Source organism: Tenrec ecaudatus, chromosome 12 (genome assembly GCF_050624435.1).
Source record: "Tenrec ecaudatus isolate mTenEca1 chromosome 12, mTenEca1.hap1, whole genome shotgun sequence".
Classification (NCBI taxonomy): Eukaryota; Metazoa; Chordata; class Mammalia; order Afrosoricida; family Tenrecidae; genus Tenrec; species Tenrec ecaudatus.
In genome coordinates this window covers 104,585,390-105,162,105 of record NC_134541.1, presented here as the reverse complement: position 1 = coordinate 105,162,105, position 576,716 = coordinate 104,585,390, and the positions used below count along the sequence as shown (strand labels likewise).

General features: G+C 49.3%; 1 protein-coding gene and 1 non-coding gene across 12 annotated transcripts; both read left to right on the top strand.

Moving 5' to 3' along the window:
* Positions 1-114,954: 114,954 nt before the first annotated feature.
* Positions 114,955-490,413, top strand: RBFOX1 (RNA binding fox-1 homolog 1). Of its 11 annotated transcripts, XM_075528221.1 has the most exons (14): positions 114,955-115,053; positions 313,383-313,622; positions 361,219-361,362; positions 368,802-368,855; positions 376,029-376,121; positions 378,057-378,117; positions 390,504-390,557; positions 409,306-409,386; positions 429,739-429,871; positions 439,460-439,499; positions 452,365-452,429; positions 477,275-477,327; positions 488,421-488,496; positions 488,854-488,998. In XM_075528221.1, exons 1-14 carry the CDS (start codon positions 114,955-114,957, stop codon positions 488,996-488,998), a joined length of 1,338 nt encoding a protein of 445 aa, XP_075384336.1. The 11 variants fall into 11 exon arrangements, with proteins under 11 accessions (XP_075384336.1, XP_075384337.1, XP_075384345.1 ...); XM_075528222.1 differs by lacking the exons at positions 477,275-477,327; positions 488,854-488,998 and adding an exon at positions 490,291-490,413; XM_075528228.1 differs by lacking the exons at positions 114,955-115,053; positions 439,460-439,499; positions 477,275-477,327; positions 488,854-488,998 and adding exons at positions 143,226-143,312; positions 446,879-446,921; positions 490,369-490,413.
* On the top strand, positions 483,358-483,521 carry LOC142423613 (U1 spliceosomal RNA). The gene has a single exon (XR_012779224.1). It is a non-coding gene; the product is annotated as a U1 spliceosomal RNA (small nuclear RNA).
* Positions 490,414-576,716: the final 86,303 nt, after the last annotated feature.

Below are 576,716 nucleotides of genomic sequence, written 5' to 3'. Positions count from 1 at the left end.
CCACCCGCAGAGCCACCTGGCAGCAGAGGCTTTAACACGTTTCGGCGATGCTCCCAGGCTAAGATGAACTAGGAAGAAATGCCTGCTGACTGACTTCCAAAAACCAACCAGCAAAAGTCCTCCAGGGTGAAGTTTGACTCTGACCCATGTTGCCATAAGTTATAGCCAGTGTTGGAACACAACTGGTTTAATTAACATCAGAAATAGTGCTTGCTCATAAACATACCCCCCTGAAAACAAACAAACAAACAAACAAACAAACAAACACCCAAACCCTCTGCCCTCAAGTTGATTCCAACTTTTAATGACCTTGTACCATAGGGTTGAACTGCCTTTGTACATATCCCAGCCTGTAAATCCTTAAGGAAGCAAAAAAGCCTCGTTCTCCCATTGTGCAAAGGAGGAAATAGTGCCGTAGATGAAGTGCCACATTACAAACTGCACAGAAAAGAAATCGAGGTATGTCTGTCTGGTCTATCTCAGTGAATCCAACTCTCATTAGCATATTATGGAATTTTTTTTAAAAACCCTAACACTAAAACTAAACTCACCGCCATTGAATTGCTGTCACCTCATCTCGACCCCGTGGGACAGTGGGGTAGCCCTGTCCTTGTGGCTTTCCTACACTGTAACTCCCTACAGGAGTAAAAAGCCCTGTCTTTCCCCCACGGAGAAGCCGCTGGGTTTCCAGCTGCTGGCTTTGTGGGTAGCAGCCCACAGCATAACGTCTAGGCCACAAGGACAGACACCGGGCATAGTGCTAGCTCCCTAACTCAAAACCACTCTCCATGGAGTTAATTCTGACTGCTAGAGACCCTAAACTGGGTTTCTGAGGTTGTCAATCATTTGCTAGAGCAGACAGCCTCATCTTTCTCCCACAGAGTGGCTTGTGGGTTTGAACCACCCGCCTCGCAGTTAGCCATCTAATGCTTACCCACCAGAGGAACCGAGGCTCCAGCAGCCAGCATAAGCCCTTCATACGCTTTGTGTTCTCTCTCTGCAGATTGCCAGCATGTAGGGCCACAGAACAAATTTCAAGGAGACCCAGCAGAGGAGGGGGTTTACTTTTTTTCCTTTTTAATGATTCCTCAATACCCCGGAGCATCCCCACGATTGTGTTTAATCACAGCATCTCAACCATGATGTTTCTGGCAGGTAATTTCCTTAATGCAGTTGACAGTGATGGATGGTACTCATGGCCACTGGATCTAGGCTATTGTCTGCCGGCGATAAGACTAGATTAGAGCTATCTGGGACTAGTGTCTCTTATGATACTGCATGCTAATAATGCCCATGATAACACAGATCATCTCTCTGGACACACATCCTGAGCCACACGGGACGCACCGTTCAGGAAGTCCCACCACTTTTATTACACCTTGAGAAACAGCGGGGTTGGTCTTTGAGTGTCAGAATCATAAAGCAATTTAGTCCTCAGAGATAGGCCTATTTTTTGCAGCTTATCTTTAAATGCACTTGATTTCCCCCCTCTTTTTCTGCTCTGAATGAATGAAAGCAAGCATGAATGTGGACGTTTGGGATTCTTCTGTAGATTATAAAGGAGCCTTGGTGGTGTCGTGGTTATGTGTTGCCCTGCTAATCTCAAGGTCAGCAATTCGAAACCACCAGCCACTCTGCCAGATAAAGACGAGACTTTCTATGCTCAGAAAGAATGGCAGTAGTGTAAGCTCAGTGGGGGCAGTTCTGTCCTGTCCTATAGGGTCCTCATGACTTGAAATTGGCTTGATGGCAATGAGCTGAGGATGGTAAATTGTAAAGGCTGTATGTCTTTCCACCTGTGTGAAGTTCTGAGCACAGGTGCTTGGTGAACTGCCCCGCATGTTGTTTCCTCTACTATCACCTTTGTAGGATTAGATCTCTAGACCTTTGCTTTTATTTTCACTCCCACAGAGCCATCGGGGGGCTGTTCAGTATTGACCTTCCAGCTAGCAGTCAAGGGTGAAGTCATTGTGTCATCCCTCACCCACTTCCACTGAGGTGATTCTGAGTGGCAATGTGGGACAGAGTGGGGCATCTCCCATAGGCTTTCCAGGATTCCCAGAGCTGTGACATTGATTAGCACCAATCACCAAACGTGTTCTCTTGAGGAGCCATGAGCCGGTGTCCATTGAATCTGAGATCTTTATATCGTGCTAGCCTCTTGTTGTTGGTGTTGTTGTGTGCCACTGAGTTGCTTCTTACTCACAACGGTCTTATGCATCCAAGAACGAAACACTGCAGGGTCCTACATCCTCCTCGCAATAGAGGGTTCTTATGTGGAAGCCCGTTGTTGCCCCCACAGTGTCCATGCCTCCCATCGATGGTCTTCTTTATGCCTGCCGCTCTACTTCACCATGCATGATGCCCTTCTCCCGGGGCTAGTCTCTTCTAAAGACATGTCTGAAATATATGAGAGTAAGTTTTCCCATCCTGGCCTCTGAGGAGCGTTTGGGCTATACTTCTTCCGAAATGGATGTTTGCTCTTTTGGAGGTCCATGGTACTGTCAGTATTTTTTGCCAATACCATAGTTCGAGGGCATTGTGTTTTTGTCTTGTTTTGTTTGTTTTTTGCCTTCCTTGTTCAATGTCCAACTTTCACATGCATATGAGGCTACTGAAAATACCATGGCTGAGTCAGGCTCACCTTAGTCCTAAAAAGAACATCCTTGCTTTTCAACACTCTAAAGAGATCTTGTGCAGCAGACTTATCCAGTGCAATGCATCATTTGATCTCTTGGCTGCCATCCTAGGTGCCAACAAAGCCCAACCCAGTCTTAGACCAAGATACAAATGCCCAATGGAAATTTTCGGTCTGATCCTCTCTCCTCTGCCCCATTGTTGACTGATTGACCCATGCCCAAAGGAACAAAACACTACCCAGCCCAGCATCATCTCCAGGATCAACTGTGGATCGGACAGTTCTGATCTGTGGAGTTTTCAGGATCTGGTTGTCAGAATTTCTCCTCCAAACCATTTTTCTTAGTCCACAGTACCCTAGGAGCTCTGCTGAGACCCCTTCAGCAGCATAGTATCATGTAGCTGCTAGAGGCTGGAGGCTGGAGGCTATGCTTGTGAACATTGGAAATCAAATGTAGGTCTCCAGAAGGCAAGCATTCTGCCACTGAGCTACCACTGGCTCCTTTACTTCTGGCCTCATAGGATGTCTTGGTGGACTTCCCTGTCAGTCAAGGGAACCAAGAGAATCAGGCCAGGGACCTCTGATCCCTCTGGGAAAAGAGAAAGTTGTCATTTTCGCTGACGTCACGTGGATTATTCATGACCTCCACTATCAGCAAGGAAGTTCCCACATAGCACTGTAGTGAATATCAAAGAGAGAGACTCTTGCGTTTGTTCTTGGGGAAGTAGTTTTATACAGATTTACTTGAGATGATGTGGTGTGCCCGCCTCCACTCTGATGAGATGTTCTGGTTTTTAAATCTGCTTTGAGGCTGACAAGCACCACTTCTTGAAGAAGCACAAGAAACGAGCACTGGCTATGCACCACCAGGATCTGATCATTCTGTAGATTATGCACAACCACCTCGGTGGGAAGTCCCAGGTACCATGGTGAGCCAAGGCTCAAACTAGCTGTGTTCCCGGCAATTGCAACTCTTGGCGACCCCTGTGGGTTTCAGAGTACAACTGCTTGTAGAGTTTTCATTACTGTGACCTTCCAGCAGCGTATCACAGGCAGTGTGACACTTACCTTTAAATGCGTAATGATGGATCTGGGAAAAGGAGCCCCAGGAGCATGGTGAGGTAAGCACTGGGCTGCTAACCTCAAGGTGCATGGTTCAAGCCCACCAGCCACTCCCTGGGAGAAAGATGAGGCTGATGCTCCCTTAGAAGGGCAGTCTTGGAAAACCTGAGTAACAGTTCTGTTCTGTCCTAGGGGGTGACAATCGAATTGATTATAATGTGTTTGGATCTCTCAAAAAATGAAAAAGGGATAACTCTACCAACCACGGTAGTCAAATTTACTCAGGTGTTCCAAAAATATCTTTCATCACATCTTTTTAACACTTAGCTCGCCACTCGGCAAACCATAGTTGTGTGTAGGAGAGTGGCAGGAGATCGAGTTTAAATGCTCCTTCATTTAAAGAAAGGACCATTTTGAAACAAATCTGTCCTTTCTTTGTCTTTCTGAGAGGTTATTCATCACTCAGGAAATTAGAAGAAGTCTCAAAGAAGTGTAAACACAGACTTTGGTGCAATAAGATAGTCTTCTTAAAATTATGGAAACAAATACAATATTATCTATCAGCATTTTCCCTAATAGTGAATAATTGAAAACAACCTACGTTTCTGATGCCAGGAATTGGCTGATTGATGGGGGTCCTATTGGAAAGTGCTGCCCACATGTCACGGAGGGAACAGAGCCCATCTCCCAGTGGTGTGGACAGAAGCACAGCTTACACAGACCCGACGTCTGGAGAAGATCTTCATTAGCCTGTTAATCATGATTATCTCTAGATGTGGGCTGATAAATCCCTTTTATTCTGCTTCCACTTCTCTTTCATTTCCACATTCCCTGCATGCGGCATGGCCTCCGTGGCCGTTGAGTTAAGGATTTTTGAGAATCGGCCTGTTCAGCAAGTGAAGGTCCATCTTTCTGGGTAAGTGACCAGAGTCTTCACACAGGTGATAGAAACACAGACACACACAAACACACACACACACACACACACACACACACGCACACACATTATGCATTCCACCAAGGCTCCAGGCACACCACCCACAGAACTGGAGACAGCAGCATACGCACGTTAATCCCAACTGAAGAAACTCTAACCCATTTTTCTGCCTTTCCTTTGACTCCTTTGGCCAGCCCTGCATTGAAATGTCCTGATATTTGCAGCGTTGAAATTTGCATCGCAAATAGTTCTAAAATACCACTTGGGGGTGTTTTTTATGTTATAGAGCCGAGATGAGAACCCTAAGTGATGATATGTAGGGTAAGGCTGTAGTTATGACACTTTGAGGATTATGGGAGCATGCAATTCCACGTTGGGCTGCAATCCACATGGTCATCAGTTCGAAACCACCAAAAGCTCTTTGGGAGAAAGACTGGGTTTTGTGCTCCTATAAACATTTACAGTCTTGGAAACCCACGGGGGTCACTATGACTTAGAATTGACTGAATGGCAGTGAGTTTGGTTTGGTTTTCTTTAATGAAGAGAAGAGATTGTACAAGCCTTGTGACAACTTTATTCATTGTGAAGTTTATTCATGATGGATGGATGGATATATGAATGCTATATGATTGATAAACAGATGTATGTGTATCTATATGATATCTTAGGGAATTAAAACATTTTCTGGAAGTTTTTAATAATCTTTAAAAGAACTTTTATTGTGAATGAGATAGGGGTTTACGGAGTGGATTATAGTTTTATATTAATATACCTTCTGAATCAACTCTTCCATTGTCTTTTAATAATTTCATTTTCCCAGGAACTTTTTGATGTCCCTTCATGCACCTGTGGTAGATTTTTGTACTCTTGACTTGTACCTAAATTTCATTTCTTAGAAACTAGGAATCACACAACCCACAGCACACACACATTTCCTTCATCGTGAAGTAGAGTATACCTATATACAAATGTACAGAAATGTAGAGATGTGTGTGTGTGTGTGTGTGTGTAAAACAGCACTATGTGTGCAGCCTTGACACTTTATTAAGTATGTAATTATGTTCTCCTTAGTGAAAAATAGAAACTGTACAAGCCACAAATAAGCTTTGTGCAAAGACATTAATTAAAATGTTCTATATACATATAGACTTAGATACGGATATAGTTATTGTCCTAAGCTGAGTTGTTTAGAGAAGTAAAAGCAATTGAGCTTATATATGTATGTATCTATATATCATTATATCTACATATATAGGGGGAGAAATGAGGAGAAGGGAAGGAAATGAGAGAGTGAGAGAGAGAGAGAGAGAGAGCAAGAAAGAGATAATACAGAGATATTTATATCTAGAATTTGGCTCACACAGTTGTAAAAGTGGGCAAATCCAACTCCAGGCAGATTCTAAGCTTGTGGGTCAGATGTTAGGCTGCAGACTTCTTGTGACTCACTTTGGCTGATGAACCCAAGATCAATAGAAAGGCAGCAGACTGCTGGCTTCAGAGACCAATGAATACAAGGTTAGCAAGTCAGATGTCAGGCTATGGATGACCCCCAGGATGGGGGACAGGCTGTATGGCAGGCCATTGGCCCAAATCCAAAGAACCAATGAGCAAGATGCAGGATCCAGACCCAGCAAAAAGCAAACATGCAAGCTTTTCCACAGCACTCACTTATATTGGAAGCAGGCCACATCCCACCTATGAAACATCCTTTCAGTTGATTGCATGAGGACTGTGATCTGAACAAGTGTGCTTTATCCCACCCTAATCTTCCCACAACTGATTGGCTGCTCATAGTAGATCTCATGATGGAGGTGGTTACATTGTGATCACTAGGTCTTAACCGCCAAACCACTGAGAATCCTGAGCCAGCCAAGTTGACATAAACCCTTAACTAATACTAGTATTGCTAAAGTTATAGCTGGAACCCAGGTGGCACAGTGGGTTAAGCTCTTGGCTGCTAACCATAAATTCTGCACTTCCATCCCTCCAGCTGCAGGGTGATAGAAAGATGAGGCCGTCTCTCCTATAAAGATGTACAGCCTTAGAAACCCTCGGGAGCAATTCTATTCTGTCCCATAGGATTGCCATAAGTCAGAATGGTTTGGGCTGCAGTGGAATAGGCATAAATGCACAGTCGTGATATGGAATATGGAGATGTATGCATATATGTATATGTGTGTGTATACATATATAATTGTGTGTATAATACCACAGCATGTGTGTGTGTGTGTGTGAGCATGCACTTGCTTAAGTTCTACCATTCCTCTGTGCTGTCTTGCACTCTGAGCCAATGAGGACAGACTATGTTGCAGACATCACCAACAGGCATTTGCTTCTGGTAGGTACCACTTCCCGTGTTTCTCTTCTGTTTTGCTAGCTCTGCAACAGATGGCCGTGTGCCGGCGACACCCTGCCTTCGTGCCATTTATTACTCTGGGTGCTGATGCGCTTTTGCTTCCAGAGGGAAGCACAGAATCGGTGGGAACCATAGCACAAAGCATGCCCTGGAGGAACGGGGGTGACAGACACTGAAGTGACTCTTAGGACATAAGCCTTGGGGCTCGAGGAGACTTCAGAAAACGGACAAAGGAACAGTAGGAAGAAGTCCTTTGTGTTCTCAAAGGGCATGCTTGCAGCTGGGAGGGGTGATGAGTCGCTGGTTGAAGACTCGGTTCTGGAAAGGGGCCAGCGGGAGGTCAGACCGACAAAGCAGCTAAAGAAAAGGCTGGCGGTTGAAGAAGTTAATGACGTCAAGGAAGAGGCCATCTTTGTAGGGTACTCTGCTGCAAAGACCCACACCAACCCTGGGAGCTTCCCTACTTCTAGGAATGCTTCGCCTTCATGTCAAAAGGTGGCCATCCCTAAAACAGGTGTGAGCGTGCGCGCGCGCACACACAATGAAGGGCCCCATCATTCTATGAAGCATAATCATCTTCAGCCTTTGCCTGTTGGTTTACAGACTCACCTACCGCTGGGAGAACAGCAGCTTGTACATTGCCGAGAAGGTCTAGGTCAGCCGTTCCCATAGTTTGCACAGCCAGCCGCAGGCAATCCCTTACATAACTTTTCTAATGCATCTAGTGAGTGGTGTTCTGGCTTTCTAGAATCATCTAGCTCTTCGGCAGAGTCTCCATTCCCATTGCCTGGAATGGGCTTAACCTATATACAGGGGAGAAAGAAGAACAATGATGAGTGTCTTTGTCACCAACTACTGCTAGAGCAGACACAGTGGATGGTGTTCGCAAACCAGGATAGATTCTCTCACTCTTGAGGAGGTTAGCAGCTTGCAGTCTGGGTACCTGCTCTAGGGGGACCACACCTTTCTCTCTGTGCTTTCTTTGAAGGAAGGTCCTTGTCTCTCTGAGCTTCTGCTCTTGGGCCGTCTCCAGGCAGCTTGGCTTCTCTCTTTCCCCATCTCTACTTGCTTCTTCTGCTGGGTGCATATTTCATACGAGAATAACGAACTCAAGACACACGGTATACGAATCCATCCTCAGTAACTCAGGCACACACGTTAGCATTTGCGACATATTCATGGACGGGGAGGCACAATTCAATCAATAACAATGGTCATTATCTTCATTGAAATAGAAACCCAGTGGGCAGGACATCAGTTCTATGGCCCAGATGAGTCATGACAGAACCCCCAAACTTCTTAGAAGGCCACCAAGACACAGGAAGTCATGGGCAAGGTGGCCTGCCCAGCACAATTAAACTTAGAGTAGAACCAAACCAAAATCCTCCCAGAATCAACCCTCTTCATTATGTGTCTACCTTTGGACGCATCCATGCTTCCCATTCAGCAATCAATGCCCAGCAAAGGTCTTTGACTTTCAAGCCAGGCTGGGCCAAGCATGCCCTGTTATTTTTAACTTTTTATTGTGATGCAAGTGTGAGTTTACAGGGAAGATTGGTTTTCCATTCAACTGTTCCTATGCATTTTGCTCCATGACATTGATTACAACCCCCAGGAGCTCTCTTCCCACTTCCTCCTGGGCTTCCTGTCTCTATTTGTCCCTCATTCCTGCACCTTTTTGCTGCCATTGTGAGCTGTAGCCCTGAACAAATGCCCCCTCCCCCGCTTTCGATCTTATAAGATTGATGGTTCTAAGGATTGTGTACCTGCTTGGCCTTGTTGTTCCCTATACACCTGTCTGGTATTGGGCTAAAAATGGATCCCTAGAGCTGAGTTCAGTTCCAAACTGGAAGTGTCTAGGGGCCATAGTGTCAGGGGTTCTACCAGTCGCTATCAGGCGCCCAACCTGGTCAGTTTTATGAATTTGAACATTGTTTCTTATGCTTCTCCCACTCAATCCAAGACCCCTGTCTTAGGCTGGGTTCTCTAGACAAAGAGAACCAGTGAAGCGTGTGTGCGCGTGCATGTGTGTGTGAATGGATATAAAAATGATGACGCACAAAGTCTGAGTCCAAGGAAATTCCAAGTCCACGGGTCAGATGTTAAGCTGCAAGTTGTTCTTGACGTGAGAACCCTTGATGATTGACGAACCCATGATTGACCGGAAGACAACAGGCTGGTAGCTGCAGAGGCAGATGACTCAGTGGTCAGCAGGTCAGGCTTGTGACTGGAAAGACAAATGAACCAAACCTTGGCAGGTTGGATCACAGGCCACTACTGGCTCTCAAGATTGGCAGGTAATATGGCAGGTTGTTGGCGCAAGTCCAACGAACTCAAGGCCCATGGGCTTATATAGGATCCCGGCCTGGCGAAAAGCAAACAACCTTCCCCGCAGTGTCCACTTACATAAGAAGTAGGCCGACCTTGTATAGAGCTGACACCTGAGTAAGGGTGTTGTATCCCAACCAAATCTCATCCCGTTATGAGATTTACAATGGATTTGCTATAATTGCATTGCGTTATATCGTGTCATGGGGATTGTAAGGTATTAACTGGCAGACAATTGAGAATCCTGACTAGACCAAGTTGACACAACCCCCTCTTGTGATCCCTTTCAGAGTGGTCAATGATGATAGTGGGCTCTGATAGACAGGTATTTAGAGGGCATAGGAAGGACCCCACATTAGAAATAAACATTCAGAAGGTTGCCAACAGGACAGTAGTGGAGGCTTCTCTCGCTACCCAGAAAGCAGTACCATGTGAAAACTTCCCAAACACATTCTGGGATTGTGGTTCTTGTGGCCAGTTCTCTTCTCTTAGCTGGGTAGAGTCAGTTGTCCATCAAGGCACAAGGAGGTCCTCACAGCCTCACTCACCAACTTTCAAGTTAAAACAGGCTTATCCCAGCATATCTCCCTTTATTCTGCTTCCCGGACAATGTATTCTTGTTTGGTTGGTTTTAACAAACTGAAGCTTTGCAGCAAAACTGCATCCAAATTCTTACGAGGGCCATTTTCCTAACTTCTGCATCACATGGTGGTCATCCATCGGAGTTGATGTCAGCATCATGCTATTACTTCATAGTCTGCAGCCTCCCGTCAGCGCAACTTTCAGACGCACTTGGAAATCCAAACACTCTTATGGCTCCCCTGCTGATGGTGAGATTTGCTCTATTGCCTTTGTCCAGAACAGAGTGCGCTGCATTTCTAATGTACCGCTGACACATACTCTCTCACACACATGCTGAACAAGGGGCCAGTATTCTTTAAAGCATATGAACTATTCAAAGAAATCATGTAGAAAGCTTTAACTAGAAATCAAATTCTCAGTGAAATCCTTCCGTAACGAAGAGGACCTGCATTGTCCGGTTTCACTTCTGTGAAACATTGATTGCTATCGGGTGCAGTGAAGTCAGTGCCCTGACTCATGAGGACCCTGATGAACAATGGAAGACGAAGCTGTCCTGTTCTGTACGATCCTCCTGATCTGATGGTGCCTGGGTGTGGGTTTTTAAGAGAAGCAAAACCAATGAAGCCTATGCACGTGTATGTAAAGAACCATTTCTATCTAGAAAATTGCTCCCCGAGTTGTAGAAGCCAGCAAGTCCGAGTCCATGGGTCAGGTAGATGTTAGATGGGAGGCGTCTATTGACTTGCCCAGCTGTGGAGACTAACGAACTCAAGATTGGCAGGAAGACAACAGGCTGGCGGTTTTAGAGATGAATGAATCCAAGGTCAGCAGGTCAGATGGCGCAAAAGACTCCCAAGATTGGCAGACAATAAGGCAGACCATTGACCCAAGTAAATAACTAAAACACCAGAAACCAGAAGTCACGGAGCCAGATACAGGATCCAAACCCAGCAAAAAGCTTGCTTTTTCACGAAGTCCACTTATATGGAAAGCCAGTCATACCCTTAAGGAAACTTGCTTTCAATTGATTGCACCCAGGGCTGTGCTCCGTATAAAGATGTGACTTCCCCCTAATCCACCTTGCAACTTACAACTGATGGACCTTACAACTGATGGACGGTTGATAGTAGATTCCATTATAGAGGTGATTCCATTCCATCATGGGTCTTCACTGCCAAACCACTAAGAACCCTAGCCAGCCAAGTTGATACAGCACCTAACTGTCCCATTTGGGGATCAGACCAATGGGCGTCATCCTGGGTGAGGATAATATGCTTGGTAAAGTAGCTGGTCAGTGAAAAAGAAGGCCCTCGAGGGATGGATTGATACCGCGGTTGCAACCATGGGACCAAATATAACAATGATGGTGGGGATGGGTCGGGAACCAGCAGTGTTTCCTTCGGTTGTACGCGGGTTGCTGTGAATAGGAACCAACAGGGGAGCCCCTGAGAGTGTGAGCCAGGTCAGAATGCAGTAGAGCAGTGGTTCTCGCCCTTCCTCATGCCATGACCCTTTCATGCAGTTCCGCGCGTTGTGATGACCCCAACCACAACGTTATTTTTGTTGCTACTTCACCACTGTAAGTTTGCTACTATTATGAACCGGTGATCCCTGTGAAGGGGTCGGTTTACCCCCAAAGGGGTCATGGCCCACAGGTTGAGAACCGCTGCATTGGAACGTAAGGAAACTGTGGTCCACAGCCTGGGGGGATGTCCACTGTAATTCTTTAGATCCACACGTACTGCTCATTATCAGTGTTTTCTTCTCAAGGAAGTCTCTGGAGCCCCCTTCTTGTTTTGTTTTTATATAAAGAACCTTGTCTTGAGAGTAGATGCCTCACTCTTTAATAGTTGAATGGGAAAGTCACTCCACTCACAGTACACCAGGAAGCTGTATTCCCCGCCCCGACTTTCTAATAGCTATAACCCACTGCCGAAAAGAAAAAGAGAGAGAGAAAAAAAAATCTCTGTTGGATTCCCTGGGTGCTTTTGAATCGCTGTGACAAATGACGCCTGGAGTCACCCGGCTGTCCTCCTGGCTTGTAAGGCGGCTTTTAATAAATTGATCACAGTGGAATGTGAAGGCGGGGCAGCCTTTATTTTGTATGTTACGTAGCGTGTGATTTTCGGGGTTGACATTTACAACCATGGAAGCCGTTCTTTCGCATACTGTCTTCAAACTGTATCAGCCTTAAACACATTGAAATTTAATAAGCAAGTAGATTAGATTTGCTTTTTAAGCTTAGGCATATCATTACTGCGAGAGCCGCCGTCAGGAGGGGATGCTCACGGTTAGATGCTGCCTTTAGTTGGCAAGAAGAAACGCAAAACTATAAAGAAGCGGGTGAGAGCCGAGGCGCTTGGATAATGAAGTGTGAAGCCAGAAGAATGCACTTTGGCGGACACATCTTCACATTCGCCCTCCACCCACCGGGGGGAAGGCGCGGGTGCTATTTGTCGTCGCCAGGCAGCTTTAAGGCTGGATGCGGGCATTGGGAATGAAATGCCAATTCTGTAATAGGAACACCATCGTGATCATAATTTATGAATTTTCCTGAGACATCTCCCTCAGAGGAGGCCACCGCTCCTGGCCCCCAGTGATTAATTCTCAACATCATTTCGCATTTTATTATGAGAGGGGCACCGTTTTTAATCTACTGATGCCCTTTATGTACAATTCCATGAGTTGCTGCCCGAAACTCAGAGGAAGGGTGCGGTGGAGGAAGAAGGCAGTGTGGGGCGGTGGCCAGCAGCCCTAGTCCTGTAAGTAAGAGCTCAGATTGCCCTGGGCCCTCAAGGAAGGCAGTTGTTTTCATCCCAGGGTCACCGGTGGGTGTTTTCTGAAGTTTTCTTAAAAATCTGAAGTGACTAAAGAGGACTCACCAAAGAGGGTGCAGTGGGAAGGGTGCCTGACTCGGAGTTTCTCATTCTCCGAGGTGGTGATGGGAGTAGCTGCCATGGGGATGACCCAACTCATGGTGACCGCTCACCCACATGCAGAGAAGAATTGTGCTCTGCTCGGTTGCCAATGACTGGTTTTATGGCTAGCAGATCACCAATCCCACCTTCAAGGCACCCCTGGGTGAGTTTGAACTGCCAACCTTTGAGCTGGCAGCGGTTCCTTAGAAAGAGACTGCTGATGGGATGTCCACAAAGGCCAGGAATGTGTTCTGCGTTGGGCATCAGAATGCAGGCCTGACAGTTGGGGAAGACCTTGCTGGTGCCATTCACTTGAGCCCACTGATGGAAGACTGCACTTGAGACGAAGGAATGGTCCTGAGGCCCCAGGGTGACCAGCTTCATCACAAGGGCCCTTGTAAGTAGAAGAGGGAGGCAGAGGAGGAGAGGAAGGCAAGGTGGTTGTCGGACAGCCAGTGGATGATTGATAGTCATATTTAAGATGGAAGGGTCTGTGAGCTAAGACACGCAGGAAGCATCTAAAAGCTGGGCAAGGACAAGAACACAACGTGTCCTCTGGAGCTTCCAGGAAGGAGCCCTGCACTGACCCCCACACATATTTTAGCACTGGGGTCCATACTGGACTTCAGCAGGGCCATACCTGTGAGGTGACCCCTTTGAGCTGTCTTGAGCATGGCCATTGGTTGCACCTGCAACAGGAAATGAATGCAAACAGGTAACCCCATGGAACCCAAACACTCCTAAAGACCCACTATAGGGTTTCCAAGACTAAATATTGACTGGAGCAGACTGTAATTTTTACAGGAGTACAAAACCTCCTCTTCCTCTCCTGAGGAATGGCCGGCAGTTTCGAACTGCTGACCTTGTATTGTGGTTAGGAGCCCAATGTGTAGTCATTACACCAACTGGACTCCCATCACAATAGCCGAAAGGTGAGAACAATCACAGAGTCCACCAGCTGGTAGTGTTCCTCAGCTCTCAGAAAAAGAATGGCATCTTGGTGTGCGTCGTACGGGCATGATTTTCAAGAGCACTGCTCCAGGAGCACAAGTTCACTCTTATATGGGTCTGTTTGCAAGAACTGTCCAGAATAGGTAAATTCACCCAATAGGTGGCTGCTGGAAGAGGAAGACTACAAAATGAATAGATATGATGTTTCTTCTTGCCAGGTGTGTGTGTGGTGGGGGCGGTGGTGGTAATAAAAATGTTTTGCTACTAGAAAAATGCAGTAGTTGTCCAAGGGTGGCCCACACATTTAGCACCTGCCCATTAACCTAAAACTCGGTGGTTCAAACTCCCACCGCACTGTCATGGGAGGCAGGCCGGGTGATCTACTTCCATAAAGAAGATCATGGCCTAGGGCACCATGCCACTCCAGTCCACCCGAAACACGGGTGCTCGTGAGACAGAGTCGGCCTGGGAGCACTGGGCTTTCAATGCCACTCTGTGGGACGCTCGGGAAATGGTTGATTCTATCTGATGTGAATTTCACTGCTATCCAAATGAAGGCAAAATAAGACAAAGAGAAAGAGGAGGAAGAACTAGAGGGAGACAGGAAGGCAGCAAGGAAAAGAGGAGGAAGATGAAGAGGAGCGGAATAAGGAAGGAGAGGAGGAGGAGGAGGAGGAGAAGGAGAGAAAACCTGATCAGCAGTGACATTGCGTGCACGTTCCAATGAACTGAGTTGGCTACACGGCTCACAGTCTGAGCCAGACCAGCTGTCCATGTGGGAAGAGCCCATTGTTGTTGCTCTATTCCTGGAGAAGACTGCCTGCCGAGTGGAGATGGAGGCCGCCTTCAGTCCAGAGGGTCCACTGAAGGACACCAGGTCCCACCCTCTCTGATGGGAGAGGTGACAGCTCCTGATGCCAGAAGCAGATAATGACAAAATTGGAAATGAGTGGCATTTTGCAGGGATGCATTTTTTTCTACCCCCACTTCTTGGGAGCCTGTGGGGGCTGCAGAGGGATGTTTTAAGGAGCTACGAGCTTAAAAGCAGTCTGGCCTCCCTGCAGTGTGATCATAAACACACCAAAGTGCCCTTTTAGGTTTAATAATTCAGCATCGGCTGAGTGTTTAAAGGGCCCCACGCTTTATCATTGGGAAAATCGAATGGTAATCAGTTAAAAAGTACGAGATGAGCTCTGTGCCTGAGATGAGGCCGGAACGCTGCATCTAGAAAGACCTTTGGGAATGGCTGTCTGCCTGGAGCATGCGATGTTTGAACACAGCCCGGCACCTGGCTTGCAACTGTGTAGGCACACTGGAACCATGCCACATGCTATCGGAGATGGCCCATCGGCCATGAGCCTTGCGTTGGACACAGGGATCATTGTGATATCCACTCCAGCTGTCGCCACACCCCTGAATGTTCTGGGAATGGATGCAGCCACGATCCCCCAGACAGATGTAATCGTGTATGAGATAGGGAAGGTAAGTACACAGGTGAGATAATTTCCATACGTAAAAACAAATGTGCAGGCAATAAGCCAGTAGGAAGATTCCAGAGAGGGCCTGCATGAGAGTTGTCACTACCCTGAACGGGGAGGGGAGAAGCTGCTCCAGGGGTCCCAAGGGCTGAAGGGTCAGGCTTGGCAGCTCTGCGGTCCAAAGTTTGCAAGGTGAAGGCATGCCAAAGACACGAGAAGCTATCAGCGTGGTATGACTGAGACAGAGACCATGGTCAGATAGCGGTCAATGCAAGCTCACTGCCATCACATTTATTCCACTGACTCACTGTGACCCTGCGGGACAGGATAGAACTAACCACCCCTGTGTGTCTCCAAGACTAGTTCTTCATAGGAATCGAAAGCCCACTCTTCCTCCCAGTCGTTGGTAAAAGAGGTGAACAATTAGTCCAGTAGGTATTGATCAAACTGAGCCCAACCCGTCGCAGGCGAGTCAGTCCCAACTCTCGATGTCCCCCCTGTGTTACAGAGTGCAATTGTTCTGTTGGTTTTTTTTTGGCTCCCAGTCTTATGGAGAAAAAAATTGAAATTGTCAAAGACTTCACTTATTTGGATCTACACCCAACACGCGTGGAGCTAGCTGTCAAGCGATGGATTGCATTAGCTCAGTCTGCTGCACCAAGCCGTTCTAGAGTGCTACCGATCAAAGTTGTCACTTTGACAAGGAAGGTGGGCCCGACCCATGCCAGGGTATTTCCACTCGCCTCGTATATACATGGACACTAGGCACGGCATAAGGAAGACTGAAGAAGAATCAATGCCTTTGAATTGTGGTGCTGGCCCAGAGTATTGAGCATACCCTGGTCTGCCAGACGAACAGACAAATCGGCCTTGAAAGACGTGCAGCCAGAATGCTCAAATCTGCCTTGAAAGACGTGCAGCCAGAATGCTCCTTAGAAGCAAGGACGGCGAGTCTTAAGTAGTTTGGACATGTTACCAGGAGATACACATCCTTTGAAAAGGACATCATGCTTGGTGCAGTAGAGGGGCCAAAAAAAGGGGGAAGACAGACCCTCAGCAAGTGACTTCAATGAGGGGCTCAAACGTAAGATGGACCAAGACCGGGGAGTACGGCACTCTCGTGCATGGTCCGCTATGAGGAGGGACTGACTCAATGACACTTTACAGTAGTCTTTAGAGAGGGAGGCCACCAGGTCTTTCTCTCTAGGTGTCTCTGGTAAGGACTGAACCCCCAACTTTTAGGCTGGTGGTCAAGGACAAACAGATAGTGCCACCCAAGGACACATGCTCTTTTAGACCAGGGTGAGAAATGCAGACTTCATTTAGACCAGTGGTTCTCAACCTGTGGGTTATGACGCCTTTGGGGGTTGAACGACCCTTTCATAGGGTTCACCTGATTCATAACAGTAGCAAAGTGACAGTGATGAAGTAGCAACGAAAATAATTGTATGGTTGTGGGGTCACCACCACATGAGGAAATGTCTGAAAGGGTTGCGGCATCAGGAAGGTTGAGAACCACTGATTTAGACAGTGGTGAAAAGAGCAAATCCATGTCTACCTTGTTTCTATTCAATTTTATAGCCTGAGTTTGCCATGTCTAATGCATTTTGAAATATGATTTGTCCTTTGTGACCTAAACCTGACCATTGAACCTAGAGTTTTGGGTGGTGGGAACCCCAAAGAAGAGGAACCCCTGGGGCCTTTTGAAAGGGGGAAGGTCAGGAGAAGTGTCATCACGGGAGTTCCTCTAGAGTGACTTGATAACGCATCCCTGAGCAAATGGTGTCTAGGGATTACCTGTGTGGCTAGTGGCCATGGAGGCAGCTCCAACCCAGGACAAGTGGATGTCTAAGACACCGGGACCTTGCTTGTCCTTCACTGCCTCTGTGAGCATCAATACGTTTGAGCCCGTGGGGGTCACTGTTGCCCAGTACTGTACAATGTTCCGTTGCAATCCATGGTGCTTCCCGGGGTCGATTGCTACAAGGACAGAGCCCGGCTTTGCTTCCTATACTGTGTTAGTTTAGGAAGCTCCTCCAAAGTTTGTCCTCCATGTGCGAGCCTGCCGGTGTTGGAAATGCCGGTGACCTAGCTTCCACCGCAGCAGGACATACTGACTGAAGGGCTGTGGGCCTAGCAATGGCTGACACATGTATATCACAGGGCGGTCCTTTGGCTCACTCCTCTGTGTCTGAGGCAGACTACATTGACCAGTCTGTGGTCACTGTTGATTTTCCTCCACCACGGTGACTTCATCACGTAGATAAGAGAAGAATGTTTCATTGGTACTTTCAATATTCTTGGCCATCATCATCATTAAAATCCATCAATTCTTCTTCAATATCCAAGCTTCACATGCATATGAGGGGATTGAAAACGCCATGGCTTGGGTCAGGCACACCGAAGTCCTCAAAGTAACCTTGCTCAAGTGGTCTTATGCAGATTTACCCAGTGCAATCCATCTTTTGATCTGTCGACCATTGCTTCCATGAACATTGATTGTGGAGAAAATTCTCAAAAATGTCATTCTCCTCTCCGTTTATCATGATGCTACCTATTGATCCAGTTGTGAGGATTCTGGTTTTCTTTACATTGTGTTGTGATTCGTATCGAAGACTACAACCCTTGATCTTCATCAGCAAATGCTTCTAGCCCTCCTCGTTTTCAACAACGCAGGTTGTATCATTTGTGTATCACAGGTTGCTAATAAACCTTCCTCCAATCCTGATGCCCACCTCTTGTCCATCAGTTTGCCATATTGTGATGGCCTGTGCGATGCTGTGATGCTGGAAGCTATGTGACTGGTATCTCACCCAAAGAGAACAGGTTTCAGCAGAGCTTTCAGACAAAGGACAGACTGCAAGGAAGGACTAGGCTGTCCACTGCAGAGGGATTAGCCACGGAAAACCTTAAGGACAGAATCGAAACACTATTAGAACTATTCTCCTTAGGGCATCGGTTCTTAACCTGTGGGTCACAACCCCTTTGGGGGTCGAATGACCCTTTCACAGGGGTCGCCTGATTCCTAACAGTAGCAAAATGACAGTGATGAAGTAGTAATGAAAATCATGTTATGGTGGGGGCGAGGGGGTCACCACCACATGAGGAACAGTATGAAAGGGTCGCGGCATGAGGAAAGTTGAGAAACCACTGCCTTAGGGTCTTCCAATGGCTGATTTTCAGGAACCTGGTTGTCAGGACTCTCTCACAAGGTGCCCTGGGTTATTCCAACCTCCATCCTTCCTGTAACAACCAAGACTCTTTCCACCCTCAGGGGCTCCCACCTACACCAAACAGACCCTTCAAGGAAGCCTTACAAGTGACCTTGGCAATTAAGCAATTGCTTGCAGGTATTCCTGTTGCTGCTGAAGATGGGCATGTGCAGCAGACTCTGGAGAGTGGGTAGCTCGCCACGCTGCAGCCCTCTCTCTGTCAATCATGTGGGCTCAGGCTGCCTTTACTGCCAGTCGCACTGAGCTGAAGTTGAAGTTGAAGTGCTCAGAATGCTGCCTTGTCCCTCAGCCGGATTAGCTCTAAAAGGTGATCCTGGGGTCCTGTCAAGCATGTCGTGAGGGTTTACAAAGTGACAAACACATGTCCATGACATTTACCATGAGACTTTCCATAACTGGATCCCTCGTTCCTGGAGAAGAAGAAACAAGTGACAGCAGAGTTTGAAAGCGGCTATCTGTTTTAGTGTGGACATATCTTAGAATAAAGGTCTCTCTCTCTCTCTCTCTCTCTCTCTCTCTCTCTCTCTCTCTCTCTCTCTCTCTCTCTCCCTCTCTCTCTCTCTGCTAACACTGATATTTAGTAACCCTATAAAAGACTATCATGATCATTAAAAAATTGCTGGAAACAGGGAACTGGGAAAATCCTTTTTATCTGAGACACCTGCTCTTGCTTTGCTCTGTTCTGGTCCAGAGGGAGCCGTGTGGCATAATGGCATAAAGGTTATGCTTTGGACTTCTAGCTGCAAGGTCTGGAGTTTGAAACCACCAGCTGATCCACAGGGTAGAGAGAGAGAGAGAGAGAGAGAAAAGAGTTAACAGTCTCAGAACCCCACAGGGGCAGTTCTACCATGTCCTGTCAGGTAGCCATGAGTTGGAATCAGCTCCTTGGCAGCGCGTTTGATTCGGCCCTGGTCGGATCTTCTCTGATATGCCGGTGCAGGGGCCCTTGGCAGCCCCTCAGGCCTGTGCAGCGCATCATAATCTCATCCCGCATCTGCCCAGCGGCTTCAAGGTCTTTCAGGAAACAGCACACTGAAGTGTTGCTGCATGGTATAGCTGCTGGCTGAGCTTTCAGATAACCCCATCCATCTCCCTGGCTTTGCTCGCTGATCAGCAAGAGGCATACCTTGTGTTTGCTTTTGTAGCCTTTGCCTTGTACAGAGCCGCCCATTTTCATGTAGATTGCAGCATCCACCAGGCTCCATGGCGGCTCCCCCAGCCTCGCTCTGGTCTTTCATTCCGCTGCCTGCAGGCTGATCAACCATGCACAGTCCTGGCCATCCGCCACGCACTTCTCATTATTTCTCCGCTGTCCCTCCCATGAATCTTCACTCCTTTCCATTAGATTCACACACACGGCAGGGAGGGAAGGGACAGCAAGCAGAAATCAGCAGTGGATGCGCCTTTGAAACCCAACCGCATAAAACAGCCTACCCAGAAACTTCATTAAAGGCAGACCCAATGGAACCACTGGGATGGAAATGAAGAGCCCGGGCCACACCTTGAGCAGGATGCAACGGGGCCTCCGAGCCACTTGTGCAGAGATGGTGGAATGGACGCCGCCCCTGCTGCAAAAACCTTCACCTGAAGCACAATCATAGGTGAGGAAAACCAATCAGCAACACGCCAGCGCCAACAAGAACAATTCCCCCCAGGACTCGCCCCTCACACAGCGGTCACCGTAGGCAGAGGGGAGAGGCTGGGAGTGACCACCAAGAGGGAGAGACCGACTTCATGGTTGGCCTGGCTGCAGAATAGAAGGAGGTGCAGGCAGAGCTATTTGCATTTGGGGCCAGATAAACACGCGTGGCAATGCTCACCCCATTTCCGTCTGCTTCATTCTGACTCACAGTGACCCCGCGTCGTCATGGGGTAGAATCGCTCCATAGGTTTTGCTGGATCCGGATCCCCAGGCCTTTTACCCATGGTGACCCTGGGTGGGTTTGAAGCTTCACCAGAAGCTGCTTTGATAGACGCTGTAGTCTCAGGTCCAGTCTAACTCATGCATCAACCTCAGCTTCTGCCTCAATGCTTCTGGAAAACACGTCCCGGACTCCATTGGTGAGGGAGGCGGCCTGGGTCTCCCCGGCACTGGGACAGGGAGTGTAAGGCCTGGGGGGCTGAAGAGAACTGCTCCCTGGGATTTTGGAGGCTGTCATTATTGATGGCCAGGGGCAGACAATCTCCTCTTTCTCCCACAGACAGTCCAGACTACTGGCCTTGCAGTTAACAGGCAAAGGCTTAACCTGCTGTGTCACCAGGCCTCTAGGCTTAGTAGGTGGGTCAACACTCTTACCGTGACATCTTACTAGCAAAAGGGGCTAGCATGGGGTGAACTGTCGTTTCAACCTAAAGATGGAAAGGTTGAAGGCTGAGGTCAATAGCCAAGTGTCCAGCATGACTGCGGCTTCTAGCTTAGGCAAGGTTAGTGAGGTTGCTGGGCCAAGGCTGGATGGCTGCCTTTGGTAATCTGGACTGATGATAGTGGATAGCCAATTGCCATCTTTCATCCGAGACCATCTGCCCTTTAGGGAGGGGACAGAGCCAGAGAGGGGATACATCGTCACAGCAGGGTGGTTGTCCCCCAGGAGGCTGCCCTCATCTCTTCTCCCCTGAGCAGAGGAACTTCATCAGTGGCCTCTGGGTTAGGATTTGTGTGGGCGATTTATCCTCCTGGTCACCCATTGCACCTGGTAATTGTGCTGGCACGATAGCTGGCACCACGGGTAAAGTGATTGTGGTGAGACCAGGGAAGACTTGAAGGTGAGTTCCAAATTTGGCATTTGCCCACCCCAAGAGCTTGGCTTTGGGAGTGAGAGATCTTCCTGGAGCTCAGGAATCAAACCATAGCCATCTCTCCCCCCATCGCACCCTAAAGATGTTTCCAGGGAATAAATGGAAAGACTATGCCCACAGAACAAAAACACACTAGTCTCTTAGGAACCCACTTCAGGGGTTGGCCTGAAGGAGGGGTTACATGGCCAGAGGTGGGAAGGAAGGACGGTCCCCTGCAGTGGATGTCCTCCATCTCTTGTCTCTCATGGGTCCCCCAAATCCAAGATCCTTGGTTATAAAGCCCTGAGTCATGTGCCTTCTTTTCTTCTCTGTATGCCACCACCTCTGGTCCCAGCCCTCTGGTTCCAGCCTTCCTGGAACCTCATTAGGTTCCAGTCACACCACAGCTCTTCCCATGTGGATCTGCTCCCCAGATATGCAGATCTCTTTCCCTATGCCCGGAGCCTCTGCACCTACTGTTCCTGCCACCTATCTTGTTTATGGCACAGCTCTGGGAAGATTGCTCAGATTAAGGAGAATCCAATGATGGCAGGCTTCCCAGTGTATTCATCAATTGCAAAACTTGTCATATGAATACATACAATAATACAGATGGTGATAAGGGAAAGGATGGTGATAACAATGAAGATTGTGTCTGTCACGGTTCAACCATAGGAATGTAACCAATAGGGTGGTGGGTGGACAGATAAATGGGTGAATGAGTGGATAGGTGGACAGATGGACAGATCAATGCATGGATGGATAATAGACATGTACTCACATACAGAGAAATATATGCACATGCCAACGCAAACCAAGCCTGTTGCCATGGGGTGGATTTTGACTCATAGGGAACCTAGAGGGGGTACCCCCCATTCCTCAAATGGAAAAATGCTTTGTGGAGCTTTCTTAGTACACTAGCATCAAGCATCTTGCTCTGAAGTAGTGCACCCAGTGGCGTTACCTGGGAAGTTTCTCTCTGGTTACAGTGAATATTTTCATAAAAACAGTTTCACTTGAACCTCGTTTTTTGTTATGGCCAACTTAAGAGAACAGCGTGAGGCTGTGAAATTTTGTTTCCTGCTTGGGAAAAATGCCACAGAAACTGTTGTGATGTTGAACACAGCTTACAAGGACAGTGCTATAGGAGAAACTCAAGCGGATGAGTGTTGACGGATGACAAGCCTCTTTCTGGACACCCATCAACTTCCCTAATGGACGAAAATGTTGACTCTTAGTGCATTTGGAGTTCATTGCACCAGGTCAAACTGTTAATCAAGCTTTCTATGTAGAGGTTCTGAAAAGATTGCAAAACAGTGTGAGACAAAAAAGGCCTGATTTGTGGCAGAAGGGGAACTGTTTTTGCCACCACCAACAATGCACCTGCTCAGGCAGCCATCTCAGTGCATCAGTTTTTGGCAAAAAGCAGCACGCCTCTCTTGCCCAAACACCTTCCTCACCTGACTTTGCTCTGTGTGACTTCTTTTTCATTTCCTCAAATGAAGAGGGACATGACAGGACAGTGATTTGACGATGTAGAAGAGGTGAAGAAAAAAACAAGGGAGGTGCTGTCAGCCATCCAAACAGATGAATTTGAAGAATGTTTCCAAGAATGGAATCGCAGATTTGACTAATGTATTAAGTGTAATGGAGAGTGCTTAAAAATGATAAGGTTGTTTTGTAAAAAAAAAAAAAATTCACATACATAGCTGTGTGTGTGTGTGTGGGGGAGGAGTTTGGTTTTTTGTTTTGTTTTGTTGGAAGGGGGGGGTCCCTCATATATAGGTTTTCCCAAGACTGTAAATCTCTATAGGATAAGACAACCGCTTCTTCCTCCCACCAAATAGCAGGTCAGTTAGAAAAGCCAGCCTTACAGTTAGCCATCCAGTCCTTACCTGACAGTAGTGCCTACCTGTATACCTACAGAGATAATCAACCTATCTGATTGTAAGTATTGCGTAGAGAAGTGTGAAATCCTGACATCAGCTAAGCAGGAAAGGTAGATTATTTTATTGCAGAAGTGAAGTCTTCTATGTACTGGTGAAATTTCTTCTTCCTTAGGAAAGACCCGGTTCTTTTCTGAAAGTATTTAAACTGATTGTAGAAGGCCTACTTAGGACAATCGGTTTTGAAGAAAGCCAGTGGATTAGAGGTGCCCATTAGGTCTGCAAAATACCTTTACCGTAATACTTAAGTTAGTAATATACTGACTAGCTTCACACTATAGCCTTGCCAAGTTAATACATAAAACTGACCATCACAGTGATGGTAGGTGGTGGTGATGATAGTGGTGAGGATGGTGTTGATGGTTATGATGGTGGTGGTGGTGGTGATGGTGATGATGTTGATGGTGATGATGGTGGTGGTGGTGGTGATGCTGCTGATGGTGATGATTGTGTTGGTGGTAGTGATGGCATCGATGGGGGTAGTAATGGTGATGGTGGTGATAGTGATGATGGTGGTGGTGATGGTGGTGATGGTGATGATGTTGATGGTGATGATGGTGGTGGTGGTGATGATGTAGATGGTGTGATGGTGATGGTGGTGGTGGTGGTGGTGATGGCATCGATGGGGGTAGTAATGACGATGATGGTGATGATGATGGTGGTGGTGGTGATGGTGAGGATTGTGTTGGTAGTGTTGATGATAATTACTACCCTGTATTGTTCTCTTGGTCAGTACTAGATAATCTGCTCAGATTCCTACACATACCTTTTTTTTTGTTTTTAAATTCCCATGTCACTTATTTTCTAATTTACAACGTTGCTAGCCCCTTTGTTATCCTCATTTTACATGAGGATGTTTAAGCTACTTATCCCCTGCTGCACTGGCAGTTGTTTGGGTGATAACTCTGCTCCCGGTGTTCTCCCAATCCATATGGAAACGGAGTAGGCTGGTAGTAATCAGAGGGACTGGTGTCTGGCCTCTCATGGTCTGCCATCAATAAGGAACAACTATGGGAATTACTCCAGGCTCTGGGGCTCTTTTCCCACTTGACCCGTGGAAGCGAGAGCAGGTGAGAGTCTCTGGGATCTAGAGCCACACTTGCCCAGAGAGGCCAGTGCCTCCTGTTTCCAGGGCAAAGCGAACCCAACCTGTATTTCAGGAAGCAATGAGGATATCTGCTCTAGTGGGCCGTGGCCTGAGCGAGGGGGCCTGCAGGGCTGGCTGCAGGACCCCTCAGCTCTAGTATTTAGGGGTGTTCCTCCTGTTCCTCCCTGCCCTTGGCATGGGGTGGCAGCGGTGGTTCCTAATTTAAATGCCAGCGACATAAAATTAGACATGTGCCAGTGGGGGCGGGGGCAGCTACCCACAGGCACTACAAACACTTTTCCTGCATACTCCCCCTCTTTCCTGCCCTCCCTCTCCCTCCCCCACCCTCAAGGCGCCACCCCAAACAACCTGCCTCATCTGGCTGAGTTACTATTTTGGGGACGCAGGGCAGGGGAGGCCACAGACGAGTCAAGGCAGTAATGATTGGCTCGGGGTCAGCCGTCAGAGGAGAAGGCACTCACCCCACTATGAGTGATGTGGTTAACCCGAGTGGGCAGCAGGGCCGGAAGGACTGCTGGGAGCAGATGGATGAGTGATGTGCGTGTCCATCCGGGTCAGTGGGAGGAGACGGGAAGGAGGCGCGTACATGCTGCAGAATTCCACCAATACGCTGGCCACCTTTACGCGGGCTCTCATTCAGTTCTCCTCACTCAGGAGAGCCCTTCACCCTCAGGAGGCTCTTGGCTGTAGCTTCCATGGGGCTCATGTTTCATGGAAGGGCAGTGCTGGCCCAGCGGTCACGATCTTGCTTTCCAGGTGGGAGACTGGAGTTCAATCCCCAGTGTTTCTCCTGTACAGCCACCAGCAGTCTGTCTATCGGTAGAGTCCGGTGTGTGGCCGTGATGGCGAGCAGGTGCCAGTAGAGCTTCCAGACTAAGATGGCCTGATGGCCTGTGCCCCAACATCGCTCAGTGAAAACCCTGCAGGTCCCTGCTTTCCGACCCTTTGAGCATGGACTGCCAAGACGGGAGGGGCTCACTCCACAGACGCTAGAGACAAGGGCTAGGAGAACAGTGGCTGCGGATGGAAGAACACACGTTTAATTAGCAGCCCCCTTCCTCTATGCTTGGAGCGTATGTTATCCTGCCTGTGTGTCCAAAGATGCAGCCTTAGGGGGATTGGGACTCCCCAGACCTGAGCCTCCTTGGAGCAGAGTTTCTCAGCATTTAGGGACTCCCAGCATGCTCCAGTCCTACTGAACCCAATCACTGACGTTTTTTTAAACTCCTAAGGAGCCATGGTGGCGTAATGGGTTACATGGTGGCCCGCTCCCTGCCAAGTCAGCAGTTTGAATCCCCTGACTGCTCCACAGGAGAGAGATGAGGCTTTCTGCTTTCCTCAATAGTGACAGCCTTGGAAATTCGCCTTGTCTGTGGGAATCCTGATGCGTCAGCCTTGACGTGATGGCCGTGGCTCTGCTGTTGCTGTTGAATGGTGGCGTGAAGGTTTATAGAGCACACCAGTTTCACATTCAGCAACCCATACGCATCCTGTTTCCACATCCCTGGTGGCCATCCCCACGAGGGAGCGTCCCTCAGCCACTGCCTCCCTGTGCTCCTTGTCTCCCCTCCTTCTTTTGTCCTATGCCTTCCTGCACGTTGTCCCTGGGCAGCTGTTGCCCCTTGGATCTCAAAAGGCTGATTAATCCAAGATTCCTCCCCGGTGTTCTTGCTCAGCCTACAGACCTGCCTGCTGCTTGGCTGAAAAGGGAACCTTAGGGATGGGGGTGAGGGTGTTCCTGGCCTGAAGGGTGACAAAGGGCCACAGTTTTGGGGCCTCCACCACTACTCAATGACATCTTTCAAGTAGAAAGGTCTCATGTTCCTTGAAGAATTTTCAAAGACCATTGCTTTAAAAATTGGGGTGTTGGCATCCATGTTTGAGGCTCTAGGACTATGATGTTGGAATCATGACGGAGGAGGTAGCGTGGGTGAGTGATGTGGAACGGTTCTCCATTCTCCACTTCTCCATACACTTTAGGGTCTTCTGGGGTGCCTCACATAAGAACTCGGCCTTGCTCCAGCTCCACACCAAGACCAATTAAAATAATGTCGGGGAAAGGTGGGGCCTGATTAGCCATCCTTTCTGGTCCCCCAGGTCCATCTTTGTTTGTTTTGGCTTACAGCAGCAGCCTGGTCTTCTTCTTTCTCAGTTCCGCAGGCTAGAATTCAGAATTCAGAGCATCAGCACGGCCAGGCTCTCTCCAAGTCTCCCTGGGAGGCCCCTTCCGCCTCTTCCCGCCTCCGCTGGCCCGGAGAAACAGCAGGGCTCCAACCCCGGATTCCATTGCCACAGGCTGCTTTTCCATCTGTCTCTTCCCTTCCGTTCCTTTCCACTTTATTATCTCAACCAGAGCTCCCCAAGTTGGCCCACCGCCCCCTTTTCAGAAAAGAAAAAAAAATTACTTTGGCAATGTAAACCGTTCTTTAGCCTGTTGGCCAGCGTAGGCATCTACTTTTGCAGACCCTTTGGATCATCCAAAGGAGCTCTGGTGGTGTAATGGTTATGCCTTGGGCTGCTAACTGCAAGGTTGGTGGTTTGAAACCATCAGTCACTCTGCTGGACAAAGAGGAAGGCTTTCTATTCCTGTAGAGAATTATGGTTTCAGAAACCCACAGGGGCATTTCTATGCTGTCCTATATAGTCATTACAAGTCAGAATCAACTCGATGGCAGTGAGTTTTAGGGTTGTTTTAGTTTTCTTTTTTTTTGTTGTTTGGCTCATCCCAGTGTCCCCTTAAAAACTCACTGCCATCAAGTCAACAATGACTCCTAGCAGCCCCTGTGGGTTTCTGAGACTGTAACTGTTTACAGAAGTAGAAAGCCCAGTCTTTCTCCCATGGAGCTGCTGATGGTTTTGAACCGCTGACCACATGCATCGCAGCCCAGCATGTAACCACTACACCACCAGGGATCCTATAAGGGGCAATATTTGCTGCTTTTAAAAATGCTGGAGTATTAACTATGTATAATAAAGGTTGTCATTTTAACCCCTCTTCAGTGTACAATGACCATGAAGAGACAGGAATCCCATCTTCACCACTGTCTGCTTCTACAAGGTTTTCATCATCCCTAACAGGAAGTCAGCCTCTGCCCAGTCCCTTTCCCCAGTGCCTGGATGACCACCACACAATCACACAATTCCCTCTGTCTAACTATTTCCTATAAGCGGAGACATGTAATATATGCCCTTTGGTATCCAATGGCGCTCACTCAGCACACTGTCTTCAGCCTTCATCTCTGCGGGAGCCTGTATCAGTTTCATTTATCTTTATGTCTGAATGAATGGGGTTGCCTGTTAGTGCAGTGGGTTATCCCTTGGGCTACTAACTGCAAGGTCAGTGGTTCGAAACTACTAGCCGCTCCACAAGAGGTAGTTGAGGCTTGTGACTTCTATAAAGATTTACAATCTAGAAAACACACAGAGGCAGGTATATTCTATCCTAGAGGGCTGCTCTGAGCCCGTGGCAGTGAGTTTGGTTGGGTTTCGTGTATCTGGATTCCATTGCAAATGAACAGACTCATATCGTGTATCTGTTCTTCAGCTACTGCAGAAAACTTTGCAATGAACTTTCGTGTACAAATATCTCTGAGTGAGGCCATGCTTCCAGGTGTCTTGGGTCTGTTTCTAGGAGTGGAATGGCTGGGTTCTGTATCTTTTCTTCCCACGTCCTTTGGGCACATTGTCAGGAGAGCCCAGTCCCCAGAGTAGGACATCATGCTTGCTAAAGTGGAGGAGCAGCGAAAAAGAGGAAACCCTGGACAAGAAGGATGGACAGTGGCTGCAGCAATGGGCTCGGACAAACGAACAGTGTGGGGATGGCACAGGGCAGGCTGCGCTTCCTTCTTTCGTATATCGGGTTACCCTGAGTTGAAGGTGATTCGATGGCACCTAACCTCACCAGGACGGCAGTTCTATGTCTAAAGCTTTGGAAGACTTGATAAACGTTTCTGTGCCGCCACCACCAGAGTTCCAGTTTCTCCAAATCTTCTCCAACACTTGTGAGTCTCTGATGATCTTGATAACAGGCCCCCGGTAGGGTGTGTGACAGTATCTCCCTGCGGTTTGGGCTTGCTCTTCCCGAAGGATGAACAGTGTGGAGAATCATTTCATGTGCCGATTGCTCGTTTGGCTAACTTCTGTGGAGAAATGTCTGTTCAGGAAACGTCCCCGTTGTTTACCTGGGCTGCCCGTCTTTCTCATGTTGAGTTGTAAGAGTTCTTCCTCCTGAATCATTAAAAAATAAAACAAAACTAAAAAGCCTCAAACTCACTGTCAGAGTCCATTCTGACTCACAGTGAAGACTATCAGGCAGGATAAAATCGCCCTGTGGGTTTCTGAGACTAACTCTTTATGGGAGTAGACAGCCTCATCTACCACACAGTGGCTGATGATCTTGAACTGATGACCTTGTGGTTAGTAGCCCAACTCATAAACCACTACACCACCATGGATGGGGCTGTCCTTTCACTTGACTCATCAGGTCCTTTGAGTGCACAAAGGATCTGAATTCACACTTTTCTGTTTTGTCTCTTGTTTCTTGAGCTTTGGGTGTCACAACAAAGGCCCCATTATCAAGAAAGGTATTGATGATCCTCTCCTCCCCCCCCCCCACCCCTTGACTTGAATGCAGTGAGGTTTTTTTGTTGTTGTTTTTAGCGATAAGCCAGGACCTGAGGTGTGCTCTGGAGCCAGGTGGTGCCATCTTCTTGTATCTTCCCGAGAAGAAGGTTCTGGGAAATTAGGGACATGACCTAGATGCCAGCCCGAATAAAGAATAGAGCCATGCACCAACCCAAGTCTACTTAATGCCAAAGCCAATTCTTCTTAATAGACTTCCCTGATGGATGAGGGTTGAAGAAGTCCTGCCCGGCAATCAGGGAGTGAGCTCAGAGACAGCCCGAGGGCTTGGCCAGGCAGAGAGGACAGGCAGCAACTAGAGGCAGTGCATCGTTAAAGATAGTAGCTTCTCCCAGCCTTACTTTATAGCTTACCATTACCATTACCTGCGCTGTTCCAAAGGAACGAGGAGAGGGGGCGGTGGCAGTTTGCCCTTGAAGAGCATTCTCTGGGAAGGCCTAGGTTGCCAGAGGAAAGTTCCCTTCTCTCTTCTTCCTTCCACCATTTTTTTCCCTTTTCCTTTCTGCCCCCTGATCATGCATCTTGAGCGAGGCAACGTTGTCATTTCTAAGGAAGCTGGTGTAGAAACTTCATTTCACCAAGGCCATGTCCCCCAGATAAGTGTCCCCCTGCCTTTACTCTCCAAGGCACTTCAGGGACCAACTTTCCTCGGCCGGTGTGAGCAGACACCTTCACCGTGACACAGCCACCAGACCCAGACCCAGGATTCTCAGCGAAGCGCCCGGCACGGTTTAGCACATGGCACAGCCCAGACTCCTCATTGAAACATCTTGGTGGTTGCTGGTGGTTCGGGGTCCAACTCATCGCGGCCTGATGAACAGCAGAATGAAGCGCTGCTCCACCCTGTTCCATCGCACAATTATTCTTCTGCCTGAGCCCCTGGGTGCAACGGCTACGGACTGTGTCGATCCGTCTGGCAGAAGGTCTTGTTCTGTTCCTCTGCCCTCTATTTTGCCAAGCGTGATGCTCTTCTCTGGGGGCTAATCTCTGCCGACAGCACATCTAAAGGATGAGAGGTGACCTGTCACTGTCCTTACCTCTAAAAAGCATCTGGCTGCTCTTCTTCCCCAAACACACTTGTTTGCTCTCCCCGCAATCCATGGCTCTTCCAACATTCCTCGCCAACGTGCTGGTTGGTTTCCGGCATCTCAGCTTGATCCCCCGTGGCCTGTGAGCCACACGACGGAATCCTGTGGGTTCGGCATAGCTAGGATATCCTCAGGATCTTTGAATGCAGTGCTGCAGCCACATGGTGCCCGTGCCTTCCAGCCTAGAGGGCTCGTTTCCTAGCCCCCAATCCATTCAGAGCCTGCTGTCACCCAAAAGGTTTCCCTTGGCTAGTTCTTTGAAGTAGATTATCTGGTCTCTTATCCAACTCTCTCTTCGTACACTTCTTCACCAGGGTGACTCTGCTGGTGTTTGAGATGCTGCTGGCATATCTCCCAGCATCAGCAATGTGCAAGCTACCACAGTCTATAGGACAAACTCGGAGATGGATAGTGGGGAACTTGCAACCTGGGCCCTATGCAATGCACTGCGGCTGACTGGGATGTGGGCTACCTAGCCCTCCATTGCTTTAGCCAGGGGCTTGTGGGGTGAGCTTCAACTTGCTTTTCCTCCCTCTCATGAATCTAATGAAATCCCAGGAAAATCACTATTTGGTATTTTCTCAAAGATGTGGAATACAGTCCTTGCTTCTTTGCAGATAGTGGTAATAATTAAAAATACTTCCTAACTGGGTTTTCATATATCTATCTATCATCTGCATCCATCTATCAACCACCTATATTTGTATTAATCTGTCATACCTATCAATCATGTAACCTTCTATCTATTATCTATCAACCACCGTATCTGTATCTATGTCATACCTATCAATCATCTGTTTATCTATCATCTATCAACCACCTGTATCTGTCATGTGAATCCCTCTATCAAACTAGCATCTACCAGTATCATATCTATCAGCTGGTTTTCACCCTTTTCTGTCAGTCATCTATATCTGTATCCATATATCTGCCCGACCATCATCCATCCATCCATCCATCCATCCATCCATCCATCCATTCATCACCCATCCATACTTCCACCATCCATCCATCCATATATCCATATATATGGGGGCTTCCAAAAGTTAACAAGAGAACTAGGAAAGGGAATGGAATTTTTGCATAAAGTTATTGAGCCCCCCTCATGTGCTCAGGGGTGTGTGTGTGTGTGTGTGTGTGTGTGTGTGTGTTTCCTCTCCTTCAATATAGCTGCAGTCAGAGATGGAGAGCGAGGTCATGAGAGCGGGTGAGAGCGAAAAGTACCTGTGTCACTGGGAAGAGTTGAGACAAGAGGCCGCATGCTCTCCACGAAGCAGCAAGCAGGGCTCAGGCTGCTACCACCTTCCCAGCCATCGAACGGAAAAGTGGGCAGTAGAACCGTGGAATGGCTTTGTCAGCCAGATGCCGTGGTTCGCCTTAAAGGTTTCCAGGGCTGTGCCAGTGTATGTGTGTGTTTGCCATTTGCTCCTACATAGCCAGGAGCCTGAAGCAGCCCCTCTCTCCCCAGTTTGCTGTAACAGCAGGAGTGTCAGCAGGGTTTGCTGTTTCCTTTCTCTCTCCCTCTGCAGTGATGCAGTCGGGAGCCTAGGCCTTGCTTCCTGCTCCCTGCAGCAGCCCATAACCCACCCCCCCCCCCGTGCTGTTAGGTTAGGTGGCCCTGTCTTGGCTATGGGGTGCTGACTTTTGCTAGCAGAGTGAGGCTGCTGGTGTCCCCAGAATCCTGGCTGCACACGCGGGTGGGCAGGCGGCAGCCATTGCAGAGGAGAGGAGAGGCCAGACAAAGGGAGTCTTTGCAAATGAACGCAGGCAGGTGTTGACCACCAGCCGGCTCCATGATCCTCACTGTGTCAGGCAGCCGGGCTGGCTTTTTGTCAGCCCTGTTCTGAGCAGCCTTGTCAATTCTGCCCCTCGACCATGCACGTTGCACACACATTGACATAATTAATGAAGAGGCAGGCCACATGCTCCACCAATTAACACCGCAGGGAAAAGCACAACGGGCTTTCCTTTTGGCGGGTTGTGCCAACGAGGAGAGCGCTCGCTCGCATGCAGCAGATGAATAGAGAGGCCTTTAATGAGCCGCACGTTGGAGCCGAGCATCTTGGAAAGGATGGAGGGTGAGCACCACGGCTCCTCATCCTGTTAAGGGTAATTGATGAGCGTAGTTAGAAGTTTTGGGGGAGAAGGGGGATGCCAGGGGCGGCAGCCCTGCACATTTATAAATGTTCTTATTTTTTACCCCCCACGGGAAATAGCTTTTAGGTGTGTGAACGGATGTAATAGGAACTGGGAAACAAATATGATGGAGCTGGTAGGTTGGCGAGCTCAGGAAATAGGAAACGACACTCGCTGGACCAGAAAGAGCTCTTCAGTGGGATCTGGCACCTGCTGGGGACGAGGCTTGTCAAACGCCAAAGGCAGCTGGTCCTCCCTGGTGTCCGCTGTGCTGAGTGCGTGCAGGGGTAACTGGGAACACTGGATCCCACGTGGAAAAGCAGATGGGAGTTTGTTGTTTTCTCTCTGTGTATAAGGGAAAACACGACATTCCACCAAAGGGTTTCTTGCTGCTGCTTGAAAGAACCACATTGTTTTGGGGGAACAAGATCTCCATCTAAAGAGAAATCCATTTGTTCAAGACACGAGTGGCCATCAGGTCTAGTGGCTTATGGGGAGTTTGCTTGCGTCTGCCTCATAACTGGAGTTCAGCTGTCATTTGAAGGTGTGGTGTATGCAGTCCAGTGAAGGATCCATTTGGAAGTTAATGCACCAGCTGCGGTGTTAGGAGTCCTATTGGAGCCATGCTTAAAAGCTTGGCTGCTCATTGCAAGGTCAAGGTCAGTGGTTAGATCCCATCGGTTGCTCTGTGGGGCAAAGACTTGATAGTCTATTTCTGTACAGATTTGCAGCTTTGTATACCCTATGGGGCATCTGGGCCTACGCTAGCCTATGGAGTCGCTCTGAGTTTGCCTGAGTGACGTGAACCTGAGCCATTAACAATCCAAATCCCACCCTGGACAGCCAAAAAGCCCGATGTGCAGAGTCTGGCTGTGAGAGTAGCTTCCGTGTCAGCCCCAATTATGAGTACCTTTTTCAGTAAGCAGAGTTTTCTCACTGCTTCTTACGGAGCTCTGAGGGCATGTGGTAGCCCAGGGCTCTACCAGAATGAGCTGTCCGCTTTGAGAAGCTGGCTGTGCAGGGAAGTGACAGTCTAATGCAGAGTAAAACTCTCTCCCTAACAGCACCCAGGGATGCAGGGGGCACCACGTGGAGTGCTCAAGGACCTGGGCGCTGAATTCCCACTGCCCATGTTCACCCCTGCCCGTGACAGCTTGCAGATTGGGTGTTTCTGATCAAGCGTATAAGTCTCCTGAAGGCTGTGTCTCCTTATAGGAACGTTGTATAGTTTCTCTCCCTCTGTCTGTCTCATTCACTCTGCCACCCAGTTGATTCTGACTCATAGCAACCCTATACGATGGGAGAACTGCCTACTGTGGATTTCCAAGGCTGGACGCCAACTCATAGGGACCCTATAGGACAGGCTAGAACTGCCTCTGTGGGTTTCTGAGACTGTAACTCTTTGCAGGAGCAGAGAGCCTCATCTTTGTCCCATGAAGAGGCTGGTGGTTTGGAACTGTTGACCTTGTGGGTAGCAGCTCAATGCATAACTCCGTGAGAGCAACACTTGACATCCAGTGGGTGCTGATTGTTAGTAGTCAAGGCAGGAATACCAACACGTATTCTCAGGCAGGAGAAGTGGTTCACTCCCAGCAGGGTAGGTGTGGTTGTCTGTCCTGGATGCAGCTCTGGCTCATAATGCTCCCTGGCACCGTGGAACTAATCACTATCCCGATGATTGATTTCTGAGTAAGCTGTGTTGACCCATAGTGTTACCTGGGCTGATAGTCACCAACAGATTGTCGGGCCTCTCTCCCAAGTCCATTCTAGCCTGGAAGCTCCGTTGAGCTTTCTTCTGCCTCTGCTGACTGGTGGGCAGTGGAGGAACACGAGGGCATTGACTGGGATTCAAACCGGGGTCTCCTGCATGGAAAGCAAGAGTTCTGCCTCTGAGCCACTGGAGCACGCTCCTCCAGGAAGAGGTGCAACCTCCCTTTGTCAGGTATCCCTCAGTGGCTGTCCAGGGTCTTTGGTCCTCAGGGTTCTGCACAGTCTCCGTGAGGAGTCCCGGGGTTTCTGTCATACTTTGGGGCTTGACCAGGTCAGTGTGGCTTATTCTAGAGCCTTCCTCTTCGGGAAAAGGAAACAGGGGTGTGGTCAAGGTGGATGGCAGAACACTGTCAACTGTCCTTCTCATTGTCAGCAGCCTGGCCGTGGCTATTGGTATAGGGAAAGTCCTTTCATGGTATTTCCAGGGATCAATATTAGAGGCTGAAGGCCAGGGTGGACTAACTGAGATCTGGAATCTTCTCATTTGTGGAAGCGTCCACCAGAGAACTCAAGGGAGAGTTATAAACCAGGAGAGGGGTAGGATCTCAGAGAGAAAAAAAACAACCAAACAAACTATTCCCCCAAACCCAACCCACTGCCATCCAGTCAGTGCTGACTCATGCAGGCCCGATCAATAGCATAGGGTAGAACCGCCCCTGTGGGTTCCTGAGACCACGACTCTGCGGGCATAGAAAGCCCCACTGACAATGCAAGTCCAGGGTGGCCATGTCACCTAGTTCCCTCCACACCTGGTGGGGACTGATTGTCACTGCCTTCAGATGCCATCACACAGGCTCCAGCCCAGAGTCTCCATATGCAAGAAAAGGAGCCAGAGATGACACCAGCCCAGTGCCATCCTCTAAGACAGGGGGTCCTCTGTCCGCGGAAGATGTCAAAATGCACCATCTGCCACTTCCACCGTCAGGAAGCTATTGGTTTGAGATCAGAAACATCCTGGTGATTGTTTTTAGGGGGACACTTGCTAACCCCAAAGACCCTCTAAGTTTCCAACATAGCAGTGCTTTGTTTTCACCCAGGGACCAGTTGAGGCTGGTTGGCTTGCACCCTTGATGGCTTAAACCCAAATGGAAATGAGCTCCTATTAAAACTGAAACTCACCGCCACCCAGTTGATTCTGACTCCCAGTGACCCTACAGGTTCTGGTAGAACCGCCCCTGCGGTCTCTGGAGCTGTACCTCTGTACAAGAGTGTACAGCCTCCCCTTTCACCCACAAAGGGAGAGGTGGTTTTGAACACCCAAGCTTGCAGTTGGTTGGCAGCCCAATGTATACCAACATACCTGGATTCCCCAGCCCTCTGCAATATAACAAGTGACTGGGGTTGAACATGGTGATTTCTTCCTGCTGTGCTTGCTTTATCAACTCTTTCCCAACCCCCTATGGGGTCATAAAAAAAAATAGAAGAACTAACTCAAACCATTGGGTCAAAGCCAACACATTGTGACTCTATAGGACAGGGTAGAACAATCACAGTGAGTGTCCAAGACTGTAACTCTTTATGGGAGTAGAATGCCCCATGTTTCTCCTGTTGAGCAGCTGGTGGTGGTTTTGAACTGTTGACCTGGTGTCAACAGTCCAACAGGTCACCACTATGCCACCATGATCATAGATGGGCTCAATTTGTTTCTGATGCATTTGAGTTTGCAAACCCAGATGCATGACTTCTCCTCACGGCTGCTCTCTTGTATTTGGAAGCACATGCAATGTGTGTGCCCAGAACTTCCAAACTGCTCCCTGACCAAGAGCCCACGTCTAGCTATGTGTGCACGTGCACACCCCACACCCTCCCACATACCCACACACCACACACTATACATATGCACATACACGAGACACACATGAGACACCACACATACACCCACATATACATAACCACCACCACTACACACACACAAGACACATATAATACACACACACACACACACACAGTGAAGGGCTGGCCTGGGCCCTGCTCTGCCCTCTCCCTGCCCCCTCTCATCTAACAGGCCAACTAATCCGCCTCTTGTAACCTCTGTCATCTCCACAATGTGGGAATGTCTCAAGCTCGCTAACCAACCGTATTAATAAAGTACTTACAAAGATGCAATTTTATTCAGGATTATTTATCTCACAATCTCCACGGAATTGCTGCTTCTGCAGTGCTCTCGTGCTGCGGTGTCCCTTGGGGGTGGCTCTCGGAGGCAGAGCTTCCTTTAAAGGCAAAGCCCAGCACACCTGCTGCACACCCAGTTCACCAAGCCTGGGAACCACAGTGTGGCGGCGGGCAGTGTGCCTCCAGCTTCAAACCTGCCCATTCTCATGCCTCCCGGCTGGGCTACACACACCTCACCCACTCACCCAGACCTCATGAATCCTTTCACGCAACCAGAGTCTTTTAACTGCAGCTTCGTGTCTGAGCCAACCCAGGGTGTTGTCAAGGTCCATCTTGGCTGGTTTCCCTCCTTCCTTGGTGGCGCCATGGTTAAGTGCTCTCCGCTACTCACCAGGAGGTCAGGGGTTGAACCCCCTGGGCTGCCCCACGGGGCATCTATTCCAGTAAAACCTACTCGGGTGCAGATCAGAGCTGGACACACAGGGAATCCCAGACAGATGAACCCCTCAGGACCAGTGGTGAGAGTGGCCATACCAACAACGTGAAGGCAGGGTGGGGGAGAAAGGGGGAACTGATCACAAGGATCTACATATAACCCCTTCTCTGAGGGATGGACAACAGAAAAGTAGGCGAAGGAGATGTCAGACAGTGTAAGATATGACAAAATAATAATGATTTATAAATTAAGGGTTCGTGATGAAGGGGAGGATGGGGAGGAAGGGGAAGATATAAGGAGCTGATACCAAGGGCTCAAGTAGAAAGAAAACGTCTTGAGAATGATGATGGCAACAAATATACAAATGTGCTTGACACAATCGATGGATGGATAGATTGTGGTAAGTGTTGTACGGGTCCCCAATAAAATGATTTAAAAACAAACAAAAGAAAACTTACAGGCTAGGAAGCCTGGGGGCAGCTAACAATTTGAACCAATCAGCCTCTGCATGAGAGAAAGATGGGGCTTCTATTCCTGTAGTGACCGTCTCAGAACCCACAGGGCAGTTCTGTGTCCTGTACAGTCCCAATGAGAGGACTCGGTGGCAGTGATGAAGGGAGGCTATGTGGCGCTTGTAATCTCGACATGAGCTCACTGTGAGTTGGAACTGACTGTGTGCCGCACACGGTCAATAGGCTTAATGCCCTGGACCATTTCACAGGGCCCTGAGCTCAGCCTGGGCACTCTTGGGGTATGGTCTGTCAATGCTTTGTTCAAGGAGGTGGCTCTGTGCATTCTAGGATGTTGGACAGCACCCCCTGGGACAAAGGTGAGGCTTTCTGCTCCCATAAATAGCGACAGTCTCAGAAATCTGGAGGGCCAGCTCTACCCTGTCCTGAAGGCTGTTATGAGTCAGAATCAAAATGAAGGCAGGGAGTTTGTATGTGAGTTTGAGTGGCACCCCTGGCCCTTACCCCCTAGGTGGCAGTATCACTCTAAACCCTCGCTGGGACTACCAACATCTCTGGGTCTTTGCAGAGGGCCCCTGGGACAAGCCCTCCCAGGGGAGAAGCACTGGCCTGGGGGAGCAGAATTCCACCGAGAGCATTCCAGAGAACACTTGCTTTTCCCATGACCCTCAGCATCAGCCAGACACACAATCGATCCCCAGCACACCGTGTTTGTTGAGTGAATGACATGGCTTGCTCTTGGTGCCAGCCCGAAGTCATACTCATGCCCAAGGCTAAATGGAAAGAGAGGAAGAAAGAAAAAAGGTTCTGATTATAATGCACATTGAAGAAAGGCAAGAGAGTGTCTCTCTTTATCCACCCTCACCCTCTTCCCACCTACCTTTCACTGTTTTCTTTTTGGAGAAACTTTGCATAGCTCCTTAGGTTCTCAGCAGGTTCTGTACCTGTGATTGGGTGGCGCCAGTTACACTTACCACAGGTGTCAGCATCCTGAGTATTTGCTTTCCAGTGGTTCTGGTTCCCTTCATCTAGCTCCCCTGCCTTCTCATTAAACTCTTCTTATCTTGGATCTGTGGTGAATTTGGACCAGTAGGCCCCATCCTAGGAGCTTCGTGGCATATCGGTTATGCATCTGGGTGCTAACCACAAGGTTTACCTCCAGGTGCTTGGAGGGAGAAAGACTGGCCTTTCTGCTCCCATAAAGAGTTATACCCCAGAAACCCACAGGCACCCTCCTAGCCTGTCATACAGGGTCCCATGAGTCAGCATCGACTTGGCAGCAGTGAGAGCAGCCTCACTGAATTCAGTATTTAGAGAAGTGCCAGCCTCATGGGAGATGCTATTGATCTGAGGTCTTAGCCTCTCCTTTGGGTGAGAAAGGACCCCTCCTTCCTCCCCGCTCCCCAAAGCGGTTGAATTCCAAGTTTAAAGAGTATCCCTGGTCAGAATCTTAATGGTTCTTGTAGTCCCTACCAGTCCCTTAAACCTGGCCATGATTTGGCTTGTGTCAGGAATTCAGAGTTCTGTCTTCCATTTCCCCTCCACTCTTCCTCCACCGCCACCCATCTTGTGCCAAGAGCTCAGCACCTGGCTGCAGAATAAAAGGATCCAGCATCAAACCTGCCCTCGCCCAACCTGAGCGCTCCTCACAGCGGTCCCATCTTACAGATTGGGAATGGGAGTACCAGAGAGGGTCGGTGGTCGGCACGAGGCTGCACAGATAGAAAGGAAGTCATGGAAAACTGACTCCAACCTTGGCTCCAACGGCATCGTCTTGAGTGACTTCCTTCCCCTCTCTGCCTCACAGGCTCTTAGTTTCTATCAAAACCCAAAGCCAGGCGGCACGGAGAGCATTAAACCCCAGAGGAGATACGCAAGAGGGCAAGTGGCCCGGGCCCAGTTCCTCGTTACATTTTGATACTTTTTTGAGTGGGATTTGGATGAGAAACGCTTCATCCTGGTCCCGTGTTCAGTATAGCTGAGAAGTGACAGGACCACCGACCCACAGTCGCTCCCTCTGCGGTGCTGCTAAGCGACAGAACAAGACGGATGGGATGGGGCAAGAAGTGTAATCGTCTTGCAAGGCTGTACACAGAAGGGTCAAGTGAGGAGTTGGTGAGTCAGGCTTGGAACCGAAGGCTAAGAAAAAGACCCACCTAAGAGATGTCGCTGGGGTCTTTCGGAAAATGGCTAAGGGACTCCAGGAGAAATGGAAAACAGGAAGCTCTTGTAAAAAAGGTCAGGGAAAGTAGTCAAGTAAGAAAAAGAGTAATTTAAGCAGCAGAAAAGCTGCAGCACTTCTTCCATGCTTCAGAAAGCATGGGTCGTAAGCTTTGCAGCGTCCCAATAATTCATCCCGGTCTTTGGTGAGACACCAAGGTATTTGTTCAAGACCCACAGTGCCCACCTAAGCCGATGAATCCCTCAGATGGCCCCAGTTCCCCTAAAAAAAAATAATAATAAAAAAAAAAAAGCAGCCATGAACAGGGATGGGACAGCTAAGCTTTGTTCCCATTAACCTGAGAGAGAATGATGGGCTGGGCTTTGTCCTATAAAGGGTGGATGGGCGTGGTCCAGCCAGAGGGTCTTCCCATCTCAGTCCAGCAGCTCTAGTATGCAGATATGGAGATCTGAGAGCAGTAAAAACAAACAAACAAACAAACGGAAACCCTAGGTATGTCTGAAGTGACCTGTGCTCCATTGGGTTTTGAGTGGCCGATTGGGGGGCCAGAGGGACGGCATAGATTGCCAGGGATCTCTTCCGAGGGGCCTCTGGATAGGTGTGCACCCCTGGCCTTGGAGTTAGCAGCTGAGCTCCTTTGCACCACCTGGAGACACCTGGACCCGCTGGCATCGTCACCTTTGACTCCTAGGACCCCTGGATGAGGTTTCTGAAGCAATACACCTTTGTGGGAGAAAATAGCCTCATCTTTTTCCAGTGGAGCGGCAGGTGGGTGTGAACCCCATTATCAGACAAGCCCAATGCCTATCTCCTAGCGCCACCAGGACTGCTACGTGCAGGCAGGCGTTGCTGTTGTTACATGGTGTCCAGTCCATTCTATGTTTGACAGAGGAAACACCATCAGTCTGCTTGGAGACCGTCCTCACACTTGTCCCTGTGGTTGAGCCCATTGGTCGCATCAGTGCATCTCCTAGAGGGCTTGTCCTTCTCCAGGGGCTGGTCCTCGTGGCTGGAGTGATAGTTGACAGGGCACACTGGTTTGCCATTCAACAGCAGGGGCGCCTCGTTTCCTGACCTTGCCGGCCTTACTGGGTCCCCCACTCCACTCAGCCTTCCCTCCTGCTCCTGCCTGCCCTCTGCGCTCAGCTTTGGGGCCCACGCTGCCCCACCCCTTTCTGTGCCTGGACACTCTGAGCACAAAGCTCTCACCATTGGCGACTGGACCAATCTCCCTCCGTCCGTTTTTGCTGCTGCTTCTCCGTCACTGCAGCTCTGTGCATGAAACCAGTTCTTGGTTTATGACCAGCACCGAGTGTTCAATGAGATCAACGCGTGGGCTACCCACCCTCGCAGGCAGTCTCCTTCGGATCCATCCTTCCAGAGCCCATTCTGACGCGAACCCATTGTGTTTGTTTCCACTGTCACTGAGTTTTATCGTCTGTGAGGAACCCTGGGCCGTAGTGGGCTACACACGGCAGGGGAAACGTGGCGCTTTCTGCTCCCGTAAAGAGTGACCATCTTAGAACCCACGGGGGCACGTCTAGCCGGTCCTGTAGGGTCCCTGTGGCTGGATGGCAGCAAGTAGGTTTTCTATCCATATTTCTATAACGTGACGTTTCAATATTGGCCCAGCATGTCTGAGAATGCTGATACCAGCCACCGCAGTGTGTTTCCGCCTAAATCCTGGACCGTCGCGAACTCCTAAAAGACTCCACTGTCTGCTTTGCCCCAGAGTCCCAAGGGCTGGAATGGCACAGCAGACCCGCCTTCCGGATGGCCCCTGGGTCTTCCTATGCAGCCATCTCCAGGAGGAACGGGACTTTAGCACAAAGTGGCAGTCCGTGCACTCTGAACCCTTCTTTTATTTATGAGCGACGTCTTGAGAAAGACGGCCGCGCCTGGGAATTCATTAGCCGCCCGCTCCTACCTCTCCCTCTCGTGGATTTCGCGCCACGCGGCGCTATTAAGGGAAAAACTAATTGACCGCCGGCTCAGTTTCTGCTGAGCTCAGACGAGGAGTCAATCACCCGAGGGGGCGAGCTGCTCCGAGATGGAGCCGATGGTCAGATTTCCATCTTGACGGCTCTGCGGGTCCTGAGAGATTAGCGGGAGTGTGTTTAATTCTGTTTGGATCCGTTTCATTTTCAGCAAAACCCCCCCAAAAAAAACCCAAACACCCAAACAAACAAAAAAACACCCCAAGCCCCCCACCCGCAGGGAGTCTCGGCATCATGAAGAGAGAGGAGGCAGGCTGGGCATTATTGCGCAAGGGTGTCTGGTCTGTTCTTATTGTATTCTGCCACCGCACCCCCCAAGGGTCTGTGGCACAGAGCAAAGGGCTATGGGTGTTGGTGTGTTCTAGCCAGGGGCTTCTTGGGCCAAGTGAAGTCTAACTCAGGGGAGGTGGAGGGGAGGGTGGTTTCGATTCCTACAAGTTCAACCACTGCAGCCAAGAAGGGTTGGCAGGTCCATTCTGAGACCCGACTGGTTGCCCTGTGTGTGTCCCAGGAGAAAGCCGCTCCAGAGGACTTCCCATGGCTGCTTTTTGGCAGAGTAGGTTGCCTGGCCTTTCTTCCGAGGTTTCCCTGGATGAACTTGAACTTCTGGCCCCGCCTTTCCCCCAAGTTTGCAGCCCTGGCAGTCTCATTGGCCGGCACCACATGCTGGAACTCCGTCCATAAGTTACGTGCTCACATGCGAGGAGCGCCATACATGTCTGATGGAGGTCGGAGCATGATGACTCCTCACTGCACGCCAGCCCCCACCTCCCTATTTGGCAGAATGAAAGGCAGCCCCTTACTCAACAGAGAAGGAGCAACTTAGCCACAACCTTTGCCTTCGGCCCGGAATATAAACACTGTTCTAGGCTATGAGGAGCCCCGGCGCCATGGCCCTAGAAACCACAAGGTCAGGAGCTTGAAACCACCAGCCGCTCCTTGAGAGAAAAGCAGGGCTTTCTACTCCCGTGACGAGCTGCCGGCTATGGGCCGTCATGGACTCCTGTGACAGTGAGTTTGGTTTTCGTTTGGCCCAGGTCCTATCGAGTCCACTACCTGCGAGTCAACTCCGACGCACAGCAACCCTATGGGACAGGGAAGAAAGGCCCCGGAGTTTCCCAGACTGCCATCTTCCCAGGAGCAGCCAGCTTGCTTTTTCTCCCGCAGTGACCTTGCAGTTCAACGCTTAACCCACTGCACTCCTTTGAGTCAAAGGAAGCACCTAAAATGAATGTTTTTGCATGCTCACAACAAAAATAACAATGACCAAGCAAACATTCCATCTTCCAAGTCCTTCCTGAATAAGGAAAGCAGCCGCCCTATGTGATAGGCTACATTCACTGTCGTTTCTTTCCATTAAAAAAAAAAAATCCAAGCACCCATGGATTTTTTTTTCAAGCATTTAATGGACAGGAATTTTAGACATCCCATAAGGATTATTCACGAACATCTCTCAATTCCATTTCCAGAGCCCTATTGTAAAGGGGTTTTTATAGTTACAGCTGAGATCGAAGAAATTTATTTCTGCCGCTGCAGACTGGAAGGGGGATGGTCTGGTGAGCTAAAACTCCACGCGACCAGGTGTCAGGGTGGATTTTTTTCCCTCCTCTGGAAAGCAAGCTGCATTGGAAGCAAAGACGGGAGTAGCGACAATGTCAGCTCTCTCAGAGCTCTGTAACCCTAAGCAAAGGGCAAGGTGACAGGGATGGTTCTCAGTCCCTTAGCATCACGTGTGTCCCGAGTGGCTTTCTGTGCTGATACTCTGTCCCTCGCAAGGGAATATCCATTTCACTGGGCAGGGACATGCCAGGCAGAAAGCTCAGGCCTATGCAGGGGCCGTCCTGATCGTCCCGGGCCTATGTTTGACTCATTGCTTAGAGAAGGGTGTCTATTTCTTGAGGACAGATAAAGGGACAGGGCCATGTCTCTGGCAGCCTCAGATGAAAACAAACAAACAAACCAGACTCATTTGAGAAATACGAGAGCACAGGATTTTCGTCAAAAGCATCCTCAGATCTCCCAGAGACAGTTGCTGCCACCTGGCAGTGGGTTGGCCCCGGACGCGTGGTGACCCAGAGCACAACAGAACACAATGTCCCGCCCTTCCTGTTGCCAACCCCACAGCTGTGAAGGACTGGATCTTTTGGCCCGTGTGGTTTCTGCTGGCTGACTTTGGGGAACAGATCACCAGGCCTTTCTTCCTAGTCCTTCTGAGAAGCCCAGAAAGTCCCTTGACACCTGCCCAGCATCCTAGCCACACAGGAGCCTGCGTTGACCGACAGGGGGAGGTGGAGGAGGGGCATAAGAGTGAGATGTGTTGGCCAAGAATTCCACCACAGTCTCCCACGAGAATTAGAATTGTGACAGTGGGCATGGGCACCACAGATGTGCAAGAAAAGCAGCTCCTTGGAGGCACTGCTGAGTCCCCACCCACCCCGGTGGCGATGTCGTGTGTGTTCAGTGAGTCAAACTCAACTCACTGCCGTGTGGTCAGTACTGATCTATAGTGAATCGGGTGGCCTGCCCCTGAGAGTTCCTGACACTGTTACCCTTTATGGGAATAGAAAGCCCACCTTTCTCCTGAGGAGAGGCTGGTAGTTTCGAACTGCAGACTCTGGGAATTGTAGCCCAATACGTAACCACTGTACTACCAGGACTCCTGCACTAGGAGTAGCAGAGTGTATCTTAGAAGGAAGAGGGCAGTAGGAGAGGGGTGAAGCCGTTGATGGTGTCTAAGGAGGAGCAGGCCCTTTCAGGTGGGTCTCATGTTCCCTTTTCTGTGGCATTGAGAACAAGCAGCCTGTCTACAAGTGCACAGAGCCTTCCAGTTTTACACCCCAGCCACATATGTATAAGGCTTCCTCATAATTAAAAAATACATGTGTATATATATTTAAGTCTAAGTAATACCTTGTGTCAGCCCGCACTACAAATAATGCTTTATTATTGCCATTCCAGTTTTTAAAGTCGAAGGCTATTAATCAATGAGGCAGCACGGATCCATATGAATATTGATCATGATCTCCTCACCCCTCCTGCACGGACTCTTTCTTAATGACAGCCAATTTCAATATTCATTAGGAAAGGCGCCTTCTCCGCATCTCACCACAGCTGATTAGTGAGGAGTGGGATCTTGCTTGAGAGCAGGCATCTTGTTTTTAATAGCCCTGCAGATCAAAGCAGTCCGCCTCGCATCTGTCTGGGCCCAGCTCAACTGTTCGCGGCGTTCTCGGATGGCCGAGCAATGCTGCAAAGGCTCAGTGCCCCGCGGTTCCGTGTCTCCAAAGGCACAGGGTACATGCAAGTGGTTTGCAGTAGAGCTCGAAGGGGAAGCCGCACTCATTGAGAGGTGGGCAGTTTAAATCACCCAGCAGTTCTGGGGAACAAAGGGCTGGCTGTTCAACTTCCTTAAGATTGTTGTGGTGGATGATGTGTTGTTCGATGCTGCTTAGTTGGTTCTGACTCATGGCGATCCAAGGTACAACAAACAACCACCGCCGGGTCCTGGGCCGTCCTAGTCCTCGCTCTTATGTTTGAGCCCATGGTTGCAGCCACGTGTCCATCCATCTTGCCGAGGGTCTTCCTCTTTGTTGCTGCCCCTCCACTTTACCAAGCAGGATGTCCTTCTCCAGGGACTGCTCTCTCCTGACGACATGAAGTCTCGCCATGCTTGCCTCCAAGGAGCACTCTGGCTGTACTTCTTCCAAGACAGATCTGTTTGTTTGTTTGTTTTTTCAACATTTTCCACCAGCCCCATAATTCAAATGCATCAGCTCTTCTTTGGTCTTTTGTGCTCAACGGCCAAACCTTCACATTCGTATGAGATGATTGAACATGCCATGACTTGGGACAGGTGCACCTTCGTCCTCAGCCCAACGTGACATCCTAGCTTTTACAACATCTGGCGGCAGATTCACCCAATGCAACGTATTGTTTGATCTCTTCCATGAGCATCGCTTGTGGATCTAAACAAGATGAAGCAACTTCAATCTCTTCTCCATTGATCATGATGCCATCTATTGGTCCAGTACCGAGGATTTAAATTTTTCTTTACATGAGTGGTAATCCACACTGAAGGCTTCAGTCCTTGATCTTCATCAGCAAGGTTTTCAAGTCTTTCTCTGTGTTCAGCAAGCAAGGGTGTGTCCTCTGCATGTCACAGGTTCTTAACCAGCCCTCTGAGGACAGCCCTGGATGACGCTGTAGTGGTGGTCCTGCGTGGCTGGATTGCTTCGACTCATAGCAACCCAAGTTTGCAAAAAGCAGCTGCCCCGTGGGGTTTGCTAGGCTGTGGGCGATACAGGTATGGGCCCTGAAATGGACCCTAAAGTCATGCGCTGCCAAGTTGCCCTCTGCAATACATGGAGTGTGAGTTAGAACCAACTCAATGACAGCAGGTCTCGAGGGGAAGGCGAACACTGACACCAAGCCAGGCTTAAATACTATCTCTATAATCCTGTGTTCCTGTTGGGGGTTACTGCTGCTAAGAATGCACACAGCTACAGATTAGACGGCATCTGTCACTTGTGCACGTACAGTTTAGTGACATTTTGTGAATTGTACGAACTCTTGACTGTGTTTCACTTCCCTGATTTACATCAACTCACTGGCCCCGGAAGTTTCCTGCCAAAGACTTCAAGTTGTCCATTTCTTCCCATGTATGTAGTTCTTAAAAGAGCATCCTGCTCAGTGAAGACCTTTCTTATTCACTCAGCTAAACTTTTCAGGAAGTAAGTTTGCTTTGAGGCGAAAGATTGTCTCTGAGCAATAGTTTCAGACGTTCACGCAGCCTCCATGGAGCCCAGGAGAAGGTTGAATTCTGTTCTACGTCACACACACACACACACACACACACACACACACACACACACACACACTATCGATCAGGTCTCTTCTGTGGAATCGTTGATCAAAATGATGAGGAATGACAATGAGGCATCATGCAGCTATTCCGGTCGTTGTCCATGTCCACATCCCATATCCTTCTCCTAGTCCTGACGTTCCTTCTCTTATTTCAAGTGGAGAGAGGCCAATGGTTGTGCCTTGGCAGGTACCTGTAAGCTCTTAAGGCCCCAGGAATGAGGCACTCAGCTAAGAGGTAGAACTGAAGCACTGAACACATTATGCACACTGAACTGCACTCAACACATACTGGGCAAGTACTGAGCCTCTGAACGAACCAACTCCTGTGAGATGGTTTCTCGTACGTAAGTAGCGTGCTCTCCTTTAGCTTTGTTTTCTGGGTCTGGTTTTACGTGAATCTATCACACATCAGCAAGTTGCTTTGACTCTACTTAGAGCTTGAGGGCTGTCATGTATAGAGGGAAATATTGCCATTTCCCCCTTCCCATGTCCAGTGGCATGCCTCCCTTTGTAGATGGCTCTGAGGGGATAACAGAGGGCCACCAGCTCTGTGGTCAGCTGGCACTCAACCTGGCAGAATCTCTTTCTGCTCCATGATTTCCAAAGGCATCTATCTGTTGACTGTTCCCGTCCTCCGTCAAGCTCGTGGCCCTCTGCCCTGGTAATTGCCCTCATGCAAATGGATCCTTCTATGCAGGAAATAGTCCCCATGGTAAGGTAGCCCATAGCACTAGGCTTCCTAAATAGCAACGTATCCATGTGGCTTTTGGTAATTGATTTCAGACCTAACTTTAATGACTTTAAAATGCTAATTCCTCCATTGCAACGAACAGGCAAAGAGGGGAGCAGTCTGTGTGATTCAGTAGGTATTGAAAATGGCAGTGTGTGATGAGCGAGGGTCTGGTCACTGTGTCTGGCTTTGTCCATACCTTCTGCTCTCAGTGAGAAGTAGGCAGGCACTCAGTAGAGAGAAGTCTAGTTTCTCTTCTCCGTTGTGCTCCGGTTAGGGACCCTTCAGTTGGCTGTGACTCATTGCGACCTCATGTGCCACAGAACCAAACACCGTCCGGCCGCGTGCCTCCACCACAGTCGTTCTGATGCGTGAGCCCATGGTTGCAGCTTCTGTGTCAGTCCATCTCCGTGAGGAGCTTCTTCTTTTCACTGACCATCGATTCTGCCATGCGCAATGTCCTTCTCCAGGGACCGGTTCCTGCTGATGACATGTCCGCTGTACATGAGATGGATCCTCACCCTGCATTGTCACGTCGAAGCAGCATCCCCACTGTATTCCGTCCCACACTGACTTGCTTGTTCTTCTGACTGTCCGTGGTACCCTGAGTCGTCTTTGCCAGACCTCCATCCATCCGGTCGGAGCGCTCTCCTCATCATTTGCCACAACATGCCTGCCTGGACACTACATAGCAGACTCCGATGGACATGGGGCAGCTTGGCTCGGGGGAAACGACAGTCATCTCCTGCTGTCGCTGCATGTGATTGAGTCCGTTCTGACTCACCCTCATAGGACAGAGTCGAACCACCCACCCCACAGTGCTCACTAAGCTGGTATCTTCTCCGGAGCAGATTTCAGGATGTTCTTCCATTAATGTGCTGGGTGGGGTGGGTTTGAACCTCTAGCCTTTGAGTTCGCAGTCCAGCACTTACCCTATCAGAACTGCGTCTTCTACCACTAGGAGAGGCTGTGGTATCGCCAACCAGCCAGACTCAAAAGGGCGAAGAGTGGTGCGTGGTTGGGAGCAGCCAGATGCCCCTCTGACTTCTCAGGGACAGCAGCCCAGCAGCCAACACAAATACTGTGGGCCATGCCAGCAAGCCAGATGCCGTCACAAAATAGAACTGGCCTGCTTGGCAGCTGGGTCTCCCCTTCTGATCCAGGAGAGCACATGGTGGACCAGTTGGCCCCTGTTTTCCTGTTCCTTTCTTCCTCCACGTCCACTGGACGTTTGGATGGGCCATCTTGAGAATGTGGGATAGACTTGGGCTGTGCCCCAAGCTGAATGCTCTGTACATAATAGTGATCATTAATAATAGCGTTATGAACCAATCTTTCGCCCGCTCTGTCTCTGAACCGGGAATTGTTCCCACCACTGCACAGATTGTAGCTCATTTCCATATTTGGTATCTGTCTAAGTATCTCATTAGCCCACAGCAGAAGGGATCAAGCAAAGTAAAAAGCAAACAACTCAGACCCCTCTGCTCTAACAGACTCCAGGGATGGTAAGTCAGGGGTGACGTGGGGAAAGGGGAGCCAGGGCCGATGGAAAAAAGGAATGAGAGTCATTGAGTGAGCACACAGCTCCCTGAGACAGGGAGGGACAACACAGTGGACACAGGCCACACGGTGGGCTACACCTGGGGATGAGGTAACACCAGGCTGAAACTATACGACAGGGTGCAGCCCTGTGGCAGGCACGGTGACCTATGTGGCATGGCCTTGCTAGGTCTGTGCCTTCTGGATATGTCTGCAGGCTCAGGGGCCTTGGGGCATCTCTAACTGCTGAGTTTCCCCTCCCCCCGGGGGGAGGGGTGATTAGGATGGATATGTAGTGGTCCAAGTATCTGAGAGCATGAGAAGGAGAGCGGTTGGAGACTGTATTTCTTCAGTTGATCCAGAAGGGAAGTAGACCCTCCTCCGTGACAGGCTCCACCCTGGGCCAGGACAGTGTCAGAAGAAGACATTGCACCTTGAGATAGAGGAAGCAGCTCCCTGTCCTTCCACTGTGTCCGTTCGTATACGTGGACCTTTGCAAAGTCAGCCCAGCCTCTGCAGCTCAGCCACCCTCCCTCCCCCACTCCTCTGAGTTCTCGAGGCAGGTGTGCCCCGTGCCCCCTCCCTGCAGCCAGCACAGGGCTTTTGCAGTGGGCACCCCTCTATAGCGTTGACATTGGCCTCATTCCTTGTCCTACAGGAGCCCCTTCTCGTCTTCCAGACTCGGGCACACACAGTCTTCTTCATATTTTATAGGTTTTTATTGTGAATTAAGTGAAGCTTTACAGAGTGGAACATCAGTCCTAGGCCCAACCAGACACACATTTTGCTTCAACTCATTCCCTGGCTTCCCCTCAACATAGCATCACTTGCTCCGCCCCCTCCCTGTGTTTCTGGCTTTCGGCCTTCCTTGTTTTCCAACCCGCAGAAATGGTGGAATTGTCCATCACGGGGTGAGCTCCCTTGCAGACCTGAAGGGTAACTAAGAGCCCGAGGCCCTCCCACTTATCAGACCCATGAGCCTGGTCTCTTTTAGGTTTCTGAGTTCTGTCCCATCTTTTTCTCCTGCTCTCCCCAGGATCGTCCAGTGGGATCCTTTCCAGAACAGTTGGTAGTAGTAGCTGGGCACCATCTCCTTCCTCTGATCTCAGGGTTGTGGAGCCTGACACCTGAGCGGCCCATTCGGCCATGGGACTCGTTGTGTCCATGCATCTTTCACTTCTCATCATTCTCCTTGCGTGGAGAGAGACCAGGAGGTGCATCTTAGATGGCATGGTAGTTATATATTCTGTTGTTAGTTCGAGACTTAAGAGTGAAGGGGTGGAGTTGAGTCTGTCAATCAGGTTGCAGCTTGAAGGCACTAAGGAGATAAAAAACTCGCTGGAGGTGAGACACAGGCTCAGTCCCTGCGATAGGCATGCTAGTTGAAAATACACATGGGGCTACCCTAGAGCCCCGGAGCTGAAGGAGCCATGTGGAGAGCCCTGCCAGCACTACCGCCACTGGATCCACAAGACTTTCCACCGCACTCCTGGTGCCATAATGTGTTAGTCTATCCAGACTAACTAACACAGACGGCCACTCATGATTTTTAAGATTCCCAGTTTCTACCCACCTCAGTAGGATATAGAACATTGTCTTTGTGAACTGTGTTATTCCAGCAGGCCATGGTGTCCCCCAACACTAGGGTCCCAATCCCCCAGGCCCAGGGACTCATTCCCTCAAGGAGTTTGGGTATGGGTAAGAAGTGTTCATAACTCTGACCCTCTGCATGTTCCACTACATTCATGGATCTATGCGTAGCAAAGGTAAATACATTCATACATATCAGTATCCTCCACAAAATCTATGTGTAGCCATGGGTGTCCTCCCACTGTCCTGCCCAGGCCTGTTCAGCCTATGTGTCTTTTTAAGCATCCACTCCTAGAACACACCAGTGTTGCAGGATTGTGGCAATGCAACAACATTGGCCTCTATTGTGCTCTCGCATGCTATGGTTACAAGAGCCATTCCAATGTCTACAAACCACATCTGTGTCCTTGGAAGTTTCTGGGCATCTCAGCTACCCCGCAGCTCTTGCTCCTCACAGACCCTCCCCCGCCCCTGAGGCTCCTCACTCTCAGGGCACACCCACTATGTGAATCCCGGCTTATTTTCTTCCTACCTGTGTCTCCCTGGTGGTGCAATGAGAGCTCGATGTCTAACCGGAAGGTTGGCAGTTCAAACCCACTCTGTGGCATTGCTGGAGGAAGACGTCCCCCTCGGCACGTGTGTAGCAGAATCCCGGAAGGCCCACGGGCAGGGCTTTGTCTGCTCTGTCACAGAGGATACGCGAAGTTGCAATCAACTTGATGGTACCCGAGCTGAGTAGTCACAGTCACCTAAGTCTCCCTCCCTGTCCCTGTCGCTCGCTCTGTGATGGTCTTAAGACGCATCTTCTGGTACCGTGGGCTGCTCCTCAGACCATATTTTGGAGTAGGGACCGTGCCTGTCCGGGACCTGATGGCGTAGTGGGTTACGTGTTGTGCAACAGCTCGAAGCCACGAGCTGCTCCCTTGGGAGAAAGATGGGCTTTTCTGCTCTCATAAAGAGTTACAGTCTCAATGTTCGTACTTGATACGACTGAATGATTGAATTGTGTGATATGTGGATGTAGCGCCAATAAACCTGCTTCAAACAGAGGCACGGTCTCAGAAACCCGCAGGGACAGTTCTACTCTGGCCTGTAGGGTTGCTCATGAGTCAGAGCTGGCCTGGTAGCAGCGAGTGAGCCAGTGGATGCTCAGGAACAAGTGTGTGGTGTTGCTCTTGGTGGGGGTTGGGGGGGGAGGTGAACCTGCAAATAGTATACTAAGCCATCATCAAATCCACTTCAAGGGAGCCTGGGTAAGATGAATACAGAAAGGCCCCGGCTTGTCAAGGCACCGGCTCCCCTGCTTAGCACCATACTGACACGCCTTTCAAGAATTCGAGGACCATGTCCCTGCCTTGGACGCCAGACCCATGGTCCTGGCAGGTAGCTTGTTGGCAGCCTAATTCACAACCCCCTAGGCCACCTGAGCTGCCAGGAGTCCTTAAATTCAAGTATGGCGTCGGTGTTGTCAGGTGCCATCTCAGTGGCTCCTGCCCATAGCGACCCTCTACACACAGCAGAATGAAACACTGCCCTGTTGGGAGCCATCTCACGATCGCTCCTGTGCCTGAGCCCATTGTTGCGTCCAGGGTCCTCTTCCTTTACACTGCCCCTCCACTTGACCCGGCACGATGTCCTTCTCCAGGGACTCGTGTCCCCTGACAGCGCGTCCACACTACCGGAGACGCGTACCGTGCGTGTTAGAGATGCGCGGTAAAGACAAAAGACAAGTATGTGTTTATTTTATTGAATCCTATTTACAATCACCATCGCTGGGGCTTTTTTTTTTCTCTCCTGGAGTTCTTAGATATGCCTTAGATGTAAATGCCCACAGCAGAAAACAAACATGTCTTACATCGATGTGGTGCTTTGTTGTTGCTTTTTTTCTCTCTCTGCGACATACCGGGTAATCACCCCCATGGCCAGCATGGGAAGCCGGGGCTCTGGTGAACCCCGACCCCCTTGGCTAAGGTGAGGGAAGCCACGCTTCATTCTGGAGCGGAGTGTTCAGATGGCCATCGCAGGCTCGGGGTGCCAGCCTTGACGCAGCCTTTGTATCCAGAAAACTGCAAAGCCCCCTGGAGGACTGGTTATTCAAAACCTTGATCGGTCTCTCCCCACCTCTCACATAAATCGAGACGCCCCTTTCATACTCATTAGCGGAATCCTGGCACCACGGCCCAGTGGCAGTGTTTATCATAATTCCTCTCCGCTCGAGTAATGGACGTGGACCAAGCAGAGAGCCATCACCTCCTGCCCCCGTGAACTGTCTTGGAAAGAACCTCCGATTCTTCATGGTATTAGGGGATTTGCAGTTCACTGAGCAAATTATGCAGTCCACCATCTAAGTGTGGTTGTTTAATTAAACCCTTTGGTTCGCTCAAGATAGCTGAAAGGTTTCTGGGCAGGGCATCGCACGAGCTATTAAGCATTCCCAGCCAAGACTTGTAGAGACTGGGTCTTTATGGATTTGATGGGGGCTAGGAGGATGGTCGCAGGGAGGTGGGTTTAAAATGCAGTGTTGTCATGGAAGTCACAGCAAAGGAAAAAGGGCCTTGGTTTTCCCCATGCCGCCTCGGACAGAGCTGGCACCGTGTGGATGCTGTGAGCGAGATCTGACTTTTGATGATGTCCCTGAAAGACCGGCACCATCCAAACAGGCAGATTTAGTACTATTGTTGCATGTGTGCAGATATATGTGTGCATATTAACTACATGTATGTGTGTGCCCACATTCATGCGGCTGTCCCAGCATGCCTCCTCTTCGTGTTAGCTCTGCCTCTCTGTCATGCTCATGTGTGCTGATCATGAGCAGAGAGAGACACACACACACACAGAGAAGGCTTCAAAAAGTTCAAGCAAAGATCCCACTATCTTTCAATTGCATTTCCCAAGTAGTTCCTGAAGGTCACATATATGTATATGTACCAAACCTACTGCCATTGAGTTGATCCTGCCTCAAGAGTGACCATGTCAGATGGAGAAGGACGGGGCGCCACCATTCCTAAGGCAGGGCATGTTTCCAAATGCAAACCACACCATCTTTCTCCCGTGGACCAACTGGTGGGTTCGAACTGCTGACCTTTTGGTTAGCAGACTGTGTTAGGTCGGGTTGACTGGAGAAACACATCTAGTGACACTCATATATGTATAAGAAAGGGCTGTCTACAAAAGAGCACCATCCCATCCCAACTCAAGTCCAGGCCTCGTGCATAAGTCCCTCTAGAGACTTATGCAGCCACATGCAATGATGCAGGGCGCAGGAAGATCACAGCCTTTGGGTGCAGAGTCACATGGATCCAAGGTCAGTGCGAACATCCCAAGGCCCTGGAAGCTCTCAGGATCACCGGCAAGTAGGAGGGGAAAGGCAAACAGAGGGGGAGCTTCCTGGGCACTCCCGATGAGAAAGCCCCACACATCATCAGGCTGTGACCTGGCTGACAGGTTGGATACCACTCCTACATTTTCAAATATCTTCAAGTTGACATAAAATATGTAGCTGCCACAGCTCAGTGCTTGATTTACTGATCCACTAGTCTCCTTGTATGTATCCGCCCAAACCCACTGCTGTGGATGCCATCCCCACCCCACCGCCCTGTGCAGCGCTGCTGAAGCTGTCTGTCTTTCTTTTGTTATCATTTTATTGGGGCTCATACAACTCTTATCACAATCCACACATACATCAATTGTGTAAAGCACACTTATACATTCGTTGCCCTCATCATTCTCAAAACTCTCACTTTCTGCTTGGGCACCTGGAATCAGCTCCTCGTTTTCCTTACCCCCTCCTCCCTCCACGCTCCCCCCTCCCTAACGAACCCTTGATAATTTGTAAATTATTATTTTATCTTTCTTTTAATCATTTTATTGGGGGCTCATACAACTCATCACAATCCATACATACATCAGTTGTGTAAAGCACATTTGTACATTCTTTTCCCTCATCATTCTCAAAACATTTGTTCTCCTCATAAGCCCCTGGCATCAGCTCCTCATATTCCCCCCTCCCTCCCTGCTCCCCCCTCCCTCATGAACCCTTGATAATTTATAAATTATTATTTTTTCATATCTTTCACTGTCCGACATCTCCCATCACCCACTTTTCCGTTGTCTGTCCCCCAAGGAGGACGTTATATGTAGATCCTTGTACTTGGTTCCCAATTTCCAACCCACCCTCCCTCCACCCTCCCAGTATCTCTAGTCACACCACTGGTCCTGAAGGGATCATCCACCCTGGATTCCCTGTGTTTCCAGTTCCTATCTGTACCAGTGTATATCCTCTGGTCTAGTCAGATTTGTAAGGTAGAATTGGGATCATGATAGTTGGGGTTGGGTGGGGAGGAAGCATTTAGGAACTAGAGGAAAGTTGTAGGTTCCATCATTGCTACATCACACCCTGACTGGCTTGTCTTTCTTTTTGAGAACAGAAAGCCTCCTTTTTCTCCTGCAGAGCAGCTTGTGGATTTGAACAGTGGACTTTGAGGTTATTACTCCAAGGCTTACCCAACATTGCAACCAGAGCTGGGTGTGTATATCCACAAATGTGTATCTATATAGAAGGGGTGTGTGTGCTCCATATGAACATCACTGAAATTTGGATGGATAATTGTTTGTTTCGGGGTGCTGTCCTCTGCATTGTAAAATGAAGTTTTAAAACATCCTAAGCCTTTACCCACTAGACACCATGAGCAGCACACATCCCCCACAGAGCCCTCAGAATGCAAAACAGCCTGAAGTATTGTCAAATGCTTCCTCACTGGGAACCCCTACTGACTACCTACCTACCTACCTACACACACACACACACACACACACATACGACCCTGCACACAATCTGCCTGTGCCATACACTCTCTATCAGGCCTAGTTAGCATTGTCTCTGGAGTAGTGTATCTTTAATGGACCACTGTAGTGACTCACCAAGAATCCATTGACTTGTTTGCATACAAATCAATGAAGAAAACATATGATGGCAGCCATGTCCTGTTATCTGGAGAGAAAGCAAGCATGGGTCTTGGGGTGCCACCTGACAGCCATGTGATGCTCCTGGGCAAGTCACCAGACCCCCGTGAGCCCCAGCTCCATTGTCTGTGAAAGGGAGGGGCATTCGTAAGGGGACCAGGAGGGCAGACATTGAGAAGTGGCTGGGTTACTATATAGACCAAAAAACTCTCCTCCTCTCTCAGCATGAGAGGAATCAATGGGGGTCCCTGTGTCTGAGGATATGCTCAACCCTGAGAGGGAGCGCATCTTGCTCTGTGTGTTCAAAGACAAGTCACCCATAGGAGTCCTGGTGGTGAAGTGGTGACATGGTTTGGCGACTAACGAAAAGGTGGGTGGTTCAAACCCACCAGTCCATCTACAGGAGAAAGATGAGGAGTCACCTTCTGTAAAGATGGCGGGCCTGGAAACCGCACAGGGCAGTTCTACTCTGCCCCATGTGGTCCACTATGAATTGGATGCAAGTCAACCATCATGGGCTTGCTCTGGGGTTGGCCTTGAGCGTCTCCAGAAGCCAACATCCAGAGAATGTAGAGGACGTTGGCAAGGATCGAAGGGCCTCTTGGCACTGGGAAGGCTGGCCCTTTCCGCTTTCTACATGTTGACTGAGGGCAAAGTGGACTTGGCCTGCACCTCTGCCACACGTGCACACTCAGCAGCGAGGACGTGCTGCACCACACCAGCGCGCAGCCTCGGGAGAGTTCCCAGCCACGGTCTGCAGATAGGATGAGCAAACCGTCAGCATCCACAACTGCCCATGCTCCTCACACAGCCAGCACACTTGGACACCAATGCCTCTTCAGCTTGGGTCCCTGTGACTTAGAGAAGTCAGTTGGCTGCACTCCTGGTGCATACGTTGGCCACATGCATGAATGACGTGGGTCATACTGACTCTTTCCCTGAAGGAAGTTCAAACTACACAAGTCAGCCAAATGGTTGGTCTCCTGGCCCTGACCTGACAGTCTAGACCAGATGCAGATGGCGCCTTGCAGTGGGGCCGCTGTGTGGTCTGTGGGCAGGTGAGACGGAATCGTATCTGCAACTGGTGCTGCGCGTGGAGCCCTGTCTGCCCCGCATCCCATCCTCTTTACCGTCCTCTTCCTCTTGCTGCTTCTGTTGCTTTGCTTCTGAGAACATCAAGCGCTGGTGTTTTGTTTTATAAATAGAGAAGCTAAGAATGCACCCTCCCTGCCATTAGCCAAAAACGTTAGGAATTCCAGTGGAAAATAGACTGGGGATGTTTGCATGGAAATTGTCATGTGGCCACTGCTACATCACAGATTGCACATCCGGCTGCTTTCGGTACGAGCAGCTGTAACGGGCCTGTGGTGAGCCTTTAGTTCCTTTACCCTCCAAAGGAGCCAGGAGTTACATGGGGGGGTGGGGAGGTTGGTGCCTAGTTGCTGTCTAATTCACTTCTACCCATAGTGGCCTTGTGTAACAGAGATAACTGCCCCCGAGTGATAGGAGTCGAATGCATAAACACACACACACACACACACACACACACACACACACACACACACACACCCCTCTGCTCCCACTCAGAGCGACCCTGTAGGGATAGGACAGAACTGCCCCTGTGAGTTTCTGAGACTGTAACTCTTTACAGGAGTAGAAAGCTCCATCTTTCTCCTGCTGAGCAGCTGGTGGTTTCAAACTGCTGCCCTTGAAGTTCACAGCCCAATGCTGCTGAATCACCGCGCCAACAGGCCCAGGGGTAAATCCAGCCAAGATGGTCTTCTCCATTGCCCTTGGCTGTTTCTGGCGCAGAGCTGCAGCTATGAGATTAGAGCAGTGGGCCTCAACTTCCCTAATGTCACGAGCCTTTTGTACAGTTCCTCATGTGGTGATGACCCCCCAACCATAAAATTATTCTTGTTGCTACTTCATAACTATAATTTTGCTTCTGTTGAGAATCGGGTGACCCCTGTGAAAGGGTCGTTCGATTCCCAAAGGGATTGTGACCCACAGGTTGAGGACCACTGGATTCGAGTTTCACGAAGCCACAGATGTGCAGGTTTAAAGGGTGACGAGGTCCAGATACTGGGTTATCATGAAAGCTCTGCGCTTCCCTAAAGCACACCATCATGAAAGGGCCCAGGCTCTCCAGGCCCTGCCTGCTGTCTCTGGCCCCGTGGGAGCATGCCGGGAACGCATGCCCACCTAAGAAAGATGCATCTGAGTCCTCAAAGAAAGATGGCCAAGCACGGTCTCCATCTGACAATCACTGGGGAGACATGTCCTGAAAGGGCTGATTCAGGAGGAAACAAAAGGACCTGCAGGCTTCCCGAGGCTCCACTAAGAAGATGGGGCTTGAAGAAGTGACTCGGGAGCCAGCAGTGGTCCACGTTGTATTGTTGTCAAGGTCTGGGAGTCTTGAGTAGCTCGCCAGGGATGGCTCTATGCCATGAAGTAGGCTGGCATTTTCCTCGGACTACATTCTGAAAGAGGAGACCTGGTGCTGTAATGGTTATGCATTGGGCTGCTAACTGCAAGGTCAGCAGTTCAAACCACCCAGCCGCTCTGTAGGAGAAAGAGGAGACTTTCTACTTTCTACTCCCATAAAGAGTTGCAGCGTCAGAAAACCACAGGGTAGCTCTACCCTGCTCTGTGGAGACACTGTGAGTTGGGACCGACTCTTTGGCAGTAAGACATTCTGAAAAGGAGGTGAGAAACACTTTCGTTTTTCATGAACACACTTCTGATTTTCCGACAAAAAGACCTGAGTGGCAATGTCATCCTGTAAAAGGAGGGTGGAAAGTGATCTCAGAAACAGGAAAGGAAAAAAAAGAAAAAGCCGTTTGACTCAGGTGCGTGACTTGACTTGTAGAGCGGGCGGACAGCATGTGGACCGCCTTGGGACCAGGTGTGAAAGATACACCTTCTTGTGGGGCAAACCCAAATAAAGGGACACAGAGGACCTGACACACGGGTGGTTTGTCCATCACCTCAGAGGGCCAGAGTGCCTCTTGAACCCCCCGTTAGCACAGTGACCTGGAGAGGGCAGCTGCACCACCCGATCCTGCCACGGTGCTACCAAGGGTGAGTGGGCAGCGTGTGGACACCGGCCAAGATGTGGTCTTCTGCGTGAGCACCAGGAACCTAAGAAGCTGTACGACTCACATTGTTGTGATCTTCACTTTTGTGCCAGGGCCTGGAGCCAAACCTGTGGTGTCTGAGCGGTTGGCCCATGTTCATTTGCTTGTGTCTCAAAAGGTACATATGTCTGCTGGCTGAGGGATCCCAAATAACTCACGGATCTCAAATCAATGGTAGCTCATAGTGACCCCCTTGGACAGGAGAGAACTGCCCCTGTAGCTTTCCAATGTGGCAATTCTTTACAGGAGTAGAAAGCTTTGTCTTTATTCCCCAGAGTGGCTTGGGCTTTCAAACTGCTGACCTTCCAGTTATCCGCGTGATAGGGTCCCTCTAGGGCTGAGTAGAACTTCCCCAGAGGGTTTCCAGTGCTGCAGTACAAACAGAAGCCGACTGTCCAAGCAGCTGGTGGGTTTGAACTGCCAACAGAGCAGTTAACTCCTAAAGCCTCAGACTTCATCAAACCTAAACCAGTTACCAGTTGCTTGCCCTGAAGGTTTATTTTCTTTGTCCAGTAGATATTGACTTCTCCTAGCTCATAAGAAAACGGGAACAACTCCACCAAAACAGCCGGCCCATTCCCAAAGAATGTTCACAGCACCCTGCAAACGTACAGTGTTTTTCACCACAAGGCCACCCTAAATGATTACGTCGTACCACAGGCAATGGACTAATTCCACAACTGCTGAGAGCGGCTTTCACTTTGTTCCTCGGAGAAAATTCTTGGTGAGGCAGTTTTCTTTTTCCCTCACAATGAAGTTCAGCAACGTAAGGCGATGGATGTTTCCCTGAAGCCACAGTGGTTTCAGAACTAAGGAAGCCAAGGGCTGCTTTTGAGGTTGAACAGCAATTGGGGGCCGGGGGGTGGAATCCTCATCTCTCCACCACCATCTCTCCACCATCAGTGGGCACCTGAGGCGGGGCTGTCTAACGCAGCAAAGGCATGGCACTGATGGAGGATTAAGAACGAGCTGTAGATCAAGCACCACTCCGGTTCAGTCCAACAGAAGTCCGTGGGTCCCGTGCCAGAGAGAGCCCGCTTCAGATTCACGTAGCTGCACCTGAGGACGCAGAAAGGTGATGCAGGAAGATGGCAGGCCAGTGGGTGCAGAGGCATGTGGATCCAAGGTCTTTGGAAATATGGCAGGGTGGTGACAGCACTTAGGGATGGGTGGCCCACACGGGGCTGCCCTGGAGGCAGACACAGAGCCCTGGCAAGCAGGAAAGTGAACGGACAGAGAGAGCAAGAGAGAGAGGAGGGGTCCGCAGCATCTCTCTTGTGAAAAGGCCACACCTCCCAGGAGACGTCATAGGCTGTCACCTGACTGACAGATTGGACTCCACCCCTGCTCTTTCATACGGACTCCAATTGACATAAAATCTTACTACCCAGTGGGTATCTTGAATTGATTCCCAAATGCCTCACAGTGACTCCAGTGGACAGAGCTGCCACAGAGGATTGCCTGGGCTCTGATCTTCATGGGAAGGAATGAGCAGGTCTTTCCCCCTTGGGGAAGCGGGGTGAGTCCTTAGTGCCCATCTTTGGATCCGCAGTCAAGAGCCTGATTGCTGTACCACCATCTTAATTCAAGTCCCGTGCAAACATCGCTCAAGGGACCAACGCCAACAATGTTCTGCTGGTTTCCTTAGGCTCCTGAACCCCCTCCCCCAAAGCAGTCCTATAGATACTTTTGTAATGCTAACCCCTATTTCTTGTTCTTCCACCTACTGTTTTCTTGTGGCCCCCAATCGTCCTCAGGTGGTTCAAAGAATTCAGAGGCGAGGCTGCTAGCTGAAAGGTTGGAGGTTTAAGTCTACCTAGAGGTACCTTGGACAGGAGGCTTGGTGATCTATGTCTGAGAAACCAGCCCTTGAAGACCACGAGTTGGTGTTGATTCCATGGCCACTGGTGACCAGCTCTGTAACCATCACTGAACCCATCACCTTGCCGTTGCTATATAGAATTGGTGTTACCTGGTTCTGCTCACCTTGATCTTGTCCCTCTCCTTGGAACTATTCCCAGGCACTGTCATCTCCTTTCTTTCTACAGATTTCCCAATCTCAACTCCATCACCATGTGTTTGCTCTGGAAAACACAGCCTGCTTCTTGACAACCTGTGGGCAAGTTCTTGTCATGATTCAAGCTTAGTGCACTGGCCCAGGGCTTGCCTCCCCTAGTGAAATAGAACCCCAGAGGCCACGGGGTTTGTCCTGCTGACTGCTGTATCTCCAGCCCCAGAACAGGGCCTCCTATCACATAGGGGGCACTTATTGAATATCTAGCTGCATGACTGGAAAGGTTAGCCAGCCCCACCTACCCCAAGTCCCTCAGAAGAAAGGTCTGGCTGTCCACTCCTAGAAGATCAGCCACTGAGGGCCTCGTGCAATAAAGTTCCCTTCAGAGACACATGAGGTCACCACCGGGCAAAATAGACCCTATGACAACTTTATTTGTTCTCAGTTTCCTCCCCCGTCCCTACGTAGTCTTCGTGGATTAAATAGAGGCCAGGATGGCGAGACTCAGTCTCACGTACTTTGGACATGCTGTCAGGAGAGACCAGTCCCTGGGGAAGGACATCATATGTGGTAAAGTGGAGGGGCAGCTAAAACGAGGAAGGCCCTCAAGGGGGTGGATGGACACCGTGGCTGCAGCAATGGGCCCAAGCACAGGAACAATGGTGAGGCCCATGCAGAACGCAGCAGTGTTTCATTCTGTTGTGCCTAGGGGTGCTGTGGGTTGGAAGCAACTCCATGGCACCTAAGACAACTCCAGCAAGCTCAGTCAGTCACGGTCAATAGTGTCGCTTGCTCTCTCACACGGCGGCCTTCCTGCCAGAATGAACTGTTTAATTCTTTCTGGGAGGTGAGCATGTTTACTGTGGCTTGGCTTGGTTTCGAGGCTCCTTATTACAAAAGAGGTATTCTAGCACAGAACATTTGGATACCCAGAAGACATTCAGAAGCACGTGCCACTCACCACCTAGAGAGAATATAAGGTAGTATGAGAGCGCTTCTATTTTCCCCTGCCCATGTAGATATGGATGTACCGGGAGAAATCTATTTATAATGATAGGCTCCGTGAGTAACGGTCTAAGGAGCATCTATTTATAATGTGAGTGGGTCATCTCCCAAGGTGGAGCCAGGACAGGGTGACTCGGCAGAGCCCCTCATTGCTCCGGGCACCATGCTGTTAAGTGGAAAGGTCGTGCCTGGATTCCATTAGGTGTGTTTGGGAGTTGGTGCCAGGGAGCATTGCTCTGCTCTGCATAATCCATGGGTGCGGGCGCTGAGTTCCAGGAACTCGGCAGCAGAATGGGAGGAAGGGCAGAGAGAGAGGAAAGATAAGAGATCCCAAGCTGAGGACTCTGGTGTTACCCTCTCTCTGTGTCCCCAGACCTTCAGGAAAGCCTACTACCACCACCATCCCCACCCACTCATCAGCACAAAGCTGGACTGTCATGCAAATGCTCTTTTCCTCAGCCACCTCACCCCCTTCCGCCTCTTCCCTCGACCTTCGCCCCTGGTCCTCATGCTGTGCACCAGAGCACGGTGCAGCATTGGCCCTGTTGAAAGTCATGCTTTGGCTTTAACTCATGGTGGCCCCGTATGCTAGAATGGACGTTGCCGGGACCTGTGTTCATCTTCACCACCATGAGGCATGGCTTCAGTCTGTATTTTGAGTGCCTTCTGCAATCCCCATGGTAGGCAGTTTGAAACCACCAGCAACCCCTTGGGAGAAAGATTGGGTTTTCTACTCCTATAAACAGTTCCAGTCTCAGACACCCACAGGGGATCATTGTGAGTCAGCAGTGACTTCATGGCAGGGAGTTTGGTTTGGTTTCGGTCCAACCTCGGAGACTAATCTCTCAGCTCTCTCTTGCTCGCTCGCTCTCGCTCACTCACACAATTTCTCAGCTCACTCATTCTTACAAACTCAGTCACTCACTCAGTCACTCAGTCACTCAGTCACTCACTCAGTCACTCAGTCACTCACTCACTCACTCACTCACTCACTCACTCACTCACTCACTCATTCACTCACTGCCACTGAGTCCACCCTACAGGGCAGAATAGAATGGCCCCTGTAGGTGCCCTAAGCTGTAAATCTGTACAGGAGCAGAAAGCCTTCTTGTTCCCCTGCAGAGCAGCTGATGGAGTTGAACCGCACCCTTTCTGAGTGTTGCCCAATGTGCCGCTCACTGTACAACCAGAGTTCCTTCCCCAAACTCTATTGGCCCGTCTTCTCTTCTGGTCTGCAGAGTTTCCATGGCAATGTTTGTGGTACTAGATTAACTTCCTTCCTAAGCTTTCCTTCCTAGCCTTCCTCTGGAAGCTCAGCAGAAGCCTGGCTACCATGGATGGCCTTGCTGGTATTGGAATTGTGGGTGGCCTAGAAGTCCTGGTGGCATAGTGGTTACACACTGGGCTGCTCACCTCAATGTTCACAGTTCAAAACCACCAGCAGCTTCCTGAGAGATCGAAGATGCTCTCTAAAGAGCTACAGTTTCAGTAGCCCACAGGGGCAGACCTACCCTGTCCTATGAGTCAGCATTAACTGGAAAGCCGGGAGATTGGTTTGGTTTTGAGTTTCCAGAATCAGAGCAGCATACACTGCCAGGTGAGGAGTGGGTGCTGAAGGAGAGAGAAGACCAATCCCATTGAGGAGACGGCAGGTAGGAGTGAGTGTCCCACAAGCAAAGGTGGCCATTCGTAAATGTCTTCCCAGAGGAAGCTCAACTGCCAGAAACCACAGACATGAGCCTTGCAACAATGTAACCCAGATCCCCAAGAGAAGGCATTTTTCTCCAGCTGACCTCTGGTCTGAGTTCACCTCTCTCCATCTTCCCCTGGACAAAGGTGTTTATCAGTTGGACATCAGGCCTGACCTCTTTCTAAAAGGGAGCTACTAGGAGCCCCGGTGGCAGACTGATTACATGCTGGGCTTTGGTCGGCGAGGGCAGCAGCTCCAAACCACGGCCCCTCTGCAGGGGACAGAGAAGACTTTCTACTCCCAGAGAGAGTAGAAATCTGACGGGAGCAGGTGGACTCTGTCCTGCCCAGTCAGCATTAGCATCGAGTGGATGGCAGTGGGTTTGTCAAAGCTAACTGATGAGAAAAGGCACAAAGCAGCGCTGTATTACAGTCCTTTATGAAGTGTAATTTGTGAATGACTGAAGAGTAAGCCATTGATGAGAGAGATGGGAGGAGCCTTTGAGTTGTTTAGAGCAACCCAACTCCCTACACACATGCAGGTCTCTCTTTCGCAGTCACAATAACAGGAGGAAGTCAATACTCATGAAGAGGAGACCCAGAAGAGGAGGATTTACCTTAAATGCCACCTTTCCAAGGCACGAAGGGGTAGGGAAGGCAGAAATGGAAATGAGAACCCCTGGGAGGAGCCCTGGTGGTGCACCGGGTACGCATCGGGCTTCTAACCGAAAGGTCAGCAGTTCGACTCCACCAGTCTCTCTGCAGAATGGTGAGACTTTCTGCTCCTGCAAGATTTGCATCTGGGGAGAGAAACCCACCAGGGCAGTGCTACCATGCCCGACAGGGTTGCGATGAGGATGAGTCAGCTTCTACTCGATGGCAGTGAACTTGTGTTTGGGTTTGGGGGAAATGGGGAGGGCGCAGTAAAAATGGAAGGGGTTGCCATTGACTTCCAGAAAGAAAAAGATGTATGAATTGTTGAAATGAATGTGCTCTGTAAATTCTAACTCAGCCCACAATTAAAAAGAAAGAAGAAAAAGTGAACCACTGAATGAATGCCACCACCACCACCCCCCACCCCACCAGGTTCTCTAGTTTTCAATTGCCTTACTCTTTTGTTAGCTGTTTTTTCTCCATATTAAACCAGCTGGGCAACCTTGTGTCTCTATCTTAAACACACCCCTCATCTGTTTCCCTAGGATCAGTTCCTACAAGGGGAAATACTCCAATAAAGGTTATGCAAATGTTTAAGCCTTTTGATACACATTGTTAAATTGTCTTTTTAGAAAGGTTAAACCAATTTACACTCTCAACAGCAGTGTTTAAAAGAGACTCTTTGCCTAAATCCCCTTTAGTAATGAAGAGCAGCATTATAAAAATCCTTTCCAATTGCCAGTTTAGCAAAACATTGAACCTGCACCTTGTTCTACATGCTTTCGGCAACTGGGGAGGCTTATGCCTTCTTCCCCTCGCAGGCTTTTGGGACCCACTGCATTGCTTTCTCGGGGAACTGCTTCTTGGCTGGCTTCTATCCACTTTTTTTTTTCTTCCCTAGGCTGGTGTCTTCATTATTGATTTTTTTAAAACTCCAAGCCTGGTGTTTCTTAAAGGTAGCAAGAAGCCTGATTTCATTTAATAAGCGTCTGCAGGATCTGCCGTTGCTGCTGCCGCTGTCTTTGCTGCTGCTGCTGCTGGGGGTGGGGGCCTGTGCAGATTCTGACCCTGGTGACCCCGGTGAGAAGCAGAGCTGCCCATGGGCATTCTCTGGACCCCCAGGCCTTTCTCCTGCAGAGGCAGTGGGTGGACTTGACCTGGCAACTTCTCCATTAGAAGCAGAATTCTTGACTGATGCACCATCAGGTTCCCTCACTCAGAAAGCTCACCGCCATCGCATTGATACCGACTCATTGCGGCCTCACAGGACAGAGGAGAGCTGCCCCTGTGGGTTTCCGAGACTGGAACTGTTCATGAGAATAGAGCCTCACGTTTCCTCCATGGCGCCACTGGTGGCTTCCAACTGCCGACCTAGTGGTTAGCAGCGCGATGTGTAGAAAGCCTCATCTTTCTCTCAAGACTATAACTCCAAGGGCACAGAGTCTCCCCTTTCTCCTTTAGCATTGCTGACCCTGCAGCTGGCAGCCCAGCGCGGAACCGTGACACCATTGGCTCCTTAGCAGTGGGTAAAGTGAACAAGCACTTGTTGTTGGTGCTGCCGTGCCCGTTCTGACCATAGCAGCCTGATACACAACAGAATGAAACACCACACTGCACCACCCTCACCATTGTCCCTCTGCCTGAGCCCATGGCTGCAACCACCGTGCCCATCCAGTACTGCAAACGGACACACAAGTGTGGTACTCCAGGGTTAGTGACCCAACCCCGTGCAGCGGAGGAAAGCCCTGGCTGTCTGCTCCCATCAGAATGACAGCCTGGAAAACCCTGTAGAGCAATAGTTCTCCATCACACACCAGGGGGACAGTAGGCATCAGAAACAGCTGGACATCAACTGGCCAGATGCCCAAGAATGTTCGCATGGTGGTGAAGGACAAAGAAGGGGAGGGAAGGGAACCGGGTGGTCTGGAGATATTTCTCCATAACTGTCTGTGTAAGGAGAGCCTTCCTGAGTTACTGTATCTGCCAGGCATCTCAGCGCCACCGGTCACCTGCACCACCTGCACCACCGGTCTCATCCATCCTTCTGCTTGCTTCACGCCTACCCTCCCCCTGACCCTCCCGAGAAAGGACACTGGGTGCCACGGTCAGTGTCGTGGCTGTGTGCACAACAGACTGCATAGCGCTTTTTCAAAAGAAACAACCAAACAAGCCGATTGTCATCAAATAGATTCCAACTGATGCTGGGTCCCTCCTCCACCTGTGACAGAAGAGCTAAGGTTTTCTGGCTGTCGTCTTTCAGATATCAATCCTGGCCTTGAGACCGCCACACCATTGGGTGTGTTTGAACCCCTCACCTTCGGGTTTGTCATCCTACCGAGAGGGGCCCTTGAGGAAGGGCTAGACACACTGAGCCCTTGAACTGTTGACCAACTTGGATTTCTTGGTGATTTTTAGGCACCTGGGCATTTTTGTGATGAAGGCATTTGCCAGGGAGGGCCACCGGGATGTGCGCTCTGATAGTCTGTCAAAGAATCCAACATCCGGTGGATTCTCATCTTCTGAACCATTTCCCTCTTTCTGGAACCTCGGGTGTAGGGAGATGCTCAGAGAAGTTCTGGAAGGAAAATACAAAACCGGGCCATATTTGGACCGTGAGCAGGATACTGTGTTCTGGGATTCAGGGCTGACCTGCACTGGGGGTGCTGAACTTGGAACCCTCAAGGGAACGAGAAGGGATTCATGTAGCGGAGCGAATCGGTGATGAGAAGGTGTGTTTTCTGGAAAACCAACAAGAACAAAGATGTGCTCCTCTTTGAAAGTTTCTTGTTTGCTTCTTGGGCATGGCCTTCTTCCTTCATAAGCTCCCTCAGTGGCTTTGCCGGAGAATGCCAATCGAACCAGGAAACAAGCTGAAGAATGTGGGTGAGCCCAGACTCTGCACTTGCTCACTGCAGGCTGGGAGGGGGCTGGGCATCTAGTGGGGCAGAAGTCTCCCACTCCCAGCCCCTGAGCCTCAGCATTTCCCCCTTCTGCTTCTGCTGGGAGTGGGTGGACACACCATGGTCCATACACACAGTGGGATGCCTCTCAGCCACCAGGAGAAGCGGAGTCTTGGGTACATGCCATGGCGCGCATGAACTTGAAAATGCTGTTGTTGTTGTTAGGGGCCATCAAGTCAGCTCCGACTCACAGTGACCCCATGTACAACAGAACAAAACACCGCCCGGTCCAGCACCCTCACAATTGTTCTTGCAGCCACTGTGTCCACCCATTTTGTCGAGGGTCTTTGTCATTGTCACTTGCCCGACACTTTCCCAAGCACCATGTGCTTCTCCAGGGGCCAGCCTCTCCTGGCAGCATGTCTAAAGTATGTGCGATGAAGTCTCGCCGTCCTTGTCTCTAAGGAGAATCCTGGCTGTACTTCTTGCGAGACGGACTCGTTTGTGTTTCTGGAAGTTCACGGCGCTTTCGGCATTCATTGCAACGCCATCATTCAAGTGCAGCGGGATTCTTCGGTCTTCCTTATCCAACGCCCACCTCTCACATGCCATGTCCAAGAAAACACTCCAAGGACCAAAAGCAGTCTGTCTTAGGGGGGCATGTGGTGGAGGACCCTACTTAGAGAGATGACCTAAAGAGGGCAGATGCAGAAAGATGGGAGCCTCTGAGTGGTCATCAGAAATGGGCGGGGGGGGGGGGTTCTGTCCCAAGTGAAGGGTTCATTTAGTGAGTGGGTGGGCATACAAGTTGGTGTACATCACGAAGGCGACTTATGGAACATCAGAAGATCTGGCAACACGGGGCAGATATGCCATAGGGCAGCAGCTTGCTGGCCTCGATGGATCGTAGACCCTTAGGGCACGAGGTGAGGACATCAGCTCTCTTTCCTTTGCGGGGACCTCACTTTACCAGCATGTCTCAAGTACAGGCATTGCTGTGAGAACCTTTCTTCCCATGAGGCAAATGTGGGGGAGCTGTAGGTCAGCTATAAGGACCCGCCTGGGCCAAGGGCTAGGCTCTGGGCTACTAACGGAAAGGTCAGAGATGGGAGCATGCCTGCTACTCTGCCAAAGACAGGGCCTGGCAATCTAACACCCCCATACCCCCATAAAAGGTTGTTGGAAAAACCAAACTCACTGCCTTCGAGTTAATGCCAACTCACAGGGACCCCTATAGGACAGGGAAGAACTGCGCCTGTGTGTTTCTGAGACTGTCCCTCTTTATGGGCATGGAAAGCCCCATCTTTCTCCTGTGGAGTGGCTGGCTCCCCGGAGTTGGAAGATGTCATTGTAGAACCAGCGCACACGCACACACACACACACACACACACACACACACACACACACGCGTGCGTGCGCGTTTGCAAACAAACACGACTTGTAGATTTTGTAAATATGCATGCCCACGTCTCTAAAGAAGTTCAGCATCTTAAGCCTCTGATAATAAGCTCGTCTGGGTAAATAAGTGTCCTGCGTCTTCTGCGGCTTCCCTGCTTATTCGCTTATAATTACTTCACAAACACGGTGTTCCTTGACTCGGCAAACATCTCCTGATCAATCTGTTTGCACTGCGAAAGCTCTGCGGAGTCAGATCGCCATCCTACCTCCTCTGTTTACCTGGAGAAGCAGGAACGGGGACCAGAGGGCATGTGAGTCGCAGTCCAGCCCTACAGGACAGGCAGGGTGGGGGGCGGGGACGGGACAGAGGGACAGACTTGATAGGACACTGTTGATGCCAGCACCACACAGGCTGAGGGGGCAGCCGCCTCTCCCTCCTACTTCATACTTCCCCTGCAGTATGCCCGCTGGCTGGCTTCATTGCCCAGCAAGCCGCTCCTCTGAGATCAGGCCCATGGCAGACTTCCCTAAAGGTATTGAGGATCAGACCCTGCTTTGCTCCACAGTCTGACACCCCCACCTTCTCCCGGCTGAGCCCCAGTAAAGTCTTAAATGCACCCCCTCCCATGGGCCTGCTCCTGTGTGGTGTATATATTCCCTTCCACCCTTCTTGTTCTGCCAGCAATTCCTGCTTGGTCATCTTTCCTGAATAGCTAGCATTGCCTCTTCTAGGGAGCTGGCTTAATGGGAAGTCCATCGCCCAGACTTGTGCTTGAATCAAGGTGCTACCAATTCATCTCCTTGGGGCAGCCTCCCCCTCTGCGCAACGAAGAGACCTGAGCTCCTCTAGCTGTGGAGTCCCAGGGTGTGCCAACTGTCAACTCAAGAGGCTGCTCACTGAGAGGTTGGGGGTTCAAGCCCACACTGTAGCACCTGAGAAGTAAAGACTGGAGAGCTGCTTCTGTAAAACTTCCAGAGACTGTCCAGAGAGACCACCCAGAGAAACTGTTGAGAGAGACCATCCAGAGAAATCCTCCAGAGACTGTCCAGAGAAATCATCCAGAGACCACTCAGAGAGATCATCCAGAGGAGAGACCACACAGAGACATGCAGAGAGACTGTCCACAGGAGGGGCCACACAGAGAAAGCACACTGCGGTGCCATGTGTCCCACCGCACTGAGACAACCAGAGACTCTCTCTGAGGGTCAGGTCACTCTTCCACTCCCTGTAAGATGTCAGGGATGAGACTTTCCTATGACTCATGTTTATCTTGGTGTCTTGGGCCAGGATACCCCCCATCTCCTTCCTGAATGTTCTACCTGATTGTCTTGGCCCTTTCAAGACACTTCTACTGTGATGCCTTTCCCCATTCTCTGCGAGCAAGATAGTCCAGCCCATCTGGGGACCTCCCCAAGCCAGTGGGAAAGGCTCTGATCGCCTCTCCTCATGTCCCAGGTCCCTCCCCTAGGCTCAGCCTGATCCAGCTTGACTCCTTCGGGTCTCTTCAGCCTCCATGCTGCCCCCTCACCTCCTGGAGGACAGGGTGCGGCTCAGAGTCTTGTCCCCTGTGGGGTAGACAATGTCTTCCTCCTCACCCTCCTGTAAATCACTGTGGAACTGAATGAAATTGTCTTCAGAACAACCCCTTCCGGTCTGACTGTTTCTCCATCAGAAAATCTCATTAAGACTTAATTGCTAACATCTTCCCCATCCCAGGGGTCAGGCTACAATTGCTGGAGGAGAGGAAGTGAGCAAATCCTCTCCATTCCCGGGACCCTGGTACTTCCTGAGCATCATGATGGGGGCCACGGGACAGGGCAGCTAGGGACACTCAATGCCCCTCTTCTTTCTCCTCCCGTATTTTCTGCACAGAAAGGGGGTTGGTTACAGATTGAAAGTGGGAGACAAGCAGCCATCCATAGCCAAGCCACATGGTTCCACGGGCTTTTGCCTCCAAGCCTGATGCCCCTGACAGCCCCCGAGTCGCCCCAGCTCTGGCCTCATCTTGGCTTGTCCATGGTCCCTGCCCTCTGGCTCCATTCCAGCCCTGCTTCTCTTCCCAAAGGAGCTTCCATTCTTGGATTTCTTGAGGACCCTTCTCTGTGCAGGCAAGAACCCGCCAGTCTTGTTTGGGCGCATCCAGGTTCATGTCAGAATCCCAACAGCACACTGCAGGTTTGGGGCCTTACAAGGGCTCTTGCTACTGACAAAGAGCATTTTAATAAACAACCCAAACTCACTGCCTTCGCGTCTATCCACAGGGTCCCATGCCCTGACTAGAATCCCTCCCTCACTGTGCTGTCAAGGAGCCCTGGTGGTGCAGTGGTTACAAGTTGGGCTGCTAACCACAAGGTCAGCAATTTGAAACCACCCACTACTCAGAGAGAGAGCAGGAGTTGGGGAGAGAGGAGGCTGTTTACTCCCATAAAGAGTTACAGACTCAGATACCCACAGGGGTAGTTCTGCCACTATGAACCAGCATCGACTCGATGTCAGTAAATTTGGTTTTGGTTTGGGGGCTGGGCTTGGTCTGGTTACAAGGAGATTTCATCCCTATATCTATCAATTTCAAGAGAGGAGAGGGAGCGAGGGAGGGAGACAGACAGGGAGAGGGGGGTTGAGAGAGAGAGAGAATGCTAAGCTATGCCTGATGAAGGAATTCAGTATGGGCAAAACCCTGACATTTGAGATGTACAATGTAATCAGCAGGACTTGTAGCTTTAGGCAAACATCACTGCACTGAAAAATAAAATTCATCTGGTCAGATTCTGAGCATGAAAATGCCTTTAAAAATATATAACAGATATATAATTCCTAGCTTCCATAAGTACCAGCACACTTCCTTTACTATTTCCTTCTGGGGGGCTTTGGGGAGACTTAAAAAATGAGCAACATACAGAAGTGGGGGTAGGCATCATTCTCCCCACCCCAAAGACTCCAAACTCACCAAGTGCCACCGTGAGTGGATGCTGACTCAGAGACCCGATAGGACAGGGTAGAACTGCCCCATGGGGCATCTGAGGGTCTTTGCCATTAGCAGCTTCAAGGGGAACTTACTCAGCAGCCAGGGCTCCATAGGCACACCCTGGGGACCGTCATTGCATTTTCAATCTAATGTATATCTTATTAATGGTGCTGGCCACCTGAATATATGAGGCCTCCATTCTCAGACCTTAAAATGTGCCAGATAAGAAGAAAGGCCCATGCCTATAATTATTGACTGCTGGGCTGAGGTTCAGAACCAAAGAGCCTTCAACTCAGGAAAGATTTGTCATGCCATTTCAGTTGAATGCAGATTTTGTCTCTCCGCCTCCTCTCCTCTCTCCTCTCCTCTTCCTCTCCTCTCTTCTCCTCTTTTCCCCTCCCCTCTCTTCCCTCTCCTCTCCCTTCCTCTCTGTCAAAGGGGGAACATTCCTGGGAGTCAGTTAAGAAATATCGTATTGCACGCACACAAAAATAGATCAGGGCTGGCACATTTGTAATTTACTTGTAAGTATGAGGTTCGTATTAGAGATCTATATATCATCTTAGCCAAACCGGCTCCGTCCTGGACTGTATTATTTTGCTAACGGGGGTGGGGGTGGGGCAGACTTTCCAGTGCAAAGCAAAGGTCAGGCATGCTCTTCTGTTAGGGCCATTTAATCTCATTTGTCTCCCCATTACTGACCTCTTCTTTATTAGTTGCGGCAACTGCTGCTGGTTTGCAGCTGAGAAGGGTACTTCCATTGCTGCCATTTCAGTCTTTGAATTTCTACGTAGGGACAGACCTTGACTCCTAAGGGCCCAGCCCTGCCCCCACCTTCCCCTACTCCCCACGGCCCCCCGAAAGGAGAGTGCTCAAATCTGAGGTTGTCCTGGGGTTTCTTCGGAGATGGTGCATGGAGATGGAAAAACACATGTGCCCTGATTCCCCTGTGACATTTTGCATCCCTGTCCAAGGGCACACATTTCTCCCTCTCTCATCTCCCTGAGCCAGGACACTCCTCCGCCTTCCCCCTTCTCTCCGTTTCCCTAATAAACCAGTCCAGAACTGCTGCAAGTTCTTTTTTTCCAAAAGGACATTTTATTGGGGACTCTGTTGTTTGTCCCCCTGGGGTGGTGGTGGTGCTGATGTTTTGATCATTGCTGAAAGGTTTTTGACAACTTGCAAGCCAACTACCCATAAGGTTTAAGAAATCACTCTTACAGGAGACTGGATATATCACTGTTTCTTGCTGCCATCCAGCCGTGGCTGCCTCTTAAAGCAACCCTGTAGGACAAGGTAGAACTTTGCCTTGTGAGTCTCTAAGGCTGTAACTCTTTCTGAGAACAGGAATCCTTGTCTCTCTCCCTCAGCGTGGCTGGTGGTTTCAAGTTCATGACCTTGTGCTCGGGTAGCAGCCCACATAGCCCAGTACACCACCAGGGCCCCTTTGTTATTTCTACCCAGTTCCAACTGCCACGTGTCTGGCAGTCTGTCATATGGTGGTAGCTTGTGTGTTTGCTGGGATGCTGGAAGTGATGCTGCTGGTATTTCAAAGTACCAGGAGGGTCACCCAAAGTAAACATCGAAAAAGAGGAAGGCCCTCCAGGAGATGGATTGACACCGTGACTGCACCAGTGGGCTCAAGTTTAGGAACGATTGTGAGGATGGCACAGAAGGGTTTCTCTTTTGAGCTTACCGTGGACCTCTAAGTAATCAGGGACACCCTCTGTCAGAATGAACAAGTGAGAGGCAATGAAGTATGTGTGATGGAAATCTCATGAACCTTCCTTTCATGCCAAACCCAAACTAACCCAACCCAATCCAACCCACCTCAACCCAACCCAACCCAACCCACCTCAACTCAACCCAACCCAATTCAACCCAACTCACCTCAACTCAACCCAACCCAACCCAACCCAACCCAATTCAACCCAACCCAACGCAACCCAACCCGATGCAACCCAACCCAACCCAATTCAACCCAACCCAACCTAACCCAACCCAACCTAACCTAACCTAACGCAACTCAACTCAATCCAACCCAACCTAACCCACAGAACATATAAAAGAGGAATAGCAATGCCAACCCTTCCCCACCTCCTCCCATCAAACCCCCGACTAGTTCTGGCTTTGGGAAGAAGGTGATCTTGGATTCCCTCTTTTCCTTCCATATCTCAACCAAACAATGAAGCCAACAGAAAGCAGGGGCCTGTGTAAGGTGAAAATCTGCCAGAGAAGGAAGACAGATGTTGTTTCTTAAAATAAATGAGCCTGGTAAAGTAGAAGAGCCGCGAAAAAAGGAAGACCCTCCACACGATGGATGGACACAATGGCTACAAGAGGTGCTTGAACAGAACAATTGTGAGCACGGCACAGGGCCCTGCTCTGTCTTGCTCTGTTGTACACAAGGTCAAAGCGAATTGGAACTGACTTGATAGCACCTAACCAGTCGGTTACTAGGTTGTTGTTAGGTGCCATTGAACCATTTCCAACTCATAGTGGCCCTGTGCACAGCAGAAGGACAACCAGAGAGTCTGCACCATCCCTACATGTGATCCTGTTCCCGAGCCCATTGTTGCAGCCACCGTGTCAATCCTTCTTGTCGGGGGCCTTCCTCCTCTTAGTTGTCCCTCGGCTTTACCAAGCAAGATGTCCTCCTCCAGGGACTGGTCTCTCCTGACCACATGTACTTAAAGATAAAATCTCACCCCCCCAGCGTTTAAAGAACATTCTTCTTCTAAGAAAATTTTCTTTTCTTTCAATAGTCCACGAGACTTTTAATATTCTTCTCCAGCACCATTACTCAAAGACATTGATTCTTCTGCTGCCAGCCTTTTTCACTACCCAACTCTCACATGCACAGGAGGCCATGGAAAATACCATGGCTTGGGGCAGGTGCACAGGCTACTGGGTAGGAAGTCATCATGGGATCTTCGAAGCAGCAAGAGGCAGATTGTCACAGCGACTGCAACACTGGGCTCAGGCACAGCAGTGATGGTGAGGATCGTGCAGGACTGGGCACTGTTTCTTGCTGTGGGGCGTAGGATCTCCACAAGTCAGAAATGACTCGACAGCACCCAACAACCATCACCACCAGAAAGCCAAAATGAAACAGGAAACCATGCACAGCAGAGCCCACAAAAGCGTGAACCTGTATAAAGAGGAAAATGATTTCTGTGAGTCTGCCCCCCTGTGAAGGGTGGTAAAACTGCTGAGACTCCGGAACATCCAGTCCCATCAAGTCCTGGCTCTCCCAGCTCCTGCTGCCCTGCGCCTTCCCCTCTTAAGTGCTCATCTTCTTGGGCCCCTTGAGCTCCATTTAGGGACAGGGCATCTGGGGTCTTTGGTGGGGAGCCAGCCAAGTCTGATGGAAGGGCACGGTCCTGTGACATCCCATTATTACTTCATTGATGTGTTTCCTTGTAAGTCCCTCTAATATTATAACGAGAATATTTCCTTCCCCATCCTGCAGGCTGCTAAAGGGTTTCTGCCGACCCTGGGGCACGCCACACACAGGGGCGGCCTCCCCAGCAGCCCTTTGGAGACACCAAATGGGAAGAGTGCTTTTAAAATGACCCTGCGCACAGGTTAAGGAGCCCTATCTAATTAGGGCCCTTCACTGGGGTTGGCCCGCGATTAGGGAAAGTGCCAGGTTCTGGTTAATTGTCTCAAGAGTCCTTCACGGGCCACAAAGCCCCCAACAAAGGATGCCAGTCTTCTCGGGGAGGAGCCCTGGTGGTTAGTTCCAAACCACCAGCCGCTCCAAGGGAGAAAGATGAGGCTGTCTGCTCCCATGAAGAGGGACAGGCACGGAAACCCACAGGGGCAGTTCTACCCTGTCCTGTAAGGCCACTGTGAGTCGGCATCCACTCCAGGCCAGTGAGGTTGGTTTTCTGGTTTTGAGAGATGATGGAAATCTTCTCCCTAGTCCAGCAGGACCTAAGGAATGCCCTAGAATGGAACTATTTCTGATGTTGCCCTGCTCTGTTTAGTAGCTTCTGACTCAGAGCAAGCCTGTGGATGGTGGAACGATCCCCGGCCAGCCCTGCCCCTCCTCCCCATCATGAGGACTGCATTCAGCGTTCCAGTTGCTGTGTCCATCCATCTGCTGAGTGTCACCGTCTCCCCCCACCCCCTTTGGTCACCGTGTGCTTCTCCAAGTGTGAAGTCCTTCTCCAGGGACCCGGGGAACGGGGCCGAGGAAGTGTAAAGGGAAGGAAGAGTCCCTGAGGGATGCCAACAGTTAGGCTGTCAGCCACCAATGGAACGCCATGCTTGGCATTACCAGTCTTCCCAGAGGAGCCTAGGAAGCAAGGCCTGGTGGTCCCCTGGGCAAGCAGGCATAGGAAATCCTAAGGAGCATGCACACTGTCTCAGGGAGGGGTCGCCGCAGCACATGATTGGGTTTGAGGGAAGAGGGACAGCTGGCTTCATCTCTGCTCTGGAAGACAGTTCCCGAAAGCCAAGGCTTCCTGATTTTCGGTGGCTGCTTCCTTCGTGTGCTGAGTCATTTTCTTTCTTTCTTCATTCATTCATTCATTTTTATGTAAAGGAGGGAGTAGGCCGAGCCTATTTGGGAACCTCTGTGTTAGAGCTTCGACTCCATCTAGAGGCACCTCAGAAGAAAGGCCTGGTGATCAATTTCTGAAATTAAAAAAAAAAAATCCTTCCTGAGCAGCCAGTGGAGCGCATTGACACTCAGGTTTGGGAGTTGCCTGGGCCCGGAGCAGACCAGCTCTCATAGGGCCTCGGTGGTGGATCCCCAGGGAACTCTGAGGCAGACTCCTATGCAGGCAGGGCTGAGCAGAGGATGCTAAGGTGAGAAGGTGTGGTGAACTTGAAGCAAGGCTAGAGGCCTGGCATAGCGTTCTATGCACCCACAAGGCAAGCATCTTACTTTTGGTCCCACGCATGATGCTCAGCTCTGTCCGAGTGCGACCTGGTGCTCTTCTGGCTGTGGGGACACCGGGGGCAGTTTGCACACATAAGGACCCGGTGTGGCAGAGAACTGCCCCCGAGGGCTCCCCAGGGCTTCCGTCTTTACGGGAGCAGATGACAGGCTATCTTCTCCACGGAGCTGCTGTGTAGCTCCTAAACTGAGGCTTAAGTGAATGGACTCCGACCACAAGGGGTTAACCCCTGAGCTGGAGTTTTTCATGTTGATGAGAACCGGGCAAATGCCAGGGAGCCAGAAGCTGACTGCCCACCGGGCGAGGATGGCGTAAGATCCATAAACCCAAGGCAGGCTAGTGGGCAGCCAACAAAGAGTGCATGACACAGCCAGTGTACAGCAGGACTCATCTTTCCACAGGCTCCTGACGTCATGATGAACCAACCGCAACAGGTTACGCACACACAGCCCGTGGCTGTCAAGTCCATGCCGACCCATAGCAACCCGGCAGGACTGGACACAACTGCCCTTTTGAGTTTCCTAAACTGTCCATCTTTGCTGGAGCAGTCTCTTCTTTCTCCTGAAGAGCAGTCGGGGGGCTCGAGCTGCTGGTCTTGCAGTTAGCAGCCCCATGCTTCACGCAGCAGGCCACCATGAGCTCCTAGACCCAGTCACCTGCAATCTCCAAGGGCGACCCAGCAGCATCTGGAGTGGCATCCAGCAGGCTCTTTTGTGAGGGGGGGGCACAGTACAGGTCTGAGGCTTCAGAGATCATTCATTGTGTGCCGCATGTGCTTAGACCAACTTGCTGCCGTGTAAAATCAATTACAGACTCCGTATAGACCGACAGACAGGGGTATGTCCTAGGGACATTTATTTGTGGATTCCAGGTATGAATTTCATAGGACATTTCTGTATCATGGGATGCCCCCACCCCAACCTCCCCATAGGTTAGAGAGAATGGCCACCCCCCATAGTCTGGAAGACCGCAGGGTGACTTGGAGAGTGTTAAGCACTGGAATACAAAGGGGTACCCCAAAAAAACAAACCAAAAAAAGGAATTTTTCTTCAAAGCTAGGTATTTAATTTTTTTTTTTTTTTTACAAAACAACCTTATCGTCTTCAAAGTACTCTCCATTATACTTTATACTTTGGTCAAATCTGCAATTCCATTCTTGGAAACATTTTTAAAATTCATCTGTTTGGGTGGCTGATAGCACCTCCCTCATTTTTTTTCCTTTCACCTCTTCTGTGTCATCAAATTGCTGTCCTTTCATGTCCCTCTTCATTTGCGAAACAAAAAGAAGTCTCCCAGAGCAAGGTCAGATGGGTAAGGTGCATGGAGCAAGAGAGCCATGCTGTTTTATGCCAAAAGCTGGCTCACTGAGATGGCTGCATGAGCAGGTGCATTGTTGTGGTGGCAAAACCAGTTCCCCGTCTGCCACAAATCAGGCCTTTTTGGGTCGCACACTGTGATGCAATTTTTTTCAGAACCTCTAAATAGAAAGCTTGATTAACAGCCTGACCTGGTAGAATGAACTCCAAATACACTACCCCCCTCACATCATATCCATTTGGGGGGCGGTAATCCCTCATACTTTGTATGGGCTGCTTATTTGGGGTGCTATGTGGAGAGCAGACGGCAGGGAGAGAAAGTGATCATGAGGCACAAGGCCTCCTAGCAACCTTCACTAGTGACTGACTGCCCAGCTGCTGTCCACCTGCCCATGAATCTAAGGGGGCCCATGTGTGTCCGAGTCAGGCTGTGCTCTGCAGGGGTTTCAGGAGCAGCCACTTCTTCCAAGGTACCTCGGGGTGGACTTAATTGTCCATCTTTTCTTTTGCAGCTGAGTTGGGGGGGGGGGTCGGGGGCAGGGTGGCATTTGCATTGCCCAATATGCTTGCTTTCCTGCCTTAGCAGCCCTCTGTCCTGGGGAACAATGGCATTAGAAGGTGGCTGGGGACCTACTAAGCACGGTGAGGGCATGCTTACTTATGCCAACTTACTGATCTGTCACATGCAGCTTCCACTTTGGAGTGGTGAACAGCTTGTGAAATAATCCTCTCTAGCTGAATACGTGAAGCACAAGAAAGGCCGGGCTGACCTCACGGAGTAGGTACCCAGTCTCCATCATGGGTCATAAACTGGAGACAGAGGCTTGGACTCTGGGTGTAGATGCTGTGGGGTCGGGAGAGAGGCAGAGATCAGCCAGAGGTGATGCTGTGCACTACAGATGAGCAGGGAAGCGCAGGTCAGCCTGTGCTTACTTGGCTTGGGAGTAACTTCGAAAGGCTTTCTGAGGCTTCCTTGCCCTACACCTTGCCTCTCCTCACCTCGCCTTGCAGAGATCCACTGTGGTAATGAGTTCTACTGAGGAGGCGGGATTGCCAATTGCCTTGTGCAATTGCACATAATCAAGAGAAGACGACGTCTCCATGATTTGGAGTGGGCAGGGAAGTGGACTTGCGATGACGGTGAACTCTTTCCATTGAGCTTCTGTAACGATCTCTCTATTGACCACCATTCATGGGGGCCGAGTACCCCTGCTCCTCACTGTTCCCAGGGCCGGGGCAGGGGAGTCCCTGGGTCACTGTAATGCCTGTGATGCAGGTGCTTAGTCTTCTCTGCAAACAGATGACCTCTTAGAGATGCTTCACCCTCTCACAGTGGGATTAGTCTCTATTTTGTTTCCCTCATGGATTTCATCCTGGTTTTTAGGGGAGGAAACACACACAGATATCTGAGATAATGTGGATTTTGATACAGTTGTGTGGGATACCTAGGAGGGGGCTTATAGACTGTACCCGGAGTACAGCCAGAATGTTCCTGAGAAGCGAGGATGGTGAGAAGACTTCAGCTTCTATGCTTTGGACATGTCAGGAGAGACACGCCCCTGGAGGAGGACGTCATGCTTGGTAAAAGGACAGTGAGAAAGAGGAAGGTCCTCAACAAGATGGGCTGGCACAGTGGCTGCAGCAGCGCGCTCAAACATGACAGGTGCTGAGGAGGGCGCAGCACCGGGCGGTGTCCTGTTCTGTTGTCCGTTGGTTTGCTGTGAGTTATAACTGACTCAGTGGCACCTAAGAACAATAACGACATTGAATGTGTGAAAATAGGGCGTGGTTCTGTTTTCCGAGTGTTCTTTGAAGTCTGCTGGTTCCCAACTAATCTTTGGTGTGGGACTGGTGGAGGAATCCTCATTTCCTGGTCACAGGCTGACCTCAGCACTGCTTTGGGTTTGGTTCTAGAAGCTGCCATGAAGCGACAGTCGTAATTCGGCAAGCCACATGGAAATTTTGGTTTCTAAACTCACTGCCGCCGAGTCCATTTCTACTCAGAGCGACCCCATAGGACAGGGTCGACCTGCCCCTGTGAATTTCCATGACGGTGACTCTTTAGGGGAGTAGAAAGCCTCATCTTTCTCTCACAGAACTGATGGTGGGTTCAAACTGCTGATCGTGTGGTTAGCGGTCCAGAGCATAACCACTAGCCAGCCTCCATGCCCAAGTGCATAGAAAAGTCAGGTTGGCGCTACGACCTGGGATATTGTGAGAATGCCCAACACAGGACACAGAGACGCACAGGCTGGTGGCGAAATGACACCAAAGACTTGTGGGGCACAAGGTGAACACAGACCTCCAAGATGGCACATACACTACTTGCAAAATGCAGTAGGTGAACAGCGGTTAACAAGGGGGCCCACCAGGTGGCAGCACCGACTACCACTGGGATAGGAGCTTCCCAAGCACTGGAGGCCCTGGAAGTATTGGTGGCTTTTATATGCCCCATGGGCCAAAAAATGACTCAGCTGGTGATCAGCGCCCACTTATTCCTGCAAGTCCAGCATCTTGGTCGTCGCGTCTACATCTCCTTCCTCCTCCCCAGTGAACGCCTTCATGAGTGCCTCATTTTTCTGTGTTTATAATAGGATATGACGACTGGGGGGTGGGTTTAGAAACACATGAAAGTATAAACCCCCCATATCATCCCGTCACTAACATAACCACGTCCAGTACTTGGATTTCCTGTGGTCCGTCTGTGTGTGCGCTTCTGCAGTCTCCCCACCTCTTCTATTTTCAGGATTCCATTGGCATTTCCCTTGGCATTGAACCAGGGGCACTTTTACTCTGTCTTTAATCATCTCTCAACATTCTGTCCCCCAGCCCTCCCCACAGCCGCCGATTGTATTGTATCAGAATGTGCCGCTTGCCCTGGGCCTTCAAGGTTTCCTGTTTGTTTGCGTTTGTTTGTTCTCGCGCTAGGATTGAGAACAAACAGGACCCAGCACATTCTTTCATGTCTGTGCGTGGCTACATTTTCCTGGGACTAAATTCTAGGAAGCATTGCTTTGGGTTAAGAGATACGGGTGGGATTCTACTTCTCCAGCAGAATCTATCCAACCGTTCCCTAAGATCCGCGTGCCCTCCGACACCCCACCATAACAGTCTAGGGCAGCACTGTTGTGCCTCTATTTGCAAACAGGACCTGGGGTTCTGCTCAAGGAACTCGATGAGCAAGTAGCCTTGTCTCCTCTCAAGCCCTCTTCTAAGTTCTGATCAATTGTATTAATACACTCCGCCACCCAGGTCCCAGGACCGTGGAAGAGAGTGGCTCTTATCCTCCTTTTAGAAGCAGAGAAAGGAACTGATGTCCGTGGGTGGTGTCAGTGGTCACCACGCTCAGCTGCCTAGCCGAAAGGTTGTGACTTTGAGTCCACTCAGAGGTACCACGGAAGAAAAGACTGGTGATCCATGGACTTCTGGGGGAAAAAATGCCAGGTGTTTTAAACTCCAGCAGAACACCAGTTTACCTTGACCTGCCTTTAAGTTATTGGATACTAAACCCCAAGCCAAACTCACTGCCATCGAGTCAGTGCTGACTCATAGTGCCCCCACAGGTCAGGGTAGGTGTGTCCCTGTGGTTTACAGAGATTATCACTCTTTAGGGAACTAGAAGGCCCTGTTTTTCTTCTGCAGAGTGGCTGGTGGTTTTGAACTTGCAGTAAGCAGCCCAACAGGCATCCCCTAGGCCATCAGGACTCCTCCTTCTGGTTACTGAGTAATGCTAACTAGGACGCCATGGTGAGGCTAAGATGGGAATCCAGGGAAGGCCGTGAGACACCTCGCTGCCATCCGAGCCTTATCTCAGCTCTGTACTGCCTGCAAGCAGGGGAAGACTCGGGTGGACAGTCTGCTTGATATTGCCCACGCTTCACGTAAGTGTGAGTGACGGACAGGGGCCTCTGTCAGGGGTTTTCTTAAAACACATAGGCAGAGGAGCCACTGCTTGTTAGTTCCACAGAAACCCCTCCTGGTGGGTGGATTTCAGACGTTTAACAGCAGCGGGGACATCTAGACATACACAGGGGGCCCCGTCTCAGGTGCCTTCTATTCTGTGTCTGCTCAGTGCCAGCCCTGGACTAACAGTAGCCTGAAGACTGGTGACACCTCATTTCATTTCTCACTGTCATTGAGTGGATTCTGACTCATAGTGACCCTCTAGGACAGAGTAGAACTGCCCCTGTGGGTTTCTAAGACTGCAGCGGTTTACAGGAGTAGAAAGACTCGTCTTCCTCCCTCAGAAGAACTGCTAGTTATGAACTGCTGACCTTGCAGTTATCAGCCCAGTACATGGCTACTAGCCAATGGGACTTAAAAAGAAGCCCCGGGCTTAAAAAGCAGATGGTTCAGCACCTGGCTGCTGACAGTAAGTCAGTGGTTCAGATGCACTAGGAGCTCTGAGAGGAGAAAGACGTGACCATTGGCTTCCATGAAGATTGGCAGCCTCAGAAACCCTACCAGGCAGGTTACCCTCTCCTACAGGGTCACACACAGGGACAATTCACCCCATCCTATAGGGTCACCTTGCATCAGCATCGACTCGATGGCCGTGTTTTTTTGTTGTTGTTGTTTCTTAGGTATAGGTTTGTTAGGAGCCCTGGTAGTGTCTTGGCTATGTGTTGGGTTACCAACCGCAAAGCCAGCATCTCAAAACTGCCAGATGCTCCACAGAAGCTTTCTAAGTCCCTACTCGCTGAAAGAGGCCAAAAGAGTTACAGTCCTGGAAACCCCTCGGGGCAGTTCTACCCTGTCCTGCAGGGTCACTCTGAGTCAGAATTGACTGGAGGGCAGTGAGCTTGGTCTGGTTTTCATAGGGTTGCTAGGACTTGGGATCACTCTATAGCAATGAGGTGTGGGCGGGGCAATGGTTCAGTACTGGGCAGCTAATGGAAAAGCCAGAGGTTTGAACCCACCCAGATCGCCTTGGAAGAAGGCCTGGGGTCAGCCCCTGGGAAGGTGACAGGTGGACCCCTGTGGGGGCTCTGTCCTACAGGGCCACCTTGAGTCGGCAGCGACTGGGCAACCTTGGGTGGGGCTTGACATGGTGGGGCCTTCAGTGGGCCTTCGCAGTCTTAGCTTGCGAGCTTTCTCTCTCTACCTTGTCCAGTGTCTCCCATTCCTTTGCCCCACCTTTCTTCCAGTAGGATGATGTTCCTTTACTTTGATCAGCATTGTTTCTCTTCTTCAAACCCTTCCCACAATGGAAATCCCCTGCCTCCTCCTGTTGGGAACCTGAGAAACATAAGGGTCATGAGTGGGTGTGGCCACCACAGCGCAGCTGTTTGTAAATGGGGCCTGCGCCTGCTCTCCCCGCCCACCTGCATGACATCACCAACCCAAAGAGTGGCCTGGAAGAGAGCGCCCTGCATGGTGCGGGCGGTGGGTAGGGGGTGGAGGGGCCTAAATATAACCCTCAAGTCCTCACTCAGCCCCTGCTGTCGCCCTCACTGCTGCAGCACCCTCTCTGGGCTGAAAAGCTCTCTTTGTACTTGCCTGGCATCTTGTGCATCTGGGAGAACATGCTACATAACTGAGGGGAGCTGCTGTGCCGTGACTCCAGTCCTCATTGGCCCTGGCTGTTTTTGTGCTCCGTGGGGTGTCCGGCCCTCAAATTGGTGCAAGGACATCACCAGGACTTTCTTCCAAGGTGCCTCTGGGTGGGCTTGCACCTCCAATACTGCAGCCTTCTTTTTTGCTATGTACTAAGGGGTTTTGCTATTCACTAGGTGTTCAACTGTGAGGAGCCCTGGTGGTAGAGTGAGTTACGCACTGAGCTGCTAACCATAGGGCCAGAGGTTTGAATCCACCAGCCTCTCTGTGGGAGAGAAAGGAGGCTGTTGGCTCCCATATAGATTTAAAATCTCAGCAACACACAAGGGAAGTTTTTCAGTGCGCCCTGGGGTCCCCAAGAGTTGGAGGCGACTCAGTGGCAGGGAGACGCGTGTAATTAATTTGCCTTTTAGAAATGCAGGCGCCTACCTCTGTTGTGAGTCAAAGGCCCATGATAGATGTCCACGTATCACCATAAAGACAGACCTGTAGCCATCACCCAGGAGGACTTTGTGGAGGCTCTGACGCCTCCAAAGTCAGCCCTGGGGAAACTGACCGCAAACGAAGCAGCTCACCAAGGTCGAGGTGAACTCTCCTTTCCTTCATGCATGCTTCTCTCCCTTCTTCCTGGTTTCAGCATAGCCTCCCTCCTTCCCTTTCCTCCCCCTCTCTCTTCCCGACTTCCTCTCGCCTCTGGTCACCCACCCAGAATGTTCTGCTCTCTACAAACATCGCTTTCTACCATGTCTTCAGGGGGTCGGTTCCACCCAACCTGAGCGCACATCCTGCCCACACAGTCTAGATCATGCAGTATCAGAAAACAACACTTTCTGCCATCAAGTGAATTCTGCCCCTCTGGGTTTCTGAGACTGTAACTCTTTATGGGAGTGGAAAGTCTTGTCCTGCCTCCCACAGAACAGCTGGTGGTTTTGAACTGCTGACCTGGAGTTTAGCAGCCCAGCATAGAGCCCAGGACTCATATTACTACACCCCAGGGCTCCTAATAAATTCTAAGGCTCCTATCCAAACTCAATCCTAAACAAAATGGGCCATTGTTGGTTCCTTGGGATGCCCAAAGGGTCGGCAGCATTGGGTATTGACCTGCGGAGTGCTCACACCAGCCTATAGTCTGCAGCAGAGTCCAGGCCGGCCGGCTGCTTCCCATTTTATGCAACTGTGGAATTGGTGATGGGCACCTCCCTCCCTCCCTGCCACATGTCCCTCGGAGATGACGCGGAAACAGCAGAGTCTCTGGTTCTCCGACTGGGAAGGGTCCTTCTGAGGCAGGCTGGGCATTCCCATTCAAGACGAGCTGCCAGGAATCTCGTCTGGATCCAAGAGCTGGCAGTGCATTTCTAAGGCCCCTGCCATGTGCCCATCAGCGTGCTGCTCCTGAAGTTCTGTGGTTCTCACTCATTTTCTCCGTCTCCTTTTCTTCTCCCCGCCCCCCTCCTCTTTCTTTCTCTTTGCTGCCCCATGGCTTCATCATCTGTCTGACGCAATTCCCTCAATATGTCATCGATTGTTTGGCGTTGCTTCAGGATTACAGAAATCCGTAAGACTCCTGGTTAAGTCCCTGAGAAATGTTACTGAATGGTGCTGGAAGGACACTTGTCTCCACTCAGCAAATCTCATCTCTCGGAGACTGGAAATGACACTGGACCGAGGGCGCGGTGGTGGTGGTGGGAGCATGGGGAACAAGCTAAGAGTGGGATTCCCTCATCCAGGAACCAACTCAGAAGCGGTTTGTCATACTTGCCTCTAACCAGGAAATGGGACACCCTTTTCCGTAGCAATAACAGTCATAAACGATGCCAAACCCTTGTTGTGCTTGCTAGAATCCAGTAGGTGCTCACACACAGTGGTCCCATGTGAGAGGCTAGAACTGCCCCCACAGTCTTCTCTAGACTCTCCATCCTTAGGGAAGCAGGTGGCCAGGCCTTCTCTCTGGGGCTGGCTTTCCGTGATGGCCATATTGGAATGTTTGGGTCAGATCCTAACTCTTACATCTGCTTCAGGGAGGTCCAGAGGTACACTGGGTGGATGGGGGAGGGGAAGGGACCCAGGGGTCCCTGCTGAGCAGACTTCCTTTCTCTCCTCCACCAACCAGGGCAGCTCTGCTTCCATCTGGGAGAGAAGGAAGGAAGGGAGGGAGGAGCCAGGAAAGAAGAGACCACAAGGAAAAGGAAGAAAGAGGGAAAGGAGGAGAGGTCTGTAAAATGCACACACACACACACACACACACACACACACACACACACACACCTGCTACTCTTGTCCTTGGAGCTGGCTGTTCCTTCAAACCCAGGGTTGCCTGGGTCAGGGGTGGCCACAGCAATGACAGGTTCCGTCATGGTTTCTGATGAGGAGGAAGATGCATGCACACTGCAACGTTTCAGAAAGATTCCAAAAATGTGTCGGCAAAAAAAGACAACCTGGCCAGAGTTTGGCCTCGGACATATTTGGGTGCTTTCGTGGGATCCCTTCTCCTTCCTCTCATTCTCTCTTCGTTCGTTCTCTCTCCTCTCTTCTCCGTTCCCTGAGTGAGCGAGCAAGAGAGAGAATGAGCACGGGGTCTGAAGGTACACCCTCAATATCATCTGATACATTGATAACCCTTTCAACAACAGCACCCTGACATGATTATTCCCAATATATACTATTAACATTCCCTTGAAAATTTGATTTCCAATGGCTAGATGGACTTATTCAAACATATGAACACATTACTCCCTACTCAGTGATTCTCCTCTTGTAGAACCACATGTTGCTTCTGATTCTTCATCGGGGCTGCACTCGGCTATTCATCCATCCATCCATCCATCCATCCATCCATCCATCCATCCATCCATCCATCCATCCATCCACCTAACCACCCATCCACCCATCCATCCTTTATCCACTGACCATTATCCATCCATCCATCCATCCATCCACCTAACCACCCATCCACCCATCCATCCTTTATCCACTGACCATTATCCATCCATCCATTCATCTACCTATTCATCCATCCACCCACGCACCCATCTATCCACTCTCCCATCCATCTATCCATCCATCCATCCATCCATCCATCTTTCATCCATTCACCATTATGCATGCATGCATGCATCCATCCATCCCCATTGAGCATTATAACTTACTAAGCATTATCATCTATAAGAGGAACATAAACATCCATATGAATCTTTTTATACACCCACATATATTCTCTTCCAGAATTACACAAGCGCTATTCTGGTTTTCAGTCGTTGGCTTGCTCCCGTGCGAGGAAACCTGCCTGTGAGCGCTGGTTGGGACTGAAATGTGGGTTGAAGGCTCCACAAACATTGAGCATGTTTGGCCGAGGAAATACGGCCGGGCCTCTTGTCACACTGTCACCCAAGACCACAGTTATCAAACGAACACGACTTGTATTGGCATCTTCTGGGTGCTCCTCGCTTCTAAGGGGACGTCTCCAGGAGAGCAACTTTCTAAGCTTCTACTCGTGGAACTGGACGAGGCCTTAGAGAATGACCAGTCCAGCCTGTCCAAGTCCCTAGTGCCTGAGCAATGCCCCTAGGGATTGCTGGGAGATTTGGTCTTAGTGATGCCTTTAGCAAATAATTTGAAGAAAGAAAGAAAAGGAATTGGAAGGGAGGGCAGGAGGGAGGAACGAAAGTAGGGAGCGAAGAGAGAGAATGGGAGACACAGAGAGAGAAAGAAAGAAAATATATTCTTTAGTGCAGTGCCAGAGACTGGCTCTTGTTGATATTGTAAACTGCTTATATTTCATAACTAAGAGTAGGGCCCAGACCGCCTTGAATCAAAAGATAATGAGGAGAACCAGAACTGTGGGTTCATGCCCATCCATGGACACCAGGCAACTCAACTCCAGGGGGGATTTCAAAGAGACCCCGCAAGGCAGTGGGTGTGAGATACCCCCTTGGAGGCTGCGCACCAGTGCTGCAGAGCAGCTCCGAACCGGGCAGTATGCGGGGACTGGGCAGCATTCAGGGGCCAAGCTGTTTGGAGCTGCAGCTTTTCTGTCATGCTATGCTGACAGTCCCCCACACCGCGGCCTGGCCTCTCCTCCCTGGTGGCTCTGTGTGCCCAGTGTTGGCCGCTGTGTGTGCTTTAGGACAGCTGGCTGGGTTTCCCTACCAGAGCACAAGATGTCTAGAAAAATCTGAAGGCCAGGCACCCAGTGTCAACAAGCATCCTTGGCCATGGAGAGCGACTAGAGGTGGAAAATATCCTTCATTCATTCTCATGTATTTATTCTCTCCCTCGCTCTTTCTCTCTCTCTTTCTCCCGTTTCTGCCCCTCGCCATCAAAGGGTGGGGGTCCAAGGAGGAGGTTTCTGTCTTCGCCTGATTCCTTCTCTACTGTTCTTGGCTTCCCCGGGGAGTGCCGATTTCATTTGTTGCCCCTGGAAAAGCCTTGCATTTCCGGGTTTCTCCAAATACCTGGGCAGGTTACCGCTCACAGCCTCACAGTTCATCCCTATTCAGGGGAGCGGAATTATGTAAGGATGTGATTGCATTGAGGGGTAATTCACCTCCGTGCCCACCTACGTGAAGACTGATGACAAATTCTCATGAAACACTCGTTACACACCCCCCGCCGTCCCCCACCACCAATGTTCTTAAGTATAGTCTGCTAGCAAGGAGGCAATGTTGGATCTCCTGTCTAATTATGTGTAAATTATCTGAGTGGAATCTCAAATGTTTAGTGATAAACAGTTTATGCTTCCCTGTGAAGTGTCTCATTTGCCAGGCAGTGTGACTCTGAGCAGCCTGTGTGCGGTGGATTTAGAGATTATATCATCCACACCACTGTTTCCAATGTTTCTCGCCAGAAGTGGGCCCCAGTTTACAGCCCATGAAGAGAAGCAGACATTGTAGTCTCCCTCTCTCTCTCTTTTTCTAAAGAGATAATGGATCCTTTGATCAATATGCCAGCATCCTGTTCTCTAAAGAAACATTAAAAGTTGGATTTCTTAAGAAACTCAATTAACCAATTTTTACTTAATGACTTTCTCCCCACCACTCCTTCAAGTTATCCATTGGAGGGATGGTACGTGTGTGCGTGTGCAATGAACCAAGATGAGGATAGATTATTAAGAAGCATAATATAATGTCTAACTGCTGTGTAGACACAGCTACTTGGAGAAAAGGCATGTGATTTGTGCCCAGACAGTCCCTGATCCAGGAGACCTCTCTTCATGTAATGTTTTCTTGGGGGGGTGGGGCTAAGGGTAGAAGGCAGGGGTGTGAGAATATCAGTATGGCGTTGGGAGGTCCCTGACTCAGAGCAGTATCACATGCAAACAGAGCCAAACATTTCCTGGTCCTGTGCCTTCATCACAATTCTTCTTATGCTTGAGCCCATGACTGACGCCATAGTGACCATCCATCCTGTCAAGGGTCTGCTTTTACATGCTGACCCTCTCTACCAAGCATGGCACCCTTCTTCAGGGACTGGTCGCTCCTGACCACATGTTGCAAGCACATGAGGCAGAGTCTCGCCATCCATGCCTTCCAGGAGCATTCTCTGTAAACCCCCTCCACTAGAACCGTTCGCCATCCATGCCTTCCAGGAGCATTCTCTGTAAACCCCCTCCACTAGAACCGTTCGCCATCCATGCCTTCCAGGAGCATTCTCTGCAACCGCCGCCCCCCCCCCCCCCACTAGAACAGTTTCTATGCGTAGAATTCAAAGGCATGAGAGATACGGGTCCAACCATTTTCAACACCTTTGCCAAGGTCAACATGAATGCCCGGCCCACCCCCCACCCCCACTCCATGCTGCTCCTCCGTTTCAGAGACCTTTTTGACAACAAAGAGCCCTGGTAGCATCTCAGGTTAAGCATTGGCCTGCCAACTACAAGAAACTATAAGCATGGCAGTTCTTTCACTCCTTGGAAGAGAGATGCGGTGGTGTGTGAGGTTTTGCAGACATGGAATTCCACAGGGCACTTCTGCCCAGACCCGTAGGGTCACTGCAAGCCAGCATGGACTCCACGGCTGTGTGTTTTCTTGACAAGCTCCCTCCCCCAGCTCCAACTAGGATCATGACACCTCTTCTCAGCTACCAAGATAATACGGTCCCAATAATCACAGAAGCCCGGCATCCCTTAGCTAGGATGTGGGCCTCAGAGTGGATACAGCTACCCATGTTTATCAATGCTTCAATTTGCTTGATCAGAAAAGAAAAAGTATTGAAACCCCTAAGGCTATGACTTCTTTATTATTTTATATTTAACTTTTTCATCTTTATTTTGTATTTCAATAATGTCTACATGTACAGCCCAGCAACTCAGGTGTCTTTCTGCAAGACCGACAAATGGTCGCGACCCCCTTCCCCAAAGGCCATCACCAACACTGACTTAAATCCACTGCCTGTAAGCCCCTCAGCTAGCCTTTTGAGTTGCCCCAGGATAATCTTTAAACTTTAAGCCTTAAACCAGCACAACCCCATAAAGCCGCCTTTGAATCCCTCTCCCTGAAAATGATGCCCAAGAATAAGTAAAGTGTACTTGCCTTAAACGTGGTGTTCTTTTGAAAAATGTATCTGAAAGATCATTCCCTCTTGACTTCTTATCAGTAAATACTGGGGATCCTTAAAGTTCCAAGAAGCTTGGATGTTGTCTGCCGGAGCAGGTACCTATTGCAAAGTCACAGTCTTAAGACATCTTTAAGTCCAGACTAACTGCCACTCAATCGATGCTGACTCATAGCATCCCCAAATGGACAGGGTAGAATTGTCCTGTGGGCAATTACCTTGCAGTTAGCGGCCCCGTGTGTAACTACCCCGTCACCGGGACTCAAGCCACAAACCCAGCTGACTGCCATAAAGTCAATGCCAACTCATGGCGACCCTGATCTGGCTATTTCATGAACAGACTGCAAGCAAGTCTGATTTTGGAATAGATACACGAGAGCGTATCCCTTCCGATGAAACTGACACGCCAGTTAAAATAAGACGCCTTGACTGTGAGGACCTGGACCGATGGAAATGACAGTGTGCAGGACGTGTGACAGTTGCTACGCGTATGTTTAGAAACATCCCTATTACAGGAGAAGGTGACCACGTTTGGGGGCAGAAACGAAACCAAAGCCACGGCCGGTTAGGAAGAGAAAGGAGCAAGTTCAGAGTCAGCCTGAGGGGCCAGAATGCAGTAAAGGTCCTTTACCTGACAGCTGGTGGCTGCGACAGAAGTCCCAAGGCCCAGGCTTTGCAGTCCACGTGAACGAAGAGATCAATTATCCGTGGATGCTGACTCAGGGCCCCTATAGGTCAGGGTAGAACCGTCCCAGTGGGTTTCTGAGACTGTAACTCTTTATGGGAGTAGAAAGCCCTGTCTTTCAGCTGCTGAGTGGCTGGTGCTTTCGAACGGCTGACCTCTCGGTTAGCAGCCCAACATGTAACCATTGTGCTCTGATGAATTCCCCAAGCCCTGTATTCCGTGCATACGCTTTCAGTGATGGTAGAAACAAACACAGCACACCGTGCGGCCGATCCTGCCCCTTTGGTATATACCCGTGTGACGAATTCATGGGCATTGACGGCATTCATCTTACCTGTGCAGTCACACTGATTTCCCGCATGATCTTGTCGCCACTCACAGAGCTCTCTCCCCACTTCAACAATGTCTACATGTACATGTACATAGATAGAGCGTTGGTCCCTCTGTTTCAAACAAGTGGGGTCCTCCTTGTCTTTTTGTAAGCGGCATCATGCAGCATACTGCTTTTCGGGTTCAGCATGCCAGCTGAGCAAGAGCCCATTGGTTGGGTAGGCCAAGCCACGCTGATCTATCATCTCTTCAGGGGCATTTCAATCCATTCCACCTACCAGTGGTGTGACTGGCATTGTGGTCAATGAGGGTGTGCTGCGCACATGGTTTTAATCAGGCAGGGGCGGTTGTGGTTACACTGGACGTATGAAGACACCCAACTTCCCCATGGCTGATGTGTGTCTAGACACACAACTTGTGGGTGATTTTTTGGATCCCCCCGTGAGGGTGACAGCTTGCAATGAACACTCCCAGGGCCATGGAGTGTTCTCAGCATCTCCAGAGGAGTGAGCCTTAAATTTACTCAGGATCAGCATATCTGCATGAAGACGCCTATATATACGCTTGACATTTGCCAGCCCTGGGGTGTTGGAAGCTTTTGAAGGCACACCATTTAGATGATTGACTAAATATATCCCTCTTGCATCCTGTCGATCTGTCTTGGGTTATTAGCATATCCTTTCAAAGCAAGTTCCTTCCTTCTTTCAGAGTTCATTAAAGTTTCTCACAGTGGCGTCTATGACATCTATTTGTTTCGTGTCAGCCACCACAAGCGGCCTTTCCTTTAGCCGACCTCCTGGGTCGGTGACCCATCCCTCAAACCTGTGATTCCTATTGGAAGGGCTGGAGGATTGCATTTTGCTATCCTCTTGAGTAGAAATACCTTCGAAATGGTCAACTCATGATACATTTGCTTTGAACTTAAAATATCTCCTATTTTTAAAGATGCAATAAACTTGAAACATGTACTAATATTCATTCTGAAGATTAAAGATTCCCCATGAGTTTTACAGCCAGGCCAAGGCCGTCTGGTTCTCGGACCAGATTTATCTCATGGAAGGGGAAGACTTCTGGCCTGAGTTAGAGGATGCGGGGAGCCAACGTCTGATGGTTCTACACCCCAAAACTTGCTTTCTGTATTCTTGTTACCTCTTGTCGTGGCTGTGATGTTCTTATTGTGGTTGGGTATCATAGAGTGTGTTCTGATTCATAAGGGCCCCCCTGGGTCACAGTAAGACTGCCTCAGGGGTTTTTAGACTGCCACCTTTCCCCGGAGGAACCCTGGTCATGCAGTGGTTAAGCGTTGGACTGGAATCCACAAAGTCAGCAGTTCAAAACCACCAGCAGCTCCGAGGAAGAAAGACAGGGCTCTCTACTCCCATAAAGAGTTACAGTCTCAGAAACCCGCTGGGGCAGTTCTACCCTGTCGTATCGTGTTGTTACAAGTTGTCATCGACTCCATGCAGTGAGTTTGGCTTGGTTTTCGGATGCCGCTCTGAGTTTTGTTTTATTTTCATCTTTGCAAGAGACTTTCCAGGTCTTCTTTTGATGGAGACACTGGGTGGGTTCCAACCGCCAACCTTTCTCTTAGAGCAGTGGTTTTCAACCTTCCTCATGCTGCCAGCCTTTCATACAGTTCCCTAGGTTGTGGTGACCCCGACCATAAAATTATTTTCGTTGCTACTTCATCGCTATAATTTTGCTCCTGTTATGAATCGGGCGTCCCCTGTGAAAGGGTCCTTCAACCCTAACTGCTGTCTTAGCATACGAGTGTCCAGCGGCCCCACCCTTGGGCTTCCTCATGCGTCTCCTAGGGCCTCTTAGGCAGGTAAGTACTTAGGAGGCTGAGACTCGAAGAAGCCCATTGCTTTGATTCTAAACGGGACATTGGTTTTTGGTGAGTCTCCTTTTCCTATTTTTTTCTTTTTAAGACAGTTTTTTTTCCCCTTTATTACTTAAAAACGAAGCAAAAAAAAGGCATCTCTGGGAAAGGGTGATCCCACGTTGAGGGCATTCCTCTCTGATGTGCCAAGGGCAAGCCGCAGCATCCTGGAAATAAACTCTGCCCTTTCTTCCAGCCACAGGTCAGGCAGGCCCGGCGCAGTGGCCCCTGCTGTGGGACTGGACTGAGGAGGGCCTTCAATCCAGGTCATGGTCGTGCCCGCTCTTCCCCAGGCCGTCTCTTGGGGGGCTTTGTTCTGGAATGCATTTCTCTCAGTGTCCTGATAGGGCTTTCCATGATCCATGTGCTCAGCCAACATTTCCCGAGAGCGCAGGTTCCAGGGGCAGAGGGGACCGCCCCCATGCTGCGGAAGGTTCACAGGAGAGAGAGGGCTGGGGGGACACCAGGTGACGCTACGGGCAGCTCTAGAGAGTACACGCCTTCTCCAGACACACCAGAATGTGCCCCCGGAGCAAGGACACAAGGCTTTACCTCGCGTCCTTTGGACTCACCGTCTGAAGAGGCCCTTCTCTAGAAAGGGACTTGGCGTTTGACAGAAGAGGAGAATCACGTGCCATTGAGTTGGTCCTGACTCAGGGCCTCCCCCACGGACTTCCGAGGCTGCCAGGAACGCCAGAGGATTTTCTCACCAAGCCTGTCCCCCAGCGTGCCTCTGGGTGGACTCACACCCCCTACCTTTTGGTCAGCAGCCAAGTGTGCTAGCCATTTGCACCCTCCGGAGACTCCTGGGATGGTGGAAGTGGACCCATGCAGATAAGGGTCTCCATCAAGGGGATGAATTGGCATAGGAACCACAGCAAGAGACGCAAGCAAGCAAGAGACTTCCTGAAGGTGGTGCTGGACCAGGAAACATCCTGCTTCATAGAAGGTTGTGAGAAGCTGGAGCCAGCTGGAAGACCCTCGACCAGGACGAGGGCATAGAGATGACGTGTTCTGGGCACAGAGAAGATGGGTTTGCCTGTGAATGGGGTGGCCAGGCTCCATTCTCTGTCGGCTGCAGACCAGGCCTCATCTGATTCCAGCTTCTCCTATAGCTCCTTGTGGGAACTTACTTCTCCTGGAGATGGCTCAGAGTTTACTTTTCTGGGAACATCCGAAGGAAACGCAACTTCCAGACATGGCAGCCCTTACTAACTCTGACTTCCGAGCCAGCCTGGATGACTCACAGCCCCCGGAGGGAAAGGAAATGGATTATTGACTCATTAGGAGCCCCACGGGCCAAGAGCTTGGAGGAGTCAATGGGCCTTGAGGGAGTGGGCTCCAGACAGGACACAGCAAGGGACACGTTAGCAGCTGTGGACGCCTTCGTGGACCTTAGTGCCAGCTCCTCAGCAGCAGCTGGGAGGCTATGCAGAATCACCTTCCTGTTGGGCTCCTCTGTGAGTCTGGGTTCTCTCATGTAGCATTGTGAGTTGGAGATCCAGCCACCTGGACAACTTTCTCCTGGAGGAGTGGACCACCGCTTGGGGATCTCCTCTTGGGGAAGAGCATGTGGGTAGCTCTCGGGTTTGTGGACTCTGAGAGTGTGGGATGGATGTTCGTGTACAGATAGTTCATTGAATATACACTTTTGCTTCTCTAGGGAAGAGACCCAGGGATAGTGCTACTGGGTACAGTAAATGCATGATCCACTTGAATACATATTTGAATATGTGTGTGTGTGTGTGCACGTGTGTTTAAGGGAGTGAGTGGACAGAGAGTAGCTTTCTTATCATGCATATTATACTTGCTGGATTCCTGGAACTGACCTGCCTAGCTCTGTGGCTTCTGGTTGTCTCTCATTGTGCATCAAATTAAGTGGTAGAAGTAAGTATATCACCTGCATGGGACTAGAGCTATCATTCATTCAACTATAGAGCTTTCATATATGCCCCCCCCAAGGGGTTTGGGCACTGCTGTCTTGCACTCCTCTTTCCATAGCGCTCTTTCTATTGCCCCGAGCAGGCACGCCACTTCCCACACACACTACACCCCGACTCCTCGCCTGGACCACTTCACCTACATCGCCCTCAACATCTCCCTCCTTAGAAAGCAGCCTCTTCTAAGCCATCCCTCGCATTTCTCTGACATCCAATCTGCTAAAATCCAACTCGTTTCTTCTTCATTAGCTTCCTATGCTTTTCCACGGTATTGACCGCAATTGACCTTATAAGCGGGACTGTTTAATTTCATTTTTAAAAATTGATGGTTCATTGCTATTAGGATCCTGGCAGATTCACATGCTGCTGCAAGCGTGATAGGATAGCAATGAGGTCTCATGCCCTCTTGAGTCAGCCTCCCCCAGTGCTAGCCTTTGGTAAAACTATCATAAAATTCCAGAACAGGATCTTGACCTTGGTGCACCCCACGGACCTTATTTCAATTCCGCCCGTTTTACCTGCATTCCTGTGTGTCTATGTGTGCACGTGTGCACAAGTTTACTCAGGCTGCTTGTCACTGGTGTGAGTTCATGGATTTGTCAGCACAGTCGATATAAAAGAGGGCCACCTTCACTACAGGGATTCCTGGATACAGCTCCACTCTGCACTCCCCACTCCTCTCATCACCACCTCCCCCTGGAAGTCCTGACTCTACTGTCCATTTTTCAATGCCCAACTTTCCACAAATATTACGGGAGTGGAGTTTTATACTAAGCTTCCATTGGGGTTGGCTGTCTCTGTTGTTAGGAGCTGTCAGTCCGTTCCAACTCATAGTGACCCCTGCACAACAGGATGGAACGCCAGCCGGCCCTGCACCATCCTCACAAATGTTTTTAGGCTAGAGTGCATTGTTGCAGCCATGGTGCTGATCCGTCTTGCCGAAGGTCTTTCTCTTTTATTCTGCACCTCCACTTTACCAAGGACGACATCCTTCTCCGGGTGCTGATCTCTGTTGACAACATGTCCAAGCTATGTGAGACAAAGTATCCCCTCCTTCTCTTAAAGGAGCATTCTGGCTTTACATCTTCCAAGATAGACTTGCTTATTCTTCTGACTTTCCCGACTCAGCGTAATTCCTTGGCGATTCATTTAAGCTATGTCGCGTATCAATCACCCATTCTGTTTGGGTTGCTGAGTAAGTAGTGTTCCGTGGTACGCACGCCCTGCACCGAGTAACCATTCACCCTTTGGAAGACTGTTCATTGCAGTGTCACTGTCCTGTGAATGAAACACGGAGCGATGTTAGTGCATAGACAAGGTTTGGGGTGGACACAGGTTTCCATTTCTCCAGGCTGCAGTGCCCCAGGGTGTCATTTCTGCATTGTGTGATGATCATGTTATAGGTAACTACCTGGAATTTGATTCTGGAAGTGGACGTCAGTTTCCAGAAGGGCAGATGTATACCGGGAATGTGATGAAACCATTGGAAAGCTGACCTTTGCTACCGAGATAGCACTTAAATATGGAATAAATGAGTGGGTGCATGAATGACACGTTAGACATAGCGTTGAAGTCAAGGAGTGTATATAAGTCACCTCTCAGCATGCCATGCATGGGACAAGCGGGTGCTTACACCAGAAGGAGTTCTAATGGTGTAGAGCAGGCGTCCTAAGCTACAGCCCGTGGGCCACATTCAGCCCACTGAGGACATTTATCTGGCCTACTGAGTGTTTTTGCTCTGTTTGTTTTCTTACTTCAAAATAAGATATGTGCAGTGTGCATAGGAATTTGTTCATAGATTGTTTTTTTAAAAAAAAAACTATAGTCCGGCCCTCCAACGGGTCTGAGGGACAGTGAACTGGCCCCCTGTTTAAAAAGTTTGAGGACCCCTGGGATAGAGGGTTACGCCTTGGGCTGCTAACCTCAAGGCCGCAGTTCAGAAACCACCAGCCAGTCCCAGGCAGCAGAATGAGGTTGACTACTCACATAAAAGTTGACCGTTTGAGAGACCCCCACAGGCAGAGACAGAGTCCACTGGATGGCAGTGAGTCTGCCTGGATACCTGGAGAATGCTTTTCCCACCATCACCATGATGGACTGTGATCTTCGTCGAGGGAAGTGTTCGTGCCCTTTCACATTTGCCAAGACGGCAAACCAAGCCTGTGTCCTTCCAGTGGGTTTTGACTTGAGGCGATGCCGTGCATTGGGGGTAGAACAGCGCCACGGGAATTCTTGGACTGCCATCTCTAAGGAGTAGATTTTCCAGCACTTTCTCCTGTAGGGCCACCAGGCATGTGCGAACCACCAACCTTTGGTGCGGTAGAGGAACCAAGCCACACCTGGGTTGTTAGAACTCCTAGGCTATCCTCCATCCAAGGAAAGCCCACCTTGCATGCACCCGCCACAGTGTCAGTGTGGGTCGTGGCTGTATAGTTTGCACAGATTTGGACAAAGCCACCTGGCTACTTTCTCCTCAGCTGACGAACTCAGGCAGTGGCAAGAGAAGCTCTTGGAGTTTGCAGACAAGGGGCCTTGAAGAAGCTCACTTTGCCCCCAACGCCCCATCGCCTCCAAGAAAGAGACAAAAAACCGGGGAAGCCAGCCGAAACAGCATAGCTCTTAGTTGAGAGAGGAAAGTGCAGGTCTTCATCATGTCTCGATCTATTGCGCAAAGGGCCGGTAAAGAAAAGCAGCCGGAGAGTAAAAATAGAAATGAGGTTTTTCCCGACCCAAAATGCCACTGAGTGATGAGCTGTCACGCGGAACCTGGAGAGCAGAGGAAGGAGCGTCGTTGGGGACTATAATTAGGCTTTCCCAGAGTGTGGAGGTGCTCACGAGCTGTGCACTGGTGCTCTCGGCTCCTTCCAGAACCTTCAGCCACGTGTCTCTGAAGCCCTGCAGTAGGGAGGAGTCAGAGCTGATTCTGGTCAACCAAGACCCACCTCATTCCAATGGTCCTGGAGGTGGATGGGCAGCAGGGGTCATCTCTGGTTGGCTTGAGCCACTTGAAATAGTAAGAAGAGGAGGAAACCCTGCTTTCCCTGTAGAGTGGAAGTAAGGTGCCCTGGTGGCATAGTGGCTTAAGCCTTGGGCTGCTAGGTTGGTGATTCAAACCCATTAGGAGAAAGAGAAGACTGTCTCCTTAGAAGAGAATTTCCATCTTGAAAACCCCAAGCAGCAGGTCTACTCTGTCCTGTTGGATCTCCCTGAGTTGGAATCAACTCAACAGCAGAGGGTGTGGCTTTGGTTTGTTTTCACGTGGACGTATACCCGCCATATAAGACTCAGTCGATGCCGAAGAAAATTCACCAGCCATCTCTACACCGTGCTCGGAATGTTTTCTTACCTCTTTAGATGCACCTAAGAGGGCATGCCATCAGGAGGGAGGGGTCAGTCCTCGGAGAAGGACATCATGCTTGGCAAAATAGAAGGTCAGCAAAAAAGAGGAAGACCATCCGAGAGATGGATTGGCAGCGTCGCTGTCAGGATGGGGTCCAGCATCGCCATGGTGAGGGTGGTCCGGCACCGGGAAAGGTTTGGTGCTGTTGGACACAGGGGTGCTGTAAATTGGGATGGACTCAATGGCACTGAATGCCAGCAGCAGGAGCTCCCTATGCTGAGATACTCGCCCACAGTGGTGCCGAGGTGAGTCCGGGCATCGTTTGGTTCTGTGGTACACGAGGTGGCCTTGAGTTGGAGCCAGCTCAGGAGCACCAACCCCCATCACCAACTCTGAACTCCATTTTCAAGGATACATTATCCACGAGAGTAAAGAGAGGATAAGGGCAGAAAGCATGCTGATCAAGGAGTGGGCCCGGATTCAAACCAAAAGCCATTGCTGTAGCCATTGAGTCTACGCTGACTCACGGAGGCAGAGCAGAGTGACGTGCCCTTGATTTTCAATTGCCGTGATCTTTCAGAATTAGATCACCAACATCTTTCTTCCTAAGTTCCTCTAGGTCAGTGGTTCTCAACCTGTGGGTCACGACCCCAATGACCTTTTTCCAGGGGTCGCCCGATTCATAACAGTAGCAAAATGACAGTGATGAAGTAGCAACAAAAATAATGTTATGGTTGGTGGGTCACCACAACATGAGGAACTGTATGAAAGGGTCGTGGCATGAGGAAGGTGGAGAACCACGGCTCTAGGTGTTCTACCACAAACCTTTTGGCTGGTAGTTGAGCACTCACCTGTTTGGGCCAACTAGTGTCCGTCATGGCCTGGGTGTATGGACTTCCACAAGCTACTCCTTTTCTCGCATGTCATTTTCCCTGTCTGTAACGTCAGCCAAACCAGACTCACTGTCACCAAGTGGAAGTGGATTCTGACTCCTGGCAAACTCATAGGAAAGAGTAGAACTGCTCACCCCCCCCCCCCCGTCTCCCCGCCCCCGAGTGTTCGAGGCAGCCAGTGTTTAAGGAAGCACAGAGTCTCCTCTTTATCCCTCAGGGCAGTTGGTGAGTTAGACCTGCTGAACTTGTGATGGGCCGCCCAAGGTGTGACCCACTGCTCGTGCTGGGTTCATGCAGCAGCCCAGGCAGCAGCCTCACAAAAACACGTCTTCAAATGGCTGGGTGGCTGGGCAGTGCTAAGCCAGCTCATCGAATTAGAGCCAGGAGTCCGCTCCCAGGGCCAGTCTGACCTCTTTGTCCTTTGAAGATCTAAGGCTGACCTTGGCACCAAACTCGACAACCACTGGACCTTACCTGATGAACAAGCCCGTGCCGGGATGACTTGACCCTTGGATGATGTCATTTGGGGGTCCGAACCTCCATGATGGCATTCCCAGCCTCCGAGTGGACAGCACACAGTGACCTCACTGCCATCAAGTCCATTCTGACTCAGAGTGACCCTATAGGACAGACCCTAATGGCCCAGGTTGTAAGCTCTATGGGAACAGAAGAACTCACCTTTCCCTCTTCTTTCTCCTTGAGGTTAGCACATCTGTAACCTAGGAGAGTTCAAAACATCTGTCTTCTTGGGAGAGCTGGCACATGAGGGAGAGGATGCCTGCGAACAGCCGGCCTCGGGTCTAGTGCCCAGTCCCTGCAGGCGTCTCTCTGTGATGCAGTTTCTTGTCATCCAGTGGCTCTTGTCAGGACGGTGGCCGTGCAGACACAACGAGAGGCTGGGCTGCTGAGAGGCCAGGGCGAGAGGACGGGAGGGAGGGTGGAAGCCTGCAGGGAAGTTGGGCATGATTAGAGGAGGGATCAGCTCTCTGGAGGTTGGTATTTTCACTAAAGATATCATCAAACATTAACGCCTTCCAGAACGCTGGTGTCACCTAACACCCGCCATGTGCATCAGAGCCTCCTTGTCGACGTCTCTGGCCCCGTTGAGATGAGGGAGGATGTAATGGGAATGGGCTCCTGGCAGGGATTCCTATTGCTTGCTTCTTTAGTGGGAAACTCCAGAGTTGGGAAGGAGGAGGGGAAGATGGGAAGCTAGCAACGGGCTTCCCTTAGAATGACATAAAGAATGGTGCCTGCATTTGCTAGTGCCACACGTTTCATGTTTTCCAAATTCAGGTTTATGAAGAAGACACGCAAGCTCTTCTCATTGATAACATTGAGGGTGTTGGGTCTCTGAGAAGTGGGGTACCTTGCCCAAAGCCACCTGTCTGGTGCCTCACAGATTCAGGACTCAGAATCAGGGGGTCCTTCTTACCCCCCAGGGCACTGTCAAGAAGCTCGGCAAGGTTGGAGGGTATCACGTGACCTGACACCTGCCCTTGGCACTCTTGTCCTTGTTCCTCAGAGGAGGTTGAAATCTAAGCCTCCCAGGATCGCACAACAGAGTTTTCTTAGCTGCTATGCAGCTACCCCCCGCTTGTGGTGACTCCAAACACAAGCTCAGAGCTTTTATGGACTGGAGTAGATCGCCAAGCCTTTCTTTCTAGACCGTCTTACTCTGGGAGCTCCTCAGAACCATGCTTAGCCTCTCAGCAGCACACGAGACTTTCTGTTGACATCTGGGTAGTGGCTGTGTAGGAGAACTGAACCCAGGTCTCACCCATGGAAGGCTCAGATTCCACCACTGAGCCATCCCTCACTCCGTGGCACACGGTGGTTCTCAAAACGTGTGTGCAGTCACACCTTCCAAACGCATGTTACAGGGGACTGTTGGTAAAACAGCACGAGTGGGGCGAAGGGAGAGATGGACGGTATACATTCTAATGTAGAACATTTATTACGAAGCCAGTCAGTGAGAAAATGAGCCTGTTGTGATGAGCACTGATTTTTTAAATTGGGAGCATGGATAACGGGTATTGTTTTAAACTAGCCTCCTATTCCATCTTGTCTCAATATTCTCAGTTGTTGCATAATAGAGAAAGTGCTGATTCACACACTGATACAGAGTTTAAAAAAAGGAATATTGTTTAGTTGTTAACCAGATGGCCTTAAATAGCTGGTTCATGTAGAATATCAACTCCATCTCCTGGTTATTTGTTTGTTTTCTCTCTGTGGCTCTGCTTGCTTTTAACCATGGTATTTTCAGCACCAGGACAGTGCCTAGCATAAAGAATGCATCTAAGAGGTAGGAACTAATGATGTATATACAGAGAGAGAGGAAGAAAGCGGGGGGAGGGGACAGTGAAGGCCATTAAGTGGCTCTCGGAGGAGAGGAAGGGGAAGAGGCTTGTATGACCATTTCCCTCATCGATGGGTGCACAAGCATCCATTACAAGGAGCCGAGTTCTGTTTGAAGGGGAAATGATTGAAACTTCGAGGGGAAAATAGGTTACACATACATATGTGTGTGTAAAGGCCTGGGTGGAAGATGACAGAGAGTACATCCAAGCCCATACAACACTCCCACTGAAATAACGCGCACATGAAAGAATGGTGTAAGGTGTGACAGGTGCATGATCTGTGTAAGAATCTGGCAGACTCGTTGAGCGAAAAACCTCTAGAACAATGCTCACAGCTGCCCTTCCAGGTCTCAGCATCCAGGGAGTCACGAATGACCCTGATATGCTTCGAGCCCTGGCCTCTCGTCTGCAACCAGGAGAGCGCATCGCTGCCCTCACCCTTGCCTCCGTCCCCACACTGCCCAGCATCCAGAGATGCACGTCCCATTCTGGGGTTCGCCTGTTTAAATTAAGCACTGAGCACTCAGCTCTGCATACCGAAGATGCTGAAAGCCATTTTCTCAGAAGAAGGGAGCCTGCTTTGCGGGGCCAGCTCCATGCACAGGGACCTGCCGTGACACCACTTGTTGTCCAGTGACCGGGACCTGGAGAGAAAGCTGTGTGTACGCAAATGTCAGAGACGTTCCCCGCTGGGCTTGCAGGAGGCCGTTTCAAACACATATTCACTCCTGGTCAGGGTTGGGGTGTGCTGAGACTCCTCAGTGGCCCCCTAGAGAGAGGGTCGTAGTGGTCTTCCGCTGGTCCAACCCTCCCTTCCACCCCCACCCCCCCAATAAGCCCTGCACAGCATATGACCTTCCTGGGCGGGCCATTCAGTTAGTGGCCATCATCAGAGGTGGGTCATTCCAGGTGATGATGCGCATGGGTGTGTGAGAGATGAGAGAGCTGAGAAAAAACGTCAACATGAGTGAGAACACGGAGCGTGGGGGAAGCCCACCATGTGTGCCCCTGAGAGCCCAGCCAGGGGAGTCTGGGGTTGAGATCTTCGATGTCACTGTGCTCTATGGTGTTGCTTATGCCCAAGACGGGGTGGCAAATGCTCTTCTGTGAACACTGAGCAGACAGGTTGCCTGATGGCGGATGCCGTTAGGGTTTGGGAAGAGATCGTTGCAGTTGTGAGGGGCTGTTAAATCCGCTCTGACCCACAGGGGCCCCGAGAACAGCAGAACAGACTCCGCCCAGTCCCGCGCTGTCCTCAGCCATGGCTGCAGCTGCTAGGTCCACCCATCATGGCGAGGGGCCTCCTCTGTTTCGTGGGTCACGCCTGAGGGTGTTTTTCTCCAGTGACTGGTGAGATAAAGTCTCACCATCCGGGAATCTGGGGATTCTTTGAGCTGTCCATCTTCTACGACATATTTCAGTGGATGCAAACTTGGGTGAGGAAGTGATGCCATCAAGGGCACATGGACCCGTGACAGCAAGCTTTCATAGGACAGGGACAGGCAACAAGCAGGACATGAGACTGTGTTCCCTGGCTCCCAGGAAGGGGAGGAGAGGAGAAAGAAGCAGCATGGTGAACATGTGGAATCAGGAGATTCTTCCCGTCCAGGTGCACAGGACTAGACTAGCTGGATGCCATTTCCAATGGTGTGATGCTCAGTCCTTCTAGGGGAGTGTTTACCAGCCAAGGCCCACTTCTCCTGCAAGCTCCACATCCACTGAGTCCACTCATGCCTCTGATGAGTGGGTGTATTTGGGGGACCTAACAGGGGGCAGGTTTCATGTGTGGGTGCTTGTGACAGGACCCACAGACCAAAGCACAAACAAACTCACTGCCATTGATTGAGTCAATGCCAACTCATAGTGACTCTGTAGACCAGGGTGGAACTGGGCCTATGAGTCTTTGAGACTTCAACTCTTTACAGGAGAAAGCTGCATCTTTCTCCCAAGGCCACAGATAGAAACTATAGAGTCCTGAGCCAGGAGACTGAAGGACTTCGTGAGAGTAGGAGGTGCTTGGGATCTGGAATCATAATTTAGGGACTGCAGTTGTCAAGTGCTGTCACGCAAGGAAACACTACCTGGTCCTGTGTCATCCCCACATTTGTGGCCACCGGGTCAATCCATCTTGTCGAGAGTCATCCTCTTTTTCACTGCCCCTCTACTCAGCAGGATGTCCTTCTCCCGGGACTGGTCTCTCCTGATGACAGGTCCCAAGTCAGTGAGGCATTCTCCCCCGTCCTCTCTCCTAAAGAGCATTCTGGGCAGCTTTCTTCCCAAGCAGATTGGTTGACACCCTAGACAGATGTGTCAGCTTCTGAAGAATGCTTAGCGTTTGGAAGTTTGGACAAACACGGTTCTCCTGGCTGTGTGTCTTCTAGGATTTGGAATTCCAGGGAATTTGTCGAGGGGAAATAGTGAGGACTGCGGAGGCTTTCCATCCAATGGGCATATTGACATTTTACTTTTCATCAACTCTAGTCCTTAACTCACCACGTTTGAAAGTGTGCCGCTCATGCCAGTGACCCAGAACCCCTTGACTGTCCCTCATCTGGGTGCCCGGACAGGATGCCGGGGAGGCTCCGTTCACAAGTGAGGGTACCTGAGCTGGCCATGTTAGAGGTGAAGTCACTTCTCTGGAGAGATGTTTGAAAGCAACGGGTAGATACTAATGAGTGTTTAGGGCGGTTAACGGACACTGCAAGGATCCCTGGTGGCCTAATGGGTTACAAGTTGGGCTGCGCACTGCAAGGTCCACAGTTCAAAACCACCAGCCACTCAACGGGAGAAAGATGAGCCTTTCTGCCTCCGGGAAGAGTGGCAGTCTCGGACCCCACAGCAGCAGTTCTCCCCTGTCCTGCAGGGCCGCTGTGAGGCGGCAAGGGCTTGAGGGCCCTGAGTGAATTTCAAGGGCCCTGCCGCCAAGCTGATGGAGGGACACCAAGCCGAGCGCTCCGCTCTGCTGCGTCTGCTGTCAGGGCTCTTGAGTTCCAGCCAGAACGTGGAAACACGGCAAGTGGGTGGGGTGTGGAGGGTTCCCAAAGTAGATGTCCCCGCCCTCGTGTTCATTAGAAGAGATCACCACTCGGCTGTTTCTGTCTCTGCCGCCTACCCGCCCGTGTCCCACGCGCTCACATTTTGTCCTGAGCTCCGAGAGCTGACTCCCACCCTTGGAGAGTTGAGAAGCCAACTCCCCCACCTCGGCAGGCAACCCCTCCCCCTCCCACCCAATGCGGCCCATTGTTTCAGGACAGCACCCTTGGGAACTGGAGCGGCATGCTCACTCGGAGTATTTTTAACCCGGGGTTCTTCCAGGTGAGTCTGGAGCTCCTGTGGCAGGTGTCAGTCGGGGTCTCCGAAGGAATGTGACTGTTGTCACCATTCCTGGTTGAGCTGCCAGAGGGAGGTGACACCAGAGGAGGGGACATGCGACGGAGGCAGGGTGGGTTCTTCGGAGCAGCTGGGCTGTGGATGGAAGTGGGCTGCACCTGTCCTGTGAGTGCTAATGACAGGACGGTCCCAGGCTCTGAGATCACCGTGATGTCAGATCCTGGAAGAGGACAGCTGGAAGCTGACATGATGCTTCCGAGACAGGCTTGCAAGGGTCAGCGATGATTGCATGAACAGCACCCAAACCCAACGAACCCAGGACCACGGACTGACTCATAGCGACCTCATGGGACACATCAGCGCCGCTCCGTAGGGTTTGGGGGGTTGTAAATCTTTATGGAAGCAGACAGCCTCATCTGTCTCCTGCTGAGTGGTGCTGGTGTGTTTGAACTATCCACCTTTGGATTAGCAGCCCAGTACCCAATGCCACCAGGGTTCCTTCTGCTGTCCCCGAGACCTGAGTTAAAGTACTCTCCTATTCTTGACTAGCAGACCAGGAAGGAGTCTCCATTTCTGCTTCTCCAAGCTGGACACATGACAACCTACCTGCCAGGGGCTAGTGAGGGTCAGGGAAAACATCCACGGAGACTGGCGCTGGGGTCCCTTTGTCTGCCGAGGGCCATCTGGGTATGTAGAACACTGTTTTGGTGTTGTACTGGTCAGCCGTTTCATGGACTCACCCCAATGTCGTGGTTACAGGCTTGGAAACCCACAGAGGCAGTGCTGCCCACCAGCAGGGTCGCCACGAATCAGAACGGACTCCATGCCAGTGACTTTGAGTGTTCTGTTTTGGGAATGGGATAGTTTGGACTGCTTCTCCTTGATGAGGCGTGTGATGTGAGCTGGTATTGGTAACTTCACAGGCCTTCTGTGGTCACAGGCCAGCAATCCCCACCCCTGACGTAGACCACAGGGTCCCAAACTTATTTGGCCAACCACCGCCATTCCCGAAAAAAAAAAAAAAAAGACAACTCAGCCTCCATCCTGCCCTGTTCCCTATAATTGAAAGTGTCTGTACCACAATAATCCATCACCCAGGATAAAGCATAGGTATCTGCTTTTGTTACCCTTCCTGGGTCATTCCTGTACTGCCGTCCAGGGGGCGATACTGTACAATAAAAACACCACACTGATACTGTACCTCTCCTAGGATGCTACCTGTCTTAGTTCCTGTTATTTTTAGACTCTTATAATGGTTACAATGATCGTGCTAGGCAGAAGGAAATTTTTTCCTGTTTTTACATGTGCTTGCTTCCCTAGCCGGTCTCCAAAATGCAGTAAGGGACTTGACCTGACATTTTCTGAAACGCAGCTGGCGAAGACTGCACTTGACAAGGACTGATGTGCGGGGTTTTGTTCATTCAATTTATTAGGAAGGTTAAATGCATTGCTGTGTACCCTGGGCTGAGAGGTGGTGGCTATATGTTTTTGTAGAAGGCCATGTCATGTCAGGACAATTGTTAGAGGAAATACACACACACACACACACCTGCTTGTGGACTTACCTCTTCCCACAAATGGATGGAATTCATCAGTCTGGTGTGTGTCATTTCTAGCCCCAGAAACAAACAAAAAGAAGGGAAGTTGGACAATTATCAATGACCAAGGGATGAGATGAAAAATAATTCATAGTCAGCGTGCCTGCCATACATTGGCAGGCCTCCTGGTGGTGCAGTGGTTGAAGGGCTTGGCTGCTAGCTGGCTGGTCAGAAGTTCAAATCCTGCAGCTGCTCCTTGGGACAAAGATGAGGCCGTTGGCCTCCATAAAGATTGTTGTTGTTGGTAGGTGCTGTCCACTGGGCTCCCGCTCAGGATGATCCTGTGCTCAGTGGAAGGAGATACCAGCTTGTGCCAAGATTGGCCTGGAACACCTTCTAGGGCAGTTCTCCTTGGTCCTGTGACTTGGGATGGACGCAACAGTCATGGGTTGATGTGTCTGCAGTGGATGGCACCTGACTTAGCACTCAAGTGCAAGGCTGGCCACCTAAAGCCTTCCCCAGCCCCCAGTCTGCTTCCAAAAGCTTAGGAAACCCCACCGGACAGCTCTGCTCTGCCACACGGGGGACCTAGCCTGTCAGAATTGGCGCCATGGCCCCCAGGACCGCAGTCTGTAGGAAGACAGATCACCAGACCTTTCTTATGCAGCGTGGCTGGGTGGGCTTGAAGCGTGGCACTTTTAGTTAGCAAATGGTTGGTGTGACTCAATCCCCACCCCCTACACCAGCTGAGTGCTGGGGTGGGGCTCAAAGGCATTAGCCCTGCTTTATTTCCGTGGTTCCCTGATCCACAGAATCTCCGATGCTATAATGACATTTTCAACAGACTGCAGCTAAATGAGAAAATTAAGGGCAATTTAGTGAAAATTTTAATAGACCTAAATTTAATCAATTTGAAGGGCTGTCCTTTATTTTGAGATTATGTCCTTCTTGCCTTTTTTATTAATTTTTTTAACAGTTTGGTATAAAATGCCCTTTCTTTGATGAGGTGGTGATGCTAACAGATGGTGAGCGTGTGTGCGTGCGTGCGTGCCGACCCGAGGCCTCACGCCAATATTCTCCACCGGCAGCAATGCCGAAAGTGGCGAACACCATGCAGTTGCCGCCATTGTCTTTAAACTTGTAGTTCACAGTTCATGACGCCTGCACTCCATGAAGAGAGAGAGAGAGAGAGAGAGAGAGTGTGTGTGTGTGCACTTCTCAGACCCCTTGCCATTCTCCCTCCGCAGCCCAGTCTTACAGTGGAAGGAGCAGAGGGGCTCGTCCACATGCTCACTGTCTCGAAAACTCCAGCACTTGGATTTGAACTCCAACAGTGGTTCCGCATTGGATGGCTAACCCCAGGAGAAAGAGGAGGCCGTCTACTCCCATGAGGTCTTACAGTCTCAGAAACCCCCAGGGACAGCCCCACCCTGTCCTAGAGGCTCCTTATGAGTCAGCAACAACTTGATGGCAGTGAGTTTGGTTTTTTTTGCAAGTTCAATGTACACATCAGTCCAATTCTATAGCAGGCATTTTTTTGGGGGTGGGGCAGTCTGGTCTAATCAGGAGAATAACCACCATTGATGAAAGTGTTGTTTTATCAGGAAATGGCATAACACAGATCTTATGATGAATATGCAACCAGGGACTTAATGACAGTGCCAATGATAAGGGCCAATGATGAAGATAATGTAATGATGATAGGATTCCTTCACTTGATTTTAAACTGCAGCCACACCCAAGCTATGAACACTCACTTCATGCTCTGAAACCTGTGTGGGATCAATCTGGAAACCCACCAGTGAAGAGACCATCACTATAGATGCCAGCACACATTCCAGTTCGAAGCTGATGTTTGCAGACCCTTTGCCATCCATGTCATGTGTATGCATGTACACACATGTAGGTTGTATGTGTATACATACATGTGTGCACACATACATGCTGTCAGGTGCCAGCGAGTTGCTTCCAACTCCTAATGACCCTTGTACAATGGAAGGGAGCCCTGGGCCACTCTTAAATTTGAGAACTTTGAGCCCATTGCTGAAGCCGCTGTGTCCGTCCATCTCTGTGTGGGAGATGGCGACATATGGAAACCCCCAGAGCACTTGTGGTGAGTCGATTCTGACTCATAGTGACCCCACGCATATCAGAGTTGCTCTGTGCACCTTGGAGTTTTCAGTGGTCGAGTTTTTAGAAAGGGGATCGCCAGGCCTTGCTTCTGAGGCACACCTGGGTGGATTTCCAGTCACCAGTGTTTCAGTTAGCAGCTGAGTGCTGTGTGAGCCATCTTGGGATTCTTCTACATTTATGTACAATGAGATGGATGGATGGATGGATAAGAGATGGAGAGAGATTGATTGGTTGACTGATAATACCTTTTGTTATGAGCTGTCTGCTATAGTCTGGTTTTCACATACGAAGTGTTCATCACTCAGTGTGGGGGAACTCCTTAGAGATCTCTCTGGGTGCTCTTTGCCGGGGCAGGCTCCTAGAAGAACCACCAGGGCTCCCGTCAGCAGCTGCTGTGTGTGCCTTTCCTGTGATTTGCATTCTGGGGCCCCTGTTGCTTCCCTCTCTTTGTTCTCACCAGCCTCCTCAGGAGGGCCTGCTCTGGGTCCCACTGAGTATCTATCTTATGGGCTTCTTCAGGGCACATGCACTCAGGTGGGAAGATAAGATGCATTTTCAGTGCTGATGGTCTCGGCCCCAAAGGTCACCTCCGGACATGGCCCCCCCATTTCCACTCCCCCTGTTTGTGTTTGAAACCCCCCGGTGTCCATTGGCTGCATCCATTCTGCATCTCACCAGCCTGGGTTTGATTTAATTAATTAGTTGATTTCATGGATTGATGGATGTCAATCTTGTGGGCAAGCGACGGCTGCAACCTGTGAGTTCCAAACAGCCCTGGTCGTTTTCAAAAATCGTGTTCATCACCAGAGAGCAGGGAGGCTGCTCCCTGTGAACTGCAGATCATCTGTGTTTGTGCATTTCTTTTTGTGCAGTGGGGTTGGGGCTTATTTTTAGGGACGGACTCACCGGGAACCCATCCTGAGGTGAGACAGCTAAAGGAGTTGAGCATCCTTCACCCAGGGCCAGACAGCCTCAGTGCTGTCCTGGCCTGCCCTGCAATGGTCCTACATCGCCATGATTGCTTCCGGTGGGGATACAGAGCTTCACGCTGGAAGAGGGAAGCTGGGCTGGGCTTCTCGTGCAGCCCCAGGAGGCATGCCTCCCCCCGGGGCATGTGGCTTTGCCAGGGAGTGTGTCTAGAGATACTGCTTCTGTAGTTTCGGAGGCTCCAGGGGACCTGCCAGGACTGAGAGCTCAAGCATGGGGCCAGGGGCGCTTTACAGAGTGTGGTTCTCAGCCTGCCTTCCGGAGAGCTGAAGACAGGCAGAGAACCCCACCAGCAAGCCTTACCTCCCTTGAGCAGCAAGGAAGGAAGGATTTGGCCCTGGTGTTGGTTGTCTTTGTGTGTTTTCTCACATGCCTGGTGATGCCAGGGTCTGGGTGGGGCGAAGGGCAAAGACACTCAGGCTTGGACTTGGGTTCTGCACACAGAGCTTCCTGGGCAGAAAGACCTGGTGAGCTACTTCCAGGGCGGAGAGAAAGAAAACCAATCCTTGATGTTCACACAGGACGAAACATATTCTGATGGTTAACGGCAGTGAAGGGGAGCCAATAAGCCAGCAGGTAGAGAGGCGTTGCCTTGGGTAAACTAAACCACAAGCTCATTGCCATCAAGTCAATGCCGAGCCATAGTAACCCCGCAGAACAGGGCAGACCTGCCCCAGTGGATTTCCAAGGCTGGGGCTCTTTACAAGAACAGACAGCCTCATCTTTCTCCCCCAGAGCAGCTGGTGGTTTCAAACTGCTGACTTTGTGGTTAGCAACCCAGTACATAATTGGTTCGCCACCAGAGCTCCTTATTTTTAAAGTAGGAACTGATTTTATGACGTTTTCTGTCACACGGGCTGCCTTCATCTCCCTTAGAGCCCCAAGTTCGAGACCCCACTCTCTCTTTTATTCTCCAGCACATAATTTATCACCTCCTATTATGTTGCAAGGAGCCCCGAAGATGGTATCGTGGTTACGCATTGCGCCCAATGCATAACTTGCAAGGTCAGCAGTTTGAAACCTCCAGCCTCTTCTTGGAAGAAAGACGGGATTTTCTATTTCGGTAAAGAGCTCCAACCTCAGAAACCCACAGGGTCAGCTCTGCCCTGTCTTATAGGGCCACTCGGAGTTGGCATCGACTCAATGATAGTGTGTCATTTTGCTGGAGACTTGACTAACTTCTTCATTGCTTGTTTTTAGCCTCCTCTCTGGATTACAAACTCTGATGTCGGTGAACTTGCCCCTGGACCCCCAGGGACTAGAAAAGAAGAGTGTACAGGGGAGGGGGCGAGCACGCAGGCAGGAGACCATGAAGGAAAGGAAAATTGTCCAAAAAATAATTTTGTTCTCAGTTTCCTGGAGATTGAGCCAACGTTGCTGCCTGCTACAAAATTTGGACGTGAGAGTGAAGTCCTGTCAAGTCCCAGACATGTCCCCTGAGCCAGTCCCAGGCGGATTGCCTCCTGTTGCCAATCAGAGAGTCCCTCCTTTTGTCTAACTGGCGCCTTTCTTGCTTCAAGGCATGCTAAAACTTGCTTGAAGGCATGCTCACATTATAGGGGAAAGTATTCTGTAGTGAAATCCCTGCTATTTTGACACAGAGAAGAAGTGACAATATGGGGTTTCGGAAAGAGGGAGGAGGGAGAGATTTTTCTCCTTGGCTTGTGTGTTTAAATAGCTGGCCAGCAGGGGCGAACGTAATGCTTCTACGAGCTGCCCTGATAAAAGGTGAGCTGTTGCCTCCTTTCTGCCGAAGGACGACCCCTCTGCACATGGCACAGTCCCTTGCTAGTTTTTCATCCTTTCTTCAGGCTTCCGACCCAAACCCCAAGCCTACCCCTTTGCCTTCCAGAACTGCTTCATAAGATTCCTAAGGCTGTACTCTGTTGTAGGCAGAGCTGGCTACAAGGTAGGTTGCTGGTTATAAGGTCCGTAGTTCGAAACCTTCAGCCTATCCATAGGAAAAAGATGAGGCTTTCTACTCCCATAAAGAATTCCAGTCTCCGAAACCCACAGGGGCAGTTCTTCCCTGTCCTATCGGGTCATTATGAGTCAGCATCGACTTTGATGGCAGTGACTGGTTTTGGTATATCTGTGGTGGGGAGCCCTGGTGGTAGCAGGCTATGTGTTGGGTTGCTAACAGCAAGGCCAGCGGTTTGAATCCCACAGCTGCTTTGGAGGAGAGAGATGTGGCTTTCTACTTCTGTAAGCAGTTACAGATTTGGAAACCCACAAGGGCAGTTCTACTCTGTCCTATAGGTTCCCTCTGAGTCAGATTTGACTCTATGGCAGTGGTTCTCAACCTTCCTAATGCCATGACCCTTTAATACAGTTCTCATGTTGCGGTGACCCCCCCCCCAACCATAAAATTATTTTCGTTGCTATTTCATAACTGTAATTTTGCTACTGTCATGAATCGGGCGGCCCCTGTGAAAGGGTCGTTGGACCCCCAAAGGGATTGTGACCCATAGGTTGAGCACCACTGCTCTATGGGAAGTGAGTTTGGGGAGCCTGTCGTGCATGGGGTCACTGAGTTGGAACTGGCTCCACAGCCCCCCACAAAAACCATCTTCATGGGAGTTGACAGCCACATCCTTCCCCCACCCCTCCACTTTCGCGAGGGTACAGCTAACTCTCCATTTTGGGGTCTTTACACCTGAAAGAGGGAGCATGGCGATGAAGCGGGGAAAGCCTTTGAGCCCACCAAATGCCCGGCAAGAGCAAGATGGGGTACTGGGCTCCCGTAGAGACTGCAGCCATGGAAGCCCCATAGAGCGGTTCCGCCTGGTCCTATTGGGTGTCCAGAAGGCTGTGGGGTGGTCGTGATTGCAACATACACACTAGTGCAGCTGCCTGCAGGGCTGCTCCATCCAGTACATCCATCTCCCCTTCAGCGAGGCCGAAATACCATCCGGGGGCTGGTGGCTTTGGCGGGTCTCCCTACCCTGCTCTGCTGAGGTCACATTCACATCCAGTGTCATCAGATGCTGCTTTGAAAGCTGGTGCTGATGGAGCGTCAGACCCGAGATGCGTGCAGGTATGGTGCAGATTGATTTGGTGTCATTGGATGCTCACTTGCTGAGCCACAGGCGTTGCTCTGGGAGCGAGTATGCAAGCCTTCCCTGCTTGCTGCTTTCTGTGGCTGGAGCATGTCTAGGAAGGGTGGCCTGTGTGCACAAGCATGTGTGAGCCGGGGCTCATTTTGAGGTGGCCAGAGGTTTTGCTTTGGCCTGGGAAGATCTGAGCTGGAGGGGAAGCCAAGGGGCGTGTTAAGTGCATAGGATGGGTCTGCAGGGGGGCTAAATCCCATCACTGTTAAGGAGTTTCAACTTTGGGGACCGAAGGGACCAAGGGACCGGCAGACCATGATTTGCTGGCTGCAGCCCGGGCATGGTGATTGGTTCCTTACACCATGTATTTGTTTTTCATTACACCATTCAGATAAGGTCTTATTAAAGTGGCATGTATTATTTATCGTGCTTCTTATGAAAATGAGCCGAAGGGGGGAAATGAGGCCCTCTTCTCAGGGCACCCTCAGGCTCCCCCTGTGCTGGCTGGGGAAAGCAGGAGGGGAGGGGAGGGGGGAGAAGTGTGGTAAGCCCTGTGGGGCAGCAGATGGCTGGAGGCAAAGGGGAGGTGGGGGGTGGGAAAGAGGGAGGGAGAGCTGGGCTGGACTGGGGAGGGATGTTTGCCTTTGAATTCCATAGGTTCTTTAACTGTGGCTTCTTTCTTTGGATTTTGTGACTTGCAAAGAAAAGAAGGCAGGGGGCAGATAAGAGAGAGAGAGAGAGAGAGAGAGAGAGAGAGAGAGAGAGAGACAGAAGGGGATCATGTTATTGGTCAATCCAAGCTTATTTACTGACTGTTTCAGAGACAACATAGAGTAATAATTTTATAAACTAACCACAGTCTGCCCCATAAGGAGCACTGGTGGCATCGTGAGTTACATGTTGGTTTGCTAGCTACAAGGTTAGCAGTTCAAAACTACCACCTACTCTTTGGGAGAAAGACGGGACTCTCTAGTCCTATAAAGAACTGCAGCCTCGGAAAATCATAAAAACAATTCTATCCAGTCCTGTTGGGTCACTCAGACACAGAATCAACTAGATGGCCCTGAGAGAGAAAAAGCCTGTCACATACCACCACCACCATCAAATGGGCACTTTCTGTCCCCATGCCAACTGGTAGCTGGGGCTGAACACATTGTTGCTTTTGCTGTGTGCCTGCTGTGTGGACATCTCGGCCCTCTGTGATGGCATGGGGCTGCCCAGTGGGTTTCCTGGGCTGTCATCTTTAGGAGAGCGGGCTTTGGGTCTTTCTCCCTGGGGACCGCCGGCTGCCTGGGGCGGCACTGCAGATCTCTGGGTCAGTCGAGGTGCATCTGGGTTCAGTGGAGGGCACTGTGACACTCTGTGTGCTGGCACAAATGGGTCTGGGAAGTGGAAAGAGGAAGCCTGGCCTGGCCTTCTGTTGGGTGTAGAGACTCCACTCTGCGGGGTTGGGGCCGGCTTTCCAGAAACAGAGATGACAACCAGCCCCAAACAGGGCCTTGTGACCCTTCATCCCTTCTCCTCCCCGAGGACTCTGCCTCCAAGTGTGCTGTGAGTTCGGAGCTAGTTTCACTTCAGAGAAGTCTGCTTGAGCTGCACAGTCGGGCCCTGGGGGCTCTGGGGGCCAGTTCCCTGGCTCTTGCCTTCAGTACCCCTGTCTTCTTTCAAAGGTCAACACATGTGCCCAGCATTGGCGAGCCTTCAGCAGGCTTTCATGCGCAGAAATCGGCAACTCTGAAAAGAAGAGTGGGAGTGTTGACCTCCTGCTGGATGGGGTGGGGGTGGCAGGCTGGTATTAAGAAAAATCTGAATTGGTGGGTACAGAAACACACAGACACACACACACAGAAAAACACCAACAACAGGGGGCTCAAAGCTAAGCCCGTTTTCCTGGTGCAGAGACTGCGTTCCTTCCGTGGAGCCCGATCACGGACCAGTGAGCATCTTCCTGTTTTCTTTGGATTTGCAGACTGGGGAAGCCTGCTTTATTGCAGAACGACTAACACAATCTACTAATGAATAATTACTACTTCATAAAATACTGGAGAGTGACGGGGAGGGGGGCGGACAACCCCATCTGCAAGAGCAGAATACTAATTTGGCCAAACAGGGGGTTGGCCAGGCAGTTGGGGGGGGGCCGGTGGTATTGGATAAAATAAGGCATTGTAATGTGCCTGCGGCAGCCCAACGAGTAATTGCTTATCAGACATGAGGGCACCCCCCCCACGCTTGTGCATTTATAATTGAGAAGAGCTAGGGTTTCCACGCCTTCGAAATCAGGGCTTCTGCTCCCAGGAGCTGGCTTGTGGGTCCAACAGGCTGGGTTTCATCCCAACCCGGGCAGATTCCGTGTTACAGCGGTTCCGCTACGGGCTGGTTTGCTGAGCTAGCAGGAGGGGGCACGCAAGCCAGGCTGTACCTCAAATGCCTTGGGTGGCCGATAGCAGCCTCAGGGGCCGGGGTATAGGCCCCGCCCCTTCCCCTCCCAGCTCCCCCCCTCCCCTACCCACCTAATCACAACACCTTCAGCTTCTTCAAGGAGCCAAACCCTCCACCATCCCCCCCCAAAACCGGTCCTGCCCGCCTGGGGGAACCCAGGAATTGTCCAGTTCACAGCTAGATGCTGGGGAATGCGGAGGGCGCTCTGGGTTCCTCGCCCCGCCCCACGGAGAATTTTTAGCAAGCACACTCTGAATGTTGGTGAGTCCTTAAGAGAGAGAGAGGTGGGGTTGGAGGGGGGGGGAGTCCAACCCAGCCCTGGACCCATTTGATAAATGAGAAAAAGCAAGCCTCATCACTACTAGCAAGTGAGTTCTCTGCCTCCCTCTGTAATCCCAAACCGCGGCCCCCCCTCTCCTCTCTCCTCCCCTCCCCTACCTCCCATCTCTCTCCCGCTCTCCCAGTTTGTGCTCCCCCACCCCCACCCCTCCTACTCAGCATTACTGGAAGTGTTTTATCTAAACCCTTCTACCTTCCATCCAAGTTGCCTGTGCTAGGTCTCCTCATTGCTGCCGCGCCGGCAGTGGGCTGGGTGGCACCTTCCACTTTGGGGAGGGGGGGGATGTGCACCAAGTGGTGGGGGATATGCGTTGAAAGAAGAGACAACCAGTCCCAACAAATGAAAAAGGATCAGACAGGGCAGCAATGCGCGTAGTTGGTTTCCTGGTGCTCTCCAGTGAGTTCGTTCCAGTGAGCCCAATGCTGCGATCTAGCAAACCCGAAGAGAACATTTTATTTTAAAAAGAGCAACGAAGCCAGAAGCCAGAGAGGAGGAGTACACAGGGGAGGAGAGAGAGAGAGAGTGGGGAGAGGGAGAGAGGAGAGAGAGAGAGAGACAGACAGAGAGAGAGAGAAGACCACACAGCCACAGTCACTGTGTTTGATTTAGATAATCAGCAAAATTAGAGAGAGAGAGAGAGAGAGAGAGAGAGAGAGAGAGAGAGAGAGAGAGAGAGAGAGAGAGAGAGAGAGAGAGAGAGAGAGAATATTGTAGCGGGCAGACAGCAGCGTGCTTGTATGCGAGCGTCCCCACTCCTGGTCGGCGGGCGCCAGGGACACAGGATGCAGCATCCACTGTCGGGGGCCACCTGTGTGGCGCTCCCCAACGTGGGCATGTGTCCCCAGCTCTCCTGCGCCTTGACTTTTATGTACTTACAGCAGGTAAGGCGCGTCTCTTCCTCCGTGGCCGCTGCGCCAGGATGGAGTCCCCGGGAGCAAGCATGTGTCCCCACCGGAGCCGCTGTGCTTTCAGTGCCTAGGAGGGGCTTGGGGAGGGGGCTGGAGGGGAGTTTCTGCGACTGGGCTTCCTGACCAGGGCCCGGAAGCCCCTCAGTGAGCTGAGCTGGGTTGGCACCTCTCTGAATACTTTGCCTGCACCCTCTAGCCTGGGCACCTGGAGTTTGAAACCTAACGCTGTCTTTTCTCCCTGGCTGCCTGAGCTCCGGCTCCAGCTCCGGCTCCGTGCTCCGTGCGCGGCGCTCCTGGTGGCGGAGCCAGTCTTTTGACGATGGGAGTTGGGCGGCTTTGTGGAAGCATTGGAGCTTAGGATTGTCTTTAAGGTGATCCCCTGGGGGGCGCAAAATCATACGTATGCGTGTGTGTGTGTGTGTGTGAAGTTTTTATGTGCCCCCCCCCTTAAGTTTGCCTGCGTTGTGCGTTCTGTTGAAGTGTTGTGATTTCTAGATGCGGACAGCCCCCAGATTTGTCTCTAAAATCACAAGCTCCTGGAGGCCTGGGATAACGAGGTGGGTGCTTTAGGCTTTGCTAACACTGGGAAGGCAGCTGCGGATGGGGGAGTTGCACCCCCCCCCCATTGTTGCAGTCTATCTGGTTTGTCTGTTTGTTTCTCCCACTCCCTCCTTGGTTTAGGGGTTCCCTGTTGGTCTGTTTTGTTTCCTGTTGTGTTTGTTCTGTGTTCCTACCAGGCTGTCAGAATCCTCCCCGCCCTGCCTTCCCATTACTAGAAGAGTTGGCACTGGTGTTGACTGCTGGACCCTCAACTCAGCCTGGTCTTGAGGAGGTGGGAGCTTGGGGGTGGCAGTGGAGCTCTCTGGACTCCAGGGCTGGCACTAGGGCTGCGCCTTTGGGCCCACAGAGAGTGAGAGGCTCTGGGGCTGACAGGGGACACCTTCCCCTTCCCCATCCTGCCCCAGGAAGGGCCCGAAGAGGCCCTGGTCAAGTCACTCACCTTTGGATCACTTCTGAGGGCCCATTTGTTACCCTGCGTCTTTGTACATTGCCACAAAGTCCCCCGCCAGAGCTGGAAGGGCCTTCTCTTTGCAGGCCCTCCGCGCCCATCTGGCTCATGGGCATGGATGTATTTATAAAATGTCAAGACTGTTGTGAACATTTGGGTGATTTGTTATCAAGTTGCTTGCCTCCAGGAAAGAAATCGTGGGCATATTTCTGCTTGCAAGTCTTTTTTTATTATTATTTTTTTGAGCAGCCTATTTGTTGTTGTTGTGTGTGTGTGTGTTCATGTACATCTTGAGAACAAATTGGTTTATCCTTTTAAATATCGTTTCATTCCATTTCTCATTAAGTAAATGGTTCCAGGAAACATTTCCCAAGAGCAAACTGGTAACATGTTACATGATTCATCTGCTTCTCCCATTTCTTTGCTGTAAGTGTGTGCGTGTGTTTTACACCAGAACCCCACCAGAAAACCATTCTAATGAGCTTCCTACAGATGCTATGCCTCAGTCAGATTTAATCAAATTATTAATACGAGTTGATCTTTGCCTCTGTCCTCCCCACCTCACGCATTATTTATTAATCAGTTGGAGCAGCATTACCTAACAAGCCAAGCGATATAGGTAGTCAGTGCGGTCACTGTTTCTTTGGGCTTTCTTCTTCTCTCTCTTTTAAAAAAATAAATCAATGTTTTCTTCCTGCTGAACTGCTCAATTTGTTGGCTTGTTCAGACATAACTTGGAAAAGCAGAGAGCGTCTTGGAGGGAGTGGTGGTCCTTGCTGGGAGAAGTCAGGGGAGAGCCTAGCCTGGGGGGTTTTTCATCCTGTGCTCTCCGCAGGCCCTTCCCAGAAGGCAAATTCCTTTCTCTCAAAGCTCCACGCAAAGACTGGCAGCCTTCACACATAAAAAGAGGCTTCAGGAAGTTTGCGGGTTGGGGTGTGGGGTGGGGTGGGGAGGGGATGAAAACGATAAGGGGATTATTATTTTTTTTCTCTGGAACTTTCTGAAGCCCCCCTGGTATTCATTCAGAAGGGCCCTGGTGAGTACTGTGGTTCCATACGAAGAAGGGGTTTGCATCTAAAGGGTGGGATCTGAGCTGTGCTGCAGGCTGCGTCTTCTGATATCAAACTTGGGATGCTGCAAATGTGCTATAATGTGCTTCTATGGTGAGGTGTCCGAATGGTGTGTGTGTGTGTGTGTGTGTGTTTGTGTGTGTGTGTGTGCGTGGGTGAGCACACCTGTCTATGATTTCCTTGAGTGTTTGAGATGCCTCAAGTCAAATAGAAGCCGTTCTATATGTATGCCTGACTCAGGGTCTGCTTGTTCAACCCTATCTCCTATCGTCCCCTCCTGGAGGTCCACCCTGGGGGTGTGAGAAGCCAGCTTTGGGGTCATCTCTCCTGGTCATCACTGCCATGATAGGTAGGTGGAGTGACACCTCAAGGTCCTTGCTTTGATCCGTCTCTCAGCTGATTGGATGATGAAGAGTGCAAAATTCGTTTCCTCCAACCTCGGCAAACAATTTATTGATAGAGTCTATATACCTTCGACCCCTGCGACACTGCTAGATAGATTTACTTCCCTGTTTCTAGTAGATGGCTGATCCTGCATTTCTAGGCAGTTTGGAAGATCAGAGAGAAGGCAAAAGGAAACTGGGAAGTGGGTGCGTCAGGCCATGCCATGATTCTCCACACCTTCATTTGCAAGATTTCCAGCGATAATTATTTAGGCAGAAGCCCATTTCAGGAGGATGCCAATTATGTAAGAAACGACTGAGATGCAGCCTTCTCCCTTGAAAGTGCTGTGGCCCTTGTCTTAGAGATGTGTACACTCAGTTTGGGTGGTACCCAGAGATTCTACTGAAAGGATGTGTGTTCTCCTAGAACCAGCTCGCAGCGGGGACTACTGCCTGGTTTGTGGTTTCTGCCTCAGCCCCACCAGTCACCCTCTCTCCTAAAACTCCCCGCCTCCATTCCTCAGGCATTGCCTGAAGGCAGAGATGGCCCAAGCCTAGCTGGCTGACCAAGAACAGGCAAAGCCCAACAGCCCTTTGGCCACAAAGACCTTGTTTTCATTTGGCCCAAAGTCGAGGTGACTTTGGTACTTAAATTATCTGGCAGATTCCTTTTTATAGCTTTAAGGTTTCCCCAGGAACTTGACTTAGAAGGAGGTCTTCCTGGGGTTGCCGTTCCTACACTGTTCCTGCCCACCCTTCCCTGACATTGGAGATGGTGCTATAATTTAGAGATGCAAAGTGGGAAGACACTGAATGGGCCTTTGGCTTCCAGATAAGGGCACCAAAGGTACTTCAATGCATACAGACGGGCGCCTATGCACACCTGCAGACATATCGAGTGTGCAATGTCTGTGTACAGTACGCAGTGTATATATATATAAACTGTGTACATTACGCAGTTTCTGTTTGTGCTTGTAGATGGTTGTCAGGAGGAAGGACAGGTGAGCACGGGAGCAGGTGGCTTCAAGTTTGCTCTTCATCCAGAGTGGCCCCATCAGCCTTCGTGTTTCCATCCCCTGCTGTAGGTTTTGGCCTGTGTCATCTGCGGTGGTGAGCCTTCTTTCCCCTGCTCACCTTCAGACTCTGGTGGGATCTACCCAGATTCCAGAGTGAGTTCCCACGTACACCAACTTGCTTTGAGGGTGAATTCTGAGCACAGATTCTAACTGGGGGCGTTTGCAATGAGCTCGGTTGGAGGAAGAACTGGTTTTGTTTTTAGTTCATAGAGAATACGGAGGAACAGCCATGCAGCCAGATGCACATGCATGTCATCTCTCACTGCCTTTGAGTCCATTCTGACTCCGCGTGACTCCATACAGGGTTTCTGAAATAGTCCATCCATATCGGAGCAGACAGTCTCATCTTCTAGCCGTAGAGCTGCTGTTGGGTTCAAACTGCTGACTAGGGGGGTAGCAGTTCAGTGCTTACCCAACAACCTCACCAGGCTCCATGCACACCCCTAGCGATGCTTATTTTCTTTCCTAAGTCACAAGGAGCAAGCCAAGGAAGGGTATCCTGGGGAGGCAGAAGGGAGCTGTACATGACTAGACCTGGCTGTTGGTAGACCCCACAGCTGATTTCCCCAGAGGTGGGTTCTCACTGAAGTGTGTGTGAGTGTATGCATGTGAGTGTCTATGTACATGTGTGCATGTGTCTGTGTAAATTTGTTGATCCATAGGTATGAGTGTGTATATATGTGTGCACATATTCACATGCATACAAACAAAAGTTTTGCCAACCCAACATCTGTTACTATATATATTTGCATGTGATACGTATTTGTGTACTTATACATGCACACACATATAAATCAAATTTGCCAATCCAACATTGTTGTTATTTATGTATGTGTACATATAGATATGTGTGTTTATGTATACATATGTATCTACATACATAGATTACAATATTTAGCAGTCTAACATTTGTTGTTATTAGTATATGTCTGGGTCTGGATGTCTATGGATGTGATTGTATGCATAAAGAAATATATGCATATATATTACACACACATACATATATAACAGCATTGACCAATCCAACATTTGTTGTCATAAATTTTATTTGTGTGTATGTGTGTATGTGTATGTGTACATTTGTGCTGGGTGACATTTGCCAGCCCAGCATGTGTTGTTATAAGCATAGATATGTATACGTGTGTACATGCTTTTATCTATATATAATATACATGCATGTACATACGTAACAGCATTTACCAATCCAGTATTTGTTGTTATCGATGCGTATCTGTGTCAGACATGTATGTGTGTGTGCATATCTATCCACATGGATAATAGTGCCTACACCCCCAGTGTCTTGTCCTTGATGGATATCTGTGTGTCGAAATGTGTACAGTGGGGTAGATGCTGCAGACATCCATCTGTCATAACCCTTCCAGGCCCTCGTGTTCACTTGAGGCCAGTTTCGACAGTCGACCTGTGTAGCCCCCGCCAGTGCCCGTCGCCGGGCACCCCTCACCCTAAAGGCAGGCTCCATGTGGAACTGTGGTTTCCGCTGAGCTTGAACTCCAGGGAGAGCAACTCAGTGCACGGCACCCACAGTCCCTGAGCCCCTGTCCGTGTCCCCAGAACTGTCCCTGAGCAGGTCCTCATCTGGGAAGCCCTGTGCACGCTGAGCCATTTTATCAACCTAGATTTCCACCCACGTCCCACGCCCCAAATCCACAGTCTGGGGCGGGAGGAGGGGCGGGCAGGACGGAGGTGGGGGAGGTGTCCAGTAGGCCATGCCACTGTCAATATCAGAAGATTGGTCATTTTTCCCACTTAATGATGATCCATGCCGTTTGTTTTAACTAGTGAAGTGGTTTGTACAAAGGGTAATTCCTGGCAAATGAAACCATTGCTCACCACGGACACCTTCAGATCGAAAGCAATTGAACTGAAACCTGCATATCAACCCTTTCTGTCTCTAATTAGAAAGTGGCTCTCAGATCAGAGGGTCACTGGGGAGGACCAGGTCCCTCCCTGGGAGCCCCTGGTGTGCACCAGCCAGGCATGAGCGTTGAGGAAGCCGGCACACTGAGGGCAAGGTACGGAAGTCCAATTCTCATTCGGGCGGCTCACGGTGGGCTGCTGCACCCGGTGATTTATAACGGGCCAAATGGCTTTTTATCACGCTCTTTCTTCTTGGCTTAATCCTGTGTTGATTTATTAGATCACACTGTGGATCGGGGGAGTCGATAGTGTCAATAACGCAGGGGAAAAATGAGGATAGATTATCTTTATGTCTGAATTGCTTAAGGAGTTTAAATGGCTGGAATGAGCACATTTCCAGGCGCGGGTGGCTAGCTGATGGGGCATCGGCCACCCCCAGCCTCTTTCTAGAGCGAGCCCTGGTCATAAATAGGTTCATTAGCCTGGGTCCCTTGTGAGTCCCTCCTTTGCCGGGGAGGGGGGAAAGATGCCCACCGGCAGGGCAGGCTGAACAGGCTGCCCGCATAAGGACCAGGAATGTGCAAGTTCTTCCTGCGGGTCCTAGAGTTTAGACACCTGGTTGGTGGGCGCTGCAGTAACCAGCGTGGGCCCTTCCTGCAGACTTTAGGTCATGTGAGGTGCCTCTGCCGTGAAAGCATTTAATCGGATGTGAAAATGGCAAATGCCTGACAGACCACACGGGTCAGGCCCAAGGCTCTCTCTCGGCCTGTCTGACCTTCCATGGGTTGTTGGGATAGGGAGCGCATAGCTGGCTACTTCAGCTTTTGCTTAGGTGCACGGAGTAAAGCCCCGCTGAGCCTCTCTCTCACCACCTCCGTCTTCTGTACTGGGGGCCCTAGAGTCATCACCCAGCCGCTGGGGTGCCCACATTGTACAGGGTGTTCTGATTCATCGAGCCAGTGTCCCCTGCCCCAAAGGAAAGCACAGAGCGGGGTCATTCACACTGGACTTCGGTGAAAGGGGGAGTCAGTCTGGCAAAGCCGTCCTCTTCCGGAAGGGGCAGCCTTGGCTGCGTTGTAAACAGAAGCTGCTGCCTCTGTGCCTGGAGGGCCAGTGTCACCGGCAGGCCCGCCGTCTGATGAGTAAGCGGACAAAGCGTGGGCGTTCCTGGCCCCATCTGCAGAGACGTTTCTAATGGGCAGGGAGAGGTGTCCCAGGGTGCTGTTTAATTCAATTAAGAAAAGCAAAGAAAGTTCCATTCCTCAACCATTTCCTGTTTCCGGGGGCGACTCGGAGAACTTTGCCAGGCAGAGCACTGGCTCTAGGCAGACCGGCTGCAGGATGTGGGCCCTGGGCCAAGGGGCTGTGCCCACTGGGGCCAGCTTGGCGGCACAGTGGCTCAGGAGTGACCTGGCACTTCAGAATTCATGTGAGCCCCAGAGAACCTTAGGCTGCTGCCGGGAGAGTTGGTTACCGGGTACTGGACCTGACACCAAGCTGAGCTGATGGGCCCTTTCTGCTTCTGAAAGAGCCCAGGGCAAAGATTGAGTCGATTTCTCATCTCTCGGGCATGCTCTGGCTCACCTGCAGGTGCTGCTTCCGAAAGAACCGGGGACTCACGTTCAGTCGCCCAGGGTCCCTGCAATGAATCCTAGGAGCCTCTGGGTGGTGCAGCTGGTTGAGCTGGGCACCTCACTGGAAGGTTTGTAGTGCAAACACCCCCAGACACACCTTGGAAGAGAGATCTGGCGAGCAGCCGCTGAAAGATCCCAGCGCTGGAAAGCATTCTGCAGAGCAGTCTGGTCGGGCACGCATGGGGTCACCGGGAGCAGTCCTGCAGGCTCATCAGGAACGGGTTGTGATCATTGATATTACACCTGAGTTTGTATCCGGCCTTGCACAGGCAGCTTGCAGGATTGTAGTGTGCGTCTTTTCTGTCCCATTGGACAGTAAGCGCCGTGGCCGCAGGCACTCCCTCCTTTGCACCCGCAGTGGGCTGGCCGTGGGTTGGAAACCTTGCAGGCATTCAGGAGAACCCCGTGTTGTGGTGAACACAGGCTTGATGCCTGTGAACTGCTAGGCCACCTTGAAGAGAGGACTGCAGCTTCTGTGCAGACAGGCTCACCCCCCGGAGGAGACCCAGGCGCCTGTCCTGGCCAGTGCCCCTTGTGTGAACGGTTCCAGCCGGGCTCTTAGATTACCATGGATGAGCAAGAAAAGCCGGTGGCTCCCTTCGGAAAATCAGCCAGTGAAAACCCAGCGGCCATAGCCATCCACTGAGCCCTTGGTCCTGCTCACAGCCCCAGGTTTTGCAAGCAAGGGGAGTCTTGGATCGCCCCCTCCCTTTGTTTCTCATGGTTGGAGGCCTGGTGGTGTAGTGGTTAGGAGTTGGGCTGTGATCTGCAGGCTCGGCAGTTCAAAGCCACTGGCTGCTCCTTGGAGAAAGATGAGGATGTTCTATTCCTATAAAGAGTTAACTGTCCCAGAAACCCACAGAGACAATTCTACTCTGTCCTATAGGGTCACCATGAGTCGGCATCAACTCTATGATGGTGATTTTTTTTTTTTGGTTTTGTTTATAATTATGTATGGCTCATCAAATCATTTAACTCTCCCTTTGCTTGGCCACTCAAAAATGATTTCCAGGCATTGGGAAGCTGTAGCCCTGCCAGTACTAGCCCTAATGCCTGCTGAAGAGAAGATTCTATGCCATTCTCTGGTCATCCATTCATCCCCTGTTCAGGGAGCTCTTACCGGTTACCAGCTGCCCTGGAAGGCGCCATCAGTAAGCAGAGCCCAGGACCCTGGGCTCCGGTGGACAACGTCTGTCTCATCTCCTGCATCATGAGCAGTGGCCATACTTGGGTGATGCTTGGAGTGGTGTGTTGGCTAACAATCTCCTTCCAGGTCTGCCCTGGGACCATTCCTTCCTCCCCCAAAACTCTGTCCATGGCGCTGACTGTAGTGACCTTCTCTATGTCTTCTTCCCTGTACTCTGCAGGGACCCAGACCCAGGCCACCCATGACAGGGGATGGCCAGCCCATTTCATGTGCCTGGTGTGTGGGGTGGGGTCTTTTGGATGAACTAGCAGACACTCCCCCTCAAGCGGCCTCGCTCAGTTTCGATCTTCATCTTCCTGTTGTATTCACGCACATGCCGAATCAAAGCTAAGAATTGGAATGGGGGGGGGGGGGCGGGGAGCAGTCAGAAGGAGAGTGTTAACTCTCAGGATGTAATAGCTTTTCTTTCCCCCTTCTCTCTCCTCTCTCTTTTACACACTCCCTCTCTCTTTCTTGCTCCTCTTCTTCTCCACCGCCCCCCTGCCCCCGTCCCCGCTTTGCAGCCACGGAATAAAGCAGAGGCATCTCTCAGGCTGCCAATGTCCCAACACTGATCAGTAAATGCACAGAAGGTTTAATCTTAATGAGTCCCTTTCTTTTTTGGCATTTGATGTTTGCCCAGGATTCACCTAGAGAACTGGCTCCCGCTTATCAAGGACAACAGCAAATACCCAGCCTCCCTCTGCTAGAGCTGCTTCCTATTGCTCCGCCTGAGCACAGGCAAGGGTCAAGCCCTGTTCTGCTGGTGGCGGCCAGGGAGAGAGCTGTGAGACGCCACCCCCTGCTCCCCATTTTCCCCTGGATGATTCTTTCACACAGAGCAATTCAGGCATTCCCCAAATGGAATTGGTGGTGATGGCTGGGCCATGCAGCACACCACCATGCCACTCAAGAGCCTTTGAAAATTCCAGCCAAGAGCCCCCATCCCCCACCCACCTGCTTAGAGGCAGTGTGAAGAAATTGGTACCCAAGGAGCCAGCCGCACCTAGCGTGAAAAACCACGCCCTGAAGATTCTATCCCAACTCTGGTATTCAGTTAGCGGGTCCAAGGGCGCCGGGCCTCTTTGCTTTAATGGGGCGGGGGTCAGGGGTTGGGATGGTTTTAATTGTTTCTTCAGAAAAAAAGTTAGGCATCTGAATAACCCTCCTGGAGTGGTCTTTGTAGGACAAAGTCAGATATCTGGATGTTTGTCTGTGTGGTGCCTGCCACACCTTCGGGGTAACTGGGTGCTCATGAAATGAATGGATATATTGTGGCATCCTGTATAGGCTAGTGGTTATTAGTTGACATCACTATTGTCATGATGATGAAACGGGGTCTTGCACCAACCCCAGGATGGGTGGAGGATTTGGCCATTGTGAGCCACAGAGGGGTGGAGTGGCTGACTTTTAGAAGTAGAGCACCAGGCCTTTCTTCCTGATCTGTCCACATCTGCAAGCTCTCCTGAGACCTGGTCAGCATCCAGTCTCCTGGTGGTTTTGCATGAGGTGCCTTGGCTGGGAATCGAACCCTGATCTATAGTATGCTGTGGTTGTGGTTGCTGGCAGGTACCTTGTAGTCGGTTCTGACTCATGGTGGCCCTGTGCCTAACAGGACAAAACCCTGTCCAGTCCTGCGTCATCCTCGCAAGTCTGTGGGAGCCCATGGATGCAACCCTGGTGTCTATCCTTCTCTGTGAGGGCCTTCTTCTTTTTCGCTGCCCCTCTCCTTTCCCCAGCATGATGTTTCTCTGCCGGTCTCTCCGGACAACATGACCAAAGGACGTGAGATGAAGTCTCTTCATCCTCTGCTTCCAAGGAGCACGCTGGCTGCGCGTCTTCTGGCAGTCCCCAGTCCTTTCAATGTTCTTCACTCGCCATCATTCAAAGGCATGGGTTCTTCTGCGGTCTTCCTATTCCTTGGGCAGCTTCCCCCTGCATTTTGGAAGTCTTCCACGGAGGGAAAGAAGGAAGCAAGAGCCGTTAGTGAAGTCTCACCTGCGTTTTCTTGTTCGTTGATTTCTCGGCATCCCGCAGGATCCTTGCATCGGTGGTCTGCAAGGACACGCAGATGCTGGGGCCGCAGAGGGTCTCTGCCTCTCCCGCTGCAGCCCTGCCCACAGTGTGAGGCTCTTCTCCCTCCGCCTCCCCCCATCAACTGTCAGTCCTGCTGGTTCTGGATTGCAATATGGCTGCACGGCTCAATTAATGCTCTGTGGCAGGAGGAGGGAAAATAAAAATTGTCTTGCTCTTGTCAGTAGCAAAGTTATTTACTTTCAAAAGCTGACAGAATCACACTGCAGGGACTTCATTTATTTCCATTCAGAATGTCATTACTCTGTGATGCAGGGACTTGGGTACACGTCGAAGTACATTCCCACCAGTGTGAGTATGCCCGTGCCTGCTAAATCCCCCACCTCACACCCCTCTCCACCACCAGCATATCTGCCCTGGCTGAGGAGCCCTGCTGGAGCCTGGTGGAGCTCAGCACAGGGTAGCCCGGCGGGCGCCCCAGTTTCAGGATGGACAGGAGCTGACACATGCAGTTTCTGGCCCTGGATGCATCTGTGTCTTCGGCCGAGCCTGCCTTCCCTCCTTATTCCGAATTTAAGGGAGGAAGGAAGCTGGAGGCCGGGGTCCACATCCCTCTTACTTGCGGAATTTCTGAGAAAGTAAAACCACGTGGCCCTGCAAATCACTTTGCTTCGGACCCCCTCACTGTACCCACTTAAACCTTGCCCCTCAACAGGTCCAGCCCAACAGTCACATGGTGCCATTTTTTGGTGTGTGTGTGCGCGCGCGTGATTCCCTTCTCTGGTTGCGTAAGAGTTTGCAATAAGCAGTTCCAATAGGCAGAGGCTGGAGGAAGAAATTCTCTGTCCTTCCTGATGCAATGGGAGAATCTTCCACAGGGGGTCTCCATGTGTCACTCCTGGAGAATTCTTCCTGTTCGCTCTTTCTTTCTCCTCTCCCGCCCTCCCTCCTTTCCACTCCATCCTCCTCCTTCTCCACCCTGCCTCTGTGTTTCCAAGTGGCTTGCTTGCCTGTTTGAATCCAGCCAGAGGTACATCACGTAGGTTCATCCAGAGGTGCATCTAGTAGGTTGGCTGTTTGAATCCACCCAGGGGCACCTCAGAAAAAAAAGAAGAAAAAAAAGGCCTGGCTTTCCCAAACACAGCCTTTGGGGGAAATCACTTTGGGAGCACAGCTCCATGCTGGGTCTCCAGGAGTCAGAATCCCACCCGGTTCAGTGGTGGTTCCTGTCCCCAACTGAAGCTTCTGCCAGAAGTGGCAGAGAACACCGCTTTGTCTAAGGCGATTGGGGGTGACCAGGGCACCCAGCACCTGCAAGAGGGATGTCGCTAATACCCACGTTGCTTGTCTTGCTGCTGATCATGTGCAGCCACGAATGAAAGGGTGACTTTTCTGGGATGCTGCAAGGCAGGTGTGCTGTCTCTCCCTCCAGCCAGGCCTGCTGGGAATTTATCTTCACATGATGTAGAATCAAGTTCAGAGGCTAAGTTTGAGACGGAGGTAGCAGAGCTGCTATTTAAACTAGCTTCTCCTTGGAGCCCTGGGTGGTGGTGGTGGTGGTGGTTACTGGTTACCAGTTGGGCTGCCAACTGCAAGGTCAGCAGTTCGAAACCACCAGCTGCTCTACCGGAGAAAGATGGGGCTTCCTAATCCCATCAAGAGACACAGTCTTTTGGAAACCTTCTTGCCCGTCCTTCAGGGTCACTGTGAGTCAGCACACTGACTCTATGGCGGTGCTGTGTGCATGTATGTATTTCTCTGAAATGGTGTGTCACCCATTGAGTCGGTCAGCTCTTCAAGCCCCCCAGGGAAAAGGCTGAGGCTGCTGCTTTCGTAAAGATTGCAAGTCTCTGAGACCAAAGGGGCAGTTCTGCATCGTCCTATTGGGTCCTCACCAGTCCGAATGGACTCCTTGGCCCTGGGATGGTTCTCTCTGGACAGAACCACACTGAGAAGCAAGACTTCACCTTGGCCCAGCCTCGGCCTCCCTCCTCACTGCCCTGGACCCCCTTCCTCCCCTGCTCGCCCCCAGCTTTGCAGAGCAGCCTCATTTCACCCAGTCATCGTTTTCTTTTCCGTTTCAAGGCGGATCGTGTCAGCTTGGGAGAGAGGACTTTATTCGGTACTCGCTATTGTTGTTGTTTAATGGACTACAGCCGGCAGAGTGAGGCTGCCTGCCTGACGTGGAGGGGAGGAAGAGAAGGGATGGATAGAGCAGGCTGCTGAGGGTGCTGGAGATCCACCTTCTCTCCAGCCAATCGGGCCCCCAGATCCCTGTGGTGCGAGGGGCCCCCCGCCAACACAGGGAATTCACACATGGCCCCCATGTCGGATGAATGATTTATACAACCCAGGCTGCCGCTGCTCACAGGCAGGGCCTGGTCCTGTTCATCACGGTGGGTTTGGGAGCCAGGTCCCGGCTTTCTGTGCAGTGCAGCTCGGCACGGAAAAGGCATCTTCATAAATCAGGAGGAGGCAGAGGTTTATGGCCTCTCTGGGCTTCTGAGGTATGTGTGCGCGCACGCGGGAGCGAGTGTGAGAGGTTGCATGTGGGTGCATGCGCAACACTGGATTGCGCGTGTTGAACCAGACCCACCCGGAGACACACTGGCTTGCAGCCTCTGTGGACACGATGAAGGAGGCCCAGCTGCTGGGTTCTGGCTGAGGCGTGCCAGGGCCGGTGCGTGTAGTTCACCAGGGATCTCTCGGTACTATAGTTTCCCACTTGGCATTTGTACTTGATGATGTTTCTGGGAGAGGGAAGGACAGGAAATGGACCCAGCATTTTATTTCCATGGAGAGCCTGGTGGTGTCGTCACCTCCCCTGTCCTCCCGTGTAGGCAGCTTCACCGTCGGCCGGAGGGCCGCCTGGACGTCCGGTGTCCTTCCCTGGCCACAAGGTTTCGGTGGCTTGCTTTTGCCCTTTAAGATCCCCCCTTTGGCTTTACTCTGAAGGAGGAGTCTGCCTCGCTTTTTCAAGCCAGTGAGGGCGTTTGTTTCCTGAGGGTCTGGGGAGAGAGGAGACCGTCTCCTGCAGATCCCAGCAGCAGGAAGGGCCACTGACATCGTCTGAAACTGCAGGCAGGTATCTGTGTCGGTGTTACTTTCATAATTCCTGAAGGGGCAAAAAAACTCAATCTTGTCACACGCGTCATTGAGGGCCCTCTGTTCTTCCAGGACGCCCACCGAGAAGAGGCAGATGTGAGGGGTCTCCCAGGCACATGCTCTCGTCTTTTCAGCAACTGCTTCATTTTGTGCGGGGTGGGCAGACTTCTTTTGTCGGACTGAGCAGGGCGACTGAGCAGGGTGACTGGGATTGATGGTTGAGGAGAAGACTGGGATTAATGAGAAAAAATAGGAAACCTCACATCCTCACCCCCTGTTTCTTCACAGCATGAAATTTGGAGTCTGCAAAATGTGCTTGGTCTAACTATATATAATAGAAATATATATGCATATGTATATATGCCAGGCACATTTATTTACGTACTTATATTTATATATATATGCAGTTCTATATATACACACCATGGAGCCCTGGTGGAGAGTGGTGATGCACTCGACTGCTAACTGCAAGGTCAGCAGTTTGAAACCAACAGCTGCTCCGTGGAGAAAGAGGGGACTTTCTACTGCTGTACAGAGTTGCCCGCTCGGAAAGCCCACCAGAGCAGATCTACCCTGTCCTATATATAGGGTCACCAGCAGTCGGCGTGGACTCGATGGGAGGGAGCTAGGTTTGGTTTTTCGTTTTGGCGAGTGCATGTGCCGTATTTACACGGCTCTGTAAAGCAGAGGGTCAGCGATAAAGCGGAAGGCCCCCAACAAGATGGATGGACACAGTGGCTACACCGTGGGCTCAAGCACAGGAACAATTGTAAGGATGGCGCAGGACTGGATAGTGTTTCCTCCTGTTGTCCACGAGGCTGCTATGAGTCCGGACGGATCCTCCAGCACCTGAACACAGTACACACGCACACACACACGGATGTGTATCTGTAACCATATATATATGGCTTTTAGGCAGCACACCTGTGGACCCGGTCCTGTTCTGCCATGAAGGTATGCAAGAATGAATGGAGAGCCGGGTCGGCGAGTCTCCCCCTTCCCTGGCTCCAAGGCTCCAGCCTGTCTTCTAAATGTGAACGGAACAGGTTCCCGGGCCTCGTGATGCTTATGGGAATTAAAAAACATAGTACTCTTAGAAACGGTCAGGGTGGAAGTCACTGCTTAGGGACCAATACAAAGACCGAGCTGGGGAGGCTGACTTCATAACGCCACCAGCCGGCTCCACCCTCAGCACCCCCACATCCACCCGCCCTCCTCTGGGCAGCAGAGGACTGAAGGTACATATTGACACAAGCCAAGAGAACTTTAGAAAAATGGTTCATCTCTGGAAATTGGATCCGGCCTTTTGGGTACAGGAAGCAGGTGTCTTACCAGTGGTGTTGACATCTACATTGTGAGGAGTTTCGTTGGGGGGAGGGGGGACTTCTCCCCTCCCTGGGAAGCCAAGAGGGCCTCTTTGTCCCCAATTGAACCTGGGAGGCAGGGGGCTGCAGGCAGCATCTGTCCCATTGTTTATTTGGTGTGTGTGTGTGTGTGTGTGTGTGTGTGTGTGTGTGTGTGTGGCTTTGATGGGTGATTAAACAGCCTCCTTTTTCTCCTTAACGGAAAACAGAGAAACCAGCCCAACCCCTGCACCATGGCATTTTGTAAAAGGCCCTTTAGGCAATTAGCACGGAATCCATGAAGGGCTGGCTGCTGAGTCATCCAAATGGCTGTCCCTTTATTTTGATCCCTCGCTTGGCTCTGTGAGCAGGATCAATTACAAAGCAAACCCCTCCACAACAATATACCCCCTCCCACCACCACCATGCACCCTCCTTGTTCATGCCGCAGCCAGAGAGCGGATATGTTCATACACAGAGTGGACCCTTCCCTTTTTACATCGGAGCATTCTTCAGTCATGACGCCTTCAATTCCAGCCCTGGCGGTGTCGTGGTGATGCACTGGGCTGCTAACCACAAGGCCGGGCGTTTGATACCACTCCCATAAAGAGCGACAGTCTCAAAAATCCACACCGGCAGTTCTGCCCTGTCCTATAGGGTTGCTATGAGTTGGAATTGATCAAAGGGCAGTGAATTTCTGTTTGTTTGTTTGTTTAAGTCCAGCCAGCAATTACGTCATTATGGAAGACAGCATTTCAGCAGCCTCTTTCAGAGGCTCTCTGAGATCATCAGAGAAGAGCAATGTTACACCGCAGTGAGTTAGAGGGCCCTGGTGGCCTGGTGGTAACGTGCTGGGCTGTGATCTGTAAGGCCTGTAGTTCAAAACCACCAGCAGCTCCGAGGGAGAGCGATGGGCTTTCAACTTCGGGAAGTCACAGGGGGCCACTACAGTCATAATTGACTTGATGGCAGCCAGTGTGGTCTGTCGTTGGTTCAGCATTGGGCTGCTAGTCACAAGACTGGCCGTTCAAAACCACAGATGGTCTGAGGGAGTAAGGTGAAGCTTTCTACTCCCATAAAGAGTTAGTCTCCAAAACCCACAGGGGCCTCTTACCCTCCGTCCTCTAGGGTCACCATGAGTCGGAATCAACTTGATGGCAGTGAGTTTGGTTTGGGTGTTTTCTAGAATGTTCCTAAGGAGCTGGAGTGGCTCACCGATTCAGCAGCTCAGTCGCTAACAGAAAGGTTAATGGTTGGAAGCCGTGCGTGGCTCCTTGGGAGGAAGACATGGGGCTTTCATTCTGGGGGCAGGTCTGCAGGAGGTCGTCACATGCCAACATCTCGGGGGCACCCAACAACAGGATGTCTTTATCATCTTGAGATTCTTATGAAAGTCTTACTCAAGTACCGACCTGTATCAAATCCTTCAATAAACAGAATGTTCTGAACAACAGACCGACTGCCATCAAGCCCAGTTCTGACTCATAGCCACCCTGTAGCACAGTAGAGCTGCCCATAACATATCCCGTGCTGTCTTCTCTACGGCAGCTGGCAGCCCCACTTTTTCCTGTGGCTGGGGGGTTCTAGGGTAGTGCCTAGCCTGCTGTACCCCTAGAGCTCTTCAGGGTACGTCCAGACACCTCGATGGAGGGGCTTTATTCCATGAGCAAGAGCAAGAGGAGGCAAAGACCCAGGGCCTTTAAGTGGGGGGCAGCGATGCTCTGCTGGGTAGAGATGGGAGGAGGCTGGTTTCCAATGCTCAATGGAAGCTGGTGTCCTCCAGGCGGTCCCGACTCATAGCGCCTCCGGGTCCAACAACACAGAGCACTGCTCAGCCCCGCACCACCCTCACAGTGGTGTGCATGTGTGAGCCCATTGGTGCGGCACCACAGAAGCCTGAGTGGTGCTGCCTCTTCCTCTCACTCACTCACCCTGCCTTTCAGAGGGGACAGCAAGAGGCTTCTACAGGTGCTCAGGTGTGAGGTGGCAGGTGCAAGATCTAGGCAGTTGCCAGAAGATGTAGGTGGGACTAAAGGTTGGGCAAACCAAGCCCGGTCATTTTTGTGACACTTACCTACTTCTTTCCATGTACTTATCTGTCACATGTGGCTGCTGGGTGTCAGAGCAGTCCATTTCGGCCCCCGGTGACAATGTGTGTCAGAGTAGAAGGGCCCCGTGGTGTTTCTGGGCGGCCATGACTTGGAAATGAGGTCATGACCTTTCCTGTGGAACCACTGGGTGGGTTTGGAATGCCAGTCTTCCGGTTAGCAGTTTCCACCTTCACCAAATCACCACCCATGAGATCATTATCCTTGGGAGCAATCATGTTCCCTGGTAGCTATTATGAGGATGAAGTGAATTCATACCGGGGCCTTCAGACACTCCATGGACGATTGATTCCATTGCCTTTCGGTTCCTTACTTCCAGGGACTTTTCACAGCCCCTCACAGGTGCCCGAACGTTCAAAGCATGTTTGTTCTCATGAGCAAACTCTCTAACAAGTGTAGTATTTGCTGAATGAGTGAACGAGCACCTGGCTCAGCAAGAAGGAGCCCTAGTGGTGTCATGGCTGATGCGTTGGGCTGCTAACAAGTTCGACAGTTCAAAACCACCATCTGCTATGCAGGAGAAAGATGAGGCTTTCTATTCCCATAAAAATTACCATCTTGGCACACACACACAGTAGCAGTTCTACCCTGTCCTACAGAGTCGCTATGAGTCAGAATTGACTCAATGAGAGTGAGGTTAGTTTTTTCATTTGGGCCTTATTCCTAGCCTTAAACACATCCATCCATCCATCCATCCATCCATCCATCCATCCATCCATCCATCCATCCACATGGAAGCAGATTTTGTTTACCTTCTGCTTTAGCTTCTCGCAGTAGTGGGCAGGGCAAAGTCCCTCTGTTCTCGACCTTCCCTGAAACCCCCCAGGCTCCTGTGTGTTGTGAGCATAGCAGGTGTGCAGGGAGCCGGGGTGCTGGCCACATGCGGCATGAAACATATCCCCACTAATTCTAAAACTAACCAGGAGGACTGCTTCTCAGGGTGGGCAGAGGAGCACACCCCTAACCAGTATGATTAATAGTGCCTGCAAGTGTTAGGTCGCAGTGGGAGTAGAGGACTGTCTGGGGACAAACTGTATGCAAAGTGGGCATCACTGGTGGGCGTACGGCGGGGAACACAGGCCAGCCCCGTGCCAAGTGTTTCCCTTTCTTGTTTTCCCCCCTTTTCCATCCTGGTGTTATAGCCGTCCCTTTTGTCTTTTGTTCCATTTGGCCCTCAAAGGAGAGTACCTCTTGGAGGCCCACGAGGACTCTCCAATGGAAGGAGGCTTGTGTGGTGGTGAGGTTGACTGGTGCCTTCAGTCAGTTCTGAATCATAGCAACCACTGCCCAGCCCTGCCCCCTCCCATCATTGTTCTTCCGTCTGAGCCCGTTGTTGCAGCCACTGTGTCCACCCAGCTCGTGGAGGGCCTTCCTCTGGTTGCTGCCCCTCTACTTGACCACACACGATGGCCTTCTCTGGGGACTGCTCTCTCCTGACAACATGTCCAAAGTCGGTGAGACCAAGCCTAGCCATCCTTGTTCCTAAGGAGCGTGTCTTCCAGGGAAGCTGGATTGGTTCTTTCGGGGCAGTTGTTTTGGCAATAATTACACTGTTCTTCACCAGCCCCATCATGCCTTGGCTTTTCTTCATCCTTATTCATGGTATTTGCAGTCATGCCACGTGCACGGGAAAGGTGGACATTGACTAAGGAAGACATTAAATACGACCTTCATGGTTACCCTATATGAAAACAGCCCCAGGGAACCTGGCGATGCCCACACAGAGTGCCCATCAATATCGGTGGGGGAGATGCTGGCCGACACTCAGCAAATATTTTAAGAGATGCTGGCGCATTGGGTTGGAGTGCAGTGAGGTGTGTGAGCGGAGCACCAGCACCTCGAGGCCAGCCAGGTGCACCCAGCATCAACTGCAGAAGCAGGAAGCCGTTCAGTGAGCCCAGGTTTTGTTTTCTTGGCAAGGTGAGGTGCTGTGCAAATGGCCGATGGATTGGCTTCAGGAAGCTGTCCCTGCTGTTGCTCTCGGGGTCTGGGCAGAGTGGGCGATACTCTGCACTCCTCCTATTGGCCAGGGCTCTGCAGCACTGAGATTTCCCAGCAAGGGGTCTCCTGGAATTCTCCTCCAGCTGCCCACTCCGTTCCCTCTTCCAAGGCTCTCTCTGGAGTGGTTTCAGGGCAGAGGGAGATCTGTCATGGGGACATAGGGGTATTGGCAGCAGTCTCTTGAATGGCCCCAGGACTCCTTATTTAGCAAATATTTCAGTCGCCTTGGTAAAGGGAAGCCTGTGAAGGGCTGGGGAGCCCTGCTTGCTGGCCCACCTGCTCACCTCGCATCTCCATTTCCCCTGCCATGGTTCTGAGTGACGGTGGCCTGGCCAGGCCCCAAGGCGAGTGTGAGCCCACAGCTGAGGCCCTGGGGTCCGCCCAGCTCAGCAAGGCTCTTGCTCATTTCCCTTGGCCTTCTACCTTACCAAACCCGGCTCCCTTTCCTGGAGTGGCCTTGCGCCTCACTTCGTAAGACCACCCTGACTTCCCGGCCCCAGTCTGGTCATTCCCTGGGAAGTCCACTGTCCAGCCACGAGCGATATAAAAACTCTTAGATTATCATCCCGTCACCTGTAAAATGGGGCTCGCAGGGCCACCCAAGCCATGGGGGCGAGGAGGGATTCAAAGCTGCAGTGAGCTGATCCCTTTTAAAGTGTGCTGGACCGTGCGTGCACCTAGCAAGTGCCATTAAAGATGCCTGCTTATGGTAATGAGCCGCCTGCACCAAACTAAACCCAACTCACTGCCACCGAGTCCATTCTGACTCAGAGAGACGCTCCGGGTCGGAGGGAGAACTGCCCCTGTGGGTACCCAAGGCTGGGGCTCTTCACTGAAATCCTCCTCTTTCCAAGAGGAGTGGCTGAAGGGTGTGAACCGCTGACTTTGCAGCCTATTGTGTAACCCACGAAGTCCCTGGGCTCCTGTCCCTGGTCCAGGGAGGTGCCCGTAAGTCTGTGGGGGGAGGGATAGGATGAGGAGAGAATGAAGGTTTCCCACCACCATGTTGAAGTGCCCTCGTGGATGCATGTGTTAAGCATCTAAAATAGCACTTTCCACCCAAGGTCCACACGGCACCTACACGAGTCACTACACAGAGGGGTCAGGAGGGGTCTGACAACCAGTAAATCATGGTGAGGCCTCAAGGAAACGTAAAAACAGATGGTAGTGCTTGAGTCCGAGAGGAAATGGAGGTCACTTGGGGTGACTCTTCTGTGACGCCCTCAGAGTGTCCCCGAAGGACGCTGCTAATCTGGGAAGCTGCAAAGTCCACCTGTCAGAGCTCTGTGGCCACCAGCTGCCTGGCCGGGTGGGGACACCATCCCCCAGGGTCAGTCCCATTGCTGATCCCTGAGAGAGAGACACTCGGCTGTGCAGTGGACACAGCTTGACCAGGGGCCCTCACACCTGGCTCTTTCCTGCGAGACCTGACTGCTTAGTCTCGGGGAACATGTCTGAGACTCTTTGGACCCTTTTGTTGTCTGGTGGGCGCCCCCCCCCCCAAGTTTAAGGTGCAGTGAGAGTGAAGTCGAAGGTTCACATGATAGTGCTTCTCTCTGTGCCCCCGGTGCTGGAGATGGGGTCTTCAGCAGAGAGACTCACTGCTATTGAGTCAAGGATGACTCACAGGGGCCCTGTGGGACAGGGTAGACCTGTGCCTGTGAGTGTCCGAGATTGTGACTCTTCCCGTAACGAACTGAGCTCATGGCCATCCATGCAGGACCCACTCTGCCACTGGCGCTCCGATCCTGCTCCTGAAGGATTGTGCCTCTTTCGGCTTCATTCCGTGAGCGTGCACTCGGTTGGTCATTGAATGGGGGGAGGTCCCGGCTGCAGTGCCTCTAAGGACCGTCCCTGGAAAGAAGCAGCCACCGACCACTGTGACGTGAGCAGGCTCGCCCTGAATCCGCGTCCACTGGCACTAGTGCTTGTCTCACCTGGTTCGAGGGTAGGGAATGGCTGGGTGCTTCTCACTGTGGGTGGACCCGCTGGCTTGCTCAGGAACATCCCCACGGCTGGGCTGCCCAGAGCAGCCTCAGACTGGCAGATGCATGTCCCCAGTGTCGTAGTGTGCTGGCTCCATCACATGATACAGTGTGCTGGGGGTCCAGCGGTCCCTCTTGGTGCTTCTAGAACCAGGATACCATTCTGAGTCCTTCACAAACCAATAATAACAGAAGTAATAGAGAACCGCTGCTCTCGTGTTGTGAGGTGTCATGGTGTCAGTTTGGTTCCGACCCATAGTGACCCTGTGCACAATGGAACAGAACAGCCTCACAGTTCTTCCCATGTTTGAGCCTCTTATTGCAACCACTGCATCCATCCATCTCAGCAAAGGCCTTTCTCTCTTTCGCTGCCCCTACTTTACCAAGCATGATGTCCTTCGCCAAGGACTGGTCCAGCTGTTCTCAACCTGTGGGTCTTGACCCCTTTGGGGGTCGAATGACCCTTTCACAGGGGTCACCCAATTCATAATAGTAGCAAATTTACAGTGATGAAGTAGCAATGAAAGTAATGTTATGGTTGGGGTCACCACAACATGAGGAACTGTATTACAGGGTCGTGGCATTGGGAAGGTTGAGAACCGCTGGACTGGTCTCTCCTGATGCCATGTGCAAATGTGAGACGATGTCCTGCCGCCCTTGTTTCTAAGGCACATTCTGGCTGTACTTCTTGCAAAGCAGATCTGTCGGTTCTTTGGCAGTCTATGACACTTTTCAATATTCTTCACCAGCACCGCACCGCCATTCAAATATGTTGATTCTTCTTTGGTCTTCCTTAGTCAGTGTCCAACTTTCACGTGCATGTAAGATGATTGGAAACGCCGTGGCTTGGGCCAGGCGCACCTTAGTCTTCAAGGTAATAGCCTTGCTTTTCATTACATTACAGGGGTCTAAAGATAGTCATCTATCTCCCAACTACCACACCTCATTGCCCAGCACCTCCCTTCCCTCCTCTGCAAAGAAACTGCCAGAGAGGGATGTACAGAGGAAACATTGTGGGCACTCTTAGATGAGGGGAACGCTGTGCCTGGTACATTATAAGAATTGATACATGGGTGTACGGATTGTTATAAGAGCCCACAATAGAATGATTTTTAAAAAGAATAAGAAGAAAGGCAAGGCGTGGAGATGGAGAAGAAGGTGTAGAGAGCCTTACACAGGACCTGACACAATAAATTGTCAACCACATGATACTCTGATGTAGCTAGGTGGATGGATGGCAGACGGATGGATGGATGGTTGGTTGGATGGACAGGCAGATGGACACGTGGATGTCAAGTGTCACGTAAGTTTGGGAATGTCTGAATCAAATAGGATCAGTTTTCCCCTTAAGAGTGATCAGGTTCCTTAACATACCACTGTGGTGGTGACGGTGGTGGTTGGCTGCCTCCACTCACGATGAGCCATTGCACAAAGGATCGAGAGACTGCTAGATCCATCCCTGTGATTGGCTGCTTATTGATCTGCCTGGATCCATCAGGTTTCTATTGGCTGATTATTTAAAGTATACCAGCAGGCACAGATGCAGAGCTCAGCAGAGATACACAGAGACTAGCAGGAATGCACAGAGATCAGTGTATTTGGAGATTTTTTCCTACAAGGAAATGTCTCACAAGACTTCCATTGTGCAGAGTCCACTTTGGGAGGCACTAGTCTGGGTCTGGGTCTCCACAGGGTCGGGACTGGCCAGCAGGGCGGATGGTTCAGTCTGTGCAACGGAAGCCCGCCAGCCCGGCCAGCCCTCCGGACTTGTGCTGCTTGCACTGGTGTTTTGCCTGGGTCCTGCCAAGACCCCCAGCTTAGAAGGCATAGATGTTCAGGAAGGGAAATCCCAGGAACCCGCTGTTTATTCAGCATGCCCCCCCACAACCAGCCCCCAAGCCCCCAGGGAGTATTTGGTCACCAGATCCTCAAAGTATGTTGCCCCTTCTTCCCAGACAGGTCAGGGGTCAGTTCCTGAAGCACCAGTGACTTCAGCAGAGAGCATGCATGGGCAGGGCTGGTTCGTTCAGCCCGTCCCTGTGGCTTTCAGAAGAAAATCAGCACCAGAAATGTGTCATGAACTGGGCTAAGCCCAGTGCCACCGCTACCGCCAGAGTTTCAGCTGCTGCCACACAGCAACAACTAGAGCTGGCTCTGCGCCTCCCCGGACCCACTGTTGGAGGTCGGGGCATTACGACAGGGAGCTATTGCCAGGGCTTTCTCCCACAGAGCAGCTGGGTGAATCCGGAACCGCTGCTCTATCTGTGATGTAGTAGTTACCTGTTGGGCTGCGATGCGCATGCTTGGCAGTTTGAAACCACCGGCCGCTCTGTGGGAGAAAGACTAGGCTTTCTACTCCCATGAATCGAGTCCTGAAAGCCCACAGGGGATGGCTGTGAGTCAGCATTGACTCTGTGGCAGCAAGTCTGGTTTAGAGCATTAGGGCTCTGTCTATGAGCAGCTGAGCACATCAGTCCTCGCAGCCAAGGCTCCTTATACTACCGGGCGGGTGGCCCTGTGTTCTGGGTTCTGCAACACTCCTGAATTGCAAAGGCACCCTCGTCATCACCCTGTTGAGTCACTAATTGACTTTGGACCTCCAATAAGTGGGCTTCATGAGCATATATGTTGTGGGCAGATGCCTCACACGCATCCTCGGTCCCTCCTGGGTCTTCTTGGAGCATGCAGGGAGGAGGTGCACTCTCAGACAAGATGTGTTCCGGCTTGTTGTCGTGGTAGCCACTCCCTGCCATCGAGTCAGTGCCCACTCATTGCAAACCTGTAGGACAGAGTAGAACTGTCCCTGTGTGTTTATAAGACTGTAACTCTTGAAGGGAGTAGAAAGCCCCATCTTTATCCTTTTCCTTTTCGAATCCCTATTTCATTTAAATGGAGAAAAGATGGAGGCTGTCAATGATTTCATCTTGCTTGGATCCACAGTCAATGCTCATGGAAGCAGCAGTCAGGATATCAAACAACACATTGCATTGGGTAAATCTGCTGCACAAGACCTCTTTAAAGTGTTGAAGAACAAGATGTTACTTTGAGGACCTAGGTACACCTGACCCAAGCCATGGCATTGTCAGTCTTTTCTTGTGCATGTGAAGGTTGGACATTGACTGAGGAAGAATCGATACAGTTTAAGGATGGTGCTGGAGAAGAATACTGAGAAACCAATGGACTGTCAACAGAACACACAGATATGTCTCGGACCAAGTACAGCCAGCGTGCTCCTTAGAGGCCAGGATGGTGAGACTTCATCTCACATGCTTTGCACATGTCATCAGGAGAGACCAGTCCCTGGAGATGGCCATCCTGCTTGGTAAAGTAGAGGGGCAGTGTGAAAGAGGAAGACCTTCAATTAGATGGATGGACAGTGGCTGCAACCAACGATGGGCTCAAACCTAAGAACGATTGTGAGGATGGCGCGGGACCTGGTGGTGCTTTGTTCGGTTGTACAGAGGAGTCGTTATGAGTCAGAACAGACTTGAGGAGCCTTACCAACAACAACAACATTATGTTTGAAAACCAAAGACAGAAACCTTAACCCAATTCCAACTCACAGCGACCTGATGTATAACAGTGTCATGGCCCCACAGGGCTTCTCCTTTGGTTGTGATCTCTGTCACAGCGTATCACCAGGCCTTTCTCCCACGGCGCTGCTCCCTTGGGTTCACGCTCCTCCTCTCCCAGCTATTTCCCAGGCAATATCGCATGGTGACTCAGAGGGTTCTTGTTGGTTCATTTCCAGGAGAAAATCGCCAGTTCTTTTTGCCTCATCAGTCTTAGTCTGAAAGCCTCTTTGAAGCCTATCCGCCCTGAGTGGACCTGGTGGTGGTTGAAATGCCATACGCATAGCTTCCAGTGCCCGACAACACACGAGCCCCCCTGCCCCCACCCCCCAGGGCAGCTCAATGTCAGAGGATAGGATAACACATGCTTTAAAAATCAGGATGTGGTGCGGTCAGTTGGTCTTGGAGATCAAGGCTGGGATATAACTTGACAACCTGGGAGACAGGGTCACCAGTTTTGTCCGGGGCTGTGGGGGAGGCTGGCATTCGACTGAGGGCAGCCATGTTGAATTGGAAGGAAGGGAGGAGGGGGCGAGGGGTGATGGGTAAGCGGAAGGACCGGGAGGAGAGAAGAGACTGGTTACTTCTGCACAGTAGAATCCGTTTGATCAGAGAGGTGGGTTTGTCTTGAGCATTGTCAACACGCCAGTGTGATTTACCCATAAAATATGGTCTGTGGAAGGGAGGGAGGGGATGGAGGAAAGAAAGGAGGGAAGAAAAAGAAATGAAAACAGCGTCTTCCTCTTCCGAGGCGTACCTCTGCGTCCATTATGTAATGCCCTTCTCGATGCTGTCCACCTGAAAGCACCGGGTCCCTTAATCAGAGCAGGATCTGTGGGAGTTCGTGATGCACTGTGTCCGTCTCTGTGACTCCCCCATCTGCAGCTGACTCCCGGGAGGGAGCTGGTTGGTGCATTCCGGGGCAAAGTAAGTGGAGAGCGTGACCTGTATTTTCTCTTCAGGTAAGAAACGAAACACAAAACTGATACCCTAGATGTGTCCCTTTGGGGTCTAAGTCGCCCAAATCAAGCCCCCTGGTCCCTGGCCCCGCCTCCTTGCCACTTCACAACTCTTCAGACGTGGGAACCGTGTGACCCCCAACCCTGCCAGAGTTGCCGACAGATCACTGCCCGCCATGATGACCCAGAGTTAGGCAGGGATCTGGTAAACGTACCCTTCTCATGATGCCTGTGCCCCCTGCTCCCACATGTGACTTGCAGGGGTGGGGGTGGGGGGGCTCCGCCGATGCTGAAGTTAGTAAGAGGGTTGAGCATCAGGGGTCAGCTCGCAGCTAGTAAGGGGGCTTTCTGAATTGGACGACGTGGCCACTTTGATGCGTGAGAATCAATTACTGACGAACCTTGTCAAGATGGCCAAAAACGCGGCCTTAAATAATTGAATTCTCTGCCAAACGCCGTCCAGTGTCGTTATCTCGAAATGTAATTATGCAGCTAAATCAAGCAACTAAAATTAGTCTAGTGTAAAAATGCCCTGGCTATCTGAAACGCCGAGCCGCTGGCATTTGGATTTCAGAGAAAGCCAGTCCTGGATGGGGCTGTGTGGTGTCCAAGGAGCTCCCTGCATGGACGAAACCTACAGCGTGTGTCCGCTTCATGGGAGAGGTGGGCCGGGGCAACGTGCGGCCTCCTGCATGCTTTCAGCAGATTGTCCTCATCGGTGTCACGCTGTTGCCCTCATACCACACTGCATCCCTCCCATCAAGAATGGAGGCGTGGCGAGGTAAGGATGGTCCGTGCCTTATGTAACGAGCCGCACTGGGGTGGTGGGTCCAGCCCTGGGCTGCTAACTCGAGGTCTGAGGTTCAAGCCCACCAGCAGCTCTGTGGAAGGTAGAGGTGGCCATCTGGGTCAGCACAGACTTTGCTCTCTCGCTCACTGCCATCGAGGCCACTCCGACTCAGGACCAGCCCAGATGGCCACGTGGAAAGGCCCCTTTGGGTTTCGGAGCCTGTGGATCTTTATGGGAGCAGAAAGCCTCATCTTTTTCCTTAGGAGCGGCTGGTGGGTTCAAACTGCTGATTTTGAGGTTAGCGGTCCATTGCGAAACCCACTACACCACCGGGGCTATAGGACCATTACTGTCGCTGCACATTGCACGTACCCTGGTTACAGCTCCAAGGTCAATGACATATTGCTTTTCAAGAGGCAAACGTGAAAAGGGCCGATGAAAAGTCTGTTGGAAGATGAACTGCAAGGCTGACTTAGTGTGCTGGGGTGGGGGTCACGCTTGGGAATGCACTTTGTGCACAGGATTGGCCCGTGAGAAGCTGTGTGATCAGAGAGAAGCTGCTCGGCTAACATGACCCCCATTGCTGTTGGCCCAGGAGAAAAAAGCTGCCGACTTCACAGCGTTAGCACCAGGATGGGATCCCGGAGCACGCGCAATCATTTACCTCGCTCTCTGTGCATGGCGAACACCGTGCAAATATTAGCTGACAGCATTATTGTTCGGATTAGTATTATTGTATTACACATACTATATATACATATACATAACAGTATGTTACCAGCTACTATAGAGATGTACGCAAACACATGCATCTATGTATTATAAGGTGTTCACACACATACATGCACATGCATGAATATATATGCATATATATATATATATATATATAATTGTTGTAAGGAGCCCTGTCAGGTAGTGGTCACTTACTGGTCAGCAGTTTGAAACCACGAGCAGATCTGCAGGAGAAAGTTGGAGCTGCTTACCTGTCCATAGTTACAGTGTCGGAAACCCACAGGGGCAGTTCCACCCTGTGCCATAAGGATCACTCTGAGTCGGCATCGACTCGATGGCAGTGAGTTTTGAGTGAGGCTGTTATAACAGTCCATGTAGATACCTGTACGTAAAAACCTAAGTAACCAAACTCTCTGCCACTGACGCAATTCTCGCTCTTAGCGACCCAACGGGACAGGGTTGAACCACCCTTGTGGGTTTCTGAGGCTGTAACTCTTTACAGGAGTAGAAATCTATGTCTTTCTCCCAGGGAGAGGCTGCTGACCTTGACCTTGCAGCTCAACTCATAACCACTACACCATATACATTTCTCTCTATATATTAGGTGTACATCTGGATGCACTTATGTACATCTCTCTATATGTCTACAAATATATACATATCTACAAATATATTTACACACATATATCTATAAATGCACATATTTAGAAATTGCCCCTTTAAAATGGAAATCAGGAAAAGTGAGAGAGAGAGCGGATCAAACTTAACTCTCTTCTTAGTTTTAGCGGAGCTGACCGGAACCTCAGCCTCCCAAGTTAACATTCTCCAGCCTGGCGTGCTTTCAAAGAATCCCCTGGTAGACCTCATGCCCTGTCCTTTTGCTCCAATCCATGTGGGAGACCCCAGCTCTCATTGCTTCATGCTGTCTCTCTGTCTCTAGGTCTTGGGCACCCCCCCACCCCCCGGCACCGAGGACTAAATTAATGGAGAGGATCTGGTTAGTCATGTCAGGCAAAGCTGTTCCCAAAATAGTGCCTTCCATTTTGGTAGCTCCAACTTTGCAGCTGCCGTGTCTCCTAGGCGTCGGGGAAGAAGCCTTTCACATTAAGAGTTGCTGATGCGGCCTTTCCGTGCCTGGACCCGCTCCTGCCTCCTGGCGAAACCATCTGCCTCTCGGCTTTGTGGTTGGGGAGAAGTTGGGTCTCTCGATCGCCTCCCCCTGCCCCCGTAAACTCTCCATCGATGCGCTGAGCTTTGGCGGGAAGAACATCTCCGCAAGCATGTTGGCATCTCAAGGCGTCCTCCTGCATCCGTATGGCGTGCCCATGGTCGTGCCAGCCGCCCCCTACTTCCCTGGACTCATTCAGGTAATTCCAGGCCTCCGCCAACAAGCAGCTCAAACTCCGGAGCGTCTCGGAGTCATAATTGGAATTTTTATGGTTGAGAAAGCAAACACTTTTAATACAGGAAAAAGCCTTTGTGCTAGTCGCTGGGAATACAGTAGGAAATCAAAAAGATGGATCACCCTAACCTGGCTATTGACATGTCTCATGGCGGAATAAATGGTGTACTTGAGCTATATTTGCTTGTATTGATCTGCCTGCTCCTTAACATTCATGCATTGGCGTCCTGAGGTTGACCACAGGGCCAAGGATTTTGCCCCCCTTCTTCCCTGCTTGCCCAGGGTCTCCAGTCTCCCCGGACAGAGCAGGGGGCGAAGTGAAGCCCCCATGCCACCACTTGGCAGGGTGAGCACGAAGCAGACATCCCTCCCTTCCCCTGGGCTTTCTGTTTGTGTAAAAGGTAGCTGTCTTTTTTTTGGGGGGGGGGCTTGTGTTTTGTTTCACTTCCTCCCTCTTCTCCTCCGGGTGGCCAAGGAATGCCCCACAGCTGGCCAGAGTAGGAATTCTTGAGATTATTTCTGCAAGCCTGCTGTAGCCATTTGCATCGTGTTGGCCGCAGGCATGGTGGGGTCTGTCCTGGGCGCAGCCTGTGCGTTCTGGGCCCAGCGCCTGCTCTTCTCACAGTGCTGGCCCCCTGCCTCGCCCGTGCGGGGTTGCTCTGCATAAGCACCATGTCAATGGCCGCAGACCCCTCTGGACAGCGAATGCCGGGCAGTTAGTGAGAGCTTGTACGGAGCTCAGGGGCCAGTGGTGGTTGTTCGAGTCCTCGCTGGGGCTCCCTTCCCTTGGTGGAACGTTCTGACCTCTCCATGGGAAACGAACATGTAACGTGTCCAACAGGCCTTTCACGGCCGCCCCAGCTGCCGCATGCACACAAATCCTACAACAGTCTAGCTCACAAATTAAAATATGAGGTGAGCCTTTTGACTAAACAGCTGTTTGTTCTCTCCTTTTTGGGACTTTTTCTCTTTTTTTAAAACCTCCCTTTACCTAGGGGAACATTTAGGTGGATAAGCATTCATCCCACAAAATACCAGGGCGTTCTGGAAAGTCTGCATGTGTGCTCTGATTTGAGAACGACCTTTCCTTGGAGACATGGGCACTTCCCTGCCCTGCTTGGCTAAGCAGGCCAGTGTGGCATGGCTGTCACCTTGGAGTGGGCGCCGTGGCCAAGTGGGAGGGAGGCCTTTTGCTCCTGTTGGAAACTTGGGGTGAAGGTCAGTCGTGGGAGATTTGTCAGACCCTCAGCCACCCCATCCGATAAATAATTACAAGCAAATCGCGCCCTTCACTCTATGCTGATTGATGCCGAAATTGCTTTTGAAAGTTCTCATAAGTTCCTGTTATGGATTAAGTGCCGGTGTAGGAGAAATAACGGCACCAGCTGAAATGGGTGAATGTAATCAGGTTTAATGGACTCGGGAGCTTGTTGGGAATTAAATAACTATCGATTTGCTGGGATGTTGCTGTCATTACGAAATGCCACTCCGGACGCATTACCCCAGTGATAGATGGGAAGACGCGAGGGCCCCCCTGTGAAAAATTTGGGAGACTCTGCTTCTCCCACCTTGCAGAGGGTTTGAGACACGCATGCAGCTGGGCTTGGAAAGGAGGCGTGATTTTCCCTGCAAACCTCCCTGTGGTTATTCTTTTGTCTCTCAAGTGACACCTCTGGTGACGAGTTACCTGTCATCTGGGAAGCAGAGTAGCGGGGAGCTTCTAGAACGTTTGTATACTTCATCTTTTCCCTCCCCCCACACCATTGGGATGTGCAGAAAGCTCGTGGACACAAACAGATTGGCTTTATTTCTGGTTTGCTGAGACAGCCCATGCCAGTGACCCATCGACACCGGGAGGCTCCAATCACCAACTGCCGTGAGATTGGCAAGTGGGGGGGGGAGAGAGAGAGAGAGGAAGGAGAGGAGAGAAATGCACACATATGCACACACACACACACGGACACCACAGACACACACGCGTGCATGCACACCCATATACACATATGTTCATACACATGTACACACACATACACACACCACACACGCACTCACTCAGCCGATGCAGCTGCACCCCAACATAATATATCAGCACACTTTCTACTTCTGACTTTGTGCGCTTCTTGCTAATCTCTCCAGCTCCAATGCCTTCTTGTTTCTAATTCCGTTGTCCAGAATGAAGCCCACCATCCTCAGAACCAGCAGTGTGGCACTCAGGTGCCCCACCATCACGCGTGTAGGTTCCATCACAGTTGGTTCACTGCCCCCTGACTGGAGGGCCCCCACATCTGTGTCATTGCCATGCATCTCTTCATTTTCTTATGGAAGACGACCCCTTCTTTCAAGTGCACTTGTGAAAAATCCATGCTAAACTTGTCCCGTCTCTTCTGCCTGCTCAGTAAAGAAAGCATAATTGACAAGCATGATAGCCCTGCCAAGGCAAAGAGTAGAGTCAAGTCCTAGTAGTTTGAAGGATGTCACCGGTGTAGGGTCAGCTGGCGGGGTGCAGGGGAGATCGTTCTCACCAGCTTCATCTCCAGCACCTTCCAAAAGCTGCCTCGCAACCATCTGGGAAACCCCGAACCGCGAGCTGACGTCTGGTTGCGATGGCTGTTAATTGCTGCCATCTTGATTCTGGTTCGTGGCGACCACACGTGTGCAGAACAGGATTGTGCCACATTGCTTTCAAGGTCGTGACCTCTTCGTCATCCTGCCTGTCTTTTGGGTGGGTTCGAACTGCCAGCATTTGGACTAGAGATTCTACACTTAACTGTGTGCACTGCCCAAGGACTTCTTTCTCTCTGATGTCTCAACCTGGTGAACACATAGGCAAGGGGCTACACCTTCCTCTAGTATTCCACGATGACGAAGGAGGATGGAGCGGAATCAGTTTGGACGATTCCATGGGTACAAAGATGTAAGACAGCAGAGGGAAAGAGTAGCACTCTACTAAGCTTGTTGAAAGCTAGACGTAGACGTTGTTATGTCTGGATAGGGAAGACCAAGGCATTATTCCTCTGGAACCTGCTGTATTCTTCCCAAATCCCCAACGATAATTTCGATGTGTTGATTGATTTTGGACTTGAATGGCTGATGAGTTGGTGTCCCGGGGAACCAATGAGCTCACATCCACTGAAAGGGTCAACCCTGGGTTCAGAAGCTTCCAAGAGAACTTGCCCACACGCTTTGGACTCTGACGGCACTCGGTCAAATGACAGAGTCAGAACCGCGGCTTTGCAGACGATTCGCCTGCTTGGTTAGTTCTTGGTTCGTTCTGGGTTGCAAGTTCAAAACAATACCTTGATCTGTAGATAATGGCCTCATTCACGGCCCCTGTTGGCTATACTTAGCTAGATGCTTCTTTCTCCCTGGACAAATAACTCCCACATTGTCCAGGCCTACAGATGATAGGTCAGAGACTCTTATCCTGGATGGACAATGGTGTGAACAGAGCCTCGCCTATCTCACCAGGCAATGACTCGGTTAAATGTTGGTTCACAGCACTGCACTGTACTCCATAGCAGACGCTGTGCTAGGCACATGGGGACTGAACGTGCCCAAGATATGGCTCTCTAACTGTGTTTTCGCTGCCTCTTAGAAGAACACAGTAGATAAACACACACCAGGAATGAAACCTGCCCTACTACTGTAAGAAATAAGAGAAGAATCCCCACCAATTGCGGAGTCCTTTTTATGGACTTGGCACTGGACTAAACACTTAGCTGTAATATGTCAACTTTTCTCTCCTTCAGCCTAGTGAAGTTGGGTCGTAGTGGCCCACCAGCCCATCTGTGTGTTTCTAAGTCACCGAAAGATCTGAGGGGAACAATCAAATAAATTGTTGTTGACGGGCAGTGGGAGGGGCTGGGAGAACTTGGCTCCCAGAGCCAGTTGGGAACAAAACTTGACCTGAAATGATGTGAGCGTATTTATAGACTTAATTTATCCCCCTCGATGTGAATATTCATACATTTTGGCTGCGGGAATATTTCTGTGTTTGAGTTCAGGGTGTTGTCGTAGACCCTGCTGAGGGAGTTATGTAATCGCTGCTTCCCGTGGAATATCTTCCCAAAAAAGAAAACCCCTCTGAAGATCTGAATTCCAAAATACAGCTGGGCCCAAGAGAAGCAAGGTCTGGCATTGATGCCGCTGTCGTTGTTGCAGAGGAAGAAAGGGTTGAAACAGAAAACACAGGGGGTGACACACAGAAGGCGGTCACTAGCCCGAGATCACAGAGTTTCAGTGACAGAGCTGAGATTTGGACCCCGAGTGGTTTCACCAAGAGTTTCCACTTTTACTGCCCACTGTACCAGTGTATGTGTGTGTGTGTGTTGGGGGGGGGGCAGTGTCTGGAGATGGGAAAGAGCACATCTGCTGTCCCTTAGAGCTTCGAAGTGGGCTGTTCAAGGGGAAGAAGTAGCTCGAGTTAGGTGACACATCCATCAGTGGCCTAGTGGTTCAGTATCTAGCTGCTAACGGAAAAGTCATCGTTGGTTCAGATCCACCAGGTGCTCGGAAGGAGAATGACGTGCCAGGCTGCTGCCAGAAGATGAAGGCTTTGGGATCGCCATGAGGCAATTCTGCTCCGACAGGGTCACTAGGAGTTAGAATCAACTCAACACCGTGGGCTTTGTGGAGGTCTACACTGGCCAGGCAGAGCGTTGCCAGCCCAGCAGAGAAGGAGAGTCGATGAAGAATGTTGAAAGGAGACATGGAGATAAAGCTTCCACTTCTTGTCCTAGCACATTGGCTCTGTGAGGTTTTCATGTTTCAACTTAGGGCCTGTGAGGATCCCTAAGCCTCTGATCTCTGTATGTCCTTCCTTTCGGGAAATGAGCTGCATGATCCTTGCCTGGGAATCCAGCAGTTGAATGGATATAGGCTTGATTGACTGAGTCTGTGCGCTTGTTACCCTTTCCCTGGTGGCTCTGCGGGTTAGCTGTTTCAAACCCAGCAGCCACTCAGGGGAGAGAGATGAAGCTGTCTGCGCCCAAAAAGATTGACCGTCAATTCAGAGGCATGGATTCTCCTTCAGGCTTCCATCTCCATTGTCCAGCTTCCGTGTGCACGAGGTCACTCAAAAACAAGGCATGACAACAGCCAGCAAACTCACTGCCAGCAAGCCGATTCTGACTGCTATGACCCTGGAAGACAGAGTAGAGTTATCTCCAGGGCTTTCCAAGGCTGCAGATTTCTACAGAAGCAGACAGCCTCATCTTTCTCTCAAGGTGGGGACGGTAGAGGATGCGGTTCATGGAACTCACTACTCCACCAGGGCTCCTGTGGTGGTGGTGGTGACTGGGTGCTATTGAGTTGGTTCAAACTCAAGGTGACCTGATGTACAACAGAAGGAAACACTGCCCGGTGCTGCGCCACCCTCGCCATTGAAGATTTGTTCGGTTTGGGGCCGTCTATGGTACTTTCAAGAGCCTTCATCTGCATCATAATTCAAGTGCTTCCTTCTTCTTTGGTTTCCTTTACTCAGTGCCCAACTCTCGTATATATATGAGGCCACGGAGACTACCAGGGCTTGGGTCGGGCTCACCTTGGTGCTCAAAGTAGCATCCTGGCTTTCCGACACTCTAAAGAGTCCTTGTGAAGCACCGGGACTCCTAGTGTCTGTTAATGGAGATCCATGATTTGAACGCAGACGCTGGTGAGTGTCTCTTGAATGTAATCACTGTCCGCGAATTATAAAAACATGCTCAATGGACCACGGTAGGGTACGTGTGTGTATGTCTCTATGTGTAAGATAGAATGCAAAGAGCTAGTGTGCGGCAGTGAGATGGGGAGTCCTGGTGGCTTGGAAAGTTACCAGCCACAAGGTCAGGAGTTCTAACCAACTTCTTCCACATGAGGAAGATGAGGTGTTTTGCAACCTAGGAAAGTCACAGGGCCAGTGCCAGTCTTTCCTGTAGCATCGCCAGGAGTCGAATGGACTCTCGATGCCAGGAAGTTTGAATCTGACATCAATGAACCCAAACCAAACGCATCGCCACCTGTGGGCTTCTAAGGCTGTCACTCTTTACCAGAGTAGAAAGCTTCATCTTTCTCATGCAGAGTGGCTAGTGGTTTTGAACCGCTGACCATCTAACCACTACACCACTAGCGCTCCTTCTGATGTCAGCAGTCAGGGCGTACTCAAACCCTGCGTTCTGGCTTTTGATGCAGAATCAGCACTATTTAATTTGACCGCATGTTCCCTGACCTGAAATACACACATGCACATGCACACACACACGCATGCGCGCACACACACAGTGATCCCTGGCATTATCAAAGTGTTGTTGAGTGATCACCTGGACAGAGAGCCACGGGCAGGTAACTTAGAGGAGTCCTGCATCACCATCTCTGGATTTACTTCCAGAAATAAAGACAAGGGAAGAGGCCGAAGGTGCTTTGCTTTCTGGCTGGCGCTCAGAGCCCCTTCAGAGCCAGGCATTCCTCCCTGCAGAGCTGTGTCCCTGTTTGGCGCTTCTGCTGATTGGGAAAGAATCTAAATGCTAGTGATGTCATTTGCTTTGAGGCTGTTCCACTTTAGTCACTTAGTGACTTTTCCGAGCTGCCAAAGAGGCCATGTCAACAGCAGACTGAATTAAAGAGTCAAGGAGGTGGCACAGAGAATTTGGAGGCAGACAGGGCCAGGTTGATATATTGGGTCTGGCATTTACTAAGCGTGTGGCCTTGGGCTTGTCAATTAACCTCCCCAAACCTCACTTTTCTCGGCTGCAGAATGAAAGCCAGATTACTGCTCTGGCAAAGAGCTCGTGAGCTTGACACAGTGTACTATTACCGTTAGGCCCAGGACCCCTGGTGTGCGTGCAAGCGCTGGGCAGATGACTAAGGAGGTCTGGAGAGGAATGGATGCCTTCGGATGATGCTGTTGGCCAGGAATATTGAATCGAATGTGTGCCGCCAGAGGAGCACACAGGCCTGGGCTTGCAAGAAGTACAGCCAGAATACTCCTTGGACACCGGGATGGTGAGACTTTGCCTCCTGTACGTTGACAGTGTTATGAGGAGGGGCTAGTCCTTTGAGAAAGGACATCATGCTTGGTGAAGTAGATGGTTAGGGAGAAAGAGGAAGACTTTGATGAGATGAACTGGCCCGGTAGCTGCAACAATGGAAGAAAAACTAGGAGCAACTGTGAGGATGGTGCAGAACTGGGCAGTATTTCCTTCTGTAGGACTTGGGTCACTATGAGTCAGGACCCACTTGGCCACATGTAACAACACAGGATCCAGGCCTTTGTCAGTCCTACACCCTGTGTTGGCACCGACACCATCGACTCACGCCTCGTACAGCTTCATTGGGTTGGGCATGCCCTCCAGCTGGGGAATGGAGCACCTGACTCAAGATGTAATCAATCAAGCAAGGCGTTGCGAGAGCCTTCCATAGGGGCTCAGTGCACAACACAGTGAGACACCCCCAGTCCTGCGCCATCCTCACATGGTCACCATGCTTGAGGTCAGGGTGGCAGCCAGGGTGTCCATCCATCTTCTTGAGAAATTTCCTCTATTTCACTGCCCCTACGCTCTACCAAGGACAGTCTCCTTCTCCAGGGACTGGTCTCTCCCGAAAACACGTCCAAAGTATGTAAGGTAAGTCTTGCCATCCTTGCATAGTTCTTCCAAGACAGATGGGTTCCGCCCGTGACAATCGTCAAGATGATTGTCCTGGAAATGCTTATGGCCTCCAAGCGAAGCCGCAAGGCCTCTTCCATGGCATTTTGCTAGAATATGGGCGAAAGGTGTTAACATAGGAGAGATGGAGTTCACCGCCTCTGCCACTTTCTCATACCTGCCTGTTAAGGTTCTGGAAGCTCTTCGCACTGATATTTCAAATACCAGCCTGGAGCCAATGGAGATGGGTGAGCTTCAGCAGAGCTTCCAGACTAAGACAGCCTAGAAAGAAACCCTTCATGATTAAAAACCCCACCAATGATTAAAAAAAAAAAGCAACCTTATACATCACCAGTGTTGGATTTACAGTGGCGCATGGGGCTAGTTTCAAGGGGGTAGCATTTCCATTCCACTGCGCATGGGGTTGGTTGCCAGGTATTAGGGAGGAAGCACCGAGAGCTAAGAGGCAGGACTTCCGATGATGGCCTGAGTGGTCCAGTTAGGCTTATCCCCAGGCTCAGAGAGGCACCTCCCACAGGCAGGTCTTCTCTTTCTAAAAGATGGGGATTCCGGCGTGGTGCGTTCACAGGTGGTGGTGGTCCATGGTAGGACCTCAGGCCTCAGTGGAGGATGTTTGCGTTCTTAAGGCTCTGTCGTGATGTACTGGTGCCTGCACTTCTCTCTAGAGATGCTTCAGCTCTGGGAGGCGGGAGGCACTTTTCCTATCCCAGTTCTTGATGGGGAGTGCGTGTTCTTGCTATACTTGGTCTGAGTGTGGTCGGGGTGCGCTGTGAAGAGGAGGGATGTACCCTCGTGGGGTTTGGTGTCTGTAACCCATGGCCTGGGGCGAGCCAAGCTCTACTCCTCATCTCGACTCCCACAAGCCAGGGGGAGTGGGGCGGGGCCAAGGAGGGCAGACACGGTGAAGGCAGGTGGAAAGAAGGCTTCCTTTGTGGAACCCTTGCCCATATCCTGGTCAATTGTCCACCAGGATGTGATGGGACTGGGGCCCGGCTAAGGCTGGGTGGGAGGATGAGGTGCATGCACCGCTAAGGGGAGAATGAAGGCTCTCTCCTCTCTTCCATGTGACCACAGCTGGCCTCTGGGGACAGACTCTTTGGGAGTCCCTTCCCCGCTGTTCTGCTCAGCTTCTGGCACGCAGATCATAAACGTTAATGATTAAGAATAGCTCCCATCTGTTGGGGCCTGGTGGTAGGAAGGGGGGGTGGGATGCAAGGCCAAGATAGTGGCTGGCTGGCAGGGTCACCTTGCGGGGAGCCTTTGAAGCAAGGGGGGGGCCTCCTGCAGCAAGGTTCGTAGAACTCTGGCAAGTCCCCTGCTGAACCCCAGCTTTGGGATAGGAACCCCGAGCTCCCTACTCTTCCCAGGCTCCCCACGAAGCATGGGGACAGGTGCTGACCATCCGTGCAGGGGCTTTGGGGCTGGAGGGGGGCTTAAATGGGGTGAAGGGCCCTGCCTTTTAGCAGATTGAGCTATAACCCCCTCCTGTTGTTTGCTGGGATGAAATGCCTTCTGGGCTTTTTGCATCTTATTACAATAATGACCGGAGCAGCTGCCCATCTGTGGGCGTGTCCCTTGTGCCAGGCAGGGTAGAAGGCATTTCACTGGGGGTATCACACGACACTGGGTATTTTCGGAAGGAAGACAGGTCAGCTGGGCAGTGAAGGGGGCTGGGGGTGGGGGTGGTGCTCTTCAGGCTTGTGACACATCCTCTGTTCCTGTGGCCCTGGCCACCGTCCTGACCTCTTCTGGGCAGCGTCAACCTCAGCAGCAGGTTGTAAAGTGCCGACAGAGCTGAGCCTATGCAGTTCTCAGCACAGGGAACCTGGCAGGGTGGAGGCCCTCAATCCATGCAGTTCTAGGTGATTCCCAAGTGTACTGCAGCACCCCTACAGCTCGACGAGGGGCCCTTTCAAGGAGGGACCTGGTGTGCACCCTCAGCTCCGCCTCCTTGGGGAAGATCCAGACTCACTGTGTGTCTCCGCTTCTTCCTCTGTAGCCCAGGCGTATCAAAAACACCCGTGTCTGTGCTTCAGTTTCCAAGGCCAGCAGTCCAAAACTACTAGCCGCTCTGAGGGAGAAAGATGAGCCTTTCTACTCCCGTAAGGAGTTACAGTCTCAGAAATTCACAGGTTGCAGTTCTACCCTGTCTTGTAGGGTCATCATGAATCCCAATCAACTCAATGGCAGTGGGTCTGCCTTTGAGGACCTACAGTAATAGTTCAGGGACACAACCCAACCAGACTTACTGCCATTGGGTCTGGGAGTAGAAAGCCCCATGTGTTAGTCTAGGTACATTAGAGAAGCAAATCTGAAGAAACTCGTATGTATAAGAGAGAGTTTTATATAAAGGGTAAGTGCACATCAAGAAACATCCCGACCCAGTGCTGCCCAAGCCCACAAGTCCAACATTTACAGATTAAGTCCATACGTCCGACGCCAGTCCACAAAGTCCTCCTTCATCTCACAAAACACACACACGATGCCGACTGCAGGAGGAAAGCCAAATCAGTGAATGTGTAAGCATCTCAGCGCTGGCAGGGGTCTCCACATGGGTGCTCCAGCACCCAGGGCTGCATCAGGGTAGGTCCATGTGGCTTCTCCTCCGGGATGTCTTGCAGGAACTGAGCCTTGACAGCTGAAGCAGGGAACTGGCTCAGGTAGCTGCACCCTGGTCCGACCATCACAAAGCAAGGGGCCCGAGAACTCGAAAGGCGAGGTTCATGGAGCCATTTATCCCCCCTCCCTTCAATTAATCCCACTTGTGTTTATTGGCCAGGTTGGCACAATAACCTTTAACTCCATCACCCCATCTTTCTTCCACAGAGCAAGCAGCTGGGGGTTTCAAACTTCTGACCACGTGGTTAGCTGCTCAACTTAGGGCTGCCCCTCCGCCAGGGCTCCTCAGGGGAGGTTACAGAGAGTGCAGTGTTGCTGTTGGCGGCAGGCGAGCGGCACCTCACGTGGCACAGGACACTGCCCACACGGGGTGTTCAAAATGTCATCTTTATGGGAGCAGGGTATCAGGTCTCTTCCATGGAATGCTGGGTGCTTTCAAAGCACCAGCCCTTGAGTTAATATGGCAGGTCAGTGTGTAACCGCTGCATTCCACCGTGGCCCTTTCACAGAGGTAGACTTAGGAACATTGTTACCATGGGTGTAGTAGTTATTCATGTAGGATAATACCATCTACTAAGCTGAATAACAGCTATTATTGTTGTTATCATTTCTACTATTGGTACTGTAGTGAACTAGACAATCTGGTATTGTTTGTTGTAGTTTAATGATTATTGTTATTCTTCTACCTCTGGCACTCTGCCATTTCTCTGTGTCACTTGCTAGCATGTCATAACTGCCACTTCTTATCTCCTATTGATACTATCGTTTATCAGATAATGTTATAATTTAACACTAACGAGTATTTTTTGCTATTTCTACTACTGGTGCTGCAGCTTGTTATACAATATAGTGTTACTTATTGTGCTTTAATAATAATGATTACTGATTATTATCATGTCTACCGTTGATTCTGTGATTATCTCTGTAGTATATCAGGCATTATAATATAATAATAGAAATCTGTTATTTCAACTTGATACTCTAATATATGGCAGGATATTTATCACAATGTAACGATCACGATTGTAATTGCAGAGAAGCCTGGTGACCCTTGTTATTTCAATTGCTACGACTGATCCTGCAGGAGCCCGCGTGGCATAACGGGTTATGTGTTGGGCTGCTAACCCCAAGGTTAGCAGTTTGAAGCCAACAGCTATTGCAGGGGAGAAAGAAGAGGCTTGCTGCTGCCATAAAGAGTTACAGTCTCAGAAACCCTCAGGAAGAGTTCTCCCCTGTCCTGAAGCGTGTCTATGAGTTGGCATAGACACAATGACAATGAGGTGCCGATGTGGGTGTTGTTTATTATAACTTTATGAGATGGTTGCAAGTCAGAATGGAATCCATGCCAACTCACAGCAACGCTGTCATTGTAGTGATTGCTCTTTCTTTTTCCATGTCCCCAAGTTCCCAAACCCGAACCCACTGCCACTGAGCTGATTCTGTCTCCCAGCGATCCTGTGTAGGGGTTCTGAGGCTGTAAGTCTGAAATGAAGCAGACAGCTTTATCTTTCTCCCTTGGAGTGGCTGGTGGGTTTGAACCACTGACCTTGTAGTTACCAATCCACCCGCTTACTCCACAGTGCCACCAGGAGTAATTCTACCCTTGAGTAATTCCTGTGGAGTCTTGCCCTACATGGAACCATCCAGAGGGCAAGAGCGGCTGGCAAGGAAAGCCTTCCTTGGTTACTATGGCAGCTGCTACTTCTCCCTTCAAGGGCTCCACTGCAGTAGTTCTGGGAAGATGGGGAGACACAGGTGCCTGCTGTATGGGAGCTGTTGGCAGGGAGTCTGACACTGATGGGGCTCCATCTCCATCTTGCTCAGAGGACGGGCAGTGGGACCACTCGGCAGCCCCCACATGTGCTGTCCAGGAATTTGGGTGGGAGCTACAGGACTCATGAGCTGGGAGCTGGTTTTCACACCTGGTGTCTTGGCAGGCGACTGTTCCCATTGTGACTTCACTGAGGGATTTGGCACTACTGCCAGAGGGCCTAAGAGTCGCGTGGGGGACCAGCAGATGCTGGGTGCATCTGCCTCTCATACTGAATGTCTGCCACGAGCAGCTGAGCATCCCTGATGGGCCCTGTCCCTCATCTGTGTCACCAGGGCTCAGAGATCACACTTGCCTCCTGGGGCCTGGAGGGCCTGAGGCTGGGCACAAAGCCTTCCATGGCTGAGCCTGGTGTTTGCATGGTGGTGGAGTGAGATACTGTGTGTGTGTGTGTGTGTGTGTGTGTGTGTGTGTGTCTCCCAGTTCAGTCTCACCAAGGTGCATACTGTACTGTTCCTTCCCCAGAATGGACAGGGAGGCATGATATTAATGATATTCTCTAAGTGACAGTTTGGAGTCTGCTTCCTGGCTTCCAGATATCCTTGCATACTGGTGACCATGCTCCACACAGGTGAGATCAAGACACACACACACACACACACACACACACACACACCACCTCATTCAGTCTACTCCCTGTTTCAGTGATCCATGCTCAACACAGGTGAGATAAAGACACACACACACACACACACACACACACACACACACACACACACCGCCTCATTCAGTCTTCTACTCCCTGTTTCAGTGACCCATGCTCAACACAGGTGAGATAAAGACACATACACACACACACACACACACACACACACACCCCACACCCCACACCCACCCCCGACCGCCTCATTCCGTCTACTCCCCGTTTCAGTGATCATTCCTCTGTCATCTTGAACCACTCTGCCTGACTCTGGTAGTCCTCAGTGGGGTCTCTGTCTCATGCATCCCGAGAGGAGGTGAGAGTCCCCCCTGACTGAGTTGATTGGCCACCATCAGAAAGAGATTGACGCAGGCCTGCCTGGCTTCTCTTGGGCTGCAGAGGACAGGTGAGTGCTGCGTATATGATGTCAAGTGACTGACTCTGATTCTTAAAGGTGTGGCGTGCTTTCATGAGCGTGTCCTGTGGTCCAGGAAGAATGGCTGGCCTGAGATAGAGTTAGGAGAGGGATATTTACATCTTTAGTTTATGTTTGAGGTAGAATGCATAAACAACAGAATGTGTAAAATCTCTTGGCCTTAAAGGCTGCAGAGCCAAAGACAACTCCCAGCCAGGGCAGCAGAGGAGGCGGGGTGCATTCTGGGCCTCATGGGCCTTCTCTCCAGGGTCTCCAGGCGGTTCTCCATCGGGAGTGGCTTCGCAACTGAGACATTAGGCTATGGCTGGAAACATTTGTGGTGGTAGTGACGGGGGGCAGGATGCTCTGGGTGTCCTGTGATGGAGGGAAAAACAGAGTTAGCTAACATGATCCAGCATTCCCCAGGAGGCACCTGCTATGTGCAGAACCCAGAGCCATCGCTTAGCGACCCTATCAGGGGAGTCTGTACTCTTCCCGGGACGAAAAGTGGGGTTGAAGCAGAAGTCTTCCAGATGCCGAGATGTCTTCTGGGCAGCTGTGTGCCAGGGGTGGTGTCTGGAAGGCAGGAAGGCTTGCTTTGTCAGCTCCTGCCCAGGCAGCTCTCTTGCAGACCAGACCCACGCCAAAGGCACATGACTCGTTTCCTAGGCACATGACTGCACACTCCATCTTTACAGTCCTGCTCGTTCAGTCCCCACCATTCTGAAAGGACCCTGTCTTCCCCATGCAGATGGGAGAAAGGAGCCCCGGGCAGGGCTTACCAATGGCATGAGGAGGAGAGGAGCCAGACAGACTCTGCCAGACCGTGCATACACGAACAGGAGCAGTCTGTTCCCCAATCAGCAGTTCCTCACTGAATGCTCCCACCATGCCACCTCAGGGTCTGTCCTCAGACCCACAGCATCAAAAAACGAGAGTGGTGAGGCACCATGTGCATCTCAGAGGGCGGGAAAGGCTCGGTTTGGGAATGCAGTGGGCTGTGGCTGAGTGTCTGAATGTGTTCATTCATTGAGTAAATATTTACTGAACCCTCAGTGTGTGCTAGACAGTAGGGTTGAGGGCCATGGTCTTACATGCTGATGGGAAAAGCAGGCAGTAAACAAGAGACTAGCAGATGGAGTTAAGCCCTACAAAGACAAGAAGAGATCATCAAAGGATGTCGTTGTGTGTTGCCATGTTGAGTGGGCTCCAACCTGGAGTGGTTCTACAGGACAGAGTTGAACTGCCCCCTTGACCTCTAGTGTTGTCAGGGATGGAATCTTTAGGAAAACCGGCTGCCACGGCTTTCTACCGTGGAATAGCTGGTTGGTTGAAAGCACCTACTTTAGGTGAGCAGCCCCCAGGTGGAACCAATGTCCTGCCAGGGGCTCTTTGTGGAAGAATAAAGGAGGAGGAGTTGGAACACAGAGTCGACCAACAAGGACAAGCCCAGAAGTATGAAGATGTCGGGTAGGGATGAGAGTCCCCAGGGACAGAAACCAAGCAGAGCCCTCAGGTAGGAATGAGATGGACATGTTTGCAGAACTACGGGGCCGGCCATTCTGATGACTAGGTCTGAAGGAGTGAAGGTGGATGAGGAGGGGCGCCCAGGGACACAGGTAGTCAGCAGGCAGATGCAGGACGTGGCAGGGCCATGAGAGAGGAGTCTCAGAGCAATGGAAATCTACCGGAGAGGTCTCCGCAGGAGGCCAACGTGATCTGGTTTCACATTTTACGAAAAACCCTGGGCGAGCTGAAGGAGATGAGCAGGTGTTCTTTGTTGGACCAAGATGGGAAATGGGGCGGGGGCAAGCAGAGGTGGCAGATGCTGTGCTGGCCTTGGTTGGCCCGTGGGCTTCCACTGCGCATGTCGCCATTTCCTGGACCTCCGTGGAGTTGAGGGTGCTTTCCTTCCTAAAAGGGAGGACCATCTGGGTGGGAAGCAACTCGGAGCATCTATGAGAAGAGAGGGGGGAGGATGTAGAGCCGCGTCTCGGTCTCTGTCGGAGTGCCGGGAGCTTGCGTGGCTTCAGGGTGGTATGCCATGTGTATTTAAGTGTTCATGATCCGCAAAGGCCTCCCAGGGCGGGAAGCAAACATGCTCACGCATGGGCATCCGTCTCAGGTGCTTTATGAAGTCTTGCCGCACCAGGGCTGGAAGCAACATCTGGTGAGCCATGTGCTCCTGGTCTCGGTTTTCCATCACAGGACACTTCTGTCCTAGGGCTGGCTGCTTTTCCTTCTATTTTATTTCAGCAGAAGTGGGGAAGGCCCCCAGAGGGTGCATCTTCCATGGCTTTAATCGGTGACAGCAGAACAACTGGGGAGCTTGGGTTCAGTAACCCTGAGTTCCCCTGCGAAGCCTCACCCCTGTTGGCTTTGACCTTGAAGAAGTTCTCCTGAGCGCTCTGAGCCCCAGTGGACTCATCTGTTAAAATTCAAAGAAGAGTCCAGCCACCAGTGGGTCAAAGAGAAGGTCACTCCTTAGGTCATTATCCCCTCGGACATCCACCGGGCACCTGCTTTATCCTTGGGACAGTCTGAGCCATGCAGAGGCGGCTCCTCGGGAAGTTTCAGGATCTGGTCCTTGTTGAACTTCACCGTCTTGGGAGAGGCAGAGGGGAATCAGAACCCATGCTCACGATGTCAATTCGGAGGCACAGAGACACCCCTCGTAGGACAGAGAAACACTGTCCCCTGCGTCCACGACTACATCTTTGGGGAAAAGAGAACGCTTCGTCTCCCCTCCACAGAACTGCTGGTGCCTCCCAACGGCTGGCTCTGTGGTTAGCAGGCTGACATGGAACCCACAGTGCCACCCTGGGAAAGAGGGACAGAAAAACCTTTTTCACAGCTACCAGGACCCAAGAGCCCCTATTCCTCTGTCTGTCAGAGAAGAACGGGGTTCACTCAGGGTTTCAGGGACTGGTTAGGAAAGAAGATCACCAGGCCTTTCTTTGGAGGCGCTTCTCAGTGGCCTCCATAGCAGCAGGATCAGCACAGAAGCTGATCATGTATGTCTGCAGAGCGGAACCACTGCTGCCCTGGGCTCCCTTGTGTTGCCCACTCCTGTCCAGGGGCCTCTAACGCATGGCACCAGTATGCACAGCAGCAGGAGATGGTGCCTGGTTCTTAGCCATCTGCTCAGTCCTTGTCGGTTTGACCAGAGGGTCTGGCAGACTGAATGGTGGCAAGGACACAGGCAGTCCTCTGCCCCTGAGCTGCCATCCCTCAGCACGGCCGTTCTTCTTCCTTCAGCTCAGGCGTCTGCTCTGAGCTGGCTGGGCGGGTCTTGGAGACGCTTGACAGGGTGCTTGTCCATGCCCCAGCACACGTGACCCCAGGGAGCTGCTAACTTAAGAGCGGAGCAGAGGAATGTGCTTTCCCAGTGTTCCGGGGACCACCTGTTGCTGGGAGGGCCCAGGCCGCGCACATTCCGTCACCGGATCTTGCAGCCCGGGCAGTGACTCCTCGCCTGTCAGCAGCTGTCGTTTCTGATTGACTGCCCAGGAGGAGAGGCTGACCTAGGAAAGGCCCCTGTAACTCAGCCAGCTCCCTTCACGCTGATCCCCAGAGTGAAGGAAGATGGGGGACACCTGTGGAGGGACTTGGGGACATAGGTTCTTGACATGGTGTGCCTGGGAACGTCTCCATAAATTCTATATCAGCTGTGAACAAGTGTTTTGCACCGGACGGATTTGTGAGTTCCGGTCGATTGTCCAAGCAATCCAGGACAGACAGATGCCTACGAATCTCTGCTCCACCAGCAGAGCTGGGCTCCTGGTGAAGGAAGCCCGCCAGCCCCTGGCGAGGAGTCCAGCTGCACAGAGTGGTGGACAGGAACCCCGATCTTTTCACGTTCATGTCCCCAGCAGGTCAGGGAGAGCTAGCTCTGTTCTTCAGCCCTGGCTAGATGACCAGGCAAGAGGAGGGGATGAAGGCTGAGTACCCTATCCTCAGAGCCCTTCTTTGGGCATTGGGGTACTTTCTCATTTTTGTTTTGTTTTTCCTGAAACAATAGATAGGTGCATGATTATCCCTGCATATCTGGTTGTGTGCACACGTGTGAACACATATTGAGGATCAAATCCTACAACAGGACCTGCCGGTCGGTCTCAGGGGAATGCACATTCGAGGTTCTGAAAGATCCTGCCAAACTGCCCTCCAGAAAAACCGCGTCGCCAATTTATTCTCCCACAGAGACTACAGGATAGACATGTTTCCATGTACTTTGCCAAAGTGGGACGTTGTCCACCTTAATTCTTTTGTTTGTATTTATTTATTTACCAGTCGATAGGGGGATCATTTCTTCAGGGTCGCTGACACCACCCTCTGCCTGTTCGGCTCAGCCTTCTAGCTGCTGGCAGCCAATGGTATTCTGCGAGGTCACTGCCAAAGGCATCTTTCCTTTCCCTCGGAAGGGTGTTTGCTTGGGTAAATATGGTCCCAGCAGAGTGCCTATCTGGTTTGAAAGGTGAAGATGCAAGATCCCAGGGCTGCCTCAAGGGCCCTGTGTCCCAACCCTGAGGTCCCAGCCCATGGAGTGATTGATGTCTTGATGTTTGTTAAAAGATCAGTGTCTTCATCCATTCATGCACACGTGGAAGAGTTGTGGAGTCGGGGAGGAGTGTGGATTCAATGTTGGGTGTTGTTTTAGGCACCGAGGTGACAGTACTGAACTCAGGAGTTGAGACCCTTGCAGAAGATCTGTAGCTTCTAGTGGGAAAGGGAAGGAGGAAGACAAGTGGACCAAGGATGCGGATGGAGGGAAAACAAGAAGGAATTGGACTGAAAGGGATGTCCTGGGATGCTGAAGGCCTGGGTGGGAGGGCAGGGCCTAACCAGTATGGTCAGAGGGAGCTTCTCCCTGAGTTGTAACATAGAAGAAAACACAGCAGGTGACAATGAGCATCCCAAGGTGTGGGACCAATAGTCCCAGAGCATGGGGAGCAGAAGAGAGTGGATAGAACAGTCCCTGGGTGGTGGCTCAGCTGCCACCTGAGCCTAGAAGTTCTAGTCCACTCACAGGTACCGGGAGAAAGAACTGGTCAGCTAGTAGAAACCCTGTGGAGCACAGGGCTACTGGGATGCACATGGGGTCAGTGTGAGCTGGTGATAGTTTGACCACCACGCTGGTCTGGGATGGTGAGAGCCGTGTGATAAAGGGGACGTGTCAAAGACTGATGATGGATGGGAGGCTGTGGCCACGTGGCAGAAGGCCCTCCTCAGCATAGTAATGTGTGTGGACTTCCATGCAACTCTGAGAAGTGGCCATTGGAAAATTGCAAGCAGGGGCAAGCGCGTGGTCTGATGTATTCTACAAGTCAAGTGCTAGGTGAGTGGCATTTAATGTGCTTGAGTGTGTAAGTGCTTCTTCCATAATGCATGTGCATTACAGACGAGTCGGCGGTTCCCTGATGACCAGGCCATTCTCAGACGCAGTCTATAACATCTTGAGTGATGGAGAGGAGGGTGGAGAGCCAGGTTTCCTGAGCTTAGTGTCAAGCCCAGCTTTCTCCTTGGGCTGTCTGGGCCACACCTTAGAAGTAAGCATGGGGGTAGCTTGTTGGACACGTGATGCAGTGGGAAGTGCCCTGGTTTTAGTCTGTGACTTTCAGCATCTCTTGTTTATACCTGTGTGGAGGCCCCTTTGGCGTGTGGGATCCCTTCACACCAGCAGAAAGCCAGTTGGCTCAGGAATCCAGGGTCCAGCAGGAAGCATCCTATATCCAAGTAAAGAAGACACTCCAATGATACCTGGGCCAGAGATGGGGAAAGAAGCTTTGTGCTCAAGGGTTGGGGCAGCATGAGGGGACAAAAGCATTCTGGACCCTACCTCCTGCTGTCAGGAGCCCCGATGGAGCAGGGATTCAACTCTCAGCTAATAACCCAAAGGTCAGCGGTTAGAGCCCATCAGCCTCCCTGTGGGGGAGATGTAGCCTCCTCCTTTCATAAGAGATGGTAGCATTGGGAACTCCATGGGGACCATTCTGCACTGTCCTGCAAGGCCACTAAGCGTTGGGTTTGACTCAACAGCCATGAGTTACTCGTGGCCTGACCACCCCACTAAGAAGAGTGATCAGGAGAAATAAAAATACGCTTTGGCTGGTATCAGCCCAGTGGGTAAAAGGGACTTCAGAAAGCTCATTGCAGGCATCACTGTCCACCCGCGCCAAAGATGGAATCAGCCCAAGTGTCCATCAGCACATGAATGGATAAGCAAAATGCAGTGCCTAATGCACGGTGGGATTCTGCCCAGCCATGCAGAGCAATGGGGTTCTGATGCCTGTCGCAGTATGGACCAACCTGCCTGCTTACCAAAGCCAGTCTGTTGCCAATGGACAAGGAGTGTATGAGCCCGCCTACACGAAATAAACACCTATCTGCCCACTGCGGCCTGCTCCATGCCGACTCATAGTGGCACTGTAGGATGGAGGCGAACTGAGCCGTAGATTTCCAAATCTCTTCCCGGAGGCAGAATGCCACCTCTTTCTCCCATGAGCAGCTGCTGGCTTCCAGCCAGTGGCCTGTGAGTGAGCAGCCTGGCAGCTCACCTTGTTCCACAGGTCTCCTCCAAAATAGAGACCAACAACCGGTCGGTCCATGGGGCTGTCTGGCTGATGGCACAGCTTTCTCAACAATGGCCTACGTGACCCACACCAACCACTCAGCTAAAAATTAGCTCTACTGCAAAAGACCGAACCGAGCCAGTAGAGAACTTTTGAGTGAAAAATCCCCATGGATCAGCAATAGGATGGAACTTAATGGGTTTAGAGAGCAGACTAGTGGTGGGTGGGGGTACTGCGGCATGGGACCATCTTGGCTTTTTTTTCTAGCCTCTTGCCCTCCTCCTGCCCTACAGGTGCGTGCCCTGGTGGAATAGAGGGTTATGCATTGAACTGCTAAGCAGCTCAAAGTCAGCAGTTCAGAACCACCAGCCGCTCCTTGGAAGGAAGCTGATACTTTCTGCCGGGGTTGTTCTACTCTGTCCCTGTTGCTGTGAGTCAGCATCGACTCCACAGCCCCGAGTTTGGCTCGCCACGTCTCGGATCCCCACTGATGTAAACAACGGGACGCACCCACCTTCCTCTCCTCTGTCAGGGGCCCACCTTGTCCAATCCAGTAGTCTTTGCCTGGTTTTGTCAACGCGTCCCTTTGTCCACTTGAACCTCAAACACTGCTCCATGCCTGGCGCCTTGTGGGTGGCACCATGTCCTGCCTCTGGCATAGGGCGGGCTCCGTGTTCTGTTTCTTAAACTTCTAGCCTTGAATCACCTGAGGAGCAGCCCTGCTCTGTACCCTGGGCTCCCCAGGATTTGGAATCGCCTGGACAGCAACTCCAGCATGATATACAGGAAACATGGCCTCCACTGCTCTGACTGCCATAGGGGACAGCACGTGAGTGGTGTCGCCAACCAAAGGCCAGGTGGTGCCGAGTCAGTTGCAATTCAGGGCAGCCCCTGGGGGATGAGAGTAGAGTAATGCTATGGAGGGTGGGTGGGGCATTTATGCCTTCAGCTTTCTATAGTGCTTGAAGTGAAGGTACAGGTAGGATCACCAGCCTTGCAGTCAGCAATTCATACCCGTTTTTTTCTTCTCATCCCTGGCTGTCCCCTCAGTGTCCCTTCACTTGTCTCACTTCCTCCAAGGCTTCCTGTGCCCATTCTGTCTCCTTTCCTAACCTCTGACCTTTGTCTCAGGGTTGAAGCAGGACTTTAAACACTTTATCCTGGGATGACATTGGGAGGGTCACCGATGCAGATTCCTCCTCTGCTCCAGCCTTCCTTCCCACTTCTCCACTCACGAAGGGAGATTTTCTCAGGTTACTTTTAATTTCCCTTTAACTATCCCCCCACCCCCACCATGCTTTTTATCTCCCATCCCTTGGCTTTGGCGGGAGCAGAATTTGCTGTCTAGCAAAAGCACACTTCGTTGTTATTTTTACCGTCTGTGTCTTAATAGCAAGGTCTGCTTTTATCCGCTTGCGAGTCCCATTACCTTGCCTGTGGGCTAATAAATAGTGCAACCTGAGACCTCAACTCCACCCAGCCCTGTACAAGGAGAACCTTTAATAGGCTGGTCTTCGATGGATAATTTACAAGACTTTCACTTCTATTGATTAACCTTCATAACCCACTCTGGAAAATAAATTACGTATCCATGGTCTGCACATTGACTATGCACAAAATGCCCAGAGAGAGTGGGGGGTGCCTTTGAAAGAATGCAGGGCCAAGTCAGCCTCCTCTGAGCATGAACCATGGGAGGACCCAGGGATGCCCATGTTCGTGGAAGGGCAAGGACCGGTGGTATCAGGGCAAACGCCGGCCACGTGAGTTGGTAAAGCCAAACCAGTCTCTAACACCTAGACTCGTTTTGATGAAGAGCTAAGACTTTGGCGTCTTCTACTTGGAGGAGGAAGTCCAGAGAGGTCGTCGTTGTGCTAGGTGCCTTTGAGTTGGTTCGGACTCACCACTACGCTCTGGACAGCAGAAGGGAACAGCGTCCAGTCCTGCACCACCCTCACCATGGTTGCTTTGTGTGAGCCCGTGGTTGCCGCCACTGTGTCAGCTTCTCTTGGGACCCTCTTCCTCCTTTCTGTGGACCCTCCACGCGACCTTGATGCCTTGCCCAGGCACTGTGCTCGCCTGACACATTGTCCAGAATGTATGAGATGAACTCTCTCCATCCTCTCCTCGAAGCAGCATGCTGGCTGAGCTTCTTCCAGGACAGGTCCGTGGGTTCTGCGGCCGAGCGCACGCAGTGTTTTTGCCCTTTGCTCTTGCCCTGCCGTGCCAATGCACCCACCCACCCTCCTTGTTTATTGGCTAGCTTTCACAGTGCATGTCAGGCTTGAGCCAGAAGTACCTTTGTTCTCCAAGGGGCATCGTTCTCCTTTAAGACGTTTGAGAAGTCTCTTGCAGCAGCCCAGTGCAATGAGCCATCTGATTTCTTGAATACTATGCCTCCATGTGCACTGATTTTGGAGTCACGTAGGTCTACAGCTGGGGCAGAGTTGGAAGGGAGGTGGGTGCCCGTAACTTTGGTGCCTGGTTCAGAGGATCTGTAACATAGGGGGAGAGATGGGGCGTGCCATCCCAGTTCTGCACAGGCTCCCAGCACACCTTCACTAGCTGGCCTTCCTTAGTGTTGGAAAACCTAGGACGGTGTCCTGTTATGCAAGGAGGAAGTTTGGCCTCGGTGCGGTGCACAGGAAGTGTGCTCTGCTGAAGGTCTTCCCTTGGAGGCCCCTGGGAAGACAGCAGAAGGAGTCCTCCTCATGGCCCAGCACGCCTCTCCATTGTCTGTGTTGTACATCTTCTTTGGCCCATGCTATGGGCACACTGCCAGCCTCATAGACTCCGGCTTTCTTTCCCTCCCATGGGTTGGCCAGGGCCCCTCTTTCTTTGGATGGTGCCTTTAATTAGGCTTCCACATTTCGGCCTTGCTCCAGCTGACTCTTTCCAGGTCACCTTGACGTCCTTGAGAATCCATCCTTGTCATCCTTTGTCCTTGTCAGCCAGAGGAGAGTCACATCCCTAAGGTGTGAACGTTGCTTCTCTTGAGCCAAGGCACTAGTAGTTCTGGTTTGTCTCTGCGCTGCCAATGGAAAGGTTGGCAGTTCAACTCCTCCTGGTGACTCCACGGGAGAAAGACCAGGTGACCTGCCTCTTACAGATGACCTGCCTCTTACAGATGACCTGCCTCTTACAGATGACCTGCCTCTTACAGATGACAGCCTAGGAAGCCCTGTGGCATAGCAGGTGCCGTGCTACTCTGTTCATGGGGGTCCAGTGTACTGTAAGGGCCTGGTTGCTCACTGTAAGATTGATAGCTTGAATGCATCAGCTACTCTGCGGTAGAAAGCTAAGGCTGGGGGCTGCGGTGAAGATGGCAGCCTTTCTACAGGACAATTCTACTCGGCCCTACAGGGTCACTGTGAGTCAGCGTCAACTTGCTGCCACCTCACAAAATCACCAAGGCCAAGGTCAGTGTCTGCCACCGCCACCGGCATCCATTTACCATCAGAAGAAAGAGGAAGCTGAAGCCAAGACAGGCTTTGTGGCTGAGAAATGAGGGGTGGGAGGTTTATTTTCAGGCCATCGCCCTGCTGAGGCTTTGATTGTGGAAGGAGCCGTGGTGCTAGGAGGGAAGGGGTCCCACGCTGCTCTCTCCAGAATCCCCCATCCACATCTCTACTCTGCACGCGCCTGAGAGCTGAGCATTGAGGATGGTGTGGTTTGGTGCCCGTTCTGGCTCTGAAGACCCCTTTGTGCCATCGCACATTTGATGAGAGTGCTGTTTTGCCAGGCCTGTGTGCGGTGGCGGTGGCCGTGGTGGGGCCGCTAGACAGCAGTTGGATGAGCTCTAAACTGACTTAGAAAGCTTCAGTTAAGCAGATGTTTACTCTTGGGGGAGATTAGAACCATTTTGTAGCAAAGAAGTCACGCCGCTTCCTCCCAGACAATGCAGAAGCACAACTTTGACTTGGCTGAGACGAGCCCCAGCCCCTCCTCCCAGCTCACTTGTTCCTTGCCATGGAAGACGTCCAGGTCAGAGCAGGTGAGTTGGAGGGAGGCAAGGGACAAAAAATTGGGCACTCATGGCCCTGTTTCTACTGGCAAAAAAAAACCAACAAAAAACAATAAAATACAAATACACGAGCATCAGTTTCATGGAGAGAGAAAGGCCAGAAAGGAGATTGGATCTTGGAGTCTGGGTTCTGTGTAGGGAATTTTCAGTGTACCACAAGGATAGAGAGGGGCTGCTGGAAATAGGAAGCCATGTGTGTGTGTGTGCGTGTGTGTGTGTGTGTGTGTGTGTGTGTGTGTTCAGTGTTCTCTTCAGGTGGGAGAGCTTTCATCAAACTCAAACCCAAACCCACAGCCTTCATGTCGATTCCAATTCGTAATCCTGTAGAACAGGCTAGAACTGCAGCTATAGCTTTCTAAGATTATACCTCTTCACCTGAGTAGAAAGTCTCGTCTTTTCCCCACGGAGCAGCTGGCGGTTTTGAGCTGCTGACCTTGTGCTTAGCAACACAACTTATAACCCATTAAGCCACGCCGGTCCTGAATAGTTTAATGCCAAACTTACGGCCATTGAGTCAATGCAGACTCATAGTGACCCCAGAGGACAGAGTAGAACTGGTCCCTGTGGATTTCTGAGACTGTAACTCTTTACTGCAGTAGAAAGTCTTGTCTTTCTCTCAAGGAGCAGCTAGTGGTTTTGAACTGCTGACCTGAGGTGAGCAGCCTGGCTTGTAACCATGATGCCACCAGGGCTCCATAGAGACAGAGAATTATGTGTGTGTTGGGGGGGGGTGTCCTTGCTTTCCTTTCCTTTTCTAAAACAACATGCAGATGTGGAAGTCAGATGGGCTTGGGTTTAAATCCCGCCGCAGGTAGGTACTGGCCGTGTGTTCTTGGACAGTCCTGTGCACATCTGTGCACATGCGGCGGGGCGGGGCACAGCCACACCCATCATCTGGTGCTACACGCGGTTCAGCCATGCCTTGTAAGCCTGGGGCCCAGCTGCCTTTGCTGACGGTGCCCTGGGCGCGACACGGTGGCTGCTCTTCTGGTGGGGCTGCTGGTTTTGTTGGGAGCAGCAGTGACACTGGTGCCGTCAAGGTGACACGCATGCGCCCTCGCCTCATGGGTGTCCGAGGAGAACCGGGCTCCGCAGGGTCCTGGTGGCTGGTTTTGTTTTGGTTTTCTGAAGGCCTTCACCAGGCCTTTCTTCCGAGGTCCCTGTAGGTGGGCCCAAGGGCTTCCTCGGAAGCACTGTTGTTGGGTGTTGTTAGGCGCCCTTAGGCTGGACTCACAGTGACCGATGTGCAACGGAACAGAACGCTTGCACCATCTCCACAATTGATCCCATGTCTGAGCCCGTCGTTGCTGCCACTCTGGCAGTCCATTCTCGGGGGCCTTCCTCTTGTGTACTGCCCTCCTCTTTGTCCTTCGTCAGGGACTGGCCTCTCCTGACAACGTGTCCAAAGCACATTTGTCTGATAGCGTATGACATGTAGCTGTGGAGCCATGGTGGTGCAGTGGTTTGTGAGTTGGGCTGTAAACCACAAGGTCGTCAATTTGAAACCACCATCCACTCCATGGGAGAAAGATGAGACTTTTGACCCCCATAAAGATGTATAGTCTTGGATACCCACAGAGGCAATTCCACCCTGTCCTATAGGGCCGCCATGAGCCAGACTAGACTCAATGGCATTGAGTTGTTTTTCTTTCTTTTCTTTTTCTTTAAGGCAGTTACTAGTATACTAGTATTATTGTCGCAATTGTTATTACTGTGTTTGGTAGACATAGGGCCACAGAGCCACTCCAAGAAAGCCTTGCTCCTACCTTAAAGGGCCTTGTCCTCTTGTCTGCTATGGTTCTTGGGAGCACTGTCCCACGGGGCATACCAAGCCCCTGAGAAACTGATCTTCCTACTGCTGAGCGTTTCAGTGTGGAGGTCTGTAACCCTTTCAGTGAAGAGGGGTCACAGGGACCCAGTTCTCTCTGCCATTTCCACAAGGGGTCTTTGTGATGGGGGACAGAGAGCACTTAGCCCAGGGCCTCCCCCAACACTCCTTGGCAAGGTCACCCTAGACCTTGGAGGGGGTGGGTGATGGGCTGCTGGAGGCCTGGGCACAGTGCCTGGGTAAAGTGGGTCGGCGTGTCTACTAGGGTGGCATGCAGTGCAGATGGGGCTGGGGCAAGGTCATGTGGAGTGCACAGGGCTTTGAGTGACCCTGGAAACCCTGGCTCGCACCGTGCCTGCCTTCCTTCCCTCCTTCCCTCATCTCTTTCCCCCTTTCTTCCCTCCCTTCCTCATTGCTCTCTTTCTTTTGTGAATGGATGAAAAACATTTCAGACATCAACTCAGCATCCAACAGTTCAAATCGTGCATTACTCCTCCCTCCCCACATCTAGCCCCCCGCAACTTTTGTTCTCTGTCTGTGGTCCGTCCATCCTCCCTCTCACCCAAGTCAACAGCTCTCAGCCTTCTAGTCATTGCTTCATCTTCCCACCCTCCGCCCTCCCTCCTTGGGCAACCTGCAAAGCCACTTCCCCTGGTGTACCAGTCTCTGGTTTTTATCCTGATAGGAATGGGCTCTCGTACAACATGTGTCCTTATGCCATTGGCTAATCCACTCAGCATCATGTTCTCCTGGTCCTTCCATCTCCTGGTTTTGTTGTTGTTCTAGTGATGCGATGTATGAGGCGACCTGGTGGTGTGGTGGTTAAGCGCTGGGCTATGATCTACATGGACGGAAGTTCAAATCCATCAGCAGCTCCTTGGGAGAAAGACCGGGCTTTCTACTCCAGTAAACAAGTGCAGTTGGAAAGCCAACAAGGATAACTCTGAGTCAGCATTGGCTCAACTCAACAGCGGTGATTTGGGTTGGTTTGAGGGATGTGTTGGTTTGAGGGATGTTTGGGTTGGTTTGAGGGATATGTAGTCTTTATTCTGTGTGTCTGCACCAGTGTTTCCTTCTCCACTCTGCTACTGCTGGGCATTCGGGTCATCGCTGGCTTCGTCGTGCTTTTGTGAACAGGGCTGTGATGCACACGGTGTGCATGTGTGTTGGTTCATGTTATGGCTCTGACTTCTTTAAGGTTTAGCCCCAGCTGGGGGATTGCTGGCTGATGTGGGATTTCTCGTCCCAGATATTTGAGGTGGTGCCATTTTGCTTTTTGCCTTATGGGAGTATGAACTCTATCCGCATGACTGGGATATTGTATGAAGTGTTAAATGACTGTTCGCTGGAAGCTGGAGTGGCTGTGAGATTGGGTTTCGGGGCTCTCTGTCCACCTTGCTCTGTGTGTGTGTGGTGCGTATGTGCTACAGGAGTGGGGGAGTTTGGTTGTGGGGCCAGTTATGTCTGCCTCCGGATTTAATCAGCGATAGTCCAGCCAGCTGACAGGTGCTGGTCCAAGAGCCTCAGGGCCACTCTGGTGTCATGTGCAAAGAGGAGAGAGAAAAAAGGAAGGGGAAATAGTTTGGGGTGGGTGACAGCTAGCTGGTATTTGGAGGTGTGATTGAAAAGGAGACAGAGCAGCCAGATTTGGGACCTGGAAGTCCCAGGAGAGAACCATGTCACTTGAAAGCCATTGGAAGCTTTGTGATCCACTGCCCGTGGGCACTTGCAAGGGGTGGATGTCACCACTGGCAGCTCCAGCAGAGGAGCCAGCCAAGTTCAGGGTGTCCCCCTTTCGAGGTTTTGGACTGCCAACAAGGAAAGGTGCCCTTGAGAGCATGAGCCGCCTTGATGCTGGTGTGACTATGGAGAGGGGTCTGCAGTGCAGGTGACTGGGTCTGACCTGCAAACCTGGACCTGGACCCACCCACAGCTCAACTGGCAGCCACACAACACAGCACTCAGCCCCACCGCCATCGAGGCAATTCCAACTCAGAGAGACCCTGCGGAACACAGTAGAACTCTCTCCGGGGGATTCTGAGACTTAAATCCTTATTAGAGTAGGAAGCCTCATCTTTCGTCTGAAGAGCAACTGTTGGTTTTGAACCGCTGGCTTTCTAGTTAGCAGCACAAATGTAATCCACTACAGCTCCATGCCTGCAGATAGAGATTGATAACATAGGCGCGCATTCATATAGAAACCTGTGACATCTGAAAGCTGACTGGACTGCCTCAACAGTCTGGTTTACCCTTCCTGTTCGTCACCGAGCCTGGGCACGTGTCCTTCTCCAGGGCCTGATATCTCCGGACAACATAGCCAACGTGCGAGAGACAGGGTCTCGCCATCCTCGCCTCTTAGGAGCATTCTGGTTGTGTTTCTTTCAAGACAGGAGTTTTTGGTTCTTTTGGCCCTCCATGGTACTTTCACTATTTTTCACCAGCACCATAATTAAAGACAGGTTATCTCTATGTCAGTTTTTGCATCCCCATAGCTCTAGATCTCGGTCTCTATCCCTCTTATTCACTCTCACCTCTCTGTATAGATGTCTACCTATACCTGTATTCATATCCATATATACATCTATAGTCACATTCACCCATATCTATGTCTAATCCACAATATCTATATCATATTCATATCCATACCTATATAATCTATATCCATATCTACATTCTAATCGATATCCATACTCGTGTCTAATCAATATCCATATCCATACCTGCATCTAATCTATATCTGTATCCATATTCATGCCATCTCTATATCCCTGTGCAGGTACCAGTCCTGTGCTCGTTTAACCTCCTGGCAGATGACCTTTCAGCCCCAGTGTCCTGCCTACGGAGCCCTTCCCCCGCTTCATGCCCGTAAACATCCCCATGAAATGAAAGTGTCACCAGAGACCAGGGAGACAGATGTAACCCTCCACAGGGTCATAAACACACGCGGGGCCTTGCCAGGTATTTCGTAGCAAGGACGCATTTAGAACAGACCCAAGGCCAGGAGCCTAAATTGGAACTCACCTTTTATAGTGGCCGTCCACACGCCACTCTGCTGTGAGCAGGCCCTGCCGGGGCCCCTCGTGGCTTTTGAATATGGAGTGGCTGTGCTACAATTCATTGCTTGCGCTGGCTCCCAACCGGAAGCGATCATTCCCACGGACGGCATCCGCAATATCCAGAGATAAGCTTAGATCGAGGCACCTGGGATATAGTGGGTGCAGACCAGGGATGCTGCTAGACACCCTCTTGTACAAGGCAGCCCTTCACTGCAGAGAGTTATGGCACCCCAAAGGCCGACAGTGCCGGGGTCCTGAAGCGAGGCCCCTAAGGGTTCGAAGGCCACTAAAATCCATTTGTACAAAAAAGTGACGTTATTAGGCGGGTGCAGACGTATTTCATGTGACCATAGTCATTATATGTCTCCGGAAACATCTTAGAACCACAAGACTAGCTTCCTGTGTGGGAGTTATGCCTTCTCCAACCAGCTTTCTGCATGGTGGAGCGAGGCTGGGTGGGAGGGGGAGGTTACTTAGCTAGGACAGCTGGGGACCCTCTCTGTGCCCACATTAAAGGATCCAAGGAGGATGCAGTCGCTTCCCTGACTCCAGAGCACACACTCTCAGGAAAGGTTTTGATTGGCATGATGCAGGTCCGGTGCTTACCAAGGAACCAATCCCCTCCTGGGTGCTGAGCACTTCCTCAGAGACAAAGTAATCAGAGATGATTTTGAAACCAGGCTGCCGCCACACACTGGCTGCCTGTTCCATGCCACGTCCCCTGTGGGCAGAGCATTTGTGAGCCCGAATAGCTTCCAACAGGGCTGTGAGGGTGAGCCTCACATGGAAGCTGGCAGAGCACTGAACTCCTTGGCTGGACATCTCAAAGGATGGGGAACGTGGGGAGCCAGCAGAGGGGCAGCGTGTCTCCAGGGAAGTGGGGTCCTGACATTCCTGAGAGGAGGATGCAGCAAGTGAGGACTGGGTAAGTCATCTGACGCTGCATCTGCCTCCAGCCTGTGGCTGTGGAAACCCTTCAGGGCAGACAGGAGGCGGGGCAGCAACCTTCACAGGTCCAGCACGTGGCTGGACCACAGACCGGCCTTAGACTGGCTGACTGTGTTCTGTTTGACACCTTTGTTTCAGCATCCCGGTCACTCTGGTCAGTTTCTCCCATGATGCGGATTGTTCATTTCCGTTCTAACGTCTTCTTCTCCCACTCCCAACTTAAATGAAACCCGTCAAGCCTGCATGGTGCTACGGCCTATTAAAGCGGTGCCGGAGAACCGATTATGGCCCTACCAAGCCATTCAAGAGTATACACAGAAAAACGCATCAAGGGACTAAAGATCAGAACTAGGGTTGTTGCACTGAAGGTGCATTGGGAGACAGGAGGCGGGGGCACATGGAAGAATTAGACTATGGAGGACAAAACCACGTTGAGCTTTTGGGGTTGTCCTCATCCCCCCAAAAATACATTTAATTTTGAGGATGGTTACTCTTTTTAAAACAAAATGAACTGATCGATCAGACTTGTGTCGGGTGGGCGTGTTGTTAGTGCCTCGTGTGAAAGGACTGGCAGATGGGCTTGCTGCTTGAAACGCTTCCTTCCCTCCCTCCCTGCCAACCCCTCCCGCACTTTGGTCTGAGACAGTATGGCGGCCTTCAGCCCCGAGACGAAGTCACCACTGTTGCCGTTAAGGAAGACTCCTTGGGGGGCTGATGGTGACTGCTACCCTGTGAGGAGTGGCTGAGGGTCACACTGACCACCCCCACCCCCATTTTACTGTGTGCCTGCCTATGTGGTCAGGAGAGACCAGCCCCAGGACAAGGAGAAGGCCATCCTGCTTGGTAAGGTAGAGGGGCAGTGATGCATGGATGGGATGGATGGACACAGTGGCTGCAGACATGGGCTCCAGCACAGGAACCACGGTGAGGCTGGCGCCAGAGCCGGCAGTGTTTGTTCGGTTGTGCATGGGGTGACTATGGGTCAGAACTGGCTTGATGGTACCTAACAATAATATGATGAAGCAGTGGGGAGTGGGCATTCGGGATTTGCCTTCTGAGACGGGGAATTCTGATCCAGATTTGAGACACCTCCATGCTGTTCTTGGAGAAGTCCTGTCCCAGCATAGCTGGACAGCTGCAGTTTAAGTCTGCTCTCTACTGCTGCTCCCCTCCAGGTTCTTAGATAAATCCTTGTCCATGGTTTCTATCTGCCTTCGGTGGCTCACGGAGAGAGTAGGTATGAGACCTCACAGGAAAGAGGCAGGATTGCCCAGGCCGGGTTATGGGGGCACACCTGTTGGGCCCCAAGTTTGTGAAGTGATGGAAACTGGTGGACAGGGACAGTAGACTCTGCTGGTGGCCTGCTCTAGGTGCTGAAGCCAGACTAGGAGGTCTAGGGAATCCGACACTCGTGCATCACGGCACAGGGCCCAAGAACAAATGGCCCGTCACAACAGTTCTATCGAAAACAGTGCTTCCCCCCGCGGGTGGCACTGCCCCTGGATGGGGAGCTTTAATGCTGGGACAACCTAGGGAGGGCACTTCAGAAGCAGATACTTACTCCTGGATGGGGGGCGATGGGACAAAGTATTTTTGTTGCCAGGGAAGTGCAGAGTCATTTATTTTACTGAAAAGGGAGTGTAGGCCAAGAGAGTTTGGGAGCCTCTGGTTTAAATCAGGGGTGGTGAACCTGTTTACTGCTAAGGGCCATTTGGTTGTTTGTGACGTCGTTCACGGCCCATGCTAAAATGATCGACTTAAAAACCAACCTGCCATATCTGGCAAAACATGGCGTAGTGGTCCTGTGTTGGGCTGGAACCTGCAGGGTCAGGAGCTCAAAACCACCAGCCGCCTACGGGAGAAAGACAGAGATTTCTACTCTTGGAAACACGCAGGGGCAGTTCTACCCTGTCCTGTGGGGTTCCCCTGAGTTGGCGTTGACTCGATGGCAGTGTGGTGAGGTTAGCGATGGCTGGAATTGCTTCTCTGTGGGGTGGCATATGCTGTTAATCAGTATCGATGATTTCCAGGGCCAAACGCTCCCCACCCGCGATCTAAAGGAAGCAGCTTCCAGTCCAACACACTGTTCTCATGCAGCGGGGCAGGGCCGGGTGCCCGGATGTAACAGCCCAGTTGGCCCGGGAATATTCACCATCGTTTTAAAATGATGGTCACAGATTTAAGCGTATCTACATATTTAAATGAAGCATAAGACAACACACACACAGTGGCAATCCCACGTGTGTCAGTGTGGAACTGTGCTCTGCCGGCTTGGCCACGACTGGCTTTCTGGAAGTAGATAAGGCCGCCAGGCCTTTCTTCTGAGGGACGTCGGGGTGGACTGGGACTGCAGCCGTTTGGCTATCAGCCTGGGACAGTGATAGGCTGCACCACCTCTGGATTCCCACCCGCTGTGCCCAAATCTGCAGAAACCTCAAGGCTGTCACTACTGCCCCTCCGGAAGTGGCCCAAAGCCCCCTCCTCTCCGGCCTCCCCCAGCTTGACTGTGAAGTGGAGGGCTGGGTGGGAAGTGAAGGCGGACAGATGGTGCCCTCTGGACACTCCTTCTAGCACTTTCATCTCCTTCTCACTATTAATTCATCTGCTTGGATGGATACCTTCACACATGGAACCAAGACGAATAATAATGAGGTTTTTAATAACTCCCTGCATTTGCATTCCTAGTTCCTCTTTACATGGTTCTAGCTGATTAAAATGAATCGTTTACATAATTAACATATGGTTCTAGTGTTGGCTTTAATATGCTGATTATCTCCGGACTTTTGTCTGCAGTCAATTGGTTTCAAACTGTAACAATTGTTTGAAGTGTGACTAGTTTATTCCTGGGAGGATTGGGATGGGGGCAGGATAGTGACCATCGTACCCAATTAGCATTAGCCTAACTCTTCAGGAAGTTGGGTTTGTTTCTGTTTTGGAATACGATGGAAAGATATGCCAATAATCATAATTATGATTGTAATCCCTGTAGTGCCTCCCACAAAGGCTGTGGCAGTGCATTTTCACACCCGCTCTCTCAAAAGGCTTACTTGCCCTGCCAGGTAGGGAATTTTCATACCCATTGCACAGAGGCACAGACGGAGGCCTGGAAAGGGCAAGAGGCTTGTCACTGGAGCCAGAGCACTGCAGAGTGTCAAAGCCATGGACAGATGAGGTCATCTTCATTTCTAAATTACAGACATATTCAGGACGACGGTACGGTTGGCATGCTGGGTCAATGGTTCTTTGCTGGGGGGCTGCTCTGGGTTCTGTAGGCCTCCGAAACCCAGTTTTGTCTACTAAACCCAGTCACAACCCTTCTCCATGTGTGACAGCCAAACAGCTCAGGACATTTCCACATGTCCCTCAGGCCACAGTGAGCGACTGCTTCAACTTACCTTGATCCTGTGTATTAAGGCAAAATCCCGGCAAACACATGTGGGTAGGTGTGTCTTAGGCTGGCCTACTGCTAAGCCCACTGCTGTCTGGGCGCCTCCTCTACATATGGTTTCTAAGACTGGAAGTGTTTATGAGAGTAGACAGCTTCCTCTTGCTCCTGTGGATTGGCTGGTGGGTTTTGAACCGTACACCTCGCAGTTAGCTCCCCTCTCACCCACAGGGCCCCCAGGTGCACTGCTAGTTGGGTCTAACTATAGTCAGTGGTGGACTGGGTGCCCTGGATTCAGCTCTAACCCATAGCGCCCCCATGTGTTTCCAAGTGGAATTGTGTTCTATACAAAGTGTTCTTCCGACAGTGGGTCCTCAAACCTTGAATCCAAGGCAACACTGTGGGTGGGTGAAGCACCCACCTTCTGCTTAGTAGAGAGGGCTTTGGAGGTGTGCCTCTAGTGCAGTGGCTTCTGGGTATTCGAGGGAAGAGTGTGTTCTTACACTCACTGCCAGCGAGTCCATTGTGACACACAGTGGCCCTACAGGACGGGCAGAATGGTCCCTGGGGGATTTTGAGACGGTAACTCTTTATGGGAGCAGAAAGCCTCTCCTTCCTCCTGGAGAGCGTCAGGGGGTTTCAAACTGCTGACCTCGTGGTCAAAGTCTAACCCTCCCATTAACACCAGAGCTCCTCCTCTGTTTGTAGTTGCTGCGAATGACGGCGCTTTCCCCGCAAAGGCTTCACTGTTCCCATCAACTCTGCCAGGTTCCCCATCTCTCTCTTCCTGTCTCTATTTTCTCCCTCTCCCTGCGCGCCTCTCCCTACACCTCCGCTCCCTCTCCCTAACTTCACTAAAGTGCCAGCTCGCTGGGTTCAGAGGCACCGTCCTTTCGAGTTTGTGGCAGGAATTTCAGGATAGCGTGTTCTCATCAGCGGACCCTGGGCATGGGTGCTACGCGCTGTGATCTGATTATCTGGCTCCTTCACACTGCATTTGAAGGGGCCGTGGACGGCTGGCCAGTTCTCCCTGCTCAGGAATGGAGGATTTGGAGGGTGAGTGCTCTCAGCACAGCCATGCATATTCAACACGCATTTTGACTAATTGCATGACTGGTGTCCACAATTAGTCTGTGGTGGGCACGAATAATGGCCAGGAACACTGACATTTGTGCATAAAATGCTTGGGGTCAAAAAGAAAGGGAGGTAAGTGGGTGTACCGCAGTGGCTCGTGGAATACCAATGTGCGGGGCCCCAGAGGGGAGCCCCCAAAAGGTGAGCCTCTTCTGCCTTGACCGGATGGGCAGGGAGGCTACTGGGACAGGTGTGTCTGCTGATTGGACTTGCCTGCATCTGTGCTCCTCTCCTCCCCAGTCCTGGGGGTGCAGGCAGGTTTTTGGGAGTGCTTCTGATGTTTCAGTAAATGCCACAGTCGTTCTTCCTCTGCGCCCGCCTCTGTCCTTCCCCACCCCAGAATGCATTGCCCTGCTTGGAGCTTGCCAATTGCATCTTCAGCGAGCAAGGTGTGCCTCACGTTTGCCCGCCCCTTAAAGAATGAAGAAGCCAACTCAAGGGGTCGCAGCCCCACCAGGCAGGCCTACTTCGCAGATGTTTTTGTTTTGCTTTTGCTGAAAGCGACATGTGTACACAGTTAAACTTGTCTCCGTGGCACCGGAACGAACAGTGGGGAGAATGAGCCACTCCTGAGTGTGAATTCTCTCCAGAGCTAATTACCACCAGGGGCTTTGTATCTGCCCACTGCGGGGAAGGCGAAGATTAGAATGTGCACCTACGGGGCTCCTGAACGTTCCTGGAAAAATGTTTTTAACTCCATTCTCCCCTGAATTTTTGGAAGGCCGCCTTCCTGTGCGTATGTAGAAGCCGCCATCACTACCAGCTGCCCTGGAGAAGTTGCCCTGTGGGCTTTATTCTCCTCCATCGTGTGCTCGGAAGAGCTGCCTTGGTTTCCGCGCTCTAACACCCACGAGTGGGTGCCTGTGACACGCACATTCCATATCTCACTTTCACACGCACATGAGGCGTTTGAAAATACCCTGGCTTAACTCGGGGGCATCTTAATCTGCGATACCCTAAAGAGGTCTTGTGCAACAGATCGACCTAATGCAATGCATCTTTTGATCTCTTGATTACTTGTGATCTCTGGACTGTGACCTCTTGACTCCCACTTTGAAGAAGGAAGACGAAAGAAGAATCGAGGCTTGCCTGCTGGTGGAGAACACGGAAGGAATCATGGGCTGCCAAAAGGACAAGCAGGTCTGTTTTGTTAGAAGTACGAGCAGAGTGCTCCTTAAAGCCAGGAGGGTGAGACTTTGCAGTACTTACTTTGGACATGATGTCAGGAGAGACCAGTCCCTGGAGAGGGACGCCATGCTTGGTGAAGTACAGGGACAGCCCCAAAGAGGAAGGCTCTCAACGGGATGGATAGATATGGTGGCTGCCACAGGGGCTCAGGCATAAGAACCGTTGTGCAGATGTTACAGGATTGCGAGTGTTTCGTTCTGTGGTACACAGTGTCACGATGGGTCAGAACAAACTGGGTCAGAACAGGCCGAACAACCACCAGCACACCACGCAATGCTATCAGTGATGACCACACACCCACAAAGACCAGCGACTAGCACTGTTCTTCAAATGTACATACCCAACCACTCGTGCCCCAGAGGAAGAGATGGAAGGTTGTTAAAAACCAGTGTCTGCCGTCTAAATGGATCAATTGTGCCATCAAGATGTATCGATAACTAATGAAAGCAGAAGGCGGAAGTTGGTAGCAAAGAATGATCCGTTGTCATAAAACGTGGTCTTGGAAAAAGAAAGGACCTGTGATCACATGGCTTTTGCAAGACGTAAATTCCGTTCCTTGAAAATACCTTTAAAAAAAGATTTCAACAGTATAAATGGTGACTATACAGAGGAACTTCAGAAAGTTTGTGGAACAGTGGAGGGAAAGGATAATAGAGTTTTCCCACTGGTGTTTTGCAACCCCCTCATATATATGGACCTCATTGCTTGGAAGATTCAGAAACCCAATCCACTACATCTGTAGAAAGAGGTGGTGGAGGAGCGCAATCTCATAAACCAGAGCACAGCAGGGACTTATTGTGGAACAGACCCACGTTGGCTGCTAGGAAAGTTCATATTGAAGGTGCAGATAATAGAAACAAGTCCACGAGAGCAAAAGTTACAAGCTTGATTACATCGAGACCATCACAGGAACAGATCTGAAGCATCCAGCGCTCATGACCAAAGGGCAGAAGGTCTGTAGAGCGCCATCGAAGACGTCCTTCCTGAAGAAAGCCTTCCACCCTGGGGCTTCGCCTGTGGCACTCTCTCTGACAGTGCTCTGCTGCTAGCCATGAGGTTTTTCAGTATCCAACCATGTTCCTCTGTGTTCCTAAGGCTTCCCGGGGCTCATTCTGTTGACGTGGGCAGTGTATTGCTTCTTTGTAATTCGTGTTTAGTCTGGAAGCTCTGCTGAAACCTGTTCGCTTCGAGTGACCTTGTTGGTGTTGGAAATACCACGGACACAGCTGCCTGCATCACAGCAACACACACGCTACCACTTTCCGACAGACTGGCAGACAAGTGGTGGGAAGAAAGCACAAGGTCATTAAGAAGACAGGGCACCCAAAGACCAAAATGGATCTCAGATGAGACTCCAACACTTGCTCCTGAATTCAGAACAGCTAAAACAAGAGGAAGAGATGATTAAGTAAAAGAGATGAACTTTAGGATTACAGAGGCCATTTTGGAAAGTGAAAGGCCTCCAATACACAAAGACTAGGAGTTAGGCAACCAAAAGGGAAGAGCTCAGTTTTTCTTCAATCTGAAAGAACTGGGGGGAAAACTCCATCCCTGAGTTGCAATGTTAAAGGATTCTATGGACAGTGTTTATTTACTCGTTAAAAGAAGATAAAAGGAATCGCAGAGTCACTGCACCAAAGAGTTCAGCTACTTCAGGAGGGAGCATATGATCGAGGACCAATGACATTTAAGGACGAAGTCCAAGCTGCACTGAAGGTATTGGCAAAAAACAAGGCACCAGGAATTGACAACTTCCACTTGAGGTGTTTCAACAAAGGGATGCAGTGCTGAATGTACTCAGGTGCCTTGGAATTTGGAGGGCAGCTACCTGGCCAACAGACTGGTAGAAATCTCCGTTCCAAAGAGATTTTCAGACAGAATGCAGAATTACTGAACCATCTCATTAATATCACATGCAAATACAATATTCTGAAGACAATGTACGCATAATTGCAGCCGTACATCAACAGGGAACTGCCAGAAATGGAAGCTGGATTCCAGAGACGACAACGGAATAGGTGTACCGTTGCCGATGTCAGATGAATCTTGGCTGAAAGCAAGAAAATACCCGAAAGATGTCTGCTTTTGTATAACTGACTATGAAAAAGAAATTGACTGGGTGGATCAGAATAAATTACCGATAGTAGTGAGAAGAATGGGAATTCCAGAACACTTGATTGTGCTCATGTAGAACCTGCATGCAGACCAAGAGGCAATCATTAGAATAGAAGAGGAGAACACTGCCTCTCTTAGATTCAGGAAAGGCAAGTGTCTAGGATGTATCCTTTCACCATACTTCATGCTGAGCACATTATCTGAGAATCTGGATTTTGTGGCTAAGACCATAACATCAGGAGTAGAGGAAGATTCATGAACCCCTGTGGTAGGCAGATACCATGACTATGACCTTGCTTGCTGAAAGTGCAGAAGGACTTACAGCACTTATGGGTGAGATGGAAGACTACAGCCCCCAGTGTGGACCCCAACTCAACGGAAAGACACAAATATCTCCACACCTTGACCAAGAAACAGGATCATGATCATTGGATCCAAGTTACCAAGTCTTTCATTTTACCTGGATCCCTATCAGTGCCCACAAAGGAAGCTAGCAGGAAATCAAAGGGTGTTTGCATGGGGCAAACCATCTGTACATGACCTCGTTAGAGGGTTCAGGAATAGAGATGTCATCTCGGGAACTAAGATGTGCCTGATGTCAAATGGTAACATTTTCCATCACCTCATGCGCATACAAAGGCTGGTCGCTGAGTGACTATGGGAGACCAAGGAAGAACCCCCACGTTTTGATGTTGGAGAAGATTGTTGAATCAACTACCAGAATGAACAAATGAACAAATTTGTGTTGGAAGAAGCGCAGCCTTAGAGTGCTCCTTAGAAGTGAGGCCAGCAGGACTTCCGGTCTAAGACTTTTGGGTATCTCTAGGATCAGTCCCTAGAGAAGGGCATCATGACTCACAAGGTCCACAAAAGAGGTCCACACTTCAAGAGATGGATGGACCACGTGGCTGCCACAAGGGAACTGAACATGGCAGTGGCTGTGGCTGAGGGTGGCACTGGAGCAGGCACGGTTTCATTTGTTTGGACGTAGGGTTGCCATGATCCAAGACCTATGGAATGGCACCTAGCAACAGCAAGACGAGGACCAAGGGGAGGCCCATTGTTGCCTGGCTAAACGCTCATCAGCTATTGGAATGGTTGGTCTTTTGAACCCAACCAGGCACTTCAGACTAGAAAAGATCTGATGTTGTGCTCCCATAAAGATGATCATTTAGAACCCCATCAGACAATCAACAAACAAAACCACTAACAAGAATAGTTTAGAAATATAGTTTAGGAACATAGTTTAGATACATATAGTTTAGAAGCACATGAAAACAATCAACAAACAAAACAACTAACAAGAATAGCAAAGTAAAACAGATAAAGACCTCAATCCAGAGGCGAGCAGACCAGCTTTAAACAGATCATGTGAAACCCGGGAGAGGTCGGTCTACACGGACAGGAGCTGCATTCCTGGCTGCTAGTCCGTGTGGCAGGGGAGGTTGGAGAGAAATGGGGAGCTTGGGAGTAGTGGTGAGTCCAAGAGTGAAGGAGCCGTTCTAAGACTGGTTGTGGTGATGATTGTACAACTCTTCTTGATGTGATGGAACTGTTGAATTGCGGGATATGAGAAGTGCATGCCAATAAAGCTGTTGAAAATAAATGATTTTTAAAAACAATTATAATATAAAAAAAGCCCGTGGGCAGTTCTGTCAAGTGGCGTCACTATGGGCTGCAGTTGACTGGCTGGCACACAACGATCACAGGAGATCCGCCTCCTCACTGGGCACTTGACACGACCTTTGGGATGCTGCTTTGATGGAAATTCTTAAGCCTCCTCACCTGTGTGGCCACACACGTTAGAGTGTGAAGTCCTCGATGGGGAAAAAGCCACACACAGAAACCATCTCAAGTCCTGTACACACACTGATCGATTGGTACTGGCTGATTAGAACTTTGCTGGGAGATGGAGCCTGTCTGACTCCATTTGCAATGCCTGCTCTGGGCACTGAGTGGAGATGGGCAGCCGGTATTTTTTTTTAATCTGACATCATAAATTTCATCATTGATTATGGTTATCATGGAGCCTCTAGGGTAAGCACAAATGAGTGAAGAATTCAATTACCAGCCTAAAAGTTGGCAGTTCGAACCCACCCACTGGGGCTTTGGAGGATGCTCTTGGTAATCTGTGTCTGAAGGGTCACAGCCTTGAAAACTCTATGAAGTCATTCAACTCTGCACATGTGGGGTCACCGTGAACCAGAAGCAAATGGGGATGAAGAATCAACATTATGGTTGTGGAGGGTTTGCAGAAGGCTTCTATAGGAACACGTAAAACAACACTTTATAGGTCAGTGGGAAGACAGAACAGGAGCGGGAAGGAAGGAAGGAAAAAGGAGGGGAGGAGAGAGAGAGGCCAATTCCAAATTCACTGCTATGCTATCAAGTCTATTCCGAGTCATAACTATCTATAAAGATGGTGTTATTAGCTTTGGGGTTTGCTTATGATGCACAATCATGGAAGGAGAGCAAGTCAGAGACAGACAAACTAGGGAGACATTCTCACAAGCATCAAGAGTCTTCTGCTTCTAGGCTGCTTTTATTTGGGCTTCTCGGTGCTTTGACAGTCAGCTGCTGGGCACACGCGTTGCCTTTGCAATGGAAGAAAAGCATCGCATTAAGCGTTCAAATAAAGACAAGCTGGAAACAAACTCACACGACTGTAGGGAGAGGGGAGTCAGAATATTCCAACCCTGGGAGGTGGAGGGTTGGCTTGCATGCTTCTCCATCTTGACTTTGTGGGTCCCATGACACCAAGTCCATATTCTCTCCTCCCAGAAGGGCCAGTGTTAATCTCCAACCCCTTTGTAATAAATGCGGGACTGCGAACAAGACATGGCCCGAAAGCAAGTGGCCAGGCAAGCCTTAATCTGTAATAAGGTGCCCCGCTAGTCTATAACTTCAGAGGATGCCACAGGAACTGAATCTGCTGCTTCCCGGCTCAGAATAAGGAATGGGTCCTGCCTGGGTGGGCTGCAAGAGCCTGGCTCTCGGCTGTGACCCAGGGCATCAGGCAACAGAGTCTCACACGTTTGAGCCGAATACATATCATGGGGAAATGGGCAAGCAGCAAAGAGGCTCCACCGTGGTGAGATCGCAAGCCAGGGTGTTCTAATTCCTCCTGACTCGAGGCTTGTCACTTAGGGCCTTTATAGCAGCCCTCTGCAATGAAGCTATGTCACTTTTGAAGCCGAGCAGATGGGAATTGTCATAAATGATATTTTAGTCACAGATAGGAGCCATAAAACTTGAAAGATAAAGTATCTTTCTGAGACACACATGAAGAAGCAGACACCGGCGCAGGGATGATGGCAGTGGAGGCAGGAGCGCGGGCAGGGTGTGAGCGAGCCTGGGACTCGGCAGTTGAGACAGAAGGGATTTGGAGGCACAGCCTGAGCTGGGCTTCATAGTGACTTCAACAGTTGCTGTCCTCTGGGTTCCAGTGTTTGCGCCCTCTTGGAGCCTCCATGGTTTTGGACTACCCGAGCTGACGGCAGTAGGATGTGTTTGAGAACTAACTTGACCTGAGCAGCTGTAGACGGATGAACTCTGTTGGTGTCGTGGGTTTCGTGTTGGTCAGCAGTTTGAAACTGCCACTTCCTCAATGAGAGAAAGATGAGGCTCTACTCCCAGGAAGATTCACAGTCTCAGAACCCCCCATCCCCCCAGACCCTGGGGCAGTTCTACTCAATGGCAGTGAGTTTGAGTTTTATGGGTTAAAAAAAAACCAAACATTTTATTAGGGGCTCATACAACTCTTATCACAATCCATATATATACATACATAAATTGTATAAAGCACATCTGTACATTCTTTGCCCTAATCATTTTCAAAGCATTTGCTCTCCACTTAAGCCCTTTGCATCAGGTCCTCTTTTTTCCCTCCCTCCCCGCTGCCCCCTCCCTCATGAGCCCTTGATAATTTATAGTGTGTTATTTTATCATATCTTGCCCTATCCGGCATCTCCCTTCACCCCCTTCTCTGTTGTCTGCCCCCCAGGGAGGAGGTCACATGTAGATCCTTGTAATCAGTTCCCCCTTTCCAACCCACGCACCCTCTACTCTCCCAGTATTGCCCCTCACACCCCTGGTCCTGAAGGTATCATCCACCCTGGATTCCTGTCTGTCTCCCATAAAACAAGATTCCTGGCTGGGAGAGATATGTGCTTAGCGAGGGACCTAAAGGTTGGGCCCATGGAAATGGAGGCTGGGGAGCAGCTTCCATAGCCAAGGAAGCTCGACAGAGCTCTTGTCTTGGTAGGACATGGGGTGACCATGAGCGGGCATCCACGGGATGGCGATAGGTTTGGTTTTTGCTGCTTGATTTTCCTCACAGTGATCTGTGCAAGTGGAAGGGTTGATTATTCCTGGGGATACTAGATTATTTCTGTTGAAGGTGAATAATTCATGAGGGCTTAGGTTTCCACATAGGGGTCACCTGTATCCAGCAGACACTCGCCTTAAGCCATTATGTATATTAATGCCTTTTACTTGGGGATCTACCTGGCTCTTCCCATCGCTAGCCCCTCTTCCATGCCGCGGCGGTAGCTGGAACTCAGCAGAAAGAGGAGTGTGAGCAGAATGAGCAGATGACTGGCACCTCCAGATGTAATCCACCCCCCCCCCAAAAAAAAACACTACTGTAGAATCTTCTGGAAAGACCTGGATGTAATCCACCCCCCCCAAAAAAAAACCACTACTGTAGAATCTTCTGGAAAGACTTGGATGTAATCCACCCCCCCAAAAAAAACACTACTGTAGAATCTTCTGGAAAGACCTGGATGTAATCCACCCCCCCCAAAAAAAAACACTACTGTAGAATCTTCTGGAAAGACCTGGATGTAATCCACCCCCCCAAAAAAAACCACTACTGTAGAATCTTCTGGAAAGACCTGTGCATATCCTCTTTTGTCTTCAACACACGTTCTCCGAATACTAGTTTCTTTCCGCCTTTTATTTTTCTTTTTTGTAATTGGGGTGAAAGTGGACAGAGCAGTTCATTTCCCGTTCAACCCTTGATGGTCTTTTAGGTTTGGGATGTGGGTTGCGATTCCCTGGGCGCTGTCCCCGCTGCCTCTCTGAGTTGCCTGTGGGACTCCTTTCCCTCCGGTCCTCGCCTCCTGAGCTCTCCCCTCTTGGTGGTTCATTATCCTGAGGCATACACGCCTCACTGTGGGCGACGGCTCGCTTTATCCGCCCGAGTGTCGTTGGTTGACTCTCACCATCGGTCACGGCTCAGGAACATTCTGGCACACTTCCCCCACGGCAGATTTGCTCCTTCTCCGGGCACTCCACAGTCTATTCAATGGACTGGGAGTCTAGTGTGTTTTTAGTGCTGATGGTCCAAGCAACGCCTGCTCTCAGATCAGGAGCCCTGGTGGCATCGTGGGTCACGGGCGCGCTGCTAACCACGAGCTCGGGACTTTGAACCCGCCAGTGGTTCCATTAGAAAAAGGTGGGCGTGGGGACTCACGGAAAGAGTTGCAGTCCCAGAAACCTACTGAGGGCAGTAAGTTGATGCTTTAAAAACCAACCAACCAACCCTGGCCGTCTAGCAGATTCCGAAGCCTGGTGGGCCTGCAGAAGAGAGAACAACCGTCCTGTGGGGTTTTCACAGTTGGGCTCGTTCTGGACGCAGACGGCCACGTGGTTCTCCTATGGAGCGGCTGGTGGGTTTGCACTGCTTGCCTTTGGGTTAGCTTCTGCCTGCGGAGTGTGCTAGGAAGCAGCCCGGCCAGCCACGGTGGCACCATGACGGTGGGACTCTACTTCCTGCTTCCCGCGGTGTGGGAGCCACCGGCCTTGCCACTGCTCACGGCTTTGGGTGGTCCACACGGCTTCATTAGAATTCTCAGACTGAGCTCTGCGCCGCTCCTCACCCTGCCGCCCCACACAGCATCGCCTTCGAGGGGCCCCAGGACTGCACCCCCATTTTACAGATGCGCACGGCTGATATGAGCAGGTTAAGTGATTTCTTGCCTGCGGTCAGACACTCTGGGAGAGAGATTAGGGACGGGGGAGTGCTTACCAAGGTGCTGGGTCTGAGATAAGTGCCTGTATCCGATGTACCAGCCTCCGGAGTTTCTGCATTCGACCTCCAGCTAACTACCAGGGGACTTTGTGTTATGTAATTAATTACAACTATAATTATCTTGCTTTCTGGGTCATTTAAAGATCATCGGTGCAGTTTTGTTTTCTCGGTTTGTGTAGCAAAGGAATTCCTTTTTTTCTTCCTCCAGTACAAATATAATTCATCCAGCTTGGGAGATGCTTACATGACAGGGAAGTTAAGACAGAGGTCCCGAAGATTGGGTTTCCTCTTGTCACCGCACCTCCCAAGGGGATGGAGTTTGGACTCATTGTATGTAGCGATGGCACTCTTGGAACCTAACTTCCCGGTGAGAGTGTGAGATCCGTAGGAGAAGGGGGACCCAAGGCTCAGCACGTGCCTATGTGGTGCATGACTGATGGGCATGCGCTATGCCATATTGCTGTTCGGTGCCATTGGGTCAGTTTTGACTCAGCACCCCGATGGACAACAGAACGCAAGGTCCCCTGTCCCACACCATCCTCACAGTGCTGCTTAGGTTGGAGCCCCTCGCTGTAGCCCCTACCTCAGCTCATCTTGTGCAGGGTCTTCCTCTTTCACACTCTACTTTACCAAGCATGACGTCCTTCTCCGGGGACTGGTCTCTCTTGACAGCCTGCCCAAAACACATGAAGCGAAGATCCACCATCCTTGCCTCTGAGCAGCCCTCTGCCTGGGTTTCTTCCATGACAGATTGGTTTGTGCTTCACTGACACTGCCATTCACGTGCATAATTTCTTCTTTGGTCTTCTCTATTCGACTTCCAAGTTACATAGAGTGAGAGTTAAATGCCCTAGGAAATAAATATAAATAAAACCAAACGACCACGTCCATATTCCACCATCGAGTCATTTCCGATCCTAGTGACCCTACACATCGGGGAACTGCCTCATCGGATTTCCAAGGCTCCATCTTTAAAGAAACTGGTAGGGGGGCTGGTGGGTTTGACCCTCTGACTTTCGGATGAGCAGGCAAGCCCTGAGCACAGACTATGTGCCTTGAGGAGGGTGCCCTGTCAGAGATAGTACCCCTTTCCCCTTCGTTGCCTCTTAGGTAGTTCCTGGAAACGGGAGTGATCCCACTGTTGCTGTTGCTTTAAGGTGTGATCCAGGGGATTTCAAAGCCTAGGGACCAGGAAGAACTGCTCCATGGCGGTCCCTAGACGGTCGTCCACAGAGAAGCAGACTGCCAGGTCTTTCTCCCCTAGAGCCTCGGAGAGGACTTGAATGGCCATCCATAGATCAGCAGTCCAGTGTTTGACTGTTGTACACCACAGACCCTCATCAGGGTGCCCATAGAAGCAATGGGAGCAGCGTACAGAATACTTAACGTGAAAGAACTTTCAGATTCCCCCTTCTTTCATGACACCCCATGTGAAGGTCACGGGGTGTGTGCGGCATTGCCTTTGTATGTCAGGGGCCATGTCGAAAAATAAATTTATCCAAAAGAGAAAAAGAAATGTATCCTCTGATCTGCTCCAAATCCCCAATCAAACCCACCACCACCGGAGAATCATTGCTGACTCTGAGACAGCGGTGTGGGCTTTCTGAGGCTGTACATCTGTATGGGAGCAGACAGTGTTGTCTTTCTCCCATGAAGCAGATGGTGGGCTTGAACTACCGACTTTGAGGTTAGCAGTCCAAAGCTTACCAACGAAAGGAGGCCATCAGTCTAGAATCTCTGCGGGAGTTCCAGAAGAACCACTTCATCGCTAAGAAATATTGACTATAGCAGTCTTGCTGGCAAATCAGTCTTAAGGAGTGGGTGGGTAGGTGGGGAGGATTTTGTCCTTACACCCTAAGTAGGTGATGAAGCCTTGAGCTCTGGAAGGCATCTCTCACCGTGCATTTGGGGAGTGTTCTGCGTGAGTCTGCGTCACCAGTAGAACACTGCAGCCCCAATCTCCCTGAAAGATGATTCACAGGGGCATTTTCTTCATTTGCTCATTCATTCCATGCCCGGTGATCAAGAGCCTCTGTGTTCTAGCTCCTCTGACAGGCACTGGGGAGGCCGGGATGAACGCAAGACCCAGGTCCCTGCTTCCAGAGAATTTAAATGCTGCCGGAAGAGCCAACTGATGAGAAAACAGGTTGAAATTCAGCCCAGAAGAGCAAGTGCGCTGCAGAGAAACACAGCCAGGAACGGGTGCGCCCTTAGTGTGGCGATGCAAGGTGACAGTTCAGGTGAGGCCTGAATGACAAGGAGAAACCAAGCGGTGAACATCTTGGGAGAGGCCACTGCAAGCAGCAGGAACAGAAGGAAACCAGCATTCCCCAAACCGGGCAGGTCCAGAGGAGAGACAAAGAACATCTTTGGGTATCCAGAAGACTCTAATTATAAGGAACCAAACTCACTGCCATTGAGTCAATTCCGCCTTCCCAGCAATCTTATAGGACAGAGCAGGACTTCTCTGGTAGGCTTCTGAGTCTGTAAACCGTTATGGGAGTAGGCAGCCTCATTTTCCTTCTGCAAAGTGGCTGGTGGTTTCAAACTGCTGGCCTTGCGGTTAGCAACCTAGTGCGTAACCATTATGCCACCAAGGTTCCTCCTCAAGAGAAAGTAGGGGTGATGAAAACTTGCCATGGAGGTGAGCCAGATCAAGAAGGCAACAGAAGGCAGAGAAGTTTAAGTGAAGAGAGTAGGGACCCCAGGAGGGAGGAGACAGGTTTTGATGGAGCTTTGTCTCCTGGAGCTGATGAAGATGCTGCTCTTTTCAGGTGACAAGAGAGTGGCGAAAGAGAGGTGTTTTCATCCAGACAATGGAGGAGAAACTAGAGAATCCTCCCTAAGGAGGAGAGACAGCCCTAACAACAGAGTCTACACACACTCCACAGCGGCCACCTTCCCAGCCGCCTGAGCCCATTGGGACTTGTCCAACATTTCTCTCTTTGGGGGCTTCTCCAACTGGGCATGGCATGTGGACTGAATGAGTGGCAACCCCAGGTGAAGGATATGTTTCATCTGGGACAACAGGCTAGTGGGAGAAGGGTGTTGTCCACCTTCATGTCCATAGAGAAAGCTGATAGAAGTCCAGTCTTGACCACTGGCGGCTGTGATCTTTCCTTTCTTGTGTGTTTCCCATTCCTGTCTCTGTGCTAATCAATCCCTGATTCATCCAGCCAGTTCCTGGATCTGTTTCTCATTTGGCTGATTGACCCAGTATTGATACAGATGGTAGTGACGGGTGGGCCGCTGGATCAGCCTCACCCCCTGGCCCTTCCTCTTAGGCAGGATGCAAGTGCCCAAGCCCCAGGAGATGTGTTTGTAAGTGTCAAGAGCAGTGGATTTCTATGGCTCTAGCCATATATTGTGAGACACAATGGAGGAGCAAGTGATCTTGAGAGAAAAATCCTGCCTAACCATTTATAATCTAGAGGTCTTCAACTCACGACCATCAAGTCAATGCTGACTGAAAGGGCCCTATAGGACGGGGTAGAATGTCCCCTGGGAGTTTCTGAGACGGTAACTTTTATGGAGGCAGAAAGCCCCGTCTTTGTCCTAAGATGCGACCGGTGGTTTTGAACTCCAGACCTCGCGGTGAGCAGCCCAATGCATAAGCACTGTGCCACCAGAGCGCCAGCAATCAGGTGGTCCTGACGCTAGATATTCGCTCTTTGAGGAGATTTCTAATCTGTGTCCTATCAGTAGCAATGTTGTGATTTTTAAACAATTACTTGTTTGGGCTGAAAGTATACACAACAAAACATCTACCAGCGTCTACAGCTTCTTCCTGTATGATTCAGCAACATCGATTACACTCCTCCCACGGTGCCGCCTTGTCTCCAACCCTTTCTAAACCATTTTGCCGCCATTCACACAAACTCCTTGGGAGAAAGACGAGGCTCTCTATTCCTGTAAAGAGTTACAGTCTCAGAAGACCCACAGGGGCAGCTCCCTCCTGTCATCGAGGGTTGTTCTGAGTCAGAATTGACTCAAGGGCAGTGAGTTTTTGGAGCGCACGCACTTCCCAGGCCCTGTCCGGTTCTCATCTATTCTTTCGGAGTGGGAGTTGTAAACTGGATCGTATCCAGGCGAATAGCTAAAAGGGTCTCAATGTAGACATTCTTTTCTCACGAGACTAAGCTATCATATGAAGACTCCCTGGTGGTGCTGAGGGTTGAACGTTGGGCTACTTACCTGAAGGTAGGTGGTTCAAACCCACCAGGCACTTCTCAGGCGAAAGATGAAGCTGTCCACTCCCATAAGGATTCAGAGTCTCAGAAACTCTGTGGAAGGTCACCGTGAGTTGAAATAAGCTTGATGTCTCTTGGTCTCATTTGGGTTCAAAGATCATTTCAGGGCATAGTTGTTTGGGGGTTGTTGGTTTGTTTTTTTTTCCCCACTGTATTTAGTCATCTCCACAGATGAATGTTTTGAAAGGGAATCATCTGGCCTTAGTGGCTCCAGAAGATCTGGTTTCCATGAGAATTTGAAATTATGTGGGACCTTTCCTGCCTTCTGACCAGGATTCTTCTAGAGAATGTTGGATGTCAATGTTCCGTGTTGGTGGCCAGGCACCATGCAGGTCTTCTGGTCTCCTGGCAGAGGAGGCCACCGGTGCAGACCGGAAACCACATGGTCTTTCACATGTGCGTTCTGTGATGAAATGGAACAGCTCGGTTTGATCTAACCTGTATCTTATTCTTCAAGCTACTTTCAACAAGTAAAACTCAAGCCTGTTCTGGCCAAAATAAGCAAGGAATCGCTTAGTTAGATTGAATAAGAAAACAGCTTGCTTGTGTGCACTGCAATACGCTAGAGCCGTGAATATGAAGGGCTTCCAGCAGGGTGCAACCAAAAGACCAGCCCTTCCCAGCATGACAGGTTGGGTGATGAAAGCAAGGTGCAAGAGGTCGTCCACTCAAGATTTCAAAACACGTAGCATGGCACTCTGGGTTATTTACATAGACATGCTTTTGTGGTTAAAATAGAGAGAGACAACAATAAATGAGTAAAACACCGCCAGTGAGTCAATGCTGGCTCATCACGATCCTTGTAGGACAGGGTAACACTGCCCCCTGAGAGTTTCTGAGACTGTCTCTGTTTACAGGAGCAGAAAACCCTGTCTTTCTCCCAAGGAGCAGGCTGGTGGTTTTGAACTGCTGACCATAGTCCAATGCATAGCCTCTATGCAAACAGGGTGCTTAAAAAGGGACGATGCTTAACTCGGAATGGGGCTTGCTTGTAGAGTTGAGGGATTTCTTTCAAGAAGGTTTCCGAGGGAGCCCTCAGGCACGGGGACGTGGGATGGCTTACCTGGGCAGTGTTTGTGTGCATGTTGTCCAGCGGAGCTTTACAGAGTGACGTGTCTAAGCCACTCAACGGTACCTTTTCTGTAAAAGAGCGCCCACTCCCAAGACACTCAGAATAACAGCAACAGCAGCCAGGCCGGCATATGCGGACCCCATGCGCTTGCTGCCTGGCAGAAGGGGGTCCTGCAGGTGGCCGTTGTTACTGAAGCCGACCGCCAGACCTTTCCTTTGTGACGTCTCTGGGGTGTTCAGTTTCACCAGCCTTTAGGTTTCCGGTGGATCGCAAACTGCGCGGGTCAGTCACCCAGATAAAAATGGATGTCTCCCCCTCTTTCCTTCCTGACTCCCTCCCTCCCTCCGACTTCTCTTCCCTCTCCCCCTCTCTCTACCACTTAATAATTGTTGGTACGTATCTTTCCATATACACATTCCAAAGACACGCCTGTAGAACGCACACTCACATCATATCCGAATCCCCAGCTGCCTGTCACCACTTAAAAATAGCATGTACACCTTTCAGTGTCAGCACCTATAAATTATCTACTTCCATCTTAATAACACCTGCCTAGTAGTCGTACTTCTGGGCACTGCAATTTATTTAATCAGCCCCCCTGTTGATAGACACATATATTTTACAAGTACATTTTTAAAAGCACGGCAGACCCTGAGCTGCTCTGCTGTCAGAGGGGGTGCCGTCAGGTCAGGTCACGTCACCCTCTTTGTTTTTCCCAACGTTTGCCTTCGCAGAGCAAGCACTGTGATAGATGTTTCCCTCACTGGTTTCCTCATTCTCCCGAGGGGAGTTCAGTTACTGGCTAGCTACAGCGAGGGATTTGTTCTCCAGATGCAAACAACAACAACAACAACAACAACAACAACAACAACGTAACGATGATGTAAGATTCCCCAACAAGAAATAACCCAGATTTAAACAAGAACCAGGGCCCTCTCCTCCATCCTGCTCGCCTCCTCTGCCAAGAGGCAAGGGATTCTGGGGACACGGGCTCCATAAATGTCAACATGCATGGGAGGGGACGGGAGAGAATGGTGTTTTGAAAGTGAAGCTTAGAATGTCCACACTTCCCAGGGCCGACAGACAGCCTAGATGCAGAGGATAGCCTTTCTTGATGGAAAGATGATCCGCCTATTTGCCAGGGCTTCAAACAAGGTCTTCACCATCCAGTCATGGCCAGCAAACCAAAACTGAGGTGGACCCTGGCTTGTAAAATGTGTGTGGCCAGAACAAGAGCTGAAGTAGGGACATCACAGGGGGATGCCCTGCTGAAACATTAGCCCCCTCATAGGACACTAGGACAGCATGTGCATTGCATGGCTGACCACCCTCTTGTCCGGCAGCATTGGAAACAACAGTGTCCGGCTCAAAAATGGCAGCCAACTGCACAGCTCCAAGGCGTGTCACTTGTCACCACCTTGGCAATAACGCTCCCCCTGCATCGGGCTCCTAAAGGGGCTCCTGAAGCTTCTTCCTGGTTCCGCGTCGCAGGACTTCCAATTCTGGTTATCCCTCGGCTTCGCCCCAATTAAAAAAACAATTAGTAACTGTTTATTAATTTCACTTCGCTGGCCCTGACTGACCCAAGTACAACCAGTTCACAGCTCTGGTATTTGCTCTGTTTGACTATTGGAAGTTCAGGTTGGTGTTCCTAGAGACATGCAGGATGTCTGGTGGTAATAAACATGGCCAGTATCTTTGGCTTTGCAACAGAGTGAATGGACCCCGCTCCCCAGTGGAACTCTTTACATGGGGTTCTCATAATGGGGTTCAGGTGACACAGAAAGAGCCTGCCCCTCTCAAGTTCAAAGGTGAGCCCAAGTCATCCTGGGCCCTTTCTCTGGCGGCCCCTTCATCTCCTCAGCCTATCTCATTGCTTTATTGAGCAAGCACTGTGTCTTGCTGGTGAGAGAAGTTGTAAAATACAATAAACAATTAGAAAAAAATCAATGTTTGAAATAAAAAGTCATTAAGCCCACATAAAAGGAACCCCTAGTCTCATTTCTAAAACTCTAAACATTTTTTTCCCTCCAAGGGATCTATAAACTTGTAAAAGAGAATCCAGTTGAGTTGACTCAGAGCTGCCCTATAGTACTGAGCAGAACAGCCCCCAAGGGTTTCCACGACTACCATCTTTATGGGAGAAGACTGTCACGTATGGTGGATTTGAACTGCCAACCTCGTAGTTTGTAGCCAAGTGCTCAGCCACTACACTACCAGGGCTCCTCTGGCTATGTCCATTGACTCCTCAAAAATGAGTCTATGTGATGTATCCGATGTTCTGCAGCTTGGTTTTTAACCATAAAACAACACAGGACATACACATTCCATTCTGTTACTACTACTATTATTTAACAATGCCAGGCCGCTACATGAGAGATGTAGCTTGACGTCTCTCCCTCTGGTTTCTCACGGTTATGAAAGGCATTGCTCTGGACACCCGCTGCTCTGGCTTGGTTCTCTGATATTCTATATTATTCAGGGGACAATGGTTTCCCCACTCCCTGTAGGTAAAACAGGAGCCCTCCTGGCACAGAGCCAAGGATTGTGAGGCTTTGTCTTACAGACTGTGGACACGTTGTGGGGAGAGAGCAGTCCCTGCAGAAGGACCTCATGCTTGGTAAAGTAGGGGCAGTGAAACAGAGGAAGGCCCTCAAGAAGATGGCCTGGCCCCGTGGGCTGCACCCCTGAGCTCAAGCACAGGAGCAATGTGAGGACCGGATGCAGGATAGGACAGTGTTTCGTTCTGTTGTGCAGTCGGAACTTACTCTGTGGCGTCTCACAGCAACAATGGGGTGTAGTAGGTTACACGTTAGGCTGCTAACCATAAGGTCAGCAGTTTGAGCTCACCACGGGAGAGGGATGAGACTTTCCGGTCTTGTAAAGACGTGCGGCCTGGGAAATGCAGGGCGGCAGTTCTACTGTGCATCGAATTGACTTGATCGCAGTGAGTTGTAGGTAGAATGCCAGTGTGGCGCACACTGTGGATTGGCGGTTTGCAAATGAGGGCAAGGGGGCAGATGGTCCTTCCAGAGTCTGATTTGGATTTTGAAAGATTGGGTTAACTGATGACAGTGGGTGTTTTAGCCTCATTGACATTTTAGATCAGGTTACTGGTGTGTGTGTGTGTGTGTGTGTGTGTGTGTGTGTGTGTGTGTGTGTGTGTGTGTGTGTTGGGGAGGTGCACAGCCTTGTACATTGTAGGATGTTGACCTGCATACACTTCTGGTCTCCAGCCATTCTGTAGTAGTAGCAACCCTCTAGATATTGGCAAATGTCCCTTAGGAGGCAGAAGTGTCCACAGTTCAGAACCATGGCTTTTAGGTGATTTGGGTTCGGGGTCTTCTGAAGGGTGACCCTACTAGGTCATCCAGAGCCACATCCATCTCACTGTCATGGAATGCATTCCAACTCAGAAACCTACCAGAAGCTAGTCCTGATTTCAGACCGACAAGGAAGTCCAACCCACTCTGTGAAAACACTATTTGAGAAGGGACTAATTACCTCTTTTTTTATTCCCATTGACAAAAGCCAATATATCACACTTAGCCCCTATGAAGACTCCGTCTCAGTAAACTAATTAAACTAATCCTATCTTGACTCATTATTCTCAGTTCCACTAAATATTTTAACACTCGAGATTTATTTCATCACATAAATTATATCATACTTAACGCTGCGCTCCATCCTGGTGGGAATCCCAAGAGCTGGGGTTTTGGTGGGGGGACTTCCCGCATGTGACTTTCAGCTCTTGATCCGGACTAGGTGTCTTTCACATCGCTCCTCATTGATCGTTCACCTTAATGATGACTAATTTTTTTTGTTGAAAAATGATAGATGACTTTAATTAAATGGAAGTGCTGGCTTCCTTGTGAGCATTTATTACCCCACGTTCCAGGAGTGTCATCATGCCGGGACAGCCCACCTGACCACAGGAGTTCCATTTGCTCGCCTCTGAGCGAGTGCGAAGCCTGGAACTGTGAGCGACTGGCAAATGCACAAGACGGCCCGGCAAAGAAGTGCTTTTACCGTTAAAGGGAATTAAAGTCTCGGTCCATCCTGGATCCATTTGCACCCGCATAATTAAACCGACTGTACGCAGGGGCATTTGTGCTTAAGTTCCCCAGCCAGCGTACATTAGACAGAATTTAGCCCAAGTGTTTCTTGGAGGAGGCAGGAGGAATGAGGCCTAAGTACCTCTTGAGAGTAAATTGCTCCCCACTTATAGACGTGTAATGCAATTAAATGGAGGAGCTGCAAGCTGCCTGCTTCAAGTAAGTTTTGTTCACATATTTGTCTTTCGACATCTCCCTGGGAAGAGTTTCACACGGAGGAAAACCAGGCGGACAGCTCGTCAAGCGCTCGTTGATTAGACTTGACATATGGTAAGCAAGTCTGGGAAAGGCCTAAGGAATGGAGAATTTGCTTTGGTATCTAAGGGCAGGGCACACACACACACACACACACACACACACACAACCCCAAAGTGTTGAGTGGATAAACCGTTAAGTAACTTTCCTTCAGACTCTGATTCTAGCAGGGGTTCTTGGGCCAGTTTCTTCTCTGTGTTGAGTTTCAGTACAGAAAGTTGTTTGTTTGTCTTTAAATAGCCTGTGTGTATCTGACAGTGTGACTTCTCTACTTAAGACAGAGTCTGGTCCTTTGGTTGACCAAGACATCCCCTCTTATGGCAGATGTGAGACGTTGATGTTGCTTGTTACCAGGCAGCTCTCTTCCAGGGACCTTGGGCACCGCACCGCACCGCCTTCCTAACGGCTGGTGTGTTTGCGCCCACTGGTGAGGCCACCGTGTCAACTGACTCATCTCATTGGAGTCTCCCTTGTTTTTGCTCATGCTCCATTTGACCAGACATGAAGTCCTCCTCTAGCGACTGGTCTTCCCAAATGACATGGCCAAAGTCAGCAAGCCAGAGGCTCATCCTCCCTGTAAAGATGGAAGTGGCATCATCTTAAGTCCTGGGGTCTTAGACCCTTGGTGTTGACGTTTTCTCTAGAGTTATCCTTGTCTGGTGTTAGCCCAAGCCAAAAGGCCAACTGAATGAATGCGTGCTGTGGTCATTCATCTTTTCAGTCTCCAGGAAGCATCCGTAACACTGGCCTCCTGGCTACCCAGGTGAACTCTGGTGGTGCAGCGGATAAGCATTTGGCTGCTAACCAAATGGCTGGTGGGTCAAACCCACCCGTTGCTCTGCTGGAGAAAGACGAGGCAGTCTGCTTCCACAGCAGCTACAGTCGTAGAGGCCCTCTGGGACAGCTCTGCTTCCCTCTCTGGAGTTGCTCATTTGGAGAGACTCGGCTGATAGTCATGTAGCTAGAGTAACCCAAGCAAGAAAACCACCAGAGAAAGAAAAGTAAGGGGAGAGGGGCAGCCATTTAGGTGGTGGTATAGGACCCCATGACCCACGCCCGCCATGTTCCAGGGGCATGCCTTGGGAGAGCTGTCACAGTTGTCTTCTTCGATCTTGTTTCCAATCAAAATCGCACATCTGCTGTCAAGAAGACAGCAGCGGCATTCGGATCCCAGACTGTGAAATGCACACCCCACTGACTGAGGCCCTGGAAAGGGGTGGTCAGATACCACGGAAACCACTGGATGCTTGGAAGGGAAGTGATGCTCCACGGTCTTTTTCTGCACAGGGTGCCATTAGGAGCTCAGGCTGCCATGTTACACAGTCGGCATTGCCACCCAGCCTCCCTGAACCCCTGTGGACACAGCAATGCTTATCTTATTCTGAAAACAGCCAGACTGGAAGGAGAGAAGTCCATTTGCCCTTCACCATCAACTCTGTGGCATCCCTGGTGCTGTAGTGGGTTATGCACTGGACTGCTAACCACAAGACCAGCAGTTCAAAACCACCAGTTGCTCCATGTGAAAAAAAAAGTAGGCGTTCTACTCCTGTAAAGACTTACAGTCTCTCAGAAACCAAAAGGGGCAGGTCTACCCCGTCTTCAAGGGTTGCTGTGAGTCAGAAATTGACCAGATGGCAGTGAGTTTTTTGTTTGTATGTTTTTTAGTCAGCTTTGGAGGTCTGGGATCCCTTAGTTGCCTTACTATCTTATTTTGAGGAGCTTAGATGTTGCTTGTTTGTTTTAGTGTTTTTCATTCTTTATCTGTGTTGGAAGAAGTACAGCCAGAATCCCCCTCAGAAGTGATGATGGCGAGACTGCATTTCATGTGCTTTGGGCATGCCCTAAGGAGGGGCTGGTGCCTGGAGGAGGACATCATGCTTGACAAAGTAGAGGGCAGCGGGAAAAAGAGGAAGACCCTCAGTAGGACAGATGGACACAGTGGCTGCAACGTAACAGTGATGGTGAGGCGGGCTCGGGACCGGGCAGTGTTTCGTTCTGTTGTACAAGGGACGTGGCAGCGAGTTAGCATCCTCTCCCTGGCTCCCAGCAAACCAATACATCATTTACTCGCTCCGGTGTATTGTTTCCTCCTCGGTCTCATGCCTGGATGGTGATCATGAGAGCAAGGCTGTCATGGGCAGGGGGGGTGGAGACGCTCAGTAAGCAAAACAAGACACCATTCCCTTTTCTTTGCAAATAGCCAATACTTCACTTTACGGACTTGCTCCAAGATTGAGCAATACGATCTTAGAGACTTTCCATATAACAGAACACAATGCTGTCCGGTCCTATGCCACCCTCACGGTCATTGCCACGGGTTCGCCCGTTTCTGTGACTGTCAGGCCAGCCCATTTCATTAGAGGTTCCCTCTGTTTGCACTGACTCTGTACTTCACCAGACAGCATGACCTTTGCTAACAATGGATCTTTCCCGATAATGTGTCCCAAGTACCCACTGCCCTTGAGTTGACCCTGACACAGAGCAATGCAGTAGAAAGGAGTAGAACTGCACCGTAGGGTTTCTGTGTCTATAAGTCATCATGGGAGTGGTCTGTCTCATCTTCCCCCTGAAGAGCAGCCGGAGGATTTGAACCACCCACCTGGTAGCTAGGAGCCCTATTCTTAACTCCTTGTTCCACTAGGGTCCTTTGTGTTCAAAGGTTCAGAATTCTCCCCATATTCATGCGTAAAGGACCTCTGGTTGGCTTTCTTCTAAAACAGCTGTTCATTCCTCTGAAACTCCATAAGTCAAGAGGATCACGGCATATTGAGTGCGATTTTCAAGATTTAAAATGGTGGCCACTGGATTCAAGACTGTAGGGAGCGAGAAGAGACCAGCTCTCCAATCCTTGGCCTGGGCTGGTTCTAGATATTACACAGGCGAGGGGCGCCGCTGCACTTAGGAACGGCGATGTGCTTGGTGGCTTCCTCATGTGGAGGTCTTGCTTCTCTTTGGTGGTATTCAGACACAGCCAGTGATTCTTGGTGTAAGCAGCCATGAAGTGACATGCATTGAAGCGATTCTAAACCTACAGGCGTCATAGGCACCTTATGACCAGTGGGCACACCATAGGATTTGTTGTTACTGTTTGGTGTCGTCGGGTCAGTCCTGGCTCATAGTGATGTGATGCTCTGTGATGCCCCTCAAAATGGTGGTTCCGTTGGGGTCCGTTGTTGCAGTCATGGTATCAGTCTGTCTCATCCAGGGCCTTTCCCCCTTTTTCACTGCCCCTCGACTTTACCCAGCACGATGTCCTTCTCTGGGACTGGTCTCTTCTGACAGCATGTCTAACATACGTGAGACGAAGTATCTAACAAAGGCTGGTCCAAATTCTGGGTCTACTCCTGGTGTCGCTGTACTCCCCAAGCTTAAGTGGCGTCCCCCGCTAAAGAAAGATAAATACTCCACACCTCCTATAGCTTTGGGGAGGAGAGCCCGAGATCGCCTATGCACAGTGCTTTGTCCCGTGCATGATGCAGAGTCATGTGCTTAAGGCACAAGCCCCAACACTCCAGTCTCTGCTCTCTGGGAAGTCTGAATGAACCGGACAAATGGCGATACATAATTTGCACAGCACAGCACCGTTCTCAGATTAATTAAAAGTTGGCCTATTTAATTAAATGTTGATTAGTATGTACCTGCCTCCCCTAAAGGCAGGCTTCTAGCTTTCATCTGGACTCCAGGGATAAAAATATCATTACCTAGCACTACGATGGAATTGTGTCCCCTGAAAAGATATGGCGAAGCCCGAACCCACCCCAGAGTGCCTGTGCATATAACTCTCTTCCTCTCCTTTCTTCCTCTCTATTGGGGTGGAGCGTACGGCATTTGAAGCTGTAATCAGCGAACATGGGGTCCTAATGGAGTAGGGTCGGCTCTAAGACAACATGCCCAGTGTCTGCCTTGAAAGAAGAGCCACATGGACAGAAAGGCAAAGGGAAGCCAGCCATGGGAGGGGGAGGTGAAGGCCAAAATGGAGGGTGCCAGGAACCATCGGAAGCTGGACAGACAAGGGGCCCAGGAGGGGTGGGGGGGGGGGGCATCTTCCCGTAGAGTTGTGGAGGATTGTAGGCCATGCTGCCTCCTAAGTGAAGGCTTGCAGAATCCGGAGATGACATTTGTAAGCACCCACTCGGTGGCCCTTAGCCCACACAGCCCCCGAAAGCGAATGCACTTAGTCTCTTGAGCAACCGTGGCTGGTCCTTAGATAACAGCTTGCTTCCGCCAAATCCTGGAGTGAGACAAAACATTGCCTAATAAGATAATGGGCCCGAGCTGGCATCCAGAAAGGCTTGAGACACTCCGACGGTGATGTGGCCCATGTCCAAGATGCCGCGCTGCAGCTCGCTTTAGGTGACGTATCACAACTCGGTGGTAGCAGCAGCAGGGGCACCCGTCACGCTGGTGCAGGTTTCCGTTCATTGGCAATGTTGGATGTGCGGATGCTCTGCTAAGTGCTCTCTGTGTGGGGTCGTTCTGTGCCACCCCGCTGGATGCATGCTCTCGCTCCTAGTTCCCACTCGACAGAATCGAAGCTCAGCGAGGTTGCGCCCTTTCCCCTCAAAAACATCCTGCGTCCTCAAAGAGAGGCGGCCTACAGGGTCATCGTGATGCCCGGGTGGCAAGATATTGGAACATGGAACCAAAGAATTGGGTTCAAGTGTCAGCTTGCTGGTGCCTTATTCCCATCCCGTGGGCTCTCAGGAATGAACCCTGGTGGCATGATAGGTGAGGTGTTGGGCTGTAGACCAGAAGGTTGGTGGTTCAAATCCACCAGGTGGGAGAATGGTTCGGGCAGTCTGCTTCTGTCGAGATTAATAGTTTTGGGAACCTTACAGGGTCAGTTCCACCCTCTCCGGTCAGTTTGCTCTGAGTTAGAATGGACTTGGTTGTTTTGGGTCAGTGTTGGAAGCTCTCAGAACCTCCCTTTTCCATCCTGTAAACCAGGAATGGCACACACCTTTGCACGTGGGATCTCTATACACTCTCAGGGTTAGGTGCCGCCTCCTGCCTGCGGCATCTGCAGGAAAACAAAGACCACCCTGTTTTTTTTACCTTTATTTTGGTTGGGTGCTGAGGATTGTGAGTTTACAAATTTGGCAACTTTTGACGTATATATGAAAGAAATCAATGCTCTGTCTCCTTAAAGAGGAATTAGTGGTAAAAAGAACTGACACTTCATTTAGAGATTTGTTTTCCTCCATCGCGTTGAGACCATTTTCTTTCCATTTGTAAGAATATGTGTGCTTAAGGGAGGACAGACTCCAACAACCGGGTTGTTTGCCATGATTTGTACACCCCAGGGATGCCGGGAGAGTCGGGATGGAAGAAGACTGCAGATACGGAGGACAGAGAAATAGGCAGAAGGCGTGCAGGAGCAGCTTCAGTCAATTGGCTTGGTACTCAAGGGGCTGGTGTCTTCAACGAAGTGACTCCACTGCCGTTGGGTGGGTCCCACTCAGGAAAGCCCTTGAGGGCAGGTGGCATTGCCCCCGACGGGTTGCAAGACTGCCCATCTATTCAGATGCAGCTTGCCTCCTCTTGTTCCCCGGGAAGGATTTGAACCACCAACCTTGCAATCTACAGCTGAGCATTTAACCTCTGAGCTATCAGGGCTCCTTCTGGGTCTTGGTAATGCTTATGCTTTTTGCAGTCATTGGCTTTCCACTGGCCCCGCAGTAGTTCACCTGCTTCCAAGAAACGTGCCTTCCTCAATGGACCTTTTGAATGAAACGTGTGACCAGGGACTGCTGTCCTGGGGGTTGTGGTGAGGGCAGCACGGTGCCCAGACCCTGTCCCTTCTGTACTGGACCCGCCTGTCTCAATCCTCGGATGGGAAGAAAGGCCAGCGATCTCCTTTGGGAAATCAGCCAATGGAATCCCTACTGGGTCCAAAGGTATGCTCCGCAGTGGGCCTCGGGGAAGGTCCCAGGACAGCGAGCTTTGCTGTGAGGCACAGTGGCCTTGACAGTTACCAGTAGTAAGGACAAGGTAGAGGTACACTGGGGGAGTTTGGGGGTCTCACTACCTCCAGATGCACATGCAGTGAAATGCCCTTGCGCTTCCAGCCCCTCACAGAGGCCAGAGCTACGGGGGCCCTCACAGTAGGCTGGGGGAACAGGGGAGTTGTTGCCAAGCAGAGGATGACTCTTGGGGGCCCCACACATGTCAGCATGGAACTGTGCCCATCAGGGTTCCCCACGGTTGGTTTTGGGGGGTAGCTTGTCAAGGCTTTCTTCCCCGACACCTCCAATCTTTTCTGATGGCAGCTGGGCACCTCCACGCCGACCCCATCCAGGGACACGCCCCCAGTTGGTCTCCCCACTCTCTCTGGAATGGGGCCAGTCTAGCATCCTGGCCCTTAGCTTTTCGACTGCTTAGGCAGTTCTGAGGAGCCACGGTGGCTTTGGGGTTTGAATTGGGCTGGTAATCACAAGGTTCCCAGTTCGAAACTATCAGCTGCTCCTTGGGAGAAAGAGGAAGCTTTCTACTCATCAACTCCCAGGGGCAGTTCTCCCCTGTCCTTCAGGGTCGCTGTGAGTTGGCACCAATGCCCTGGCAGTGAATTTGGTTGGGAGAGGCAGTTCCAAGAGGCACCCGCACCTGGTTTTCCAGTGACCCAGTAGCACAGAGACTCAACACTAGGCTGACAGCCCCAGAGTCAGTGGTTCAAACCCACACGGAGGCTGTGCAGGATGAAGGCCTAGCCATATGCTCTCACAAAAGTGACAGCATGGGAGACCCCTGGGGACTATCCCCCTCGGCCCCCAACAGTAGCAGCCAGGTTGCACCGCCAACAATGGCGAATTGCCTCCCTCCCTGGAAAAGGCAGATGGGACCCAAGAGGCAGCTCCCTCTCAGGGCTCTGCAGAGTCCCCGCCTCCCCACCCGCAGGGCGGTTGGCCCTGACAGCCGCCATGTCTAAGGCACACACTGAAACAAGCCTGCGTGCACGCGTGGCAGGATATATAACCATCACGGTGCTCTCCAGGCCCGTGGACGTGCCCGGGAAGCGTGATTGACTAGGCTTGTGTGTTTGGAGGTGTGTAATAAGTTTGCCGCAGACCAGGGCAGGCAAGGGCGGGGGGACGGAGCCCTTTGTTGATTCAAACCCAATTTTTTTTCCTCCCTTGAGTTAGAGCTCAATCTGTAGCTAAGAACTGCTGACGACAGCACATTTCCCAGTGTCTTTTTTTCCCTTTCCCCTCCTTCCCCCTGACAGCCAAGCCTTAACTCCTCCCTGATCTATGTAGCTGCATTGTTCAAATGAAGAAGCCCCGTGGCACGGCTGCTCTCTCCTGCCCTCCCCCAGGAGAGCCCCAGCACACCTGTCAGCAGCTGGAAGGGGGGACGCTGAAGTCCTCACTCGACTTCTTCGGAACTCAGCAGATGATTGAAATTATTTCTTACCACTAATTCCCCCTTTTTAGTGGAGATAAGCCGCTTTGTTCGGCTGTAAATGAAACATGAGGGTATTAAGTGCCGGAGCTAGAAGTATGGGGGAAGCTGTGATTTTTATCTGCAGTCGGAACATTTTGGGCAATAAATTGTTTTGTTGGACGGAATGCTAAGTCTCTGGAGTTACAAAGACGCAAAGCTCATTAAAGAGGATGCTTAAAGCTAGAGGGGGAGGGGGACAGGTGGGGGGGCGGCAGCGGCGGGTGGGGAGGAGGGGAGGGAGACAAAGCTTATTACCTTTGTTGTGGGCTTGCGCGCCGCCGCCGGTGTGCGGGTTCTCATGTATATGGAGCACGGAAGAATTATGCGGCGCCGTTATTAAATAGATGCGTCTGTGGGCTCGCCAACGCTCTGTGAAGACGACCAAGGGACAGATCCATTTCTGAAATATCAATAGCAATCTGCGATAAGTTATGAATTTTGGAGCACACATTTATCCTCAAAGACGGGTTTTTTTTATTTTGTTTGTTTCCTGTGGGTGAGCTTTCCCCGTGACTGTACCGCATGCCTTAGATTAATCGGCTGGCATGGTTGCATAAATGTTTGTAATAGAAATGAGGAAGCACCGAGGTTATCTAAAATATTGTTGCCAAATGCACACCTAAATGAAGATTGTTCTGTGTGGGGAACATCCGTCAGCAGAGGTGGGGGGCTCTCCACAGGGGGCTCGGGTCCGCTGAGAGCCCCAGCTTGTAAGGGTCACAAGGAGGGCCTGGGGCTGCTCCTATACCACTAAGCAGGATGGAAGGAGGCAAAAAGGGGCGAGGCGGAGCGTTTCTTGTCCCTGGACTTGGTGACCTTCCTTGGCGCCTCCTGGAGCAAGACGGCCCTGGGTCAGTTGTTGGCATGTCTTACCTGTCTAGTCTCCAGATGCAAATGGCACCTGACTTGTTCTTGTTGTGAGGTGCCAGGGAGTCGATTCCTGCCCAGAGCGACCCTGTGCACAACAGAACAAAACAGCACCTGCTCCTGCGCCGGCCTCCCAGTGGTCCCTGTGCTTGAGCCCATGGCTGCGGCCCTGGGTCCATCCATCCTCTCGTCCTCTGCTCCTCCACTCTACCCAGCAGGATGTCTTCCCCAGAGACTGGTCTCTCCTGAGAACGTGTCCACAGCCAGGGAGGTGAAGTCTTACCCTCCTTGCCTCCCAGGAGCACTCTGCCTGTCCTTCTTCCAAGGCAGACTTGTCTGGTCTTTGGGCAGTCCATGGCTCTTTCAATAGTCTTCACCAGCACCACCATCCACATGCATCCATCTTCTCTGGTCTTCCTTCGTCAATGTCCAACTGTCACACGCGTGTGGCACGGTTGGAAATACCGTGGCTTGGGTCCGGCGCACGTTAGTCCTCCAAGTAACCTCGCTGCTTTCCTGTAGTCCTAAGAGGTCGTGTGCAGCAGATTTAGCAAATCCGGTGAGTGGTTTGATCTCTTCACTGCTGCTTCCACCAGCATTGATGGTGGATCCCGGGAGGCAAAACTGTCGACAACTTCCGGGAAATGCAGACAGAAAATGTATCTCTGTCACCAGCAGACTGGAGTTTCTGGGAAGCACTTCCGGGCCCCGGGGCTCATTTTCCTGCTTCCTTTTCCTCCCTCTCTGAAAGATATAGAGCATTTTCTCTCACTGCCCCGCCTGCAGGCCTCTCTCTCACGTCTGTATCTGCCGCAAGTCTGGCTTCCGAGACGTCCACCTGGGACACTGTCGCCAGGAGCTTCTTCATACCCACCGCAGAGCTCAGTGTCCCCAGTTCACAGCTTCGCCTGCTCTTCCTGCCAGCAAATTCCTCCCCTTCCTGGCTTCCCGTGACAGAAACAAGGCCATTGCTGCTCCGTGTGTTAAAAGGAAGGCAACATGCAGAAACAGCCATAGGACTTGTGTGCGGGCAGGTGCTGGGCTTATGTGGAGACGTCTCAGTGTGTGTGTGGGGGGGAAAGACGCACTGATTTCCAAGGTGGGGAAGAAGCCCAGCAACGAAATGAATGTTACTGTGGTTCTAGTTCCCCACTTGCCCGTCATTCGTAGTACTTTGCTGGCTGGTGTGATGCTGTGATCCCACAAGCTGTGTCACCCATATGTCCTATGCCAGCAGGGTCCCCCATGGTGGACAAGCTTCAACAGCCGAACTTCTAGACTAAGGAGGATGAGGAGGAAATGTCTGGCAGTCTGCTTGGGACAATTGGCCAATGAGAACCTCCCAGATAGCTACAAAATGTTATGATATGACTCACTTGCTTGTCGCTGGGTGGTGAAGTAGAAGGCCAGCTAGGACGAGGGAGCTCCTTGTCCAGATGTCACCTTACCCACAGCCTGGGCTCAGGCACGTGAGCACCGGGGTGTCTCACAGGAGGGTGTCAAACTGCCAGGATGGCTGCTTTGAGTTTACTAATTCTCACTCACAGCTCCAGACTGCCCAGCAGATTCTCCCACAGGCGCCTGTGCCCACATTCAGGAAATGACAGTGTCGTTGCCATTAGGTGTCATCGAGTCGACTCTGACTCATAGTGACCTGTGTCCGGCAGAAGTGAATGCCCCCTGGACCTGTGCAGCCTCATGATGGCCCCTTGCTGGCAGCCGCTGTCAATCCCTCTGGTCCAGGGGCTTCCCATTTTTCGTTCTCCCTGGACTTTACCACGATACTGTTCTTGTTCCAAGGACCAGTCTTCCATGATGATATGTCCAAAGTATGTCAGGCAAAGCCTTGCCATCCTTGCCTCGAAGGGGCATCCTGGCTGCCTGTCGTGCAAGATGCGTCTGTTTGTGCTTTGGGCAGTCCCCAGTCCTGATGGGCAGTGAGCACCTACTGTGTGCTCAGTGGTGTCCTGAGTTGGCTCAGCCCTTGTCATGCCCGTGCCCCTCAACAGCTCTGTGAAGCAGGCTGTGGGATGCCCTCAAGTGCCTGTGCATGGTACCGTTGAGCGGGTTGTCATGTGTGCCTTAAGCGTCCAGCGAGGAAGGCAGCGTCCAGCGAGGAAGGCAGCAAAGCTGCAGCCCCATCCTCGTGTTCCTGACTCTCCAGCCCTTGCTTTGAACCAGGATGTCTGGCAGACCTCCCGTTTCACTGGGGCCCTCGGAATCTCCTGCAGGTTATTCCAAGAAGGTCCTCGCTGCCAACCCCACCTCCAAAGATGCTGATGCAGTAGGTATGGAGGGAGGGTGGAGGGTGCAGGCTCAGGATCTGGGTAGGAAATAACTGTAGACTGTAACCCTGCCTCCTCTCTCCTCCCATGCACTGATCTCTCTGACAATTGTGCCTCAAATCAGGATACAGCAAATAGATTCCGATTATCCCCAAGAACAGAAATCCTCCAAAGCGGGGTGAGCAAGAAGCACCCCAAGCAAACGGTGAGGTCTTGTTGGTTTGATTTGTAAGTGAAGGCATTCTTCTTGCCAAGGCACTGTGCCACATCCAGGTGGAGATCCACATCTTCCACTCAGGAAACCCGGGTGCAGATCTCCACCCCAAACTTGGAGGCCAGTCACCATCCACTCCATTGCCGGTGGAGGCTTGCGTATGGCTGAGATGGCCTGCAAGCGCAGGGGGCCTAAGAAGAAAGGCCTGGTGATCCACCTCACAAGATCAGCTCAGGACAAACTTATGGGCCCTGGTGATCCGATGCACACCCTCAGTCATCAGGTTGGCATAGGCCAGAGAGCATTTGGCATTGGGGCACTAAGAATGAGGACTGGCTTTATCGCACCCCCCTCCCCTCCAAAATGTCCCTCCAAGCACTACCCTTGCCTGGACTGCTGAACCACGCTCAGTTTACAGCCCACCAGCAGCAGGAAGCTGAGCAGCCCTAGTCCCTCCTAGCTCCTTTTCTTATATTGAGCCTGCCAGCTTAGCAAGCATTTTGCAGTTTTCCCACTTGGAGATTGCCCACGAGCTGGGCAGAAAGCGTCCTTCAGCAAAGCACAGCAGAGAAGCCACCGTCCTACGGGAACTCAGTCCATTAAAAATTGATCTCAGTTCCAGGCAGCAGGGTGGTGGTGGTGGCGGCGGCGGCGGCGGCACAGTGGACAGTTGGCTGCCACCATGGTCCGTGGTACACACTCGCCTGCTAAGTGATATTTAGGGCATCTTCTGTCATAGGGCAAAGCGGCGGCATTGGATGATCCTTGCTGCTGAAGAAGCAAAATGGAAGTGTCAGAGACAACGATTGCATTTTATTTCTAATATGTTGCCCGGCCAACCTTGGAGCCAGGGCAGGAAACCGCGGAAGGTGAATACACAATCTGCCTTGAAGCAAACAGTTTTGAAAGGATTCCAACAAATGCCTATCTTTGAGCCATGCCACGAGAATGGACTTGCCAGATGGGGGGCACCCAGGATGGGGCTAGAAAAGTAAGCTAAGAAAAATAAGAAGTCTCAAGCTGCCCAGCACATGGCTCGTATGTTTTTGTTATTGTTAAATATTAACAGTGTGTTCATTCTTTTTTTACTATACCATAGTGGGCATAAACACCTTCCCTCTCAAGACAAGGCAAACTATCCAGCTAGCAAACAAACCCATGGCGGTCAAGTTCATTGCCACTCATAGCTAGCCCACATTCCAAGGTAGAGCTTCCCCTGTGAGTTTCCGAGACTGTGACCCTTATAGGAAGTTGAAAACCTCGTCTTTCTCCCATGGAACAGCTGGTGGTTTCGAACTGCTAACCTTGTGTTAGGAGCCCAATGTGTAACAGCTACGCCACACAGTCGGACACCGTGGGACTATCCCCATGGGTTTTGCAAGACTGCATCTCTCTGGTAGCAGATGCCTCATCTTTCACCTGTAGATCTGCGCAGAAGGAAGATTCTCCAAAAAAGCAAGAAACCTCACTGCCATCAAGTCACTTTCAGCCCATGAAGACCCTATTAACAGGGTGGAATTGCTCCTCTGAGTTTCTGAGACTGGTGCACTTTACAGGAATAGAAAGCTTTGTTTCTGCTCCATCGATCGGCTGGTGGTTTTGAACTGCTGACCTTGTGCTGAGCAGTCCAATACCACGTGGGTAGACTACCTTCGTCAGAACTGGACATGGGGAAGTGCCCTGAAAGTGGAGCTTGATCATTTTCTGTTTGAAGTTGAGGAGAATGTGCATGTCCCTGAGTTCCCCATCCACTGAGCATTAGTTCAGGTGAAGGTGCTGTCTTTTCTCCCAGACGTCCGCCACCTGTAATGCGAGGTCTTAAAGGGAGAGAATCACCTACTAATATCCAGTCCTCTGCTGATGCCTGCGGGAGGGTAGGAAGCAAGTCCTCCCCCCTGCTGCTTTTCCAGGGCCCGGCTGGGGGACAGGAGACTTCCAAGTAACCTGGGCCTCAGTTGCAGGAAGATGTTATTTCTGGTTTCCGAACTCCTTATACATAATTTGAAGATGAGTAGCTTCCCATGCTAATTATGTGAGACTCCCCTCTGTTAATTATAGTATTTCACATGAGCCTAATCTGACAGCCACTGGCACACAACATGCTAATTGTTTCATAAGATGTGACTTTGAGAAGCAGGGAGAGGGCCCCCCCACGGCCACCATTTATGAATCCTATCGACAGGACATTCTACTTTAGAAACTCACATCGACAACAGCAAGTGTCTCGTTGTAGAAAGAGACCATGGCCGAGGCGATCTGATTCCCACTCATGGTGCGTGGCAGCAGGAAGACCTGGGGAGGCGTCCAGTAGTGGCATGGTAGGTGATTTGCAAATCAGATCTTACTAGAAACAGGGATTGTCGAGCTCTGAGGGCAGAGGATGTGCACTGGCATGAATGGGGGATTCCTTTTCCTTGGCTTGTCTGCCTCTTTACTGCACCCCCTCTCTGTCTGGCCATGTGATCCTGCCTTCTTCTACAGTAGACCTTTCCACATACCTTGACACAGACCCCAAGGGAACCCGGGCCCTCTAACCCAACCCGCCTGTGGGCGCCGCCGGCCGGGTGTGTTTTAAATGGACAGGAGCAACGGTGGCAGATGAATGCCTCTTGTCTATGATGCAATCATTCTGTTCAAGGAACATTAACGCGTCTCGCTTCACCATGTACCGACCATGATATTTTGAGTTAAATAATAATAGTAGTAGGAATTGGAAGGCCAAGCAGGAGTCTCTCCATTTGGGCCGAGAAGTCAAACAAGCGTGACGAGAGGGGGGCTTGAAGTCACGTGGTAAGTCGCTGACATACAGAGACACCCCCAGCTATAGATTCTTAGAGGTAGACAATATGTCTCCAAGTTCAAAAAGCAAACTCATTGTCTTCATGTCGCTTCTGACTCACAGTGACGCTGCAGAACAGGGTAGAACTGTCCCTGTGGGTTTCTGGGACTATCGATGGAGAGGGGAATAGAAATCCTCCTTTTTCTCCCAGGGAGTGGCAGGTAGTGTCAAACTGCTGACCTTGCAGCTAGTAGCCTAAGGCAGCACCCACTAATATTTTCTGAGCCCTGGCTGTGTTTCAGACCCTGTGCAGCATCATTCCCTGGCCCAGCCACACGTCTAGCTCAGGGCCGTCAAATCGATCCCAACTCCTAGTGACCCTATCAGACAGAATCAAACTGCCCCTGTGGGCCTCCGAGGCGGTAACTCTTCCATGAGTTGGAAATCATGGTGATTCCTGCTTTGCAGTCGAGAAAGAGAAAGGCTTAGAGAATGTAAATGATGCCATTATTGTTAAGCCACACACACACACACACACACACACACACACACACACACACACACATACATACATACATACATACACATGCAAACAAAATCCATGCCTTCTAGCCATTTCTGATTCTGCTCGGGACTCTGCAGGACTGAAACTGGGGAGGAGGATGGGGCTCTCTACGCTCATAAAGAGCCACAGTCTCAGAAACCCACGGGGCAGTTCTGCCCTGTCCTGTAGGGCCCCTATGAGTCAGCATCCGCTCCACGGCAATGAGCTGAAGTGTTTGTGTTTTCAGAGGGTTGCCAAAACTTCATAGGAAACCGATGGCCTTGTTTTCTGTAAGGAGTAGATTGGGGATATGAACTGCCCACCTTCAGGTTAGCAGTCCAGTGCTTGATCTTTGTGCCACCAGGAGGGCTCCGTTCAAAACCTGCCGGGATGGACTTTGAAAGGTAACTCTTGGCCTGTTGGCCGGCTTGCAGAGTGATAAGCCAGGCGCCTTCCTGAGAGCACCCCAGCACAACCACCTGCAAGAAGGCTGAGGTGGTGATTTCTTCCTGCTGCCTAGCAAGAAAGCGCTTCCTGCCGCAGCCCGGTTGGGGTCCTGCTTGGTAAAGTAGAAAGGAAAACTGCGCACCAGAGGCTGGGAGCCCAGAGGCGGGCCAGTCGCTGTAATGCTGTCTCCTGCCTGGGTGGCTGGAAAACCTTGTGCTGGGAGTTCAGAGGAGACCGCGGCGCCTGGGCCCCTGCTCCCTGGCTCTGTAGTTGTTTAGCTGTTCCGCCAGGTGTTGCCAGAGAACACTGAGCAGAGCTAGCTCCTGGCAATGCGAGCTTGTCCACGTTCCTGTGCTTGTTCACGTTCCTGTGCGGAGCGGCTCCGCAGGCAACCCTGATAAAAGGGCTGCGGGCTCCAAGGGCTCCTTCTCCGCGCCTTTTAAACGTGGCCTTTGCGATCACCTCCCGCCCTGCAGCACCCTGACGTCCCTGTGTCTGTCTCTGCCTGCACCTCTTTCACATTTGTACTGGCCCTGGGTCCCCAGCATCTGTCCCAGGTGTCTTCCTTCACCTTAGATCCTACCTGGAAGCTGACAGTTTGGCATGAATGCGGCAGGGCAGGGAGAGCGGGGCATCTGCCTGGGAACTGGAGGTAATCGGTTCTCTGCACCTGCTTCTTCATGTCTTCCCACCTTCTATACCTGGAGCCAAAAGCTCGTGATTCCAGAGCAGTGGGGCGCAGCCAGGTGTGGCTGTGTCTCTGCCCCCACTCCGCGCTTCCCCCACCGTGTAGACTTTGTCAGGTCCCTGTGTTGACGGGGGCGAAGACACTGCTACTAGCGTCGCTGGAGGGAGGTTCAAGACACCTGTCCCTGGCCTGAACTAGCACGTAAGGACCATGATGCTCGCACCTAGATATCCCAGGGCCATCTCCCAAAGATCCTTTACTTAATTGCACCTGGCCATAGGGAGGGCATGTCCTTGAAAACCAGTACAGCCAGATCTTGGTTTACGAGCTTCTCATTATTATAGCTTGCAGAGATTTGTTTGTTTGTTTACACATGGAAGCTTTGTGGCTTCAGTTCATTGAACGAGTCGTCCAAATCCCGAAACTTTGCGGTGGGTTCCCCCTCACAGCGGCCCTGCCTCAGAAATGGACCCGGGGCGGTGGACGGGGAGTCTCTGTGTGGCACAGTTCACTGCTGTGGGGTCGATTCTGACCCGTAGTGATCCGGCAGGGCAGAAAAGCAGTGCCCCGTGGGCTCTGAAGCTGTCAGACTTTACAGGAGCAGAAAGCCTCATCTTTCTCCCTCGGAGCTGCTGGTGGGTTTGAATTCCTGACCTTGTGCTTAGCAGAGCTCACCCCTGAAGTCGGACTTCCAGCCTCCTACATGGAGATCACACATTGCTTTAAGTCAGCGGTTCCCAACCTTGCACAGGGGCCGCCCGATTCGTCACAGGAGCAAAATGACAGTGATGAAGTAGCAACAAAAATCGTTTTATGGTTGGGGGTCACCATCCCATGAGGAACTGTCTTAAAGGGTCTCAGCATGAGGAAGGGGGAGAACCACTGCTGTAAGTGCAAGGACCACCTGCTGTACCCCTCTTACAGTACTCCCGGCGCCCTCAGATGGCCAGCCCTGGCCACCCCTGACACTGGGCAGCTGTGTTTGAGGAGAGTGTTGAAATGCAGGGGTCCTCAAACTTTTTAAACAGGGGGCCAGCTCCCTGTCCCTCAGACCGTTGGAGGACTGCACTCTAGTTTAAAAAAATTATGAACAAATTCCTATGCACACTGCACTTACCTTATTTTGGAGTGAAAAAACCAAAAGGGGAAAAAGCACCCAGCAGGCAGGCTGGATAAATGTCTTTGGTGGGTTGTCTGTGGCCCGTGGGCCGTAGTTGGAGGACTCCTGGTGTTGATGGTTTCATCTCTGATCAACTCAAAACCCATGGCCATTGAGTCACCTCCGACCCAGTAGAGACAGGACAGAGACTACCCCACGGGTAGCTGAGCCTGGAACTCTATGGTCGTCCAAAGAAAGTCTCCTCTTTCTCCTGCAGAGCAGCTACTGGTTTGGAACCGCCAACCTTGGGATTAGCAACTCCGCCCGTCACCCTCTATGCCACCAGGGCGCCTGGATCTTGTATGGATGCTTCTTTAAAAATCTTCTGCTCCATCAGGTTTGCAGTGGCTGGTTTTCCAAAAGGGCATCACCAGGCCTTTCTGCAGAGGCTCCTCTGGGTGGGCTCCAACCTCCGGGTTTGTGGCTGAGCTCACTCACCCTCTACCCCACTGGGGACTCCGGTAGGCCTCTACATCACCGCATGTTGGTAATTCCGATGGACTCCTCTCCCTTTCCCTCAGTGACTCCATCCTTCTGCCTCCCCACGGCTTCCTTAACTTCTAAATGAGCCCCCAACCAACGAGATGGTCCCAGCCTTTCTAAGCCATATCCGCTTGACCAAGGTCCAAGAACCTGAGGCTGCCGGTGGCTGTGACCACAGGGGCTGGAGAATGGGCACCCCACTAATGGGGCCTTATCAGACCCAGCCCAATGTCACAGCTACGAGGCAGGTCAGCCCGATCTGCTTGCAGCCTTGTTCCGAGCCGCCGGGTAACAGTTCACTGGAGCAGAAAGAGCCCTGTGAATTGATATTATAAACCCGCGCGCCTGTTTTATTCATCGCTGAGGCAAAGGGATAAAGCGCGAGTATTTATTTTTAGTCGTTGCGGAATGGCATTTCTCCCCTCACTCCCCCCATCACCCCCTTGTCGCCGCGTACGGAAAACAGAGGAAACAATAAATGGCTCCTTGTGAACACAATTCCGAGGAGAAGATGCGGCCAATCGCTTCTTTCAGTGATCCTGGGCTCTCGGGCGCAGTAGGGGGTGTGGGGTGTGTGTGTGTGTGTGTGTGTGTGTGTGTGTGTTTGTGTGTGCGTGTGTGTGTGTGTGTGTAGATGTGGCCAATAGCTTCTTTCAGTGATCCTGGGCTCTCGGGTGCAGTAGGGTGTGTGTGTGTGTGTGTGTGTGTGTGTGTGTGTGTGTGTGTGTGTGTGTGAGAGAGAGAGAGAGAGAGAGAGAGAGACAGAGAGAGAAGATGTGGCCAATAGCTTCATTCAGTGATCCTGGGCTCTCGGACATAGTAGGTTGTGTGTGGGTGTGTGTGTGTGTGTGTGTGTGTGTGAGAAGATGTGACCAATCGCTTCTTTCAGTGATCCTGGGCTCTCAGGCGCAGTAGGGGGTGTGTGGGGTGTGTGTGTGTAGTAGGGTGTGTGTGTGTGTAGTAGGGTGTGTGTGGGGTGTGTGTAGTAGGGTGTGTGTGTGTGGTAGACTACATCTGTCTGGGTGGTCCCAATAAAGGAATCTGAAGCCAGCACACCATGCTCTTGACCTTCCTCGCCTTGACTGTTCCCCTTGAACTCTCCCTGATCTCATTGAAAGTTCGGTTTTTCCCTTTTCCCCAGAGGGATGTGTGCACCTTCATCATGTTTCATTCATTCCGTGCTCCTGGGCACTCCTCCTCGCTGAAGGTCAGGCACTGTGAAATTTCTCTTTAGTCTCATTGCTTTGATATGGCCCAGGCCGGGCAATGAAGGAAAATGAAGTGTGGAGAAATGGAGTTAGCACCATGTCTTAACGGGACGAGGGGTCTGCAGGAAGCGAGGCGAGGGTGAGGAATGAAGAGACACGCTGCCAGTTGTAGGAGCTGCCATTTCTGGAATGCTGGACCCAGAGGAGGAGCAGGATGCAGATGGGTGACCCCCGGCCCCGGGGCTGATTTAGCTCTGGTTAGAGACCTGACTTCTACTGATACCTTTCATACTAAAAAGTGTGGTAGGCTGAAACGTGTGAAATGGCCAGCATTTAAGTGCCATCTGCCTTTTTAAATGTCATCTTCATAGGGTAATGCCGAGTCGTCATTAAAATCATAGTGTCTTTTTGTGTCCAGTGCTGCTGTAACAATAATGTGACATGTGGCTGGCTTTGACTATCAGAAATGGATCGTCTCCCTCACAGTTGAGGGGGCTAGAAATCTGCATTCAGGGTGCTGGCTCCAGGAGATGGCTTCCTTTCTCTGTTGTGTCTGAAGGCGGGTCCTTTGCTCCTTGGAGATCTCCTTTGTCTCAGCATCAGTTTTCCCCTGGGTCTAGGAAGTTCTCTGCACAGGGACCTTGGGCTCATGAAACATATTTGGCCCCTAGCTTTTCTTTCTTGGTGCTCCTGAGATTCCTAGACCTTGGCTCGATGGTTTATTCTTCAATCTCCAAAGAGATTGACTTAAGAGACTGCCTAATCCTGTGGATTGCATCCAACCTCTTGAATGTAACTGCCTCTAATCCTGCCTCATTAACCTCATAGATGGAGAATTACAGCACTAGGGGAATGACGTCAGATCACTAATGGAGGGGGATTGCATAAGGCTGAGAATCACAGGCTGGTCAAGATGCCTGGGATTGGTGGGAGAAGGGGGCAGGATGCAATTCAATCCATAAGAAATAGTGAACCCGTATTGGGGTGGTTAACGTTGCATATTCGTGAGCTCATTGGAGCCACCCCAGTTACCAGTTGCCATTGAATTGGTCCCAATTCAGGGACCCCAGGGTGTCAGAGTAGAATCGTGTTCCACAGGGGTTTCGGGGACTGCCTCTCTAGGTGTGGATCACTAAGTCTTTCTCACGAGGTGCTTCTGGGTGGACTGAAATGACCAACCTCTTGGTTAGCAGCCAAGAGCATTTCCCAGTCCAATTACGCGGGAACTCCTGGACCAATGCTATACCTTCCTAATGAAGGTGCTGTTTGATACTTATGGAAAGGTTGATGGTTCCAGCCCACCCAGCTGCTCCAAGGGAGAGACCTGGGGATATCTTCCCAGGGAAGTGATGGCCCATGGTAATTCTACTCTGTCCCATGGGATCCCTTCGAGTTGAAAATCAGCTCAGCAGCACCCATGCACAGAGCCTACCACCTTCAGCACAGTCATTCTCAGCTCTCTCTTCCACCCACGCCCCTCCCCAGAAAAGAACCCCAAAAAAGGCCCTTCATTTCTCCTCCACTCTCCAACCACTGCAAGATTTTCCTGTCCAGGAACAGAGGGGAGAGACCATCAGAGTGCGTCTTTAAAAATGAGTTCCATTCCCTTGCCTCCAAAGTTATTAAATTCCAAAGTTAGCATCCTGTCCAGGGAAAAATAGAACCGTCCCTGGTATGCATTTGCTGTGAAAACTCTCAACCCAGTAAGGCTTGCTATGATGAATCATGACTGGTGGTGGCTTAGGAGGAGGTGGCTGGGGGCGGGGGTGGGAGAAACCAAGCAAAGCTTCAGATCCAATTCTCTCATCTTCCCTGGACCTCCTTCCCGCAGAGCCGCTCTGCCCGTACTTACACGCTCAATAGTCGCCCAGGCCAACTCACCCTCTGCTAGCTCTTGGTCCCTCCTGAACACCCCAGTCCGACATCATTGCTCCCACTTTGTATTCCATGGAGCTGTGATATTTGCCCAACGCTGAGCTCCCTCGGCAGCTTGTTAATCACAATGGGGAGTGACAGACTCAATAAAAAGAAATCTCTGTGCCAAGCACACGGATACTGCAGTCCTCTTTCTCCCTCTCCTTCCTCTCTCTCTCTCCCTCTCCCCCAGACTCTGCTGGCTCCGAGGTTACAGATGCTCTAACACTTCCTGTGGCTCCTTTGGCCAATGAGCATGAGCAGGATTGAGCCTTTTGTTCCTTGTGGTTCTCTGGGTTGGGGCTAGCAGACCTGGGAGCCACCCAACCCGTGCTGATGGTTAAGATGGACAAGGCGTGTGAAGGAGCCTGATTCCACAATTAAGTGGATGGACTTCCCTGTAGAAGATGGGGTGACCAAGCAAGGGATGGAGGCTGTACTGGGGTATGGCCCCTTCCTGACAACAGCCTTCTTGTCTGTTTTTGTCTTTGTGAATTTGGGAAAGCACCTGCCGTTCCCGGTCATGGGAAATCAGGGTACCAGCATGGCCAACCCCGCACATAATCACCGAGAAACTACTGATGAGTCAAAGGCAGCGCCAAATCAGACGCTGAGGCCTGGTGGTGCAGTTAGAGGTTACACACTGGCTGCTAACCACAAGGTCGGCGGTTCTAAATCCTAAATCGCCAGCTGCTTCTTGGGAGAAAGATGAGTCTTGTAAAGAGTTACAGTCTCAGAAAGCCACGGGGTAGTTCTACTCTGTCCTATAGGATCACTATAAGTCAGAATTGACTTTGAATTTGACTTCATTTTACCTACCCAGGTAACACTTTAGAGACTTAAGACAACTGGACTAGTCCGTAGAGAAGGACATCACCACACTAGGTAAAGCAGAAGGACAGAGAAAAAGAGGAAGACCGTCCATCCAGGAGATGGAGTGACTCAGTGGCCGCAACAGTGGGCTGACATAGAGCAGTTATGAGGGGTGACTGTGAGTCGGATTGAACTTGATTGCGCCTCACCATAAAAACAGCACGTCCTGTAGAACAGCTCTGTTCTGGCTTCTCGGGTCCCCAGAAGTCAGACCTAACCGGCCAACACAACAGCATTCTATACAGAAGCCAATTCCCAGGGGTTTCTCCTTGGACCTGTTGGTTGGTTTTGAACTGCTGACCTTTTGGCTCCGAAACCATCATCCCACCAGAACCCCCTAAGTAATGGCTCTTAACAGTCTCTTAACATATCATTGTATTTAATTCCCATGAGCAAGGCACTGTAAGTATCTACTTCTCATGGCCAAACATTCAGGGTTTTTAGAGAAGTGGATTGTTGGGATGCCCAGCTGACAGGAAGAGGGGGCCCTGGGTTTCTCACGCATGGCTCCACTGTCAGAGATGTTTGTTTTTTAACTGAACATGTTTGTGATCCTTCCGGATTCATAGTTGTAAGAACGCAATGATATGGCAGTCCAACGTTTGCCTCCCCTGGGGACCCCAGCTTGTGTAAGGATGGCGCAGTGTTACCACAAGGAAGTCAGTAATGATGTGATCTGACCACTGTGATCAGATTTCACCAGTCCTACATGTCCTGTCTGTGTGTATGTGTGTGTGTATGTACTTCTGCAGCTGTCTCTTGTGTCCATTCCTGAGAGAGCATACCACCAAGACACACACTAGCCCATCATAGGGGTCCCGTGGGTCCCCCTTTTATAGACACCGCCATCCCTTCCTCCCTTTGAACCCACTTCAGCCCCTCATCAGCTCTATGGCTCTGTCACCTTGTTACTCTGAGTGTTTACTGAAAGGTGTGTGGAGGACATGGGCACAGTTACAGCATCCTGCCACCGAATTCCCAGCTTCCTTCACCTCCTCCACCATCACCCTCCGCCCTTTCTGTGGCTTGGGCATCTCTGATGAGCTGCCTTGTGAACACTGGGATTCAGTTCCTATGTGGTTCCCACTTTCACCCCAAGGACGGGCTACAGGAGACCTAGCATGGGAATTCTCTAGAGACCAAGATTCTTCCTCTCACCTTCTGCCTGCCCTTGTCCCTAATCTTTCCCTTTTCTTATACCCGAAGGCCGTGCTAGGTCCTCCAGCCATTCAGAGCTGGGGGGATGAGAAACACAGGTTCTCACCAGTGACTCCATTACTGGAGGCGTCCGTACACCATGCAGCCTGCTAGGTCCAGTTGTGCTGCGGGGATGGGGAAATGCCCAGTTCTTGCTGAAGAGGCAGTGAGTTTCCGTGGATGAGACACACTCGGAAGTAGATAGTGGTGATACTTGTTCAATGTGTTGGGGGCATTGAATGTACACTTCAAGAGTGAACATTAAATTGCATGTATATCATACTTGATAAAGTAGAAGGGCAGTGAAAAAGAAGAAAGGAAGGAAGAACTCCCACATGATGGGGTGACCCCATGGCTTCAACAATGGGATCCCACACAGCAACAGTTGTGAGCCTGGCGGAGGACCGGACGGTGCTTTGTTCCGTCGTGTGTAGTGTTGCTGTGAGTTGCAACTGAAGGGACGGCCCCTTACACTAGCAACAAGCCCTACAGAACAGTTCTACTCTGGCTCTTACGGTCCCCATGAGTCAGAATCCACTGGCCCAGATAGCAAAAGTAACGACTTCCCTTATATATGTAGATGGCACCACTATAAGAAGAGATTGGCCATTGAGCTCTTTCTTATTCCTTTGAGAACTGTCTCCTTTGCAGAGCAGGCCACTCTGGAGTATGCGTGGTCTGATGCTGTCAAGGATGACTGATGGCTCTCAAAATATGTGTCAGCTTGGATGGGCCCTGGTGGCCAGTGGTTCAGGCATCTTAGTCAGGATGCAATCGCCCTCCATGATGGGATCTTATGTGGTCAGCCAAAGAGTTGTCGGGGGATCAGGGTGGCATCCCACCCTCAGCCACAGCCCTGACTCCACAGTGCATCACCCATTCCTGTCTCACAAGGAATCAAAGGGAGAGTCCAGCAGAGAAGGAATTACCCAACTACCAGCAGGAACATGTCCTTTGGATCTGAGGTCCCTGTGCTGAGAACCTCCTAGCCCCAGCAGGACATAGATGCCAAGACGCAAGGGGCTCTCCAGGGAACGTTGCACATAAGGGCCTTCCTACAGAGCCAGCAGAGAGAGAAAGCCTTCCCGGAGGGCTAATGCCGAGTTCAGATGTCTAGCCTGGGTGCACTTCTGTTTGTTAAAATCGGCCGCATGTAGCATTTCTGATCTAGCAACACTAGAAGAGGCTCCATCGGAGCTTCTAGAGTAAGACTAGGAAGAAAGGTCTGGCGACCAGCTTCTGAACACCAGCCAATAAAAGCCCCGTGGACCACAGCAGTCTGATCCACACAGAGACCACAGAGAGCCTAGCCGCACACAAGTAGAACAGAAGCGGTATATGGTTCCATTTTTCTGTTTTAGATTTGGTTGGGAGTGGTGTCATTTTTACCCCTTTGCTCTTTGCTTTTGCAAACCCAGGAGAGTGGACACTGGTGCTCCCCCCCGCCGCCCCCACCTTTCTCCCTTTCTCTTCTGTAAAGGAAGACATCCAGACAGACTGCCTTTGTTCTTGTCTGACAGAGGGGGCCCCTCTGAGCCTCAGGACTGCCCCCCATCTCCTTCAGAGACTTTAAATTCCAGGACTCTCCCCCTATCCCACCCCCAGACTCCTCTGTTTGAACTCGGAGGCCACCTATGCGTGGTGCTCCAGGTCAGCACCAACTCACTCCGGAGGAGGGGCAGCCTAACCTCGCCTTTGTGGGGCCACAGGGCCTGGGCTGCACAGGCTGCTGCTTCTGCTGGGTTTTTCTTGCCCACCGGAATCGCCCACCGCTCACCAAAGCGCGCAGCGCAGCCCGCCAGCTTAGACCTCCCGCCTAATTAACTGGTGATAACCGGCTGCGAGCCCTTTCCCCCCTCCAAAGCCAGCCTGGACACGGAGGCTCTTTGATCTTCCTTCAAAATTGACTTGCTCTCCCGACCCTCCAGCAGATCCGTCCATCTGTTTACCTCCCCTGACTTTGCCGAGACTGTTAATTTTCCCTGGCACCTCCTATCTGCTTGTAATTAACACATCGAGCACTGAAGAAATAGTTCTGCTTTTTTTTCCCTCGCTCTCTTTTTCCCCTTTGGTTGCAGGTGCCTAATGGAGGGATGTGTGCTCCTCCACTAATTACCCCGCTGGGTTCTGGAGATCGGAGCCATCGGACTGATGGCGGAGGACCTTCCAGTGCTCTGGCTTTCCTCTCTCCTGCGTTCTCCCTCTTTCTGCTGTTCTTCTCTCCCTATCTACCTACTCCTTCCTTCCTTCCTTCCTTCCTTCCTTCCTTCCTTCCTTCCTTCCTTCCTCCCTCCCTCCCTCCCTCCCTCTCCCTTTCTGGCTCTCCCCCACCCCCAGGCTCTTTCCCTGGCTTGGTTAGAAGAACTGTTCTGTCCTGGATCCCACTTTGAGCAGACGAGAATGACATCATGCCCGGTGCAGGCTAGCCGTGTGATTCTCTCAGCCCTAAGCTCACAAACGAGAGGGCCTGGGTTTGGAGCTTACCGGCCAGCCTTTGGCAACTCTGTTAGATGTGAGTAATATTTCCCTTGGATGTATGCTCTCTCCGCCGCATCTCAATATTCCGCTGTGGCGATTACACAGATGGGGCACGGGACCCATTCCCGGGAAGGGGGGCCCTTAGCAGATTGTTCACCAGCCTCCTCTCTCACAGGGATGTGTGTATCTTTTTCAGGAGGCCGAGCCCTTGCCTTCCCCCCAAACATGAGACACGGACTCTGTTAATCATCTTGTGCCCGGGCTCCCTTTGTAAGCTGTAACGATACCAGTTCAGAGAGCAGAGGTCTGCGGAGGAACTTGGTAGTGAGAGCCATAAAAACAGGCGCAAACAGAACAGCTTTTGTGACGGACTCTGCCTAGAATAATGATAATAGAATTGCCCGGATCGATATTTCCTTTGTCAGCTTCATGTCTGATGTATGAATCAACCGGGCCGTTTTCCTGCAAGAGCTCTCCTTGAGAATACTGAATTATTTATTATTTGTATCTTCCCCCACCCCCCAACCCCCTCCTCCTCTTTCGGATGATGTTTCCCCCTCTGACTTAGTAAAATTTGTTTTTCATACTGCTGGGTTCAATGTTGCCTACACTTTGATAAATAACAGTAATTGGGCATATAGCAGAAGCCGTGTACAAATGTATGATTTCAATTACACCCACACGCTTTTCCTTCCCACCCCTACCCCCCGTCACATTGGTCTTTGGTCCCCCTCTTTTTCCTCCGTCTTCTTCTAAGATCTTTTCTTCTAAAGGAGTCTTTCTTGTTACTGTCTGTCTGTTGGCATACCCTCTGGGACCCAGGTATCTGGGGGGGGAGGTGTTGTTTGTTGGCTTGGTTGTTTGGTTTGTTCTTAAACACAGTCCTTCCCAGCAACTTGGACTGACCTGGAGGCATAAAGCCGGAGACTCTCACCTGCTGTACACCTCACCTCCTCAGCTCACCTGGCTGGTCAGGGTCTCTGCATACAGCGGGGCCTCTCGTGCATGCAATGGGCTTGCCTCGTCAGTGGGAACTGGCTCTTGCTGAAACAGAAGGCAGGTGTCTGTGGAGGCAGTTGGCTTGTGATGGACATGGCGGCGAGGTCAGTCCCTGTGTAGGATGAAGGAGGAGGAGAAACAGTGGGGGGGGGGGGGGACTTGAGGAAGGAAGAAACGATGTCAGAGCGGGAAGGGCGAGAAGGAATGTGTGTTGTAAATCCGTGCTGAGTAAATATCCTTCCCCAGCCCTTGTCATTTCTGACTTTACCCAAGGAGACTCTGCCCATCATTTCTCCCTGGAAGGAGTTCTTGCTGCCGAGCTAAGTGGAGCCCCGTGTTGGCCCACGCAGCTGGCCCACTTGCCATCTCCGCGTGGGCTCCCTGCTCTCCAGCATCTCCGCTTCTGCCACCTGATGCCTCGGTGTGGTTCTCTTTGCCAACCCTGATGGATGGAGCCTTTTACCCCATGTCTGAGCAAACACACGCAGCTGCCTGCACCGGGGCGTCTTTTCCCAGATCAAGGCCCTGCCCACAGGTTTGGTGGTGGCAAGTCTGGCAGCGAGAACATTTTCCAGACACAGCCCCGTCTTCTAAGATGACCATCTGACACCTGATGGTTTCAAAGTCACTGCCCTACAGGGATGCAACCATGGGATCTACAAGGGAGGGCAATAGAGGGCTGCGTCCAAAGCCCCCCAAACCACTCAACCGGATACAGGCCCCTGAGGATGCAGCAGAATTTGCGGTCTGTCTAGTAACCTAGACCCGCCTGGGGATGGAAGTCAGCCTGGGGGTATCCTTGTGCTCCAAGACAAGGTGGGGCTGAGCAGTGTTTTAGGAAGACCCCCTGACAGTCCAACGTGCGGCTTTCAGCACCTACTAATAGGGGGAGGACCAGATTTTAAAAAACCTCTCCCCAGGGGCCAGGCTCATTTGAGAGCCATTTGCATGAACCCCAGACCTGCCTCTCCCAACCCCACAACAAGCCCCCCCCCCCCCCCCCGCAAGCTGCATCTTTCCCAGTTTATTCCCTGAGAGAACAACATGAGGGGGAAAGGAAGCGCCGCTTGACGTCATTGTGCTGCAGGTGGTGAATGTGGGGCTTAAGGAGACAAAGAGGAACAGAGTAGGCTTTGGCTGGGTCCCCAAGTCTCCGGACCCCATCAGGTGGCTCTGTGTGTGTGTACGTGTGCGTGTGTGCACGTGTGAGAGAGCGAGCACTCTGAGCAAACCACCTCTCCCACCAGCAGGCTGTTAGGTGCTGCGCACAGAAACAACCCTATTGTTTCAGACTCCACCCCCCCCCCACCAACCTGCAATCTTGGAGGTGTCTATGCCACGCCGCCCACACAGGAGAACAAGTGAGCTGTGAAATATATTCATTGTTAGAGTACGGGGAAATGCCGGCAAGCTGGCGCAGGTAATAGTGTCCGACAGGCGAGGGAGCCTGCCGACATTACCTGCATTATTTCCGTTGCCTTTTTCATTATAGGTTGGGGAAATAGGCAGCAATTCGATTATGGCCTGATTTGGGGTGGAATTGCTTGTACTCCCCGACCCCGTCACTGGGGGGTTCAAATGAGAAGTCAGCTCAAATAAAGTTCACCGTGCATTCACGGGCCTGAGCAGTGCTGTCCCTGCAGAACAGAGCTTTTCAACCCTCCGCCTCATCAGCTTCCAGGGGGCTGTATGGGCAGCGGGGAGCTCTGTACCTCGAGGCGCGGGGACGATTGGCTGCGGTGTCTAGGAGAGAGCAGAGGCGGCCAATGGATGCAAACCCCGCCCCTCACATGTGCAGTGCCGGGTTCCTCTCCAGCCTGGGCCAACCCAGCCCTGTGATTAATTACACAGAAGGAACCTGCTTGCTGGAGTATTAATCCCCAATCCCCGTTGCTGCCATATTATCTCCCCCCATCCCCTTTCGCCCTTTGCACATATTCCTGATGATTTTCCTATTGCCTCTTTGCTTTGGGCCTTTTGTGAAAGCCCTCCTGGTCTTCTTCCACCTCCTCAGGCCCATCGTTGGGCCCATGGAGTGGACCACTAGCCCTTCACAGTGACGTCCAGTCCCCCAACCTCCTGCTGGCTGGCTCCACATCTGGCCTGGGGTGAGTTCTCCGACCATCTCGGGTTCTGTCTCTGAAAGTAGGGGAGAGAGAGAGAGAGAGGAGAGAGAAAGAGGCTTCCAGGGGGTGGGAAGCCTGCAATATTGAAAGAATGTGCCTGGGCTACTGCTAAAAGTGACCCTGACCAACTCACCTAAGAGTGAGTCTCCCCTCTCCCAGCTGCAGACAATGTCTCCCAGGTGCACGGTGCAGTGGGGGTGTGAATAAATGCATCCAGAGAGTCTGAGCCTGGCTGAATTTTGGCCAGGGCCCTGGCCTTCTCTTTGCTTTGACCCGTTCCCTCCCCAAAAGCAAGCCTGTTCTTGAGTTAGCTGCATCCCACGCCACCATTCCAGCTGCTGCGGGAAGCAGGCTGGCTCTTCTTAGCTTATTAATTACATCTCTTCGTACCAGTTCTAGACACAAAGAGTGCACATTGAAACAATGTAGAGAGAGGTAGGGCACACAATGGCAAGGCTCTCTTGAGAAGCGAGATCTGGGGTGCCTGAGTTTTCTCTGACAGTGGTATGTGGGGAGAAGAGGGGTGGGTGCTTTCTGGGGAGCCTGAGGGCTGAGGGCCCTTGACCTCCAAATTCCCAGTTCTTTGTGCAGTGGGGAGGAGGGGGGGTATCCAGGATTACTCAGGAGGACCACCCCCCAGAGGCAGCTAACTCTGTTTTTAAGGTACGTGTGATCTGGGGGACTTCTGAGCGACTGGTGTGAAAGGAGGAGAGGATAAGACTGGGCCACTTTCTGCTGGGCGTCCGGCGTTGCTCTCGCACGTCTGTCCCTCACCTGTTGTGGAGGTTTCTTTTGCTTCAAACCTCACTCCTCCTACAAAGACCACCCCCACTTGGAAATCATCATAGCTACCTAGTAGATTAGAAATCAACACTGCTACATAGCACAAGGTCAAGGGCCGGCTCTGCCTAATGTCCATGAGCTGTAGCTCAGGACCACAGAGCCATGGCGGCATATAGGCTATGAGTTGGTTGGACTGCTAACCCCTAGGCCAGCAGTTCAAAACCACTAGCCACTCCTCAGGAGTAAAAAGAGGGCTTTCCACTCCCATAAAGAATTACAATCTCAGAAACTCACAGGGGCTGTTCTACCCATCCTCTAGGGTCGCTGTGAGTCAGCACTGACCCTAGGGCCGTGAGTTTGGTTGGTGCATGGCACAGGACCAGACATGGTTCGTTCTGCTGGGCATAAGGTTGCTATGGGTTGGAACCGACTTGGGGGCACCTAACAACCACAAGGACATCTTCACCAGCGGGGTTCTCTTTTAATGAAGGTCACTGTGTGCTTTGAGACTCCTGGAAAGTCCCCCTTTCCTGGAGGTATCCTTAAAACAGGGCTGGGTTTCTCTCTCTCTCTCTCTCTCTCTCTCTCTCTCTCTCTCTTCTCTCTCTCTCTCTCTCTCTCTCTCTCTCTGCAAAGGGCCATTTGAATATGTCTAGCTTCATCCATGGGCCATGCGGGTCAAACAATTAATTCACTCCTACTAATCGATGACTAGAACTGCTTCTCTTCAGTGAGGCGTGTGATGTCAGCAGGTATTGATGATTTCACGGGCCTTACATGGACCCACCCCTACCTTAAAGGACCAGCAAGGCAATAGGATGGCGAAGGAAAGGCATAGGATCCTGAATGCATTCTGCAAGGATTTAATTCCAGCAGAAGGCAGGAACACGCTTCCTAGCTGAAGCGTCCTATTGTTAATTCTCAGGCTTGTGGCTTTTGTTTTATATTTCTGTTCTCATTTGGAGCATCTTACATATTGAAGTTTGAGGCAGAGGGACTGTGGAATAATACAGGGACTTTGTTATGCTATTTTAGTTAGTGTTTTTTTTTGTGTGTGTGTGTGTGTGTGTGTGAGAGAGAGAGAGAGAAGAGAGAGAGAGAGAGAGAGAGAGAGAGAGAGAGAGAGAGAGAGAGAGAGAGAGAGAGAGACTATCAAAGAGTATCCCTGAGCTCTTGTTTCTGCTGCTGGGGCTCACATCGAGGAACCCTGGCAGCATAGTCCCTATGCAGAGGGCTTCGTTCCATAAGGTCAGCAGTTCGAAACCACCAGCTGTTCCGTGTGAGAGAGATGAGGCATCCTGCTCCTGTGAAGAGTTACAGTCCTGGAAACTCGCAGGGGCAGCTCTACCCTGTTCTATAGGGTCACCAGGGTTGTCCTATAGTGTTGGCATTGACTCAATGGCAGTAAGTTATTTTCTTTGTTTTTAAGGTTCATATACATGTTACCCAAAGGGAGGACACTGGGCTCAAGGCCTCTATGTCCTCATGGTCCCCATCCACAACTTCTCTGCTGACCATGCAGCCTTCTGTCCATGCCGCAGCACCCAGCACCAGAGTCAAACGGACACCAGTGTGGAAGGGAGGGCATGTTTTGTCATCTTTGACAGTGTGAGAGCACACAGTTGTTGTTAGCTGCCATTGAGACACTTAGGGTTCACCCCGAGCCTGTATGCAAAAGAAGAAAGCCCTGCCTGGTCCCGCACCATCCTCACAATTGTCCCTATGTCTGAGCCATCGATGCAGTCACTGTGTCCATCCATCTCCTTGAGAACCTCCCTCTTTTCGAGCTGCCTCTCTCCTTGACTAAGCGGGATGCCCTTCTCCAGGGACGGGTCTCTCCTGACAACATGTCCAAAGTATGTGAGACTCAGTCTTGCCTTGAGGGAGCATCCTGGCTGTACTGCTTCCAAGACAGATGTGTTTGTCCTTCTGGCAGTCCACGGTACTTTCAATAGTCCTTGCCAGCCCCATAGTTCAAATGCATCAGTTCTTTTTCGGTCTTCCTTATCTGATGCCTCACTTTCACATGCAGGTGAAACCATTGAAAATACAATGACTTGCTACAGGGGACACCACTGGAGACACAGTGTTGGAATTGCGCCCGATCTGACCCCACCACACCGAGGCAAAACACTAAGGGCGTGCAACAGAATAGCAAGGGGAGCAGAGCAACAAAGTCCCATGGGAATACCAAAATTAGACTTTGGTGCCAGGGCATGTCACCCCATCAGACTCAACCGGAAAACTCCTAAAGGTCAACAAACAGACCTTGAACTATTTACAGGCTTTTCTTTTTTAATTGGTTTTTGGTTGTTATTTTGGTTTGTTTTGTTGCTTTGTTTTGCTCTGTCTTGTTTTTGTACACATTATTTTCTCTGCAGGTCAATCTAGATAAGATCGACGGGATTAAAAATCTGGAAGAGAAAACACTGATACTGATGGTTCCAGGATAGGCATGGCTGAGGGGGAGGTGGGGGAAAGGAAGTGGTGTTAACAAACCCAAGGACAAGGAAACAACAAGTGATCCAAAATCAGTGGCGAGGAGGGTGTAGGAGGCCTGGTAGGGCTTGATCAAGGGCAATGTAACCGAGAGGAATTACTGAAACCAAAATGAAGGCTGAACATGATAGTGGGACAAGAGGAAAGTAAAAAGAAATAGAGGAAAGAACTAGGAGGCAAAGGGCATTTATAGATGTCTAAATACAGGCATGTACATATGTAGATGGGGAAATAGGTCTATGTGCATATATGTATAGGTTTAGTATTAAGGTAGCAGAAAGACATTGGGCCTCCACTCAAGTACTCCCTCACTGCAAGAACACTTTGTTCTATTAAACTGGCATTCCATGATGCTCACCTTCCTGACATGATCATGAAGAAAAAGTGTGTGCATAAGGAAATGTGGTGAAGAAAGTTGATGGTGCCTAGCTATCAAAAGGTATAGCATCTGGATCTTAAAGGCTTGAAGATAAAAATGCGGCCAGCAAAAAAGCGGCCAGCTAGCCCAGAAGCAACAAACCCCGCATGGAAGAAGCTCACCAGTGTGTATGATCACTAGGTGTTGATGGGATCAGGTATCAGGCATCAAAGAACAAAAAAAAAAAATCATATCATTGTGAATGAGGGTGTGTGTGGAATGGGGACCCAAAGCCCATCTGTAGACAACTGGACATCCCCTTACAGAAGGGTCTCAGGGAGGACACAAGCCAGTCAGGGTGCAGTGTAGCAATGGTGAAACATACAATTTTACTCTAGTTATTTAATGCTTTTTTCCCCCGCACCCCCCATCATGAACCCAATTCTACCTTAAAAATCGGCTAGACTAGAGGATGTACCCTGTACAGATGGGAACTGGAAACACAAGGAATTCAGGACAGATGAACCCCTCAGGACCAGTATTGAGAATGGCTATACCAGGAGGGTGGAGGGAAGGTGGGGGAAAAAGGGGGAACCGATCACCGAATCTACATATAACATCCTGCCTGGGGGATTGACAACAGAAAAGTGGGTGAAGGGATACATCAGACAGTGTAAGACATGACAAAATAATAATAATTTATAAATTATCAAGGGTTCATGAGGGAGGGGAAAAGGTGGAGCTGATGGCAAGGGCTCAAGTAGAGAGCAAATGTTTTGAGAATGATGATGGCAACAAATGTACAAATGTGCTTGACACAATGGATGGATGTATGGATTGTGAGAAGCATTATATGAGCCCCAAAATAAACTGATTTTAAAAAAGAAAGAGAGAAAATACCATGGTCTGGGTCAGACAAACCAGAGTTCTCAAAGTAACCTCTCTGCTTTTCTACACTTTAAAGAGAGGTCTTGTGCAGCAGACTTGCCCAATACAAAAATGGGACTATTGGGTTCCTTTAAGAGAGAAACAAATCCTAAAATGAACTAGTGCTCCTGGAAGTCTGTAGGACCGGACCTTCCTCCTTTGGAAGAAGAAGTCCAGGTCCAAATTTGCCTGACCAGCCACTTCAAAACCCAACTCTCTGCCCTCCAGTCAACTGCAACTCATAGCAGCCCTGTAGGGCAGGGTAGACCTACCCGGTGGGTTCCCAAGACTGTGACTCTTGGTGGGAGCAGACAGCCTTGTCTTTTCCCCTCAGAGTGACTGGTGGTCTTGAACTGCTGACTTGGCCCTTGGCAGCCCAACGTGTGACCTGCTACCTCCCCAGGCTCCCTGCACTAGCACTGGGGCTGTACAATTGGGGGCAGAAACGGTCCACACTGCTCATACTGGCCAATAGGATGCCTCTTCCAAAGCTTGGTCCTCCAAACTCCAGGCGCCCTGGTGATGTAGTAGTTATGTGTTGGGCTGGTAACCCCAAGGTCAGCAGTTGGCAGCCACCAGCGGATCCTCAGGAGAAAGATGGGGCTTTCTATTCCTGAAAAGTCGTGGGACCTCATAGGGCCAGTTCTACCCTGTCCTATAGGGTCGCTGTGGGTGGGAATTGCCTGATGACAGTAAGTTTGTATTCCCCACACTCCCCAACATCAGCCTGTAGCATCCTTTGGGAGGTGTGGCCTGTTTGCAACGAGTTGTGTTTCCAGAGAAGGGCTTTCCATGAACTCACATGGACAGAAATGGCAGGTTATGTTGTGAACGGCGCTGCTCGTGATTGCTGTTGGGTTCTGAAACTCCCATCCCGTTCGGTGCTTCGTTAGAGAACGGGCAGGTTCACGCACCGACGGGAGACCAGGCGTCACAGCACAATGCACGAGAGAGAGGGGACTGGTTTTTGTGTTCTCTAGCCCCCTAGTCCCACTCGGACGTCTTGTAGGCCTGTGAGAGAGTGGGGCCCAATGTTTGATGCTCAGCAGCTGGGCCAGGGTCTCGTGGGCGTGCTGGTAGCTTTGTCTTTCCAGCAGTAGTCCGGCTGGCGCAGTGCCGTCACGGTGGGCATCTAGGGGCAAGGAGGGCGGTTGGAGCCCGTCAGCCTCTGGGAGGAATGGATGAGCCTGGCTGTGCCACTAGAGTGACAGTCTCGGAGACCCCTGGGGGCAGGTCTACCTGCGAAGGAAAGGGGACACACTTGGTAGGGACGTCCCCAAACCCAGCCCCTCAGGAGCCAAACCCTCCCTTGAGGGCCTTGAAATGACCGCGATCCTGGTCTCTTTTTGTTTCTCATCCACGGAAGATTTCTTTCGAAATGGTACTCCTTCCTCCCCTGTTTCACTGTCATTAAAGGCCTCCAGAGAAACGTGTGACACGGGGGGTGAGGTCGGTGCGGAGTGTCAGCTGGGAAGGAACAGTCCGCCTCTTGAGGCAAAAGTGTCAAACATTTGGGGAAAGAGAGGAACATTTCGCCCTTCCCTTCCCTTAAAAAAATGAAAGAAAGAAAGAAAAACCCTCCATTGTGTTCATAAGAAGCATTGTATCCTTCCAATGTCTCTCTATCTCTGTCTCCCTCCCTACCTCCCTCTTTTTTTCCACACCCGTTGCTGTTGTGTAACAGTTCTGAAAATACTGCTGGGTTAATTTGTGTCTCTTTCACCAGGGCATTATGCAAAAACAGTGATAAACGGAATGTACGTTTCCCCCATAAAGCTTCCTTTTAGACTGGCTTCTGTGTTCACAGAAAGCTCGGCTTAGGAGCCGGAGCCGGCTGGATGGCGTGGGCCTGGTGCTGTGGATTTGTTTTCCTTGACGCCTGGGTCTGGGGTCGGCAGAGACCCGTGGAGCGAGGCTGGGTTCATAGGCAGGGCTTATCTTGTAGCGGGAGTTCAGTGGTGTCATGTGAGGAAGAGGAAGGGGCCAGCTCGCAGTGCTCTCAGCTGCCCCCTTGGTCTGCGTCCTTCAGCGGCAAACACGGAGCTTTTAAAGGCGCGATTACGCAGCCTGATTGCTCTACAAATTGAGTCTTGTTTCCTGCTTGACAGTGATCCTGGCTTCGGCTTCTCCACTTAATCCTCTTAGCAATTTGCCTATCGTTGCCTCTAAAGAGAGGTGATTAGAGGGGAGTTACCAGTCACCATGAAACAGCCAGCTCTCAGGGAACCCTGGACCCCGGGCAAAGGCAAGTGAAGCTCTCCAGGTGGCTGTCAGCTCACCTGCTTGGTCTCTGTCCCCCAGCACCCACCTGGCTTCCCCAGCAGCTGATAGTGTAAAATCCGCAACCCAAACAACCCCAAACTCACTGCTATCTTGACCATGCCGACTTATCTGTCTTCCAAGGAGCGGCTAGTGAATTTGAACTCCTGCCCTTGCAGTTAGTGACCACCACCGCCCCAGGGTTCCTTCCACATGGATGGGAAAAGCGGGGAGTGAGGGGTGTGGGGGAGGGGGGTCGCGGTGTCTACCACCCTCACAGGAGCCTGCACCACCAGGCTTTGTGTAGCCACAACCCTAACATGCACTACCTGGGCCTGCCCTGCAGTGAGTACTCTAATGTGGACATGGTCCCCCTGCAAGGAATCCTTCTTTCACCCCACGAGGAAGCTCCAGCACAAGGGCATCCCACCAAGAGCTCACAGCTGACTCAGAACTCCACACTCACTGCCAGCAAGTCCACTCTATAGAATAGGGAAGATCAGCCCCGTGGGTTTCTGGGATGGTAGTGCTTTACGGGAACAAAAAGTCTCCTCATCCTCCTGCAGGACAGCTGGCTGGCTTCAAATGGCTGCCCTATGTCTAGCCACCTGGCCAGGGCTGCTCTGCTTCTGACGGATGGTTTCCAGCTCACAGCAGCCCTGGGGGGGGCAGAGATGCTGTCAGCTTAGGTCCCCAGGGTTTCCAGCTCAGTGGAGAAGGAGGGTCTCCCTCCAATAAATGAAGTTTGGATGGGTGCTCAGATTCACCTTCCCTAAGTGTGCTGACCATTGGGGGGGGGGCGGGGGCTGGGCTGGGGGGTGGGGGCTCTACTAATCCCAAGGCTGGAGGCACTAGGGATTCGACCTAGGTCCAGAACGTGTCTCAGACAGGACATCCACTCTTCGGAATTGGAGCCCTTGTCTTAAGGATGAGCTGCGCCTCCCGAGCCAGGCATGGCGGATTTCTGAGAAATCAGGGGAAGTCCCAGCCTTGGGGGTCATCATCCTTTGCCCCCGCATGTCTCTCGTGTTTAGAAGGATGGAGGTTCCTGGGCAGTGGGCAGCAATATCTCCTCCTAACATCTCCCTAACAAGGGACAGAGGCCCTCCGGAGGCTCCTGTGGCAGGGTCACTGCCCCTTGGAGACCTTGAAGTCCAGCTCTGAGGTCAGAGCCCCACAGACGTTGGCTATCAGGGACCAGACAGCAAGTAAGATAGCTTGGCAGAGCCCACGGTTCTCCAGTCCCACAGAATGAAACGCAGCCTCAGGTGGGCACGAGCCTTCCTTCACAGACCCCTGCCTCAGACCCTAAGAGAATGCACTTGGCTCAGTGGCCAAGTTCTCAGCTGCCCACCAAATGATGTGGCAGTCCACCTCCAGAGAGATCAAACATACAGCAAAAACCAAGTAACCGACTGCCGTTCAATTGGTCCCAAGACAGTGACCCAGCAAGGCAGACAACTGTCCTACAGGGTACCCGGGCTGTGAATTTTCCTGGAAGCAGAAGGGCACATCTTCGTCTGGGATTTGAAACTGCCGACCTTGAGGGGAACTTGCCCCTGGGGCCACGAGGCTCCGTCAGCCTCCGGAGATCCAGGAGGCAGTGGGTCTTCTCTGTCCTGTAAGTGCCCTGACCTGAGTCAGTGTTTTCTCCACCTGCTCTGGGATTTGGTGGTGGTGCTGTGGTTTGAGTCTGCAAAGTGGGGAGCCTCTGCAATCTATCTGCGGTCCCATTGTGTGCCTTCTGTCCCTGTTCTCTGGAGGCAGTATGAGATGGTCCCTTTTGTTATGTTGACAGTGGAGTGTACCCGAGAGGGTCCCTTCCACCAAGATGCCTTTGGGAGCATGTGGGGGCAAGCCTGGTAGCTGCAGGGAGAGGAGGTAGGTCACCGCCTGGTGGTGAAATCTTCTGTGGTGCCAGCCCTGACTGTGCCACCTCATGTGCAAAGGGATGTCCTTGTGGTGACCCCTCGTGCTTTGCTGGCTGCAGTTTCAGAAAGTGACCACCAGGTCTTTCTTCCTACCTGATGTCATTGTCCTTAGGCACCACCCACTCTATGCACAACAGAACCAAACACCACCCAGTTCTGCACCAGCCTCACAATGGGTGTTGTGTGTGCGTCCATTTTTGGCAGCCCCTGTGCCCACCCATCTTCTTGAGGGTCTGTCTCTCTTCCACTGCCCCTCCATTTTATCACACATGATGTCCTTCTCCAGGGCCTGGTCTCTCCCGACAACATGCCCAAAGTATGTAAGAGCACTCTGGCTGTACTTTTTGCAAGACTGATTGGTTTGATTTTCTGGCAGCCACAATATACACAATATTCTTCACCAACATCATACACTAAATGCATCCATTCTTCTTTGGCCTGTTTATTAAAATTCACCATCCAGCGTGGGCATGCTTATGAGGGGTAGGAAGTACGATGACTTGGGTCAGGTGCACCTTGGTCCTCGGGGCCAACTTCGTTTTGTTTTCTCTTCTTCCTGTCTGATGTCATTGTTGTTTCTCTACCTGTTACCCTCTCTGAGATCCATCAGTCCATAGTGCCCAGAATCCAGCACAATCATTCCGGTTTTCCCAAGAGCTTCACTCAGGGAGCCGGGAAGGCAAGAGCGAGAGGCAGTGAGACTTGAGAGACATTGGTCTCCCCATGATCCAGACCACCAGCAATTCTTTCTGGAGTCCGGGGTGGGGGTGGGGGGAGGGCTTTCTTGGGAATTCCCATTCCCTCTTGACTAACACAGAACTGCTTCTAAGGAGACTTGATGGGCATAGCGGTTACATGGGCAGGATCAGCAAGATCAGCAGTTCAAAACCACTAGCTGCGCCTCGGGAGAAATATGGGGCTTTCTAGACCTGGAATGACTAACAGTCTTGAAAACCCACAGGGGCAGTTCAACCCTGTCCTGTAGTGTCGCTGTGAGTTTGGGTTACCTTGATGAAAGTGAAGGGATTTTAAGGAGGGGAGGGCAGTTCAGGCGACATGGACTAATTTAGATGAAAATGCTAGGTATTTACGTGACTATTAGGTACTTCTATGTGACCGCTCATTGTTAAGCTATGAAGTTAAAACTGTATATAACTGGCAAAAATAGACTGGCTGTGGGTTCCCACCGTGGGGAGGTGGTCAGGCCAGGGGTGAAACCCATCTCTTTCAACTTCCACTGTCTTTCTCCTCCATCAGACGCTCCTGGTGTGCTCACCTGGAAAGCAGGTAGGACAAGAAAGCAGGGTCTCCAACCTCGAGTCCCAGTCCTTCAGGCTGAAAAGGGCAGCTAGGACATTAGCTTGGTCCCTTTGCCGGGACCCTCCCCAGCTATTATCAAACCTGAGCAGACCAAAGGCAGCCATCAGGCACATTGCTTGGTCCCCTGCAATTCTCCATCCCAAACCCAAATCTAGGTGAGTTGATTGCAGTGCATGGAGACCCCCACATGGGTCAGATTAGGTGTTTTCCATGGCTGACCTTCTGGCAAGCGACCACCAGACCTTTCTTTTGAGGCCCCTAGGATGGGACCTGCCCTTCCAAACTCCTGGGGCAGCCGTCCAGCATGCTGACCATTGCCCCACCCCCACCTGGACGACTCAGCCTCTGATTTTTCCACGCATGTCGTGGAACCTGCTGAAAGATAGGATACGGTGCTAGAATTTTTTCCAAGCTCATAGTCATGAAACAAATGCAGTCCCCTAAACTGTGCTAGAATTTAATTATCTCGCTCGCTCGTGCTCTCGCTCGCTCTCTCCTGTTATATTAAATTAGTAAGCTGCTTCTCCGAAGGGGAGGCAGCTCAGGGTTTGAAGGGGAGGAGGCACGTCCTTGCCGATCAGGCGGAGGGAGAAGGAGGCCAGCCTCCAGAGCCAAGTGGATCCCGGGCTCTGGGTGTCAGCTCCAGCAGGGGGTGGGGGGAGGGGGGGACAAGAGGACCCTCCCCCCACTGGCGTGGTATTAACAGGAATCCTTGTGGACGACCCAGGCCGTGTGTTTTTCTAATTAGAGTCACGCTGCCGAGCACCGTTGCCCGAATCAACCTGGGAACGGGAAACTCAGCAAAAAATTTCATGTCTCCGCCATGAAACGGCTCCCCGGCAACATAAAAATGGCTTTTCTAACATAAAGGCTGTAATTAGAGTAAGTCAAATCAGTTGGAAACGATTAAGGCCGGGGTAAGGCAGAGCTGCCTGCTAAATATTTGTCTGCCGATTAGCGGCCTTGCTGCAAGCCCAGGGAAGCGTCTTTGATTTACTTACACCGCTCAGCGTGGCAGGAGATCATCCCGGAGAAGAAGGCAGAGGAATGAAGATTTAAATGTCCAGATTGACCTTCTCTGGGACTTGACAGGAGGCAGCTCCAAAGAGGCCAAGTCGGGAGGCAAGAGAGGGAAAGAAACAGAACATAGATAGGGTCATAACAGATAAATGGCTTAAAAACAAGAAGAGGAACACAAACCAACACTCCCGTGATCATCCCATTGAAATTCGTTTGCAGTGGGCTCGGGCTCGGGAGCTTTCCAGGTGCACTTTGGAAGTCCACGTGGAATAATCCCTGCATGTCAATGCCACACATGGTGCCCGTCTCATTCCATTTAAAATTGCAGTTCTGAGAAGGGACTCACTGCGCGAGGCTCTTCTGACATCAGCTGTTAAAATACAAGTAAATCCTGGCAGGTAGGGATTTAAGGAAGAAAAGAGATTATATAAGAAAACCCATAAGTGTTCATATTAATTGGCCAGCTAGAGGACACTGGCTGATTTGTAGTGTTCTCCCCGCTCTGCCCCACCGGCAGAGGCGGGGAGGACCCTTGGGCTGGTAGGAGTACCTTATTCTTGGGCTCTGTGCCGGGGACAATGGCCCCGTGGGCTGCTAGAGGCTGGGACCTTTCAGAACCAGATTGTCAGACCTGCCTGTCTTCTGAGATGCCTCCCTGGGAGTTTGAACTCCCAGCTTCTCAATCAGCGATAAGCAGGTTGAGTCAGCGAATGAGCAGCAAGACGCCTGGCACTGCAACAGGTTTGTGGGAAGGGTCAAGCGGGAGGTAAGAGGGCTTTCCCACAAACCTGTTGGAGCCCCTGCGTATATATGTGCATGCCATAAGTCGATAGGCACACACACATAAATGGATACGCCCACATATACATCCATCCATGGATATCTAACACAAGCAAACCCAAATTCACTGCCATCGAGTTGATTTCAGTTCATCGTGATCTTATGGGACAGGGCAGAAAATCTCCATCCCTGTGGATTTCTAGGACTGTGACTCTTTTCTGAAGTAGAAATCCACCTCTTTCTCCCATACGTGGATATATAACATACACACAGGTCTATAGACTTGTATGGGTATGCATATATATCTATGTACCTATACAAGTGGAAGTATACATACAAATGCATATTCTCTGTTTAAAGTATATGTGTATAAGGTATATATATATCAATGTATATTACATATATGCAGATCGACACATATAGTATGCAAGCATGCATGCACACAGAAAGTTGTTAATGACAATCCAGTCATTTCTGACTCTGGCACCCACCGGTGCACAGAGCAGCAGTGGGCTCCATGGAGTTTTCAAGGCTGTGGCCTTTCAGAAACACCTGACCAGGCCTTTCTTCCGCAGTGCTTCTATGTGGGCTTGAACCGCCAACCTTTCTGCTCCTGGCCAAGCGCTTATCCACAGTGCTCTGGGCCTGGGATGAGAAGGGCCAGCATACCAGGGCGGGACAGCGGCCATGGCTCGGGTCTGCTTGCCCAAGGTGGTGTGCATTGTGATGGAACGGCTTTGTCCTTTGACACTGGTTCGGCTAGGATGGTGGATGAAGGGGGTCCAGCGAGAAGGCAGGCAAGCAGCCACTTTTGGGACCAAGCCGGAGCTAACCCTCACTCTTGCTTCTCTCTAGAAGGGCATAATTCATCCTGACAGTCGCCCCTCCACCCCCAGTTTTAAGCCCTGCCGAATCCCAAACTTGTGTGCGTGCCTGCATTTAGCCATTGAAAATATAATCAGCCTAATGCATTCTCTTACTGAATTCTAAACCAACCCATTAAAACTCCTTTAACGTGCTACAGTCGGCTTCAGAGAGGGTTTCCATTTCATCTTTATTGAGCTGAGGCCGTGGTCGACTCTCGCCTCGCTCCGTGGCGAGCGCCTGTCAATAATGCAATAGCACAGCCTTGACGGGCCCAAGCACAACCCAGACTTTCAGCCAGGCGAGCCGACCAGCTTGTCAAAGCCGGATGTGCTGCCAATGGCCAACTGATCTATACTGCATGAACACCCACCCCCAACCCTCCCCCTCGGCACTTGATGTGACCCTGGGCATAAAAGAAATCCATCTCAAAAGTCAGCCTATGAGAATCACCTGTTAGTAGGAAACCCTTAATGAGGGGGATTGCAGGGGGCGGGGGGAGTTCCGGGCAAGGCAGTGTACTTGGTTTTGTTGAGCCAATGTGGGGTCGCCGTGTGTGGTCAGAGCACAGAGTGGCTTGTCTTTGTGGCTCTAGGGCACACATGGCCTTCTGGTTGATACTTCGTTGTTCAAGTCTTTCAGTTGCCCTCATCTTTACCTGTGGGCGAACTTACCCAGAAATCCAGTTTGGGGTCCTAAGGTGGCGTTCAGCAGGCTGGTCTTGCTTCTCGGCCAGTCTCCCTCCACGTCTCCAGTGGTAACAATTGGCAGCTTCACACGCTGTCTCTTCGACGGAGGCCAGGATGGGCACGTGCTGGCTGTAGTGTAGGTAGGATCCCACGAAAAGGCAGAGAGACACGTGAGACAAGAGAAGTCACACCTGCCTTCCTTTGTTGGAGGGAAACTTCTGAGAATAGGACCCCCCCCCGGAGTCTCAGGGACCATCTTCGAATCAAGTCCAACTGCGTCGTTGCATGGTTGAGAAGACGGGGATGGTAGTGAGAGGCAGAGAGAGTGGCATGCCTCCCTTGGACCTTGAGACCGTGGTCCAAGGGTCACCTCCAACAGTTGTGCAGTCACAGTGGTTAAATGCACACCGACGGGTCTTGGGTTCCCACCCATCAGATGCTCTGTGAGAAATGATGTGACAGCTCCCACGAAAGTGATAACCTAGGGACCCCTGTGTGATGGACGCCACTCTGTCCTCTAGATCTGCCAGTGGGAGTGGACTCAGTGCGCCCCGGTGAGTCTATGATCTTTATCCCCATCCTTTCCACCTTGGCCCCAGCCCTCTCCAACCCTTGAAACTTGCCAGGCATGCGATTTGCAAATATCCCCTTAAAAAGGCAAAGAGGGAAGCACTTAATCCATGTTTTAAATGCAAAACGTCTTGAGTCCCTGTGCTGCTCCGTTTTTCCTGGAGTCAAATTTTTGCTGGATTAAATGGCTGTTTTAAAGGCACTGCTCATACAAGCGCAGGCTCATTTGTGAATATATTTGCATTGCTAATAGGCATGTCTTTTCCTCCTGCATACTTCTTTGCTCAGCATCCACCCCCAAATTTCCAAAGTTCTCACTTGTCAAATTGCGATCTTGGAAAAGCGGCAACACGATGGATGGCAAAGGTTAAAATAAAGACCAAAAAACCACCCTGAGGTGTGTTGAAAAAAGAAAGAGAAAGAAGGTGTAATAGGCAACTAACTGTTGGTGCCAGAGTGGGTGTGGGAAGAAGACTAGCTTCTCTTCACTGCGAGGTCATCAAAGCATTCTGGGTAAAGCAAACCAGGCCTTTGAGTTGGCTTTGTGGTCTCCCTGCAGAAATGCTGGTGCCTGGCCAAGGGCTACTGGGATGGGACAATATTGAGACTGCAAAGAAGGTGGAGATGAAGGTGGTAGAGAAATGAATATGACTTCAGAGAAGGGAAGCTCTCTGGTGTTTGTGTCCCTTTGTAATCTCCCAGCACCACTGGATGATGGGTAAGAGCCTAAAAGATACAGGAAGCTGTGATGACGTGTCTCAAGATAAAGAATGAGGCTTAGAGACCATGTTGCCACCGTCTATGTTTCTATCTATCTATCTATCTATCTATCTATCTATCTATCTATCTATCTATCTATCATCTATGTTTCTGTCTATATCAATCTATGTATCTATCACCGTGTCATATCAATCTAGCTATCAAGAGTTGGTGGCTCAGTGGTAGATTTCTTGTCTGCCATGTGGAAGGCCCAAGTTCCATTCACAGCGAGGTACTCCTAGGTCTGCCCACCGTGGCTTGCATGTGGGTATGATGCTAAAATGGTCCAGCAAAGCTTCCTGACTATGTTGAACTAGGAAGGAGGGTTTGGAGATCTATTTACTTCCAAAAATCAGCCAGTGAACTCCCTGTAGATCACAGTGGTTCAATCTGCAGCCAATCAGAGAGGGCACCCGCCCAGGTAGCACTGCATGGGGTTACTATGAGTCAGGGGCCTCACAGAGGCAATTAACATAAACTAGTAACAACATCATCTAACATCTCCCCACTCCTCCTACGTACCTACCTACCTACCTACCTACCTACCTACCTACCTACCTACCTACCTACCACCTCCACCATCCAACTATCCATTGAACTATCCATTGAACTATCCATCCATCCATCCGTGTTTAAGTTCACACATTTTCTCCAAGCTTTAAGTGAAGGTGTAAAGTAACACTGATGAAGCGGAGTTTCACTATTTGGGTTTGTGGGAACCACAAGAAGGAAGAGAAACGACATGCAAAGTTTTGCCTTCTCAACTGCCTCCCCTCGTCCCCCTTTAACAGCCCCCAAGGGGTTGCCCCAAATACCCATGGTCTGGACTGGCTGTGTGCTTCAATTTCTAATTGAGTCCAAATGCCTTCCCAATTTAAGAAGGTGGAGTTCAGAAAGATAGCCTGAGGTATCAGCTCCTTGTTTTCCCCTCCCCCAAACCCCTTTTTCATGAACCCTTGACAATTTATAAATTATTACTATTTCGTTATGTGTTACACTGTCTGATGTCTCCTTTTACCCACTTTTCTGTTGTCCATCCCCCACTAGTCCTGAAGGAATCATCCACCCTGGATTCCCTGTGTTTCCAGTTCCTATCTGTACCAGTGTACATCCTCTGGTCTAGCCAGGTTTGTAAGGTAGAATTGGGATCATGATAGTGGGGAGTGTGTGTGGGGGGGAGCATTTAGGAACTAGAGGAAAGTTGTATGTTTCATCATTGCTACACTGCACCCTGACTGGCTCATCTCCTCCCTGCCTACAGATGGCTCTTGGGTCCCTAGTCTGCACCCCCCTCATTCACAATGATTTGATTTTTTGTTCTTTGATGCGTGATACTTCGACACCTCGTGATCACACAGGCTGGTGTGCTTCTTCCATGTGAGCTCTGTTGCTTCTGAGCTAGATGGCCACTTGTTTATCTTCAAGCCTTTCAAACCCCAGATGCTATATCTTTTGATAGCCAGGCACCATCAGCTTTCTTCCCCACATTTGCTTATGCCCCCATTTGTCTTCAGCGATTGTATGGGGAAGGTGAGCATACAATGGTATGCTTTTTTGTTCCTTGATGTCTGATACATGATCCCTTCGAGCAGAAAGCAAATGTTTGAGAATGATGATGGCAGCAACTGTACAAATGTGCGTGACATGAAGGATGGATGTATAGATTGTGATAAGAGTTGTACGAGCCCCCAATAAAACGATTAAAAGAAAGATAGGCTGAGTGGCCTGCCTTGCACGTGGAGGCCCCAGGCTTATACGGTGCAGCCTCTTGGATGTCCATGAAACCCAGCTCGGTGAGGAGATGGATGCTGAAGTCGAGCCCCTGGACAGATCCCCATCTGGGTGCTCGATTCAGGGAATCATGGTGTCTTTTGGAGGGATCACCCACATCCAGGGTGGGGGCGGTTGGGGAGCTTTGTGCATATTAGTTCCATTTGAGATGATGGAATGGTTTTGGAAATTGTAAGCCCTCCCTAGTTCAGTTTGTTTGGAAGGGATTGGATTCATATAGCTGGGGTCTGAAAGTGCCCATCACTTAGCTCCCCGCTGTACCGAGAGTCTAGGGATGCACAGACCCCCCTGGGACACCAGGGTCGCCCAGGGGTAGCAAGACGGAGACCTGGTTAAGCTCCTTTTCCACAGCCCATGTTGTCAGCCCAGCCCTGCCTGTTTCCGTGGTGCACACCGATCTGTTTCTCTTTCTTTTCGTTTGTTTGTTGGAGTCAGCTGTCAGTGCTTCTACAGCCAGAAGGAAAACAAGACAGAAAAGCCAGCTGCTGTTGCGACAGCTCCAGCACACGGCCCCCCAAGTATGCCCAGGTGGAGCTGTGCTTCATAGGGATGACGGTGTGATTTTCTTTTCTTTTTGTAAGTTGATGTCCAGGACTTTCTTCTGAGGTACCTCTGGATCGCTGTGAACCTTCCACCCTGAGATGATTAACCATGGGATTCCCTCAAGGACACCCAACTAGCTAGAAATGTCCAAGCTCACCATGACTTCTTGTGACAAATCAGACACTCTGACATATTGGGCAACTAACTGTCACACATTTCAAGCATCAGGGGATTTCTATAGCATCTGCCCCCTTAGGTGAGGAATGGCCTCCTCAGCTCAACACCCCACCCCCCATGAGCCTTCCTTCACCCGGCTGGTCAGGCCCCCACTGGCCAGCACACGCATGCAGCTTTTACACTGCTCCCCATCACTACCCCAAAGAGAAACCTCCATGGAGATGTTGGTGAGCTGGAAACTTTGCATCTTACTTGGGGCTGCCAGACGACCCCCACAGGTCCTCCTCTGCTCATACAGGCTCCCCCCTGCCCCCCCCCACCGCTCCATGTGGAAAATGACATGGCTGGCACATGAAAGCACACATCTGGTCAGGCATCCACTTGCCTGGCTGTTGCTAAGGCCCCAGGTGCCCGAGGGTCTGAGTGAGGGGCTGGACAGGACGCACGGAGGAGGCCCAACCAATGATGCCATTTGGCCTTCATTCTGTCTGAGCTCCTGCTCGCTCTTCCTGACTCTTGCGACCGCTCCAGCGCCAGGTGCTGCCTCAATCCATCTCAGGTAGGAGAAAGCCAACCAGGTTTCAGGTCCCTCCCCCGTCCGTCTGTCCACTTGCCACTCCTCCCTCCCTCTGCAGGGCTCTCCTGACTAGGCTCAGAGAAAAAGATGGAAATGATGTTTGGCAGCCACAAGAGGCAGCGTCTGTGGAGCCCTGGGTCCTGCAGCCCGGCACAGGAGCCTGCACACGCGCAGGATCGTTACAAACCCCCGGTCTGAAGGCTCAAGGAGGTTGGGCAGAGGTGCTTGTGAATAAAAATGAGGAGGCCCCGCAAACTGCTTTTGCCCAAGGGCTGGTTTTAATGAACCTGTCCCTAATGAGTTGTCCCTGCAACTAGCTTCGGGCCTAAACAGATGAGGCAGGGATTCTGCTAAATTTTTGATAGGATTTGCACTGGTTTTATGAGAAAGCGGGCGGTAGAGGGAGTGCAAAGTTGGGTCATGAATCTTTTACGAGGCTGGATGGTTGTCCATCTTGTCAACCGGAATGGGAAGGACCTGGTTGCTAATAGAAACCCTGGCCTCAGCCCTGCGTAGTCACTTCACCAGGGCAGCTCATTTGGTCAGGGTGACTGAGTGATTTGTTCTTAGGATTTTCCCCCTCCCCCTCCCCCTTTCCGTTTCTTTCTTTCTTTCCCTATTCCGGACCTGGCCCATGGCCTCCTAGAAGAATTCATCTTAAAACTCCATCAAGGAGATGACTTGAATCATCGCCTGCCCCTGATGAATGGCCCGTTGTGGGATGCCAGTCCTACTGGGGGCTTTCCACCATTCTCCCGTGATGTACTCTCTTCTGGTTCCTGTCAACAAGTCCCGCCCCCCTGGTTCTGTGGCCGCAGAGGCCCTGACTAAGGAGAGAGGGCCTTCCTGGAGCAGAAAGAGATGCTTTTCTTGTATCTCCTGCTGGTCAGTTCTCAGGCAGAACAGCACGGATTCGATCTCCCTCCTCCTTTCTCTCCGGTCCTCCTCCTTTTCATATGAAAAGCTGCCAACAAGCATCTTTCTCTGCCCTGATTCATCTACCAGGAGGCAATTTTCTTGGTGGCTTAGAAGGTTGCACAACTAGCTTGATAGGTGGCCTTTTTTAAAAATCCTGACTGCCTAACTGGCTGACCCCTTCTTCTCCATCTCACCGACTCCCTTTCACATGAATCGTATAATTGATTTAATAAGTGCTGGCTTCAAAAGCTTTTCTTTATGACTATTGCTTTTCTACCTGTATTGTCTGCGCCTCACCCTTGCTCCTGTGCTGTTAGGTCAGCTTGGACCAGCCACCTTGTTGTTGGTAGGTGTCATTGAGTCGGTCGTTCGGTCAGCTCCACCCCCTAGCAAGACAGTACAATAGAAGGAAGCATGGCCCTATCCTGTAGCACACTCACAATCATGACCACGTGATGGCCAGGTCCTGAAGCACACTCACAATCATGTCTACAGGTAAGCCCACAGTGCTGCCACTGTGTCCATCCATTGTGTTGAGGGTCTTTGATGCCCCACTCCTTTGCCAAGCATGATGTCCTTCTCCAGGAACTGGACCCTCCTGGTGACGTGTCCAAATTACGTGAGGTAAAGTCTTGCCATCTTGAGTTTAAGGAATATTCTGGCTGCCTTTCTTCCAAGACCGATGTGTTCATTCCTCTGGTAGTCTATGGTCTAGTCCATATTCTTCTCTGGGGCTGTAATTCAATGGCCTTGGCTCTTCTACAGCCTTCCTCAGGGAGGCCAAGCCCCTTGAAGTTTGCCAACTGCCCCCAACAGCCTGATGAGTGTGATAAGTATTTCTAGCCTACATAACTCTAGCTCTTCTGTGCTTATTTTCTAGGGCATTTTGTGAATAAAATTTAAATGTCATAAGAATGTATATATATATATATATATATATATATATATATATATATATATATATATATGTATATATGCTTTAAAAAGTTCATGGAAGACATAAATGAGAGGTCAATGGAAATTTTCCAAGACATTTTTGAAACTCGTGTGTGTGTGTGTGTGTGTGTGTGTGTGTGTGTACAGACAAGCAGATACCTTTGTAGGTTACATATATGAGGGTAAGACAAAAAACATACGGCCCTCAAATCATAGAAACCTTTCTTAATCACCAATAGCAACCCATGAAGCTATGGTTTCTGGACCGAGCCTCATACAGATGCAGACACCACTGAAGGTGGTGCTTCCGTGTCCCTCCCCCTTCCTTGAGGACTTCAGCACACAGGTTTTACCCCTCAAGGAACCCCAGATGCACTGAGTTCAGGGAACAGCCCGGAGGCTGAAGGTGTAGACTGTGGTCTGGAGGGTGGGGTGGGAGCTTGCCCAGGGTCCTCTAGCCCAGCCCTCGCTGCCCTCATGGAACAAGTTGGCCCAACACTCCCAGTATAGTTCCCGCCTGTTCTCTCTCCAATACACTTTTCTGATGGTCTTAAAACATCTTCCTAATTAGCCTTCGTGGCTGTCTGTGTAAAACTTCTCAGCTCTTTCGAATTAAAAAAGAAGATGAAGCAAACATCGCTGTGACCTTCTGAGTGGACCTCTCTGCCTTAGGAGTCCTTGAGGTTCCCTCACAGCTTCTCACCCTGCTTGCTCTTCCAAAGTCCGCTGTCCTCTGTGGGGCAGCATTCCAGGGACCATGTGGCAAAGCATCCCTCATCTAGACGATGTCCATTGTCATTTTGTTAGCAAGGTACTAGTAGCCTTGACCTCAACATCATTGATTTCCCTGGCAAGAAAAGTCCTTTTTAAAGACAGCTAGATGAGGCTAAGGTCCTTGTGTTCCTGAGAGAACTTACCTGTCACCACCCATAATCACAGAGACCTGTGAAAACACGTTTTGTTAGGAATCTTCCCATCCCCGCATGAACTGGCACGCAGACAGCAGCACAGGATGACCCCGCGTCGCGTGTTTGCGCCATCAGGTGGACATGTACACACATAGAGACAGACCGAGTCCCCGGCTCTTACAAGTGCTAGCTCTCAGATGCTAATGTCAAGGCTGGAGGGTTGAATCCACCCAGTGGTGATATGGAAGAAAGGCTTGGTGATCCGCCTGCTCAACGATCCGAGCCTAGAAAACTTTATGGATTGTAGTTCTGCGTGGAAACACATGAAGTCCCCGTGAGTCAGAACTGACTTGATGGCAAAGGGTTTGGTGTGTGTGTGTGTTAGGTAAGTGGGCGAGTGGGTGGAGAGCTGCTGTTATTTATTTCTATCGAGTTGGTGCCAACTCATAGCGACCCGATGCACAACCGAATGAAGCACTGCGCGGTCCTGTGTCATCCATCCTCACCATTGCTATGGTTGAGCCCATTGGTGCAGGCACTGTGCTTATCCATCTTGTTGAGGGTTTTAGATAGATAGGTATGAATATCTATATATGTAAATATACATACATATGCACATATATTATAAATAATTAAAATCTTAGGAAATAAATGATAAATTATACTGTGAAATATCTTATGTAAATATATTAATTATACATTGTATAATGAATTACATTCCAACACTTGATAGGTTTATGAAATAGATAATTCAATAATACGTCCCCTATAGATTACTTGATGCGTTAATGTGTGTGTGTGCACATTTATCTACATATACACTCCTCGAGGAAATGAATGCAGAGACATGCATGCATTTGTTGGAGGATTGTCCTTCCCCGACTCGAAACCATTTAAAGATGGCGCCTTTTTCAAACCTCTCGAACGCTGCACACGCTAAGCATTAGCCACCAGGGCTCTGCCCTCCCTGTTTTGCTGAGAGGAGACTGGCACACAGGATGAACTGGCATGGGGAGGATCTTGGGGTGAGCAGAGGGAGCCCGAGCTCCCTGCAATGAGCCGCTGCTGACTTCCCATCATTGGTTGCTACAGGCTTTTCTTTGTCTGCGCTGAAACCAAAGCTCTCTGTCTACACCTTCAAGAGGATGCTTCCCATTTGTCTGTTGGGAAATAGTGGGAATCTGTGTGTGTGTGTGTGTGTGTGTGTTGTGTGGTTGCTTCAGGTTAGACGTGTTAAGTTAAACAAGACCATATACATGCAAAACGCTGAGTTATCACACACAATTAAGCCCACACTGCTCATGGTTATGGCTATGCAAATGCACAGGCGGGTCCATCCGGGGCCTCAGAGCAGGAGAAGAAGAAAAGACGGAAACGCGTTCCCATCGGGTCCGTGGTTTAGATGAGGATCGTGAATGGTGGAAAGGAACTTGATAACAGGAAACGCCAGAGAGCTTCAACACGGACTTGCACTCCCCCATGTTCGTCCGTCAGTCATGACATCCCTCCACTTCTCCCTCCCTCCCTCCTTCCCTCCCCCTTCCCATCATCTGGAGCCTTGGGGACCTCATGGGCACCAGCTCCATTAGAGGAAATGAAAGCAGAAATCACAATATTTGCCCCTGCTCTGCATAATTAGGACATGCTTTTGAAAGTTGAAGAGGCTCGTCAAATGAACTTCTCCAAGTGCATTTGATACAGCATGCAACAGTAGTGACAGGTCCATAAATCAAGCGGGCGTGTGGCCATCGGATTCAGAATATAAAATTCTCCGTGCCCCTCAGCTGGGCTGGCGCCATACTCTTCTTGGAATACAGAGAGACTGTCTCTCTGGTCTTCTGGAAATCCAGGGCACCGGGAGGCCCCCTGAGTGCTTCTGCAGCCTTTCCCCTGGCATTGTCATCAGCGTGACTTAAAAAGATGCTCAAGGATGGATCACTTCAAGAACACAGTGCACAACAGTTGATGTTGATGGAACTCGGTTTTCATTCACAGAAATGGGTCCACAGACGCTTGTAGGACAAACACTCTCCTTTAGAGGCGAGGCCTTTTCCAGTTTATCCCAGTGTACTGTTGTTGTCGAATCCGCTTCTGTATCTGTCCCCAACCTATGGGGACCCATGCACAATACGATGATGCTTGCCTACATCTTTTGGGAAGTAGATCTCCAGGCCTTTCTTCCTTTCCTGGAAGCTCCACTCCAGAAACCAGTTTAACTTGAAAGCAACATGCAAGCCTCCATTGCTGGATGCCTGGTGGCTGTGTATGAGGTGCCTTGCCTGGGATCCAGTCCCTGATCTCCCAAAGAGACACACGAATTCTCCTGCTAAGACACCAGCACTGCCTTTTCTAATGCTGGATGGCCCTCCGGCCCCTTCCTGGTTCTCCCCCCAACAAGCCCATCCCAGGAGTGAAGGGGTGGTTTGGCTTGTGACCTCAGCCTGGCCAACATGCTGTACTCTGGGCTCCCTAAAGCTCCAGGTGCTCCTTGGAACCAAGGATGGCGAGATTTCATCTCAGAAACTGGGGCAGATTGTCAGGAGAGATCAGTGCCTGGAGAAGGACGAGGGGCAGCAGAGGAGGAAGGCCCCAGACAAAATGGGCTCAAATGAGACAACAATTGTGAGGCTGGCCTGATGGCGTTTTACTCTGCGGTAGATGGGTCTGGTCGATAGCCAGGGGAACCTACGCCACAGCACCTAACAACTACAGCCAAGGTCTCATGGTGCCTTGGCTGCTCCAGGTTTTCTGAGACCATGGGCTAACTGGCAGTGGATTCTGCTCTTGGATGCTGTGGGGAAGTGAGCACCGTGGTCATCCACCAAGAAGCCAGTCTTCTGGAAGTGTTGGCCCAGCTCCCGACTCTCCGCAGCCCCATGCATTGACCAGCCCCCTCTTGAATCACTGGCGTCTGTCGACATTGGAGTTTGTCAAAGCTGACATGGGAGAGCAAATGGTGTGACCCTCGCTTTGGAAGTTCAGGAGGGGTAGAACCATAAGGCAATTTCTAAAAGGGTCTCATCACTAGAAGGAACCCTGGTGAGATACTGGTTAAGTGCTATCTAAAGGTTGGTAGTTCGAATCCACCCAGGTCTGGTTCTCTGCTCCCGTATAAAGGACAACCTAGGAAACTCTGGGAGGTGGTCCAACTTCAACACCTGGTCGTGACATGGGCCGGAATTGATTCCGTGACACCCCAAGTCAGCAGTATTACCAGAGATAAGTTTTCAGCAAGTTTCCCACCAGCGGTGTGGTCCAAAAAGCCACATCCCAGTATCATGGAGCCCCATTTCAATGGAGCCCCATTTCAACGGCACTAAAAGAAGACTGAAGAATGGATGCGGTTGCACGATGGTGCTGGAGACACATGTGAACGTACCACAGATGCAAAAAGAACAGGCACGTCAGGGAGAAGTATAGCAGAGCTCCTGTTAGAAGCGAGGATGGGGAAACTTCCTCCCACATACCTTGGACGTTTGGACCAGTCCTTGGAAAAGGACACCAGGCTGAGTAAAGTAGAGGGGCAGCGAACAGGAGAAAAAACCCTTGCCAGGATGGATGGAGGAGTGGCTTCCACATAACAACCACAAAGTCGGTATTTCACGGAGAGTCGGAACCCACTCGGAAAGAGTGGCAGACAAAAGAAGGTGGGGAAGGGAAGACTGAAACACGTTTCATTTCATCACCAGGCTACGCAGCATGTAGACGTAATGTTTTCTTTCAGAGCTCCCTCCCTGGGCCCTCCCTTTCCAGGTGGTCTTCCCTGTGGTCCCTTCCTGCCTTCTGGGCGTTATGGTTTCAAGCACAGGCAGCCCTTTCTGGTTGAAGCTTCTCCCTCTTGTCCTCCTTACTTAAACTATTACCTGTGCATCAAGAGCCGAGTGTAGAGAGCCAACTGCACTTGGTCAAGGTCTTTGTTCTTCAGGAATGGACTCTACAGTGGAGTTAACCTGGTTACTGAGAGGCGAATGCATTCGACTGCCAGCCCAAGGCCTGTGGCTCCGTCCACCTCCAAGAGGCCTCTGAAGAAAGGACGGGAGATGTGCTCCTGAAAAAATAGCCATCGAAAGCCCAGCGGAGCACATGCCTACAGTCAACCATGAGTCAGCAGCCGCCCTATGTCACCTCTAATATGAGGGCCCGGGTAATGTGAAAGGGGAGTGGTTCCTGATCTTAAATGCTTCCGTGGCCTTGTGGAGACCACCTTGAGCCCAGAGGGCCTGGAGGTCATGCCCTTGGGGGAGATCACCAACCAAAAAGCCAATGTGAGACTGGAAACAATGGATCCCAGTCCTCCTCCTCAGGTTTCAGAAAGAGTTGACTTTGTTTGGAAAGCCAGGAACCCCTTTCCTATGCAGGGGACACACTTCATTTCCTGAATTCCTGATTTCTGGAATCAGTTCTGGAGCCTCTCTGTTTGACCTGCCTTTGAAAGGCCGGGGTGAGGGACGCTAGACCTTTCTTTTGATGCCTCCCTTCGCCCAGGGTGCATGGTCCCTCTGGGTCTCTATAGGATAGAGTGATGCTCTCCACCAAACCCTGCAATGAATGGGCTTTCTCAGCAATCATCCAGGTCCCGACGGTGGCCCCTCCCGGGAGAAACGACCCTCTCACCCCCTGTGTGGTGTTGTTAGTGGTCAAGTTCGCACCCACTGGTAGTGACCTTGTGTACCTGGTCCTGCTCTAGCCTCCGGGCTGCTCTTATGAGGATGGTGCCCATCCATCACCGGGACAGCTCCTTCTCCTTTGTTATTTTTAATGGTTTTCGGTGGACCTGCACTTTGCCATATGTGATTACCTCTTCTTGTCATTTGTCTTTCCTGGTGATGTGTCCCAAGTAACCCTGCCAAGATCGCTCTCCAGCTTTTCTCTGAAGGACCATTCTGGCTGCATCTCTCCCAAGACCTGGTGTAGTGCATCCTTCTGTTGTGTGTTGTGGCGGCGTTCATAACCTACACTGCGTGGTGTAAACAGTTCAGGAGCTCACCTGTCTATCCCAAGGCTGCAGGTTCCAATCCACAGAAGCACCTCAGTGGAATGACTCAGGGGTGTACTTCAGGCACATTGGCCAGTGAAAGCCCTGTGTGTCACAACTCCACTGTGACACTGGGGAGTCACTGTGAGTCGACATGAATTAGGCATCTTTAATCTGGTGGTTGGTTTATTACCATTGCATTCCTTGAAATCTCAATCCCCCCACTCTCCATCCCCTAAGACCATTGGTTCTCAACCTGTGGGTCGCAGATCCTTTGGGGATCGAACAATCCTTTCACAGGGGTCGCCCAATTCATAACAGTAGCAAAATGACAGTTATGAAGTAGCAACGAAAATAATTTTATGGTTGAGGAATGGGATGTCACCACCACATGAGGAACTGAATTAAAGGGTCACGGCATTAGGAAGGTTGAGAACCACTGCCTTAGACTCTCAACCGTCTTAATATTGCGGTGGCATATCCCCACTCCCTAGAGCAGTGGCCCAGACATCCTAGACTCTTGGTGACCATCTGTGGAGTAGATCTATTTCACCAGGGCCAAAGGAAGAGGTTCTCCTTTCATGTTATTTTGTTTTTACCCAACAAAGGACCACACCAGCTCTGCCCGAAGGAAGAATGCCGCAGGGCATGTGGTGTGCAGGTGTCTGTGAGGGCAGGTCTGAGCTGGGAGGGCCTTGGAGGTGTTGGAGGAGAGATGCTATTAAAACCCGAGAGCTTGGAGAAACGGAGAACTGTGTCTCAGGCTGTGATCCAAGGGCTGTGCTGAGGTCGAGAGGAGACAAGATCCTGGAGGAGGGTTATCTGCCATGGGCAGGGTTGTTGCCCCCTGCCATTGGGCGGCTGGCCTGCCAGCCAGGTCTGGAGGAGGGGTGGAAGAGAGCAAGTGGAGGGAGAGAGACACTGTGCTTCGGTAGAAAATAGAACGGACAGAAGGAAAGAAGGTGGGGGAGGAAGAAAAGAAGAATGGAGGAAGTCAGGGAGGAAAGGAAAGGAGATTAAAGGCGAGAGGGAGGCAGGGAAGGGCAGAGGGAGTGTCCGAGGGAGGGGGAAGGAGAGGTGGAGCGAGGGAAGGTAGGGAGGAAGAGAGGATGGAAGAAGTGGAGGAAAGGTAGAGGGGAACAAAAGAGGGAAGAGGAAGGAGGGTGGAAGGGAGAGGGGGATAGAAGGAAGGAAGGAAAGAAGCCAGGAAGCCAACCAGACAAAAGAATGCATACGGGAGGGGCTGGCTGAGAACCAGTCCAAGCAGAAGGAGACCACATTACACAGGGACCGACCAGTCACTGTGGAGCTTACTCTCGTCCACATGGACCCCATGCCCAATAGAACAACAACGTGACCAGTCCTGTGCCGTCTTCGTAATTATTGGCATCCTGTCTATTGTGGGCGCCTTCCAAGCTAAGGGGCTCTGTGGAGCTCCCTAGGGTTGCTGTGGGCAATTTTCAGACGGTCACGACTGCACTGTTCTTCCCAATGTGTCGTGGTCTGGAAGCTCCACTGAAACCTGCCCACCCTGGGTAACCCTGCTGGCATTTGAAGTATTGGAGGCACAGCCACACGCAAACTATGACAGTACGGCCAACTGGGCCAGCTTGAGGTTGATGGGGAGAGTTCAGGAAAGTGGGGGGCAAGGAAAGCCCTGGTCCCTCAACTTGGCTGGTTGAGACAGTATGTGAGTTAAATTGGGTGGGGCAAATCTTTTCTCCTGACATTTGAGACCCTAATTAGGACAACCTTAGTGCTTCCTGGTGACACATTGGACTGCCAACCTCTGAAGCTCAGCAGTTCAAACCCCCCAAATGCTTTGTGGGAGAAAGCGGGGGCTGTCTGTGCCTGGAAGGAGTCACGGTCTGGAAACCCAGTGGAGCAGTTCTAGCCCGCCCTGTATGCTCACTGCGAGGTAGGATGGATCCGATGGCAGTGGGTCTTTTGGGGGCAGCTTTACTGGCTTCTTGGTTCGGTGGTAGCCAACCAGTGCGCCTCACATCTTGTAGACTGCAGCTGTCATGTGCAGCTATCGCCCCTTAACGTGTGGAGATTGGTGTGTTGCTGGGACGTTAAGCAGGTTGTATTGGTGCTTCCAGACTAAGACTCAGAAGTCTGGCGATGTCCTTTCTAGTCATTAAAGATTAGTCATTGAAAACCCAATGGCTCACCATGGTCTCATCATGGGATAGCACAGGACCAGGTAGTGTTGTGCTCTATTCATGACATCATCAAGAGTCGGGGCCAAAGAGACAGTAAGTCAATAACATCTCAACAGTGTATTCACTTCTAACTTCAAAATGCACCCAGTGTTTAAACCCAGCACGAGCTGCAGCTGTTCCCTTAGACTGGGCAGTGTGTACTGTTGATGTCAGACCTACCTTCAGTTAATGGAGTTGCTGGCTTCTCTTCTCGTGGTCTCTTGCCCGGAGAGTAGCTCCTGGCCCCATTCTTAGGAAGGAAACATTTATTTCCCATCTTGGAAAGCCAGCACCAAACACTCATCGGCTTCAGCTGAGATCACTGGCTGAGCCTCCTGCTCACCTCCCAATTCCCTAACCTAATCTAACTCAGTGGGGTTTGGGGAGTTCATTTAAGCAGCTGAAGCTGTGCTATAATTGTTACATGGGCCAGTAGCAATGTGTACCATCTGAGTATGGAGTACAGGGAGTGGGTGGGGGAAGTGGAGAGAGAGACCGAGAGATACAGACTGAGAGTGAGTGGGTGGTAGGTGAGTGAGTGAGTGAGTGACAGAGAGAACGAACGAGTAAGAGAGTGAAAGAGACAGACAGAAAGAGAGACAGAGAGAGACCTACAGATAGACAGAGACAAAACAGAGCACACCATGGAGAGGGGGAGGGAGGGAGGGAGAATGGGAAGGAGGAAAAGGGACTAGAGAGAGACAGATATCTGGAAAGAGACAGAAGCAGGAAAAGAGAAAGAACAAGAAGAGAGAGTGAGGGAGGGAAGGAGAGAGAGAAAGAAAAATAACAGAGAAAGAGACTAGCACTTCTTAGACTAGCACTTCTTCAGCAAATGGTTTCTGGTTGATTTGAGTGTGACTTGGTTTGGAGTTGGCTGTTTGGATTTGTGCTGTCGGTGAACATTTACGTAGCAAAGTCATTCTCCCATCAGCGGTTCGGGCACAAACCGACTCCATGACACCCATTATGGCCCTTCTATCTTTGTGTCAGTGCTTCTCCCGTTCCCACCCCTTGCTGACTCGCCCACTTCCCTGTCCCTTTGTGCCTTCCCCTCTTGGGTTTTATCCAGATGTTACCCTCCCAGCCTTGCAGAATCGACCCTTTACAGGAGTGCGTTGTTCATGGGTGGTGTGGTTTTATGTCCATTATTTGGCTGGTGGAAACGGGCCTGTCCTGGGTGTCTTCTGCTTCTAGTGAAAATGCTGTCCCAGGGCAGTCATTTGGGTTCTTCTAATCCCACCTTTTCCAAAGTGGGCAATACCAGCCCCTGGGGCACGCCGTAACAATGCACAGGGGCTGCGAATGCAGGCACCTATACTTTCTCTTGGATGATGGCCTAGAGTAAAAACATTTTTCATTGCCAGGGGAGCACTGAGTCATATTTTTTCCTGAAAAGGGAGAATTAGGTTAAATAAGTTAGGGAACCTGTGCTTTTGTCTCTTTTGGACTATTTAGCCAACTGTGAGGAGGGCGCAAGACAGGGCCATCAGTGGTTCATCTCTTGCTGGTAGATAGGGTCGCTATGGGTGGGAAATGGATGTGATGGCAGCTAATAACAACCGCAATGACTTTTCATTTGAATCCTGTCCTACGTTCTTTACCCCTTCTGACTGGGACTTTCTGGTGAGGGTCTAGTCAGCGTCATGGGTCGTGGTAGCAGGGCACCATCTAGTTCTTCTGGGCTCATGTTAGAGGAGGCTAAGAGATTGGGTCATGGGTCCTCTGAGTCTTGGGTGTCCTCTGTTTCCTTTACTCTAGGGATAAGGAGACCAATAGTTACTTCTCAGCTGTCCACTCCTAGGCTTTGAAGATCTTAGAGGCGACTCCCCAGAACATGAACTTCATAAACTGTCAACTTCTGATTGACCTAGATGTCTCCCAAGGCTGTGGTTTTCTGCCTTCAAGTCCAGTGATCCAACCCCAATGCCTTGGTCATTTCCATAACTACCTCTTTTCTGAAAGTCTCTGGAAAAATGGAACTGATAGAGAATGGTGTTTTGCCACAGATTTTGGAAGCTCTGCTTATATGAATATAAACACAGTGTTGACAAATGTTTTCTGGGAGTAAGAACCCCCAATAAATGAGTAAAAATAAATGTTTCCTAGGAACTATCACTATATCTATCTATCTATCTATCTATCTATCTATCTATCTATCTATCTATCTATCTGGTGTACTCCTGTATGATATCCCTCACCTATCTAGCAACATCAATTACCTATGTATCTATTCATAAAATATTGTTTGTTGTTATTCTTGTTGCAGGAGTGCATAAGGTACATTGTTTAAAACAACAACAAATAACTCATTGCCATAGAGGCAATTCTGACTCATTGCAATGCAACAGGACGATGTAGACCCTCTCCTATGAGTTTCCAAGACTGTTACTCTTTATGGAAGTAGAAAGCCTCATCTTTCTCCCGTAGAGCAGCTGGTGGTTTTGAAGTTCTAATCTTGTGGTTAGCAGCCTAATGCAAACAAACAAACAAACAAAAAAAACCACATGTAACTCTTTGCATCTTCCCGTGCCTTGGCCATGTGGTGCAAATGTTCCCATTCTGTGTTTTGCCTTTCCCCTTCAGCATAATTCACCCTTTGTACTCCCTAGGTAGTGGCTTTTCCTCCACTACCACCCACCCCACCCCAATCCAAGACTACTTCTGTGTGTGTGTAAACTCATTGTTGACTTTCTAGAGGGGTGGTGTCACATATATCTGTCCTTTGGTGACCTACTAATTTCTCTCAGCATAATGTCCTCCAGAGTCACCCAGGCTGTGAGGTGTTTCTTCAGTGCAGTATCGTATGCCATCGTGTGTATGCACCTCTGTTAGTGCATTCCGTATGACCATGGGCGTTGTTTCCACCTTTATGCTATTGTACACGATACCTCAGTGAACATGGGTGCACATGCGTCTATTTGTGTTGCAGGTCTTACTCCTCTAGGATGCATACCAAGGAGCAGGATTGCCAGACCACATAACTTCTTAAGGACTCTCCCCATGGGTTTCCCTATTGCTTGTCTCATTCTGCTTCTGGACGTGCACCAATAGGAGAGTTCAACTCTCCCCTCAGACCCGCCCCCCTGCACCTGTTGACCTCTGTTTTACTTATTTGGATCAGTGTTATTATGGCCTGGGTGAGATGGTATCACGTTGGAATTTTTCTTTTCCAAATCATTTTATTGGGGGCTTGTGCAGTTCTTATCACAATTCATACATATGTCCATTGTGTCAAGCACATTTCGACATTTGTTACCATCATCTTTCTCCTTGGTATCAGCTCCTCATTTTCCTTTCAATTGCTTTGAAATAAATGAATTTTACTTGAGTCTCTCTGTGTTGGCCAGCTGTGGATCACATGCCCCTCCTTGTGTTTTCTGTGGCAACGTGTCTGCTCATGTCACTTACCCATTTTTTCCATTGGATTGTTTGTCATTTTATTGATGAGGTGACAGACTTTTCTATACGTTTTAGAGATTAGGCCCTTGTCAGATATGTCACTTCAATTTTCCCACCATCTGGCAAGAAAGGCAAAACTTTATCTTACATACTTTGGACACATCGTCATGAGAGACCAGTCCCCGGAGAAGGACGTCACATTTGATAAAGGAAAGAGGAAGACCCGCAAGGAGGTGGGAGGACACAGTGGCTGCACCACGGGCTCAGGCACGGGGACAGTGGTGAGGCTGGTGCAGGGCGGGCAGCGTGTCCATCTGTTGTGTGTGGGATCGCTATGAGTTGGAGACACCTCAGCAGCACCTAACAGTAAGAGTTTAGTTTTTAGAAGGCCCCCTTTACTCAAATTTTCTGATATTTGTGCAGTTTTCATTGTGTCTGATCATGAATTTAAGCCACGAATTCAGGTCCGTAGGCTTGTCTCTGCCCTGTCTTCCAGGACCTTTATGGTTTTTGAATCCAGGTGTTTGACATTTTGGGGGGCTCCATTTTGTGTATGGTGTGCATTATGGATTGGGTTTCATCTGTTCTGCACATGGCTGTTCCATGCATGGAGCCTGTCTTCCACTTAATGGACTTTGGCCCTTTGTTGAAGGTCAGCTGTCCGCAGGAGGATGGGTTTACTTCTGAGTTCTCACTTTTGTTCACTCGATTTATGTAGTGATTGTAGAGCCAGGAGCAGGCCGCTGTGACCACCTAGCTGTTCTGAGAGGAGGCAGTGTGGAAAGAGTCTGTTACATTACCAAGGCGATATAACTGAAGAGCGGCCTGGAGCCTCAAGAACAATGCAGCTTGAGGGCAATACCCAAGCATAACAGACTGTGCTGCGGCACTGCGGAGGGAGCAGCCGAGTCACAGGCTGCCGGTGGCAGTAACAGGTATATCCACAGCAATATGGATGGGCTGTTAGCCTCCGGCTGGTGCAGATACAATACTTTAGTCATACTCGGTTTAGGGAAATGACTTGCATCGCCTGACAATCTCCAGGGCAGGAATGCATCCTGGGAGAATGGATCAGGTCCTAGAAGTGGTCTGGATGGCCTAAGGCCTGCCAACATTCCAGGTGCTGCCTTGTCCCTGGTTCTCCCTGGGGTGACCCTTGCCTCATCTCCCACGAGATGGTTCTCTGGCCTTGGGATACCAATGTTTGTCCTTAGCCTGGCAGGGAAACACTGTGACTCAACTGCGGGACTGATAACACTAATAATTAAAGAGGAAAACCCTCAAAGGGGTGGATGGAGCTCAAGCTGAGGATCTATTATGAGGCTGTCCCAGGACCTGGCTGTGTTTCCTTCTGCTGTGCATGGGATTACTATGGTCAGAACTGACTCGATGGCACCTAAAAGATATATGTATGTGCGTATATCTCTATCTGTACAAAGACCCCGGGTGGTGTAGTGGTTCTGAGTTTGGCTGCAATCTGCATGGTCTGCAGTTCGAAACCACCAGTCACTCCTAGTGAGAAAGCCTGGGCTTTCTTCTCCTGTAAACAGTTACAGTCTCAGACACACACAGGGGTCCGCTATGAGTTGGCCTCCAATTTCTCCATACAGCTTTAAACACACCGCCATCAAGTTGATTCTGACGCATTGTCACTTGAGAGCACAACGCAGAAGTTCCTCTTTGGGTGTCTGGGTTGTCAGTCTTTATAGGAACAGAATGCCTCATCTTTCTCCTGTAGAGTGGACTGGGGGATTCAGATGCTGAGCTTGTGGTTAGCAACCCAGTGCTTAACACACTCAGCTACCACATATTGCACATGCAAAGAGACATACATACAAGCATATAATAATGAAATATGTATACGTATACACATACAACAACTACATAGGTGCATTGATGCTTAGCTATATGTAAACAACTAAGGAAATAGCAACATCCCAGGCCCAAGCCCTTACCTGTCTGCAAGTATGCACCATTTCTTTCCGCATTCATTCCAGGAGGGCATTGAGCATGGTCTTTGTGGGCTGAGTTGAAAAGTGAGCAGAAAGCACATAGTCTCTGGCTCTGTGGCTCTCGAAGTCTGGTTGCTCTGAGTGCCATCCAGTGTGTTAGGAACCGGGGACAGAGCCATGACAGCAGCTAGGCCTCGCCGAGTCACGCTCAAGTCTTCACCAGGAATCGCGTCCGTCGGTCCCTGTGACCAGGTGTCTTAGGTCGATTCCAACTTGGAGTGGCCCCAGGTGACAGGGTGGACCTGCTCCATGAGGGGCTCTAGGCTTTTGTCCTTCTGGGAACAGATGGTGGGTGCAGACAGCTGTGTCCCTCTCCTCCAAAGAGCAGGGAGGTTTTGAACTACCAACCCTTCAGTCAATAGCCAAGAACGCAGGTGCTATATACCACCAGCCTTCATATGGTCTCTAGTGTGTGTGTGTGTCTGTCTGATGGAGGAGAGGTGGTCAACGAATCACAAAAACACATGGAAAATTCCAGAAAAATGACAAGAGTAATGGTCTTGGAAACCCACTCGGGCAGTTCTACCCTGTCCTAGAGGGCCGCCGTGAGCCAGCATCGACACGATGGCAGTGAGTTTGGTTCACTTTGATGTTTCCCTCCCACATGACCAATTCGAGTGGACTTTGCTGGTCAGTCTCATTCCACACTGACTGTGGAGCCTGATGGTGCGAGGGTTGCGTGCGCTGATGCTCATGGGCAGTTCAGTGACTGGAACCCACCAATCACCCCTTGGAGCAAAGACCTGCGGTCTGTTCTCCTAGAGATGATAGTATGGGAAATGCCCCAGGGCCGTTCTTCCCTGTCACGTGGACGCCCCTCGGTGACACTTTGGAGTGGGTGACTCACAAGCATGTGCATACCCCTTCATGTTGAGATAATACACCTCACATTCGTTCTCTGCTGGTTTCAGTAACTCGGCAGTGGCTGCTTTCCTCATTCTGTGACCTTGACCAAATCCCTGGCCAGTCTCTGCTCCCGATTGCCTTTTGGTCTGTCTTTCCTTTATACCATTTGTTATGGTAAAGTGGGTGTGTGTCTTTTTGTACACCAGGTATTCTACCAACCCTGACTCACCGTGACACCCACCTACCCCAACCTTGCGTGTCAGCAGAGAGTTTCGATGGCTGATATTTGGAAGTTGATAGCCAGGTCTTCTGATGCTCTCCTGAATGTGTTCAAACTTCCAGTATTTCTGGTAGCACTGAAGTACCTTAACCTTAACATCATGCGGGGAACACACACGCATACACACACACACACGGAGAAATAAAACTTTTCCAGTGATATTAGTTATATTCGCCATGCCGTTTGACCTTAACCACTGCCTCCTTCCTGAAGTTCTCATTGTCACCCCAAAAGAAATCCATCCCCTGGGACCCCCCATGCCCTCCTCCTCCAGCCCCTGCTAACCTCGTATCAACTTCTGTCGACATGGACTTGCCTATGCTGGGGGCCACCCACAAGTGGACCCTTGATTGTGAACACCCTTTGGGAGTTCTTTTCAACAGCCACCGTCCTCTTCCTGGTCCAGGGGCTCCCGTCGGCTTTTCTCAGCAGGCTCCTGTCTGGCTGCTTCCTGACCATCTGAAGCCAGTCCCTCCCTTAGCTGTCGTCCTGACTGTGTTCCTTGCAAACACATGCCCCCCCCCCCCGCCCCATCTGCAGGCTATAGGGTCTGCATGAACAGCTTCCCAGAGTAAAGACCACAGCTTTCCCGAGAACTACCATGCCCCTCCGGCCTCACGGATCCCCCCTCCCAGCCCCCCCAACCACCATTGTCTTCTGCCACAAGACCGGCTATGTTTTCCTTCACTGAATGACTTTCAGCCACACAATCTATCACTGTCTGATGCACCATATGTTGAAATTGTGATTTGCTTGTGGCCTCTTGCCTCTGGTATGCAATCTATACCGGGGTAAAGATTTTAGTTTGCTTTTCTGTTGCTATATCCTCGTGATGTCTGTCAACTAGTCGGCATTTATGAAATATTTCCTGAATGAAACTAACCAGAGTGGGTGTGTGGATGGATGGGAAGGAAGAGAGAAGGAGGAGGATGGATGTACAGAGAGATGGGTGGGAAGATGGATGGAAGGTAGGAAAGAAGAAAGGGAGGGAGTAAGGGAAAGAAATTACAATGGACAGGTGGATGACTGGATGGATGGATGGAAGGAAGGAAAAAAGGAAGGATGGAAAGGTGGATGCTTGGAGGGACAAGAGGAAAATGGATAGGTATTTGGGTGAGTGAATGGATGGACAGATGAATGGTTGGGTAGATGGATAGTTTTGTGAATGGATGGATGGATGGATGGATGATAGAACAAATAGATAAGAAGGTGGGTGAGTGAATGGGTGGATGGGAGGAAGGAAGGAAGGAAGAAAAAGGGGAAGGAAGAAAGGGACAGATGGGTGGAGAGATGAGTGAGTGGAGGGATGAAGGGATGAAAGGGGCATGGATGGGTATTTGGGCAGATGGATGGTTGCATGGAAGGAAGGACTGATGGATTAGAAGGTGGATGGATGAGTTGATGGGTGGAGGGGTGCATGAATGAACTAAGCCTTGGGTTTTAATATCTATGAACTCCCTGGATGAAGCAAACAACCAAATACACTTGGCAGCTAACTTCCAAACTGGTGGTTTGAGAAGTACCCGGAAGTGCTCCAAAGAAAGACCTTGAACTCCTACCACTGGAGAAGCTAGGCAGTCACTGCAAATGCCCAGTGCTACTCGGACACACACAGGGTCGCCGTGTGTCAGAGCCGGCTCTAAGTCAAATGGGATTTTTATTTTGTTTTTTCATTTCAGAAGTAGTATCTCCTTTTGGGACTTTGGGTTTTGGATGTACAACCGTGATTATGACATTGGGAGACAAACTCTCTGGGCAAAGTCCAGAGGTCCTCACATCTCGCTTGGTTTGGGAAATAACCTTGCACTTGCCAATGTGTGCAGAGATAGGATTGCTTCTGTTCTTCCTTCCTTCTCTAGCTGGTGGGGACTTAGGGCGAAGTGAGACTTCCCAGAGGACTGGCAGGGGAAGAGATGATATGAAACCCTAGCCACAGATGATTGCACTTTCCATGTTTCCAGAGAAAGGGTGGCATCTAATTTGTGGGACAATTCAAAATTTCAGCTGCGATTGGAACAGTTATTAGTGAGATGGCAAACGTTCAGCTTGGATTCCAGGGCATGGTTTTAGATTCAGCCATTCTGCGGTGTTGTGTCTGTAACTCATGGAAATGATGTAGAAATGGCCATAAACTTGGCATTCTCAATAATTGCTTGCACCTGGAAATCACACCAAACACCCTCTGGCAGATCCTGTTTCGTTTGGAAAATATAATCACCACAGCTGTAGACTTAACTTTTATTCGTGTCCAGTCTTCTGTTAGAAGTTCTATCAACGTCGGCATGTAAATAATTATTTTGTTTATCAACTTACTGGATGACTTTTGCATTCTGTTGATAGTCAACTAAAGGCAGGAATTATGCTTAAGTAGCTTATGAATTGGATACTTTTTTGCTGAAAATATTGAAAGCATCATTTAATGGGGGGAGGGGGAAGGGGAGCTGATACCAAGGGCTCAAGTAGAAAGAAATTTTGGAAATGTTGATGGCAACATATGACAAGCGTGCTGAATACTATTGAATGATGGATTGTTATAAGATTTGTAAGAGTCCCCGATAAAATGATTAATTTAATTTTTTTTAAAAAGTAGTTTCCACAAGGACATGTATGGCCGCCCTTCAAAGACTATCAGTGTTAATTACCAATCAAGTTGGTTTGAGCTCATAGGGACCTTTGGACAGCAGAAGGAAGCACTGCCCTGCCCGGCCCCATCCTCACAGCCGGTGCTATGTCTGAGCCCAGTGTTGCAGCTGCTGTGCCAATTGATCTCCCGAGGGCCTCCTTGTTTCGCAGTGCCCCTCTACTTCAAAGGATGCAAGAGTCGAAGCCGCTCTGCTGGGATTCTTGCTGTTAGGTGACTCAGTCCCGACTTGTGGCCACCTGGTCCTGTGCCGGCATCACATTCAATGCTATGCTTGAGGCCGTTATGGCAGCCATTGCATCAGCCCATCTGCTGGAGAGTTTTCCTGCTCGTCACAGACTCTCTGCCTTACCGAGCACGGTGCCCTTCTGCAGAAACCAGTTCCTTCTCTTGACATGACGTGACCCAAGTCTCACTGTCCTCCCCACTAAGGAGTCTCCTGGCTGTACTTCTTCCAAGAAACAGGTGCGTTTCTCCTTCTGGCACCCTGTGGTGCTTTCTGTCCTCTTCCCCACTTCTCCTTCCATCTTCTTGATTCCTTGAAAACACCTGGGCTCGAGTCAGGTGACCCTTTAGGAGTAGTTCTCAAAACTCAAACTCTCTGCCCTTGGATGGGGCCGGTGCACAGCGGGCCTTTGGTGAAGGGTTGAATTGCCCCTGTGTGTTTCTAAGACTGCAACACTTCCCTGGAGTAGATAGCCCCGTCTTTCTCCAGCAGAGCTACTGGCAGTTCTGAACTGCTGACCTTGGGGATGGCAGCCCAAGGCACAACCACTGCGCCACCAGGGTTCCTCACATACACACAACTTCGAGCAACTAAAGCATGTCCTCTGGGCAGCGGGGCAGCACCGTTTCTTCTTGAAGGGCATTTTTGGTCAGGAGGCGAGCATGAGTGGAAACCTGAGCAGCTGTCAGCCAGAAATGTGCCTGCATTTGCTTAGGCGGCAGCGTCCTCAGTGTACCCGCCTCTGCCGTCCTCAGCCACATGCCCGATGCTTCAAGTGGTCAATCAGGGTTGACTGTGGTGAACTTGGACTTGGAGCCTGCTGCCAGGTCCTTCCCAGGATTTAGGTTCAACCCGCTGAATGCTTTCCACTCTCTAAAGGACCCTGTCTAACAGATGACCCTAAAGGACAGAGGGAAAATGCACCTTAAGATTTCTGAGGCTGTCAATTTTTATTTTTTTTGCTGTCAATCTTTACAGGAGCAGACAACCTCATCATTCTCCCAAGGAACAGCTGGTGGGTTTGAACCACTGGCCTTGTGGTGAGCAGCCCAACTTGGGTCACTGTTGGTATTGATTAAATGCATGTCCCCAGGTCCCTCCTGCTCTGGTTGGCTTGAGTCTGAATCAGGGGTCCAGGCCCCAGAAATATACATCTTAGGTGTCCAGGTCAGTCTTGACCACTGTAGTGATTTGCGTCACTTCTGTGGCGTGGGGGAGGCCATGATTAGGGTCACCTGTGCATCTGAGTGCCTGCTTGCCCAACACAAGCAGCTCTTGGGGAAATGGGCTCAGTGCTAACAAATCTCCCCATCCCTAGTTTTAAGCAGAAAATGTATCCCCTCTGCTTTCCGATCTGGACCTTCCATTGGCCTAAGCCAGTGGGGGCTCTTCTCCAGGTTTTGCTGGCCTTGGTCTCTGTCCACAGTCAACATGGTCTGGGTCAACCGAGAGCTGAAACTGACAATGGGATGACACCTGGTAATGTGTATCTAATAAAAGTAGGGTTTACAGAATGAGCGCCTGCATGGCTTTGCTCCGTAGGACCGAGTGTCGTGGTGATCCCATGGCTTCACGCTGGTCCTCAGACCTCTGCTACCCAAGGGGAGGCCCGTGCTTTACCATTGCACCAGCCAGCGCCCCTTAACACCGGCATAACAAAAACAAACAAATAAAAAATACACCTACCACTACTCTCCTCTGCGGGAGAAAGACGGGACTTTCTACTCCTGTAAAGAGTTGAAGTCTTGGAAACCCACAGGGGCAGCTCTCCCCTGTCTTATGAGGTTGCTAGGAGCATCAACTCGATGGCAGTGAGTGACTGACAGCCCTTTGGAAAGCACTGCTGTGGGTGTGATGGGGTGGTTATGAGTGGGCATGCCCTTGATGGTTGGTTGCCTGGTTACTATCACTTTCACTTTGGTTAGAGTCCACCTCTTAACAGCTCTGTAAGTCAGAGCACAACAGCCCCCTAGGCTTTCCCAGCCTGCTCCTTTCTCTGGAAGCACCTGTCTCATCCTTTTCCCTCAGAGTAGCCGCTGGCTTCAAACCACCGACCTCACAGTTTACACCCCTGCTTCACCCCCAGGCCTCCAAGTCTTAGGACTCTGCGGGGTAGGGGTGTGATGTCTCGAAGGTCACCCCCTTAATCTGCCTGCCTGCTTGCCCTGTCAGAGAAGCAAACAAACTCAAACTCCCTGTCGTCGAGGCCCTGCGGACTCACAGAGATCCTGTGGGCTTCTGTGGCTGTCACTCTTCCCGGGAGTGGATGGCCCCGCAACAAGTTAGGAGAGAGATTTCCCTAACCCCGGGGCGCATTCAGCCCCTAGAATGTGGGAGCAGGTGGTTGAAAGGAAAGGGTCAGGACACGGAGTTAGGAATCAAAGGAACGCTGGTTCCCAACTCAGCCTTGTTCCTCACTATCTTGAGACTTTGGGTGAGATCATTTGATAGTCAGCCATGGCCTGATAATAGACATGGCTGCGTTCCTGAGTCTAGTGGGTAAAGGAGGTTCTGCCCCTATGGAGCAGTGGAGATGGGAACTCAGGTCTGCCTGTGTGGAAACCCCAAACCTTGCCCATCATGCACCTGAAGCTCCTGCCTATGATATACCTTCCGCCCCTTCCCATCATGCACCTGTAGCCCCTTCCCCACCACCCACCTGCAGCCTCTGTGGAGCAGGCATCTGTAACATCTCCCCACCACGCACCTGCAGCCCTTACCGATCATGCACCTGCAGCTCAGTCCTGCTCCATTCCCTTTGGGAACCGCTGATGTGTGCCCTGTTGAACTTTGTCCCCTAGAGAATCCCCCTTTATTTCCTCCAAGCACCTTCCACAGCCCACGTAAGAAGCCTACTCTGAGTCAGCTCAAGGACTCCAGCGATGAACTTGACTCAGCCTGGCTGTACTTTGTGCATGTTGGTTAATAGGTCACTGCTAAGCGGAAAACCTTCCAATGGAATCCAGTCGACATGCAGCGAGCGAGGCCAAAGGAAGATGCCTAATTCTGGCTGCTTAGCCGCTGAGCTGCTGAGAGCAGAATCCGCTTAGCTGCTTGCAAAATAAGCGAGCATCACACAAGTTGGTTGAGCTGGCAAGAAGGTAACAAGCTGTGTGTGAAAACCCTAGGATTAAAGCTTCCCGGCAAAATTGCTCGGTGCACAGGATCAAACAGGCTGCACGGGGAGAGGGACAATGAGCAGGTTCCCACCCGCACACCCCACATGACCTTTACTGGGGGGAACGCCCCAGAGAGGAAATGCTCTGGCGCCTTATCAAAAAATAAGGTAGTGCTTTAGATTATAATTAAAACAATAAATTCTTCTCCCCTGCGCCGTTCCTGATTAGATTGTTGACACCATGTCAAGCTGCTGCAGAGATAAACGCGCGCCACCTCGCCCGTCAGCCACACTGGCTGCTTTGAGTCCCTTGCATGATGTTGGTTATTTTATAGGGCAACTTGCAGATCACACCTTGAGGTCCCCGGACTCCAATTTCTCTGCCAAGGTATCCACACGGATGCACTCATGCCTCTCAGGGTGGGAGCACCTTCATCAGGGTGTGTGATGGAGGGAGGGTCCCAAGTAAACCACCTGGGAACCTGAGTCAGTGGTTTGTCAGTGAAAGCCAGGTGACTCTGGACATTTCAGAGATGCTAAGAGGGCTGGCTGTAGACTGAACCCGTGGGGTAGGATTAGCCCCTTGGAATAGGACACAACCCATGAGCAGGGATTTCATCTTTTCTGGATCCTTGGTGACAGGGGTTACTCGTCGGGCTGCTAACTGCAAGGTCAAAAGTTTGAAACCACCATCCTCTCCTAGAGAGAAAGTGGAGGCTTGCTACTCTCACCAAGTGTTCTCATCTCGGAAACCCACGGAGGCAGTTCCACAGGGTGATAGAGGGTCTGATGGGGCTGCTGTCAGCTGGGATCAACTTGATTACTGTGCGTTTGGTTTTTTATCTGGAGTCTCTGGGTGCCCAAATAGATAAGAGCCCTGCTACTAGCCAGAAGGTTGGTGAGTCAAAACGGCACCGAGATGCCCCAGAAGAAAGGACTGACCACCAATTTCTGAAAGATCTCCGCTCTTGGGAACCCGATGGACTGCAGGTACCTTGGCTTTCCACCACAACTCATCAGAAGCACTGCCTCCTGAAAGCGTTACTGTCTTGGAAAACCAAAGGCTCAGGTCTCCTCTGCCCTGTAGTGTCGCTGTGAATCAGAAAGTGTTACTGCCCTGGAGACCCCAAGTCGCAGGTCTCCTCTGTCCTGTAGCGTCCCTGGGAGTCCGAATTGTGCTTGCACATGCGCCTGGGTGGTTGCCTCTGCCATTGATTGCTCAGCTGCCCCCTGAAAGGTCGGTGCTTCAGACTCAGCTGCCGCTCAGAGGAAGAAAGCTGTGGTAATGTGCTCTCAGGGAGGTGACTGCTTGGAGACCTGTGGGCCACTGTGAATAGGAATCACCTTGAAGGCCCTGGGTCTAACCTATCACATATACAAATCGCTCCCTTGCCATTCCCTTTCCCTTCTCCCCTGAGCTGCTTTTGTAAAAGATATTTTGTATCTGAGACTCTGAGATGCGGTGGTCCGGCAGGTATGTTGTATGAAGGAAAATGGCTGGGATAGATTCCCCAAAGGTCACGCACTTTGGGGGGGGGTAGATGTTCCCACATTGCCTAGGAGTTGGGGTACACACGTTTTACCGTGACTTGCAATTTCCTTTACCCCAAGGATCGGTTTAGCTTAGCAAAGAACATGGCATGGTGAGTTAGATACACTGGGCTGCTAAGCACCGCAAGGTCAGCTGTTTGAAACCACCAGTTGCTCTGCAGCAGAAAGATGAGGCTTTCTGCTCTGTGTGAAAGTTACAGTCTGGGAAACCCACCGGGGCAGCTCTACCCTGTCTCCTAGACAGTCTCTAGGAGTCAGGATTTCCTCGATGGCAGTTAGCTTGGTTTGGGTCTGGAGTAAAGAACCTCTTCCTTGAGCCTGCTGCTTGTTTGAAGAACCCTCTTTTTGGAGTGCCTTTGACAGCGGCCCTTGAAAGATTCGGTAAGAAGGATGGATGGCAGTGAGTGTGTGTTAAGAGAGGAAGAAGGCTTCTGGAAAGGAGGCAGAGAACGCTTTTGCAACTAAAGAATGGAATTAGTGTCATTGACGTCTACGTGAAGAACATGCTGAATTGATAAGTAGTCTGCTGTCCATATTCCCAAAAAACATTATGTGGCTATAACGATAACTCTACATACAGGGGGAGGGGAGAGCGAGCAGAGAGAGGCAGGGAGTTGGGCCTGGAAGCCAGCTCCCCTCTCAGGATTCGTAGGTATTTTCAAGGGATGAGTCATGGTATTCCTGAATCCATAATAAACACTGAAAAGGTAACAGAAAGGACGCCTTTCCCCGTGAGCTGTGCATAGCAGATCAAAAAAGGGAGACTCCAGAGACGGGGGAGCTCAAACCCAATTTGAAATCCTGTCCGCTGACTTGCCCTGGATGGATATGTTTAAAGTAGAAGTGATAGAGAGGTCAAGGCCTCCAGTCTCTTCCCCTTAAGGGTGATGCGTGATGCTCCGGGCTGTGGGAGCGCCGTGGTCTGACCCACTGCTCAGCTGTCACTCCTGCTGGGGAGAGGTGTCACAGAATTGGCATGCCCTAATTCCTTGGAATTTCCTCCTTCCAGGGGTCTTTCAGAGAGAAGACACTAGCTGGGGGCAGCGCTGGGCCTAACAGAGTAAAGATGAGCCTGTTGTAGGAAAAGGGGCGGAAATAGTTTAGTATATGTTTAACACAACCTTAACTGAGTGCCTAAGCTTGCCCGAACTTTGTCATTCCAAACAAAACAAAGGAAGACTCGAAGGGAATGCAATGATGTCTTTCTCTGTAAAGCCACAGGAGAAAACCCACTTTTGCTTTTAGATTCTTAGATCAGAGCTAGGTTGAGCTGAGTGCCATTGTTGGCCACTGAAATAAAGCCTGGGCAGGAGTCTACAAGGGAGCCCTGGTGGCTAGTGCTTGTGCATTGGGCTGAGATCTGCAAGCTCAGCAAGTCTATCAGCCACCCCGAGGAAGGAAGAGAAGGCTCCCTACTCCCATAGTTCCAGTCTTGGATACCCATAGGGGCAGTTCTAGCCTGTCCTATAGGATCGCCATGCGTCAGAATCGCCTCGATGGCAGGGAGTAAGTATGAGCGGACCTAAGGACATCTGGTAGCCCTTGGCTGCTAGCTGAAAGGTCAGCATTTTGAGCAGGTCCACCAGTCACCGTGTCAATCCATCTCATTGAGGGCCTTCCTCTTTTTCGCTGTGCCTCCACTTTGCCAAACATGATGTCTTTCTCCTGGGACTGGTCTCTCCTGACGTGTCCAAAGTCTGTGAGAGGAAGTCTCGCCATCTTTGTCTCTAAGGAGCCCCATGGCCTTACTTCTTACATCACCGACTAGCTTTTCCCTTTGGCAGCCCGTGGTACTTGCAACATCCTTCTCCAGCACCACAGTTCAAACGCATCTACCCTTCTATGGCCGTCCTAATTATGTAATGTCTACCTTTCACATACGTGTAATGCAATGGAGAATGCCATGGGTGAGACGCACCTCCGCCCTCAAAGTCCTACCCTGGCTCTTTCTGTGGACAGAGTTCTACCCTGGCACACGTGGGGCCACCAGGGGTTTGAGTCAATTTGGTGACATCTGCTTTTCAGTTTTGCTGTGTCTCATGGGCGAATCTCTATGTGCGAGAGGCAGAAACTCTCTATTAACTGTCACCCATTCTTACCGCTGCCATACTTGATGCCCGTATGTTAACTCCTGTTAAGTCTGTTTGCTTCATCCTTGCTTCATCCTCAATCTAGAAATCAGTGTTACGGAACCTGGGAAGAAAACACACCATTCTCTTTTAATATACTGTGCATTATTTTTAGCATATTGAACTGACGTCCCGAATGGCTCCAATATGCATTCATGAGTTCACCTGACAGTGGTTCCTTCCCGCCTCTCCCAGCAGCTGGGATCCTTCTCCTCACACACCTCCCTGCTCTGGGTGAGTGCATGATCCCAACCAGTCAGATCCTCTGCAAGGCTGCACACATGCGTTGTAGCAGACCAGGCCCAGCATCCCTGCCCTCAAAAGCAAAGCAACTGGAAGGTTCAGAAAGGAATGCTTGTTTGACAAAGTTGACGGGATGAGAGGGAGAGAGAGTCAGAGAGCATCTGGCTGCATTGACACCTCTCTTAGCTATGGATGACTCAATGTCTAAGGAGCTCTTAGTGTTAAAGTTTGAGGGTCTGATAAAGGTGAGTGGACCAGCCAATGCCCTCACAAGCTGTGTGATCTTTGGCAAGTTCCCAGCCCCTCTGGAGCTTGCATTACTTACCTGTGAATAGGAAGTAGAGGAGCCCTGGTGGCAGAACAGTTCGAAACCACCAGCCACTCCTTGGGAGAAAGATGAGGTTTTCTTGCCAGGTAGAGAATTACAGTCTTGGAAACTCACAGGGGAAGTTCAGCCCTGTCCTCAAGGGTTGCAGGGGCTTGATGTCAGTGAGGAATAGGGAGTAGAATGCTTTTGTCATCAGACTGGTGAAGAAGTGAGTAAAATGAGTTATAAGGGGCCTGGTCATGCAGAGGTTTACATGCTGAACTGCTAATCACAAGGTCAGCGGTTCGGAACCCCCAGCCACCCTTGGGAGTCAGTATTTACTCTATGGTAGTAAGTTGGAGTTGTTGAGTCTTGAGGGCTCAGAAAGGGGTCCCTAACTCAGTGGGGGTCATTTGCATCTTCTCTTCTTTGCCTTCCTGTGTGATGATTTCATGGAACAAATCCTCAAGCTATAAATACCTTCTTTGTGACCTACTTGGCTAAGACACATTTGCAAATTTTCATTTTTGTGAAAGCACACACCGCAAGGGACAAACCTGTGTAAAAATGCCGGACTCTGTGCCGTCCAGCGATGGAGCGGCGTTCATTCAGGTTCTAAGTCTCTGTTCACAGTCCATTTCTGAGTCAGTCTGTCCCCACGGGCGTAGTCAGACCCCAGAGTGGAGCTTCTCACCTCAGCCCTTTGAGAAGCTGTGCTTGGTCAGTGTGATCCCATAAGACAGATCCTGGGGAGAACACGGTGCCCACGGCAGGCGCTCTTTCCTGATTTAAGGTCCACACTGGTGTTTTGCCAAGCAGCTTTTGGGAAGCAATTGAGGTTAGAGGTTTAAAGGTGAAGATCATCTCACGAGTCCTTTCAGGTGTTCACCCTGCCTCATTGGCTCCAGAGACTCTGGATTCCATAAGACTAAGAAATGTCGCTTTTTTAATGCCCCCCCTTCCCGGCTTCATCAGGATTCCTCTACAGCATCTTTGTTCAGAGCATCCAGATGTGGTAACTGGGTACCCTCCAGTTCCTCTCTGGTCTCATGGGTGAGGAGGCAGATGTTCACGTTGCTGTGTTACATCCTCTGATGTCTGACTCTTTTTCATTAGAACCCCTTGCCCCCTCATCTCCCCCCACACGTTTCTTGTTCCCTTAGTTCACACAAGGTCTTCAAAGAGCACGAGTGAAAATCCCACTTCCTTTTCCTTGCTCTTCTCCTTTGGGAAGCCCCCACTGTAGACAGAGCACATGGCCACGTGCACACACACACACGTTTTCTTTCCCGGCAGCCAGAGACCATGATCTTTGGGGTTGTATCAAGGGCAGAAGCAAAGTCCAGCTCTTGAAACTTTTCCCCCCCCCTAAAGCTCCTCAAGCATCTATTAAGTGGTGAAACAATTGAGATGCTAATTAGAAATCAATATTATCTTTTCATTAAAAGCAGCCCTCCATCCCTCCCGGCTGCGATGCTCTGTGATCAATGGCTTTGCTGCCCGCTTTAGGACTCCCGTCCACTCCACGGCTCATCAAGGGAGTCCATCTATCGGTACCTTTCATGATTGGCCAATTACGGGCAGCTCCCTTTCCAGGTTAATTCAGAACAATCTGACCCGTTGTACCCTGAGAACAGCCACTGAGTCAGGAGCTTGACTCTCAAGCCAGACTCCTTTATCCCTTTCAGTCATGTGACTTTGGGCACGTTGTCAACATCTTACTTTGTCCCATCTTAGAGGCTGCTGGGTGCAGGACTTGCCCTTGACTGTTCACAGGGACAGTTCTGGGAGTGGACATCCTCCCAGAAGTGTGTTGGAAGAAAGGCCTGGAAAACTTCCCTTTGCAGGCTGACGACTCTGAAAGCACCTGGTTGAGTCCAGCTGTCTTTGTGACACACGGGGCTGACCACAAATCAGAATGAACTTGATGGCAGTGAGGACATTGTTTGTGTTGGTGTGTTGTCCTCTGAGTTTTCTCCGTTCATCCTCAGGAGTTGGGCTGAAAGAGCCTCATTTTGGATATGGCATCTTCGTCTCTCAAGACCCACTGCAGTCAACGCTAGGCTGATCCTTAGAATTGCCCCCTGGAGTTTCCAAGACAGGCAGAGGTTCTGGTGGCAGAGTTAGCTATGACTTGGACTGCTCACCTCAAGGTCAGCAGTTCGAACCCACCCTCCACTCTGAAGGAGAAAGAAGAGGCTGCCTGCTCTTATAAAGATGTCCAGCAAACAGGGGTTGGGGGTGAGAGTGGGGGGGGGGTTCTGAACTGGCCAATGCTGCTGTTAGCATTCCGGTGCTTAACACGTGGCTGACCAGGCCTCACTTTCTCATCTGAAAGGGGTAACAATAGAAAGGTATGCCCCGAGATATCAGCTTTGGGGCACATGGTGCACACTGTCTAAATGAAATCACTCACTTCCTTTTCCCAGAAAGGGCTCTCTCAACCATTGCTCTGTGCCCCTGCCCTGCCCCTGCGTCGTCTCCAACCTGCATCCCAGGGACAGAGGGGTAGCAGTAGGGTGTGGTCTCCCCCCAAAATCCTCAAGAGGTTGTATGACATTTTGACTCCAACTGACCATGGCATTCGTGCCAATCTCCATGCAAAGTGATTGCGTTTTCTGCCCTGGCTGTTCTCCTGGGAGCTCCGCGGACTTGACCTCATTCCCACCCATCACCATGGAATGGCCTTGGTGTGGACATCCAGACTTGTCACCCCCTGGCTGGGCAGAGCTCCTGATGCCGGCCGTCAGGCATGAGCATGAACTGGGAGTGGACAGCCCCTTCCCACACAGCCAGTGTTTCCCCTTGTCTCCCCCACCGCCCACTCTCTGCCTTTTCCTTCCTGCGTTTTGTTCTTAAGATCCATCACACACAGAGAATCCCCAAAAAAACAACCAGGGGAAAAAATAGGGAGAGAGTGGCTTTCTTGCAGATGCTAAAATTGGTCTATTTGTCTCTTGGGTTGTTCGGGGCAGAAATAAGACATTGATGCAAATACGGTGAATCTACTGACAATGAGAACCTGCTTATTACTTCTTCCTGAAGTACATACATTCATACCAGGATCTCCGGTCCTTTCCCCACATAGCCTTAAATCACTGGCACGGCTTTGGTCCCACCTTGGGTCTGTGAAGAGTGCTCACCAGCGGTGGGGTCTGGCAGGGGGAGACTGGCTAGGCTTCAGTATTTGCGCAGGCCATCCCTGCCCCCATCCCGTGCAGCTCCCTGCTGCCCTGGAATGTGACTTCTTGGCGGAGTCCCAGAAGAGACAGTGTGCTCAGTGAACTGGACAGATTCCAAGCTGGCTCCATATGGCAGGGCCTGGGTGACATGTTGCCGGGGTCCCCAAGCTGCTCTCACCTTAATAAGATGACAGTGAGAACATGCAAGTCAAGTTCACTCCGTCGGCCTTAATTCCAGGGACTGGGAGGCCAGCCTCAGACTGTGAGGAGGAGGAACTAGAGGGAGCGCTGCCTCCCCCTCTCCCAGACCGACAGGAGGGAGACCCATGTCGAAAAATGGGGCTAAGGAATAGACGCATTGCAGGGGTGTGGGGAGGGGAGGCTGGAGGGCTTTGTCAGGATGGCAACAGAGTGTGACAAAGACATCTGAGGTCTGTGTTGTTGCTTCTGTCACGTGTCCCTTCTGGGATCCCCCACATAAAGGAGCCTTTTTGACTACTGAGTGGGTAACCTGAACTCCGCCCCCTCTCTGTGCTGGTTTAAAGGCACGAAGGAAACAGGCTCCTAGTCAAACACGTGCACTTTCCTGTGATGCACAGTTTCAACCTCAGGACACAGGACTGGAGCTAAAGCCTCCATCTTTGGAAGGAGAGGAGTTTCGCAGGAGGAGGCAGGCAAGGCGAGCTCTCCCGTGACGTTGTACTTTCCCCAGGACATGCAGCGAAAGCGGCGGTTGCCTGTCCCCATCAAGATGTACAGGACCAGAAACCAAGGAGGCAGTTGGGCACGGCACTGGAGGGTGCCTGATGGTCGGCTGGAACCAACTTGATGGCAGGAAGTGGATTTCCTTGGCGGTACAAAGGATACCATCAGGGTCACCAAAGGTGGACCGGTTTCAGCAGAACACCTGCACTTACAGTGGAGGAGGAAGAAAGGCCAGGCTAACTATGTCCCAGAAATCAGCACGGTTCTACACTGGCAACACAGTGTGGTCATGAGCTGTGGTCTGCCCGAGAGCAACTGTTTGGGGTGCATTCAAGGAGATAAGGGCTAACCCCTAGTCCATGCCCAGCTAATGCCACTGTTTCCCCTCCCCCACTGCCCCCTTCCTGTAGATGGGAACATGAGTGCACTTATCCCTTGGGAGGGAAAGTGCACTGCTCTGGAATCAATATTGACTCACAAGGACCCTATTGGACAGGGGAGAGCTGCCCCCGCGGGTTTCTGAGACCATGACTCTTCACGGGCACAGAAAGCCCCGTCTTTCTCCCACTTTGAGGAAAGTGGCTGTGATAGAAACATTGGTTCCTTGCTCTGATTATCACGAGCACTTGCCCTCTGTCTCTTGCTCGCTCGCTCGCTCGCGTGCTCTTGACTATCTGAAAGCTGCAAGCCTGGTTCTCCGTCTGCTCCTTTCAAGCAAGGACTTGTTTTCCGTGGCGGCCCCCTCGCTCCCTGAGGCTGCGTGCCGCGCCGCATGAGTGGCCTCTACGCAGAGAGCCGTGTGCGGAGCCCGAAGCGCAAGCCCCTTCCCACTGCCGAGAAATCCCACATGCCTGCGCGGGGGTGCGGGAAGCCATTTGCGTGAAGGCATAATTAATGATCTGCTGTGAGTCTCTGCACCTCCCGAGGAAGCAGAAGCCCTCTGGGAAGGAGAGCTGCAGCGTCTTGTATAAAAGCTGTCCTCCTGGGGCTGCGTCCCCCGCAGGGAGGTGGCAGACTCAGGCACGGAGGGGCAGGCGCAGACTCACCAGGAGGCACTGCTCGGCAGTCCTCATAGCCATCGCCTGTGTGCTTGGCACACAGGACCCCAGGGGGAAAGACGCTGGGCTTGGCATATAGGCTCAGAGGGCAAGCTCTGAGGGTGAATTGGAACTCTGCCTTTTACCAGCAGAGCACGGGGCTTTCCTCCCTCCCTGAGCCTCGGATTTTCCATTTGTTGAAGGGGGGGCGGGGGAGAGGGTGGATGGTGTTTGTTGTCCCCACGGAGTAGATTTCAACTCACAGTGACACCTCCCCCCCCCCCCCCATGTTGCAGAGTAGAGCTTTCCAGAGGCACTGCCAGGGCTCCTATGAAATGAAGACAGCACTCCAGGCTCGGGAGTTCTTGGGTGGTGCAGAGGGGTGAGGGACTTGGCTGTCCACTGACAGGTTGCAGACTCAAGTTCACTCAGAAGAAGGGCCCGGAGATCGACTTGGGGAAGGTCAAGGAACGTGAACCACTTGGAGACCAGCTCTGCTCTGACACACAGGGAGTCGCCGGGAGTCAAAGTTGACTGGGTGGCAACTGGTTCCACACACAAGAGTCTGAGAAGTAAACAATTTAAGTGAAATGCAATTATCCCTCTCAAAGGCAAGAGTGTAGCGTATTACAGAAGGCAAACATAGACCACCCCCCACCCCTATCATCTTCAGGAATGTGGTGGTTATAGATCACATGAGACAACAACTCTTATTGCCTATAACCCATGTAGCTACTTCCTGTGGGTGTTTCTGTTGAATGGATGCATCTGTTTCTAGTGATGTTAGCCATACACTCTTGCTAAACTTTCCAGATACTTGGTATATGAACTGCTCTTCTGGGTTGAAATATTGAGAGGCCATTTTGGCGAAAGATACTCTGACTTGAAGACTTGGCATGAATCTACTGTTCACTAGCATGAACTTGCTTACTGCTGGCCTGGGAATTCAGACGTCAACTTGCCCCCTTAGGTGATAAACAAACAAGCTTGGCCCCTGCGACGATAAACAAACAACAATAGCAACATTGCCTTTGCGTTGACTAAGTAATGGCAACCCCATGTGTGTCGGGGAGGACTGTACCTTCTAAGCTCTCTTATAATGGCTCCTTTGGGGGAAGTAGAGGACCAGGCACATTGGTTCAGATGCATAAAGACCCCACTTACAAGGGTACAAAGCGCTGCCTCTTCCTACAGAATTGTATGTCTGAGCCCCGTGCTGGGTGAAATCAGACCTCCAGTCTTCAGTGAGCATCTTCAGACCGCCGCGATGACTGAAGCCCACTGCGGGTGAACCCATTCAGACAGAATAGGCCTGCACCACACTGTTTCCGGAGCACTTTACCTTGAGGGAAGCAGACAGCCTTCTTCTTCCCCTGAGGAACAGCCGTGGGTTTGACCCGCCGACCTTCAGGTTCTCAGCAGAAAGCTTTAACCACTGCACTAGCAGGACTCTTACGGCTGAGAGCTGGGAGCTCTTACATTCCTGAGCTGAAACGCTGGCTGTAGATGATGGCACAGAGCGCCAACAACCGCTGCTTGTTTCATTAAAAAGTCATTTTGCAGTCCTTGGATCAACCCGTTAGGCCTGCCTTGGTTATTAAATGATAGATTGCCTGCAAACTCTCTATGCATTGTCACTACACAGGCTCCGTATAGAAGAGAAAACAAACGCTGGCGTGGGTCCTGAGCTTCATAGCTACCTCAGTCACATGTCGTCCCATCCACCCCAGTGTGTGCCAGGGCAGACTTCCTGATCTGTTGTGTGCAGGCTTATAGGGACTGCCCAGTCACTTCCGACTCAGGGCCACCCTGCGCACGACAGAAGGAAACACTGCTCAGTCCTGCACCGGCCTCACCCTTGTTCTTATGTTCGAGCCCACGGTGGCAGCCATGTTGGCAATTCTTTTTGTCGAGGGCCTTCCTCTTCCTCGCTGCCCCTCCACTCTACTCAGCAGGATGGCCTTCTCCAGGGACTGGTCTCTCCAGAGTGCATGCGAGCAAGTCCCACCATCCTGGCCTCTGAACAGCACTCTGGCTGCATCTTCTGAGACAGATCTACTGGCTCTTTGGGCAGTCCGTGGTCCTTTCAGTATTCTTCCCCAGCACCGGGAGTCAAACGGAGAGCTACGGTGTGGTTACTGGTTACCGGGTTACCAGCTAGTTGATCCTGACTCCTCGCCCCGCCCCCCCATGGGGTTTCCAAACTGCCGTCTGTGCGGCAGAACTGCTGGGTGGTTTCTAACCATCAGCCAACCTCATCCTCATCCTCCTCTTCTCCTTGTCACCTGTTCAGCCCCTCCCACAATTCCCTCCAGCGTCTGCCTGGGTCTCCTTGTCTCTGAATGCCGGGGGCTGCTCTGAAACTAGCCATGGGTGAAGACATGTGGTCAGGAGAGCCCAGTCCCTGGAGAAGGCCCTCATGCTTGGTAAAGTGCAGGGGCAGCAACAAAGAGGAAGGCCCTTGATGAGAGGGATGGACACCTGGCTGCAACAGTGGCTTCGAGCTTAGGGACAGTTGTGAGCATGGTGCTGGACTGGGCAGTGTGCTGTTCGGTTGTGCAAAGCCAGGGTCGCTGTGAGTCAGAACTGAGCCAGTGACACCTAAGAACAATAACATTGATGAAAATGGGAGGCTCGAAGGAGACAGACTGTCTCTGTAGACGCCATCAAGGACGCAGGGTAGGAGAAGATGCTGTGACAAGATGCCCCTTTCTGCAGATGGACCTTCTGGGCTTAGGCTGATGCAGGACTGTTCCTTCTTGGGTGCATTTTGCTTATGCTCTTGAATGTGCTGCTGAGCCCCTGACTACCCACCTCTATGCAAATGAGCCCGCCCACGTGCTCTGGATGTTCCGTCCCCCAATCTCGCACATCATGTACAGCTCTGGCAGCTGCAACAACAAGGCTGGGGAGGGGGGCTGGGCAGCTCCTGCCTGTCCTTAGCATGGTTTACTGTGTTGGGTTGGAAACAAACCCTTCTCCCTGGATAGGGCTAAAAACGTGTGAATCCCGATACGTGGCCCTTCCAGGTCGCCAGCCTGGCTATCGCCCTGCCCTCCAAGCCTGGAGCACAGAGGGAGGAAGGTAAGGGGGACTCCCCCAGGTGCTTGTGCTTTTTACAAAAGGGGCATCGTAGTGTTGGATGGCGTCGCATCGATGGGAACTGAGCTCCTCTGAGAGCATTGGCCCTTGGCGTGAGACCACAGAAAGCTTGCAGCTCTCGCTCCTCCTCTGGAGGAGTTGGTGCCCTGTCCCCGCTGAGCAATCAGTGAGGTTCCGTAGGGAAGCAGGCAGGCAACTGCCTGAGAAAGTTGGCTTCAGAAGCAGGACCTGGTCTTGCCCCCTCGGGTAAGTCATTTCTCTTCTTCTCTGCGGCGGCATTCCTTCTACCACAGACGGAAGGACACATGTGCCTCCTGGGGGTCTCCTGCAAATGAAACGATATTGAGGAAACTGTCAGCACAGTGCTCTGTGCCCAGTGAGCTCGCCGTCCATGGGGAGAGCCCATTGGTGGGTTAGGGGTGGCATTGTTGCCTTCAGCAGGGGGTTGGCTTCATGGCCCACACAGAGCCCTGAGCTGCCAGTCCCTAGCGGCCATCGCGTCGCTGTGATGCAGAACATGTCTCAGCAGAGATTCCAGATGAAGACAGACGGAAAGAAAGGCCTGATGATCTATCTCCTTCTATAAGCCAGCCACGGGAAGCCCCATAAGATACAGGAGTTCAGGTCACAAACCATCGTGGGGCAGGTGCAGGATCAGGCAGTGGGTTGCATGGGTTCCCCACGAACGTGGGATGAGGGCTCAGCCAACTCAGAATGACAATGTGTGCTTCCTATGGGTGGAGCTTGAGGTTGGAGATGTAGGAAGAACAGTGATCTCTGGGGGGTTTCTGTTCATGATGTCTTTGTGTCACAGGGGCTGTAACCATGGGCTCAGACACAAGGACAATGGCGAGGATGGCGCAGGACCAGGCGGTGGTTGTTCTGTTGTGCACAGGGTCGCTATGAGCCAGAACCGACTCAATGGCCCTTAGCAACATTTCATTTGTGTTGCACAGGTTGAAGATGCCTGACATTTGGAACATGAGTGTTTTTAAGAGTCCAGCATAAGTTCACCTCTCCAGGAAGACTGGTTAGTCAGGCCACCTGGCTGGTGGGCTCAGATACCCAGGCCATCTGTTATTTATATGCGTGTTAAGAGGGCTGTGGATAGGAGAATATGCCATCAGACTTGCTTCTAAAGGTCAAGGGCTTAGAATCCAGCGAAAGGTGCTAAAGTATGATCCTTGAACCCCTTCTTATCAACTGGAGATGTTTTTTAGAGTCATATAGCTACTACTGAAGGTTCTGTCAGTGCATGCTTCTTGGGCAAAGGCGGAGGCGGTTCTAGACAGCCCTAGTATTGAAACATCTGGCCCCTTGAATATTTGGGCAGGGGAATGACAATCTAGTCAAGGTAGATAGAGAATCAGTTTTAAATAAAATATATGCTTCCCATCTCAAGAGATTCTACCTCAAGTGGAGTTCCATGGGTATTTTTTTTAATGAAGGCATTATTTACATACAACAAAATCCAGTCATTTTATGCGCCCAGTTTGATGCAGTTTGGAAATCACGACCATCTTCCCACCTCCACCAAAGCCAAGGTAGAGAACAACTCCCTCACCCTGTTCATAGGCCTATGCTAATTTTCAGCCAACCGTTGGCAACCAAGGGTCTGTGTTCTGTCCCTCTGGTTTTCCTTAGAGTGTCGGGGAATAAGAACCATTCTGGACATCATCTCTCATGTTTGTCATGTCTCCTGGGGTATTCTGTTCCCGTGACACACTTAGGATGCTGTGCCTTACATTGTCTGTCCTTGGTATTACTGAGCAGCATCAGTCCATAGCAGAGCAGAGTGCTCCCACCACCAGCGTATCTACCACCCACCAGTGGGCAGGCACTTGCTTCCAGCTCAGAGCCAGTCGGGATCTCTGAAAGGCGCGTTTGTATCTTTGGATACACGCGCGTTTTCAGCTTCCTCAAGCCAGCCTCCAGAAGCAGAGCAGTAGAACCCTTTACGGGGTCAGCCACTGCTCTGGGAGCTTGCACATGGCGGCCTAGTTTTGCATCCTCACCAGCAATGGAGCATCGCCCTTGTTATTGAACAGCTTCCAGATGTTCTCATCCATAGCTGGCATGGATGAGGTACCTGTTGGCCATTCTGGCTTCTTTTCTGTTGGGTTAAGTGGACTCTCAGATGAATAAGGTTGCTCTTAAACTTGAGACAGCGAAGAAGACGTTGTGCCTAAGCCAGATGTTCCGTTGCATTGTAGCTACTTGGAAGTGGGAGGATGACTGGGTTTCCATGGTGGAATTGTGCTGTACGTCTTGCTCATTCACATTTGCATGCGAACTTCCTTTCCTGTGTATGAATCCATCTTGGTGTTCTGTTTGATTTTTCTTTTCTAAAAAAAAAAACAGGGTGGGTTCAGTCAAGATAGTAAATGCATGCCCTGGCTCTAGGGCCATTGCCTGGGAGCACAGCTTAGATTCTGGACAAAGGACTTGTAGGTAAACTGAGGTGTATATGGTTTTTCACTGTGATATGGTTCATAGCTGGCAGGACTCCTATATATGTGTATGTGTGCACAACCACACATACAACATGCGACAGGGCATCCCACCAGGTGACCCTTTCATGTGGTCTTGCCTCGATATGTACCACTGCCGGTCCACTTCTGGAAGCTGTGCTGCCATTTTCTGTACACCAGCCTTGCACGCTGTCATTTTCTCCTGGTTGATTTTACAAAGGGATTAGCATGCTTAATTGGGTCCCTCAGATCCAGCGGAATGCATCCGCCTCCCACTTGGAGTGGTGGCAGCGGTGGTTTTTAATTGTAACACATGACAGGGAGTGGGGTGAACAAATCCAGGATGTACCCTTGGTCTTGGGGGAGAAGCAGCTTTTAACGCCCACGTGGGGTGTTCCCTGCTCCCCCAGGGAAGGGCCTCCTCCCCAAGATTAGGAGAAGAGGTTTCAAAGAAACAGCAGGCTGATCAGTGGGTGGACTTGCCCACCTGCTGCTGCTGCTGCTTCTGTTGCTGCTAGTCGGGCAGTAGGGTCGGTTCTGGCTCAGTGAAACACTGAATGGTCCTGTGCCGCGCCAGCCGCTCCATTGTGCTTGCATGTGAACCCACCGTTGCGGCCACTGTGTCCATCCATTTTGTCAGGGGCTTTCCTCTTTTTCGTTGCTCTTCCCCTTTACCAAGACTGATGTTCTTCTCCAGGAACGGGTCTCTCCTGAACACATAACCAAAGGACTTTCAAAGTCTCGCCATCCTTATCACTAGGAACCTTTTGGCTGGACTTCTTCCAAAACAGATTTGCTTGTTCCTTTGGCAGTACATGGTACTTTGGCTATTGTTCACTAGCACCACAATTACTATGCATTGATCCTTCTTCGGTCTTCCTTAGTCAGTGTCCAGTTTTCACATGCAGAAGAGATCATTGAAAATACCATGGCTGGGTCAGGTGTACCTTAGTCCTCAAAGTAACATTCTTGCTTTTCAACAAGTTAAGGAGGCCTTGTGTAGCATATTTACCCAATGTGTCCTCTGAGCTCTTGACTGCCTATGTGATAGTCCACTTCTCTCACGCACCCATGTTATAAGTGCTCTCCAACTCTCTCATGTTGGGATGTAAACCCCTTATCTCTGTTGTTCACCAACTCCATTTGCTTATCAACCTATGGGGGCTTAATGTCAAGGGGGAGCTATGGAGACCCAAATAATGATCAGTGGACAAGTCCCCCTCACCCCGCCTGTCTCACTTGTTTTTTTTTATGAAGTTTTATCGATACACAGCCACATCCACCAAGTTATGCATTTGTGAGGCAGCGTTCTCCCCACAAGAGCAGAATTGAGGTTTCCTGTCTGGCTTTTACAAGATGGGTCCATGGCCTCTGTTCAGTGGCCTTTGTTCAATGACACTGTAATGCCATTGTCTGACCTCTGGGTCTTGGTGTGTGACTCCTCACCACTCTGTGGACAGTTTATATTTGTCCAACTCATCCTGTCTGGGCAGGACAGCTAGCGTACATCTCTGGGTGGAGCTACCCAACCACCAGCCATGCAGAGAGAACTCCAGAGCCCAGCATGAAGGGCCTGAGCTTCATCTTCCATCACTCATTTTGTTTGAACCACAGTGGATCCTTGCTGCTCCCCAGCCATTCCCCAAGGCATTGGACGTGATGCTTCCTGTACCTGGAGTTGAGAGCACAGTCCCAACCTGCCTCCGTGGTTTACTTTGGTTCTGACTCATTGACCATCATTGGCAGCCTCCATCTATGTAACTGAAGAAGAAATTGACATGGCCAATTAATCTGTTCTACTTGGACTGCATCTGTCTGGAAAGCAGGCCAACTTTAAGTGCCTTAGATGCAAGGATGGCGAGCCTTCATCTCACGTACGGTGGTCATATCATCAAGAGAGATCAATCCTGGAGAAGGACATCATGCTTGGTTAAGTGGAGGGAACAGCAAAAAGGAGGAATGCTCTCAAGGAGATGGAATGGCACGGTGTCTGCACAATGAGCTTCAACATGAGGACAATCATGAGGACGGCGCAGGACGGGGCAGTGTTTTGTTCTGTTGTACATCAGGTCCTTATGAGTTGGAGCCAACTTCATGGCCCCTAACAAGGACAATGTGGGCCAACCCCCCTGGTCCATGGAAGCAGCAGTCATGAAGTCACACGAGGGAATGCACTTGGTGCCCCAGAGCTCCTGAGAGTTTCCACAGGAGAAGGTTTTCCATTGAGGACTAAGGTGGCCCTCGCCAAGCTCTAATCTTTTCAGTGAAAGAGGTGGACAGAAGAGCAGATGCTTCTGAAGGATACCGTTGGCCTGGAATAGCCAAGATTGTGTGGGCTGCCGGAAGGACAAACAGACCGACTGGGAGAAGTGAGCGATGGCAAGACTCACATGAACATGCCACGCGGAAGGTGGCGGTTATGGTTAATGAAGTAGAAGGCCATCAAGCTCACGGGGATTCCTTCATGAGAGAGGTAGGCCCCACAGCCCCAATGAGGGCCTCAGACATTCTAATGATGTTGAAGATGGCATTGGGCCAAGCTACATTCCCTTCTGTCTCACATCCGGGCATCTTGAGTTGAGCTGATTTGAAGGCAAGGGACAACACTAACAAGTCCCTCCGGCCGCCGGGCTCTGGTCTCGTCACGCTTATAGCTGGAGGCATTGTCTGCCCCTGGTCCTACCTGTGCGTTGGCTGGGTGGCATGGGGCAGGCAGCAGGTGTTGTCCTGAGTTCACTCAGCACTGCGGCTTTGCCTGGTAGCCGATAGGAGACCCCTACAGAACGGCTGCATCAATGAAAGAGGACATGCGCATACCCAACTCCAAGTTGTCCTCTGTCCTGCAGAATCCTCCCCTGCTGGAGGTCTCTCCCTCCCCATGTCCATGCACAAGGACAAACAGAACCCAAGACTGCACTTCCTCTTTCACTGGACCCTCCCCACGCCCTCCTGCCCCTCCTGTGAGCACACCCACTCAGACTCCTACCCCTACGGGCTGAAGTGGCTTCTCAAAGCAGGCCCTTATTCCCAATGCGAGGAGCTCGGTCGGTGAGCAGTTGGAAGCCAGGAGTCCCCAGTGACTGCCTGGGAGAAGGATGTGAGGTCTGCCACTGTGAGGAGTGGATGCCTTGGGAACCCTGGGGCAGGTGGACTCTGTCCTATGTGGTCGCCATGCATCAGAAGCGTCTCAGGGGCATGGGTTTGGTTTGGGCATGGATTACTAGGGCTCTGGAGGACAACCCCGGGGGAGCTTCCTTGGAGCCGTCCTGAGGGGAGAGGAAGATGTCTGGAAGGCCGGTAGATGAACAGATCCCCTTAGTCCCAGGGAAAGGCAAGCAGCGACTCCGGACATCCTGAGCCTTTCTGTCTGGGGATTCCCACCCTTGGGAATGTTTTTTTCCCCTTCCACAGGACCTCTTTTCTAATTAACGCTGGAGTCTCCGTTGCAGGTGGCTGGCCCGGTGAGTTTGAGGGCACCTGGGCAAAAGTAGCTGGAGGTGATGTTTAATTAAAGCGCAGCTGCGAGCGAGCGGGAGAGGCCTGCGGAGGCCGCGTGCTCATCCTCCTGCCTTGCTCGGCTGTCCCCGCGTGACTGTGATTGATGAGCTGGTCCCCCTTTACATCTTCATCCACAGCCGCTGGTACCCGCAGGCGGCTGGGCTCAGCTCAGCTCTGGCAGAGTCTCCGCCCACGAGTGGGAATGGGGAAGGGTGGGGGGCTGGAGGAAGGGAATCTGTACGGTGGTGCGGGGCATCCCCTGCTATCTCTCTGCCCTCTGCTCTCCCTGCTCGTGTGAATCTGAGGATCCAAATACGTTCAGGTTACATAAGGGGTACAAGAGGCTGGCTGCAGACATGTCGATGCTTAGACTAGAGAACAAACAGAAATAAGCATATACCTGTATAATGTGTGTGTGCACATAGACAGGTATATAAAATGGATTTGTAGTCAATACGTATAATACATATATTTTACATTTATAAAAGTACAGGCATGTAAATAGCTAGATGGAGCCCTGGTGGTAGAGTGGTTTGAGCAGTTTGGGACTCTGGCTCCACCATAGAAAGATAAAGCGTTCTACCCCCTGCAGAGTTATAGTCTCGGAAACCCACAGGGCAGTTCTAAGCTGTCCTGTAGGGTCGCTGTGAGTTGAAACCGACTTGATGGCAGTGGGCTTTCAATATATATGCATATACCTGCCTACAATAGAATAAAGGTACAAAACATACAAATATATAATGCATGCATGCAAGTACATGATGCATAATAAAGTGATCGATAATACCCTGGCTTGGGTCAGGTGCACCTCAGCCCTCAAAGTAACACCCTTGCTTTTCAACACTTTTGAGAGGTCTTGTGCAGCAGATTCATCCAAGGCAATGCGTCATTTGATCTCTTCACTACCATGTAGTAAATAGTCTATCTTATATAAATATATAAGGTAGTATAGGTCTATGAATATATACTACATAAAAATAAATATATGGACATATTATAAGAATAAAGATATTTTCATATATATATGTGTGTGTGTGTGTGTATACATATGGTGTGGTACAAGCACTGGACTGCCAACCTCAAGGAACCTCAAGGTTGGCAGTTCAGGCCCACTGGCTGCTCACCTTGGCTCCCTGCATCAGCTGATGCCCACTCATCTCTCAGCACGTGCTGGTCCTAACCTAAGCCACGCGTGCTTGAGCCTGTACACTCTTCAACACATTCCTTTTAGTGGCGACTTTTACAGAACCCTGGTAGTGTGGTGCTTGCAGTTGGCCGATTGAACCCAAAGGGCTCCCCACAGGAGGAGGCAGTGGCTGTCTGGTTTTATCAAGGTGACACCTTGGAAAACCTATGGGACAGGTTGGCTCTGTCTTCCAGAGTTGTCATCAGTTGGAATTGACTTGAAGACAATGTGCTTTTCTGTGTGATTTGGTTTCGTTTTGTGTTGTGTTAGCGACTTCACTTACCATTACTATTTTCGATAATAAAAAACAAAAGCAAAACTTGAGGGTGCGTATAGAATGAGGCTTCTTCGCTTGAGTCCACAGGGTGTCATGATCGGGTGCCTTTGGCATGAGACCCACAGCCAGCCCTGGAGCACAGTGCTTCTTCCCCATGGCGTCTCCAAGGCTTAATAGGAGTGGTCGCCAGCCCTTTCTTCTGTGAGTCAACCTTCCAGGTTGTGGCCCTGCGCTCCCCGGTTGTGCACAGCCATGAAGTCTCCTTACCCACCTTTCAATGAAGCGCATGTCATGGCTTCAGTAGGCAGAATGACTTGTCCCACCATCAGGACGCTCCAGGTGTGAAATCCTTGGGACTTGACTCCCAGGCCCCCAGATAATCCTTTCATGACCCCCTTAAACTCATCCGGGCTGTACTTAGTGAACCTCTCTGCCTTGTGACCCAGGGGCAGGCCTGCCAAACCCCTTTCCTTCGCCTGGGCCAAAATAAATTGGCAGAAACATCTGATTTGACTTTTTCTCCTTCTTCAAGGAAGATGCTTTTTCATTACTGAGAGAAGAATGACACTTTGTTTCTCTGAGAACACAGACGCTCATGATAATAGGCTTGCCATTTCGGATCTTGGAGCTTCCTGCTCCAAAGGGCTGGTGGGGCTGGAGCGTGGCGGTGGGGGTTGCTGGGGGGCTCAGTGTTCTGTTGGGTATAAGCCTTGGCACTGTGGGACTCGCAGCATCTCTGTTGGAGCACGCTACCCCTCCCACAGCAGTGCTGGGGCAGCGCTTTGGGTTTGGCTGTGTGCAGTTCAAATCCTTTTAGCCAGCCAGCTGCCTTCTTAATTGGAGGGGTGGGTCTGGAAGGCATGCAACGCATAAAGAAGCTACACTCTCCGTTTGTGTCTATCGATGGGGAGTAATTATCGCTCCCTCTTGCTCTGTCATTATGCATATCACTATGTATATAGAGACTATGTCAACACACAATGACTTTTCCCTCTCGGAGGTGAACTTGGGTTCCCACATTCTGTCCCCGAGGAAAGAGCCATCAGCAAGGAGATGGTTAGACAACATGGTCCACTCACTCTCAACCCATGAGCCCAGCCTCGGTTTGAGAAACAGGCGATGCTATTGGGTATTGTCAGTGGGGGACCTTACTAGAGAGTGAGGTGCCACAGGGTCTTTACAACTGTACAGTCAATGCCCAAGTCTGTTCCCGGGGCCACTTGGGGTTCCCAGTCCTTACAGCCAAGGGGGGGCATCTTCCAGCCCTTTATCAGACACCATTCACTGGTGATCTCCCGGGTTCCCACCGGCTGCGTTCTGGAATAAGATCGCCAGTTCTTTCTTCCCGGTGCATTGTAGTCTAACCTTTTTGCTGAAACCTACCCACCAAATGCTGGACATCTGAAGCCCTGGGGGCTTGTGGTCTTTCCAGCATGGTTCCTTCGTGAGATTACATTAATTACATAGACCCCTTAATCTCTGTATTGGGTCAAGAGAAACTTGGTTTTCTCAAGTCCATGATTTTCATATATTTACAACTATTAAAAATAGTATCAACCCTCAAGGTTAAGTATCTGAATGATCTAGCTAGTTAGCTAGCTTTTTATCTACCTCCTTCGGTTCTTTGATGTTTGGATTTTTGATAACATCTCTAAGGAGACCTTCTGGTGTAGTGGGTTACAGATTGGACTGCTCACCTCAAGAACAGCAGTTCAAACCTACCAGCCACCCCACAGGCAAAAGACGAGACAGTCTACTCCTGTAAAGATTGAAAGTCTCGGAAACGCAAAGGGGCAGTAGTACCCTGCCCTATAGTGTGTGTATGATTCTGAGTGGATTTGATGGCAGTGGGTGGTGTGTGTGTGTGTGTGACAACTTGAGGCCCTTCTGTAAACATTGCCTTATCCTCGTATCCCCCTAGTCTAATGAATGAAACATCCTCATTCTGCTGAGAAAGGAGGCACATCCATATACTCATACCCTGATCTCTGGCACAAGCCACTCCTTCTTCTGCCCTGGATTGATTTCAGTCTGATACCATTTGTGCCACAACCCTTGCAACAAGGCTTTCTTTCTTGCTTTTCTTTAGTGGTGACCTAAAACATGAACATGGTACTGGCAAATCTCTATGATCATCACACACATTAGAGTATTCACCTATCTTTCTGAGCAGCTCTGATAGACAGTGAGGATAGAATCCCTTGGGTGGCAGCGGGACTGGGGGGCTTGTTAAGGATGCAGCAGGATGAGTTGGATTCCTCTGTTGTTGGCAGATCTATCAACTGAAGGATTCTGCAGAAACCAAGATATAGTTTCTTTTGTCCCCCACCCACTCTGGCTCTGAATTAGAGTAGCCCCCCTCCCGGACACATGCACCACAACCTGAGCTCTTCAGCCAGTTCCTCACCCCCGCTGGCATCCTGCGCTTGCTGGTGCTGCTGCGGTGCTGCCTCTCTTTGCTCCAGGGTCCTGTCTACGCTGAGCTCTCTGTCTGTCACCATTTGCTTGATTCTCAGCCCTGATTCATTACTTTGTCCTTCTGCACTCATCTCTCTGCGTTTGGTCCAAGGTCCTACTAAGGGATCCTACTTTGGCTTTGGCTTTGGCTTGAGCTTGAGGATGCTTATGGGATGTACAAAGAGCCCTGGAGGGTGGAACTAGATTCACTGAAGACTAGACACACAGGTGATGGTGCATTCCAAATTCCACGGGGGAAGTTGCACCATGCTCCCTACTCCCAATTTCTGGGCTCTGCTCAATTCTCTGTCTTGTCTGCTCTCCTTTTCCTCCACCCCTCCTCTTCCTCTCTTTTTCTTCCTCCTCCTCCTCCTCTTCTTCCCCCTTGTTTCTTCTCCTTTTCCTCCTCTCTCTCCCTTGTGCCTCCCTCCCTCCCCACCCCTCTCTGCTATTGACATGCCCCACTCAGACCTTCTTCCTAACAACTCACCTCATTCCTTCTCTGTTTGGGTCGGTGGTCCGCTAAGGCCTTGGCATACCCTACTTGATGACAGTCCTGGGTCACATCGTTTCTCACTCCCCAACGTGTTTGGTGAGAATTTGGAATTCCATGCATCCACAACTTTCCTGGCCAGTCTTTCATGCCCGGTTGGTTTCTGTTCCATGACTGTGCGTGCCCCTGTGTCACCCTGCGTATGGATGAGGATCGTCTGTGTCACCAGGGTGTCCAACTCTACCTCATACTTACCTTCTCTTTCAGGGCCTTGCTTTCCAGTGTAATGTCATTGTGCGGCATGGAACCAGCTTTAAACATACCAGTAAGCAAACCACTTACCACGACCTTGCCGCTGTTTTGTGTTAAGTTCTGGCTCTCAGTGCCACCCAAACAGGTCTAAAATGCAGTTATTAAAGACTTGTTTGCTGGTCAGAATGACGTAGCAAGTATCTGTAAAAATTCGAGTAACGAGGATGAAGATTAACTGGAAACTAAGCAGGAAAACGTAGGGCCTCTCTATGTGACACTCCATGGAGTGAGAGCCAGCAAAAGAGCAACAGAACCATTGAGGAGCTTCTGTCCTTGGTCCTGAAAAGGCAAACATCCTGGGCCCGCTCTCCATGGTGCGCAGATATAGCAACACAACGATGCCTTGATGGCTACGTGGTAGAAGAACCTACATTTCTCCCAAATCATCCTTTAGTCAGTCCCTGCCCTTGGTATGTGATCAGAGCCGAGTAATCCCACCCTAGAATTTCTCTGCCCGATACAGCAGCTGCCAGCCACAGGTGGCTTTTTAAATTAATTAAAATCAAAGCAAATTAAAAGCTAGCTCCTAGATTATGTTAGCCTCCCTTTGGGGACTCAGTAGGAACTTGTGGCTAGTTATGTTAGACATCACGGATATGGAGACTTTTTATGATCTCTGTTCTATAGGATAGGTCTCACAGAGAATCTGATCCTCAGAGTGCACTACATAAAGTACCACCCATCCCACCCACATGTCTATATCCTAATACCAAGGTGCGTGGAGATATTACTTTATATGGAAACAATGACTTTGCAGCTGGGATTAGGTTAAGGGTCTGGAGGTGAGAGATTATCCTGGTTTACCTGGGTGGGACACAGTGGAATGGAAACAGGACTTCAGAGAGAGATTGCAGGACACATCCAAACAAGCTTGTGTAACCATCATGCACTAATTGGATGGATGGGTAATATAGGTTGGGTTTTGGTGGATTATGTTTTTTTGTCCTCAATTGTGTGTTTTGCACACTACCACCCAGATTATCTCTGTGACAAATAACTGTCAGACCACTGTAGCACAGATATCATAGTTACTATAAAAATATGCCTTGCATGCTTATCATAGATTAAGTCTAGTGCAAAGTAATACAGATACATCGTTCAATTTAGTCGGCAAATGACCCTATGCAGGAGGGTGTGCCATTGTTGCCAGTGCACAGAGGTGGCGTGCCACACACACAGGCCACACGCCTGTCAGAGGGAACACCAATATGTGGACCCCAGCCCTTCTCACTCTGGAAAGGGCCTGTCTTCTCAGACTCAGCAGAGGCTCCCTTCGGAGAGTTGGAGCTCCTGAGTTACTGCTAGGGACGATGCTATCCGCGTTGCTTTGCTTTCCTGTTCCTTCAAGGGACTGAGAAACATTTTGTGGATAATTGGCAAAAAATCAAACCAAACCCACTGTCATGGAGTCCGTGCCAACTCATGGCAACCCAATAGTCCAGGGTGTCTGAGACTGTCCCTCTTTGCACGACAATGAAGAAGCTCTAGCTCTTTCTCCTGAAGAGAAGCTGGTAGTTTTGAACTGCAGACCTTGTGGTTAGCTGTCCAACTCGTAACCACGACACCACCAGGGCTCCTCAATCCGCAGAAACTCATCGAAATGACTTCTGGAGAAGATAATTTTGAATCCTCTCAGTTCTTCAAAAAGTCTCCCTCTCTCCCGCTACACAAACACACAGGGAAAGAAGGTATTCGCGGTATAAAGAGATGACACCAATCTGGTCCACACACCGGGCCTACCATTTTATCAGCAGAGTGACAATGATCCATCCTTCCCTTCCGAGCCTGTGTTTACTCTGAGTCAATAGGAGAGGAGGGTCTACCCTCAAGTCCCCAGTAGTAGCAGGATCACTGAGAGTAGCAGGATCCGGCAGTGTGCTCCTCGGTCGCGTGCACTTGTCCTATGAACTGGGTCCGATGCATGGCGCCCAGCAACAACAAGTAAGTGGTGGTTCTGCTGCTGTTGTCTGTTTCCACTGAGTTGAACCCGAGAGTCCATCAATACAAATGAATAGATTCTACAAGGTGTTTGGTGCAAAATTGAAATGCAAAGAAAATAGAAGTTTTCCATGAACTTTTCACACACACACACACACACACACACACACACACACACACACACAGCTATTCTTTCTGTCGTCTCTCCCTCTGTTGATGTGTGCATGTACACAGACAGAGGAGGGGGCTTCAGAAAGTTCGTGGGAGAATGATTTTATTTCCATTTATCCACCACCTTCTTGAAGCCCCTGTATGTATTTGTTCCTACTTAGATAGCCCCCAGCTATATGAAAATGCCGGGCGTGTAGATGGCGTGTGAAACACAGTAAGATGTTAAGCTTTGTTAGTGGAGAGCGTGAGCGTTGTCGTTCCCGGCATCCCTGTCACCAGCATCGTTTCTGAGCTTTCTGGAATGTGCACTTCAAGTGCTTTCAAGTGGTTTTTTTGTCCTGTTTAACGTTGGTCAGAGGTCTCGGTTTGTTTGAATATATTTATACGGCTACAGTGCAATCTTAGTAAAAAGGTTTATTGTTCTTGCCTTGTTTTCTTTTTTCATTTAACCACATAAATGTTCTCACCGGAGCCCCAAATGCCTAGTGGTAACATGTTGGGCTGCTAACTGCAAGGTTAACAGTTCGAAACTACCAGTGGCTCCTTGGGGAAAAGATGGCCCTTTCCACTCCCATAAAGAGTTCCAGTCTCAGAAACCCATAGGGGCAGTTCTCCCCTGCCCTGTGAGTCGCTGCGAGTCAGCATCACCATGATGGCAGTCAGGTTGGTTTTGGGGGAGTTAATGGTCTTATAGAAAAGACTAGAAAACACAAAAACAGCATCCTTGCTTCTGCAGGCCGTGTAATTGCTCCAAATTTTATATTTTGGGGGGAGGAAAAAAACACCAACCAACCATGTGAGTGAAAATCCTGTTAAAATGAAGCATCTGAAACCCCGAGGCATGCTCGTTTTGCATGAGACATCAGAACCACAGGACAGAAACAGGTTAAGGGTGGGGAGGTTTACTCTGATGCAGGAGACATCTTCCTGGGGACAGGCCTCTGACACCTGTGTCCTTCATGCCCACCCCCTCGCTGCCATTTCCCTCATGGAGGGTTGTGGTCACCTACTCTCTGCCCTCACCCTGCCCCCACCCCACCCCATTTCTTCCTTCATGTCCATTAGCCATTTTGTGGTCAGAGTGGCCTTTCTGAAACACCAATCTGCCACTCCTGTGCCCAGAATGGCCTCCCATTATGAAAGGCATGGAATCCAGGCCCCTTTGTGCTGCATTTCCTCCCCCACCAGGCTTGTCTCCATTCTCTGTTACAGACCCAGAAGGTGTTTCCCCGCCAGCAAATCCTCCTCTTCAGGTTCTTCTGTGCCCCGAACCCCATGCTGTTCCTTCTTCCTCAGGCATCCTTCTAACTCAGATCCCCTTGCAGACCCTTCCGGAAGGATCCCTTCATGCACCGCACCCATCTTCTCCAAGTTAAGGGGCCCCGTCTGTGCCCCCAGTATAAGCTCATATAAAACCCACGAAGCTCACTTTGATCACTGATTCTCTGTCGCTTTCCTGATCCGAGTCTGCATCTGCAGTTGATCAGGGGAATGGCTTCCTTCTTCCTGAAGTTCCTTCAGATGCATGCAACAGGAAGTGCTTCTTCGGAATCAGCCAGCGGTGGGGTGTCGTAGAGAAAAGGGTGCTTCACGCGTCTCGCAGTGCCTCTGATAAAGGCAGAAGTGCATCTTGAATAAATGGTCGTACGAATGAAGGAAAGCCACCTTTCTGATCCCATCCGATGGAGAGCGACGGCGCGCTGCATCTACCACGGAAGGTCTGCTGGTGCCCTCGGCATCCTGCCCACTGCAGGATGGCCAAGGTTCCTCTCGGACCTCACACAGCACATGGCTGAGCTCTGTATTTGTGCAGCACTTGCTTCATCTGTGCAGAAGGCGGCCCAGTCTAAATATTAGCCAGTTGATTTCACACGGAGTTAAAACAAGCTTTTAAAAGCCTTTTACCTCTGCTGTCCCCACACAGGCTCTTTAGACTGATTCTTCTTTGAGCCTTGGAAGCTTTGTCTTGTCGGGACTTGGCAAAGTGGGAGTTATGCGTTGTTCCAGACCATCTTGAAATTGAGGCATCTATTGTGCGACATGCGGATCGGGCAGGGGAAGCGCCTTGAGCTGGCCAAGAAGGTGGGTGTGGGGGAGAATCATGCTCCCCTGTTCCGGGTGTTGAGTCCTCAGTGGGGACAAACAGTCCGTGCACCCAGCCCGCTGATGTCCCAAATGGGTCCATGAAGGCTGTGCTGTGGTTTCGCCATTGTTAACATGGCACCGTCGTGACAGCAGCTGGCTCACATCATATGAAAGCCTTCTTGCTTTTGTACACACCTGTTATCCCCTCAGCTCAGCATTCAACCACCAGACATTAGTAAAAGAGCATGTGGAAAAGTAACAGCTTCACACTGATCAAACCTGGGAGACCTAAATATAGTGAACTTGATTGTGAACTTGAAGACCCTTATGTTGGGACCAGGCCAGTTTCTGAACTTGGCTCCTCACTCCAGAAGATTACAAGTTTGGTTTTAAGCTTCTGAACTTAAATATATATATAGTCTATCTTGGTGTTCTTTCCCTTTGTTGGGTGACATGGATTTGTAAGATCAACAGTTTTCCTTTCCCCTTTCTGATGAGACATCTTGTCACTTGGGATGCCAGTTATCATAAATGCCCATGTTTATTTGTCTCATGATCTGCTCAAGCCCAGTGCACCACACCACCAAAGCTCCTGATCCAGCAGATGACCCAGCCTAGCTCAGTGAAAGTGAAAAAGACTTCCAGCACAAAACTGATCAAGTTCAAAGTCGACGACAACCGTCCTTTTGGAGTACATTTCAACACAATGAAAAACGAAACCCCCAAAGTGCACCGAGAAGCCACATCATGATACACGGAGCAAAGATCCACGATGTCAAGCATTTCATTCTGTGTGGTCCCACCATCAACACCCGTGGAAGCAGCAGTCTGGAAACCACGTGGTGTCTTGCACTGGACAACTGTGCTGCCGAAGACCTCTCAAGGACTTCACAGCAAAGATGCCACTTTGAGAACCAACGTGTGCCCGACCCAAGTCGTGAGCCATGGCTGCAAACACGGGACAATGAAGAGGACAAACTGAAGACGCATCGGTGCCTTTGAATAAGGGTGTTGGTAAGAGAGTTAAACGCATGATGGACTTCCGGAGGAACACACAAATCTGTCTCAGAAGAAGTAGAGCCAGAATGCTCTTTAGAAGCATGGATGGTGAGACTTTGTCTCCTGTATATTGGACAGGTCATCAGGAGCATCCAGCCTCTGGAGAAGGACGTGTTTGGTAAACTAGAGGGTAAGTGAAAGAGAGGAGGGCCCTCAATGAGGCGAGCTGACTCAAGGAGATGAACTGACACCAGTGACTCCGGCATAGCAAGGACTCCGAGGCTCGGCCAGGACAAGAGCGCCTGGTTTTGTTCTGATGTCCGCAGTAACATCACCGTGAGTCAGAGTTGGCTTCATGGCACCTAACCACCACAGCACAAGATGGATTAAAAGCCTGAGAAGCCATTTTTATGCAATGAAGGTATCTGGACTCAAATCTCAACTAAAACATGGGTTCACTGCGTGAACTTGGGTGTGGCCCCACGGTAGGGGCTCTCTGTTTTCTTTCCTGTTACATGGCCATGAATTACTTTGCTCAGAGAGACTATGTAAATGCCCCCAGTAATTTTGCATCTGTCACCTCGCTATTGCAAGGCTGGTGATAAAGAGGAGGATGTTCCTATAATTCCTCAATTCTGTGTAAGGTGAACACCCCTCTCTGTTTATTCTGTCCCTGACAAGCAGTTAAGTTGCTTCAGGTGAGCCGGTGAGACTGTAGTTTAAACGGCCAGCTCCCTCTCTCTTCCCTGCTTCCTCCTTCACCCCCAGCGAGCACACTTCCCTGTCACACATCTGTGAATATCTTGAATTTCCCAATAATGATTCTGGCCACCTACACGAGGTGCGACAGTCTGTTGGTGATGAATATGTGCTGTTAAATAAAGCAGACCTGGAAGCGGCTTTCTACTCCTGTAAAGAGTTACAGCCTCAGAAACAGCAGGGAGAGTTCGGCCCTGCCCTGTCAGAGCACTGGGCCTTGGCATCAACTCGAGGGCAGCCAGTTTGGATTTTGTGTTTGGTGAGGCTTTGCAATCCAGTCACTTGGTGGGCTCTGCCCTAACCCTGTGTTCTGTAGGCCCTTTTCTTCCGAAGCCTGCCTTATCGTTCCCTCTTCCCTTCTCATTGAGTCTGCCCCTCCAGCTATGAGGTCTTTTACCTCTATGGTAGCCTGGCAGGAAGATGTCCCGTGTGTTGTTCATCTGCATCACATCACCTGGAAAACTCCAGCTTCCCTTGTCTGCTCTTTGCATGGACATCAGTTCTTCTGGGAAGCCTTCTTTGATGCTCATCAGGGGACATGCAAGCCCCCTGCAGCTCCTTGCATGGCTCTTTGTTGCCCTGGCACATACTGCATTGCATGGAAAATCCCTGCATTACTCATTGTCTCCTGCCCGGGGTAGCTCTGCAGGATGGGAACTGTGTCTGTCCTGCTGGCCACCATCACCCACAAGCCTAGCCCAGAACCTACAGAACACACTTAAGACTTAGCTGCTGAAACAATTTCAGGAATATCATCTCCTTGCCGATTTCAATAGCTCATTGCCCTTGCTTTCTGGCAGTCTCTCCTAATTTCGTTTCTTCCAAGTCCGACTATAATTCATTTCATGACAGCCTTCCCCCCCTTCCTAGTTGGCGAACCATTAGCAGCTCAAACTTATGCAGCACACGATGAGAGACAAGGTCATCTTTTACCATCTCTGCCTGTTGCAATAACCAGATTAGACATCTTTCTACAAGTGATGCGAATGTAAGCCAACAGATATTTATCATGTCGGACACCTGAGCATGCGATGCGATGCGGATGAAAGACAGAGCGGCATTAAAGATGAGTCAGACCAGGACCCGCCCTGATGGAACATGCAATCTTATGAGAGGCGTTTAAGGGTAACGACTCTGGCCGGTTCCAAATAGGATTGGAAGGTTGCTTGGTAAACACATTTTAAGAGATGTTGGGGTGGCCGGGAGTCCCCGTGTCTTAATTTGTGATGCTGCATCTCTTCAAAGCGATGGGGTTGCTGAGGGTTGGGGTTAGGCATTTTGCTTTGGGAAAGGACAAAGTGGAAAGAAAGAAACGTCGATTGAGGACGCCAACATGTAGCCTGTCCTGAGGGTGGAGCGGCATCGCTGATGGCGGAGTGATGTGAGGGGAAATGAAGACATCTGTCCGAGACACTGGAATCCACTCCAGGCACTGACTGACTGATTCCCCTTCCTTTGCTGGAATCGTTAAGTGTCTTTTCACCCACATGGAAAGAGTATGTAATTCTCTTTCCAGTATTGGATGTGAGGATCCTGGTTTTCCAAATCTAGCCACAGATGCTTGGTGTTCTCTGGGGGTTTTGTTCTTTGGCTGATGGTTTCGAACTGCTGACCTTGCAGTTAGCAGCTCAATGTGTAACCACTATGCCACAAGAGTTCCTGGGTGTACTTAGGATGATAAATTGTGCCTGTATTCTTTTGTGGATTTGAATGAGGGGAGCTGGATTAGCAACCATTCAAGTCATTGTAACTCAGCTTGGATATGAAAATGATACTGATGCTGTCCAGGTGGTGGTGGTGGTGGTGGTGGGGAAGGAAGGGGAGGAAATGAGATCTTGCCTTCTTTAAGCAAAGGCAGGCTGGTGAACGGAAATAAATTATGAAAACCTGTTCATGATTCAAGGTTCACTCCATACCCAAGAGGTGAAGAATCCACATTGAATCCTTACTTAATATGCATTTGACCATTGTTTTCCTTATAAACATCATCCGTGGTTGCCAAATTGCCTTTGACTCACAGCAACCCTGTATGACAGAGTAGAGCTACCCCGTGGGTTTCCAAGGACATTCTCTGCAGAAGGCAGCACCCATCGAATTCCCCCACGTTTTAGTTTGCAGTTGAGCCGTGAATTGGGTCAGAATTGGACTAAGCTGGGTTCCATCATGTCCTGTCGTGGTGACCACAGACCATTTGCTTAACTTCTCAAAGCTCTTCATCCATCCAGTGAGGATAATCATTGTCCCCACAGCAGAGGGCGGCAGCCTTGGGACGCACAGTGGCGGTGCTATCCTTTCCTGTAGGGTGACTGTAAGTCAGTATCAACTCAGTGGCAGGGAGATTATTAGGATAGCTTTAAGACCCGAGTTTCCCAACGTGGGTGATACTGCACCCTGGGAGCACTCGAGTGATCCAGGGGCTTCAAAAGCAGATACACAGTATTCTGGATTATGGGCTATAGTATAAAAGGTTTAAATTTCCAGAGGGGCTCTGAGAAATTTTTTATGGGGAAGAAGGCTAAATAAGTGTGTGTCCTTGGCCTTAAGCTATTGGGTGTGAGAAAGATAAGCGTATGGATATATTTTTCTTCTAAGAAAGAACCCAGTTATATATGATTATTATAGATAGATAGATAGATAGATAGATAGATAGATAGATAGATAGATAGATAGATAGATAGATACAAGGCCTAGAAGGTCAAAATTCAAACTCTCTGGCTCAAAGAGACCCTGGATCAAAAGGATAGATCTACCTCTGTGGGTTTCCAAGACTGAAACTCTTTACTGGAGTAGAAAACCTCATCTCTCTCCTATGGAGCAGCTGGTGGTTTCAAACTGCTGACCTTGCAGTCAGGAGTCCAACACATAACCCACTGCACCACCAGAGCTTCTGCTTTGAAGGTACTCAATGCATTCCAATGATTAATAAAATAGACAGTAATAGGTTATTTGCAGCTATCTCACATGCAGGTAGATGAAGACTTACACTGAATGACGGTTTATTATTCCTGTTCTTACTGTTATAAATGTGTTTATATATCAAACACAAATGTACTGCCATCAAGTTGATTCTGACTCATAGTGACCCTACAGGACAGGGTACAACTGCTCCTGTGGGTTCTTGAGATGGTAACTCTTTAGGAGAGAGAAAGCCCCATCTTTCTCCTGCGGAGTGGCTGGTGGTTTCGAACTACTGACCTTGTGATTAGCAGTCCAACTCAGAATCACCATACCTCTAGGGCCCAAAAGAGTGTATAAAAAATATTCCATGATCTTTCCATTCCCCCTTTCCACGAACTTTTTGAAGCTCCCTTGTACATATCATAACATTGACCAATTCACCACTTTCTACATGTACAATTTGGTGATACCAACTGCGTGAATCAGGCAATAAATACCACCATCACCCATCAGCACTGTCTAATCTTCCAACACCACACACAGAGTCTCTCTGCCTCCTAAATAAATACTACCTCCCAGGAAAGGGGGCGATCACCTTAGATCCTGTTGAACAAAGTTCTGTAGGCAAGGGCTTTGGGTCATAGGCTGTATCATCTGTGCTTTGAACAATGACGAGTACATAGTTTGTATTTAAAAAGGCTTTCCTGTCGTTGTCATCGCCGCCATTATTACCATCACCATCGTTGTCCCGCTTTCCCCCTCCATTCCTTCCCACCCCTCACAACCGCTGATTGATAAAACTTTGCACTCTATACACTCACCTATTGTGTTATGTCATACCCGTGAGATCACACCATCTCTGCCCCTTTGCACTTAACCTCTATCATTCAGTGCAGTGCTTTCTAAGATCCTTCCTTCTAGTAGCATGGGTTACAACCTTTGTTTTTCTTTATGACCGTTTCATATTCCCCCTTTTCTGCCTGCTACTTTTTGTTTCTCCATCCATCCGTCCATGGGCTCTGCGGCTGCTTCTGCCTTTCGTGCATCCTGCTACGGTGGACACCGGTGCCCGCCGCTCTGTTGCCATCCTGCGTTCACATCTCTTGGGTGCATTCCGTCGGGGTGGACTTCCTGTGCTGCATCATTTTGCAGTAAGAAGTCTTTCCTTAACGGTGTTGGGATATTCCAGCGGGGACATTTCTGTATCCACACTGCAGAGCAGTGTTTGATGTTTTGACCTTGTCCTCAATGTCTTGAAGTGTTGGGCGAGTCGGAGAGTGTGGACACTAGTTCGGATGAAGGGATGAGTCTTGGGATTCTTTTCTAGTTTAGTGGAACGTTCTGAAGGCTTTGTTTTGTGTATGCTTGTCAACCCGAGTTGCTGATGCTCCAGCCACGAGTCTCCGATGGTCCCGGCATTTCCAATCTAGGCCCTTTACACTTGAGTGTAAGAGTTTACATTATCGTTGGCAAAAGGCATCGAAATGTATTTATTGTGTCAGATTTTGATGGGGATTTTAAAGGACAGGCCAAGGTCCTTTGAGATTCTGGTACATTGTTGAGAATGATGAGGGGAAAACCCATCTTCTTAATTGCCTGGTGCTGCCAGTTGGGGACCTCCCTTGCTTGAGAAACGGCAAATATTTTCGGAGACTGGAGCATATCCCTCTTGAACTACCACCTCTGAAGCAGCCGTGTCAAGGCAATGAACGTGTACAGAGTGCCCTCAATATCTGATTGACGCTACATCTTCAGGAGTTTAGAGAAACCATCTCAGTGCTGCCTTCAGTGACTCTAAAGTGGAAAGCAGGCTGAGCCGGTTTGCAAACAGGAGGCATCGCTGTTCAGAGCGAGCCTGCCACCTCCTTCCTTGGTTGGTCTGTGTTTCTTGGGCTGGTTTGTCATCAGCTGTGGCCAGACGGGTTCCGGTCCCTTTCTGGGCTCCTCTGTTGTGACCAGGGAAGGAAAGGGAAACACGTCACTATTGCTTGGATCAGTGGCATGGGTTCGCATTCTTGTTTTTCGTTTGCTGCGGGAGGGTGTGGTGCACGTGATGCTCCGGTGTGGCTCAGGTCAGCTGGGGAAGCTAAGGTGTGTGTGTTTCCTCATGGGGACACAGATTTGAATTCAACCCAAGTATTTCAAAATATGCATCTTGTTGTCAACTAGTCTACGTGGAAGAAGCAGATCCACATCAGTGACCAAAGAATGGTAAATCATATAATGTGAAGTCAAAGGAGGAGGGAATAGTATCAGGGCCTAAGTTGTGAGGATCTGGTTTGCAGAGGGGCTATGGATGACTGTGGGAGTCCTGGATACGTTTGTGGGATCAACATAGGAAATAAATCTGCAGGGATTGCCCTCTATCCGTAATAGAAGTGTGGGAGGAACGTGGTTACCAAATAGACTGCATTGGCGAGATGACGATAAAAGATCAGAATGTTAAACCTGACTTGAACAGTTAAAAGCTAGTCAGTTAATTCCTCCCTCTGATGCACATTGGGTCTGATCTGGTTTTCAACATTTTCTTGTATTTTTTGTTTGTTTGTTTGTTCAAATTGGGGTTTTTCTCAGATGTGTTATTAGGTCATTGAGAGGTCACCCTCTTGAATTTTTATTATACGTTTTCGTTTTGTTTTGTTTTTCAGTATATGAAACCCAGGGTTGATGAGCCTATAGGAACAGCAAATAAAATGAGGGTTTCTGGGGGATACCGTGAGGGGTAAAAGGGAGCTGATGTCAAGGAGTTCAAGAAGAAGAAAGTGCTTTAAAACTGATTGTAGCACCAATTGTCCGAAACTGTTGATGTCCTTGAACTATGAAATGATACGATAACTGTATTAACTTCCAATAAAATGATTTTGAAGGTAATAAATGAATGAAAGAATCATACTGATCAAACATTAGAATAATTGAAGTACATTGGAGGTAGAATTCCTTTTATATATAATACTTCAGTAAAGAGCCGTAGCAATACATGTCAATTGTATGTGTTTGAACAAGTGAGCCCAACTCCCATGAAAGATAGCCCCTTGGATCCTTGTTAGATGGCATAAGGTAGGCAAGGACCTTTGGTTATGTGTTGTGTCATCGGTGCTTTGAACAATGACTAGTACACAGTATGTGTTCAAATAGTGTTTCCTCATCCATCATTACTACCATCGCCGTCATTAGGGTCATTTTCATCATCCTCACCCCCAGTAGTGCCATCATCACTGACACCAGTAGGGCCATCTCCATCAGCATCCACCATTCTGCTCTTGATGTCTCAATACCCAGTTCCCGTCCCACAGCCGTGGCACAGGGCACAGATGAGATGCGCATGCGCACTAGAAATGACCTCACGTGGATTTTTGAGGAAATAAAAAAAGAATCACCACAATGTACTTGAGAGTTTGCATGGTTGTTCCAAGTCATCTGCATAAAAGTTTCATGTGCTAGTGCTTCCTCTCCTGTCCTTGTCCTTACAGCTCTAGTTTATTTCAGTGTTTAAAGAATAGCTTCATTCACTTGTCGTTGAGACTATACAAAGCACAACACCCCTTGAGCCAGCGATTTCTCTGTGTTCACTGCAGTGTTCCTGGTCCCGTCCTTCCTGGGGAGCATCCATTCTCAGCTCGCTTTCCCCCCTGTGACAATGCTGTTATCATGCCACTCAAACTCGCTTTTACAAGCCAAGGACTCATCGCTTCTCATTTGAAAAACACTGACCTTGAACTGTTTGGATTTTTCCCTCCCAGGATTGTGCATTAGAATGACCTGGCCTCCTTTGCAGAATGTGCACACACCCCTGGAACCTGCCCTCTCGACTCTGAGCCTATAGATCTAGTGTCCAGCTCTGATGACATCCAAGATTTAAAAAATAATTCCCCAGGTGATATATGGGCAGTGGTAAGGACTCACATCCTTGAGTCTCTCTGACTATATTTTTCCTGCCCCAAACTCTATTTCCCATTTAATGTTGCTTTTATGGAGTTTTGCTGTTGTTATTATTTCAGACTTTCTTTCACCCACCCCCACCCCACTCATCCTTCTTGCCCATGTTGAAGGACACTTCCATTATCTGTGAAGGGAAACAGCTTATGGCTCATGAGGCGGACGGTTCTCCACCTCTGAGCTGGATAACACTAAGGGAGAGGGTCACGGTGCCTCAGTGGTGGAATTGTCACGTTCTGTGGACTGAGACGCAGTCATTCCGACAGAACACGGAGGACTGCGTGGTTGGAAGTCAGGAAAGGCGTGTCAGGGTTGTCTCCTGTCAACACATCGAGATGATTTGCTCTGCGCATGAGTGAGTCTTGCTAAAGGAGCTGGACTCGGTGAGGAAGACGCTGGCCTCAAGACAGGGAGGTGGGTTCATGAGATGGACATCATGCCTGGTCAAATAGAGGGACAGCAGCAAAGAGGGAGACCCTTGACAAGATGGCTGGACACAGTGGCCCCAGGGGAGACTCAGACATAGCAGTTGTGCGGATGGTGCAGGACCGGGCAGCACTTCTTTCTGTTGCAGTAGAGTCGCTGGGAGCCAGACACACTTGACAGCATCTAACAGCCTATTCTATGCAGATGCCACACTTCGTTTGCTGAAACCAGGGTAGATCGGAAGCATTTACTGATGAAGATCCACGGGCACAGCCTTCAGTGTGGATCACAGCCCGGCATAAAGAAAACACAAGTGCTCATTGCTTCCCGACTGGAGCAACAGGCAACATCATAGCAGGCTGGGAGCGGATTGCCGATGCCAAGGTTTTATTTCACGTGGAGCCGCAACCAACGCCCATGGAAACAGCATCAAGACATCAAATGATGTTTTGCATTATAAGGCGCTCATGACACATGATGCAGCCATGCTATTTTTCAGGTCACCTCATATACATGCGAACGTGGGATCATGAGTGCGGAAGCCTGGAGAAGAAGCCGTGCTTTTTCAAGTATGATGTTAGGGAAGCGTATCGCTTATAGTTCGGACCGCTGTAGGTAGGAGCGTGGAGCCGGAATATAGTATGGACCTATTTCAGAAGAAGCACAACGCCCGAATGCTTGTTAGAGGGAGGATGGAAAGATTTTGTCTCACCTACTAGACACATTCCATCAAGAGGGAGCAGCCCCTGGAGAAGGATACCATGCTTGATAAAGTAGAGGGGCAGTGACAAACAAGGAAGGCTCTCAAGATGTGATGGATTGACCCAGTGGCTGGACAATGGACTCAACCATTGCAACCACAGTGAGGCTAGTGTGGGAGCTGGCATCGCTGCATTCTGCGGTGCACAGGGTCACTCAGAGTCAGAATCCATTTGATAGCACCTACCAACAGTAGCAGACAGGTCCCAGGTTTGCTCCTAGCCCATCCGCCTCCTGTCTAGCCAGCACCATCTGTCAATGGAGACTTGCATGTTGCCACGATGCTGGATGGGTTTCCATGGAGCTTCCAGAGGAAGACAGGCGGGGTAGAAAAAGGTCTGGGAGCTCCTTCTGAAAACCCTGTAACGAAAATGCCGTGGGAGACGGATCCCCGCCGATCACGGGGATGGTGCCGCACTCCGTCCCTTGGTGCCTGGGCCTTATGCATCAGGGCCACCTTAAAGGCAGCTAGTAGCCACCATGTCAGGTGGGCAGCGCTCTGACCCTTCTGGCTTTGGGCTCTCGGAAAGGGGCCGAGAACACACCTTGCTTTAGGAGATTACCTGCCAAGGCAGCTGCGCCAGGAATCCTCCTGGGGGTGTGATTGGAAATGCAAATGGAAGATGGTGCACATACTGTTTAACCAGATTGTCTCTCAAATCCCAGGGAGGCTGGGGATTAAACAACAACAACAAAACTACCCAGGGGCTACCTGAGCTAGTACCGCTCACAGACCAGCAGGAGAGGTGAATTCTTGGGAGCAGCCTCATCTGCCCTCACTCTCGCCTCTGTTACACCATTTAATTACAAGTCTAATCACCTCAGAAGCCCTGTTCATTCCCTCCAGGGCAGCCGGATCCCCACTCTAATAGCAAGGTGCCTCCTTGATAAGCAGCTGTCCGCTGGGAGGGACAGACGTGACCAGAGAAAACACTGAAATTGTGTAGGCATTTCACTCAGTTTCCATCATCTGGGAAGCAGTCAGACTTTGCCATCTTCCAGGAAGATGCTGTGGCTAGCAAGGAGGCAGGGGTTTGGGGTTCTCATTAGGAGTCCCGGAGTTAACCTGAATCAAGACGGTCCCACCCACAAGGGAACAAATCAAATGCTGCCTGATCCAACACAGGCAGCTGGGCTCCTTTTGCTTCTTCAAGAGTTGGTCGCCAGGCCTTTCTTCCTAGTCTGCCTTAGTCTGGAAGCTATTCTGAAGGATCTTTCACATCGCAGCAATGTGCACGCCTCCCCTGACAGGTTGATAGTGGATGTGCATCGGTTGGGACTTGAGCCGTGTCTCTTAATTGGGATAGGAGCAATCTCCTACTGTGCCACCACTGCCTTGGATGCAGTTGTGTGTGTGTGTGTGTGTGTGTGTGTGTCTCGGGGGAGGGGGAGTGTTGTACCGGGTTTTGCCCATTGGGAGATAAGAATAGATGATGTACTAGGGAGAGGCAGCCATTCAAGAAACTTGAGTGTGAGGGTCACCTGTGGGTTCTGGTTCCAACCTTGGCTCTAAGGGTCCTTGAGCCAAAGAGGAATTTGGGACTCTCTGTGCCTATTTCTTGCCTGTGAATGAATGACTCTGTTGATAAGGTAGATACAATGACCTAGAGGTGGGTGGACACGGTGGGTCTGGGCAAGGGAACAATTGTGAGGCTGCGCTGTGTTCTGTTGTGCATAGAGCAGCTACACTCACAACTGACTGGGAGGCCCCGACAACAACACAACATGAGCTACAAGAGCCCTGCTTGCTCAGTGGTTAAGCACTCGGCTGCTCACTAAAATGTTGGTGTTTCCAACCCTCCAGCTCCTCCACGGGTTTGAACCTACTGCCTGCAGATGCTGCAGTCTGCTTCCATCAACCTAACAGCCTGGGAAGCCCTCTGGGGCAGATCCCCTCTGTCCTGTGGCATGGCCAAGAGTCCGTGTGGACTCCAGGGCCGTGAGGTCGGTTAGAGTTGGGTTATGCACAGAACCCTATGTGATTGTAATTGGACTTAATCCCCCAGGGACCCCAAGCTCCTCATCACTGGCCCTGTGATGACCTTGTGCTCCTGTAAGCACAAGGAACTGCCTTCAAAGGGCAGAGTTGTGTCTTTTCTTCACAGAGTTTGGGGTACCCAAAGGCCAGACCACTATCCTGTGGATCTCTTTCTTGTCAGTGGCCCTGGAAGTTCCTAGAATCTGGGGCTGCTCGTGTGTGCACGTGCATGTGCATGCTCGTAGTAATCAAGGAAGCACCGAGTCTTTACAGGACCACAGGAAGAGCCCGCATCTAGCAGGAGGCAGAGTTCTCATAACTCAGAAATGATCAGAAGTGACTAGGTTTGGGCTTGTCTGCCCTGCAGGAACATGGGTTCTGTAAACATCACAAACCTGAGTCCTCTCTCCAAACACATTCTCGTCACCGGTACAGGAACCTGGAGCCCCGCAGCTATTGACAGGGAAGGGGTGGGACAGGCGGGGAGGGATGGGGGGGCACCATGAAGTCAGTAACATACCCACAAACCAGATGCAAAGACCAGAGCCCCACACTCTGTAACCATGGGTCACAGACCCGCATGGCTGCCCTATGCACGCAGAAGGGGGATTTCCATCCGAGTCACGCCTGCTATGCTTGGTGTAAACATCTTCGCCTTGACCTCCAGCACCGCAGAGGCATGCGGCACATCCCCGTCTCTGCGCTGGATGCTCAGGGGAAGCGGACTATCTCAGACTCCACCTCAGCCATCTCCTGAGCTCCTGCTCATCCATTCCCATCCTGCCAGTGCTGTCCTATCCCACACCACCGTCTTGCCTCTTAAAAATGTATCTATCTAAACTACTTTGTAGCAACAACCTCCCTGTGGGTTTTATCACTCTGCATACCATATATTTAGTTTAGTAATAATAATGATAATAATAAATAATAAAGCCAGCTCCAGGCAGTGCGTGGAACATTTCTAATGTTTTTTAAATAGCTATTAATGGGGTTGAGCTGTGTGTGTGTGTGTGTGTGTGTGTGTGTTTATGAGCGCGTGTTCCCTTCCTCTCTCCCTCGTCTTTGTAATCATCGGTTCAGTGGTGCACTCACAAGCCAGGCGCAGGAGTCAGAGGAGGGGCGAGCTGTGATGGATGGGCCAGGCCTGGCTGGCTGAAAGCATCCCATCAGCCGGTTTGGGGAGCAGTCAGATGTTGAGGGGGAGGTCAGCAAGCTGGCCTCCGCTCCCTGGCTTCCAACACCCAGCTCATCCCCAAGTTGCAAGCGTGCACACGCTGGCTCCTGATTGAGCTCCCTCTGCCGCAGATGCTCTGTGGCGTGGGACTCAAGCAGCTGCTAAGTTTATGGAGGAGAACGCAAGTACAATGGTGCAGCAGGTATTTGTGTGTGTGTGTGTGTGTGTGTGTGTGCGTGTGTGTGTGTGCGCACGCGCACCCGCGTGCAGGCACGTGTGTATACATTTTAATTCCCCCATTGTATTTTGCACTCGAAAGCGTGGTTTGAATGAAGCTGGAGGCTTCCCTTCTACCCCATCGCAGTGAAGGCTTCTGCCGAGCCTCATTCCGGAGAAGGTGGGGGTGGAAAGGAGAGTTTGGCAGCCGAGAGAGTGACTAGTGTCATCGGCTGGCTTGATGGGTGGTACTGAGTGGGTCTGAGCACCAGCAGGTCAATGGTCTGATTTTGTATTTTCCCTCTTTGTTTGAAAGCCCCTGGGGCAGAATGCAGTTTAGCGCTCTCTCTCTCTCTCTCTCTTTCTCTCATCTCTCCCTTTTCTCCCTCTTGTGCTGTGTTCGCCAGAGATGAACAGTGTAGACAAGGAAACTGAAGTACCCCAGACGGTCAGCGTGCTGGAAAAGGCAGGTGGCTGACCCCTGAGAAGGACTTCTGGGGAGCGAGTCTGGGGAGCGTTGGGGGTCTGGTGACGAGAATGCCTGGCCAACTGGGGTCGGGCAGTGTCTGGGGGGTTTCTTCATTAGAGGGGCTATGTTTGGTCCAGAAGTGGGGCAGGCACATAGAAGCGCGCACGCGCGGGTGCACACACACACACACACACACACACACAAACATACACACACACATGCACCCAGGCAGATAGACTTGCAGGCAAATCCGTGACTCTTTCAAAGCCCACCTGAGCAGCCAGGCTGGCTGGCATGTTCCCCTCACTGAGAGGTCAGCCAATTTAACGGAGAGGCATATGCTCTGCCTTGTGAAGAGGAACCAAACTATTTTGCCAAGTTGGCCTGGGGTCTGTCCTGCCTTGTCTTGGGCAATCTCTAACTGCTGAAAGCTCTTTCTGGGAAGATCGTTGTGGACTAGAGGGGTGCAGGCTTCAAACAGTCCCCCCTCCTTCTGTCTCAGATGCCTTCTCCCGGGGCCTCCTCCAGGAGGATCTGCGGGATGCATGTGTTTTCTGGGGCCAAGGAGATCACCTTGGAAATCCCAGGAGGGGCTCCCTCTTGTTTCTATCTGCGGCCTCTGCATGCTCTGCTAATAGACAGATTAGGGTGTTTGTCTTAACATCGCAATCAGACCCTGGCTATTTCATGCTTCAGTAAAATATTCAAATTGAAATGGCATTTTTGTGTGTTCCCCTTCGGAATCAGACTTGGCTGTGTTTTAATAAGCCCTTTGTTCTCAGTGGCTGCCCATTGGGGGGTCCCGGGTCGTACGGGGTGGAGCAAAGGGGTGTCCACTTCTTGCTCCTATTGATTCTCTCTCCTTGGATCAGGGTGGGCATGTGGTTCCAGGGAGGTGTTTTTCTTCTTCTTCTACGTGTCTTTCAATCGATGACTTTGATTTCACGCTTCCACCCAGTTTGTCAGCAGCCATAGTGGTCCCCTAGAGGGACAGGATGCTCCCCATCCCCGCATGAACCCCATGAGCAATTAGGCATATGGCGGCAACTCACTCTCTGCCATCCGGCCGATTCCCACTCAGTGGCTGTAACACAGGGTAGAACTGCCCCTGTGGGTTTCTGAGACTGGCATTCATTCCAGGAGCAAACAGCCACCTCATCCTCCCTCTGAGTGGCTAGCGAGCTCCAACTGCTGATGTTCTGGTTGGCAGGTCCGTGTACAGCCTGTTACGCCACGAGGACTTCTGATAATAGCAGCCAAACTGGTCAATGCCAACTCATAGCGACCCTATAGGACAGGCTAGAACTGCCCCTGTTGGTTTTGGAGATGGTAACTCGTTTGCAGGAGTAGAAAGCCCCATCCTTCTCCCAAGGAGCGCTGGTGGTTTTCAGCTGCTGACCTTGCATTTAGCAGGCCAAGTCATAACCCCTATGCCACCTGGACCCCTGACCATAGCAACAGTGGGTGTTAACACGTGGGGCCTCCTTTCCCTCCCACTCGGTGTCCTTAGCAGCCACCCAAGAAAGGTCCAGGTACTGAGAATGTGATGCTGGTCTGGCCAATGTCTATTCCACTGTTGCTCAAGGGCTTTCTTCTAAAGCAAGGGCATTCTTGGAAGACCTACAGCCAGCATGCCCCTTAGAGGCAGCTATGATGAGACTTCATCTCATATTTTGGACACATTGTCAGGAGCGAGCAGTCCCTGAAGAAGGACATCATGCTTGGTAAAATGGAGGGTCAGTGAGAGAGAGGAAGACCCTGGAGGAGAAGAATGGACACACTGGCTGCAACCATGGGCCCAAACTGAAGATCGGTTGTGAGGATGAGCAGAGTCAGGCAATGTCCCTTTCTGTTATGTGAGTCACAACCAACTTGATAATGCCTAACAACTACGGAAAGGCTTTGGGGTGGTGGGGGGTGGGAGTGTTGGAAAGCATAGACCACCCTCCCTTTCAATGACCCATACCCACATGCACTCAGACTCGAAAAAGTCTGCCAGCATCAGAATCTCTGCCCTCGCCCCACAGATGTCAGGAAGGTGAGGGGCTGGCGTGAAGCAGGAGGAACGAAGGTGGCCTCTCAGTGAGACAATGTCTAGCCAGCGTCCTCCCAGAAACGTTCCTCGCCACGCTCACGTCCGTGAACTGTGTCTTTTGCCGGGGCCCTGTTCAGATACTCAGGATTTGTCTTGCCCTGGGATTTGTTTTCTTTGAGCAGTGCCCTGGATGCCAGCGCACAGGGAGAACTCACACCTACCCAGCGGGACAGCTGGCCAGGGCCTCTCACACACAGCCCCCAGTCGAGGGTCAAGGGTCAGTGCTGGCTCGGTGGGTGGGTGCTAGTGGGTGCAGTGGGCTAGTCCACAGTGGACTCCTCGGGAGAAAGCTGAGACTCCTGCAAAGACTGACTGACTCACAAAACAGACCTACAGGCGTCGTCCTCTAGCCTCCAGGCTTGCTGTTGACTCCCTGGCAGTGGTTGAGCATGATACTTGATCAGACTTCAGCAGAGCTTCCAGACTAGGAGAGATGAGGAAGAAAGACCTGGTGCTCTGTGTCCCTAACTTGGTCGGCGGAAGGCAGGAGAGAGTTGCTCTGGAGTAAAAGCGGAGTGTGAGCATTGGACCATTGTGGTTCCATCTTCCATGCATGGTCAGGATGCTGTGGGCTTGGGCAGCGTTTTGCTGTCTTGAGCGTGAGGCCACCGTGAACCAGCAGCCAGCTTGAGGGCAGCCAATGACAGAGTGAGCATGTCAGCATGCTTCTCCTCCATGACGCCTCTCTCAGCCGAGCCTGGAGTCCAGACACCTTACTAGAGAAGAGACAGAGGCAAGTTTTAAAGCCATTTGAAGGTGAAATTAAAAAAAAAACACCAAAAAACTGCACAGGAAGTATAATGTTCTTAATTAAATATTAGCTGTAATTAGCCCAAAGTTCAAATGTTGGGCATATTAATTAGGGTCCCTCTGGAACAGCTGTCAGTGTTAATAAGTCACTGTGGGGGAGAGCCACCAGCAACCGCCAAAGGAGTCCAGCTCTCTGGGACAGAAAGCCAGAGCCCCCTGCTCCCGGGTGCTCCCTACAGGTCCACTCGGCCACGGCCACATCTACCCAGCGCCCAGAGCCATATTTCTAGGAGCCAGCTCACCTCTGTAGATGTGGTGCTCTGCCTGAGCTCTAGAATCAGCCTAAATAGGCTGCCCTCACCTTTTCCAGGGTGGACTCAGCACGTCCGCTCAGAAGCCAGCTCAGTTGTGGCCTCCCCCCTTCCCCGGGGTGGTCCCACCGGACAGTGGCTAAAGGAACTACAGGCACCTCCGCATCGAACACCCCGGCGCCAGGCTTCCCCACAGTGTCACCTCACCCCAAACTCAAAAAACCCGCGGGCGAGTCCATTCTGACCGTTCTGTGAGCCTTTCTTTGGCTGTAATATTTACAGAAGCACTTTAACCTGTTTTTGTTTGTTTGTTTGTTTGTTTGTTGGTTGGTGGTGGTGGCTTTTATCGAGGTGCCACTGGGTAGCTGGGGCCGGCTCAACTGTCATGCTTTTGGGGAGGGGCCATGGGCAAACTGTACCATGCAACGGCCTTGCAGTCGGATGGAGTGCCTGGCGGGGCTCTTGGTATGTAGAAGAGTTTGGGTAGAGACACAGAGAGACCAATCTCCCCAAGACTGTCTCTCTCGCTTTCTTTTTAAATTAAAAGATCACTTTATTGGGTGCTCTTACAACTCTTATTACAATCCATGCATCAATCGTATCAGTCACATTTGTATATATATTGACATCGTTCTTTTCTAGACATTTACTTTCTATTGATCCCTTGGTATCAGCTCCTCTTTTTTCCCTTTCCCCTCACCTTGTGGCCCTTGATAGATTATAAATTAATATTATTTTCATATCTCACACCAACCACTCACTGTCTCCCTTCCCCCATGGTTTCTGTTATTCTTCCCTCTGGTGGTGGTGGTGGTTATCTGCCAATCATTGTGATCGGTTTCCCTTTCCTCCCCTCATCCCCACCCCCCAGTCCCCCTACCCTTCTGGTAATGCTATTCCCATTCCTGATCCTGGATTCATTCCATGTGTCGTGAGCTTTATCTCTTATCTATACCTGTGCATCTGTTCCTGTCTAGTCCAGAGTGAGAAGCAGCACTGGTGTCATGACGGTGGTTGGCGAGGAAGCTTCAAGGAACCAGAGGACGATTGTGCAATCAATTGGTTCTCTACTGCACCCCAGACTCTCTTGTCAGAGGCGCGACAGGGCATCCATGCGAGCTTGGGCTCATCCCTTGGCTGCTCTGACCTCGCTGTGGCTGTGACCTTGGAAAGTTACCTCCCAGCTCTGGGTGACAGAGTGTTTGACTAGGACGTGTAGTGGGATTAGACGTGCAATGTCTGCAAACGCAGGGCGACTTGACCCCACCCTGTGGACCTTTGGGGCTGGTCAGCTTTGCTGGGTCCTGTCCTGTGGGTTCTACAACATTGACCAGCATCCCGGGCCTGGGTCTACCTGACTGGAGTGGGGAGAACAAAGGATGGGAAGTGGGGAAGAAAAGAAAGACATTTGGGCAACCAGTCAGACTCATGGTGACCCCGTGTGTGTGTCAGAGTAGACTTGTGTCCCATAGGGTTTTCATGGCTGTGGTCTTTCAGCCACTGGTTACCAGGTCTTTCTGACCAGACACTCCTGGGTCGTAGAGAACCTTCAAACTTTCCATGCGGAGCCATGTGTGTTTGAATGGTGGTGCTGATGGAGACTCTGAGCACCATGACTGCCAAAGAGACGAAGCAATCTGATTAGAGCAAGTATAGGCAGAGTGCTCCTTAGAGGCAAGGATGGCAAGACTTCGCCTCACGCATTGTCCTGAGAGACCAGACCCCGGAGAAGGGCATCATGCTTGGCAAAGTAAAGGGGCAAGGAAAATCAGGAAGGCCTCCACAAGAGGCATCGTTCCTTCTGTTCTTGTCGTCAGGTGTCCACGAGTTGTTGCCGACTCAGAGTGACTCTGCACAACAGAAAAAACACTACCGGTCCCACGCCATCCTCGCCACTGTTCCTGTTGGAAGCGATTATTGCAGTCACTGTGTTGAGGGTCTTACCTTTTTTTTTTTTGTTATCCCTCTATTTGATAAACATGATGTTCTTCTCCAGAGACTGGTCTCCCCTGATAACATGTCCCAAGCAGCTAAGAATGGACAGGGTTCTCTGTGCATGGTCATCTATTCGTCCCGCAGGATAGTATTCCTAGAACCCAAATGCTGTACTGCTGTGTGTGTGTGTGTGCGTGCGCAGACACGTGCTGTGGTGGGGGTGGGCAATGCTGAAAAGAAGATTGTGAGGAAGAAATAAAGGTTGTATATTTGGGCTTGTATGTAAGGTTGTATGGATGACACAGTATGATGAGAAATTAGTCTGGGGAACAGAGGGCCTGGTGGGAATGTCTTCTCTTGTGAATGGTTTACACGTAGCCCAAACTCAGTCCTCTCCGGTGTCAGCTGTAACATTCTTTTTTTTTTTAAAACATTTTATTAGGGACTCATACAACTCTTATCACAATCCATACACATGCATACATCAATTGTATAAAGCACATCTGTACATTCTTTGCCCTAATCATTTTCAAAGCATTTGCTCTCCACTTAAGCTCTTTGCATCAGGTCCTCTTTTTTTCCCCTCCCTCCCTGCTCCCCGCTCCCTCATGAGCCCTTGATAATTTATAGATTGTTATTTTGTCATATCTTGCCCTATCCAAAGTCTCCCTTCCCCCCCTTCTCTGCCGTCCATCTCCCAGGGAGGAAATCACATGTGGATCCTTGTAATCCATTCCCCCTTTCCAACCCACTCACCCTCCACCCTCCCAGTATCGCCCCTCACACCCCTGGTCCTGAAGGTATTGTCCACCCTGGATTCCCTGTGCCTCCAGCTCCTATCTGCACCAGTGTACAACCTCTGCCCTATCCAGTCCTGCAAGGTAGAATTCGGATCATGGTAGTTGGGGGAAGGAAGCATCCAGGATCTGGGGGAAAGCTGTGTTCTTCATCGGTTCTACATCGGTCAGCTGTAACATTCTAATTAAGCTCCCTTCCGACGTGCACCAGGCTGTGGCTCTGCATGGAAGGCTCTTCCCTGCCCACCCCCCCACCCCCCCCACACACCAGCATGATCCATGCTGCCTCAAGTGTCTGGAACCAGTGATTTGTTCAGCACTGGCCCAGCAACTGAGGGGAAGAGCGCAATTTGGACTTTTTTAAGAGGGGGGTGTTTGCCTTAATGATATGAAATATGGTGTAAAGTCCTATGGAATTGACCACAGACGATAAGAGATAGGCAGCTATTTGGTGGGCTTACTGGTTAGGCATACTCTCTCTCTCAGCCTCCCTCCCTTCCTCCCTCCATTTCCTCTGTCTCCCCGCCTTTCTCAGTCTCTGTCTCTCTCTGACTTACTCCCCATCATCTATTGAAACCATGGACACTGAAAACCTCTGGGCCACTTTTTCCGATGATGGTGTATGTGACAGAGAGAGAATGGGTGTGACTGTGTGCCCATGTGAGTGTACATGCAGATGCATGCTTATATATGCGTGTCTGTGTGAGGATATGTTCATGTGTGTGTCTGTGTTAGGCTGTGTGTGTGAGACACTATGCATATGGGTATTTAGATGTGTGTGTTTGTGCATAAGGTTGTGTCTGTGTGGGAGAGTATACATGTGCTGTGCTTATGTGTGTGGCTATTTATGTATGTGTGCAAATGTATAAGTGGTTACATGTGCATTTGTGTGTGTTTCTGTGCGTGTGCTTACCTATATGCATGTCTCTGTGTTGGGGTGTCTGTGGGAAACTGTGTGCGTGTGTCTGGTGATGGTGCGTGTTGAGAGAAAGAGTCTGCCTCCGAGGGAAGCATTTGAATTCAGGTTTTGTATGTGAGTGTGTGTTTGACTGTAATTAGCACCCTGCATGTTTTGCCCAGATCTGCGGGAGGGACAGTTACATAATGCGCTGTGTTTGTAACAGAGAGCAGGTGCAGGGGCGGGGAGCCACTGACTCATGAGGCTCAGCCCACAGCCAGTGCTAGGTGGACCAGAGGGTCATCCTTTCTCGGCCCTCGATGTCCATTGGCTGCCTTCTGATGACACTACACACACACGCACCTACAGTGACTCACACGCACATGTGCTACAGGAAACCCCACTGTTGTTGGTCAGTGCCGCAGAATCAGTTCTGACTCATGGTGACCCCACGTCCCATAGAAGGAAGCAGTCAGTGCCCTGGTCCTGCAGCAGCCTCAGAACTGTGAAGAGGCTTGAGCCCACGGCTGCAGTCTCTGTGTCAATCCATCCCCTGGAGGGCCTTCCCCTTTTTGCTGCCTGAACACCATGTCCTTACTGAACACCATGTCCTTCTGCAGGGACTGGTCCCCCCTGAGAGCATGCCCAACATACATGAAACTTTGATTCGTTTTAAATGCTTACATGATGTGTCCCTCCCCAGGAGCCCTGGTGGCACCACAGGTAAGCACTCCACTGCTAACAAGGCTGCAGGTTCAGCCCACCAGCTGCACCACAGGAGAAAGGTCTAGCAACCTGCTCCCTTAAAGATCACAGCCTAGAAGACACCCCTGGGGCAGTTCAGCTCGGCTGCCTGGAGTCTCGACTCGGTAGCCCTCGGACCACAACCACCCGCACAACACACCTGGAAAGGGCACAAGCTCAGGGTCCAGACGATACAAGGGGCCCCCAACAGCTCCTGGGGAAACATGGAATAAAAATATGAGGCAGGATTTTCCCCAAGAATTTTTTGAAGCCCTCTCCTATATCTGAGGACTTTAGAAAGTGTCGTCAAATAAGTCCTAATGCTTAAAAAAGGTGTGTGTGGGGGGGGGGGCACCTGTTCAATTCCATCCCTCCTGGCACTTTAAGGCTCAAATCTGTTTGTTTTTTTTCTCCAAGGACAATGTGTAAGGAATCTACGCATGAGCCTTGGGAGACCGGGTCAATGATGGGCAGTGTGGGGTCCGAGGAGGATGAAGACATTGCGGGCAAGCCCGTGCCCACCAGCAGTAGGGGCTCCTGAGAGGCCAGCTTCAGGGACCTGCGGGGCTTGGTCCTTCTGATGATTTCTCACTGTCTCACCCTCTGTTTGGTTCGCAGGGTAACCAGGACGCCGCCGCAGCCCCGGACACCATGGCCCAGCCTTACGCTTCCGCCCAGTTCGCGCCCCCCCAGAACGGCATCCCCGCGGAGTACACGGCCCCGCACCCACACCCCGCCCCAGAGTACACGGGCCAGAGCACCGTCCCCGAGCACACGTTAAACCTGTACCCTCCCGCCCAGACGCACTCGGAGCAGAGCGCCGACACCAGCGCGCAGGCCGTCTCTGGCACAGCCACAGTAAGTGCACGCGCCCGTGCCCACGCCTGCCCTGGGTGACAGGGTAGGTGCGTCCCAAGACTGGGGACAGGGACTCCAAGTTCTGGGAAGGACAGCAGGACACCCCCCCCCCCACCAGCGGCTTTCATGTGGACCCCTCCACACTCAGGCCTTGACATACCTGCTGCGCCCCCTCCTCCAGGTCTCCCTGCTTTCAGATTAGCTCTTGAAGTCAGCACCCTTTCATTAAAGGGACTGAAAGGGAGAAAGCCTTGGTGACTAGATGGTTAGGCATGTGATGGCTCACCAGAACTTCCGTGGTTCGAATCCCCCAGCAGTCGCACAGGGGAAAGATGTGGCTGTCGGTTTCTATGAAGAATGTTGTTGTCCGGTCTTGGCGTTGGTTTCCCCTCAGGGCGCCGCTCTGCATGGACAAGAGGCTCACACTCCTGAGTCCTGCCCGCCCTCCTCATGGCGGTTACCTTTGAGCCCATGGTTGGAGCCGCTGTGCCCATTCATCCTGTGAAAGGTCTTCCTCTCGTTCAAGTTTCCAAGCGCGATGTTCTTCTCCGGGGACTGCTCTCTCCGGATAACATGCCCAAAGTCCAAGAGAGAAAGTCCTGCCAGACTTGCTTCTAAGGAGCATCCTGGCAGTCCTTCCAGGACAGATTGCATGGCGATTACAACTTGGACGACCCAGTGTGGAAGTTAGAATCTGTCCTGTAGGGTCGGTGTGAGGCAGAGCCCCTCTGCCGTCTGTCTGGGTGAGGGGGTTTTTAATCAGGGAAGCGTTTCTCGCCTTCCGTTCCTCTGGCTTTGACCTGTGCCTCCCTGGCACCTCCAAGGTGCTGTGCCGTTTATCACACCTTTTGTTTCATAGCCTTGTTGCTGTGCTGCTGTTACAATGCAGGGTGCCCCAGTGTGACAGAACAGAACAGAGGCTTTCAAGGGTTGAGATCTTTAAGGGACAGATTGCCTGGCCTTTCTTGCTCGGAGCTGCATCGGGAGCTGGCAGCAAGCCATCAAACTTTGGATCAACAGCTTAACTTTGCCCCCTTGGGTTTCTTTAAACGATGTTATGTCATTGGGGGTCACCTTCTTGAAGTTGTGTCATATGGTTTTTGGGTTTTTTTGGTAAATGAAACCCAGGATTTATTAATTTATTAACCTATCGGGACAGCAAGCAGAGTAAGGGTTTCGGGGGTCGGATGGCGTGGGCAGGTGCAGGAAGGAAAAGGATGTTTGGAAACTGGTGGTGGTAGCAATTATACTGTACTGCTTGATATGATTGAACTATGGAAGGATATGATATATATATATTCCCAGATAATATTAATTTTAAAAATTGAGATGTTATTCATATATTGTAGAATCCCCCCATTTTAGGTACATAATTCAAAGATTTTTCCATTTCCCAAGAGGTGCACTTGAACATATGTGAAGTAAAACTCACACCCAGGGGGTCTATTCTGACTCATAGCAATCCCATAGAACAAGGCAGAACTACCTCTGTGGAGCTCTGAGACTGTTACTCTTTATGGGAGTAGAAAACCCTCTTTCTCCCATGGAGCAAGAGGTTTGTTTCAAACTACTGATCTCGTAGTTAGCATCCCAAGGTGTCACCCACTACACCACCAGGTGACATGTCTGTCACCCAAAAAGAAGCCTTGCATCCATTGGCTGTCCCTCCTGTCCTCGCCCAGCGCTTAGCCCAGTGCATTTCAGACCCATCAAGGTTGTCCTGTGCATCCTAGCCTCTTCCTTGTCAGAGCCCGGCTGTTATAGCGGGGGAGGTTTTGACGTCGTAGGAGAGAATTTCGGGGGTGAGCAAGTCTGTATCTTAATGGAGACGCTTGGACTAGGCTGTGCTCACAAAAGAGGCAGTGTGACTGTGTGCAAGGAAAAACCAGCTAAAATCCAGCCACAAAATCCAAACCCATGGCCTTCCTGTCAAAACTGATAGAGACCCCTTGGGACAACCTAGAACTGCCCCACTGGGTTTCTAAGGCTCCAAATCACTCACAGAAGCTGCTGCCTCATCGGTCTCCTGATTTGAACCACCCGCCTTGTGGTGCAAGCCAAGAGGTTTTAACCACCGTGCCACCAAGACTCCTTCCTTGAATTTAAAATGAACAAATCAAAAAGAGGCTTTCTGTCCCAGTAGAATGAGAATCAAACAGTTCTAGTGGCTTAGACGCTGTGGCTTGGGCATTGGGCAACCGACCACCAGGTGTGCATGCCACGCCCAGCAGCCCTGTCCTATGGGAGAATGCGGAGGCTGCCTGTTCCCATGAAGATGCACAATTTCAGGAACCCCAAGAAGTTCTCCTCTGTCCGATAGGGTCACGATGAGCTGAAATCGACATGGGGTCAGGGGATAATGAAAACGAGTGCCATTGGGACCTGACTAAAAGACAACTCTGTGGATAGTCATGCCAAGCACACGGAACGCATGGACTGCATAGGAGAAACTTGGTTGTTGTTGTTGTTGCTAGAGGCCCTCAAGCCAGTGCTGACTCATAGCAACCTTATGTACAACCGAACAAAACACCACCCAGTCCTACGCCGTCCTCACAATTGTCATATTTGAGCCCATCCTTGCTGCCACTGTCAATCCATCTTGTCAAGGGTCTTTTTTTTTTTTTTCATTTAAACGAAGCACGATGTCCTTCTCCAGGGACTGGTCTCTCTTGATAACATGTCCAAAGTACGTGAGACAAAGTCTCAGCATCTTTACCTCTAGAGAGCATCCTGGCTGTGCTGCTCCCAAGGCAGATGTGTTTGTTCTTTGTCAGTCCACGGTACTGTCACTACTCTTCACCAACACCATAATTCAGATACTCCGATTTCCTTATCCGTTTCCAACTTTCACATCCGTATGAGGCGATTGTAAATAGCATGGCTTGGGCCCAGCACAGCCGAGTCCTCAGAGTAACATCCTTGCTTTTCAACCCTTTCAAGAGCGGGGAAACCCCTGGTGAATCCCCTCTGACCATGACCCAGGGGTGTGAATAGCCTTCTTGTCATTCGGAATGTATCGGAAAGTGGGTTGTGACAAATGCAACAGTCATTTGATCTCCCTGATGATCCCTTCACATTTGTTCTTGTGGTTAATACTTTCTGCTTTCTTTTCAATTGGAATTTTTATCTGTTACTTTGCTATATCCTTCCTCATAAAATCCAACTTCTCTGATGATTTGTTCACATATAGATTGAGTAAGTACAATGAGAGGATGCAACCAAGATGCACACCTTTCCTGATTTTAAACCGTGCAGCATTTCCTTGTTCTGTTTCTACATCTACCTCTTGGTCCATGTACATGTCTCACATGAGCACAACGAAGTGTTCTGAAATTCCCATTCTTCTCAAGATGATCCATAATTTGTTTTGATCCACACAATCAAATGCCTTTGCGTGGCCAATGAAACACAAGCACACATCTTTCTGGTATATTCTCTGCTTTCAGCCAAGATCCATCTGACATCAGCAATATTATCTCTTGTTCCACGTTCTCTTCTGAATATGACCCGAACCTCTACAGCTGCAACCATTGTTAGATGATCTTCAGCAAAATTTTGCTTGCATGTGATTTTAATAATATTGTTCTATAATTTGAGCATTCTGTTGGGTTGTTTTTGTTTGTTTGTTTTTGGAATGGGTATCAATATGGATCTCTTCCACTCAGTTGGCCAAGTAGTTATCTTCCTATTTTTTTGGCATAAATTAGTAAATGCTTCCAGTGCTTCATTAACTTGTTGAAACATTTCAGTTGATATTCTGTCAATTCCTGGAACCATATTTTGGGCTAATACTTTCAGTGCAACTGGAACTTCTTTCATCACTAGCTTTAGTGATGGGTGCATAAATTTAAATAATAGTTGTCTTGATTGGATTCCCTTGAAGGTGGATAGATATGATCCTATCACAGACAGTATTGTACTTCAAGGTAGATCTTAAAAAGTCCATCTTGACAATGAATGCAACTGTATTCCTTTTGATTATGTCATTCCTGGCCTTGAAAATCATATGATTTTCTGATTCAAAATGGCCAATCCCCCTAATGCCTAGAATATTGAGCTTTAGGTGCTCCAGCCCATTTGTAAATGATTTCCAATGTCCCTAGATTCATGCTTTGTATATTCCAAATTCCAATTGGTAATTGATGTTTGCGGCTGCTACTTCTCTATTCGAGTTCTGACCCTTCAGCAAATGAAGGTGCCAACGGCTTTACTCCGGAGGCTTTATGCATCTGGGGGGTCATTATGGCTGATTCTACGTTGAGAAGGCGGCTCCCCCTCACTCATATTTTGAGTCTCTTCCCACCTGAGTCATCTTCTGGCACGACCTCTGACAATGCTCCACGTCTGTGCATCCGTTTCTCTGTCGAGTTTCAGTGCTAGCCACAGGGTTTGAGTGGCTATTTCCTCTGAAGTGAAGAGCCTATCTATTCCTTCTTCATGGTCTGCCTTTAGTCTAGATGCTCCACTGAAACCTGCTCACTGTGGGTGACTAATCACGTAGTTTCCAGCATCGCTGCAACAGACAAGCCACTACAGTAGGACAAACTGACAGACAAGGTGTGGGATACCTACCGTTTCCCCGAAAATAAGGCAGCATCTTATATTAATTTTTGTTCCCAAATGTGCGCAATGTCTTATTTTCAGGGGATATCTTATTTTTCCATGAAGAAGAATACGGTACACATTTATTGTTTATTGTTTTATTAAAAGAGACCTCGCACTTCCTGTCTGCTCCAACTGCACTGTGGCCAACAGTGGGTTGTGCGGCGGTGCCCGCCGCTACAATCCAGAGTCCAAAGTTACGGTAGCTTCAGGGGGCCTTATTTTATTTTGGGGAAGGTCTTATTTTTGGGGGGATGCCTTATATTTCAGCGAGAGGCAAAACTGTAAGTAGGTCTTCTTTTCGGGGGATGTCTTACTTTCTGGGGAACACGGTAGTGCTGTGGACTTTTTGGATAACTGGAGGCTTGAGCATTTTGCAAACACAAGGCAGTTCAGTATCAGGCTTCCAGCAATCAGGCTGCTGCAATGGTTTGGAGATGGTCATCGTGCCTTTGCTAAAAAGCGCAACAGAAGAAAGTGAAGAGTATGCACATGAAGATGTAGAAATCGCCCTTGAGCATCCGTCCTCCGTCTGATGCTCACAAATCAGCCCCCCAAGGGCAAAGGAACAAACTGCTGCCTGGTCCCATTTGTCCCAGTCCTCAGCTGCGGGTTCACCTCTGTGATCTAACTAAGCCTCGTTGACTCAATGGCCAGGCCTTTCTTCCTAGTGTAGCTAATAGTCTAGACATAGGTCCTATTTAATCATATGTCCCTGCTGGCATTTCAAATATTAGACTCACTGCAACACAGAAGCCACCCCAGCATGGGAAAGTGACAGGGCATCATGGTTGATACACACATACGAAGGAGTGTCAAAATGTTCGAGGGGAGCAAAAAGCTATTATCTTTTCATTTGATGGTTCCGTGAACTTTATGAAGCCCCCTAGGAATATCCATCTCAATGAGATGAATCCAACACAGTGGCTACCAACCAATGGGCTCACACTTGGGACGAGTTTGAGGATGGTGCAGGACCAGGTGATACTTTGTTGTCTGCAAGACCTCTTCACAGTGTTGAGCAGCAAGATATCCCTTTGAGAAGTAAGGTGCACCTGACCCAAAACCATGATGTTTCCAATGACCTCCCACATGTGTGAAAATCAACATGGATGGAATTAGGCAGATTGAAGGAGAATGGATACACCTGAATTATATTGAAAGGACCACGAACTACCATGAGAAGAAACAGATCTGCCTCAGAAGAAGTACAATCAGAATGATCCTTAGAGGTGAGGGTGGTGAGACTGCATTCATGTACTGTGGACCTCTTACCAGGAGGGGTCAGTCCCTGGGAAAGACATCACGCTTGGCACAGTAGAGGGGCAGCCAAGAAGAGGAAGATGGTCAAGGAGAGGACGATGCAGTGGCTGCAACACTGGGATCCAATGTAACAGCTGTGGGGAGGGAACAGGAGCCGGCGGTGTTTTGTTCCATTGGACATGAGGTCACTAAGTCTGAACGGACATGACATCACCTAACAACTATCGGACCCAGAAGCTCACTCAGAGGGAGCACAAACTCAAGCCACCTAGCAACCTAACAGAGCACAGTACCTGTCTATCGGCAGGCAGTCCATATGATGCTGGTTGTGAGCTGACTCTGACTCACTGTAACTTTAGGGGAGAGTCACACTGCAGCCAAGGGCTCCCCAGCCTGCCATCTCTGCAGGAGCACTTCCCCAGGACTTGTCTCCCACGGGGCTGGTGGTGGTGGACGCTCCAGCCCAACAGTTAGAACTGTAATTCTCTCTCACTTGCACTCAGTGGCATGTTAAGGGCACCAAAGCACCCAGAGCTTCTTGGGAAGCTGCGTCCTTCAGGGTAAGAGGTGCACCCCCAGTGGCTGGGCACCTAGAGCGGCTAACGCATACGCAGGATGTAGCACGAGGGGCAGATGCTGGAGAGGGCAGCGCCCTGCAGCTCTGAGTGATGCCTAGACGGCAGAGACTCTCAGGTTGTCCTGTCCGCTTCCTGAGCACCCATATGAGTCCCTGCAGGACATTTTTTTCTGCTGAATTTTCTATTTAATGTCGGCCTCCAAACACCTCCTGGATCTCTGTGCTGATGGAGCCAATACTGTATTATATTAGAAACTGCTCCTGACAGGGCATTTTATTCTTGACATATAATTAGAGATTTGCAAGGAGTGAATTCGCCGTGTATCTCCAATAGCAACTTAACTTCTATTTTTAACACCTCTGCAGTCTGTTTAAAAATCTCCCACCACCTTCTCACCAGTTCTTGTGGTAGGGGGTGGAGGGGGTACAGAGGAGAAAAGAAGGAGGAAGAGAGACACAGGCAGCTGCTGTGGTCCCCAAGAGTCAGGTCCCCCAAATCCCAGGGAGAAGAGTTAATTCAAGAACCAAGACCTTCCTGACCATCATCTGCATATGGGCTGAGTCTCCACGTTTTAGTCAACGAAGATAAGGCGGGACTTGATAATGGCCTTAGCTCTGAACTTCTGGGGGCTGCCTCAGATCTAGAAGCAAATTAAGCGGCTGAGATATTAGAGTGGAAACTCACTCAATGCTTCCCTTTGTTGTTGTTGCTGGCTCCTCAAGTTCATTCCGACACTGAGTGGCTCCAGGTGACACGGTCGCTCTGCCCCTGTGGGATTTCCTAGACCTTCATGGGAGTAGATTGCCTGGACTTTCTGCTGCAGAGTTGAGGAGTGGGTTTGAACTCCCCGCCCATGAACTTTTGGTTAGCAGCTGAGCACTTGACTCTCAGGCCACAGGAATCATCCTGTTGGTTAATGACCTATTTTATTATCATTACCCTCATTGAAGGAATCTAGGCTGGTGATTGAAGAAGCAGAACCATCCAATAGGATACGCACTGCCGATTAGCATCCACAGCTCCCCACAGCCCCTGGTTTGCAGCCTGCCTGCGGGAAGCAGCCACAGTGACGGAACCCTCATACGCTCTCCCAGAAATGTTTTCTGCAAATACAGGCATACGCCTATCTGTATAGTTCTCACTCTTGGACGCTCTTCTGCTCCGTCTCTCTGCCTCTGACTCAAATCCATATCCCTGTCCATCTCCTGTCTTCTCACTCATTCTATTCACAGAACAACAGACTTGTAATCTCCCAGGTGTCGACATCGATGTTCTTTGTTTGTCTAGAGACCTTCTGGCATTGCAACGTGGGGATCCAATTGGTGTTTCTGAAATGCGTTTCCTTCTCTGTGTTCATTCTTGCATTTCAGCTCATCCTCGGTTGAAATGCTGGGTTTTTTCCGGGGTTGGTTTTGCATGGTTGTCATTCTCAGCGAGTCACCGTGAACAGCTGTGTACAAATATTTCTTAGCAACGTCCCTTCACCAGTGTTCTTATTCTGGTCCTCCTCCAAGCCAGCTGTAGCGACCCCGTGCACCGCAGGATTGGAGGGTGTGATGCACCGGGTTTGCAGGGACTCAGAGCCAGGCTTCTCTTGCTGGCTGGATGGGTCTGGAAACCCCACTGAGACCTGCTCACCGCCATAGCCACATGCAACCACTGACCGGTGCCTGTTTGTGAGGCGCACCGGCCAGACTCACGCCCAGATCTCCCATGCAGATGGCAAGAGCTGGACCCCTGATCCTGACACCAGGGCCACTGTGATATTCTGGAGCCTGGCTGGGTCCAAAGGCAATCCTGCGCCCTGTGTAGTGTAAGGCACAAATCAGAGGACACAGAAGTAAATATTTGAGGCCACAGCACAGAAGATCCCTTTGTAGGCCACCAAGTTGCATCATGGAAGGTTCTCAAGGCAGGTCAGAGGAACCACACACTGGCCAAACAGCCGCAGGTCTCATTGAGAGAGGGGGAGAGGCAAGGGGGTTAGGAGCTGGAATTCCCATTCTGGGTTTGACTCAGGGTTGGGGTCATGGGCATGCCAACTTCTCTGCCCTTCCCTTTCTCCCCTTCTATATGCCAGTCTTAGAGTAGTTGGGAAATGCTAAAGTTCATGCTAAATATGCGGACAGCTTATCACAGCCACGTATTGAATACTGTACCACGTGCTGCTGCTGCTGTTGTTAGTGGCCATGAAGTTGGCCTTAACCCAGTGGGAGCCCAGGCGTGAATGGCGTAAGGTGTCATCGAGTCAGTTCAGACCCATGGCAACCCTGTGCCCAACCGAATGAAGCACTACCGGGCCCTGTGCCATCCTCATCATTGAGGTGGAGTGAAAGGTCTTACTGTGACCTTTCTACCAAGTGAGTGGGTGGGGCTATGCAAACAGGGTCTCAAGCTGACAGAGGGGATTGGTCCATTTTTTTATACCACTGCCACCTGCTATAAATAAGAGCTATCTGTGAAGCAAGAGCGGAGAAAGGAAGTCACAAACCTTTGAAGGAGCACCTCCCAGATCTCTGTCTGAAGGAAGTGGTGGAGGCTGAGGCCAGAGACACCAGATACTGACTGAGGGACAGGGCAAGAGGATCGGTGCTGAGACTGTGGGAGTGTGAGACAGAGCGACAGGCAGGCTTCCTGGTCCACGGAGGCAGAGGCCAAGGGACCACGTGGCTGAGAGACCAAGGACCAGAGAGAGTACCGGCTGCTGGCTGAGGAGAGATGCTGCTATGGATCCACAGCTACCTGTTTATTATCTCCTGCTCCTGGCTTTGAGAGCCTGTTCGCTTCCCTAATGAGCCCCTATTCACAATAGTTGTGACTATTGTCTGTGGGTTCTTGGGAAGGCCATGGCCAATGCAATGAACTACCAAACACAGCGTAGAAGGCAAGTGTAGTGGGAGGAACGGTTGGGGCCGGAGTGGGGAAAGAAGAGTGGAGCATGGAGGCTTGTCTGACCCCCGTGCCTCTAGGGAAACCCAGTAGGAGTTGGCTCCATGGGCTGAAACACAGCCCCGATTCTGCGTGCGCGGCGTCATGGTCTGTGGTGCACGTCAGCCCCTGGTTTGGCTGCCATGTCAATCCATCGCTTTGCATGTGTCCCTCCATTTCAGAGACCCTCATTACAGAGAAGGTGTCCCCATCTAGAGGGGCACCTTGCTTGCCCACAGCAAGCGAGTGGAAACTTGTTGCCGCTCATGTCACATCATGCACCCTGAGGAATCAGTGTCCTCTTCCATCCTGGACTCTGCATTCTTTTTTAAAAAGGGCGTTGGGGGGAATCAGGAGAATTAAGTCACCATAAGAACTGTGCTCTTGTCTTGAGTGAAGGGTCACGGTAGGACTCAAAAGCCCGGATTTCTTTTCAAGCAATTAATCATCCCGTGATTTGTACTCAAGTGGCTTATGTCTGGGAAGGATGGGTGGGGGAGGGGGGGGCGGGTAAATGTCTTCCCTGGCCCTAAGTGGCCATGGGAAGATGAGGTAAGACTGGTTAGGGATATAGCTGGTGGGCGCTTTGTTTGTGAGGTTGGAGGACATCTTGCTTTTGGTAAATGAGGGGAGCGCAGGCACCGTCTAGCGTTTGACTTAATGGTTCCTTTTTTATCATTTTATTGGGGGCTCATACGATTCTTATCACAATCACATCCATCCATCCATTGTGTCCAGCACATTTTTACATTTGTCTCCATCATCATTCTCAAAACATTTTCTTTCTACCTGAGCCCTTGGTATCAGCTCCATGTCCCCCCTACCCCATGAACCCTTTCATGATCCTAATTCTACCTTACAAATCCAGCTAGACCAGAGGATGTACACTGGTACAGATAGGAACTGGAAACACAGGGAATCCAGGTCGGATGATCCCTTCAGGACCAGTGATGAGAGTGGCGATACCAGGAGGGTGGAGTGAGGGTGGGTTGGAAAGGGGGAACCGAGTACAAGGATCTACATATAACCTCCTCCCTGGGGGGTGGACAACAGAAAAGTGGGTGAAGGGAGTCACTGGACAGTGTGAGATATGACTTAATAGCTCTTTCCAGAGATGCCACACTCACTGTATTTGAGATAGGAGTCGTGTGGCCATCTGAAAAGTTTCATCTTGAGGCCCTCGTGCTTTGCCACTCTGTGCTTACTCACCGGTATCCACCATCATCCATCTCATCCTGTCCGGGTGACTAAGCAGACTCGCTTCTTGATTAAGATGTAATTCGGCTCCAAGCATGTATTAGCACACCGTGTAATTTGGAGGGGTTGGGCTAATGATTGCAGAAATGGAAGATGAGTTAGCCTCTTTGTGAGCTAGACAAAGAACCGATCGAGGGGTTAGAAGGACAGGCAACCCTTGCATCACTCACCCCATTAGGAGTTTTCATTGCATTCATTTGTTGGTTTTTAGCAACATCAGAGGCTGGCACGAGTCTCTTGTATGAGCAGCCCTGGAGCCACTTGCTAACCCACCAACGGCTCAAGTTCTCAGTAGTGGGCCAAGCTTCTCTGCAGGCTCACAGGGAGCTCGCCTGAGATGTGTGCACTGCAGAGAGTCCAGTCTGGAGAGAGGAGTTGGTGATGCTGTGTGAAGTGAGGTTCAGGGACAGTTCAGCCAGAACCGTGGAGTGTTAGAGCAGAAAGGACTCAAAGCCTCCCCCTTATCTAATCTTTGTATCATTCAGATTCAGGAGCTCACATGTAAGGTAGGTATTAGAAATACATACATTTGGTTCCAAGTACCGTTCGTACCTGTGAGGAAGAGATGGGTTTATGATGGAAATATGAGTGAAAGAAATTATTTCCCTCATTGCTGTAGGTGTAATAGACCCATAGGCACAAAGATCTCTGTACCTGTGGGAGGGATCCAGGGGCGATGGAGAGGACACATGGCCTGGCCTAAGAGGGAGTCCCTAACTCACTCCATGGAAGTTCTTCCAATCACGAATCCATCATTATAGTGTTTAGGATTTTTTTTTTCAAAAGTAAACAGCCATTTGGATTTATGTAAGCCCTCCTGGTCCTGCCTACTTGAATTTCTTTCTTTTCTTTCTTTCTTTCTTTTTGCCTAGTTGAATTTCATTCATTTTGTGTGACCTGTCCAGCCTCTAAAACTCCTGCATCTAAAACGACTGTTTTGATTGTGGAAGTCCGCTTTAAAATTGTGGTTAAAGTACATACAGCCACATATTTCCCAATAATCCCCAACTATTTCTGCATGTACCGTTCAGAATACAATTATGCTCATCATGCTACACAAAAATCCTTGCTGTCGGGAGGGGGAGCAGAAATGAGGAACGGATACCAAGGGCTCAAGTAGAAATAAAATGTTTTGAGAATGAGGATGGCAACATATGCACAATTGTGCTTGACACGATGGATGGATGGATGGACTGCGATAAGAGTTGTATGAGCCCCTAATAAAATGGTTTTAAGATAAATAAATAAGTAAATCACTGCCGTCCTTTACAAATTAGGTCACTCCTCTTAGCAGAATGCCAGATAAAGAAGAAGGGTCGACAAAAGAGGAAGGGGAGACGGATTGACAGAGCGGCTGCGCCATGCCACAAGTTAGGAGAACACAGCAGGGCCGGTGTGTCTCCTTTTGCTGAACATGGGGGCACTGTGAGACGGAATGGACATGACGGCACATAACAACCACAACCACAACATAAGAAGCTCCCTATCCCCTACTGACTAACTGCCCCTTTCCCATTCCTTTCCACCCCTTGTAACCAGTCATAAGCGTTGATCTTCATACCATTACCTACTCATCATACATTCACCCGCCTACACATGTGAGATGATACAATAGTGGTCCTTTTGTGAATGGCTCGTTTCACGCAGGTTAATATTTTTAAGATTCATCACTGGATGCACCTGGACTTCATTTCTCTTTATGGCTGAGTCAGATTCCGTTGTGTGTATATGTTGTTGTTGTGTGTCATCCAGTCAGCTCCAACTCAGAGCAACGATATGTACCCCAGGCACATGAAACATGGCCCCTTTTTCTGATTTTAAAAGCAGTGGGATTAGAAACATTTAAAGATTTTCCGTGGAGACTGCATTTCTGTCTGAGAGAGGAGAACCTCCCAGACCATGAGAGTTTGAAATGGACATGTCATCGATGGTTACACCAAATTGTTTCCTGTCATTTTTACCCACGTTGTCATTGTGGTTGTTGATCAGTGCCATCAGACCGGTTCCAATTCATAACGACTTTAAGTACAGCAGAGCTAAACACTTCCGTCCTCCCAAGGGCTGCTGCACTTGCTCCCGTTGTTGCAGCGACTGTGTCAGTGATCCTCTTGGTGGGTCTTCCTCTTTTTCGCTGACCCGCTGCTTTACCACACACGATGTCCTTCTCCAGGGACAAGTCCAAAGTATTCAAGACAAAATCTTGTTATCCTTGCTTCTGAAGAGCATTCTGACTGTACTTGGTATGAGACCAATTGGATCCTTCTCCTGGCAATCCACAGGCCTCTCTATATTCTTGGTCGCAACCATCATTCCAAGGCACCAGCTCTTTTCCAGTCTGCCGCATTCATTGTCCAGCGAACGTGTGCATCTAAGGCGACTGAAAAGACCAAGGCTTGGGCCATGCCCACCTTAATCCTGAAAATGAGATCTTAGCTTTTGAACTCGTTAACAATGTCTTTGGCAGCAGCTTTGCTCAATGCAAACCTAGTGTAGTCTGCCTGCTTGCTTTTGGATAGACTGTGCTTGGGCTCAGAGAGGAAGAGCCACTTACCTGTGAGCCTCATAGTGAAAATTCACCCTGGAAACCAAAATAGAATCTCCTTCTCCCAAAACATTCCCACCACCCTATGTCCCTGCTCTGGTGGTGTAGTGGTTATTTCTGGGACCAAAAAACAAAAGGTCATCAGCTCAAAACCACCAGCCGCTCTGAGGCAGAAAGACGAGGCCTTCTATTCCTATAAAGAGGTACAGTCTCAGAGACCCACAGGGGACAGTTCTAGCCTGTCTTATAGGGTCACTATGTGTCAGCATCAACTTGATGGCAGTGGATTTTGTTGAGTAAGCCCCTGCCTGGGAATTCTACATGTTTTAACCATTCTGTCTTTCCTCTGCTCTCGGATTGCCTGGTGGTTGTGGTTGTTAGGTGCTGTCAAGTCCGTTCCGGGTCCTAGTGACGCTGTGCACAAATAACGCAACACCACCGGATGCTGTACCATCTCCACTGTTGTAGTTATGTCCAAGCCCATTGTTGCAGCCACCGTGCCAATCCATCTGGCCCAGGGCCTTCCTCTTTTCACTGCTCCTCCAATTTACCAAACACGATGTCCTTCTCCAGGTCTCTCTTGCCAATGTGTCCAAAGAACTTGAAACAAAGGCTCACCATCTTCGCCTCTAAGAAGCATTCTGACTGTACTTCTGCCAAGAAGTGTGATGTATACTACTCCTGCAATCAGATTACCCAGAGTTGCCGCCTCACTGAACTGGGCAAAGCCTAGGTGACACCTGCTGTAGGAATGAGCCAGTCTATGTCCTGATAGCTTGATGGTTCCTAGTCAGAGGTCTGCAGCCATCAATGAGCCTGATTCCCATTAAGGAAGAGAGTCTCGTCTGATGATTTGGGGATTGTGTCAATGGAATCCCCAGTTCCGATCACTCCTGGTTGAGACCACTCTTACTGGAGGTGTGTGTGGGGGTCTGGATTTCTCCCTTTACATCCCTGAAGAGCATGATGCCGCAGACTTCTCTGTAGCACTGGGGATGCCTGGTGATGCATATAGTTAAGCTGCTTACCCAGAGGGTGGTGGTTCAAGCCCACCTTAAGGTTTTCTGGAAGGAAAGCCTGGTGATCTGCTTCTAAAAGCTCCTGTGAATCCCCTCAGGAGCTCAGTGCTAGTCTGAAACACATGGGGTAGCCATGAGTTGGAATCCATGCTGTGGCAGCTGATTTGGTTTGGGTTTGCTATCAAAGGAGGACCAGTATAGCCCCAGCCACTATGTAAGCGCCCAGACAGACAGAAGCTCACAGAGCTTGGTTCTATCCTCCCAGTTTATCGATGGCTCATCACTTGTTCTCCTGACCCGTGAGCCAGGTAGCTTGGAGATACCATAGAACCTCTTGAACTCTGTAGAGATCGTCATTACAGCCCCGAGAAGGAGTCATCCCTGCAAGGTCAGGCCCAGAAAGGACAGACCTGGGCCATCATGAACCTGAGTTCCATATCCTCAAAGTGCCCTTGAGCCGACAGCTGCACTGGCAGGTCTGTTCTCTAATACAGCAAGGTTTGCACCTGGCACAGACCAAGGCAAGCAAGGCCAGCAGGACCAGCGCAGTGTGAAGGCTGAAATGTTACAGACTTGCCTGAGAAATGAGAAGGCAGTTTTCTTTCATAATAATAATAACCAAAAGGCCTTGGCATTGCAAACGGTACCATGCAAAGAACATGGGCGGCCTGTTCTGTTGAGAGTCCTTGATGTTGTATTGCTGCCGATGACTGGAATCCTGCTCCCAACGCCCCTCTGGGTCTTGGTAGGCTGTCATCTGAATACCTTGGAGACCACGGTGCCTTTCTTGAAGGCCAGTGGCCTCATATGCGTGTGAAAATGAATCAGGAAGACCAGAAAAGAGTTGATGCCTTTAAGGTATAGTGTCGGCCAAACATCTACCATGGAGTGCCCAGAGACTGAGCAAATCTATCTCCGCAGAACTGCTTCCAGAATGCTCCTTAGAGGCAAGGATGGAGAGACCTCCTCTCACATACGTTGGGCATGCTATAAGGAGGGACCAGTCCCTGGAGAAGGACATTGTGCTTGGTAAAGTAGGGGGTCAGTGAAAAAGAGGAATGCTATCTATTAAATGGATTCATCACGGGTGCATCCATGGGCACTAATGTAGCAGTGATTCTGAGGATGCTGCGATGATGGCTGGGCTTTCATTCTTCTGTGCCTGGGCCACTGAGTCAGAACTGGCTGGAGGGCTCCCAACAACAGCCAGTCTTCAAGAAGGAGCTAGCTGCATCTTTCCATCTGCAGAACCATCCGTGGGTCCCATCCCCCAGCCTTCCCATTAGCAGCTTCACCAGGGTGCCGCCAGGACTCCTACTTTGGGAAGTAGGAGTGTGAATGCCTGTCCTGCTTGGGTGCAGGGAAAGAACAGAGTGTCTTGGGCTGAGAGAAGGAGAAGAGGCAGCCGTGGTCCTTTAGCAGTAGCATCTGGATACATATACGTGCTCTGATGGAGCCCGGGAGGTGGGTACAATAATTAACCCTTTGTTACTATGTGAGAGAACCAGAGAAAAGAGAAAGCAGGGAAACGGGTAAGCTTTAACCAGCCAGGGAAGAACTGGGACTCTAGTCACTCTAGTGACCACCCAACTTAGATTTCCCACAAGTCAGACACTCTGTCCCATGTTTGAGTGAAGTCCACTGTGGGCTGATGATGCCAATATTGCAGACCAGGAGGTCATCTGAACACAGAAGCCCAGTCATTTCCCCAACGTCACCATGCGTGTTGTGACCACCCACCCTCATGTCAGACCCCGACTTACAACTGCCCCTCCCAGAGTAGGATGAAACACGGCCCCGTCCCGCACTGCCCTCCGGATCGCTTACGAATCAGACTGCTGCGATCCGGAGGGATTGCACGGGGTGGATTTTAGTGCATCACCAGGCCTTTCTGCCCAGCATACCTTCACCTGGAAGCTCTGCTGAAACCTGCTCAGTGTTACAACAAAGGCCAGCATCCATCACAGAAGGGTGTGGGCTGGGCATGGGGTGCGTTGGGCGGGAATTGAACCGTGGTCTTCTTCATGGAAGGAGAGAATTCTGCTATTGGTCCACCTCATCACTGACCCACAACCATGGACCTTACCAGCCAGTCAGCAGAAGAGCCTCTATCCCAAGGGGAAGCCAGCACCTTTCCCAAAACTCACGCCATGACGTCCACCTCAGAAGTGGTCTGTTATGACCTCCACTGAGGGCCCTGCTAATGGTTTAAACAGTGATCACATAGCAGCAAATAGCTTATCCCAATTTTGCCCCATTGTTCTCCAAATTCTTCTGAACTGCCTCGGTTCTTAGACTCTGACGATTCTCTCCCTCTCTCTCTCTCTCTCTCTCTGTCTCTCTCTCTTCCCCCCCCCCCCCCACAAAATCTCCTCTGGGGCACCCAGCCCCTGGCCCCATAAAGTGAAGGGTGTTTAAGCCAGTTGGCAAGCTGACTCCAGGAAGCTTGGATTTCCCAGGGAAACGAGTTACAAGGAAATCGCTAATTATAACCCAAATTGTATTTGACTTCTGCAGCTTCACTTCACAGTGTAGCACTGTAATTTAAATAGATTGTTCCCTGGCCTTTTTTTAGGGGAAGAAATTAACTACCTTTTCCATCTCTCTTTTCTTTTCTCTCTTTTACTAAGAAAAGCAGGGGAGGATCATCGTGGAATGACAGGAGGTGGGTCTCAGACCCCCTTGTTCCTCTAATTGGCATGCAAGTGGGAGTCAGGTTAGCAATTCATTCCAGGAGTCGCTTGGGGTCCCAGGCAGTATCTCTGGATAACGCCTACCCAGTAGAGATGATGGGGGTGGAGCAAGCTTGCAGGGGGCGGGAGGGAGCAGTGAGCCCCACAAAGTCTCCTTGGGTCCACAAGATGGGTTTTTGAATGTGGAATGATATAGTTAGTCCTTGGATTTGGGGCTTGTTTGTTTTTGAGCCCCATAAGCTGTTTGTGCAGAGGAAAACAGAGAGAACTTGGTGGTGGCATTGATGGACCCTCTCCTAGCCTAGTCCAGCTGCCAGTGAGGACCCAGTGCCCCTGGCCAACCCTTCTTTTTCCTTCTAGCCACCAGGACTAAGTAGCTAATGCCCAAAAGCCCCACTGTCATTGAGCAGATTCCAACTCACAGCGACCTCATAGGTCAGAGTGGAACTGCTCCTTGGTCTTTCCAGAAGCAGACAGTCTCGTCTTTCTCCCAAGGAACAGCTGGTGGGTTTGAAATGGCAACCTCAGAGTTTGCAGCCTAACGCTTCATGCACTGCAGAATGAGGATTCCTTTGGAATCTAATGTGGTTGTTCCTCTTTGAAGTTAGATCAGAGGTTGGCAAATGATGGCCTGTGGGCCCATTGTTGGGTGTTTCTGTGTGCAAGTGTGTGCATTCAATAACGTTCCATTGGACAAAGGGGTCACGTCCATGTATTGCTTTTATGTTGTTTATGTATTATCCCTGCTTGCTTGCAGATCCCTGGGGATTGCAAAGGGTTCCTGCTTAGCTGCTAATCCAAAGATTGCCTGTTTGCACCCATCCAACTGGACCAAGGATGAGCATACTGACAACCTGTGGCCGTAAAGATGGCGGCCAGGGTTCTGAGCAGCAGTCGTGGCGACTCTGTGGCAGGGGGGAAAATGCTCCTTTGCTTGTTTACTGTTTACGCTTTGCCTTGTACACTGGGAGATTGTTCTCAGGGCAGCATAGCATTCCAATCATCCGTTCACAGGCAGAGGCACTTCTTGCCTGGGTTTCCACTCCCCATACCAAGGCGGCCTGCTCATGGTCCTTGATGGAGAAGCCGCCCCTTTGATCCCAGGCGGTTGCTTATTCCAGGATGGACGTGGTCCTCTAGGGTGACTGGTCCCCTTGTAGACCTGTGCACTGTTTGGCTGAAAATTGAGCCGGGCTGAGGAGGGGGGTGGTGAGTTCCACTGCAGACCCTTCAAGACGATCTGGGTTTCTTTGTCTTGCGTGTTGCCAGCTGCTTCTACATGCCACTGCTGCTATGGCATGGGGCTCACAGAGTCGAGCCATCTTAGTGGATTTGGGGAATGGAGAAGCAGGGACAGTTTGCTCATCCCTGTTCTGGGTCAACCCATCCATCCTGTTGGCCCACTGGCTGCAGCAAATGTTGGACCTGGGTTTGCTGTGCCGGCCAATGGGACCTGTGTCCTGTGTTTAAAGGTGGGATGCTCCATACTGGCATGTGGCTTTGCTAGGAAACATCTCAGGAGACCAGGCAGTGATGTGCTGGTTTGGCAGACAGGCTGTCCTTTGAGACTTTGCTGGGGTGCGCACCGCCCCCTATGATGGTTCCCTGGGTCCACCTCCCCCACTGACATGCCTGAACTGGCCCAGGGGCACGCTGCTGCTTAACGCTCGGTGCCAGCTTCTCGGTGGCCTATCAGTTATTTTAAGATACAAAATTTCCAACTACTTTTCCTGGCCCATGGCTTGCACTTACTGTATTCTTCTTTCCCTTTCATTGACAGGGCTGCCCAGCCAGTTCCGTGTGTGTGTGTGTGTGTGTGTGTGTGTGTGTAGGGACCTCTGCAGTTCGGGCATGGATGTTGAGTTCTGCGGCTTTCTGAGTTTTTTTGCAGCCTCCTGCTGTTGAGCCTGAGTCCTCGGTAATAATACCATGGCCATGAGGTAATTACAAATCTGTTACTTCCAAGGTCCCCAAGCTAAGTGGACCTCTGATGATTATTCTGCATATAACAGGAGCATATCTAACACTGAAGGGAAATTGTCCTTCTCTATGTTATTAACCACTCTGATATGCCCTTGTGCCTGGCCACAGCACTCTGAAATCCCCTTAAATGCAATATCACTCAATAGAATACAATAATCATGCATCCGCCGTGTGTATTGCATTACTTTGCAAACAGCTCTTGTGAAATTGAATTCCCCGTCATACCCCCGGGCAGCGTGGGGCTGCGAGGAACACGGGCACCCTGGCTGTGTCCAGGAGCCTGGTCCCCCTCCACAGGCACTTAGCTTACACACATGTAAGCCATGGGACCACATTGGTTTAAGTCATGTGTAGGCCATTGACAGCTGGATATCACAGGTCAGAAGGGCAGGCGGGTTGTGGTCCCTGTGGCAGAGTCTGAGATTGAACTGGCTAGATGGCACAGGCAAAGATATGAGGTAGGTAGAAGGGAGACCTTCTGTCCTGAAGCTAAGCCTTGAAGTTATCTCCAGTGGCCTCTGTACCAAATCTTGATTGATCACGGCACACCAGAGTGGGTGCTCCAGGTCTAAGGCCACGCACCCCTTCAAGATTTGTCCTTTTATTTGCATTCAGAAAAAAGGAAATATATTTTTGAACTCCTACTCTACATTCTAAGGAATCATTCGATCCTTAAGCCTTCAAGTGCTAACTAAACAGTTAGCAGTTCAAAGCCCCCGACTGGTCGATGTGGGCATTGGCAGTGGTACAAACCAGTGATGTTTGGAACTTGTTTCTGCAGAGCCTGGTTGTGACCAGTGACCCCTCGCCACCATCAGGAAGGAAGAGTTCTGATGATGCAATGTCACGGTGGCTGGGGGCAGAGCGGGAGTGGGGAGGCTGCGGGGCAGGGACAATGATACAAAATGAGGATCATAAGTAGATGGGGCAGACGGTTACTGAGCCTTGCGGCCAGAGTAGGGAGCTACAAACCCACCCCTTCTGCAAAGGGGTTGCCTTTGAGGCATCTGCAGCCTGTTTGGCCTTGAAAATGGACTTGGGGGAATTAATCACAGGGGAGCATACAGAGCAAGAGTAGTGAGGAGGTACTTGTGCCTAGACAGGTTGCTGGGGTCTGGGCAGTGGGCTGGCCATGACAGTGAGGCAGAGCATGGGACATCCCTGGGGAGGCTGGCCTCACAGCCCGCTGCTGGAACCTCTACCCGTTCCTCACCCCCACCCCCCCACCCCCCGCTGTATTCCCGGACGCCAGGGCAGAGACTGCGGAATCTGCGCAGAAGCACACATTTCTGGAAACATTAATTTCTGGGATGCATAATGCATGAGGGGAAGCCCGTGGTATATTTTTGCACAATGGAAAAAGAGAGAGTCTGCCTCATGGGAATTGATCCCAATTACATTTCGCACAGAAAACATTTATCAACACCTACTGTGTGCCCGGTCCTTGCTAGGAAACAGAGATGACTCAGGCGTGGCGTGTGCCCAGGAGGGGGAGGGTGCAATCAGCTGTGGGAGAAACCATGACTTGGGGGGACCAGGAGGTGTTCTGAGCACTGTCGTGAGGGGTTTGGTCCCTCACAAGAGAAAACAGGACAAGCCAGAGGATGGGAGCGTTTGGGCATGAAGGGGGAGGTCCCTCCCAGCTGTGGCGGGGTAATTTCTTTCCAGTTCTCCTTTCCATAAATAAGACTGGCGCTGAGAGGCTTCCAGGAGCCCAGCCAGACGGTGCTGTACTGTGATTTTCAGAAGTTGTTCGCCCGGCCTCTCTTCCTAGCCTGTCTTAGTCTGCAAGCTCCGTTGATACCTGTCCCCACTAGGGCAACCTTGCTGATACTTAAAATACCAGTGGTGTGGCTTTCAGCATCCCAACCCCCTGAAGACGACCACAGGATGACAGGGCCCACACAGGAGGTGGTTAACAGCATAAAGTAAAATGTAAAACCTCACTGCTATTGAATGTCCCAGACGGTGAGGAGCGGGCAGGGCAGGAGGAGGGTCTGGAGGGTTGGAGTTGCTGGCCTGGCAAATCACGGGCCTGACACCGGTCACCACTATGCCCCCTCTGGCTGATTCCATTAGGTGAGACCCCCACCCCTGACCCACCTTGTGCAAGCTGCAGGGGTCTCCCCCTTAGCAGCAGCCCCTCATCTGGAAATCCAGGTCACAACCGATCTTGTCTGCCTCCTACCGCTGTGTGCCCCCGTCCCTCCTCTCCCCTGCCAGCCGAGGTAATCCGCCCTAATTACCTAGACTATGTATTTAAGGGCAAGCTCGAAGAATGCTCCCTGAGCTTCAAGAGGCAGCAATGCAGCAGACTCGCACAAATGCGTTCCCTGACGGGCAGAACGTATCACTGACGCTTCTCAAAGGAAGCATTCGCCTTTGCTCGGACTTGACTTGAAGCATGGGGTGTTCCTCTACACCGTAGTATAGCCCTGTGCATGGGGGAGCTCGACCCGCTGTGACCACGACACCCTGTGTCCCACGAAACCACCATGTCCTGGGGGCTGGAGTGTTTCCTTGTTTTCCTCTGGCCCCCTGCTCTCACCACCCCTGAGGACATGGAAGACCTGGAGTGGCCCAAAGGGCTTATGGTCACTTGCTAACCTAAAGTGTGACAGTTCCCATACTCCCTCGGGAGCAGAGGAATAAAGACCTGGCAATTTGCTTCCCAAAGATGGCAGTCCAAAAAACCCATGGGAGTCAGCTCTATGCCAACACAGGGGCCACCGGGAGCAAGAACAGACTCAACAAGGGCAGCATGTCTAGGTTCCATTTTTGTCCCCAAAGCAAAGCCAAACTCACTGCCCTTGAGTCAATACTGACTTGTAGGGACCCAACAGGACAGATCAGAACTGTCCCTGGAGACTGGAATATTGGAATAGAGAGCCTCATCTTTCTCCTGCAGAGCAGCTGGTGGGTTTGAAGCGATGACCTTGCGGCCAGTAGCCAGATGCATCTTCCACTAGACCACCCAGTCTCTTATTTCACAAGGCACGGGGAAGGCATTCCAGTGGAAGGTGAAAATCCGTTGCCTCCCACCTGGAGTGGCCAAGACACACCTCCATGAATCGTGTGGGGTGTTCTATGTTTTTAAGTTGATTTCTGATTTCCAGCTTTTTTCATTTGTTTTCTTTTTTAAAAATCATTTTATCGGGGGCTCGTACAACTCTTACCACAATCCATCCATCCATCCATTCATCCATCCATCCATCCATCCATCCATCCATCCATCCATCCATCCATTGTGTCAAGCACATTTGTACATTTGTTGCCATCATCATTCTCAAAATATTTTCCTTCTACTTGAGCCTTTGGTATCAGCTTCTCATTCACACCCCCCCCTCCTTCCCTTGTGGACCCTGGACAATCCACAAATTATTATTATTATTTCAGCATTTGGAACTCCTTATGGGGGGTGCTCAGAAAGGCTGGCCCATTAAAATGGAAAGAACACGGAGCCCAGCATCCAAACAGCCAAGTTTCTTCTCACTAGCTTTGGGTCAGGCCTCATCCAAATGGCCCTCTTGGTTCATCTCGCTGCCTCTGTTTCTTCCTTCCTTCCTTCTTCCTTCCTTCCTTCCTTCCTTCCTTCCTTCCTTCCTTCCTTCCTTCCTTCATTCCTTTCTTTCTTTCTTTCTTTTTTTCTTTCTTTCTTTCTTTTTTGGTGGTAGGGTGTGAAACCTAAGTGAAACACCATGAAACAATTTGGGGGTGGAGGTAGGGAGGGGAGTGTCTTATGCAATCATCCAGGCACTCTGTAAGAGCAGGCCGGGTAGGACGTGATGCGTGTGGTGTTGTCGGGTGCTGTCAAGCCTGCTCTGACTCATCACAACCCTGCGTACAGCAAGACGAAGCAGCGCCCAGTCCTGCACCATCCTCGCCATTGTTACGTTGGATCCCATCCTTGCAGCCACTGTGACAATCCATCTTGTCCAGGGTCTTCCTCTTTTTCGCTGCCCCTCCACTTTACCAAATGCGATCTCCTTCCAGGGTCTGGTCTCTTCTGACAGCATGGACAAAGGACCTGAAATGAAGTCTCACTCTCCTTGCCCCTATGGGACATCCTTGCTGTACGTCTTCCCAGACAGATCCGTCTGTTCTTGGGGCAGCCGGTGGTGCACTCATTGCGCTCTGCCAGCCCCATAGTTCAGACACGCAGACTAGTCTCCTCTTCCTCGTGCAGTGTCCAACTTTTACATGCACCTGAGGCGACTGAAAGTCCCATGGCTTGGTTCAAGTGCGCCTTAGTCTTGAAAGTCACATCCTTGCCTTCCAACACCTTTAAGAGATGCGTGTGGCAGTTTTATCCAATGCAGTCCATTGTTTCATCTCCCGACTGCTGCATCCATGAGCATTGATTATGGACTTACACAAGATGGAATCTTTGACGACGTCCATCTTTCCCCCGGTATACTGGTGACCTGCTCCAGCTCCAGTTGCCTTGAGAGAGAGCGATGAGTTACAGGCTTGGAAACCCACAGAGGCAGTTCCACCTGGCTTGTAGGGTCGCTGTGAGTCAGCATGGGCCCAATGGCAATGGGTCATTGCCTCTCTGGTGGTTTGTCCTGCCGCTCTTTGGCATTGCTCAACCATCCCGCTTTAAAAAAATTACCGATAGTAAAAAGGTGGTGGATGTCCCATTGCCTCGGGACTTTTTATTGTTCTTATTTCTTAAATCATTTTATTGGGGGCTCTCACAGCTCTTATCATAACCCGCACATGCATCCATTGTGTCAGGCACATTTGTACATTTGTGGCCTTCATTATTTTCAAAACATTTTCTTTCTATTTGAGCCCTTGAAAACTTGATAATTTATTTTTAAAAAATTTTCATGTCTTACACCGACTTCTGTCTCCCTTCTTTCACTTTTCTGTTGTCCATCCCCCTGGGAGGGGACTATTTGTTGATCATTGTGATCAGTTCCCCTTTTCTTCCCCATCTTCCCCTTCCCCTACTGATATCGCTATCAAATATCTCAATATTCATTCTGAGGGGTTTATCTAGATTCCCTGTTGTGAGCTCTTATCTGTACCAGTGCACTTGCTCTATCTAGCCAGAGTTGTAAGGTAGAATGGGGGCCATGAAGTGGAGGGGGTGGAGGGGAGGAAGCATTAAAGAACCAGAGGAAAGTTGTGTGTTTTGTCGGTGCTATACTGCACCCTGACTGGCTGGTCTCTTCATTGTGCCCCTTCTGTAAGGGAGTGTCCAATTATCTACAGGTGAGCTTTGGGCCTCTACTCCGCCCTCCTCCACATTCACATCTCTCAGGACTTTTAAAACTTAAAATAATCTACCTATCTTTTCAGGCCATTAACTGTATCTTTATTCTCCAAGTTTTGTGCTCCTTGACCCTGGCCAGGACTCTTGAGACCTTGAGACTCTTGCTTCCCCCACTTGTCAAGATGGCAAATGCGTCCACGACGAATTTCCTCCGGTCCCGATCATGCCCACGTTCATTGTTCTTTCTGCAGGATCTCACCAATATCGAGTCATTGCTGACTCATAGCATCCCCTGTGGGTTTCTGAGGCGACACCTGTTCATGGGAGCAATTAGCTCAGTCTTTATTGTACAGACCTGCCGGTCATTTCGAACTGCTCACCTGAAAATCACAAGCCAGCGCTTAACCACTACAACACTAGGGCTTCTCATCTATGTAGGGTAGATTCCTGGAAGTAGAACTGCCGGGTCAGAGAGTAAAAATACACATTAAATAATAATGATACAAAAAGGCTTTTGATAGTCAGATAAAAGCAAGGAGAAAAAATATGCCCTCCAGGAAGATGAGACCAAATTCAAGTCCCACCCCCGCTGCCACAGAGCGCCCTGCTGGCTCCCTGCCCTCTCCCTGGTCCAAGAGGCATTATCTCCGAGTGATTTAAACTGCCCAGAGAAAAAACCTTTGATAGGGACTTCTAAACAGCACCAGCTAACATGCGGGCGCCTGCATATTGGCTTTCAGCTTGATAAATACTTTCTTATAAGGTCATAAATATCAGCGGTAGCAAAGGTTAATGTAGTGTGCAGTGCTGTAAAACTGGGCCGACAACCTGCTAGATCATGATGATGTATGAGTGCCTCTCAGTGCGAAGTGCACTGACTTACCAAGTGTGGTTCTAAGTGCCCAGTAACTCAACAAGTGCAGGGCCGTGGCAGCTGGCACAGCCAGGTCTGCAAACATAATTTATTAAGGAAGCACCTTGCCTCCCGTGACGTGCCAAGAAGGAGAAGGAGGAGGAGGAGGAGGAGGAGGAGGAGGAGGAGGAGGAGGAATGTCGACAGAAGAGAAAGGGGTCCCCGAGAGAAGGGAGGGTGATCGGGTCCTCAGATGCATTTGAACCCCCTTCTCGTTCTCCCCAAAGTCGAGAGAGTTAGAAGGCCAACCTACTTTACTGATGAAAAGGGGGGGGGGCGAGAATCCTGTTCCTTTTGGGACAATTAATTGTGACCTTGGCTGGCAGTGTTAGAATCAGGGAGAATGAAGGAGACCGTGGGAGAGGAAGGTCATCTTAGGAAGCCCGTGTGTGTGTGTGTGTGTGTGTGTGTGTGTGTGTGTGTGTGTGTGTGTGTGTCTGTTTTTAGACATCAGACTTTTAAATGACTCCATCCGAGGGATCAGCAGTTTGGAATTCAGGTGCCCGTTCCATTGTGGATGCTGGTGATGTGGGTCATTTTCATTTTCTCACCTGGGCTGGCATAGGGCTTGGAGGAGTTTGGGTGACAAATGGCTACCCAGGTTGAGTGTGTTCAGATGCCAAAGGGTGCTCTATCCCCAGAGGAGACAAAGCAGGGTGGGTCATTCCACCAACCACCTGCTCCTTAGGTTTGAACCTTTCGCGTTGGGGGCAATGTCTGTTTATTTTCCCCAAAGCGCTTCACCTGAGCAGTTAAGTACCACCAATCCTGCTAGTCACGTGGCACAGTCATCACCAGTGTCCTTGCCCACATTCTCCATCACTGAGAACCCACCCAGTGCCTCCTAAAGCCTGACTGACCCACCCCTTTCTATTGATCATCATGGACAAACCAACTCACTCTATTGGTCAACCAACTCTATTGGTCATCATGGTCAAACCAAGCTTGAGTTGAAGTTTACTCACAGCCAGGATAGAACTGCCCCTGGGGGATTATGAGACTGCGTAACTCCTTACTTGAGTCAAAAGCCTTGGCTTCTGTGTGTTGACCTGTTCTAAAGAGATTCCCTGTAAGTGGGAATATCTTCTATATTGACTCAGTCTAGATAGATTCCCTGTAAGTAGGATCACACAATATCTCCTGTATTGACCTAGTCTAGTGAGATTCCCTATAAGTGGGGTCATACAATAGCTGTCTCTGTTTGGTGACCTCTTCTGGATAGAGCCCCTGTAAGTGGGGTCATTCCATTTGTGTCCTCTTGTGTAGGGCTTCTTTCACGTAGCCTGGAGTTCCAGGGTTCAACTACGTGGTGGCCAGAACAGACCTGCATTTTCCTTTGGTGACTGAGTTGTGTTCCATCTGGACCGTGTCTGGTGGCTTCACCTGAGGATCTGACAGTGTGCAGCACCTGCAAGATTTGGGCTGTTTGGCAAGAACAAGTCGAATTGAAATCTACTGGGCATTGCCAACAGTGGCAATTGGATTCCCTCATTGTTTGGTAGCTAGTCACCAGGTAGAATATTCTGGAACAGACTGAGGACCAGTGTGTGTTGTCCTCCTCTCAACCCCCCTTATCCCCCTCTATCTCTGCCTCCCTCCAGCTTTCCTCTCTCTGGCTCTCTCTCTCTGTCTTTTCTCTCCCTCCTTCCCTCTCTCCCACCCACAATCCCCCTCTCCTACTTTTAACTTCATACTTTGTTTTTTTGCGTGTGCGCGCGCGCACACACACACACACACACACACACACACACACTGGCACCACCACTGAAGCAAGTACTTCCCCAGCTGAAGGACCACGGGGGTGGCTGTAACAGACAAACATCCATTTCCTGCCAGTTTAGGAGGCTCGACATCTGAGCACAGGATGCTAGCTCTTGGGAAAGACTCTTTCTCCGTGGGCTCTGGGGACAGTCCTTGTCTCCTCGGCTTCTTGGCAGTCTTCCTGTGACATGGCACCTGCCTTCCGCCTTTTCTGCCCCCTTCTTCTGCTCTTTTTATAGCTCAAATAGACGTTGGGCTAAGACACACCCAACACCGAGATTGTCTCATTAAGGTAGCAAGGTAAACCCTGTACTCAGATGGGATTAAACTAAGTCTTACAGGCTTGAAGGTAAACAAGCGGCCATCTAGCAGAGAAGCAACAAGCCCACATGGAAGAAGCAAACCAGCCTGGGTGATCATGAGGCATTGTCAGAGCTGGGTGACAGACATCAGAAGATCCAAAACAAACAAACAAAAAAACATATTGTTGAGAAGAAGCAGGGTCGGGGCAGAGACCCAAAAGCCATCTGTAGACGATGCGGCATCCCCTCACAGAAGGGTCACAAGGAAGCGATGGGTCAATCAGGGTGCAGTAAAGTATCAATGAAACACACAATATTCCTCTGGTTCCTTGAGGCTTCCTCACCCCCACTGTCATGACCTCAGTCCTGCCTTTCACTGTGGGCTAGACTGGAGCATGTGCACAGGTACCGATAAGAGATAAGAGCTCAGGATGCATGGAATCCAAGAACAGGAATGGGTGTAGCCATACCAGGAGGGCAGGATGAAGGTGGGGAGAGGAGGGAATGAAGACGGAACCGATCACAAGGATCAACACATAACCACACACACACACCCCTCCAGGGGGACAAACAACAGAAACCATGGGGGAAGGGAGACAGCAGTCGGTTTAAGATATTAAAATAATTATTTATCAAGGGACAACGAGGGGGGGGGGAAGAGGAGCTATTACTAGGAGCTCAGTAGAAAGTGTATGTCTAGAAAATAATGATGCTTGGTCCAATGGATGTGTAGATTGTTATAAGTGCTGCAAGAGCCCCCAGTAAAATGATCTTTTAATAAACAAATTAAAACAAACAAAACAAAACCTAGTCTCAGAAACTCTGGACAGGTCATTCTGAGAGATCCGTCTCTGGAGAAGGACATCTTGCTTGATGAAATAGACAGTCCCCAAAGTGGAAGGAGACTCTCCATAATGGATTGACACACGGGTGGCAGCAGCGAGCTCTGGCGCAGCAGGGATCGAGAGGGTGGTGCAGGATGCACAGGGCTTCCCGCTGCTGTGTGCAGGCCACTGAGAGTCAGAGCCGGTCACCTCACAGCAACAACAACAGAGGGGCTCAGAGGTACCACGTGTTTCAGGTAAATGCAATTCCACCCATGACGGGATCTTAAAGGCACTCCCAGCATGCAGGGGTGGGGTGGGGTCAGGGACAGTTCAGATGGGACGTATCATCCCCGTGAGGTGCGCAGGTTGTTGGGGAGGCAAAGTTACATGAAGGAAAAGGCACCGTTTTCTGCTCTACTTCTGGCCCTCCACCTCTGCACCACCTGAAGCCTCCCAGGAGAGGGCTGGTCTTTCTCTGTGCGCTTCCTATTGCCTTCCAGGCTGCGCTGACCTCCCCCCAGGGGCCACCTGGCTGCAGCAGTCTGAGGCATGTTCTGATTGTTACTTCTAACAACTGCTGAGAAGGCCCTCTCTGGGTTCTGAATGGATGGAGAAGAAGATGGACAAAGATGTCACCGTTGTGGAGTGGATCTTCCAGCAGCCAAGCAGACACGCACAAAGACTTGGTAGCATCCCAGTGAGAGAATCAGAGACAAGGGGAGAATCTCTGAGTGGGGGGCGGTGTATGCTAGTCCGTGAAGGTGAGGGGCCCCCATCTGGCTCTGGGTGGAAGGAAGCCCCTCTGAGGAGAGGAGCCAACTGATGAGGAGACCTTGACTGTCAAAGACCTGAGTGGCTTGGGACCCATGAAACACAAGTGCGCAGAAACCAAACCAACGACCATTAAGGTGATTCCAACTCAAGTAGATCTGCTTCTTAGGGTCTCTGAGGCTCTCAACCTTTACTCGAGCAAAAAGCCTCACCTTTCTCCCTCAGAGCAGTTGATGGACTTGAACTGCTGACTTTGTGACTAACAGCCCAGCGTGCAACCCAGGACACCACCAGGGTGCCTTGAGTGTGCAGTAGAAGAGCTTGAAATGAATTTGGAGAGGAGGGGCCTTAGTAGTGAATGGTCTTAGCTTCCGAGAGCTACTGGAGTAGAAATATCCCCAAATCCAAACTCATGGCCAGTGGGCTGGTCCTGACTCATGGTAACCAATAGGACAGTGTAGAACTGCCCGCGTGGGATTCTGACACTAAATCTTCACAGGGACAGAAAGCCTCCTCTTTCTCCTGGGGAGTGGCTGGTGGATTCGGACTGCTGACCTTCAGTTTAGCATAGTAATGCGTAGCTCACTCTGCCACCAAGACCCCAGAAATACCACAAGTGGATGGTTCTAAAGGTCACTCATTTTTCTCACAGTTCAGGGGACTGGGTGTCTGAATTCAGGACCTCGACGCTAGAGCAAGAACCTCCTCGCTCCTGCCGCGTGTGTCCCCAGCCTGCCTTGGTTCTTACGCGAGCCTCACGGAGTGTCCGTCTGTCCCCACTGTGTGTGTCTGTGTCTATCCTGGTTTTCTCATGACTCAGGGGTGCTTAGGTTTATGACACACAGCCTACCACTGTGATACAACCCCATTAACATGACATAGGAACCCCTGTACCCAAATCAGATCATCTCCATGGGGTGCTGAATAAGGGGAGAAGCCCACAGAGAAGCAGGTTAGGATTCTAGCTCTTACTTGAAGTAGGAGTCAGGACTGGGGACACAATTCAGCCCATGACCATCAAGGACCTCTGAAGTCCTGCTGAGAGTAATGGGGAGCCTCCAGAGCATTGGAGACAAGAGGAGGACCCTTCTCTTGAGAGACAGGAGAGCCCTCCGGGGTCTCAATGGCTGGACTGGCAAGTACCTGTGAGTGCTTTAAAACACCGTGGCTTCTGAGATGCCGTGCCCATGAAGGTGGATTTGGCAGTGCAGAGGATGGTGCGTGGATTCATGCAGTGCCCGGAGGGGGAAGTTGATGATCTGAGGGTACTTGGGCTGTCTGTAGCTCGAGAGCCATGTCACACCCTTGAATGTCTGTTCCATTTTTAATGAAGAGCCTGGAGGCACTGTCTAAATAAAACGGCCGAATTATTAAATTATCTCTCTACAGGGCATCTTCTATTAGTCCTAATTAAGCGCCGCTTTTCATGTGAACAAACAGTGCTCAGAAAAGATGACACTTTTTAATGCTGATCTAATAGACTTAGGACGCCCTGGCCTGGACCCGTGGGGTGGGGATGGGCATCTCCTTGGGAGTCTACAGGTGCTGCTCTGCAGTTTGGAAGCTTCTCTTGCCCCCATGGCTAGCTCCGTCCTCCATGCACCCAACCAGAAGTGCTCCCGGCACTACATTTGCATGCCCACCCTGTGCTTGGTGCTGTGAAGTGCAGTCCAGCTGGGTCCCAGTTCCACTAACCCTAGAGGACACAGTGGAAGTGCCCTGAATACAAGTTAGGAAAAGGTGAACGTGGACTGAGAGAGCAGTGAGGTGGCCTCCACACCCGGGTACAGTCCCCAGGGCAGGAGGAAAGATACAGTGAAGATGGTAGCCTGGATGCAGAAACCTGAGTGGCAGGTGGTTTACGTTTTGACAACACCACTTGTTTCAGAAGATGTTAGATGGAATGGTATCACAGCCCCAGCTGTAAGGCATAGAGGGAGGACAGAGGTAGGGCAGCCCATGGATGGTATGTTACTTTCATGTTCTATCATTGATTCCTCGAGTTTCTAATATCCATTGCAATGTTACACAGAAACTCACAGACAAAATTCATGATGAAAGTGTTTATTAAAATTAAGTTAGCAAGCGGCTATGCCAATGAGAAACACAAGGGGAAGTTGTTTGCCAGGACATGTTACAAAGTTTCAAGTCTAGTAGCAGAGGTACACCTCTCTCCAGGGAGCCTCAACCCTAAGGCATTCAGGGCAAGCTCCATGGGTCAGCAAACCCAGTGTCCTGAGTCAAGTGTCCAGAAGCCCCCACGCCGCAGCCCAGAGGCACTCAGCTCCACTTCTGCGGGTCAGCAAGCCCCCAATTAAGGGTCCAGAGGCAGCCCGCCCAGTGAGCCAGCCTCTGGCACAAAAGCACGCAGCTCTACCTGCGCTGAAGGTTGGGAAAGGCCCTCACTCTGTGCCATGCCCTGGCTCCTGGCTCGGCCTCTCTCCTCTGATCTCATAGCTGTCACCTGGGCCCAGGAGGTTTGCTGCACAGGGATCTATGGCAGCCATAGCCTTGGAGCTGGAGGAGCCACATGGAAACCCACACTGGCACTAAGATGCTTCCATCGCCACTGGATCCACAAGACTTTCCAGCCACCGGCCTGTGATCTTCCTGCACTTGATGTCATTGCATGTGTTGCATGAGTCTGAAGAGGAATTATAGACTGGTATCAGACATATGGGCTAATACCGGACTTATGGACTTGATCTGGACCGGGCTGGACTGTTTTCTTAATGTACAATTGCTCTTGTAGACATGAGCATCTCTAGATTTATTTCTCTAGTCAACCCAGACTACCGCATTTCTCCAGGATATTTTGAGACTGCAACTCCTCATGTGAGTAGAAAGTCTTCTCTTTCTCTTGGGGAGCAGCTGGTGCTTTTGGACTGCTGAGTTTGTGGGTAGCAACCGGAGGTGGGAGTCAGGGAACCTAGATGAATGGAAATCGAATGACCGAAACAAAACCAGTGAGAGTGTCCCCAAAGTGCAAAGGCTGTGACCAATATCGCAGAACAGCCTGCGTAGAAAGTGTCAATGGGTACCTAAAGCGGTATGCAAAACTTCGCCCAAACACACAACAAAATGAATATTAAAAAATTAAGGGGGCAGCCTGGGGGGGCAGCTCTGCACCAGCACTAGGGGTAGCTAGTTATGAGTCGAGATCAATGTGGCAGCTCCCCAAGAACAACCACAGCCCGAGTACAGAGCGCCTCGCGCGCGTGCGCGCGCACACACACACACACACACACACACACACACACGGCTCCCCAGCTAGTTCTAGAGGAAAAATCCAGACAAAGCAGCTCCAGTTCTGGAGCTAAACGCTTCATCACCAGCTAGGCCAGCCAGCCTCGGAACTAGATGCCAAGTTCAGCATCTTGGAATTCCACTCTGCATCAAAATTCTATGGGAAGAGTGTCTTGGTGGGTCCCATAGTCCATGCACTGACTGCTCACTGGAAGGCAGGAGATTCAATTTTATCCCAAAGCACCTAAGGAGATCGGCTTGGCCAATACCTAGTTCCAAGAAACGTCAGCCATTGAGAGCCCTGTGGAGCACAATTCTGCTCTGACACCCGTGGGGTCGCCCTGAGTCAGAGCCAAGGTGAAGGTGCCCAGCTGAAGCAGTCGTGGGCACCCAGGATGTAACTTGCCCAGATTGGGAAGCAGGCTTGTGTTTGCTGCCGGCTCTTGGCATTCCGTTGCCCTGCTCCTGTGTGCAGAGCTAAATGCATGCCGGCCACATTATCACAATGTGTTCTCCACGCATTCTTATTCCTTGTGACAATTAGAGAAGATAGGAGTGGGGACACCCGGCTATTAGGAAGACCACAGGAGAATAAATCCGAGGAGTGGGGACAATTAGCATCGACACTGATAAACACCAAGAGGCGCTACTAAGGAAGTGGGGACTGTGGTTGTTACTGAGCATGTCGAGGGCATTTTGCCAGCATAAAACTGCTCGATCCGTTTTTGGTGGTGGATAGGGGGTGGTGGTGCATTTTTTTGGGTAAAATCTTGATGAAGACTGGGCTCAACTTTTGTAAGTGTCCATTTAATTAGAGTCTAATTAATCATCCCATTCTCTTCCTGTCCATTCAAATTAGAGAAAGGGGAAATCTGGAAATCTTGTGAAAATATAAGTCGTGCCATGTCTCTTTTTAAAGTAAAATCCCTCCAGTGGCTTCATCAATTTTCCCACAAGTGAAAGCCAAATTTTTGTAAATGTAACTCAGTATCCTAGATTATTGGATTCTAGAACCGATAAATTAAACAAAACATGTTGATGCAAAAATCTGGTGAAATTTGAATATTATCTATTATTTAATGACAATATGAAGCCAAACTTACTGCCGTCACATCTATTCTGACTCACGGTGACCCTAGAGGACAGAATAAAATGACCCGAAGGGATTCCAGTTATAACTACAGATATAGAAGCCCTGTCTGTCTCCCAGCTGTTATTCTTTCTGGTAGCTGGTCACCATCTAGTTTCTTCACCACACATTGGAAACTTGAAGAGGCAAGTTTACTTCGTCCTGGGGTGGGGGTGGGGGTGTCACTGGGAGTCAGAATTGATTTAATGGCAGAGAGCAGGAGAGGAAGAGGTAGATAGATGATAGATAGATAGATAAGATAGATAAGATAGAAGATAGATAGATAGAGATAGATAGATAAATTATAGATAGATAGATAGATAGATAGATAGATAGATAGATAGATGGATGGATGTTCTTGAGGGAAGCCCTGTTGGCACAGTGGTTTATTGCCTGGCCTCTAAACAGAATGGCCACCAGTTTAAACCTACCAGTCACTCCACGGGAGAAAGTCAGTAAGGTTGACAGTTTGGGAATCTGGCAGGACAGTTTTGCTGTCCCAGAGGGCCACTGTCTGTTGGATCCGGCTCCAGGACAGGGACTCATGGCGTGTGCATTGCCTCTCAGCCTACTGGATTTGTATTAGTGGCTTGGTATTGAACACCCGGCTCCTTCTTGCATGCTGACCCTCTGTTTTCTAAGAGGCACAATTGAAAGAAACGAACTCACTACCATCAAGTCCATTCTGACTCAGCTGCCCTAGAGGGCAGGTAGAACTGTCCCTGTGGGTCTCTGAGACTCACTCTGGATGGGGTAGAAACTCTCATCTCTCTCCGGGTGGTTTCTGGTTTCGAATGGCCACCCTTGCCGGAGCAGGCCGATGTGCGACCACTGTGCCGGAGGGCTCCTTCCAGAGGGACCCAGAGCACAGGTATGTGGAGCCAACCCTTCCCACCCATCCTTTACCCCTCCCCCTGGGAGTGTGGCCACTGCCATCTGTCCTGGGGGCACAGCATTCACGGGGGCCCAGGGGTGTGGGAGGTGTGGCTTAAAGCTCCCTCACCTGGTATTGCAATCAAAAGCCAAAGAATCCGAAATTGTGTGATTCAGAAAAGCCGGAAGCTGAGTGAGTCAGCTGACATCACCCCTCTGCCACCACCACCAGCCTTTAAAATCAGGATCATGGAGAAATCCCAGAATGTGGGTTTGCCCTTCCCTTTCTGGGGGTTACCAGGCTGGTGCTAATTTAGAGGAAAGTAAACTTCCGAAGAAGACCGGCCCTGCTTTCAATACTCAGTGCCCGTGGTCTCCCTCCTGCTGTGGGTCTGCAGCGCAGCTCAGGGGACTGACATGTTCTCCCCACCCCGCCATCACCACAACCCCCCTTTCTTACTGCACATTCAATAGAGTTACCTTTTTTTTTTTTTGCTTAGAACAGAGATATTTTCCTCCTGAACTTTCCTCAATTGCCTTTTTAAAAAAAAATCAGGTTTACAAATCAAATCAAATAGGTATATTGCGGGGCCCTTTGATATTATTTTCCGGGCTGATAGTACAATGTATTGAATTATGCCAGCCCATGCTCGGTTCTTGCTATTCTCCCCAGATTGAGAGAGGGGGCTGGCAGGGGTGGGGGACCCCTGTAAATTCACTTGGTGCCTGGCATTACGGGCTAAATCAAGAGGGCTATTCAGGCTGAGAGAGGAGAGAGAGCAAGTGTTTGTTACAGAAATCAATTTGGTCCAAAGTACATCGCAGTGGGTACTGAGCCATTGCTCACCTAATATTGTCAGCTTAATCAAATGATGCCTGGAAGACAGTCGCCGGCTTGCTCCTCGTGGAGAAATAAGTTGATTGGAGGAGGAGAGTGAAGCAGCTGGCTATTCAAAAGTCCACTTTTTATTTATCCGTGTTAAGAGATGGGCAGGTGGAGGGGAGGGAGCCTGCCTGCCTACAGGAACTGCTAAATATGTAGTGAACTGAGAAAGGGTGGGTGGGAGGGTTGGCCTGCAGTCGCCCCTCTGATTCAGGGTGCTGGGTTTGGCAACCTCCTGGGTGGACTCCAGGGTTCTTGGTGGAGAAGGAAGATGCGGATGTTGATAAGATCCTGGGGAACAGCTCAGCTAGGAAGCCCTGCAGCCCTTCTGCGTGTGGAATGTCAGCCTGCGGAGATGCAGCAGTCACAGGAATGGGAGCTATTCCTGGGGGGCTGGGAGCTTAGTGGGGCAGCGATCATACGATTCCCAGCAATTCTACTCCTGGGTGTGTACCCCACAGCTTGAATGCACTGATGCAGTCAGCCACGGATAGCCACTCTGCAGCCGTCCATACAGGGATACCGACTCTGCAGCCACGTGTACACTGAGATCCCCTGCAAACACATCGCCACTGAGTTCATTCTGACTCCTCGTGACCCTAGAAGACAGAGTTTGCCGCCCAGCATATCACCATTTCTCCTCCACAGTCCCTCAGTGTGCCCTGCAGGACTGTTGATAATAATCAAAACGCCCTGATGGGCCACAGTGGGTGCATAGATGAACAAAACAGGCTGCATGTGGACAGCATTTCCAACAAAACCGTGTATTCCAACGAACTGGAGAAGAGGCCCAAATAGAAAGGACACACAAGATTTCGCAAACTCCCAACAAAAAACAAACCAAATTGCTGCCAAGTAAAGCCAGACTCCTGGAGACCCTTGTGTGTCAGAATAGAGCATTTGCTCACAAGAGTGCTCAATGACTAAGGCCTTTTGTTTGGTTGTTTTCGGGCTTTCTTCCCAGGAACCTCTAGGTGAGCTTGAAATTCCAACTTCTTGGTTAACAGCCGAAGGCACTTACCTAATACAGCATACCAATGTCTCAGGAACACCCACTGCCCACGTCTCTTCCTCACCCCAGCTGTGGACAGGTCAGTGACCTGCCTCTTATCAGGTTGGCCACACCAGTGGACCCGAACCCGCTCATACAGGTGAGGACAAGTCTCCAAAAAGAGCCTCTTGCTCTGGGACACCGTGTCTTCTCCAAGTCCTCCGTGGATCGGTCGATCTCAGAATCCAATTTCACCAAGATTAGCCCCGAGTTGCTCAGAGCGATTCATTGAATTAGGAACGATTATCGAGCGGGGAGCCCCACGGTTCTTTATTAAGGCCTTTGTGGGAGCACCCAACGATCTGCAGGAGATTAAAGTGCCGGCGGTATGTTCTTAGCATTTATAACCTGCTCAGCTACCTGGGGAGTTTGTTTATTAAGAAAAATCGGAGGCAAACCTGCCACTTCCTAATTGGGCTCTAGCACTGGGCCAGCGAGACGCTGGCATCCACCGGGACTGGCTGCTGAGGGCTGCCTGGAGACCCACCTTTCAGGTCAGTGAGCCCTTCCTCCATGCAGGTCCTCTCCCAGCCCTGGGCTGAGAAATGCAGGAGGGAACTGGGCAGTCTTCCTAACATGGTAACAATGGAGACACTAGCTCCTCCTTGCCGTATGGCTTGAACCCGGCCCCTTGTTTCCTTCCCCACCTCGGCCATGAAGGTGTGCCTTACCAGTGTACCTGCTCTTATGTTTTCATAGAAGTGAGGTTGGACTATCTGTGTCGTTTCGTGATTGATGTAGGTCGCTCAGGATAACTGCTTCCAGCTCCATCCACATGGAAGTGTGCATCAGGCTTCCTTCCTCCTCCTGGTGGGGTCCCGGTCCGTTGCATGCATCTACCATGTCTTGCTTATCCATTCGCCTTTGATGGGCACTGAGGCTGTGCCTGCCTTTTAGCCATTGTAAACAGGCCTGGGAGGAACATGAGTCTATGGGTCCCTTTGGGTATCTTTGTTTTCAGGTCTTTGGCATTTGATTCCACCAAGGAGTGGAAGTTCGGGGCCAGATGGTAGTTACATTGCATTGGGTAAATCTGTGACACAGGATTTCTTTGAAGTGTTGAAAAACAAGGAGGTTACCTTGAAGGTCAAGGTGTGCCTGACCCGAGCCATGGTGTTTTCAGTCACCTCCTCTGCATGTGAAAGTTGGACTTCGAATAAGGAAGGGTGAAGAAAAGTCCGATGCACTTGAATGATGGTGCCGGTGAGGACAGCCAAAGGACAGCCAGACTGCTCCTGGGAAGGAAGGGTGGTGAGACTTCATCTTGCGTGCTCTGGACATGTCATTAGGAGCGACAATTCCCTGGAGAAGGACATCACGTTGGGTAGTCAAAAGACACGTGAAAATAGGAAGCTCGTTCCCTCCCCCCCAAGATGGATTGGCAGAGCGTCTGCAACCTCGGGCTCAAACAGAAAAGCCCCCCTGAGGATTGTGTGGGATTGGACAGTGTTCTCTTCTATTGCGCACTGGCTCGCTCGGGCTCAAACCGCTCAATGACCCACAGCGACATCTTAGCCATCCTATCCCTGCCATGGAGTCGATGGCGACTCATAGTGACCCCGTAGGACAGCGTAGAACTTCCCCTGTGGGTTTCCAGGACTGTAACCCTGTATAGGAATAGAAAGTCTCAACTTTGTCCTCTAGAGAGGCTGCGGGCTTCGAACTGCTGAAATGGTACCTGATTGTGGTTTTGGTTTGCTGCAATTTGCATCTTCCTGATGGCTGATAAGGCTGGGTGCCTTCTTCGGTGTTGGGTGGCCTTTAGAATCTCCTCTTGGATGTAATGTCTGTTCAAATCCATTGTTTTATGATCTCACAATTTTTTCATTGTTGATTTGTCAAAGTTTTCTATACCCTTTGGTTCTTCAATCCCTGTCATTTCCTTGTCTTGTAGTGTCTTTGACTTGGATTGTAGGGTTGTGTTTTGCTTCGTAGAATAAACTAGGGGATCTTTTTGTCTTCTCTTTCTTTGGGGAAAGTTTCAGCAGTCTTGGGCTTTGGTACCGTTTCACAGGGAAGCAGTGTGGTGTGAACTTGCTGCTGCTACATTTCTCTCTCACACTGCCTTCGAGTCAATGTGAACGCACAGTGACACACAGAACAGAGGAGAACTGCTTCTGTGGAGACGGTCACGCTCGATGGGAGCAGACAGCTTCATGTTTCTCCCATGGAACGGCTGGTGGTTTCAAACCACTGACCTTGCAGCTAATAGCCCAAAGTGTAACCCACTCTGCCACCATCACTGCTCTGAGCTGTTCACTTGCTATGGGTATCTTGAGGCTTTCTATTTTCTTTGGAGTCAGTTTGGGTCAGTTGTGGGCTTCTAGGCATTGTCTGTTTCATCTAGGACATCCAGTTGGTAGCAGATGTTTGGTTAAATAGGATCCAAGTCAGGTATGGATAGTGCCCTTTTATGTCCACATCACTTAAGTCACAGAAGCATAATATCATGGTCACCAAACTCACCCCTTGAGCTTGGTGTCATCTCACGAACGCCCCTCAATTCTTATCCTGGACTGGAGGTCATCCCCACATCATTCTCATCCCCAGATTCTCATCCCAAGGAGGTCAAAACTGAATGCTCCCGGCTGCTAAAACAAAGGTTGGCGGTTTGAATCCACTCAAATACCCTTTGGAGGAAAACCCCAATTATCTGCTTCCAAAAAAAAAAAAATCCAACCATTGAACTCCCAGTGGACCACAGTCCTCTTGTTGGCAATCTAGGGTGAGATAGTGAAAGTTTATTGTGCCAACCTGGCCGATGAACACATGTGGGGTTAATTGGAGGGCAGAGAGATAAATGGCTGCATAAGCCTCGCCTTTCTAGTTCTCAGGTCTCTTGCTTTGTGACGGTCAGACCAGGGTGCAGCTGCCTTAGCCAGTTCCCTGCTTCAGCTGGCAAGGCTCACTTCCTGCAAAACATCCCCAAGGAGAAGCCACATGGACCTACCCCAATGCAGCCCTGGGTGCTGTAGCAGCTGTGTGGAGTCCCCTGTTAACACTGAAGATGCTTACACATTCACTGATTCGGCTTTCCTCCTGCAGTTGGTATCTTCGTGTGTGTATGTTGTGAGATGTAGGAGGACTTTGTGCAGTGGTGTTGGACATATGGGTTGCTGTTGGACAACTTGTGGGCTTGGGCAGCACTGGGTTGGGATGTTTGCTTGATGTGCACTTAACCTTTACATAAACCTCTCTCTGATACTTGAGTTTCTGTGGATTTGTTTCTCTAAAGTACCCAGACTAACACATAGGGTCATCAGGAGCAGGAATCAGTTGGATGTCAGATGGAATGAGAAATCGATGCCAGGTATTGTTTTCTGTCAGGGTTTCTCAACTGGAGATAATGATGGAAACATTGTTTGTTGTCACAGTTGGAAAAAAGGATTCTAGTAGCATGTGAGGCTCTATGCATCCTGCTCTGCACAGGACCAATGTCCCACATAGGTTGCTGTCGCTGCTGCTGCTGCTGCTGCTGCTGCTGCTGCTGGCAGCAGGGGAGTCAAGCCCCTAGCTTATACATTAAGGAGTGGGTGTTGCCCAGTCCCATGCCTTGCCTACCAGTGCTTGCTGATCAGATAGTGGTGACTCACCAGGCTTCGTTGCCAGGCCTTTCTTCCTTGTCCTCCACCATCCGGATGCTCCTCTAGACGCCCTTCAGCGTCACAGCAGCACACAAGGCTCCAGGGACTGAGGAGCGATGGCTGGGTGGGAGATATGTTGGCCAGGAATTGGATCTGAGTCCCCTGCCTGGGCAGCTGGAATTCTACCCCTGGGCCATCCGTGCGCCTCACCATTCTGCGGTGCATCAAGCAGCCTGGATTTCTGCCGGAGTCAGTGTGGAAGCCTTGGTGGCACGGAGGGTTAGGTGTTGCAGGATGATTTGCTGGGCTCCTCTGTCCCACCTGCTAATCATGCCAACACAGCCCGGGGTTTGTTCCAGCGCAGGCAGCTCCTGTGTTAAGCAACAGGGATGTTTTAATCTTATTTTATTTTGCTATGATTCAGTCTCTGACAAATCAAGAGTTGTTCTTGCAATGACTGATGCCGGTGGGGCCTCACTGGGCGCCAACCTTCGGGAGCAGAACTGTGATTTGGGCGGTCCCTGCCCTGCAGAAGTACACGGCCAGGATGTTTAGTACCTTGAACAAGTCCTCTAGCAGTTTCACTCTTTCCCCTTCTTTGGAATTTGACTCTGTGCCTTGGAACAAAGTCTCCTCTTGTTGCTCTGGAGAAAGCTGTGACTGCTAATTGATCCATGTGAGGTGTGGTGCTTGGTGATTGAAGGCTGCAGGTGGACCCTTTTCCTTACAGGCCATTGATGGCCTTTGGGGTGCTGGGGGAGGGCTTCCAAGTCAAGTTGATGGATGTCCCCACACCTGGGGCTCAGTACATGAGGCAGCCAGTGAGCCTGGGCTGGGCAAGGGAAACTTAAATCTTCCCTCTGTTAAGAACTTCGCTAGAGGAGTCATATGACCAACAGCGCCAGGGGGCAGCCCCAGCAGGGACATCCTCCCACCATCTGGACCTGGTTTGAGGCCATCACCCTGAGAGCCTCTGATAGAAGATGCATCTTCCCCCGATAACATCTGTATGTTGTGTCTCCCCCTGGGCTGGTGTCTTTTCTTGGGGATGGTGGCCAGTTCAACAGTGGCCACTGGATAGGGAACCATCTCCTACATAAGTCCCAGACCCTGTCAGTAGTGGGGCTGTGTTTGGACAACAGGTCAGGTGAAGGATGAAATCATCTTGGAATGAATGTGAAGTCTGATGACAGATGTCCTTACCTGAGGAAGGAAGAGAGAGAGTGTGTGTCCCTGACACACAGGGGAGGAGATGGCCCCGTGATGAAAGAGGTGGGCTGGCATCATGCAGCTCCAAGGTAAGGGGAAATGTGCAGAAAATGGACCGGCTGGGACAGGACCCTCGCCGGTAGCTCCAGCCAGAGCTGAGCCCAACAGTAATCTACATTTTCAACTTCTATTCTCCCTTTAAAGGGGGATATGGGGATGGTCCTGGACCAGGGAGGGCATTGTTCTGTTGTACAAAAGGGTGTCTCTGGGTTGGAACAGACTGGACCGTGCCTGACCACACCTCTGTTAGGATGGCTGGCCTCAGGGTGGCACCTCCTTCTCTTATACTCTGTGTCTCTGTGAGTTGGAAGCAACTAAGGGCAGCTAACAATAACAAAATTTGGACCAGTATACCCATTCTAAAATACACACTTGGGTGTGTTGTTGTTGTTAGGACACGGCGACCTTATGCACGGCAGAAGAAAGCACTGCCTGTCCCCACACTGCTTCACAGTGGTTCTTAAGCTCCCGCCCACGGCTGCAGCCACTGTGTCCGTCTATCCTGTCCAGGCCTTTCCTCCTTGTCACTGCCCCTCTGCTTGGCCAAGCATGATGGCCTTCTACAGGGACTGGTCTGTCCTGGCAATGTGCCCAAAGCTCTTGAGATGAGGTTTGGCCATCCTGGCCTCTAAGGAGTATTCTGGCTGTATTTCTACCACTCAGAGATCGACACAGGCATCTGCTACCTAATGTTCATGATCCATTAGGTAAAGTAGGACAGCGTGGGATTTGGACATTGTGTGACTATCATATTAAAACTGTATGGGGAAATAATAAGCAAAGAACAGATTCTTTTCCTTCAAGATTTTTTAAATTAAAAAATATGTAGGAGCACAGAGGTATATGCTGTTGAATGTTGTCTAACCCACAACGATGTTTCCTGTTTGCACCTGCACACTTCAGAGAGAGTGTGGAAGGACTCCATTGCCTTTTCATTCTCTTTTGTCACACATTTCTGAGGCTCCCTTGTGTGCGTGTGTGTGTGTGTGTGTGTGTGTGTGCCGCTCTATGAGAGGGCTTCAAAATATTGTGACCAAATGGAATTAAAAGATAGTGGAATGTTTCCATGAACTTTTGGAAGCTGCTTTATATATGTGTGTGGTGTGTGTGTGTGTGTCACCAAATCCACTGCCGTCAAGTCAGTTGTGACTCATCGTACCCCTGTATAGGGTTTACGAGGCTATAAATCCTTGTATGAACACACAGCCTCATCTTTCTCTCACAGGGTAGCTCGTAGGTTTGAACAGTTGACTTTCAGAATCCTTAAAACTCTCTTTTTTATACACTCAGCACATCTGAAACTTCCTGGCCTATTAAAAAAAGTTAAAAACCTTTTTCTTTAGAAAATGGTTTTCAGCAGGCAGGTATTCTACAGAACCATTCATGAGCATTTGTACGTACGCACTCACTACAAAATGATTAATTGAGCGTTGTGTGTTTTTATCAAAGGAAACAACGCAAAGATTTCTCCAAAGTCCTGTTTGACTAAAGATGATTAATTTTAATTTTCACATGAGCGGCATAATGCTATTAATCATTTAATATGTTTAATCATAATCTCTGTAATTCCTAATTAGGTTTATTAAGCTGAAACATCCAGCATTCGAGCCCAAACCCCAACGTAAGTCTGTTTCTCGGGATGAGAAAGCGCTCGATTTAATTTGCCTTTGAAAGCAACTTCTAACAGGAGGCAGAGACAGAAGGGACTAGACACTCAGAGTCCAGTCCCAGCTCCTAGCTGCTGTCCCAGCAACATTCCAGCTTTGTGTCTGTGTGCAGGGACCCTCGTGACCCAGCGGTCCGATTGCAAGGGAGTCTGTCTGCTCCGAGGGTGAGAAATGAGGCTACCTGCCCCCGGAGAGGTTGGCAGCCCCAAAAGCCCTGGGATGCCACAGGGTCACAGTGACCTGATGGCTGTGGCGAGCCCTAGTTTGAACCCATCCTCGTTTGAATCCTTCCTACCTGGCAAGGGGTGCAGGGAAGGAGGCTGATCTTCCAGCACCCTATGGGAAGTCCCAGGGTTTGGGGGACGCTAATTCTTGGAAGGAGATTTGCCAGGCCCTTCTTCCTAGTCTGCTGTAGTCTGGGCGCCCTGCCCTTAGAAATGTCAGTGGCTTCCAGCAGCACTGGGACCACCCCCGCTTTGACACCCCTGCAGACCAAGCCAAACCACAGCCACGGCGTCGATTGCCACGGTGGCCACCCGCTAGGCACTGCCTCCTCCTGTCCTTAGCAGGGGAAACTCAGGCCCTGCTCGGTTGGGCCTCAGTATTACAATCATGAGTCCAGCGGCCAGTTGGCGGTTGACTTCTTCCTCCGCATCCCTTGATGGATTGGTTTGCATTGTGCATATGCATGCCGCTCCTCATTCCTTCCTTTTCCCAGCGTGCCAGCCCTTCAGACCTCAGGCAGGCATTTGCCACCTCATCTCCTGTGGCTCAGCCACTGTGCCATGGCCTGCTCGCACCACACTCTGTCGTGACCCTTGGTGGCAGCTCGTCACTGTAAGGATGACGATGAGATTCAGCCCCTCCATCTGTACACGGAGCCCACCCATCTGTGCACCTGGTACCCCTGTCTTCCCGTCTACAGCTCACCCGCCCTCACCTGTGTCTTTAGACCCTTCTCCGTGTTCCCTTGTCAGGGGGCGGCAGGGAAGGCGGGGACATGCTGCCCTGACCCTCCAGCTATGGCACTCCTCCATCCATGGCATACATCTCAATGAAGGCTGGTCGGACTCATGGCAAGCCTGTGTCCACCCACAGGGCAGAGTCGAACGCCCATCTTTACAGAAGCAGATAGCCAAGGGGCTGGTGGGTTTGAACCACCAGACTTTCTGGTAGTACGCCCTGGGCACCTGACTATCAAAAGTTATACCTTTTGAGGCTTTCTACTTCTGTCAAGGGTGACAGTCTCAGAAACCCACAGGGGCAGGTCTTCCCTGTCCTGGAGGGTCACGATGGGCCAGCATCCACTCTGGCGGCGAGTTTGGGTTTTGTTTCCGTTGTCTGTCCCTCTTCCAATCAACGGAGGATAATGTGAAGTACATGTTCCCAAAACAGAGTGCTTCCTCAGTAAAGATGTATTTTAAAAACACACAGGAGGCTGCTCTTTGTGTCTCTGTACCCCCTGCTGCCGAGCCCCCTGGGACTGATCTTGACCATCTGGGACAGGGCCGAACTGCCCCACTGGGTCTCCATGGCTGGAAATCTCCGCAGAAATGGCAGCCTCATCTTTCTTCCTCGGAGTGGCTGTTGCTTTCTTCTTGTTGTCAGTCCTCCACTTCATCACTTCATCCTCTGCACCACTAGCCCCTGACAGTTCCTTAGAAGGGAATTTTGCTCCTCAGGAAAGTGTTTCAATTACCAGCACCCTTAAAAAATCACAGCATTCCTGTTACGCATCCCTAAGGATGCTGACCAAATCCCGAAGCACCGCATGCTGTGGGCAGACCTGGGGAACATGAGGCTGAGGGAATGTAGCCAGTCTCAAAAGGACAAATATCATATGAGGGCATGCTACAATGAAGAAAACAAGGAAAGGCAAGTTCAAAGCATTTACACCAAAGGGAACAGAGTCTGGAATTTGCCAACGTGGGGAGGGGAGCTAGAACCCTGTGCTACAGCAGCGCAGGAGCCACGCATGGCTTTTTCCGTATGTACACATGGCTCTGAAGTATCATTGAAAATGAAAATCAAACCGTCATCGTTTCATTTGTAAAACTTGTAAACGCTACTCCTCAGATAATGGTGGTTTCATTTGTTCGTAAAAATGTATAATTCTTAACTTGCTGTGAGGGCCAGGATTGGCTATTCCGAAAGCGGTCGGACCCCTGAGCTAGACAGTTGAAGGGTGTTGAAAGAGGAAGATGATGATCCAGAGAAGGGAGAAGGGAAACAAGGGGTGGGGGTGGGGGACAAGCTGTTTGGGGAGGGGCTTGATTCGTCATCTAGACTATGGAATAAAAGTTAATGACCTGAAATGCGAACACCCACAGCAGTCACAATGACAAAATGCACTCCCGTTGGTTGATGGAGCATCCGTTACAGTTCCTGTGTGCCTTTCAGGTGGCTCAGACTCCTAATGACCCCTTCCTGGCTCGGTGGACCTGTTCCAGCGAGATTTCTCAGCTGTCATCTTGATGGGAACAGGCCTCCAGGATGCTCTCTCCCAGAGTCCCTGGGTGGGTGTGTTCTGCCGGGGTGACTAGAAAAACAAATCCAGAGACACTCATATTTGTGTAAGACAGAGCTTTATATCAAAAAGAAATACTATATCAAGAGAGCATCCCTGGACAGTCCAACCCAAGTCCATGGGTCCTCTGCTTGTCCATAAGTCCCTCTTCAGATTCACGCGGCAGCCACATGTACTTATGCAGCATGTAGGAAGACCACAGGCCCGTGGGTGTGGAGTCATGTGGACCCTGGGTCGGGGAAAACCACAGCAGGGCTCTCAGGGTCAGTGGCAGAGAAGTGGGAAGGTTGCCAGGACCCTCTTTATAAGAAGGCTATGCCCCCAAGGAGTCACCATGAGCCTGTGACCTGATGGACAGGCTGGATATATCACCACCCCCATTAATTCTTGTGCCAAGAAGTCTGCCTGGTTTCGCATTTTGGCATCGGAAGCCTTGTAAGGATTGTTCTGTTATGATTTCCTATTTCTCAGATAGGAAAAGTATCATCATTTTTCCTCCTGCTAAACCCCCACTACATCAAAGAATCGTGTGCCCGTCACTGGGTGGTCCCACTTCAAAATATAATTCAGGGTCGGGGGTGGGGGTAAGGGAGGCAGCTGCAAATGGAATCTGGCAATAAATACAAGAGTTGATGAGAAAGTCACTAATTATGCCCATGTTATTTGGGTGTCTCTTTTATATTTCAATTTGTAAGATTGTCTCCTCTATGGCTTTATTATTTTACACCTGGCTGCTTGCATTGATGGCTTCATTCCAGTTATATGCTTATAAATTGCTTATAAGTAGGCGACGAAGATTCCTCTTTCATAAATTTGATGGGCTTCAGCAGAGTATGTCTAGCTTGGTTTCGGAGAAGCAGGGATCTCAGGAAAATGGTATCTTCTGCCACCTACAGGCAGCAGATGCCAATTGCAGGGAAAGTATCTGAATGGTAAGGTAGGTGGTCAAAGAGCTTACATGAAGACCTTTGAAGTGAGAGGATAACAATGGTTGTAAGGACACCAAACAGGACTGTGACTTGGCGCCCAGGTCTTGCCTGTAACTGAGACCCAGGGAAGTATCACGCTACCCAGGTTTTGTTTGCTTGCTTGCTTGTTTTGGAGAGAAGTAGATCGTGTAGCAATTCCAGGAGAACATTCTGCAGGGATGCAATGTTCTTTTTCTGTACTGTCCACCTGTGGCTATTGAGCATTTGAGATGTATCTGGTGCCAATTAACGATGGGATATTTTGCCTTATTTAGACTTATTTCAATAGGCCCTCGGGGTCAGCCACATTAGACCACACGCGTGTGTACACACCCAAGCACTAAACGTTAAATGCAACAACAATGAGAACTAGAACGAATGAAGTTAATCTGTTGGGTACCTGGCCTTCAAGCGGCCAAATACAAATTTCCATTGATTTCTTCTCTTCACCGCACTTAGTGGTATTGTGTCTTCACATCCTCAGCCATTTTGTGTGCATCCTTAAGATTCTGAACAGCGGGAATGAAGGGACACACGCTGTCCTTCAATGATTAATGCCAGGTTTCTCAATGAGGGTGTTTCGTTTGGATTTTACTGCCTTTATTTTAACTTCCTATCTTTGCTTTACTATTCTTGGCCATGCTTCGCTGCCTGATAAACTCTATTTATTTGCTCCCTTGTTGGTGTGCTGCCTGTGGCCCCCCATGCGGATGTATGCTTTCTGCGGACAGGACTGGTTATTGGCAGGGCTCGCTGCTGTGTCCCAGGATGATGCTGCCCTGCAGTGGGTGCTGCTCCATGATGGTTGCATGAATGAACAGATGATTTAGCAACTCCTTTGGTGAGGGTGGCGGGTGCCCTCCAGTTCATCCTAACTTACAGTGACCCCATGTGTCGGAGGGGCACTGCCCGCAGGGTGTCCTAGGAGGTCATTTTGGGAGGTCTTTCTCTTGCAGGGAGGCTAATGGGTTCTCACTGCCAACATTTCATTTAGCAGCCACGCACGTACACCTTGAGTCACCAGGACTCTGCCATCATCAGTTCCAACACACTCCCTTTGGGCTTGTGTGTTCTCCTCATGGCGAAGAAACAGCAGCCTCTCTTTTATTTATTCTACTTTAAAAAAATCATTTCACTGGGGGACTCTTACACATCTTATGACAATCCATCATTCAGTTGTACTAAGCACACGTGTACATAGGTTGCCATTAACATTTCCCAAACATGTTCTCTCTACTTGAGTCCTTGGTATCAGCTCCTCTTTTTTACCCTCCCTCCCTCACCCTCCCACTCTCGTGAATTCCTGATGAATTATATATTATTGTTATTTTTTCATGTATTACACTGTCCATTGTCTCCCTTCACCCACATTTCTGTTATTCATCCTCCTGGAGGGTGGGCTATATATCCAACCTTGTCATGGGGTCCCCCTGTCTCCCCATTCCCCCCACCATCCCCTACCCTCATGATATTGCTACTCCCACTACTGTTTCTGAGGGGTTTTATCTGTCCTGAATTCCATGTGTCCAGAGCTCTTATCTGGACCAATGTGTGTTGGGTCATGGTAGTTGGTGGGGGTGAGGTTGGGGGAGCATTCAGGAGCTAGAGGAATGATGTGTGTTCCGTCAGTGCTCTGCGGCACCCTGGCTGACTCATCCCTTCCTGAAACAAGAGCCTCTTGGGGCAGAGTCTCCGGGGCTCCTCAGAACGTCTGTGCTTTTCTCTCTCTCTTTTAGCAGACAGATGATGCCGTGCCCACGGATGGGCAGCCCCAGACACAGCCTTCCGAAAACACGGAAAACAAGTCCCAGCCCAAGAGGCTGCATGTCTCAAACATCCCCTTCCGGTTCCGGGATCCGGACCTTCGACAAATGTTTGGCGTAAGTACCTCCTTTGTCTTTTGCTGTCTGAGCCCCCAAAGCATGCCCTCCCTCCTGTCAGCCCTTGCTGTTGATGAGACTAAGAAGTGCGGCCTACCCTGGCAGCAGCGGGCGCCTGTTCCATAGACCCTGGCCTGAGCCTGTACTGTGGCTACACGCTCTATGGGGCATGAGTGTCACCTCCTTCGCATGTTACCGTTCACTGTGGGGTCCCCTTCTTGGTACGTAGTGCAAACATCACACCATGGTGGATGGGCTGTCAAAACAAGCCCCTTCCTTGCTTAAGCAAAATCCATGGCTCTGGGGCCCCATGTCCTACATCAAACTTAGGTTCTGGGTTGCCTTAGCCCTTCCCTTGGTTGTGATTGAAGGCGTATTCCTGCACACCCCACTCTTTCCCAGGCACTATGCATGCAAATGCTAGCTGTGGTTAAAGGAAGGGAGGGACGGGATGGAAAAGGGAGGAGGCAGAAGGAGGGAGGGACGAAGAGAAAAGAGAAATGATCTCAAGAGAAGGAGGAGAACGCAAGAGCGAGCTGTAGGGGTTTCTCAGTCTGACTTGAGTTCTGCAGCCTGTCTTCAGCAATCACTGAGCAGAGTGGACATGCTATTGGGGGTCTATATGCCGTGAGTGATAGCCTTGCCCGGGTACACCATGAAACACAAAGCAGGCGAGGAGCCCCCTCACCCGCCACCCCAAGGAAAATATGAGATCGAGCCATGTCCACGACTTTTCCTCTCAGTCCCATCTGCTCGGCACCGATTGGGAGGGCAGAGTTTGAGTTCAACCTTCGGGTTGAGTTCCAACACAAGACAGAGCTAAGCCAGGGCCCAGGTAGTATTCCTTTGGGAACTGGGTGGTTGCTAGGAACCCTCAGGTCAACTACTAACCCTCAAATGACCTAGTGTTATAAGAAGCCCAAGGATCCTTCCAGATCCCCTGGTTTTGACCCCAGGCCATGCCTCAGTAATGGTCATGAGCCATCTCACTTTCTTCAGGATGACAGCGCTGTGTCACTGGACACAGCTTTGCCCCCATCCTGTGTCAGCTCATGGTTGGCCCTTGAGCTCATTGTTGCTGCTACTGACCCCATCCACCTCCTGGAGGACCTGTCTTCCTCCTTCTCACTCACCCTCTCCTCTGCCAAGTATGGTTGAACGAAGGCCTTCTGGTTTGAGATGTTCCTCGTCCATTACGATAGCAGACAATGTTCTATGGTTCTCCCTAAGGCTCTTGTTGGATTTCTTTTTCTAGAAGCAGATCCAACAGTTCCTTCTGCGTAGTTCTTTTTGTCTGGGAGTTCTGCCAAGCCCTATCCACCATAGGTGGCCCTGCTCGTGGCATAACTTCCAGCGTCATGGCGACACACGCCACCGTGCTGTGGCAAACTGGCAGCTGGAGGAGGTGGTTTTGCGATATAGTCAGTCTAGAGCAGCGACTTGTTGAGCTGCTAGGCACTAGATCACCAGGCCAAAACCACTAGCCACTCCTTGGGAGAAAGACGAGGCTTTCTGCTCCCTGTAAAATCTTGGAAACCCATAGGGGCAGTTCGACCCTGCTCTACAGGGTCGCTCTGAGTTACAATCAACTCAATGGCAGCAAGTGTAGTTTGGTTTTCTTGTCCAAAAGACAGGTCCATGCATGCCCACATATATGTCTCTTTGGCCATAACATTGATGAAGTGTCTAGTCGACTCAACGAAAAGTATCTGCACCTTTCCCCTTGACTTGGAGCTGCGTTGGCTACTTGGAGAGCATCTTCTAAGGGTTTGTGGATGGCTACAAATATTTGCCATGGAACAAGAGAAGGGTCCATGCTAACACCGGTTCTTCTCTATGATGCCGGTGGAATTCGCCATATGGAAAAGAAGAGTGTTAAAAAAGAAGGGAGCTCACATTGCATCCTGCAGGGCTGTGGAGTTTGGGGTGGGGTGGGTAGGCCTGTGGCCTTCACTCCCTTCTCACACGTGGTGTTTATCAAGTGTGCATCTGACATAGAGGCGGCACAGGCGCCTGGACACTTCAGCGGGCCAGCCGTGAATCCTGACATTTCCGAGGAAAAGGTCAGCGTTTGCACTTTTATCTCACTCATTTGGTAATAACCTTGAGTTGAGCCCTCTAACTCTTCCCGAGCCAAAGATACCCTCAGGCACTTGCAGGTCAGAAATGACTTTGAAAAGAGCAGCGCGTTCAAAATTAGAGTCGAGGTTAAGTGCGCATCAGGCCAGGGTTTGAATGATGGGCAGCCGGAGGCATTAGATGCGGCGTTTCTGGCCATGTCCGGTGAGGGAAGCTGCCTCCCTCCTCTGTCTTTCTCTAACCCCTCAAGGTAGGAGGTCATCGGGCCCTAAGCTGTGAGGTTTTGCCTCTCAATGACCAGCTTGGCTATGGTGCTTGCGATGCCATCCTCAATGCCGAATGCCCTACTTCTCCCCTCCCTGGCATTCTCCTGCTCTTGGATGTCCGCTGGGAGGCTCACCAAGTCTGAGAAGCGTCCAGCCATGCAGGGTAGAACTCTCTCACAAAAGGGACTATCCCTTTACAGATTGGACAGGGGGGCACAGAGGAAGTGCTTGCCCCCAAATCCTACCCCTTGACCAAGTCTTGGCCAAAGCCCACTAGTCTCAGAGCCGTGTTTTTTACTGGACGTCCACATGTCTGTGCAACGAACAATGTCTGGTACTTGTGCCCCACAGACCCAGTCACGTGAAAGTGAACCATGAGCATCACCCGCAGAAGATGTGCAAGATGCTCATGATTATGGGTCTGTTGTCATTAGATGCAGCTGAATTGGTTCTGATCCATAGCGACCTTATGCGCAACAGAACCAAACACTGCCAGTTCTGCGCCATCCCGACAGTGGTTCCTCTGCCTGAGCCCATTGTTGCAGCCACTGTGTCCATCCATCTCGTTGAGCATCTACCTCTTCTCTCCCTGCCCTGCCCCTTCACTTTACCAAGCGTGAGGTTCTTCTACAGAGTTTAGTCCCTAAAACTGATCAGGGCCCGTGCAGATTCGTGGGATGTTTGCACAAAAGCTCAGGCCTCATGGCTTGCAGTGAAAATCCACAGAAATGGAGTATGGACACCTTCAGCCTGTGCTCAGTGACCAGGCATCAGGCAAGTAGACACATACTTGTCTGCACGTGTGTTTGGAGGCCTGCGTCATCCTGAAAAACATTTTCTCGGCTTCTCCACGCTGCAATTTAGAGAATGATGCTTCGTCCCCTCTTTCCGATCATCATTGCTATGATCCCAACCAGGCATTTCTCAAATCGCTTGGGCATGAGGCTGTGTCTCTTCTCTTGGGAGTTCATTCGGCCCTTGTCCCCCGACAATGGCAGGGCTGAGAACCAGGGCAGAGGGCAGAGGAAGAAACAGCAGCAGCAGCAAGTGCAGAGAGACCACCTTTGTTTTTTTCCTTGCAACGTAGCGGCATTCAGGACCACTTCTGCCACCAATCATTCTGTGATGGAACTTGCACCCCAGCACACCTAATGTGACTGTGCATGTCGCACCTGTGGCTCCAGTGCCCCTTCTTTGTGAACACAGGTGCATTTCTTCCATCACCCATTCCCTATTCTTTATGCCCCTTTGTGGAAGCATTTGATTCCGACTTGGTCATGCGATTTTTGGATTCCTCTTGGATTCCCTTTCTTCCTCCAGTTAAGGTGGAACGTATCTTAGGAAAGATGTTTCCTAGCTCAATAGCCAACATAGAAGCTCCAGTCTCTTGGAAGAAACACCTTCTGGAGTCTGGTGGAGTAGATGTCTTGCATCATCAGGACAGGAACTCTGGTGATTTCTTGGCAAAGATGTTGCTGCCAGGCCCATAGCATTCTCCTTGAGAGCTGCCTTCACGTCTGGATTCTTCTGTCAGCTGCCCTTGAGCTCCTGATGAGACTGTGGCATGAGCCGATGTGAATTCCCACCAGGTTCATCACCACTTCCTCCTTCTGAGCAGACTGTTTCCGGGCACTCCAAAGGGTATTTCTACGGGGAACGTTTCTGACTGGAGACCGGAGGCCCTGCTGCTCCTCCCCATCCAGTTGGTTCGGCCCAAGCAGAGGAACCGCTCCCCATGTGGTTCTAGTGGCTGGGACCTTCCAGGAGATGGCCAGTTCCCTCTCTCAAGGCACCTTAGAGAAGGCCTGCACCTTCAACCTCCCAGCAAGTAGGGAGGCCCCAGCTACAACGCAGTCCATGAGAGAGTTGCCTTGCAAATTGGCTCAGGTGTGCTTGGCACCCTTGTGCACATAACAGCTTCCTGCCTGCCTCCCAAATCTAGATCCTCCCGGGAAGAAAATGATCAACTCAAATTTCGCTTGAATGTCAGAGTCCCAGTCATGGGACCTTCTGTTCATGTCAATGAAGGTCTCCTGACCATGGCAGTCAAGACAGAGTCCGGTGTATCCGGGCTTTCTCCAGCGTCCATGCAGAAGTCCGTCTCCTAAAGCCATTTCTCTGGGCATGCTGCTGGGCCTCCTGTCGAGCGAGAAACAGACCCCAGAGCCACTAGGGGGGCGGCGTCCTTAGCCTCTCTGCGCAGCCTTGGAATACACCTTTTCTTCATGTTTTGTGTGGTAGCCGTGGAGCATCCTCCACGGCTTCCCAGAGCAAAATGATTTGAGTTGAGCATGTCTCAAAACACTGGGTACATATTTGCCCAAGTATGTGCCCCTAAGCTTCCGGATGCTGTTCTTGCTACAGCCATCGGGATCCTGGTGCTGGGATTCCAGGCTGTGGCTGTTGAGCAAACAAACGCCGAGCTATGTCTGCGAGTGAGTCGTGTCTGTTTCCAACTGAAGACGTGCCAGCTGTGTTTGCATCATTAAGGCCAAACTCCCCAATTAAAGTGTTGATGCTATAAATATAGTGCACAACTGTCTTCGCCATGGCGCTCGCATCAGCGTTTTTCCCGCGACTCGTTTCCCTTTGCTTGGAGAATCCGCGAGCGATGGCAATCATCAAAGAGGCGAACCCTGGAGGCCTGTCTCAGGGCATATGGCGCCAGGGTTTCGTTTAGGGGAGGATTCGTGCCAAAGCTCCTTGCCGGCCGCTCTCGCTCAGTATGGGCTTACTTTAACGGGAATTTTTTGGGTCGACTTCTTAGAGAAGGTTCCATAGATGATACTGACTTCCAGGTTTTACAAGAGGTATCTTATTTATTTATTTATTTTGGCCAGGCTTGTCTGATCCAAAAATATATCCACGTGCTCCTCGGCTCCTTGGCCTGAAATAGATACTCTAGCATCTGTGCAGATGGAATATTCTAAGCAGAGCGAATCCAAATGACTGCTCTGCGGAGAGAAACAAGCCGGGGCTGTGCTCAAAGCCGATGGGGCGGAGGAAAGGCTCCAGCTGAAAGAGGAAGAAGATGCAAGAACAGCTTTTAAAATGTTGCCCTGCTCATGTACATAGTTAAAAAAAAATGCCCTTCACAAACGGGCCCTTTGCTTCTTTGTGGTTGGTAGGTACCTACAAGGCAGAACAAAATGAAACGGCCCAGTCGGCGCCTCCTCATTGTTGTGCTTATGCTGGCCCACGGTTGCAGCCACTGTCAGTCCATCCCGACCAGGGTCTTCCTCGGCTCCGCTGCCCTCTGCTTTACCGAGCTTGATGCCCTTTCCAGACGACTGGTGTCTCCTGACAACATGTCCAAAGTGCATGAGAGGAAATCGCGTCGTTCTTGCCTCTGAAGAACTTTCTGGATGTACTTCTTCCAAGACGGATCTTTGTGTTCTTTGGGCATGGCTGGTACTTTTCCTAGTGTTTGCCGGCACCATAATCTAACCGCATCAATTCTTCTTCAGTCCTCCTTATTCACTGTCTAACTTTCACATGCAAATGAGGTGATTGAGACTACAATAGTCAGGTGCATTTTAGTCCTTAAAGTAACATCCTTGCTTTTCTGCACTGTCCAGAGGGTTCCTGTAGCTGGTTTACCCAGTGCAGTGCGTCAATTGATCTCCTGACTGCTGCGTCCCTGTGCCTGGATTGTGGGTCCAAACAGGATGGAATCCATCTGTTCTCCATTGATCATGCTGCTACCTCTTGATCCAGTTGTGAGGCTTGTGGTTTTCCTCACATTAAATTGTCATCCGCGTTTAAGGCTGAAATCCTTGATCTCATTAAGATCCTAGCAGTTAAGGTTGGCAACTCGAAAGACATTACATCAGATCACAAAATGGACGAAAACTGCTACATACTGAGAATCTTGGCCTTGCCATCTGGAGATATATTTGGGCGGGAGAGGGCAGATTACCATTCAATCCAGGACCGGATCTAAGAAATCTCCAGAAATTCTCAGGTGGAGGGAAATAATTTTGAATTATCAATTGCTTTAGCTTTTTGGATCCTTGATTCCCTCGGTTACTTGATTGAGCAACTAAAATGCAAAACACCAGTTGAATGGACATGTTTAGCCTTTTAAAATCAATCTGAAGGTGCATTTAGCTGGGCATCCTGTACTTTCTGATGGCTCCCTAACTTGTATAGGTAGGAACCTTTGACCACCGACCTAAAGTAATTGTCATCAGAAATCTGAGATGCTGGACAGACGCTCTATCGGTTCAGATTGAGCTTATTCATTCCCATCAAGTCTGCCGGCGTGTTGGATTGTGTACTTGAGAAAGTGCCTGGCAGTTGAGAATGGGCCAGAACTGTATGAGTATCTTGACTCAGACCAAAACCAAGTCTAACTCACTCCCACGGGGTCCATTCGGACTCGTGGTGAGCCCACAGGACAGAGTAGAATGCCCCTGTCAGTTTCCAAGACTGACACTCTTTACAGGAGGAGAAAGCCTTGTCTTTCTCCCGAGGAGCCCACTGGTGGTTTCAAACTGCTGACCTTGCAGATTGCAGTCCCAGGAGTAACCACTATGCCAGCAGGGCTCCTAGTTGGCTATGGCGAGGGTCCCTATATTTGTCCTGGCTCTTCTGTTTCCTTTGATTTTCCTACTCTGTGTGCCCTGAACTTTTGTAGCGGTGAAAGGCAAGTGCCCATCAACATGCTCTTCAGCTGGGCATTTGAGAACCAAAAGTGCTTCCTTTGGGTGGTATTTTTCCCAGTAGTTCCGGGGGGCGGGGGGGTAGTTCTAGAACAACCAGGCTACAGAGTGGTCATTGTTGATCTTTGCTGCTTACTGCCTGGGAAAGCAATAATGCTCATGCGAAGAAAGGAGAAGGTCTATGTCCATGTGCATACTGGTCCCATACTCTGAGACTTCACCCGATGGGGAACGTCGTACATTTGCCATCATCTCCGGGCCAAGCACGTCCCTTAACCAAACAATGCACGATGCGTACCCATGGCACCAACCAGGACAAAGCAAAGCCTTTGTCCCCAGGGGGGCGGGGGTGATGACCAATGTGCATCTGGGTGCATGCTGTATCTCTCTCGCGCGCGCATGCTCATGAAGTATTTCTGTTTCTTTGCAGCAATTTGGTAAAATCTTAGATGTTGAAATTATTTTTAATGAGCGAGGCTCCAAGGTAAGCAATTTAATCCACTTTGGCTTGTGTCGCTGACGTGATGATGGTGCTTTTTGATGAATCGGGGGAAACAACTGCACTGGTTCCGTAGGCTGACTAGGAAAAGAGACCCGGTGGGAGAGTTTTGGTAGGGAACCCCTCCCCTGCTCCCCATTTCCAAAATGGTGGGAAGTGCATTGGAGTCCGTTTCAAATATGTAAGGGGCTCATTTAACCTTCCTGACATAGACATCCTATCTCTCACACTCCCAGAGGAAAATAACCTGTGTTTTAAAAATAAGAGATTGTAATCGTGATGATGATGATGGGGACCATAATGATGACGTTGCAACGTTTTTGTTTTTCAGTGCTAATAATGTTCTTTATATTTAAAAAAAAGTGAGTTGCTAATCTCACGAGCAGGTAAATATGTGATCATTCCATGTTAACAAAGTGCAGTTCTTTTCCTGGGTTTCCGGTGGAAGGGGGGCTGGGTGGGGAGAATCTCCTATACACCAACCTTCCGCACAGAACTTTATTCACAAGTGAGGAGATACCAATCCGAGTGGTGTGATTTGCCTGGGCTTCCAGCTGGCTTTCCTGTATCTCCTTGTGTATTTTGGGAATGGGTGAGGGGTGAGGTTCCCCCCTAGACAATCACTGTGTAAGTGGACTTGTCTACAAAGGACAGTGTCTATAAAGTGGGAGGACTCCTTGACCGTGAGCCCCCAGGATTTTTCACAGCGCACTAAACGGGGGGCCAGGGGGGTAAGCAAACAAACAAACAAACACAAAACAGAACAGCCAAGCCACCCCCAGACTCTCCATCCTTGGTGACCCTAGTGATCCCAGAATGAGCAGGATGCACCTGTTGGGGAAGCGTGTTAGAACAGGAAAATAGCAGGCCCCAGATGAACAAGAGGGACTGAACTCGGTACCGAGGCTAGGACTCAGGAAGCCCAGCATTCTGTTCCAGCAAGCCTTCCCTGGGGGTCCCAGTGGTGAAGCACTTGACTACCACCCAAAAGGTTGGTGGCTCAAACCCACCCAAAGGTGCCTCAGAAGGTTGGCCTTGAGATCTGCTTCTGAAAGGTCAGAAAAAAAAGACAAACGCCCTGCCATCAAGTCCATACCGACTCAAAGCCACCCTGTGGGTTTCTGAGACTAAAACTCTTTATAGGAGTTGAAAGACTAATCTTTCTCCCAAGGAGCAGCCGGTGGTTGCGAACTGCTGATTACTGTACCACCAGGGCTCAGCCTTGGAAAGCCAATGGAACCGTCTACTCTGTACTGTGACGGGGGAGGGCGCCCAACTTCAGAATCAGCCACCAGGCAGCTGACTGACTAACTGAGCCATTAATTACACCTTGCAGACTTGTTTTATAATGACATACATCGTGGTCTCCTGAATTAACCAAATTCTAAGCTTTTCTTGTCCTGCTGAAGGCTAAGTGTCCCTGTGCCCAGTTAGTAGGGCAGGCAGATCACAAGAAGGTAGCCCTTGCAGACAAAATTTATTTTCTCACAGCTCATGAAAGACCACTTCCCCCAGGAGTGGGCTCCTCTTTCTGCCGGCTCTGGGCCAAAGTCCTACTGTCTCTCGCTTCTGCTCCCTGGCTCCGGGCTCCGCTCTTCCCCCTTCACTAATCTGCATCGTGGGCTCTTTTTATGCATCGTAAGAGATCGGGTCCTGACCCACCCTGCCCCATTCACACCCCCAGTCAGCATCACCACAGACCTGCCTTTGAGGATGGACAGATACACAAGCCAAGACGCAACAGCGAAACCATCCGTCTACCGCAGTAACTTTGCTGGGTCTTCATTTCTTTTTTTGCCTCCTTCTGGTCCTTTTGCTTCTGCTAGTATGGCCCCTGTCTGCCCAAACTCCTAGAGCAGTGGTTCTCAACCTGTGGTTCATAACAGTAGCAAAATGACAGGAAGTAGCAATGTAAATCATTTTATGGTCGGGGGTCACCACCACATGAGGAACTGTAGGAAAGGGTTGCGGCATGAGGAAGGTGGAGAACCACTGGACTAGAGGGACTCAAAGCCTCTCCCTGCAGGACAACCTGTGCCTCAGGCTTCTCAGTTGATGCGGATGATACTGGGGACGAATCCTGAGAGGCGGACTGGGTGTGAGGCTGGAGTCCAGCCAACGAGGTGTTCTCTACCGGCTTTCCGGCACAGAAGGTTGACTGAGCTGTTGGGTTCAAAGAACTCCTCAGGTCACAGGTTTCATCTTTTAAAAAAGAAACCAAACAAACCGTAGCAAAACCCATTTCTGTGGAACTTACAGGGCCTCCACATGACTCAGTTAAACAGATAACCCCAGAACGTCACCACCGCTCAAAGCCAGGTTTCCGACAAAAACAGCTCTGAGATGAAGGGCAGGGAGCTGATTTTGTATGGCCATGCGCTCTCCCTCCCGAGACAGCAATTGCTTGAGCTCCACCGGCCAGGGACACAGAGAGGAAAGGCAAATAGTCCTTTAATTAAAAGTTACAGAAGAAGAAAAATGGGAGACTCCTTTTATTGAAAAGTTGGTCTGGATTAATGTTCCCAATGGATTCGTTTCTTTCATTCTTTTAAAAACAGCAGCTTAAATAGATGCCACCTTTTTTGTTGGTTTTTAGTGGGTAGGGATGTGACTGGGACTTTGAGTCAAGTGAGCCTGTAGAGCATGGGCTGTGCTTCACGGGCTCTCATGGCTGGGACCCACAGGGAATTGAATGCCTGGTCATTCTTCCAACACACCTCTGGAGAGGTTCAAGCCACCAAGCTGATAGTTCATAGACAAGCGCTCAGCTATTTGGGCCACCCAAGGACCTGGATCTGATCCTTCCACTACGCATTGTCATTGAGTTTCTTAGGACTCACAGCGACCCTGCAGGACAGAGGAGAGCAACTCCCTCAGGTTTCCAAGACTGTCAATGTTTCCAGGACGAGGCAGCCTCCTTGTTCTCCCATGGAGCAGCTCGTGGGCGTGAACCTCCAACCTTGTGGCTCACAATCCCATGCCTGACTCACCGCGTCACTGGGACACTTGTAGATATTGACCTTTGCAACTGGAAAATGAACGCTTTCGATTTAAAAAAGAAGAAGAAGAAGAACAGCAGTGCTGGATGAAATAGGTTCTCCACTCCCCAGAGGGCTGGGAACTGGGACTTCCCTGCAGGCATCCTGGAGTTTGGAACTTGGTTGCTGAGAACTCAGCAGATTCTAGCAGAAAGATCCAGTGTAGCTCCATTCCTCGCCTGGCATGGAGAACCCCCAGTTTGGGGAAAGTGGTTATCTGAGAAGTATACTCAGCGAAAGTTTTGGTCTGAGGCGACTCTCGATCTCAGCTCTCTTGGGCACAGCAGCCACCTCCTCCCTGTGAAGTCGGAGTGTGAGTGCCTCATTCTTTACATATTACGCTGCCTCGTCTTTGTCTAAGGGAGTGCTCTAGTATGAACTGAACGGGACACTGCTGATCAAACTGGGGGAACCCCGTCCCAACAATCTCTCTTCCATGACCATGATGCTCCTGCACTGGGCCAGATGAGTTCTAATCAAGAATCTGTCACAACCTCTGGTTCAGCTAGTCCAGGTATTGCCTGGTCATCCTCGTGATATGTCAGTAGCTTGACCTCCAGGCTTGGGTGGATGGGGTAGAGGGGAATTCTTTTTCAACTCCTTTTTGGAAAAGATTACTTGTGTTCTGCAAAGTGCCTGTTAGGGAGAAAAGGTGGTCGGCCGCATCCTTTTCATTCAGGCCTGATGGATTTAGTGTGACCACTAAATAAATAAATTACATTGGTAAAGATGACCCAGAAAGTTAGTGAATTTTCTTCTACCCCAGCATCTGTCTTTAAAAAAAAAAGAGATTTCCTTCGTGCGTGTATGCGTTTTTATTATTTCTACTTAATTTACATTCTGTTTCGTAACTCTTGCCAGTTGGAGAAAGCTCTTTCATTCCTTCTGAGAGCTGTTTGAGGACATGAGAAGACGATCGCTTGCTATTTTGGAAGTACAATGGCTGTGCTATTTTAAGAAGCTTTCCTTCACCACCATGATTAGCCTGTCTCTGGGGCCTTCAGAAACGAGACCACTTCAATTTGCCATGTGTAGAGCCTGACTTTGTTAAGTGTCCTTCTTCCTTCCTTCCTTCCTTCCTTCCTTCCTTCCTTCCTTCCTTGAGGCATCATGAGGCATCAAAAAGAGCCTTTTGCGGTGGGTATATTCCCTCCCAAAGAATCAGTCTTTCAGGCATAGGACATGATGGCTAGTGAGTGTCCACCGTGACACCAAGGCTGCCCAATTGGGAGACGCTAAATGGGGCCAGTGACTCCATCACACTGGGATACTTTTCATACTTGACATTAACCTTTATGGGGAAACACCATCTTAAAAAAGACAGCTTCTTTTTAAAGGTTGAGAAACCTGGACCTCTGTTAGGTGGCCTTGTCTCCATCATTGGGTGTGAGGGAAGTGGAAAGAAATAGGTGGCTCTTTAAGAGCTAGGAACAAACCTCTGACCACTCTTGATGGGAACAATATCCATAACTCAGCGCCCAATGAGGATGGCTATCTGGATTTGCAGGCGTGTACATGTATACATACGCCAACGCATACACAGGCATAAGTAAACCCGAAGAAGACTTGATGCCTTTGAATTATGGAGTGAGCCACGGCTGTTGAATAGTCTATTGGTTTCCCTCAGAATGATCAAGTGGGTCTTGGAAGAAGGACACCCAGGGGTGCGTGCTGCTTAGAGGCCAAGGTGATGAAACTCCATCTCAAGTACTTCAGACATGTCATCAGGATAGACCAGTCCCTGGAGAAGGACAGCATTCTCGGTAAAGCAGAAGGCCAGGGAACAAAGAGGAAGACTCTCGGGGAGCTAGATTGACCCAGGGGCTGCACCAATGGACCCAGGGGCAGCAGAGAGATTGCGAAGATGGCACAGGACCGGGCCGTCATGTGAACCGACGCAGTGGCATTTAGCAACAGCTAAAAGGTGACAGTTATGGAGGTGGCGAGATTTGTAAGCAAACCAATTTCTGGACTTGATGCTGAGATTCTGACTCAGTAAACCCGGGACCTGGTCCAAGAATCTAAATGTTTAATAAACTCGACAGCTCCTTCTCATCTGCTACTAAGTTGGGAACCCATTGATCAAGAATTAAAGCCACCAAGCAGAGTGAAATTCCCGGAACTCTATCTTTTGTTCATTGAAGGGGTACTCTTTCGAAACTATTCAGGTAGTAAATATTGTGAGCACCTAACACGGGAGCCCTCTGAGCGAACAAATCAAATGGTTAATGTGCTTGGCTCTAACCAAGAGGTTGGATGCTTGATTCATTCAGAAATTCCTGAAAGGGAAATCTTATTGGTCTTGTCCCAAGCAACCAGGCTTTGAGACTCCCGCGGAGTCATTGGGTTGCTTTGAGTTGGAATGGACTCCATAGTACCCTATTCTATTCTAATATGACCATATGGTGATGTTCAAGGCTCAATAGGAGCCTGCAGTCAGGGAGTAGAGTATCCTCTTCTCAGTAACCTAATTCAGGTCTCAGCTTAAATCCAGGTTTTCACTACTGGATAATGTTAAGTGGTTATTCAGGATAACCCTTCCAAGCAATGTCACTTAATTCCCTATAAAATCCTGCCTGATGGGATGGATAGGTCCATTGTCATGATCATGAATGTCCCTCTTTGCCAGACCCCTGGAGCACCCTCTCCCCAAGCATTGCTCACGTTGGCATCACTAAAACAACCTGGTGTGCTATTGGTGAAGATTGTGAGCTACTTGGAATCATTTGTCTGTTTTTCTCATAAAACTAGTAAGCTGCCCTGAGTCAGCTTAATTTAAAGCTCATGTCAAGTTTACCCACGTGGATGCAAGGATCCCCCAAGTAGTATTCCCATTGGCACTGTGAAATCCAGGCGGAGCCAGGCAAATTCACACTGGAGTCCTTGCAAAAGGTTGGTGTATATGTCTGACAAAGACGTGCGAATATTGTAAGGGGTTTAAATACAATGTTATGTCTTCTGCACTCTTCTTAGGGACCGTGTCAGTTAGAGAGAGAGAGAAAGAGAGAGAGGGGGCATTAGACAGTATAAAGTTTAGCTCAGTTCATCTTCTGAGGCTGGTATACTCTGGTCAAAGCAAACAGTTCCCCCAGTGAAAGAGTCAGTGCTATGTTTAATTACATTCTACTCACAGAATGACTTTACATCTCTACCTGTTGCTGGAATTAAATGCCAGTGTAGCCTCTTAGAACATTCTGGTTGATAAGGGCAGCAAGCGTTTATGAATGTAGAGGCATGTATGTTGTGGGGGGAGGGAAGGGCAAGGAAGGGCGGGGGCTAACTCATACAGAAAAGTTACTTGAACTGTTTGCATTTATTATTAATCAACTAGCGTTTATTTCTATTCATTTCATGTGGTTTTTCCCCCCCTTCGGATTTTTAGATCAAAGCGTTTAAGGTGTGTTTTACAAACACAAAAGGTCTTTCCATTTTTGTTTTGGGTTCTTTTTCGTTCGCTTTCTGTTTTTTGTTTTTTGGGGGGTTTTTTTTAGGCTTTTGATTTTTATTTTTGAGACGTAAAGGCTGTAGAATGGACCAATTCGAACAACCCTCAATTTGCATGAAGAAGAGATGTGATTACGAACACACAGCATGTCTCTGCAGGAAATGTTAGAGGGTTTTGGCATTCATTGTTGAATTCTGTGCACACGTTTCTTTAATTTGACTTTCTTTCTTTAAGTTGCATGTTAAGAAAGTGGTGCCCCCTCTCCCCCTCCCCTCGTTATCTCATTTTTATTCTCTGTGAAGACACTGTACATTTATTTTGATCTCATTTTCTTTTCGTTAGATTTATTTCCTTCTGTCAGTCACGTTTAGAAAGGTGATATTTTCAGTATCCTTCTCAGGACTCCTCGCGGGTGACAGCTACTGGGTGCCGGGGGAGAAAGACAAAAGAGGGTGGGCAGGGAAAGAAAGAAAGGAAACAGGAAAGAAGCGCCTCGTTCATATTTATTGCCTACTGATTGCACATCTCAGTACTCTTATAATTTCTCTAATTTGCATGTTACAGAACTGAAACCAGGACAAGAAGTAGCAATTAAAGCGAGCGAACGTTGCAAAGTGGTCGTGGACTTGGAAATATTAATCTGCATGTTGTCTCCCTTCTCCCTCCTGCATGTAGGGATTTGGTTTCGTAACTTTCGAGAATAGTACGGATGCCGACAGGGCGAGGGAGAGATTACACGGCACCGTGGTTGAGGGCCGTAAAATCGAGGTGCATGTTCAAAATATTTCCCTTTTCATCGTTTTTCGATCAATGTCTGCTTCACGCTCATTCGCTGTTTCAGATGTGTCGCTGGTGTCTTGTATGTGACCCCACCCTCCTTCTCATCGTTTATATATATATTTATATATACCGATCGACTTTTTTTTTTTAAAGGACTACTGGCCTGACTTGAAAAAAAAAAACAAACACGTTTTTTTGAGTTCCTTTGATTTTCCTTTGTGTTGTTCTTATGACTGCTAAAAGGTGGATGGCAAGTAAGGGAGACCCTATGAATGATTCATCTGAGAGCGCTCTTTCTTTTTCTTCTTATGATTGTTTTGTTTTGGTTTTTTTTTAATTTTCCACGTCTTGTATCCGACGGGTGCAGTAGGTTTTGAACAGTCATCAAATGAAATACAAGAGCGATTTTGGTTTGTTTGTTGGTTGGTTTAGATTTGGGGGTTTTATTTATTTATTTTTCTTTTCCACTACAGGGTTGAGGAGGGATCCGTAGTGCTTAGCCAATTAGACCCAATCACAAGATTAAACATTGGTGAAAGGATTTGTTATTTAAAAAAAAAAAAGGAAGTATTTGTTATTAAAATCCCTCCTTTTTTTTTTTCTTTGAAAGCCTGTTTGAATCATTTTATTCTTTGTGATTATAATGCGAATCACCAAGCAGGATTTCCTGTTCCATATCTGGCCACTCCCTTCCCCCTCCATACCATCAAAGATCAATAAAAAACCAAAATGCCAATACTCAAGAGTCAATTCTACTACAGGATCGCCTTCAACCCTGCCACAGGGTCATATTTGTTAAAATTTAAAAAGAAAAGAAAAACAGAACGTTGCCAGTTAAAAATGCTTTTTTTCTTAGTCTTTGGAGTAAGATGTTGCATATTTTGCCTTTCATTTTCCCCCCTTCCGGCGATAACGCTTAGGCCCCTCACCAAACTCTCAGTCACCATGGTAACTGTATACAAACCCATGCTGGCGATGGCGGTGAATGGTAAGTGGCAAGTGGACCATCTGCCGTTTCACGTATTCTAGTGCTGATAGATCTCTATACATATATCTCTCTATCTCGACCACGTGAAGTTTTTTGACTGTTGTATTCCGTTCTTTCGATGCTCTGTTTTTTTTGGATATCGGTACGCCCGTAACTCGGTGTACGTTTGAGCTGGTAGCCCGGGAGGCACTGGACTGGGTTGAGAAATGACCGGTTCACATCTTACTCAGATGGTTGACTCCATATCGTGTCCAACAATGCACCCTCTCTTTGATCCTTCCGGTAGCTGTGACTTTCAAAGCTTGAATGGTTTTTGTTAATCCTGCCATGTGCAAAGGCTCCTCTGCCACTTGTTGAATGCTAGATGTTGCTTCCCGGTGACTCTGTGTCCTAACAGTGATGCTACAACTTTGTCCATTTTCTGTTCTTTGTTGAGTTTATTTTCCTGACTTTGACCTTCCCTCATTCCTCGTCTCTCCCTCTTCTTCTCCACTGCATGCTCCTTCATATGAACTTTATTTTATGTTGAAAAAAAAACACAACTCTTTCTTTTACTTGTTTCTGTGTTCCCACGGAGTCCACGCATGCATTTTAAATCTTCAACGATGCAGTTCTTCTTTATTTGCTTTCCCTGTCTCTTTATTAAACGTTTAAATGATATGACATTGCCTTTTTGAAATGATCTGTAAGTTTAAATGGTGATGATGTAAATGTAATTACCAAGATGTATGGTTGTTTGTTTGATTTTTTTTGTTATGCACCTACTGCCTTTTATAAATTAAAAATGCATTTTAGTTTTTGTTGTTGTTACTGTTTTGTTGTTGTTGTTTTTCTTTTTTTTAAATAATAAGTGATCACAGTCATAATGCATGCAACTAACTGTTGTGTGGACTGGCCCTGGGATACATGCTCATTTGAGTTTTCTGTATACGTAGGTAAATAACGCCACAGCTCGTGTGATGACAAATAAAAAGACCGTCAACCCTTATACAAATGGTAAGTAGACTCGGGGCTTTGCCCTTCAGACTGTATTTAGTGATTCAACAGAGAACCAGATTCCATGAACTAGGTTCTCGCTGTTGATCTGCCATCGTGAACAAACCGTGTATGGGTGTATGTGGGTGTGCATGCGTATACATTAAATGTATATATAATCATTTTTACCACAAAGACACATTTCATTTCAAGGAGTGAGGTTAGCCTGCCGAGTTTCTCTAGAATAATTCTCACTTGGGGTAGGGATACAGGAATTATTGGGGAATTAGCAAGATTATGTCATTTCTTGCCAGGAGCCCAGCCACACAGTGGCTGAGCTGTTGGCCACTAAGCAAAAGGTGGGTGATCTGAACCCCTCAGGAGAAGAGACCTGGTGACCTGTACAGATGACAGCTATAGAAACCCTCGGAATGGGCAGTTGTCCTCTGCTCTGTAGGGTCACTCGGAGCCCACTTGACTCAGGGCTCTCTACAGAAGTTGAGTGGGGAGGTGAAAGGTAGTATAGATGTGTTTGTTGCTCTCTTTTCCACTTCTTCTTCCTTCATCACTGACCCAGCCATTTGTTCCTGGTCTGCAGTCTACTCATCAGTAGCTTAGGAGCAGCTTGGCTGGTGTCTCCTGGTCCAGTTCCTTGGGAGGAACAGAATGTGGCCATGAGCTCTTTGTTGGTTTTACTCCAAAGGATGATGATGTAGTCATTTGCTTCCATAAAGATTTACAAACGTGGAAGATCTATGGAGCAGTTCTGGTTTACCCAATTGGGTTGTGCTGGGTAGGAGTCAACTTAATGGCAATGGTTGGGTTGGTGGATCGGTCATTTGATTGGTGGGTCTTCAGGAAGGTCTGTCCATTTGGCGTTTGACGAGGTGCTGCTGTGTAGAGCCTACCCTTCCAGGACCCAGCATTTCTGCTCTTTTCAACCAAGGTGGTGTCTCAGAGCTTCTCCTAAAGATAGCTGTTGCACACACCTGGAGTGTCATTTTTAAAGTTCAAACATTTTGATTCGAACATTCTTTCAACCTTCTCAGAATGAGCCTCCCCGTAAGAATCATCGCTTGAGAGGTTTCTTACATCCTAAATAAATGACTTAATTGTGCCAAAAATTAAAACAAGAGGTAATTAAGTAACTTAAGGTATACAGTAATATAGGTACTGTATAAGTAAATACAAATTAAAATTCTATTTTAAAGTTCTATATTTAAATTAAGATATATGTCATGTGTTTATTAGATATTAATTAAAGCATTCAACTATTTCTCTGAAAGCACAGCATAATGCAAACATTTACATGAGTGTGTGTAGGATGATTTCTACAGTGTTAGGGATCATATCCCAATGCAACTGGTTGAACTGAGATATGAGACTGGAAGAGATGGTCGTCTTCATTTTGTTTTTGAAACAGATATTTTACTCTTGTCACTAGACTAAATTGGATGGAATTTCCCCATCTTAAAATTTTAATTACACAGGAGATGTGAAAACACATTGTCATTGAAAGAAGAATAAAAGCAGACAGAAGTTGAATTAGTGGCATAGCTAAATTGTGCTTTTGGACGCCCTCCCCCTCAACCTCTCCCCCTGCTTCCTACTTCAGAGGAAGTCACTATTATTGAGTACTATTTAGACTTTAGTTTGCATTTTAGATGATCTCACGTCGTTTGTGAGCACCGTTTACAGTATCAAAGCATTGCGCCTATGGTTTTTGTATAAGTGATATCATTGCATTTATACTCTTTTCTTGACTTCTATCAGTCAATATAGCATTCTTCCAAGCATACTCATATATTTACATTATATTTGTACTATCAGCATAGGGCCATTTTTTTTTTTTTGCTTTTTCTTCTGTCCATGGCTACTGATTTGTCAAAGGCATGTGATTTCCTTTTGTTTTTTAAAGGGTCCCTGTTAGACAGAGCTAAGCCACCCAAATTCTAGGGCAGGAAGCTGGGGAACAGCAGAATTCTTTATTCCCTTGGACTTTTTCTCCCACGGAGCCAGGGTGACACTGTGGGGTAAGTGTCGGGATGGCCAACTGCAAGTTTGGTGATTCAAACCCATCAGCGGCTTCAAAGGGAAAAGATGAGGCTATTTGTTCCTCTACCAGTTTCAGCTCCCTATGACGCAGAATCAGCTCCAGGGTAGTAGGAGACTCTTTTTTTAGCCCCACAAACCGAGGCACACCATCCAACAACCTGGGTAATGTTCACCCTCCACTTTGACACACAGTGTGGAAATGACACTCATCCCAGATTTGTGAGTTGTGAAGCCTCCCAATTCCAGGACACAATAGCTCTGCATCTTCTCAGAGTTTATCTGTGATGAGAGCCACCTGATTGCCAGACATTGCCTTTCATAACAAAATAGCAATAACGTGTATACATATCCAAGCACGCATGCCTGTGCTCTGGTCACATGTCATCTTTGAACCCTGGAATAGTTCCATGAGAATGGGTGTCTGGTTTGGTTTGAGTCATGGGATTTTCTTCCCGTGCATGCCCATGTGTCTCTACATGTGTGCACATGCCTGCTTGCATCACCAATGTGCAAGTGAGACAATGAAGAAGGGAAGCCAACCATTCATCCCTAAGCTGTGTGCGTGCATGCATGTTTTCACACGAGGGTTCGTAATCGATGGCTTGCTCAGGGACTGAAAATTAATCCTGCAGGAGTTTTTGACAATGTCTGAAGCCAGCAACTTTTCCCATCCCTGAATATAATCATACTAAGTGGAAATATCAGGGTTTTCTCAGCTCCTCAGCAAACATGGTTCTATTAAAAAGAGATTAAAAACCAGTCACTTGACTACTGGGCAATGTCATTGATACTAATATAACCATAATAACAGCCTCAGCTTTTTCCTGAGGAACTGCTGTGGGTTTGAACCCTAGACCTTGAGGTTATCGGCCCAACATCTACCCACCGGTGCCACTAGATCTCCTTCAGAGAGAATAAGTCAGGACCAATAAAATCCTCATGAAATGAAGAAATTTAAGTGAAAACTCAGATTGGCCCACTAGCTCCCTAGCTCATTCATACAAAAGATCAAAATTATGGTATGTCAAAATGATAAATTTTAAATAATTTAATTTAAAAATTTGTAATTAAAAAAAGGATAAATTATTTGAGTGGTAAAATCTCGATGTCAACTTAGAAGAGTACATGATGAATACCAATGTCGTCATCCTGTCGGTGCAGTCGTTTGAGAATGTGTCTAAGCAGGGGTTAGAATCTTAACATGAGTGACCCTAAATGCAATGAGACGTTGGTCCCGGAGACTGCTGTTGAGGATCACAGTTTAGAATGTCGTGACAGAATCCAAGAACACTTGATCCTGGTTGTAAGAGAAGGTAGCAGGAGAAGATACATTGTTATTGTGATTAGGTGCTGCCCAGTCGAATCCAACACACAGACACTCAATATACAACAGATGGAAACTCCACCTGCTCCTAAGCCATGCTCACAATTGCACTTACGTTTGAGCGCATTGCTGCAGTCACTGTCCGTCCACCTCACTGACTCTCTCGCTGCCCCTCTGCCTTACCAAGCATGGCATTCTTCAGGGACTGGCCGCTCTTGATAACATGTTCAAAGCACGTGAGACAAAGGCTTGCCATCCATGTCTCTAAGAAGTCTTCTTCCAAGACAGATTTGTTTGCCCTTTGTCCATCCATGGCACTTTCCATATTTTTTATCAGCACCATCATTTCATGCATCGATCCTTCCTTGGTCTTCTTTATTCAGTGTCCACCTTGTACATGCATTGGACGGAGATCATTGTAAGTGGCTTGGGTGAAACTAACCTTAGTCCTCAAAGTAACCCCTTTGCTTTTCAACACTTTTAAGAAGTCTTAGGCATCACCTTTACCCAATACAATGTGGCCTTTGATGTCTTGACTGCATGAGCATTGACCGTGGACCCAAGCAAGATAGAATCCTTGACAACTTCAATCTTTTCTCCATTTATCATGATGTTACCTACTGGTCCAGTTGGGAGAATGTTGGTCTTTACTTAGAGTTGCGATCCACAGTGAAGGCTGCCATCCTTGATCTTCATCAGCAAGTGCTTCAAATCCTCCTCATTTTCAGCAAACAAAGCTGTGGCATCTGTACACAGCAGGGCTCCTTAATAGAAGTGCAAGAGTATTCAACTGGGAGGCCCTGGGTGGTGCAAAAGAGCCCTGATGATATTCTGGGTTATGATCTGGGCTGGTGGCCAGAAGGTAAACGGTTGGAACCCGCCAGCCGCTCTGAGAGAGGAAAATGAGGCCTTCTGCTCCTACCAAGCATTTACATCCTTGGAAACTCAACAAGGCAGCTGCGGTCTGTCTTGGGCCCCTCTGCATTGGAATTGACCTGACAGCAGTGTGTTTTGAGTCTTGCAAGTGGTTAGAGGGTCCTATCCAACCATAGTTTCCTCAGAATCCCTGAGGATCTACCTGTGGAAAGTCCCCATGGAAAACCCCAAGGGACACAGTTCTACTCTGACTCATGTTGCCATGAATCAGAATGGACTCCACAGCCACATAGTTACTCATAATTAATTATCCCGGGGCCTCAACATTAAGTCATCACCTTGACCTTTATCAGGCTGTAGGTCCAAAAATCCCAAGGCAAACTCACACCGTGGAGTTGATTTTGATTCGTAGCAACCTCCGTTGTGAGTCTTGCATAGACTCTGGCCGATGTCAGTAGCCCTTCCTTCATTGCTATCTTGGTGCTGTTTTGTTTTTTCTCCTAGTAAAGACGTAATTTCTTTTACCTGAAAGAAAAATAAATAATAGTCCAAGATGACTCTGATTTTCTCAGATCTAGTCTGTTTGTTCCTTTATGTGGTCTTTTTGGCCCTCCTCAGTGATGCAGTTTCTGATCTCGCAGCTAGTTCATGCCCCATGCATTCATGCCCTGTCTACAGCACCAGCAGCCTGTTTGGGGCTTTCAGTAAAGCTTTTAAGCGCAAGCTCATCAGTTCGAACCCACCACCTGCTTCCCAGGAGAAAGAAGAGGCCTTCTCCTCCATACGGGTTTCCAGCCTCTGGAACCCACAGATGGCCAGCCCTTGGAAACAGTCCGTAACTCGGAGCCTTGGAGACCCTTGCTCTAACATTGCTAGTTCTGACAGTATTTTAAGAGAACGGAAAATCTTATCTTTTAAAGGCGATCAACATGTGGGCCACTGATAGCTGGGGAACAAAGTCACAGAAGGCGGAGTGGCCTGGGCAAGGTGAGCGTGGGCATTTGGCCAGTTCCACTTTGGACTGGTCAGTCCTTTCTGCGTCACGCCAGCCACCAGTCCTAATGCTGAAGGGGTCTCTAGAAGGCGGTTTGCTGTGGGTTTTGAATACCCTGCAGTGTCTTAGGGAGCCCGGGCGAGGTAGAGGTTAAAGTGCCAGGCTGCTAACCTAACAACCAGTGTTTCGAATCCACCGACCCCTGCGAGGGGGACAGATGAGGCAATGGGTTTCAGTAAACATTTACTCGCCCCAGAAAGCCTATGGGGTCATCCTATCCAGGAATGGGCTTGCTCATTGTCCCAGCCCACGAAGGGCAGAGCAGGCAGGGACTGAATTCTGGGATGCCTGTTCTGGTCTGGGTAGCCCCCTCAGGACTTCGGGGAGTCTGGGCCCTGGATGATGGATGATCTGATAAATGGAATTCGAGAACAGGGATGAACTGGATGCGGACATAGAAGTCTAGCTAAGCCAAGCCAAGCCCAAGCCTGCCTGATAGAAAGACCCCAGCCTGTTCTCTGCTCCATAAAGCAGGGATTGTTGGGAAGCTGGGAGGGAGAGCCCTGAGCTTTCTCAGTTGTTCTTTCTTTGTTGTGAGCCTCATTGTTCGGTTTAATGTCCTTGATCAGAATCTCTGTATTTGTAAGGCCTGGGGATGTAGGCAAACTGCCTGGGAAATTAAAACTGGGGCCATTTTCTCAGTCTTCCTGCCTGGGCAGCATTGGGTCTCCAGCAGGGTGGTCCCAGGGGTCCCTTCCAGGTAGGAACAGGAGGGGCAGGGACTGGGAAACTATTTGCATCCATTTGCATAAGGCTGCCTGAGCTTTGTAGGTCTGAACCCTGGTGAATTTCAAAAGGCTGGAGGAAGGCAGTTCCCCTAAAGGAGAGGGAGTTCATCCTCATTCAACTTGAATCCGGAAAGAAGGCAGAAGTGGGCTGAAGAAGACGGAGTCCTACAGGAAAAGGGATGATGAGGCCATTAGAAAAATCCCTCTCTGCACCTTCCCATTCTTTAGAGGGGAATCCTCAGACACCCTTACAGCTAGGGTGCTCCTTAGAGGCGAGGATGGTGAGAGCTGGTCTTGTGTACTTGGCACATGCTGCCAGCAGAGACCAGCCCCTGGAGAAGGGCATCCTCCTGCGTGGTGGTGTACAGCGGCACCAACAAAGGAAGATCCAGGACAAAATGGACGGATAGCGGCAGTGGCTGCCACTGGGGCCTCAAACAGAACCAGTGGTGAGCATGTGCAGGACCGGGCGGGGGTTTGCTCTCTCTATTGTCCACAGGGTTGCTAAGAATTGGAACCAGCTCAGTGACTCCGACCACAAACAACAACATCTGTGAAGCCCCCTGTTATTCACTGCCCCCAGATTTATTGGTGGTGGCGGTGGTCCAGAAAGGACCAGTGATGCCTACACTGGTGTTCCGATGACAACCTAAACAATCTCATTTCATTCTGCTCCACACAAGCCCCAGTTGGTTTCTGGTAGAGAAGACATGATCATTTACCTCTATCAAGTAATACGTATTGGCATAAAATAAGCATAGATCTCCCTAATGAGACAGCTGTCCTTAGGTGCAATCAGTTTGGTTCCAACTCATACTGACATGCTCACAATTCTTGCTATGTTTGAGCTCAGAGTCAAAGGCACTGTGTCAGTCCATCACCTTGAAGGGTCTTCTCGAAAGAAGAGTGACCAAGCAGGATGCTTCTCTTCAGGGCCTCCTGATGCATCCACTGTTTGTGAGATGAAGTCTCTTATCCTTGTTTCTAAGGAACATGTTGCTTGTACTTCATCCAGGATGGATTTGTTTGTTCTTCGGGCAGTCCATTGTATATTGAATATTCTTCATCCACAGCACACTTCAAAAGTAACCACCCTTCAGTCTTCTATTCCACGTGAAGACGGGGCAGTTAGGCGCTCTCTAGTCTTTCAAGTGTCATCCTTGCATTTAAACAACTTTTAAAAAGTCCTGTGCAGCAGATTTCCCCGAGCTCATGCTCTGCTTGCTTTCTTTATTGCTGCCGCCCTGGGTATGGTTGATCATGGATCCCAGTAAAATGAAATCCTTTACCTGCCAGTCTTTTCTGTTGATCATGATGCTGCTTACTGATCCATTTGTGAGGATTTTGATTTTCTTTATGTTGGATATAATCTATACCGAAACCTGGGTTTGTTGATTCCCATCTCATCAGCAGTTAAGTGCTTCAAGTTCTCCTTGCTTTTAGCAGCAAGGGGGTTACTTTGGGGGATTCCCTGTCCATAAATGCTTTTTTCAGTTCAGTGACATTTTGTTTTTTTGTGTGTGATCTTAGTGCTATTACTTGATATTCTCTACAGTCTGCTGGTTCTCCTTTCTTTGCAATGGGCACAAATGTGGGTCTCTTCCTCTCTTCCGTCAGTTGGCTTTCTTTTTCTTACTTTCTTTTCATAGATGAATGATAACATCCAGGGTGGAATCTATTTGTTGAAACTTCTCACTTATTGGTATTTTATCAATTCCTGGGGCGGCTGCTCTTCTTCTTCTTCTTCTTCTTCTTCTTCTTCTTCTTCTTCTTCTTCTTCTTCTTCTTCTTCTTCTTCTTCTTCTTCTTCTTCTTCTTCTTCTTCTTCTTCTTTCCAATGTCTCTGGAGCTACTTGGCCTTCTTCTTTCAACACTATTATTTCTCAGTCACATGGGAACTCCTGAGGGGTTTGACAGTAGACCAATTATTTTTGGTACATTTTCTCTTGATATTTCTCTTCCTTTCAATAACTTGTCCGGAGAATTCTTAAGTGTTACAACACAAAGGTTGGATTTGTCTGCTTATTTCTTTCAACTTGGGAAATGCTGAGTATATCCTTCCAATTTGATTTTCTAACTCCACATCTTTTCATATTTCCTTATCATGCGTCCTCTTCTCCAGCTAAACTTTGAATTCTGCATTCAGCTCTGTTAGTTCATCATTTCCCTCACTCACCTCAGCTGCTCTATATTCAAAAATACGTTCCAGCATCCATTTTCTCTCTCATCTGTATAAAGACCTTTTGCATTTTTTGTTTGTGAAATTTTTCATGTTCTCCCATAATTCCTCTGCTTTTTGTTAATTAGCATCCATAGCCTCAAATCTATTCTTGAGACAGCTTCTGAATTTAGATGGGATGTACTCCAGGCTGTCCTTTGGCTCTGTGGGTTTGCTTCAATTTGTTTCTGCTTCTACTTGGACTTGCATATGAGCAATCAATGGTCTATTCCACAGTCAGTCAGTCCCTAGTCTTGTTCTGGCTGATGATATTGAGCTTTGTCATGGACTCTTTCCACAGATGCACTTCATTGGATCTTGTGTATTCCATAAGGTGAGGTCCACCCACATAAAGAGACAGAGTACCTTTCATTGTATCATTTTTAGATTAAATCATGCCTTCTTTTGGTTGTTGTTGTTGGTGGTGGTATTGTGTACCATTGAGTTGATTTTTGACTCATCGTATCCCAGTGTGACAGAAGCAGCTTCCCATGTGATTTCCTATACTGTTGTCATCATAGAGGTAGATGACCAGGCTTTTGTCTTGTGGAGTCCTGGTTGTGTTTGAACTACTGAGCACATAACCATTGAAATACAAGGACTCCTTTCCATGAGTAGACTTGTTCAGTGAACTGATGATGGATGGATAAATGGATGGGCAGAAGGAAAGTAGGTAAGTAGGAAGAGAAAGAGAGATTTGTCAGGGGAAATGTTGATGAAGGCATGTGAAAAATTATGTTTTAAGTAGCCTTATAAACCTTTCAGAATGTTTATTTGAGAAAAGAAAAGGCCAGTGACATGATTTATGATCTTTGAATGCTCCATCCACATTCCTTAATAGGTGCATACTCAGTGACTTGTATTCACTGAGCTTTCTAAGTATAGAGTTATTTAAGGGAGCTAAGAAGATACATAGGGAGTCCAGGGGGCCCAGTAAGGAGCCCTGGTGGCATAGTGATTGTGAGGTAAGCTGCTAACCACAAGGTCAGCAGTTCAAAACAATCTGCCACACCGATGGAAAAGGACAGGGTTTTCTCCTCCCGTAAAAATTTACAGTCTCAGAAACTCAGAGGTAGTTCTAACCTGATTGCTCACTATGCATCAGCAGAAGCTTGATGGCAGTGAGTTTGGTTTGAGTTTTGGTGGTCCAGTGGTTAAATGTTGAAGTGCTAGCCAAAAGTTAGTGGTTCATATCTACCCAGAGGCTCAATAGAAGAAAGAGAGGGTCAGCTGCTCCCATCAGGTTGACATCCTTCAAAGCCCCATGAGACAACTCTACTTTTTCTCATGGGATCACTGTGAAATGAACAATGACTTCTCCTCTACCAACAAAACCTTGGGGGCATCCATGGGGGTAAAATGGGAAACAACAAGAGAAAGAAGAGGAGTCATAACTTCATGCCTTAATTATTCATTTAAGGTGACTTTATGCAGATTTTGGTCATTAACTAAGTTTCCATAAGATGCTCTAGAAAGACTGAGATGGCTAAGCATGTCCAGATGTTCAAGTGGTTGCTCCATTTTCTCTTGGACCCGGAAATGGCTGAGGATATGTGTCCCTTGGTGACCATGTCTCCCAGAAGTAGGTCTCCATTTGTTTTGGGAAGCACTGGAGAACCAGTAGGTTAAATTGAAGTCATTTTTCCACAGCCATCATCACATATTTAGAAAGATCCAGGATAATTTTTTTATTTTCCTATAAACACAAAATCTCAGATGTGGCAGGTATAATGATTATGAGAGAAGGATTTGTCAGTTTTGAATTTCAGAAGCTACTCTGGCAACAGGTTTCAGATTTTAATCGCTTATGTTTAGACATAAAAAGTAACCGGGACCCAAACCAAACCCATTGTCATCTGATGGCTTTCAATTCACAGCTACCCTCTAGACCATGGAGCTGCTCCTGAGGGTTCCCAAGCTGTAAATCGAAACTGAAGCAGGCAGACTCTTCTTTCTCCTAGAAGGATGGTGTGTTTAAATCAGTGACCCTGAGGTTAGCAGTCCAATGCTTAACCCACCGAGTTACCCTTTATAAGCCTTTCAGGGGTAATGCTTTGGAAAGTCTTACTCTTGGATCATCCTTGGTGTTGTGCACAAGTTAACTGATGCCAGTTGGAACTAAAAGTTCTCAGAAAGTTCTAGAAGGCCTGAAGTAGTTTAATTCAGGGCCAGTTTATGTCGATAGTGAGATTTTCTCAATGGATCAGTAGAGAGTAGTTACCTCTCAGAGGAAAGTTCTAGAGGCCTTAAAGAGTTGAATCAAGAGCCAGTTTATTGTGATAGTGAGCCTTTCTTTGCTTTCCTTAATGGATGAGTAGTTAGTCATCACCTCTCACAGGAAAGTTTTCTAGAATGTTCTAGAGGCCTTAGATAATTTAATCCAGAGGCAATGAGTTGCAATTACGAGCCTTTCTTGGATTTCCTCAATGGATCAGTAGATAATAGTCAACTCTCTGAGGTTCTTACAGGCATGTCACTTAGATCACCCAAGATCACACACCTCCCCTTCAGAGAATTCCTGTTGCACCTGTCTTCCTTCACAATCAGCCTTTCACCAGGGCCTCCTCTCAGAAGCAGTTATTCATGGCTCCCTGGTGCTTGACCATCACCCAGATGGCAAGGTTTCCTACCTCCTGTGTCTTTCAGACATTCCATACTGTTTCTTAAAGACCTGCCAACGGGAGCAAGAGAGGAGCACAAACACTAAAACATTGTTTCCTGAGGTTGTCCCTGAAACCACATCAGATGAGTCTCTAGTGTTGGTGGCTTCCCCCTTGGGGAATGTTCTTGTACATTCTGTTCCTAGGTGTTAGATTCATTTTACAGGACACTGCTTATGCAGAAGAGCTAGAGGATGAGAAAATCCCATGAAAGTTACAAACAGGTTATTTGGAAGTCACCTCAGATGTTATGCATTGATTAAAGATTTTATTGTTGTTTTGTCATCGTTGTTCCTGAGTGGGTTGAAATGCACTAAATCTCAACAGTACAAAATGTTGTTACTTTTAAGATTCAAAGAGCACTTCAAAATTCTACAGGACTCAAGGTCATGATTCAAAAAACCAAGCGCACTACCATAGACTCCATTCTGTCTCACTGTGACCCTATAAGACAAGGTAGCACTGCCCTGTGGATTTCCAAGATTGTAACTCTTTGCGGGCATAGAAAGCCTCATCTGTCTCCCTTGGAGAGGGTGGTGGTTTCAAACTGCCGACCTTGTGGTCAGCAACCCAACATGTAACCACTATGCCACCAGGGCTCCTGATCATGACCAGGACACCAGGTAATGATTAGGAATGATGTTAACTGACTGAACGTGTCCCTGAAAAGATCTCCATTTAGATGAGCTTCTAAAATTTTGTGAAATTAATACAAAGGGGAGACGTGTGATGGATGATCCCTGGGTATATTTGTGAGAGGACCAAATTAATTTTTTAAAATCACTTTATTGGGGGCTCTTATAACTCTTATCACAATCCATACATCCATCCATGTATCAATCACATTGGTACATTTGTTGCCATTATAATTCTGAAAACATTTGCATTCTACTTGAGTCCTTGGCGTCAGCTCCTCATTTTTCCCCTCCCTCCCCACCCCCTCCCTCATGAACCCTTGATAATTTATAAATTATTATTTTGTCATGTGTTACACTGTCTGACGTCTCCCTTCACCCACTTTTCTGTTGTCCATTCCCCAGGGTGGGGATTATATGTAGATCCATGTGATCAGTTCCCCCTTTCTACCCCACCTTCCCTCTACCCTCTCGGTATCGCCACTCTCACCACTAGTGAACCTAAATAATTTTTATATTATTATCAAGACTCTAGAAAATACACCTATGGGAGGAAATGAAGTAAGGACACATCATTCTCAGCAGGGTCACCAGCAGCTGGCTCATTGTTTTCATTCACGTACCTTCTCAGGGAATTTGGAGTTGGCACACATGCCCAGCCTGGTTTTCCTATCTGTAGCCTAAACAATAAATACAACAATAATGACAACCCATGTCCAAACTACATGCCCTCAGCTCTTTTTTTTAAAACTCAGAAACCATGTGAACCCCTGGGATGCACAGTTCGTTTGCAGTACGGATCGTTGTTGAATCCAATGTGACAATAAATCCTTTGTATGTTCTTTTCTTTGTTTAAGGCTGGAAATTGAATCCAGTGGTGGGTGCCGTCTACAGTCCCGAATTCTATGCAGGTAAAGAGTTTCTCTGTGCACGATGTCTCCTTGGCCCTTTCGCTGGGTGCCTTGCCTGCCAGGTCCTATGGGGGTCCCATCCAACAGTCTCCACAGAGAGACGCCAGTCCTGACAGATTCGGAATGGTTCATTTGAGGGCAGAACCAAGAGCCAGGACGACGAGCTTTTTGTAAGCAACCAAAGGAAACCATGCAGGGTACATATGAAGACTGCATGGACCCTTCATGGTAGCTCGTGTTGGGTTTGCCTTTAAAAGAAAGCATTCTGGCTTTGCCCGATGGCATGTTGAACACATGTAGAGCTGCCCACCCCATTTTAGTTCAATATGCCCGCATGTGTCTTTGAGCCATGCATTTCCATTTGGTGGAAAGGGTGTTCTGTGTTCTTTATTTTATTTTATTTTAGGCAAATGAGAGATTTGACTGCGTGATCCCAGAAGGTGGCAGTGGGTTGGGCTTGCCAAGAGGGCAGGTTGTAACGAAGATTGAGGATAATCTATTTGTCTTTCTTTCTACATGAATCTAGTTCCCTTGGCAATTCTATCTCGCTCCACTTTGCTTACCAGGATGTATGTCTCCTCGCACCCCCACCCATTCCTGTCCACCAGTGGTTCCCAGTTGGGGAAATTGACTCAGTTAAAATGCGTGGTCATCAAAATGTGGGAAGACTAACCCAGAAGCAGCAGATGGACCCAGGACTGCAGGGCATGAGGAATCCAAAGCTTGCAGGCCAGGCATTGGCTGGAGGGCTTCTCCTGGTTTACTGGCCAAGTCCCAGATGCCAGGCAAGGAGAAGAGGGCAGGCTGGAGGTCAGAAGCTGGGCACTCAGAGCTGATTTACATAGTACAGCCTGTCCTTTCTTCCTCATTCCCCGGCTCCTAAAATGACTGCCATCAATTCTGAAAATCCTAGACAGATCTTCCACCTAGTTATCAGAGAGAAAACATTATTTGAGGTGACTCTTGCTTTAAAACAAGGAGAGATAAAGGGCCACTTGGTCAAGTTCCAACCTGTGACAGTAAGCATACTTTTGTCATCCCGGGGCTAGGAGGTTTCCTGCCATTTTCCTGATCCTGAGCATGAACCCCAGTGGATGAGAAAAGAACCCGGGACACTATAACAGCTGTTTTATCCAGATCAATACTGGATTTTTTTTAATTTAAAAAGTTAAAAGTTTAGGAAATCTGGGTAGTTGGCTGGATGTGTAACCACAATGAGAGCTGAGTTCTAAGCTTTAGGCAGGTAATGTGTGTGTGTTTATCATGAGGTGTGTGTGTTTATCATGAGCCTAGGCTTCATCCAGGGCCCTATAACTTGGGAGTAGCTGGGTTGACATATATGGGGGAAGAGAGGCTTAGCTATGGGGCTTCATCCTTAGACTGTAGAACCAAACGCCTGAGAGAGAATGTGTGAGACTTAGGGGCACATTCCAGCCTAAGTTAGAAGTCTGGCTCACCTGCTTAAGCTGTGTGATGTGTCCCTTCATCTGTGAAATGGACGATAATACTGTCCATATTATTAAATTGGTTAATAATAGAAAAAAAGTTTGACAAGTAAAAATACTTAAGTTTTACATTCCAGCTCTCTTCTTTGTTGGGAGTGAGGGTCAGTAACCAAGAGCCAATGCTCCTCAATTCTAGATAAGCTATTTGATGAAAATGTGTTCCTGAATTCACCAAAGGAGAAGTCCCTTATTTCTTGGCATGCCTATTTAATGGCAACAAACAAGAAAGCCTGTCGCCGTTAGGTCAGTAGACTCACAGTGACTCTATAAATTTGAGTCCTGTGCAGTGGCTTCATGAGTTGGAAACTCAGACCTTTTGGTGAACAGCCAAGCCCTTGACACTGTGCCACCACCCACTACCCACTGCCACCGAGTCAAGTCCAACACTACTCTTTATAGGGTTTTCATACTATTGATCTTCACGGGAACATCATTCTCCTGCAGAGAGATTGGTGGGTTTGAACTGCTGATCTTGAGGATAGCAGCCCAAGGACCCTTGTGGGGGGTCATGGGGGACAGAGAGAGGGAGTTAAATTTTGGTGTCAGAGGCTGCACAGTCTGGACCCTAGGCATCAGGGACTCAGTAAGTGTTCTTCGGGTACACCCTTTCCCAGAGTTCCAAAGAAATTAGGTTAACAAATGCACAAGGAGAAAGGCCAAGTTGTTTGTTCCCACATCCAGGATCTCCTGTGAAATGGGAAGTTTGGGTTGGGAACCTACCCCTGTACCCAATGCATGTCCCTCCCACCAAATTAGTGGAGTGTTGTCAAAGATCAAGAAGCCCTCCTCTGAGGATGGAGAACAAAGATGTGCGAACTGTGACAGAGAGAGGGAGAACATAGATGTGTGACAGAGACGGAGAGAGAGAACACATATTTCTGTTTCCTTTGGATGAAGTTGTTGGTGACTTTGTTTCATTGAACCAAGAAAACACCCAATATTTCCTTCATTTGTGTCGCTTGCTCCGATGTTTGAGCCCATTAAGATGGGGATCTGGGGGAGCTATTCAGACTAACTTGTCCAGACTTTCAGAGCATCCCATACTCCATTCAAATTAAGCCAGCCTCTGAAGTTGCAACACGGTATCCCAGGGAGACAGTAGTAATGGTAAGAGCTGGTACTCATGGAGTACTTTTTCTAAACCCAACGAGCCCAGGCAGTAGAGTGAGTTAGGCACTGTACCTAAACCACTCGCTGCCTCAAGGGATAGAGGGGAGTCCATTACTCCATGAGGAAGAGGTCTACCCTGCCCTTCAGGGCCACCACCTGACAGCTTCAACTCCACAGCAGTGAGTTGGTTTGTTGTTCCTGTTGTGTTCTGTGACCAGGGACAGCGCTGGGTATTTTACAGAAAGGAAGGCATTGAATTCTTCAGGCAGTTTTCCAGGTGAGGAAAAGGAAACAAAGAAAGTTGCGTCGCTGGCCTGAGATCTCACGGCGGATGAAAAGGAGCCTTGGTGGTGCCGTGGGTTAAGCGGGGGACAGCTAACAGCACGACCCAAGCTTCAAACCCACCACGCCTCTCCATGAGTGGAAGGGGAGGCTGTCTGCTCCTGTGAAGATTCACAGTCACGGAAGCTGGGAGGAGCAATCTGCTCTTCTTGCTTTGATTGAATTGTGTGCCATGTGGCTGAAGTGCCAACACAACGTTTTTGGGTTGTTTTTTTTAAAGAGCAGTTCCACTCTGTCCACAAGGGTAGCTTTTAGTCAGCATTGACTCAGTGGCACTGGGTAAGCTGGCACCCTGGAGGCTCAGGGGTTAAGGCACCCCAACATAAGCCCCAAAGCCAATTTTGCAGACCCAGCAGGTTCTCCACAAGGGAAAGTGTGGCCGCCTGCTCCCATCAGGATGCACATTAGAAAGCCCTAAAGAAGCAGACTGGGATTTTAAGTTACCCTGTAGTGGTCCCAGAACTTACGATCCTGAAGATGATCTTTCTGGACAGTACCCTGTGGAGGCTGAGCATGTCATTGCTCGGAACTACACACCCCAAATGGCCAAATTGAAGAAGAGGAACAAGAGCTAATCATTCTGTATTATTCTCCGGACACCCACTGCTCCCGCAGGCAGGCCTGCAACCTGGGTGTGGCAGGGCCTAGGGGAAAGGACAGGCTGAGCCAACTCCTAATTTCTAGAAGCTTCTCCAGTCACATGAAGTCGAAGAAAGTGGGGGCAAGGCCAACAACTTGCTCCTGGAGAAATCTGAATATTTTCTTGCTGCCCATGGCTGGATCCCTCCATGTCCTTTTTCCTTTCAGGCTGCACGTATGTACATATATTCGTAGACAGAGTTCCCAGCATGCACAAATGTGGGGCACGCCCCTCAATCTCAGGGCCATACTAGAAGACTCACAGTAAAGAGGGGTACAGCTAGTTTCAAGATGAGGTGTCCGTCCCATGCCTCTGAGTCTATGCAAAGGAGATCTGTTCGGCGCCTCTGTCCCCATGTAGTGACGAAGGCCTTCCACGAGGTGGATGGGCCCCGTGGTGGCAACGGTGGACTCAGACTAGCAGTGGTATAGAGGGTGCACGGCCCAACAGCCTTTTATTCCGCTGCACACCTGGTTGCTATGAGCTGACCATCAAGTTTTGAGGGCCTCTAACAACAGCATTCAAACACCCAGGATTTAACATATTGCAAAACCAAAGCAAAGTCAGGGTTTACTGGGCAGAATGGAGCATGCCTCCGAATCAGAGGAAAACTTGTCGCATGGATCCACTTTGAATATTTTACCAGCTAGCTCTGTCTCCACCAGAGATAGAAAGCTAGACTTATCGGTCACTTCTAGATAAGGAGGACTGGTGTTAATGACAAATATCATAATATTCCCATCACATGATTATTGATTTACCGAAGCTTATGCAGAATTCACAACCCAGTCTCCAATTCTGGCCCCAAATGGGGCATGAAAAGTTCACATATTTGGTAAATTAAGATCAATATTTCCAATCTCTCCTGAAGGTAATTTTCCTAATTTAGTGGACTTTCCCCCTCACATTTATTTTCTCTTTTAATTATAAAATGGCAGGTTATTGATTTTCGGGTATAACCTCTTGACGTCCCGAGAGCATTTTTTATTCCTCACGCTTGGGTGGGGGTGGGGAGAGTGTTGCAGCTCTTAATGAGGACTTTTAATTACTGCCTGAACGATAGTCATTTGCTTTGATAAATTATGACATCCATTCCCCCTCACTGGCGCACCTCAGGGGAAGCATTTAGCAAACCGTTAGCACCCCATTTTTCATGCCCGGTGATTATTGGGGACTCTCACCCAGTCCAGTCCTACCCTGTGGCACTCTTCATTGTCTTTGTGTTTGGTGAACTTGGCTGTGAACATGTGCCCCGCGGAGGAGACCGCTTTCCCGCAAGTTCCCCATGCGAAGTTCAGTGACGTGGGCTCAGCGCCCACACCTTCTGAGACCAGTCTCTCGGTTTTCCACCAACAAGTCTACCAACAGGAACCAGAGTCGCGGCCCCGGGAGCTTCCATCGAACCTCTGGAGGTGTTCTTGGCAGCCGGACACTGCACAAATGAGTCTTCCTGAGCACGTGCGGGGAGTGGGGGGCCCACGTCAATAAACTGGCTAAGCAGTTGTCGGCGTGAAGACGGATGTTGGCAGAAAGCTTTGGTTCATGGTGCTGACATTTGAAGACATTCGCATTCATTCAGCCTCGATGGCTCCAGAACATCTGGATTCCATGCACACTTTTGAAATGCTCTTCGGTGATTCACCACCTTGGACTGTGATTCTTCTCCCGAAGACCGCCTCTTCTAAATGTGTAACCCAAAGACGCTTCCAGAAATGGATGCGCATAACTCAGCGTATCCCATACCCACTGGGAAAAGTAACCCTCTGCTCTCAGGGGGACTCGGACTCAGAGTGACCCTACAGGGCCCTAGAGATAGGTCCCTTCGGGTCTCTGATGCTGTCAGTCTTTATAGGAGCAGAAAGCCTCGGCTTTCTTCCACTGGTGGGTTCGAACTGCTGACCTTGCAGTTAGAAGCCCAAAGAGTAACCCACTCACTGCCCCAGGGGGCACTCAGTATGTCCCATGGTCGTATGTGAAACTTCTCCAGAAATTTGTCAAGCATTGATCATTTAGCCCAAGTCGAATCCTCTTCCAATTCTTTGGGGGCATACACACAAGATAAAGGATTATTGTTTGTTTGTTTGTTTTTAACCCACTGCCATCATGTTGACTGTGACTCATAGCAACCCTATAGGACAGAGTAGAACAGCTCCCGAGATGGTGAAGTGTTACAGAAATAGAGAGCCTCATCTTTCTCCCGCTGAGTGGCTAAGGAGTTTGAACTGCCAACTTGGCAGCTAGCAGCCTCACCTTGACCCCCTATACCACCTGGGCTCCTGAAATGATTGATAAGTTGATATTTTTATAAAGTTCAGGTGGGTCTCTGGGTCTTGTTCCCAAAGCTGCGGGCCAGTGCCTATGTCTCTGCTGTGAAGTAGAATGCCTTCAAACCAGTGCTCCCAGCAGCCCAGCGTGGTCAGGGGGAGGTGTCCACTGTCCCCTGTTGATGAGGCTGCAGAGTAGACTCTTTCAGTCAGTCTCCTGATCAGTGGGAGGCATTCCATTGCCATCTAATAAAAGAAGGAGGAAGAGGAGGGTGGGGGAGGAGGTAGAGGAGGAGGGGAGAGATGGGAAGAGGAAAAGGAGGAAGAGGAAAAGATGGATGTTCTTAGAGATATATAGATGATATCTAGGCAATTGGATGGCTGATTGAAGCCACCTTTAGCTTTAAGCCCCCGTGACATAGTGGTAACTCATTTGGCTTCTATGTACAGGGTCAGCAGTTCACAACCACCATCAGCTGCTAGGAGAAAGAGGAGGCTTTCTGCTTCTATTAAGAGTTACAGTCTCAGAAACCCACAGGGCCTGTTCTACCCTGTCCTATGGTGTCCCTGTGAGCCTGCATTGACTCGCTGTCAGCGGTTCAGATTTGGTTAGACTTTCATAAATAAGTGTCAAAAAAAACCAACCCAACAATACCCTGCTAAGATTTCAGCTTACTGCTGACAAGTGGCAGATCTACCTGATTCTCAATTGCTGATGGAGACGGACACCCCAAGGTCCCTCCATACTGCCCATCACATCCACCACCTCCTGCCTCTGATTAAATATTCCATCATTTGGGTTGAAAAACAAGATTCATGAGATGCGAGCCACGCACGGGAGAGTGGAGTGGAATTACCCAGGAGTCACAGTCGACCGGGACCTGCTACTACTGTGCACATGGCAGGCGTGGTCATGCCCTGATGACCAGAAACAGACGGTGATAGTCAAAAGTCACCCCACCGGAGTCCATCACTCCCAGAATCCTATCCTGCAGGACATGCCATCCTTCCCGGGGCTCCTTCTGCTCTCGTAGTTGTGCTAGGCATCGCAGCATGGGGAAGAAATCCTCAAGGCTTGCTCTTCCTTGAAAGCAGCGATTCCAGCCTGGAAGACTGAGGGTGTGGGCTGGAAAGAATGGAAGAAAGGAGGGAAAGGAAATGTCTCCTTACAAAGCCGGGTGGAGCAGGTGGCTGGGTTTGGGAAGGGGCTCATCCTGGGCTCCCCTGAGGGATCAAGCAGGATGATGAGCATCCAAGAGCCTGTCAATTCTGGAAAGTGAAGCGAGCACCTCAGACATGGCTCCGGTCACCGAAGTCAACTCCCTGGATGATGGCCATGTTGGAAGGAGCCAGGGCTCTGACCACATGGCTTGTCACCAAGCGGGGTGATGGCAAAGTGGATTGTGCTCTCAAAAGTAAGTTTAAAAATAACGATGCCGGTGTAACTCTGATTGCTTATCTGGAAGGAGCAGCTGTGCTTGACCTCGGCTTAGCCCCACACAGGCGTTTGCTTTCTGATTGGCCCCTAGGACCTGTGATGCTGCTCAGCGCACTGAATCGAGGGCAGCGCTTCTCTTTCTGCGGCTCCCCCTCGTCCACGTCACTGAGCACAGACCCAGCCACCCTGTGCCTGACTGCCTATTCACTTCACTCCCGCCAGTAGGATGCATCACCATCACCAGAGAATAGCTTGGGTTGTCAGGGATTCCCACCCCCCCCCCACCCCCGTCAGCGCTCCTGGAAGCAGCCATCAAGAAATTACCCAGATGCATTGCATTGGATCAATGTGCTGCCCGTGACCCCTTTAAAGTGTTGAAGAGGAAAGAGCAAAGAAGTTACCTTGAGGATTACTGGGTACCTGACCCAAGCCATTGGGCTTGTCCATCACCTGCTATGCATGTGAGGAAGCTGGACCAGGAACGAGGAAGACTGAGGAAGAAGAGGTGCCTTTGAGTGACGGTGCTGGCGAAGAACATTGGAAGGACCGTGGAAGCCAGAGGAATAAACACATCCATCTTGGAAGAAGGACAGCCATGATGCTCCTTAGAAGCGAGGACAGAGAGACTTGGTCTCACATATTTCCGGCACGTTGTCAGGAGAGACCGTCCCTGGAGAAGGACAACGTGCTTGGTGAAGTAGAAGGGCAGTGGACGTGAGGAAGACCTTCATGGAGATAATGACCCGGTGGCTGCCACCTGGGGTCAAGCATAGCAGAAATTGCGAGGATGGTGCAGGGCCAGGCCTGGTTTTGTTCTGTTGTGCATAGGGAAGTGGGGGTCACTGGGAGTTGGAACTTACTAGATAACACCCGACAACAGTTCAGATGAAATAGCATGCATCAGATTGTCCAAAGGACTGTGTGCAGTATGGTCTTATTTCACTTCACTGGTGGCCATCCTTCCAGCTGAGCCTGCGATGATTTGGGAAAACACCAGAGACAAAGCCTGGCCTGCTGGGGACGTCTACCTTAGCAGTGTGACTTCAGTGGCCACCAGCTACCAATATGGAAGGGGTCCTGGTGGCGCAGTGATTAGGTGCTCCACTAATAACTGAAGAGGAGGCTGTTTGAACCCGCCCGTGGTCGCATGGGTAACCTTCGCCGGTAATGGTTTCCAACCTAAAAGTAAAAACCGTGGTTGTGCCTCTAAGTGGATCCCGACTCACAGAGACCCTGCGGGACAGAATGGCACCGAGGCTCACAGATGGCACGGCGTTCAGGAAAGAGAGGGCACATCGTTCCCCTGCAGGGCAGCTGCAGAGTAGATCAGAGTGGTCCTTCCTTCCTTTGCTGCCCAAGGGCTCTAACCAATAGCACCGCCCGGGCTGCACTGTAAACATTCTAACCCAAAACACCAAACTCAGCGCCAGGCCAGGTGCTTCTGACTCACGGCCACCCTACAGGGCAGGGCAGAACTGCCCAGTGGGTTTCTGAGACTGTCACTCGTGATGGGTAGAGAGCCTCCTTTTTCTCCTGCAGAAAACCCCAGCGGGTACATCAGCCCTGTCACCTGGGGGCGCTGTGAGTCGGAATGACGCCAGGCATCTCCCTGGGATACCCTCAGGTGGGCACACCGCTGCTCTAGAAGCAGCAGGTAGTCTAGTGCCAGCCGTACAGTCCTGAGGACCAGGCTCACACTGCAAGCTGGCCTGTCTTGCGGCCTCCCAGAGCCCCTCAGCTGCAGGACGACCTTTGGTTGGGCCAGGCTGGTGTCATTTCCACATCTGGCCCCATTCAAGCGCAGTGTCCTCCAGTGAGTGGGAATGAAGGGGGTCCAGATTGAAGTGCCCAAGCAAGGGGTTTATGGAAACAGTGTTCCACTTGGGGGGAAGAGGTTACCTTGTACTTCTCTTGACCTTCAGCCAGTGATCCTGGCTCTTCCCAGGATCTTAAACTCTCTGCCTTCGGAGTTCCCTATGAATCTAGCCAATACCGGTCCCTGCTTGAGCCCATATCATAGCCCCCACCCCCACCCCAATCAACTTGACTCTCCCTGGTAGAACGGCTACCTGGGATTTCCCAGGCTGTAAACACTGAGGAAGAAGCAGTCTGCAGTGTGCTCCTCCCTGGAGGCAGCTGGTGAAGTTAAACTGCTGAACTTCCCCTTGGTAGCCAGGTGCTTTAACCATTGAGCCACCAGCGCTCCTTTATTGCTCCTTTATTGCCTTCCCAGCTGTGATCATCTGGCTGCCATCGACAGGGGGACAATGCAAAAGCCTAGCTGTGCTCCCATCAAACTGTATTCCAGCACACTGATCTCTAAAGTTCTTTTATTTTTCGAATGGATCCTGAAATAGCCTCCTCACTTTCAACCGCATCCACGTAGGAAAGCCAAACAAAACCAAGCTCACTGCCATCGAGTCGATGTCGACCCCAAGTGACCCTTTAAGACAGGGTGGAACTTCCCTTGTGAGTTTCTGAGACTGTAACTGTTCACAGGAGTGGGAAACCCTGTCTTTCTCCCCTGGGGTGGCTGGTAGGTGGTTTCGAACTTCAAACCTTGCAGGTTGAAGCCCATAGTGTAACCCCTATGCCACCAGGGTTCTTAGTGCTACTAAAACAAAGGGGCTGCAGTCCAGGAACCATTGTGAGGGTGGCTCGGGACCTGGCAGTTCTTCATTGTGCTGTACATCAGTCGGGTCACAGTGGGTCAGAACGAACTTGACGGCACCTGTCAAGGACCTCAAAATCCCAACATCGGTGACAGCAGTTTGGATTCTTCCTGCCACTTGTTTCTGGTGGACCCCTGCCTTAGAGAAAACCAAGTGCTGCCATCAAGTCCACTCTAAGTCCCCAAGAGTGGGCACTCTGCTGACCCAGAGTAGCTCTAGTGACACCCAACGCCAAGGCTCCTGCAGAACGTATTTCCTGGCTTTGCCCAAGGCTTGCGGGGGTTGGCGGGGTGGGGGTGGGGAGGGGGGGGGGTCAGGTAATGGTGGTTTCAGCTTCCTTTCTGCTGTAATTTGTGCTTCAAAGCAAGCCATTTCCTTTGGCGGGTTTTCAAGTCTACTTGGGGACCTCTTTTCAGAGTGTCGTCTTCCCTTGAAGTCATTCTAGCTCAGAGTGACCTTACTGGGCAGAGTGGAACTGCCCCCTTTGGGCTTCCTGGGCTGTTAGTCTTTACGGGAGCAGAAAGCCTCATCGTTCTCCCAGCAGCGCTGGGTGGATTAGAACCACTGGCTTTGTGGTGGGCGGTCCAACAGGTAAGCTCTGCCAGGGCCTCTTCAAAGTGTGTACAGTTCACTGTTCTCAGCTCAGCCAATCAATCCATTGTACAAATGGAGATAAATGGGCCCAATATTGTTTAGCACCCTCTTTGGTAATTATACGTGGATGCGCCTTTCCCTCACACAAAACAAGGCTGCCCCGTTGTCTTTTAAAAACCCAACGCGTGCAGAGCAACATACAAATGGCAGGATCCTGCTTAGATGAACTGCCTGGCTGATGGTCAAAGCATCCCTACAACTTCCATGGAGCTGTTACAGCCCATTACGGCTGGAATATTGGTTGATGAAAAATTAATAAAGCCAGTGGAAAATGGAATTCAGCATCTGCAGGAGCTATTTACACCAAAAGGATCAGCCAGAATTAATTATGCCGTATGCTACATTCTAATGAGTTTTTCATTAAACTGTATACCATTATGGAAACTAAACAAGGATTATTCAAAGAATAATGCCAATGGCTGTTTTTTGTTGTTGTTGTTTTGAGAGAGAGAAATTAAATTAGTTAATGGGTTATGCATTTAACTCTGATGCAAAGGTTAATCAGTATATACTCATCATTGTATTAAACCTAGGATAATATTGAAGACATGGACACCCTTAGTATTACTGATTGTTTCTCTGGGGGCCAAATAAGAATTGTTGGTTTTGTTTTCATGTGTGTGCTGTAGCTGGATGGAGCGTGGGAGAGACGGGAGCCTCTTTCACCTGGGTTCTCTGTCCATTTGGAAAATCAAGTCCACCAGCTGCAAGAAACTGTATTTGCTTTTTGCTTCTATGTGTGCATGTACAGTGGGGGGTAGAGGAAGGTATGTTTAAATAAATGCATTTAATTACTCTTAGAGAAATGTAAGGGAACCCTGGTGGTATAATGGGTTATTTTTAGGCTGCTAACCACAAAGTCAGCAGTTCAGAAACCAGCAGCCACTCCACAGGAGAAAGATGAGGCTTTCTACTCCCATAAGAAACCCCCCGGGTAGTTCTATCCAGTCCTAGGGGTTGCTATGAGTAAGAATTGACTCGGTGGCAGGGAGTGGGAGAAATGTAAAAGTCAAGCTTATTTTCTATTGTGCCCAAAGATTAGGCAGCAGAGGGGGTGTGGGCAGGGAGGCGGGTGTCAAGATTTTAAATCCGGTTGGGTGTAGAAAATAAATCTGAATTTGAATCCCTAACTTCATATCCAGTCCCTCCTAACAGAGAGTTCTGTAAAAGTCAGTATATGTTAGTATATACTAGCATTAAAGAAGAATCGATGCATTTGCATTATGGTGCTAGGCAAAGAATATTCAAAGCACCATGGACGGACAAAAGTACAAACAACTCTGTTTTGGAAGAAATACAACCCTAATGCTCCTTGAGGCAAGGATGACAAGACTTCATCTCACTTACTTTGGACATGTCGTCAGGAGAGATCAGTCTTTGGAGAAGGGCATCATGCTTGGTAATGTACAGGGCAGCGAGAAAAGAGGACCATCCATTGACACCACTTCATGTAAAGAAAACCCCGATCCTCACAACTAGACCAGGCTATAAATGTCATGATAAATGGAATTGAAGTTGTCAAGGATTTCATCTTGCTTGGATCGACAAACAATGCTCAGGGAGACAGCAGTCAATAGATCAAATGATGCACAATCTCTTTAAGGCGATGAAAAGCAGGGATTTTCTTTTGAGGACTAAGGTGTGCCTGACCCAAGCCATGGCATTTTACTTGCTTCCCATGCCTGCGCAAGCTGGGCCATGAAATAAAGAAGACTGAGACGAACCAATGCATTCGAACTATGGCGGCAGCGGCAAAGAATGCTGAAAGTACCATGCGCATGGAGGACAGAAGAACAACCAAGCCTGCCCTGGAAGAAGGATGGAAAGAATGCTCCTCAGCAGCAAGGATGGGGCGACAGTTTCATCTACTCTGGACCTTTTATCAGGAGAGACTAGTCCTTGGAGAAGGACAGCCTGCTTGGGAAAGTAGAAGGGCAGTGAAAAAAAGGAAGGCCGTGGACAAGATGGACTGACACAGTGGCTGCAAACACGGGCTCAAATGGAGGCGTCATTGCGAGGATGGCACAGGACCAGGCAGTGTTTCATTACGTTGGACGTTGTGTCCCTCTGGGTCAGAACTGAGTCAACAGCACCTAACAACCACAACAACACGGACATCCAGAACACAGAACAAATCCTTCCAGGAAGACATACAGCCAGAGCATTCCTTAGAAGGGAGGAGGGCCTGAATGCATGGCCTATGAACTGGATGTGCTTTCCGGGGAAGTCAGTCAGTCCCTGGAAAAAGACAGCACCGTTGGTCAAGCAGAGGGTCAGGGAAATTAGAAGGAGGGCAGAGTGACACAGTGACTGCAATAGTGGCCACAAACCCCACCATGCTGGTGTGGACCAGGCGCCGTTGCCTTCTGCTGTGCATGAGGTTGCTGAGGGTCAGAACTGCCTGGCCACCTCTCACAGCAGCAGCAGTAGCGGCGGTGGCTTTTCACCCATATCACAGTGGCCCTGCCAGACAGAACCGTGGCTCAGCCTCCTGTCATTCAAGCCCCGGATTCCTCGAAAAACAAAAGCCTGCTGTCCATCCTGTGAGGTTTACCCCTGGCAGTAGGTTCCATCCCCATTCCCAGGGAGCAGGCAGGACACATCAGCCCTCCCCTCCCGGTTTCCAAGGCTGCCATCTTTGTGGAAGCAGACTGTCAGCTCTTTCTTCCGTGGGACACCCAGGTAGTTGAACCACCCATCTTTCAACTAGCAGCTGGGTCAGGGTAGGATAGAACTGCAAAGGTGGGTTTCTGAGACTCTAGCTCTTTATGTGAGAGCTTCGTCTTCCTCCCATGGGTGGTTTTAAACTGCCGACCTTGTGCTTAGCTGCCCAATACCTTACCTCTAGGCCACCACAGACTTGGAAATCTGATGGAGTCATTCTAGTCTGTCCTGTAGAGTCTGGCTCTGTGTGTGTGTGTGTGTGTGTGTGTGTCTTTATTTGTAGGGTTTGCCAGTACAATTAGACTTTTTAGGGTTCACAACTGTCTCCTCTCTTTATCTCCTTCCTCTAAATATTATTCCAATCAGTCAGTGGTGCTTTCTTATCTAAAAGTACACTCTGCCCCGAGGCATCTTTGGTTAGCCTGTTAAATGTGCTGGCTTTGGAATTCTCTGTGGGAATGGAGACAAGACGGTGGGTTACTGATCATTTAGTCGTTGGAGAGGGCACCGAGTAGATGCGGGACACTCAGCTGTGATTGGCAGTCCTGTGGGGCAGCCCATGTAGAGTGGCCCAGGGGGCTTCCACGGCTGCCACCTTGACAGAAACAGGTCACCAGGCCTTTCTCCCTTGGTGCTCTTGGATGGGTTCAAACCACCACTCTTCCAGTTAGTAGCCAAGGGCTTCACTGTTGTACCATGGGGGCTCTCTGAAAACAAAGTGTTGATGCCCGTCAACGGGGGAAGCTTGGTGAGAGAGTGCAGGCTCCCTGCCTTTGAGTCATAGCAACCCCATAGGACAGGGTAGAACTTGGCCTGTGTGTTCCTGAGTCTGTAACTACTTGAGGTTGACATTAGTAGAAAGCCCCATCTTTCCCCCAAGGAGCTGCAGGTGCCTTCGACCTGCTGGACATCTTAAGATAACCAGAGGCCACCCAGTCAGTTCTTCCCCCCTGGCAGCCAGGGTGTCAGGATAGGGCTGAGCTGCATGGGATTTGCTTGGCTTTAGAGAGATAATTAGCATACCAAACCAAACCTCCTGTCATCCCGTGGAGTCGGACTCCCTGCCACGCCATAGGCAGAGTCCACCTACCCCATAAGCTTCCTGAGGCTGTAGGTCGTGACAGAAGCTGGTGGCCTCAGCTTTCTCCCATGGAGCAGCTGACGGGTTTGAACTGCCCACTTTTCAGTTAGCAGCCTCAGGCTGGGCTCCTTGTATATAACATTAAACATTTGCCGCATCTAGAGCTTGCACCACGATTTTGTATCGACCTGGATGGTTAGCCATCACCACTACCTGTCCCCTGTGCATACCTGAGACTGGACCTCACTACCAGACTGAGTACACCGCCTCATCTTTCTGCTGTAGACGTCTCTGCTAGCAGCCCAATATGGCAGCCACCATGCCACCAGAGCTCCCTCAGTCTCGAGAATAACACTCTAGTCTTTTTATTTCCTAGCCCCTCAGGTGTGGGTCCAAGTGACGTGAGTCTGTCCCATCCAGTTGCCAGGCAGAGCATCCAGTCTTTCTCACCAGGCATCCGGGTGGGTTTGAACTTCCGACCTTTTGCTTAGCATCCAACTGTTTGCCACCAAACCAACAACAAACCTGTTACATTGAAAGAATCATAGAGAGCCCGTAGGGGAGAGTAGAACTGCCCCTGGGGAGTTGCAGGGCTCTAAAATTTCATATACTTTCTGAGACTCTAAATATTTATAACCAGAGAAGCTGCATTATGTGAAGAAGAATGTGGCATCCGGATTGGAGGAAGGTTTGTTAACAACAGGCAGTATGCAGATGACACAACCTTGCTTGCTGAAAGTGAGGAGGACTTGAAGTACTTTCTAAGGAAGACCAAAGACTGCAGCCTTCAGTGTGGATTCAAACTCAACGTAAAGGAGAGCAGGATCCTCACCACTGGACCATTTGGTGGCAGCATGATAAATAGAGCAGTGATTGAAGTTGTTAAGGGTTTTGTCTTACTTGGATCCACAATCGATGCTCATAGAAGAAGCATTGGGTGTATCGCTGCACGAGACCTCTTTAGAGCATTGAAGAGCAAGGATGTGACTTTGTGCACTAAGGTGCGCCTGATCCAAGCCATGATATTCTACATTGCCTCCTTTGCATGTGGAAGTTGGACAACGAATAAGAAAAACCGTAGAAGAATGAAGGTATTTGAATCGTGGTGCTGACTGATCCTGTATTGGAAGAAATAAGGCCAGAGTGCTCTTTAGAGGCGAGGCTGGCGAGACTTCCTCTTACAGCCATTGGACGTGTTGCCAGGAGAGACCAGTCCCTGGAGAAAGACATCATGTTTGATAAAAAGAGGAAGACCCTCAGCGAGATGGCATCAATGGGCTCAGGCTTAGGAGCAACGGTGTCGATGGCGCAGGACTATGCAGTTTTGCCCTCCATTGTGCATAGGGCCGTTCAGTGTTTCCCTCTGTTGTGCTTAGGGCCACTATGGATCGGAGCTGACTTGATGGCACCTAAAACACAACAAATATTCACAGGAGCTGACTGCCACCCCTTTCTTGGTCAGAGTAGCTGGTGGATTCAAGCCACAGGACTTTTGCTTAGCAACAGAGTGCTTTAAGCACCCCCACCCCCACCCCCGACACCTGAACATCTAGGCACGTGAGTCCCCAGAGATTGCAGGAGAAGACACCACCAAGAAGGGTTGGTTGGAAAAAAGCAGTTTTTTTAACCAAGAAAATAGAAAGGGAGAGTTATTTCAGAGGCATTCTGTATAACGCGATCGTATTCATTCATCCCCACAAGGGCCAGGTATTTTGCTAGGTGCTGGGATTAAAAAAATAAAAAGATGAGTAAGATTGGGCTATGCCCTAGGGCATTCTCTGTAGTGAAGAAGACCAATCTGTAAATAAAAATTGCTACCCAGAATAACAAAGATTCTACAAGGGACATTAAAACTGTGGTGGGAGCTGAAAGAGGGAGTCACTCCCTCCTGGGGCTTGGTGGTACAGTGGTTAAACAGTTCACTGTGAAACCTAAAGACAGCTGTTCAAACCCACCTGCTGCTGTGCTGGAGAAAGACGAGGCTTTGGGCTACCAGGGAGGTTTGGAAAGCTACAAGAGCAGTTCACAATGTCCTATAGACTTGCTATGAGCCTTCTGTTCATTCCTTTTTTGGGGTGGTGGGGTGAAAGGGACCAGAAAGAGAGTGGGGGTCTTTTTAACCTGGGTAAATAGGGGGAAGTCATTCTACTAAATGAAGCCAGAGGACATTTCCAACTTTCTACCACATTTGACATGGAAATTAGTCACTTTCAGGTGGTTTCATCTGGTGGGAGCCCTGGTGATACACAAGATCAGCAGTTCAAAACCACCAGCCCCTTTCCAGGAGAGAGATGTGGTTTCCAGTCTCGGCAACCCACAGGGACAATTCTACCCTGTCCTATAGGGTCACCGTGAGTCATCATTGACTCAATGGCAATGAGTTTGGGATTTACCCCGGGACCTAATAGATTGTACCCATTGACAACATACGTGATAAAGTCAGTTGAGAAATAATCTCAGAAGCCACTGCTTGGGTTCCCCCCATTCCCCGCTTCCCCAAAGGACTTGGTCGGGCCAGTCTCTGTATATGCTAAGGAGCCCAGAAGGTGCTGTGGAGAAAGCTTTGGGCTGCTAACCATGAGGTCAATGGTTCAAACCCACCAGCTGCTCCTGGGGAAGAAGCTAAAGCCCTCTGATCTCAGAAGGGTTTAGAGCAGCGGTTCTCAACCTCTGGGTTTGTGACCCCTTTGGGAGTCGGTCGAATGACCCTTTTACACAGTCGCCCAATTCATAACAGTAGCAATTCATTACAGTATGAAGTAGCAGCAAAAATAATTTGATGGTTGAGGGGGGGGTGGATCACCCAACATGAAGACCTGTATTAAAGGGTCCCGACATAAGGAAGGTTGAGGATCACTGCCTTACAGCATCAGAAACGCACTGGGAAACTCTACCCTGCCCTGTCAGATCACTGTCTCATTTCAACTGGAATCAATTCGGTGACAGTGAATTTGGATTTGGGGTTTGGGTCCCCTGATACAGCCCCCCTTCTTTATTCGGCCCAGCACCACACACTCTGGAAGTTTCTGACCTACTTGTGTTGAGTGGGTGGGGGAGAAGGCCTTCCCAAGGCTAGTGTGTAGGAGAGTCCCTGGGGGTGGGCTTCCGGGGTAGCTGTCCTTTAAGGAGAGATGAATCTTCCGTTTCGGTGGTGTCAAGGACATCCAACCTCCATTGGAGGCGTTTGGCCCTCCCTGCCAGGGACGGCAACAGAGACCCCAGGTAGCTGTTCCTCCTACCCACGGTCATGGACTGAACACTTCTCCCAAGTCCCTCTCGTGCCTCCCAGAGTCTTTGAGGGCGAGCTTGGCAGCTGCATGGGGAAAGAATGGAGGCCCCACGATGTCTGCCCCGGCTCCCCCTGAGAGGACTGGGTGGTGCTTCCCAGTCTCCCGTAGATTGAAGCGCCACCTCACGAGCCCAGCAGCCTGCTCTTCCTCGCTGTAAAATTCCAACTTGCCCGGCGTCTTAGGCTTTGCATCAGGCCCAGAGAAGAAACTCTCTGAGTATAGCCCGAAGCTGGGAGAGCCACAGGCCACCCCAACTGCAAGCCCAACAGCTTTCTGGGAGAGCAGAGAGGCTAGAAGCCAGCACTGTCTCCCGCTGAGTCTAGGTTGATAAGCAGCCTTCCCTCCAGGCCTGCTTTGTCTCCGTGCTTTCTGCAAGGGGCTGGCTCTGGAAGGCGAAAGATGGAGGAGCAGAAGCTTGCCTCTGAAGAGCCCTGGTGGTGTAGTGGGTCACTTGTTAGACTGCTAACCCCCAGGTCAGCCGTTCAAAACCCCGAGCTGCTCCCTGGGGAAAGATGAGGCTTTCTATTCCCTTCGAGACTTGCAGTCTCAAAAACTCACAGGGGCCTAGCTCCTTTGCCCCGTGGTGTAGTGACTCTATGGGCTGGAGTAGCCCTTGGTGGCAGTGAGATGGGTGGCATCCATCTATCTGTGTATGCTTACCACTTATTGAGTGGCCAGGGCACGCCAGTCGCTGAGGTGGACATACCTGCAGGCATCTGCCCCGTACCCCCCGTGGAGGTAGGTATAAATGTAAGTCTTCTCACAATGGAGTTCCCGTGGCACTGAGAGAGCAGTGAACAACCCAACACAATCACACAGTGGCTGAGCCAGGTTGAGTTTTCTGTTTGGAATTTGCATGACAGGTTTGAGACAGGCAGTGGGGTTGAGGGGGGAATGTGATGAGCCATGCTAGGTGCTTGGGAGGGCTTCTTAGGCCGGGCCCCTCCCCTAGCTCTGGCGTGTGGCTGTACATACATTACTCAGCCTTTCTGGGTGATCTGTTCAGGTACTCTGGTGCAGCGTGGCTGCTCCCCAACCCGACTCTCTCTCTCCTTCTCTCTCTCTCTCTCTCCCTCTCTCTCTTGTAGGCACGGTGCTGTTGTGCCAGGCCAATCAGGAGGGATCCTCCGTGTACAGCGGCCCCAGTTCACTTGTATACACTTCTGCAAGTAAGCTCTCAGCCCGGCTCTCTGTTTTGTGACATGAGTCCCCGTCCAGCCACCTTGCCTGCCATGTGATTCCCTCTCTGCCTCCACCCCACCCCTTCCATGACTCTCCCTGAGTAGACCCCTGGTCCCCACCAGCATGTCACTGCTCCCCATGTTGCCATAGCATCCAGATCCCTCTGCTCATCGCCAGCCATGTCTGAACCCCCTCTTCCTGGGTACCTGGCCATGCACTTTCCGCTCCTCTCTGGACAGGGTCCTGTGGATGGGCAGGGGGTTTGGGGGAGGGGAGGGGGGCTGGAAGGAAGCGATCCCTAGTCCCCTGCCTGCTTTTATCACATAGCAACAGATTTGTGTGAACGCCATCACAAAAATACCTGAAATTCCGTGGCAAGGACCCCCGAATCTCACTGTGACTCATGAAGGAGTCCTGGTGACTCTGTGACTGCTCACCAAAAGGGCGGTAGTTGGAGTCCACCATTGGCTCCAAGAGAGAAGGGCATGGCATTCTGTTCCTGTAAGAATCAGCAGCCTTGGTTCAAACCCCCATGGGGGCAGTTTTACCATGTCCCAGAGGGCCGCTGTGAGTCCATGGCATGGGCAGCAGTGGGTTCAGTGTGGGGGGGGTTGTATCTGGTGACTTGTTTTCAAGGTCAATCTATTATGTGCAGAGAGGGAGAGAGAAACGAGTTGTCTCCTGCCCACCCCTTTGAACTGGGCAGAAAACAATAGCAAGTAGGTCCTTGTAGAAAGTCTTGAGCAAACTTTGAATATGGGTAAACAGAGCACTCAGGTGCTTAGGGGTGAAGGACCAGAAATAAATATGGAGATCCCAGCCTTGACCAGAGAAAGCCAAGCCCCTCATTTCCAAGACCACAGAGCACATGTAGCCGGACCCTCCCAAGTGATGAACCCCAGACGCACCCGATCCCTCACTGTGGGGGGAGGGAGGCTCACAGTCACAGGAACCCCATTTTGGGGGAGGAGGAAATGATGTTGAGAAACTTCAGGTCACTTAAGGCTTCAGGAGTTGTACCGTCATCACCAGCAACTCTGGCGTCTGTTGAGTACAAGGTGCTTGTCGATGTCCGGAGGAAACAGACATCTAGTGACACTGGCGGCATGTCGGTGTTGCTGGGTGTAGACAACAATGGGTCCCGCTGTGGTGACACCACGTGCGAGCACGCGGGCACTCCTAGAATTAGCATGCCACCACCACCACCCTGTTGACCCGACCCTCAACCCTCTCCAGGTAGGTATCACGGCTCTCGCTAGAACAGCCAGGGGAGCCAAGACTGCCAAGCATTTGAGATGCTCAGCTGGGCCGCACAGCCAGCAGTGAGGCCCAGCTGTGCTTCCAAAGTGGGGAAGGGACACAGCCTTCTGCTGCTTTTCTGGGCCCGCCCACCTCTAAAGCCTGTCCCTGTGTGCTCGCAGCCACTCCCCTTTCATCCCCAGGGATGTCATCTTCCAAGGGAGAATTGGCATCGCCAAGCTCGCGCCAGCACAAAGTTACAAGTTATTGTTTGTCTTTTCTGCCAACGGGTGCCCGCTGGAGAACTCTCTGAAGTGGTGTGGTCAGCTATGCGTGCTAGAGGGACTCGGGAACTCGTGCTTTAGTTTCATCTTGATGCTCTTAATTAGCACCTGTGACTAATGGCTACTTTAAGGACACCGCGGCTCCCCATGCGAGTGTCCACTGCATGGGTATTTTCCGCTTTCTTCACAGGAAGCAGAAGCCCTGGTGGCATGCGGGGTACATGTTGAGCACCTAACCACAAGATCGGCAGTTCAGAACCGCCAGTCATCATAGCACGGGAGAAACACTTTCTACTCCCACGAATAGTTACAGGCTCAGAAACTCGAAGGCGAGGTTGTACCCTGTTCTGTAGGGCCACTATCAGTCGGAATCGACTCACTCACAGTGAGTTTGGTTTTGTAGAAAGCAAACAACGGATGTCAAGTCTTGGAAGAAGAAGCTAGGTTGAATCCGGGTAGCTAGTCCAAAGCACGGAGGGGGGTGCGGGGAGTAGGCATGTGAGGCGTGTTGTCCATGGAAATAATACCAAGAATCTTCTCCATGATTAAAGATTGAGAGGTTTGGAAACCCTGCAGGGCAGTTCCACTGTGTCCTACAGGTTCCGGACACACCAGAATGGCGGCAGGTGGCTAACATGTTGAGTTCTAACCTCTAGGTCAACAGAAACCACCAGCTTCTCTTCTGGAGAAAGATGGGGCTTTCTACTCCCAGAGTTGCAGTCTCAGAAGCCCACAGGGGCAGTTCGGCCCTGTCCTGTAGCTATAATTGCCATGAGTGGGAATCTACTGACTGGTGGTGGGTTGGATGGTTTGTCTATTTCTGCAGGGTTGGGGCTTACTTCACATGTAGCTGACGGGAAATGCACAAGTTGCTCATTGTCACCTGGCATGCCGGCCCTGGGGGACATGTGTGTGGAATTCACACTGTTGCCCGTGTGCCCTCCAGACCTCCCTTGGGCTGAGTTTTAGGGGTGCTTTTCCTGCTTTTATTGATGGGCTCTTTTACAGGCCTGGGCTGGTCAGACTGAAGCAGGCCGCCTTCCCTAGCTGAGCAGCCTCTAATGGCCAGTAAGCCTCTCTGCTGACGTGTCAGGGAAAGATGGCCTTTAAAGAAACCCTGCTGAATTCTCCCGCAATGAAAACAATTCTGACGGAAGGGATCTGCTTTTAAAATGCCTTTCTGCCCCTTGCCTTTCCGCCCCATGTCGTTTGCTGTTATTGTTGTATGGTTGTGTCCCCTGGAGTGGATCACCCTCACAATACAACCCCGGAACAGAAAAGCATCCAGAAGAAGATCTTCCATCTGATCACACGTCGACACAACCTCATCCAGTGGGATTTTCCTCTAGAATTTCTACCCAGCCCCCCACTCTGTCTTTGCGTCGAACCCCGGGTCCATTTGCACCACATGACGTCACACGTGTCTTTCTGTCCGGGCGGTGCAAGTGTTGACCACGGTCAGCTGCTCCCCAAAGCCGGAGATGCTCCAGAGGCACCTGGGGAGAAAGCAAGGACGAGCCACTGCCACCTCTGGGGAGCCCAGGGCCTCTCTGCTGCTGCCCTGTCGCCTCGAGTGCTCAGAATCGGCTCCAAGGAGACGGTCAGTGTTTTGATAGACCACTCTCCTCCAGGATAAAAGTGGTCCTGCTCTGGATCCAGTATAAACGGAGTGACAGCACGTCTCTGGAGAAGCAGGCACCGTTACCTGGTAACCAAGGGGGGAAGCACTTAAGGTTACTAAGTGTTCACTAATATGACCAAGAAGAGGCTTGGCATCACTGACAGGACGGCCCTTTCACAGAGAGGTTTGGCGCAGTGTACCCACTCCCTAGAGCTTTCTCACAGACCAGGCCACTTGAAAAGGACAGAAATGCCTGGCTGTACAGTTCTGGTCATGGGGAGTCTGAAATCAGGGTGTCGGCCACCTGGGCTCCTCCTGCTTCGTCTGAGCAAACCCCATGGCTCTCTTCCGGTGCTGGAAGCTCCAGGAGTCCCTTGGCTCTCAGCTGCAGCGCCTCTGGAAGACCTCCCTCAGGCTCCTTGCATGTCTGAGTCTGTCCCCCTTTCTTCTGCGGTGTCTAGGGGGTGCTTGGACACCCCACCTTTCAGTGAGCAGTCCAGTACTTACTGTGTGCTGCATCCCCGGGAGTGCAAGTTCACGGAAGCTTTAGCAAAGGCGGTTTGAACAAGTGAGTCGGCATTGACTCAATGGCAGTGAGTTTGCTTTTATCCCCAGTTCATAAATCAGACACGGGCTTTTATCCCCAGTTCATAAATCAGTGACCCCTTGTGGGGTCACTCTTTGCTGCTGACCTGTGGTTGTCAGGTGCTGCTGGCACCGACTCACAGCGACCCCATGTGACATAGAACTGCTATGGTGGGTTTTCTCTCCGCTCATCTTCACAGAAACCCATCGCAGTTCTACCACCCCACCCACCAACCCCTCTGGCAGCAGCCCTGTGAGCACTTAGCAGTTGTGCCCCAGGGACACTGGCCGAGTCATGCTCATAGGCATGCGTGAGCTTGCTCTGCCCTTTTTCCAGGGTTAAACAAATACGATTTTCAGGAGGAGGGACTAGAACAGGTGTGGCACACACCCTCCGTTGTTTCCAGAGGAGAATCTGCAAAGCAGCAGCCACCCTCGGGGTGTGGGGTGTGGGTGGGCTGTAACTTCCCCTCTGCTCTGATTACTCACCTCAGTGCAGAAGGCGGTCTTCTCCAGCCTGGGGTCTTGGTCTGCAGAAGGCCACCGATTGCAACATGCTGTCCCACGGTGTGCCCTGCAATGCTGTATTTGTCTTGATCTTCCTCTCGCCGAAATGCATGTGACAGATAAGGAGCCTCGGGAGGCTGCGTGTGCCTGGTGTCAGACAGATATTAAAACAATAAACTAGGATGCCCTGGGATTGTGGTGCTCGCCTGGAGAACCAGGCAGAGAAGGCAGGGAGGACGCGGTGCACGGGTAACCAACTCTCTGAAAACCCTGAGTCCTTTGATGGTGTTCACAGATAGTTTCTGGTGGTTTTATATGTGTGTGTGTGTGTGTGTGTGTGTGTGTGTTTAATGGTCACGCTTATTTAAGGAGATAGCCAAGTGGCTGGTCTGACTGTCTCACTTTGCCCTTGACCGAGGCCCTGTGGATGCCTGAGGAAATCCTTCAAGAATATGAAAAAGCTTAGTTGGAGAGGTTGTTTTTTCCTGCCTCTGTTCCTAAAGCCCTGTCGATGTAAAAGGAAATGAATTCAAGAAGCTCCTCTCTGTAAGTTCAGAGCACTGACCAGGACTTTCCAGGGGCTAACGATAAGAGCTTGAGGTGCCCTGGTGATGTAACGGATAAGCATTGGGCTGCAATCCTAAAGCTCAGCAGTTCGAAACCACCAGCCGTCCTGCAGGAGAAAGACGGGCCTCTCCACTCCCATAAAGAGTTGGTCTCGGAAACCCACAGGGGCAGTTCTACCCTGTCCTATACGGTCATGATGAGCAAACTTGATGGTAGTGAGGTTTTTGTTTGCTTGTTTGTCTCTTTCTTTCTTTTGAGAAATATGAGTCAGTGTACTGAAAATCAAAGATGTCACTTTGAGGACCAAGGTGCCCCTGACCCAAGCCATGGTATTTTTCATCACCTCATATGCATACAAAAGATGGAAGATGAAAGAAAGGATGCATTTGATTTGTGGCGCTGGTGAAGAATATTGAAAGGACCATGGACTGCCTGCCATAAGAAATAACCTCTCTGTCTTGGAAGAAGTACAGCCAGAATGCTCCTTAGAAGCAAGGATGGTGAGAGTTCATTTCACGCACTTTGGACACGTTGTCAGGAGAGACCAGTCCCTGCAGAAAGACACCATGCTTGGTAGAGAGGCTGTGAATAAGAGGAAGACCCTGGACAAGACATTGGCTGCAAGAAGGGACTCAAACGTTGCATTAGTGTCATTGCTTGTCTGAAGATGACTTTATAGATTGGTATCAGACATATGGGCTAATCTTGGACCTATGCACTTGATCTGAACTGGGCTGGGAAGTTTTCTCAATATTCAATTGCTGTTGTATATAAACCTCTTTCTTAGTTAAAAAAAGAAAAAGAATGTACTCAAACGTAACAACCATTGTGAGATGGTCCAGGAGATGGGGATGTTTCCTTCTGAGGTACGTAGGGTCAGTATGGGTCAGAACTGACTCCATGGCGCCTAACAACAACAACAAGGATGAAAGGAGCCCTTGTGGCATTGTGGGTCACAGGCTGGCCTGTTCACCCCAAAGTCAGCAGTTTGGACCCACCATGAGGTCCACTGAAGAAAGATGAGGTGCCTCCCCATGGCGTGCCCTGTTCCTCTAAAGATGCACAATCTCAGAAACCCACTGGGGCAGCTCCACTCATCCCGTCGGTTGCTGTGGGTCAGCATGGACTGGGTCAGTGATTTGGGTTTGGATTCAGGTGAAGAAAAGATCCACCACTCCTCTGTCAGTCAGTCTGACTGCGTGGTTTGTGTGCCGCTATGAGACCACCTTGATGCCCTGGGCATTGCAGACACCAGCAGGGTCGCCTGTGTTCGGCAGGGTTCACTGGAGCATACAAACTAAGACAGACAAGGAAGAAAGAACTGGTGATCTCCTTCAGACAATTAACCAAGGACAGTGTGTGGATTACAAGAGGATGCTGTCCGGTATACTTACTGTAGGACCCATAGGATCACCTTCAGGAGTCAGTTACTGAAGGCAGGGGAATGGCGGTCATGTGCTGGTGAGGTTCCGGGCCAGGGCAGGGGCCCTCGATGGCATGGACAAGGCCAGCGGCATCAGGGATAATGCTAACACTCTGGCCATGTTGAGGGTCATGCAGGACCAGGCTGCATTTGGTTTTGCTGGACATAGACCACCCTCCGTCAAAATTAATTAGATTGCAGCTGGCTCTCAATTTATGGGGCATATTGTTGGGCAAATAGCACACCCACATAAATAACTCGTGCTGGGAAGGGGTGTTAAACACAATATTATGTAAAGAGGTTCCACCCCTGTGCCCCCAGGCATACCTAGAGCCTGTCTTGCAGCATGTCCCCAAGTAAATTCTGGCTTTATTCATGCCCATTTTGTAGTGGAGTCATGTCCCTTGGGTGTGGATTTGGATATGAAGTGTGCAGGCCAGGGAGCCAGGGTCAGGATGAGGTGGTTAGAGTTGGGTTGTTCCCCAGGGATTGGGAAATCTAGAAAGGAAGTGGTTTGCTCTGGTCAGCCCCAAGCCCAGAGGAGCTCCTTGTGGCTCATCAGTGCCCAGGGCTTCACACTAAAGGTGAGCAGAGGGCACCTTCCAGAGCTGCCACAGCCCTTGAGCACATGCTGGCCCTGAGGCAGCATCTACTACCTATTTGACTGACCTGAGCATGGCCGTGGGAAAGCTGGACAGGAGAGCAGAGTGCCCACAGCTGCTGCATCCCAGCCTCACCCAACCGAGAGGCCTTTGGGCCCAGAGAGCAAAGACCCGGGCATGCACCTACAGGTCTGAAAAGGTGCTTTCATCCTGCCTTGGAGAAAGTGGCTTACAGAGATGAGGCGCTGCTTTTGAGACTCGAGGGCTGCTGCTGGGAGCCAGACCTCCACGCGAACAGGCGCCGAGATGAAACCCTGACATCTAATCCCTTGGGTGGATAACAGGAAAATGAGAGAAATGGAAGCCAGCCACATGTAACCAGAACCACGGGTCCACTGTGCTCAGTAAAAGCGACAAAAATGCACATTATTTGCGGCACGAAGTGTTATCTGCGTAACCAATGCGGCCTGTCATCTGGAGATCTGTGTGACTGGTTGTGGGGCTGTGCAGGAGGCAGCTTGCTTTGAGGGAGCAGCTGAGGGGTCCTCGGGGCTCAGCCTGGGGCCTGGGGCCAAGCCCAGCAGGGGCCACAGAGGCCAACAAGAGCACTCAGAGTCCGGATATAGTGGGGGCCATAGGGTCAGGGTGCCAGGCTCTTCTGGCAAAGACAGGTGTCCAGGCTCATCAGGGTGCCCTATCCTCCTCTTGCAGTATTTCTCATAAAAACCAAAGCACCCACGCAGTGGAAGCAATACCTCAACGTAAGCCAGGGTTACCTCACCGGACAGGAAATGCAGCCTGGCAAAAATCAAGTCAGACGGGCTAATTTTAGCCTTTGTTCTGCTGAGGACGCCGGAGTGGAAAAAAGGAAGAAGCCAAGGCGGTTCGGTTAAATCGTGTTTTCATCGATGTGAGAGGATGCAAGAGAGAGGGCTTGTGCCAAAAGCTGTGTTCTTGTTCTTGGGGAGTTTGGGGGTGGTGTGAAGAGATGGGGAGCAGGGAGAACACTGCACATTTCCAATCTGTCTCTCTGGGTTGGTTTTTTTAATTTGTTTGGTTTTGGTTTTCTTGCATGAAATGTAAGCTCTTCAAGCCTAATTGCCTTTCTTGTGAAAACAAGCAATCAGGCCAGAAAGAAAAACCTCAACATAAACACCTGCGTGAGGGTATCTTTCACCCCCACCCTGGCTACCTGTTACCTGGGTGTAAGCATCGTTGCTTCTCCCTCTGGAAAAAGGCATCTTGTTTGGTTGTGATTGTGGTTGACAAAGCCTCAGTACAGGGATGCCTTTAGAGGGTCTCTTTATAGGTGTGAGCAGCCCAGGGGGAGCGGGGTTCATGAAAAAAGCAGGATGCAGGACCATGCCATGTGCCTGTGAATACAGGCATGCCTCCCCAGGAGAACCGTCCTGACTTCTCACCTCTCCTGTGATCATTAACAACAGCAACATGCAAACTCAATGCCATGGAGTCAATGCTGACTCATAGTGCTGCCCCGATGGTTTCTGAGACTGAAACTGCTACTGGGGGTAGAAAGCCCAGTCTTTCTGTTATTGGGAGTGGGAAGCCCAGTCTTAATGTTATTGGGAGCGGGAAGCCCAGTCATTCTGTTATTGGGAGCGGGAAGCCCAGTCTTTCTGTTATTGGGAGCGGGAAGCCCAGTCTTTCTCCTGCAGAGCTGCACAGTGGTGGTTTCAAACTGCAGACCATGGGCATCACAGCCCAAGCGTAACCACTATACCACCAGGGCTCCGAAGTGAAATACGTCAGAAGAGCATTCCATGTCCAGTTGACATCCATGGGGATTTCAGTGGATGATTTCTCAGAAGTAGGTAGCCAGACCTTTCTGCAGAGGCACTGCTGGGTAAAATTGAACTGCCAACCTTCCTGTTATTTCCTGGGTGGTGCAAATGGGTCCTTTGATTGACTGGTAACCCAAAGAGTAGAGGTTTGAGTCTACCAGAAGGCATGAAGATCGACTCCTCCGACCCCCCCCCCCAAAAAAAGCCTCTGGGAGTTCTAGGGAGGGCAGTCCTAACCTGACACCCATGGGATTAAATTTGGTAATTTCTAAAGCTTCTCAAAATCCTTAAACATTGGGCTGCCAGTTCAGGAGTTTGAAACCACCAGTGGCTCTGCCAGATAAAAATGAGGCTTTCTATTCCAGCAAAGATTTATGGTCTCCAAAACCCAGCCAGGGAAGTTCTACTCTGTCCTAGAGAGCCGCTATGGGTCAGAATCGGCTCCATGACCTTGAGTTGCATAAACAAATGGCTACTCAAGTCTGTGGAAGAAGCTCCCTTTCCAAGGAGCTTAGAGAGCTTATCAAGGAAGCAAGTTTGGCAGGTTTGCGTGAAATCTAGTGGCTCCACATTCAATGCCCATGGAGGCAGCAGTCAAGAGAAAAAATGACATTGCCTTGGGTAAATCTGCTGCACGAAACCTCTTTAAGTGTTGAAGAGCAAGGAGGTTAATTTGAGGACTAAGATGTGCCTCACCCAAGCCATAGCATTTTCGGTCGCCTCATCGGCACCTGAAAGTTGGACATAGACCGAGGAAGGCTGAAGCAGAATTGATGCGTTTGCATTGTGGTTCTGGGGAAGACTGGCAGGAGTACCATGGGCTGCCCCCAACACCCAACAGCTCTGTCTTAGAAGACGTGTGGCCAGAGTGCTCCTTCGAGGCAAGGACAGAATGTAACATACTGTGGACAGGTTGTCAGCAGGACCAGTCCCTGGAGAAGGACATCAGGCTTGCTAAAGTGGAGGAAGACCACTGACAAGACCGGGACAGTGGCTGCAGCAGCTGGCTCTAACATGAGAATACTTTGGAGAATGGCTCAGGACCAGGCGCTGCTGCCCCATTGGGTCGCTATCAGTGTGAACTGACTCCATGGCACCCAACAACCACAGTGACTGAGAAGGGCCCTGGTGACACAATGGTTAAGTACTCAGTTGCCAGCTGAAGTGGTCAGTGGTTCAAACCCAGGGGGGGAGGGCACTGTCTAGGAGAGATCTGATGGCGTGATCCCATAGAGAAGAGCGCCGAGAGGATCCTGTCGGGCACTGCCACGCTGTTGTAGGCTGTCGGTGAGTCAGAACGGAGCCATTAGCACGAATGCCAGTGCGAAGCTCATCTGTAGTTGGTCCTGTCTTGGGATGGCCGCTTGCATAGCAGGCAAATCTGTCATGGGTCCAGATGGCACCTGTCTTCCAGGTCAGCTCTGGGTGCTGATCACAGGATTGGGGCTCTGTCTTTCAAGTCTGCAAGCTGACGCTCAAAAGCAGATGGCCTCCACGCCGACAGGCCAGCTATTCTCACAGAGAGGGCTCCACGTGCAAGGAGTCATGCGTCTGCATCCCGGAGCGTCCCACACGCCACCCCTCAGGAACTTCCTGCTCAGGACGTCAGCAGCCTTGGAGAGCCACCAGAAGGGAGTTGTCCCTCACTGGCCCTGGTTCCTAAGCAGTTTAGGAAGTTTGCTGTTCGAGCCAGCTGTTGGTTAATTTATGGATGATTGAACAATTGCGGTGTTTCCCTGCAAGTGCACTCAGGAACGTAATTATTTAATGAATTGCATGTTTGGCTTGTTCTCCACCCCACCCCCACCCCCAACTGGTGCCTGAAAGGAAAGGAGGGAGGAAATCTAAATTGATACCCAGACAGGGTTTGTCAAATTTAGGGCTGATGTAGGCTAACGTCACCCAAACCCCAAATAGAAGCGATCCCAGCAATACAGGAATCAGTATTGTTTCCTCTGCCAAGGACAGAAAGCCCCTCTCTGCAGCCCCGCAGAGTTAATCACTGGAAGATTGAGATTATTTCTCCTCTTAGTCAATACCTGGGAGGGAGTAGCTGCCCCTCAGGCGCCTTGTGAGTGGGTGCAACTGTGTATTCAACTGTTTATTTGACTCAAATGACTGTCTACTCAGAAGCTGGGGGGAAAGAGACGGACTCGAACTTGGGTCAGTAAGCAGAGATCACGAGGCAATAAATTAAACCCACGTGGTTGCCATTGACGAAGCCCATCTAGGTGGAGAGAATGCTGTGTTCTTTCGGCTGGCTGTGGGTTCTGCTGGCGCTCGATGGATTTGATCTTAAACTCGGCCACACATTTCTGCTTCAGGACCATCAGAGGCTGCTCAGTGCAGACCTGGGTATGTTCATTACCTTCTGTGGCTTTACGTCTTTTGGTTTGGCTTGTTGTTTTTTTTTCTGAATGGTTCATTTGTATGCTTTCTGAGGAAGACAATGTATTTGTAGGCCAGTCTTAAGTAAAGCATGCTTGATAGCCACAGGGGGTGGCCGGGGGTTGTTGAGGGGGTGGGGACCGGACTGTTTAAGCTAACTGAAAGGTAGGTGATCTGGTTGGTCCCTAGGGCTCCTTGGGAGCAAACCTGTGGATCTGCTTTCTGACAGAGAGCAGTTTAGAACACCCCAGGACAGTCACCAGGAGTTAAAATTGACTAGGCAACACCTAACAATAACTAATTGATTTTCTCATTTCACTGGCATTGAGTCAGTTCTGACTTCCAGAGATCCTACTGGGCAGAGTAGACCTGACCCTGTGCACTTCCAAGACGGGAACTCTTCCTGGGAGCGGGCAGCCTCCTCTTTCTCCCATGGAGCGGCTGGTGGTTCCCAACTGCTGACCTTGTGGCTATCAGCCCAAGGTGTAACCACTCCACCCAAAGTGTAACGTCCCTATTAGTATGAATGGTTCTTATTTGTTTGCCTAACTTCTTGAGGCATGTTCTGGGTGTCTGTAGCCAGAAGGTGCTCATCCTGTTGGCATTAAACACAATTCCGTGCCTCACTGGTTCCCAGGAATCCCAGTCTGACAGAGCCCAGGTTCCCTAGACCCTTTCCTGACATGTTGGGATCTGATGTAACACTTTGGCTCACACTGAGACATGCTGGCAAGCCCAGACGTGGCGGAGAATTGGCCTTTGGGTTCCTATCAGGTCTACAAGTGCGTGGTCAGTGCCAGCACCCAATTAACAGACAAGGAACAGAACCTTTCTAGGTGTTGCCCTGGGATCAGGACACAAACACAGCTGTGTGTGTGTGTGTTTTATTACTTCCTTGCCAGGAACCGCCCCCTCCCCAACAAGGGTCAATGGTGAACTCCCTACCTTCCCTGCAAGAGCCCCTGCTCAGCTCCCGGCCAGCCACCACCTACTTGACAGCGGAGGTGGTGTTGCTCTGCTCTCCCACAGGTTTCAATGGAGCTTCCAGACTCAGACAGACTAGAAAGAAATGCCTGGAGATCCACTTCTGAAAAACTCAGTCATTGGAAATCCTGTGGATCACAAGTGCTGACACAAGTCAATCAACAGCAATACTGGTGGTGAATGCCGCTGAGCTTGGGATTGTACCGGCTCTAACAGCTTCTTTGCTTGGGTCCATCCAGTTATCACAGCCTGAAGCGTCAGCTGGGAGAGCTGCCCTCTCCTTCATTACTAAACTCTTTGCTTAACTAGTGGGAGGAAGACAGGGCTTTCTCCTCCCATCAAGAGATACAGTCTCAAAACCCACAGGGGCTGTTCTACCCTGTCCTATAGGGTCGCTATGAGCTGGCAGTGAGTGAGTGAGTTTTTATACACATCATGCATGGAGAACATTTTAATCATTGTCTCTATAAGTCTTACCAGCTTTAAGAGTGTCACCCATTTTCCTCTATCACTGAACTGAGAAGCTCAACCTGTAACCACTGTGCCACCAGGGCTCCTTAGTCTACTTCAGTCAGCACCCCTCAGGAATTGCCTCCCACCAAGTGCTGAAGACCCACTCTTGCTCTGGGTTCCTTCCAAGTCCACCCAACTCAGAGAGACCCCAGTGACCGAGTTGCACCGCTCCACATGGTTTTCCAAGCTGTCATCTTGTCTCAGAGCTGCTAACTTCAAAGTCAGGGGTTCAAGCCCATCAGCCGCTCCTCTGGAGAAAGAAGAGGCTGTCTACTCCCATAAAGATTGAGAGCTTGGGAATCTCTCTATAGCAGTGGTTCTCCACCTTCCTAATGCCGCGGCCCTTGCATACAGTTCTGTAAGGTCTGTCTCTCCTGCCTAAATTTCAGCCTCGGTCCTTGGCTCCACTCGAGAAAGATTTCACGCCAAAGCCAGGCTCGTGATCCAAGTGAATTTAATGAGAGTTAAAAGAAGCTTCAGGTTTTACGCGGCACCCATAGGATTCCTTTTGACCTTGCGGCCTGGCAGAGACTGCTCGGGGTCACGCAAAGATCTCTCTCCCAAGTTTCCTCCCACGAAGACGACAAGACAAAACAAGTCAGGACAAGCCAAACAAGACCCCTCTCCCTCTTGGTTCCTGCCTTTTCAAGGATTCCCAGGGGAGGCGTGGTGAATGACCCCAGCTCAATCCCATTGGCTGAATTGCAGTCACCTGGCCCAGATGGGCTGCTCCAGGTGTAATGCCCATCCGCTCCCACAGGCGGGAAGATCCAGCTTTCCTATGTTGGCTCAGCTGGGCATGCGTAAATGGACTTCCCAATTCCCTAGGCTAAGCTACCTAACATTTCCTCATGTTGTGACCCCCCCACCATAAAATTATTTTTGTTGCTACTTCATCACTGTCATTTTGCTACTGTTATGAATAAGGTGACCCCCGTGAAAGGGTCCATGAACCCCTAAAGGGGTCCTTACCCACAGGTTGAGAACCACTGCTCTATAGAGTCACTATGACTTAAAATGGTCCCTATGGTAGTAGGTAGGACCTATTCCAACGGAGAGCAGGCTGAAGGACACATTAGGGTTGTTTTTCTAAGGTGTGGTCTTCAGGGAAGCTGATTGCCCGCTCCTCCTGAGGACTGACTGACGGATAGAGATGGACAGAAGCAAGCGACTCAGGATGTAATAGCCAGAGACAATGGAAGAAAAGGAAGCCTTTCAACCACAGACCATTGTATTCCCCAAGTCTAGTTGAAGTAGAGATGCCCATCAGTCCATTCAGCTTGGGTTTCAGACCAACATCACTGAGTCCTCATCCGAAACAATAGGCCTTTTCCTCCATGCCTAAGCCCAAGCCCTGGTCCTTGCCAATCCTTCCCGACCCATCCTCCTCAGCCCCCCACCAACCTAGAAACTTCTGGCTAATTTGGATTTGACTGAAAACTTTTGTAGCATGACGTTATGTAAAGGGATTCAATTATGGCGCACGATGTTTTGTGAGTAACTACCGCCCATAAAAAGTTAATTAATCAGGGCTGTGTCAATTTCCTCGTGCCGTGTCAATTTGCTGCAAGGTAATTAATCACTAATCACCACCGAGCAGCGGGCCTAGGGACAATCCGGGAGCCGTTTATTGCTTCTCCCCCACCAAATAAATGGCTCGCGCAGCCAGCAAGAAACACATCTTGCTTTTCATAATATTTTTATCGACACTTTTGCATGTTGTAATAGGCCGCCGTGAACAAGCAGCTGCAGTTCAATGGAATATGAATATTAAAGAAACAAATGAGCAGAGATTTATAGGAGACTGTGCTTCTGTTATGTCAGTTTTGAGATTACACTGAGCAAATGAACAGTGAAAAATTACTCTTCCATGTGGAGAACGGTGATTAGACTTGTACACTAATTAGAAAAAAAAATTTTTGTTGTTGTTTTTTGGTTTTGGGTTTTTTTCCCCCTTATTCAATGCATTTCAAATGAGGGTGTCCTATAAGGAGCTATTTGTCCTTATAAATTCAGATTCATTTAGTTCTAAGCAGCAGTGGTTACCATCAACATGCGTTTGGTGGGGAAGCAAGAATTCATCTCCATTGCTTGTTGCTGGGGGCTGCTACTAAAGGAATATGCAAGTCAGAGGCCCCACAAATGGCAGCTCGCTGCCACAGAGGCGATTCCAACTCATGGGGACCCTACAGGACAGAGGAGAAGTGGCCCTGTAGATTTCAAGGTTGCCAATCTCTCCTGGGGAAGAAAGCCGCATCTTTCTCCGAAGAAGTAGCTGCTGGTTATAAGCCACTGTGCCGCCAGAGCTCCTGGTGACACATTAAATGTCCCCCTTTTTCTCTTTATAAGTGGCAGAATAGATGAACAAAAACACTTCTTGGTCCTAACACACACATACTCCCTCTCCCTCCACCTCCCACCTTCCCCCTCCCCTTCACCAGGCCTCCCTGTCTTGTATCCCAATTCCTGAGTTCCCCCCCCCCCAAAAAATGAGGTTGTCACCACAAACTGACAGATGAGTGATAGATATTCCAACTCCATTTCTAATTTGCTTTTATGTTAACCAATCAGGTGGACCTTTATGGGTGCAAATGATTTTTTGAGAATGAAATCCATTCCCCCCACTTCCTCAGCTGAGCTTATTTGATGACTCCTGGGGCTGCATCACCCACAGTTCTCTGTCTTGGGAATGACCCTGTCATAAGAACATAGCGCAGACTATGCCTCTGGCCAGGGGGGATGTGCTGTATGCCTTCCTGTGCCTTCACTTCAGGGGGATGTGCTGTATGCCTTCCTGTGCCTGCAATGCACACTCGCTCTGGACAGGGGCGAGCACACCCCTAGAACTGTGTAAATGAAGCTCTCCTCCCACTGAGCAACCCCGCTGGGGACAATTCCAGGTCTGCCAAAGGTGGAGGCCTTAGCTATTAGGGCACCAGCAGAGAGGGAGAAGAGGGCAGAGGGTGAGCCTCACACCCCCTCATTCACTGGGGTGGCCCACCTTTCCCAGTGCATCTGGTAGCCTCATGTAAATGGGAGCCTGTGCACAAATGCAGAGAATAATTGCCCATTAAAGCGGCTGTATATTTTTATGGCTCTGATGCAGAATCTGCCCCCCTGTTGAGTGTTACATCTGCTCCATCTTCCCTTGTTCCCAGTGTGCTGAGACTTTTCCACACAGTGAATAAGGCTTGGGTCTTTTGCTGGGCTGTTTGTGCCGCTGCGGGCCATCTCTTGCAGTGTGTGTGCTTCATTTCTGCCTTGGGCGCCCTGCGGATGGGGACAGCGCAGGCGGGTCAGTGGAGAGCACTTTGGCTGCATTGCTCACCCAGAGCAGGGGAGAGAAGGGCCTGTGCTTTATGGGGGAGCCTGCTCAAGTGCTCCCCTCCCCCCACCCCACCAGCATTTCCACCAGCTTCCATAGGCAAATGCTTCTTCTCTGAGGCCTTTCACCACCTCCCTGAAGTCTCCAGGCCAGTGAGTGCTGGGATCTAGAATGCCTCCTTTCCAAGAGGGATGATGACTGGGCCTTGGAACACCCCTAAATCTGCCCCCATGTGAACCTCTTGCTGAAGGGTGGGAGTGGGTGGCTGGCTGAGATTGCTGTGTCGACAAGATGCTCAATGGGCCTTTGCTTCTAAAGCTCTGTTAGCTTGGAGAGAAGCTCATTTTTAGCTCATGAGCTGAATCCAATTTTCATTGCCAAGATACCAGATTTTTCACTTTGATTCATACTGGCTAAGGTTGAAGAGGGAATCTTCCCAGTGCAATGAACCCAAGATTACCCCCTTCTCTCCTGGTCCTTCACGCCTAGGGCTAAGGATGTGTAGCTTGTCCTCCTATCACCATGACTCCTTGCCATTGGTCCTCAGGAGTGGTTTGTTCATGTGTTTATTAAGAAGCCCCGATAGCACTGTGCTGCTCCCTACAAGATCATTGGTTCAAACTCACCAGCCGCTCCGTGGGCGAGAGATGAGGTTGTCTACTCCCATAAAGATTTTTGACTCAGAAACTATGTAGCATTGCTGTGAGTCAGAATCAACTCCAAGGCAGTGAGATTGTTTTTTTTAGAGTAACCTAGGAGGTGCCCTGGTGGTGTAGTGGTTACACATCGGGCTACTAACTGCAAGGTCAGCAGTTCGAAGCCACCTGGCACTCCAGTGAGGCTTTCCAATGCCATATAGAGTTACAGCCTTGGAAACCCACCGTGGCGGTTCTAGCCTGCCCTGTACGGTCCCTGGGAGTTGGAGTCCACTTGATGGCCATGAGCTTGGCTTTTTTACTCCATTCTAGCCCTGGAGATGACACTGTGAGGTTGCATTTGGTATTTTGTGTTGGATGTAATCAACATGTATTGCTCAGGTACTGAAGAAGGAGATGCCTGCACTGGGGCATTGACAGGTTTCATGATAACTTATATTTACTTCGATGTGTGAGTGAATACACACACATATATATGTGTGTATATATATGTATGTATATATATATGGCTTCAAAAAACCTGTGAAAAATGAAATGAAAAGATCATGGACTATTTGAAGCCCACTCGTGTGTATGTGTGTGTGTGTGTGTGTGTGTGTGTCTGTGTGTGTGTATGTGTCTGTGTGTGTGTATGTGTCTGTGTGTGTGTGTGTCTGTGTGTGTGTGTGTCTGTGTGTGTGTGTGTGTCTGTGTGTGTCTGTGTCTGTGTGTGTGTGTGTCTGTGTGTCTGTGTGTGTGTGTATCTGTGTGTCTGTGTGTAATAAGGCAAAGGAAGGAAAATATAAGGGAGAGAGGGACAGAGGAAGAGAGAAGTTGGGAGCAGAAAACGATGGGAAGGGGAAGTAATAAGGAAAGGAGGGGGTTGGGGAGCATGGAGGTGGGAGGAGAAAGGAAGGTGGAAAGAAAGGAGAGGACAAAGAGAAGCAAGGTCAGAAGGGCTCTGCAGCCAGGTTGACTCCCTGGTGACTTCTCAAAGGGACCCCAGTCCCACCCTGTCCCCATCAACACAGAGCTTCAGCCAACCCTAGCCCATCTGGGCAAGTCAGACTGCCTTGTACCATTGGTCCAGAGTGTGACCAGTCTAGTCTTTCTTGTGCCTGAGAGTACTCGTCTTCCAGGAGATGCTTTTCAATCCCAGAAGGGTCATGTAGTTTTTCAGGTATTTCTCTAAGCAAAGAATTCCTCAGTTGTGCCTGACTGTAATCCAGTGTTCCCCAAGCAGACGCTCTGGGGGGACCCATCACTACTGGTCCCGTGTCAGACAGGCATTTTTCTCCCAGTGCCCAAAAGGGTCCAAGGTAGAGCCCTAACTCTCGACTCTTGCAGTGCGGGCCCTCCTTGCTCTGTGCTCTGTGGCTAAGCTTCTGTTTCACATTTTTTCTCAGCACTGAAATCCTCCAAGAATTATTGTAGAAACTATTTGTCACCAAGCCTGGGGGAGCATGTTTCACTCACTGGGTGATCTCAGATAGGTCAGCACAATTGCTCAGTCCCCTCATCCAGGTGCCCAGCTGTTCCACCAGATTGTGAGGTGTTTTGTTTCCTGTTTTGTTTTCTTTTGACATTCAGGGCGTTCCTGTGAACACTTGATGTTTGAGCGGTGGTGAGAGAAATGGGGAGCAACGCCAGCCTCACTGGACTTTTGTTCTCCCAATCCTGAAACAAGCATCTCATACTGATTCCTCCCAGGCTTTTAGGCAACTGAGGGTCTTTTTGGCTTTGCCCACTCAGAATTACAAACACGTTTGCAGACACAGAGGCAGGGCAATGGTGCCTGAACCGAGGCTGGCCAGCCGAGAGTCAGATGGAAGCGCACACATTGTCCTTAGCCACCATTTGTGTGTGTGTGTGTGTGTGTGTGTGTGTGTGTGTTTTACAGATTAGCAGGAAGTAGTCTTTCTGGTCTTTGGAGACCCAAACAGGTAGGGTTATTCTGGCTGGGTCCTGTTATTATCCAGCATTTTGTGCTCACTGGGGAAGAAAGCTCATGTGATACAGAACCTGAAGCAGGCTTGCTGTTCGCCATTCAGGAACACACACACAATGAGCTCATCACAGCTCGTTGGTCTTTACTTCAGGTTCAAGGGTTCATTTCCAGTCCGTGAGGTGGCACAGAATAAGGATGCCGCCTGTGCAAATTCTCACCCACTCCTCTCCCTTCCACCCCCTGCCACCCACCAAGCTAAACTCCAACCAAACACGTAGCTATAGAATTGATTCCAGCCCATGGAGACCCTCAGGGATGGAGTGAGATAGCCCCATAGTGTGAGGCGGCCCCATAGGGTTTCAAGACACTCATCTTCGGGGAAGCAGAGGGCCACCTGGTTGCCCTGTGGAGAAGCTGGGGGGCTCAGGAGGTTCTAAGCACTGACCTGGCTAGCAGCCACGTGCAGATTCGTCCATGAGCATGCCATGACCACGGTGCTCACTTAGATGGTTGCTTGTTTTAAGACAAGCCTTCAAGCCTCCAGACACTATTCTTTCCGATAGCCAGTCACCACCTGCATTCTTCACCATGCTTTGCTGTGCGACCCATATCTTCAGTGATCTCTTCATGGGGGCAAGTACAGCATACCATGTCATAAGAACGAATCGCTCTTAGATTGGTAACTGGATTCATAATTAGCTAGGGGCATGGCTGGCTGGGGAGGCTTGCGGGGAAGTGGGGTGCTACTAACGATGAGCATGAGAAGACAATGATCTCTGATCGTGGTGAGGTCTGCACAACTCTCGTCAATATGACTGAATGAGGAAACTGTGTGGTGGGCGGGGTATAAGCAAATAAGACTATTCTTTAAAGCATTGAGGAAACCCTCCAGTTAGGGGAGCAGGGTGAGAAAGAGAACAGATGGGTGAGCTAATCTATCAGTGTCTGACCTGACCACAGCCCCTGCCTTGCTCAGTCACTTCACCACACACCCATCCCGGTGTCGAGTGTGCAAGGAACTGACCCTGGCTGAAAAGACGGTGTCCCACCGAGGCGAGGGGGCCTGGGCAGACGTAAGGATGCATCCAAGGGGACGAGGAGCCTGCAGTCGCTGGCAGCTGGAGGAGAGAGAAACAACAGTAGCATATTCTTCCCTCCTCAGAGCCAACACACTGTGAGAGGTGAGGTGCTCTGCCAAGCAGAGAGTGCCTTGGAATGTACCCATGGGGTGCACTGGGTGAGATAGGACAGAGGGCTTACTTTCCTGGAGGACTTTCTAAACCATTAACATAGCTCCCCTGCAGGTCCTAAGTCCCTAAAGTACATTCCCAGAAAATGCCAGCTGCCGGGTGCAACAGGCCCAGACCGGGCAGGCGGCCACCCTAGGAGGTGGACGAGGTGGGTTTATGAAAGCCCTGGGCCTTGGATTTCTTGCTCTGGGTGAGAGAATGCTGCTCCAGGTTGCGGGGTGGCCCACCAGCGCTGCCCCAGACTCAGACACACACAAAGGAGGAGGGGTGTCTAATTGGTGGACCCATGGAATGGACCGATGAGGGGATTTTTCCACGGACTGTTTGGCGCACCCCACCCTCATGCCCCCATGGTTGAGAAGGCATTGAGGGTCTGCTTTGCCGCCTGCGTTGTGTCTTGTGGAGCAGCGTCCCTGAGTGACACAGTCGTTTCTCCCGCTGAGGAGGATCCTCTGTGTTTGTCGGCTACCATGTGCGCTCGGGCTCAGGCACAGCGCTCCGAAGCCCACCGGACTGTCCTCTCTGGAATAGGCGTTGGCCGTCACGTTCCTGTGCACGTGTAGCCCTCAGGTCCCGCCCCACTAGAAAGGGGCTGGGGGTGTCCTAGGGGTAGATTGCAACTGACCACCCTGTCTCTGCTCTCTTCTCCCCCCCCACCCCCCGCAGTGCCTGGCTTTCCATATCCCGCGGCCACCGCCGCAGCAGCCTACAGAGGCGCGCACCTGCGTGGCCGCGGACGCACCGTCTACAACACCTTCCGGGCCGCCGCGCCTCCACCCCCCATCCCGGCCTATGGAGGGTAAGTGGTCCAGACAGTGGGCCAAGCGCACAGCCTGCCCTGCCCACGACTGCCCTGAGGCACGGGTGTGTGAATGCATGCAGGTCTTGACGCCACCCCGCCCTAGCGACTGCACCCCAGGACCTCCCAGCATGCAGCCCCCACCCGTGTGCCTGGAGGGTAGCACCTTACAGGAGGGTGCTGGAAAAGGAGGTGCCATTTACCCTCTCGTGCTTGGTGTCTTGAAAAATCCTGTGTCACGTGTTGTGGAGATGCGTGCTGAGGCTGGATGCTGGAGAACCCGGAAATTGGCACAACCTGTGCTGTGTTTCTGATGGCGGCACGTGAGCTTCCTAAGGAGGTTGGCCTGCAGGTGGCTTCTGAATTCACCCACTGACCCGAGGTGCGCCACCCTCCCCAGAGACAGCTTGTCCTGCCGGCTTTACCTCTGCACCTGTGTGTACGGAACTGAGGATGTGAGCCTGTGTGAAAGGTTCATACTTAGGAGTTCAATGGCGCTGGAAGGAAGATTGGTTTCAGGCGATGTGCCTGCCCCCTGCGTTGTTCCCACTGTGGGAAACCGCTGATGAAGTTGTCCCTACGTGTTGGCTTACGCCCTCTGGGCATGAGCTCTGGGTTCTCTCGGGTAGGGGCCAAGTGAGTGGGTGAGCTCCCAAGAAGACCCTAGAATGGTGGCTTTGGGCAAGGAGTCCTAGTGGTGTAGTGGGTTACGCACTGGGCTGCTGACTGCCAGGTCAGCAGTTTGAAACCGGCCATTCCCTCAGTAGAAGACATCTTTGTAAACTAACGACGCTGTCTGATCCAGTCCCAGAAACCTACAGGGGGCTAAAGGGCCCTGTCAGTCAGAAGTGACTCAGGGGTAGTGAGGGAGTTGTAGATGGCCGCCACCTTCCTGACAGTCTCCCTGGCTCGATATTAGGATCAGCTACAGAACATTCTAGCTTCCCTGGGGTCGGGGAGGTCTCAGTGACTGCACTGTGAGGGTGCATTCTGGGTGTTTGGGGACATTTGTAACTGCCTCACCTGGGAGAGATGCTACTGGCGCATAGTGGGCAGAGCACAGGAACCTTGCTCCATCCTCCAGTGTACGGAGCACCCCCAGAGGAAGAATGACCCAGGCGCAGCCTGCCTTGTTGCAGCAAAGTTGACCAAAACAGCTTCTCATTTGTATAAGTATATTCTAGGAGTCAGAAGCAGCACTGCCCAGTCTCAGAATACATTCCGGAGTTCTTTCTAGCTTCCCATTTGTTTTCAGTATGATTTCTTATGCAGATTCTTGCCAGGTTTTAAGAGCCCACCCCGAAACTCCCAATGGAGAGCGTGCATCTATAGAAAGTAATTCTTAAGCTTTTTTGAGAGGCAAGAAAGGAGGGGGGTGTCACAGATGTCTTTAAAAACCCAATTCAAAAATACACATTTCCACAAAAATCTGGTGGGCACGTGCACGCATGCATGCACCTATATGTATACACACCAATTCTATACATTAGCAACCTGATGACCATTCCAGAACAGCTAGATTTGGGTCCATTAAATATGTCCCACTTGGTTTCGAGTTGGCGGGGCGGCAGGATACAGCAGTTTCAACTCCAAGTTGTCTTGAGGGTCTATTCGTGGCTCATCGAGGTCTAGATTTTAACACACACACACACACACACACACACACACACACACACACACCGTACGGTTTACAGGCTTCCTAGACGATGCTTCTTCTTTTCATTTCTTTCTTTCTTTTGAAAGAAATTCTTATAAACTAATTTGGTCTAGCACAACGATCACAGACTTGCAGTTATCCAAATGTTTGCCCACCACTGTTAGGGCTTTTCTAAGAAAATGAGATGGGCATTTTCAGGAGGCGATTATTTAAAAAAAAAAAAAAAAAAAAAGCATTGCAATCCCCAAATGATGGGTCAGCCAGATGATTGCCTTTTTTCTAACAGGGTGGACTATTTCAGTAGGTTGTACTCTTGTGACTTAGCTATCAGGGGTGTACTATAGCTGCATCCTTGGACATCAAGTCCTGACCCTGACTTTCCCAAACGCGCTGAGATTTGAAGAGCAACCGTTTAATCAGGCCTTACAAAAACCAAACAATCATCCACCATCTTTAGAGGCTTTCTTGGGAACTAGCATGATGCTTTGGTATGAGTTTGCGAAAGCTCCCCCTTATAAACAGTATCTTCTCAGGGTGCTGGAAGAGTCAGTGGGTTGCTGGTTGACCTCACCAGCTGCTCCCCGGGAGAAATACAAGGTTGTCTGCTCTCGCACAGAGTTACAACCTCAGAAACCACCAGGGCAGTTGTCCCCTGTCCACAACTCGCTTGAGTCAGAGTTGACTCCGCAGCAGCGAGTTCGGTTTTCCATTCAGGCTGTCCTTCAGGAGGGGCTTCAGGGCAGGAAACACTCGGACAATGGCAGGGCACCCATGAAGCCAAGCTTCTTCCAATGTGTCGTCCTTGGTCGTGCAGACCCCAGTGGGGCAAATGGGTCACATACCCAGCTGTTTATCACAGGTAGGAGATTCTACTAAAAAATGAAACAAAACAAAAGCCATTGAAAACGCCGTGTAACAGAGGTTGACTCTGACACCATGGGGTCTCTGTGAGTTGAAATGAACTGCTTGGCCAACTGTAGTTGGGCCAGTGTGAACAGTGAATGTGGGAGATTAAAACATCACATCTGCCCATTGGCATCTTGGAAGAAAGGCCTGGTGATCTAATTCTAACAACACACACACACACACACACACACACACACACACACACACACACACACGGAGGTTCCTGAGTCAGAACCGATTCCACAGCACCTGGTTCACCACTGATCACGCTTGGACCAGCAGCTTCAGCAACACCCCTTTGCGGGAAATGCAAATTCTCAGCCTCCTTCTCTCCTCTCCCTCCCCCTCCACTCCCCATCCAGAACTTTTGATTCTAGCCCTCTGGGCTTGGAGCACCGCCCTCAGCCTTTCCACCAGCCCTCCCCCTGATTCTGATTCCAGCTCAAGTTTGACCACAAGCTGCCTGCTGCAGTTAAAAGTGAGGTGGGTGGCGCCCCACTGTCTGGGCTGGAATCTCAGCTAAGGCAACACAGAGCTTTCGTAGCTTCATCTAGACTGCCAGCAGATAATAACATGATCTGTCTCTCCAAGGTATTAGGGGGATTAAATGCACTAATGAGCATAGAAAGCCTGGACTCAGGACTGACGCGTACTAATTGCTTTATAACTGTGGGTCCTGGTGGCCATTGCGTGTATGCGACTCCTAGTAACTACAGAGAGAACCTCCGGCCACTCTATAGGAGAAAGATGAGGCTCTCTACTCCCACCAAGAACCGCAGTCTCAGAAACCCACAGCTGCAGTTCTACCTTGCCCTGTAGGGTCACTGTGAGTCGGCGTCAGCTGGATGGCATGGATTTGGACTTTTTTACTCCATTCCAGCCCTGCAAAAGACACTGAGGTTGCAGCTGGCATTTTGTTTGGGACACTGGTCTACCAGTCGGCTGCCTCCATTTCTCACTGTAAACCAAGATGATCAGGTGGGACCCACGCCTTTCACCTCCCTCTCACAAGTTCCTCACCCGAGATATCCAAAGTCCCCCTTGGTATAAACAAGCAGTGTGTATTGGGGTGCTCTGTCATGCTGAGGGCCATCAAGTGGATTCTGAGTCATGGCACCCCAGTTGGCCGGGTAGAAGTGTCCCAGAGGGTTTTCCAGGTCAGCATCTTCACAGGACCAGGTCTTTCTCCTATGCAACTTGTGGGTGAGTTTGACCTCTGTGGTTTGAGACCACCCCCTCCCCGCCCTGCTTTTGAGTCACTTCTGACTCATACTGATCCTATAGGTCAAGGTAGAATAGCCCCTTAATAAACGGTCTCTCATCTTTCTTCCCCGCAGCTGCTTGCGCAGCCCAAAGGCACCTAGAATTCTTTCTTTCCTCTCTCTGCTGTGTCTCTTGCCCCCAACAACTCCCTCCCTGAAAGTTCTCTTGCACACAGCTTAGAGGGGACAGGCCGGCTCCATGCCCTGAGCCTCACACAGACTCTGCCTCTTGCTTCATCTTCCGCATTCCTTCCCCCTAATCTTTGTGAACTGCCCAGGGCTCTGGCACTGGCACCATCGTCCACTCGCAATGCCCCTGACCTTACCCTGTGCAGGGTCAATAACAGCTGAAATTTCACACCTACGTGTTGTAACTGTGCTCCACCCCGCCCCCACCTCTGTCATCCATCTGGGACGGCAGGTTCTTGAGTGGATTTGCCCACCCTCGGATCCACGCCTTGGCCTGGTGGTTGGGCTAGAGGAAGTTACTGTGAGGTTTACAGCTGGTTGGCTTTCTATCCAGACTGCTGGACGCACTGTCCCAACTCCGAGTGCTGGGGTTTAAGCTTACTTCCCTCCTGCTCAAACACATTGCCTTCCAGTCAACCCCAACTCATAGCAACCCGCTCAGGGGTAGGTAGAACTGCCCCCTGTGGGTTTCCAAGATGTAATGCTTTACAGGAGTAGAAAACTCATCTTTTTTGAAAAAACAAATCCATTTTATGGGCCCATCGTCCATTTATATAATTCAATCATTCTATCATATCAAGAAGAGTTGTACCACAGTTTTAGAACAGTTTCTTCATGCTTTTACTCATTTTATTAGCTCCCTATTTGCCCCCAGCTTCCCCTGCCATGCCCCCAAGAAGCCATTAGCTTACTGTAGTCGTAGATTGAACTATACAGCAAGAACACTTAGTGTCCTCACAAATTGAACTATACAGTAAAAATACTTACTATAGTTATATTGAACTAGAGTAAGAACACTTACTGTACTCAGAGATTGAACTATACAGTAAGAACACTTACTGCAGTCATAGATTGAACTATACAGTAAGAACACTTGCTGTACTCAGAGATTGAACTATTCTGGATTTCATATACAGAAAAAAAAACACATTTAAAAAGAAAACTAGTAACAAAAAGGAAAATAGAGGAAAACTGTACTTGAAAAGAAAGTCGAAAACTGGAACAATGTGAAAGTGGGTTAAAGGAAGATCCAGTGTTAAGGTGTTATATTTTAACCTTGGTATATCTGCCGACATCCACTTTCCACTGCACTGTGCATCATAGTGAGGCTATTCACACCTCTGGTCTATAATCAGGGGATTCAGCAGAGGCTTAATTCTCCAATATTTCACTTTTAAAAAAATGGAAACAACTTTTAAATGCTTCGGGATCAAATAAGATATTACATTTTAACAACTAGTATCTACCATTGTTGACTTTACAATGCTCTCTCTGATAACAAGGCTGTTCACATCCCTTTACTATGAACGCAGAGCATTCAACTGGACCCTGCCTTCCATTGTTATCCGTACCTTTCATTATACCCAGTTCCACAATTTAAGCTCTGATACGACTCCTTCCTTCAGAGTTGGATTTTATTATGTACAATCCTTGGATCACACAGGCTGGTGTGCTTCCTCCACGGGACCTTAGTTCACCCTTCATTTAAATGGCTGCTTGTTTGAAGATCGGTCTTTAAAACCCCAGACACTGTAGCTTGGTATAGTTTGGTGATTCCAAACTCCAAGCTTGTGGTCAGCAGCTCAATGCATAGCCCAGTACGCCACCTGGAGCCGCCTCCAGCTGCTCCCCAGGAGAAAGGTGAGGCTTTCTGCTCCTGACCTGTAGGGTCCTTTGTGGTCAGACACAACAACTAATTACAGTCATTGACCCTAAACATCAAACCGGGGACAGACATGAGAGGGTGAGCCCCTACTCCCGATGAGGCTCTGGACTCTCCCTGGGACTCGTAGTGGGGTGCCACAGAGAAGGGACTCTGCCACCTCCCCTTTCAAACACGGGCTGTCTTCACCCATCAGGGAGCCACCAATCACCGTCTAGGTTCTGGCTCCTCTGTTGCAGGCATTGTGTGGAATGAGGTGAGGAGGAAGTGATTGGACACAGCTCCAGGCACAATAAGCTCATGTATAAATACCTTCGAAATGAGGTCGAAATGAATAGGTAGCCCAGCTGAGAACTAAGGGGCAGGCGGGCAGGGAGTGATATTGGGTACAGGAAGGGAGAAGAACTTAACTTCAGGTAGCCATTGACTAAAGCCCAGAGAAATGAAACAGAAATGTAACAAACAAACCCAAGGTCATCCTAAAGACCCTCTAGGACAGAGTAGAACTGCTCTCCAGGGCTGGGGAGGCTATAAATGTTTATCGGAACAGACAGCCTGACCTGTCTCCTGAGGAGCGGCCGATGGGTTTGAACTCTTGACTATAGCAATCCAGCATCTAACCCACTACACCGCCAGGACTCCAGTCCCATAGGGATGGCCGGGGTCCATGAGCACCGCCACATCACACCGAGGGGTGTTACAAGTCGAGCGGTCGGGAGCTAACTGGAAGGCTGGAGCTTCCAGTCCACCTGGGAGCGTCTCTCTCGAGACAAAGGCCTGGCCCCCATGTTGAGAAAACCAGCTTTTGAAAACCGTGCAGGTCACGGTTCCGGCCTGCTACACAGGGGGTGCCATGTGTCAGGGCTGACTGGACAGCAACTGGGACCTGGTGACTGTGTCCAAACTCACTGCCTTGGCATCAGTGACTGTGACTGTTTGTAGGAGTGGAAACCTCAGGGAGAAAGACTGGTGGTTTCGAACTACTGACCATGCAGATCCCAAGACAACACATAACCACTACACCACTGGGGCTCTGAGGCACCCGCTTTCCACCAGGCCCTGTGACAGGTCACTTCCCACGTGTGTGTCTCCGAGTTCTCCTGTGACATGAACACTTAGCATCCCTTTTCTCCCCTTCTGAGTTGAGGGGCCCCAGACGGCTGAGGTCCAGGCATGTGGAGACAAGTGCTCTCAAACTCAGGGTTGCCGGGTCCACAGCATAGCGTAGAACTGCCCCTGTGGTTTTCTGAGATCATACATTTTTGTGGGATTATAAAGCCTCCTCCTGCTCCCGAGGAGCAGCTAGTGGTTTCGAACTGCTAACCTTGTGGTGAAGCAGTGCATACCCGCTACACCGCCGGGGCATGTTACTCAAGCCAGATGCCCACAACCACATACTTGATCTCACTAAGGGGCGGCCTGCTTCAGTATGGGGATATGTGGGGGAAAGGAAAGGTCGGGAGGTGTTACCAATACAAGAACTTGAGGTGGGGGTGAACAGGGGAGTGGCAGCCTGGAAGAATGGGGCAGACAGATGCTCTTTTGATCTGGGGGCATGATTAGCCCTGGGGTTCTGGCCCTTATGTACATAGGCCCCGCATGCTATCAGCTCAGCCCAGATCCTGTTGACAGAGGCTCATCCTGCCTCCCAACCCCTGGCAGTTGCTTGCTCTGTAACCTGTAAATGCTGACATTGAATCCAAATACCCGGGTGTGCTCGATGAGGGATCCAGGCCCCTGGATCGAGGCTCTTGGAGCACCGCAGCCCCACACTGGGACAGGGAAACAGCTGGAAGCAGGAGCTCGGAGCCTCCTCAGTGTCTCTGTCATTGAAAGGCATATGCTTCTGAGCTAGTCATTCTAAACGCCCCCCCCCGTGTGTGTGTGTGTGTGTGTGTGTGTGTGTGTGTGTGTGTGTGTGCATACACGCATGTGTGTGGGTCTGATGTCTGGAGTGGCTTCCCTGGCCTCAGTGCACTTGGCTTAAACACGGGTCCACGGTGCTGCTGAACTCTGCCCTGCTTGCATTAGAAGCCTGGCTGCATTCAGCCCCATTGCTCACTAGGCCTCTGCCAGAATCATAGCTCATCAAGAGCCTCCATGAGCAGACGCAAGGGAAGGCTGACACTCAGCCAGGGCCAGCCTTTGAAGTGCACACAGCTAGAAAGGTGCTGTTGTGTTTGAGATGGTCTGCGAGCCCCACCCCCAAAACCCTGGGAGGCTTACAGACTGCAGTTCCCCAATAACTCCGTGCTCATGCCGCGGAAAGTCAAGCCTGGGCCCTGGGCCCTGAGCTTCTGGTCCTACCTGCCTCCCCAGAGATGCACCAAGAAACATCTGCAAACGCCCTGCTTTGTCTCTGTCTTTGTGGTATCTTGCTTTCTGAGATGTCTCCTCTACTGGGTCGATGAATGCACAGGTGGTGATCGGAGATGCGAGGCTAGGATGTGCTGAGCCACACCATGGGCTTCTCTTGTTCTGGACGTCATGCATGTGAATATACACACAGGAACACAGATATGCCAACACATGTACACATATCAATGCAATGCACTTTGCCCCTGCCCACACATGCCTTTACACACGGACACGATGGATGCAGGTACACACAGACACATGTCATCATCTACATATACATATGCTAACATAACCATTCAATGCCCCTTGGTGGCCCAATAGGGAAGCTCCCAGTTGCTGGTCCAAACACCGGCAGTTTGAATCCTCCGAGGGCCTCCTTGATAGAAAGACTTGGCAGTCAGTTCCTATAATGGGGATAACCCGGAAACACTAAGGGGAGCAGTTCATCTGTGTCACACACGATGGTTGAGTTGACCGCCAGTTGAGTTGGTCAACCAACAACACAACAACAAGCACAAGCACACGTGTGGGTCTACTACACACGTCTTCCTATATATGCACATACAAGTATACACACATACTTAAACATGCGTTTTAAAAGTTGTGGGGGAAATTCTCTTCTCGCTGAATTCCCCTCATAGGCAAATAGCTCACACACCGGTATGTGTATACGTTGAGCTTTTCCTTTGCATTTGCTGTAAGATTGGCAAATAAAATTGGCCACTGCACACAGGGGGCTTCACAGAGTTTGTGGGAAGGCTCCCTTCTCTTTTAATCATATTTTCCAGGAACTTTTCTGTTTTAATTTGGGAACTTGATTTGCCAGTCTTTTACATAAAATGTAAAAAAAAAAAGCTCCAATCATACATATATCTGAGCCTGTGCATATATATTTGTATGTGAGGGCTTAAAGGTTCATGGGAAAATTTTATTCTCATTTCATCCCATTTTTCAGCAAACTTTTTCATGTTCCCTTGTACTATAATATAAAACCATATATATCTATAGATAGATAGATAGGCTTTTTATCACACACACACACCTATAAACATTTTCTTCCATATATATAGAAGAAACTTGTATATATACATACAAGTTTAAACCAAGTGACCAGTCCAGGTCCCCGGATCCACATTTCCATAACCCATATTGAACAAGTAACAATATATGCTCACTTTTATCTATTTTATCCTTTAAAGAGATTTTTTGCATTTTGAGGGAATGAATTGGGAGAGTGGTCTGGTTTGACTGAATTTGTAAACTCTGGCCGCTTGAGGTCCCCAGGCCTGCACAGGCCTCTGAGCCGCCCACCTCCGCCCTCTGTGCATTCTGGCATGCCTTCCCAAGAAAGCAGAGCCCCAGGGCACCACATCCTGATGCCTGGCCAACCCCGAACGAAGCTCACCCTGATTTTCTGTTTGACTTCTTTAACCAATGCGAAGATTCTCCTGGGTTCCTGTGGTTTGGGTCTGGCAACCCGACTGCCCTAGCCAGGGTCTGCATGGGGCAATGCACTAATCTGGATGTTTCTCTCTGTGTGTGCACCCATGCAGTGTTGTTTACCAGGATGGATTTTATGGTGCAGATATTTATGTAAGTATCCTGAACGTGCATGCCACCTTTGTTTCTCCTTGGAGCCATTCTTGCCACAAGTTTGCGGTGCATCTCTCAGTGGGGTCCTGTGAGTGCCTTCCAAGCCCAGAGCTCCTGCCACGGGGCGATGACCTTCTGCTCTGGGGAGTCCTCATGTGATATGCAGCGAGGACAACTCGCTCCTGGATCGATGACAATCACGTGGAATGCACCCCAAAAAAGGGAAGCTCTTGTCTCATGACAAGTTCGGGAAGCCAACAACACACAGGAGAGATTCTCACTAAAGTTAGCAGGATGCCTCTTGTGTTTCCCATATGAGTTGAAACAAGTGTGGAGGGTTAAAAGGTATTTTCATGGCTAATGTTTTCCTTACCAGACATGGGATGGTATATTTATGACAACAGCCTCAGAGAGTCAGTCTTTCTTTCTCTCTCACACACACATACACACATTCTCTCTCTCTCTCTCTCTCTCTCTCTCTCTCTCTCTCTCTCTCTCTCTCTCTCTCTCTCTCTCTCTGTCTCCATCTCCATCTCCCCTCCCCTCTCGTCTTTTCTCACCAATCCTCTCTGAGCATGGCCAGTTTTTCCTCAAGGAACTCACCTTCTCTTAACCAAATGGATGATGACTCCCACATTGAAATTCAGGCTCCCCCTCACCCGTTATCCCCCTATTTCCTTAACACTAGGAGTCTGGATATTTCTTACTTTTCTACGGACATGCAACAAATTGACCTGTGAAAGACACCACTCGTTTTCTCTAAACAGCCATGTATTTTCTTTTAAAACAACATAATTATATGCTATTAACTTATAAAGGGAACTGTGTGATACTGTATAGGTAGATAAAGTTTATCATACTTAGCATTGCACAACATTTGAGACATTGGGTTCCATGCATCCTAAGGGCCGTTTGGGTCGGTCGAGATGGCAATCTCGGCTGCATTGTTTGTCTTTACGTTTGAGCTTTGCTTTCTAAGAATATTTTGACTGGGTTAATATTTATTACTGAAGTCATGCTTTCATGAGCGAAACCTGTTTACTGGGATTAGTACCCCATTTGCATTCGTGTCAGATTGACGCGTGGCCATAGAGAGAGGGATGTCACACAGCGCTGAGAGACTGGAAGGCTCAGAGGAAAATGAAGTGGGGTGTGCGTCTGTCTTGTTCCATGGGTGAAAGTCAGCATCAGCAGGAGGAGGTGAAAGGAAACGTTTTTTGTAACTTTCCTTGGGGAAGTGGACCTGCGACTAAAGGACGCGTCGTGTGCATGAGTGTTGGAGATGCAACGAGCTGTAGAATCCATTGCTGAACATCAGTCCTTTCTTTAATAAACGTGCTGCTTGGAGAGAAACGCAGGAGGCCCCGCTTCCCACCATCGCGGAGAACCATAACTCACCGATCTCGGCCGCCCTGAAGGTCGTCTTCCTCCTCCATTCTGATGGCAGCCACAGTAGCAGGAGATGCCCAGAGCCACCAGTGTCAGCCCCTGGGAGGGACATGCATGTCTTCACAAAATCCATCTTGACAGTGACCCTGTAAGGCTCAGTGGTACTAGAGAAAACAAAGGAAAATAAAGCCCCGCCCTTCAAGTTCAGAAAATTTCAAACCGAAATGGTCTTGGGGTGTGGCCAAGGGCGAGCCCCTGTGGAGAGTGGGCATCTGACCGTGGTTTCATGGGCAGACCGTCCACGGGTGGGTGGAAGTCAGCCAAGGAAGGGGAAACCTGAAACCTACTGCCCCGTTTCCACCCTTTGGAGGGGCCACTTGCCTTTCCTCTGTCCCTTCAGCTGCTGCTTCTCCTGACCTATTGTCTCCACCCTTGCAGGTAATTCCTCCTCCTGAGCAGCGAGGCAGGCTGGGGCCCAGGTGGACCCCACACTGACCTGTGGGGTCCTTGGCAGATGAGGAAACTAAAGTGGGCATGACTGACTAGGCAGTAGCCCCTCTCTCCTCACTCTCAACTCTCCCTCTCTCTCCTTCTTTCCCCCCTCCCCTCTCACCCTCCCCTTCCCCCACTCTCCTCTCCTGATTTCTCTTCTCCCTCCTTCCCCACTCTTTTCCCCACTCCTCTCCTCTCCCCTCTTCTCTCCCTCTCCCCTCTCTCCCCTTTCTTCACTCCTCTCTGCTCTTCCCTCTCCAATATGGGAAATGGAAGGAACTAGAAAATGAATGGAGCATTGAAAGGAATTTTTTAAAAATTCCATCAAACAGAAACTATCAACCCCCAGCCAAGGTTAAAAGCCACAGTTGGTACAGAGCCTGGATAAAAGGATGAAATTCAGACTGGGCACTGCTGGCCTGTCATTGACTTTTCCCAGGCTTCCGTTTCCTTGTTGGTAAGCCCAGCACCCACGTCCTGAACGGTGTGTGTGTGTTTGCCTGTTCTCGGTACATGTAGTTGCCTTGGTTCCTCAACCCTGGTTAGCAGAAGTCCTTGCAGGCAGGGACTGCAAGGAGTCCCCAAAGTAAAAGAACCAGGTCCCCATGAGGCAGAGCAGAGCATCCCCTGAGGGGTTCCCAGGCAGTCATCTTTATGGGAGCAGGTCTCCGGGGCTTTCTCTCGCAGAGTGATTGGATGGATTTGAACTGCTGTCCTTTAGGCTGGCAGCTGGGCTTCACCACTGGACCACAAGGGAGCCTTTAGGAAGAGAAATTTCACATAAAGAAGGAAATCACAGATGAATCTCCCTCAGTGCTCTTTGGGTGTGGGGGTAGGGTAGTGGTTACCCATTGGACTTCTAGCCACAAGGTCAGCAGTTCAAAACCACCAGCTGCTTCTCGGGGGACAGATGGGGCTTGCTACTCCCATAAAGCGTGACTGTCTCAGAAACCCACAGGAGCAATTCTACCCTGATTTACAGAGTCCTTATGAGGCTGAATCAGCTCTATGGCAGTGAGTTTGGTTTTTGGTTCAGTGGTGTTTTCTGTGTGTGTGCCTTCCGTCTGCCCTGAGCCTGTTAGCATCCCTGTAGTTAAGTAGAAGAGCCAGCCCTGGGCCTCCCTGCCTGTCTGCAGTGTACTGGGCAGAGTTGCAAGCCGCTGGTGGTGGTTACTGGTGAGGGAGAGAGAGAAGGATGGTTTCACACCAGCCTAACTTCAGCCCCCCTCTGTGCTGGTGGCCCATCACTGCGCCTGCCTAGGACAGCCTCGTCACAGAACAGTGCCCATCTCAAAGGTCAGCTCTCATGTCCCGTCCCTCTGCCTCCCAGCCCTGTCCCCTCTCTCCCACCTGTGGCTGGAGGCCAGGGCCTTGCTCAGTCCTCCGGACTGGACACACAGGCTGTGGAAGTGCTAGGTGACCTCTGCAGTGGGGGAGCCATAGCCTGCGTCTGGACATGCTTTGCCCTCAGACTGCTCCGAGAGAAGGGGGTGGGCAGCAGAGGCTGAAACAATCATGGATGTCCCAAGGTTGCTGCTGGGGGTGGATAGTGGGGAACCAAAGCTACATGGGGAACAGTATGGCTTCGGGCAGAAGACAAACATCTGGATCCAGGCAGAAGCTCAGCCAGGCAGGAAGCTGCTGCCCCTGGCCACGGTGGCGCTGAGCACAGGGTGTGGGCAACTGCTCCTCTGAAGGATGGAGCCTAAGGGAAGGGAGAAGAGCCATCTCTGCTCAGGCTCCTTCTTCCTGAGGAAACCCAGTGTGTGCATGTACATTTTTATTTTTAAAGATTGGTATTCATACTCAATCCAAACTCACCACCACCATGAAGTTAATTCCAATATACAGTAACCTTATAGAGCAGAGTAGAACTGCCCCCTTTGGGTTTCTGACGTTGTCTGTCATGGGAGCAGAAAGCCTCATCTTGCTCCTTTGGAGCAGGTAGTGGTTTTGAACTGTTGACCTTGCAATTAGCAGCTCAAAGCATAACCCATTATGCCACTAAGACCATACTAAAACTCAAAATTCACTTCTATGCAGTCAATTCTGACTCATGGGGACCCTATGGGACAGAGTAGAGCTGCCTCTGTGGATATCTGAAAATAACACTTTACTGGAATAGAAAGCCCCATTCTTTCCCCTCAGAGAAGTTAGTGGTTTTGAACCACTGACCTTGTACTATGCAGCCCAATACATAAACTGCTATGCCACCAGGGCTTGCTAACGGGACTTCAGAAAGTTCCTGGGACTGTGGAATTTGACACAACGAGAAGAATATGAACTTGGTATCAGTTCACAATGCTCTCTGTTAAAACCTCCCTGCCGTCAAGTCAGTTCTGACTCATTGTTACTCTCACTTAACTTTTAAAATGCCTACTTAGGAAAAATAGAAATAGGTGGGTTCACTTGTGTAGACAGAGGAGGATTCAAACAGTTCCCGAGAAAACAGAATGAAAAAACATGGGAACATGTTTTTTACAGCCCTCTTCCATGTAAAGTTGTTAAGTTGCACATCTGGATGATCCCTGGTGGTGCACCGATTAAGCTTTTAGCTGCCAATCCAAGGGTTGCCGGCGGAACCCAAGTCAAACCCAAACCCACTGTTACTGAGTCAATCCCAGCTCACATGGCGCCTCTCGGATGGCGAGCTCAGATACACAGTCTCCTCCTGGTCCCACGGGTCAGCTGTGAGTTCTAACGCCGACCCTTTCATCGGTGCTTCACCTCACTGCCACTCATGCACCTTCCACAGCTGGCTGGCACTTCTGCTCTGGGGACAGTAACTCAGGGAAACTCACCACCAACACACCCACTCTCAGGGCATCCAGTCCATGCCTGCTCCTCAGGGATGCACATCTCAGTAAATGCCTATTCATGGAAAAGTGGACCAGATTACAGAAAAGCCTTAAGCTAACAAATTTAGGGTTGTTTTTTTGTGGGTTTTTTGTTTTTATTTTTATAGGTGTTTATCGTCATTAAACATATGTTGCTCTTTGAAACTACCTATCTTTTAAATTAAAAATGGATGAGTATGTGTGGACATCTGTGTATGTGTGGGTGTGTGTAGATTTCTGAACTCAGAAAACCAAGCTCAAGGCTATGAGTCAATTCTGACTCTGTGACCCTCTAGGACGGCGTAGACCTGGCCCCGTGGGTTTCTGAGACACTCACTCTGTGGGAGCAGAAAGCTCGGCCTTTCTCCCTCAGAGGGGCTGGGGGTGGGGCGGTGTTCAAATTGCTGATCTTGTGTTTAGCAGCCCAGTGTGTCGTGTAGCCCACTACACCACCAGGAGATAGAGCTCCCAGACCTGGTGGTGTCATGGTTATGACATCAAGGCCAGTAGTTCAATACCACCGGCTGCCCTGAGGGAGAAAAGCAAGCTTTCAACTCCTATAAAGAGCTACAGTCTCAGAAATACACAGGGGCGGTTCTACCCTGCCTTACAGCATCACCCTAAGTTGTGAGTTTGAGTCCAGCTACTGCCCTTCTGCAGTGGAGGCATGTGTGAGGGGTGTGTATGGGGTGTGTGTGTAGGCAGGGTGAGTATCGTGTTATTCTGATGCTGAGCAAATCTCAGTGGAGCTTCCAGACTAAGACAGACCAGCAAGAAATACCTGGCAACATATCTCTAAAACTCAGCCAGTGGAGACCCTGTGGGTCCTAGCCATGTGACCTCTAACCCACCATGGAGATGACCCGGGACCAGACAGGATCATTCAGATCGGCCAAGAACAGCATGGGAGGGAGAAGCTCCGCAGCGCATGCGCTGCCTCCTGTGTTCCTGGCAGCGTCCTGGGAAATAAGTCCCCACACCGAGGCTTCCTGCTCCTGGGAGAAGAGGTTGCTCTGTGCAGAGCCTGGGGTCTGAGTTCACATGATCTGACCAAAGAGTGGAAAGCTTACGCCATGGGTGGGCTTGAGAAGAACTCAGTAAAGGGAGATGCAGGTGTGGGGGTGGGGGGCGGGGGGGCGAGTGGCCCCTGAAAAAGGGGCAGGCCGGTCCCTGGGGGACTGAGATGTACCAGGAAGCAGTCAGATGCTCTTTGATACATTAGGGTGGATGTTAGGTTAAGGTGACCAGATGTCCCGCTTTTTAACAATTTTCCACGCATCCCACAACGTTTTAAGAAAGTCCCGATTTTTGGAAAGATTGCACAAGCTAGGGTATACGGTTTTGGGCTGCCATGTGGCTATTTCACCAGGATATGAGTTTTATCAATGGCGTCCCGCTGGTGTCCCGCTTTACCAATGTTAAAATCTGGTCATCTTATATTAGAGGGGCCATGGGCCATGGAGAGGGGAGAAAAGAAGGAGGAGCGAGAAAGCGAGAGATGAGGAGAGAAAGAATGATGGAGAGAGAGGGAGAGAAGGGGGCGGGGCATGGGCAGAAGGGGAGGGCGATGGGGTGGGGTGGGGTGGGGAGACAGGACCTGGAGAAAGATGAGACAGAGAGCAATGAGAACATGGGCAGGTATAGAGAGCTTAACGAGGAAAGTTAAATCAGACTAAACTGGAAAGGAAAAGTTGGAGGGTAACAAAAAAGTAAACAAGAAATATAAACGCTGTGTGCATACGTGCCACACACACACACACACACAGGGCTTCCAAAAATACCTGGAAGAATACCGCTGCTTTTTAACTCCAATTTTCCACAAACTTTTTGAAGGCTTCTCTCTCTCTCTCTCTCTCTCTCTCTCTCTCTCTCTCTCTCTCACACACACACACACACACACACACACACACACACACACACACACACACTTCCTCTATAAGACAGGCCCCTGAATGTCCAGCTACATAACACTCCTGACCTCCTTACAGCCTGTACGGATTTCTCAGGCCAGGATTGGGCTGGGACCCTGCCGCCTGGAGACCTCCAAGGAGGGGCAGCCTGTGAGTGGCCGACATGTGGCGGTCACTTTGTGGACATCGTGCTAGCTGTTCTGAATCCTGAATATCCGAACAGCACACACAGCCTTGGACATCTCATGGGGACATCTCATTTCATAAAAGACCATTCTCGGTGTCTGCCCATGGAAATTAGTGAGAGAAAAAGAGTCCGTGTGATTCCGTTTACTCCTGTGCTGTGTCTTAAGCACCCCAGTGCTGGGCACCAGAGGGAAGCCTAGCCTGGAGGCGAAGAGGCGAAATATAGATGGTTCACTCCCAACTGTTGGGCTTTGCTCTGAAGGTCAAGACACTATGAAATTATCCCTTGTTCTTCTTTAATAAGAAATGCCAGTTATCACACTGCATAGCACACTTGGGTTTGACCTGCAGCCCACATTTTTTGAGACCTAGCAGCTACAGATGCAAACCAGGCATTTCTGGATGCCTGGAGTTCCTGGGTACTGGCCGGTCCCTCTCAGGCCTCCCTGCAGGGAAGATGCAAACTTGTAAATGAATTGCTCCAGGTTTTCTGTCGGACTGATGCATTTTCTTTGGATTTATTTCTGTTTTGTATTGAAAACATTACATTTCTGTTTCCTTATAGAGTAGTGTATCAAGAGCCTGTGTATGGCAATAAATTGCTGCAGGTATGAAATTCAACTGGTGGGAAAAAAGACCCCCTTGATCCACCCCATGGGTCTGCTTGGTACTCCTACTAATAAGACGGCTTTTGGGGAGGGGAGATGTCTTCTAACCAAAGGAGGGGCGACCGCGCTGAGTTTTCCAGTTTTGATGAGATTTCTTCTAGGACAGAGCTGATCATCATCCGCATCTCCTCCGCTCTTCTGACGTGGCCAAGGATGGGTTTGGGGAACCCCTTCTAAAACAGGGGCTGTTTGCAAGGCTGACTTCATGGGTCTGAGCTTTGTTGACCCATGAGTCCATCAGAATGGGGCACGATTCATTTCTTGGTTTAAAACCCATCTGGAAAGAAAGAGCGGAGCTTCCTCAGTGCCTCACTGCAAACCAGGAATTCAGTGAGGAGGAGGAGGGGACTCAGTGGAATGAACCATCTGGATGATGTTTTAGTAGATTCCTCAAGTCACCCAGAACGGTTAAACTCGAACTCTTGGCTATCCAGCTCGGCTATCCACAGATGAAGCCTTAAGCTGATAACCGAAGGGACCCCCAAGGTAGAGGACCCTGGAGGCCTGCTTCTGTGAAGATGGCAGCCTAGAAAAAGTGTCCCATGGGGTCACTATTACGATCCGCTCGAGGGACAACAGAGCTAACATAAGTGTCCCTGGTCAGAGATGTGCTTCACACCCATTGCTGTCGTGTCCACACCCCGTTCCCTTAACTGAAGCAACCCCAGAAGGACACACACCTACCAGGTGAAGACAGGTAGCTGTTAGAAGGTAGCTGGCCAAAAGTTCCCAAAGCTGGTCTATAACCAAGCATTGGAAAGAGGCCAATAAAACTGAAAGGCAATGGAAGACAGAGTCGTGGGCATTTCGCTGCAGGGGCTCCCTGTCCCTACAGTGCCCATCTACAGTCCCTACAAAGTCCGGTGAAGGCAGCTCAGATAATTTTACCCTCAGAATCCATCACATTTCCATTAAAAATAAAATCTCACATGAACAAGGGCTTCAGAAAGAACACCTCAAAATTGTAGCCCTGTTGGTTTTTTTGGGGGGAGGGTGTTTTGTCATTTTTCAAGAATCCAGAATGTCGGTGTCCAGGCATACACACGCAGTCTGTGGGCACCAAATAGGGAGGTGGGGGCTCCCTACCCAGACATGAGCCCCAAACCTCACAGAAGTTCCAGGCCACGCTCAGCGAGCTGCAAAATATGGGGTAGTAAAATTGATTAGCGTCACCTGGTCCGAAGGCAAATTAAAGCAATTTGTATTTTTTAATCGTTTTATAGCGTGTGCACACATGCTACGCTGACTTAATGTATGACTCTGTTACCCCCCTAAAATGGATTTCATGCACAAAACTGCAAAGACAGGCATTGCTCTGTACACACACACATCCACACGTGTGTATACACACATGGAGGTATGTATGTATATGCTTGGAGGTCTTAACCCGCTGAAATCCCTATTTTCCCCCACTTTTATTATCCATGTCACCAACAAGTTACTCCTCATCCAGCAACTACCAGCCACACGTGGCTACTTACATAGATTCAACTTCAAATGACTGAAAGTTGCGTCTAAAATGCAGCTCATTGCGCTGGCCGCATTCCAGGTCTTGAGCGGCGGGGGAGGACGGAAGAGGTAGACACTCAAACCCGTGGCCATGGCTGCTGGAACCAGTGCAGGGCCCCGTGGCTCGCCCCAGGGCAACTGTGTGCTCCTGAAGGGCTTCGGTGACTGGGATCTCTCGGAAGGTCATTGCCTGGACTTTCTTACATGGAGCCACAGATTGGATTCAAACCAAGTGTTTGACTCACAGCCGGGCACTTAAACATCTGCGCCCCCCAGAGGGCAGCCCTTTTCCACTGACAACACCCACTGCCCCATGCTGGAGCTGATTCCATGTCCCAGTGACCCTGTAGGAGCGAGGAGAACTGCCCCCCTAGGGTCTCCACAGCTGGCATCTTGATGGAAGCAGACCACAGAGTGGCCCGAGGGCTCGAACCAAGCAACTAGCAGATTGGACTGCAAAGCTGGAGAGCATTCCATTCACCACCAGCGACCAACAGGACCGAAGGAAGCCACTAGCCAAGCCCACTGCCCTGCCATCATCTGTCCCTTGTCAGCAAGTCCTGACCTTGACCCTTAAATCAAGAGTGCGGATCATCAACTTCCTACCTAAGGAAGATAAGCCTCAGGGCATCAACTTGTATCTGCCCCAGATGTTGTTAGGTGCCATTGAATCAGTCCAGATGCGTAGTGACCCCATGCACAGCAGAACCACTCACTACCCAGCCCTGCACCTTCCTCACCATTGCTCCCGTGCCTGAGCCCATTGCCGCAGCCACGGTGTCCATGCATCTCCTGGAGGCCCTTCCTCTTTTACAAGGTCCCTCTACTTTACCAAGCATGATGTCCTTCTCCAGGGACAGGGCTCTCCTGACATGTCCAACGTATGTAAGAAGTCTTGCCAACCTTGTCTCTAAGGAAGGAGGACTCGGACCGTATTTCTTCCAAGACAGATCCGTTTGTCCATGGTGAGCCATGGCGCTTTCGGCGTTCTCCAGCACCACACGTCAAGGGGATTCTGCTTCGGTCTTCCTGCCTCAATGTCCAACTTTCACTTGCGTATGAGGCCATTGAAAGTACTGTTGCCTGGGTCAGGCGCACATTAGCCTGAGAGACACAGATTTTCTCCAGGTGGCTAGCTCAGAAGCAGATGGGGGAGCTTTGTGGAGGACCGCTCTGTGGAAGGATCGTGGGTGTAGACGCATGTGCTTGATCCGAGGACTCTCAAAGGCAATTCCCCTTATCGACAAGGCTTAATTTCTGTTCCTACTCCTGCCACCTCGCCCAAGTATCAAACTCACTGGTGGCTCCCATCTCCTGAAGCAAGTGCATAAGTTCTTGGGGTGAACTACCAGATCTGAGAAAAAGATGTTTGTTAATGGGATGTTGCTGGAGATTTGGGCTGTGTTTGAATTCCTAGTCACCAAATCCTGATTTACGTAGCAACTGGTGACCACGGCAAATACCTTTGACCCCCACCCAGTGGGCAAGAAAAAGCTGTATACAGACAATGTACACACACAGCCATTTCTCCCTTCAGAGCTGCCTTCAGTCACCGCAGTGCCTTCCATGGCTGCGCTGTGGCTCAGGTGTTGTACTGCAAACCACAAGGTCAGTAGTTCAAACCCACCAACCACTGTGCAGTAGGGAAGATGAACCAGTGTGCTCTGCTGTAAAGATGTACAGCTTTGGCCACGTGAAGGAGCAATTCTCTGTTCTGTAGGGACAATGTGAGTCCGAGTCCCCTGGGCAGCAGTGGATACCGTACAAGCAGCTACTAGCCAAAAGGCTGGAGGTTCAGCCCCACCCAGAGGCACCTTGGGAGCAAGGCCTGGCCATCTGCTTGTGAAGCATCACAGCTTTGGAAACCGCCAAGTGCGGTCCACCATCATCGATATCAAGCCAAACGCATCCTCTCCCAACCATGTGTCATATATGTTCATGACTGTTCACCAGGCCCAGGCTGGTGCCTCCTACAAAAGGCAGAGAAACGGGCAAGCACACCCGAGGATGATGGGCTGACATCCCTCCCCGTCCATCATCCACCCCTCACCACCAGCCAGAGTGCTGGTCCCACCAACGGCTCAGTTTTGGAAACTCCTCAGCACATTTCAGTCAGCTTCCTGAAGCCTAATGAGACAACAGGAGATAGGGGGCCCAGGGTCACCCCGTCTGTCCTTGGTGTCTTCCAGGGGAGATGGGTTTCCTTAGACTGGCTCTAAAAGACAGATGCTCCAAGTTCGGGGTGTGTCTCCAGGGGTGGTGTGGAGGAAGAACGCCTTTCAGGATAACACCCCCATGGTGTTTTTCCAGCTTGCTCTCGTGGTTGGGCGGGTTATGCCTTGGGCTGCTAATCCCCCAGGTCTGCAGTTCCAACCCACCAGTCCTTCCACAGAAGGAAGGTGAGGCAGCCCGCCCCTGGCAAGTGTTTCATAGCCTGGGAAACCCACTCCACGTCACAGGCTTGCTAGGAGTCAGCATCGACTCCATGGCAAGGGAGATGTAAGTGAAGGCACATTGTCTTGGAAAACGAAGCACGGTTCGACTCCCTTCTGCAAGATGCCACTTGAAGCTGCCCTGCTGCACCTGTGCCCTATCGGTTACTGGGTCACCTGCCATGCATCAGGGAACGTGTTCCCCTGCTCCCAATTTTATCACTAGACCTCACATTCCTGAAGAACCCCGCACCCACGGCCCGGAATAGACTGAAGACAACATGTAAGAACAATCACCCCCGTAAACACCAGCCTGTCCTGCGTTGCCCAGGCAGGGTAGGGCAAACATTCCTACCCCGGAGGATTATGGGACGGAGGCTTCTCATCGCCACCCAACCTGCCCCTGTGTGCTGTGATGCTGGAGGCAGCGTCCTGGGGCTTAGAGCAGCTCTCTGGTCCGCAGAGCCCGAAGCACTTGTGGCTTTTTATGGTGGGGTTCATCATATGATGGCCACGCTGCACTGAACACAGTTCACCTGTCCTCCCAGCCTAATTGAACAATACAATGACCTCCACGTGCAACTGAATACTCGTTCTTTGTTTTCTTTTCAATTCAGATTGTTCTTTTTAACCTCTTGCAGTGGGTTTTTTTTAACCCCTTAGAAGACCTGATCATGTTGAGCACACCACGGCTCACATCCCCCATCTGCATCTGTATATCAGTGTCCCGCTAGCGGGAACGATGGCATTGATTGGAAGCATCTTGTTTGTCTAATAACTCCCTAGCACTTAGAGATCGGCAGCCTTCCTTCTGGAATAACTCAATTGATAGCACCCGGGTGAGGTGACTCATCATCTCCAATTAAAGAATCGCCTGGTTTGGTTTATCTTTGTAGTTCCTCACTGCGGGTGAAGGTCGAGGCAAGGCATTTGCTACCTCAACATTTTTCATGCCTGCCATGCAGACAGATCACACCAATAACCTCCCCCTGCCGCCCCCTACCCACAAAGAAGCTCCCAATCGCCAAAGGCCCTTTGCATAAATGGTCCATCAATGACTGATACAGAAAGGGAAATCATTTTTGGAAAGTCTGGAAAGTCCAGCAAAGTAGAAAGTGGGTATAGATCATCTCCCTTAACCCTCCCCAACCCCCGAACTATCAGTTTTAACATTTAGGTCTATGTCTCTTTAAGGGCTTTGGGCTTCACCCCTGGGTATTGCTTCAAACTGTAACCTTTTAACAACCTGCAGGGGTTCAGACTCAGCCTTCTCCTCACTCCACACTGGCCAGTCTTCCTGCTCTGGTACTAAGCTCATTAACCTCTGCCTTAGATGGATAGAGTGGGGTTGATTGGTGTCCGCTGTGGCCTCCTTGCGGGTGTCCCGCAGAGGCTCTCGGGATGGGAGGCACACCTGAGTCACCTCTCTCCTTGCGTTGCAGGGAGGTTACGCTGCATACCGCTATGCCCAGCCTACTCCTGCCACTGCCACCGCCTACAGTGACAGGTAAGGACCTTTCCTCTCGTACTTGGAAACCACGCAGAAATTAACGTAGCTGGAGGGGAGCGGAGAGTCTCGGCCAGCCTGGGTGGAAAAATGCATGAGCTGCTTGAACGTGAAAGTCAGATCCCACAGTGGACAGCCAGCACGGAACCAGCGAGGGAGGGGTGCACCACGAAGCCTCCTTCACTCTCAGCTCCTGTTCCTTGTTGCCAAGACACCAAACAACCACACGCCTTGCCGCTTTCTGGTAGCCTGACAGACCCCTGGTTCCTCTGCCAACACACTGTGCCCGCACGCATGTAGACCCCATGCTCTGACCTTCTGGTCTTCCAAGCAAGGCCATGGTTTCCTCCGACTTGTGGGAGGCAAAGAAGAAGATAGAAAACCACAGGTCTTTCACCGACATGCCAAACACCCGATGTCACTTTTCTCACCACGTCACACCAAGTGAAGCTTCTAGCCCTCTAAGCTTCCAACCAGTTTTGCGAGTTTTAACCTAAAAGGAATGGGGTTGGTACAGACCTAGAATTCTTCTAGGCCATGTCCAGTGTCTGAGCATACGAACCTGAGTCAGCCATGATTTGTCATACACCCACACTGCACACACGCACGCACACACGCGCACACACAGACACCCCACATACTATCCCTCCCCGCCCCACACATGTGCCAGAAGACAACTCAAGGGCCAGACACCGGGATGGAGGTGGGATGGAGTGTTATTATGTGGGCTTCACAGAGGAGCTGGTTCTGGAAGCAGCAGGTGTGTATGTGTGTGTGTTTGTATGTGTGGCCTGTCTTTAAAACAAAAGCAGAAAGCGGGTTTTCATATTGAATGCAACTCCTTGGCTCTGTCTTCTGAGGATGTACATGTGAATGTCCAGGTGCTATGCATGCCCAGTCGTCTTGGTGGGTGCTTATTCTGGTAATGACATCTTTGGTTTAAAAAAAATATCTGTCTCATGAATAAAACAATAATGACAATAATTTGCATGTGTGGCTGAGGCATGCTGGGTCAGACAGGTAAGCAGGTGATGTCTCTGGGTCTGGATGGAGAAGTGTCAGCAGCTCCTGGTCCTCCCCACTCCCCGCCCCCCCAACCCCCGGTCTCCTGTGAATTAGCTCCTCCCTTGGCCCTCAATTTGCTACGATGTGCTTTCCCAGCGGGTCCATTCCATTCCTCACAAGGTGTGTCGTTAGCTCATTGCGACTCTGGGAGTCTCTGGCCATCTCAGTAAGAGCAAAATCGCTCAAGTCCTGACACCCCAAGAGCAGCCTTTGCGCAGCCCCACTTAAAAACTTGTAGCCAGCGGCTCTCTGTGAGACAGGCTGGCCATCAGCTGTCTGATTGTATCTCAGGTACAACAAGGATGATTTTTTTTTCTTAGAAAGAGCCATGACAGGTTTTGAGGATGGTAGCTGGTCTTTTGATGACTCAAACCATTAACGGGATACAGTTCTAAATACCTAAGTTACGCAGTCCCCCAGGAGTCCTTTGTGAAGAAGTAAACCTTGTTTTGCCTTAAGTTTCCTACTTTCAAGACACACAGAGACTGGATTAGGGCACTAGAGAAAGGGCAACTCATTGGAGAAAACTGCCACCCATTGTTGAAATTCTCCAGACTGCCCTACAAATGAGAACCCTTCTCTGCTCCTGAGCCCCCCACCTCAGAGCTTCTCCAAGTTCACTTCCAACCCTTAATTATATTTATGAAAATAGCTCGAGATGCTAAATTCCCATTTAGCATCTAATTATAACGGGAGTGGCTTTCACTTGCTGTATCATTATAAGAATCTCAAACAGATTTTATTTCTGTGGATTTTTTTTTAATCTCACTTTTCAGGATGAGTAAGTACATGGATCCTCTCATTGAGGGTTAAAAAAAATTAAAACAACAAAAAAGGTTAATTACAAAGATAGAATTTAAGTGAGTTTCCCCAATAAGACCAATGTACATCTCTGAGAGGGAAAAAAAAGTCCATGTAATAATATTTTTAGGTAGAATTCTTTGAGAATTCAGCCCTGTCCACTTCAGTTTTTCCAAAAATGAAGTTAAGATGTTGCTTCCTGTTCAGATACCATGTATGCAAATACATATGTGTATAAAGTCTGTTGGTTTAATATTCAGATTTCCCATCAGCAACATCTCCTGAGAAATTGCCCCTCTCTTGGGTTGGTAGACTTTGGACAACTCTACAATTCCCACTTTAATGCAATAGTTTCCATCAAAGAAGCCAACTGAATATGCTCTTGCCCGTGTAATTGGCCTCTTATTCATTAAGGAAATGGTACATTGGGTCTCCTTGATTGCGCTGGAAACGGATTCCCAGCCCTGATTAGCTTTGTTAGGCACATGACATTTGCTACAGATGGGGCAATGCCATGGAGGGAGAGGCAGCCACAGGTCCAGGGAAAATGCCAGAACACAATCTTTAAAATGACATTTCTGGTCTGGCTTGGGTCAGCTTAGATATGGTGGCACTTCCTTTCATTCCTGGAATTTGGGCAAAGAGAAGGAAGGTGTGCATGTCAGGCTGGTGGGGAGACGGAGGGAGACATGGGACATTGTCAGAAGGGCTACAGAAATCCACCCCAAAGAAACCACGTGACTAGACATCATCTCAGGAAGTAGAAGTTATTTCTGCACCGGTACTGCAGCGCACTGCATCCTGGCAGCCTTTGCTTACTGTGCTCCGGAAGATAGGAGGACAAAGGAACAAGGGAAAGAACCTTGTTCACCCAAAGAAGCAGTTTTAGAATAAGAAGTCAAGTCAGCCAGAAGGGGAGAGAGGCTTTGGCCACACTCACTCGCTGGTGCCATCTGATCAGGAGAGAGAGAGAGAGCCTTACACAAGTTCCTTGTGGCCACAAGCATCCCTCTTCAGAGGTCTTGAAAGCAAAAGTTGGATGCCCCCAGTGGGTAGGAGTTCACCTTTTATCAGCACAAATTAAGCCCTCATCAAATTAAAGATTCAGAGCCCTTTGAGAACTGCTGAACACCGGTGACCTCAGAACCGTCTGGAAGGCCCTTCATGACCACCTTGTAACTCCCTGCCCATAATCTTTGTTGGTTCTGCGATCACATGCTGGTGATCAAGGGAGCACCCTGAGAGCCCTGAATGTTGACCTTCCGGAGGAAGACCATCTGGTGTGGGCAGAGATTCCCCCCCAAAGAGAAAGACCTGACTGGACTAGATAATTTTATCCTTCCATTGAAGGGGAACAGGCCAACATCTTCGCTGGGCATTTAGGAAACATTTGGTTGGCAGTTGACCTCCCCCAAACTCTCTTTTTAAGCTCCACTTGGATTTATGCAAAGACAACGGTCCAAGAACTCTCACAGGAACGTGTTTTCTGAGATTGATCCAATCCAAGCATGGCAATGGGGCAGCCGGTCATCTGGTCATTGCATGGCACCTGGTGTTGCTGATGTGTCTGTAGTACGTTCTGGATTGGACGGGTCCACCATCACATGAGCTCGGTGAATGGCTTGCTTGAATTAAGCCTGGGGGCAGGCTTCTCTTGGTTGATTGGCCCTTGGTTTCTTTGTGTACTTTGACTTGGTCTTTGTTGCATCTTTGCGCCTCTGCGTGGAGGGGTGGGAGTGGGGTGGGATGGAGATGGGTGGGAGGGTGGGGAAAGAAACCCTGTTGGATGAATTGTATGCCACAAATATTGGGGGAAATCTGTTTGATGTGTACATAGTTTTAATGGAAATGTTACCTCGACAGAAAGACAGACATTTGTCATGCTTGTCCTGCTTGCTAACACGTTAACATTCCTAACCTTCTGTGCATGAGAAAGCCCCTCCACGCTAGGGCAGGGAGGAGCTAGGCATAGACCAGGTAGCAACGAGAGTCCCACGATGCTCTGCTCTGGCAGAATGATCCCGTTGCACTGTAAGTTACCCGGGTCATTTCTTTCTTCACATAAAACATGCATCCCCACCCCACCCCACCCCCAAGATCCCTGAATGCCAAGCAACGTGTGACATACAGTGATAGCACTACCCCTCAACGGTCCCTGGAGTGAGCAAAAGTGACATCAAGACCAGAATTTTTATTTTATTTTATACTTTTTCTTTTTGTTTGGTTGCTTTTTCTTGAGACCTTAAAATATTTCATTGCCAACGTCGTGTCAGATTGCACCTTAGGAAACCGCTAGCTTGGGCACGTCAGAAATGGTGGGCTAGATGCTTCAACTTAATGAAGACCAAAGAAAATGCCATACGGCCAAGCATCTTGCTCTCTCCATTTGAGTGCACGCACGGGCACAGCAGGGCCCTGCAGGGGCTCTCAGGGACTTGGAAGAACATGTAGGTAAAGACAGTGAGGGCTTGCTGAGTCACAGCTGCAAGCTTGTATTCATAGCCTACGAGTGAAAGGTACTATTTGAGAGACAAAATGGGAGGATAGAGAACTGGATAGATAATGATAAGGTAGATGAATGGATGGATAGATGGAAAGATGTATGTATGTATGTGTATAAGTAGGTTGATGGGTGGGTGGGTGGATAGATGGATACATAAAGGAGATAATATATATGTATATGGTGAGTAAAAAGGTAGATAGGTAGGTAGATAAATAGGCCGATGAATGTGTAAGTGCATGGATGGATGGGAGGATATATGAATAAGCAGATAAAGTAGATGAATTGATGGACATGTGTATATGACTGTGCATGGATGGGTAGGTTTGTAAAAAGATATACTTAGAGAAGTAGATAGATGAATGGATGCATAGATGGATATGTGACTGGTTGGATGGACATATAGGCAGATGTATATGTATGTATAGATTAGTAGGTAGGTAAGTAGACAGATACATAAGTAGAGAAGTGGATTGATGGGTGGATATATAAATGGATATATGACTGTGTGAATGAATGGAAGAGTGGATGGGTGGATGGATGTGAAAAGTTCATTTCTGACCTCCCATAATATAATATGGCATCATACCCAAATTGTAAGAAACAGAACTAAATAAATCAACTGTCCAACCTTAGTAAAATCCTAATTGAAAAAGAAAAGAGATTTATTTGAGTTGATTTTCATTAATGTAGGCTACTCCTTCTGTATTTTAAGACTCTTTTAAAAGTTTTTTTTAACTTCCTGGACTCAGACTAATAGAAAAATGCCTGTATTAAAATAGACAGTCTAATCATTGCATTAAAAATGATATGCTATTTCATGTGGAGTCCCTTTCAAATGATACCTATGAAATATGAAGGAGTTCTTGGTATATGAGCATCCTCAATGGGAAGTGTATCACTTAAGGCTCTGGTTTGCTTTTGTTTTGTAGAAAGGTTAAGCAGTGTGATTGTTGTTTTTAATTGTTATACTTTGGGGACTCTGGTTTTACTTGCTCTTGCTTTAGAGTTGAATAGATAAAATGTAATAGATTGATAAGGAGGAACTCTTAATGAGGGTGGACAATGAAAAGCTGACCTCACAATGACTTTACTCCTCCCATTCCTTTATGGGCTTGATGTTGGAGACGTGCTAACACTGTCGCTGGTTAGACGACGGGAGTATGTCGTTGTCTGTTTTCTGTTAGGTGTGCACGGAGCTCTCTCTAGAGCTGCTTCTTCTGGGTTATTAACCATAGCTTTCCTTTTATGAAATGATGACAGTACAGAGTAGTTTGTCTTTGTTCTCTATTTTTTAACAATCCAATCTTGTGTTTCAAGAGAATTCTAGAATCTGTCGATTAAAACAGTAGTTCCTAACACCAGATCAAAGCCTAGTGCTGATGTGACGGGTCTTTGGGAAGGATCTGACTTGATTCCTTCTTCTAGGTTATGAACCATAGCTTTCCTTTTATGAAATGATGACAGTTAGTATAGAGTAGTTTGGCTTTGTTCTCTGTTTTTAAAAAATCCAATCTTGTGTTTCAATGTTTTGACCTGATAAAATGAAAGTTGTACATGCTGTGCCCAACCAAGGAGACCTAGTCCATGGTGGTCAGTTCTGTCCCATGGCAGCCCTATGTGGTAAGACCCCTCCCCCTCATTTTGGGTTGTAGATGCTTCCCATCCTTTTCAATGTGAGTTTCACTGTTAGGAGGTGGAGTTAAGGCACTGTCAAACTCAGTAGTACCAGAGGTGCTGTTGTCAAATGAGCAAGACGCCGAGGAATTAGGGTGGTTTAGACCTGCGAGAAGCATCCAACCCGTACACATCAACACTCACAAGAGGACCCAGAGGCAGGGCAGGCAAGGGAGCCATTTGAGATTCACATTCCAGCCTGTTCGGTCAAAACACGGCCACAGACAGGAGTGACTATTGTCAGCCTTGGTCAGTAGCTTGTTCTTTAGGTTGCCCTTATTTTCGTTTAGTGTTGTTGTTTTTTACCTTTTGTATTTTTCATCTTCTGCATTCTTTCTGCTCACCTTCAGCAGCTCTCCACATTCCTTAGATAAAAGCCAGTTTGTCCTGTAAGTGCACTGGTAGTTGGTCACCAATGACACGCTCTTCTCTATGGTAGGAACCAAGAAGAGAGAATCTAGTTTTGTTTTTTATGAGAACTCCAAGCTGGGAGGGAAATGTCTACTTATTTCTAAGGGACTTCAAACGTTGGTAGAAGAATTGCATTATCTTTCAATTCCATTTTTCTGTGAACTTTGAAGCCCTCTCATTTTATACTTGATATCTATCTCAAGATCTGGATAAACCGGTAGATAGATATTTCATTATTTTTCTGATCCAAAGTTAACTGTAACCTATTTGTTTTCTCTTTTCAATGATTCAGAGTTTCCTTGGGAATAAAAAGTAAAAGTAATTTTTCTTGATAGTTTTAGGATAATTGGAAAGAGGCACAGGTATTTCCCATGACTTCCTCATTATAAGGAAAAAAAATCTCTTTAATAAGATTTGCATTCTGCGTGTTGGCACTCCCATTAGAATGTGCATTCGATGGAAATAGTGTTCCGGCTTCTACCATTTAGACTTCTTGTGATCCTCCATGTCAGACTTTTTTTTTAATGTAGTAGAACAACCAAATCTCAATCCAAACCTGTCTCTCTCTCTGTGATAATGTGATGGCAATAATGATATTAATAAATAATAACAGCTATGACTTATAGAGCCCTTACTATGTCATAGGGAAGTGGTGGTTCAGAGGCTGAGAGCTTGTCTGCCCTGCAGGAGACCTGGGTTCAATTCCTGGCCAGTGCTCCTCACGCACTTTCGTCACCCACCTAATGGAGTCTTGCTGCCATGCTGCTGAGCAGGTTTCTGCAGAGTGGCTGGGCTAAGGCAGAGTAGGAAGAAAGGCCAGGTGATCTACATGGGAAATACAGCCGATGGAAACCCTATGGATCCCAACGGTCCATTCTGGTTGTGTATGGGGTCAGCGTGAGCTAAGGGTGACTTGATGGTAGCGAACAGCGACCACTGCTGTGATAGGTACCCTGCTAAGTGTTTACCAGGCACAGTGTCACTTCGCTCTCTTACAAACATGGAGTGGTTGGCCTTGACACAGCCATCTTCCAGATGAGGAGAGTGAGCTTAGAACAGTAAAGCCTTTCACCCTGTTGGTTCCCCCCTGAAGTGTATGCCCGTCTTCAGAGGCTGTGTTGTATGAGTGCTTCAGGGGAACAGCCTTGCGAGATGATTTCACCTCTACCAGCTCTATCTTGTCTGTGATGGGACCTGAATTACCCCTCGCACAGTGATGTAGAACTTTTCAGACAGAGTCTATGAAATATTTGCCACATACAGGGCACCAAATAAACTCTCGGTGTTCTTGCCCTCCCTACCTAGAAGGGAGTCATGTGAAGAGTCTCCAATCTAGATCATAAGAGTGAGTTTTGAGACCAACCAAAAATGACCTAGGTTCTTTCCATTTCCTACTAACTCGCTAAAGTTTCATGACGCTGAGCCTACTGTTTCTTTAACGGGTTCTGGGAAAGTCATTCCAAACAATTGAAGTGTAATAGTGATCAATGTTGTTACTGTTCAGTGCCATTGAATTGGTTCCCACCCATAGCGACCTTATACACAGTAGAACAAAGCACTACCTAGTCCTACCCGAGCCCATATTTGCAGCCACTGTGTCAGTCCCTTTTGCTGAGGGCCTTCTTTGTCACTGCCCCTGTAACAACCAAAGCTGTGACATGGACTATGGTCTTAGAACCAGACCAGTTGATGTCAAGCCCGTCCTGACTCCATGGCCACTAGGGCAGAATGGAGCTGCCCTAGAAAACCCACAGGGTTCCCACGGCTGTAAGTCTATCTGAAAGAATTCCTCCTCTTTCTCTCGCAGAGCTGCAGGTGGGTTCAAACCATGTCATCAGTCCACTGCTTAACCACTGTACTGCCCGGGCCCCTCTTTAAAAATATAATAGGTGGGGCACCTCTCAAGGGTGAGATGCAAACCTAATTGAATTTTAATCCTCTTAGTTCAAGGAGCAATGTAAGTTTGTTTGTTTGGGGCTGAACCTTAATTTTTGTGTTTGTGGCGAAGTAGCCCTTCTGTGCTTGACCCCTCTCCCTTTTGTGCATTTTGATGAATCTGTTGGGATTGTTTCTAAAGAGAGTTCTCCCGGGTTACTTTTCCAGCTGGTTTTTTGTTTGTCTGTTGTTTTGTCCTACACCATGTCGATTTCTGTGATACAATGGTTAAGCACTTGGCTGCTAACCCAAGGGTTGGCAGTTCCAATCCACCCTGGTGCTCTGCCAGAGAGACCTGGCAATCAATTCCCATAAAATGATAACCTGGGAGACCCTATGCTGTCCTACAGGGTCCCTGTGAGTCAGAACCAACAATAACAGCAAAGGATGTAGGGATTACAAAGCGACTGGTATTTCAGCATCTCAAAACCATCACGATTTAAGAACTACTCCTGTGGCTCCAATTGGGTGACCACCAAAACCTTACGCCAATGAAAATGATGACATGTATAGCCAGCCAGTGCTGTAGATAGATCCTTGGTGGTTTCACTCGGTGACAGTGAAGATGGCTCAGAAATAGTGACATCCATGGCATCCGGGAGTGGGGTCAGCGCTATCTGAAGCTTGGGCTCCTGGGCACAAGGATCTGGAGGACTGCAATCCAACATGGAGAACTCCTGAGTTCCATTTCTAATTTGCAGACCTTGCTCAGACATGTCGTTAGATGAAGAACTCAAGTTTGGATTTCAAGAAGTTATTGCCTGAGGTTCGCTACCTATAATGACTTGGTCGCAATTATTACTCCCGATGGGTTATGCATTGGGCTGTTAACATTGAGGTCAGCAGTCCAAGACCACCCAGTGCTTTTCAATAGAATGAGGAAGCTTATACGCCCTTAAAGATTCAGTCTGGGAAACCTGCAGGGGCACTTCTGCTCTGTCCTGTAGGGTCACTAAGAGGGGGGGACCCACTCAGTGGCCGTGGGTTTGGGTTTCACTTTTACTGGATGGATGCTTAGTGAAAGCTATTTTTAAAAGGTGGTGGGGGGGTGGGGGTGGAGAATCACGGCACCTGTCATAGTAAGCACACTGGGCCATCAAGGAGTTAGGGGAGCTAGGACAAGGACCTGCAAGCCCAGTGCGTCATACTTGCCACAGCGCGTGAGTAGAATGAACGCACTGGCCAGTCATGAGACAAGGTATAACGGCTCCTTTGGACATGCCAGAGTCTAATTCAACAGTTTCTGGGTCATAGGTATTTGGCTTACTAGGCCAGCCCCCTAAAAGTAAATGAAACCCATCTTGTTAGTAGGGGCATGTGATCCCAGCTGTAAAGAATCAGAGGCAGGTGAGAAACCTGAAACCTCCTCCAGACAGGTTAGGAACCTCAGCCCAGGTGAAGTGTCCACGGAAGCCATTTCCACCATGGATACAGACCTGTCCCCACCGAAGGTTTTTACCTAACATCACATGAAGGCACTGATAGAAACTGATTGAAGCATATCTATTATATGATTTGCAAATCAAAATAATGTCCCAGCTGAACCTCATTGTTGTAGTGTCAACCCCGACTCCTAGCCCCCCTACAGGACAGAGTCGAACGGCCCCTCGTGGTTTCCAAGGCTGTAAATCTTAAAGGAAGCAGACGGTCTCATCTTTCCCTGCTTGGGAACAGGGAACACTGTCCTCTCAGCAGCCAGACACCGTGACCCCTGGACCAGTGACTGGCCCACTGGGTCTCCCTGTGTTTGGTTCTAGAGTCAAACATGTTTTGAAGAGGAGGTTGGAGGATGAGAGAAGTTCTGGTCTGGAAACGTTCCTGCCCCATCTTATCCTCATTAAGAGAAAAAGGAGAAAAAGAAACAAACTCACTGCCCTTGAGTTTTTTGCAACGCCTAGTGACCAAATAAGATGGAGTAGGTCTGGCCCTGTGGGCTTCTGAGGCTGGAAATGCTCATGGGACAACAGCCTTATCTGTCTCCCACAGAGAAGCTTGGAGCTTCAAATCTGGACCTCACTGTTAGCAGCTCAGCTGGTGGCCCACAACACCATCAGGGCTCCCGAGGAGGAAAAGCCACAACGGAACCAATGACTAATGTGTGGTCAAAATGGTTTCCAATTAGCATGGTCTTAAAACAGAGAAGTTTTATTGACATATGAGAAATGTGCCCTACACTTCAATGATTTAACTATATTAAAGAGAATCGTACGATCACGGTCACAATCAGTTTTAGAACGTCGTCTTCATTTTTGTACTCATTGCGATGAGCTTCCCGTACCTTCCCAACCTCCCTCTCCGTAAACCTAAGGACATACTAATCTAGTGACTGCCTTGATAGATTTACCTAGTTCAGACCATAAAAATAAAACCCCACCAACACCGGTAACAAAATTTAATACAGGAAAACCTCAATCCTAAAGAAAGCAGACAGTAATAAAAATGAGAACAAATTAAAAATGAATCAAAAGGGAAAAGAAAAGAAATTAAAATGATAACCTAACTGGCTCCGCATCGGGAGTACTGGCGCCATGTGGTTCCTTGTGAGGCTGCTCCCACGAGGCCAGCAGGGCAGACCTGCCACTGCGCCTCGAGAGGGAGGCTTGACTTTCTACTCCCTGAAAGAGCCACAGTCTTGGAAACCCTCAGGGCACTTCTGTTGTCCGGTGGGGTCACTGTGACCCAGAGTTGACTCCACGGCAGTGCGTCTGGTTTGGGGTACACCTGCATTATTTCACGTTCCAATGCAAGGCGATTCACACCCCTGATCGGTGGCCCCAGGGAGTTCAGTGGAAGCTTAACCCCCATGTGGATTTGCAAGTAGATTTGGGGCTTTCTTCGTCACGCGTAGTCTTCTGAACACTGGGTGCAGCTACCATCGTCTTGAAGAAAAACGAAAATAATTACTGAATGTACCCTGAAACATAAGTTTAGGCTGTCCTGAGAGGAGGAGCTTTGATGGAGGAAAAAACACAAAACAAAACCAGCCCCTCCCTGGGAAAACGACATTGGCGTCTACTTCCCTAGAGGCTTACAGCCCCAAGAGCTGCTGACCCAAAGGTCAGCAGTTTGAAACCACCATGTACGCCAAGGGAGGAAGACGAGGCTTTCTACTCCATCAAGAGTGACAGTCTCTGAAACCCACAGGGGAAGTTCTACCCTGTCCTATAGGATCACTGGGAGTCAGCGTCGACTTGATGGTGGTGAGTTTGAGTGTGACCTTGGATTTTGTTTCCTGAAATGTAATTCTTTAAAAGGGCATACTCCCCAATGCCCATCAGTCAAGCTACTGTGTCTCAACCATTGTTTGACTCAAGGGTAACTTTGAAAGGACCTGTCTCTTCAAGGCTCAATGTCCCAAAAGGCCAGCTAAAGGCAGATGGCCTGGGTGGGCCACCACAACCCCGTGGACCCCAGAAGTCTGGATCTGAATGGTTTCTCATTCAAGACAGAACTCCAGAGATGAAGAAGGGAACACACACCCAAGGGACTCTTAGTGCAGATAGTGTTTGTTTGCTTGCCACCCGCTCCACTTCTCCCAGGGGTCTTCAGAAAGTTCATAATCCCAATTTCTCTGAGCTCTTTGAAGGCCCCTGGTGTCTTACCTCTTAGTCATTAAAACCAGTCAAGTTCGACTTATTGCCATCGTTTCCAACTCATAGTGATCCTATAGGACAGAGTAGAACTGTCCCTGTGAGTTGCCACGACTACAGCTCTTTACAAGAGCAGAAAGCCTCTTCTTTCTCCTTGGGAGCCACCGGTGGAGTGGAACTGCTGACCTTGGGGTTAGCATCTTAACTGAAAACCCACTATGGGTTTTGTGTTCTTATAGAACAACACAAAGAAACAGAAACAAGAGTTGCCGTCGAGCAGATACCAACGCATAATGGCCCCGTCAAAGCAGAATTATCGTCCGTCGAGCTTGCATTGACGGGTTTCTGGAAGAAGACCACCAAGCCTTTCTCTGTGGAACCCCTGGTTGGACTGCCAATCTTTCCGTTCATAGCTGAGTGCTTAACCATTTGAGTCACCAAGGGACTCCAGGCTTTTGAGATAAGATGTCTTCCCTGCTCCTCCACCCCCTTCTCTGAAAGTTTCTAGTATTTCTTTTTAAATGACCAAACAGCAACAAAAATACTCACTGGCCATTGAGTCTATACTGACTCATAGTGACCTCTCTTGTGTGAGTTTCCAAGACTGTAACTGTTTACAGGTGTAGAAAGCCCAGTCTGTCCCGAAGGAGCTGCTGGTGGTTTTGAACTGACGAACATGTGGGGCACAGCCCAACTCCTAACCGCTACCTTACCAGAGTTCCTTACAATTACCAAAGCCACGTCTTATTCTGTCCTTGTTGAGAGAAATCTGAATTCTTTTCCAGAAAAACGGATTTCTGTTATCCTAGACCAGGGGTGTCAGAATGGCGGCCCGTGGTAATTTTTTGTGGCCTGAAATAAAATGCAAATTTTGTGTGCACTGAAATAAAATGTAACGAAAGAATTGTGTGTACGGTATTGCCTCAATCTCCCCTAAGCGCTATTTTCTTCATAACAATTTTTTATATTTTCATTTTATTTCAGAGCATCATGGGCCACAAAAAAATTACCTAGGGGGGTCGCATGGTGACCCATGGGCCACCAGTTTGATGCCCCTGTGCTAGAGGGAGGGGCTCCCAGTGTATGCACCCTTGTGTGTGTGGCATGGTCTGATCATATGAGCAGTTACTGGACAGGAATCAACCAGTTTCCATTCTTTTACACCTTTGTGTGAACCTCGATAATCAAGTCTACATGGCATTAGGCTCAGTCTCAAGACCACAATTTGGTTCACATTTAATGAACACACAACACACTCAGAGGAGGGGGTGCTAACAAGATTTGGGAGAGAAAAGGGTTTGGTGGGCCCATTACTTGAGTCCACAAGAGGAAAGCAATCCATTTTGTCACCGTGTCTGGGCAATTCTTGTGGAATTGGGGTGCGTGAAGGTGCAAATAGATTAGTAGATTGAGAGCGGGGGTGGGAGGTGAGTGTGACGCACCCTCAGAGCCCTTTCCCTTTCCCCGTAATTATTTTGGTCACTGAGCTTGAGGCAGTTTGTGCGGAGTGACCCAGGCATCTAATAATCTTGACCAGTAACCCCTACTCTGGGATCCCTGGAATAGTATAGAAAAAGAAAGAATTAGCTGGCTAAGAGCTTGTAGGGGTCCTTGGTAGTTCTGAAAACAGCTAGTCATAAGCATGACTAATCAAGGCTGAGTTCACACAGAGGCATGGTGGAAGAAAGGCCTGGTCACCTACTTCTGAAAAGCCAGCCCTGGAAAGCTGGGGCACAGTTCTCGGACGCGGGCTTGGCAGCCACAAGGCTTTAGTGGTTGCTTCTGCATCCTCTCAATTCCTATCTGGTTCACAGTTCCCACTTCACAGTTCCAGTATCGTCATCATATAACTGAAGAATCCGCCCAAAAGGGTGTTTTCTTTGCCATGTCTACATCCAAAGAGGGATTCTGCCACCTGGAATAACAGCCCAGGCAGTGAAGGCTGAGAACCACAAACCCAACCCACTGGTCGCAAGTCCATCACAACTCACAGTGGCCCTAGAGAATGGAGCAGAGCTTTCCCCAGTTATTCCAGTGTCCTGATCTTTGCAGAAGCAGGCTGCCCCGTCTGGATGCTGGAGAGGAGCTGGTGGGTTCGAACCAACTACCTTTTGCTCAGCAGTCCAACAGTTAACCGGCTGCACCAGCAGAGCCCATTTTAAGGAGCAGGTGAAGGGGGGAGTGGGGGAGGGGTCTAGGCCAAATCAAAAATGTATCTCGGACACTAGCTCCAGAGCTGAGCCCAGACTTCCGTTCCCTGCCTCATCTTCGTGTTCTTTTCCTCAATCTCCCCATCCCAGACTTGAAGCGAAAACAGTCCAGTCAGAGAGAAATTCCCAGGTTCAGAACAGGTCTGAGGGCAGCCTTCAAGGCTTGGGATGCAAACCATCCTTTCCAGATCAACACCACCTCCCTCCTATGTGCTTGTGCTTGGTATCCCTCTGCCACCGAATCAGACGCGTTGCTGAGACTGCTCAGTCTTTCCGAGTGGCTGGTGGGTTTTGAACCGCCATCATTGGGGTTAGCCCAGTGCCTACCCCACAGAGCACGTCCTTGGTGCTCGTGAGAAATACAGGCTCTCACGCCCACCTGGTCTGGGGAATCGGAACCAGAGTGTTCACGCCAAAGGCGCGGTTGATGTCGGTCCACTTTAGACATTTAGACTGGCCGTGTGGGAGAGCACGTCTCTCTCTAGGCTGGTGATCTGGTTCTCACATCCACTCTGGTCTCCCATCCTCAAGAAGAGTAAGCGCTCCCACCCCACCCCCTCAATCTTCCTTCCCTTTTGCTTCCTCCCACAGCTCCCTGCCAGGGCCCCCTCACTCACTTTCCTCAAAGACCCCTGGGAAGACAGAGCAGGCTTCACGTTAATAACGAACTTCTCCTTGAATTATGGACTCAGTCACACCAGCAAGGAAGGTTCTGGAAAAGTCCCACTGGGTTGCTCTTCACAGGGGAGCGTCAGGTTTCTCGGCTGTTGTTAAGTGGAGAGCTTGGAGCCCTGGTGGCACAGTGGTTGTGCACTGAGCTGCTGATCCACAAGGCCAGCAGTTCAAAACCACCAGCTGCTCCACAACTGAGAAAAGGGCTGTTTGCTCGGGTAAAGGGAGAGTCTCCGAAGTCCGCAGGGGCAGCCCCACCCTACAGGCTCACTAGGAGTTGGAATCGACTCCATGACAGTGAGTTGGGTGGTTTGGTTTGGTTGACCAGCAGGCAGGCAGCAGATGAGATGCACTGATGGGGTTCATATGAGCTCCACCGGCCAGGAATGGAACCAGGGTCTCCACATGGAAGGCAGGCCTCTCACACCTCCCCATATGCTGTTCCTAAGACTTGCTCAACCAGCGACTCTCCTGGCATCAGATGCTTGTTCTCACCAGCAAGTTGGGTTCTCTTCTTGCCCTGGCAGGCCCCATGCCTGGATGGTAGTCCCTCTGACCAGAGGCCCAGCCCACCTTGAAAGCTTCCTGTATCTCATTGGGCTGGGCTGCTGATTCTCATCCTCAGCCCCAAACCATGGAAGACCATGGCCTCGGTACGCCACGACTTGGTCTCTTTCTTGGCCAGGGAGAAATGAAGGCTTTGTGTCCTTGGTGACTCTAAAAAAGAATGCCTTCTCCCCTCACTCCACCCCAATGAAGCGCTTTCCAGGAGCCCTGGTGGCACACAGGGTTAAGGATGTGGCTATTCATCATAAGTTTCTTCCACTTGAGCCCTTCAGTGGCTCGAGAGGGGAAGGGGAGGCAGCCTCAGAATCACCACGGGGCATTTCTTGTCTGTCTGGTGGTTGCGGTGAGTCAGAATCAGTTGACAGTAGGATGAAGCACTCCCCTGTCTCAGTGAGTCAACACAGACCATGGATGTGTGTGTGTGTGTGGGGGGGGGGTCCTATGCCCTGTTCTCAACCCCCATTTTCCCAAGTGAGTGAACTGCAGTTTCAGAAGGGTGAAAGTGATGTCCCTAGTGGAAGACAGGCTGTGGCTGAGTTTGACTTCCGAACGCAAGAAGAAGAGTGGGAGAAGGCAGGCCAGGCCAGCATAGGAAATGTTAACCCAACCCACTGCCATCAAGTCATTGCCAACCCAAAGCGACCCTACGGGACACGGCAGGCCTGCCTCTGTGCTGTTGCCAGATGGTCCCTCCTTACAGAAGGATGGAGTCCTGTCTTTCTCCCATTGCCAAACTGCCGACCTGGTAGTCCTCGGCACAGTGCGTAACCACTAACCACCAGGGCTCCTGGGAAATGTTAGGGAACTAACATCATGGAAGATCATGGGAATGCACCTGGGGGTGAATTTCCAAGACCTCAGAAGTTTGGGTGGCAGATTCCCACCATGGACGGATCCCCGTCCTTTATGGCGTGGGCGGCCTCCTCGTCATGTAGACATTGCAGTGTCTGCAGGGATCCTCTGTGAATGAACAGTTGGAACCAGGCCCAGATGAAATGTTCTCGGTGCTTGTCTAGAAGATGTTTGAGGCCGGGCATGTCCAGACCCCGTTTACAAAAAAGGAATGGTCTCAATGGCAGTGAGCTACAAGAGCTTCTCAAGCCTGGCAGTGGCTGACTCAGAGGTCAGGGCATCAATCCCATCTAGCCATTCCTCGGTAGAGGATGTGGCAGTCTGCTTCCGTAGATAGTTACAGCATCCTGGGCCCTGTGGTGCCGTTCGACCCTGCTCTATAGGGGAGTCACTGTGCGTCAGAACCTACTCCACCGTGTGGGATGCTCGGGGTTTGTGTACTTGCTTTGTTAGCATGTGTTTATGCTCCACCTGGTGCTACAGTTTGCCATTGCCTACGAAGCCCTGGTGGTTTAGTGGTTCCGTGTTGGCTGCGCTCCCCAAGCCCAGCAGTTCAAAACCACCAGCAGCTCTAAGGGAGAAAGAAAGAGCTTTCTATTCCTGTAAAGAGTTTTAGTTTTGGAATCCCACAGGGTCAGGTCTACCCTGCCCTATAGGATGGATTGGAGTCAGTATTGACTTGATGGCAGTGAGTTTGTTTGTTTGTTTGTGGTTAAGGAGCCCTGGTGGCACAGGCATCAATTGGGCTATAAACCACAGCAGTTCCAGCCCAGCAGCCCCACTGCAGGAGAAAGGGGAGGCTGTCTACTCCCATCAAGAGTTAGTCTCAGAAACCCACAGGGACAGTTCTACCCTGTCTGGGTGGCTTTTTAGTCGGCATCGACTCAATGGCAGTGAGTGTGGTTGTTGGAGTTTCATTGAAACGATGCAGGCATCTGATTCCACAAAACTTTACAGTCTCAGAAACCCACAGGGGCAGTTCTACTCTGTCCTGTGGGGTCCCTGTGAGTCTGAATCGACGATGGCATTGAGTGATTGTGATGTAGAAAGGGCGGTGCTCAAATAAACATAAAAATAAAACCAGGGCTGAAACTACATAGAATCAGAATGGGATCAGAGCTCTTTTACAGGAGGGTTTTAGAACTGTTGGGCTGTTAACTGAAAAGTCAGCGGTTTGAAACTTCCAGCCGCCCTTCGGGAGAAAGAGGCTCTCTACTCCCGTGAAGAGTTATAGTTTGGGGCAAAAATCCCAGGGGCTGCTGCACCCTGCCCCCCAGAGTCTCTGTGAGTCGGCAAGGATTTGATGGCAGGGAGTTTGCTGTAATTATTTGAGAACTGATGGAAGCAAACAAAGCAAGACAAAAACAAAAGTTGTTACCATGGCATCAAGTCCAACTAATAAGACAGAGTAAATGGTCCTGTTTCCAGGGCTACAATCTTTAGGGAAGCATAAGGTTTCCGTTTCCTCCATGAAATGGCTACTGGGCTTGAATTACCCACCTGGTTGCAAATGCCCCCTCCTTCCTAGGTGCTAGCAGCCCTCATGGCACAGTAGTTAAGCGTTGGGCTGCTGACTGCAGGGTCAACAGTTCAAAACCACCAGCCACTCCAAGGGAGAAAGACGGGGGATGAGGGGGAGGCTTCCTACTCCCATAGAGTGACAGTCTCAGAAACACACAGGGGCAGTTCTGCCCTGTCCTGCAGGGTCACTGTGAGTCGGCATGGACTCAATGGCAGGGAGTTAGTGTTGAGTTTCCTCAATGACGCAATTCAAGTATAAATTGTAGCATGCTTTTCCAGGCCACCATCCCATAGTAAGGGATAGACAAAGCATTGTGTCACTCAGTCAGCCCTGTGCGTGGCCAGGGCCAGCCTCTGCTTGCTGCCTGAGACCCCAATGAACCACGTGAGTCAATGTCTATTAAAACCAGCAAGAATGAGGACCTTTTCAAACTGCAGATGTGGCTGGTCCTCCAGCCACACTCTAAGATGGCCAAGGGGAATCACGCCTGTCCTGATGGCTGAGTGGAGACAGAAGGGTCCCTGGGGATCGGCCAGGACCATGGTTAAACTCTCTATTCTGATTCCCAGAGGGAGTAGGGTGGAAATCTCACTTCTCAGCAGTGGGCTGAACCAGAATGAACCAGTTCAAGACTTTGCTCCGAAGTCTGACCTGGGACTCTGCCGGGCACGTAGGCCTTGAAAACTTTACAGAGCAGCACTGTTCTGCACACACACCGAGTTAGAATCCATTCCCACTAATGGCGAAAGCAAAGACAAAACTCCACATCCAGTGGACTGAATTCTGTTGTCACACATGGACCACCCCTTAGCATCACTTTGTAGGGACTTTCTTGGAATGCCTGGGCCTGGGCACCATAGTGGCAGAGTGGGTTACAACTAGGGGTTGTTAACCAAGTTGGGCTGCTCACTGAAAGGCAACAGTTCAAGCCCACCAGTTGCCTCATGGGAAAAAGAGGTTTTCTGCTCCTGTCTTCAGAAATCCATAGGGGAAACCCATACCCTTCCTTATGGGGTCACTATGGGTCAGAATCTACTGGATGGCAGTAAGTTTGGTTTTTTAGCACCGTGGAGTCCACTCGGCTGTTCTAATGGTTAAATGGGCTATTGATGTTCTATTAAAAAAAAATAGCAGATTGTAAAGAATAGAGTTGAGGGCCTCTCGATTGCAAGTGGGAGATGCCTACATTGGCCCTGCCCATTCCCTTGACTGCCATCGGCCAAGCCCTAAGCTGTAGGAATTTTCTTACAGGCCTTCAGAACTGTTCATCCTGGGCACACCGTGCCCCCTTACCTCGTTGAGAACGTACATTTCTACCCTAGATATGCTGAATTAGAATCTGTCTTCTAACAAGATCCCCAGGTATACCCAGCAATCAGCCAGGGATCTGGTGACACTGTTAACTCTAGTTCAGTATGTCTAGCATGGAAGAGCAGCTTTGGAGGATAGGGCTATGTGTGTCCATTACTATGAGTCTTAATAGCCACCTGTTTTATGTAATAACAGGGACCACAGAATTCAGAGGTCAAAGGGTGACAAGGAGCCAAAGTCTCTTACAGTAGCTCTCAAACCAAGTGTCATCTTAAGATGGCGAAACTAGCAGTCTCTTGGCCTCTCCCTGAAGTTTCCCACTGTGAGATAGTTGATAGCTGGGGACTTAAGTGCCCTGCAGCAATTCTGGCTGGCCCGGGTTTGGATGTGACGCTCAGGCCTTAGCCACAGATGATTTGGAGCATAAAGGAAAATGCAGAGAAATGAGATTAGCTGGCAAAGCAAAGGGGAATCTAGAGAGAAGCGGTCAGGCCCCAGGACTCATTTAAATGTGCCACTGACTGCATCAGGCCTAGATGGTTGGTCTGCAAAAATTTTTTTTAAAAAGAGAGAGAGAGAGAGAAATCTCAATGCACAAAGCCTGGATATTTAAAGAAGAAGAGAGAGAGAGACTGAGGCACCTCAAAAGCCCACCTTCTAAGGTTGTTGGTAAAAAGCAGAATGTTTCTTCTATAAACAGAATTATCTGCGCAAGCCACATCTCCGGCCCAAGCCCACTGCCATTGAGTTGATTCTGAAATAGAGCTAACAATTTCAGTTAGGGGAGCGCTGTTCTTATGGGGTGTCCGAGGAAGCCGACGGGTACTTTGTTCTCCCAGGGAGAGGCTCGTGGGATTGAACTGCTGACCTTGCAGCTTGCAGCAGCCCAATATTTAACTGCCTCTGCCATCAGGATTCCTTCTCATTCAATCCACCAGAAAACCCACTCCCTTTGAGCGAATTCAGACTCATATCGACCCTGTAGAGCAATGTCTCCCAAAGTCGGCAATATCTCTCCTTGGATGGTGCTGTAACATTACAACATTATGCAGGGAGCAGGGCAGGGGTGCTGCAAAAGTGGATGCTCATACTTTATCCAGGTTTATGGGCTATAGTACAGAAGAAGCATTTCACTGTCAAGGGGCTGCTGAGTAATTTTTCTTCTGAAAAGGGAAGGGTAGACCAGAGCAGCCCAGGAGCCTCTGACTGTCAATTTTATGGGAGCAGACAGCCTAATCTCGCTCCTGAGAGAGAGGGCAGGTGGGTTTGAACCACCGGTCTCATGGTTCGCAGACTGATACTTGTCCGGCATCACCTCCAGAGCTCCTCAAATTTGAATTGCTGTCATATTTTTGTTTGGAAGATGTAATGGGGTAACATGATTTTAAAAGCCTCTCCATAGAGGCCTCAGGTGCCCCTAGTTGATGGAAATCTCCTCTCCAACATGGTCTACCAATGGCTGATCGACCCCCGGGAAGGACCTCAGTGGGCAGATCAGAACACGCTTCTGGCCCGTCCACTCGCATCCCTCTCTGTGCCTTCATTTCCATGACGATCACGAGAGGGAGAGAGCAGGACAGTCTGGCCCAGGGATAACATAGGTACAAGGAGTCCCAGTGGTATCAGCAATTAAAGGAGGAGTTGGCCATTTCAATCTGCCTAGAAACACAGTGGGTGCAAGGGATGGCATTCTGCTTCCATCAAGACCTACAGCCAGGAAAGCAGCATGGGGCAGCAGTACTTGCATGTCAGGTCCCTGGGAGTTGGAACTAACTCTGTAGCGCCCAGCCACCGAATGCTCTGTGGGGACAGCCTTTGGCACAGTCAATGAATGGTAGGAAGCGCTCTATGGAGTCTGGTTCTAAAGTCAGCAGGGTAATGCCTTCTCCTTCTCAATGAGTTATTTCTTCACTGCTTTTCTTGAGGCTTCCTTCACCCACAAAGCCCCCCTCATGACAAACCATCTCCCAGGAAAAGTCAGCTTTGAAATGAATGTGGGTGATAACTTAGCAGATTCCCCACCTGTCTTCATAGTTAGAGTGCCCTAGAGCCAAACTCCTCCTAGAGGTGAGGTGCCTGCTGAGGGCAGTGTGAAAGGTGTCTTCTCTACCTGGTTCTAGAGACAAGTTTCTATAGAAAACTAGGCCTCCATGCAGGAAACTCCCACGGGGATGAGCAGGGTCCTTGTGTCTCGTCTTAGCACCATGGATTCAGTGTCTGTGGCCACTCCTCCTGAGTTCCCCTTTCATCAACCAATGACCAGGGCCTGCCTGCCAAAGGCTACAGGAGAGGGGTGATCCCCATGTGTCTGGCCAACAAAGAAATGCAGGTTGAGTTACATAGAGTGGGTGGGTGGGGTCCCATTTTGGCCACTACATCTCTCCTATTTGATGAGATTTGTTATCTCCAGTACTTGAACCTTAAAGCAACTTGCTCCATCTCAGATGGCCCATAAATGGGTCATTGACGACCTTCTCGGTCAGCCAATTGTTTACCCCAAATAATGAGAGAGAATGAATCACAGAATAACCATGGGACTGAGAAGTCTACTGTCCCGACACAAGTTCAAGAGCAAAGGGGGTGGTGACTGGAACACCACGTGTGTGGTCTATACAGTTTCTCATGGTAGAAGGGGTCTGCTTCCTTGTGCTAAATCCAGGGCTACAAATGAGTTCCTTCTGTTTCAAACCCTGCTGAGACTGCATTTTTTAGCCCAGGTCTACTGAATCCACACTGATAGCTTCACAAACTCCCCAGGGCTTCTTTCAGACCGTATGCATACATAATAATCACCCTGTGGGAGCTGGAAAGCTATGGATTTGAATTCAGTAGCTCTGGAGTGGAAACGCACAACCCCAGCTGTGTCAACCTGGAACAAATCAGTTTGTAGACCCAGGCAAATTTGAGCCTCCTCTTTCCTCTCAGTGCAGAGCTGAGGCTTTCATGCTCAGCAGCAGTCACACCTGATTTTCATTAAGTTGGTGTGTGCTGTGCTTGTAGAGGAAGAAGGAAGTCGACCGAGGCCATCTCAGCATTGCCTGCACCTTGTGAACACCTGGAGAGCTCTAACCAACATTTCTGAGGACCAAGCTGCCCTCACGCCCAATGCCACTGCTTTATCAATGAGCAGGTTTCAGGTGCCAGTCCATTTCTAAGGACCTCCAGGGCTGAGTTCATGTTCCTTGGAAACAGTGAGCCACCAAAGGAAGGGACTCAATTTCTTTAGACCCAGCTCCAGAAATCAAAAGAACACTATAGGGGAAAAAATCCAAAATACGTGCTGTGGTGGTGGTGGTTAGGTACCATGGAATTATGGTTATCAATCATAACAGCCGCACAACAGAAGGAAACAGTGTCTCCTGACCCATCCTCCACCATCCCCACAGTCCTTGACAGGCATGAGCCTGTACGGCACTGTGAGCCCACTGGATGAATCCAGCTCCTGAAGGCCCTTCCTCTTTTCACTGACCTTCTGCTTTACCAAGCAGGAAGTCCTCCAGGGACCGGTCCATCCTGACAACAGGTCCAATGTAGGTCGAGACAAAATGTCATCACCCCCCACTTTTTGGAAGCCTCTGGCTTTGATAAATATATAAAATATATTTTGATAAAATATAAGTTAGCCAAATAATAATAATGAGAGGGAAGGAAGGAGGATGAGCCAAGGGGAAAAGTGGAGAAAGTAGAGCAATAGTAGCTCTTCATTTTGTCAGTGTCCATGTGTGGTGCCCCAAAGAGGACTCCTGTGCCGGAAACTCAGCAATTAGTAAAAATTTCATTTCTTTGAAATCAGACTCACAGATTACATTTAAAATTTGCTCTCCATCTGTGTTGGTTACCACCCAACTAGAGACTTGCCTCCTTTCTAGCAGATGAGTAAAGAGTCCCTTAAGGAAAGTGCAGTCTTGAGAAAGCGTAGAAGGTTTCTCAGAAGTGGGAAGGAAGACCACAGTCTTCTGACTGAATTGAATCAAATGACCTAATGGAGAAGGTCCTCTTCGTAGACGTATGAAAGTCCATGTGGAAGAGCTTGCTCTTTTGAGAAAACCAAGTCTTCATCCTTGATAGCTGCTGGCATAGTGCTTACAAATTGGACTGCTAACCACAAGGTCAGCAGTTCGAAACCACCAGCCACTCTGCAGGAGAAAGATGAGGCTAGGTAGTCCTAGGAAAGAGTTAGTCTGAGAAACCCACAGGGTCATTAGTACCTAATCCTCTGAGTTCCACCCTCACTAGGGGTCTGAATTGACTCAATGGCAGTGAGTGAGATGTCCTCCAATGTATTTGGTCTGTCCTGTTGTGATCAACCTGTAGTTCTAATGGTCTCGATCTCACTACCCCTCGGGAAGTCAAAGATGAGTAAGTCAAAATAGATATGCAACCAAAACACCTCCTTGGCTTTCGGGCATATTATTTTTTTATTTGTCTACAAACCTTGGGGGACTTGAAGCCAGGTGTCCGAAGAGCAACAACAAACTAGCAAACACCCAGTGGAATTAACTTGCATTGTTTTAAAAGGGGAGGTTAAAGGACTTTGATCATGTGGAAGAGAAACCAAAAGAAACATAGTACTCTCGGAGCACGTGTGTGTTTGTTTAATGTCATTGTCATAGAAATTAGCAGAGTTTGTGATTAAATGTCACTGTCCACTCGTAGCCCTGAATAGAGTCCAGAATCTCTCTCTTACAACAGTAAAGCTTTCTTAAGATGTTTAAGAACTATTTGATCATTGAGTGCTTCTCAAAGCATCAAAACACATGGATACGACCAATCCAATTAAGACCAAAAAATTAAAATTAAAAAAGGAAAAGCCTTTCTCTTGGTTCCTGAGGACCACAGTCCTAGTAAATCCCAGTCCAAGCCTGGATGGTGCCTTTGCATTGGAGAGCACAGCCCATCTCCTACGGCCAGTTTTCTAATTTGCCTGGCCCTGGCTTTCTTATGCCCAGAGAAAGCAGCAGCACCCCTGAATCAGAGCTACCTCCCTTTGTGAGATTCCCGTTGGAAACATCTTAAGAGCACTTTCTCATGTTTCTGGACTTATCCCATGACAACACAATAGCCTTTTCCATTTTTTTTTCCTTTCTGAAAATGTGTGTGTGTGAAATGCCACATCGTTAAAGAGACCACATCGAGACGGTGTGTGCTTTCAGGAATAAAGTCCCTTAAATACTTTCTATGTAGCAAGCCTCATTTGGTGATGAGATGATGACCTATGGACTCGAGATCCCACATCGTGTTCCCTTCTGAAGTGACAGCATTGCGTTTGCTTTCTTTTTAAAATATATATATTATACTACTAAAGGATGGACTCTTCTGATATTCTAGATAGCAGCAGTCTACTTTTTCCTAAGAGAGAGGCCTTTTTTATTTTTCCAATGTAATCTCCTTCAAGCATAGACTTGCTCGTCAGCACTGCTGAAAACACCCCAGATTTAGCGACATACCCTGGCATGACTCCCTTGTAAGCTAAAGTATTAATATTCCAGAGCAACAGCTTGTCCATGGTCCATATTCTGACATCACCATGATCCTGTGGAAGAGTCTCCACCCCCCCCCACCTGCTGCATGCCTATGTCATGATCTCTCGGCACCCTCTCCACCCTAGGCACATCAACACATCCCCTTGCAACTCAGCCTGCCCTCCCTCATCTGTACACATTGAACCAAATGGCAGAGAACACATTTTCCCCCTGAGCGAGCAGTATTGTGAATTTTATCTTCTCTTCCAGAAATCAGTTGGTCTTCGTTGCAGCAGATGAAATTTCTTGTAACACCTCTGCAGGTAACAAACATTGCTACTTCTTGATGCCTCCATCCGATCGCAGTATCTTTATTTTTATTTACTTATTATTTTTGTCCCCACATGCTGCAGTTGGTCATTCTAGAAAGAACAGTTAAAGGAAAAGAAAATAGAGATTTACAAAATCCATATAACTTTGTAGTGTAGCTGGAGCTCTTGGGCTCTGCTACATCAAAAGACGGTAGACATTTTGTTGACTTGGGTGTTTTATTTCTAGTTTTAATAATATATGATCCAGAAAAATAAGCCTGTGTTGAACGGAGCCACAAAAAAAAAGTTGTGTGATGTCATCAGCACTCTCAATGCTAAAATACTGAGCAAGGGAGATGAGGACACCCATATGTGACGTCTAATTCCACCCCCCCCCCTTTGGCACACAATGACTGGGTTCACATAGATTGATATGTGAATGACTGGGCACACTCTGAAACGACTGACGTGTATTGGAGGCCCTGGGGTATATTCTGATCTCGATCTTACAAAAAGGAGACCCTCATCTCTGAGCTAAAAGCCCTCCTGGGCATTTCTTCTGAGGTCTAGCAAGTAACAGGGCCTGGGGAGGCGGAGTTTGTTTCTGTGAAGTCAGGGCAGTGGCTGATTGGAATTGCATCATTGTGTGATGCATCCCTCAAAGGAACAGCCTATTTGCTTTGATATGTGGTTCAGAGCAGTTCAATTCGGACTTTCATTAGCATGAACTTACTCGATGTAATGCCCAGATAGGCGAGTGCCTTCATGAATATTAGGTTTCCTTTTTATTTTTCTTCTTTCCCCAAAGCCTTAACCACGACAAACAATTATCAGGGAACCTGACCTAGTATGTTACCTTCATTTTCAGTCAACATGAGGACTTTACATCCCTCCCTACATAATTGAGTTGGTCATGAACTTCAAAAGCAGCCATTAATCCAATCCTTAACAAAAAAGTAAGGCACTGAGTGGTTACAAGCCATATCTTTTATCAATGGAACAGCAAAGAAAGGCTTATATTGTAATAGTCCCTGTTTAGTCTTTGAAGATTAGGAAGAACAGGAAAGAACCAGGTTCCATGATACAGTCTCAGTAATGGTTCATGCTTTTCTAAGTCTCCATCAGCATTGTCCTTATTTCTCAAAAACCGTTTCCACCCTTTCCCCGCTAAGCCTTTGATCTCACTCATCCCTGCTTCATCCCTAGAGAGGTAGGGAGATCCTAAACACACCGCCAATCGCTTCTTGTAGTAGCATATCTGTTGTCACATTGCTGGGGGTGACTGAATATTCCTAAGCTACCAGAGATGGTCCCCATCTTCGGAGCCTTCGGGAACTAGTGCATGCACCAGAAGGGGAACTTGCTTGGGATGGAGGGAGGAGTGGGGAGGCCCTTTGGTGTCTGTGTTCACAGATGTCCTGGTGGATAGCTGGTACTCGAGAGTCCTTGTTGTTAAAACTGCATGCACATTTCACCATGTGTTGGGTTATGCTTTGATGTCATAGAGTAAGCATTGAGAATGAACAGTGTACAAGAGAGAGAGATGTCGGGCTTTGACGGGGGACTTCGCCAGCTCACCTTTCTAAACAGCAGTCCTCACATAATCTTCCTCAAGGAAGCCCCAGTCATTGCAATTTGCCTGAGTATGGGGAGTGCTTTCACTGACCTCATCTGCTCTATACGGGCGGCTCGATAAATTGTTAATGAATTGATATTGATCTGATTTCAACGTGAGAGCACTGCTCTGCCCCCTTGGAGGAACATACAAATGGCATGCATGCTGAATGGTTCATAAAGTCCAAGTTGAACCCTGGATCTTTGAAGCGAGCAATGAAAAAGGAGGTTCTGTTATCAATCAAATGACCCATGACCACCCAGCCAGTCCACCACACTCGTGGTGTTAAAATTCAAAACACAGAGATTATCTGGTTTATTATCATCATTTCGATGGGAGTCTCCCAGAGTCAAAACACTACCGCACACTGGAAAGACCCAGTACGGCCATCTGTCTAGCAATCTGCAACATAAAGGAAGTCTACTGATTCCTGGGATCCACTGGATGTCAGGGTTTGATTATGAACAAACTTCATCTCATTCTAATCAGGGAAAGAACTGATCAGGATGTCTTCTCAGAGACCTGGTGGATTCTGTACCTGATCAAGACGTGTTATTTTTACTGGGCCTCCAATAGAGGTAGAGATGGCCAGGCCAAGCTTTGGTCGGTGACTTCGGGCAGAGATGGCAAGATGAGGACCATCAAGCCATAGCAGCAGTAACATCTGATGCCTTTTCCTTCCGGTTTCCACAGGAGAGTGATGAGTTGTCCTTGGGGCCTGTTCTGGAGGATGCCAAAATGCCTCTTTGGGCTTTGCCAGCCACAAAGTATGAATGGTTTTCATTAACGTTTGTGGTTATGAGACTGCACTTCCAAGGAGATGTATTTCCGACCTCTGCTCCAATGATGGTATTAGTTTGCCTTTGGCTTGGCTGCTCCGCTCCTGAAGGACTTGGGTTAACTTGAGTATCACTGGAGGCTGACTTTTTAACATGTCAAAATACTACTACAACCCAACTCATCTCCTTTCCCCTCTTGCCTTCTCTGGTGGGTAGGTCCCACTAGCACTTCCATTTGGGATTCAGAAACTGGCTCAGAGAGGAGGAGAGTGCACTGAGAAAACATAGCCAGGAAGTGGCAGAAGCAAGATCTGACTCCTAGGAGATCTGTCCCTGAAGAATCCATAGCTACTCTGCAACCCTGGTTGTCTGCAGTGATATTAAATGAACAATCCTGCAATTGATACAGAGAGCTACCGTTATGGCCCCACAGGTGGATGGAACTACAGCTGGGGAGCCATGATGGGAAATTCGCAGGGACTTTGGGACGGAAGTTGGAGCAGACTTTCAAGGCATGGGGATTTATGGCCTTGAGCTCAGCATCAAAGAAGAGTGAATACAGGCGCCTCTCTCCATGTTAAAGAACCATTCCAGGGTGGAACATTTATGGCTAGAAGTCAGCCTGATTGTCTCTTCTCGACTCCCAGGTGGTGGCTGCTACTCTGAAGGGTCTGGAACCATGAGGGATCCAGATGGCAGGACTCTTGTGTGTATAAGCACACTCTGTGGTTTCCCATTGAGCCGTCCCAGAGCCTAGGAGAGCCTTTTCCGTCAGCGTTGCAGACACATGAGGATCATGGGCCGTGTGCTCAGTGATTTAGGAAGACAGTCAATCAAGGAAGTGGAATGGCGGCAGGATCCCGAAATATCAGAACTCAGGAGAGGGAACACACGCCCGTTTGGGGGAATTCCTATCACTTCTTCTGGGAGATGGGGCTGCATTTTGAGCAGTGGCCTATATGTTTCAAGATCCTCTAATGCAGGTATCTTGAGACTCTTTTAGAATATGACCTCTTGGTCACCCCTGTGGTTGATGAATAAGTCACTGCCTGCTAAAATGAGGAGAAAGCTACAGTTTCCATGGCTTTCTTATTCTTAGTGACTGTAGCTCTTCATCCCCAATACATCGGGGTCTCTCTCCACACATCCAGGAGAATTTCCCTGTGGTAGTAGATCAGTGAGTTTTGTGGCTCCTGGTTCTGGGAACCCTCTCATCTTTTCCTGATTGGCACTAGTTGTCTTTCCATGTGTCTCTGAAGAGAGGAGAGATGGTCTCATCATCTTCCTTGCCCTGAACATCTTCTGGAAGAGTTGCCCAGAACCTTGGCCATGAAGATCAGAGATTTCTCACATGAATGTGCACTAGACTCTATGAGTTGAAAATGGAAGGTTGGCCTTTGGGTTGTTTGAAAGATGCTGTTTTGCATAGAGGCGACACTCCATTGATTTCAGAGCTTTCCTGAGATGTCCCCATCCAGGAATGGGAAACACCTTTCATGGGATTTGGGGCTGTAACCCTTTAGCCTTTGATAAGAGAGGAGGGCTTATTGCCTCCATCCTGAGCCCACAGGGGGGTGATCAGACACTACCACCACAGAATTGTCAAGAGGGTTGTCAGAATCCTTGTCTTCCCTTCACCAGAACGCGGTACTGTATTCTGTTTAGCTGTGAATATTTAGTGGGAAGTGGAATGGGGTTGAGTTGGAACAGAGGCATGTCCATGATGCTTTTGTTTGGAGACAGATGGATTTGCAGCTGGATCTGGCAAGGGTGCAATGGCCAGTGCCTTTGTCTCCAACCCCAGTCGGGGCTCTCTTCTTCTTCCTGACTGCTGTTGGCTGCAGCCATTTCCCAGCCACTGGGGATTGCCCAGAGCAGAGCTTTCAACCCAAGTAGAAACAACAGCAGGTCTAAAATGTGGACTCTGGATGCAGCCAATCAACTAGCAATGAATTACACCTGTCCCAATGGCACCTAGAAGGGTTTTCCTTGGTTCTTAATTGGCAAAGTCTCCAAAACTCAAATTCAGAGGGTAATGAAATGGTATGGCAATCGAGATGGGATGAGAAGCACTGCTGTCTGGGGCCAGGTGAGCTGCTCCTTTCTTACCTGGACAGGTCAGGCTGCACACTTGGACTCTTTACGGGGCCTTATGGAGAGACCCAGACATCAGTTGAACCTCCCCAGGAGAGTGTAAAAAGCTCCTCCTCAGAAGAAGCAGTTAGAACCTGGGGGAACTTTCTTCCTGCATCCTGCATGGCCAACTTGTGCCTCACGTGGGTTCATCTAAATTCCCTGAACGGTGATGCAGGGAGGGAGGGCATTGCAGCCCCAAGGGGCTCTGTAGAGATCGGAGCCACCCGTTCTGATCACCAGTTTGAAAACTCAAAAGCTCACTGCCATCAAGTCCATTCTGACTTACAGCGACCCTGTAGGACAGGGTAGGAACTGCCTCGGTGCAAGCTCTCTCCCTAGGAGTTACTAGTTGAGTTTGAACTGCGGACCTTGTGGTTATCAGCCTTCCAAAAAACCCGCAGGAATTCATCACAGGGTCTTTACTGTGTGACCATAAGCAAGCCGCATGCCTGTTGGAACTCTGCAATAGGGGCTGCATGGCATCCCATTGCACTTCATTAGCACTCGGGGTACTTCCAGTGGGGTGGAGATGGTTAATGAATGAAATTTCCATTCTTCAGGAGGGTTTGCGAAAGGCTCCTACTTCCTGTGCAGCAGGAATACTTCATCCCACTTGCTTGAACTCAGCCTGAAGGTCACATGGAGCCATTTAAAATAGATCTTGTTAGTGGCCTTTGAGTTGCCCCAGCTCATGGTAACATTGGGTCTCACAGGTGGTGCAATGTTCCCTGGCCATGTGAAATGTTCCCTGGCTGGTGCATTTAGAGCCCATTGCTGCAGCGCTCACCGGCATCCATTTCAGGGAATTTCTCATCTACCTAACTCGACATGGGTTCCCCTCCAAATGCCATGGTGGCTAGAGTTTTTCCCATGATCTAATTACAATAGAATCCCTCTGTTGCTTCTATAGCCCACAACGTCTGGGTAAGACTGCAAGATGGACTTGTGTAATTCCTGATGTGAGTCATGGTTTCATAGAGTGCTTGCTAAGATACCTGGTTTCTTCGGATGTAGTTTGATCTATGAAGAAGGCAAGGCTCACACAGAATAATTCCATTTGACCAATGAGGACGATGAGAGGGACATGGCTGACTCATGTTGCAATAACCCGGATTGGGGGGTGGGGGATCGTCTCATTCCTGGCTCTCTCCCAGTGGCCTTGGGCTGCCTCTTGGGTTTGAACTTGTTGCTGAGGTCAAAGATAATTCCTCAGGGGGACTACAAATCATGGTGTAACCAGCCAGAAAAGCCATTATCTCCCATCTGGTTTGGTGGTTTGGTTCTGATGAAATTGGTCCAGTATTTTGTGACTCCCCAGAGGAGATGAGAAATGACACACTTTCTTTCTAGAGTGCCCAGAAATATTTCTTTTGAGCATCAGGGATTTCTTGGGCAGCAGCCAACCTAGACTTTCGAGAAAGCAAATGCAAGGGAACTTTTGCTATAGAGTTATAATTTGGGGTAGGAGTGTCTTCCCAGGCCACCTTCCTCTCTCCTCAATACTTCTTTCTTATACTTACCTGGCAGGGGAGGCACCATGATCAGGAAGGTGGTTTTCCCAGGGCGAAGCTCATCCACTGCACTCCGGATGTGCTGACCCCTGCGATTTCCCCAAAGGCGGGAAACTCGACTGCATAATTTGTGGTACTGGGGGACTGCGCTCGTGCTCTCCCCTGAAAAGAAAAAAAAAATACCTCTTCTTCACCTGATGGCTTGGCCCCTTACTCACCTTCACCTCAGGAGATGTCACAGAAAAAGAGGAAATAGTCACCATTAGAAGAGAGAGTGCTCGTGACAGTAGACAGTGTCCTTAAGGAAAGGTGGCTGGGGACGAAGCATCTGACCTGTGGAGAGGCGTGTGCAAGGCTCTCAGGTGAGATGAGTTCACATGGGCCCGAGACTGCCGTTGAGGCTAAGGCGCCCTGACAGCCTTACAACAGGGTGAATGGGTTGTCCCCTGCGGTACCATCTCCCCCACACTGAAGGCCATCATGTGCAAATGCACCCCGAGGGGCCCCGTCTACAGTGAGAGAGTCACATTTTCTGTTGTGATCCACATGGCTTTCCCAGACTGATTTTCAAAAGTAGACCACCAGGCCTCCTCGTCGTCCATGTCTTAGTCTGGAAGCTCCCCTGGAAACCTGTCCCCATTGGGTGATCTTGTTGGCTTTTGAAATACTGGTGGCAGAGCCTCCAGCATCCTGCAAGGCGACAGACACCCTGACAGCCTCATGATGGAAAGCTGGAGCAGAGGGGACAAGAGCAGAGTAGGACAGGCTGGGTGAATTGTTGATAAGTGAGAAGTGGCTTATGCTCAGCTTGGCAACAGTGTCAATGGCATCAGATGGCACAGTTGAGATCTCACCTGGGGTGGGGGTGGGGAGGTGTCGAGAGCAGCATGATGTGATTGGTCGGGGAGTGCATGCTTTAGTTTCTAAACTTTAGAGGATGAACAAAAAGCCACGGTCTGTTTTGAACTTGCCAGCCGGCCACAAGACAGCACCCCCCCCCCCCCAGACTGTCCCTGGGATTGGGCTCTCGGTCGTTCCCCCAGTCAGGTGGCCTGACACCTCCTCTGCCAACAGCGTCCTCGTCCTCCTTAATAACCTTGTGTCTGAATTGGAGAGTCACGCAAGGGCATGTATAGAAATTAGCATTTGAAAAGAAACCGCCATGCTTTCAGTTTAAGCTGACAAGGTTCCCTTTCCCTGGGTAGAAATGAAGTTTATGCATCATCATAGGGCCATCAGATGCATGTGGAGGTCACCGGGGGGGGGGGGGGGTTGGGGAGAGGAAGCTAGGCAGCAGCACCCTATTATCCTCCAGCTTCAGGAGCCTGCAAACGTTGAAGTGACACTGCGTGTTAATGAGGGATATTTATTTACCATTAAAGCACAAGGGGGCTGCAGAGAGGCAGGGGGGGTGTCTCCAGGGACTCTTTGAAGCCCTCTAGGGTGTAGGAGCTAGGTGCTCCGTAGGCACACCTCACTCGGCCCCTTTCCATGAGTTGGCCGCTGCGGGGCTGTTTATCTAATGAGCTTGCCCTGGAAGAGGAACATGAGATGTGTGTCAAGTAGTTATCCCCTAGACCAGCGGTTCTCAACGTGGGATGGAGACCCCTTTGGGGGTCGAATGACCCTTTCACAGAGGTCGCCCTATTCATAACAGTAGCAAAATTACAGGTATGAAGTAGCAACAAAAATAATTTTATGGTTGGGGGGTCACCATAACATGAGGAAGGTTGAGAACCACTGATCTAGACCCTGCCAGAATACCTTCTGCTGACGTGAAGATAAAGATCATGTTTCCCCTTCTCGCTTTCAGTAACTACTTTAGGGACTGTTGGTGGCCACCGCTGAGTGGATCCCTTTCCAGGGTGATCCCTTCTCCCAAATGTGCAGCGTGTACAATTTTCTGTTCTCCGCCTCCCCCCCCCCAAAAAAAAAAAAAGAAAACAAAGCACTTGTGGGCTAGCCAACATCTCTGCTACTTCTGCTTAATTGGGAAGAAGCCGAGGTTTGATGAGTGGCCTCCATTAAGACATCATCCAACAATCCCACTGAGTTTCTGCTTTCTGTGGCATGGAGGTGCTGGTGAGTTCAAACCAACAACCTTGTGGTTAGCAGTTCAAGGCCGCGATACCCAAGAAGCATTTCATCCCTCAGGTAGGGAGCACAAGCCGGAGGAGGGTTCCAAAGCTTGTGGGTTACCTTTTAATTCCGTTGTATGGGGCTTTGGAGGCGCGCCATCTGGGCTGAAGCTGAAATCCTCACCTCGACGAATTCTGCTTGTGTTTCTTATGCCACCGCTTGTTTCAAAGAGGTCACTATCCAGAGGCTCTGCTGGCGAAAGGGCTGGAGGTGAGCTCCTTGTGAGCAGGGGCCCATGAGCTGCCATCAACTACAAGTCAGGCTTAGAAATCCAGACTCATTCCATGAGAATTTGGAATAATAATTTTTTAAAGTGTCCTCTACCTGTCCCCCTGCCTCCCCCCACCCATGGTTCATCTTGGAGTCTAAGAGCAGGAAGGGCTTTCTCTTAGCCTCTCTTTACCTTCCAAAGTGTAAGCAACCACTGTAGAGCCCACGCATCCATACTTAGCCAGCAGGTATGGGACAGAAGGGTTAGGGGCGGAATCCAGGAACCGGCTGATTGAACACCAAGGCACAGGAGGTGAGCTGAAAGTCAACAGTGTGGACGAGCCATATCATCCTGTCCCTTTCACTCACTCCAGAGAAACCCCAGGGTGAGAGGCTGCTAGAACCCTGCCTAGATTCCCTTTAGGGGTGGGGTACACCCGTCTCTCCTCCAGAAAGTTGCCCTCAGTCAAAGGAAGCCAGTGCATTTTGAGGGGGGTTCTCACCTTAATACAGAAGACCTGGGGTTCGCCTCCTGCACAGGCGTCCTCCGCTCGGGGAAGCCTGTGTGAAGCTGAGCAGCTTTCAGTGGGGCTTCCAGAAGGACTAGGAAGAAGCACCTCTTCATAAATCACGGACAGGAACGTCTCCATTTCCAGGAGAGCGCACGCGAGCATCTCCATGTTGATCAGTCCCAAAGTCGCCCTGTGCATTCGACCTCGGAAAAGGTGGCAGGCAGGTCAGGTAGCAAGGGCATGGGGCTTCCTCCCAGACTCACTCACCCCCAGCATGATGCCATCCTCTGAACTCGAGATCGGTTGCCAAAGCCAGTTGTTGACACCTGGTCGGCACCCCCTGCATTGGGCTCTCCCTGCCCATCTTCGTCTCTTTTCTAAAGCCCATACTGGCTGGAAGTGCTGGCAGGAGGGGAAGACAGTGCTTCATACACGTTCCTTCCCAGAACCTAGCCATAGATGGAATAGCCAAGTGTTCTCTGGTCAATGGGCTCCCAGAGAAGAGGTCGCCCCTCCCCGTGTGGCATCTGCACTCTCCTGAAGTACTCTGTACAACCATCCCCGTCCTGCCTCCTGATGCCCTTCAACGGGCAGCAGTGAAGACCACCCTTCTCAAGTGGGGGCAGGTCCTCTGGGTACACTGGGCCACCTTCAAGAAAAGTGAGGCGAGGTACTGTGAGAGGAAGCGAGCCACATAGAGGTTTCAGTCGGCACCTGGGAAAATGGATGCTCCCATGGCCACTGGGGTCATCCCAGCTTACGGACAACCCCGGGTGTCAGAGGAGCACAGTGCTTTGTAGGGTGTTCAATAGCAGTGACCTTGTGTAAGCTCACTGCCAACCCTTTTTGCCAAGATGCTTCAAGTGGGGTTGGCACTTCCCACTTTGTGATAGCTGAGTGCTTACCGATTTGCCCTACCCAAGGCCCTTTAACTAGACACACACACTATACTGTACTGTATACTATACTTGGTGGCATAAGGTACCTTGATAGCATTGTGGTTACGAGTTGGCTTTCAATCCACAAGGTCAGCAGTTCAAAACCACTTCCTGCTTCTCAAGAGGAACATGGGGCTTTCTACTCCTGTTAAGAGTTAGTGTCTCAGAAACCCACAGGGACAGTACTACTCTGCCCTTAAAAAAATGTAATGGCTGGCAGTGGGTTATATTCTCTCAAGGAGACTAAAAAACGTTGTATGTAAGTGTGTTGGAGTGAGGGATCTGCTACCTCTGAACTCTATCTTTCCATGAATTTTCTTCATATAAGGAGTCTGGGTGACCCCAAAATTAAGAGCTACAACAGTTAACCAGAAGGTGGGTGGCTAAACCTCCCTGAGCGGCTCCACGTTAGACACCAAATAACCTACTTCCACAGCGACCACAGCCAAGACCACGCTGTGCTCCAGCTGTACTGTCCCATGGACTTGCTGTGAATCGAAAAAGTTGATGGAGCAGCACCTAACAGACAGACACTGATGTCCAGATGCACACACAGTATCTCTGCTCCATAGGAGAGTCCCCTTCCACAAGGTGGTAGGAAGATGCCGGTAACAACATCTTAGTATACAGCGCTGGTTACACTTTTAGCTATTTACTGAAAGATTGGTGCTTAGAAGGTATCTTTGCCACCGGGTTCAGTCAAGTTGCCGGCCTTGGGAAGAAATCATGGGTGCAGTTCTACTGTCCTGCAGAGTCGCTATGGCTTGGCTAGTGGTTACCTATGACTATAGTCATGGTGATTGAGTGGGCCATGCGCTGGACTGCAGGAGAAAAAGGAGGCTGTCTGTTCCCATCAAGAGTTACAGCCTCAGAAACCCACAGGGGCAGTTCTACCCTGTCCTGTAGGGTCACTGTGAATCAGAATGGACTTCACGGTGATGAGGCTTTTTCTCTTTTTGGAGGAGCCTGGTGCTGGCATGGGTTTGGGCTACCTGCAAGGTGAAGGGTGGTCTACCTCCTTGCCCGTGCTATCCAGGGTCAATATGAGTCAGAATGGGACTCACGGGCAGTGGGTTGGGTTTCTGAAGCACTGTGATCGGGACAGTCGGATGCAGGCTGCTGTCTTCTTGCTACCCTGCAGCAGGTGGGCCCTGTTTCTTGTTGATCCCACCCCCATTGGGCGGACCTGCCTGCATGGAGGTTTGCTGCTGTGCTTTTCTGAGGGAGCCTGTGATGGACTCACCTGCGTTCTCTCTTCCTTCCAGTTACGGACGAGTTTATGCTGCCGACCCCTACCACCACACACTTGCTCCAGCCCCCACCTACGGCGTTGGTGCCATGGTGAGTACCCAGCCCCACCCAGCCCACCCCACCCCCCAGCTGGGACCTTCCTCTGGGCTGATGCTTATAGCCCTCTCACTTCCCCTTAATTGAATTTGTCTCTGGTACTAACAGCAGCTAAAATGCCACATCCCTCCTCCCCGGGAAACTTGATAAATGTCTTCATTTCTTGCCCATGTAGTGCATGTAAGTTATTATATTTCCTAATCTTGCAAGTCTCACCTAGCGGAGCACTAACCTTAATGAAATAATTAGTCACGTTGATAATTAAATCCATCACTAACCGAACGCAGTGTCAATGCCGAATTTTTTTTTGTTCTGTTTTTTGTTTCCCTCCCTCGCTGCTCATTCACAAAGCCCCAAGGCTCCAGCTGGGACTTCAGAGGAGCTAAGCTGCACACTTCCAGGGCCCTGCTTTCAGGCAGCCGAGACTCTGACTGCCCCTCCTCCTCCCCTCTTACAATTCATGTTGAAAGTCATAGTCGCCCAGGAGAGGAAATAGAGAGGGGTGCACCTTGTGGGTGTGCTTAGAACCTAAGGAATTAGAAGGGATCTGCTGGGTTTGGAGGGTTGCGATGGTTTTTAAGGGAGGGCTGGGTGGGAGGTGAGGTGGGGTGATTTTGCCTGTACGTGTTCTAACTTCTATGCACAAACACTTTGGGGTAAGATGTGCTCGTGGCAGGACAGCGTATACAATCATTCCAAAGCTTTTGGCATGCAGTCTTCTGCTCAGATTATCAGCCCCACCCCCACCCCAAAATGGAAACCAGTCCCCGCAGGTGTTCTTCCAGTCGCCACGACGTTTAGACAAAAAAAGAAGTAGCCGAGGGCCACCTCCTAGCCCCTTAAAGCCATGTCCAGACAGTCCACTGTCGCCTTGTCATTGAGATTCAGCCACGGTCTGGAGAAAGATGATTGATTGTTGCACAAGCTTCACGACACAGAGCCGGTAGTCTGTGCATCTCCCTCCTCTGAGATCTGCTCCCAGACAGCGTGCTTGGCTGAGGGAAGGGGGCTTCCAAGAGTTTGTGCCAATGTGGATGGCTAAGATAATCAAGTTTTCCCACAAATTTTTTGAAGCCCCCCTTCGCCCCAAAGGGATATCAGGATCCACCCCGATTTCATATTTGACACCTCCATCTGCACACCTCAGCCACTTGAGGGAAATGTGCTGGGCAGGAGAGCTGAAAGGACCTGTCCAATGAGTTGCGTTATCCAATTTCAGTACTCCTGGGTATAGATTGATCTTTTCCCAAGGAGGCCTAGACCCAAGCCCATTGCTTCCAAGGCTTTCCCCCACTCATACCAACCCTTGAAGACTACCCCATCGGGTCTCTGAGATTGCCATCCTCTCCAGGGCGATGGTCATATCTGGTGGGTGACCCTGCTGACCTTTTGGTTAGTGGATGAGCACTTAGGGACTGAGCCACCAGCACCCCTTCCTGTGGAACATACGTAACACTTGAATCAGTCAAAAAAAAACCACAGTGCAACCCCCACCCGCTAATCATCATGTAGTTTGTATCCTTTCAGCTATCAGGACTGGCCAACAGAATTCAATTTTAATGGGGACAGGGGGAAGAGGCCGATTTTCTTGATTAAAGCTATGGAGGGGAGGGTCAAAACTGGCCCAATGTTTAGCTCACCTAGAAAGCCCTGGGGTGGGCAGGGGATGTGCCCCCCGTTCAGTGTGATTTGGAGTGTATTTTTTTTTGCCATGAGTCTTTTTTGATGATTCACATTGTTGCAAAAGGAAAATGTAAAACGCGCACCCCTCCAATTGCTGTGTTTCAGAATGCTTTTGCACCCCTGACCGATGCCAAGACTAGGAGTCATGCCGATGATGTGGGTCTCGTTCTTTCTTCACTGCAGGCTAGTATATACCGAGGGGGATACAACCGTTTCGCTCCATACTAAGTGACACAAAACAAAACAAAGCAAACAACCACAAAATCCTTCCGCTGTGGGGGAGAACGAGGAAGCTTTCTGAGGCCTGGGTATTGCAATACATACAGTAGAGCATCCTTTTAGCAACTCGAAAACGAAGCGAATTAATTAAGAAAAAAGAAAAAAAATGAAAAGAGGAAAAAAACTTTACATTTTTTATCTTATACCTCAGATATTTTGTTCTGTGTATTTTAATATCGTGGGTCCTTTTCATTTCTGAATATTCTGTAGTTTGGTTGCTAGCGGTAGACTTTTTTCCCCCCCTTTCTTTTGTTTGTGGTTGAGCTAGAGAGAGTGCGGATGCCAGATCCGCATTCAAACACTGGTACAGGGCCATATCCAGAGTGCTAGATCACGTCAATGAATTATGTATGCTGAATAGGAAGCGTGCGGGGGTTCTCAGCTGTTTGGGAAGAGAGCAAGAAGTGACTATCAGAATTTGATTCCCCCACTTGCATCTGCATTATTTTAGTTTATGGAGGAAGGGTGGAAGGGATTGGGCTCCGGCTTGGGCTAAAATTAAAAGAGAAAACACTAAAAGAAAAAAAAAAGATTAATCTTTACAACCCACTGTACTACCAGATAAGAACCGTTCTACGTTACTCATTGTTCTTTGAAGCCAAAGGCTCTGTTTGTAAGGGGGTTGCTTCTGGCATTGGTGTTGAATGAAGCTGGACCACCCCACCCTAGAAACCATTCCACCCGGCAGCATTCAGCTTCTTAACCAGACACTAGTTGCTTAGGCAAAAAATAAAATAAAACAAACCTGCTAGTTAGACCATCAAACAAGCATTCTTTTTATATTTCTTCCAGTATAATAAATTATTGATATCATTGCTGACTTTTATATTATGGGAGGGAAAATAATAATAATTACATTAATAAAAAGGTGATTAAAAAGCACTGTTTCTATTTTTTTCTTTTTTTCCAAAAAAAAGAGAAAGTAATAAAAACGTAAATTCTTTGTACCAGTTAAAAAAAAAGAAACTGTATAAAATTTCCATCTGTGCAGTGGAGTTGCTCCGTTCTAGAAACAGTCTATCTAAGCTTCCGTTTTAGCCTAGTTAGTGACCACCTGTTAGAGACAGACATATAATTTTTATGGAATTCCACGATTCTATTCCGATTTATAGAAAGCATTTTACAAGTATTGCACTCATCATGGTCTTTTCATCTGCTCGGTACTTTTTGGAAACCCGACTGTGTAAGCAAGCTGCAATTTTTCAGGCCCTCCGCGCCTGGCACCCTGTCAACTAGGACTAGCTCAAAACTGCTCTCTTTAGCTCCATCTCCAAGGCCCAGGACACTTGTCAGAAGGAAGCAAAAAACAATCATAATCTAAAGCAGACCCCGCCCCCCATTCGCCCCTGAAAAAGGAGAGCTGCCCCCACCTCCTCCAACACCCCGGATGCAAGGCCACAGGCTGGAAAATTGCAGTTTGTACCAGACACCTGTCTGTCTGAGTCCTTTTCACCCTGTCCTGTTGGTTTACAAGTTCATGTAGGTTGGGGTCTCCGTCTCGGGTCTTTCCCGCGTTTGTTTGGGTTTTGGTATTGAAATCAGAAGCAGCCGCAGCGGCTGTCCCTGCAGGAGCCTCACTGCGCTCCTGCAACATCCTCACTGCGTGCGCGCCCCACAGGGGCTGCACTTTAAGTCAATTCTCGGCTCACTGCTGCCAGTCTGCTGTAACAACTCTGCTTTAAGATAAAAACCAAACAAAACTCACAAAAAAAAATAAAAACAACAAAAAATAACAAAAAAATGAAAAAAAAACAACAAGAAGTGTTTGTGATCCAGCTTTTTCTCTTTGTCATCTTATGTGCATGCAGTTAAAATCAGTTGGATATTAAACCATCAATAAAGTTTCACCAGATTTGAACACACAGCTTCTGTAGCTTCGATCCTTCAGACCGATCACAAATCATCTGGGAGAGGGCAACTATTAGCAGCCAAAGGATGAAATGCTTTCCTCCTCTCCCCTCCCATCCCCTCCCCGGACTGATTTGGGCAGGAAAAGGGCAAGGGGAGGGGTTGGCTCTCGAGCTTCAAACAGACATTCTCATTGCCCTACTTGGAAAAGATCAGATCTGGGACATTAGTGCCTTTTAAAGGACACTACTCGATTGAAACGCTGCAGCATCCTACCCTGCACCGGGGCAGGGGTGAGAGAGAGTGCAGGAACAGGGGGAGGGGCGGGGAGAGAAAAGGGATTTCTCCCAGTTGCCTCTGCTCTCAAAGTCCAACATTTTTGCATTGTGTTTGGAAACACAAACATCGAATTCTTACTGTGTTGGTTAAAGTAAAATCCATTTGCGGCTTTGATTTCCATTGATGAACTGTACCCCTTCCCCAGCCCCACCCCATGACTGTATGTAGTTTTAATAAAAAAAATCATTTAGAAAAAGTGGGTGCCAACTAACGATTCAAAAATCTCTTGTTTAAGCACTCCTCCAGGATGTCAATAAGTCATTTTGGATGTAAACGAACATTTTGGATTTTTTTAACTATTTATTTGGAATGTTTTCATTTATCTAAATAACTATTGCTATATTGAATTATGGAAAAAAAGATTACTATCATGTGTGGCATATAGTGACTTCTTAACACACACATCATGCAATCTGCAAACCCAGAAAATGTGTATATCTGTCTTTAGAAATTAGTGTTTATATCACTTACAGTGGTTTGTGAATAAAGAAAACTGGTTTGTAATATCAAAAAAAATAAAAGCTTAGTCTGAAAAGGTATGGATGCGTTGGTGTTCTGAATTCCTTTCGCCTCTCAGCATCTCTAAAGTGGGTGGAGTCAGCCTGCACAGACAGCTTCACCTGTGCACATCTCGGGGCTGCAGGGTGGATGCTGCCCAGGTGAGCATCTATGGTCATCCTACAAGAAATCGGCAGAACTGGCCGATGCCATTTAAGGCAAGACTTCTGAAAGAAACCAAATCCACTCAAACAGAACATTCAGCCTAGTCCTTTCTCCAGTGTGGCATGACAAAACCAAACCACCAACACCACATCTACAAATCAAGCACATGTTCAAGTGATTCGTATTCTGTTTGCAGAAGCCGGGTGAGATGGGGCTGGGGAGCATGGAGGCAAATGAAAAGACAATAGCAGCAAGTGGTGGAATTAATATTTGACATGCCGATCCCCATTCTGTATTCATTATTTAAATATCAGCCTGACATTAGTGATCCTTTCAAAGATTTTAAGAGTATCTCCATCTTCTCCCGTTTTATTCTGATTATTCTTAGCAGGTCCAAGGAAAAGTTTCCTAAAAAGTGCACCTTAGATTACTCTGCTTTCTAACCCTGCTTCTGCCACTTGCAGCTGCACCTTCTTGGTGGGTGCCCGGAATTCCATCCGGACTCAGAGCTGCCTTGTCGGAGACAGAATTGCCCCAGAGGGTTTTCTGTCCATCAGTTGATTGCAACTGAGGGAGTCCAAACCACCCATGGCCACTTGTTCCACCCACCCGGCTCCGTAGAGCAAATTAAACCAGGGCGCTGCCCTGCGTCTATAAGCTCAACACGGCAAGCCCAGTAGCACCCACTCCTTATTACTGGTCCAAGGAAATGGATCCAGTGGCCTCTGCCAAGTGCTTCCCAGAAGCACTTCCCAAAGCATAAGCAATGATTGGCGGGCGAGAAAAGGGAGGCACCCAGGACCACATTGCCTGCAAATGGCCAGGCTCCACTCGGTGAGCCCAGTGGTGACGTGGCATGCAGGGCATCACCTGGGCTGCAAGCCTGTGGTTTATGGAACAGTCTGATTGGCCCTCCCTTTGAAGGCAAAAACCGATAACAAGCAAACAACAAATCCACTCCTGTTGCATCAGACTACAGGCGTACATTCTTCTTCCCAGTCATCTTCACCTGCTACAGGGGCAGCTTTTAGAGGCTGGACCAGACAGGGTAGAACTGCCCCCTGAGAGTTAGGAGTAAAAAGCCTGTTATTCCTCCTGAAGAGAGGTTGGTGGTTTCAAACTGCTGGTCTACTGGACCGCAGCCCCATGCAGAACCACGATGCCCCCGGGCTCCATGCTTACATCACGTGAGGCTAATTCAGAACCATGTGCACCTGCTCCAATTGACCTACAAATTCTTACTGACATTCTCCGGAATGAATCTCATCCATGCCCCCCTTGGACTGTATAACGGCTTCTTGATGAGAAGTCTTATTCTGGGCACCCCCAGAACACGTTGGCTCCTCAGCCCCCTTCATACTCTGCAGGAGGTCTTCCCAGCATGCACTGTCCCATTGCGAGTCCATTTACCAGTCCCTGCTTTGCAGCCACCGACACACAGGATGGTGCATCTTACAAAAGGAGCCTTGGTCACACAGTGCTAAGCCTGCAACGGCTGATCAAAACGCTGCTGGTTTGACACCTACCCAGCTGTCCATGGGAGAGACCTGGTGATCTGCTGCTATAAAGAGAGTAGGCTAGGAAGCCGGTTGGGCACTTCTCTTTGCTGCAGGGTTGCTGTGAGGGAGAAGTGACTTCAGAGGGACCCAACAGCGATAGCTGAGTGCAGCTGACAGAGTGCATGACTGGTGCAGACAGTTAACCTGCTCCCACAGTGGGGGCTTGGCCCATGTTCTCCCGAGGTGCCTGGGAAGAAAGGGCTGGCAGTCTGTTCCTGAGAAGTCAGCCATGGAAAACCCTGTGGAGCACAGTGCTACTCTGACACCCAAGGGGGTCTCCATGAGTCCGAATCAACTTAAGACAACTTAACAACCAAAAGCCAAACCTGCAGGCTATCATGAACTTCCATTGGCCGGCATCAGTGGACCCTTGGGTATAGTGGCACTCTTTTACAAATAAGATCCGGGTGTAAGGGGCCCCGTGATTGGCCCAACATCACATCTAGCAACTACTTGGTGGAGGCAGACTTCGCGTAACATTAGAACGTCGCACTCTGGTGGCTATGACCTTTCTCACAAATTCTGCCCCATTGGTGACGATGATGATGGGGGTGGTGATGCTGAGCATGTTAAACATGTGGATCCAAATGACCTCCTTCCCGAACGTGTGAGGCTATGCTCGGGGCAACAAAGGCGGTCCTAGTGTTCAGCTGGTCAGTGGCTGGGAAGGAAACAAAGTTTGCCTCCTGAAATGCTGCTTTGTAAAGGAGCCCCTCACCCCCACCCCCCACCCTGCCATGCCCCGTTTTGTGTGGTTGTGGGGGCCAAGTGAGCTGCCAAGGCAGCTCCCCAGACCACAAGCCAGTTCTCCTACATTTGCCTTTACACAGAATTTGCAGGGAAATCCCTAGGTTTGGGTACCATTTGTATGGAAGGTAAGTCAATCAGTCAAAGGTGTGTCTATGTGGGGGTCCCTTCTATGCATAACAACCTTAAGGAAAGACTTGAAAGATGAACTCAAACATCTGTCACATCCCAACACAGCAATCACATTTTGGTGTGTATTTACAGAGTAGCCCTTGGATTTTACCTTGGGCTTCACTTGGGGTTGAGAGTGGAAAGCCCCGTCTTTGGGCTGCTGACCTTGCAGATAGCAGCCTGACATGGAACCCACTAAGTCACTGGGGCTCCTTATATTTTTTTGTAAGGGGAGGGTATGGAAGTAATAAGTTAGGTTTCTGGTGGGGAACTGAGAGCTGGCTCAAGGAAGTCCTAAGTGCTGTCAATGGCTAAGCATGCTTCAGAATCAAGGACTGGGAGTCAGGGCTGTGAAACGTCCAGCCCCGCACAGCCTCACTCTGCCTCCTGTAGGGTTGGCTATGCACCGGAGTCAACAATATACAGAGAGAAAGAGGTATCAGAGAACTCATGACCATCGAGTCAGTTCCAACTCACAGCGACCCTACAAGACAGGGTCGAACTGTTCCTGTGGGTTTCCCATACGGTGACTTTTTGCCTGAGTTACAGTCAGTATAGCTCCTGGATTCACCTGGTATACATGCTCTATATTACATATACGACATAAGGTCTATACAGCTGTACACACCTAAATAAACTGGCCTTAGGAGAAAATGGAGGATGAGTACATCATGCCTGTAACTGCCAATTACATCAGGAAGTCCCTGCCAGAGCATGGGCACCGGGACTCAGCCAAGCTGACCCATCACCTCCACCGTCATGTTCCTAACGAGCAGCTCACATCTCCATGGCTCAGGATCACCAGGTGAACTTGAGTCCCTTTTGAAAACTTGGTAGTAAATACACAATGCCAGATAATAAGACCCTCACTACGTAAGAAGGAGCAGGTGTGTGTATATACATACAGACCAGTCCTGGTACAGCACCCAGATCCTGGAAGAGTCAAACAGTCCAGAAATGTGACATCATTGTCATGGCCACTATTCTTCGCTCACATTACCAGCACAAACTAGTAAGGTAGGTGCTTTACTCTGCACGTGTGCGGTCACCCTGGCGGGGCATCAACAATCTTCAGGCATTAAGGAGGCTGGGGACATGGCCCAGGATGACTGGCTGTCATGCGGAAAGCCTGAGTCCAGTCCGCCTCTGTGTGGCTTGAGTCTTTGCTGTGACAGGCTAAGCAGTACTTGACTTCCTCCCTCCTCCCCAACCCCCTCCCCACCCCTTCCGCCCTCTGCTTCATCCTCCTATCAGCTCAAGTGATCCGTGTGCTTGCTCCACAAAGCTTGCGACCTGGGAGCCAGCAGTCAAGTCCAGCATCCTTGCCTTTCCCCATCTGCACTTGCAGGTCTGATTCTGCACCTGCCCAGTGGGCTCGTGTCCAGGTAGTGGAACAGCAGCGCCCCACACCCACTCACCTCTGAGCCCCCTCCCGTGACCAGGAAATCAGGCAGGCACTCCCACGCAGTCATGTTTCAGAGAGGCTGGAAAACGCATGGGACCGCCCACCACAAGTTACAAAGCACGCACAAGTAGCCCGGCTCCCCTAACTTTGAAAAAACAAACAAACCCAAACCAAACCCACTGCCACTGGGTGCATCTCTGCCCTGACCCACGTTTCTCTTTCCAGAGGTGCTGTTCTAGTCCCGGCTCAATTTGAAAAACAATCCACTGCCATCCTGTCCATTCTGATTCGCCGTGACTCTGCCCCCCCCCCCCCAGGGGGATGATCTTTACAGGAGCAGAAAGCCTCCTGTCTCTCCTGAGGAGCACCCATTATTTTTGAACTGCTGACCTTGTGGTTAACAGTCCAGCTCTTAAGAGATTCCATAGGAAGGGGCTGTGAAGTTGGGAGGGAGACAGAGGCCAGCCAGACCTAGAAGCAGACCCTTGGGTGTGGGGAAAGGCATGGACTGTCCACAGGATTAGGCAGTCAGCACCTGGCTTACCTTGCTGCATGGGTGGCCCGACACCACCCATTTCTGCACCTCACCCTGTGTGGCCTGTGATGTCTCCATCCACGTCTGCACAGCCAGAGACAGATGGTGCACACAGCAACAAGTCAGCAAGAGACGTTCCCAGCCTCTAAAAACAAGAAATACGGTACTGGGTCTCATGGATAAAGCTGAGCTGAGACCAAGAAACAGGTAAGAGTGACTCTGAGGGTGGGCGGGCACTGGGTGGGCACTGGGAGGGCACCAGATGGGAATCAGCAGCCCCTCAGTTACACCCTCAGACTGGGCACCAGGTTCCCAGCAGGCTTGTGGTCAGCCCCATCCCCACCTCGCTGAGAACTATGGGCAGGATGTCCCCAGATTGAATTACCCAGCTTCTTTCAACAAACTCTTAGACTTTGTGCTGTTCACTCCCCTTTCTCATCAGTATCATCGCAGCTGCTGCATCCAAGATGATGGCTAAAGGCAGGTTTTGCTCCCTGTGTGGTCTGTGTCAGGGTGCGTGGTGGAATCCCCTGGGCAGCCTGTTGACACCTCAGGGCTGTGTGTCCGCACTGGAGGCTCCCAGGGTTTGGAGTTCTGGGGACCCTCGCTGTTTAACATGTTTAACATCCCCCCACTCCCAGGTGGTCTGTAGGCAGCCTAACATCTGAGAGAGCACTTCCTTCCATGGCCAGGAGCCCTGGTGGTGCGACGGTGAAGTGGTCCACTGTGAGCCAAAAGACAGGCAGTTCACACTCACTGGAGAAAGCTACCGGGCAGGCTGCTTCATGAAACCCTGGGGGCAGCCCCCACTCTGTCCTGCAGGATCTGTCTGAGTTGGAAGTGGCTTTGACAGCAGTTGGCTGTGTCCTTAGATCTTGTCTAACCAAAACCTGTACGTAATGGTCTCATCCCACTTACGTGTTGGAGGGGAAATCTATGCTCTGAGAGCCTTCTGGACGGTCACCCGACAGAGCCTGATTCCCAGGTGTTTCTTCCACACTACCCCTGGTGGGCTTCAGCCACCCTGCTTCTTAGGTGAGTAGCTGAGGGTTAGAGAGCAACAGAACCCATATTGGTTCTGTGTTGGCTGCGATCTGCAAGAGGCAGACAGGGCTTCCTACTCCCACAAAGAGTTACAGCCTCAGAGACCCACAGGGGCAGGTCTACTCCATCCTCTAAGGTCGCTATGAATCAGCATCGACTCAATGGTAGTATGCTCTTCTGTAGCTGAGTGCTGTTTTACATCAGTCTTGGGGTTCCCAGGACTGGGGAGCTCTGGGAAATAGCCATGTCTAAGCCTCATGCCCACCGATGTTGACAGAATGCTGTGGATGGGTCTGCAACAGGTGACACCACCACTGCCTCCACAGATGCTGGAGGGTGACCCTGAGAGAGAGCCAGAGTCCACGGGGAAACTGGTTCTGGGTCTCGCAGAGTCTGCCTTCGACAGGGTGCCACCTGCCTCACCGCCCCTTTCGCTCCCCTGACTGGAGGTGTTTGCTTTTCCCTCGGATCGGTTTCTGCCGCTGCACCCAGGCTCCTTCACCTTCAATTCTCGTCCTGCCCCTGATTAAAAATAAAAACCCACTGACCTCCAGTCAATTCCGACGCACAGAAACCCTACAGGACAGAGTCAAACGGCCCTTGCGGGGGTCTGAGGTGGGATCTTTACCAAAGCAGACAGCCTCGTCCTTCTCCTTCTGGGTGGCTGGTGGTTTTCAACTGCTGACTGTGCCTTTAACAGCCCAACTTGTATCCTATTCTGCCATCAGGGCTCTTTATAGGCACCCTTGAATTGGGGGTGCTGGCAACAAACACTGAAACGACTATGAACTCCCCCAAAGAACAGACATCTGTCGGACGAAGTACCACCAGGATACTGACAGTGAGACTTTGTCTCACCACTTTGGATAGGTTGTCAAGAGATACCAGACCCTGGAGAAGGACCTCATGTTTGGTAGTCAAGGAGCAGCCAAAAAGAGGAAGACGCTCCACAAGATGTATTGATACAGTGGCTGCAACAATGAGCTCGAATGTCAGAGTAGTTTGTGGGAATGGCACCGACCCGGACAGTGTTTCATTCCGCTGGACAGTGAGTCGCTGTGGGTCGGAACTGACTTGAGAACACTGAGCAGCACAGGGCCGAGCAGCTCCCAAGGGTTTCCAAGGCCCTGGGTTTTTACAGAAGCAGACCTCTTCATCTCTGGACTCAGCAAGAATCCTTTGGAACCTGATAGCAAACCCAGACTACACTCCCTACCATCCAGTCAAGCTGACTCATAGTGACGGACAGGGTGGAGTAGAACTGTTCTGCAGGTTTCCAAGGCTGTGGGAGCTGAGTATCACACCGGAAGCTTGCCCCCAGCTAGGAGCCACGCCCCCTTAGTGGCAGGAGGTGGGCTACTTGTCAGGAGAGACCACCACAAGCTCAGGGGGTGTTTAAGTCCTCAACATAACCAGGGCCAGCCATTAAAGACAAGGCATCTCCCCAGGGGGAGAGCAAAGGGGTCACTGTTGGGAACCTTGAAGAGACAAGGAGCACACACAGCCTCCTCCTGGGAGGTCCTGCCGCCTGCTGAGCTAAGGACCCCACTGACTGGGTCAAGGGCATTTGAAAGGCAGGTCCGACTTCTAACTTTTCATTCATCTCGGCGATAGCAGCCTGTCTCTAATGAATTTTTTATTTGTTTACTCATTGCTTCTCAGACAGAAAAGTCACCCTTGCCTCTTCAATGAGGGAGGCAGACTAATCCAAAGCCCAGTGGATTTCATTTGCATCTCCCTTCCCCCCTCCCCACCACAACCATCCCTCTTCACTCACACTCACACACACTCCTTCTGGAGAATTAAGCTTGGAAATAAGAGGTGGATGAGGGGCAGGACAGGCCTTCATCATTGTCTTTTACCCCAGAAAATAGTTTTGGGAACAGAGAGGTAAATTATTCATGTCTGGTAGCCTGGTCTCCATCATGTGGGTTCTAGGGAACACCCCCACCTCCCCGTATGTACATACACACATGTATCACACCACCATGCCCCCCCCCATCTCGACCCAGGCTTCTGTGCTCCATCATCCACTCTGCCCCCGGCCCTGGACACCCCTCCAGAGCAGACAAGTTTAGGGATAGGGTGTCTGGTATCACTGAAGGGTCCTGGGTATTGAGCAAGACTCCTGCATTGTGTGTGTGTCCATTCACACTTGAGCTAGGAAAGTTAACCCCGGTGGAGCACAGCTGTGAGAGGGTGGAGGGGGCCCAGGTAGCACCACGGATGAGACATCAGGCAAAGTCAGCGGTTCAAACCCACCAGCAGCACCTCAGGAGAAAGGTGAGGCTGTGGTCTGCTCTCCGTAAAGATTGCCAGCCCTGGAAATCCCATAGGGCTTCCATGAGTCTGAATTTCAAGGAGCTTGATGGTGTCCTGGTTACACACTGGGCTGCTAACTGCAAGGGCTGCAGTTCTAGAGCCACAGCTGCTTCGTGGGAGAAAGATGAGGCTTTCTACTCTTGCAAAGAGTGACAGGCTTGGAAACCCACAGGGGCAGTTCTGCCCTGTCCTATAAGGTCACTGTGGGTCAGAATCAACTTGATGACAGGGAGTTGTTTTCTTGTTTGTTTGTTTTTTGTTTTTGGTGTGAGACTGATTTGTGTATCTATGAGCAGCTCTGGAGGTACAGTGGTAATGCAATGGGCTTCAGCCTGCAAGGTCAGCAGTTCTAAACCACCAGCCACCCTGAGGGAGATCGACTACTCCTATAGAGAGTCTTGGTCTTTCCCATGCAGGGTCACAGCCTGAGAAACCACAGGGCCAGTGCTACCCTGCCCTACAGGGGGCTATGAGCTGGAATCCACTTGATGACAGTGAGGTTTTTTGTGTTTTTGTTGTTGTTGTTTTGATGAGTCTAAATTGACCCAAAGGCAGAGGGTCGGGCTGGTTTGGGGCAAGATTGGTTGGCTACTAACTGAAAAGTCATCAGTTCCAACCTGCAAGCCACTCAGAGGAAGGAGCTAGCCCTGTGCTGCCATCAAGACACCAGCCCTGGGCACCCTGTGAACTCCCCCTGCCCCTCCTGCAGGCTGTGAGGCAGGATGGACACCCCAAGAACTCCCCCTGCCCCTCCTGTAGGCTGTGAGGCAGGATGGACACCCCAAGAACTCCTCCTGCCCCTCCTGCAGGCTGGGAGGCAGGATGGACACCCCAAGAACTCCTCCTGCCCCTCCTGCAGGCTGGGAGGCAGGAGGGACTTGGCCTGGGTCGGGTTTGGGTTCTGGACTCTCACACAAAGCAGCACTCAGTAAACCACATACAAACCAGCCATGGTGGCAACCCACCCGGGTCAAGCAGAAATACCCTCCAGCCTGTCTGGGGGGAGTGCATTGCCAGACCTTTCTTCTGAGGTGCCTCTGGGTAGTCTTGAACCTTTCGGTCACCTCTGATCTGTTCAGGTTCATTGGTAGCACCACACAGAACTCTAAACCATATATGCTCAAACCAAAACTCATTGGCATCAAAGCCAATTCTGATTCATGGTGATCCTATAGGACCCTATAGAACTGGCCCTGTGGGTTTCTGAGACTGTTAACTCTTTACAGGGGCAGACAGCCTTGTCTTTCTTCAGCATAGCGACTGGTGGTTTCGAACTGTGGACCTTGCAGTTAGCAGCCCGATGTGTAACCCAGCATACCAGACTGGCACTCATTAAGCACCGGAGCCTCTGCCTGTTTCTTCCTCTCTCCATCCCCGCTACCTCACCTGTGATATGTTCTCCCACCCCTCTGCTGGGCTGATTTGCTTCCTATCCCTTCAGCCCTTCAAGTCCAATGACTTACCTAGTCCTGGAGCTGCCCTGCAAACCCACACCTGTTCCCATAGCAACGTTGGCAGGGACAGATGGCAGGTGGGCTGAGAGGGTCCCCAGGTATTGTGTACGTCTCTGATTTACTGGATCCCTTGCAATTCCTACACGGTGGCATGGGATGCATGCCCCTTCTCTGAACCTAATCCAAGTCATAAAAAGTCTTAATAAGAATGGCATGTGTTTCTCAGAATGTCCCTGATGATAGGACAGGCTTTTTATAGAACCCGATTAGGCCACCTTTATTCACGCACCCATCCACTGCTCTCTAAAACCCTCCTAAAGGGGCTGACTAAGCACATTGTCTTGGAATCAGACTGTTTGCCCTATTTAAAGAGTCACATGTTCATCTGGCAGCGCTTATTAAAATAGGACAACAGAAGCCAAGATCCACTGGCTGCCAACACCCAGTTCAAGGTGGGTCTTTCAGATCTGTTCTGGTGGCAACATCATTGAGTTGGCAGCTGCCATCGTAAAGGTCAGCAGTTTGGTACCATGGGAGGGAGATGTGCTGTCTGCTTCCATCTAGGTTTACAGCCTTAGAACGCTATAGAAGCAGTTCTCTTCTGTGACCCCATAGGGTCACTCGGAGTCAGAATGGACTCAACTACAAGTATGCACTCCCTGCCCTCATTAAGGTCCGCGTGACATTCAGGAAGCTCAGCTTGCCCATGTGATACCAAAGAGGAAACTAACTAGAACGTCAAGACCAAACCTACTCCCACGGAGTGGATCCTGACTCATAGCAACCCTATAGGGCAGGGTAGACCAGCTCCAATGGGTTTCCTAGACTGTAGCACTTTATGGGAGCCAAACGCCTCATCCTCGCTGGTGGTTTCTAACTGCTGACCTTGTGGTTAGCAGGCCAACACGCAATCCACTATGCCCCAGGCTCCTTGAAGAAAATTGCATACTCAATGGCATACTTAATACCTAACAACGTACCGCAGTCTGGGAAGGATGCTGCTCTCTACGGTTTCCAATGGCTCCATGCTTGGAAGTAGAGGGCCTGAAAGTGCCTGGGTGGTGCCATCTGTTGGTCCTAGACTACTACACTAAAGGCTGGTGGCTTCAACCTGCCCAGGAGCATCAGAGAAGAAAGACTTGACTGTCTGCTTCCATGAAGATGATAGCCAAGAAAACCTGATGGGGCAGCTCCGCTCTGTTAACAATTGTGGCCAGCAAGATGGGGAATGGCCAGCAAAAGGGTTTGATGCCTGGCCTCCTTATAAGAAGGGCATCTATGAATCTTAACTGCATTACAATGGGGAGGATGGCTCTCTGCCATCCCTGGGTTTCCTTACATCGTGCTTCAATGAGCAGTGATTGGGTCTGAATTGCTTATAAGCAGCTATCTGAGGTGCAACTATTGGTGCCTCCTTGTCCAGGAAAAAAAACAACAACGTAGAAAACAAAGACACATGGGAACACGAATCCAATGGGGTAGTACACCATGCAAAAATTAGTCTCCATGACCTTGAGAGCAGAAGAACTAGATGGTGCCCAGCTTTCATGAGTCCGTGATCTGAAAGGGATCACATTAGAAAATCCTAGAGAGAGTGGGAGGGAAATTGGCTGACTGGTTGGAGAGAGACTGGTAGAACCTGCGTGACTGTGATCCTGAGTCACCCCTCAGGTCTGGAAGTGAATTTACCACATGGCTCAATTTTTTCAAGAGAACAGTCTAGGCACCACTGACACAGGGACAAACTTTGGAAGTCAGGAAGGGGTGGAGAAGAAACAAGAATGCAGATGGAGTCGGTGGGAGAAGTGATATTACACAGAAAGAGTTGTGATCAGTGAGCCGAAACCAAATGTGTAGGAATTGCTGAATGGCAAACTGACTTCCTCTGTAAACCCAATTCTCCACGGAAAGTGAAATAAATGAATAAACAAAAGTTGCTTTCCTGAACACACAGTGTGGGGTGGGCCTGTAATTATCACCATTTCCGAGGGTCTCGGGGTTCAGACAACATCCAACACCCTCGCATTGTAAGAAGGATGCCCTCTGCCCTCAGGACAATCCAGGGGGGCTTTCTGATTATTGGCTCATATTAGCAATCTCTTCCTGAACTTGAAGGTCTGGTCAAAGGAGTTGCTATTTTGGGTTGTTGTTAAGGTGATTCTGACTCATAGCAACTCATGGTTTATACAACTGAACTGCCCCGGGGAGCAGGGGGGTCGTTCATGCTCAAATCATGATGGGCTCAGATCACTGGTCTAACTCCCTAGGAGCCAGAAGGCTGTCCACATGTAGCCAAGTGTGGCCTAATCATTGTCCACTAGGCTCCTGGACATAAGAGATGGTGCGTACGATAAATACAGACAGTGGGTCTGAGGCTCACTTAGGCATCCATCTGGAAGCATAGCAGCCCACATGTTTAGCGGCCTAACATCAATGGGAACTGATAATGGCTTTGACTCTCCTAGAACCCACATTCTGGGTTCCTGGAATAGGCATGACTCATCAGACCCACCCTTGGATGTCCTTATGTCCTTATGAGCCTCGAAGGACTCGTTTGTGGAGTCAGCTTCAGGTCTAATGATAGACAAGTGGACCATTTACTGAAGGCTGTTTGGCCTGGAGCACTGGGTTCTTTTGGAGAATTTTCTACACGCAGCCAATTTGAGGAGCTGGAATCCCCAGGTTTGACATATGGTGTGCAGTCACTGACTCTGTTTCTCTGCCTGAAGCCCTGCAGGAGTTCTCATATAACTAGCACTCAAAACCTAACTCAGTGCCATGGAGGCGATGCTGAGTCATAGAGACTCTACAGGGCAAGATAGAAATGCCCATGTCCAGTGTGGGAATTGCACCTGATCTGATCCCGCCACATGGAGGCAAAACACTAAGGGGGTGCAACAGAACAGCAAGAGAAAGGAGCAGTGAGGTCCCCAGGGAATGCTGAAGGTGGACTTTGGGGCCAGGGCATGGTGCCCCAACAGACTGGACTGGAAAACACTCCTAAAGGCCAACAAATAGCCCTTGAACTAACTACAAGCTTTTCTTTCTTGTTGTGTTTTGGTTTGTTGTCATTGGCTTGTTGTTGTTGTTTTGTTGTATATTGTTTCTTGGTTTTTCTCTGTCTTGTTTTAGTGCATGTTATTATCTCCACAGGTCTAAGTAAGATAGGCTGGGTGAACAATCTGGAGGAGAAACAACGGTAATTCCAGGGGGACATGGGAGAGGGGGAGGTGGGGGCAAAGGAAGTGGTGTTAGCAAACCCAGGGACAAGGGAACCACAAGTGATCCAAATCGGTGGTGAGGAGGGTATAGAAAGCCTGGTAGGGCATGATCAAGGGTAATGTAACCAAGAGGAATTACTGAAACCCAAATGAAGACTGAGCATGATAGTGGGACAAGAGGAAAGTCAAAGGAAATAGAGGAAAGAGCTAGGAGGCAAAGGGCACTTATAGAGGTCTAAATAAAGGCATGTACATATGCAAATATATTTATATATGAGGAAATAGATCTATGTGCATATATTTATAGGTTTAGTATTAAGGTAGCAGAATTACATTGGGTCTCCACTCAAATACTCCCTCAATTCAAGAATACTTTCTTCTATTAAATTGGCATTCTATGATGCCCACGTTCCTGACACAACTGCTGAAGACAAAGCAGGTGAATAAGCAAATGTGAAGAAAGCTGATGGTGCTGGCTATCAAAAGATGTAGCATCTGGGGTCTTAAAGGCTTGAAGGTAAACAAGCGGTCATCTCTAGCTCAGAAGCAACAAAGCCCACATGGAAGAAGCACCTCAGCTTGTGTGATCACAAGGTGCCAAAGGGATCAGTTATCAGGCATCAAAGAAAAAAATCATATCATTGTATGCTCACCTCCATGATGCGATTGCTGGAGACAAGCAGGTGCATAAGCAAATGTGGCAAAGAAAGCTGATGGTGCCCAGCTATCAAAAGAGATAGTGTCTGGGGTCTAAAAGGCTTGAAGGTAAACAGGCAGCCATCTAGCTCAGAAGCAACAAAGCCCACAGAAAAGAAACACACCAGCCTGTGCGATCATGAGGTGTCGAAGGGATCAGGTATCAGGCATCATCAGAACAAAAAAACTTATCATCGTGAATGATGGGGGGAGTGCCGAGTGGAGACCCAAAGACCATTGGTAGGCCACTGGACATCCCCTCACAGAAGAGTCTCGGGGAGGAGACGAGCCGGTCAAGGTGTGAGGTAGCAATGATGAAACATACAACTTTCCTCTAGTTCCTAAATGCTTCCTGACCACCCCATCCCCCACTATCATGATCCCAATTCTACCTTACAAATCTGGCTAGACCAGAGGATGTACACTGGTATAGATAGAGGAACTGGAAATACAGGGAATCCAGGGTGGATGATCCCTTCAGAACCAGTGGTGTGAGTGGCGATACTGGGAGTGTAGAGGGAGGGTGGGTTGGAAAGGGGGAACCGATTACAAGGATCTACATGTGACCTCCTCCGTGGGGAATGGACAACAGAAACGTGGGTGAAGGAAAATGTCAGACAGGGCAAGATATGGCAAAATAATAATTTATAAATTATCAAGGGTTCATGAGGGAGGGGGGAGTATGGAGGGAGGGGGAAAATGAGGAGCTGATGCCAGGGGCTCATGTGGGGAGCAAATGTTTTGAGAATGATCAGGGCAATGAATGTACACATGTGCTTTACATAATTGATGTAAGTGTGAATTGTGATAAAAGTTTTATGAGCCCCTAATAAAATGATTAAAAAGAAAGAAAGAAATACCCCTATGTCAATGCTGAGTCATAGAAACTCTACAGGGCAGGGCAGGAATGGCCCTGTGGGTTTCTGAGACTGATCCATCTTTCTCCTAAAGATTGAATGAATATTGAGCCTGGCGGTTTTGAATCACTGACCTTGCAGTTAGCAGTCCCATGTGTAACCACTCTGCCACCAGGGCTCCTCTGTTAGTCCTTCCTAAGAAAGGAGCATACGCACACTACAGCCACACTGCCAGTGCCCCCTCTTCCCAGTACTCTCTGCTGTAATATGCTGTGTTCCAATCATAGCTACTTTGAAAAATCCTACTTCATTCATTTTGGGCATTTAGATTTCTGGCTGTACACCTGCAGGAATTTGACAAGCAGACTCAATTCGCACCCAGTCCTCAGGTAAGGGGTTGAAGATATTGCACGAACTTCACTGTAGAGATGCTTTCTGTCTTAGATGACTCAGACGAAACCTTTGTAAAAATGTTGAGTGTGTTGCACCCTCTCTGCCCCCAGGCAATTAAATAAGAGATGTCAACCTAAAACAGTTTAAAAGAGCTCGTAACAGACTAGGGATGAGGAACTGGGAATTGAATTATGTTCACACCCAACCATGTCCAGCTCAGCCCAACCTAGCCTAGTCCAACCCAACCCAACAAACCCAACCCAGCTCAGCCCATCCCAGCCTTGCTAAGCCTAATTAAATCCAGCCCAACCCAGTCCAATACAACCTAGCCCAGCCCAGTCTAACCCAGTCCAATCCACTGTTGTTGAGTTGATTCTAACCCCTAGGGATCCTGTAAGAAAAAGTAGAATTGCTCCATAATGCTGTAAGTCTTTTCAGACAGCCTCATTTCCCCACTGCAGAGCAACTAGTGGGCTTGAACCACTGACCAAGCTGGTAGCAAATCAACCACTTAATCTGCTGCACCACCACCACGACATATTTAGCTGAGTGCAAGAGTGGAAAACACACAAGGCTACTTTGGAACCCCCAAAAGGTACAGCCCTTTAGCTAAGGATATTGCTTAGTAGATGCATTATAATTTAAAAAAATAAAAAGCCCCGTGTCCTGAGGGTAAGGGAAGAGGGGACATCAGGGGAGAATAGGGAGCTGACTGCATAAGCCCTTGATGGGATCAATCAACAGAATTGTATGTGAATGGATATACTGCATTGTGCAAGATATGGCCCCATAAACCTATTATAGGGACAAAATAAATAAATAGATAAGGGTTCCTGGGTGGGGGAGGGGATAGAGGGGAGCAGATAACAAGGAGTTTGAGAAGAAAGAAAATGTTTGGAAACTGATTGTGGCAGCAACTGTACAACACTGCTTGGTGTGATGGAACTATGGACTGTGATGCTATCTAAGAGTTCCCATTAAAATGATTAAAAATGAAAATGTTACAGCCCTGTGTCTACAATGTTACTCAATGATGTCAGATTGAAAACTCCACATAAATTATTACTTGCCAAAGGAAATATGACATATACACAGCACACACACTCAGAAAACGTGTGCATGTGCACACACCATGCTTCCTCTTTACCCCGACGGAAGGGGAAGAGTAGAGAAAGTCTCTCTAGGAGGCAAATGCGGTTCCCAGTGATATGATCTCAAACCGACCTGAGAGAAATGACCCCTTGCCGCAGCTGGGGCAGCACATCCTGCAAATAACAGCACAGTGACCGGCTGTAGCTGCAGGTGTGCAAGCACTCGAGACACCTGGCCCCAGGGTCACCACTCGACTTTAGATCTGACACTGAGCCCAGGCTTCCGAATGAGTCTGTCACCTGCCAGCACTGTCTGCTGAAGGAAAATAGAAAGTGAAGGTGCTAACTGAAGCCAGTGTGTGCTGCCCCTCCCCAGCCCACTCAGGGCAAGGACTTGTGATGTGAGGTCAAAATCCTGCAAGGGCAAATATGGTATGAGTTGGGGGGGACCAGCCCCCCACCACTACCCATGGGTCCAGTAAGCACAATTGCGATATATATTTTATTAAAGTCATCGAGAGCATGAGCGATAGAAGAGACATTACAAGAATGCAGTCAGACACATTACATGGTAGCATTGCTCACCTCAGCCCTGCTTGGTGGTCCACGTGGAGAGAGGGGGAAGGGAAGGAGGGGAAGGGGAAAGGGAACAGAGGACAGGAGAGGAGAGGGGGGAAGAGACCAGCAAGAGAGGTCTCTATTGATAACCCAGGCTTATGTACCTTTTGGGGTGTGCAACCCACTAATTACAGGTAGACATGCATCACAGGAAGGGGTTGCACTATAGGTTATAAAGCAATGAGATGGGGTGGTCTAGGGACATGCATGCAATGGAAAGAGGAGGGATTGGGGGTATATATGTGACAAGATGGGCGGATCCTAGAGTCAGGATGGCAGCTTAACTTTGACCTGTTTTCTGGATCTGGCATAGGAACCATTAGCAGTCTGGTGTAAACCCCACCTGTAGGAACCAAGCTAATGGCTGCAAGCATTAGGGAGAAGTAATCCATTGTCCCCAGCAGCAGGGAGCAGGCCCACTCCTGTGTCAGGGGTGGGGGTGGGGGTGGGGGGAGACAGCAGTCTGGCATCGATTGCCTTCAAGGAGGATGCCTGTAAGCATCTGACCTCCCCCCACAGGCAAAGCCCACCAACCATGGCTGGCTGCCCATGGAGGCAGGTTCGCCCCATGGCAACCCACACGGGCAGAATGGAACTGCCCTCAGGTATAGAAGCACATTGCCAGGCCTGTCTTCCAAGGTGCCTCTGGGTGGGTTTGAATGGCCAACCTTCTAGCTAGTTACAGGAAGTCCTTTTCATCATTCTTCGTTGGTGCTGATTCTGACTTGCAGGGACCCATGTGATAGTGCAGGATTGCCCTATAGGGTTCTGGGCTATCATTTCTAGGAGAGCAGCTCACCATGCTTTCTCCCATGGAACAATGGGGTGTCTTGGACCCACCACTATTTGGGGCTAGTGGTTGAGGGACCCAACGGTTGTGTCACCGAGGCTGTTTGACGGAACTACACTATTGCAATCCAAAGAGTCTTTGCTGGTGGCTTTGAGGAGCGGAACAACAGGCCCTTCTATGATCACTGAGACACCATTGCCCTTATTTTCCCCACAGCCTGCCCCCCCAACACACACACACACACACACACACAGTTGGTCAGATGCCTGGGTTTCCAATGCTCCTCCTTCTGCACTGAGACCGTACCCCCTCATTCGTGGCACACAGAAAGGAGACAGTCATGGAGGTGGTGCAGTCTGGGGAAGGGACAACAGGCTGTGGGCCTCCCCTTGACACACCCTACGTAGGTCACCAAGACAAGCCAGTTAAGCTAGCGCCGTGGGGCGGGGGGCTGTTGCGAGGATTCAGTGAGTATGTGTGTGTACAGTTCTCTGAGCTGTATCGTCAGTTAACACGACAAGCTGGTAGCATCTATAACCCCAGACCCATCTGTTCAATGAACTAGAGATCCTTTAAGTACAGCTGCTGTGATTGTTGCGCTCTTTTAAGGGATTATCTATGTGAGACCAGGCTGACAACAGAAATGCAGAAGGTGGGATGACAGTGTGGGGGGCGCCATCAACGTCACTGCCTTGCAACATGGAGACATTGCTGAAATGGTGCGACACTGACCAAGCAGATCATCACCAAAATGAGAGGAGTCGTAACGCCAAGGCCTCCAAATGCTCGCATGCTAGTAGCACCTGATCCTTCCGCACCCACCCTCACCCAAATCTCTCACCAGCATTTACAGGAGTACATGTTAATCACCTCACTGGGTAAAATATCACCCACCACTGCCGAGACGCAGCTGACATCAGGTACTGGCTGCGAGATGCAATGCTATTGTGGAGAAGAACCAGATTTTGAGTAAGAAAACTTCATTCATGGACCAGGTTTGCCTTCTCTTATCATGTTATTTTGCAAACGCCCCTAGGCTCCTCTTTGGGCAAAAAGGAAATAATAATAGCCCCGATGTCCTTAAGGACCATAGTCTTGGGAGTCATGAAAGTCGAATGATACAACACAGTCCACACAAAGACAAAGCTCTACATCCTTAGATGAGTAGCAACTAGGATCTATCTTTAACACTTTGGAGTGGCCACCTAAGGTGCAACTCTTGGTCCCTCGCTGATCCACAGCAAAGCCAAGTGAGGAAAATCAAAGGTGCATGAAAGCAACTCGTACAAAGACTAAAGGACCACACAGACCTCAGTGCTCACGATCCTGAGAACCGAAGAACTAGATGCTGCTCACGATCCTGACAACCGAAGAACTAGATGGTGCCCAGCCAGCACCACCAACTGCTCTGAAAGAGATCACATGAGAAGTCTCCATCAAATGTAGAACAGAACTCAGAATTATTTTTTAAAAAGACCAGTTTTGCCGGTCTGCTAGAGAGCGATGTACCCCAAGATTATGGCCCTTAGTCACCCTTCAGGTCTGAACTCACAAACAGACCTATAAAATAGACAGTAACACCAGCCATGTTTGCACCACTCAGAAGTCACCCATTCCAGGCCAAAAGCAAACAGCATGTGCCCAGCAGACAAGCCCAGAGGGCAGGAAGGAAAGGCTAGGAAAGGAGAGGATAAATGGAAGAGGTGAACACTGCATGGAAATGGGAACTAGATTGTTACATTGTGTATATTTGTGTGTGTGTGTGTGTGTGTGTCGGGTGTGCGCAATGACTATCACAAATCACAATGTTTACGAATTATTGATTGAAAACCCAATATGCTCTGTAAACTCTCACATGAATCACAACATAAAACAAAACAACAATAAAAACACCTTGAACCAAAATTATACTAATAGCTCCACCATCACAGGGTTCTTGGAAGAACTGAATGAAATCATGTGTAAAATGTTTGCTGCTGTTAATAAAATGACTTTACCTACCCTGATCACACCCCCCACCCAAAAGAGAGAAAATAAACCCGAAGCCCAACTCATTGTCATCAAGTCAATTCTAACTCATAGTGGCCCAACAGGGACAGGATTGAACTACCCTCACGAGTTTCCAAGTCTGTAACTCTTTCCAGGAGTAGAAAGCCTCATCTTTCTCTCACAGAGCTGGCTGGTAGTTCCAAACTGTGGAACCTGCACTTAGGAGCCCAATCTATGCCTCCATCATAGTCGCCATCGAATGCTGCCCAGTTTGATGACACCTCCAGGATCGCATGTTTGAGCCCACTGTAGAGGCCATTGTCAACTCGCCACTTTGGGTGGGGGGGGGGTGCTTCATTTTCATTGACTTTCTACTTTAAAAAATCATTTTATTGGGGGCTGTTACAGCTCTTATCATAACCTGTACACTTACATATGCTGCCATCATCGTTTTTAAAACATTTTCTTTCTACTTGAGCCCTTGGTATCAGTTCATTTTCTCCCTCCCTCATGAACCCTTGATCATTTATAATTTTTTAATATCTTACACCAACCGCTGTATACCCATCTTTCTCCCATCAGTCCCCCTAGGAGGGGTTATATGCAAAGCATTGTAATCAGTTTCTTTTCTGCCCCCTTCCCCTTCTCCTCCTAGTATCACTACTCTCATTATTGGTCCTGAGGGGTTTATCTGTCCCAGATTCCCAGTGTTGCGAGCTCTTATCTTGTTACAGCATCCTTGAGTCAGGAGACCACCAGGTTCAATTAAAATTTTAGGAGTCTTTATTACCGATTGCAGAGATAATTGGAGACCGCCCTGGCCAAACAACGGAGGGAGTTTATATAGGGTTCATTCTCAATGGGGAATTTTCCATACATTTTGCTGATGCAAGCAAGCAGGAAACAGAAAGCACATGTGAGAGTTAGCAAAGCAAAAAATGTTTTTGTACACAGGGGTCTTATCTTAACGACAAGAATGTAGACACTTCAGCTAGCTATCGCAACAGAAACAGATGGGCTTCTTGTTTTCCATATAGTTTGAATTAAGTAATGTTTTCTATTGGTCTTTGCCTGGGCATCTAGACTTGGCAGTGTTTTTCCAGTAGCCTCTTTTTGGCCATCTCAATCTGTACCAGTGTACATGCTCTGGTTTAGGCAGATTTGTAAGGTAGAATTGGGGTCATGATTGTGTGGTGGAGGAAGCTTTAAAGAATTAGAGGGGGGAGCGGGGAGGGAGGGGAAAAAAGAGGACCTGATGCAAAGGGCTTAAGTGGAGAGCAAATGATTCGAAAATGATTAGGGCAAGGAATGTACAGATGTGCTTTATACAATTGATTTATGCATATATGTGGATTGTGATAAGAGTTGTATGAGGCCCTAATTTTAAAAAATCAAAAACATTATCAAAGGTTCATGGGAAGGGTAGGGAGGGAGGGTAAATTTGATACCAAGAGCTCAAGTAGAAAACAAATGGTTTGAGAATTATGGCAACAACTGTACAAATGTGCTTGACACAATGGATGTACGTATGGATTGTGATAAGAGTTGTCCAAGTCCCCCCAGAATGATTTTAAAAAGAGAGAGAGAGAAAGAAAGACAGAGTTAAAGAAGCACAGTTTTCAAACTCTAATACAAGTCTTCATCCAGGCAAGGATTAAAAAAAAGTTTTTAAAATATATGTAAAGAGTTACAGTCCTCCCAAGAGCTCGAATAGAAAGTAAATGTTTAGAAAATGATGATGGCAACATATGTACAAATAGGCTTGATACAATTAATGTATGGTGTGTTATGAAAGCTGTAAGAGCCCCCAATAAAATAATTTTTTAAATGAAAAAAAAAAGAATTAGAGGAAAGTTGTGTGTTTCGTCGGTGCTATACTGTACCCTGGCTGGATTGTCTCTTTCTTGTAACCCTTCTGTAAGGGTTATGTCCAATTATCTGCAGATGGGCTTTGAGTCTCCACATTGAACTCCCCCTCATTCACATTGATATGATTTTTTGTTCTGGGTCTTTGATGCCTGATACCTGATCCCATTGACACCTTGGGATCACACAGGCTGGTGTGCTTCTTCCATGTGGGCTTTGTTGCTTCCCAGCTAGATGGCCACTTGTTTCTCTCCAAGCCTTTAAGACTCCAGATGCTGTATCTTTTGATAGTCAAGAACCATCAGCTTTCTTCACATTTTGTCTTCAGCGATCGTGTTGGGAAGGCAAGCATCACAGAATTCCGGGTTATTAGAACAAAGTGTTCTTGCATTGAGGGAGTACTTGAGTAGAGGCCCAATATCTGTCTGCTATCCTAATACTTAACACATAAATGTATGTACCTAGATCTATTTCCCCATCATATATAAATATGTACATATGTACATGCCTGTATGTAGACCTCTATAAGTGCCCTTTGCTTCCTAGTTCTTTCCTCAATTTCCTTTTACTTTCTTCTTGTCCCACTATCATGTGTGGCCATCATTAGGGTTTCAGGAATTCCTCTCAGCTATATTGCCCTTGGAAAAACTCCACCAGCATACTATGCCCTCCTCACCATCAATTTTAGATCACTTGTTGTTCCCTTGTCTCTGGGTTTGCTGACACCCCCTTTCTTTTTCCTGCCTCCCCCTTTCCCGTGTCCCCCACGAACCATCAGTCCAGTTGTTTTCTCCTCCAGATTGTTTATCTCGCTTATCTTACCTAGATATACATGCAGAAACAATAATAAGCACAAAAAACAAGACACAGCAAAACAAAAAAAGAAAACCCCTCTACTTTACCGACCTTACCCATCTCTAGCAATATGCGTCTCCTGTATGATTTGTCCAACATAAGCAAGTCAAAGTCTTGTCACCCTCACTTCTTAAGCATTCTAGTTGTATTTCTTCTAAGGTTGATTTAAATTCAGTCTTAGTCATCAAGAGATGTTCCTGGTCCTAAGGTATCTAGCCGGCACAGACTGAAAGTGGAACAGAAAATGTTGAGACATGAAGTCCAAGACTGAACTTTCTAAAACCAGGACAGAAGTGGATTGGAGAGGTGAGGATATGAGCATACCAATCAGTCTCACATGCTGGTGTTGGTGCTGCTGGTGGTGCTGGTGGTGGTGGTGTAAGGGGGTGCCCTATGCCTTCTCTGTTGAAAGTTAACTCTATCCTTGATGTTGTAAGAGATAACACCTTCTAGGAACATTGTAAATCCTTAAATACTCAGGTTCAACATGCAGTTCTTTGTAGAGCTGTGTATGTTGCTAAGACACATAAGTTAAGTCATTCAAATATGACCCAGTAATGTTTGTTGGAATATTCAAGTATTTGAGTAGTCTTTGTCATCTTTGCTATTGCTCATAAAGCAAAACAAATGAAAACAACAGAACATCCCCAAAAAACTAATATTTCATCACTGAAAAAGGAAAGGAGCTGGCACAGATAGAAGTACCTATAAGCACGTGTATATGTGTGTGTGTGTGTGTGTGTGTATATATATATATATATATATATATATATATATATATATATATATATATATATATATTCGAGAGGGGGGAAAGAGAGAGAGAGGATGTAGTGACAGATACTTCTCAGGTACAAACACCTAGCAAGATTGGTCTCCTGGATTTGAAGACTTAGTCTCATGGGATAACTCATTCAGTTGGCATACTACGGTTCACAAAGTTTGAGTTCTTTTTTCCAAGGGAGATAAGTAGAATCTGGGGTCCTAAAAACTTGAGACCAGTCATTCACTTCTTGGTCACTACTCTTCAGGAATGAGAGGAGGAAACCGCTCTCTCTGGGAAGAAACTAGTCTACAGAGTTAACAGCCTGCATGAGTCACAACCTGATATACTCTGAGACCAGGAGAACTAGATGGTGCCCAGCTAACACTCCCAACTGTTCTGACCAGGACCATGATAGATGGGCTCTGGAAGAATGAGAGGGAAACCTGGAAAAGAAATGAAGGGGCACCATCAGCTGCCTGGCTATCAAAAGATATAGCATCAGTGATCTTAAAGGCTTGAAGGTAAACAAGTGGCCATCTAGCTCTGAAGCAAGCACCCCAGTCTGTGTGCCAAAGGGATCAGGTATCAGCCATCAAAGAACAAAATATCATATCATTGTGTGCTCACCTCCATGATATGATTGGTGAAGACAAAGCGGGTGAATAAGCACATGTGGCAAAGAAAGGTGATAGTGCCCGGCTATCAAAAGATATAGCATCTGGGGTCTTAAAGGCTTGAAGATAAACAAGCACCTATCTAGCTCAGAAGCAACAAAGCCCACAGAAAAGAAACACACCAGCCTGTGCGATCACATGGTATCAAAGGGATCAGGTCTCAGGCATCATCAGAACAAAAAAATCATATCATAGTGAATGAAGGGGGAGTTCAGAGTGGAGATCCAAAACCCATTTGCAGGCCATTGGACATCCCCTTACAAAAGGGTCTCAGGGAGGAGACAAGCCAGTTGGGGTGCAATGTAGCAACGATGAAGCATGAACTTTCCGCTAGTCCCTAAATGCTTCCTCCTCCCCCACTATCATGATCCCAATTCTACCTTACAAATCTGGCTAGACTAGAGGATGTACACTGGTATAGACAGAAACTGGAAACACAGGGAATTCAGGGTGAATGATCCCTTCGGGACCAGTGGTGTGAGCCGCGATACTGAGAGGATGGAGGGAGGGTGGGTTGGAAAGGGGGAACCGATTATAAGGATCTACATGTGACCTCCTCCCTGGGAGACGGACAACAGAAAAGCGGGTGAAGGGAGACACCGGACAGGGCAAGATATGACAAAATAATAATTTATAAATTATCAAGGGTTCATGAAGGAGTAGGGAGCAGGGAGGGAGGGGAAAATGAGGAACCGATGCCAGGGGTTTAGGTGGAGAGCAAAAGTTTGAGAATGATGAGGGTAATGAATGTACTGATGTATGTATGGATTGTGATAAGAGCTGTATGAGCCCCTAATAAAATGATTAAAAATAAATAAATATAAATTGTAAAACAAACAAAAAAAGAAATGAAGGGGACTTCAGACAAACAAAGTAGTACTGAAGAGGAAGAACTATGTTTTTCCAATCTCAAAACATAGTGAACAGAGTGATCAGAGCAGTCAGGTAATGATACAATGACAGACACCTAAACCAATGGAACTGAACTGAGAACCCAGAAGTAAATCTATCTCCCTAGGGACAGCTGATCTTTGACAAGGATTGCAATTTATTAAATGGGGGAGATATGGTCTAACAAATAGTGCTGGAAAAACTGGATGTGAATTTGCAGAAAAATGAAGCATGAACTCTATCTCATCCACTCACTGCCTTCAAGTTGATTCCAACTCATAGCTACCTTATATGAGGTTTCCAGGCTGTAAATCTTTATAGGAGCAGACAGCCTCATCTTTCTTCTGAGGAGTATCTAGTGGGTTTGAACCACTGGCCTCAAGTTTAGCAGCTAACTCTTATGTGGCACTGCCACCAGAGCTCCTTCCATGATATCACATTGTATACAAACCAAATACAAGATGAATCAAATAGCTAAATGTATACTTGTATTAGGACAGGTAACTAGAGAAACAAATCCAATGACACTCATATATGCTTAAGAAAGAGTTCTATATCAAAAGTCATTACATATAAAGAAAACATCCCACCCCAGTCCAGATCAAGTCCATAAGTCCAATACTAGACCACAAGTCCAATACTAGTCCATAAAACCCTCTTTAGACACACAGTCACAAGCAGTGATGCAGAATGCAGAAAGATCACAGGCCAGTGAGTGCAAAGTCTTGTGGATCCAATGGTGGTGGAAGTATCTCCAGGGCCCCTGCAGGTCTCAGTATGACTCATTGACAGGGAGGTGAGGGCAGAGAGGAGCGGGGGAAGAGAGGTCCCCAGGACCCTACTTATGAGAGGTCATGCCCACAATGACGCACCATCATGCTGTGACTCGACTAGCAGGCTACACTCCAGCCCTACACTTCAAGTTGACACAAAGTTATGTAAATACCACAATACTGATACAATAAAGACTATGAAAGGAAAAAATAAGTATTAATTTAGAGACCTAAGTACATGAGATAAATACACTATCAAACACAATGGAAAACATATGAATAACAAAAAAGACAAACTAGTTGAGGGGAACCTCCTCAAAACTAGACATTTATGCACCTCAAGAAATTTCACCAAGAGGACAATGAGAACCCATGAACTGGGGAAAATTTATGGCTAAGACATATCCAACAAGGAATAAATCTATAAGATATATAGAAAAATTGAACAAATCAATGACATAAAAGACAAATAGTGCAACTAGAAAGTGGACAGTGGACAGGAACGGATATTTCACCAAGGAGCTATTTAGGTGATCCACGAACACGTGAACAAATACTAGTGATCATTAGCCATTAGAGAAACGTAAGTCAAAACAAGAAAGGGGTATTGCCTCCTTCCAGCATTAACAGCAAAAACAAAGCAAACCATACAAGACAGAAAACAGCAAATGCTGGTGAACAGATGGAGAGAGGGAAGACCACTTATACACTGCTGACGATATTGTTTGCTTGCCTTGTTTTTCCTCCCCTTTTCTTTATTCCAGTTTTTCTTCCTCCTTATTGATTTATTTTATTTCTTCCCCTCCTTACTTTAGTCTTACCTATTTTTTTAACCATCTTTCCCTTACCTTTCCCCTGCTTTCTTTCTTTCCTTTCACTTTGTTTTTATCCTGCCCCATCTAATAGAAGAAGATACGGTTGGTTTCCCCATTAGTTGACCATGCGTGCTATAATTACCACCCATTACCCTACACTAGGATTCTACCCTGTCCTGTAGGGTCATGAGGAATATAAATCAATTTAGTGGAACTGAGCTTTTTGGAAAGAGTTATCGTCTTTGAAACCCACAAGGGCAGTTTGACCCTGTCCTATCAGGTCACTCTGAGTTGGAATATAATCGATTGCAGTGAGTGAGTGGCCACTCTGCCCAATCAGTGAGACCACTCAACTCCATGCTCTCTCTGATCAGCAAGCAGAGACCACAGCCCAGGCTCTGGTTCTCCGCCCATGTGGAGGCAGGAAAGGAGGGGCCGAGCTGTTAAGCTATCATGCAAAGTAACAAGTATACCCAGCCTGCTGGATAGATCAAAAACAAAGCAAAACAAAAAATTAGGGTCTAGCAAACCAACACACAGTCAACAAATAAATGTACCACCACCAAACTATCTTGGATACAACACATAAAGAAGTGGGACAAGATGGAGCAGGTAGGGCACGGAGGAAGGAAGCCTCTCCAATGAAGAACAAGTAAAAGAACTATCTGATAAAGAATTCAAGAGGGATGTGTGTATATAAGGAGCCCTAGGGACATAGTGGTTCCACTTTGGGCTGAGATCCAAAAGGTAAGCAGTTCAACACCACTGGGGTTTCTACGCCTGTAAACAGTTACAATCTTGGAACCTCACTGGCTTAGTTCCACCCTTTCCTTTAAGGTCTCTATGAATTGACATCAACTCAATGGCAGTGAGTTTGATATTGTTTTATATGTATATAAGTCCTTCCATGAGCTCAAGGAAGCCACAAACAAAATTACAAAAGACACAGCCAACACACTAGAAAAGTTCATTGAAACAATATAAGAGCAAAGCAACAACTTTAATAGACCATACAAAACCATACAAAAATAATTAGAAAACAATAGGACTAACACTAAAATTTCAGTGAGAGACAACACAGTAAAGAACAAAAGAGTATAACTGAATCAATTGAAGAAAAGAATAGCAAAATATAAGACAAATCTATGGCATACCAATTAGTATGAGATAAATTTCAGGGGGGGTGGAAATGAGGGAAAATGAAGAAAGCCTAAGAATTATGCGTAACAGTAGCAGGAGGAACATTTCTAAGTCACTGGAATTCCAAAGCAGAAGACAAGCAAACAAATAGAAATTTGTAGATTTGCTATCAAAGATATTCCCCAATATCCCAAAAGATGAAATCATATTCATCCAGAAAGTTCCATGAACTCCAAACAGAATGGATCCTCCCCAAAAATCACTAAGATATATCATAATCCAACTTTCCAAAACCAAAGATAAAAAAATGAATTTTGAGAACAGCTTGAGAGAAACAAAATATTACCCACAAAGGTCAGTCAACCAATAAGATTAAACTCTGATTTCTTGGCAGACGCCCTGCAGGGAAGAAGGCAATGGAATGAAATACAAAAAGCATTGGGGGGAAATGGCCAACCAAAGCTTATGTCTTGCAAAGTTATAAAACGTGATGGTTAAATTAGGACATCCCCACCAAACAGAAATGAATGGAATTTGTATAAACCAGACCAACTAAAAGAAAAATGCCAAATGGTTGTACTTTACAGCATGAATCAACAATGTCAGACAACAACCTAAAATTAAGATATATGGCATTATCCAGAAACAAACCCAGAAAAAAAGAATTCTCAAAAGTGTAAGTTTATCAGAGTGAAGAGAGAGAACCATATGCAGGTGCCAATCTATGAATGACAACCACAAAGCCAAACGGAAGGAATAAATGGTATAATTATAAAACACTGAAATGGAAAGGAGGCAGGATGAGTTCAAGACGGAACAGAATGGTAGAAACTTAGCTCAAAACCCAAACTTATTGCCACCAAGTCGATTACACCTCATAGTGACCCCTATAGGGACAAAGTGGAACTGCCCGTGTGCTTCCGAGACTATCTCTTCTATGGAAGCAGATAGCCCAGTCTTCCTTTAGCACAGCTGCTGATGGTTTCAAACTGTTAACTGGCTGGTTAACAGCCCAGTGTGTAGCCTCGACACCATCAGGGATCCTCAGAAGCAGTAAAAATACAACAAAGTTAATAACCCATGAAAGCACACTACAGAAGAAGAAAATCAAGAGGACTTAGTAAGCATAAAATCAGCAACAACATACAAAGTTCATCTGCCTTGAAACCAAAAAAAGAAAGAAGAAACTCGTAAGAACTTCTTGTTGTTATTGTTGTTAAGCAACCCTATATTTAGGAGAGCCAAATACTACCTGGTCCCATGGCCTCACAACAGTTCTAATGACTGAGTCCATTGTTAGAGCCACTGGGTCAAACCATTTTAGGATAAGCCTTCCTTTTCTTTGCTGCCCCTCCACTTATGAAGCATAATGTCCTTTCAGAGTGCCCTTGGTCACTTCTGATAACATGTCCAAGTTACCTGAGATGAAGTCTCAACATCCTGGCTTCCAAGGAGGACTCTCGTTGTACTTCTTCCAACATAGATTTGTTTGTTCTTTGGCTGCCCACAATACTTTTAATATCTTCCACCGATACCATAGTACAAATGCATCAATTTTTCTTAGGTCTTCCTTATTCAATGTCCTTTCACATGCATATTAGACAATTGAAAATATCGTGGCTAGGATCAGGCACACCTTAGTCCTCAAAGCAACTTCCTTGCTTTTCCACATTTTAAAGAGGTCTTGTGCTACAGATTTACCTAATGCATCGTGTCACTTGATCTCTTGACTGCTGCTTACATGAGCATTGACTTAAGGTTCAAACAAGATGAAATCCTGTACAACTTCAATTATTTCTCCATTTATCATGATGTTACCTATTTTTCCAGTTATGGTTTTGGGTCTTCTTTACATACATTGAGTTGTAATCCATATTGTAGGCTGAAATCATTGATCTTCATCAGCAAGTGCTTCTAGTCCTCCTTTTCAGTAAGCATGGTTGTGTCATCTGCACATCACAAGATGTTAGGAAGCCTTCCTCCAATCCTGATGCCACATACTTCATCATATAATCCAGCTAATTTATGCAGTAGCAGGAGTACTATTTTTTAAAATCGTTTTACTGGGGCTCGTACAACTCTATCACAATCCATACATCCATTGTATCAAGCACGTCTGAACCTTTGTTGCCATCACTTTCAAAACATTTTCTTTCTACTTGAGCTTTTGGTATCAGCTCCCAATTTTTTCCCTCCCTCCCACATCTACCTTCCCTCATGAACCCTTGATAATTTATAAATTATTTTTTTCATATCTTACACTGACTGATGCCTCCCTTCATCCACTTTTCTGTTGTCCATCCCCCAGGGAGACTGTTATATGTATATCATTGTGATCGGTTCCCCCTTTCTCTCCCTACCTTTCCCTTACCCTCCTGGTATTGCTATTCTCATTATTGGTCCTGAGGAGTTTATCTGTCCTGGATCCATTGTGTTGCCAGCTCTTATCTGTACCAGTGTACATCCTTTGGTGTAGCCAGATTTGTAAAGTAGAATTGGGATCATGATAGTGGGAGGAGGGGTGAGGCATTACAGAACTAGAAGAAAGTTGTATGTTTTATCGGTGCTATACTGCACCCTGGCTGGCTTGTCTCTTCCCCACAACCTTTCTGTAAAGGGATGTTCAGTTGCCTACAGATGGGCCTGCTGTGTTCTTCCATGTGGGCTTTGTTGCTTCTGAGCTAGATGGCTACTTGTTTATCTTCAAGGGTTTAGGACCCCAAATGGTATATCTTTTGATAGCTGGGCACCATCAGCTTTTTTCACCACATTTGCTTATGCATGCGCTTTGTCTTCAGGGATCTTGTCGGAAAGGTGGGCATCATGGAATGTCAGGTTAATAAAACAAAATTTTCTTGAATTGAGGGAGTACTTGAATAGAGGCCCAATGTCTGTCTGCTACCTTAATACTAAACCTATAAATATATGCACATAGATATACTTCCCCGCTATATATAAATATATTTACATAATGTACATACCTGTATTTATAATGCCCTTTGCCTCCTAGTTCTTTCCTCTATTTCCTTTTACATTTCTCTTGTCCCACTATCATGTTTAGCCTTCATTTGGGTTTCAGTAATTCCTGTAAATTACATTGCCCTTGATCAAATCCTACCACACCTCCTACACCCTCCTCAGCATCAATTTTAGATAACTTGTTGTTCCCTTATCCCTGGGTTTGTTAACACCCACTTCCTTTCCCCCACCTTGCCCTCTTCCATGTTCCTCTGGAACTATGAGTCCCATTGTTTTCTTCTCTAGATTGTTCATCCCACCTGTCTTATATAGATAGACCTGCTGGGATAATAATATGCACAAAAATCAAGACAGGCAAACACAAAGCAACAAAACAAAATAACACCACACAAAAAACGACAAACAACAAAAAAAAAGAAAGACCTATAAATAGTCTTATAAAAAGGTTTGTTTGTTGACATTTAGGAGTGTTTTCTGGTTGAGTCTGATGGGGTGCCACATCCTGGCCCCAAAGTCTACTTTTGGTAATCCCTCGAGACTTTATTGCTCTGCTGCTTCCTACTGTTGTTGCACGCCCTTACTGTTTTGTCTCTGTGTGGAGAGGTTAGATCGGACACAATTCCCACACTGTGTCTCCAGTATTGTCCCATGTGGTCCTATGGGTCAGTGAAGGATGTCATGTCTCATAGTGGGGCTGGCCCTATGGTTCTTTCTGTGCATTGGCTGCTCTGAGCAGGGATATCGTCCTCAAGGCTTGAAGGGTCAGGATGTGCTCCACTCTCTCTTCCTTCCCCTCTGGTATATCCGTAGATATATCAATTTGTGCTTAGCTATTGTGAAGGGTACCTCGTTTTGATATCCTCTTCTGTGGTCTTCTCCGATGTGTATAGCAGTCTGATAGACATCTGTTTGTTGATCTTGTATCCTGCCACCCTGCCATATTCCTCTATTGCTTCCAGTACTCCCCTTATGGAGCTTTGAGATTTTCCATATATAAAATCATAGCATCTGCGAATAACGTTAGTTTAACCTCTTGCTTCCCCAGGCGAATACCTTTGATATCTTTTCTTTGCATTATGCTGATAACTAAGACCTTCTGTACAATAAATAAGAGTGGGGACAAGGGGCATCCTTGTCAGGTTCCCTTTTTCAGTGAGATTGTTTTAGTCTTTTCTCCATTGACTACGTTGGCTGTTGGGTTTTCATATATAGCTTGTATTATCTTGAGGGATTTTCCTTCCATTCCTATCTTCTTGAGTGTCTTAAACAGAAATTGGTGTTGGATGTTGTCAAATGCTTTTTCTGCATCTACCAATATTATCGTGTGGTGCTTATAGTTTTTCATGACAATGCATCGAATGATACTAATAGTTTTCTGTATGGTGAACCATCCTTGCATCCCTGGTATGAATCCCACTTGCTCATGGTGAATTATTTGTTTTATATACTTTTGTATTCTATTGGCCAGTATTTTGTTAAAGATTTTGAATCAATATTAATTAGAAATATTGGTCTGTAGTTCTCAATTCTTGTGGGATCCTTGTCCGGTTTCAGTATCAGAGTTATACTAGCTTCATAAAAAGAATTCAGGAGTTTGCCATCTTTTTCTATGTTCTGGAAGAGTTTGTGTAGGGATTGGTGTCAGTTCGTCCCTTAATGTTTGATAGAATTCTCCTGTGAAGACATCTGGTCCAGGAGATTTTGTTTGTTGGTAATCCTTTGATAACCCTGTTGAGATTCTTGATGTCTATTGGGGATAGTTTAGGGAGGGATTGTTTTTCCAAGAATTTGTCCATGTCTTCCAAGTTGTTGAATTCATTGGAGTACAGTCCTTCGTAGTACTGTGTAATTATCCTTTTGATTTCCTGTTGTAATGTTCCCTCCTTCACCCCTCATCTTTGCTATTGAAATTTTTCCTTCTTTTCTTTTGGTTAGGTTTGCTAGCAGTCTGTAGATTCTCTTTATCCGTTCAAAGAACCAACTGTTAGCAGTATTTGTTCCAGTTTTATATCCACTCACCAGAATCTCAGGCATGATTTTTATTATTTTTCTGCTATTAGTAGGATTGTCCTCTTGACTCTGCTCTAGTTGCTGTAAATTTTGTGCCAACATATCAGTCTTAAGCGTCTCTTCCTTTTTCATGTGTGCATGTATGGCTATGACACTTCCACTGATAACTGCCTTTGCTGTGACCCATGAGTTTTGCTACATTATGTTCTCATTCTTGGTTTGTATAAATTTCCTGATTTCATTTCTGATCTGGGCCAGTACACACTCCTTTTGCAATAGAGAGTTATTCATCTTCCAATTGTTTGCCCTTGTTTTCTTCATTGACCTTTGGTTGATTTCCAGTCTTAGCGCACAATGGTCAGAGAGAGGTCTGTACAATATCAATGTGCTTAAATTTATGCAGATTCAACTTATGCCCCAGCATGTGGTCTATCTTCAAATATGTGCCTGAGGGCTTGAAAAGACCGTGATTTAAAAAAATGTGTGGAGAGCTCTGTAAATAGCTATCAAGTAAAATTGTCTAATTGTAGTGTTTAGATCTGTAGCTTCCTTGCTGAGTTTCTTTCCCTATGATGTATCTTTCTTAGAGAGCTGGGTATTGAAGTCACCTAGTATAATTATTGAGTCTGTGATTTCTTTTTTTCATCTTTTGGAGTGTTTGATTGATGTATTCCATGGGTCTCTCATTCAGGGAATATATGTTTAAGATGCTTAGTGGTTCTTTGTTTACAGTTTTCTTGAGCATTATATATAGTGTCCTTTCTTATCTCTCTTTATGGTTTGCAATTTGAGGTCAATTTTATCTGAGATTAGGATTGAGCAACCCCGATTTTTTTGAATTGCTGTTTGCTTGGTATATTTTTCTCCAGCCTTTGATTCTCGGCCTATGTTTTTCTGTAATATTGAGATGTCTCCTGTAGGCAGCAGATTGGTGAGTTATGCTTTCTATGCCAGTCTGTTAGCTTCAATCTTTTAAGGTCTGAGTTGTCCATTGATATTCAGGGTTATGACATCCATCTGTGGATTCAGTGATGTCATCTTATACCTTTGTGTTAGGTGTTTTCCTACCCCCCTTTCTAATCAGTGTGTTGTTCGTGTGTGTGTGTGTGCATGTGTATGTTTCATTTTTGCTTCCTTCCACCCTTAATTCAATGCTATCTTGGGAGATGTTTTCACTTAGTTTCCCATTGATTGGGTTGTTCTATGTTGCAGTCTCTTATTTGTGCTCGGTGAGTGCTGTTATTCTACCCATACTAGGTTGGCAAAGATCTTTTGTTGGGCAGGTTTTCTTTTAACATATTCTTTGATTTTTTCCTTGCCTGGGAAGACACTTCTCCATCTTGATAGATAATTTGGCTAGATAGAGTATTCTTGGGTTTGAGTTATTTTCCTTAAATTTTGGAATATGTTACTCCAATCTCTCTTCTTCATAGTGTCTGCTGATCGGTCTTAACATATTCTTATTTGGGAACCTTTATATATGACTGCTTGTTTTTCCCTACCTGCTCTCATGATTTTCCCCTGGTCCTAAAAGTTGGATAGTTTAGCTATTAAGTGCCTTGGTGACTTCTTGGGACTCAGTTTAGCTGGTGTTCTTTCAGCCGTCTGAATGGTTGCCTGGTTATCACATTCGGTAAGATAGGGAAGTTTTCCTGCAAGAATTCTCTGTGTTTTCAGTTGACTTCTTTGTTGTGTCTTCCTCTTGTAATCCAATCATTCTGATGTTGTTCCTCTTCGTCACATCAGACATAGCTCTTAGGTTTTCTTCAGCTTCTCTGATGATCTTATTTAGCATTTGTTCGTGTTTATTAAAGTCTGCTTAGGTCACTGGTGTGGTTCTCTGCCTTCTCCAGTCCGTTGGCAAAGTCTGTGAGTCTGCTGCTGCTTTTTGTTATCTTGTCCCTATTTTCTTGTATATTCCTTTGGTGTATGGTCTTTACCTCCATTCATATTTCATCATTTTTCTGTGTCGTTTCCCTCATATCCTGTATGACTCCAAGTAGTATTCTGAAAATTTCTTTCTGTGTCAGATCAATGTCTGCTTCTTCCATGCACGTTGTTATGTTCAGGACATCTTCCAACATTGCCTTTTTGTTTTTTCGTTGAGGTTTTTGGGGGTGATTGCTGTTTGCGTTGCATTGTTTTAGAGGAGCCTGTGGCATTTTCCAGGGAGTCGAAGGGGACTGGGCTCTCTGGGAGACGTGTAGGAATGCTTCTTTGAACTGCCTGTACCTAATTTCACTAGGGGATTGGCCTACCACTTTATTTTTCCGTGGCTTCAGTCTTTCCCTTGTCACCAGTATTCTGTTATTTGGAGGACAAGCTTGGATGGTCCTCTCAATGGATGCTGCTTGCGTTGTTGTGGACTCATGAGGATGGTACTTCACTGAGTGATTTCACAAGACGCTTTGATGGTCGGGTCCATGTTATCTTAGGGTGCCAGTGTGTTCAAGGGTGCCTGCTGCGATAGGAATTCCACAGAAGTCAGGTGGGTGTGCCTGCTTTGGTGTAGAGCACCACAGATGGTGGAAAGAATTTCCCTGGTCAGTAAGATAGATGTGGAGTTTTTGCAGAGTTTCCCACAGCAGCGTGGGATTTTCCCCAGAGGAAGGTGGTTGGCTTTCCCCAGCCTTGTGTTTTGCTGCAGTTGGTAAAGTTCCCACAGCTGGGTGGAGAGCAGGTGTACATGCCCTAAACTAAGATGAGTGGCCTGGAGATCAGCAGTGACATGTGAGAGAAAAGGGAAGAGTAGAATCAAAAAATAAAAACAATAAACAAAAATCTGAGCCCGCTGAATCTGTGGGGGCAGGGGGAAGAGAAGAAAGGGAAATGAAAGTAACAATATAGGGGATCCCCGATCCCTGACCTTGGGCCTGGAGGGGTTTAAACCTTTCCCTGAGGTGGCAGCAAGCTGTAGCTGAGTTAAGATAATGCCCTTCACCTGGATCCAAAGGATCCTGGCTCTGGCTGACACAGTAATGGGAACTAAGGTTAAACTCTAGCTGGTCCCAACAATGGTAAGCCAAAACCCCGGCACCTCAAAATCTCATGGATCTGTGCCTACTTATTTTTATGATCCTCCTCTTCCAACACAGCTGTGTGAAATTTCCCTCTTAGAGACTCTTCTGCACTGATTTCTCCAGAGTCCTTCTGGTATGTGTTATTTAGTTGCCATCTTGTCAGAAGTCAGGAGTGCTAATTTTTTATAAGAAACTTCAAATAAACCCAGTACAAGTAATCAAGTATGACAGTATATAATAATTAAATGCAATTCAATTTAGAGGGAATTTCCATAATAAATATCTTCTCACTAAATGGAGTCTTAAAAAATAAGAGCAAACATCAGCAGAAATGAAAATAGAAATAACCAAACACAAAAATTGTATACTTTAAACAAACTACTTTTGATGAAAGATAGAACTACAAAGAAACTACAGAGATACAGGAGATTTCAATGCATTCAACCAACTTGCCTTTATATACATATACAGAGCAATCCAAAAAACACATTCAATTCATATTTATTTGCCAGTGCACACGGATAGTTTTCTAGACTAGTACACATATTAGGCCAATAAATTTATAAGCAGAAAAATATAAAATTTATAAACAGAAAAATAATGCAAAGCACTTTCTCAGATCACACTGTTAAATTAGAAATCAATAGTAAGAAGATCAGGAGAAAACTAAATATATGGAAGTTTAATGACACTACTAAAAAGCAACTGAGTAATAAATTAAATGTGAAATAAAATATTCTTGTAAGTATACAAGAATTAAAATACAATTGAGAAACAGCCAATGCAGTGCTGGGGAAGAATTTACATATCAATACGTACACATCAAAACAGAAATATTAAAATAATCAAAGTCAATACTTTAATCCAACAATTCCAATAATTCTTAAAAAATAGCAAAAACCCACAGTCTCAAAATATTCTCACTTCAATCTAGTTAATGCTCACTGGATATAATTAAAACAGAAAAAAATATAAGAATGAACAAGTCTAGAAGTTATAAAAACAAAATATTATAAGGAAATATACCCTAACAAATTTTAAAATCTAAAATAAATGGACAAAATACTAGAAAAACATGACCTACCTCAACTAATACAGACTGAGATAGAAAATTTGAACGGACCAATCACAAAAGTAGAAATATTAATCAATCAATGTAGAAAAGGCCTTCGAGACATCCAGCACCTGCTCTTGATAAAAATTCTCAGCAAAATAGGAACAGCCGGGAAACGTCTCATCATTATGGAGGAAATAACTGACAAAGCCACCTCAATGCAACCAAAAATCTATAGTCATCTAGCTGATTCGGACTCATTGTGACACATAGGACAGAATATAACTCTTCTTTAAGGCTTCCAATACTTGAAATTTTATTGAAGTAGGCAGTAATGTTTCTCCTGTAGAACAGCTGGTGGGCCTGAACCACTAACCTCTTCGTTAGTAACCTAATGCCCAATATACAACACCTCCAGAGATCAGTATTTCTCAATGGGGAAATGCTGAAAACATATGTCTTAGGAATTAGAACCAGACAAGGATGACCTTTATCTCTACTTCTATTCATTACTGTACCTGATGTCCTACCCAGGGCAGTGAGACAAGAAAGAGAAAAGCATTCAAACTGGGGAGGAAGTGAAATTTTCACTATCTACAGATGATATGATTCTATACATAAAATATCTCAGAGATTCAGCAATATTATTGGAATTGATTGGAAGATTCAATAAAATGGCAGGATACAATGTCAACCTACAAAATCAGTTGGATTCCTTTACATTAACAAAGAGAACTCTGAAAAGAAAATCATGAAGCAATACTTTTTATAGAAGATCCAAAAGATGACATATTTAGAAATAAAAGAATACATCTTACTATAGATACAAGACTCTTATACACAGAAATTATAAAGTGAAGAGTCGGAGGAAGATGGCCGCCCGATAGGTAGCTCACTACTGGAGCTCCATTGAGATCAGTGAGTGGGGAGATTTGGGGGCCAAGTAGGGGTATCAAGTCCGTCTGATGATTCCCAAGACCACTCAGAGCATTTCACTGAACTAGAAGCTGACTCCCACCCTATTGCCAGTGCTCCCTGCAGATGCCTGTGGTCTCTCTTGTAGCACTCAGGGTGCCTGTTCTGTCTATGCCAGCGCCACATGACAGCCAGGTGCATAGTGGAGGCTCCGCCTGGCCTCAGCCTTCCATACAGAATGCTTGGGGTTCTTGGGGTCCAGTGTGGGTGCTTCATCCGGAATATCCCCATGCAGAGATTTGTGCCCCATCTCGACACCCCTCACGGACCAGCTGGCCAGACCCTCTCCCCTTCCTCCTGGGAGGCTCATGCCCTGGAGCCACAGCACAACCAGGCAGATGTTATTGGCTGCATCCCTGCCTTTGTGAACCCACAAACGGCCAACCAGACCTCCCCCCACACTTAGAGGTCTTAACTTAGAGGTTAACGCCCCACATCTGTGCTCCTCACAGATCTGCTAGCCAGCCCTCTTTATGGCCCCCCCACCTTACACAGTTGCGTGCGTGCGTATACACACACACACACACACACACACATCCCCATCCTACCAAATCGCTTCAGTCCTGCCAGGCAGCTGACACAAGACTGGCAGAAGATTCTGCAGCTGTGGCATAGGGACCCAAGCCTTTGGGGATTGCCGACTGAATACTTCCTTCTCTCTGTTCACTCCCGCCCCCACCCTCTGTGCTTCAAGCGATGGACTGGCACACCAGTGGGCCCCGCCTCCCAACTGCCTACCTGTGGGAAGGTCCTCTAGCCAGAAAAGAATCACCTAATCCCCGATGCATCCCCGAAATATGCTCCCCTGCACTGGGGTCAACACTTTCTATCAGACTGCCACTTCACAGCTGCAAACAGCCCCTAAGGAGACCTCAGGGTGGCTAGAACACAAACCATACCCAAGGCGAAAGGGAAGAACCAGCAGGACAAAGGTGAAACACAACCCCTCCAGGCAGTTGGCTAAAGGCAGCCTGCAGAAACATCAACACCAACCTCCCAAAAAGAGAGCCCAGGGCTCTAGATACCTGCGAAAATGGCACCTAGTTCCAATAAATCGATTTAAAAAAAACCCAGCAAGCTGCTTTCACAGTTTCAACAAGAAAAGAGAAACAAAATCCAATGCCAGAGGACCACCTGGACCTAACGGCAATCATAGAAAAGGCATATGTTGACCTCCCACAGAGAAAAATCTTCACAATGCTGCTTGGAGTTACACAGAACACGAGGGAAACATTATAGAAAAAAGGATGACATGATAGAGGAAATAAAGGCTATGCACCAAATGGAAATACAGGAGCTAAGGCACGAGATAACAAACACTAACAGCAAACTCATGGACTTTTCCCAGAGAATGGAGGAGTCAGAGAACCACACACGCAGAAATTAATAAACATGAGAAAAAATATAACAAGTCCATCAGAGAAGCTGAAGAAAACCTCAGAGCTATATCTGAAGCTATGAAAAGGAACAGCATTAGAATTATCGGCGTTCCCGAGGAATGTACATCAAGGAAACCAACATTCAAAATAGTGATGGAATGCTTGGAGGAAAACCTCCCTAGTTTAATGAACTAAAACCAGGAAACTATCCAGGAGGCTGAAAGAATACCAGCTAGACTAAATCCCAAGAAAAGGCCACCCAAGACTTATCGTTAAACTATCCAATTATGAGGAAAAGGAGAAAATTATTAGAGCAGCTAGGGAAAAACTTGCAACCACATATAAAGGCAAACAGATAAGTATATGCTCCGACCTATCAGCAGACACTATGAAGAACAGGAGACGGTGGAGCAGCATATTCCGAAAATTGCAGAAAAATAACGCAAACCTACAAATACTCAATCCAGCCAAATTATCATCAAAATTGATGGAGAACTGAGAGTCTTCCTGGGCAAGGAAAGTCTAAAAGAATATAGTAAAAGAAACCCAGCACTACAAAAGTTCCTTGTCGACCCATTATGGGCAGAAGAACAACACTCACCAAGCACATATAAGAGACCACCACACAGAACAACTCCACCTAGAGACCACCAGAAGTAAAACAGCTCCCAAGATAACACAGGCTCAACAGTGGAAAGAAGGCAAGAACAAACACACTTATGCACAACCCACGGAAAAGAAATGGAGGTAGGAAGACAGCCAACATAAGAGGGATAAAATGGCATTACAAATCCACAGATAGATGTAATAACCCTGAATATCAATGGATTGAACTCAGGCCTTAAGAGACAGACTAACAGACTGGCTTAGGAAACTGAACCCCTCCATCTGCTGCCTACAGGAGACACATCTCAAGATTACAAACAAAAATGGGCTGAGAATCAAAGGGCAGAGAAAAATATAATAAGCAAACAGCAATTCAATAACAACCATGTGTTGCAATTCCTAAACTTGGATAAAATTGACCTCGAAGTGCAAACCATAAAAAGAGATAAGGATGAACACTATATAATGCTCAAGGAAACAGTACACAAAGAACCACTAAGCATTCTAAACATTTACTTACCAGACAAGCGTTCAGCGGAATATGTCAATCAAACACCCCAAAAGATGAAAAAAGAAATCACAGCTTCAATAATTACAGTAGGTGACTTCAACAACTGCTCTCTGAGAAAGGGATCATTTGGAAAGAAAGAAACTCAACAAGGAGGCTAGCAATCTAAACACTACAATTAGACAATTTGACCTGATAGAATATCTACAGAGCTCTCCACACAAATAGAAAAAAATTCACATTCTTTTCAAATCCACATGGCACATATACAAAAATAGACCACATGCTAGGTATAAGTCGAACCTACACAAATTTAAGCACATTGATATTGTACAGGCCTCTCTCTGACCACTGTGCCATAAGATTTGAAACCAACATAAGGAAGATTATGAAAGCAAGGGTAAACAATTGGAGAATGAGTAACTATTGCAAAAGGAGTGTGTACTGGCTCAGATCAGAGATGAAATTAGGAAATTTCTAGAAACCAATGAGAATGAAAACACGACATACCAGAAAGTCTCATAGCATTAAATGCACACATAAAGAAGGAGAGGCTTATGATTGATACACTGACACCAAATTTACAGCAACTATAGCAGAGTCAAAAAGACAGTCCAACTAAGAGCAAAAGAAAAGAAATAATAAAAAATAGATCTGAGATTCAGGAGAGAGAAAATAAGAAAACTATGGGGGGGGGGGATCATTGCTGCTAAAAGTTGGTTCTTCGAAAGGAATAAATTGAATTGACAAACCTCTTGTGAATTTGACCAAAGAAACAAAGGAACAACACATTTCAATAGCAAGGATGAGGGATGAAAGAGGGGATATTACAATGGATCATAGTGAAATCAAAAGGATAATTACACTGTACTATGAAGGACTGTAATCCAATGAATTCAAAAACTTGGAAGACATGGACAAATTTTTGGAAAAACAATCCCTCCCTAGATTATCCATAATGACCATGAATAACTTTAGCAGACCCATATCAATAGAAGAAATAGACAAGGCTATCAAGGGATTACCAACCCACAAATCCCATGGACCAGATGTGTTTACAGAAGAATTCTATGAAGCATTCAGGGAAGAACTGATACCAATCCTATACAAACTCTTCCAGAACATAGAAAAAAAATTCCTTCTATGAAGCTAGTATAACTGTGATACCTAAACCAGTCAAGGATCCCAGAAAAACTGAGAACTACAGACCAATTCCCTAATGAATATTGAAGCAAAAATCCTTAACAAAACACTGGGCAATAGAATATTAAAGTATTTAAAATGAATAATTCGCTATGACCAAGTGGGCTTCATAACAGGGATGAAGGGATGGTTAAACATACGAAAGACCATTAGTATAAGAACCACATGATAATATCGATAGATGCAGAAGAAGCATTCAACAACATCCAACACCAATTCATGTTTAAGACACTCAAGAACATACGAGTGGAAGGAAAATTCCACAACATAATACAAGCTATATATGAAAAACCAACAGACAACGCGGTAGTCAATGGAGAAAATATGAGATTTCTTCTGAAAAGGGACTAGACAAGGATGTCATTTATCCCCACTCCTAGATAACATCGTACTGGAGGTCCTAGCTAACAATATAAGGAAAGAAATGACATCAAAGGCATTCGTCTGGGGAAGGAAAAAGTGAAACTATTGTTATTCGCAGATGATATGATTTTATATATAGAAAATCCTAAAAGTTCCACAGGAACTTTTATGGCAAACAGATACAAGAAGCAATAGAGGAATATGGCACAGTAGCAGGTTACAAGATCAACAAACAGATGTCTATCGCACTACTATACACATCAGACAAGGACACAGAAGAGGAGATCAAAAAGGGGGTACCCTTTACAATAGCCAAACACAAATTGAAATATCTAGGGATATACCTGTACAAAAGATCTGTACAAGGAAAACTACAAAACACTATTAAAAGAAACCAAGGGTGACCTCAACAAATGGAAGGAGACCCCAAGCTCATGGATCAATGGATTCAATGTTGTAAAGATGTCAATTCTACCTAAGGCACTATATAAGTTCAATGCTATCCCGATTCAAATTCTAGCATCTTTCTTCAAAAAGTTGGATAAACAGATTACTAACTTCATATGGAGAGGGAAGAAACCAAGAACTAGCAGAGAACTCCTCAAGAAGAAGGACAAAGTTGGAGGGCTTTCTTTACCTTACTTTAGTACCTACTATACAGCCACAGTGGTCAAAACAGTGTGGTATTAGTATAATGATAGATATTCAGACCAATGGAAAAGGATTGAAAACCCAGAAATAAAATCATTAGCAAGCATACAGACAACTGAGCTTTGATAAGGGCCCCCAAAATATCAAATTGGAGGTGGATGCCCTCTTCAATTCATGGTGCTGGAAAAATAATGGCTATGTAGCTGCAGAATAATGAAGCAAGACCCTTACCTTACTCCATGCACAAGAATAAATTCAAGGTGGATCACAGACCTTGAGGTAAAACCCCAAACTATTAGGTCCATTAATGAGGGAATTGTGACAAACCTGAGAAGCTTGGCACAGGGATCACATAGGCTATTGAAAATCGGGAAGGACACAAACACAGAGGAGGCACAAATTGGCCAGTGGGATACACTAAAGCTAAAACACTTATGTACATCAAAAGAATTCGCCGAGAGAGAAAAAGAGAGACCACTGAATGGGAAAACATCTTTAGCAATGACACATCAGACAAAGGCCTTATTACTAAAATCTACAATGCTCTGCTACCTTACAACAAGAAAAAATCAATTGTCTTCTCAGGAGGTGGGCAAAGGACCTGGGCAGGAGTTTCTCAAGGGCAGAAATCCAAATGGCCAATAAATATATGAGAAAATGTTCCAGATCCCTAGCCATAAGAGAAATGCAAATTAAAACAACTATGAGATACCATCTAACACCCTCAAAGACAACCCAATTCAAGAAATCAGAAAGTAACAAGTGTTGGAGGGGATGTGGAGAGATAAGAACCATTTTCCACTGCTGGTGGACATGTAGGTATGTATAGTCATTATGGAAATCGATTTGCCGGTATCTAAAACAGTTGGAAATTGAGCTACCATATGATCCAGGAACACCCCCTACTGGGCACATACCCAGAAGCAACAAGAAACAAACCACGGCCAGACATCTGTGCCCCAATGTTCATTGAGGCACAGTTCACAATTGCAAGGAGTTGGAAACAGCCCAAATTTCCATCAACAGATGAATGGACTAAAAAACTCTGGTACATGCATATAATGGAGTATTATGCATCCCCCAACAGCAGTGATGAACACATGAAGCACATCGCCACATGGGAAGAACTGGAGGAAATTATGCTCAGTGAAGTAAGTCAAGCACAAAAGGATAAGTACTACATGAGTCCACTGAGGTAAGCTCAAAAAATTCAAAACGGGAATAGGGAAGAAGCTACTGTATACATAGGTCCTTGGGGTGAGGTCCAGGTTAATATGGCAGGGGCCAGACTAAACTGAGGGATATACATGGGATACATATGGTAGCCCACTAAAAAGGAGGCAGGGAACAGGACACTAACCCACACAGGGGGAGAGTGTTGATTGTGTCTCCACAGGGAAAGAGGGACCAGACTTGAACCTTGTGCTCCAAGACAAGAATGCCAACACACTGACATGAAGCAGGGAACTGATAGAGTGGCCTGACGGGCTGGTCCCATTACCAACTAAGTGGACAGCACCATCATCCCTGCCAGAAGAATTCACATCAGAGGACAGCACTGAAGCTACAGCTCAAGAAGAGGGGCTTGTCTGATCAGAGCACACAGGAGCCAATGAGGGGGATAGGGGGGAAAAAAGAGTGAAGCACATCCTGGTTCACCAAGCCCTGAGGACAATGTTTCTGCTCAGAGCAGCAATGCAAAGAGGCGACCACAGAGCCAGCCTCACCATGGACACAGCATTCCTCATTGACCCATAGCACCATTGGCAACAACACTAGAGACACACAGCGGGAATTGTGCCCTCCCTGAGCCCACTATGCTGAAGCCAGCCAGTGGGGGCATGAAGCAGAGCAGTGGGGGAGCAGAGCAATGAAGTCCCAGGGATAGATGTGGGGCCAGGGCATTGCACCCCATCTGACTCGTCTAGAAAGCACTCATAAAGGATAAAATACATCTTGAACTATTTATAGGGTTTTGTTGTTGTTGTAGCTATTGTTTTACTTTCTATTGTTGCTTCGTTGTACTCAGTTTTGTGATGGTACCTATTGTTGTCACTGCATGTCTACTTGGAAGGGATAAGTGTGATAAACAAGCTGGAAGAGAGAACAACTGGGTGACAGTTCTGGGGGGACATGGGAGAGGGGGGCATGGGGAAGGAAGTGTGTGTTAACAAACCAAGGGACAAGGGAACAACAAGCGATCCAAAATCAGTGGCAAGGAGGGTGTAAGAGGTCTGGCAGGACTGGATCAAGGGTAGTATAACCAAGAGGAATTCCTGAAACCCAAATGAAGGCTGAACATGATAGTGGGACAAGAGGAAAGTGCAAAGAAATAAAGGAAAAAACTAGGAGGCAAAGGCATTTATAGAGATCTAAATACAGGCATATACAGATGTAAATATATTTGTATATGATGAGGGGTAAATAGATCTATGTACATATATTTATAGGTTTAGTATTAAGGAAACTGATGGACAGTGGGCCCCTACTCAAGTACTACCTCAATACAAGAACACTTTGTTCTAACAATTCGGCAGTCTGAGATTTTCACCTTCCTGGCATGATCACTGAAGACAACGGGTACACAAGCAAATGTGGTGAAGAAAGCTTATGGTGCCCGGCTATCAAAGATATAGCGTCTGAGATCTTAAAGGCTTGAAGATAAACAAGTGACCATCTAGCAATACTGGGAGGGTTGAAGGAAGGTGAGGGAGAAAGGGGGAACAGATGTCAAGGATCTACATATAACCTCCTCCCTGGGGGATAGACATCAGAGAAGTGGGTGAAGGGCGACATCAGATGGTGTAAAATATGACAAAATAATAATTTATAAATTTATCAAGGGTTCGTGGGGGACGGGGAAGTAGGGAGCGAGGGGGGAAAATGAGGAGTTGATACCAAGGGCTTAAATAGAAAGTAAATGCTTTTAGAATGCTGAGGGAAACAAATGTACAAAAGTGCTTGACACAATGGATGTATGTATGGATTATGATAAGAGTTGTATGAGCCCCCGATAAAATGATGTAAAAAATTATAAAGCATTACTATACGAAACTAGGAAAGACTTACATAAAAGGATATGCAATGCTCATGGATAGGAAGACTTAGCCTTGATAATGTCAATATTTCTGGAAATGAGCTACAGATATATGGCAATCTTGATTCAGACCCCAAGATTTTTTAAGGGGATGGAAAACCAATCACTAACTTTTATATGGAAAGGAAAGAGACCCTGGATAACCAAAGCACAGAACACAGTCAGATGTCCCACATCTCTTGATTTCAAAATCTATCAGACAGCTATAGGAGCCAACACAGCCTGGCCCTGGTACCACAAGAGAAAACAGAGCAGTGGTACAGAACTGAGATCCCAGAAGTAAATACATCCACCTATGGCCAAATGATCTTTAACAAAGGGCCAACATTCATGTCATGGAGAAAGACAGTCTCTGACAACTGGTGCTGGCAAAACTGGGTATCTGTATATAGAAAAATGACACTATAGCTGTATCTCACACTATATACAAAAACGGACTCAAAATGGATCAGAGACCTACATATAAGACAATGAAAAAAATCATCAAAGTAAAAATAGGTGGTAAATATAGAGCCCTAATTTGTGGCATAAACAGAACCTAGAAATTTGGGACCTTTTGAAAAAGTAACAACTTAAATGCAACAATGGACTTCTCCAAAAGAGTAAAACAAGCATCGACAGATGAGAAAAAAATATGTATTTTTAAATTAAATATTTGACAAGGAAATAATTGCAAAAAAAACGGATTGAAAACTTCAACTACTCAACAAAAAGTGAAGTAATCCAATTTAAACCTGGACAGAAGACATGCACAGGTGCTTTACCAATGGTAGCCAACAAACACATGAAAAACGCTTGTCATTATTAGCCGTTAGAGAGAACCAAATCAAAACTACAATGAGCAAAGTTAAATAAGAGGAAACAACAAATGCTGGTGAAGATGTGAATAGATTGGAGCGCTTGTGCACTGTTGGTGGGGCTGAAATAGGGATTAGCCACTGTTAAAAATGATAGGGTGATTCCTTACAAAGTTAGAGATCGAAATAACAGTTGATACAACAATCCCCCTACTAGGTATATATCCTAAAAAAATAAGAGCTGGTATGCAGATAGATACATGTACAGCCATGTTCACTTCAGCATTACCATAGCCAAGAGATAGAAACAGTATGGAAAGTGTACAATTGTGCTTGACATGACTGAACTATGAATATGACAAATATATTAACTCCCAAGTAACATATTAAAAAGAAAAAACAAAAGGCACAGTTCCAGAAATAGGATTTTGGCTAACACTAAACCCTAGCTCCAAATTAAGAACAATTAGTTCTTACATCATGGCCCTTGCTTTGTACTCACCCTCAGGAAGGGAAAACAGAAGATATGGGTGTGATAGCAAAAATGTGAAGAATTTAGATGGCGCCAAGCTACCAGATAAAATAGCATCTAGGGTCTTAAAGGCTTGTCTCCCAACAAACAGCCATCTAAGTGAGCTGTCAACTAGTAAGTCCACATGGAAGACACAAACCATCTTCAGTCACTGAAGGATTGTAAATCATATAATCTGGAGTTGAAGGAGGTATTAGTATCAGAACCTAAATTGAGAAAATCCGAAGTGCAGAAGGTGATGGGTGACAGTAGGAGCCCAAGATTCTTTAATGGAACTATATAGAAAATAACCCACCTATCTAAAATTGAGGGGTGGAGGAAAGGGCCCACTAAACAGAGTGCTTGGGAGAGATGAAGATAGAAGACCAAAGGGTTAAATCTTACAGCTAAAACTTTGTCAGTAGATCCCTGTATGCTGCAGACGACCTGATTTGGTTTCCAAAAATTTTGGGATTGTATTGTTTTGTTTGTTCCTAATACAGTGTATTTCAGAGGTGTTATGTCATTGGAGGCTACCCTCTTGAAGTTGTGTTATTGCTTTTCTGTTTTTCAGCATATGGAACCAAGTATTGATGGACTTAGAGGGTTTATTCAGCAAGTAGAAGGGTTTCAGGGGGAGGGATACAGTGATCGTCGTGGTGGGGTAAAAGGGAGATGACGCCAAGGGGTCCATGTAGAAAAAGAATGTCTAGAAACTGATCATGGTAGCAATTGTACAGTCTACTTGACATAACTGAAATTGTAAAATGATGTTAAATCCCATTTAATAAAAAACAATAAAATAAAAATTTAAAAGAGAAAGGAAACAATTTAAGTTCCCAGCAATGGATGAGCAGATAAGCATATTATGGCACGTGCACACAGTGGAAGATCGTGTGATATCAGACAAAAAAGAATTCATAAAAATCTTTGTAACATCAATGAACCTGGAGGATATTATGCAGAGTGAAACAAACCAATCACAAAAGGGCAAATATTATATAAGACCACTACTTTTTAAATTAAATATAGACTTTATTGCATTGCTAACAATCTTTGTAAGTCAATTTTCTGGCTTACATCACAATCTTTTCCTGTTCAATATTTATTTTTAAACTTAAAGATCATTTTTGGGGGGCTCTTACAGCTCTTATAACAATTAATACATCAATTGTTTCAGGCATATTTGTACATATGTTGACATCATTCTTTTTTTAATTTAATCATTTTATTGGGGGCTCGTATAACTCTCATCACAGTCCATCCATCCATACATTGTGTCAAGCACATTTGTATATTTGTTGCCATCATCATCCTCAAAACATTTGCTTTCTACTTGAGCCTTTGGTATCAGCTCCCACCTCCCTCACGAACCCTTGATAATTTATAAATTATTTTGTCATATCTTACACTGTCCGACATCTCCCTTCACCCACTTTTCTGTCTCCCAGCGAAGAGGTTGTATGTAGATCCTTCTAATCTGTTTCCCCTTTCCACCCCACCCTCCCGGTATCGCCACTCAGCACTGGTCCTGAAGGGATCATCCGTCCTGGATTCCCTGTTTCCAGTCCTTATCTGTATCAGCTTCTGATCTAGCCGGATTTGTAAGGTAGTATTGGGATCATGATAGTGGGGGGAAAGGAAGCATTTGGGAACTACACTGCACCCTAACTGGCTCATCTCCTCCCTGTGACCCTTCTATAAGAGGATGTCCAGTTGCCTACAGATGGGTCTTGGGTCCCCAATCTGCACTCCCTCTAATTCAAAATGATTTGATTTTTTTGGTCTTTGATGCCTGATAACTGATCCCTTTGACACCTCGTGTACACACAGGCTGGTGTGCTTCTTCCATGTGGGCTTTGTTGCTTCTGAGCTAGATGTCTGCTTATTTACCATCAAGCCTTTAAGATCCCAGACGCTGTATCTTTTGATAGCCGGGCACCATCAAATTTCTTCACTTTTGCTTATGCAACCATTTGTCTTCTGCAATTGTATCAGGAAAGTAAGCACACAATGCTATGATTTTTGTTGTTTTTTGATGCCTGATAACTGATCCCATTGGCACCTTGTGATCACACAGGCTGGTGTGCTTTTTCCATGTGGGCTTTGTTCCTTCTGAGCTAGATGTCCACTTGTTTACCTTCAAGCCTTTAAGACCCCAGATGTTTTATCTTTTGATAGCAGGGCTCCATCAGCTTTCTTCACCACGTTTGCTTATTTACCTGCTTTGTCTTCAGCGATTGTGTTGGGAAGGTGAGCATGATGGAATGCCAGGTTAATCGAACAAAGTATTCTTGCATTGAGGAAGTACTTGAGTGGAGACCCAATGTCCATCTGCTACCTAAATCCTAAACCTATGAATATATGCTCATAGATCTATTTCCTCATCTTCATAAATATATTTACATATGTACATGCCATTATTTAGACCTCTATGAATACCCTTTGCCTCCAAGTTCTTTCCTCTATTTCCCTTTACTTTCCTCTTGTCCCACTATCTTTTTGTCTTCATTTGGGTTTCAGTAATTCCTCTTGGTTCCATTATCCTTGATCAAGCCCTACCAGTCCTCCTATACCCTCCTCAACACAAATTTGGATCACTTGCTGTTCTCTTGTCCCTGGGTCTAAGACCACTATTATGAAAAATCAGAGAAACAAAAAGATGTGAAATAAAAACAAAAAGAAAACTCACTACCATAAATATTGACTCAGAGTGACCCTATAGGGCAGAGTAGAATGGCCCCTCTGAGTTTCTGAGATAATTGCTTATGGGAGTAGAAAGTCCAGTCTTTCTCCTGAGGAGCTGCTACTGTCGTTTCGAACTGCCATCCATGTGGATTGCCGTCCAACTTGTAACCACTAAAACACCAGGCTCCTTCCCTAGATAATAGACATGTATTAATTTGGGTGAAAGGAAAAGCAACATACAACGAGTGGCTGACTGATACAATATCACTAAATTAAAGGAAGATTTAGAGAGAGTATATAAGAGTTACAAGCAACAAAGATAAATATCATTGCATACACAATACTGATTACCAGAAATAATCTACAGGTGGTTACTGAGGCAGACAGCCAAGATGGACAGGTATTAGTTTCTGAAAATTGTAAGGGACTATACTCACGACTCACAGGTTTGGCAGATGATATTTTTGTAAACAGGCTTTATATGCTGTACACAGGGAGTACTCCCTGCCACCCACAAGCCAGAAATTTTCTTCAAAGGCATGTATTTAAATTGTTTACAAAACAACCTTATCACCTTGAAAATACTCTCCATTACACTTATTACATTGATGCAATTTGTGATTCCATTCTTGGAAACATTTTTTTTTCACACTCATTTGAATGGCTGACAGCATCTCCCTCTTTTTATATTCACCTTTTCTAAGTCAAAACTCTGTCCTTTCACTTTCCTCTGCATTCGCAGAAACAAACAGAGGTCACGTGGAGGGAAGTAAGGTGAGTACGGTGCATGGGGCAAGAGAGGAGTGCTGTTTTGTACCCAAACCTGGAGCACTGAGATGGCTGCGTGAGCAGGTGCATTGTGTTGGTGGACAAATCAGACCACTTGCCACAAATCAGGCCTGTTTTGTCATATACAGTTAGGTAATGTTTTAAGAACCTCTAAACAGAAAGCTTGAATAACAGTCTGATCTAGTGGCATGAACTCAAAATTCACTATCCCCCTCAGATGAAAAAACCCAAATAAGTATTGTCTTGATCTTTGACGAGTCTTTCTGGAGTGAGATGATGATGGCACCTTCCACTGACTTGACTGATGCTTGGTTTCAGGGTCATAAGAATAGCACCATGTCTTGTCACCAGGAATGACCTTGGGGGAGAAATCTGGGTGACTGCAGAGCTTTCAAAGCACCACATGTTTCCACTCGATGCTCTTTTTGCTGGTCAGTCAGAACCCCAGGCGCAAATTTCCCAGCGACCTTTCTCATTCCCAAATCTTCCATTAAAATTGCTGAACTGAGCTCCAAGATCATCCAGATAACTTCCTCATCTATTCAATAGTCTGTTACAGGTGTTTGAGTACAACTGCACAAATTTTGGCAACATTTTCGTCCATTCAGGAAGTTGACAAGTTGTCCAGATTGAGATTTGTCATCAATATTTCACCTGTTTTGAAACAAGAAAACCACTCGTACACTTGAATTTTTCCCATCGCACTGTCCTTGTTAGCTGTGTTCAATATCACAACAGATTCTGCAGCATTTTTCCATAGCAGAAAACTAAATTTCACAGCCACATGCTGTTCTCCTAAATAGGCTATCATAAAAAAAAATGAGATTTCAGCAAAATTGCTTTCATAAAAAAAAAATCACTCTGACCAGAGAGAGTGTTCAATGCTCGCCTTGTAGGAAAATGCATACTTGGAAGGAGCTGTTTCAGTTAGGGTTTTTTTTTGGGGGGGGTACCCCCTTGTATTTCTTTACATGCTATAAAGCTGGGAGCAACCATCTAAGGTGCTGATACAGATGTCTCCATCTTCTGGAGCAGGAAAGAGTGAAGACATTTAAAGAGGCATGGAAATGATTAGTCAAAGGGCTTAGGAACCAGGAGAACCACAGTATTCACCACCCTGAGACCAGATGACATAGATAGTGCCCGGCTACCACTACTGACTGTTCTGAAGGGTTCACAATAAAGGGACCCGGATAGAGTGGGAAAAAGATAGGAACAAAATATTCAAAATTGGGACCAGGCTTAGTGGTGGGATAAAGTCTAGTAGAACCCTTGAGATTATTGCCCTTGATCTTCAGGTCTGGAAACAAGCTCACACTCACAGCTCAGTTGTCAGCCAATCAACGATAAACACTAGGGAGGTTTACACACCTTAGAGTAATCAACCATTTGCCATAAAAGGGGCTGCATTTGCCAGAGGACGAGGTTCAGAAAGGTTAGGACACAAAGGGAGGAATGGAGAAAGACACACAGGGAGTGTGACAAGTGCTATTACATAGTGGGAGTATAATCCACGACACGAAACAAAATGTGTATCAACTGTTGACTGCAACATTGATTTGCTCTGTAAACCTTCACTCAATTCATAACTTATTTACTTGATTAGAGATCAAAGATTCTGGAATTTCTCTAAAGAAAAAATTGAGTAACAGGCTATGGAAACTAGCTCACTGGAAGCTAACCAAACCATGATTAAAGAGAACGTTGACATGTTGTGAGAAACATAACTAATATCATTGGATCATGTGTACAGAAATTGTCCAAAGGAACCTAATTTGCTATGTAAATTTTCACCAAAAATATAACACAAAGTATTTTAAAATAAAGGAAAAATAGCTTATATAAGGCAACATAAACCTTAATGCTCAACCTGGAGAAGCTCCCAGTCAGCCCTGTAGATTGTGAATAGTGCTGACACACATGGAAATGCATTTTTTCCATGTCCGGACTTGGTCAGAAAACAAAGCTCAGGAATACTGGCTGGGGCAATTAATGTTTGACATTGGAAGATTTTAATTGAACAAGAGATAACTTTTAACCATCAAACATCAGTCGTATTAGCTTTCCATGCTTAAAAACGTTTTCGTTTGAAATGAATTCTGTGATCTGTTCTACACACAAAGGCCTGTGTGTCAGGTAGAGAACATTCTTAGATGTTTTTGAAATAACTAATCCTGTCACAATACATTGGTTCATCATCAAAGTCAACTAGAAATGTATTACTTTTTAAAACAGAAAACCCCTAAACATTTACTGTAACACGATCATGGAATGATGAAAAAAAAACTTGCTATAAATCTTGATGGGAAGCAGACTGCCTCATCTTTCTCCTTTGGAGCAGTTGGTGAATTTGAACCTCCAACCTTTCAATTAGCAGCCAAGTACTTAACCACTGTGCCCTGTGGAGGGAAGGTAATGCCATCTGCTTCAGTAGATTTACAGCCTTGGGAACCCAATGGCGCTGTTCTCTGTCCTGCTCTGTTCTAACACACCAGACTCCCAGCTACCAGAATGAAGAGTTGGAATTGACTCCACCTCAGTAGGCATTTATCATTATTCCAAATCAAACTCACTGCTGACTCATAGTGACCCTATAGGACAGGGTAGAACTGCCCCTGTGACTTCCCAAGACTGTACTGATTTATGGGAATAGAAAGCCTCATCTTTCTCCCATACAGTTACTGGTGGTTTCAAACTGCCAACTATGCTGATCAAAGCCCGAGTCGTATCCACTACACCAAGGTCACACTTATTTCGAAAGCATGTGGATGAAGTGGCTATGAAAAGGGAGTAATATATGATTTGGGAATTTCCAAGGATTCCATTTTCTTATCCTTAAATCCTAAAGCCATTTGGAAACGTGAAACCTGAGTGACAAAATAGTTACAAGCTCAGCTGGGAAAGGAAACGTTGTCAGTTCTAACTGCCTCAGGAGCTCTGTGGGAGAAAGGCCTGGCAATCAACTCCCTTAGAGAACACAGCCTATCAACACCCGGTGGCAGCTCTCCTCTGTTCTGTAAGGGTACCATGAGCCAGAAGCTAGTCCACAGCACCCAAGAAGTGCAGTGAAATTAAGTCATACATGTGCATCACAACTGTTGCTTCTACACAAGCTGGGTGGTCTCTGGGGAATAATCATCCTTCATTCTGGTGGCAGCAGTAGACATTGAAACATAAACATTGGAATGTAGTTAGAAAGCATGCTTTTGTTGCAGTACAAACCGTGACCAGGACTGCAACTCAGCTCTCAGCTCACTAATGTTCACTGATAGAGACCTTACCACTTTCTCCCCTTCTCTGAGGGAGCAGCTCTGTTGGATGGTTATGTACCGCATATACTCGTGTATAAGCCAAGTTTTTCAGCATATTTTTAATGCAGTTTTTGTGGTAAAAAATAGTTGCCTTGGCTGATATTTTGGTCAGCTTATACTCAATTATATACGGTAAATGGTGGCTATAGGACTTCACCATCTCCCCATTCCTGCCTTCCCTCCATGATTGGTGGGGGACAACTGTAATCACCCATCACAAGCTGACCAATCAGAATACCTCATCCTCTCCCCACAGTAGAGGGACAATGTGACCTGAGCAGGGGAAGAATGTTGAGAGTACCACAGACTGTTAAAAGGATAAACCAATCTGTCTTATAAGAAGTATGGCCAGAGTGCTCCTTAGAGACACCTTGAGGTGCTAGAGTTGATGTCCCTTTGAAAAATGATACACTTGAGAACTCAGCTATGGTGGCTGTGTCTGAGAGACAGAGAGACAAGAAGGGATGAGAGGTGATGTGAGAATCTTGATGTCATCTTCTCCTTTGTTGCCCATCCTACCTTTGATGACACGAGACACTTTAAACTGAGTCCAGGCTGAATTAGGTTTCTGTTGACCAGAATATTCTTCAGTGGCCACAGTGATGAGAGAACCAAATGCTAACAGGCAGCGAGAAACTCTCAGGGAAAGTGTTCCTTCAGGGATGTTGGGTTACAGCAGGGGAGCATCCTCTTCTAGATCAAGTGAAGCTCCTCTGAAAAATTAGGATGAAGTCCTGGTGCCTGTGAACTTGGCTTTAAACAAGGGCTTTGAAGCCGTCATCAGTGTAGAATCTTGGAATAGGGTGGTTCTAATCCAATCTAAACTGTATTCTCCTAAAAGGCAAGACATGCACCAGGAAAAGGGAAGATGGATCTCTGCAAGTCAAAGAATACCCAGAAATATGGTGGAAGAGAAGAGTGGACAGACCATCGTCCTGCCAGTACTCTCAACCGAGACTCCCAGACTGCAGAACTCTGACAATAAATGTCTGTCCTTATAAGCCACCCAATTTGCGACATTTTGTGAAAGTGGTCAAAGCTGGCTCATATACATACACCCATTGGGCATGACCTCTTACTCTGTGGTTCATTTCCACACATCCACTGAGCACTGGCTTTGTTCTGATAATGGGGGTGGAGGGGTGGGTGGGTGCTGTGGAGTCTAGTTTCTGACTCATGGCAACCCTTGTGTGTCAGCATAGAACTGTGCTCCACGGGGTTTCCAGTGACTGGTTTAGGGGAAGTGGTTTACCAGGCCTCATGTTTGAGACCTCTCTGGGTAGACTCGAACCATCAACCTTTCAGTAGACTGTCGAGCCCATGCCACCCAAAGATTCCAATGGGGAGATACATCCATAATCCGATTCAAGTCTTCAAAAGGGCTTGGAAGAGAGTTTCTGAGCAGACATATGAGTAGGGTTTTCTGGATTTGTTGTTAGTACCACTGGGTCGGTTCTGACCTACAGTGACTATGCACAACAGAAAGAAACTCTATACAGTCCCGACTCATCTTCACAATCATTCCTAAGCTTGAGTCTATTGTTGCAGCCAATGTGTCAGTCTACCTCACTGAGGATCTTCCTCTTTGTCGCTGCCCCTGTATTTTATAAGCACGATGTCCTTCCCCAGCACAATTCAAACACATAGGTTTTTCTTTGGTCTTCCCTATGCAACGCCCAACTTTCACATGCATAGGAGGCAATTGAAAATGCCATGACTTGGGTCAGGCGCACCTTAGTCCTCTAGTAACATTCTTGCCCTTAAATACTCTCACAAGGTCGTGTGCAGATTCACCCAACACAATGCACCTTTTGATCTCTTAACTGCTGCTCCCAGGTCACAGCTCAGTCGATGGGGTGAGTGCACAACTGCTTTCATGCCATGGCTGCTCAGAGCACAAGGAGAAGACCCAAGGGGCCAGGGCCTGAATTGGGAATGTTCAAGTGTATTTCCAGTCATGGTGCACCTATGTGCCAAGAGTAGATCTGCTCCACAGGTTTTCAGGGCTGGCATCTCTATGGAAGAAGATTACCAAGCCTTTCTACCACGGAGTTTCTGGGTTGGTTCAAACAGCCAACCTTTGATTAGTGGGTGCGCACTGTGCGCTTTCAGGGTCTTTCTGAGAATAGTATTTATTTGACCCGATCACCCAAACACCCTTGTCTCGTGTCCCGTTTGTTCCCTGCTCAGGATGAGTTGGCATGACCGTGGCCATTTAGAAAGCTGGGCAACTTTTCAGGGGCAGCTCCCTGGTACACAGCACTGCTCCCCACACCAGGCAGGCAACAAAGCCCAGCTCCGTGGGAAAGACAGCCATCTGCAAGCTTTGTTTCTCGTTCACTGTTTTATTGGCAAGGATTCCACAGCACCATCGTTGTGGCCCAGAGAAATGATGGAAATGGGCGTTACCATTAAAATCGGAGGACAATGAGAACATTTCACTGCATAATTGCTTGGCAGGGTTGATGAGACAGCATGGGGGTTCCAGCTTGGCAGCTGGCCACAGGTGATCTGAATCCTTGGAATCTCCCGAGCCAGAAACACATTTGGGGGTTGGAGGGTGGGGTGGAGGGGTGGGTAGCCCCAGCAGCCCCACTGTACCATGGCAGAAACGTGCGCCATCTTTGTCTTTGCTCTGTACAGGCTGGATCAGCGTGGTGGATGCCAACCAGACTGCTCTCCTGAGATGGGAGCCGGTGGAGGGCTGGGTGACACCTTTGTGCTCTGCCACCCATCTCCCCCCCACCCCCCAAGCTGTCACGGAGAGAATGCTGTGTTTGCTTGCAATTAGCACTCCGACAGACGTCAGAGAAAATGGCTAATCACTGACACGGCCCACAGTGCTTTGTAAGTAAACACCATATTGCAATAGACATGCAATTAATTATACAACACTCCAATTAAACTCGTTCAAAATGAAAACGGGGGCGGGGAAAAGGCAGCTGAGCCCTGTTGCCAAAATCCCATTTTTTTAAAGTTAAGAAATAATAAATGACTCCACTCTTAGATGTCACTACACTGTTCCCAAGTTATCTCTTGGCTGCAGCTTATTGTTGCTACTGCTTCGGGCAAGTTTTCAGTTGCTGGATCAGAAACCTCTTCAATGGGCTCAAAACCCAAGTTCTTCTAGTCTGGTAGCAGATAGTGCGGGAGTTCTGCTGACAGGCCTCTCATAGGCCAACACACCCTTCCCTGGAGGCTGACCTCATGTGACAGGATTGGGGATACCTGGAGGTTATGCACACCTAGCCAGAGCCTCCGTGGCTCTGGGATAGGAAGTTAGGAACCAAACATAAAAAATATGTTACCTTTCTGGGACCCTCCTTTGGGCATGTCATCAGGAAGAACAATCCCTGCAGTAGGACATCATGCTTAGTAAGGTAGAGGGGCAGACCCTCGGTGGGGTGGATGGGCACAGTGGCTGCAACAGTGAGCTCTGCATAACAACCATTGTGAGGACGGTGCGGGACTAGACGGTGTGTCCTGTGGTACGTAGGGTCACTCTGAATTGAAACTGAGGCAATGGCACCAAGTAGACAACGTTGTCTAAGGAGACAGGCTGACAGAAACAAGACAGCATCATTTTATTGAGGTCCTCAACCAAAAAACACTGCCTGTTGTTGAGTTGATTCTGACTTATACTGACCCTATAGGAACAGGGCAGTCCTGCTCCATAGGGTTTCTGAGGCTGTAAATCCCAACAGAAGCAGACTGCCTCATCTTTCTCCTGCAGAGCAGCTGGTAGGTTTGAACCACTGACCTTTGGGTTAGCAGCTGCCCAATGTCCAACCCACTGTGTCACCAGGACCTTACTTATATGCCAAAGCCCACCCCCCTGCCTGTCAGCTTACCACACTTTGGTGGCTTGCAAGGCGCTACAATGCTGGAAGCTATGCCGTCAGTATTTCAAACACCAGCAGGTTGACTCAGATGGACAGGCTCCATCAGAACTTCCAGACGAGGAAGAAAGGCCTGGCAACCTACTTCCATAAGTGAGCCAATGGAAACCTAATGGGTGTCAAGAGCACACCGCCTGATAAAGCACTGGAAGATGAGCCTAGCCATTCCAAAGCTCTAGAAGATGCCCCAGAGCAAACCACATTTTGGTCACCAGGAGCCGAGTTGACTTGCTGGCAATGACCACCAAGACCTCACACCAAGTAGTACATCTCTGCAAGATGCCATCACAGTTAATTCTGTGGAGTAATGCATGCTACCCACATCACTTTCCAATTGAAAAAAGGATATTAGGCTTTGGGAGGCGAAGACTGTGCCAATGGGAATATGGCCATCAGTAGACCTGGCAGAGGGCATGGCAAGATGCAATGAGACTCAGAGAGGTCCCAGAAGCGTGACCATGACCTCAAAGCTCTGAGTCCCAGGAGCAAGAGCACAGCGCCAACAGAGGACAGAGTCACACTGCTGTGTGATATCCACACGGATAAGGCCAGAGACACTGTCTTCTTCGCTTTCAGAGCTCAAGTCTCCTGGCTTCTTCTGGGAGAACTAATAACACAACAAATGAAACGATTGTTCAGTTTCATTAAGAATAAATCTGATAAGAGAGGCCGAATTGAATTAACCCATCTCAGCAGAGTCCTCGTTATTGGAGCAAATGGAATATTCTAATAGAATGAGTCCTGGCCCACTCTGGCCGGCTTCAGCGGCCTCAGCAGCTCCTTGCTAAGGATTTGGTCTGGAGCCTTTGGCTCCAGGCACCTTCCCACTAATGTCAGTAGGAACAGGTCAGCGGAGTAGATCAGCAGGCCAGGTCTGGCAAGGGTTCTGGATGGCTTCACACGACAGATGCAGGGCTCCGGTTACCCTTGGCAGAGCACAAGTGTCCTCCCCTTCGAGGGAGGCAGATTTAGGAAGCAAGAGCTTGCAAGAGAAAAATGGCCCTTGTTCCAGGGAGGGTGGGGCTGGAGCAGGAGCTCAGAATGGGGGGTGACAGATACCCACCATGCCCGCTTATTTTGGCTGGGCCGCCTTGAACACGGTGCCAGGCGTACATGTTGCCTTTTGCTGGCGCTCATAGTGCAATAGCAAAGTGAAGTGGGAAGGTATCTATGCGGAAATGGGCAGAACACAGAGGCTCAGATGCATTTCATCATTTTCTCAAAAGAGCAAGGATTGAACACAATGTGCCTTATGACATCTAGCCAGAAACGGAAGACGGACGACGTGAAGAAACAGACTAAATGTGGACTTGGGCCAGAGAGAGAAAATCAATCCGAGCGATTCATCAAAGAGGCGGAGTATCTCCACCAGTCAGACTGAGTCTGAGATGGGCTGCCTGTGTTCTGAGCATACTAATGGTCATGGACGCCTCATCACCTACAACAAAGCTTGCATATATGTGTATGCACATGTATGCAGATGGATACCCGCACACATACTTATTGCATTCAAATGAATTGCCATAGAGTCAATGGCATGACAAAGGAAAGTGCTATGGGTTTCTGAAGCTGTAAATTTTTATTATATTTTTAAATTAAAATTTTTATGGACATTTAATTCATGCGTCATATAACCCAATGGTCTGAATACATTAAAAAGGTTGTACCATCATCACCACAATCAATTTTAGAAAATGTTCTTCATTTTTGTACTCATTCTTAGCTATTTCCTCCCAAACTCCCCTGGCATAATGGAAACTTAGTTTAGTTACGGGCACCATAGATTTACCTATCTGTACATCTTTCAGAATAGAAAGCCTCCATTTTCTTCTGAGGAGTTGCTGGTAGTTTTGAACTGCTGACCTATGGATAATAGCCCAACTTGTAACCCACAAAGGTACCAGGGCTCCCACACCTACTTATTCATATACATAAACACAAATAAGGAGCCCAGGCGGCACCTAGATTAGGTGCTGGGCTGGTAGCTCCAAGGCTGGCAGTTCAAACCCCTTACCCTAACAGCTCCCATTAAAGACTTACAGTGCTGGAAAACCTATATAAGGTCACTATGAGTTGGAATCAACTTGTGGCAAAAGATACATATATAAAAAAATTAAATATGTGTGTGTTTTTGAAGGAGGGGTTTCTAATCCCATAAACAGGTGCAGTCTCTAAAACACACAGGGGCAATGCTACCCTGTCTTACAGGGTTATGAGTTGGCATTGATGATAGTGAGTTGGTTTTCTTAAAATATAAGTATATACACATACAAGTATACAAAAACAACAGCATACTCATATATATATATATATATATACACACACACAAACAACAAAATGTGTGTGCGTGTGTGTATATGTAATTTAGAGAGAGGGAGACTTCACAAATCTCATGGAAAATAATCCATTCTCTTTTAATACCATTTTCCCATGAACTTTTTGCAAGTTCCTTCCAGTGTGCATGCATGCTTCTCTGTGTGTGTGTGTATTGCTTTTTAGACCTTTCAAGTTCATCCTGACTCATAGTGATCCCTGCAGGACTCCCCATGGGGCGTCCTAGGCTGGAATCATACTGGAGCACACAATCAGGTCTCTTTGGGTGGGGGGGGCTCCTGTTTCATAACTGAGCACTTGGCTGTTGTGACACCAGGGCTCCTTAGTAGTATCCCCCCATCCTGTGGTTCACCACTATGCCCATACACAAGACCCCCACCACATAATGAAATACCACAGCCCACTAACACACACCGCCATGAACCACACACACACCACACATCACCACACCACATACTTGTCTATCTCCAGTTTATGATGTATAGTTTCTACCAGATAAAATCGCACCGGTGTTTGAGATGAAGTACAGTGAACCTTTGGTTCTCATGACATTGAGCATCGATCTGAAGAGTTGTCTGAAGCAATGAATGGCCAAGAGAGGTCTCAGTAGAGAAGGCATTAGACATTGCCTTCTCCAGGGCCATGGCAGATATCTCCTGAGAGAACGGGAGAAAAGAACTCAAGTTCTTAAAGACAGTCCAGACCTAGAGAGCCAGCTGACACCAGCAGACTGACAGAGGAGCCTGGAGCCTTCAACCAAGACTGTCCCGAGGCCGCCCCTCTGAGGGGTAACTGGAACACAGAAGAAAGGCTGGTACCCATGAGCATGGCGCTCCGCTCAACAATCACCGAGAGTCACCAAGTCCTCCCAAGCAAAGAGGAGCCAAGAAGGGGGCCGAGCAAAAGAGAGTGCTGGTAATGGAATGCAATTAAAAAGAACGGTGACAAGTTGTTGTGAAAAATATAGCTAATGTCCCTGAGCCATCTGTGTGGAATTGTCATACCAAGCCTAATTTGTTGTGTACATGCTCGCTCAGAGCACAATAAAATAGTATTCTGGAAACAAAAGGTACCTCCTCCAAACGAACCAAAGAAACCGTCTCACTGGCCATGCTGACTCCTGGGGACCTTCGCTCATACCCCTGGCCAAGCCCCAACACTTCACCCTCTGTTCACTTAGAGCCAGGACTCCATGGGTGGCGAAGAACACGTCACAGTTAAGTGCCTGCCCACTAACTGAAAGGGTGGCTATTCAAACTGCCCCCCTCCCAAGAGACCCCAAAAGGAAAGCCTGGCCATCTGCTCATGAACGACTACCTCCATTGAAACCCCCATGGTACTCAACTCTACCCAGACACACCTGGGTTTGCCAGGAGTCAGCATCAACTTCCAGGGCGGCTGGTTAGCCAAGGAGGGGGAGCATACTGTTTTCTGAGGCAAACCCAGGTCTGAAGTCTTTCCTGGTGAGATGCTTTCCTGTCTTTAAAGCAGTAAAGTTTTGGAAGTAGACCACCAGGCCTTTCTTCCTAGCCGCTGTAAGCTTGGACGTTCCTCTGAAACCTGTTCAGCAAGACAGCAACACACACGCCTCTGCTTATGAGGTGTGTCGGCCAGGAATCAAACTAAGAAACCACAAAACTGTAGAAACCACAAAACTAAACTCTGCCATGGAGTCGGTATTGCTTCATAGGGACCCTGTAAGACAGGGTAGAACTGCCCCTGTCAGTGTCTGAGACTGTCTCCCCGAGGAGCCGCGGGTGGTTTTGAACTGCCAACCTTGGGTAGCACACCCCAACGAGTAACCACTCTCCCACCAGGGGTTCCCTACAGTCTCCTGGATGGAAATGGAGAGAATTCCATCCCTGACCCACTGCCATCACCTGTCAGAACTTCATTTACTGGTACTATTACAGGGCTGTCCTATAGAGCTAAAATTCTCTCTTTTTAAATCATTTTATTGGGGGTTCTTACAGCTCTTATCACAACCCATACATATATCCATTGTGTCAGCACATTTGTATTTAAGTTGCCATCATTGTTTTCAAAACGTTTTCTTTCTACTTAGTACCCTGTTTGCGCAAGGCTATGGGTCCCCACATAGGTGAAGCCTCCTTTGCATGCTTTCTGGTTCATTAACTGCAGAGGAGGTAGAAAACCTTGCCCTCAGGCAGAATGCCTTGGCAAGTAGATGACCTCCACCCCTATCCCACCAGCCCAGGGAGGGGCAGCCTCTCTGAGGGGTTTGCCTGGGTGTGTCCTCAATGGAGGTCATCGTACTGGGGGATGGTACAGGGAGTCACACAATCTGGCCCTGACTGCCTTGTCAAAAGGCCCTGGACCAATCTTTCAAGCCATTCTAACATACAGTACTTGTCCCTCTCATGGTCCTGTCCCTGTTTCTGTTGTCCCTTGTATTGATCTGTCACCAATCCTGCTTTCCTGACAGTTTTCTTTGCTCTCTTGTGCCCTTTTTAAAGCTTAGTATCTCAAGGAAACTTTGGACTCCATTTTGACACTTGCTAATGGCCTCTCTCATCTGGATGATGTGTCTGTGTCTTTGTGTTGTCATTGTCTCTGTTAAGACTTAATATTCCCCTTAAATGACATTTGCGATAGGACCTCTTTTGTAGCCTGAAACACAATTAATACCAAATAGTTATGACATTCAACTTGCTAGCCAAGTTCTTGTGTGTTGTAATGGTGACTAATGGCCTAGGAAGGAAAACCATGATAACTATGGAGCCTCAGTGACACACTGTGTTAGCTGCTGGGCTTCTAGATTCAAGGCTGGCAGTTCAAAACCACCAGCCACCCTAAGGGAGAAAGATGAGGCTGCTTGCTCACATAAAGATTTAGAGTCTCAGAAACCCTAAAGAACAGTGGTTCTCAACCTTCCTAATGTTGTGACCCTTTAATCCCTCATGTTGTGGTGACCCCCCAACCATAAAATGATTTTCGTTGCTACTTTATAATTGTAATTTCGCTACTATTATGAATTGGGCGACCCATGTGAAAGGGTTGTTCAACCCCCAAAGGGGTCGTGACCCACAGGTGGAAAACTGCTGCTATAGCAGGTACTAAGAATATAAATTACTTCAATGGCAATGGTTGGCTTTCTATTGGGTTGGTTTGGTTTTCATGATGACTTAGCCCCAGGGGCGCAAATAGTTTGCTCTAGACCAGGGATGCTAATTTCGGAAAGTACATATGCTTCTGCATTAAAATCTAAAACAATAAAAGGATACTATTCAGATAATGGTGATTTCATTTGTTTGTAAAAATATCTTTATGGCTCTTGAATCCTTTTTTGAATGATTGGGAGGGACAGGATTGGCTCTCCATCTCAAAAGTTTTATGACCCCTGCTCTAGACTGCTAAGCTTGAGGTTAGTGGTTTGAATAAACCCAGAGGTGCTGCGTAAGAAATGCCTGGAGATCTGCCTTTTGTTGATTCTGACTCACAGTGACTCTGTGGGACAGAGTGGAACTGCCCCATAGTGACCCCCAGGGCTGTCACCTTTATGGGAACAGACCACCAGGTCTGTTCGCCCAAGGAGTTGCTGGTGGGCCCGAACCTCTGACCTTTCTCTTTGCAGCCAAGTGCTGTAACCATGGCTGTAACCAGCACACTAAGAGGGCCCCTTTCAGGAAAGAACCTGCTGTGGAGTCATTTCTACTTCACAGGAACAGCCCGGGGGGTTCCCAAGACTGTAATCTTGATGGATGCAGACTTCACCTTTCTCCTAAGGAACTGCTGAAGTGTGCAAAGCAGAGAGCTCTGGTTAGCAGTAGAGGACTTCAACCACTGTGCCACCTGGGCTCTTTTCAGCGAAGCCTACAAGTCCCTCCTCAACCTGTGGCACAGCTGTGTTCTGACACACGGGTGGCCACCATTCAAAACCGGCACCTGGGAAACACCAGCAATTCCTCCAGGGAGTGAGGAAACTGAGGCTCGGCTAAGTAATGTGTCCAGCTGGGGGTGATGCTGGCCTCCCAGGCTGCTCACTTAGGCTGGATCAATCACTGCTGTCAGCATTTGGGATGGCCAGAAACCAAGAACAAGGGGCCATGGAACCCCCTGTCATCAAGTCGATTCCCACTCAGAGTGACCTGTAGGTCACAGTAGAACCATCTCTCCATTGGGCCCTTTGTCCTCATTTCTTTGCAGGGGCCCTTTGTCAGGCATCTCATTGCCCATCCATTCCACAAAGGATTTCTACCTTAGAGGCGCTCTGTCACCGAGGACCTGCAGCTGAGAAAACTTCAGTCCCACAGGGAAGGGCAGGGGCGGATCTCAGTGTTGTCACTCCATCCCCAGCTTCCGGTGCTTGCCTTTCAAGTTCTAAGAAGGGCCTTTCTCTTTGGGCCTCCTTGGTGACCCTCCTTCTCTGCTCATTCATTCTCTCCCCCCTGCAGCTGTTCCTCCAACACTGACTGGAATATCTGACTCCAGACACCAAACCAAACTCACTTCCAACTAGCCAGTTCTGACTCAGCGTGACACTTTAGGGCAGGGGGGAACTGCCCCCATGGGTTTGCAAGACTGGAACTCTTTATGGGAGTAGAAAGCGTCATCTCTCTCCCTCGGGATAGTGGGTGTTTCAAACTGCTCATTTTGTGGTTAGCATCTCCATGGGTAACCACCAGGCCAACAGGACTCCTGATACCCGATTATCCAGATAGACGAAGCACAAGCCTTGCTCTCAAGTAGCCCGATGTTGAAAGAGACTTCAACATATTCTTGAAACATAGCTTGATAAGACCAGACAGGGGGTAGGGTCATTCATTAGGTGATGGGGTTGTTGCTATTGGCGGGGTCTTCTGTAGCAGTGAATATACAGTTAAAGCACAACAGCTTCTTAGCTGAGTCTTGGCTGACTCGTGGCAACCCCAAGTGACAGGCTGGGTCTGCCCTGTAGGGTTCTCTAGTCTGTGGTCTACCAGAGCAGACTGCCTGCTCTTTCTCCCCGAGAGCAGCTGGGTTTGAACTGCTGACCTTTCAATTACCAGCCAAACACTTAACAGCTGTGTCATCAACTTTGGGCAAACCGAATTCTGTCAGCTCCAGCTGGTGGTAACCTGGGTCGAATGGTACAAATGTCTTCACCTGGGTTCTCTAGACAAAACCAAACCCACTGCCCTGAGTTGATTCAGACTCAGAGAGACCCCACAGAGTAGCATAGCACTGCCCCCTGAGGGTCCCAGAGGCTGTACATCTTTATGTGAGCAGACAGCCTCATCTTTCTCCCACGGAGCAGCTGGTGGGTTTGAAGCATTGATGTTGAACTTCGCAGCCCGATGTGTTGTATTAGAGCTTAAACTCTGAGCGCCCAGGTTTGCAAAAGGCTGTGACAGTGCAAACCCCCTTCACAGGGTCCCCACATAGATTAAGCTCCCACTGAATCCTTCCTGATCATTCACCGTGGATACAGACTTGCCTGGGTGTGTGCTTGATGGAGGTTGCCATCCTGGGGACAATCCAGGGAGTCTCCAGTGTTGCCCTGACTGCCTTGGTTGGAAGGCCCTGAATCAGTCTTTTAAACCCTTCTAGCAGAAGGTACATGGTCCTGCTCCTGCTTCTGTAGCCTGACCTGTCCCTCTGATGTATTGATCTGCACCAATCATGCTTTTGTGTCAGTTTCCTTTGCCTTCCCATGTGCGTCTTAAAGCTTTGTATCACAACACACCTTGGACGCTACCTTTGACCTCGTGCTACTGGCCTCCCTCATCTGGATAATGTGTCTGTGTCTTTGTGTGGTCTTGATCCCTTTTAGGGCTTAATCAATGCTCTCCTTAAATTATATTTGAGAATGGGGTGTCATTTGAAGCCTTAAAACAACCATTATACCACCAGGGCTCCAGGCTGGGCTCTCTGGAGGAACAAAGCCAGTGACACACATGAGCACACACATATCTATTGACAGAGGTTAACTTCAAGAAAGTGGGTAAGCTTCACTTACCCAATTTTGCCATCTGGCAAGTCCCAATCTGTGGGCCAGGCAACAGGCTGGAGGCACCTCTTGACTCATGTAATTATACAGGCTGATGACCCCCAAAGTCTGCAGATCAGGTGGCAGGCTGCTGGCTCCAGTTCTTAAGAAATTTGTCCCCGAAGATGGAGAGCTTGAACTTCGCCAGGACAACATATCTATACTGAGTGCAGGCCACACTGCCAAGGAACCTCCCTTTCAACTGATGGTCTGCTCACAGCAGGTCACACAAGGGTAGATGATGTTGGCCAAACCACTGAATGTCATGGCTCAAACTTCACCCGCACAGAAAGCTGTCTGGTCCTGGGTCACCTTCACCATCTTTGGCATGAAGCCAACCCGTCTCCTGGAGGCCACTCTTAGTCTCTTGACCGTTAGCATTCCCAGATATGATTCCCTCTTCCAGCAACTCATCTTCTTTTAAATGAGGCAGCATCCTTCCATCCTTGTGTCTAAGGCACATCTGGGCTGTACTTCTGATGCTGGCTTGGGCGCGGAAGAAGTGCTGGCTCCTGCCAATTTGGAGACTTCCAGCTTCTTCATGTCCTGTTCCTGTCAGCATTGGTTTTAAAAATCTATCTCCCAGCCTTGCTTCTTCACTCAGACAGCTGCAGGCTGTTCCACAAAGAGCAGCTGAATCCACTCTGCATTTCACCCAAGCCCCTCAGAGCTGCTCAATTAAGATGCCTTCGGGACATTGGCTGCCCTGTGACTGGCTTTTAAATAAGAGGAAGAGCCATGCTTTTCTTCTAGAGAGGCAGTTCTCAACCTTTGGGTCGGGACCCCTTTGGGGGTCGAACCCGATTCATAACTAGCAAAATTACAGTTATGGACTAGCAACAATAATTTTATGGTTGGGGGGTCACCACCACATGAGGAACTGTATGAAAGGGTCACGGCATGAGGGAGGTGGAGAACGGCTGCTCTGGAGCCTCAACCAAAGAAACCAAACTCACTGCCAGCGAGTCGATGCTAAGTTATGGCACCCCTATAGGACAGGGCAAAACTGTCCCTGTGAATTTCTGAGACTAACTCTTCACAGGAGTAGGAAGTCTAGTCTTTCTCCCTTGGAGTTTCGAACTGTTAACCTTGCAATTAGTGTCCGAAGGGTAATCACTATGCCACTAGAGCCTTAGCGGGTGCCAACATACTCAGCTGCCATCCAGAAGGTTTGTGGTTCGTGTCCAAAGGCCCCATGATTTACTTCTGAAAAGCCAGCCACTGCAAGGCCCTTGGCTCAACTCTGACACACAGGGATGGGGGCGGGGGTCACCAGGAATCAAATTCAACTCAAGGCCAGCTGGTTTCTCCTCCTTTCAGCAACCAGACTTTCAAAGTGCCCACTCTGGTCCCAGTCTGGCAAGGCCCCTCCTCCAGGCCTTCCTTTCGCTCTTTGTTCAGGGTGGAAATTGGCAGCAGGTACCCTTTGCCTTTAACAGCTTACACACATTGTTTAGGGACACGGGTTGCCACCTCCCCAATGGGGCAGCTCCCTTCCCACTTCCTCTCAGAGCTCCCCATTCCCCTTCATCCTTCCCCAACTGCTGTGCTGTTTGGGGGTGACTGCTCCTTCTGGCCTCCAGGGACGGAGTACTGAGGGATCTGCTTCTCCCTGATGGTCCAACCCACTGTTGGTGAGCGGAAAGCTGCTATCAGGGCCCTGCAAGCCATTAAACGTTAAGAACACCTGCATCTTGCCTTTCTGCTCCCAGGCCGCGCTGTTTTCTACCTTGATACCTCCGTGTTGCTCGCCTTTTCCAGATCAATACCTAGTTAATAATTCTTTGTATTGAATTCTCTGTTGAAATAACTGGGGTGGTTTCTTCCTCCTGAACCGCCTCAGACTGACCCAACTTCCATAGAAAGTTTTTGCCTCTCCGGAATCCTAAAGGATAAGTGGGTGCTCCCTAAGCGAAGAGAAGGGTGAGCCAAAGCTTCCGCGAGAGGGAAGGTGGTGTGGGCAAGCAGGGCTCCTATCTGAGCCCCAGCGCATTTCCTTCGGATCGGCCTGTTTCCCGACAGCATAGCTTCCAAACCTTTTCACGCGGGTGGATGTTCAAGGAGAAGGTCCCGTGTCGCAGAGCAGAGCGGCGCCCGCTGGCTTTCCAGGAAGTGACTTTCATGGGATTCAAACCGCCAGCCTTTGGGTTAGCAGCCCGGGCTTCACCGCCTGCCCCGGGGTTCCTGGTGAAAAGGCACAGGTGAAGCACAGTGATATGTACACGGGACGCCGGGCTCAGTGGGCCGCATTGCTTTTCTGCAGAGATGACCGGCCTCGGGGATGGGGTGACCCTCGATTGCACCCTCAGCAGCCTGGACAGGAGGCTTCTCTGCTGAGACCTCAGAGGGGAAGACCTACCCCAGGTGCGCGCGCACGTGTGTACGTGCTTGCACCTGCGCGTGCCTCTGCACGTGCCTGCTGGCCTGCACGTGTGCACGCTCTTTCAATGCTAAGACAGCTCTGTGGCCTTAGCGCCACAGGCTGGGAACCCAGCGTGCACTGATTCTGCACACAGGCCTCTTTGGCACGGGAAGAAAGGGAGGCACGAGGGGCGAGGAGGCCTGCGGCAGTAAGTATGTCTCATCTGGAGCTGGGAGTTGAGCAGCCTCCTCACGCTGGATCTCCGTGAGCCACGGAGCGAGTGGATCACAGACATGGGCCTGTCAGCCATCGTGATCGAGGGCTCCAGCTGGGGCCTGGGGCAGAGAGGTTCAGTCAGTGCAGCATGCCGTGTGTGTGTGTGTGTGTGTGTGTGTGTGTGTGTGTGTGTGAGAGAGAGAGAGAGAGAGAGAGAGAGAGAGAGAGAGAGAGAGGTGTTTACAATCAGTGGCAAAGCAAACCCACCCAGAGGCAATGCAGAAGAAAGGTCTGGCTGTTTATGCCTGTAAAGATCACAAGCAAGTGTGGGTCAGACCTGACTTGATAGTAACAGATCTTGTACGTACACATATATCCCACATACACATACACAAAAACATACATACACACACACATGCACACATAAACACACACAAATACAAGCACGCACACACACATGTATACATAGAAACATGCACACACATACATACATGCACACACATATATAGACATACAAATACACACATATACACACAAGGGGCTTCAAAAAGTTTGTTGAAAAATGAAATGAAAGACAATGGGATTTTCCCATGAACATCTTAAAGCCTTGTGGTGTGTATGTGTATATAATACATAGACCCACGCATACGTATGTAGATATGTCTGTCCAGGCATTATTCTATTTAAGGCCTGGTGGTGCTGTTGGGTAAGCTTTGGTCTGCTAGCCACAAGGTCAGTGGTTCAAATGCACCAGCTGCTCTGAGGGAGAACGATGAGGCTGTCTGCTCCCATAAAGATTTACCGTCTCAGAAAGCCTATGCAAAGGTTTGGAGTATCTGGCCCACAAAATCATCCATACCAGCTAGCATTACACGCCTCACTAAAGAAAAGTGATTCCAGCCATCACTCATTAGGGGTGAGTTAATTAAAAGTTTGACTAGTAGGGCCCTCAAATGATGTTATAAATTCGCAAATGGCCCTTGGCAGAAAAACAGTTCTCTGCTAGAATCAACTCAATGGCAGTGCTTTAGTTGATAGATAGTTAGATAATACATAGATAGATGGATAGATAGATAATGTTATTTTTTCTATTTTGAAACCCCCACCGGTAAAATGTCCCTTATTACAACAAACCAGTCTTGTCTTCCCGACGATGCTTTGGAAGGTGCGTGCATAGTAGTGGCTGTGTTTATGCATCCTCAATTTCATTCTGACTCAAGACCACACCTCGAGAATGAGTCAGCCTGCTTCCAGGAGTAAATCGCCAGGTCTTTCCTCCGTGAGCTACACGTTGGCCTGCTAGCTGCAGGGTCAGCAGTTCAAACCCACCAGCTGCTCCTGGATAGAAACATGAGACCATAAAGAGTCAGTATCAGAAACCCCCAGGGACAGCTCTACTCTGTCCTACAGGGTTGCTCTGCGTCAGCATGGACTACATGGCAGCGTTTGGAAGGACTGGTTATTCCAGTTAGAGCAGTAACCGTACTTCTTGCAAGGCTTGGGTAGCTTAGCAAGCAACAGTGAAACCCTGCCTTCTAATCAAATGCCATTTGCTCCTGGAAAGGAAAGAGAAAGAAGAAAAGAAACAACACCCACCCGGCCCCACACTCTACTGTCCTCCTCTCCTGGTCCATTTATTTTTATTTTTATTTTATTCAGTGAAAGAGGCCTGGGAAATTGGATTTTGAGCATTGAAGACACAGTTCAAAAGTTTCCGAACCTGGCATGACCGTTTAGCTGGAGAAGAATAATGGGGTCGGATTGCCGCGACTGCCTGAGACGCCTCACTCTATTGAATCGAATCAACTTGAGACAACTGGATTTGAACTGTGACTCGGACAGATGGTGCGATGCCTCTGGCTGGGTGGGCTTCGCAGCCCCTCCTCCCACTCCTGACACATTTCCACAGAAGCCCTTTGAGCTGCAGGGCTCTTCCTGAACGGGCCTTCTTTCCACGAGAGTACATTGTACGAATCGGCTCGTGCATGGTTCTGCATTGTGCATGGTTTTGCATTGCCAGCCTGCAGAACTTCCTCATCGCTAAGACCACACTTGCTGACCCATTGCTTGAAGAGAAAGGAGCAAGGAAAAAGGAAGGAAGGATAGACGTCAGGAGTCTAGGAACTCAAGAAGAAGGAGCAAGGAGGGAGGGAGGGAAGGGAATGGGAAGCAGAGGAGGGAGGAAAATCAGAAAGGGAGAGAGGTGAGGCCGGAGCGTGGGAAGGAAGGTGACTAAGAACTCAACAGCCAGAACGACAGCGTAATCATTGTATCAGGCCAGGTGTAACCAATTCTGCCAGTCCTGGGGTGTGCACTATTTTGGGTTGTCCACTCGGGGGGTCTGGTAGGCTGATAGAAATTGGAAAATGGGTCTGATAAATTGACACAAGAGATTTCTTATGTAATATTCAGAGCATTTTGTGTGTGTGTGTGTGTGTTTACTTTGCTGCTAGACCAGAGCATGTACACAGGCATAGATAAGAGAGAGGAGCTCATGAAATACAGAATCTAGGAAAAGGAATGGGAGTAGTGATACCAGAAGGGCAGGGAGAAGGTGGGAAGAGGAGGGGAGGAAGGAGAAACCGATCACAAAGATCAACACATAACCACACCCACACCCCCAGTATGAACAACAGAAACCGTGGAGGAAGGGAGGCAGTGATCTGTGTGAGATATGAAAATAATAATAATTTATCAAGGGTTCACGAGGGTGGGGAGGGAGGAAGGAAGGGAAAAAAGAGGAGCTGATACCAAGGGCTCAACAGAAAGTAAATATTTAGAAAATAATGAGGGAAACATATGTACAAATATGCTTGACACAATTGTTATATGTTATATGTGTTATATATGGATTATTATAAAAGCTGTAAGAGCCCCCAATAAAATGATCTTTTAATTAAAATAATAATAAAATAAGATGTTACCAATTCTTAGAGGTGGTGTTGGCTATGCCCCTCTGGAGTTGATTTGTTTAGGACTGTATTAGATCTTAGGAGTCCTGCTAGGGTACTGATTATACATTGGGCTGTATCCACGTGGTAAGCAATTTGAAACCGCCAGCAGCTCCCCAGGAGAAAGACTGGACTTTCTACTCCTGTAAACACTTACAGTCTCAGAAGCCCACAGGGAGTCACTATGAGTCAGCATTGACTTGATGGCAGTGGGTATTAGGGCTAAGCCCAGATCCACTTGGGAGACCTAAGTCCACTTTGATTGGAAGGAAGGAAGGAAGGAAGAAAAGAGGGAAGGAGGGAGGAAAGGAAGACAGACATTCAGGTGCCAGTTGAGTTCTTTAGGCAACCTCCCCAGTGCTGGCTGACCGTTAATCCAGCAAGGTGGCTCTGCTCAGACAAGTTGGGACAAGCCCAGGGAGGTGCAGCTTGCCCTCAGGATGATCATAGTCAACAACAGGTTAACCACTCTATAGAAAAGTACTTAGACAAAGAACAGGGGGATTTGCCAGCCATTGACTGAAAGTAGCCATTCACACCCAGGTTATCTAAGCTAACCTGGTATCATTTGCTGTGACCTGTGGCTATGACCTAGGGTTGCATGGTCATGAGCCACACCCGGCCCACCAAGAAGTCAAAGTCCCAGAGCCCATCCGCTAACCTACTTTAACCTGCAGCTGTGTGCAGCTCCTGATCCTGGTCCTCACACTGCGTCACTAGCCGGGCCTGCGTCAGTGATGGCTTGGTCTGTACCGGTCACGACGTTGTGATGGTTTCTTTTGTTCTCTAGCACCTCCAGGAAAACCCTGGCTGGGAGTCCACAGGCTTCCGTACAGCGTGTGTGCTGCTGGTTTCTCTTATCCAGGATGGGTGTCTTTGTTTTGTCCTCTTTGTTCTTGTTGTTGGTAGATATTGGCAAGTCAGTTCCAATGCACAGTGGCCCTATGCACAACAGGACAAAGCACTGCTCAGTCCTGCATCATCCACATTGGTGTTCTTATGTTTAGGTCCATGGTTGCAGTCACTGTATTGATCCAGCGTGTAGAGACTCTTCACCCTGTTCCCTGCCCCTCCTCTTTACCAAGGTTGGTGTTTTTTTTCCAGGGACTGGTCTCTCCTGATAATATGTGCAAAGTACTTGAGACCACGCCTCACCATCCTTGCGCCTAAGGCACATTCTGACTGTACTCCTCCCAGGACAGATGTGTTTGTCCTTGTGGCTGTCCAGGGCGCTTTCACGATTCTTCCCCAGCACCCTCATTCAAAAGAATCCATTCTTCTTTGGTCTTCCTTAGTCCAGGTCCACCTTTCACATGCAAATGAAGCGATTGAAAATACCACAACTCCCCTCTTGACTTGGCATGCTCACAGGGGGACCAATCAAGAGGGTAACAAAGCCACAAAGTTCCCAAGGAATCCTAATCATAGACCTCTGACTCAGGGGGGCAGCACTTGGCCCCCCACCTGAACTTCTTACTTATAAGGGGGCCACACTGAAATCTAAAGCATAAGAGGATGGGGTTGGGGGCACTAGACCATCCTTCCCTGACTGCAAAAACAGCAATGGAGACATTTAGGATGCTCACCTTTCAGACACAAATGCTGAAGACTACAAGGGTGTATGCATTGTTAGGTAACAGGGACCTGGGATGTGGAACCCTGACAGAAATGGGGACTAGTCTAATAGTTTATAACATGCCCTTCTCTATTTAACACAGAGATATTCATCTGCCTGCTCTATGTCAGGATCCTTGCTAGTCTTGTGACTATCTGTTTTTGGGTTTTTTTTGGGGGGGAGGGTGTGTTTATCCATGTAAGATAGGCACGATAGGCAATATTGTAGAGACAGCAATTGGTCTGATGGTTCCTGGGGGGCATGGTAGGAGATGGGGCGGGGGAGGGAGCGGCGCAGGTGAGCGGGAAGCCAACAATAATGGGTACAGGGGAATAGTAAGTGTTCTAAAATTAATGGTGAGGAGGGTATAGATTTTCTGGTTGTGTTTAATCAATCAAATTGTATCTGAGATGAAGTACTGAGAGGTGAATGAGGGTTAAAAAATAGTGAGGTAGGAGGAAAGAAAAGAGGAAAGAAGAAAAAATATATACATGTGTATTTGTTTATATATGTATATATATATGCAAATGTAACCAGGAAGCAGATGGACTTTTGGTCTCTACTTAACTTGTGTGTGGCATTATATGATAGATGCTCACCTTCCTGACACGATCACTAAAGACAATGGGTACATCAGCAAACATGGTGAAGAAAGCTGATGGTGCCTGGCTATTAAAAGCTATAGTGTCTGGGGTCTTAAAGGCTTGTTGTTAAACAAGCAGCCATCTAGTAGCAAAGAAGCAACAAAGCCCACATGGAAGAAGCACACACCCCTGTGTGATCATGAGGTGTCAATGGGAAGAGGTATCAGAAGTTCAAAAACAAGCAGTGAAATCGATGTGAAGGGGCGAGGATATAGTGGAGCCCCCAAACCCAAAAGATAATCAGACAGTCCCTCTCAGAAGGGCCACATGGTACGGCATGGCACTGATGAACCAACCACATAACTATCCTCTAGTTCTCTAATATTTCCTCCCTTTACTATTTTAAAATGTTTATTATTTTTTCCTCCCCTTACTATTATTATTTGTTTTACCTCATTAATCATGTTATGTTTGTATATGTTCATCTGTATATTTAAGATAGCTTAGTACATTAAAGTCAAGATAGAGACCCCGTCAGAGACACTAACAGGAATAATGGCTTCCTGAGGATACAGGAAGGGGGGGGGGGAGAAGGAGCCGATAGCACTGGTGACTATATAATTTTACTCAAGGGATTAAACAACAGAATTGTATGTGAATGGATCGATAGGCTTGTGTAAGACATGGAAAGAAAAAAAAAACTATTCTAGAAAGAGAGAGAGAGAGAGAATAAGGCTTCATGGGGAGTATGGTGGGGGAAGAGGGGGACAATGGGGAGGTGATATCAAGGAGTTCAAGAAGAAAGAAAATATTTTGAAGTCGATGGAGGTAGCAATTGTACAATACTGCTTGATGTGCTGAACAGTGGAATGTGCATATATGCTATCTGTAAGCATTCCCAATAAAATGATTTTTTTAATGGAAATGCCATGACTTGGGTCAGGTGACTTGTCCTATTCAGGGCTTAATAAACAAGTATCTATAGACCATGTTTGAATCTAGGGATCTATACACTTCCACCCCCTCCTAGAACAGGTATTAGCTAACCATTAAAAAAATAAAAAGCTCATGGACATCTACTTGATTGGAATTCATAACACTTTCCTGGATAGAACAGAATACTCCTATAGATTTCCAAGGCTGTAAATCTTTAAGGTAGCAAACAGTCATGCCTTTCTTCATTAGTGTATTTGGTGGGTTTGAACCACCGACCATGCAGCTAGCAGTCCAATATAGAACCCAGTATACAGGTCTGTTGAACCAGGGAAAAAGCCAAAGTGCGCTTGAATTAGAACATGTTCCCAGCTCAGGAACTTTTCAAATGCAGTTGCCTCTGTGAGATAAGCTGAGACTCGTTCAGCATTGTGGTTGTTAGGTGTCTTCAAGTCAGTTCTGACGCATAGCGTCCCAAGCAACTACGTGTCCAGTCCTGCGCCATCATGACCATGGTCGTGCTGTTGGAACCCTTTGTAATAACCACGGTGTCAACCTAGCTTGTCCAGGGGCTTCCTCTGTGTCGCTGCCACAATGTCCTTCGCCAGGGCCTAGGTTCTTCTGATAACACGTCCAAAGTAGATGAGACCAAGTCTTACCATCTTTGCTTCTAAGGAGCATTCTGACTGTACTTCTTCCAAGACAGGTGTGTTTGTTCTTGTGGCTGTCCACGGTACCTACAGTCGTCTTTGCCAGCACCATCATTCAAATATATAGATTCTACTTCAGTTTTCTTTATTCAATGTCCAATTTTCACACGCACATGAAAACAAAAAGCAAATTGCCGTCAAGTTGATTCTGACTTATACCGACCCTATAGGACTGGGTAGAACTGCCCCTGTGGGTTTCTGTGGCTGTATCTCCCTCTCTTTTTAAAATAAATGCAGCCTCTTTTACTGTTGTGTTTTGTTAGCTGTTTCATCCATCATGTTTCTACTCCCCACCATTATCATCCAAACCAATTATCCCACGTGAATGGGACCCCGATTTTAAAATTATACGTTACAACAGGGAATTTCAAACATGTATAAAAACTAGCAAGAGAATACAATGAAATGCCATATATCCAACACCCAGTCGTAACAATCATCATTTATGACCCAGCTTGGTTCAACCCACTTCCCTGAGACATTTCATTTGATCAATAAATATTCCAGGAAAATCACTAAATGATAAGAACTGTTCTTTGTCGTTACTGGTTTATCTTTGTGTTGTGAATTCGGTAAAGGCTTACAGATCATCTCACAGTTTCACACCCCACATAGTATACACAATCTCATTAAACTCATCATTGTAATCCCCGTATCCCACTTCCTCCCTGTGACTCCTGTTTCCATTTCTCCTCCTTCCCAGCCCCCTGAAATTTATCATTGGATACAAAACAAAAACTTCACCCTGTTGATTTTAAGTGGTTATTTATTCTAACACAGAGGTGAGTTTGTCGCCATTAGACCAGTCAGCGTGGTCTCTTGTAGGACGTCTGCTCCTGTGACACATATTCCTCCCACTCCAGGCAGGACCAGGACCTGCTAATGTGATTCCTTTCAGAGCAGTTGAGGGTGGTAGCCAGGCACCATGTATTTTTCTGGTCTCAGGGGTACAGAAACAGATATTTGCATGATCCCTTAGTCTGTTGGACTTTCCATTTTCATCCCTTTCCTCTAAATAGTGATAGACTAATAATTCCACATGACTGGGACTCTTTATGGGATTAGAATGTCTCATCTTTCACAGGAGAAGCTTCTAGTGGTTTTGAACTATAATCTTTTGGGTAGCAGCTCAGTGTGTAACTACTAGGCCATGAGGGCTCCTATTGAAAATACTATGGCTTGTGGCAGGCACACCTTAGTCCTCAAAGTAACATCCCATTGTCAGTTGAGTATATATGACTTGATTTACATTTATTTTTAGTACAAGTGACATGTGAGCTATCTGATTTTTGCAAACCCATAGCCCATTGACACATTGGTTGACTGTGTGTGTGCGTGTGTGTTATATGCAGGTACACATTATTTACATGCGTGGACAATTTGGTATGTGGGCCTTCTCGGATGAAACAAAACAGCAGGTAGGAGGGAAGCAGTGAAGGGAGTTGGATTGAGCCAGGCTTTCCACTGAAGACGAAGGAAGATGAACTCACAGCACAGACTTACTCTCACCCCCTTCCCTGCCTCTTCTGCTTACCCTCTTATTCTCTCTCTGCTTCCCTTGTCCTCACGCGTCAGGCCCGAGTCTACCGACCACTTTCCCAACCCAGTGTTCTTTGACTCCCCAATCAATGTTGCCATATTTTTCCAGAACAGCACTGACTGGGGATCGCCACCACATAGTCGGTGGTTATCTGTTGGGCAGCTGTCCTAGGATGTCCTTGAAGATAGTGAGGATACTCACTTTGATCACCACTAAACACCCCCCCCCCCATAGAACACGTACTTTGGGCATGTGATCAGGAGAGACCAATTGTTGGAGAAGGACGTCATGCTTGGGAAAGTGGAAGGACAGAGTAAAAAGAGGAAGACACCCCATTCCCACCCCGAGTGGATGGACACAGTGGCTGCCACATTAGGCTCTAGGATTACAATTGTGTAATCCCGGGAGTGTTTCATTCTGTTGTGTGTAGGGTTGCTATTGAGTCTGTAGCAACTGGATAGCACCTAACAATGCTCAGGGTGAGCCTGATGTACACTCATCTTCCCCATGCAGTGTCTGACCTGGGACACCTGATGTGGCCTCTCTGAGACCACATCTGTCAAGTGGGCTCAATAAACCAGCGGGTGGGAGTGCACTATGCATTTACAGTAACTCATTTACAAAGACCTCGCTGGGCCATTGCATATCATGCGTTGATATTTTTATCCCAGTTTTATGAAATGAGTGCTTTGCTCATTCGGGGGAAGCAGAAAAAATGACAAGGATGAGAACAAAACCTGTGACCACGAGAGGGCTTCCAAAAGATCCTGGGAAAAGGTCACCAACTTTTTGATGGCCCTTGTATTTCTCCTGACCCAGAGTTAATCACTGAGCGCGAGAGAGAAACCCAGGCCTCCTGCCTGAAGAAGGAAATCATGGTGCTTTGTGAGATGAGCCCTTAACCCTTACATACTGGTTTGTGAGCATTGGGCCACTCAGCACAGCATTGTCATGAGTGGGGTTTTGGCTGCTTAAAGATGCACGAAGATGCTCTTGAACGGCATCAGGTAACACGTTTGTCTACTGATGCATCAGTTACTTATCACCTGGCAGTTATGTGCTGGACAAGGAACCAGAAGGTTGGTGGTGCAAACCCACACAGTGCTTCCTCCGAAGAAAGACGTGGTGGCCCATGCTGAAAGGGTTTGATAACCCCTGCAGAGCACAGAGCTACACTGCCTACACATGGTGTTGCCCTGGATTGGAATGAATTCCATGGTAATTAACAGCAATTTACGAACATACACTATACATACTTGGGATCATACCATTTTGTACAACTAGAAGGCCCCTCAGAAGCGAGAACGGAGAGACTTACGTCTCATGTACTTTGGACACGTTGTCAGAAGAGACCAGACCCTGGAGAAGGGCGTCGTGCTGGGTAAAGTAGATGGTCGAGGAAAAGGAGAAGGGCCCTCAATGCGATGGACTGATCCAGTGACTACAGCACTGGGTGCAAACATAACCACAATTGTGATGGTGCAGGGCCGGGCAGCGTTTCCTTCTGTTGTGCGTGGGGTCGCTTTGGGCCCGAACAGACTCAATGCCATCACACGACAACAGTACTTGTGATACCTCTTTTTTGCCACTTTTTCATGAAGGTGAAGGTGCTATTTTTTCACACCAAAGTATTCCCTTCCTGGGGTAGCGTTCAGCAGGGGCTAGGGACTCTAATGAGAAGTGACAATTTTGATTTTCCCCCCCTCTTCTGAAAGAACTAGCATCTTTTCTGAAGTGAGGGACTGCTAGGTCTGTGTTTTAGCTGTCCAACCCCCCCCTCCAACCCCACCCTCATCTTTGTTTGAATTCTGGGATATATCAAAAGGAGATGATATATCTATCTCTATCCCTATCTGTATATCATCTTTATCTATATCTATCTATATCTATATATATCTCCTTTTGATAAAAAGTTTTCTTTGTTCCAGGCCAAGACAGATTGTGACATGAGGGGTAGGTGGGAGGAAGGGCATTTCTGGAGGTGGGGGGTTCTGCTGGACTTGGCTGATGGCCGTGTGTCTGCAGATTTCTGGGGGAGACTATGGCATCTCTCTGTGAATGATTACCTTCCAAGGTCAGTAGCCTCTCGTCTCTGGTTTCTCACTTGACGAGAGCCTCTGGTGGAGGATCAGGCCAGGGGAATGGGCTGGAGGAGCAAACAGAGCTCAGATCAGGTCAGGCAGGGAGAGGACGAGGGACAAGAGAAAGAATGAGCATTGGGGCTAGCCATTGGAAGCGAAGAGTCATGGGTTGTAACCATCAAGCGAGAGCTCAGCAAGAGTTGTGCATTGGCTTTTGGTTTCGCTCGTGGTTTGGGTCTTATACGGGAGCCTGGAAGGGGCTGCAGTGAGGCAGTGCTTCAATCAAGTACGTGGCTGCTAAGTGAAAGGTTGGTGGGTTGGACCCATCAGCTGCTCAGAGAGAGAAAGCAAGCCCTGGCCTTTGTCTGCTGGGCAAGAAGGAGAACGTTCAGGGTGAGGTCAGTGGGTGTAGTTGAGGAACACTAACCAGAGGTTGGAGGTGCGAACAGTTGAAATACTCAAAGCTGAAAAACACTGAAAGCTTTTTTCTGAGTACTGGTTCTATGTGCGCTTAGGGAGACCGCGGAATTTTTAAAAAGGCTGGGGGAAGCAAATTCCTCAGGGTTTCAAAGGAGACCTGTTCCTATGTGCGGCTTTGAGTAGAATGTGGAGGTTAAATTGGAGCAGGTACATAGAGTCCTTATTAGTCATAGGTTAGAACAAGAGAAGGGGGAGGGGTTGGTGATGCAGTGGTTAAAGTGCTCGACAGAGAACCTGGCCACCAGCTGCTTTGTGGGCTGGAGATGGCGCTGCCTGCTTCCTGTAACCTCTGTGAAAAATCTTCCAGCCACGCTGGAATGCTCTTTAGCCAACGCCCATCCCGAATGTTTGATTCCTTCAGTGAAATGGCTCAAATGAATATTTAGACCATCTATTCAGCCACGCTTTGGAGTAATCAAATAAATGGACCCATGCTCAGATCGCTACTGACTTCGAACATCTTTTGATTGGGTCAGGAGACCTGGTGGCACAGTGGGTTAAGTGCTGGACTGCTAAACAAAAAGCCAGTTGTTCAAACCCACTGGCTGCCCCACAGGAGAGAGGCGAGGCAGCAGCTAGCAGGCCTCTATGCAGATCTCCAGCCTAAGAAGTCTCAGGGCGCGGTCCTCCAGGGATGCCATGACGGGGAATGGACTCAGAAGCCCGGGCTGTTCGTTGCTTTTGATTTGGATTCAAGAAAGGAGAAAAAAACTGACATTGGAGATGTCTTTCCTTCCCTCTGTCTGTCCCACCCTCTTCTCACTGTGTTGTTAAGTGCCTTTGAATGGATTCCAAGTCACAGTGACCTGTTCTGTACCATAGAACAACGCACTGCCCAGTCTTGTCCTGCGCCATCCTCACAATTGGTCTGATGTGTGAGCCCACTGTTGCCACCATCCGTCTTGTTGAGGACCTTCCTCTTTTTGCTGGCCAACTCCCACGGTAATTCAAATACACAGATTCTTCTTGGATCTTCATTATTCACGGTCCATCTCTCACATGCATATGAGATGATTGAAAATACCGCGGCACACCTTACTGCCAAAGTAATATCCTTGCTTTTTGACACTAAGCAAATCTTGGACGACAGATTTACCAAATGCAACACCTCCCTTGATCTCTTGACTGCTGTTTCCAAAACCCTGATTGTGGCTTTCACTTCTGTCGTTCTACCTGTAATGCGATGGTTGACCTGCCCCAGTCATGACTTTGTGACAGTTGCTTTTGTCCCTTGCTTCTTAACCCACACGCCCACTGGACCCTCAGAAGCCATTCTGACCTCCTGTTAATGGCCTCCTTCATCTGGAGGATAAGTTTTTGTCCCTCTGCGTTGTCTTTCTCCCTTTTAAGACGTAGTAAACCTTCTTCTTAAATTATATTGGCTATACCCTGAAACAAAAATGAAACCTGAAAACACACAAACAAAAGCAACCAAACAAACCCAAAAGACAAAAATAAAGCTGCCTAAAACAAAGCTGGATTCTTAGGTTCTAGATTGTACGTTCATGACAGAGAAGATCAGCCTTCCCCCATTCTAGCATTACCCTTCCTCACGGGAGTTCTAGGTGAGTCAGAGCCCGAGGGCATTGTTCATCCATTTTAATTTAACTTCAAAAAACAAAACTCGCTGCTGAGTAGATTCTGACTCAGAACAACCCTGCAGGAAGGGGGCAGAACGGTCACTGTGGTTTCTGAGACTATAACTGTTGGCAGGAGGAGAAAGCCCCATCTTTCTCTTTCGGAGCAGCTGGTGATTTTGAACTGGTGACCATGAAGTTAGCAGCCCAACCTGTAACCACTGAACCACCAGGGCTCCTTTTTAATTTAACCAGCCAGCAATGAAAGAGAACCAAGGCAGACCATCATGCAAAGGAATGGCCGTTCGGAGGTGGACACAGGGATCCAGAGGGTGGAGGTTTGGAAGAATAAGTACGGGAAGCATTTCTGTCTTTCTCGTTCTCTTGTCGGAGCTCACCTGCTGTTTGACTGTAATATCCATTTCTGGGAGGATTATTGATGCTCCAACTCCAAATATGAGGTCCCCAGGCTTCTCACTCACATTCTAGCTGGATTGTCCAATAAATTCCCTTAAGAGACATGGGCCTTAGATTAACAAACACGCTCTGTAAAGGGCCAGAAAGTAAATATTTTGGATCATTCTCAGGTGCAAAAGAGACACCCCCCCAATCTCAAATATAATCTAAGGAGAACATTTCTTCATTTTAAACAGGGCAAAGACCAAGACCCATCCACCTAGTGAGGGAGACATCAGCATAAGGTCATATGGGCTCCCAGGGCTTCCTGCGAGACTGAGCTTTCAAAGGTATGGGGGAGGGAAAAGGAAATTGTCACAAAATTATCATTGGCAGTAGGACAGTACATCGTAGTTACAGGTAGGACCAGGATTGGCACACATATACATTGGAACACAGAAGAGCTAACAAGATTGGTCCAGGCCTTCAGAGCAAGGCAGTCAGGGCCTGACCCATGACCATGCACTCTCCAGCAAGGTGATCTCCATCAAGGACATCCCCAGGCCCCATCCTAAAGGGCACTGTCCCCTCCCTGGGCTGGCTGATGAGGGACTAAAGACCATCTTCTTGCCAATGAACTCTGCCTGAGAGCAAGGCCATACACATCCCTGGTCAACGCTCAGAAGGAATTCAATGGTGACAATCCCAGTGAGGATTAAGAAACTCCATTTTTCTCCCATGGAATGGATGGTGCTTTCGAACTGCTGACCTTCCGGATCACAGCCCAACTCACAACTACTATGCCACCAGGGTTCCTAGACTAAACCCAACCAGAAGGCTTTTTTGATCCATCAGGCCAGAATTGAAGTGGTCAAAGGAAAGGCCCTCTTCCATTTGCATATTTTGGCCAAACGAGGGCACTCCCTAAGTCTACTCTTTTTTATTCTTTGTGTGTGTTCCTCCTGCACCTGTCTTCCCAGAAGTCACCTGTTCCTCCTGGCCTTTCCCGATTACTCAGTGATACTGCCCCTCCCTCTCTCCTTGGGAAGTCCCCTTGGCATCTTGGAGGTCAGAAAGTGAAAGTGGGGTGCTCAAGATGGCAGTGGGACTGTTTCCAGGTTTAGGATGACGCTGGGGCTTTCTCTGTCAAGGGTGCGTTTGGATTTAGTCCCTATCTTACCTGTCACAGAGTGATCTTTTGACATTTAAACTTGGCAAGCCTGGATTTTAACAGGAAAGATGATGATCAACTCCGGGTGAGACACAAAACCACATGCTGGCAAGGTCTGCTGAGGAAATTTTACAGTTCATATTTGGTCTCATGGGTAAGAAAGACCGTACCATCAAAGTAAGGTACTGGTAACTCATGTTTCTCTCAAACAATACAACAGACTATCGGAAAAGAAACACCGTTTGTCTTGGAAGACGTGCAGCCCGAATGCTCCTTAGGAGCAAGAAAGGTGAGAGTCCTTAGGAGTAAGAGAGGTGAGATTCCTTAGGAGCAAGAAAGGTGAGACTCCTTAGGAGCAAGAGAGGTGAGACTCCTTAGGAGCAAGAGAGGTGAGACTCCTTAGGAGCAAGAGAGGTGAGATTCCTTAGGAGCAAGAAAGGTGAGACTCCTTAGGAGCAAGAGAGGTGAGACTCCTTAGGAGCAAGAGAGGTGAGATTCCTTAGGAGCAAGAGAGGTGAGATTCCTTAGGAGCAAGAGAGGTGAGACTCCTTAGGAGCAAGAGAGGTGAGATTCCTTAGGAGCAAGAGAGGTAAGACTCCTTAGGAGCAAGAGAGGTGAGATTTATGTCGAGTATTTTGAATATGTTGCCAGGAGGGACCAATCCCAGGAGAAGGACCTCATGTTTGGAAAAGTGGGGGGGTCTGCTGAAAAAAGAGGAAGACCTTCCATGAGACGGATTGATACAGTGGCTGCAACCGTGACCTCACACATGTTGACGATAATGATACTGCTCACCCAGGACCAGACAGTGCGCCCTTCTATTCTACCTAAGCGCCCCCTGGGGCATGAGGAATCCCTTGTTAAGTAGTTAAGTGCTCAGCATCTACCTACAGGTCAGTGGTCCAATTCCCCAGCCGTTCCTCAGAAGAAACACGTGTTGATCTGCTTCTGTACAGATTTAGAGCCTTGGAAATTCCGTGTGACAGTTTTTCTCTATCCCGTGAGGTTCCTATTATGAGTCAGAATCGCTTTAGGAGTGGTTGGAGCGGTCTTGGCAGCATCTAATAAAAACAATCTTACCAGAAGCTTACTGCTAGACCTTACTCCCACAATGCTCCTGGGTGGGTTTGGACCCCCCAGAGCAACCATAGACAGTTGTCAAATGGATGGACATAGCTGTGCTCCATAACATTTTCATTGATGGGGACTGTGAGGGATTGACTTGTGTGCCCCCAAATATGACTATGGGTCAACATGGTTAGTGATTACCCTCCATTTTATAATACAATGGAATTGTCCTTTGTATTGTAAATCCTAACCTCTATGATATTAATGGGGCAGCAGCAGAGGCCGCATTTCTGTTCACTATGGGTCAGAACTCACTAGATGGCACTAATGTGTCCATGAGGCAGGATTAGGCTGTATCTTGAGTTAATCTCTTTTGATATATAAGATTATACAAGCAAGCCGAGGTCAAGGGGCCTCAGGACCACCAACAAAGAAGAGCCAGGAGCAGAGTCTTTCCATTGGAACCAATGTCCCTAGTTTAGAACCCCCTAGACTCAGGGAAAGAAACCAAGACATATGGGCATCTGCATGGGGTGCCAGGCCCACAGCTTTTGAGAGGAGACCATTCCTGGGTGCCCCCGGAAAGAGATAGGCTTCTCCTGGAGCTGTTACATGGGATTTGGGCGAAACAGTGAGAGAGGATTGAGGGGAGCCCAGCAGTGTAGTTCTCCCCTGTCCCACACAGTGAGTTTGTTTGTTTGTTTTGGTTTGGTGAGAGGATACACTTGTGTTTGTTAAAGTCACTCCCCTGAAATATTTCTGTAGCACCAGATAACTAAGAGGAGCCCTGGTGGTGTAGTGGTTATGCATTTGGGCAGCTGAATGGAAGGTCAGCAGTTCAAATCCACCAGCCTCTCCCCAAGGGAAGGAAAAAGCTGTTAAG

Bases quoted from the DNA above. Each gene is read 5' to 3' on its own strand.
- RBFOX1 (XM_075528221.1), top strand. From the start codon at position 114,955: ATGCAGCATCCACTGTCGGGGGCCACCTGTGTGGCGCTCCCCAACGTG. The intron at 429,872-439,459 runs GTAAGTGGTCCA...GCACCCATGCAG, and splicing joins CCCATCCCGGCCTATGGAGG to TGTTGTTTACCAGGATGGAT. The intron at 439,500-452,364 runs GTAAGTATCCTG...CTTGCGTTGCAG, and splicing joins TTTATGGTGCAGATATTTAT to GGAGGTTACGCTGCATACCG.